Below are 529,500 nucleotides of genomic sequence, written 5' to 3'. Positions count from 1 at the left end.
ATGTATAGATAGACTGCAGGACAGAAGGAGATAAAAGAACAGATCAGAATATTTCTTACAGTTTTCTGGGTAAGATGATAAGGTAGACTACGGCGGTAAGGGTGGAGATAGTAGGAGGAAGAGTCACAAGAATTTATGAGATTAAATGGAGTTGAATTGGGGTGGGTGGGTGCTTGGGGAAGCAAGTCATGATGATATCTGGGAGTTTGGCTTTCATAGCAGAATGTTGGTGGTTCCATTACTGAACTAGAAAACACTCGAAGTAAACTAGACTTAAGGATGGGCAGTAGAGGTCTAAAGTTTGATTTGGGAATTGTTGAGTTTCAGGAGCGTTTGTAAATTCAAGAACTGATGTCAAGTATAATTAGATATGTTTCTGTAGGCTTAGATGAAATAACTACGCTTAAGACACAAATGTGGGAGTCATTCCAAGGAGAGAGTGCAAATGAGCTTGCCTAGGGAGAGCTCGTAGTGTGAGATGAAGGTTTGAAACTGAGTCTTGAGAAATTCCGACATTTAATGGTCAGGCGGAGGTTGTAGTAGCCACTTTTTTGGTTTGTTTTCTTCTCCATCTTTCTCTTCTTTCTTTATTCCTTTCTTTTCTTCCCCTCTCTTTTTTCTTCTTTTTCTTTCTTCCTTCCTGTCTCCTTTTTCCTTCCTCCCTTCATTTTTCTTCCTTCCTTCCTTTCTTTCTCTCTCTTTCTCTTTCTCTTTCTCTCTTTCCTTCTCTTTCTTTCTCTTTCCTTCTCTTTCTCTTTCTCTCTTTCCTCTTTCTTTCTCTTTCTCTTTCTTTCTCTTTCTTTCTTTCTTTTTTTTCTTTCCTTTTCCCCTTCCTCTTCCCTTCCCTTTTCTTTCTGCCTTTCCAGCATCCCTAACTCTTTTTTTGGGGAAGAATAATCCCTACTTTTTCTTGGGAGCCCACACCTATACAAGTAGCAGTCTGGTGTTTTGGGTAGAGTGACTCATTCCCTGAGTCATGGGCTGACAAAATGATCTGGCCAATCAGAATCTTGTGTCCTGTTGTATAATGACTGGTGTGGAGAAAGACCCTTGACTCAAGCCTGACCATTGAGAGTGCGATCAGGGTTTTCACAGGACCAGCTGGGAAAGAGTACCTCATTTCACTTGGAGTTCTAGGATGTAACCCTGGAGCTTCTGGTGGACATCTTTGCTACATTCTAGCTAAGGTTGGAGCTCACACAGACTAAAGCCAAGTAGAGAGAGCAAGGGAGCCAGACAGTGAGAATGTCAGCAAGCAAGGAAGAGAGAAATGGTTTTCAGGGAAGATGTTTTGCCTCCAGTCTTGCTCAATCCACCCCTTGAAATTCTGTATTAAGAATTCTCTTTTTCTAAGTCTTAATAATTCTCTTGTTATTGTCTGCTGGTGTTGAGAGTCCTGATGCAAAAAGCATGGCTACAAAGGATATTGAGAAGCACCAGGAAACTGTGGTGTTGCTAAAGTCAAGAAAATTTCTAGGACAAGGGACGAATCAGCAGAATCAAATGGAAATCCATCACTTTCCAAATCCATATGGTTGTCTTACAAATCTCTCCAGGATGTGGCTTTGGCCTCTTTTCCCTGACCATTTTTTATTTATTTCTTGTCACATTGCTTTTATTTCACTTGCTGGAATGGGTCTGCACTGCAAAATGCTGCTGCTTCTACTCAATTCCTCTCTTCCCTCTGGGTCAACTTAATTCCTCACTCATTCTTTAGAGTTCAGCTAAAATACCATTTCATTAGTGAAAATTTCCCCTATTCTGTAGCACCACTATAAGTTCATATGTTGTATAAGGTAGCGTTACCTTGCAGCTATCCTGGGGTAGCCCTCTGTTTGTCTCCTGGGATGCTTGAAGTCTGGTCAAGGTAAGAATGAAATGTGCTACTGAGGACTTTATAATGTGCAATGTGCTATTTAAAGCTCGAAATTCCCCTGGAGGCAGCCTGTATTAGCTTGTCTACATTGTTTAGGACTGTATAGACTGATAGTTTGTACCTGGTCTAACAGGGTATACAGCCTGGGTTTAGCTACATGGCTGGTGGGTATGAAAGACCCCTCAATAAATTATATACCTGGACTCACACTTACGGTGATCGTATATAATCTGAAGATAAAATGTGTCCTGTACCGAGTGATTAAAATGGACCCTGGGGGGCTGTGCCTGGAAGCCCTAGACCCCTCTGTGATCATCTGTGCTCTGTGTCCTAATGTATCCTTCACCTGTATTAAAACCTTACTCAAATACACACTGTGAAATCTTGTGAGTCTTTTGATAATCTTCAATTATTCAATCTTGTGCAATCATCTCATAAGTATTTTAGGATTATTCTATGAAAATATGCTTTTCCTACGAAACTATAAACTCCATGAGGGCAGGGGCTATTCCTGGTTTTGCATTCCATTTTATCCAGACATGCCATTGTGCTTGATACGTGATTAATCAGGATCCACATGGGAAAGCAGAAACAACTCTGAGTTCCTACAGAATGGAAGTTAATGGGAGGATTTGGTTGCACAAGCAATAGAAGAGGCTGAGGAAACAACCAGAGCACAGTGAGGCAGCCCTGAGACTAACAACAAAAGAAGCTGGTACCACCCTTGGAGGCTTAAGGGACAGAGGGAGTGGGTAGTACTACCAGAGCCTAGGGGCCAGGGTCACATGAGGGAGGCTAGGACCACAGCAGGATACACAGCTCCCCACACAGTGGGGAGTGGAGTCATGGGGGAGACAGACACAGCTGTTGACGGGGATGCCGACAAAGGCAAAGATGGAAAGGGGGAACTACCTGGCTTTTCCTCTCCTCCCTCTCTCATCTTTTGTTGTCTCCTGTTGTCTGGATCCTACTGGAAGCCAAATAATGCAGAAACCTGGGACATGCAAACTGGATGAATTGCTCTCCTGTCATGCACCATGAAGAGAGCAAGGAACAGACCTAGGATTTTCATTATCGGTGCTCAATAAATATATGCTGAATGAATAAAACCAAATTGTATGTAGAACAAGGGCTGCTGATAGATTCAGCATTCTGGCAGTAGCAACCTTGGACATCATGAAAAGTCTCAATCTCTAACTGAGACGCATGTGTTATATGGACCAGAGGTCTGCAGAGTCTGAACACACAAGGTCTGCCTAGGTACTCTCATTCCATGATTTTCTATTGCTGATCAATTCTCCTTCTGGCTGACTTGTTAGCTTTGGGAAGTGTTGGGAAGTGTTGCTTTAGTGTGAGATATATTCAGACATCAATAATACTCATTGCTCATTTAATTCTTTATGTGTTAATTTCATTATTTAATTTTTATGAGGGAATACTTATTTCTCTCACTTATTTTTCTCACTTCTAATGCTTTTCAGAGGAAAGCATCGAACTGCAGCCTGCGAGTCTCAATAATGAACAACATAACAATCTCCCACATTTAGAAAAATATATGGCTATTTCAAACCATCTTACAAAAAGTCATTAAGCCTATGAAAAATAAATCTTTTTTTGCATATTAATTCCTCTTCAAAGTCTTATTTACTGAAGATAAAAGGAAAATACCATCATTAATCCTGAATAAACACATACCTACACACACGTATCACATCATACATCACACAATACTCAATTATTTATCTAGGATAAAAGAAATCTCCAGTAAGTTCCAGAATCTCAACAGAATATTCAGTTCTTCCTTATTACTCAGATAAAATTCATGATGTAGTAATAATTACCTAAGGATCTATGAATATTAGCACATGGTTATTTGATATACACAAACACCCCATCTACCTTCATTTGTAAACTTCCCCTAGGATGCATTGTTACAGAAATACAAATCCATATAATGAAATATACATACTGTGTAAATAGTTAATAATACCATAGTTCAGATGACTGTTTACTTCAAATTTATGCCAGTGTGGAGAAGGCATTTGAATTTTCCCATTTCTCTCTTTTTACACCACCCGTTTTGAAAAAAAGTACAGGCTCAGTAGTTCTTTTGGGCACTTTTCACGGCTACATTGTGACTTTAATAAAAGTTGCTAAACTAACTTCACTGGGGATGATTGATTTGTACCAATTAGACATTACCTTATCCTGAGCATAAGGCTGAGTACATCTTTCTGTCTCTCATGTTTATCATTTTTAACCATTGATAACACTAAAGTTGGTAACACTCAAGTTGTGATTCCCCTTTCAACTAGCTGCCAAATCAGTTATCAATGCTGTTCTTGCTCATTCATCTTTATTCTTAACAATGAGGCAAGTTCAGAAGTTTGTTGAAGTTAATATTCTTTTTAAAAACAAAGTGTGTCATGCAAAGTGATCTCAAGGAGTCACCATCTGAAATTTTGCACCTGAACTTTGCACACAAGAGCATGCCATTTGTAGCAGATGCTGTTGGTACGCTGCCCAGATCCCCTTAACCAGCTGGCCCACCCAGTGCTCAGCTGCTGTGGTTGGAGGCTAAGTGCTACCCACTTCTCTGGGGATTGCCTTTGGCTGATCAGAGCCACCTTGCGAATCAGCCAGGTGACACTTGAAAGGTTTCTCTCCTGACAAGGGGCTGGTTAATGACTGATTGATGCAGGATGTAACAGGCAGGCTTCTTCCCTCTGGGCAGGACAAACCTCTGTGGTTCCATTCATCCTCCAAAGCTCTCCAGGAAATTAGGCTGGTGCTAATGCCCTCCTGAGATCACAACCTTCCCTCAGATCTTTCCCTGCTTTATTCTGCTTCTCTCATTCCCTGACATGTTCCTTCTTAATAAGTCACTTGCACTAGAGTCCCCATCTCAGCTTCTATTTCTAGGAAGCTTGATCTAAGACATTATTTTAACTACCTAACTAGTAATTACCTAGATAACCTTTGGGCCACTATCCACAGGAACTATACTGAAATTAGTAAGTATATCTCATGGCAAATAGGGATTTTTCATTTTTCTCTGATTATCAGAAACTGGATAAAGTAGATAAATATGTAGATAAAATATCTACATGTTTAGGGCCAGGTGCGATGGCTCACACCTGTAATCCCAGTATTTTGGGAGGCAGAAACAGGAGGATCACTTGAGGTCAGGAGTTCGAGACCAGCCTGGCCAACATGGTGAAACCCCATCTCTACTAAAAATACAAAAAATCGGTAGGCTGAGGCAGGAGAATCTCTTGAACCCAGGAGGTGGAGGTTGCAATGAACTGAGATCATGCTACTGCGCTCCATGAGACCCTGTCTCAAAAAAAAATATATATATATACACGCACACACACATGCACACACACACACACACACACACACATATGTTTAAATGACTTCGATGGTCTGAAAGTGAATCTGCTCCAGGAAGCCTTTTCTGTTCTGACTGTTCAGGTCTGGGTCCTTATTCCTTCCTGTGCCTTCTTTTGGTTCACTTTTCAGATAGAGACTATAAGATGGTTAAAAACAAACCATATGTTGACCACCAACCAGGCATGGGCACAGACTGAGCATCCTTAAAGACATTATTCCACTAGAGTCTCATAAGAGTTCATTGAGGGACGTATTATTATCCCTACTTTATAAATGATGAAATTCGGAGTCATGACCCTTCATAACTTGATCCATAGGCAAGCAGGCAGTAAATGCAGATGACTAACAATATGCAGATTCAAATCCAGGTCTGCTAATATAAAACCCACAGTCTTACCCAGTTCACCGAAGTGTAAATTTAAAGATAAGTGCATGTGTTCCCTTTCCTGTGCTATGCACGCAGTTACAGCTTCTGCATGCTTTCTAGCCAATAGTTCCCACCATGACCTTTGCAGACTTGCCCTCGAGCACTGGAACAGCCTCGCCAGTACACCCTCAATCCTGCAGCTGCTCACTGATACAGGAACCCAGAAGCCCAGCTCCTTGCCTGTGCGCTACAGCTCCCCACGGGCTACTCAGAAGCTGTGGTTTCATCTGAAAGCGCACCCTTGTTTGGCTCCTTTCATTTCCGTGTCCTGTTTCATACCCCTCACCCCATACTGCTCTCCCCTGGGAGCACTTCCTTCACACATCATTTGCTCCTGAACTCTTGGCTCCGTTCTTCTGAGAGAATCTTAATGCAATGCACAAAAAGGCATAAAAGAGGCAAATACTAATAAACTCACTTTGGTATTATGGACTTTGGTGTTAACTTGTGTTTTTTCTTTTTTAAAAAAAAATTGTTAATTCCAAAGTAATACGTGTACATTGTAAAAAAAAGAAAAGAAAAAGAAAAACAGAAAATACAGGTAAGCCAAAATAAAACAATAAAGGTCAGATAACTCATAAAGACCCAGAAAAATTACTATTTATGTACATGTTGTGCATTTGCAAGTCTGATATTATACTACTTATAATGTAGGTACTTTACATGCAACATTGACAGTCTTTTTATGCCAGTAAGATTTCCTCTACAAAATTTTCGTTACGCTCATATAGACTTCAGTACCATAATTTTGGGCGGCAGGTAGTGGGAGCAAGCTCCCTGTGATGCTGCTGGCCTGTGGATCACTCTTTGAATAGCACTGATGTTCTTATGGGCCATTGTTAGAACTGTGGCTATGCTATGTTTGGGTTTAGCATTAAACTCCAAATAAACTCAGTCAATTGTGTGACTGTTCCCCTCACACAATTCCCCTTTAAACATGTTGAGCCATTAAAATGAATACAAACACTCCGTATGTGGGGAAAGAGAGTTAATAGGACCTAACATTAATGCTTACTCTCAGTTTATATTTGCAAGTGGCTGAAGGTGATCCCAGGACACCACTATCTATCAAACTGACATTTAAAAAATGTACTCACTAGAGTGAAAACAGAAAGTGATCACCTCTGAAAATCTGCTGTTGCAGATTCATTTTCCTTGTTCCTGAACGAAGCCAAAGGTAGGCATTTTCCCTCACATTCAAGAAATAAAGAGTCCTCTGATTGTTTTAGAAAACAAAATGTCTTTTTATCAGGAGCCAACTTGAAGGGTTTTCCCCTAGTTAAATCAGGGACAATTTGAGCATCAAAATTAATAATGAGAGTAAAGGATCACATAGGGGAGGATTAACTTTTCCTCTACCCTCTTAGGTTCAATGCCTGGAGCCTGTGAATTAAACTGACAAAAGGCATTTTAACAGGAGAAAACAAGTTTATGCATGCAAGGCATATACACTTGGGAGAACTCAGTGATGAGTAACTGAAAGGGATAGTTAAAATCGGTGGCTTATAATCATCTTGATAAGCAAAGGGGAGGGGGAGAAGACATTTATGTAAACACAATGACTTTTTACAAAGATACATGAGTTTTCAGGTGAACAAACAGGAGATAAAAAAGTACGTGATAATGTTTATCTATACAGGTATAAATGGTCCTTAAATTTCCTTCGGGGCCATACAACACTTCTGGAGAAGGGATTTGGGGTAGGATTACTTGTGTTCTAGAAGTAGATCAAACCTGAAGAGGAATTTATGGCAGCCTTATTTCCTAGAAGTTACTGCTTGTAGTCAGATAAGCAAAGGTCTGAGAAGACTTTTTTTTCCCCTGCATATGGTATGTTAAATCTCAAATGTCTTTGGCTTAAAATAATCTTTATACCAACTCTGGAGTTCTGAGTTGGTCCCCACACATATATAATTCGCATTAAATAAAAAGGGAATGCATGAGTCTGTACTGATTTGAGTACATAAATTAATAAGGAAGAAAAGAAAGCTCTGCCCAACAGCAGAAGGCCAAGTAAGAAATGGAAAGAATGATAAAATGTAGAAATTATTTTATGGCAACTGTCACTGTAATAATTATTTTAGGCGAGAATCATCCATGGATGCTAAAATTAGTAGGTGAAAGTATGAAAGTAGAAGGAAATTTCCATAGTTTCAAAGTATCTATCTATCAGATATTCATTAAGTACAAGGAAAACTACTAGAGAGTTACCGGCACCAACTCTCCTTACAATAAAAAAATCCATGTATAAGTTTTGCCTCCCAAAAAACTTAGATACTAATAACTTACTGTTGACCAAAAGCCTTACCCATAGCATAATCAATTAACACGTATTTTGTATGTTATAAATACTGTATTTGTGCAATAAAGTAAGCTTGAGAAAAGACAACAATTGAACTCAACACAATAGCAACAGGAGGTGGCTATGAAATTATTACAGTTGTACAGTATGTACTACAGTTAATTTTATGCAGTTATGATTTATTACTGCAGCTTTACTTTTATTTACATTTCTCTCAACTGCAAATGCAGTTAAAGTTTATATCAGGTATCAACATCATGTGCCTCCTGATATGATGTACTGAGAAGGGTGCAATGACATCTGTAGCACTGCTGCCCCAAAAGCATCACCTGAATCTATTCTTGAAGACATTTAAGACAAACCAAAGTTGAGAGACATTTTACAAGATAAAAGTGGCTTGTGTTCTTCTTATATACTGTCATAAACAAACAAACAAACAAACAAACAAGAAATACAGGTTGTTCTAAACTAAAAGAGACTAAAGAGATGGGGCAAGCGAATGTATTTCATGACCTGGGAGTACAAAGGAAATTATTGGGATAAATAGCAAAATCTGAATAAGGTCTATAGATTAAATAGTTCACTTAAGTGTTAATTTCCTTAGTTTGCCAATGGTAATATTGTTATGCAAAAGAACATCGTGATTTTAGGAAATACACAATGAAATATTTAAAACATCATGTCTTCAACTGACACACAAATATGAAAACATCATGTGAAGAACATCATGTCTTCATCATGTCTTCAACGGACACACAGATAGTTCGGGGACAAAAATTAAACATACATATGCATATATGTAGAGGGAGAAAGAGATAGAGCAAATGTGGTAAGTGGTTAACATTTAGGTAATCTGGGTAAAGGGCATATAAGAATTCTTTGTCAAATTATTGCAACTTTTCCATAAATATGAAATTATGTCAAAACAAAAAGAAAAGAGAGAACAAAAAAACCAACCAAAACCTTACAAAACAGACAAAATTTAGTTGTAATAGCAAATCTTGGGATCCAAATGCAATGCTTGTAAGCAACCCCTGTTCAGGTCTGTCTCCTCCAGAGGGGTGGGCCTGGTTACCTGCTTCATTCTCTCTCTTCCCTTCTCCTCCCTAACTGGCTCCTGTGGAAGGTCCCTCCAAGGTTGGAAAGAGAGGGAGGAGGTTAGAGGAAAGGGGTTTAATCCATACGTGACTGACAGAGCTGTAATCTGCAATTGGTGCCTTCTGGTAAGGCAGATTCTAAAGTGGCTTCTTTCTGTCAATGAGACGTTGGATATTTTTGGAGCTCCTGTTCGGTACCCACTGCATTTCTTGGTGTGAATAATGCCTCAGCTAGCTTTTTACTGCAGAGTACACCTCCAGAGATGGTCAGTTTTATGACTCAACTTGGCTAGGTTGTAGCACCCAGTAACTCAATCAAATACTAATCTTAGGTGTTGTGGTGAAGGAATTGTGTACATGCAACCAATATTTACAATTCATTGACTTTATGTAAAGGAGACTGCTTTAGATAATCTAGGTGAAACTGATCCCATCAGTCGCTTTAACAACAGTTGAAATTTTCACAATCGTAATCTGGTTAGGTAAATGGATGCCTTTTATTTTAGGAAAGACATACTGAAGTATTTAGGTGTATGAACAAAACTGAGGTTTCCATGATGAAGAAGAAATTCCACTTGTGGACTTCAGGGACAGCTCCTGCATGTTTCCAGCCTGCACTTCCTGATAGCCTACCCTACAAATTTAGCACTTAACCATCTGGGGCCCAAAATTATGTAAACCAATTATTTGCAATAAATCTCTATCTATCTATCTATCTATCTATCTATCTATCTATCTATCATCTATCTATCTATCTATCATCTATCTATCTATCATCTATATATCTGTCTATCTGCCTTTCTAGCTAGCTAGATACCTAGCTGTCAGGTTGGAGCAAAAGTAATTGCGGTTTTTGCTGCAATTAAAGGTTATGGCAAAAACCACAATTACTTTTGCACCAACCTAATAGCTATCTATCTAGGGCTAGGGCTATCTATCTAGGGCTAGGGCTATCGATCTAGGGCTGTTAAAAGTGTATTCAACCCAAGGTATCTAATACACATAGTTTATAATGGCATGTGAGAAATAAACTCCTTCCTTAAAAGATTAAATATTACTTCTTTTTCCAAAACCTAAATTGTTTCATCAATTTCCACTAGAAATGTATCTTCAATAAGCAGGCTGGGCACAGTAGCTCATGCCTATAATCCCAGCACTTTCGACGGCCAAGTTGGGAGGACTGCCTGAGCTCAAGAGTTCGAGACCAGCTGGGGCAATATAGTGAGACTCTGTCTCTATTTAATAAATAAAAAGGATAATTAAAAAAATAATAAGCATAATGGTGTAGACCTGGTAAATCTTTTGACAGCAACGTTTATAACCCACATGCCATGTATTTCACTACATTCATAAAGGGGCTTGGGGATTTATCCAGAATGACATACCATTCATTTCAAAATAACATACATCTTTTCTCTAGACAGCTAAGAATATTTATAGTTGTTAAAGCAAAAAGAAATTCTTGGTAACAAGTTCTTGGTGTATGGATTGCTTTGGCTTTGATGGAAATATCTACTTTCTCCAAAGATTGGTCCCTGGGCCTCAAAGCATTTACCCCAAGAAATAACTGCTATGACTTAGGTCTTCAAGGCAGCTTCCAGTGCTCGAGCTTTCTCTGTGATGTTCTTCTGAAAAGGCATCATAAAATCGTCGAAGTCCACCTCATGTGTAAACCTCTCTCGCCGTAGTTCCCTCTTCCTGATCAGCTCTGCTGTTGTGGCTTCAGGACTCCAAATCTTAAAAAGAAAAATAGCCATACCCCAGCAGGTATGAGTATGACAGCCAGTAAATATGCTAATATCCAGACAATTTTCAATACACAGTTTTAACTTAAAAATTTGTTTATAGTTTTAACTTAAAACTATTAAATTTACTTTTAGATGTGTTTTAACTTCTTCCCCCCCTCTCATATGACACTAGTGGTTGCACGAGCATCACTGTTTTTGATGATGACTGTCTAGACAAATAATGTCGGAAATATTATTCAGTTACTTCTCTGGCCAGTTATGCTCAGACCAGCTGCTGTGCGTTTTTTAGGATGCCAAAACAGGGAAGCAAAGGAATTAGAAGATCATCTAGGTTTACTACCTATATGTCTTATGTAGAAGTCAAAATTATTTTTATAATAGAAGGCGAGGGGAGCTGCTTGTTCAGCCTGGTTGGATGGCCAATGGAAAGACAACTCTTTTCTCCAAAAGATGTCTCCACCTCTTTAGTTGTGGAGGTTTTCGGAAGCTACTGAATAAATCCAGTCTTGATTTATATGAAACTCCTGCATGAGCTGGTAGTAGTTAAGTACAAAGAAGGGTTGGGTCTGAGAAGTACCAAAAAAAAGTATCCTTAGGAGTTAGTGATTAAACAGCTGCAGATCATGCCATTGATTCAGAAAGACTTCAACCTTTCTAGGAAAATGTAAATCTCAATACAGAAATAGTAATAGAAAGAGAACTAGATGCCGGGAGCTATCACTTGGGCATACTGAGTTGAAAGTACCAGAACCTGGCAAAAGAACATTCACAAGTAGTAACTATGAAAGACAAACTGTGCAGATTTGTTTGGATATTCTACATAAAAAGCTTTTGAAAAAATGACATTATGAGCTTCTACCATGCTATGAAGATCTTTTCGAAGCACTTACCCTCCGTGGAATAAATGTGATATCCACTTTCTTAGTATAACCACTGGTAATCAATGAATTCAGATGAACCACATTACCCTTCTGTACTTTCTTTCCCTCTGATGTGGTTGGTACACCATAAATTGATGACAGCAGTTCCTGGAAACAAGAACAAAAAAATTATAAATTGTAAAAATCTATACTGATTTTCTAATATTATTTGCTGTTTCACATCTTACTCTGAAGCCAGAAAGAAACCTAAAAATGCTACTGTACAAGTTATAATTTGAGATAAAATAGTATATTATTATAACTTTGGGGATGGGGAGAGATAGTTTGCCTTGTTTAACTTTAATTAGAAGTATTGGTAGAAGATCACGTAAGTCTTTGAGATACCCATCCTTGATCTGTGGCCTACTAAAATGACAATGGAAGAACTTTAGTTGACTGATCCTCCTTCACCTTTTGCCATTCTAACATCCTCCATGTTTATAAGTCTGCTGTCTGTCTACAATCCCTTCATCCTATCTACTCCCTACCACCTACATTTCCCCAATGCTTTCCAATTTGATGACACTAAAACTTTTCCTTCTTGACTTTCATCTCTTGTCCTGTGTCAGCCAAGAGTCTCCAGTAGATATTCTGCTCCCTTAAGAAAAGCTTCCAATCTAGAGACACACTTAGGGGTTTCCTGCTAATGATAAAGTCTTGATGTCTCAGTAACTCCCATGGGCAACAACTTCAACCTTCCACTGCAGTTTAGAAGTTCCAAATCACTCCGGATTACCAGAAACGTTGAAAACCTACAACCATTTTGCAGGATATTCTAGAGACAATGGCTCCGTATCCCAGAATTCAGTGGTATTCATTAAAATTCCTTGGTGGAGGCGGCAGGTGGGAGGAAGGGGAAGTGGTGGGCAATGAAAGGGGATATGGTGGTAATGAGACCAAAATGAAGAAAAATCATGCTTTACTTCACTCCTCATAAGGGTTAATCTCCTTCCCTATTTGGACCATCTCATCAAATCTGTATAATTCAGGACCAAATATATACAAATCCAACACCAGTTTTGGTTTTCTTTTTCAACATTCTAATTGTATTTGGCTGAACCCATTTGGTTTTTGTATGGATTCTCTTTGCAGTGAGTACTTTTTAGGCTCTTCAGTGATAAGAATTTTATTAGATATTTCTTTAAAAGTACTATATAATAATGCTATTGAAAGTATGCACTGCATATTATCTTACCCATGTTGTATAACAATATGTAAATAGTGCTTCTGCCTTCCCCCAAACAGATTTTTAAAGAGTTCCAGTTACTAATGGGTAGTCAACCATTTTTCTTACCTCTTCTTTCTTAATTTCAGGGCCTTCAGTCTTCAGTATAGGAGGTGTCTTGCCTTTTAGTTTTTGATTTTCTGCTGGTTTCGGCAAGTTATCTAGCTTTTCTTTAATCAGATCAATTATTCTATAATCAGCATATGCCTTTGCAACGTCCATGGCACTATGCCCTGTTGAAACATAAACATAAATTCAGAGTGACTATAAACATATTAATGATAAACCATGTAGAAAAATATCTCAGCACATCAGCTCTAAGCCTGCCCTAATAAGGGTGATTCCTAAAGCAAGGGGTATATATACAGAAGTTCACAGAGCTAGATCAGATTTTCTCTATGGCGGTCCCAGCTTTAAGATCCCATGATTTATAGTGCCATCTAAATACAGAAAATTACTTTTCCTTAGTTTTTTTTTTACTATGTTTCTTAAAAGAGTGATAGGAAATATTATATTACATCTTAAATATCAAATTGATTATTCTCTCCCCACATTGTGCAAATTTCCTTCTATGTGATAGATAATTTTACATTATCTTCCCCTTTCCTTGATGTAAGGAGGTAAATTCCAAAAGGTCTGGGGAAGCTAGTGGCCACAGGTGCTCCAGGCAGATGGCTGGGCAATATGTTACCTATAATATCATCAGGCAGGACAGGTGCAGTAGTATCTGTGACTCAGAGGCAGCCTGAACCAACCAGAGGTATGATGCTCCTCAGTCAAAGGAAGCAATGGCTTCCAATGTAGGAAAATGGTACTTCCAAACAAGGAGCTCAAATATATTCAAATGATTTTTTAATTTTTCCTGTATGGTATTTATGATACAAGGTAGGTTGTGTGTTTACTTCCTAGAGTCAGGGAAGCCTCAATTCAGGAATTGCTTTGTCCAGCTTTAAGAGAAACCCAAAGTCTATAGGGTATGCAATTATTAGTAATTAACAGTCATAACAGTGTAATAACTCAGTGTCATCTGCAAACTGGTGCAAGTCCACAGACTAATAGTTACTGATCCATAATGAAGTAACTACAGAAACTAAGTATTTATAAATGTTTTTAGCAACTTAATATAATTTTCTGTCATTAAAATTTAAAGATTAAAAACAAAGTTTTGGCCTTGTATTTTTTTCATTTTATTTTTCTAATAAATAATTTTATTATATTTTACAAAAGTATTTCAGTCCATGAAAGATTATAAACATAAAGAATTGGCCCTCCAACACCAATGAGTGGAGAAGCACTTGGTATAAGATAAACTTCCATAACATTTAACTCAGGCTTGTGTTTGTACCAGGAACCCAGTGGACAATGCAAGCCTACGAGAATAGAATCAGAAGGGGCTTAGAATCTAACATAAGTTCTCCTTTTCTAACCCTAATCATCAATAATATGAACGCATACCTTTTCTATTTTCCAGCTGGAATTTAGCACCAATATCAAGTAGGTATTTTACTGTATCCAGTCTGCAGCTTTCAATGGCTCTATTTAAAGGAGTTGAGTTGTTGATTGAAGCTGCATCTATTAAAGCTCCAGATTCAACAAGAAGCTCAACAATGTCTTGTTGGCCTGCATGGCATGCAAAATGAAGTGGAGTCCACAGAAAGTTATCTGTTGCATTAACGTTAGCTCTGTAAAATAAGATAGATGAACAAACTAAAAATACGGTTTTCCAATGACTGGACACTAAAAATGCAAAGTAAGATTTCATAGAGTTCTATCAAGTTGCTAAATTGTAAACTTTGTGCCATAATTTTTCTTCAAACCTCTTTGTTCTGCATTATTTGACAGTCTTAACTTTCTTTGTGTATATCTACATTAAAAGGCACTTTAGATTCTAGGGATTACGATTTGCAAAGGTTAAAATCAAGGAAAATTATAAAATCAGATCCAATGAAGATAAAAGCTGACAGGACATATTTCATTTTGTGACTTTCTCTGCATGTAATACATTTTTAAATGAAACTTCATTAATAAATTATAAATATTACCATGTATTATTTAACATTTTAGTCCTTTTTAGAAATTCACTGTCCAGAAGTTCATATTCTCATTAGTTGCTCTCTTGATAATATACAAATTTGAGTCTTTCTTTAACATTAAAGTACTAATAAGATTAGTACTTTATTTCTCAAGTATGTAACTACTGTGTTAACAAGAGCTTTACATATTTTAACTCATCTAATCTTCAACTAATCTTGTGGCATGAGTCCCACTACAGTCTCATTACATACATGACAGAACTGAGGCACAAAAATATTAAGAAACTCACCCAGGTTATACAACTATGGTAGAAGAAGGAATTAAACCTGAGTGATTGTTGTAGTCTAAAAAGTTAAGTATTATAAAACTCTCATGATTTGATATTTTAAAAATATTTACATGACCAAGGAAAAGGATGCCCCACACTGGAGGAGGGCAGCAGGTTTTGGGACCAAAGCATGTTATTATAGCCACCATTCCACTTGTTTGAAGTTGTTGAGATCCTCAAATAGAGGCAGATTAAAAAGTGACTCCACACCATCTAGGTGAAGCTCTGAGACAGGACTGAGCCGTGCTGCCACTGATAGAAGGCCAGTAATAATCAGAAGACTCTATTCACCCTGAGTAAACACTTACTGGCCTTCACTTCATGCATAATTGCTATTGGCAAAATATATTTGTGCACACACAATCCTATGCTCCCATTATCCTGGTTTCCCATATAAGATCTATAGGCTTAATTAATTTATTATAGGCTTTAATAAAGGGGCTAGGAATCTAACATAACATAAATCTAACATAAATTCTCCTTTTCTAACCCTAGCCATCAGTAATATGAACACATACTTTTATAGGGCATTTGTTAGACTTTAATAAAGCCTGTAATAAATCAGCATTTTTAATAAAGCATTCTTTAATAACATTCTTTAATGAAGCCTATAAGTTAATTGTTAATAAAAGGCTTTTATATATTAAAGCCTTATTATAGACTTTAATAAAGTAGCACTTTTCTATATTACTAAAATTCGGTCATCTTTTCACTTCCTTGAAATGTGAAGACTCGTGAAAATTTAGGCCACACCCGACGGAGACGCGTACCCTTTTTCAAGAAGAAACTTGACCACATCTATGTTTCCACTTGCACACGCCGTCATTAGCGGAGTTTTGTAATAATTATCCTTCATATCCACAGGTATTCCTGATTCAAAGGCCTTTTTCAGAGAAGCCAGATCCCCTGCTTTGGTGATAATATTAATGTTTGAAAATACCTTCTCTGAATCATCAATGTACCAAACAGAGTCATCCTGAATGGGATGTTCTGGGGGATGATCTCTATTAAACCGGCTGCTATCAGTGACATTCTTGTAGGTCTCAATCATGTAATACGGTGGCCCACCATCCTGCCGGCGTGGAAACGCGTACTCAGGAATGACACAGATTGGAAGGGGTAAGACAAATTTCCCTTTCTTTCCTTTTTTGCCCATCCCTTTTTCCTTTTTCTTAGGTCCATACGATCCTAAGACAAAAGACTTGTTTAAATATCTGGTTCCTTTAAAGAATTCATTAATATTGACCCCTCCTCCCCGGGTTTTCTCATGAAGGTGAGCGATGGCAGCCAGCTGTTCTGAGCTTGCATAATCCTGCCTTTCCTCCAACACCATCACGAAGTCGTTCTTGCTGATGCTTCCATCACCCCTGTCTAAAACCGCAAAGGCTTCCCGGAGGAAAGCCTCACGTTCTACGGACCAATCGTGCAGTCTAAGGGCCCACAGTGGATTTGGATTTTTGGCTCCTGGCCTGGCTAGTTTATTAGCGATTCTCTCTGCTCGGCGTATTTCTTTGCTTGCTGCTTTGAAGCCGCCTTCCTTAGCCACAGCCCTGGGCGTTTTATGATCTAAATTCTTCCATTTCAGGTCACATCCTAAAACATAAAGCATCATTAATTATGAATGGTGCCAAGGCATTTGCATGGCTATAAGTGACACTCATCCAACTGTTTTCTTAATTTCTCGTGATTAGTAAAAAATGTGTCCCCAAATTATATGTATATAGAGATGTGCACATTTTGCTGTTATAATTACAAAATTGAGCTGTGATTTTTTTTTTCTGTGAGCATCACTTTGGTGAATTCTGAAGAAGATACGTTTACAATTTACAATAGGATTAGAACATTTATCCCTAGAGATATTTGAAACACACACCATATTGGTACACTTGCTCAGGGGACTTCAGGCCAACAGGAAAAGAGCAAGGATACATTTAAATTTGGAAAGAAGCTGGATTCAAACAGCTTACCTAGGACCTTATGAACTCAGATCTGAACCTGAAAAGATGCAGAATACCCACTTCCTTTTGAATGATTTAAACTGTAAATCTGTGTATAATTTTAAGTATATTTTTTCCGTATTCTTCATTAAATAATGTAATTTATACTAATCTGCTGTTTTGTGGTATGGCCATATGAACAACCTTCACAGAGGAAAAAGTAATTGTAATTAAATCTGAGGAGTTCAGCATTATATTTATGTGCAAGTTAGACATTAAAATTCATTTTCCTTTTTGGTCCCTTATTTAACAAAATGATGATTCCAACATCATTTATAAATATTCACCAAAGAAATAAACTTTTTTGAACATGTTAGGGAATCCATTTAGTGCTACCAAAAAGGCTGTGTTGTCTATAATAAGTATATGTATAAGTAAGACTTTGAAGAAGCAGTCAGACCATGTTTTTCAAGATTAATACTTTCCTTAGTATTGCCAAAAATTAAAATTGTATACGATGGGTAAAAAAATAGAAAGAATGAATAACACCTACTATTTGATAGCACAACAGGGTGACTACAATCAATAACAATTGTATGTTTTTAAATAGCTAAAAGAGCGTAATTGGATTATTTGTAACACAAAGAATAAATGCTTGAGGGGATGGATACCCCATTCTAGAGGATGTGATTATTAAGCATGGTATTCCTATATCAAAACATTTAACATACTCCACAAATATATATACTTACTATCAAAAAAATAAAAAGTAAAAAAAGAAAAATAAATCTATTTTACTACACAAACACACACACACACACACACATTTTTATACTAAGGCTGATAATTTTACTAGTAGTAGAAAAACTAAAAAAGACTATGGGGACAATAAAGGTTATAAAATTTCTATATTGGATAGTTTTAAGAACAGTGACTCTATAGTGTAATTCCATAGCGTAGTAATTCCATAGTGCAATTCCATACTAATTCTGATATGCTGTTTTTACTTAGCTATTTATTTTGCTTACTCAGGGTGTCTGGGGGGTTTTGATCCCACCTCTCAAGCCTCTTCTTCTATGTTCACCCAGCACTAAGGACCAAAGGATTTTCATCCTGTTTTAGCTTACCCTCTGCAGCTTCCAGCTTAATCCTAGTTAGAAACTTCCATGTGTATAAAAGACTCCAACATCCCACTTTAAAGAGCTAAAGGCAGTTTTCCTGTCGTTTTGACTTGGAGCTTTCTGTCTCCTCCTTTATGATTAGTAAATAAAGATCTATTCATTCCTTGTGAGACTTATGCTCCTCTGTGGTAAAGTTGTTCAACTTCCAGCTGGCTGGTGCTGCAGAACTCAGGGAGTTGAGGGCCCAGGAAGAGGAGGAGGAGGACTCCACGAGCTCCTCTCCTCTGCCCTTGGATGTGGCTCTCACATGCTTACAGGGAGTTGCCAATTGCTCCAGCAGGGGGACGAGGGGGCGAAAGAGGACCATCATGAGGAAATGTGAGAAATGAATCCAGCCAGCACAAATGCTTTACAATTAAGTACAGAAGAGACTAAGCCCAGGGAGCTTATTCAGAAACAAGCATTTGATCACTAAGGGTTTCTTCCTGCTCTGATTGCCTTAGATGTAAGATTCTAAAGGTAGAAATGTAACTGACAACACTTCTGCTGTGAAACTGGGTCACCCACATAGGATCTGGTGACGTGTTTATATTTCCGAACATGCACAGAACTCAGAACATTTTCAAACATTTGCTTTAAAATAGTCTCATGATTGATTCTTCTAGGAAAATGGATCTTTTCTGCATCACTGAGTTAGGCCTTTTTGCATGACCCAGGCTCTGGTCCTTGGCTTCTCAATGTGCTTTCTGTGACTTTATTCCAGGAATACATAAATGATAGCGTATGTGTGATATTTGTCCCAATAAGAAATAAGTCAACATATTAAAGTTAAAGAAATTCGTCTCAACTTGAGTGGATCTTTAGTTTTTAGAAATACATAATGTTAAATCTGAAATGTCAGAATAAACTGCTAATAGAGACAGATTTGAAAACAAAACCAATTAAGACAGTTTGAGAGAACCAGAATTGCATTTGATATATTTTTTTCTCATTTGCTAAAAGGGTTTATCACACTGGGGACATAGGGAAAGTATACATTCATACAAGTAAAAATGGATGTTATTATGCTATTATAGTTATGCGGGCATGTTAGTTTTATTTATAATTTTAGTGACTTCTAAAATTTTGTGTCTGTGTGAAAGACAGAAAAATAAAACACTTTCTTTGCTCTATTATAGAGTTGGTGAACTTTAAGTTTTTGCCTATTTCTCATAAACTAGAAAAAATATATACAGTTCTGCAAAATGCAGTTCTATCTCTAACAGAGTTAAAAAGCTTTTAATGTGCATTTAATTAGCATGTAATTAACAAAAAATACATATCCTTAAATATAATTAATATTTTCATTTTAAGAAACTCATTAAGCTATATATGATATAGTTCATATTTCTAAATTAATACTTAAAAGCTACAGGAAAATCTAAAATTAAAAATTCTGCTTACATTTCAAATTTTCCATGAAAATTTTCATTTCATGTTTTCCCCCAAATTATTTTCCCCATAACTGCAAATTATCCAGAAAAGTTATCTTTGCATTTGACACAATGGAACATTTTTTAAAATAAACTAAAAATTCAAATGAAAGCAAATGGTTTCCAGTGTGTGTCCTTTTTTAGATTGATGTTGGCATTTTTAAAATAAGGAACTTAATCAACTGTAAGTTTTTTGTTGTTGTTTGTTTGTTTTTTGAGACACAGATCTTGGATCACTGCAACCTTTGCCTCCCAGGTTCAAGTGATTCTTGTGCCTTAGCCTCCCAAGTAACTGGGATTACAGGCGCCGTCACCACCCCTGGCTAATTTTTTTTTGCATTGTTAGTAGAGGCGCGGTTTTGCCTTGTTGGCCAGGCTGGTGTTGACCTCCTGACCTCAAGTGATCCACCTGCTTCAGCCTCCCAAAGTGCTGGGATTACAGGCATGAGCCACCACACCCCGCCCTCAACCATAAGTATTTGAATAATTAGTTGGCTCAGGAACAATCCCCTTTAGGTTTTTAACAATAACCTAAAATTTTTGGACAAATGGGTTTTCATCACTTTTAAGCGCAGATTCATGATTTAACAGAGGGTAGTATAAGAAATAATTTTCAATTTTCTTTCTACATATGAGTGAGGTTTTGCTATAGAAAAAAATAAGCCACTGACAAGTGATAGGCCCAAATTCTCTGCTTATCTATGACATGGGTAAATCATAAGTACTTGAAGCACAAAATTGCTAGACAATTTTACCTCGCTGAGCTATATATTTACAGCAGTCTGCAAAACCACCCATGGCAGCATAATGAAGTGGTGTGTTCCCATTTATCGAAATCAGCCCCACGTCTCCATTGTAGGCAAAAAGAAGCTTCAATATCTGTAAAATAAATAGTGGATATTGTGGAGGAATAGGAATGTACATTTACTATATAAAGACTGACAGCTAGACCGGCACTATCCAGTACAATATCAATTAGCCACGTATGACTATTGAAAATTCAAATTGAAATGAACTAAACTGAAAATATTTAAGTTTCATTTGTTTGTTTCACTAGCCACATTTAAAGTACTCAAAAGCCACATGGCCATTGTGTTGTACTGTGTTGTATAGCACAAACATAGAATATGCCCATCATCACCAAAAGTTCTATTAAATAGCATCGATCTAGAGTATAGAAAACTCTATACTTAGAGGGGGCACTACCATTTTTGTTAGTGTAGGTAATTTAAGAAAGCATCAGAGCATGGAAAACAGCATCCAAGGGGAAAATTCTTTACCAAACGTGGTTTCTATCTTTGTGTATACTTTTATTGCACGGAAAATAGTGATATAAATGAAGATAACTATGTTAAAACTCAAAGAAATTGAGTAAAGAAATTTCAGATGAAATTCAGAATTTAAAAAAATAGTGTTTTTATTTTGTTTCTGCAATGTTACTGTATCAGTGAGATATTCTTTGCTGTATGTTTAGATAATCAGAATACTTGAGTTTAAAATTCAGGTATATCATTATCTAATACACACAAACACCATGGAGATAAGAGTATGAGGGCATTGTTCTCCCATAATTAGATCATATTATATTTTGAAGACTCTAGTATGTAATGAAGTCATAAAATACAGTAGTCCCAGGTGGCAGAAGTTTTAAATTGTTATCATCGAGTGTACAGAAAAATACTATGAATAATATTAAATAAGTAAATTAGCAAACACATAAAACTAAATAAAGAGATGAAGTTTTTAAAAATATAATTTTAGAATTATTTGGGGAAATCAAGATGAAAACAACATAGGTAACTCAGAAAAATGTCTGCCTTAGCGTACTCTATATGACATATAAAAAAATTTGAGAAAAAGGACAGAAAAGTTTTAGCAACAAATTTTAAAGCAAAGAATAGATTATTACATCGAAAAAGCCTCCTTTAGCAGCAAAATGAGCAGCGTGATGCCTGTCGTTGTCAAATGCATTCACTTCACCTCCTCTTTCCAATATGCCTCGAACTATTTCCACTACCCCTTCTCTTGACGCTTCCATTAAAGCTGTGCGGCCTGTGGACTGGACATGAAATAGTCCAATATGAGATGCTGTTTATACCCATCATATTAAGTAGCAGAATCAGTACAAATACAGTCTGAATCCATTTGACCTTAGCTTTACACTTACAAGTTTAGTTCTCTACATTTTTCTTAGCTTCATGTAACAAAGAGGAAAAATTAAGCAAGTACAATGGGTCAGTATCCAAAACGTAGAATTCTAAAATCAGAGTCAAGGTCACACTGCATGCCCCTGTGAGAATATCATGCTAAAAAATGTATTTCTTGCAAATAGAGCAGAATAAAAAGGGAGAAAGAGAGATAAAATATCAACACCTAATATAAAATTAGGTCATAGGTGTTTTATAATGAGAAGAAAATCAATGTTTAGTGTCAAGAAAGGGCAATTACAAGAAAACTCAAAATAAGGAGAGTGAACGAAATTGATATAACAACAGAACTAGGCTGGGCATGCCTGTAATCCCAGCGCTTTGGAAGGCAGAGGTGGGCAGATCACTTGAGGCCAAGAATTCGAAATCAGCCTGGCCAACATGGTAAAACCCTGTCTCTACTAAAAATACAAAAAATAATTAGCGGGGCATGGTGGCATGCACCTGTAATCCCAGCTACTCGGGAGGCTGAGGCAGGAGAATTGCTTGAACCTGAGAGGCAGAGGTTGCAGTGAGCCAAGATTGGACCACTGCACTCCAACCTGGGCAACAGAGTGAGACGCTGTCTCCAAAAAAAAAAAAAAAAAAAAAAAGGAAAAGAAAAAGAAAAGAAACAGCAGAACTATATATTTTCTTTCTAAGAAGATAAATCCTATTAGGCATCAGCAATGCCTTTTTTTACTATTTCCTATAATGGTACCTTGACATTATGCATAATAAATACCAAGTTTCCAAACATAATTAGGAAACAGACTGTAGAATCACAGCAATATGAAGATAATAAACGTATACCATCTTCAAGCATTTTGAATCAAAATGAACAGTCTATCAGCTAACAGGATAATGTCATCATATTTAAATGAAAAGATTATACTATGCTGTAATTGAAACAAGAAATATTTGTAATCACAAGAATAGCCATACTGAGTTGATTGCATTAGGATTGGCTCCTTTTTCCAAAAATGTCAGGCACACATCTTTAACATCATGTGCATCTTCACAAGCTCTAAGGAATATTGGCTTTCCTTCATAGGTAGAATTGTTGACATCTGCACCATGTTCAAGGGCGATCAGAGCACAGCGATAATGCCGCTTAGTCGGTAAAATGCAGTAAAACAAAACACCTGCAGAGAAATAAAATCCCCAGAGAGTATTTAACATCTATACATATTTGACAGGAAGGAAAGTAAAATTATTAAAAATCCATATTTAGCTAGTTAAAGGCATATCTGCCTCAGTTTCCTCTCTGAAACCAACTAAAACACCAAGACAGAAAACAAAAAACAAAAAATCTTAATTCCTGACATCGTTAGAAAACAGTCACAACCACATATGATAGGACCTGGCTTATGGAAGAATTGGAGCGCTGATAGGTGAACCCTGTTGACCCTGAGTATTTGGCATCTTGCAATACGTACCCTGAGTGTCCCTTCTTGGAATGTGAAGGGCTACAGCTATGTGTGCCAAAGGGCTACTGGTAAGTCCCCCGGTCCCCTCTAAAACTGCAGAATGGCAAAAGAGATGGTACTGGGTGATGAAATGTGTAGACTGACCATGTTTGTAAGAAGCAGGCTGTCGGTATAGCAGTAAAGAGGTGAATTAGATGCCAAGTGGCTAATTAGATGGCAAGTGCCTCTGCCATTTTAGCAAATCATTTTGTTCCGTTGGAGAAAGGAACATGCTAAATCCCTACACCCAGGACCTGTAACATACAGGCCTTCAATATAATCCATGTCAAAAGCATACTACACATCAGGGTTACTGTTATAAACCCAGGGCAGAGTGTTACTAAGAAAGTCCTAGGTAAATAACAATCAGACTCCAAACTGACTTTGTAACGAGTTCATTCCAAAAAAGGGACTCCATTCAAAGAATAACCAAAAAAGAAACCACTATGCAACCTATTAAAAAAAAATACTGCAAGGAAAAAGGAAACTGATACTGAAAGCCACGCAAAAAGGATACATACTAGAAAAGATATACCAGTGAAAATTACTGGCTAATTCATTTCCATGATAGCAAAGAAACTAAATATAACTTGTTCTAAAATGAAAGTGCAAAGATAGACCTGAATCTTAAGATTAAAAGGGTACGTTGGGTCTTAGGAAAAGTTGATTAAGAACAGTCAACAAGGCATGCCTAGGTAAAGCTAGGCAAAGAAAGTGTCTCATAAGAATCCAGGCAAAAATTCAACTAATCCATGAAGGGGAAAAGTCCAGCTGCCCTCAAAAATTTATCACAACAACATTCAATGCTACAGTATAATCAAAGGATCTCTACACTATAACTTGGGGAAAAAAAACAGGAAACTTTTATACCCAATCAAGACTTTGTTCATGTAAAAACAACAGACATGTATAGTCTTAAGGATATAAGTAATCAGGGATACAAGCCCAAAGAAGTGACTTAAACTACTTGATGGCAAAAGTGAGTTTTCCAAGAGATCAATAGAGAATATGTGACTAAAAGAACAGTCATAAATACTGAATCTCTTTAGCCACAGAACCAAAGCTAAGTCACCTTAGCAATTTTAGATAGAGAAAAATATATTGCAATTTGTAATAATGTAAAAATAATATAATTTATCAAAAATTTGAGGGAAGGAAGGAGAAATAGTATAAGTATTTGATCTTCTCATCTTTTAGGGCTAAGACTGAGATATTATGTAAAGCAGGTAAGGAAATAAAGTACAAGGTACTTATTATTTAAAAGGGAATCATTGAAAGAACTAAGTAATTATAATTGAGTATAAAATTGAGTGGTAGAAGGGAAGTAGCAGAGGTAAGAGGAAGGGTTATTGTACTAATCTTATCTAATTTATACTATTGTACTAATCTTACTAAACAGAGTAAAGAATCAATGAATACTGTTTAAGATGCTAACTCAATAAACAGGTTTAAGGGCATATGAAGTATCAAGTTAACCATTAAAATAACTAAAAAAAAATAAAAAAACTAAAATAACTAAAAAGCCCATCAATTTTAGAAAATACACTTACAAGCATATAAAGAAAAACACACATATACAGCAAAGTAAAACAAATCTATGGACCATATATGACAATACTTTCACATGTATTTTATATATTAGATATATTTTGCCTTCACAATATAAAATAAATGATGTTTCTGAAACCAACCCTATGGGAAATCTAGATAACTATAAATTGGATAAATTCCACCATTAAAATAAAAAATAAAATGTATATGAAAATCAAAACCTAAATATATTTTATATAAACTGATGTACCTAAAGTAGGGTTACTCAGAACAGTTAAAAAAAAAAAGAAAAGATTGTCAAGGTTATTATTGAAAAGAGAAAGTCAAAGAAAGAGCAAGACATAGAAGGCAGGAACAGAGCAAAACAACAACAGCAACAGCAAAACAACCTAAGCATAATACCCGAGGAGGCTGAATTCATTACAAAAGGCCCAGAGCCACTTATGAAATGAATATTTCATAATGATGGCATGTGCAACACACAGTTAAAGTGTATCTGGGCTGACTCCTTAAGCCACAAAGAACACGAATCAGCATTCCTAAATTGAAGGGAAAACAGTTTGAAAAATATTGTACCTTATCATAGAACTGGCATACGGCATTGAGGACTGAGTACACATGCCTGTAAATGCAAAAACCAATGGAATGGGAATGGGTGCTATAAGGAACTATTATAGCTTAACTTTTAAGGAGAATGATTCCACATTGTAATTAATTCCCTAGGACAACATACAAGAAAGAATGTATTGGCTTAGAGCTTTACCTTCTCCATATTCTGTAAAACTGTTCCAAGAGAAAGTGCCGCTTAGGCCTAGGGCATGTCTCACATCCTAAAGACCCACTTAGCCATTTAAATGTTTGCTTATCCTTTAGGAACGATGTACAGTGAGTCAAACATGAGTCACCAGAAAATAGGATGTCAATGACAGAGAGGGTACTGTGGAATAAGCAAAGCACTTTGGCCACTGGCAGCCAAACTGAGGGATGTGCAAGCTGAGTGAGCCTTGTTGATGTGGGAAGAGACAATGTACTCTGTACAATGGGCACTACCTTGGGTTATGCAGAGTGAGGGCTGCAGGCAGCCATCCTAACAAGCTTATGTGTGAAACAAGATTTTACATTTGTTTCCTTTTATAGTTTCAGTTCTGCCCATGAGATTTGTTTCCTTTAGCCATATGCCTGTTGCATTTGCTGCAAGTATTTACTTGACCTTGTTTCCAATTTTACCTTGATTTTTTAAAAAAAATTTACACTTTTACATTGTTACACTATAGAATTTCTTTTTTCTTTGTGATTTGTATCTGTTTCAAACTCAGTAAGTTAAACGTTTCTCTATTATAGTGTTTCCCAAAGGTTAGTCCACAAAACTCCAGGCATATAAGATGTCATTAAAAAAAATTATTTTGTGGTCAAATAAATATGGAAAATGTCACCATTTTTGAGCCAACAATGTGAAAGATAAATGCCTAAAATGTGTCTCTAATGAATGCGACCGTGGAACCAATTTTGCCTGTAGTACTTCTCAACATCCTGGCAATTCAGTGGTCCATGGAACACACTTTGGGAAATGGTATACTATAGAGCTTTGAGAGGATACCGTTTTTTCAGGATTTAGCATTTCAAAGTACATCTGGCCCCTGAATGCATCTGAAGTTTATTTTCTTACGTGGTACAATTAAATATGTAATTATCCCTTTTCTTTGTCCTCTTTTGTTCTAAGCAAGTAATCATATCAAACACCAAGTCTGGAGAGAGTTAGAAAAGTAGATTTTGCTCTTGTCAGTAAATATTCACATTATCAAATGAGATTCATTTCTCGATTGCAGAGCTGATGTTAATGGCCTTGTATCTGCAGAAACTCAGGACAACTGCTCAAACCTATCAGTTTACATTAAGCTTATTGGTAATTATCTCAGTTATTTTTATGAGGCTGTGTCAATTCTTGCCTGAACCTTAAGTTATTTGGGCAAGAAGTCCTCAGACCATGGTCTTGAGATGATGGGATTAACGGTGTGGAAGTGCAGTTGTTTGATCTGAATCATTGTTGAAAGGTCATGTCTAAAGTTTGAAGTTGTATTTCCAAATACATTTTTAAATGATCCTAGAAAGTTGGAGTTTATGCCAGAATTGACTTTAGTCCTTTCAAGTTTCCAAGTGCAAGTCCTTCCTACATCAGACTGCTATTGAGGGGGTCAAAATCCTTTTGGAGTCCTAGGTGTAGTACTGCCTGAAATTCTAAAATGTAAAAAAGAATAAGAAATGCTCTACTTCATCTTTGTTTTAAAGAAGAGTTTATAATTTATAATGAATAATCAGTGTGTATAATGTTCAAAATTCTCCTCATTTAAAAGAAACCACCAAACACAAATTAATCTAAGTATATGAGCAAGCTCTCATAAATGATTTCCCTAAGATATAGCTATCTCATTTTCAAAGTATGAGGAGACAGTAGGTTTAGGTATAGGAGTGAGAATTTAGCCTTTCCCTTAAAACCATAAGTAATTCACTTCTAAAGTTGGAAAACAAAAAGAGTCCATGTTATTGCTTTCTGGCTACAAAATGAATTGCAATCTGCTGGAGAGGATGTCGGGATTTTTACCTTTTCCTTCATTATCAACTATAGTCATATCAGCCTTTGCCTTTGCTAATATTTCCATTGACAATTCATGGCCCAGTTCTGCAGCCCTCATTGTGGGAGTACAGCCCATTCGGTCTTGCACATCAGGGTGAGCACCAAGGTCAAGGAGAAAGCTGACCATATCAATATCATTGGAAACTGAGGCTAAGTGCAAAGCACTAAGTCCATTAATGGGTTCTGTATAATTGATTAGTTCAGGGTATCCAAGCTTGGTCAGCTTCTCTATCTGCTTCTTGTCTTTGTTCCGCACACATTGAAGAACTTTGTAGATCTGTAAGTTCTCAAGTCTCTTATCTGCTAAAGCCATGCTTGACCAGCTCCTTGAAAATGCTTTCTGGACCAAAACTAAAGCTGAAGCAACAAAAAAGAAAAATAACTCAAAGTTAATTTTATCATCTTCATTTTGATTAAATAACAATATTTTGGAACTTCCTTAAGAACAGAGATTGTTTTTTAAGAAATGTTCAGAAAGTAGGATTTATACATAAATATCAAAAATATTGAGTGGGCATAAAGTTAAAACAGTTCAAACAAATCTTCCATCATAATTAAAAATAGTTTGCCAGGTGGTTTTCTTATTATCCATTTAACCTTCCCTCCTCATCACACTTTACCATTTTACCATGAAGAAGCTGAGGTTAACTAAATTGCCATGGTAAGGGTTTGAGTTCCCACCATCTATCTACATGGTTTCACACCAGCAAAATAGAGAGATCATGCAGGTTTTAATAGTTTTAAGGTGTTATAAAAACATATAATTTTGAGGTGTTCATTATAAACAAATCTACTGGGCTCTGTAACATATCAGAGATGTGATGAGTGATTCCTATGTCATCTTAAGTGGAAAAGATGTAGTTAAATGGCTGCAAGGAAACTGCAAATCTTCATAAACAATCTCCCTGTTAAATTGTGATGGGCATTCTAGTATGTAATTTTACCTCCTTGTACGGAAAATCTTTTGGATTGAGTAGCAGGCCATGCTAGGTATGACCAGTTGTTTCTTCATTTCTTATGAGAAAAGAACTCCATTATCACATAGGGAATCCTATCCGGGTCGTTTGGATGGGGCTGTCCCTTCTGTCCCCTGCCAGAGGAAAGCGTCTGTGGCCTAGGCTTGGCCCATTTGAGGGAACCATCCCTTTCCAGGTACACTGAAGCTCAAGCATATGTGCATAAAAGACATCAACCAATCAGCAGCCCATCATCCAGAACTATGAGGGAAGACTATTCTGCTGAAGTTGTTAAGCAGTATGGTGTGGGGCTGGGGCGCAGGTAGCTCTCTTGGGTGCCACAGAGAGAGTCCATGCTTGGAGGATGGAGAGAGACTGAGATTGATGGCATTAGTTGCAACATGGATTCCATGGTGCCAGAAGCCATCTACCACTTTGTGGGTAAATACATCTTCTCCCCCGTCACCTTATTTTGGTATAAGCTAGTTAGCTAAGTTTCCAACATTTGCAATGAAAAGATTCCATCTTACTACAAAAGTTGAAACTATGCACCATTTTTCTCCATCGCAAGCCTGCTCCCTCACCTACATTCTCTACGGCAGTGAGCTCTCTCTCCTTTAAATGTGTCTCTCTAGGCACCACAACATCTCCATCGCCTGCTTCCATCCAACACCAATGCCCCCTCCTGCTCAGGCTCCTTTGCTGACTCCCCATTTCAAGAAGCCTATGTTGGGTGCCCAGGGCTAGGTCCTCAAGACTCTTTTCTGTCCTCACACACTCCCCTGGTGTCTCGCCCTATCCCATGACCCTCGACCCTCAGCCCAACTCTCACTCTGTCACCCAGGCTGGAGTGTAGTGGCACAATCTCGGCTCACTGCAACCTCCACCTCCTGGGTTCAAGCGATTCTCCTGCCTCAGCCTCCCGAGTAGCTGGGATTACAGGTGCCCACCACCACACCTGGCTAATTTTTGTATTTTTAGTAAAGACAGGGTTTCACCATGTTGGCCAGGCTGATCTTGAACTCTTGACCTCAGGTGATCCACCCGCCTCAGCCTCCCAAAGTGTTGGGACTACAGGCGTGAGCCACCGGGCCAGGCCTCCTTTGCCTTTTAATCTGTTTATAACATGCGGTGGACTAGGGAACCAACTGAGGCTGCCTCAGAGTCATCCACTTGGACTTTGCTGCACGGCTTGGTGACACTCACCTTAGCTGCTATTTATGGCTTGTTTTATTATTATCGGCCATATTCCGATTAGGTGCGGTGTCATCATACTGCATATGTATATGTGTCATCTATGGAATAGGGCAAGATGCTCCTACATAGGTAATGATTAGACTGAATCAATGCCACTTGATTTGTGAAAATAAGGATTTCCCAATCAGGGACTTCAATGTTGCCTCTGTTAGCACCCATCTCTAACGGAGAATTAATTAGCAGCTACAGTGATGAATTCAGTAGGTCCATGGGTCGGTTTCCTGTGGACTGCCTCCCTCCCAGCTAAAGCCCTGAAGTGCTGGGGAGAGGGCAGCACCCTGTATAGTGTCCTTCACAATCAACTGCTAAGACTGACCAAGAGCTCACCCCACTGCAGGAAATCACACAAGTGTAGCCCTTGGGTCCTGGGTTCCTTGTAAATTGAGCAGCATATAGGATCCTCCACATACAAGCACACCTGTACTTTTCCCCAGCATGACCCTGGGCCACCTTAGTCACATCTAACCATCTACCAAGGTAGTGGAATAGAGCAGAATGTCTTGACTTGAGGTCCATGTTCGGGGTCTGAATACTCGGAAATTACATGAAAATCTGTGGGAATCTGTGTGTGTTCAGGTCATTTAACTCTCAAAGGGGGGCTGTGCGACAAGGAAGGATCATTAGAAAGAGGAATGGAGGAAGACAAGCTTGGTACAGTGGAATGTAGGGTTTGAGGTGGGGAAATCCGTTGTGATCCTCCCTTCCCTGTATCATTATTTACACAAACTAGTTGGATATAAATATGGATATGCTACCTACCTAGTTTTTACCTCAGTTTCTGCATCTGTGAACTGGCAATAGCAATGGTGCCCACTTCATGGGACTGTGTGAAAAGGAAATGAGATATGATCCTTGTAAAACATTTAGCAAAGTCCTTCAATATAGGCTCCTTATGAATACACCAAACTTTTGCGGGTTTCAGCTCACCCACAAGTGTAAGCGATAGTTTACATGTTGGGGGTTCTCTACTGTGCTTTCCACTTTTTAGTCTCCAGAAAAATCTGGAGAAGAGAGGAGTGGAGGGGGTAGAGATGTAACGTCAAAGGAAAAGCCATGTGTCATGCTCACCTCTTAGTCTTCCGGGCGATCAGAAGCCAGGGATCTCTGGGCACCTATGTGCCTGGGCCTGCTGGGGCGACCGGGGAGGCCCCTGCTCTCGTCCTCTGACGCTCAGCGCTGGCCCAGCCGCGACCTTGGGCTCCCGGAGCCCGGCGGAGGCGCCCAGGCGTGAATGATGTCCCTTGGGTAGGGCTGGTGAGCTGGCGCGCGGGACAGCAGGGCTGGGTGTATGTGTCCATGGGCCCCGGGTCCCCGGAAGGCGAGCGCGCGGGCAGGTGAGCGCAGGGGGCGGGGTGGAAGCCGGAGGGACCGGGCTGATTGTGAGCTTCCGCCACGCAGGGCGCGGCTGCCGGGGCAACCGCAGCGTGCGCGGTGGGGCGGTGCTCGCCTCCGCCTCCGCCTCCGCCTCCGCCTCCGCCTCCGCCTCCGCCTCCGCCTCCGCCCCCGCCCCCGCCTCCGCCTCCGCCCCTCGCGCCTGGCTTCGACGCCAGGTGGCCGGCCTGGGCGGGATGGGGTAGCTGCGCTGGGTGTTCCAGGGCGGAGCGCAGAATGCTGCTGTCTTGAGGATTCCGCCCTTCTCTCATTCTCTTCTCCCACCTCCTGCCCTGGGTCAGAACGTAATTTAGTTATAAAATTAAAGCTGCATATGGCAATTAAAAAATGAAGTAAAATATACAATAAATATTTAGTTTACAAAGTACAATTAAATGAAAAATACAATAAATTACACAATAAAGCGAAAGTGAACCTACTCTCAACTGCCACAGATTCTTGCAAATCTTCCCAGAAATTTTCTTTCCATACTCTAGGATGCATATATGCTTAAAAAATATTTATACACAAATGGAAGCAAATATGGAGATCACTTTATTTCAGGGCCTACAAATGCACCATAACACCCCTCTCTCTCCCTCCACACATGCTTTTTGGCGGAAAATTCTGAAAGCTTTGGTTTGATTATGTGAATGTAAAACATATATATGTGTGTCTATATATATATGCTTTTTAATGCAGTATGTAATTGCTTCCAATTAAAAACAGTAATTCCTTACACCAGCCTACCCTATTCTACTCAGAGACTGTTTAAAAATGTTAAGAGCGAAGACATGGAATCAACCTAAGTGCTCATCAATGATAGACTGGCTAAAGATAATGCGGTACATATACACCATGGAATACTATGCAACCATATAAAGGAACAAAATTATGTCTTTTGCAGGAATATGGAGCTGGAGGCAATTATCCTTGGCAAGCTAACGCAGAAACAGAAAACCCAATACTGCATGTTCTCACTTATGAGTGAGAGCTAAGTGATGAGAACACATGGACACATAGAGGGGAACAGCACACACTGGGGCCTATTGGAGGGTAGAAGGTGGAGAGTGGGAGGAGGGAGAGGATCAAGAGAAATAACTAATGGGTACTAATCTTAATACCTGGGTGAGAAAATAATTTGTGCAACAAAACCACATGACACAAGTTTACCTATATAACAAATCTGCACATGTACCCCTGAACTTAAACGTCAAATAAAAAATAATAAAAATGTTATTAAGGACTATTTCATGCACACCAAAATATACTGTATGATATATGGAAAGTACATACCATACCATACCATAGCTAAAGAAATACCATAGCTAAAGAAAAAGAAAGCTAGGAAAAATAAAGGAAAAAGGAAAAGGAAAAAAAAGTCTGCCTCTACTGCTGTACTTATATGTATTTCTTCCCAACACTGCATCCTCCTCTTCCTGTTCCCAGAGATAATACCTGTTCTGAATTTTACATTTATCATCCCAGCCTCTTAAAAATGCATTGCTACATTGAATGCCTCCCTAAATAATGCATGTTTAATATTGCATATTTTGAGAATTTATAAAAATGTGGTAGAATGTTGTGTATTGTTTTGATGACTTTTTTCCTTTCAACGTCTTGTTTTTGAAATGTATCTTTGTTGGTATGTTTAATTGGAGTTCCTTTATCTAAACAGCTGTAGGCTATTCCATTATATTACCATTCCACACCCCTTTCAAATCAATTCCACTATTGATAGACATTTGGGATGTTTCCAGAATTTGCTACTAAAAGCAATACTACTAAGATCATGTTTATAAATGTCTTTGGACGCACACGTTCAAGAGTTTCACTAGAGTATATGTCTAGGAGTTAAATTTCTGGGTCATAGGTTATTTATAACATCAAGATAAAGACAACTTGTTTTCCCGACATATACAGCAATTTAGACTCCCATCAGCAGTGTGTATCTTAGCCAAAACTTGGTTTTGTCACACAAAAAACTTTCTGCCAATCTTGGTATCAATGCTCTTTTATAATTTACTTTACGTGACCTGATTACTAATTATTAATCTGTAAGTTTGATTCCTTAGAGATATTTGAGTGTAAATTTATTGTCAAACTGTGTCCAAAATTGGTGGGTTCTTGGTCTCACTGACTTCAAGAATGAAGCCAGGGACCCTCGCGGTGAGTGTTACAGCTCTTAATGTGGCGCATCTGGAGTTTGTTCCTTCTGATGTTCGGATGTGTTCGGAGTTTCTTCCTTCTGGTGGGTTCGTGGTCTCGCTGGCTCAGGAGTGAAGCTGCAGACCTTCACGGTGAGTGTTACAGCTCTTAAGGCGGCGCTTCTGGAGTTGTTGGTTCCTCCTGGTGGGCTCGTGGTCTCGCTGGCTTCAGGAGTGAAGCTGCAGACCTTCGCAGTGAGTGTTACAGCTCATAAAAGCAGTGTGGACCCCAAGAGTGAGCAGCAGCAAGATTTATTGCAAACAGTGAAAGAACAAACCTTCCACAGTGTGGAAGGGAACCCAAGCGGGTTGCCACTGCTGGCTCAGGCAGCCTGCTTTTATGCTCTTATCTGGCCCCACCCACATCCTGCTGATTGGTAGAGCCGAGTCCTCTGTTTTGACAGGGCGCTGATTGGTGCGTTTACAATCCCTGAGCTACACCCAAAGGTTCTCCATGTCCCCACCAGATTAGCTGGCTACAGAGTGTGGACACAAAGGTTCTCCAAAGCCCCACCAGAGTAGCTAGATACAGAGTGTGGCTTGGTGCGTTCACAAACACTAAGCTAGACACAGGGTGCTGATTGGTGTGTTTACAAACCTTGAGCTAGATACGGAGTGCCGATTGGTGTATTTACAATCCCTGAGCTAGACATAAAGGTTCTCCACGTCCCCACCAGACTCAGGAGCCCAGCTGGCTTCCCCCAGTGAATCCCGCACGAGAGCTGCAGGTGGAGCTGCCTGCCAGTCCCGCGCCGTGCGCCCGCACTCCTCAGCTCTTGGGTGGTCGATGGGACTGGGCGCCGTGGAGCAGGGGGTGGTGCTCATCGGGGAGGCTCGGGCGCACGGGAGCCCATGGAGGGGGTGGGAGCTCAGGCATGGCGGGCTGCAGGTCCCGAGCACCCCCCGCGCGAAGGCAGCTAAGGCCCGGTGAGAAATTGAGCGCAGCGCCTGTGAGCTGGCACTGCTGGGGGACGGAGTACACCCTCCGCAGCTGCTGGCCCGGGTGCTAAGCCTCTCATTGCCTGGGGCTGGAAGGGCTGGCCGGCTGCTCCGAGTGCGGGGCCCGCCAAGCCCACGCCCACCCAGAACTCCAGCTGGCCCGCAAACGCCGTGCGCAGCCCCGGTTGCCGCTCGCGCCTCTCCCTCCACACCTCCCTGCAAGCTGAGGGAGCCGGCTCCGGCCTTGGCCAGCCCAGAAAGGGGCTCCCACAGTGCAGTGGTGGGCTGAAGGGCTCCTCAAGTGCCGCCAAAGTGGGAGCCCAGGCAGAGGAGGCGCCTGGAGCCAGCGAGGGCTGTGAGGACTGCCAGCACGCTGTCACCTCTCAAAGCTACCCTATTCACTCTCAACTACTTACCACATAACTCTCAGATTATTTTAACAGAACCAGGGCACCGTTTCTTGAACTACTGTTTCTCAGTGTAGGCAAAGCCTCACATTTGAGTTTTTTTTGACATAATGGAGCCTAGAAGTCACTCAGGTTCCTTGGGTCTCAGTTGTAAAATCAGAATAGTATGAACTGCCCTCACAAGCCGTAAAAGAAGTATGCATAACAATGACATAAGCTCCATCTTGGCTCTGTGGTTGATTCTTGGGGAATACTTCTGTGGATAAACAGTTCCAACTATGTATTATAGGTCATCAATAGATCTTTCCAATGATAATCTTCCCCATGTTTGGAGACAAAGTTGGTATCAGTAACAACCTTGTTTCTGTTCTGGAGAAAGTTCCTGAAATTATTTGAGAATCTGGTAGATTTTGGAGGAAACACATCTAGAAGACTGAAAGGAGTAGATTAATAATGTGTGAACTCTGCTTGGGTCATATCAGAACTACTGGCGCAAATATTTTGAATAGAAGTTGGGTAAGCATTTGCTGTTTGATTGAGACCTTGGAGATAAGCATGTGGTCCGATTCACTCTCCTAACTTTGTTTTAGGGAATTTTTTTTTTTTTTCCCTGAAGGGGTACTGAGTTTCATGAAATAATCTTTGATTTTATAATCAGGTAACTGAATAGTAGAACAATAGATAAACACATTTAATTTCAATCTTTTTAACCTAGGGAGGCTACTAAAGTCGTTATTGCTGAACTATTTAAATAACAGCTTCATGCTAATGAGGGGACAGGCAGGGCATGGGTAAAGTTTTGGAAATCCCAGATTCATAATTAAACACAACCTTTCTCCTCTTTCACCAGAGGAGAACTGAGAACACTGCAGAGCCTTCTTAACTTGAACTTTATCATTTTTGCCCTGAGCTATCTGGCAGTAGAGTTGTCAGAATTTGGACAACACAAAGGAAAAATGGGAGGAAGGGGTATTAAATATTCCTACTGCTCAAAACATAGCTAGTTGGGAGGTGACAGAAAAGTACACGTTGTTCTTGCCAATGACTTACGATACAAACTGATACACTGGCTAAATTCTCTAATAACCTAACTTGTGCTTCTATCTTTGTCTGGTATTAAACCAATTTTTATCTTTAAATTACAACTATTCAAAGGGCTTGCAAATTTAATACTTCTTACATAGTCCTAGGCATTCTGCAAAATGCTTGGCAAATTAAATGTGATTCTATTGAATAACCTCACATATTTTTATAAAAATTTTTCTTAAAATCCAATAAGAAACTTCATTTGCTATCACAAGCCCTTAAACTCTTATTTACTGGTCTGAATAGCAGGCTATAGAGCTGTTGTTTTATAACAGCAATTATAGTCATTAATTTAAATTAGAAGATAATTGAAGTATGAATTAGAAACTGGTATGGCATACTACTGGGTGATAACATATTTAATTGGAAATAAAATTTGATTACTCATTATGGAACTTTTTATAAGATCGAGCTAAGATTAGTAGAGTTTTATTATTGTTGTTTTCTTTTCATAATTATTTACAAAATTCATATCCTATGGTGCTCAGGTTTTAAAATTTTTTCTTCTAAAATGAACAAAACTTTTCAGGATGGCTTTGTGTTATGGGGAAGTCTATTTGCCATTTTACACTGTGCAGTGATTTAGAACTTTATTTATTGTACAAGTAAATGATGGATTGATAACATATTTAGTTGTTTCCTTCCAAAAGAGAAATGAAAACATGTCAACTAATGTTTGAAATGGGAAATAAATTAGTTGACAACATAGAGCACTACTTAATACTTCCATTAAGAAATTGTTTTGACTCCTTTATATTGGAACAATTACAGAACAGCTCTTGAATGAATGAGAGTTGAATAGTATTACTTCAGAATATGAGCCTTTTGTAGATAAATATATTCATATCAGGATCTGCACTTTTCTTTGGCTTAAATAAAGTAAAGCCTCTTTAAGATTGCATGGGGGAGTTTTTGTGAATTTGAAATAAATATCTCAAAAGCTGTCTTGCTATGAGCATATTTTCATTCTTTGTAGGCTACTGAATCTTGGTTCTTCTGAATTCTCTTATCGGTTCCTAAGAACTTTCCTCCTTCTTCTGTCGTCTAGAATATTTAAAATATAAGTGGAACTATTTATTCTTTAAGGATAGACAGAATACAGCTATGAAATCTGGTCTGGTCTGCTTTCTGCCCTTCCTTCCTTCCTTCCTTCTTCTCTCTCTCTCTCTCTCTCTCTCTCTCTCTCTCTCTCTCTCTCTTTCTTTCTCTCTTCTGGAGGGCACTGGCACAATCATAGCTCACTGTAGCCTTGAACTTCTGGACTTCTGGGCTCAAGTGATCTTTCTGCCTCAGCCACCCATGTAGCTAGGGCTACAGGCATGAGCCACCATGCCCAGCTTGCTCTTTAGAGGGTACATTTTTAATCATCTTTCCAAACTCTTGCATGAAACTTGATCTATTCCTGTTTTCTACTTCAGAATAAGGTCAATTTTCATTATTTGTAATTTGTTACACAATCTTCTGTGTCCTCTCAGTTTTCAAATTTATTGCCATGTAACTGCAATTCTTTGAAACTTCTTTGATTGTGAAGTTATATCTCCTTTCTTAATACATACACACACACGTACACAAACTTTTTTTCTTTAATCTGAACCATAAGGCTTTCTGTTTTACAGATTCTTTAAAAGAGCAGATTTTTAAAATCCTTTTTATCCTTTCTAATATATTTTATTGTTTTCTATTTCATGAAATTCAGTAATTTTGCCTTTATTTCTTAGTAGTATATTTCACTTCATTTGCTTTTTTCCTAATTTCCTAGGATAAAAACTATTTTTTTCTTTCATTTACTTTATTAATGTAAGCATTTAAGGCTATACATTCTCCCCTGAACACAGTTTCATCTGTGTCTCATAGGTTTTGGATTTAGTGTTCTTTAAATTGCTTCCTAGAAAATTAGTAACATTAGTTGTGATTTTCTCTTTGATGTGGAGAGGATGTTTCTTAATTTGCAAGTACTTAAACTTTAGGCCACCTTTAAATCATTTATCTTCAACAGCCTATGATCAGATAATATGTCTATTAAATCCCGATTTTTTAGAAAAGGTGTGTGTGTGTGTGTGTGTGTGTGTGTGTGTGTGTGTGTGTGTGTTTAAATATATAATTGATTTTTTTTTTTTTGAGACGGTGTCTCACTCTGTCGCCCAGGCTGGAGTACAGTGGTGCAATCTCTGCTCACTGCAAGCTCCGCCTCCTGGGTTCACGCCATTCTCCTGCCTCAGCCTCCCGAGTAGCTGGGACTACAGGTTCCAGCCACCACGCCCAGCTAATTTTTTTTTTTTTTGTATTTTTAGTAGAGACGGGGTTTCACTGTGTTAGCCAGGATGGTCTCGATCTCCTGACCTCGTGATCCACCTGCCTTGGCCTCCCAAAGTGCTGGGATTACAGGCGTGGGCCACTGCACCCGGCCATATATAATTGATTTTAAGAACTATTTCATAGGCATAAAGTATACTATCTGGAAAATGAATATATGTAATCAACTTTGTTGTGTTGTTCTATTTTCCTAAATATTTGATTATATTTAAATTTACCACATCAGCCTAATTTTTATATGTTAAATCCCTTGTAATCAGTGTATTTTAATCAAAGTCATCTTATATTTCTAGTAATTTTTAATTAATGTATTTTGTGGCCATACTGTTTGTGCATATAGATTTATGTCATCTGCTTCCTAACTTTTGCCACTGTAACTCTATGTCATCCTTTTCCTTAGGTAATGTCCGTAGCCTTTAATTTCTCCTTGTTTAACATTTATTTCTTTTTGCTTGCCTTGCCTCAAATCTCTTATTTTTAATCTTTCATTATCAATTTGTTTATAAGAATGTTTCTGATAAATACTATATAGCTAACTTTTTGTTCTTATTTAATCCAATTTGACTTTCTCTGTTTTTTTAATGAGAGAATCTGGTATATTAATATTTAGTGTAACAAATGATATACTTGATTTTATTTTTTCAGTCTCATTGATTGCTTATTATCTAGATTATTCTACTATGACATCTTTTTTTTTATTTTTATCAATTTGGTCTTCAAGTCCCTCCTAACTTGGAGAATCTGATTAACTTTTTCATCTCATTAATAATCACCTTCCGTTCTCAGGCATTAATAGTCAAACATTTATTTTCTTTTAAATAAAATAAGGTAACTCTTTGTGCCCATTTCTAGATGCTTGATTCTCCCAGTCCTTTCCCAACCTAAAAAAGCATTTTGTCTTCTACTTCCCCATTTTGTTTTCTTCTCCTAGATGAGATCTTGAGAATGACCTTACATCCCTCCAACCTTCTACCCAGCCCTAAGTCTTTAGTTTGGCCAAGATAAGTTAGAACTTCTAATTCCATATAACTATGGTACTGTCACTGGCAGTATGAATGCTCCATGTGAATGCATATGCCAGATTTGAAGGGAATCTTTCTTTCTTTTTTAATTGAAAAGCAGTTAGATTCACATTGTGGTTATGAGTTTGGGTGCTTGTATCAGACTACATGGATTTTTTTCTCAAAGGTGTTGCTTGCTAACTGTGTAAACTTGGACAAGTTAAATAAATTTTTTTGTGCTTCTGTGAAAAGAAGAATTATATTGTGGTTGTTCAAAATATCCATACATTCTTCAACTCTCACCCAAAAAACTGGAGCCTCATTCTCCTTCACTTTTCTGTTTGGTGAATTTAGTCTCTCACTTCTGGTGAATGGGATACAGTGGAAGTGACAGCATGCCTTCTAACTCTCTCTTTCTCTCTCTCTCAGAATGTTCACTCTGGGGGAAGCCAGCTGCCACGCTGTAAGGACACTCGGGCAGTCCTATGAAGAGGCCCGTGTGGTGAGAAAGAGAGGCCTCCAGCCAACAGCCATGTGAGTGGGCCATTGAGGAAGCAGCCTCAGTGCCTGCAGCCCTGACTGGCATCCTGAACTACCACCTTAAATGAGACCCTGAGCCAGAGTCACTACTTCCAAATTCTTGACCCACAGAAATTGTGAAATAATATTTGTTGTTTTAAGCCGCCAAGTTTTGGGAGTAATTTGTTATATAGCAAAAGATAATTAATACATTCACTTCCTAAGATTATGGTGAAGAATTAAGGATACAGCATGAAAAGAACTTTGCTATTATTTTTATTATCTGATCCAATTTATGTTGAAGGGCCTTCAGTACTTTCTTCTTTTACTCTATCTTGACATTTGTCTGAAACATTTTTGTTTGTTTGTTTGTTTGTTTGTTTGTTTTTTAGAGATGGGGTCTTGCTATGTTTCCCAGTTGGAGTGCAGTGATTATTCACAGACATGATCCCACTACTGATCAGCATGGGAGTTTTCACCTGCTCCATTTCCCACCTGGGAGGTCATCATATTGATGGCGAGCTAAGTGTGGACACCTGATCAGCATAGCACAGTACAGCCCAGAACCCCTGGGCTCCAGTGATCCTCTTACTTCAGCCTCTTGAGTAGCTGGAACTACAGGCCTGCACCACTGCACCCGGCTAGTTTGTTTTTGTTAGAGTTTTGTCTCTAGGATTTTCCTCAGCTGAGTATGTGAAGGCTAACTTCTCCTTGTGAATCTGCAAATATCCTTATTTTACCCTTTATTTTACCATGTATCATTTACAGGTAAATGATATCTTAGCTGTGTATTGAATTTCTGTTTTTTGTTTTTTCTTCAGTACTCTATAAATATTACTCCAGTATCTTCTAGCTTCTCCCATTTTCTCCTAGTGAATGGTTATTCTGCTCTTATCTAGCAGGTGATAAATCTGTCAACAGATAGTTTTTCCTTTTTGTTTTATGTGTAAGTTGTTATTTCTTCCTTAAAGTTCATAATCTTTTCCCATTTATTCTCTAAATTTTAGACTATAACCAGGATGTGTTTAGGTTGATATCTTTGCTTATCTATTCTGCCTGGAAATCAGGAACCTCTTCCAATATTCAGACTTGTGTTTTCAGCTCAGAATAATTATTTTATCATTTGTTTGATTATTCCTTTAGTTGCACTGGATCTTAGTTAAAATGCCCATTCTGATTCAAAGTATCTGGAAGGCAAGTATTTGTCAACTAAGGGAAAGGTGACCATGCATCATTGGTTTTGCTGAGACTACCTGGTTTACACCTTCAGGCTTTATACTTAGAAAATATTGCGATCATCTTCTGGTCATGAAGTTACAAACTTCAGGACAAAGGCTAACCAGCTAAGACTAGCAGAGCAAATTCCAAGAACTTGGGGCTTTAATTAACTTGAATTGATTTGGACTTGCCCTACCTTTAACTTCACACTGAGATAAAAATTCCCCACATTTTCAAGCCATTTTTGAGATGAGTCTCTTATGGTTGAAAGCATCCTAATTTATACAACATCCTTTTGGTACCTAACTAAATATTCACCAATATTTGGCACATTTGTTAAATCTTTTGGTGTGTGCCTCTTCTATGTAATGTAAATATGGTCTGAATATCCATTCAGAAATTATAGTTGATTTGCAAAAATAACTACTATATCACCTATATTAATTGATAGTTATTCCTTCCCAACCTTCTTTCACTCTTCCATATATATACAGAGTAAATCTACATCATTATGTTGATTAAACAAAATAGCAGTGAAATCAGGATGTTACTGCTCATTGTGCATTTATTTCAATTATGGAAAAAGCCAACACTTTACTCCCTTATTTAACACTTCTGTAGAAAAGCAGTTGAAATAACCTAGTGTCATTCTAAAATGATTTGTATACTATGTAGACCAGAATCTAGGGCTATACCTAAAAATACATAAATGAAATTATTCTAGAAGTTAAATCTTCATGAAAAAACAAATTAAATGGTTTACTAACCTCAAGCTGATTAAATGTTTTTATTAAATGCAGCCTCAGCCAGCACCTCTTTTCATGGCTGCAATAATTAAGTATAATAAATATTCAAATCAGTAATTGAATTTGTTAAAAAAAACATGCTCAGCTCAGTGAAGACTTTCTAATAAATAGAATTCAGGTACCATATTTTCATACTTCATGACACTTGCCTCATCTTAGTTTGATGACTGCCGTTTCTTGCACTGTAACAAGATTTTATTTTTATTTTGTTTTACGCTATTCAAACAAATACATTCAAAGTCATAGGCTACACCTATGTATAACCATATTCTGAGAGTTGGCTTATGTGTTTGTTTATTTTCTCACAATTAAAGATAGGTCAGATGTTGCCAAATTAGTAAATAACTAAACTTGAGATGGGAAATACTCTAGAGACACAATCTGCTTAGTTTTGCATAGTTTTGCATAGTTTTAGTCACTTTTCCCGTTACTCTGTCCAGCTTTCCAGTAATACTCATAACATTGCCTTGATTTCATATGACCACGCAGTAAAGTGATTACTGCACTTAGAATTTTGTTGCTTTTGCTGTGCTAACAACTTAAAAGTTTAAAATAACTGATGTTCAAAACAGTGAAGATTTCCTTTTATAAACAAGTTGGAAAGGAAAGTTTTTATGTTATTATCCTCAAGTATTCTAACTAATATAAAATGTCTTTCAGTCTTTTAGGCAAACCATTTAGACAAAAAGTACAAATAATAAATTTACATTGTGTTAAGCTGCGATCATATTTCTTTCTCTTGATTTACTTTTGAAATTTTCCTTATGCACCTGGTGATACTGAAAGATGAGTCAAATAGTGTAATACAATAGGGCAATATGAACTTCTGTTGTAGTTTCCATTAGTTGCATCAATTCAAATTGCACCTGGAAAAGATCTAAGCACGACATAAAGCCAAGACAGCACATAAGGGTGATGGCAAACAATAATAATATTTACATCTTTTTTTTTTTTTTTTTTGGAGACAGAATCTCACTCTGTCGGCCAGGCTGGAGTGCAGTGGCGTGATCTCGGCTCACTGCAACCTCCGCCTCCTGGGTTCAAGCGATTCTCCTGCCTCAGCCTCCTGAGTAGCTGGGACTACAGGGTCCTGCCACGATGCCCAGCTAATTTTGGTATTTTTAGTAGAGACGGGGTTTCACCATATTGGCCAGGATGGTCTCAAACTCCTGACCTTGTGATCCACCCAATCTTCATTGCATCATTTAACTTTCATTGGTATCACAGTAATTCACTAACATTCATTCCTTACAGGCAGTTATGAATAATTGAAAAATTTTTAACATCATCTCATGGGCAAAAGAATATTTATTCATTGGCTTAGCTTAACAAATCATTATTAAACACCTACTGTGTGCCAGGCACTGTTCTAGACACTGGAGTTACAGCAGTGAACAAAATAAACACGCTCTCCAGTCTGGTGGAGTTCACATACTGGTGCGGGGAGAGAGATGCATACAAACAAAAATGCATATTTAATACTTCACCAATTGATAGGTGCTATGAAGAAAAATAAACCATAGTAAGGATGACATAGAGTGCTGGATGGAGGTTTTAGTACATATACGTTAGCCAGAGAAGGCATCTCTGAGAAGTTGCCATTTGAGAAAAAGAGGGAGTAGGCTCAGTGGATTCTGAGGGAAGAATAAGTTTGAGATTCTGAGTCATTCATGTCCTTGGCAGATCAATAAAGAGGAAGCAGATGCTGTGGCCGGAACTCAGTGTGCATGTTGGGGCAGTGGTAGGAGGCTATGGTTGTAAGACAGGGCTACCTCCCATAGGGTCTTGAAGACCATAGTAAAGACTGTGGCATCTCCTCTCCAGTAGTTTGAGCAGAGGAATGGTAGCATTCTACTTAGGATTTAAAAGGTTTGCTCTAGCTGATTTGTGGAGAATAGGTTTGTAAGGCAGCATAGTGAATGAAAGGAGAAAAGTTAGGCGATTGCAAACATCCAGGTGAGAGTTGATATCAGACGGTGATGGTGTCACAGATGCGTTTCATGCGATGGGCTCAATTAATGGCCTCCATGTTTCACCCTTCTCTTTCTTGGGACTGGCTTGCCTGCTGGAAGGTGAGGAAACAGCCTGTCATCCCAGCTGAGGCCATCCTAGATCAGCCAACTGTCAGCTGCTTGTGTGTCAGTGAACCCCAGCCAAGACCGGAAGACCTGCCCAGCTGAGCTCAGCCAAGATCAGCAAAACCTCTCAGCTTATAACCTTATAAACTTACCAATTTAGGTGTGGTTGTGACACAGAATTATTGTATTATTGTATGCATGGTGAGTATTGTATATTACACATGGGAATCATAGAAACAGTGAAAAGCCAGTAATTTCTGAGTATATATTAAAGTTAGGGCAAATTGTGTGAGGTGGAGAAGCCACATACTCCAAATTTCTGGCCTGAGACATTGGAAGAATGAATATGGATGATGGAGGTGGATATTGAATCTGAAATGAATTTTTCATTTTGTGAAATTTTGTGAAGTTTCATTTTGTGTTGAATATCTTGTGACTCACCGAAATGAAAATCATAAAATAAAATTTGTCCTTAATGCCTAAAATTTTATAATGTTGTTCTATTCTTTAGGAAAAAAAATTCTGGCTGGGCGTGGTGGCTCACGTCTGTAATCCCAACAGTTTGGGAGGCCATTGAGGTCAGGAGTTCACGACCAGCATGGCCAACATGGTGAAACCCCATCTCTTAAAAAAAGAAAAAAAAAAACTATCAAACATCAGCATGGCTTTGGCTAGAGACACAACAGAAATAAAAACCCAGTTAAAAACCTGCTTCTCTTTAGTCACTTTGCTAGAGAAAAAGTGTCAAAGTCATATGGCCTAATTATTTTCAAAAATAATGTTATTAAATATTTCTCCACTAATTGTGGAACTGGACCTTGGTAGATGCTGGCCCTTTACCTGACCAGTGTGTTTCCTCCCAGCTGCTGTGACTGCTACTGCTAGTAGCTCACAGCCGTTCACTCTCCCGGGAAATGCCCTTGGCCAGTGGGGCCCACCTACCAAGAGACGTCTGGAAGTTACAGTGCACTCACCCATCAAATGAATAGTGCAGGGGTACAAAAAGCCAGCACCTTGCCTCATGGTTGGAGAACTCAATTTTGTCTATAATGCAGACAGAAGTCAGCATTGTCGTTTCCTCCTAATTAATAAATATTTAATACTAGTTTTCCATTGCACAGAAATTAAAACCCTATAGTATCTCATTGCTTCCTCTTATCTAAAAACATTTAAGTCACTGTTTAGTATCCTTGGTTCTTGTGCTGTTTTCTGTAACTGTGCTGCCTCAAGTTACTTCTTGTTGAAGAGCTAGCAGAGTTATGGGACAGAATTTGGCAGTGCTGCATGGAATGTCACTTGAGTGGAGTTTGTCAATAGAACAGCACTTCACCATTCGCACCCAGAGCTGCTCTGGTAATCAGCAAAGGCCAGATTCCAGTTAGATCCCCATCTCTGCTCAGCCCCCTTCTCCTGTCCTTTGCTGTTCTCCTTAGCATCTTACCAATTTCTTCTGAGAGCACTTCCTCAATAAATCACCGAGCAAGAAAGAATCCCTGCCTTGTGCTCTATTTCTAGGAAGCCTGAAGTAAGACAAGGCTTGATTAATATTGCAAAGTACATCTAGGGTAGTAATGCCATAGGAAGATGAATATTGTTAAATGCCTCCAGTGTGGTGGCTTTTTACAAAAACGTTCACTTTATCTTTGAAAGATATCACATTAGTAGCCTTTCATGCCAATGCAGCAACTTACATACTGATTTTCATAAAATTATTATTGTGAAATTTGGGGGGAAGATGCGTATTACATATACAGAGCAGGGTTAATCTGGCTGGGGGAAAAGAGTCTTATATGTAACTAAATCCCGAGTCAACAAAATTTAAGGAATCATGCATTTGTTTAATTTGTTTCATTGTTTCCTAAAACCACATTGCAAGTTAAGAGAATATATTGTCATGACTATAAATGCTTTATTGAATTTGATCGGTTCCTGTAATTATGTATGAAAAACGAGACTTCACAGCCTTTATTCAGAATCATACTTTATATTGCTTATGTCTGACTCTGTAACAGTTCATAAAATTATATAGCATGTTTGGATATGATGAAAATTTAGCATTATCTAACATAAAGCCAAAAGAGAGAGATGTTGGAGAAATCTAGTCCAATTCTTTTATTATTCAGTTGAAGTAATTGTAAGTTACAAATATTAAGTGGTTTGTCCAAAATCAGAAAGGTAATTGGTGTCAGATCTGGAACCAGAAAGTAGAACAGGGTTTAGGAAACATATTCATTATAAGGTTTAACTGTTGTAATTGTTGCTATTTTTGAAAAAAGAATAAAAAATGCATTAAAATGAAATGGATAATTGACAATTATCAAAATAATTGTTTCAAATGAATCACTTATCTACATAATTCAGACAAAAGTCAGCATTGTAGTTTCCTCCTAATTAAATAGATATTTAATACCAGTTTTCCATTGCATGAAAATTAAAACAGAAAAGCCTTTAGAATCTTATTGCTTCCTCTTATTTAAAAACATTTAATTCATTGTGTTAAGTAGTAACCTTGGGCTGCGTCAAGTCACTTCTTGTTGGAGAGCTAGCGGAGTTACGGGACAGAATTTGCCAGTGCTGTGTGGAATGTCACGTGAGTTCAGTTTGTCAATAGAGAAGCACTTCACAAACTTAATGTTCACAAGAATCATCTGGAAGTCTTGTTAAAAGGCAAGTTTTAAAGTGCATGGCCACAAAAATGAAATTAAGAAAATTTCAGAATTTTATTAATTATGAGAATTATGTAATTAAGAAGAATAAATATTTGGAAAAAGTTTAACAAAAGAAGTGCAAGACTTGCAACTGAAAACTACAAATCATTGTTGACAGAAATTGAGGAAGACCAAATAAATGGTAAGCTATTGCACGTGCATGGATGGGAAGACGATGTTAACATGGTAGTATTCCCAAAATTGGACTACAGATTCAACACAATCCTTATCAAAATCCTAGCTGTCTTTCTTGCAGAAGTTGACATGGCTGATTATAAAGTCCATATGGAAATGCAAGGGATGCAGTAAGAAGAGTCAAAACACTCTTGAAAAACAAACAAAGTTAGAGAACTAACACTTTAGAGTTCAAAATTTACTACAAAGCTGTAGTAAACAAAACTGTGGTACTGGCATAAGGATAGAGATATAGGTCAATGGAATCTACTAAGAGTACAGAAATAAACCAATACACCTATGGTCAGTTGAATTTTAACAACGTTTCAAGACCATCTAATGGGGAAAAGAAGAGTCTTTTCAGTAAATGATACAGGGACAACTGGATATCTACATGCAAAATAATAAAGTGGGACCTCTACCTCACATCTTATACAAAAAAATTAACTCAAAATGGACCAAAGACCTAAATATAAAAGGTAAAATTATAAAATTCTTAGCCAAAAACATAGCAGTAAGTCTTTGTGACCTTGGATTAGGCATAATACCTCTTAAATGTAAAACCTAAATACAAGTAACCAAAGAGAAAATAGATAAATAGGACATCATTAAAAAAAACTTTTGTGTTATAAAGAATACTATCAAGAAGTAAAAACCCACAGATTGGGAGAAAATATTCGCAAATCATATATCTGATAAAGTTATAGTATCCAGAATATATAAAGGACTCTTACAACTCATCAATAAAAGACAAGTGACTCAATTAAAAAATAAAAGAGTTGAATACTTATCCAAAGAAACATATAAATGACCAATAACACATGAAAAAAAATCTCAACATTATTAGTCATGAGGGAAATGCAAGTCAGAGTTACATTGAAATATTACTTCATACTCATGAGGATGGCTAGAATCAAAAACATGGACAATACCAGGTGTTGGTGAGGATGTGGATGGAACCCTTAGACATCACTGATGGGAATGTATAATAGTGCACCCGTTTTGGAAAACAGTCTTGCAGTTTCTCAAAAATTTAAACATAGAGCTATCATATTATCTAGCAATTCCCACCCCCAGGTATATATATACCCAAGAAAATTGAAAACATATGTTCACACAGAAACTTCTATATGAGTGTTCATAGCAGCATTATTCATAATAGTCAAAAAGGGAAACAACCCAAATGCCCATCAATTAATGAATAAACAAACAAAATGTGGTATATCCATAAAATAGAATATTAGCTATAAAAAGGATTAAAGTACTGATACATGCCTCAACATGAATAAATCATAGAAATACTAAATGCAATGAATTAAATGTTTTTAAACAAGAGGAAGCAATAAGATTCTAAAGGCTTTTCTGTTTTAATTTTCATGCAGTGGAAAACTAGTATTAAATATCTATTTAATTAGGAGGAAACTACAATGCTGACTTTTGTCTGAATTATGTAGATAAGTGAGTCATTTGAAACAATTATTTCGATAATTGTCAATTATCCATTTCATTTTAATGCAATTTTTTCTTTTTTCAATAATAGCAATAATTACAACAGTTAAACCTTATAATGAATATGTTTCCTAAACCCTGTTCTACTTTCTGGTTCCAGATCTGACACCAATTACCTTTCTGATTTTGGACAAACCACTTAATATTTGTAACTTACAATTACTTCAACTGAATAATAAAAGAATTGGACTAGATTTCTCCAACAGCTCTCTCTTTTGGCTTTATGTTAGATAATGCTAAATTTTCATCATATCCAAACATGCTATATAATTTTATGAACTGTTACAGAGTCAGACATAAGCAATATAAAGTATGATTCTGAATAAAGGCTGTGAAGTCTCGTTTTTCATACATAATTACAGGAACCGATCAAATTCAATAAAGCATTTATAGTCATGACAATATATTCTCTTAACTTGCAATGTGGTTTTAGGAAACAATGAAACAAATTAAACAAATGCATTGTGTATACAGTCTGTCATTGAGCAAAACTTTGTTATGCAACTTATGACTGTATTTAAAGTGTACGATGTAGTGGAGTTTCTTGTATATTCACCGTATTGTATGATCATCATTATACTTAATTCCAGAATATTTTCATCACTCCAAAAAAGAAATCCTGGACCCATTAGCAGTCACTCCTCATTTGCTCCTTCCCTAATCCCTAGGCAACCACCAATCTCCTGTCTCTATGGATTTGCCTATTCTGAACATTTTATATACATTCATGTAAATTTCATATAGGTGAAATAATACTTGGCTTTTATCAATTAAAATAATATTTCTATGAAATTTACATGAATTTTAAAAATAGAAGAAAGCTTATAGAATAAGGGTATAAAGAAAATATTTTTGTATGATGTGTTTGTTTTAAGCTAAGTGTTATTATGACAGAGTCAAAAAGTTTTAAAAAACTAAAATATATAAAGTTTACACTAAGTTAAGGTTAATTTATTATTAAAGAAACAAAAACATTTTTCATAAGTTCAGTGTAGCCTTGGTGTTCAGTGTTTATAAAGTCTACAGTGGTATATATACAGGAATGTTGTAGGCCTTCACATTCACTCACCACTCTCTTGTTTACTCACTCAGACAAACTTCCAGTCCTGCAAGCTTCATTCATAGTAAGTGCCCTTTATAAGTGTACCATGTTTTGTTTTTTATACCATCTTTTTACTGTATCTTTTCTATATTTAGATTCACTAATACTTACCATTGTGTTATAATTGCCTACAGTATACGGTAAAGAGTATAGTAACATGTTGTACAGGTTTGTAGCTTAAAGGCAATAGGCTTATAGCCTAGGTATATAGGCTATGCCATCCAGGTTTGTGTATGTATCTGATACGGTTTGGCTGTGTCCCCACCCAAAATCTCATGTTGAATTGTAATAATCCCCACATGTCAAAGGTGGGACCAGGTGAAGATAATTGAATCATGGGGGTGGTTTCCCCTATTCTGTTCTTGTGACAGGGAGTGAATTCTCATGAGATCTGATGATTTTATTACAAGTGGCTTCCCCCTTCTCTCGGCTCTCATTCTTGCTCCTGCCACCATGTGAAGAAGGGCGTGTTTGCTTCCCTTTCCACCGGGATTGTAAGTTTCCTGAGGCCTCCCCAGCCATGCGAAACTGTGAGTCAATTAAACCTCTTTCCTTTATAAATTACGCAGTCTCTGATATGTCTTTATTAGCAGTGTGAGAATGGACTAATACAATATCCCTGTTGTTTAGCAATGCATAACTGTAGATAAATCTTATAGAGTATGAATTAGCTTATATGTCAATTTTTAAAAATGCATATCTAGAGTGGGGCTCAGGATTCTGGTTTTCTGAAAGCTCTGGGGTGATATTGATGCTCCTTGGGATTAAAAAGGCCTTAGAGAACCCATTCCAAGCTCTGGTGAGGGATATATCACTCTACTTCTGAACATAATATTAGTGATATGTAATTTTTCTGGAAGGGGAAGTTTCTCTTATATCTCCACTGTTAAGGCAGTAACTCTGAACAACAGATCTTGGGTCAATGTGCGATGTATGTATCTGGCAATGTGACATAGACCTGGTGTCATTAAGGTGGTATCTGATTCATGAGGATCAGAGTGGGCTCTAGTGGAGGGAACATCAGAGATATACAACATCTGGGAAACTAGACAGTAGGCTGAAAACTGTGTCAAGCAGGGCCTTACCATGAAAACGAAAGAATTCTAAGGTATTTACACAGAGGAAAATTTACTGGGAATTGGTCATATAGGTGATGGAGGAACTGAGTTAGTTGCCAAATGGAGTGGTGAGATACCCTAGAGTTTACATACAGTAGGAAACTACTAATAGCCCTTAATTGGAAATCAAAGGAAAGTGCTGTGTTAAGGAAGTCTGTGGGCCAGGTTATGCCTAAGAAATTGAAGCCGCAGTGAGTCTGTCTGGCAGGAGCTGGAGACACAGGAGGACACAGCTAGAGGCACTGCACAGAGAGGGGAAGAGCCACCCTTTCTCCCACCCTCCAGGTTCCTGGAAGAGCCTCCCACTGGGTATTGGGTGAAGCTCTTTTGGAACCAGCTATCTCGTGAGCCTGGGAAAGAGCCTATGGATATTTACCCCCTGAAATGCACTACCCACAGCAAGGAAAGAATAATGGTTTGGAGGGCAAATAGGCCAACACTGGCATAAGACCCTTAAGGATAGGGTGCATTTGTAATTTACCATCATAAATGCCAAGGAATAACAAAATGGAAAAGGGCTAGCTTGAAAAGCTATCAGCCTTCATGCTTCCCAACTTTGGTTGCACGTTAGAATCATCCAGGGAGGTTTTGAAAATTCCCTGCCCAGGCAGCACCGCAGACTAATTACATCAGAACCTCTGGGGATGGAACCCAAGCATCAGTATTTATTAGAGCTACCCATAATATTCCAACATCCAGCCACAGTTAAGAACCACCACTTTAAAAAAAGAGATTGTGCATATAATATTTTTATGTGACTTACTACCAGGAATTATAATAATAGAGGTCATAATTTTTCTATTAGCCTTGTAATTCAGTAGCAAAATAACTACAGCAAGAGGAAAAAGGAAGGAAATAAGGCTAGACAAGGAATCTTTGCAAATTGAATCTTTTTTTATGGTGAATATAATATTGTAGAGAGACACATGTAAAAGGTAAGCAAAATATTGGGGCGGCAGTCTTCAGCAGAGGAGCAATTCAAAGGGAGAGTCTGATTAGGAGGATGGAAAGCATCAGTCTAAGCTGATGGAAACAAGAGAATTTGAGGCAATACATTCAAGAGAAATTAGACAAATCAGCCAGACACTGTAGACAGGGCCACAAAAGAAGAAAAAGGGCAGAACCGGGGAAAGAATTGCATTCTTTTGACCATAAAAGTGAGAGGACCCAAGCGCATAATAGAAAAACTACAAGTAGGGTTGCAGTCAGTAGGCATGTGCACGTGCTGGTTCTGGTTGCTCAGGCAACAGAGGCCCTTTCCTCATGTAATCGCAGTATAATGAGGAAAATCACATGCAGATGTAGTAAAGAATAATTAGAGGTGAAGTCACACCTGGTCCAGGGAGCGTCTTCCTTTGGGGAATGCTAAGTAGGAATTTGGGTGAGATTTATGTGAGAGGTTGTGAAGGTGTGAAGGGGATAAATTTGATTTTTGTGTGAAAGCAGGAAGCTGAACCTTCTGTAAAGTGTCTGGTAATGGAGTATGAACCATGTGTCTACTTCTCCATATTGTTTCTTGATGCACTGTGTAAGTTCACCTGGGGATGGGGAAATCCAGACATCTGGGGCTTGGTTGGCTTTTCATTCAGAAAGCAGAAACACATTGATTTTTAGATGCAAGAGGGAAAATTACAATCTACAAAGATCACCCTGCCCTTTTTAAGATATGTAATTTTTTTTTTTTTTTTTTTACTCAGTTGTCCTGCTTCCCAAGTTATGGAAAAATTCTAATTTTGTGTTTAACATTTGAACATTTAAAAATATTGTTTAATATTGTGAAAGGATTATCTCCACATATTATCTTTGATATTTGAAGACACTTTCCAGTATTTTTTTATATATTAAAAAATAAATTCAATGAGGTATTTTACTTTTTAAGCAGTTTCTTTGTCAGTGATTGAAGCAGAAGACAAAATGCTTAAAATCTTAGAGGAATGTTTCACAAACTTGAATGTGCATAAGAATCACCTGGAGATCTTATTAAATTTCAAATTCTGCTGGTCTGAGGTGGGGCCTGCCATTCTGCATTTCTAAGTAGCCCCCAGGTAATGCTGTTGCTGCTGGTCCAAGGACGTCACTTTGAGTGGCAAGATTTTAATTGATTATGGTAGTAACCAGAATCTATAAATGGTAATTTGACAGTTAAATATTAATCAAACATAGTATTTTTGTTTTATGAACTTTTTTCATTTGTGGAAACAATTTTTGTTGATTTATTTTCGTTTTATAAATTATACAATATATAGTTATTTTAAAAATTCAAAAATTATAGAAATATATAGAGTAAAAGTAAAAGTCCATCTTCATTCTTCATTGAAACCTTTTCTCTTTTCTAATTTCTCTTCTCTGTGGATAATATTTTGGTATAATAAGCATATATATATATATACACACATACACACAAACACACACATATAAAAATAACTGAGGGTAGTATAATGAATACTTTGGTATTTATAGAGAACTTTTACAATGCATTTAGAAGTGGATACACACATGTGCACACATCCACATACATAAAATATAAGACAGGATCACATTGTATGCAATTTTTTTCCATGTGCTTTTAAAAAACTTAACAACTTCAAATTGACATTTTTTCCATGTCAATATTTATTTAATTTTGTGACTGCATACCAGTCCATTCTATTGATTGAGGTTATTTCCATCGGTCACTTTTAGAAATAACAATCATTTTTACACGTATTTTTGCACATATGTGAGTATTTTAGTAGGCTAATGGCTAAGTTAAAGTTGATTTTTAATTTGACTAGTAATGCCAAATTGATTTCCAACATTGTGGAGTAGAAAGCTATTTTCCTACTTCCTCATTGAACACTGGATATCAGAGCTCTTTTAAAATTTTTGTAAACTTTATAAATGTTTGTTGTTATTTTTAAGTTGCATTTCCCCAATTGTGAGTTTGAACATTTTTTTCATACATTTACTATTTATTCTTTTGAAAATTGCTTATAGACACTATTCCCATTTTTATTTCTATTGACTTGTTTGTTTTTAATATTGATTGATGGGAACTTTGCGTATGACGGATGTCAACTTTTTGTCCAATATTTGTATACACACATGCATATTTTTGCCAGAGGCAGAATAGCACGCTGGTAAGTAAGTGAGGAGCACTGGCTCCGAGTTTGCATCTTGGTTTCACCACTTGGCAGCTGTGTGACCTTTGATAGGCTATTTAACTTCCCTATATTTCAGTTTCCTCAACTGTGTAAAGTGTAAATGGAATAATAATGGTATGCACCACATATTTAAATACCATTTATTTATTCCTTTTCTACGCATATGAATGCTATCTTTATTATAATATTTCCAGCTGTTCTTATGCATGTACTCTTAGAGATAGCATTTTGAATCAACTGGAATAACTTCATTTAAAATTACCCTTAGAGTTTTAATAGGGATAACGCTGAATAGATTAAGAAAAAATTTAAAACTTATAAATTTGAGGCTTCCCATTTCAAGCCATGTTACTCACTTTCTGATGTTTAGGTTTATTTTTCTGACTTTAAATATGAGTTTTTAGTAACTTTAAGGTTTTATGGGGAAACAGATATTATGCTTTTGCTGTATTTTGAATGGGATCTTTTTATTGATGGCTCATTGTTACTATATTGAAATGATGGTTTTTGTATGTTTTGCTATCCCTAGACATCTTGCAAATCTATTTATTTAATGTGTTTTTATTTCATTATTTTAAATTTTAATGTGAAAGGATTTATTTTTTTCTAGTATTTATCAATGTTTTGGTCTCTTTTTATAGGACCCTCAGGAGTATTTTGAATAATGGGGATTTGTGGAATTATTGCCTTGCCTGTGATTTTAATGAGAATAAGTCTAACATTTTATCACTGGTATTTGACAGTTTTTTTGAAGGCAATCTGTCAAATTTAGGAAATGTCTTCTTTTTCCCAACTCCCTGAGAGTTTTTAATTTTTTAGACAGGGGTGGCTAATATAGTCTGTCAAATACTTTTCCAAAGACTGTTGAGATAGTATATGTTCTGCTCATTTATTCTATTAATCCAGTGCTTTAAACATGCATGCGTTTCCTATTACTACAACATTCTTGCATTCCTAAAATAAACCTTCCTTGATCGCCATGCATTGTTAATACTTTAAGATGTTGCTGCAGTAAATTTGAAAATATTGTATTCATTATTTTTATTTGCATCGAGCTTAATGTCTATTCTCTTTACTGGTGCTCTCTTTATTGGGCATAATATTAGCATTCGTCAAGCCACATGTAATTATTTAGGAAGGTTTTCATCTTTTTAATGTTCTGGAATAGATTATAAATGTTAAAGGGATTATTTATTCGTTAAAATTTTTATAGAAATCCCTCCCCACAAACCAGTAAGGCTTGCTGTCAAATTAGGGAATATGGCGGTGCAAAGACTAGATCTTTGACTTTCATCTCAAGTTCTTCAATAATGTTGATTTTCTAAGCTGGGCATGGTGGCTCATGCCTGTAATCCCAGCACTTTGGGGGCCCAAGGTGGGCGGATCACCTGAGGTCAGGAGTTTGAGACCAGCCTGGCTAACATGGCGAAACCCCATCTCCATTAAAAATACAAAAAAGTTAGCCAGGCATGGTGGTGGGTACCTGTAGTCCCAGCTCCTTGGAAGGCGGAGGCACAAAAATTGCTGGAACCCGGGTGGCGGAGGTTGCAGTGAGCCGAGATCACGCCACTGCACTCCAGCCTGGGCGACAGAGTGAGACTCTGTCTCAAAATAATAATAATAATAATAATGTTGATTTTCTAATTTGAAGTATATTTAAAGTCAATAAGCAAACATTCAAAAACACTTGTATGACTCTCCTAAATCTTTATTATTTAAATAGTTTTCTATTGTACTCGAAAAGATTTGAAGGTATATCCTTCTGTGTCCAAAAGGTCAGTATAATATTATGTATACATTATCTTCGTAGCACAACTATTTGGAATAAGCTTTTCTTCAGAGATGTATCGGCATAAAGGAGCTCTGATTTGTTTAAATATTTTAAAAGGTATTAAAATATATTTTCATTTGAGAACCTCCCCTATATACTCAGGAAAGCTCACCTTTTCAAAACCTGAGTGTTAACTCTTTCCAAACGTTCTGTAATGTTTATCAAAAACAAAAAATAATGAAAAGAGGTGAACATTATTTTGGAGAGCCTCATTGTCTTCATCTACTCAGATCATCCACAATCACTGGAGAGGAGGCAGAATTTTGTCAATGGGACAGCAGTCACTTGACCCAGAATCCTCTACAGATTCCCTCCAGGGAGCCCTTCCCATTGGCTCTTTCCTAATAATTTCATGTTTTTGGGTTTCCTCAGTAAAACTTTGGTCTTAACAAAAGTCTTTATTCCCCTGTTATAATTATCACCCTAACTACAGGCAAGAAAAAAAATAATCTACCACTTATATCAGTCAACTACTGCCGCTATAATGTTACCTCATAGATTCACCCACAAATTTAGTGGTCACAGAAGTAAGCATCTGCTGTCATGCTTGGATTCTTGAGTTGACTGCTATTGACTCATTTAGAATATGCTTGATTGGGCAGCTCTATTTCCGTATTTATGTTCCAAGACTGAAGCTCTTGGCTATGATGGGTTCAAGTTTGCTCCACGTTTCCTTCCAGGGCCTAGGCTGAAGGAGAAGACATAGCAGCCCATGGGACATGTTCGTCTCATGGATGATCACAATTGCCAAGAAGATAAGCCAGCATACAGGTTATGCCAGGTCTGCTAACAACTTCTTTTCCAAAGCAAGTTACATGGCCAAATCTAGAATCAAGGGGTGGGGCAGTTCACTCAGTCCACTAGGCAGTAGTATGAATTTATAACTTAATTAAGAGGAAATGAAGAATTGGGGTGAATTTTTAAAATCTATGATACCACTGAGAGTATTTCCTTTCTGGACTCTTTCGGCTCTGCCCATGCTTCTAGCCCTGGTGAAATCCACTGTGTTTAAGACCTATTTTCATATCTTGTCATCCAGCTTTTCTATCAGAAAGCACTCATTATTTGAGTGGCTCCATCTTAGTAATGAACCAGAGCAATGACTAGTAAGAGAAAATTTAAAAATATCCATCAGTCCCCATGTAGTCTTCACAGAAACAGAGCCAAACAGTTGTTACTTAACATAGTTCAGTGAGGTTCTTGGTTTATAGGTGAAAGCAATAAACATGTTGGTTTCTTTTCTTTCCTCATTTGTTCTGCAGCAATAGCAAAGGGGATTTTCATTAAAGTGATCCAATTCCAGTTTAAAGTTTTGGTCTGCAAAGTTTAACAAATAGTCTCAGTTTCAGAGTTCATTTTAACTGCCTCTAACCCTTTACTAATTAACTTACCATCTTTCCTTCTAGATGCTAGAAGAAGACTGTTGCTATTGTTTTTCTCCATGCTCAAGGATTTTTGTCCTTTGCAAAATAATCTCAGAATGTATTGTAGAAGCTACTGATGCCCCAATCTATGTCCGTCAGCCAAATGTCTGGATTCACTGCAGCTGCGCGACACACCCATGTCTTTCTACCTCAACTATCCACGCCTCTCTGCTTGCTTCTCTGCCTGTGGGGCTTTCTTGGCAGTACAGGAGTTTGCTCTGCCTAGAAGTGTAATGAGTTTAATTTCCCAGCAGCAATTTTCAACCAGTGAGAAACTGGAACTGGTGCATAAACAGCCCAGATTCCCTATCACCCTTTGGGCCACACTCTCAGAAAGCTTGAGATTGCGGTTACCTGCTCCCTGCTCCCTTGTGCACACACCTTTCATTGGCTGTCTTCCCTTTTCTACTTCACTCCTCACTCCCTTGTTGCACTTCCTGGGATCACCTGTCAAACTACCTGGGGCATGGTGACATGCATCTGTAGTCCCAACTACACAGGAGGTTGAGGTGAGAAGATCACTTGAACCCAGGAGTTCTAGTCCAGCCTGGGCAACATAGCAAGACTCCTGTCTCTTAAAAAATAAAATAAAATACATGTATCTACATCATTTTCTCAGGGTTGGCTTTTGGAGGAGCCTAAACTAAGACTGTAAGCAGGAAACACTGAGAGCTCTCCCTAAAATGCACAAAACTCAGAGAAACTAAAGCAATAAAGTAACTTAATTTATGTGTAGATAAAAAGTGTCTCAGAGATGGCATTGTTCTGTCAGAGCTGGCAAGTTAAAAAGCAGCCAAATACAAAAAATATGCACAGAAGAAAAAGAAAAACACTCATCCAGGTGCTGGTCTGTGTTTAAAGCACAGAGAGGTGCAGTTTAGTCTTAGGCTTCTTCTGTGCCCTGGTATATTAGTCTGTTCTCACTCTGCTATGAGGACATACCCGAGACTGAGTAATTTATAAAGTAAAGAGGTTTAGTTGACTCACAGTTCAACATGGCTGGGTAGGCCTCAGGAAACTTACAATCATGACAGAAGGGGAAGCAAACACGCCCTTGTTCACATGGCAGTAGCAAGGAGAAGTGCCACGCAAAAGGGGGAAAAGCCTGTTATAAAACCATCAGATCCCGTGAGAACTCACTATCATAAGAACAGCATGAGGGTAACGACCCCCATGATTAAATTACCTCCCACCAGGTCGCAGCTCTAACACATGGGAATTACAATTCAGATTACAATTCACAATGAGATTTTGTGTGGGGACACAGCCAAACTATATCACCTGGCTTCTTCCACTCCCTAACTAGTATTACCAGATCTTTTCTCTCTGTGGGTGCTCCTTTCTCTGACTATTGTCCAGAAGGGACAAATATGGTCCTGTGCTCATTATTTCAAGAACAATAGATTTGCATCAGACTCATGTGCTTCTGAGAAATGATGTCGAACCACTCTTGCGTTGTAGCTCACATCCTCTTGGCCACATTTTTACAGCAACCAGCTTTGTGATAGTGTCACTGCCAGCACCTTGCATCAGCTGCAGCACTTATCTCTTGCTTCTCTGTTACCATCTGTTAAGATGCCTTCTGCAAACTACTCAGCCATTCTGAAGCAGGTGCAATCTTTGAAGTCCACGGTCGTGAACAGCCTTTCGGCCAACATGACCAATGGTAGAAGACAGTCAATGGATCATCCCTTCTCTCATTTGTCTTTCTGGTGGACAATTTTGAAGTGTATTCTGTGTAGTTTCTCAGAGTGTCCCCTGGAGACCTGTGTCTCATTTGCTCACAGCATTGTTTAGATTAACACATCTTCTTGATTTTACTTTTTCCTGCATGTACACTCTTGTGTCCAACCCAAGTTTCTGGGGAACACTATGCTGTTTGGGTCCACATTTCCCTGTTTCTCCCTTCCTAGTGGCTCCTCACACAACCCTGGACCAATTGCTCTGACATCAACATGGTCTCCATCTTGCCTTAAAATGAACAAAGGGGTAAAGATTTAAAAATGAGAATCTTGCTGCTAACTGCTCTGAAGGTATTAACCACGTGTAAAATTTTGAACAAATGTTTATAACTCTAACTTGTTGAATACTTGTTGACATACTTGTTGAATTTGTTAAATTTTAAAAAACTTACTGATTGTAATTGTTGAATTTTTGAGAACCCTAATTCTTCCTCAAAATTGGTCCTTCATTCATTTCCACTTTTCTTTGGAATGTACGGTATTTACAACCATGGCTGCAGATTTTTTGGGGGTTGGTTATTGATTCAGAAAAAATGCTTATTAATATGTCATTTGGGCAGGCACTATAAAGAATATAGAGTGACTAAAATGCAGTTGCTAAAATACAAGGATAATTTAATGATGAAATAGGAAAAGCTTTACAAATAACCAGAGCAAGTGAAATACAGAGTATGATCAGCATAATGAATAAAGTGTTGACATAATACATAATACATGAAGTCCTAATACATAATGTTATGGTGACAAGAGAAGCCCATCTGGTCAGAAGCATAGACTACACACTGTTTTTCAGTTGGCTCATGAAGGATGCTCCTCTTGGGCTGTGCTGAGACTAGCAAAGACAATTGGTGAGCTTTTTTTTTGTCACAATGACAAAAATGTTTGTATTTGGTTGGCTAAGACATTTTGAAGCAACATTTTTCAATTTAATTCTTGAGAACATTTTGATGGCTCGCTCTCGACATCTCAAGCTCCAAGGATATTTCAACAAGTTTCTGTGCTATGTCATCAAACAGCATGTTTCTCCTCTCCAAGATTGAGCTTTTAAGAGTTACGGAGTCTACTTTTCCTGAGGTCGTGAAGTCCTAATACATGTACTTTTGAAGCATGATGACTCTTCATGCCTCCTGGGTATTTCTGCTTCTTTATGAGAATTTCATTGTTATTCATGTGTAGATGACAGTTTGAATGACCTAGAAAGAACAAAACATAAAAGTAATGATTACATAATTCCTGCCATCCCTAATTAACTATGTTTTATTTTCTAAGAGCTGCAGATGTTATATTACTCATAAAAGTCTGTTCATGTATTATTTATGCCACACGAATAAAATGTTTGTTAGCTTGAAACACTTAAGCAAATTCTCTGGGTTTCTTTAAATTAAAAAAGCAGTATGAAGTTATATTAGCCTTGTGTCTTTTGATTTTCTGTATTCTGAAAGGCTTGACATCCAGGGCCTTGCTCCTGCCTCACAAGGTTCACTAATTCCTAGAAATAGTAAGTCAACAACTCTCCTGCTAGCAAAACTTTCAAATGCAAACCAACCAATTCAGAGCCCAACCACTTCCTTATCAGGTCCTCCTCATACACCAGTATCTCCACCTGCCCAAATCTCCCCAGGTACCAGACAAGGAAGGATAAGCCCTGTGCTCAATACTATTTTTACAAGATAAGCACTTACATATTTCACAATAAGTCTAAGAAAAACTTGGAAAGAACAAATATCAAGCTCTGAACAGCGGTGACCTCAAGGGCAAAGGATTAGAGAACAAATTTTTGAGTTCTCCCTTTCATAGGATTTTTTTTTAATGTGAGAATATAGCATGTTTTTATTTTTAAATTTTCCCTACTTTCAAATTTTAAAAAGTATAAAGAGAACCGGTGAAATTAGTTTACTTAAGCACATACTTCATAGCTTTGTAAATATTTTTTATAAATCCTCCAGAGTTTCAGTCTCCTTTCTAAAATAAAATGAATACAATTAAAATGAAATTTTCTCCTTGTAATTATGCCAATGAGATTGATAAAAGGCATGAATTTGGTGGGGAGGAGGAGCGTGCGTATTATGGTGCCAAGTTGGGAAGAAGGAAGAACACGGAATTCTACCCTATTTTTTCATTTTAAATTAATGCCATTTGGAAGGGAGGGGGGCAATAACATTGAGGGAAGAGACACCATACTGTGTTTTCTTTGATTTGAGGGGCATAAATTGTAAGTAAATAAATACCATCTTAAAAGCTTTTTATGGCACTCTTTTGAAAGACATATTTGAGAGCTCTATATATTGTCTTTCTCCCCTCACCCCCACCTGTCCCTCCAGGGATCTTTGACTTTTAAGGTTTTAGGAAATAAGGCACTGAGAAAAATGAGAAAATAAGAATACTGAGCCAGGATCATGATTCAAATAATTTAGTGAGAGCCTTAAACAAAATTAAGAAGTAACCAAAATGAAGAAAACAGAATGAAAAAATGACCAAACTGGGTTAAACATTTGGATGTATTTTTAGTGTTTATTTTCAAGGATTCAAGTGGTATTATCTTTCAACCCTGCAACTTCCCACTGTGGCTGCATGTGAAAGTATGTGGCGATTACATCTGGAACAGGATGAGGCCTGCTATAAATGTGAGGCCTGAACCCTGCCCCTCACCCTCCCCATGGCAGGCACTGATGGACTCACTAATTCCTCCACCACTGAGAAACACAGAGTGGAAGCAGTGAGTTCACTGTGCTATGCATGTGCTTAGAAAATGTCCCGTATTCATTTCCATATTTCTTATGATAATTAGGCAAATTTTATCTCACTTTCATGAAGTAATAAATTTAAAATGAAATTAAATGAAATAAAATATTCTTATCTGTTGGAGAAGCTGTAAGCAAAACCCAAGAGAAACTGCTACACACTTTCTTGTGTGGGGTCAAGGCAGTGCAGTGAGGAAGAGATGAATGCATAAAGTATTTTTACTTTTTAAAACACTCGCCTATGCTGTATAAGTGTCTCTAGCATAGTGTCTACTAAATGGACATGCACCTGATAAATGAATATTGATTGAAAAGTTAAATGAACAAATACATGATGCAATTTTGGGGAGGAGGGGATCATTTTGTTAGCCTTCCAAGAGGACTGAAAATTCATGTTGAAGTAGGTTATTAAAATATTATTGTAAGTACTATGTACTTGTAGGGAATTCATTATTTCTATTGGTTATCAAAAAAAGCTGCATTAGTTATCATGACAGACAAACAGATCAGCATGGCCATGTTATGATTCTTTTTTTTGGCAACATTAAATGCTTCTGTTTCTCTCATTACTTATTGGGAACCCGAATGTGGTCATATATATCCATGTGCTAGATAAAATGATGGATGACCTGTGGTATTTGAAACTGGCTTCCTTCAGCTGTGATCGTATAGTGGTTAGTACTCTGCATTGTGAAACTGGGGTTCTTCAATCAAACTTAATGGGAAAATCTTATTACCACTCATAATAGAACATTATTCCCTTTACAAAGATATTAACCTTGATGCTTTGATCTAAAAATATTTAAGTATTTAATTTTTAATGCAATTCTCTTAACATTTAAAAATAATCTATGACATGCTAGGTGTTACAGATTTCTAAAACAATGAAACATGGCCCTGACCTTGTGAAGCTTGGGGTTTAGTGGGGGAGTCAGGGCTATATATACCATCACAATACACAATAGTGCTATACTTAGGGGTATGAACAAAACAATATTAACTCACAGAGGTGGTGATGACATAGGAGTTAAGAAAAAATTATTTAGGCAGATAGTGAGGGTACGAGAGTCCTTGGTAAAGTTTTCCTTTTAATGAAAAGCAGCCCCCAAATCATTTTCTTTTCTAACAAAGAGCAGCCTGTAAAATAGAGCTGCAGACATAGACAAGAAAGCTGGAAGCTTGCACAGGTGAATGCCAGCAGTTGTGCCAAGAGGAAAAGGCTATCTGGGACTAGGCATGTGCAAAATGGCGACTCCATGTTCCCTTCTTTTGCCAGCTACGTGTACAGTAAGGAGCAGACAAGTTGGCCCTGGCCAAGTGAAAAACCCATTTGCATAATAAGATTAGGGTGGGGTGGCCAGCCTTCCCTGTGCGCTATATAAACATCACATCTGGTCCAACCAATCTGTGGGCCCTAGTAAATCAGACACTGCCTCCTGAAGCCTGCCTATAAAATCTGGTGCAGTATGCCACAGGCTGGTTTTTCCCTTTCGGGAGCCCCTCTCTCACGAGAGAGAGAGCTATTCTCCTTTCTCTTTCTTTTAGCTAGTAAACCTCCACTCCTAAACTCCCTTGCCCTGTGTGTCCATGTCCTTAATCTTCTTGGCGGAGAGACAAACCTTGGGTATTTACCCCAGATAATGACACAGCTTCAGTGAGGTCACTAAAAAGGAGAAATTTTAGTTTGAACTTTTTTATTTATTTATTTTTAGTTTCAATCTCTTTTAGACTTCACTGGATAAAAAAGAGAAGAAATGAATAAGTGAATAAATAAATGTCCTGCCTCTAAGAGACAGCAAGGGCAAAGGCAGAGAGGAATTTAAAAACATGGTATCACAGCACATTCACTGTGCAGTAGCTGGAAATAGAATACAAATCATGCATTGCTCTTCAATGTCAAATTACTGAAGGCCATATGGTGTCTATTTGGCTTGTGTAAACTGCACTTTCAAATACAAGAAACAAAACAAATTGTATTTCAAGTTATTTGCTTCTTTCTTAAGGAGGAATCTACCTACCGTTTCTAATCTCCTTGTCTAGAGGGAACAAACAGGTTTGCATCAGCAGCTATTCTGTTGGTGTAATATGCATGTCCAAAAATAGCACCAAATCAAATAGTTTTAATCCTCAATTTTGTTAAATAGCTGGATATATTGGATATTTTTCCAAAATAAATCTAAATAAATATTGAAAAACTAATAAATATACCAACATGGTATACTTTAGAACTATGAGTGATAGTACGTCAGGTAGCCAGGCAAGTGTAGAAACAGATGTTGCCCAGCACAAGGTCTCTGGGTCTGTTTCTTCCAATCTCCACCCATCATCACTCTGGCTTGACTCCTTGATCATCAGCCTTTGTGTTCTACTCATGATTGTGCCCTTTATTCTTCATTTTTATTTATTTATTTATTTATTTATTTATTTATTTATTTATTTATTTATTTATTTTGAGGCGGAGTCTCACTCTGTCGCCCAGGCTGGAGTGCAGTGGCACAATCTCGGCTCATGGCAACCTCTGCCTCCTGGATTCAAGCGATTCTCCTGCCTCAGCTTCCCAAGTAGCTGGGACTACAGGCGCCCACCACCACACCCGGCTAATTTTTTTTTTTTTTGTATTTTTAGTAGAGATAGGGTTTCACTGTGTTAGCCAGGTTGGTCTCGATCTCCCGACCTTGTGATCTGCCCGCCTTGGCCTCCCAAAGTGCTGGAATTACAGGCATGAGCCACTATTCTTTATTTTTTTTCCATTTGCCTTACTACAAATAAATATATAATCTAATTTCCCAATAAGCCTATATTTTAAAAAAATCAAATTTGGACATACAGACAGTTCAGAAAGGAATAAAACTAAAAAGGAACTTCGCTCCTTTCCCTGCCAAGTTTCCTTCCCAAAGCGGTAAGTGGTATCAATTTCTTGTGATTGCTTCTAGGAAGCGAATGTGTAAATATGTGTTACATTCTGTGACTGGGGTCAATCCTGGGAATTCTGTTTTTCAATACAATCCTCAATATTAGGAAAAATTTCCAATTTATTTGTAGTGTGCAACATACTTTCTTTGGGTAGTTTCAGGTTCCTCTCTGTTTTTGGTTACTCTTCATTTTCAAATTTTAATATTCTGTTTTCTCCTTTTGGTGACTAGGTTCATTAGCAAGTTACTTATAGTTACTAATCTGCCCTTAGTTGCTTATTTTCAATCTATTTACCCACTTTCTGTTTCCTAATTAATTTTGCTTTTATTATTTTCTTCCCTTTTTTAGGTTTATTTTGTTATTATTTTCTAACTTTTGGTCTTGAGTAGCTAAATTTTTTTGTTTTTATTCTTTCCTACTAGTTATATAGATATGCAAGGCTATATATTTTTCTCTGCTTTTAATTTCTAATATTTATTGTTTTAATTATAATAATTTCTAAATACTTTGCAATTATAATTTTGATTACTTGTTTGATCTTTGACATTTATGGGAAGAAAATTGCAAATTTCAAGGTGGTTGTAGATTTTCTCCCTGATTTTTGTTATTATTTTTTATGTCTTGTATGTATTCCTGTGTGCATCAAGAATGTAGTCTGTACTATTTCTGCTTTTCCCCTAATATACAGCCAATTGCTTTATAAATATAAGTGATTAAAGTGAAGTATATTCTATAAGACTATAGAATTTAATATATTTTTATTACTTTAGCTTCAATTATTTTGTTCAGAATTTCAAATTTTTTCTTATCTGTATCTGTTTTTTCCTAGCATTTCTTGAAATTTACGATTTTGTCATTGTTTTTGCTATGTTATTTATTGCTACCTTATTATTTAAGTAAATGCGTGTTATAAATGTTTCATCTTTATGTGTTTAAACTCTTTTAGACTCTTCCTTGAATTCAAACTTCTCTGACATTAGTATCATACTTTCAAATTTGTATTTATACTTTCCTGGTCTGGATTTGTTTAAGCTTTGAAAGTTTTTACCCTTTCAGAATTTCTCTATATTATCCATGTTTTATAGGATATGTGTTCGCTACTTTTTTTTTTTTTTTTTTTTGAGATGGAGTCTCGCTCTGTCGCCCAGGCTGGAGTGCAGTGGCGCGATCTCGGCTCACTGCAAGCTCCGCCTCCCGGGTTCACGTCATTCTCCTGCCTGAGCCTCCCGAGCTACTTTTTAATTTAATTTGTGAAAATTTTCTATTCATTTTAATGTATACCTTGACATGTTTGAGAGCAAAGTTACATTTAGACTTAGTTCTGTCATCTTGACATCTTTTCTGCTTTCAATACTATATGTTCAATTGAACTTTTAAATCTGCAAACTAATATTCGTTTTAGTTATTTTTTTTTTCATTTGGACTCCCGCTTTTGGTACTGGCAGTGCTATTTGAACAAAATATTTTGCTACTTTATTTTTACTACTTCTTACTTGTACCTTTTTTCACTATTTACTTTTTACTATGTACAAATTTACTAGTTAGCTAGTCTAAGGTATAGGACAACAAGACAGGAAATTGATTTGCTTACTTAATTCAAACACATTTTATAGGAGTTTCGATAAATGTGCTTAAGCCAATGAATTATCTCACAACTACAAAACCACTGTAAGTTTGATTAAATCTAGCATGAAAATAGCAGTTTCTGTGGGGGGAAAAATAAAAATTTTTTAGAAAGCACTGAGATATTCTAAAAAACACTGCACCCTCAGCATGAGTTGGCACAACTCAAAAGCAGTAGCTAAGAATCATAAGTAGATATTACTGCTTATAAGCTTATGGGCCAGCTGGATGTTCCTGTGATCTCACCTGGACTCCCTCATGCATATGTGGTTCACTGTGGGTCAGGTATGCAGCTCTGCTAAACTCGGGGGTCTCTCTCCATGTTTGGGAGACGGGTGGCTGTAGCTGGTCCAGGCTGGGCTCCCCAGGGATGGTTGTGATCTGCTCTTCATGTGCTCCCATCCTCTAGCTATCTTCTGGAACTTGTTCCCAAGATGCTGGCAGGACTCCAACAGAAAGGGAGCAGAAGTGCCAGGTCCCTTGAGACCCAGGCTCAAATCTCTATTGGCCTTGCCAAGTCCAAAGGCCAGCCCAGATTCAAAAGGTGGAGAAACAGATGCCACCATCCTCTGCAGGGAGGAGTTAGTTGCACAGTCACATTGTCAAGACCACAGATGATTGAGGAACTGAAACCCTTTGGCAGCGGGCTCTCCATATGCTACTACTTGGAATTAGAATCCTTTTGTCTTCATGCTACCCTCTCCTTGACTCATGCAGCCCAGGCCTTCTCAGGGCCTGGAGCATTTTTCATTAACAGGAAGACTATTTCATCATGTAAAAAAGATGGAATGAAGTCTGCTGTGTGGCAATTCATTTGGGGGCTCTTATTAATGTGTTGTTCTGTGACCTATGTCAATATGTTCACTTTGAAGTTTCAAGATGATCTCCACCCTAGGATAACTGAAAATGTTTACATACCAATTTATGAACTTTGCAAAAGACTATACTTTTCAAACTAAAGACAAAATTGTTGGAGAAAATTTATATTTATTCACATTTGTATTTTATATTAGTGTTTATAAAACACTAATACGTTTAAGAAAGATGGATTTTATATATAGCTGCTCATTGATTTTATTATAGTCATGTTCATTTTCAGGGATGGTATTTCTCATTGAATGATTAATTTATATCTCTGAGATCTGTGATATATAAACACAGTTCCATGATTCCACAGCATTTATGTTTGTATTATTTTTCTCGATCATACTGTAAGTACTCTCCAGTTAAATGAATCTAGCTGTAAAGAATATAACACCTAGAACTAAAAAGTCTTTCCAAATACATTGCCTAAATTTGGCAGGCTTACTTCAGAAACATAGTCTTGTTTTTTTTTTTTTTTTTTTTTTGTTGTTGTTGTTTTGAGACAGAGTCTCGCTCTGTCACCCAGGCTGGAGCGCAGTGGTGTGTGATCTCAGCTCACTGCAACCACCACCTCCTGGGTTCAAGTGATCTTCCTGCCTCAGCCTCCCGAGTAGCTGGGACTACAGGCACGTGCCACCACACCCAGCTAATTTTTGTATTTCTAGTAGAGACGGGATTTCATCATGTGGGCCAGGGTGGTCTTGAACTCCTGACCTCAAATGATCTGCCTGCCTCAGCCTCCCAAAGTGCTGGGATTACCGGCATGAGCCATTGCGCCCAGCCTAAATCTTGTTATAAAATAAATCTGTGATTGGCTCTTTTGAACTTGTCAAAACTACCAATGACATGAAATCATGGGTTTTCACAGAGATGTTATTAAATAAAATTGCTAAAGATCAAAATCCAAGATGAAAAATAAATCCAGGATATATGTCTCAATCATTTATTTCTTTTCTTTTCAGCAAACCATTCACACATAAAATGAAATGGAGAATTTTAGCAATCCTAAGTATTTTAACAGGGCTACTTTATTGAATTTTAGTAAGTCTTGAGATATTTATTGAGATAATTATCACGTATAATAAAAATGAGGAAAAAATTACTTGATTCAATGAGATATTTCTTTTTTTTAATTCATTCTTTTTTAATGATTATTATTATTATACTTTAAGTTTTAGGGTACATGTGCACAATGTGCAGGTTAGTTACATATGTATACATGTGCCATGCTGGTGTGCTGCACCCATTAACTTGTCATTTAGCATTAGGTATATCCCCTAATGCTATCTCTCCCCCCTCCCCTGAGATATTTCTTTTGTGGTCAATATCTATTAGGTGGTGGTATGCAATGGAAATTTTGAAACAATTATTGTGTCCCGAATGATTCATTAAATGATTAGCTAATTGATCATATTTATTATAATCTATTTCAGTCGATGGTCTCTAAGGACAAGAATTAATGTAGGAATGCCATTAGCCGTTTATAAATGAAAATTTTTGCTTTATTCTTAATGACAACTGACTACTAGCTAAAGACAAAGTAAATTAAATAAGTAAACAGTAGAAAAAAACTAGAATATATAGGGACTGTAGTCTAGACAAATTACAGTTATGTAATTTCAAAAGTGCATAACAATGTTTTAGTCAACAACCACATATATGATGGTGGTCCCATAAGATCAAAATGAAGCTTAAAAATTCCTATCGTCTAGTGAAATCGTAACCATCACATCATCACAGCACAATGCATTACTTGTGTTGTTTGTGGTGATGCTGGTGTAAACAAAGCTACTGTGCTGTCGGTCATATGGAAGCATAGCACATACAATTGTGTGCAGTACATAATAATGTATAATAATAATAAATATGTTACTGATTTATGTATTTACTATACTAGAGTTTTTGTTGTTACTTTAGGGTATGCTCCTTCTACGTATTAAACAAAAAGTCCATTGTAAAACATCTTCAGGCAAGTCCTTCAGGAAGTATCCAGAAGTAGGCATAGTTACCATAGAAAATGACAGCTCCATACATGTTATTGACCCTGAATATCTTCCAGTGTGCAGGCGGAAAACAGTGATATTGATGATCCTGACCCTGTGTAGGCCTAGGCAAATGTATTGTTTATCTCTTAGTTTTCAACAGCATAAAAATGAAGATAGATATAAATTTTTTTCAAAAAATATGGATATAAAGAAAATATTTTTGTACAGTTGTATGTTGTTTGTATTTTAAGCAAAGTATTATTTTTACAGAGTTGAAAAGTTTTAAAAATTAAAAATGTTTAAGTTATAGTAAGCTAAGGCTATTAATGAAGAAAATTATTTTAAATAAATTTAGTGTAGCCTAAGTGTACAGTGTGTATAAAGTCTACAGTGTACAGTAATGTCCCAGGCCTTCACATTCACTCACCACTCCCTCACTGACTCAGCCAGAGCAACTTCTAGTCCTGCAAGCTGCATTCATGGTAAGTGCTCTTTACTGGCATACCATTTCTTATCTTTTATACCATATTTTTACTGTACCTTTTCAAAGTTTATTTATGTTTAGATACCTCTGTGTTACAATTGCCTGCAATGTTGAGTATAGTAACATGCTGTACCGGCTTACAGCCCAAGAGCGATAGACTACACCATATAGCCTAGGCGTGTAGTAGGCTATACCATCTAGGTTTGTGTAGTACACTCTATGATGTTTGCACACAATGATAAAATCACTAAACAATACATTTCTCTGAGTGTATCCCCCTCTTTAAGTGACATGTGACTTTGGTTGTATAAATAAGGATATCTATTTTATAATTAATATTTTGAATTGTGTTTTCTGATAGTATCTCACGTAATCAACACAGCAACCCATTAGTCAGTTCAGGCAAGCTTTACTAAGTAACTATATAGACTTGTGAGTTTACATGACTTGACCTGAGTTCAGAGCCAGTCTGTGGTGGACTCATTTTACTTGTACCAAAGCCCCTGTTCTCTCTACCAAGACAGTACTACATTTGGCCTCATCTGTGTGCACTTCTGGGAGAGCTTAGCCATTATCAGGGATGATGGAGGTAGAGAAAGAAACTCAAAGAACATATCATGGAACAATTTCCAGCCTTGAAAAATGGCCATAGAAAGAACTCGGTTTACAAACAATTCTTTCCAGTAAATGGACCTGATCTCTGTTCAATGGAAGTCATAAAAAAAACTCAACAATTTAAGAACATGGACTTCAAATCCTATATCAAACTTCACCCAGGCAATGTTAAGCCTTCATTTTATTTTACATAAAATAAAAACTGTTTAATAATTTTAGCAATGTTATTGATTATGAAAAATGTTATTCTGTTACATTTTATGGGTATATTATATTATTGTTCATCAAATATGTATTCACCACTCCCCTCCGTGACTTCTATAGACAGCATGCACTTCTTTGCCCCACTGATGCTGGGCCCAGTCACGTGACTTTCTTTGGCCCATGGAACATAACCCAAAGTGACAATGTGCCAACTCCAAGCCTACACTGTAAAAGTCAACATGTTTGCCTATGTCCTTCTTGTGCTCCAGCCATCCATCACAAAGAGAAGATCATGCCTCACATAGCTGCCAGTTCAAGAAGGAAGAGGGACCTGTGGACGAGGCATTGGGCCCAACCTGCAGCTTGGAGCCCAGACTAGCCACATTTAGTTTAGGTCAGCTGAATCTCAGCAATGCACAGTGAAATCATTGGTAATAAGGCTGGAAAGATAGTGTCTAGAAAACTAAGAATACCAGATTAAGTTATTCACAGTTACTCTATTTTAGGTGAGTGAGAGTTATTACAAGTCTTTGAGCATAAATTTTGCCAAGATTATTCTGGCAACAATGTGTAGGGCATAGGGCCAAGACTTCAAATGGAGTTTACTTCTATAGCTCCCAGAGAAGAAATAAACCATGCCTTTAGTTTGATGCTAGGACTTTGAGAATGCATGAGGCAATATGAAGAATAAATGGGCTTTGGGAAGAACTCATGCTTGGAAATTTACAGCATAATGGCTTAATACCCAACAGAAATAATGAACCTGAATCTCTGAGAATATGTTTGTCACCTAGTTCAGGAGTCTCCCATAAGAACAATCACATAGTAAATATTCTGCAATTGTTTTCTGTTGTCTTTACTTTGGTATCTCTTGATAAGAACCTTCAGGTTAGGCTTTCAGGTCATTGTTGTGTTTTTATATTTGAATGATCTTCATAAGAATTAACTGCCATTAAGCATCAAATGAATTATTGACTTACCTTGTTCAAGACTGAAAGCAAATCTGATAAATGTGCTACTGAATTGTTATGAATTGTTTTTAATTTATCTCAGAACATACTGTACTTATTTGTAGGATTTCATGGTGTGGCTTACTAATATTGAATTCTTCATTATGAAAAGCTAGCTAATCAATGTAAATATACTATGGCTTGAGTGTGTCTCTCAAGATTCATGTGTTGGAAACTTAATCCCCCATGGCAACAGAGTTTGGAGGTGGGGCCTAACAAGAGGTGATTTGGTCATGAGGGCTCTGCTGTTATAAATGGATTAATGTCATTATTGTGGGAGTAAATTAGTTACAAAAGTAAGTTTGGCCACCTCTCTCTCTTGCTTTCATGCTCTTTTGCCCTTCTACCTTCTGCCAAGGAATGATGTAGCATGAAGGCCTTCACAAGATGCTGGCACCATGCTCTTGGACTTCCCAGCCTCCAGAACCATGAGCAAAATAAACAATTTTTTCTAAACTACTCAGTCTCAAGTATTCTGTCATAACAACACAAAACAAACTAAGATAAGATACTTCATGGTCATCAGTGCCAAGAACAAACCAAATGATCAGACTAATATAATTCAATGATTGAGAAACTAGGGCAGTAGTTTTCAATTCTAGCCACACATTACAATCACTTGGTGATGTTTTTAAAATCTCCATGTCAGGGCTTTACCCTAGAACCAAAATCTATTATTTTTAAATAGCTTGCTGGGTGATTTTATTATGCAGCCATGGTTGAGATTGGGCATATATGTCCTATACAGTTTTTAAAAGCCAAATAATCTGGATAGTTTACCTATACGAAATACCCCCTGTGAAGACCATCATTCCCCATAGCCTAGTTTTTATAATCAGGCAAAAAAATAAATTGTATATATATAATTCTATATGTAATTCAATTACATAATTGAATTATACCTATATAGATATCTGTTATATCTGTATGCAGATATAATTATATTGTCTATATTATTATCTGCAATTATATTATCTATATAATTATATTATAGATAATATAATTATCTATATAATTATATTATAGATAATATAATTATCTATATACATAGATATAACAGATATCTATGTATATAGATAGATATATTTATATCTACATATATATAATACATGTATAATGAGATTAACCCAACACAAAAAATGGAACAAATGTGGGAGGTGGACAAAACCACAATTATTGGGTGGAAATTGTGCTCTGAGTGCTTCAAGGTAACTGGTTTTCAAAACGAGTAATTTTTTTTTAAGAAAAATAATTTTATAGATGTCAACACAGCTGGCTGGATTATTGGGATTTTTAAACGATCCTCTTTAAAGGCAATTTGGAGACCTGTCCTGTATATAACAGCACTGTAGCAATAAATGTGACATTTTATAATGATAAAAAAATGCCAGGGCCAGGTTCAGTGGCTCACGCCTGTAATCCCAGCCCTTTGGGAGGCTGAGGCAGGCAGATCACTTGAGCTCAGGAGTTCAAGATTAGCTTGGGCAACATGGTGAAACCTTGTCTCTACAAAAGAGAAAAATACAAAAATTAGCAGGCCATGGTGGTGCACACCTGTAATGCCATCTACCTGTGGGGCTGAGGCAGGAAGATAGCTTGAACCTGGGAGGACGAGACTGTAGTGAGCCGAGATCACGCCATTGCACTCCAGGCTGGGTAACAATGTGAGACCCTGTCTCAAAATAATAATAATAATAATAATAATAATAAAAGCCAGAATATAATTGATCTACTTTCTTTTTTATTTTTCTTATTGTGTTCAAATATACAGAATATAAAATTTACTGTCTTAGCCATTTTTCAAGTGCATGATTCAGGGGCATTAAGTACATTCACATTGTTGTGTAACCATCACCACTGTCGATCCACAGAACTCTTTTTCTTCGGACAAAACTGAAATCCTGTACCCATCAAACAACAATGCCCTACTTCCCCCTTCCCCAGTCTCTAGCAACTACTATTCTACTTTCTGTTTCTATGAATTTGACAACTCTGTGTACCCCACGTAAGTGAAATTATATGGAAGTATTTGTCTTTTTGTGACTGGCTTATTTTATGTAACATAAAGTCTTCAGCTGGGTGCGGTGGCTCACATCTGTAATCCCAGCACTTTGAGAGTCTGAGGCAGGCAGATCACGAGGTCAGGAGATCAAGACCATCCTGGCTAACATGGTGAAACCCCATCCCCATCTCTACTAAAAATTTCAAAAAAAAAAAAAAAAGTTAGCTGGGTGTGGTGGTGCACACCTATAGTCCCAGCTACTCAGGAGGCTGAGGCAGGAGAATCACTTGAAACTGGGAGGCCGAGGGTTGCAATGAGCCGAGATTGCACCACTGCACTCCAGCCTGGGCGACAGACCGAGACTCCGTCTCAAAAAAAAAGAAAAAAAAAAGTCTTCAAGATTTATCCATGTTGCAGCATGTGTAAGAATTTCCTTCTTTAAGGCTGAATAATATTTCATTGAATGAATACACTATATTTTGTTTATACATTCGTTCATCAATGGACACTTTAATTTCTTCTGCCTTTTGGCTATTGTGAGTAATGTTGCTATCAACTTTGGTGTACAATATATATTTGAGACTCTGCTTTCAATTCTTCTTGATATATACCCAGAAGTGGAACTGCTGAATCACATACTCTACTTTTTAATTTTTGTGGAACCGCCATGCTCTTTTCCATAGTGGCTGCACCCATTTTATGTACACAAGAGTTCCAATTTCTCCCATTCTCAGCAAAACTTATTTTCTGCTGCTGTTTAAAAATAGAAACTACTCTAATGGGTATGAGGTAATATCTCATTGTGGCTTTTATTGAGCATCTTTTCATGTTATATTGTCCATTTGTATATCTTCTTTGAAGACATATCTATTTAAATCCTTTGACCATTTTTTAATCAGGTTTTTTATTTTTGTTGTTGTTGAGTTGTAGGAGTTCTTTATATATTTTGGATATTAACTCCTTGTTAGACATATGATTTGCAAATCATTTCTCCTATAATGTGGGCTGCCTTTTCACTATGTTGCTTGTGTCCTTTGATAAAAAGAAGTTTTTAATTTTGAAAAAAATTCTTTTTTTCCCTGTGTTTTTGATGTCATACCCAAAGAAACGAGTGAGAAATAGTTCAATTACTTTTAGCAAATTCTGTCTTATAAGTCAAATAAGATGATTTACAATGCAAAACAATTAGATTGCCTGGCTTGATTTTCTCATTCAAAACACAGAATATTAAAAATAAACAAAATTAAAGCTGGCAAACTCTGGGACTTTATTGAAACTTTAACTTTTGAAAAAGCATTACATTTTATTTGTTTAGTTAATTACTTTACCTGAGATTTCCAATTCATGTTTGGTTCATGGATGCTTTCAAACGCAAATAAAATGAGAACTCTTTTGAAGTCTACACCTATGTGTTACGTGTCTTTGTTTTGCCAAACCACCTGGCAGAGTTAATAGCAAAGCGTAGCTACTCAATATACCCTTAAAATCATATTAACCCAGGTGGGACTATTTGATAGTATTTACACCATATATTCATTTTATAGTTGAACAAATTGATATCTTGGGAGGCAAAATAATCTAAGTGATTAATACTGAGTACAAAATAGATACCTTGCTTGTACACAGAACAAAAATGCTTGGGTTTAGACGTTTAGATAGCCTGTCTGAACTAACAGGACAATGGATACCTGTGGGATGCAGGTATACATATCATGTTGTACTTTAATTGTGAGCAGGTAGTGCAAGAGGGACATGAAGATAAATGTCGGGTCCCCAAGAAAATTTATTCTGAGGGTTTATTCTTAGTCCTACAAGTGCTCCTGAAAACTCTCATCTTTTCCCTTGGGGGTTCCCACAAGTCATGCATCTCCCAGGTATTAGCAAAGTATAGTGACAGATGATGAGAAACCATGTGTGTAAATTGCCATCTTGGCCGACCAGGAGTCTTACTTTTTTTTTTTCCCCCTGAGACGGAGTCTTGCTCTGTTGCCCACACTGGAGTGAGTGCAGTTGTGCAATCTCGGCTCACTGCAACCTCCCCCTCTCAGGTTCAAGCAATTCTCCTGCCTCAGCCTCCCGAGTAGTTGGGATTACAGGTTCACACCACCATGCCCAGCTAATTTTTGTATTTTTAGTAGAGACAGGGTTTCACCATGTTGATAAGGATGGTCTCGAATTCCTGACCTCATGATCTGCCCATCTCGGCCTCCCAAAGTGCTGGGATTATAGGCGTGAGCCACCGCACCTGGCCGGCATCTCACTTTTAAACTCATTTTGTTTTATAACATTTACAGTAGTTTAGGACTTAAGGGGCCTTACAAGGCATTAGTTTTGCATGTCCTTCTTTTCAGACGGAGAAAAAGAGGCCAAAGGAGGCAATGACTTGATAGAAATAAACGGCCAGTAAGTGGTGTGGTCCAGATCCTAAAGGGACTCCCAGATCCAAACGCTTTTAATGTTATCCCTCTGTATTCATGGGGGATTGGCTCCAGGATCCCCAGTGGTGCCAAAATCTAAGGATACTTTAGTTCTTTATGTAAAATGGCATAGTATTTGCATTTAATCTATGCACATCCTCCTGTATACTTTAAGTAATCTCCTCCTGTATACTTTAAGCTAATACAGTGTAAATGCTATGTAAGTAGTTGTTATACTGTATTTTTAAAATTTGTATTATTTTTTGTATTGTTCTTTTTAAATTTTTTTGAATATTTTTTCATACATGGTTGGTTGAATTAACGAATGTGGAACCCATAGATAGAGAGAGCCAACTGTATATTGTTAGAAATGTCACCAGAGGCAAAAACAAAAAAGGAATTATAGATATGCATTCCAGGAACTGACTTTCTCTTTGTCTTCTAGAAGCTTGCTCACCCTCAGCCTTCCACAAAGCCAGAAAGTCTTTGGCTTCTTTTTTTTTTTTTAATACTTTAAATTTTAGGGTACATGTGCACAACATGTAGGTTTGTTATATATGTATACATGTGCCATGTTGGTGTGCTGCACCCATTAACTCGTCATTTACATTAGTTATATCTCCTAATGCTATCCCTCCCCCCTCCCCCCACCCCACAACAGGCCCTGGTGTGTGATGTTCCCCTTCCTGTGTCCATGTGTTCTCATTGTTCAGTTCCCATCTATGAGTGAGAACATGCGGTGTTTGGTTTTCTGTCCTTGCATAGTTTGCTGAGAATGATGGTTTCCAGCTTCATCCATGTCCTTCCAAAGGACGTGAACTCATCATTTTCTATGGCTGCATAGTATTCCATGGTGTATATGTGCCACAGTCAGAAAATCTTTGGCTTCTAACACTCTGACTCCCCCAAACCTACTGATAAAGCCATGAGGATCCTGAACATGGGGACTTCCTTACTGCAGCCTCAGGGCCCCTTTAGCTGAACCCACCAGAAATGCAATGGCTGGACTCTTTCCCAATTTTCTCCACTCTCAGCTACCTTTGATGAAAGGGGCTTCATTCTGTAAAGATTAGCATAGCTTGATACTGGAGGTATTCCTGTTGCTGTATTTACAAAAAATTGTATTGGCAAGATTGACAATTTTCTAAAATGCTCAAATTTATCTGACCTTACAAATAACATCCACTGGAAAATTATCAGACATCTGTGAGAGTCATTTTGGGTTGAATTAAATTTTTGATGTGCTGTGAAATTGGGTTAGTGCATTAGAATTACATTTTAATCGTTATGAATGCAGTCATGAAATGTTGTTCTTCCATGCAAATTGGCAACACTCCCAGACTTGAGGAAGCTTTGAAGAAATGAATTTCAAAATTCCTGATTAACAAATATGTACAAGAAGTCAGAAAGGACAAATCAAGAATTTTCTAATAATGTACACAATAAATTCTAGATTTATCTTACTATTATGATCTTAAATGGGTTATTTGCACTGAAAAAGGCAACATTATTCAATGCTTTGAGTAGAAGGCAGGAAATTTATAAAAGGAGAAGCTGATCTTTCTTCTTAGAGTTTGTGGTTCCAGTGAAGTCATTGTACTTAGTCAACAGTTTTCTGGATTGCTTAACAGAGTAAAAATAGGACAATGTGGAGACTCAGATTTCCACTGTATGTTATAAAGAACTTCTTAACAACACACTTCCTTATGAGGGAAAAAAATTCCATCTCATGCAGTATGGCTAAGCAGAAGTTGAACAACTATCTTTCAGGGATATTATAGAAGAGGGGTTTCCAATCTTTTGGCTTCCCTGGGCCACATTGGAAAAATAAGAATTGTCTCAGGCCACACATAAAATGCATTAACACTAATGCTAGCACATAAAATACACTAATACTAATGCTAGCTGATGAGCAAAAATTGCAAAAAAAAAAATTCGTAATGTTTTAAGAAAGTTTATGAATTTATGTTGGACCACATTCAAAGTCATCCTGGGCTGCAGGCAGCCCACAGACCGTGGGTTGGACAAGTGTCTTATAGAAAATATTGGATGAGAAGTGTACTAAATGACTCCCAAGACCCTTATGAATTTTAAGAGTGGGCTGGCGTAGTCCAAAAAATAGAGCCAATAGGTACCTGGGTTCCCTGGTTGAATCACTGATAAGTAATAAGTCTTAGAAATGAATTTTCACCTAACTGAATTTATAAGTTAGCAGTACTAAACTTACCTTTCTGGAACCCAAATAGAAGCTAAGGGAAAGACAGCTTTGGATGCAAAAGTAACTCAAGTGGAGCTGGAGGAACCTGGCAGGTTACACAAACTGAAACGCCTTGCAGGGCCAGCAGGTCCTCCGAAGCCAGGTATAAGACAGGAGTGTAGTGGAATTTGAGGGTCAGCTTCAGAAGATGTTCAAATGTGAAGCAATTTTGATTTCCTTTCTTATCAAATCATTGCCATCAACCCTAATCCTTTACATTAGGAACACATAGGAGATACACAAGAAAACCCTGGGGCAAATGGCCAAGACCACACAAGAAATCTTTGTTGGGGTCCAACCATGGCCCATCCCCAGTGAATGTTAGCACAGTAGAGTGTAGAGTTTTCTTCAGTATCTAAGAGCTTACACAAGGCAAAAGTGAATGTTCACCTTGGTATACCTCAATTTCATCACATCCTACATTCACATTGTGTCTCTTTTCCACCCTCCTCTTCCTTACCCCTACCCCTTAGTTCTTCCGGGGGATACCTGACTTCACCAGTGCCTCACATGCAGGACCTATGCTTCTGCCTCCTCTGAATCAAAATTTACCTAAATTATTCCTCATCCCTCTAGACCCTGTACATATGTTGTGGAGTGAATTAATGGCAAGATTTAAAGACAAACAGAAACATACTCTGGGTGCCTCTTTCATGATATTTGCATGGTAGTCAAGTTTTCTTAGAACTGAAAAACCATTTCATTAAATACCGGTTCCATAATTGTAAATTCCATGCAGGTAATCAGCAATTAAGGGCAATTTTTTTTCTTTTACTTTTTTTTGGAGGGGGGAATGGAATCTCACTGTTGCCCAGGCTGGAGTGCAGTGGCACGATCTTGGCTTACTGCAAACTCTGCCTCCTGGGTTCACACCATTCTCCTGCCTCAGCCTCCTGAGTAGCTGGGACTACAGGTGCCCACCACCACACCTGGCTAATTTTTTGTACTTTTAGTAGAGACGGGGTTTCACCGTGTTGGCCAGGATGGTTTCGATCCCCTGACCTCATGATCCACCCACCTCAGCCTCCCAAAGTGCTGGGATTACAGGCGTGAGCCACCGCGCCCGGCCAGGGCAATTGTTTATAAGGTATTCTTCCGTTGTGCATCCCCCATCCCACCAGGTAGGTCAGCCTCTCTACTTCTGTGCATAAACCTGGAAATGATGCAATGGAGATGATTTTAAAATCCCTTACTAAAATTTGTACTCATTCAACAACACTTAACCAGTTTCTTCTGTGGAGGAGCTATTGTACTCTTCAGCAAGTGGCATGACTGATCTATGGATAACATTATTATACTAAAGCAATTTTTTTTTCCTAAAATTTTATGCATTTATGGCCTCGGAGGCTAAGCCTATTATTTTTCCTTTATTGAGTATGATTTTGCTACATTTTGTAAGGAATTCATGTAAGTGTTATCTAACATTTAGACTGAAATGATTTTTCAGTTTGTTTGTAAGAAATACTTTTAAAAAGTTAAGAAGTCAGAAGTCTACAAGGCAATGGAGATGAAATATATAAACAAGGACTTGGTTTTAAGAGTTGTAATCACAACTGCTAAAATTAAATCAACTTACCAGAAGCTTCTGAAAACAAAAATATATGCAAATACCATAAAATATATGCATTTATACCACAAAAACCCAAACACAGGAACCTATGGTAGCCATTTTTTCTGTCAAAAACCAAGGCAAAACTGATTTGCTTCCACTGAACCAAAGCTGTGAAATAGAATAGGGATGATCAAAGCATGCATTTTCTCAAACTTTCTCTTCTACCAAACCTTTCAACCGAACTGTTAGAGAAGATTAAAACTGAAGTTTCATCCTCTTTTGCCCTTTGTCTAATCAGTACTTGGGAGAGAAAATAACATAGGTAGGATTCCTTGGTTTGCTGGGTAATTGAGACTCAGCTAAAAACAAAAACTTTTGCAGTATTTATAGACGATGACAACTCCAATTTTGAAAACTAGAAGGCAGTGATTAAAATAATTTGTTTTTCTCCTCTCATCTCAAGAATGCGTTTTACTTGTATTAAGGAGGAAAATGGAGGTCAATGTCCAATATGCTCACCTTAAAAAGTACCTCTTGGTCAGGTGGGTGCAGTGTTCTGGGAAGTCTTCACAAGCCTCCTCCACCTCAGAGAGCTCCTTGCTCTTTAGAAGAGAGGACCACTGTCCTTGGGCAGGAAAGACCCTTCTCCTACAGCTGGACAATGGACAGGAAGCAGCTTGGAGCTGACTTTCTCTGCGCCACCTGCCAAAGGCTCCTCAGTAGCATTGCTAGAATCCAGCGCCCAGATTCGGCGCTTGTTGAAGTCAAAGTTTTTTTTCCATCTCCCTTTTGAAAATATAGAAAATGACCGAGATGAAAAAAACAGTGGCAGCCATTAAATAAAAGATAACAAAAATGGCCAAAGCAAGCGTGAGATCCACAATGAAAATAATCAGTTTTGCCAACATGTTTGCATTTCTTCTCATTCACAGAATGCATTTCAAAAGTCCCAAAGGCATCTACCACGTGATTATGTCTTTATAAAATGTGGGCAGGAATAAGGACATTTCTAAACATGCTAAAGAGTGTTGTAATTCTTCCAAGTATCTACCAGGAAGGCTGGTTTAATGAAAGTTTTGATTTCCCAACTGGTACAAAACAGTGGCTAAAGGTAAAGTGTGGAATATTGCTTCACTGTGGGGACTCTAATGGGGAGAAGTCCAAGAATTTATTTCATCCCACAACTGTGTAATTACTGATTCACTTGGATTTTAATTTCCACAGGGTATAGACACACTAATGTGCATTTGTAGCATAAAAGGCTATTATAGATATCTGATGTTTCTTAGAAAATTAAAATGTGCCAGTCCAGTGTAAATGGAAAATAAAGCCATTTTCAGACATGCAAAGCTTCAGAAAGTTTATTTCTCTTGTGTATGTTTTTTTTAAAAGTTACTAGAGAATATAATTCAATAAATTATTGTGTTTGCTGAAAGGGAAAGACTTGGCATGTAAGAAACTGCAAATTTATCCAATAGAGCAATGAAATTAAATCCCAGAATCATAGCTCAGCAGCAGACATAGAAGGCAATAAATTCAAATTAGAAAAGGAACTTAGTGAGCTACCAGAGACAGTCTTTAAGAAGACAGTCACTTTCCTATGTTAAGTGGTATGATGAAAAGGCATGACAATCTAAAAATAAAATGGCCAGTATACATCTTAGTTAACAAGGTAAATGAAAGGTAATAAGAGAATTCAAGAAAAACCACAACATTGAATAATGAGCCATGATCCTCATATGAAACAAACTAAACTGAAGCACAATTCTGAGAAACTGATAGAATACAGGAAATGAGAATTTATTTGTCCTTAATATTCAACGTTTCTTCTTTAAGTAGCACAGATTGAGAGTGGGAGATTGTACTTCCAAAGGGTTCAATTACACTGCTTGATTGTACAATGAAATTGCCAGACTCATAATATTTCAAATACTGTCACATGTTTTACATTTCTAGAGACCTAAAACAAGACAAGAAAATTAAATTTATTAAAGTGATAGAACAGAATAAAAAGGTTATGAACCTTAACAATTTAAAAGTAATTATTATAGCTTGACAAAAGTTTGGAGGCATAGTGGGAGAGGTGGAGAGAAGTGAGGGAATATTAGTTTCCACACCTTGCATAGCTGGAATTCAAAGGATATTGTCTAATACGAGTGTAAGAAAAGAAGAGTAGGTATAGTTTTCAAAATAATAAAGAAGACTAATGGGAGACCTAAAAATACATATTTAATGAGATTTGTAAGATAGAATGGGTAGCACAAGATGTTAAATTCTTCATCTTTTTGGCAGGAAACTAGCAAATACTGTTTAAAATTGCTAAACAAAAAATTTGATGTATTTAGCATATTATCTAGATCTTCACTGTCCAATATGATAGCCACTAGCCACATGTGGCCATTGAACACTTGAAATGTAACTAATCTGAATTAATATGTGCTATAAGTATAAAATACAGTTAAGATAAAACATAGAATTTAAAATATTCATTTTTTAATGTTGACTATATGTGAAATAATAACATTGTGGATAAATGAGATTACATAAAATGTATCATGAACATTATTTTCACCTATTCCTTTTTGCTTTTTAAAATGTGGCTACTAGACAGATTAAACATGGTTCACATTATGTTTCTATTGAACAGCAGTGGTTTAGAATTTCCAAGCTAATCACCACAAGAACCAAAACTAAAAAATGTTAAACATAGTCCTCTTTGGAAAGTAGGACAGTTGTAGGGAGAGAGGAAGACTTTATATTTTTATTTTGTGCCCTTTGGTGTAGCCTGAATTTTTATTATCAAGTCCATGCATTTATTGAATGAAATACACATAAAACATAATGTACAATGAATAAAAATTATGATACATTTTTAAAGAGTGTATTAGCTAGGTGAATTGAAAGCAAAAATCAAACAAATGAAATGAGAAGAGTAATTTAGACAAAATGTAAAAACAACACACCTATAGGAAAAGAATGAAAAGGAAGTGTAGATAATTGTAATTATATTTTAGATATGAAATGTATTATACTCTACATTTTAGATATTAAATTTAGATTTTAAAATGTATTATAGTAATCAATAGTGCATTTTTTAAACTTAAGATCCAGTTTTAGAAATCACTGGGTAGTTTTCCACATATTACATTAAATAATAATTTTTAATAGCCAGTAGAAAATGGCATTGCAATGGTTAATACAGTGTACTTAGCTTTATGCTTAAGTAATACACACATGCTCCAATTTAACAAAGAGATAAATTTGGCAGTAATTTTTCTCACTAAAGAAGCTTGTCCTCAACTAAAAGAACCAATGGAGAATTTCAGAATTGAACACCCTCAAGTATTACCTCAAATTCAACTCCCTAATTTCACAGTACTTCTAGAGAAGTAACAAAGGCAGGGAAAGAATCTAGATTTTTCTAACTGCAATTTTTAAAGATTGAAGGAAAGTAAATTCACATGCAACATTTAATAAAATCAAATGTAGAGTCAACATTTCTCAGGAACATTAAGTAAAACTAAATAAATATTAGTATTAATTGGAAAAAATATTGAGTTCAGTCTTTCATAATGAAGTACTCTTCATTATGAGGGAGAAAACTCTGTTCCTTTAAGAATTTGTTCCATCAAAAATGCCTGTAAAATTGTCAGAGGAGCAGACAGAAATGTAACATCCGTATTAATCAACTGTCCTTTTGAATACTTGTTTTTAAATATGCTCCACTGTGTGATTTTAAAAAGAGAGGAATATATCCCACTTTCACTTTCAGTTGTCTTAATTTCCCTTTAGATCATCCTTCCTTTGGCCAAAACTTTGTTTTCTACTGATACTTGCATACAATTGCCTATGCTAATAGATTAAATTTCCTCAGCCTTTAAGGTACCTGATGGTAAATTTTAATTAAAAATAACTTCTTTTAAAGAATAGATTTTGAAAGGAAAGATAGAAAAGATTAAAAGATAGGAAAAGAGGAAAGGGGAATTGAGGCATTAAGAAACATCATGAAATTGAAGGCCAGGCCCGGTGTCAGGAGCCTGTAGTCCCACCACTTCGGGATGCCAAAGCTGGAGAATCACTTGATTCCAGGAGTTTGAGACCAGCCTGGGAAACATAGTGAGATCCTGGTCTCTATAAAAAATAAAAAAATAAGCCGGGCATGGTGGCTCATGCTTGTAGTCCCAGCTACTCCGGAGGCTGAGGTGGGAAGATCACTGGAGTCCTCACTGCACTCTATCCTGGGAGACAGAGGGAGGCTGTCATTGAAAAAAAAAAAAAAGAATTCAAAAAAAAGAAAGCAATACAGAACAGTTGGGCTCAGAGAAGATTATAGCAAACTTCACCTACTCTACAGATTTGGATCTCCAGGTGCCTGGCTAGTGAGAGACCATGAGGGCATGAATTGGGATTGTGGCTTTTCATGTCCTTCCACATAAAAGCAAGTGTGATTTCAATTGTAGATTGATTTGTGGCTCAAGACTAAAAGGATCACAGAAATTCTTTTTATCAAGTTCAAGAACTTTGGGTTCTTATCATAGAACAGATTTATGTAAAAGTTTTTAGATCTGAACTAAGTGTGGTAGAGAACAGTGCTTTAAGATATAAAGTAGTTTGCTGACATATATTTTATTGATGGATGAGTTTTTTCTGAATATAAATCAGATCTTATTTTTGACTGCCAAAAATCACGTTTAACTCTTCACCCTAAAGAGCTCCCAAAATATACTTCCAATTATTTAAGATGCATTTTAAACCAGTAGCAATGAAGACTTGAGTCAATTTTAAACTACTGCAGTTAACTCTTGCAGCTAAATCACCCATTTAATATCTCTTACTTTTCAGATCATCAAATCCCATAAGACTTACTATAAATCTTTTCACTTCCACCCCAAAATGACTTGGGCAGATACATTGTGAATTAAATGATGCTATAACTTGATTTATGTACATCTGGACTTTCAACCCAATGGCTTCCCAGAACTCAATCAATCTTTATGAAGTCCTGGTAACGTACTCCAAAAGAACTGCAATGCAGTGACTTATAAATGAAGCCTGGATTTTTGCCAATGTTACTAAATAAGGAGCTGTACGACCTGGCCCATGCTTTATAGCTGCTGAAGGAGGAGCAATTCCACTCTGGGCTCAGCAGCTCCCTGGGCTATGTTTCCTGCCCTCTCAAGTCAACTACCATGCCCTGAAATGACTTTTAATTTTTTTCACTGTGCCACTGCTGAGAAAAGTAGAAAAGAGTTTCAATGCTTAGACTCCTTGAATATTTCTTTTATAGAGTTAGTTGAAGCTTCTACAGCTTGCTTGTATTTTCACCCTATTAATTTATTCAGATAGGAGCCTCCTTATGCCTAATATAATGTAATTCAGTAAGTCTGATCATTGTATTATCATTCCCAATATTAGGGGACTCTCCATCCTTATAAAGGATTAAACTTTCCTTCCCCATTGACATCAGGCTTGCTTTGGCCAATGAAATGTGGTCAGAAATGTCAGAAGCCAGTTCTGAGCAAAAGCTCTAAGAACCACTCTGTGGTTTCACATCATTTTCTTCTCACAGCCAGGGGCCTGGTAGGTCCCAGGTAGGGGCTGCTCATTCAGCCCGCATGGGCTTGAGATAAAGAGCCTAAGTCAATCTGTGATTGACATGTAAAATGAGAAAGAAAGAAAACTGTTTCTTGTTGTAAGCTACTAAGATTTGGAGGTAGGGGGTGTCTGGTTACTGTAGCATAACACAGCACAAGCTGACTGATACAATAAGCATCCTATATAGAAACTGTAAGAACTGCTTGAACAGGAGTAAACCAAGAAAGCTCAGCAAAGCTTTAGCTAAAGAGAGCAATATCTTATTTTCTTAAGATTTGAGACTTCTACACTTCTGTCCTATCATGCTTACGTATCCTTGGGAAAATATTGGAGACTGGGCAAGCTGCTTTCAGGAATGCTATATTGCCTATACTTGCAATCATCTAGTAATTTCCTTTTTCTTGCCAAAGTGAAGATAGGTCTGGAATCTTAAAGTCTGAAGACCACTCTCTTTCCCCTTCTTCCTTGAGGTCAGCATTAAACTGGCCACTATAGACTTCTCAGATGAGAACTTGTATCTGGGAAGAGTCTTGCAAGAGCAGGCTGACTCTATTCTGAAGCCTACAGAGATGGGTGGGCATGAAATTCCAGATAGCACTGTGGTCAAGTGCAGAGAAATATCTGTGGTATACCAGCCTACCACAGTCTCTGTGTAGACCAGTCTAGATGGCACTTATATTCAAGGGGAATGTAATTTTTGGCAAGTCAGGAATTATCCGAAGAAAAATGGAATGTAACTCAAGGAAGACCATCAGGCCACAAATCATTAATACCTTGGTTTTAAATTCAGTTGCATCTTTAATAGCTTGTTATATAAACTTTAATGTCTATTTTTACCTCTAAAAATGATGATGCAATGATTGTGTGAGTTTTTCAGACTATCTGAGTTTTAATTCCAGCTAGCTTACTTGTTGTATATCCTTGGGAAGCAACTTAACTTTTTTCTATTTCAGTCTCTTTTGCTGGAAAAGGGGGACAATAATAATACCTACCTCATATGGCCATTACAAGATTAAATAATTTAATAAGTATAAAGTGCTGGAAAAGTGCCTTGAATATTCAAACTTAAATTGGCAGTATTAATGATCTTGCCTATCTTAAAAAGTTGCTTAGACTATCAGGTGCATAGAAAGAACTTTACAAACTTTATGAAGCATTATTTTCATATATATATATATATATATATATATATATATATATATATATATATATATATATATATATTTAGAGACAGAGTCTCAGTATGCCACCCAGTCTGGAGTGCAGTGGTGCAGTCATAGCTCACTGCAGCCTCGAACTCTTGGGCTCAAGCAATCCTCTTGCCTTAGCCTGCCAAGTAGCTGGGACTACAGTTGCACACCACCATGCCCAGCTATGTATTTATTTAAAAAAAATTTTTTTAGAGGTGGAGTCTTGCCGTGTTACCCAGACTTGTCTCAGATTCTGACTTCAAGCAATCCTCTTGCCTCAGCCTCCAGAGTTGCTGGGATTAGAGGTGTGAGCCACCATGCCCAGCTGAGGCATCATTTTTGTTGCTCCTTATTTCTCACTATACTGTACAATGCAACTTATTTTTCTTTGTTTGCAACTCTTCAAGGGGTAGCAATAATTGAAGATACTCAATTAATTAGTTTGAAGAGGCCAGTATCTTCTTGTGTGACCACTGGAATCAGAAACAATTTATCTCCACAAATCTGTCTGAAAATGCATGTCCAATATGGTAAAATATTCTCCATTTTGTTGATCATTTGTGTCAAATTTTAATCCCAAGGTGACTTCCTTTTCACAGCTGGACATCTTTCTAAACCATGAAGACTGATTTGACTAAACTAACACTAGGATGATAAATCCCATCACAGATAAAAAAGAAAAAAATCCATTCTGCATGCCTAAAGCAATACTTTAAAGAGACTTTGCTATTTATTAACTGTTCATATTGCTGCTTTTTTGTTTAGCATAGCTAATGCTCCTTTTGAAAACTATTTTGAATTTTATGGAAGTTTATTGCAAATTATCTTTTTATTTTATAAACTGTATTGGTCCGTTCTCATGCTGCTATGAAGACATACCTGAGACTGGGTAATTCATAAAGAAAAGAGGTTTAATTGACTCACAGTTCCACATGGATAGGGAGGCCTCAGGAAACTTACAATCATGGCGGAAGGGGAAGCAAACATGTTCTCCCTCACATGGTGGCAGGAGAGAGAAATGTAGAGTGAAAGGGGAAAATGCCTCTTATAAAACCACCAGATCTTGTGAGAACTCACTCACTATCACCAGAACAGCATGAGGGTATTGCCCCCATGATCTAATCACTTCCCATGTGGTCTCTCCCCCAACATGTGGGGATTACAACTAGGATTACAGTTCAAAATGAGATTTGATGGGGACACAGAGCCAGATCATATAACAAACTTCAAGAACTATTCCCAAATATTTCTCATTTCTTTTCCAAAAGATAACTGTGGAATAATTCTACCAAATGTTACAGAAATCAATGTATTCTGAGGAGTTTCTGGACATCCTCTATTTTTAAAGACCCCTGTTCCAGTGGGTATCTGTATCTCCTCTGCATTTGGATGTCTTTTCGGATCAGCTGAGCAATATCAGAGATCTATTGAATCCTTTCAACCTTCATATAAAAATGGCACGTTGGCCATAGCTTTGGCCTAGAACACAAAAATTGAGCACTTCAGTTCAACAAGACAATGATAAGTGGTGGAGCTCAGACAAGAGAGACAAAGAAATGACACTGCCATCTTTTGGAGAATTCAGAAGTTAGGGGTATGTTTTTGTCTTGTGCTCTTTCTGGCAAATATTTTCCCCTTATGCGTCATCTTGTCTTTTGCTAGGCATTACACATAGCAACAGCACCACCTATTGCCTATTCTGTTGGTTTGCTGTCACGAGGATTTTCCTAACGACTCATATACAGATACAGAGGATGCAGCTCACAGTTTCACTTTAATCGCCCTACCTTTGTTATCTTAATGAGCATCTTTATTGTACAGCAGTTTTATGGTTAGCTCAAAAGCTCACCACTATTAAAAAGATATTTTAAAATAAACCATTTCTTAGCTCCTAAACTCTCTCTTCTTCAAAATAACAAATTGTGTCAGTAGAGGGTGAATAAGTGATTCATCTTAGGAGGGATCTAAAGTTAACTTTAATAACACAAGCTAACTAACTAACCTAATTCTGTTTTATTTCCTTAGCCTCAAGTATTGTTTCTGCTTTCAGGAATAGACATGCTAGAGTTATGAGTTGATGTCAACTTCTTTTTTTAAACGCAACTACTCTTTTTTAAGTACAACTACAAGTTGTACTTGGTATTTGTGTACAATAGAATCTTGGGAGAACTTTATGAATATGTTATTTATTTAAAGATCCTTATTGGAGAAAGCATGGAAATTCTATTTTATTCCTACTTTTGCAGAATTGTGAAATAGACTGGATGAAATATGAGTCAAGATTGCTTTGAAGTTGGGTGTAATGATCTTCAGACCCAGAATGACTTCTAAAGAAATAATTAAAGTGAGCACTAATAGTCTTACCTACAGCTTCCTGATGTTGGGCCACATAAAAGCAATGACTCACACACAATAAGGGATGTGAAATGTTTGAAAAACAAGGGAAGGGAAGATGGAATTAGTACAGAGACTATCAAATCACAGCACAGGAAGTGCAGGCTCAAAGCAGAGCCTAGGACAGGGATCCCTCTGTGTGTGTGATGTACCGAGAAAGCACTCTTCAGGGTAAACCCTCAAGGGGATTAAAAGGGATGAGAAAGGATTGCAAGGATGTGGTCTTAGGTAAGGTCTAGCCTCAGGCAGATCCCATAGGGAGAGCTCTAAAACATAAGCCGTATCACAGATTTATGTCCCTATATCACTCAGTCACTGGCTGTTTGTCCATGGTTACACAGAGGGAAGACAAAACTTTCCTGGCAAGACACCCCTTCTGCACTGAAAGTAGTCCTCTGGGGAAAGAGTGGCTGGAAGCCATTTGGCATCTAACCTTCACAGCAACTGGGTGATGGGCATATGGAATGCCTAGGAACTGAAGGTAGACTTCAGACAAGAGTGCGAGTGGAAAGAACCCAGGCTGTTGCTGATGAGCTACACGAAGGCATTAAAAGCAAAAGACAAGGAAAGGACTGATGGGAGACACAACTGCTTTTTATTCTTAGCTAACACGTGGACAAAGCAGGGGTTAGGGGGACTGACCCCCTGTACAGTCTAAAATCTGTGTATAACTTTAGACTCCCTCAAAACTTAACTAGTAATAGCCTACTGTTGATTAGAAGCCTTACTAATAACATAAACTGTTGATTAACACATATTTTGTATGTTATGTGTATTATCTACTGTAGCCTTATAATAAAGTAAGCTAGAGAAAGGAAAATGTTATTAAGAAAATCCTACAGAAGATAAAATATATTTACTTTCCATCAGGTGGTACTGGGTCATTATAAAGGTCTTCAGTCTCATCATCTTCACATTGAATAGGCTGAAGAGGAGGAGGAAGATGAGAAATAGGTCTTGCTCTCTCAGGGGTGGCAGAGGAGGAAGAGATGAAGGAGATGAAAGGGGAAACAGGAGAGGCAGGCACACTCAGTGTAACTTTCATTGAAAACTTGTATATAAGTGGGCCTGCACAGTTCAAATCCATGCTGTTCAAGAGTCAGCTGTGTATTATCAGTCAATTACGTTTAAAATAAAACTTTGAAGCTAGACATATAATTCATTGCAAGCTTATTTCTAATTTAACCAGACTAGTTAGAGTTATAACCCCTCACCCCAGAGATTAATTAGAATTTTTTCCTGCCAGAGGATCATGAGCAGGTGCCTCAACCATTTATTTTGTAGATAGCTCTGAACCAAATTTAATCCTAGGCTAGGAAGAAAGACAACATAGAAGAATGACCCTTGTGTCTAGAATCACATAACTTACTTCAGCCTTGGCTAGCTCAATTTAAAATGGATGTAAGAAACTGTATTAATCAGTGTCCCAACATAAACCAAAGGGAATTCTCACAATAGGATAATTCCAAGAAGTTTAACAAAGGGGCTGTTTACAAAAGTTTGGGTATAGGGGAACCACAATAGAGGGTAAAGTTGGTTGCAGCCACAATGATGAAGGAAACGAGTGGTTCCCAGAACACAGAAGGAGAGACTCCTGTAGAGTTTGCTGCCTTGCAAGGAATGGTGACTTTTAGCAGAGGGACAGAGCTAGCCCAGGATAATCTGTATCTTCCCTCCCTCCAATTTTTTGGGGCTCCCTATTGGCCCAGAGCAAACAAACAAAGTCAGAGGACACAGCAGTTCCACAAATGTAGCCAGCATAGGTCTGACTTCCGGGGAGGAGAGCAGGATGAGAAAGGAAGAGAGAGGATCTTTATCTTAAGGGGCAAATGGAAGATGTCAGGCACAATTACTGAGGTGTCACAAGGTCCAAACTTCAATCATGGGCATCAAAGCATTTTGTAATCCACAGATGGCTATTGATACATGGGATAGTGGTTACTTGGTTGTTGTTTATTTGTATTCTTGCCAAGCCCCTTCTGACTTAGGAAGCAGTTTTTTAATAGATAGGAGATTCTGTGGAATTAAAAAGAATAAGAATTTGTCATCAACACTTGAGAGAGTTGGCTTGGACATCTTTAGAACTTTCCTCAATAATGAGCCATGTTTTTCCAACTTTTTCAGTATCTATTGATTCTTTGTTTTCAAAACTGAGCAAATTAGTGTAGAAAACAGGCCTTTATCTCCAGAGTTTAGGAGATTACATTTTTAAATTTTATATTTATAATCTATTTGCAATCATAATGTCCATAGAGATTTCATCTTAGTTTCATGTTTAAATGCATTTGAGATTTACTCTCATTTTATTCAACATTTCTTTTCCTGAGTTCTTCATTTTTTTTCAACTCCAAATTGACTGGACTTGATCCTCAGGAATTTCTTTTTTTCCAAAATGAATTCTTAGGCATGACAGGTTGTATACTTGAAAGGTTTGTTTTATTTTTACGTTTGAAGGGAAATTTAGGGGGTATAAAATTCTTGGGTCACAGTTTTTTCTTCTCAGTAGTTTATAAATATTACTCTAATCTTCTGGTACTTATTATTTCTGGAGGGAGACAGAAGCTAACTTTTTCCCCATGTATGTCACTTACTTTTTCTGTCTATGATTCCCATATGATTTTTTATCCTCAAACCTCTGTAATTTCAGCAGGATATATGTTGGTGTCTGTATTATTTCATTTTCATGCTGCTAATAAAGACATGCCTGAGACTGGATAATTTATAAAGGAATGAGGTTTAATGGACTCACAGTTCCACATGGCTGGGGAGGACTCACAATCACAGAGGAAGGCAAAGGAGAAGAAAAGGCACATCTTACATGGTGGCAGCAACAGAGCTTGTGCAGGGGAACTCCATTTGTAAAATCATCAGATCTTGTAAAACTTACGCACTACCGTGAGAACAGTATGGGGGACCTGCCCCTGTGATTCAATTATCTTCACCTGCCCCACACTTGACATGTGGGGATTTTTACAATTCAAGGTGAGATTTGGGTTGGGACATAGCTAAACCATATCAGTGCCCATTAGAGGCAGACTGATGCCCCCTCTCCCCAAAGATAGCCACATCTTAATCCCTAAAACTTCTGCATATGTAACCTTACATGGAAAAGCGACTTAGTAGATACAATTAAGGATTTTGAAATAGTGAGATTGTCTTAGATTAATCTAGGATGTGTAATCACAGTGTCCTTACAAAAACAAACAAACAAACAAACAAACAAACACCAGAAGGGGACATGAGGATGAGAGCAGGGTTAAGGAGAAATTTGAAGATGCTACACTGCTGGCTTTGAAGATGAAGGGGCCCGAGGCAAACAATACAGGTAGCCCCTAGAGGCCAGAAAAGGCAAGGAAATTATTCGCCCCTGGAGCCTCCAGAAGAAGCCCTGCTGCCTCCTTGATTTTAGCCCAGTGAAAGCCATTTTGGGTGTCCAACATCCAGAACTACAAGATAATTAACTTGTATTGTTTTAAACTGTTAAGTTTGTAATAATTTATCACAGCAGCAATAGGAAACCAACAGAGTCCACCAAAACATAGCTCCCTATAGTTCCCTTTGTATGTCTTCTCTGTCAATTCCTTTATAATTGTTTTCATTGCTCTTTTCCATTTTGTTTTGTGTGATTTTTTTCAAGCCTGTCCATCATGATTTTGATTACACTTTCCACAGTGATGTTTCAATACCTGTTATTACTAGTGGGCCCTTTATCTCAGGAATGCTTTTATATTTTCATTCTGTTTTTTTCCTTAGGCTCTGCAAGATGATTTTTCATCTACTTTGTCTTACAAAGTTGTTGTTTGAACTCTTATCTTATGTTTGGGGGGTGTTTGATGACCCCCCCCAAAAGGGGTGATGTTTGTTCCTTTTTCTTTCTTTCTTTTGGAGTCATCATGGTGCATGTAATTTCTTTGAAAATATGGGGACCTATAAGTTTCTCTAGGACTCCTCTTGTTATACACCACATTTTCTTCATCTACCTTTTACTTACATTATATCCTTCCCTTATTTTTATTTAGTGGTGTCTATCAACAAGTCTCAAACTGGTACCTAATGAATATGCATTTTGAATGAGTACAGATATATGCTACATAACTTGTAGGGGAATAAATCAGGAATGTTCTGTGACAGTCTGGCTCTAATAAAATCTGTTGTTTCTGGCATCCTTTTAATACATATGATTTTCCCTTGGGCCTCTCACGTATATCTCTACTTACAGCCTTCAAGAAATTGGTATGGTTCACAACTAAATTTTTTAATTGCAAGCTGTCATTTGAAATTGACAGTCACTGCCTCTTTTTTTCAGCATTGCAACCAGAGTTCTTGCATCTCGCTTTAAGACTGGTAATGCATGGCCGTTTTTGTGCAGATTTCAGTTTGGGGCAACTGTGTTTCAATGATTTGAGGTTGTAGCCCCTTTTTCTTTCTTTTTTTATACAGTTTTAAAAATTGAGACAATTTACATAATATAAAATTCACCCTTTTAAAATGTACAATTCAGCAGTGTTTTAAAAAATATTTACAATGTTGTGCAGCCATCAGCACTATCCAATTCCAGAACATTTTTTTTTTTTTTTTTTTTTTGAGACGGAGTCTCGCTCTGTCGCCCAGGCTGGAGTGCAGTGGCGGGATCTCGGCTCACTGCAAGCTCCGCCTCCCGGGTTCACGCCATTCTCCTGCCTCAGCCTCCCGAGTAGCTGGGACTACAGGCGCCCGCCACCACGCCCGGCTAATTTTTTTGTATTTTTAGTAGAGACGGGGTTTCACCGTTTTAGCCGGGATGGTCTCGATCTCCTGACCTCGTGATCCGCCCGCCTCGGCCTCCCAAAGTGCTGGGATTACAGGCGTGAGCCACCGCGCCCGGCCTCCAGAACATTTTTATCACCCCAAAAAGAAACTTTATACCTTTTGGCAATTACTTTCCATTTCCTCCTCCCCCTCGTCCCTGGCAACCATTAATTTACTGTCTCTGTGTGTTTGCTTATTCTGGACATTTTGTTTAACTGGAATCATACAATATATGTTTGTGTGCATGTGCGTGTGTGTGTGTGTTTGTGTGTGTCTGGCTTTTTTCACTTAGCAGAATGTTTTCAAGGATCATCCACATTGTAGCATATATCAGTACTTCATTTTTATTACCAAATACTCCTCCATTGTGTGAATATGTCACATTTTATTCATCTATTCATTTTTTGATGGACATTTGAGTTGTTTCCACTTTTTGGCTATTATAAATAGTGATGTCACCATGAACATTTGTGTACATATTTTTGCATGGACATGTTTTTAGCTCTCTTGCATACTCTTCTCTTTTGAAGATTTTCCCCCTCTGTTTATTACTCTTTTTTGTTATGTTTCAAGAGGGAATTGAAATAAAAATGTTTTTACCTTTCCATCCTTAATCAAAAATACCCCTATCTTATCTAAACCACAGTTATGAAAACCAAAATCCAAAAGCTTACGTAAATTGCTGAAGGGCATCGGTCAGTTAACAATAGAACTGGGAATAGAGGGCTTTTTGACTTTATGACAGACCATTTTATTCTCACTTTCCATTGTGTTCCCATAATAACTTGATTATTTTTCCTAAATCCTTCAGTTAGCTATTGCTGCATAATAGAACACCTTTATGTTTAGCAACACAAAACATCAACCATTTATTCTTTCTCTGGAGTTTTCAGGTCAACTGTGTGGTTCTGCCGATCTGAGCTAGGTCTGGTGGGTCTCACTCCCTCATTTTGGTCAGCTGCTGGTTGGACAGGTAGCTTTATTGATTGTTGCTGTGCTCTTTGACATATCCAGGATCTTGGCTGGGATGACTTTATTGCTGCTTCTCATGGCCTCTCATCTTCCAGCAAGCTAGCCTAGACTTGTTCTCATGGCAAAGGCAGGGTTTCAAAAGAGAGAAAAAATATGCAAGTTCTCTGGAGGCCTGGGCTCAGACCTGGCACACCATCCCTTCCTTATACTATGTTGGTTCAAACTAGTCACATGGCCGGGACCAAATTCAAAGGGTAGAGAAATAGACTCCACCTCTTCCTGATGGGAGGTGCTGCATCTTAGTCTGTGTGGGTGTTACAGCAAAATACCATAGTCTAGGTGGCTTATAAACAACAGAAATTTATTTCTCACAGGTCTAGAGACTGAGAAGTCCGAGATCAAGGTATCAACAGATTCAGTGTCAGCTGAAGGTTCACCTTCTGGTTCATAGAGGTTGTCTTCTCACTGTGTCCTCCTATGATAAAAGGGGTTGAAACCATCTTTGCAAAAGTTATATCAGTGAGAAAATTATAACTGTAAGCTGAGATAACCCAACCCCAGTCTTGCCTTCCCTTAATTATTTCTGGGCTATTGGGCCAAGCTAAATTTGGAAGGCACTTAGGCTGTAGTGTAAATGATAATAGACCTTGCTTTTATAAAGCTAATAGGAAGTCATCAAGCTGGAGGAAGGAGTGGAGCCTGAGTCCTGCTAAGGTGCAGACATAAACAATTGTCAGCCATTTTGCTGATGTTATAAGATATGCATCTTCTGCAACTACTCCTGTGAATATCACCGCTGTTATAGATTGGCCTTTTGAGATATCTTTCCACTTTTTTTGCATGTCTGACATCTGTGGCTCCACCTGGACTGCCAACCCAGCTCCTATGGCCCTACCTGGTAGCCATTCAGCCATCAGGAGGACAGTTTCAACCTCCTGTGATTTCATCTCCTTCCCAGCCAATCAGCAGCACCTGTTACCTGGCCACCTCCACCCCTTCCACCAAAATGCCTTTGAAAAACCCCTAACCTACGAGCTTTGAACAAGATGATTTGAATACGTACTCCATCTCCCATGTGGTGTTGCCAGCCTCATGTCTATTAAACTCTTTCTGTATGACAATGCCTGGTCTTTCTTTATGCAGTGGACAGGAAGAACCCCTCAGGTGGTTGCAGGGTGACTGAGATCTCTAGGCCCATTTTTAGAAGGCCACTAATCCCATCCCTGAGGACTCTGCCCTCATACCCTAGTTACCCTCAAAGGCCTCCCCTCCTAATACCACCACCTTAGGGGTTAGAATTTCAACATATTAGTTTTGTGGGGACACAGATCATTGCAGGCTGCATGCGCACATAATGTGGATACAGGAAGGGGTGAAAAATTGGCGTCTTTTGGCAAGTAATCTACCACAGTGCTTGTACTAGGAATTATCTTGCAATAATCATATGAGAGTTGACAGGAAAATGACAAAGAAAAAATAGTTTGAAAAAAGATAAAATTAGCACTGTGTATGGAGTTCTTATTGGAGTCAAATACCTATTTAGGGCTTTCTAGTAACACTTTATTCCAGATAGACTGGTATGCAGGCTGTCCTTCAAATCTACTCCTAATTCTCCTGGTCTCCACCATGGTTTGATGGTGCTTCTTATATGGCATGGTGTTCTGCCTTTCCAAATTCCACCAGCTCTGGACTCTCAGCAGCATCTAGAATGTTCCTCTTATAACACATGTGGAAGTTGATTATACAAATTTTGCCATTCTTGTCATACCCAGCTAAATCAGAGTTGAGGGGCCAGGAATAAAAAGCACATGGGACACATAGCACCTGATCCAAAAGTTTTATTTTCCACAGGCCCAGCTGCTGAAACAGCCTGCTGTAGCCCTAAGACCAGTTTTATCTCATAGCTATTGAAATGACCTGCCTTGAGTCTAACTAGTCTAGTTTCACCTTCCACCATCACTTACTATTCAGAACTTGCCAGCTCCCAAAAGCTTCCTAGTGCCAATGAGCTTTCCTTCAAAACAGTGTACAACATTTCCCTTTCTAATAAAAGCCCCAATCTTCAGGCCTACTGAAGACGACCCAGTCTGTGTGTATACTCCAAATTGCAATTCTGTGATTCCCAAATAAAACATTCAATTTAGAGATTTGTCTCTGTATTTTATTTTGACTTTGACACACATTCCTATAATAAATTTACATGCCTGCTCACCCCATCCTGCCCCACTAGACCAAAAACTCCTTGATGACAGAAGTATTGCCTAATACCACTTTGAATCATCTAGACCATAGAAGCAGTTTAATAAATGTTTGTGAAATTAATAAATTAATGAATGAAACCATAGCTGCCTTCTCTGACACATTGTGGTTTTTCTCCTATGGCTTATTTTATCTATTATCTGTATCACTCACTTCATCTTTTTCCCATTGTGATATACTGTACAGTATGTGTGTATACATACATATAATCACACACATATATATATACAAATGCACAAATACATACATGTTTGTGTAGGTATACATCTTAATACATACATATACCTACATTTTTGGTCTTGTATGGTTATTTAATTATTCCATTGCTGTTAGGTTTAATTAACTAATAATATGTAATATTCTTAACTCTAGTTCTTAATTTATATTCTACATACTTTTAAAAAGAATTTGTGGTGACTTTTTCAAAGATACAAAATTGGTCTTTATAGGTAAATATTTTTTGAAATGGAAGATCGCTTTAATGGTAACAATGTTCTACAAACTCAGTTTAATATCATTGCTTTAGCAATTATGGTAAGTAGGGAAAAAAAGCAGAGATCATATTTCCAGAGAAACTCTTCTAAGAGGAATTGACATGGCTGCTTATATAAAGAGCATCATAGAACATAATCAATGTCATCTATAAAAGTAATTTTGTAACATAAGCAGAAAATTGCCTCACATGGCCATTTTTCACACTGACCTTCAATTAAACCCAAAGTATTAAACCATAGCCTAATGAAGGCTTTCTGTGGAGAGCTAAGCTCAAGTGGCCTGGGAGAGCTTGTTTCTGGTGTTCTAGCCCGATAATGGTAAGGCTTAAAGAATATAGGATAACAAAGAACTATTACTCTCCTGAAAAAATGCCCTCAAGAATCTGCAACCTTCTTTTCTAATGGAAGGATTTCAAGATCAATGTGTTTAACATTGAACTCTCTAAAACATTCCAGAAATATAGGTTTTCCTTATTGATTGAAGTGTGATCCACAGTAAAGTTCAGATACAGATTACTAGAATATATTACTGACATATTTATAAACATTAATTTCATGATAGAGGGCTTCTAGCAAAATACAAGAGGGTCAAAGAAATGCTTCCAAGATATATTTTACCAGGTATGCTTTCTCACATATCTCAATGATCTGTTCCTTATGAGTAAAGCTTGTTTTTTTGTTTCCCAAAATTTAATAATGCAACCAACGAATCATGTTGAATAAATGAATGAAGACACTGGAATCTAGGGTTTTGCTACCGTGGGGCCACTATTGATGCTAGATATGTAGGGAATAAAGAAGGCAGATGCATTGGCCATTTTCTTTTGTCCTCCTTCCATATCCATTCTCAGCCTTCTCTGCTCCGCTCTGTGCCCCAGGAGGCTGATCACTCTAAATGGCAATACCTGCATCCCTTGCACCTTGGCTTTCTTCTGAATTTGACCAATGGGAGGCCCTGCTGGAGATCCCATGGTAAGAAAAGAGCTCAGAGTCATTTCTTCCCCACTCCCTGTCGGCTTTGACTTTCCAGTTCTAGAAATGGCTGAGTCCTTGCATAATTATAGCATCCATCTGACAGCTCATCTTCCATGGCTCCAGCTCTCACTTGGCTCTGGTAACATCATCACTGCCCTGCATCCTTTCAGATCTATGGATGATAGCCATGGATGCCTCATCTTTCCTCTTTTTGGTTCCTTTAATGCTGCCTGTGCCTCTGTTAATAGGCTCTTCATTTGATGTCTTTCACTAAATCATCTGAATAGAGTGCTGTTTCCTGCTAGAAATCCACTTACTAATTATCTATTGCAAACTTGTATTCAATTATAATATCCTATCTCCTGTTTTAGCGGAGCTCTAGCAAGGAAACAGCGATGAGGAGTTTAATGTTGTTTATAAGATTATATAATCTGATCATCTATTTAGAAAATAAAGGTATATTTCAGAATATTTGCTTGGCCACCGTAGAGTTAAAGCGTGAGTAGAAGGAAGATTTAGGTATTGCAATTAAAAGATTAGTGGGAATAAAGATGCAAGTCAGCACCGATCTGGGTATGACGCTGCAGGTGTGTGCAGGTGTGCGTGTGTGTGTGTGCATGTGTGTGTATGTGCATATGTGTATGGTGCTTTTGCATGAATCAGATTAGGTGAGGGGATGAGATAATCCAGATATTTGTTTTCCTGCAACAAACACTTGGCTAAGTATTTTAAGGTAGATATCAGGAAAAGAAAGCATATGAATTCCTATTTTAATTTCATAACTGTGACAAAGGATTACGTGGTAAATAAAGATCCAGTGAGAATTAACTGGTAAGACAGTGGCTTCAAGGGAGAAGTCTGTATTTTTTGTTTTTCTACCAGCCAGAATATACAGGCTTTTCTTTCTCTCCCAGGAGCTACCACTACTGTGCCTATCAGGACAAACTTTTCTTTATAAGCCTCCAACTTCATCTTTCATAAAGTGATGTAATCAACAGATGGAGTTAATTGAAGGCTGGAGAGGAGAAAGGACTTCAGCAGAAGCTACCAGCCACTCTTTGATAGAGTTTGAATCCCGTCTGTGTGCTCACTTTTGCCTCCTTGTTGGACATTCTTTCCTTTCCAGGGTTACAGTTAAGATTAAATGAGACAATGTTACGTGAAAACCCTCAACGCTATGCTTCGCCTGTAGAGGGCAACCAGTAATTTTATTTTTCCCTTCTGTTGCGAAGGAAGATGATGGTGTAGTGCCTGAGGACACAGATCTGAGCTTGAATCCGGCCTCTGTCTTTTTATCCCTTGTTAGCTGAGAGATCTTGAGCAGATTATTTAACTTCTCAGACTTTCAGTTCCTCATTGGAAAAGTGAGAGATCAGAACACCCGAGTGTGACTGGATATGTAATTCATGTGCAATAAACACCATGTCTGTCTAAGCCCAGGTTTTCTCATCATGGTAGTTATCCTGATTCCATTGGATTGTTGCTGGGAGTAAATGAGATGACACGTGTGCCAAAAACCCTCAAGGTGTGTTAGTTTTAACCCTTTCCTCAACCCTCATGACTTTGATTTATGAGCGACCGATTCTATGCCACACAGAAGAGAACAGTGGCAAGGCAGGTTTGTTTCCAGTTAACTTGAGTATAGGAGGCTCACCAGAGTATTTCAGGCATTTCATTTGTCCCTAAAATTAAAAAAAAAGGCAGAAATGGGCAAGAGTAAAGGCAAAAAATTGGAAAGTACAAGACCACAATCTAGGATTTTTGCAGGGAGAGAGCAGGAGAAATATTGAGGAATGATGGCTAAAGCCAAAATAGGAAGGATGACCTTGAATGCAAGGCAAAAAAAAAAAGAGGTTTTTATTCATTAAATGGTACAGAGCCATGGAAAGTGCTTAGGACAGTCAAAGATCTGATCATACTGGATCCAGGCAGGAAGTCAGGCATGAAGAGGGATCATACAGACTCCACATTTTGAATGAAATCATTATTACTGTCTACTGAAATGTGAGAGTATAAGTAAGTCCCACTGAGTCTCATCAACATGAGTGGGAAGAGAAAAGATTATTTTGCTAACTGTTGTGTCCTCAAAACCAGCATGAAAAAGGACCTTGGGGTGACTTGCCCATGTGCCACAGCAAACATTCTATAGGTTGCTTTGCCAGTTATGTTCTATTTGCTCACCTTCCTCCCACCAACGAGACCCATTTTTTGCCCTTTTCTGCCCTGTTTTAGGTCTTGGGAGGGGATAGCGGTAATGGTGTCTATGTACTTCCTGGTCTAGACTCTCTTGCCCTCTGGTCTCTGGTTGGATTTGGGAGCCAGCAGCAAGAGAGGTTGGTGAGAGGAGAGAGGGAAGTCAGGGCATTTATTCCCTTGACTCCCTCTCTGCCTTTCCTGTTTTTGTAGCAGTGGTTGCCTTGAGATCCCTACTCTTATTAAGCTCCATTACCTCTGCTTCCTTCCCTTTCCCCTTCAGGTCTGTGGTGGTAATAGCCTCCTACCATGGCAAGTCCCGGGATACCATAACCATCCTGTGGTTTCCCTTAACCCTACCCATACCTCCTAAGAAATCTCCTCATTGAAGTCTCTTGAACAATCTTCACTGGGTCCTATTCTCTTTTTTTTTTGTTTTATTTTGTTTTTGAGATGGAGTCTTCGTCTGTTCCCCAGGCTGCAGTGAAGTGGTACAATCTCGGCTCACTGCAACCTCTGCCTCCCAGGTTCAAGCAATTTTCCTGCCTCAGCCTCCCGAGTAAGTGGGACTACAGGCGTAGGCAACCATGCCTGGCTAATTTTTGTATTTTCAGTAGAGATGGGATTTAACCATGTTGGCCTGGCTGGTCTCGAACTCCTGACCTCAAGTGATCCACCCGCCTCGGCCTCCCAAAGTGCAGCGATTACAGGCGTGGGCCACCGCGCCTGGCCTCAGGTCCCATTTACCAGCAGGATCTTGACTTACACAGTTGCTAAGCCCTGATACTAATATTAGTGCCAGGACATTCAGACATCCAAGAGGTTTTGCACTCATCTCTATTTCCACTCACACTTCCTCTGGTCTTGGCTATCTTGGTAAATGGTTCTACCACTCACTCACTTGTTCAAACTCAAAGGAACTATTTTTGATTATTCCGGTTCTCTCCACTTCTATTCTCCAATCAATCTATCGCAAAGTACTGTAACCTCTTTCTCCAAGGTATATCCTAAATCTGCCCATTTCTCCTCATCTCCTCTGCTAACAACTTTGTCCAAGCCTCCGTCATCTCTATCCTGGAACGTTTCAGTGGTCTCTTGACTATTCTCTTTAATTCTTCCTTCCAATTCATTTTATACCCAGCAGCTAGCGGGGCATTTCTAAAAAGTAAATCAGACTACATCATGCACCCCTGCTTCCTCCAAAGCCTTACATTGCTCTTAGATTAACATCAGCGTCTTGGCATGAAATAAAAGTCCCTGCATCGTATGGGCTCTTAACCCCTTACCTCCCTGCCTTTTTCTTCCTGGGATGCAACTACCGAAGCCTTCATTCTACCCTTAGAACACATCACATTTGTGTTCTCAGGGTCTTTGCACTTGCTGCTTCCTCTGCTGGCATCTCCACCCACAGTTTGTAGGTATCTGGCTCCTTCTTGTTATTCAAATCTCCACTTAAATGTATCCTCCTCAGAAAGCCACTCCCTGATGGATCACCCACTGGAATTCACTGCCCCTTCTCTGTTACTGTCACATCACGTGTTAATTTTCTTCATTGTCTCAAATTCTCATGGATGCTTTGTTCATGGATGAACAAAGAAATTTCTTTGTTCTTTTATTAGATTATTTCTTGCCTATCCCAGTTTCTCCAGAATACAAACCCTAAGGGAGCCATGGTGTTTGTCTGTCTTGTTCACCACCTGAACTCATAATGCACAGAAGAGGGCCTGGCCACAGTAAGTAACCTATACATATTGGTTGAATGTGCAAATGAGCAAACATCCTAAAACTTAAGAAAAAAGCAGAAAATAAAACTCAAGTGGCCAATCAACAACCTAAAAGAAACTCAACCTGATTAGTTTTCAGAAAAATGCAAGAATTAAAAAAAAAGAAAGAAAAAGAAATGCTAAATTCATCCATTTGATGGGGAAATTTTTTTTTAATCTGCTGAAACCAAGTCTTGGCAAAGTATTGAAAACAATGAAACTTCTAAGCATTGCCCTGAGAATGTCAAATGAGACACCCATTTTAGAGAGCAATTTGGCAGAATAAAATTGAAAATGCGCTTAGCATTTGACTTAACAATTCCACTTCTGAGAATTCACAGTAGATACATGATTGCATATATGCATAAGCAGATGTTAGGAGAGTGTTTATTGCAACAACTGTACATTACAGAAAGATTAAATCAATCTAAGTGTCCATTAATGAGGAAATAAATGAAATGTAACTTATCTATATGGTGAAATACTATACAGAAACCAAAAGAAATGACTGTTATGTGTATGTACATACATGCATAAATATATGAAAATCAAATTGCTAGACCTCCAAAATATAACTTTAAGTAAGAAGAGGCAAGATATACTTTGATACTATTTATGTAAATAATAAACACATATATTTTATATTCTATTATACTTATTGTTTATGGTATAAAACATGGAGTGGAAAGAAATCCACCATTGACCATTGTTCCCTTTGCAGAAGGAGTTAGAAAAAACCCAGGGGATTTCTGACTGAAAGGGAACACATTTCTAACGTTATATTTATTTCTGAAAGCAAATATAATCAAATATTAACAGTTGCTAATTCTGGATAATAACTATATGGGCATTTTTACTATTTTAAAAATCATATTTAATAATTTTTACTTTATAAAATTAAAAATAAAATAATTACTGTGACATAATAAGAGATATATATGTAGTCTCTGTCCCCAGTTCCTGACACAGAATTCCTAAAATCCTTTTAATTCTGGGAGACAGAAGCAACTTTCATTCTAATGAGGTGACTCTGAAAGGTTGAGGGCCGATCACCCCAGGAACAAACTATGTGATTAGAGGGTTGGAAATTTCAGCCTCACTCCTGACCTCCAAGGAAAGGAGAGGGGCTGGAGACTGAGTTAATCTCCATAGTGCCAATGATTTACTCAATCATGTCTATGTAAAGGGGCCTCCATTATAACCCTAAACAAAAGTGTTCAAAGGATTTCCAGGTTGATGATGCACCCCCATGCTGGGAGGGAGGATGGTGGACTCCAGCTTCACCGGGACAGAAACTCCTGTGCTTGACCTCGCTCTGTGCCCCTCCCCATCTGGTTGTTCTTTTGTATCATTTATAATAACCGTTATAAAAAACAGTAAGTCAAGTATTTCCCTGAGTTCTATTAGCCATTACAATAAATATCCTCTGTTAGTAGCTATGTCAGACAGAAGCAAGGACAACCTGGGGACCCTTTATTTGTGATTGGCACCTGAAGTTGGGGGCAGTCTTGTGGGACCGAGTGCTTGATTTGTGGGGTCCACACTAACTCTGGGTAGTTAATGTCAGAATTGAATTAAATTGTAGTACTCCCTGTTGGTGTCTGCAGAGAGTTGGAGAATTGGTTGTTGGTGAGAAAACACACACACACACACACACACACACACACACACATTTGGTGTCAGAAGTATTGTAAGTAAAGAAACAATTTTCTGTTTAAATGCCACTAAAAGTGAAGTAAATTATTTGGAAGTGGAAGCAGATGAGAAAGACCATCAGAAAGAAGCAGAGACAGAGAGGAGCTGCATCAGGCTGTTATCTGCACCGAAGGGCCTGGGAGGAGATGCTATTAGGCTTTGTGCCCTTTACTGGCTGGGCCAGTGCACCCACCAGCCTGTGTTGCCAAGGTCTGTGGCTGCACAGTTGTCCTCTTTTCTGGAGCCTTGCCTGACCTTGTAGCCCCTGAGCTGTGTTACAGAAGACCTGAGGCCATTCTCAATTCTTGTACTCTTCATAAGGCCTGGATGAATGGCTGAGATGGCAGTTCATATGTCCATGGGCATTTTATTTCAAATACTTCATGAAGTCTTACAGTACTTAAGATGACTTCTATGAGCTTTTTCCTTAAAAGCCTAACCCAGTGAGCTTTGTGGAAGAAGAATAGATTCAAAGTAGTTCAAAGTGACAAAAATAAATAAATAAATTCTAGACCCAGGAAGGAAAAGATCCCTTACTTTTACCATACATCTGATCTCAATTGGTTGAGAACCCTAATATGAAACAGACACACTCATTCTATAATTACAACAACAACAACACAAAATGTAGAGCGCCAAGAACAAGGAAATGTCAGTACATTTAATAATTTGAGTATATTGCCCCTAAAATTATAAGATAGTGATTGTCTGATTATCCATAGGGAGAAGATTTGAAATCCAGAAGTCAGCTGGACCCCGCATGTGAGGGAAGCCGAGTGCACTGCCTAGTAAAGAGAACCCATCTGCCAGAGACACACTCTGCTATCTAGACCATGTTGCCATAGGCAGGCCCAGTGCACTGTACCTAGATAGAGAAAAGCCATGTCCAAAGACCCCTCATCTTGCTACCTGGAAAACCATAGTAAAAGCCCCTGCCCCTGTCCAGATTCATGATGATTTTTATATGGAAAGTTTCAAAGAACTAGACAGAATTGGATGGGATACCGAGTTCCACCACTGAGTAGCTACCGTGCGCCATGAGTAAATTACTTAACCCCTTTGGGCATTTCATTCTTTGCATGTAAGATGAGATCTAGAAGTTTTCAGTGAAATAATGCATTACATGAATCCACACTAGGCATATTGTCAAGTCAGTTCCTTTTCTCTGAGCCAATGCAGGCTTGGCTTGGCCTTGATGGCAATACCTGCTACTCCCTTTGGCCAGGGCCTGCCTTTATGTTGCAAGGTGATGGCTGTAGGGGGTGCATGGATGATCCCCTGTCCCACCACACTCATGAGGATTCTAGCCCTGAATATGCTGCCAACTGTCTTCACTACCCAGGAACTTAGGCTAAAGTAAGGCTATGGTCCATTTTTTCAATGCCATACTCAAACACTTAATTAAAAAAATTGTTTTAGATGTATGTGTTATTTAAGAGCTTGTAGTTGCTCTTATCCTCCAACCATATGTAAAGTAGCACAATCACCACAGCTTATCACTAGGAGAGGCTGGAAATAATATCTTGGGAAGAAATTCAATTCCCTTTGCTTTCTCCGCCCATTCCAGAGCAGATGCATGTTTGCTTGATATAATGAATTTGGTGACAAACAAACTGGTAGATGTTATCTCATGTAATTTTGGGATATTGTTTCGTTAGTGGGTCAAACAAGGATTCACTGTTTCCCATTTTCTCACCCATATCTTTGCCCAAATTTATTTATTTTTCCTCCTATTTACTCTTTTGCTGGAAATATTTTGACATTTCAACTTCCTAATAGAGATATGTGATTGAAAACAATCATTTTCTGTCCCTCTGTAAACCTTATTCATGTAACAGTAAACCAATTGTTTTTTATTATACTTTAAGTTCTGGGGTACATGTGCAGAACGTGGAGGTTTGTTACGTAGTTATACATGTGCCATGGTGGTTTGCTGCACCCATCAACCCATCACCTACATTAGGTATTTCTCCTAATGTGCTTCCTCCCCTAGCCCCCAACCCCCGACAGGTCCCCATGTGTGATGTTCCCCTCCCTGTGTCCATGTGTTCTGATTGTTCAATTCCCACTTATGAGTGAGAACATGTGGTGTTTGGTTTTCTGTTCTTGTGTTAGTTTGCTGAGAATGATGAGTAAACCAATTTAAAAAAAAAAAGGAGTAAGACCTACTAGTACAAGGGACAGGAGAGGCAGCTACAACATAAAATATTGGAAGCTAGAAAATGGGTGAATCAGAAGAACCTGACTTAGCAAACCAAAGAAGGTCAAGTGATAAGCCTCAAGTGGGGACTGAGGAGAAGCAGTCCAATTAGCAGCCACTGACCTCCAGCAGGCTCAGAAGTTGGCAGTACTGGGTATCCCTGGAAGTGGGGAAGAAGGTGGCGCCATAACAGGGGATTGATTGGAAGTCTCTTGAGTTCAATTGCAAGATCCTACAGTCCATTCTTTGTGGCCAGGCAATCATCTTTCTTCATTCTGGTAAAATACCGGAAGTTTAGTAGTGGGAGAGGGTAACTGAAAAGTCTCTGGGCTGGAGGGTTGGAGGTACAGTGAAAACAGGAAGGTCCAGGCCTGCATCTGACGTTTTCAGAGCCCAAAGCAAGAGTATTCATGGGAGCTGTGGCCCTGGCCTCCCTTCCTTGCCTTCACACCCTGATTTCTTTCTTGACTGTCAGGGCCTTGAATGAGCACCTGTGGACACCCAGCCCTCCTGTGCAAGCTCTATCAGACTCCTGCAAATGGACACTCTTGTATATCTCTTGGTTTCAGGGGTGCATACACTGGTTGGTAAAATTGTTCATCCTCAGAGGGACAGACTGAGGGAACAGGCCCACATAGTCCCTGGAAGCAAGCTTGAGGCCACTTGGCAGAATTCTGAAACACAGTCTACAAACGGGGGATGGTGCCCTTGGCTATGGGAAAAGGTATCAACAAAGAAGGGCCAGAGAAAGGTCCTTTTAAGAATGTTGTCCAGGCTAAAGTGACTGTCTTGGTTTGCCTGGAACCATACTGGTTTTAGCACTAAAAGTCTCACATCCCAGCAGACTCCTCAGTCCAGGGCAAACCATGATGTTTGGTTATCCTTCCAGCTTAGTGGTGGTCCTGTATTTGCATACTTAACTCTGAGATCTCCAGCCTTCTTTTCCCATTTATTTCCCAGAGTGCTGGCAGCAAGGCCTATATCATCCAGGTACAAAATTAAAAGTTTTTCTCTGGGGAATTTGAGCAGCCCAAGGAGAAAGAGCTAAGAACTCTGACTTTAAAGATTATCTCAGAAACCTCCCTTAGACACCTCCATGGTAAAGCCCAGAGTTAACAAAGCCCATCCACTGGTTCAGAGCATCTAATGAGCTTTCAGGGCCCTAGGTTTAAACATAAGCAGATTGTTGAGGATCACTAGACACTTAGGAAATTCTTTATCATAAAAGATTAAGACCAAAATAAATAGACCAAAAAAAAAAATCTATTTGGAGAAAACATATTATGCAATGAGAAGAAATTTTAAAACACCTACATTAATATGCTCAAATCATAAAAGAAAATATTGTATTTATGAACAATAGAAGAAGATATTAAAAGAAAACTTCAAATCATTTTTTTTAAATGTTAGAAATTAAAATGTGAGAACAAACTTAAAAACTCCATGGAAGTATCAGAAAATAAAGTTGAAAATGTTTCCACAAATGAAAGAATGTAAAGATAGAAATGGAAATAGGAGAGGAAAAAAAAGAAATACTCCCACAAGATCTGAAAGCAAAAAGAAAAGAAAAGAAAGAGAGAAAGAGAAGAAAGAAAAAAAGAAAGAGAGAGAGAGAAAGGAAGGAAAGAAAGGGAAGGAAAGGGAAGGAAGGAAGGGAGGGAAGGAAGGAAGTGAGGGAAAGAAGGAAAGAAAGAAAGAGAGAGAGAAAGAAAGAAAAGAAAAAAGAAAGAAAGAAAGAAAGAAAAGAGAGAATATTGCAAAGAAATATCAGGTATTAGGGAAATATCAGGTATAGGAAGAAACAATGATTTGAGAAATTTCCCAAAATGGAGGTGGATAAGTTTCCTGATTGAAAAATCCTAGGAAAATGAATAATTTTTCATTTATTTTCAGCAATAATTGAAAATATTCCTATGCCAAGACAATGGGGAAATATCAAAGACATAGGATGAAGAGGAGTTACTGCAAGCTTCAAAGATATTTTTTAAAGTTGTAATTAAAGAATAAAAATTGAGAATGGTCTTAGACCCCTCATGACCAGAACTAGAAGCTATAGATATCACTGGAAGCTATAGACAATGGAAACATGGTTTACAATTCCAAAGGAAATGTCTTTTTGACCTAGAATTTTATACCTTCACAACATGTAACTTAATGTAAGTTTAGAATATTTCCAGACAATACAAGGCCTCCAAAATCTTTCTTTGGAAGCTACCAGAGGATGTGCACACCAAAATGAATAAACAAACCACAAAAGAATAAGACAGGGCTTAAGAAATAGAGAATCCAATATAGGGAAGAGAGAAAGACAATTATCAGAAGGACATTGATTCACCAGACTCACGGCAACTCTTCTGATGAAAGCTTGCCAGAAAGGTTTGGGAGAAATGTATTTGAGAAAATAAAATTATTGGATAATGATATATCTGAACATTTAAAGAGGAGCAGTCAGTGAGATAAGTAACTGGCAGAGCATTTGGGGTTGAATTATTAAAAAATAAATACATGGGGAATTAAGAAAATAAACTAGATGGACAATTAATTGCAGATAAAAAGTTTGCAAGAAATGAAAAAAATACAGTATATCATGTGGATCAGTTGTAGATAGCATTATTAATCATTGTAATAATTGCATATTATTCTAACCCAAGTTGGAATGTAACTATCCTAAGAGGATGAGGAGAGGCAAAAGGTATATTTCAGGGTGGGGAGGACACGGGGGAGCTGGAAGATGCGAGAGAGAGAGATCATGTAGGAGTCACTATTTTTCGTATCAGGAAGACAGTAGGTAATGCCCAAGACTGAAAATACAAAGGGATAAGTATAAATGTGCAATTACAAGCCATAAGGATGTCTAAACCAAAAGAATAGTTGTAAAAGGTTGGGAATGCTTGTCTGTTGAAAGAAGGCATTGGGGGTGGCTGCAGGGATGTAGGGGACTCATGTTTTTCATAACAAATATTTGAAGAACTATTGTAATCTTTTAACTATATGCGTGTATAACTTCATAAAAACACTTTCCTTCCCAAAAGGAAAACATATTAGGGAAGTTCTAAGTTGTAACTCAGCTTCCTTTTTATTTAACGATATCTTTAAAAACTTTTTCTACACAATCCTTTAAATATTCTTTATTTAAATAAATTCAATGGTACTGACTAAAATAACCAACAGAAAACCACAGAGGTACTGTCTAAGTTGTAGGTTATGGGTAGTTGATTAAATTAAAACGAAACCAGTCATGTGATTTTAACTTTTCATTGGGGAAAATACATTTTTTTTTTTTTTTTTTTTGAGACGGAGTCTTGCTCTGTTGCCCAGGCTGGAGTGCAGTGGATCGATCTCGGCTCACTGCAAGCTCCGCCTCCCGGGTTCGCATCATTCTCCTGCCTCAGCCTTCTGAGTAGCTGGGACTACAGGAGCCCACCACCACGCCTGGCTAATTTTTTGTGTTTTTAGTAGAGACGGGGTTTCACCGTGTTAGCCAGGATGGTCTCGACCTCCTGACCTAGTGATCTGCCCGCCTCGGCCTCCCAAAGTTCTGGGATTACAGGCGTGAGCCACCGTGCCCAGCCGGGAAAATACATTTTTAAATAAAGTGTGAAGTTTAATTAGATTTGTGTTCATGAGCTAAATAAAATGAAACTTTTACTTATTTAGAATTATAGGGAAATTAGATCTTCTAAATAATAGAATATTCTACTTATGTATGTGTGGTAGATTGTTTTTTTAAATGTCTCTAACTCTTTATCTTTCATATATGCATCCTCTACATAATGTGACTCTGTAGCAACCCCCATTGACAAGTGGAGTCTATTTCCTTACTCTGGAATCTGGGCTGGTCTTGTGAGTTGCTTAGCTAATGTAATGGTTTGGAAGCGATGGTATGCTAGTTCTGAGGGGTGCATGCACACTTCCACACTTTCTTTTGGACTCCCACCATTGCGTTGTAAATAAGGGACTATTTGGTTGGAAAATGGGAGACAACATAGTTGAGAGCTCAGTAGTCTTATCCAAGGCCCTGTTAAAACATCTTACAGCCAAGTATTGAGGAAGCCCAGCCTCCATCAACAGAGCTACCTAACCAACAACTGTTGACTGTAGAGACATGAATGAAACCAGCTGAGACCAGAACTTCCCAACTGACCTTAAGAAACCCCATGAGCAAAAAGAAATGTTTGTTTCTTTGAGCCATTAAATTTGAGAATGGTTTATTACACAGTACTAGCTAACTGATAGTTATCAACTTGTACCATAAATGAATATTCGACTTTCAAAGAACTAGAACTTAATAAGAAACTGTCATGATGCACTCTAATTAGGGAAAATAACCTTAACTTTCCTGTTTTGCATTTGTTTTGCTGAGGACTTTATACGAATGTACATAAGAACCATTGGGAATAACAGAGAGAGCTGAGTTGCCCTACATATAGAGGAAATAAAGTAACTTCAGAGTTGGAGAGAAGTTGACAAGAGTAGCTCCTAAAAGGGGATGAACAGAAAGAATCCGGAATGGTGAGTGTCCAAGTTGGGATTCCTTGAAAGAACAGGGATGTTTAAGACGTAATTTTTTAGTTGTTTTTTGAGGGGTGTAAAATGTAACACTCAACCTACACAACTTATGCCCTGATAAACTTTCAGTAAAATTTATGATGCTTACTCATGTTTCCTGTGTGACTGGACACTGTATGAGTAATTGGAAGGTCTTGCAAATTTCGTATCCAGGTTATTATTGGTGAAGTTGTGAGGTGGTGGGGGAAGACATCATGAAAGGTCCTGGTAATCAGATGCAATGATGCCCTTTAAAATGAAAATTGCTGAATGCAAGTTTGCATTAGGGGATAACTTTTTTTTTTTTTTTTTTTTTTTTTTTTGAGACGGAGTCTCGCTCTGTCGCCCAGGCTGGAGTGCAGTGGCGGGATCTCGGCTCACTGCAAGCTCCGCCTCCCGGGTTCACGCCATTCTCCTGCCTCAGCCTCCCAAGTAGCTGGGACTACAGGCGCGCGCCACTACGCCCGGCTAATTTTTTGTATTTTTAGTAGAGACGGGGTTTCACCGTTTTAGCTGGGATGGTCTCGATCTCCTGACCTCGTGATCCGCCCGCCTCGGCTTCCCAAAGTGCTGGGATTACAGGCGTGAGCCACCGCGCCCGGCCTAGGGGATAACTTTAAACTTCCTGAGGTTATATGCTGGTAGTGGTCTGAACCATTTTACTCAGATCACTAAAGGAAGGAAGCCCAACTGTCTCAGTTACGTGAAACAGTTTGCAGGTACATTAGGAAATACAGTAGAAGTTATATGTGTGCTACAGGACTTGACAATCCTACTCCTATGTATTTACCGCAATGAAATGAAAACGTGTATTCACACAAAACTCTTTACGTACATGTTTTTAAGTTATTATATTCATAGTCATCCAAGTTGTAAATAACTCAAAAGTCCTTCAGCTTGGGAGTCAATAAAAAAAACTATGGTACACACATACAATGGAATATGTCATTTGTTAGAACTTGTGGAATTAATATACAAAAAGGGAAGAATTATACCTTAATTTTTAAAACTAGAAAAATGTGTAGCATTAGGACCTTAACCTAATGGGGTTAAGGGTTTTCAATATACTTTTGGAGAGAAAATACAGTTGTTACAAAATCATTGATGATATGGGCATAATTGAGCTAAGCACCTCTTGAAGCCTGCAGATTTTAATTGATAAGGCAAGAAGGGATTTCCAGACCAGAAAAGCTTGAGAAAACTTAAAAGTATTGGTCAGATTTAGATGGGCTCTAAATGAAGAGTGGGAATTAGGTTAATGGGGAAAAGGAGAGAAGGGGAGAAAGTGAGCAGAAATTAAATACCTTATTCCGGCAAAAGGGAGGAAACCAATGAGGCTGGAATGGTACATATGTGATTGGGGTGGTTATTACTCCTGATGGAAACAAATGCATCACAAACAGCATTCTTCCTTGCTCAGCCTCTTCTGCCTGAAACAATCCTCTAGAATGGTCTCCAAGATACTGAGTACTCCCAGGTAATTACTTCAATTTGCACGATTGCGTGGGAAACTTGCTTCTAAATCAGGATTTCAAGAGGCAAAACTTGAGACTTCGGGAATTACAACTTTACAACTTGTTTTTACCTTGAGATTTCCCTCAAAATACCAAAAAGATAAAATAAGGGCAACGGAGTTAAGAAATGAAGGCATGAAAACAAGACAGAGCAAGTTTTCTTTGCTTGAGATGACTGTTGTTTGCAAAGGAGGAAAAATAAGAATTTCAGTGAACATTTATTTCTAAAGAATATGTTTATTTATATTGAAGAATTTCAGGACATAGAATGAATTTCTATTTGAGAAGAATACGACATTTTAATTTTAAACTCTCCCTCATTTGTGGTGATAATTGTCTTTCTCTAAGTGGCATATTTTTGAGTTTCCACTTAATTCAGAAATTAATTTATTGAGGGCTTTTTCTCCTAGGCTTATCCGTATGGGCTTGGAATTATCCCAGTAGATCTTAAATTCTAAATGGTTTGGACAGCTCTTCTAATCAGCTTCAGAGTAAAGAAGTTTTGTGCAAAACAAAACTGGGATATTGTTCTTTGAAAATAAATTCTCAGTTTTGGTTTGACCCCATGGGCTTTGATGAAAGCAGGACATTTGTCCATAATATAATAGGCCATGTCATTTCCACTGATGTCGAGGTTTGGTAACTTAAAGGCACAAATGGCCCTAGAGTCATATTATATGACTTTTATTCACATTACTGCAAAGAAATCAGGCAGTTTATATAAAGCAATAATAAGTACACACTCATAAGCTATTTTTATTATTAATTCTAAATGTCTAGCACACTTGCAGTTCATGGTTTTCTTTGTTGTTGTTGTTGTTTTAGGCCAAAGAGTAACCAACATAACTCCATTGGGAACTCATGTTTTTGTTTATTTTGGTAAGATCTTGAGCAGCTTTTATTAGATTGGAATTTAGCAGCAGCCTTCATTAGCACATAACGTCTATAGCCAACTGGAAGCAAAGTGCTAGAATGGGCAAAGATTGTGTGGGCAAGCCTCAGGAATGGTATCAAGGTTAATTAATTTAACTTGAAGTTTTGACAACTATTAGACAGACACAATCTCAAAAAATTTCCTAGGCAAGTTTGTAAGCCCCAAGGATATTCTGTGATGATAAACCTGGCAATTATTGTTGACAGCATTTGGAATGAGGATTTTAAGGGACATTATAACAGTTTGAATAGCTGTTGACAGCATTTTCCTTGGTACATCAGACATTTTTTAAGTTACAAGAGTGTTGTAACTTATTGTAAAATATTCAGACACTATAAAAATATAGGTGGTGAAAAATCAAAATCTCTCCCTTCCAATTCCATTATCCTGAAGTAATCATTGTTAACAGTATGTTGTATATTCCCCCAGAATCTTTCTTACACACACACACACTCACACACACATAAATAAGCAATGTAGATATTACTGAGGTTGTCGTAGAGAAAATGGAGATGGATATGTTACTTATACATATTTTTTATTTTCCAAAACTGGGATCTCTTTATCTATAGTGTGCAACTTATCTTTACATTTACTAATGTTCATAAGCATTTTCCATGCCAGTTCTTAAAAATATACTTCTCTAAAAATGTGTATAAAATTCTATAATATGACTGCACGATTTGAATATTGACTTTCTGATGGATGTTTAGATTATTTCTAATTTTTTAGGTCAAACCATGACATAATGCATTCTTTGTTGGGATCTCTTTGTGCAAGTTAGTTATTTTTGATGTACAGGTTACTAGATAAAGAACTGTTGGGTCAAATAATTTTAAGTATTGATTCACAATAACAAGTTGCCCTCCACAAAAAGAGAAAAAAATCTGTATAAGCTTACACTTTCTGCTTTCTGCCAATTTTGAAATTAATTTTTTTTTATTCTAGCCAATCTGATTTTCTTCTAAAAACTATGCAGTTATTGCCTGATTGCTAGTAAAGATGATATTCTTTTTTCTTCTTCTTTTTTCTTTTAATACAGACAGAGTCCCGCTCTGTTGCTCAGGCCAGAGTGAAGTGGCGCCATAAGCCCACTGTGGCCTCCAACTCCTGGACTCAAGCGGTCCTGCTACTTCCAGAGTAGCTGGGACAACAGGCACACACCACCATGCCTGGCTAGTTTTTCAAATTTTTTTGTAGAGACAGGGTCTCACTATGCTGCCCAGGTTGGTCTCAAATTTCTGGACTTAAGCATCCTTCTGCCTCAACCTCCCAAAGTTCTAATATTACAGACATGAGTCACCACACACAGCCTGAATATTCTTTCATAGTATATACTTTTTAATTTCTTTTTCTATGAATTATTATTTGATAATTGGTTCATAATTACTGGTTCATAAAAACTCTTTGCATATTAAAATTGTGCAGGATACTGTGAGTTGACTCACTTAACTTTTTATTTTTTATTTTTTATGAGACAGAGTCTTGCTCTGTTGCCCAGGCTGGAGTACAGTGGTGTGATCTTGGCTCACCGCCAACTTCTGCCTCCCGGGTTAAACAAGCAATTCTCCTGTCTCAGCCTCCTGAGTAGCTGGGAACACAGGCACGTGCCTTGTATTTTTAGTAGAGATGGGGATTCACCTTGTTGGCCAGGCTGGTCTTGAACTCCTGGCCTCAAGCAATCCACCCTCCTTGGCCTCCCAAAGTGCTGGGATTACAGGTGTGAGCCACCATGCCCGGCCTACTCACTTGAATTTCATTCCAAAGTACTTCCAACATACAGAGTTAGAAAAGTAAGGAAAAAAAAACATTTTCCAAATTCCTCTGAAACTTGAGTTCTGAACATAATCTAGGAGCCACCAATCAAACGCATGTACAGAGTACATCATTCAGAAGAAAGTAGAGAGGCAGGGTTTGGAGCACCTATTTCACAGAGAATAGTAGCAGTGGAAGTGGTATGGTTTTGGGAGTAGAGGCTATAGTTTCAACTTCCTAATCTGTACACAGATTCTTGATGCACCTTCTTCCTTTATGAAGAAATGCAACTCCCCTGATTTAGACAAATGTAGCATGGGTTTCTGCAGCAGTGGCAGAGTCCTCTGCATTTTTTAGCTGCCAGAGCAGCAGTAGAGCACTTTCCAGATCACACGTGGGGCAGAGTGGTTTTGAGGCTGGAAATTTCTGCTCTCTAATTCTCACACTGATTTTGTACACACTGTTCCCTGTATTACGTTCTTCTCAGCCAAAACCAACTTGTGTGGATTTTGTTGTCTGCAGCTGAAATCTGAACATTACAGAAATAGTAATAATTTTCAACTGCTTTATGTGTTATACATATTTTCTTCCAGTCTTGTCAGTCATCTTAAGTTCACATTCATTTTACAGAAGTTTAAAAAATTATGAAGTCAAATCTGGCAATCTTTACCTTTATGTATCTGGAATTTTGAATCTTGCGTAGGAAATTTCCCACCCCACGCATATCCTGTTGTATTTTTTTTGTACTTCTATGTTTTTATATCTAGAAATGTATTCCACCTAGAGTCCATTTTTTATGGTATATGTAAGTACCTAGTTTTATTTTATTTCCCAAAATGAATAGATAATTAGCCCAACAGTATTTATTCAATAATGTATCTTTCCTTCATTGAATTGAAATGCTACTTCTAACAAATAATAATTTCTCATTTATCATGAAAGGGCTTCTGAATTCTGTTCCATTGTTATTCTTCCTATTCTTTTTTAAATACTTCATTTTATTTATTAAACAATTATAATATAGTTTTAATTTTTAAATTTATTATAATAAATAACCATAAGTTTAAGTAACTAGACTAGTAACTTGACTCATATGAAGCAGAAATTCCATTTCTGAGAGCTCCTGGGAGTCAATTCCACATTTAATTCTTATTTGTATTCATGAACATAATAATGGTGTTTGGCATATAACAAATATTTTTGAGTGCAAAAATTATAAAATTCATCTCTTTTACATAAATTATAAAACTAACCATCTGATTATTGTTAGTGCCTAGTTTTTTTGCAATGTTTCATACCAATGATTGTTCAAATCATATCAAATTCATGTGATCTTTGCTTAAATGACTCCATTTGTTAAAAATATCCTAAGGAAAGCATAGAAAAGCTTTATGTATAAATTTTCAGCATCATTTTTAACAGCATAGGTTGGCACAAAAGTAATTGTGGTTTTGGCCATTACTTTGAATGGCAAAAATTGCAATTACTTTTGCATCAATCTAATAAAACTCCAAAGAACCAATAATAGAACAAAACAGAGTAAGTGTCTGTTGAGAGAAATGAAAATAAATTGTCAGATCCCTCAAAATTTGGAGTATTATGCTGTTCACAAAAAGTTTGAAGACAATTTAACAGAAAAAAGGACTGAGATATGGGATTAGGTTAATTTAAAAAAAACAGACTATATCATCATATAAGTAATATGTCTTCCTATCTACAGTCCTGTTTAAAAAGGAGGCTAAGCAAAGTCACTCTGAACCATTCTGGTGCTGGATGCTGCCCGATTCACAAGCCATTCTTTACTCAAACTCTGTTTAATTCAATTTGTCTTAAGTTTTTCTTTTAACAGATGGCATCAGAAGTGAGATTTGAAATGTAGAGCTTCCAGCAACTCATGGGTAAGTTCTCTCTCAGGTTCCAAAGCTCCACGAATTTGTGTTTTGAGCTATCTAAGTTTATTTGAGCCAATTTCTTATCTGAACTGGATTCAGAAGTCACAATGGAAACTGGACTGGGTCCAGGATTGGATTGAATCCAATAATTAACTGGATTTGATCTAGTTAGAAGCCTCTGATGTCTGACTATGTTAGAAATAATGTGGCAGTAAATGGCAATACTGCAGGGCATGTGAACTCTGGCTTTTGAAAATTCACAAGCATTTTTGTGTTCTACCCCACTTGTTTTGTTTTCTTGTGTGCTCAGGTAGGGAAAAATCAATAGCTAAGTTGATCAAGGAGATCTGAGAACCAAAGCAAAGATTCAAGGTAAAAATGGAATCTCATTTTCTAAGAACTGAGTATTCCACCTTCCAGCTATGCCCCCAAATAGCAAACACCAAAATGGTGAAATCTTATGAAAGATAATTTAGAATTACAGTGGAATGTTCCAAATGAACAACATTGTGCTTTAAGAAGTGAATTTTAAAATGAAGTCTCCTAAATTAGGCTCATCTAGGGATGCCTATTGATATGCAGAAGCTTCTAGAAAGATTTAAATATTTTTATTGTCTCTTCTAAAAGATTTTTCAAAAAAGGCAAATAAGTGGCTAATTAATAAGAACAACTAAATCTGCTAACCTTTTGACTTAGTGACTATCCTGCCCCAAAAGTGATAGGCCCTGGGATAATGTAGGCTTGTTTCTTTTGTAGAGCTATCCATGCTGAGCCCATACATACAGAATGCTTTCTTTTCCCTATTCTTTAATGGGCTATACCCTGAAGTCAGTAATTTTAGCTAAAAAAAAACAGAATATAAGTTAAAAAACCACCTATTGAACTAAATCAGTGTCCAAAATCCACTCTTCTGGCATTTAGTTGTCTATTTTTAAAAGTCTTTTATAAAATAAATTTGCATCTATAAAGGAAAGCTCTATTTGTAAGGGAATCTTCCTCTGTGCACCAGGAAGAGAGGGAAGACTAAGTCACTAGAAAACCTTACCATTGGTTTAGACTGACACAATATGTCTTAAGTGTAGGGTTCTTTACCTGGCCATCTTGTCTTAACTGGGCCTTTACCTACACTCTTCACTGGTTTGGGCAAATGATGGTATAATATTTAGGTTTGAAGTCTCAACTCCATGTCCTTGAGATATAAATTTTCTACCTTGTTTCACATAAGAATCATCCATTAGAAGCACAAATTTAGGTTTGCCTAGCTATCAGTTGCTTAGGGCAATAAAACATGTAATTGGAAGACTGATAGTCTGAATGGGGAAAAGAAAAACTATTTGGAAGCTAGCAAAAAAAAAATCTTAATGAAACCTGTAAGATTTGTTTCTGTATGTGTGTCTGTATGTATATGTGTTACGTGTATGTGATATTTCTGTGTGAGCTAATATTTAGTTAATAAAACCACTTTTAAAATTGTTGGTAAAATAAAATAGAAATATCTTCAGAATTGTCAGTATTAAATATAATTCAGACACTTTTGCTTGGGTCTATTGGTTAGGAAGGTTTATGCTGTCTCAATTATGTATTTTAAGATTGTAAAACTGCTGCTTCTATAATATTTTTGATACTTGTTTATTTTTTCTGTAAGCTAAAGCTGTAAAGGCTGGCTGCTGGGCCCCCCTGAAGGCTTACACACATTTTAATGTGAGCTTATGTCTTTGATTTTGAGCCTCTGGATTCTGGGGTCTGGACAAGTGGCCATGGTGAGGCCTGAGGACACGTCCTCAGCACTTGGACCACCAGTTGCAAGACAGAGCTAAGCCCAGTATGGCCCTATCCTCCCTGGCCCAGATTTACCTCCTGGCCATGCTGCGAGGGGTTGCATCCTCCAGGATTCCTCTTCACAGCCCTATCCTCTGTCCTTAGTTGTACATCCGGTGTATAAATTCAAGACCCAGATGGGACCTGCCCTTCATAGCCATCCTGAGTGCCACATGGATACTCAAGACCCAGAATGACTGGGGAAGACATTAGGGAAGGTACCTATGATATTGTTTTTAAATTATTTTCAGTAATTTAAAATCTTACTCTCATGTTAAATAAAACAATACAGACACATTAAATGTCTGAGTCATTTCTAAGTAAGTTAAAATACTGAAACATTATTAAATATAACTTTAGGTTTATATACTTTGGTATCTTATTTTTATATGGTACAGAAAAGCTAAATATATTTAGATCTGCTAAAAATGAGGAAACACATTTTTCTAAAAAATTATGAAATGATTTTCATTAACAAACACTAATATAAAATAATTCAAAATTACTTACTAGGTTTTTCACTGGAAGTTAGGGTTACTAAAAGTTTAAATTGTAGTTAATATGTGTAGTTAAAACTACTAGATATAAGACAAACAATTCTGTATACAGAGTATATAAAGAACGTAGGGTATGTTTTTGGTGAAGAAGGTTATTACAAAAGAGCCAAGGATGTGAGTGTTGTTAAAGGAAAAGTAATTTTGTCTAATTCTAAGGTAATTTAAAGGTTGTTTCAAAATGAAGGAAAAATGATATATATAAAACTAAATAAATATTAAAAAGTTGGGAAAAGAAAAATGAAAAAATTGGAAGACATTATAAAAGGTTTACAGAAATCTTATCTTGTGTGTTCAAAAGCTGACTGAAATTGGATGAATTTGTTTATAAGGTTTCTTTAAAATTAGCTTTAGTAATAATATACTAATACAAAAGTAAAATTTGGTTTTCTCTTTTGAAAAAAATTTCATGTAGTATTAGTAAGAAATAGTAACAGATTTTTGTTCACCTTTTGAAGAAGCTGCAAAAAAAGAAAAAATAGAGGAGAGAAGGATAGACAGATTCTGTCTCAGGCTGTCTTCAAGTCTTTTGATTGTTTAGAAAGTTGGATTTCTTTTCTAGCAAAAAATAAATGTTTTTGCTTTTTAAAACTTTTTAGTTATCATTTTGACTGAATGAATAACTATTATTTTATAATGACCTGTGATCTATTTTGATTAAGTATTTTAAAACTTTAACATATTTGACAGCCTTCCCAAAATCAAATTTCAAATTCCAAAATTAAGTCTTTTTGACCTCATACTACCTTTGGGATGTTCCAAAGGCCACCTGAAGCATTCAAAAGAAAGATAATAAAGAGGTGTATTCAATTAAATAATGTGGGGAGTTAAGTCATACAGGAAGCATTGTCAAGCAAGAAATGATGTTCAACCTTCTTCAAGTTGTATTTTCATGAATATGTTATTAATATGTGTCTCAAAATTGTGTGATACTTATAAAATTCTGTTATATCTTCGTATATGTAATGAATCATAATTATGATTATTATATTAAATTATCAAAGGCCACAGAAATAACTGAATTTTCCTCTCAGTTGTGTCTTAAATCATCACCATTTTAAGTCTGTCCACAGTTAATTGCTTAATTCTTATGCATTTTCTGAAAGCTGTTTAAAAGCAAGCAAATTCCAAAAGTGTTGTGTCTTTAAGGAAGTTCATGGAAAGAATGGAAAGGACCCTGACAAGCACTCTTGAACTCAGGTTTCTTATGACTTTAGGATCGTATCCTTTGGACTGTGTTAGCTTTCCCAGAACTCTAATAAAGAGTTCTGGTAATGTAGAGACTGAGCAGTTTGTAAAGCTGCTAATATAGAGACTGACTGGTTTGTAAAGCTGCCAACTCAAGCAGAACAGGAATTAATTAGATACCAAGGAAATACTTTGGTAGATTTTCAAGCTAAATCAGCCACTACTGAAATTGTTATGCTATGCAATTTGAATAAACCCTGTAGTCCAAGTCAAATCACCTATAATAACCTGTTTAATAAACACTGCTATACACCTGGAGAAACAAAATTAGTATTTAACAGGATATAAATTCAGTGTTAAGCATGAACTCATGGAGAACCTCATCCTTTCTGAGTTCTTAAAGTTTCCCTTATTATTATTATTATCATTGAGACAATGATATTATTATTATCATTCTGTTGTCCAGGTTGGAGTACAGTGGCGCAATCATTCCTCACTGCCACCTTAAATTCCTGGGCTCAAGCAATCCTCCTGCCTGAGCCTCCCAAGTAGCTGGAACTACAGGCACATGCCACTACACCCAGCTAATTTTTTACATTTTTTGTAGAGATGAAGTTTCACTGTGCTGCCCAGGCTGTTCTCAAACTCCTGTCTTCAAGCAATTCACCTCCTGCCTCGGCCTTCCAGTGCTGGGATTACAAGCATGAGTCACTGCACCCAGACAAAGCTTCTATTATTAAAAGCTGTGCACTCCATAATTCATCAAGGAAGAGACAAAGTAATCCAAACAAAAACACATATATTGGTGTAGTGACTGTTCTAAATTGCTAAAATTGTTTATGACCAATGTTTGGTTTGTCAAAACCATTATCTTGGGAAAATAATGAAAACTTCAGGTACTTAATGAACCATTTGTATGTTTATAGAGGAATTTCATTCAATTGCCATTTCCAATGCATGTTTTCTGGTTTAGAAGCTTTCCCATGCAAGGAAGCCAATGCTGTAATAATAGCTAAAAGATTAGTAGGAAATGTGTTTCTCTTATGGGACATTTCTAGAGAAATCTCCAGCATTAGAGGTACTTGTCTCACTGTACAAGTTGTCAAACAGTTAAATAAGATTTACAGATACAATAGCATTAGGCAAAGCTAACTGAATTGACTGGATTGCCTTCATCAAAGGTATTGCAGACTGCTGACAATCAGATTGACTCCCAGTGGAAAATGTAAGTTGGACCCCTTATGAAATAGTCACAGGAAGGCCCATGCCCCTAATAATAGAACCCTATGTATGTTTTGCTCCTAAATTCTGATGTGACTAAATGCTGCAAGGCTTTAATGCATTATGCCAAAGTGTATTTTCACCAGGTAAAGGAAGCCTTTGTGATCCACTGACTGAGGAGAATCAAACGCTTCACAATCTAGAACTCAGAGATTGGGTCTTACGGAAATGATGTCAGAGAAAGACTGCGTTTGCCGCCCACATTGCAGCAAAACTTTGGGACTTCAAACTTTGGGTTTATAATCTCACAACTCTGAAGAACCACTCCAGACTCTTGGAACTATATACCACTGGAAATTAATATAGTTTTGATATATGTCCCCACTCAAGTCTTATGTTGAAATGTAATCTCCAGTGTTGGAGATGGGACGTGATGGGAGGTGATTGGATCACAGGGGCAGATCTCTCATGGCTTGGTGCTGTTCTCTCAATAGTGAGGCATGAGGTCTGCTTGTTTGAAAGTGTGTGGCACCTCCTGCCCCCCTCTTGCTCCCATTCCCTTCACATGAGATGCCTGCTCCCACTTCATCTTCTGCCATGATTGGAAGCTTCCTGAGGCCTCCCCAGAAGCAGAGGCCGGTGGTATGCTTCTTGTGCAGCCTTCAGAACTGTGAGCCAATGAAACCTCTTTTCTTATAAATTACCCAAATTACCCAGTCCTCTTTTCTTTTTCCTTTCCTTTCTTTTTTTTTTTTTTTTTTTAAGACAGGATCTTGCTCTGTCATCCAGGCTGCAGTGCAGTGGCACGATCAGAGCTCACTGCAGCCTCGACATCTCAGTCTCAAGTGATCTTCCCAACTCTGCCTCCCTATCCAGAGTAGCTGGGACCACAGGCATGTGCCACCACCTGCAGCTAAAAATTTTTTGTAGAGACAAGCTCTCACTATGTTGCCCAGGCTGGTCTCAAAGTCCTAGGATCAAATGATCCTCCTGCATCAGCCTCTCAAAGTACTGGAATTACAGTCACTGTGCCCAGCCTCAGGTATTTCTTTATAGCAATGGAAGAATGGCCTAATATAGAGATCTTAAGATAAATCTAATCAGGAAAGTTTCTCCCCCAAAACAGATGGCATTCTAGATGGACAGCTTTCCCCAGATCATGGATCAAGGCTTCTTTGCCATAATCAAAGTCTTACCTCTCTTAATTTTTTCCTTGCATTTACCTCTATTAACAAAAGAACTAAAAAAGGGGCCTTGCATGCATGCATGAGGTGTATTTTTATTTGTGGAGGATTTCACAATCAACCTTACACATGGGCAATCTTATGCCTTGGAATTTTAATAATATTTTTGTTGCTCCATAATCAGTCAGAAACAGAAACTTGGTCCACTCCTCTTAATTTATACCATAAATTAAAGAGAATATTTTAAGGAGGACTTCACTTCTCTTCTGAATGGGCATCATTTGTTAGGTCTCTTTTTACATGATTTGGAATAAATAAGACAATAATTAGAAATTTATCCCTCATTTAAAAAAAGAAGCTGGGCCAGGCGTGGTGGCTCATGCCTGTAATCCCAGCATTTAGGGAGGCTGAGGCAGGTGGATCACCTGAGGTCAGGAGTTTGAGACCAGCCTGGCCAACATGGCGAAGCCCTGTCTCTACTAAAAATACAAAAAGTAGCTGGGCATGGTGGCGCTCCTGTAATCCCAGCTACATAGGAGGCTGAGGCAAGAGGATTGCTTGAACCTGGGAGGCAGAGGTTGCAGTGAGCTGAGATCATGCCATTGCACTCCAGCCTGGGTGACAGAGCGAGACTCTGACTTAAAAAAAAAAAAAAAAATGGTCAAGAGAGTGATTACCTTGAGGGTAGGCAGTGGCTGCGAGGGGAACAACAGAGGTTTCTGGGGCCCTGGTAATGTTTTCTTTCCTAATCTGGGTACTGATTACAGTGGTGTGTTCACCTTGCAAAAATTTGTCCAACTGCACTTTCATTATTTATGCACTTTTTGCATGTATAACATACTTTAATAAAACATACACATACACACACAAGAAAAAGAAATTTATCCCACATGATAGGCTCTATAGCAGATTCTACTGCAAAGGCTGTGATTGCGCAACAGACTTCTTTAAATTCTCTTGCTAAAATTATACTAGATAAGCCAGGTATTTTGGCTCACTCCTGTAATGGCAGCACTTTGGGAGGCTGAGGTGGGAGGATCACTTGAGGTCAGAAGTTCAAGATCAGCCTGGACAACATAGTGAGGCCTTGTCTTTACTAAAAATCAAAAATAAAATAAAATAAAGCAGGGTTTGGTGGTGCACACGTGTCGTCCCAGCTACTTAGGAGGCTGAGGCGGGAGGATCTCTTGAGCCTGGGAGATCAAGGCTGCAGTGAGCTGTGATTGCATCACTGCACTCCAGCCTGGGAAACATAGCATGACTTTGTCTCTAAATAAATAAATATAAACTTGTACTTGATAATAGAATTGTTTTAGATCCTGCTGGCTAAATAGGGAGGAATCTGTGCAGTTGCTAACACTTCTTGTTGCACATAAATGAATATATGAGGTATTATAGAGACTCGGTTGCAGGGGATTTATGAACAGGCTGCTTGGTTAAATGAATAGACTCTTCATCTGGCTCATATTTTGTTCTATTTGATTTTAGTTGGTTTGGTTCATGGGGACTCTGACTAAGGAGTATACTCCAAACTCTTGGTATTATGCTCCTGATAGTAATAATAGTAGTCTCCCTAGTGGACTGTATTCTCTCAAAATTTGTAAATGTTGGCATGCAGCCATCGTAGAATGTCAAATAGTCTCTCTTCAATTTGAATGACAAAAACTTAAAGAAATGCATAATGAATAGTGTAATGAAATTGGAAACCCTAAATGATGGTAACAGAGTGTAGTGTTAAAGCACTAAGTTTTGGTCACATTCTCTCCTAGATGAGAAGCTCACCAAAAGGGGAAAAATGTTAAACAAAATTGTGGGAGGCCATTGTTCCAGACTAAGCTCCTGCACTAGGCTCCAGTAGACTAGACCAAACCAAAATGGAGTCACTCATGCTAAATGTGATATAATCAAGCTGAAATTTTAAGAAAGCAGATATATTCTAAAAACAGACCAGTTTTTTTTTTCTCCTGAAAACACTAGTCTCCAGCATGATAAGGTAGTCTCCTGTGCTGTAACCCTTAAAAAAACAAAAACAGCAGAAGTAACCAGTTTTTTTTCTATTGTCTGTTCCTTATTCCTACCTTATGAAACTCACTGTTCTGCTATTCCCTAGTGAAATTTGAGACCAAATAAGTCCATTTACAATGATGACAGAAGAGATCAATGCTTAAAGTTTTGGTCTATCTCTCAAAATTGAAAGGTTGACCAAAGCAGGGAACTGTCAAATTAAGTTCAACCAAAAGATGCCTCCTTATGTAACTTCAGTTCAGTTTAAAGGTTCTCCATACATAGTGAACTGTAACCTAACTGGATATGCAAACAAACTGTAACATACCTTTGTATCAATCACAGGGTTTCGGCCAATCACAGGGTTTCGGCCAATCACAGGTGGCCAAGTGTTCAAACTGTGTTCAAATAAGGCAAACGCTGCTGAACTGTAATGAATCCAGCTGTTTTGTACCTTACTCCCATTTTCTGTAAGTCACTTTCCTTTTTCTGTCCATAAATGTTATCCGACCATGGCAGCCCCAGAGTAATTCTGAACACATTCTGCTTCTGGGAGCTGTCTGATTCACAGATCACTCTTTGCTCAACTAAACCATTAAATGTAAAGAAGAAGAGGAAGAAGAAGAAGAAGGAGAAGAAGGAAGAGGAGGAGGAGGAAAAGGAGGAGGAGGAGCAGGAAAAGGAGGAGGAGGAGGAAGAGGAGGAGGAGAAGAAGGAGAAATCTAAGGAGGCATTTCTGCAAATGTTTTTATGCTAGAAAATAAAATAGAAAAGAAAATTGGAAAATAATGGATAGTTTATACTGTGGAGATGACAAGACTGTGTAATACTTTGTTTACTTTAACTAATGCTAGTTTAACAATGATTATACAGTAAAAATTATTAAGCCTACTCAAGGGTGTTGATGTTTTTTAAGATATTTGTGCAATAGACACTGTCATAGCCTGAGTCTTATAGAAAATAAACCCTAAGGCAAAATGTACGTGCTTATTCTTTGAAGAGGATTGGAAAAATGTCTTCAATTCTCTGTTCCCCTCTATATATGTACATTTGCAATGTATCTCTGTAAGTCCCCTCATTAAGGGATGGAATCTATTTCCCCAACCCTGGAGTCTGGGATAGCCTTGTGATGAAGTTTGCCCAATGGAATGAGATGAAAGTGATCATGTGGTTGTTTGAAGCTTAGCATGGCTTCACTTATTTTCTTGGGACCCTGCTCAGCTGCCATAGAACAAACCTGGGCTAGCCTACTTGGGGATGAGTTCATGTGGAGCAGTAATGGGCCATGTGTCCTATACTAGCCAAAACTTAGCCAATCTAGTAACTTGGTATAGTTGTATGAGTGAGTCAAGCAGAGACTAGAAGAACTGTCCAGCTGAGCACAGCCCGAATAGCCAAGTTATAGCATTGTGGCCTAATAAATCCATGTTATTTTAAGCCACTAAGCTTTGGGGTATTTTGTTATGTAGCAAAAACTAACCTTTCCATGCTCTATTGGGGAGTGCAAGTGCGATGAGAATGAAAAAAAAAGGAAAACAGAGGCAAGGAAAGTGAAAAAAAATACAAGGAGGAGCATTCCAAAGATTTTTTAAAAATGTGGTAGCCTCCCCAAAAAATGTGGTAGCTGGGTTATAGCAGATGTCTTCTAGAAGAACCTAAAAGAGACACAGAATCTTAAAACAGGTTGTCAAAGAAGGAGACGAGAAAAATATTTATCTGCCAGCCACTTTACGTATTCTGTCTCCCATTACTTCACATTTGCTCCACTGGGCATTAATGCCCAGGCGTTTCTGGATTGTGTTACATTGTCTTTATGTTAATCACCACAGGGAAGCCAGATCTCGTGAAAATAAAGGTGACAGCAGCGTGCTGGATGAGTGTGGTGTATTGTTCACCAAAATAGCCTCAATTCTCTGCTTGGCTTTATACCCACACACTTTGTAATGTGACGTTGCAGTTCCTCCCATTAAGTGGTAGAACCTATTTCTCCATCCCTTGAATCTGGGCTAGCATTTAACTTACTTTATAGAATGTGACCAAAGCAATTTTGTACCTGTTCTGAGAAAAAAACCAGAAGAGGTCTTGCATGCTTCTGCTCTCTTTTGGTACCCCTGGCTCTCTAAGTAAACAAACCAGGGATAGGTTGGTAGTGGAACTCAGTTGTCACCATTGTATATTTCTCCATCCCTTGAATCTGGGCTAGCCTTTAACTTACTTTATAGAATGTGACCAAAGCAATTTTGTACCAGTTCTGAGAAAAAAACCAGAAGAGGTCTTGCATGCTTCTGCTCTCTTTTGGTACCCCTGGCTCTCTAAGTAAACAAACCAGGGATAGGTTGGTAGTGGAACTCAATTGTCCCCGTTGTATACCAGCCAACAGCTAGCTAACTGTAAAAAGCAAAGCCACCTAGTTAATCTACTATTGACTGCATATTCATAAGGGTAAATAACCTTTCAGGTGGGTCTAGCTTAACTTGCTGACTCATTGAATCATGCACTAAATATAATTGTTGTTTTAAGCTACTGGGGTTGGGATAGTTTCTTTGAAGCAATAACAAATTGAATGAACTTTTAATCGGGTGAGTGAATTATATTTGCAGAATCAGGACTTGAAAAGGTTCATATTTTTAAAGATCAGGCCACTCTAAGCATGAAAACTTGCCTATGCCATTGTATCTTTGGACTGAAAGGTGTCATTACAAATTAGCTTTCTAATTAGCCAAATTCCAATATGATGAGTTTAAAAACTATTCCTATTAAAAGCAGTATGTGATAGTGGCAAGCAGCCTGGATTGCTTTTTGTACTGAAAAAGTGTTAATAATCTGTTCCCTTGGTTTTCATTGATTGGTGCTTAATATACTGTGTAGTGGAGTAGATTGTTTTTCATAACAATGAAATCTGATGGAAATGTTTACTTAGACCTGCTATGCTAAATGATGAACATATAATCATTGTCCTGTAGGCAGACGGGTATTATTCTTCATCTCTGGGAAAAACACTCTCATTGAAGAATTTTGGCTTCTTCCTTTTATTAACTATAGCATGGGTTTAGTAGCAGATAGGAATTTGGCTCATAATTGCATTGATATATTCAGAAAATGGTCGATATTTTTCTTTTTATTTTAAAGACCAGTGTGATGAAGTTGACACTTCTGACCCCTGGCTAGGGGAGAAAAACAAAGACCAAGTATGTGAAGATCCAATCGAGGACACTAAGGAGACACTTTAAACTGTTCTTTCTAATTAGTTCTAGGTACATAGGTAAAGGCAGAATAGCAACGCTAGAAGCAGCTGCTCAGTTATGTAACTATCAGAGACAAGCTGTATATCTTCACCTTATATAATAAAATATTTAAGCGCATTTTGAGTAACTCGGCCTCAGAGATGGAACAAAATATACCTAAGTGTTTTATCTTTCCAAATCTTTCTTCATATCAGGGTTTCACAACCTTGGCACTATTGGTATTTTGAGCCCAGTGATTATTTGTTGTAGGGGCTGTCCCATTCATTGCAGGATGTTTAACAGCATCTCTGGCCTCTACCCACTAGATGCCATAGTTGCACCTCTGTGCAATAAAAAATGTCTCCAGACATTGCCAGGTGTCCTCTGGGAAACAAAAGTGTTCCTAGTTGAGAAGCACGGCTCCAAATCAGTATCTTTATGTGGTCTCTGGGGTTATGTTTTGATTCCCTGGGGGCTGTTGCAGAAAATGGTAGAGAAGTCAAATATGTAAGATGTCCAGGTCTCCAATCCTACTTCAGCCAGAAAAATCTAGTTTTATTGCTTGTTTGTTTAACAAATTGGGTTTTATGCAAAATTTGAATTGATGCTCAATCAAAAGTTCTTTGAATGTCTGGTAGAATTCAGCTGTGAATCTGTCTGGTCCTGGACTTATTTTTTTGTTGGTAACTTTTAAATTACCGTTTCAATCTCACTGTTTTTGATCTGTTCAGTTTCTATTTCTTCTTGGTTTAATCTAGGAGGGTTGTATATTTCCAGGAATGTATCTATCTCCTCTAGGTTTTCTAGTTTATGCACGTAAAGGTGTTCATAGTAGCCTTGAATTACCTTTTGTATTTCTGTGGTATCGGTTGTAATATCTCTTGTTTCATTTCTAATTGAGCTTATTTGGATCTTCTCTCTTTTCCTAGTTAATCTTGCTAATGGCCTATCAATTTCATTTATCTTTTCAAAGAACCAGTTTTTGTTTCATTTATCTTTTGCTTTTTTTATTTCAATTTCATTTAGTTCTGCTCTGATCTTTTGTTATTTCTTTCTCCTGCTGGGTTTGGGTTTGTTTTTTTCTTGTTTCTCTAGTTTCTTGAGGTGTGACCTTAGATTGTCTATTTGTGCTCTTTCAGACTTTTTAATGTAGGCATTTAATGCTATGAACTTTCCTCTTAACACTGCTTTTGCTGTATCCCAGAGGCTTTGGTAAGTTATGTCGCTATTATCATTCAGTTCAAAGAATGTTTAAACTTTCATCTTGATTTCATTGTTGACCCAGCAATCATTCAGGAGTGGGTTATTTAATTTCCATGTATTTGCATGGTTTTGAGGGTTCCTTTTGGAGTTATTTCCAATTTTATTCCACTGTGGTCTGAGAGACTATTTGATATAATTTCTACTTTATTAAATTTGTTGATACTTGTTTTGTGGCCTATCATATGGTCTATCTTAGAGAATGTACCATGTGCTGATTAATGGAATGTATATTCTGTGGTTGTTGGGTAGAATGTTTTGTAAATATCTGTTAAGTCCATTTGTTCTAGGGTATAGTTTAAGTTCATTGTTTCTTTGCTGACTTTCTGTCTTGATGATGTGTCCAGTGCTGTTAGTGGAGTATTAAAATCCCTCACTATTATTGTGTTGCTGTCCCTCTCTTTTCTCAGGTTTAGCAGTAATTGTTTTATAAATTTGGGAGCGCCAGTGTTAGGTGTATATATTTTTAGGATTGTGATATTTTCCTGTTGGACTAGTTATTTTATCATTGACCAGAGAGATTCACAGCTGAAATCTATCAGACATTCAAAGAAGAATTGGTACCAATCCTATTGACACTAATCCAAAAGATAGAGAAAGAGGGAATGCTCCCTAAATCATTCTATGAAGCCAGTATCACCCTAATACCAAAACCAGGAAAGGACATAACAAAAAAAAGAAAACTACAGACCAATATACATGATGAACATAGATGCAAAAATCCTCAACAAAATACTAGCTAACAGAATCCAAGAGCATATCAAAAAGATAATCCACCACGATCAAGTGGGTTTTATACCAGGGATGCAGGGATGGTTTAACATCTGCAAGTAAATTAATGTGATGCACCACATAAACAGAATTAAAAACAAAAATCACATGATCATCTCAATAAAAGCAGAAAAAGTATTTAACAAAATCCAGCATCCCTTTATAAATAAAGCCCTCAGCAAAATTGGCATAGAAGGGACATACCTTAAGGTAATAAAAGCCATCTATGACAAACCCACAGCCAATATTATACTGAATGTGGAAAAACTCAAAACATTTCCCCTGAGAACTGGAACAAGACAAGGATCCCCATTTACACCACTTTTATTTTTTTTTGAGACGGAGTCTTGCTCTGTCTCCAGGCTGGAAGTGCAGTGGCGCACTATCAGCTCACTGCAATCTTTGCCTCCCAGGTTCAAGCGATTCTCCTGCCTCAGCCTCCCAAGTAGCTTGGAGCTGGGATTACAGTCATCTACCACCACAATTGGCTAAGTTTTTTTTTTTTTTTTTTTTTTTTTTTTTTTGCATTTTTAGTAAAGATGGTGTTTAACCATGTTGGCCAGCTGGTCTTGAACTCCTGACTTCAAGTGATCTGCCCACCTCGGCCTCCCAAAGTGTTGGGATTACAGGCATGAACCACTACACCTGTCCCACCATATCTATTCAACATTGTACTGGAAGTCCTAGCCAGAGCAATCAGTCAAGAGAAAGAAATAAAGGGCATCCAAATTGGTGATGAGGAAGTCAAACTGTCACTGTTTGCTGATGACATGATCATATACCTAGAAAACCCTAAAGACTCATCCATAAAGCTCCTAGAACTGGTAAATGAATTCAGTGAAGTTTCAGAATACAAAATTAATGTACACAAATAGGTAGCTCTGCTAAACACCAACAGTGACCAAGCTGAGAAGCAAATCAAGAACTCAACCCATTTTGCAATAGCTGTAAAAAATAAAATAATATAAAATAAAATAGTTGGGACTATACTTAACCAAAGAGGTGAAAGACATCTATAAGAATACTACAAAATGTTGCTGAAAGAAATCATAGATGACATAAACAAATGGAAACACATCCCATGCTCATGGATGGGTAGAATTAATATTGTGAAAATGACAATACTGCCAAAATCAATCTACAAATTCAATGCAATTCCCAACAAAATGACATCATTATTCTTTACAGAACTAGAAAAGGAATCCTAAAATTCATATGGAACCAAATAAGGGCTTACATAGCCAAAACAAGACTAAGCAAAAAGACCAAATCTGGAGGCATTCCATTACTTGACTTTAAACTATACTACAAGGCCCTAGTCACCAAGACAGCAAGGTACTGGTATAAAAATAGGCACATAGACCAATGGAACAGAATAAAGAACCTAGAAATAAACCCAAATACTTACAATCAACTGATCTTCTACAAAGAAAACAAAAACATAAAGTGGGGAAAGGACACCCTATTCAACAAATGGTGCTGGGATAATTAGCAAGCCACATGTAGAAGAATGAAACTGGATCCTCATCTCTCGTCTTATACAAAAATTAACTCAAGATGGATCAAAGACTTAAATCTAAGACCTGAAACCTTAAAAATTCTAGAAGATAACATCGCAAAAACTCTTCTAGACATTGGCTTAGGCAAAGACTTTATAACCAAGAACCCAAAAGAAAATCCAGCAATAACAAAGATAAATAGATGGGACTTAATTAAACTAAAAAGCTTCTGCACAGCAAAATAAATAATCAGCAGAGTAAACAGACAACCCACAGAGTGGGAGAAAATCTTCACAATCTATGCGTCCGACAAAGGACTAATATACAGAATCTATAAGGAACTCAAACAAATCAGCAAGAACAAAACAAACAATCCTATCAAAAATTGGGCTAAGAACATGAATAGATAATACTCAAAAGAAAATATACAAATGGCCAACAAACATGAAAAAATGTTCAACATCACTAATTATAAGGGAAATGCAAATCAAAACCACAATGCGATACCACCTCACTCCTGCAAGAATGGCCATAATCGAAAAATAAAAAAATAATAGATGTTGGCATGGATGTGGTAAAAAGGGAACACTTTTACACTGTTGGTGGAAATATAAACTAGTCCAACAACCACTATGGAAAACAGTACGGAGATTCCTTAGAGAACTAAAAGTAGATCTACCCCCATTCCTGGGTATCTATCCAGAGAAAAATAAGTCATTATAAGAAAAATATACCTGCACATGCATGTTTATAAAAGCATGATTCACAATTGCAAAAATATGGAGCTAGCCCAAATGCCCATCAATGAGTAGATAAAGAAAATGTAGTATATGTATACTATGGAATATTACTCAGCCTTAAAAAGGAATGAAATAATGGCATTCTCAGCAACCTGGATCAAATTGGAGACCATCATTCTAAGTGAAATAACTCAGGAATGGAAAACCAAGCATCGTATGTTCTCACTCATAAGTGGGAGCTAATCTATGAGGATGCAAAGGCATAAGAATGATACAACGGACTGTGGGGACTCGGGAAAGAGTGGGAGGGGGGTGAGGGATAAAAGAGTGCACATTGGGTACAGTGTACACTGCTCAGATGATGGGTGCACCAAAATCTCAGAAATCACCACTAAAGAACTTAACCATGTAACCAAACACCACCTGTTCCCCAAAAAATTATTGAAATAATTTTCTTAAGTTCTTAAAAATTTTTCTAAATTCATGACAATGTTAGTCCTATGATTCAGATATTAGTACTAAAAATTACCTTTCTAGAAGAGCATCAACAAAGCATGCAAGAGTCTGTTACATTCTAACGATGTTGGTTACCCATCCTATGAGAAGACTTTTGGCCTATACAGTCATAATACAAGGTTATGACTGAAACATTTATAGTCAGCATCACTAGGAAGAAATATAGCAACTTCATAAGAATTTCAGTTGCATTTCCCCTCTGAAAAGGGATGCCACTGGTTAAAAAATGGACTAATCAAGAGAGTATAGAGGGTTAGCAGCCCACTACCACTGTTACTTACTTGTTCATTACTGGAAAAAAAAAGCTTTAAAACATACTGTTTTGCCTTGACTTAGAATTTTTTGAAAATTAAAATGCTAATTTCTACAGCGAAATTTAGTATTGTATTAGCCACAAAACCACCTTCCCAAATGAAATTTTATCTATAAAACGGAAAAAAAGAGAAACTGTACAGAATAAAAGAGAAAGTTATGGGCCCAGAGACTCAGCCAAGCACCGTACTGAAAGATTAAGTCTCTATAGAAATATAGAAACTAATGATCTATATGAACACGTATATGTCCATGTGATGTCTGTCGTCATTACAAGGTGTTATACAATGCAACCGTCCACTCCACTCTGCCACAGTTGCACATGCATGTTCTCTATATGCTTATTTTAATTTTCTATAAAATTTCACATCCTTTTGCAAATTTTCCTATTTTATCACACAATCAAGCAGTATTCCCAGTGGAGCACACATAATCGGTCAACCACCACTTATTTAGTGCTGTGTGCATTTGGATAATTTAGTAATTTTTTTAGTTATAAAATCAAACTTTACTTTTTATAATCAAAATAGCAAAGCTCAAATATTTGAGTGCCTGATTTTTTTTATTAAAGTAAAATTTACATAAAATAAAACATACAGTTTTTAAGTGTTCTGTTCAATGAGTTCTGACTGTGTAATTGAATATGGCTGTGTAACCATTACCATAAACAACATATAGAACACTGTCATCACCACCCAAAATTTCTTGTGCCTTTTTCTAATTTCTTTCATTGGAAGTCTTCACTATCTGAATTCAATCATCACAGATTAGTATTTAATGCTCTAGACTTTACGTGAGTATAATCATGCAGCATACACTCTTTTCAGTTCATTTCTGTCCCTGTAGCATTGTCCATAAAAGTCATCCATATATCAGTTGGTTTGTCTTTATTACTAACTAGTATTGCAATGCTTCATGCATGCTTAAAAGGTTATCTTCATATACTAATTTATATGTATATAAGGATGCACTTAAAAATGCCAAATCTCTATGAATTGTTTAAAAAACAATTTTCATTCTGTGATGGCCTTCATTGATAAGCATCTATTTGAAGTTAATCTAGCACTGAGCGGGAGTCCTTGCTTTTTAATTTGCTTTAGTTTTTCAAGAAGCATTTTTAAATTCCAAGTTGCAAAAATAGAGATGCAAAACCTGTGCTTGTGGTTCAATGGTAACTATTTTAGCAATTTATCATTGTTCTGGTAACATGATCAGCAACTTTTAAGGCAATTAGTTTGTGTAGAAATCATTAACATAAAGGAAAAGAAAAGATGAACAGCAGTTGGTCTTCAAAGCATTTCTCTTTTGCATGACAAGAATGATGTGGGCTTATTCAATAGATTGGCATTATGAGAAAAATTTTACCTCCTTTAACTTCCAGGGCAAAAATTATTTTGGTTCATCACTTGGAACTGCTGTGGAATTTTTAGGTATAAAATGTAACAAAACCACACAGGCTTATAGGAACATTCTAAATGCTGTTTTGGGGATAAGTAGTTAACCTAAGCATTAATGCTGGCAATGCCAAAATACTAACATAACTTTCTAAGTATGTTAATTTTAAGACAGTTGCTCAACAAACATTTTTTGATTACATGTTTTATTTCAGGCCTAAAGCTCACTACAATACCATAAAGATCAATGAGTCAAGATTGGTGATGTAAATTTACATATGTATTACATCTTATTTTTAAGTCACAATTTTTCCTCTGCCCAATACTCAGACCTTATCTAAGTAATTAAAAGAAATAAAAAGCTGAGGTTCAAGGGAAATTTAGCATGACTCCTTTCTTTTAAAATCTCTGATTGATTAGTTTTCCAAGGAATCTTTGTAAGTTAACACAGTGTGCATGTGTACAAAGGAAGCACACAGTCATTTTCTTAGTGGAACAGGGAATGAAGAAAGACTCCTGGGGAAGAAGATGGAAACTAAATATTTCTAGAGACAGCACAGATTTTAGAAATTGGATGAAATTAGAGTAAGTTAGTTTCTGGAGTATCTTATAAAATTTCTCTTATAAAATGGAGAAACCAGAAAAGGCATATATGTCTGATTCCAATATGTATTTTAATACAAAAATAAGACCATCCAGTGAATTTTTAAAAGCTAACTGGGGCTGAAAGACAAATCTCTGTTTGCACAGTTCAATTCCCATTTCTGTCTTGCCCTGAGACTGTACATTTAGTTCACTGAACTCTTAGTTATAAATTTAAAAAGTACTATTTTACTAGATCTTTAAACATTTAAAAGCTTCTATATAATTGTCAGCTTAGCAGAAAAGTACTCCTCTTTCTACAGATTCTTAATCTCCAAATTGCATGTGGGTATATATATACTTGTATACATATAGATATATGTATATATGTTGTCCACTTTCTATGTATCATAGGCTTGGAAAAATACATCAGGAAGCCATTTGTGTTAGCTATTGCTACTGATGGAGTTCAAGACATACTACCTCAAAATAAGGCACCTTGGCATACTGAATTTGTAAAGCTGAAGAAATCTGAGAAAATGGCAGAAGCCAGAAAGTCACTCTCACCTTCGCCCCACCATTCTTTCCGTAAGCAGGTCATAAAATCTAGAAAGAATTATCTGACCTTACCTTGAAGCAGATCATAAGACTCCCATTTGAGAGACGCCATCCTCATACTCAAGTAAAAGAAACATCTTCATCTCTGAAGATGCAGGGTCACAGAGAAGAAAGTGAACAAACAGGGCTTGCTAGCTTCCCCCCAGTTTATACCATGAGATTATACCCCGTTGTCTACTATATTTCTCTATGACTGTCCATTCTTCAACAAACAGCATAAAAATATATAAGTTTAACTGTTTAACTGTTTCTTTGGGTCTTCATTTCCTTACGTAAAACCTATATTTGATGGTTTTCTTTTCTTGCTAATCTGTCTTTTGTTATAGGGGCCCTAGCCATGAACTGAAGATAAGTGAGAAAAATGTTTTCTTCCTCTGCTACATGACTTAACAACCATCTCAGAACTGAGTGGCTTAAAACAACAATCATTTATGATTTGTCAGACCTCTACAGGTGGGTCGGATGTTTCTGCTGATGCAGCCTAGGCTCAGCAAGGCTCACTTGTGTGTCTGTGTTCAGGTGTGGGTCAGCTAGGTGCTTGTGGTGATCTTAGTTGGACTGTCTCACATGTCTGTCCCTTGGTTGTCCTAACTGAGCCAACTCAGCCCGCTCCACGTGTCTCTCATCCTTTAGCATGCTAGCACACGTGTTCTTGTGGAGAAGGCAAAGGACCAAGAGTGAATGTGTAAATGTACTGAATGCTTTTACAAGTCTCTGCTTGCCATTGTCCCATTGACAAAAGTAAATCACATAGTCAAGTTCAAGACCAGCATGGGAAGGTGTAACAAAAAGAGAAGTTCAGGAGAGAATGAGAAAGGGAATGTGAACTTCAGTGAAGGAATTCCAAAAGTCTGAAAAAAATCCCACAGAAAAAGTAACAGAGAGAAACGTATACCCCAAACTCTAAGAGATTTTCTTTGGTGAGCATTCTGTCAGCCTAGAATGCTGCCATTTGGTTTCTCTCACTCAGGTCTCAGTTTGCATGGTCTCAGTTGAAGAGGTCTTGCCTCATTACCCTTTCTCTCACTCAGGTCTCAGTTTGCATGGTCTCCGTTGAGGAGATCTTGCCTCACTACCCTGGCTAACTAAAGACACTTCTCCCTCTTTATGGCTTGCTATCAGAGCACCCCTTTGAACCCTTCACTAGCTGCCAATAATGAAATAATAATCTATCATAATATTTACTTCCCCATTTGGTTATTGATTTTTCCTGTTTTCCTTACTAGAATGTCAGGTCCAGTGACATTGGAGCTGGCTTGTAGCAGCTCCTGAGGACCAGCTGGTAAATTTCCAGAAATTTTGTGAAGTGTTGACATCATGTTGGTAACTTGAAATAAGACACAATGGGAATATTTACTTCATTGAAAGTGGAATGAACTACAAAGCAATTATTTGATTTTGGGAGAGGTGAGTGAGGAGAGGCAGATGTTAAACCTTTACCAGCACATACTGGTCATACTTTCATGAAAGCAGCAGTGGTGTGTCTTTTTCCTCATCTCCTCAGTGTCTAACACATAGCCTTCACATATTAGCACTCAATAAATATTTGTTGAATAAGTGAATAAACTGATACATTAATGGACAAATACATGAATGAATGGATGACTGCCAAAGGGCAATAGGTAGAAAATGGGTCTAGATAGTAGATTTTCTGATGTCTAATCCTTTGAGGGCTCTAATAGTTTTGTAACATTGAGAATTCCCACCTATCTGATACTAAATGGGCCTTGACTTGCCACAGTGCAGCCCTCCATGCCTGTAATCATGATGATCTTAATTAGCCTTGTTTACCTGGAGGCTATACTTGTACTGACTCAACTACCTGCATCTCTCCTAAGCCCCTCCCCATCCTGACACCACAATATGTGATGACATATGTTCTGATGAACCTGTTACTCTAGTCTGGGTGACCTCTGGATTCTGCCTAATTTACTCCTCATCCTGTTGGGACTCTTTAAGTCCACTTCTTCATAGGAAACTCAAGACCCTGATGATATCGCATCTCCAAATATGTCTTGAACCCTTCCATGTTCTCAAATCTTTACTGACACCACCCTAGTACTGGCCACTGTTATCTCATGCCAGGTCTGCTGCTGGATCCTCCTAACTGACCTGTCTCATCCATGATTGCCCATCCTCCATCCACACTCCCAACTACCACCTTAACACTCACCTATCCCCACCCCAAGTAAAAGATTCCCAGACCCTCCTGCTCTTAGGATGAAGTCAGTGCTCTGTAAGATGGCCAAAAAAGCCTGTACCCTTGGGGCCCTACGTACCTTGCTAGCTCTTGAACTGGGCTTTTTCTGTTTCAGTCACTGGAGTCTTCTTTCAGGCTCACAAATTGTCATACTTCCTCCCCTCACAGGCCCTTTGACATGTTCTCCTCTCTGTCTCTAATCCACTTCCTCCACTTTCCCCTTTTTCAGATAACTTCTACTCATCCTGCACCATCAAACTTGATGTTGTCTTCCTGGATACGTCCAGCTGCAATTCTATGGATTAATAGCACCGTATTTCTCTCTGTTTCACAGAGCATTAACCACAGGTGCTATTTGTATGAGTATTCATTTTCATTATTAGGTTTTACAAGCATTTGCTTACCCTCCATTCTCCTCACTGGACTGCTACACGGCGAGAAGTTAGGTGCAGGAGCCATGCCTGGTTTTTCTCACAATTATCTTTCTCTTGCTGTCTCTCTCTCTCTCATTTGCTGGCTCTCTCTCTCTCTCTCTCTCTCACTAGACTATAGAATGGATGAAAAAATGACGGAATGCCACAGAGATCAACATAACTAGGTTATCTATTAATCCAGGAACTTTTTTTAATGTTTTCTCGTAGGAGTATAAGACTACTCAAGAAGCAGTTCTCTCTGATTTCCTCCTACCCCTCATATAAAGATTCCTACATGCTAATCCTGCCCAATTACAGCTCAGACAATTGCTGCTCAGCTTGTGTCATTCTTGCTACAATGAAATCTCTCTTCTAAGTTCATCAGCACCCCAGTTTTGCCAAGCCCATAAATCTCTCATTTCTTATCTTTAGAGACTTTGTCATAGCATTTGACACTATGTGTTATCCTCTCTTTTTTTTCCACTGTTAAAATATTTGATTGTGGTAAAATGCAAACAACATAAAATTTATCATCTTAACCATTTTTAAAGAGTGAATGAATGGCTTTAACTTCAATAACTTATGTACAGTTCATATTCTCATAACTATAGTGCCAAGTCAAGAATTAAACCCTGTAAGATGCCACTGTTTATGCCTTCTTTTTATGTTCTTTCTTATCTGTTAATTCCATTATATAGGAAAAATGCAGAATTAGAATCATGAAAATGATTATAGAAAGAATATTTGAGCAAAACTAGGACATACTGTGAAATGGTCATTTTAATATAATTATACTTTAGGCCATAAAATTATGGAATGTTAGAGGAGACAAAGATCTAGGTATCACCAAGTCTATTTCAGTCACTTTACAAGGAAGGAGGCTCTAAGCCAGGGAAAAGATGCAACTTGTCCAAGTTGCATAACTAGTTGGAATCAGAAACCAGCTTTTCCTTTATGACTGAAGTGATAGTCATAATTTTTTACACAGTAAGTAACAGCAAACAATTGACACTAACTTTTGGAAAATTATCAGCATGCGATTGAGAAACTGGTAGATTGCAGTCATGGCTCAATCTAAGACTACCAATAGTTTTGTTTCATTCAACTTTCTCCTTTTGTTAACCATTTTTAAGTGTATTGCTCATGAGTTTTCAGTCCATTCATATTGTGCACCTAATCTCTACATCTTTTTGATCTTGTATAACTGAAACTCTATACCCATTAAACCACTCCTCATTTTCCCCTACTCCCAGCCCCTGGGGACTATCATTCTATTTTCTATCTCTATTAATTTCATTACTTTCCATGCCTCATGTTATGATTTCAATGCCTCACTTATGTTCTTTCCCTTTTGAAATTCTTTACTCTTTTGCCTTCCAGACTCTCCTAGTTTCCTCTACAGCCTCTCTCCAAAGTTCCCCCTTCTTGGCACTTCTTTTACTCTGATAGTTTGGGTTTCCCCGCAAGCTGACCCTGAGATAAGAATCTGAGTGTAGTAATTTATTTCAGAGGGCAATTCCACTAAACAGTGTTATGGAAGTGGAGAAGTAAGACAAGGAAGGGAAACACTGATAAAATATACATTATCAATAAAAGGTACATTTGTAGACATCTGGAGCTCATTTCCACTGGGGGCTCTGTGAGACAGTGTAGGACATAGCTCAGGGCTGTCCCAAGCAAGCAGGAAGGAGGCTGGGGGATCTATCTACCAACAACTCCCAGCTTTCACCAGCTGAGGGCTCTTCCTAGGGGCATTAACTCTATGGCATTTCCAGCCTGTTCACTGCATTGGCAACCATCTTCCAAGTACAGAAAGTCCTCAGGTAAAGGGTATAATTGCTAGCAGAGGAGATCTGAAGGGCAATAAAAATATCTGCTCATGTCCCCATTTGTTCCTTACCCCTTTTTCTCTACACACGGTCTTGGCTGTTGCATCTCAACAATGCTCATGTCTTCCATTACCTTCCATATGCTGAAAACTTCCAAATCTTTGGCCCAGATTTTCTTCCTATGATCTGACTTCTTATATTTATCTGTTTACATCTGCTTCTGGGGGAGCTTATGGCATCTCAAAATCACCAAATATCCTCCTCCTCTAACTCCAACTTTGGCTATTGGTGACCCTCCTCTGGTTCCTGCCCTTCCCCCAACCCTGGCTAATGGAACTGTGACTCCCTTGGTCTCTTGGGCCTCAGAGTCCCCGCTGCTCACCAGCACTTCTTAAGGATAATCAGTTATAAGACCTGTCCATTCTAATTCCTCAAAAGCTCTCTAATCCATCTCTTCCACCACCACATTTATTTTCTTAATTCAGGTTCTTATCATCTCTCACCCTGACCACTGTGGTATTCTCCATAACTGGACCTCCTCCTACCTGTAATTTAAACTTCATCCAGTCCAGGCCCTAAGCAGTGGCAAAAGTGACTTCATTCTAAGTTACAAGAATTCAATTGTTGCAAATCAGGTCACATCACTCTCCTCTTTTCATCCTTTGAGTGTTGCAGTCAGTTTTAAACTCTGTTTTATTTGATCAATTACAGAAAGATGGCCTTTTCTCTTTTGCTAGTTTCTAGAGAAAGTGGTAAACAATAGACTTAACCCTTTCTTAAATGTTTGGGAGATCATACTTATAAAACCGGTTGGATCTGGGGGCATTTCTGAAGAGGAGGCCTTTTCTTGAATTCTTACTGGCCCATTTTAGTTCTCTCTAATTTGTGGCAGTTTACATTTTTCTAAGAATTTTTTCACACCATCTATATATTCAAATTTAGAGACAGTAATTTACAGTATTCTTTTTTATTTTAAATTTCTGTTGCAGATATATATATGTAGTCTATCCTTTTTAGTTTATGGATTTGTTTATTTGCAAATTTCCCCTTCTCCTCTTCAGTCTCCCCAGAAACCTGTCCTTTTTATTAAGCATTTCAAAGAGCTAGTTTAATTATTGCTACTTGCCATTATTTCCATTTTTCACAATTTCATAAATTTCTGCTATGACCTTTATTTCTATGTCCTTGCTTATTGGATGTGCTTTCCTGCTTCTTTTCCATGTTCTTTATTTGAATGCTTGGCTCACTTTTTTTCTGACTCTTTTTTGGTTTCTTAATACATGTTTTAAACTACACATTTTCTTCTATGTTCTACTTTTAGGTCCCCAGAATTTGACATGTGGTATTTCATTCATTCCTAAATATTTAATTCAGGTGTTTTGTAGAGTATGGAAGTAGGAGTGAGCAACCTAACCTCTTAAATTCCTGAATACTATCAAAGGAGGAATCTCTCTTGAGGAAGATTCCAGGAGAACAAAGCAAAGAGATCACTAGAAACACTGAAAGCTAAAATATCAATTTCTTTCATGTGTTTAAATATAAGCAATGTTTTGGTCTCTCAACCTTCATCCCTAGAAAAGGGAAGAAAAGGACCTTTGAATGCATGAAAATGATAGATGGGGGATTCTAATGCATTTCACTTTAACTGGTCTGTTTTCTAGGATTAGCGTTTGTTCTGGATACAAATCAGAGGTAAAATTTTGTGAGACTTCTTTCACATTTGTTGTTATTAAATAAGAGAAATAAAACCTTTTTATCAAATAATATCATGAGCTATTTATCTTGTTACAGTAACCTTATCTGGTTTCATCTTACAAATGTCACATTTTTTTCTCGCAATTAAAATAATTAAATTATATACTTGCTGTTAGACCAATTTGTTTTTTAGCAGTTTATGCTTTTCTTGTAAAGTAAATATATAGAGAAAGTTCATTTATGGGATCTAATAAAATTTAAGAAATTCTTTCTAATTTTTAATACAAGTCTTACTTCATTAATCTCAAAAACAGAACACCAGAATACAACACGCACACAAACACAAATATACTCTCATACATACACACAAGTCCAGATGTGTAAATAAGTATGTATTTCAAAGAAATAACATGTTTTCTGTTATATTTTGTTGTTTATAAATAATTCATAATTTTAGCTACATTGAATAAAAATTACAAATTCAGTAATGGAAAACAGTATATTGATTTATCATTTTCATTTTATAACATCATAATTTCTTTTCCTCATGTGTTTGGTAATATGCCCCTCAAGATACATTCTGTAAGATAGATATTTTCATATGTATCATAACATAGCTGTTTGTATTGACTTTTGTTTTTTTTTGAGACGGAGTCTCACTCTGTCACTGGGCTGGAGTGCAATGGTACGATCTCGGCTCACTGCAACCTCCGCCTCCCTGGTTCAAGTGATTTTCCTGCCTCGGCCTCCCAAGTAGCTAGGACTATAGGTGTGCACCACCGCACCCAGCTAATTTTTGTATTTTTAGTAGAGATGGGGTTTCACCATGTTGGCCAGGATGATCTCGATCTCTTGACCTCGTGATCCACTCACTTTGGCCTCCCAAAGTGCTTGGGATTACAGGCGTGAGCCACTGCACCCAGCCATCTTTTTGTATTGATAAATAATGTCCCATTTTTGCTGACAGAGAAGATGGGTTTGGCTAATGGGTTTTAAAATTAGGCCTAGCCTTGCCAATTACGTCATTCAGGGGTCTTTTTAACTCATTGATCTATACCTCTGAGATTTTCATGAAAAAAATGTATTGAAGGCCTGTGATATCTTAAGACATTTTAAAAGCATTTAATAAAATGTTTTTTGCAAAGTACAATACAAAGTACAGAAATAAGCAATATTTTGATTTTCCAAAGCTTTTCAGAGTATATCTCTGGTTAAAAGAGTAATAAACTTTGTAAATAGTAGTTGATTCACCTTTTTGCTGTTTCTCCCAGATAATGAGAACTTGAACTACTCTAGAGATTGGGATAGAAATCCTTTTACAAGTCTGGGGATTTCCATTTATGAGCTTTCAGCAAAATTGACGGAGGGCTTCATAAAGCTCATAGCTGATAGAATTATTAAAAGAGTTGTATGGCCGGGTGCGGTGGCTCACGCCTGTAATCCCAGCACTTTGGGAGGCCGAGAAGGGCGGATCATGAGGTCAGGAGATTGAGACCATCCTGGCTAACATGGTGAAACCCCATCTCTACTAAAAACACAAAAAATTAGCCGGGCGTGGTGGCGGGCGCCTGTAGTCCCAGCTACTCAGGAGGCTGAGGCAGGAGAATGGCGTGAACCCAGGAGGCAGAGCTTGCAGTGAGCCGAGATTGAGCCACTGCACTCCAGCCTGGGCAACAGAGTAAGGCTCTGTCTCAGAAAAAAAGAGAAAAAAAAAAGAGTTGTATGATGGGCAACAATGTGATTTTGGCATATATTTGGAAAGTTCAAGCAATTGAATGCCATTGCTGTATTAAAATCCCTTTTAATCTTATGTACTTGTTTATAAGAACAAGCTTTCACAGTAACTATATATATATATATATATACACACACACACATATGATAATACAAATAGAGTCCATGATCAGACCTATGTTCTTTTAGCAATAAATAAATATTTATGGGCCGAGTGAGATGGCTCACATTTGTAATCCCAGCACTTTGGGAGGCCGAGGTGGGCAGATTTCTTTAGCCCAGGATTTCACGACGAGCCTCGGCAATGCGGCAAACTTTGTCTCTAAAAAAAAAAAAAAAGAAAAAGAAAATTAACTGGCATGGTGTTGGACACCTGTAGTCCCAGCATCTCAGGAGGCTAAAGTGGAAGGATTTCTTGAGCCCAGGAGGTGGAGGAGGCTGCAGTGAGCTGTGATCACACCATTGTACTCTAGCCTGGGTAACAGAATGAGACCCTGTCTCAAAAAAAGAAAAAAAAAAAGAAAGAATTGTGACCTTCATAGACATCCACAAATATATGAATTGGGAAAAAGTCCCATTTATCTCATTAAGAGATGCATTTGTGATAAAATTTTGCTTTTCTGTTTAATATTTATTTATCAAAATTTGTAATAGCTTTATAATGCTTTTATCAATTGTGAATTACTAATAATTACAATTTTATTTCAATATATATTAAAATATTTCAAATTTTATGATCATCAACAAAAAATTTCAATCTGTTATATATATTTTTGGTGCTTAGAAGAATGTAGAATGACTAAAAACAACTTTCAAATATAAAATAAATTAGGATAAAACTCTGTAGGGGAATCATAATAAAAATTTGATTTCAGGTAATAAAAGAAATGATGTAAATTTTCTGACTGTCATTGGAGAATTTGTTCTTTTTGATGAATGATGCTAAATTTTAAAGTGTCATTTAGTATTAAGATTCCTTTGGGTATATTTAAAATATGATGTAAGAATGCTATTACATCATTGAATTCAATTTAAAAGTTGTGAGAGGATCTATACTTTTTCCAGATTAGTTTTGGAATATGGCAACAAAATATTTAAACAAAGCACGAAGATTGCTTGAGCCCAGGTGTTCAGAACCAGCCTGGACAACATAGTGAGACCTTGTCTCTACACAAAATAAAAAAATAGCCATGTTGTGGCACACACCTACAGTCCCAGCTACTCAGAAGGCTGAAGTGGGAGGATCATTTGAGCTTGAGAGGTTGATGCTGCAGAGAGACCCTGAGTGAGACTCTGTCTCAAATTTTATTTTAATTTGGAGAAAAGAACATTTAAATACCATTGTCTTGAGATGCCACTTATAGGGAAAAAGGCTCACGTGTGGGCAGTATTAGGGAACATACAGCATCCCAGCCGCATGTGGTAAGAATGCTTTGAAACTGGGATGGGTCATGGTAGAAGTTCCATGCAAATATCTCAGGAAAAAAAGCCCTTTGGCATACTGGCTGCCAGCACAGTCAAGCTCTCATCTCAGTTTTCATGACTCTCCAAGTGTAACTCAAGTTCCTACAATTCATGGCTCTTGCTATTATGAAAAATTATCCAAAACTTTGCATTTTCATGTCGTGCTACAATATTCTTTGATAAACCTGCCTGTGGTTCATCTGATGCTCTAGGGCAGTGTGGCCCAAGGGAACTCTCTGTGATGATGGGCATGTTCTCTATGGGAGCTGTTCCATATGGTGACCACCAGCCGTATGTGTCTGTTGAACACCTGAAACATGGCTAGTTTCGCTAAAAAACTGAAACTGTAGTGTACATGAGTTTAATTAATTTAATTTGAAGTTTAAAAAGCTACATGCAACTTGGCTACTGTATTGGATAAAACAGCTCTGGCATAATGTACCTTTTTTTGATTCACTATTTCCTATTGATTAGGGCCCAGACTGTAATAAAAAAAAGTTAAAGATTAACTTTGCAAAGACTGGTAAATTGCGAATGATTTCTGTCCTGTACTACAGGGCAATAAAACAGGACCACAATTGTATTTCCCCGTAGTACATTAACTAGTTTTCTATCTAATTAACAATCTTATTTCCACATTCTTTCACTGATAATATGTGCTTCAGTCTATTTAACCCTCCTTTGAACCAGGTTTACTGTCCCATTTTTTCTGCCATTAATGAGTTTCTGCTACAAATTGACACACCTTTCCTACATATTTATGAGGAAGTAGTGCTTTTGAAGTTTTTGGGAATTATACTCTGATGATGTATCCCATCTGACTTCACTTACTATTTACTGAGTTCTGCTAGTCCTCACATTTTGCTCCTGGCTATGATCCTGAAGCAACCGCCAATCACTTAGATTTGCGTGGGACCCAATTTCTATTTGCATTTGCTAGAGGAAAGAAAGTGGGTTTAGAAGTCAGATACAGTGGGTTAAAAATCCAGCTCTGGGCGGGGTGTGGTGGCTCATGCCTGTAATCCCAGCACTTTGGGATCACCTGAGTTTGGGAGTTTGAGACCAGCTTGACCAACATGGTGAAACCCCATCAGTACTAAAAATACAAAAATTAGCCAGGGGTGGTGGTGGATGCCTGTAATCCCAGCTATTCAGGAGGCTGAACCCGGGTGGTGGAGGTCGCAGTGAGCCAAGATCGCACCATTGCACTCCAGCCTGGGTGACAAAGAGTGAGACTCTGTCTCAAAAAAAAAAAAAAAAAAAAAAAAAAGAAAGGAAAAGAAAAAACAGCCAGCTCTGCTGCTTATATCATTGTATAACCTGAAAAAAATTATGATGGTAAATATAATAGGAACTGTCTAATATGGTTGCTATGAGGAACAAATGATGGTAATTTGCTCAGTGCACTGCCTAGCAACTGTAAGTGTTCAATGAAAATTAGCTGCTTCACTGGTTTGAAGTTTCTAGCCCTATCTCCTTTCTCCATATCCACTGGCCTTTTGCGTTGCAGAGCAACCTCATTCTGGAAGCTTTCTTCCATCCCCACTCTTTGCTGAATGGCATTTACCAAAAGTCACTGTTACGGTCTGAATTTTGTCCCTCCAAATTCATTTGTTGAAGTCCTAATCCCCATTCATTACCTCAGAATGTAACCATATTTGGAAATAGGATCTTTAAAGTGGTAATTAAGTAAAAATAAGATCATTAGGGTGGACTCTAATCCAGTGTGACTGGTGCACTTATAAGAGGAGAAAATTTGGACATAGGCATGTACAGAGGGAAGGCTCTGTAAAGACACAGGGAGGAAACGGCCATCAATGAGCCAAAGAGAGCAGCCTCAGAAAAACCCAACCTTCATGACACTTTGATCTCAGCCTCCAGGGCTGTGAGAAAATGAATTTCTGTTGTTTAAGCCTCCTAGTCTGTGGTACTTTATTACGGCAACCCTAACAAACTAATTCTGTTTAAAGATAAAATATCTATCATCTCAGTTAAAATGCAGAGTTCTGTTAATAAGAAAAATACTTTGTCTATTAATCATTTACACTATAGCATGAAGTTTAAAGGTTTAGACCAAATACTGAAGTGAAAAAAAAATAGGGAAATGAGACAGGAGACTTCGGTTTCGAAAGAATTACTGCAGAACTGTCATTCGGTTAGGGGAAAGGTCCACTGGTGGGTTGGTTTGAAGCCTCTGCTCTAGGATGGTTTTGTCCTGAAAAATTCAACTCTCTTTCTAAGGGCCTCTCATCCTTTTGCAAGCTAGCTCAGGCTTGTTCTGCTAGTGGTGGCCAGGATAGAAGAATAAAAATGAAAGTAAAGTCTCTGGAGGCCCAGCCTCAAAACTGCAACACCAGTTTTAGCTCATTCTATTCACCAAAGCTAATCCCAAGGCCAGTTCAGAGTCACTGGGTGGGAAAATCTCTTGGTAAGAAGAGTGGCAAAGTCACATTGGAAAGACAGTGGATTCAGAAAGGGGCAGAGAATTAGAATCATCTTGTAATATACTAAAATATAAGCTGATTATATATTATATTTTGATGTTTTTGGAACTTCTGCACTTTTTTTTGCATCAGTGCCTTCATAGTATATCTTTATATGTCCTTCAGACAAGATGTGCTTTGAGAGATGTGAAACGTGGAAAATTAAAAATTATGTGGGTTGAATTCTCATTCTCTTCAGTGTCCACCTAATGCAAACGGTTATTTTAAGCATGTGAGAACTGCCAACAGATAAGGAATGTGCTTGTTTTTATAAAGAAACTGAGGCTTTGATACTTTGCAGCAAGAAAGATAGCTCAGGATATGGGTGAGAATGAGGGCAGACTGAGAAATTCCTCAATGGACATCGTTTGAAAAAGCCCATACTTGAAACTAGGAAGGAAATTAGTAAGCCTACTAAATACCTGAAGGTGATATCCACGAGTCCAAGCCCAAGGGGGCATACAGAAAATCAGAGAATGACCCAGCAGGGCCAGGTGCCAACCCACTTCATTAGAGCAAAGAGTTGCACTTGGTATTGAGAAAGCTGCAGAGCAGATGTCTGCAAACTGTTTCTGTGAAGAGCAAGGCAGTATTTTTCATATGGTCAGCGGTCTTATGGTCTCTGCCATAATCACTCAACCCTGACTTTATAGTGTGAAAGCAGTCATAGACGATATGCAAATAGATGGGGTATGGTGGCTCATGCTTGTAATCCCAGCACTTTGGGAGGCTGAGACGGGAAGATTGCTTGAGCTCAGGAGTCTGAGACTGGCCTGGGCAATATAAAGAGACCCTGTCTCTACAGGCTACAGTGTAGCCTCAAACGACTGCATCACTGCACTCCAGCCTAGGTGACAGAGGGAGACACTGTCTCAAAAAAGAAAGAAAAGAAAGAAAGAAAAAAGAAGACAATACTCAAACTAATGGAGATAGCTGCATTTCCTTCATTTGCAACTTTATTTACAAAACATTATTTATAAATACACTTCATTTACAAAAATAGGTGGTGGGGCCAGATTTGGCCCATGAATCATAGTTTGCCAGTTCCTGCTCTAGAAGAACATTCTTCTGTCATTGAAAAATACATCATTGAGAATGCAAGAGACTTCTGATACTGAAGACTCAAGTAAATAAAATGAATGAGAATAATTAGCAGAAGAAAATAAGAGGCCTCTAGAAAATGCAGAAATTGAGATAACACGTACTCGAAAGATGGTTTTGGCCTATTGGGAGAGGCTAGTGATTCTACGACAACAAAGAAACAACAAATACAGAAACAAGTAAATACAGAAGAGCAACCAGGTGTTTCAGGCGTGAAGAATGTGATTCTTCCAAACAGGCCTGAAGCAATAGATCATGGGATGCCACAAGCTACATTCCCTGTAGACAGCAGGGCAACCCTGATTTTCATGAAGGGCCTTGTGAGTCAATAACTCATAGTGCCTTATCAAGAAATTGTTCATCAGCCATTTTCTTCCAGAGGGTGTTTCTTCTAGAAAGAGACAAAAAAAACGAACGACAGCACAACAGTTTTATCAAACTTTAAGACTACCTTAAAATCAATAAAGATTGTCAAATATGAACAAAAAAAGTAGCAAAGACTTTTTTGAGGAGTGAAGATCAAGATACAAAAGAAACACCCCTCTGAAGAAGGAACTGCATAAAGTTTCCAACTAGAATCTTTTCAAAAATGAATAAAATAGCCAGTGAAATGCTGGTAGGAAGTGTACTTGTTGTTTTGGGAAAACTAGGAAGTGCAAAATGTAGAACACAAAAGAAAACAAATAAAACAAAATCAAACAACTAGAACAAGGTGTTGGAAGGCAAAAGCTTGATAAAAATATCACAAATATTTTCAAGGATTTTTTTGAAACTTTCAAAGTGAATAAAAGCCTTGGTGAAGCTAAGCTCGGCAAAGAGAAGAGGAAGTCTGGCCTCTGAAGGTTAAAGAGAAAAATCTAGACCTAAAGAGGGCATGGAGCAGTACCACAGGAAGCAGAAAACTGGATGAAGGGAACACTTGGCTGAGAGAACTAATCAAATTACAGTTTATTATAAAACTCGGAAAGACATAGAGGAAGCTTGTTTTTTTTTACCATACACGAAAAAGAATTGGACATTTTGAATAATTGCATTGGGCAGCTGAAATAACTGGCAAATCACCAGAGTGAGAAGATAAAATAAATCAGAGATGACAGATGAGATATGTCTCCTGGGGAGAATCTTCATTAACAATAGCTAGAGAAGATTGAGGCCATTTCCCATCCAAGCTGAAGGATGAGGTGTCAACCAAGCATGGACTGGAAGAACAAATAAAGAAAGTGAGTTTTGCTCACTGCATTCAGCAAAGCTCTCCTGGAAAATGAATGCAAAACCTTGCAGCACAGTGTAGAAATCCTGAAGGGACATAAAGACATACTTCTGTAAAAGCAGCTGATTTAGGAAGAGAATATATGGGAAAAGAGAGCAAAAGCAATCAGCTGCAAAGGAGATACAAATTATAGATGCAGAGAATTCAAGAAACAGAGGAAGAATTGCAGAAATTAGCAACATCCGCACGCAATTCATAAGAAAGCCCATCATTGCTTGAGATAAAAAATAATACCAATGCATAAAAAGAGAAATACTCCAAAAACTAGAGACTCTAAAACTCAATCCAGGAATACATAATCATGAAAATCCCCCCTGCAACAAAATTTCTAACTTGGGGGACAAACTATATCATACATTAGAATCACCAAGAGGGCTAGATGAAACAAGGATGGTTGGGCCTCGTTTCCAAGTTTCTGATTCAGTAGATCTAGGGTGAGGTCTGAAATTTCTAAAGAAATTCTTGACTGGGCACGGTGGCTCACACCTGTAATCCCAGCACTTTGGGAGGCCGAGGCTGGCAGATCACAACGTCAGGAGATTGAGACCATCCTGGCCAACATGGTGAAACCCCATCTCTGCTAAAATACAAAAAATTAGCCGTGCGTGGTGGCACGCGCCTGTAGTCCCAGCTACTTGCGAGGCTGAGGCAGGGGAATCACTTGAACCCAGGAGGCGGAGTTTGCAGTGAGCCGAGATCGCGCCACTGCACTCCAGCCTGGTGACAGAGCAAGACTCTGTCTGAAAAAAAAAGAAAGAAATTCTCTGGTGATGCTTATGCTGCTGGTCTAAGAACCACACTTTGTGAACCACTGCTGTAAACCAATCCTGGTCACATATTAGAGTTACCTAGGCCCGTTGTAGACCTATTCAATCAGAATCTCTGTGGGTGGGGCTCAGGTTATGGGTATTTTTTGAAGCATTTCATACGATTACATCACATCCAGGCTTAAGAACCACTGCAGTCAGCCAAGATGGTTCTTTTGACCAGTACACTAAAATTGGAAACATATTTGCTGTCGTCTCTACTGATGACATATTCACCTTTGATGTCTTTCTTTTCCCTTAACAGAGGAAATTTATCCAGAAATGAACCTGCCCAATGTATGGTCCTCCACCTAGTCTTAGAGAATCATCTGATTTGTCAGTGAAATAGTAGCTGCCTCTGATTTGGGTTCTGGTGAAGCTTCATTGAGAAACTCAAGGAGCCACTTAGAGGATAGATCATGGGTTTAATTCCAGTGCCAAGTCCCCCACCTCCTTATCCATCATTTCACCCTTTCCCAGGTATGCTGAGATCTCACCAACAGGAGGATGCCCATCACCTTCTGACCTACTTGAACCTCTTCCCAAAGCCTGGGGAACTCATCTGTTTTCACTCTTTCTTTCACCTATGGTTTTTGCTGTGCATTTATTTCTAGACCTAAGTAAATAACCTTGGCTTTCACCTAGAATAAACAACTTGCCTTTCACTCCTTTGAGAAAGGACTTGAGCACCCAAGATTTAGATATTCAGACTCTCCTGGTTCAAGAAAGTGCATTTTGTCTTGGATCAATATCTCTAACTTCAATCCCTAGACAAAATCCAGATAGCTTTTCACCTCTACCTTTGCAAGATCCTTTTCAGCTTTGGGTTTATTAGCATCCTTACCATATGCATGAGCACACGCATGCATGCACGCAACACACACATCCACACTTCATAGCAGTGCAAAGGACAATTCATAGGCCTCCACCAGGCTTTCTCATTGTTTAAGACAATAAATAGATGACTTGAACATTTCACTTGATTCAAAATCCCATATTTTTTCATTTTTCTTGACGTAAAATGTATAAACAGAGCAATGCCTAGCTTTTAAATATAAAATTGGATGAATTTTGACAAATGTAGCATTTCCCAAATAGAAATTTTGGTCATCTTATGCCTCATTCTCTTATGCCTCATTTCAGTCAATTCAATAAGTAACCTCTGTTCTGATTTCTATCACCATGTATTAATTTTGCCTGTTCTTGAACTTCATAGAAATGAAATCATACATTAAGTACCTGTTTGTGTCTATCTTTCTTTGCTCAGCATAATGATTGTGAGATTCACCACGTTGTGTGTCTCAGTAGTTCATCCTTTTGTATTGCTGAGTAGTATTTTATTATGTGAATGTAACATAATTTATCCATTTTCCTGTTGATGGGCATTTAGGTTATAACAGATTCTGGCTGTTATAACAGATTGACTGTTATCAATAAAGCTGCTATGAAAACTCTTGCACAGGTCTTTTTGTCGACACATGTTTTCATTTCTCTTAGATACATTTTCTTCCAGGAGCATCAGGTTGTAAATGTTTTAACTTTACAAAATACTTTTCTTTTTTTGAAATTGATTGTACCAGTTTATATCCCAAAACAGCAATGTATGAGAATTCTAGTAGCTCTATATATTCTCACAAACATTTGGTGTGGTTACTCTGTTGGTTTGACTTTCTTTTTCATTTTAACCACAGTAGTTGGTTTGAAGTGGTAAGCTTTACTATTTTTGCAGAATTTTTAAATGTACGCTGACCTGAAATTGTTCATATTTGAGCTGAGAAAATTAATTTTGAGGTTCAAACTTAATGTTTACAATTTTGCTATAAAGGCATAAGGATGATACAATGGACTTTGGAGACTTGGGGGGAGAAGTGGATGGGGGAAAGGGATAAAAGAGTACAAATATGGTGCAATGTATACTGCTTGGGTGATGGGAGCACAAAAATCTCACAAATCACCACTAAATGACTTACTCATGTAACCAAATACCACCTGTACCCAAATAAGTTATGGAAAAAAAATATAAAACTTTAAAAAAATTAAAATAAATAAATAAAATCTAACTGGGTACTATGCTCAGTACCTGGGTTATGGGATCAATCGCACCCCAAACCTCAGCATCATGCAGTATACCCAGATAACAAACCTGTGCATGTACCTCCTGAATCTAAAAGTTAAGATTATAAAAAAAAATAAAAATAAAATTTTGCTTTAGATGCAAATCATCTTTTGAGTTGCAGTCTCCTTTATAATATGACTTGACTGGCTTAAATTTAATTATTTAGATCAAGCAATAGTAAATTATGTACAGAATTATAGAAATACATAAATGCCTTTTAAATAAAGATAACTTAAATGATCAGAAAATGGAGCTTGGGCTGGAAGGGAAATTTGGACTATAGAGTGTAGAGGAACTTGATTTAAAGGTAAAACTTGGCAGTGAAGACTAAATAAAGGAAGGTTGTGACATTCTAGATCAGTATTTGGTAAACACCTATTGTGAGACTAACCTGCAAGTTCCATGAGCATTTATTTAGTGCTTCTTCAGCATTGAAACACAATGAAATGTTTCCTAATTAGATTAATACTAAAATAGTATTAATTTGTTTTTGTAATACATGCTTTCCATTTTCTTTTATTGTTTTTATTAACTTTTTGAGTGATATACATTTAAAATTATTTGTCATTAGTGTTCTGCATGAAACAATTGCTCAAAGTGAGAAAATCTGGTGTGCATGATCAACAGCAGTGATCCTCCAACTTCAGTGAAGGTCAGAACTTAGTAAAAATACAAAAGCTCAGGCCCCGTCGTACTTCAGGAAACCTGGTCGTGTTCTTTGTTAGTTGTCCAGGTGATTCTGGGTTTAATAACTACTGCTCTAAAGCATGTTCCAGCAGGAGGCCGCATTGAAAGAAAACAAAATACGGCTTAATTATGGTGTAATGTCAGCAGTGGCCGACAGGTGGAGCACTCGCTCACAATGCTAGCGAAATAGGAGTATTAGCATAAAAAGCCATTTCTAGAGAAAAAAGTAATAAGTGGAAATAAAAAGTACAGCTATATTTGTAGAATAATTAAAATGACCTTTCTTCTTTAATGTCTTTGAGCTTGTGACTCCTAACATCTTCTAGAAAAACATGTAGGAACTTCCACTCGTGAATCTAAAAGTATTTCTTTAGACTTTTAACACCAAAAGTCTGGCTGTAATCTTTCCTAAGAAAAATTCAGTTGTGTCAAGATAAAATCATCAAGAAAATGATCCATGCATTATCCTGCACTTGACTTCACTAAAAGGTCAGAAAGTGGTTCATTCTTCTCACCCTGTTCAATCACTAGGGTGATTAGCCTTGAAAGGCTCACACTGGGAATTACTTTGAGGATTAAAAGGCTGCCTCTTACGCGTGGCTTTAATAAAACTGATCAATTGTAGTGAGTCTGGCCACAAAGTTAGCTTGCTTTGAGTTTGCTGAAAAAGTACATGCTATGTGGAAGGACACAGATTATTTTCTGGGCAATAGGCAGGGATAACGACTTTACTCCAATGCCCCAGTCAAAGGCAGTGATGTTCCAGATCTGTGCTTGCAGGTAGAGTTCAAATGTCCAGGTCAACTTGAAATTGTTCCGCATGCTCATATTTTTCAAATAAAGAGCTTGAATAAGCCTGGGAAATACACTTCATTTATTCACTGATCATGGGTAAACATTCGCTCTGCTAGACAATGAGTAAGAGCTGAAAATTAGGATATAAAAGATATAGCTTAGGCTTGGAGAAGGCAAGTGATCAACTTGCTGCAGTAGAGTGACACTCCTCACCCATGTAACTGATCGTCCCATATTCCCTCAACACTCAACTTCTATGCTACAGACAATTTACCCGGAACATCAAACATTCACCACCTGACGGCTTCTTCCTGGCTTTGGAACACACCCAATTACTGCCTTAGTTTCCCCAAAGAAGTCCTCAACCAGTGACTTCCAGGAGTTGATGGATAAATATCCCAGCTTTCTGACTTTGCAGTTGAGACAGCTCTGAAGTTGTTCTACACTGTCCTTTAGAGTTCCTCTGCAGGACAGAGTTTCTCCTCTTGCCCACGGTGGTAACTGGTTTGATAACACACACTTTATCAGATTCTTTCCATTCTCTGTCTCACTTCCCTCTTCCCTACTAGTGCTTCCTGGCATTAACTTCCACATTAAAAACTCACACTCAAGTTCTTGTCTTAGGGTCAACTTCTGGGAAACCCAACCCAAGGGCACTTATTAGCTACACTTACGCAGGTGGATGAGAGGTTGGGAGGTGCTGGGGACATACTTACAAACAGAAGCACGAGGGAACTTGAGATTGTGAATAGTTTGCTATTGACAGAACATAGGGCACAAGGATTGTAAGTGATGGTAATGGATCCTGAATGCTAATCTAAAGAATTTGCATTCTTAGATTATCAAAATCTAAGAATGGAGGCATTGGGGATCCACTGAAATATTTTCTAAACTAAGGGGAAGAAACCATGTTATGACCAGCTATAAGGTCCAGGCAAGTGTACATGAAGCTTCAAAAGTGAACAGACAGCATGGCATTGGTTCAAAAACAGACACATAGACCAATAGAACAGATAACCCAGGAATAAAGCCACATACCTACAGCCATCTGGTCTTCAACAAAGTTGACAAAAATAAGCAATGGGGAAAAGACTGTCTATTCAATAGATGGTGCTGGGATAACTGGCAGAAGAATGAAACTGGACTCCGACCTATCACCATATACAAAAATTAACTCAAGATGGATTGAAGACTTAACTGTAAGACCTCAAACTATAAAAATCCTAGAAGGAAACCTAGGAAATACCCTTCTCAATGTCAGCCTTGGCAAATAATTTATGGCTACATCCTCAAAAGCACTTGCAACAAAACTAAAAGTTGACAAATGGGACATAATTAAAGAGCTTCTGCACAGCATGAGAAACCATCAAGGGAGTAACAGACAACACACAGAGTGGGAGAAAATATTCACAAACCACACATCTGACAAAGGTCTAATATCCAGAATCTATAAGGAACTTCAGCAAATCAACAAGCAAAAAAAAAAAAAAAAAACCAAAAACCAAAAACCAAAAAAAAAAAAAAAACAACTCCATAGAAAAGTGGGCAAAGGACATGGGCAGAAACTTCTCAAAAGAAGACATACATGTAGCTAACAAACATGAAAAAATGCTCGTCATCACTAATCATCACATAAATGCAAATCAAAACCACAATGAAATACTATCTCACACCCATCAGAACGGCTTTGTTAAAAAGTCAAAAAATAAAAGATGTTGCTGAGGCTGCAGAGGAAAGGAAAAACTTATACACTGTGGCAGGAATGTAAATTAGTCCAGCCACTGTGGAGAGCAGTTTGGAGATTTCTCAACTAAGAGTTGAGGTATCCTTCAACTCAGCAATCCCATTACTAGCTATATCCAAAGGAAAATGAATTATTCTACCAAAAAGATACAAGCATGTGTGTTCACTGCAGCACTATTCATAATAGCAAAGGCATGGAATCCACTCAGGTGCCTATTAATGGTGGATTAGATAAAGAAAATGTGTTACATATACACCATGGAATACTAGGCAGCCATAAAAGAGAACAAAATCATGTCCTTCGTGGCAACATGGATGCAGCTGCAAACCATTATCCTAAGGAAACTAATGCAGAAAAAGAAAACCAAATACCACATGTTCTCACTTATAAGTGGGATCTAAACATTGAGTACACAAGGACATAAAGATGGGAACAATAGATAGCAGGGACTACTGGTGGGGGAGAAGAGAAAAGGCTGAAAAATTACTTATTTTGTATTATACTCACTACCTGGGTGATGGATTCCTTCATACTGCAAACCTCAGTATCACACAATATACCGTTGTAACAAACCTGCACATATCCTCCCTGATTCTAAAATAAAAATTCAAAAAAAGAAAAAAAAAGTGAATGGACATGGGGTACTCCTTTTAGAATGTGATAGAAATCGCCATTTTCTCCACATAAAAATGCACATAAGCACATACATACCATCTTGCAAAGGAATTCCCAGGTGTTCACAGATCCATTTTGAAGCACAGCCATGGACCTCCTCAAGGTTTATGGAAGGGGGAATAAGAACTCCATGAGCTGAGTAAGAAGACAAAGGAGGCCAAGGAATTGAGGAATTGAGGAATTGAGAATAATAACCTCCAAAGTATATACAGGAATAAAGAAGGTGGAATAAAAAGCTGCCATAAGACAGGAAAAGACTCAAAGCAGAATCTTATAGAGAAAATCGAAAGATGCTCTTGATTGAGCTACTTTTGAATAGTAGGTTTTGGAAGAAGATGATAGAAGACTTTTGCTCTTTTGTTCTCTCAGTTTTTTAGTTGTTCACTGAAAGTGAAACAAATGATAATTACCAACCAGGAAATATTCCATGGCAGTGGAAACAAACCAAAAATTTCCCAAGTGAAATTCAATTAATACAAGTATGGATTGGCTCCTATAATGTTAGTTGTTGTTAGTTAGGCTATCTGTCAACATCTAAAAATAAGGAAGTTTCAGATACAATTTTGTATCTCTAGATTTTATTTTTAGGATAAAGTATCAAAATATCAATGTCAGCATTCTCAAACAGTTTTCATGATCTGGGAAAGCTGAAGGTTTTGGCCCTCATAGGCTATTGTATGTTGCTCTCCAGTTGGCCACAATCACTTTTACTTGTTGACATGACCTGCCTGGCCCTTATACACTTTTAATCTTTTGAATCTTCACAGTCTTACAGTAAACATTCATATCTCAACAGCCACCCCATTATTCTTTAATTCATTCAGTTATTCATGAGCATTTATTGAATGTCTGTCCCATGCAAGAAACCATGTTGGATGCTAGAAATAGAAAGACAAAGCTATTTACAGAATGCCCCAAGCTATTTATAGAATAGCCAATAGTAGCAAAAAAAAAAAAAAAAAAGTAGACTAAAAAATCCTGGTAGTCATTTGTACAACAACAAATGTGACAGGGCTCAGGGCACAAACTTTATATTATTGTGCCTTGATCACAAAATTTAAATGTCTATTCTTTCTTGATAAGCCATTACTCATTCACAGGTTGGGTCAATTATTAAAAGACTTATACAATCACTCATGTCTTTCAGGAGTGGAACGAAGAAGAGCTTGAGAAGGAGCTTTTCTGAAGGAGAAGAAGGAAGTAATTATTTAAGAATACTGCAAGGCGTTCTCACTTATTTGTGGGAGATAAAAATTAAAATAACTGAACTCGTGGAGATAGAGATAGAAGGATGGTTACTAGAGACTGGAAGGGTAGTGCGGATGGGGGTCCTGGGGGAAGTGGGGATGATTAATCGGTACAAAAAAATAGTTAGAAAGAATGAAGAAGACTTTTATTTGCTAGCACAGCAGATTGACTAAGTAAAAATAATGTAATTGTACATTTTTAAATAAATAAAATTATAATTAGATTGTTTGTAGCATGAATGATAAATGCTTGAGGTGATGGATACTCCATTTACCCTAAAATGATTATTAGGCATCACATGCCTGTATCAAAATCTCTCATGTGACTCACAAATATACACACTTACTATGTACTTCCAAAAATTAAAAATAAAAAAATAAAGAACAATGCAAGATGAAGCAATCAGGAAGTTTTCCAGGATGGAAAAGAGAAGGGGGGATGCTTTTGGATCTTCACTGTCAGGCTGGTGCACCCATCTGCCAGAGTACCCATATCTCAAGTTCTATAAACACTGGTTGCCAATGATGCATAACTGCCCTGTTCTGCACGGAATTGCCCTTGGCCAATGGGAGCTGCCCTCTACAGTAGGTTATAACCCTCCCTTCAGGTGGAAGGGGATATCCAGCAAGCAATGACTGATAGACATGGGTATGAGAGATCAGGAGAGAAGGGTACAACTCACACTGCAGAACTCCCCGTGGGATGAGGCTGAGGCCGGAGGCCAGTTGAGAATGTGTCCTTGCTTAAGTTTTTTCTCACGTTCTGACCTGTTCCTCTACTCCTTTCCTCCTGAGAACTCTTCCTCAGTCACCTAGTCTTGAATCTCTGTCTCAGGCTCTGCTTCTAGGCAATTCTGACCAAAATGAAATACAAAGACGAACAAAATATTTGTTTCTGATTGTATCATTAGCAGAGAATAGCAGAATATCAGCATCTTAGGATGGGATCAGATTTTGTGAATTTAGATCACAGCACGAAGACATACTAATGGAATTGCATGATTTATATAACACAAACTCAAAATTAAATTTGTAGCTCTCTTTAGAGACAATAGTATACTGTCATAGGATTATGTACATTTCCACATTGAAGATGAGAAGCTGCTAACTTTAATTCCGATGAGAAAAAAAGTGCCAGTCGCTTTAGGGTTCTGAGGGGCTTCCTGTGATAATGACAGGAAAGCTGATGTCTGTGCTGGGCAGATGGATTATGGTCCTAGGCAAAGCCAATGGCTATTAGCTCTGGCCTTCTTATTTCCAGCAAATGCTTGACCTACAGATCATCCAGATTCTCGTTAATTCAGTAGATGAGGAAAATGAAGTCAAAATGGAAAAGGCTGCAAGATCACGTTTTTAAACATTAAGGGAAGTCTTCATGTCCTTGTGCAAAAATTTTAGCAGCCGCCTCATTATCTTTCCTTCTACTGCTTTCAAATCTCCTCCTACTTCTCTTTCCACCTCCACTTATTTTTCAGACCACATGATGTGGGGAGGAAGTTTGCATTTTCAAAGGACTGAGAAGAATTAGAATTCAGTATTTAGAAATTTTCATTTTTGACTAAATAAATATCAGGATTATCTTGTCTATTCCAGCTCTTCTTAAATGCACTTGTATATCTGGGGTATGCACCCAAGCTCACACACATACTCAGTTACTCACTTATTCACATTCTCTTCTCCAAGTTGGTATAAAAAGGTACAATCCTATTTGAGCAAAGAAGCAATTGGGCTTCTGCTGGAATGACATGGAAGCCAAGCGGAAGGAAAAGAGAAGAAAAACAAACCAGTTATTGTCCAATTGGAGCTGTTCAACATCAGATGCTCAGACAAGTACATAAAAAATTCTTAAAGTTGTCAAGTGTCACGTAGAACATTTTCTGAAATGTATCAATCTTCTATCACCAGGTTTTGTGCATCCATTCCCAGAATAAAAGCATACATTGACAGTCTAAGCTGGGAAACTAAATTTCCATGATTTGCATTCTTGCCTTTTTCAGGTAAGTATCCCATTCCTGCTGTGATGGTTAACACTGAGTGTCAACTTGATTGGATTGAAGGATGCAAAGTACTGATCCTGGGTGTGTCTGTGAGGGTGTTGCCAAAGGAGATTAACATTTGAGTCAGTGGACTGGGACAGGCAGGCCCACCCTCAATCTGGTGGGCACAATCTAATCAGTTGCTAGCAAATGTAAAGCAGGCAGAAAAATGTGAAAGGTGACACTGGCTTAGCCTCCCAGCCTGCATCTTTCTCCCATGTTGGATGCTCCCTGCCCTGGAACATCGGACTCTAAGTTCTTCAGTTTTGAGACAGGCTTTCCTTGTTCCTCAAGCTTGCAGACAGTCTATTGTGGGACTTTGTGATTGTGTAAGTTAATATTTAATAAACTCTCATATATATATATATATATATATATATATATATATATATATATATATCTCCTTTTTTTTTTTTTTGAGATGGAGTCTCACTCTGTCACCCAGGCTGGAGTGCAATGGTGCGATCTCAGTTCACTGCAACCTCCACCTCCCAGGTTCAAGTGATTCTCCTGCCTCAGCCTCCCAAGTAGCTGGGATTACAGGCACATGCCACTATACCCAGCTAAATTTTTGTATTTTAGTAGAGACAGGGTTTCACCGTGTTGCCCAGGCTGGTCTCGAACTCCAGAGCTCAGGCAATCCACCTGCCTCAGCCTCCCATAGTGCTAGGATTACAGGTGTTAGTTCTGTCCCTCAAGGGAATCCTGATTAACACACCTGCCAACATGATCCCCCTTGTTCATTTTAATTTCTCCATAAAACATATCTCTACCTGACCTGTTATTTTATTGTTTATTGTTTGTCCTCTTCTCCCCCACCATAAGAATATAAATGCCATAAACCAGGGATATTGTCTGCTTTGTTCACTCTTCCATCCCGAGGTTGTTTCCTAGCATGTAATAAGTGCTTAATAAATAGGTGCCAAATGAATGCACAAATGATAATGGCAATATCAGATGTATGGATTGCAAATGAGAAAAATGTGGAGTGCAAGAATAGCAATTAATAAAAGAAACATCTTGAAAAGTATCTACACCATTCTAGAAATATCTTTATCCCATTTTCTAATTGTTTAGAGGGATGCTGGTGCATTCCTGACTTGTGCTACTGAAGCAGACCATGAAAGCAAATCCTGGGAAGGGACTTTTTTTTTTCTTCTTAGTAAAGAGTTAATTATTGTGGCCAAACTAAGCAGAGCATACAACGTGCTGTTTTCAGCTGGGCACTGAGGGTAGGAAAACAGTATGAAATGGCCTATGGCTGAATCTAAGCCACATCTCTTGTTAACTGTGAGACACACTTCAGTTAGGTAAGTCCAGGCCCAGAGTGAGGGGTAATCTAAAATGGCTCAAATAGCACTTACATATTTCTTTCTTTCTCATGTAATAGCAGTCTGGAGCTACTAGTCCTGAATTGGAAATGCAGCTTCAAGGTCACCAGGAACCCAGGCTCTTCCTATTTTTTGGCCCCACCATGTTAGTGTATGGCCTTCATCCCCAAGGTAACCTTTTGGTTAAAGATGGCTGCCAAAGTTTAAAAACATCAAATGATCATGGAAGGTCTGACAAAAGAAGAGAGTCAGAAGGTTGACAAGTTCTTATCTTATAAGTTGCTTATTTACTTGAAGTCTGAGCTCTCATTTTCCATCGTCAAGTTCTATGCCACCTTTCTGTTTACATCTCCTTGGCTACGTGCTAGTATCCTGGCCATACCTACCTTCAAAAGAGGCTGTTATTTTTATTTTTCAAAAATGTTTGTAGAGTTGGGGTCTCACTATGTCACCCAGGCTAGTTTCAAACTCTTGGGCTTAAGTGATCCTCCCACCTCAGCCTCCCAAAGTTTTGAGATTACAGGCATGAGCCATCATGCCTGGCCAAGAGAGGCTTTTAGCTAACTGCATTGGTACTCCACATGGAATTCAGTCTCTATTGCAAGAGAAGAAATGGAGAATAGGTATTGGGTAGCAAATTGTAGTCTCTCCCATACCTCAGGTAAGTTAGTTATTCTTTTCGAGCCTAGTTTTCTTATCTGTAAAGTAGGAATAAGAGAGTTATTGAGAATACTGCATGAAATAATGTATACAAAGTCTGTACAGTGCCTGACACATCGTAAATGATTAATGTTAAGGATTAGTGTTAATCGATGTAATTGTTTTTGTTATTACTATCCCTGACCTTCCAAGAGTTTGATATTTTCTAGGAAAGACAAGTCGAGCAAAGAAAATATGTAAATGACAGTGAAATTCAGTAGAGAATTTTATCTCTGAATCAGTAGGGCAAATGAGTGTTACAGGTATGAGCAGGGACTATGGGGTTGGGGAAGATTTTAGCTGTGTCAAGAAAAGCAGGTAAGGTGTCCTGAAATGCCTTCAACAGCACTTTTCTGAAAAAGCCTTCTTATGCTTGTGATTCAGTTTGCTGAGGATAATTCAGTAACATAGTGCCATTGATGAGAGTCATTATATTTACATTTCAAATAAGCTAGCAGCCACTTTGTGATTGGTAGGGAGGAAAGGGTTGTTTTGCTATATTCTTCTCTCTGATTTTTCCTGACGTCTTTAAGGAAGAAAAAAGGGTGAAGAAGCTCCATCCAACAGAGAATTTCTTTATAGAAGGCAGTCACAGAATAATTCCCATAATTAAGAATCCATAATAAACAGCTGTGTTATACTCCTACCCTGATAAATTGATCTACCTAGAGTTAGACCAGTGTTACTCAAAGTGTGGCCCATGGACCAGCAGCATTGGCATCACCTGATAGGTTGTCAGAAATGCAGATTCTCAGGTGCCACCCCCCGATCTGTTGAATAGGAATCTGCATTTTATCAGGATCCCTTTGTGATTTGTGTGATCTCAGTTTGAGAAACACTGCTATACAATACACTTCTGCTTTCAAGAAGTTAATATGAGGAGAAATAAAACATAAAAATTAGCACAAATAGCAAAACAGTAAATGCACACAAGCTTTCAAGTGATTCCAGGATAACAAAAGATCCAAACCGATCTGATACCAAAGTGATTTGAACATTTAAACTGTGCCAATCTAAGAGAATTTCATTAGGAACAGCTATTGTTTGTTTGCCTAATATCCCTTACTTTTTCTGAGAACTGCAGCATTCCCTTCTGGCAACTTTGGCATTCACTTTTCCACATGGTCCTCATGTTGTAAACAAAGAAAGCCTTTTATCTGACAGCATCAGCCCCCAGCCCTGTTCATGAACACACACTCCCTGGGAGGAGCCTGTCTTTTGGAGAACAGTCCTTCATTAAGAATAGGAGAAATGCCAGGTCCTTGTTGATGGCTTCTGTTTGCTTTACTAGCATTGCCTTCAATCCAATTTTCTCTGAAGGGAAACTCTATAAGCCACTTGTCCATTTTACATGGTTTTATTTTGTTACAACAAGATCATCTATAAATCACTTAAACTAGCACCTGTAAGCTCAAATCTGTCTTGACACATGGAAGTCCAGCAGGGGCGCTATTGCCAATTCCTCAGCAATGTAGCATTTCACTCTTTTTCCTTGGGGTACTTTGGGTACATGTGTGACACCTGACCTTCCTTTGGGTATATGACATCTAAACCAAGAGAAGGAACCAGTGCAAGTGGGCATATGAAATATTTTTGTTTCCTATATTTTCTTCTGGCACCCAGTGGATTGTTTTTAGCAACCTCACAACCCCTTAGACACCTCTGGTTTAAATTCCAAAACACTGCCAGTTGAAGCACTCACTGGTACCTGGGAGTAGCATAGCTTGCTTATAGGAAAAGATCCTAAGGAAATAAATGTCTTTTTGTATGCTGAAAACATAAAACTTGTTAAAAAATACTGCCCAGAAGTGGATCAGGAGGCATAAGTGAAGACTTTATCAAATGTGAATAATTGTGTCTTTGTTCAAGGGAGTGTGAGAGCAGCAGAGATTGTGGAACCTCAAGTTGTCGGCTTGGACAGAATAAATTACCTTCTGAAAATGTGTGTATGTAGGTGTGGCCAAAGACAGTGGTGGTGCTCCAGAATTAGAAGTGAGAACAATGTCTGTCATGGAGCTGAGAAGCTGGGATAGCTGGGGTATTTTTATAACCACATACAGCTCATGTGTGGTCCACATATAGGTACATAGAACACTTCAAGGTTTCATGAAACTTTTTGCTTTCTCTCAGTGGACTCGATATCAATGATTTTTTTGGAGCTCTGATAGCTTTGCACTAAATTCTGAATTTGCTGTAGATCCCCCTAGAAATTAATAAGTTAATCAGGGAAAGTAAGGTTATAACTACTTTACCTCTAAAATAATAATGAGCTTCACTTTCTCATCAAATTTTGAAGTATTTTATTGCCTATACTTGGCATAGATTTTTTAAATTAACATACAGTAAAATTGGCTCTCTTCCTGGTGTATACTTCTATGAGTTTTAATACTGTATAGATTGTGTAACTACCACCACATAAGGATACAGACACTTTCATCTCCTTAATGTACTCCCTGAGAGAGATTTCTACACACTTTCCCGAACCAAGATAATGGCTTAGACTTGCCTTAGACTTGTCCATTCTACCTTCACAAAAACTATGCTCCTCAATGCCTACAACATCCCCTCATCCATACCAGCTGCTGCTGCTACCATGTCCATGAATGGCTAAGTCACCTAGTCTCCCTGTGACTTCATCCACCTATTTAATTATACCCTGATTGCTTTTTAAATTTGTTTCCCTACTGAACAGTAAGCTCAGTCAGGTAAGAGCTATATCTGTGTTGTGTATGGCAAAACTTTAGACCATCAATGTCTATATAATAAAGGAACAAACAAATGAATTCTATTTTAGTGGAAACTATTCAAAGTCCTCTCTGTATTTATCTGACAATTACCATGTGTATCAGTTAGCTATTGCTGGGTAACAAACCACCCAAAAGCTCAGTGACTTAACAAGGGGTCAAAAAACTTTTCTGTGAGTGCTAGAAAGTAAATATTTCAGGCTTCACAGGTCGGTCTCAATTGCAACTACTTGTCTCAACTATAGTTACAGTTAACGCTGCCATTATAGCATGAGAGAAGCCATAGTCAATATGCAAACAAATGAGTTTATCTTTTGCTATGGTATGAATGTTTGTATGAATGTTATGGTATGAAGTTCAACATTCATGTTGAAACTTAGTCCCCAGTGCAATAGTGTTAAGAGGTGGGTAACGGGTACAAAAATACAGTTAAATAAAAGAAATGAGTTCTAGTATTTGATCATACAGTTGGGAAATTGTAGTTAATAATAATCTATTGTATATTTCAAAATAGCTAGAAGAGAAGAATTTCAGTGTTCCAAACACAAAGAGAAATGTTTGAGGTGATGGATATCCCATTAAGCTGATTTGATCATTACATATTGTATATCAGTATCAAAATATCACATGTATCCCAAATATATGTACAATAGTATTAATGCCTTATAAAAGGGCTTGAGGGACCAAGTTCATCCTTTCCATCTCTTCCATCCCTTCCACCATGTGAAGATACAGCATTCACCTCTTCTACCATGTCAGGATGCAGCAATAAGGCACCATCTCTGAAGAAAACAAAACAGCTCTCACCAGACATGAGATCTGCTGGTGCCTTGGACTTTCCAGCCTTCAAAACTGTGAAATGTAAATGTCTGTTGTTTAAGCCACCCAGTCTATGGTATTTTGTTATAGCAGCAGGTTCAGGTGAAGATAGCTGTGTTTCTATAAAACTTCCTTTACAAAAAGAGGCAGCAGGCCAGATTTGGCCCATGGGCTGAGGTTTGCTAATGCCTGGCTTACAGCAACAGCCATGTAATTATTTCTGATAAATTTATGGGTAGGTTGATCTTGGGCCAATCATATGTCTGTGGTCAGCTTGTGGGTAAGAAGAGGGCTAGATTTCTCAAGGATGGCTCATTGGTCTGCCTGGGATTTGGTCTGGCTATTTCTTAGAGATGGGATGACAACTAGCTTGAGCTTGTTCACACAGCAGAGGCAGAACTGAGAGAGCAAACTAAAATGTACCAGGCCTTCTAAATTTTAGTCTCAGAACCCGGCACTTGATCACTTCTGTTGCATTATGGGGCTAAGTCAAAAAAATCTCCACCTCTTTTTGGAAAAGACTTCAAGTTTACATTACAAAGGGGATGGTGAGATTTGGAGCCACTTTAATAATCCACCTATCATATTATCCCAGGATGCTATCCATAAAGAATGGCAGCCCTACCTTGCAAACAGCAGGACTGCTCCTCTTGGTTGCTCCCTGAAAGGTCTGTGGCCATTTGCCACCCCAGATCATCCTTCTTTGACATTATTTCCATTAATGGTTCCGTATCCATTAATTTTAGTGCTATAGCTAATCCAACAACTCAAACTGCCTCTCAAGAAAAAAGAGTAAAACATGTTTTGAATGTGCAATAATTAATAGATATTGTTCTGAAAAGCTCTTCTCAAGGAGCCTACTGGCAGATAAACTTTGGTCACCAAGAGCTAGATACATACCCACTAGCATATAAAATTAAAATAACTGACAACAACTTTGGCAAGGATATAAAAGCACTAGAACTCTTATAATTGCTGGTTGGAGTGTAAAAAGGTGCGTTTTGGAAAAAGATTTGACAGTTTGTTATAAACTACCCAGTAATTCCAAGGAAAATAAAAACATATGCCCAGAAAAGTACTTGTACACATTTATTCATAGCAGCCTTATTCATGAAACCCCACCATGAAACAACCCAAATGTCCATCAATAGAATGCATAAATATATAATCATATAGTAGTATGCTACTTAGCAATAAAAATGAACAAAATATTGATTTGCATGACAAAATAGATGAATGTAAAAATCAAGTACAGTGAAAGCAGCCTTACACAACAGGGTCTGTACTGATAGACACATTTCTATCAAGTTCTAGACCAGGCTAAACTAATCCATGATGAGTGAATCTGAACACTGATTGTTTCTGGAGGTGAGGGAAGGCAAGAAGGAACTTTATGAAGGGATGGAAATGTTCTATATCTGGATAGAATTGCAGGATACTTGGGTGTATGTCTTTTCCAAAATCTGTTGCTAAGATCTGTGCATTTCACTGTATGTAACTTTGCCTTAATTTTAAAATTAGAATAATTAGATACTAGATCAGATGAGGGTGATTTCTTATATGTCCAGATCTGACAGTGTGGAATGACTCTGTGACCAAAATCGGGGACTGACTCCCAGCCTGAGAGGAACCCATCCACGTGTCATGGGCAAAGCAGCCAGAAATTGCTGCCTTTCCTATAATAGGGATCGGGAGGCCCTGCTGAGTTACCATACAGGGGCAGCAGCAGAGAAAACATCCAAGGCTCTCAAAGGCACTGGTCCCAAAAGACATCATCAAGAGGGTCTGGACTGCACATAACGATGAGCTTTTTGCTAAGCAGATGTCATCTGTCAGAGTAAGTGAGAAACAGAGAGACAGGCAGAAAATTTCTCCCAATGCTTCCAAATGGCTGAAATTCATCTTAGGGATTGAGGCAGGATCAAAGGCAAGTGGAGAAAATGTTTTGTCCTTACTCGGGTTTCTACCAAGTTAGGCTGCAGAAGAAAACTGCACAAGTGTGTCTTTTATACCATTAAAAAGTCAGATTTTGTAGTGCCACTTAGGCCAGTACCTCTTTTATTTGCTTTAGAACTGCTTCTTCTCCAAACTTCTTGAAACCATTGCTACTCCTCAGAGTTTGCTGCTCAGTAAAAAACAAAACTGAGGCCATCAAGCAAGAGTCCCTTGCCCTCACTTGCCTCCATAAAACCTTCCTCCCTCCGTTCTCGAGACAGGAAGCATTGCTTCTCCCATCCAAGACTAAAACTTCTCCCTGTTATCTTACCCCTATCTCTCTTACCTATTTCAGTCACTTCCTTCATTGATTCCTTTTCTCTTCTGTAACTTCCACCAATCCTCTGTGTTGGTTCCTTCCTCTTCATCTATAAACTTATTCCATTCTTCTCTAACCTAAAAAAAACCCTCCCTTAATGTTGCATCCTCCCCCAGTCACCACCCTTCTCTTTCTTTTCACAGCTCAGCGTCTCCAGAATGTGGAATCCTCATAGCTACTCTTTCCTTTCCATCTGTCCACCCACTGACCCACTGCCTCCTGCCTCCATTGTTTCACTGTAACTGCCATCCTGTGGGTGAAAATACCTCCCACTCTCCAGACCCAGTAGATCTAGCATTTCAGCTATTCCTGACCAGAAGACAGAAGCAGAGCTTCAAATCAGAATGTTAGGTCAGCATCCTCACTCAAACAAGTAGTAGTAGATGGTGTAATCTTGGGCTAGTTAGTTAACCTTCCTAGCCTCGGTTTCTTCTTTTGTAAAACAGTGATAATAATGACTAGCTTGGAAGGTATGCAATAATTTATGGAATAGGTGCTTAATTAGTAGGTGCAATAATTAGCAATAATTTATGGAGTAGGTGCTCCCTATTTTTTATTAATATTATCATCATGATTATATCTTTCTTGACCTGCTGTGACATTTGACTTTGTAGCTAACCCTTCACACTTAAAGCTCCTGAATGGCTTCCAAGATATCACATGCTACTGCTTCTCCTCTAATAATCATTATTTTGTATTTTCTAGCTGAACTGTCTTCTTTTCCCTGGCAATTAAATAACTGGTGTTTTCTGGGATCTCTTCTTCACTCATTCTAGGCATTTTCATTGCAATTCTTGTTCTTTTGGCTTAAATACCCATTTAAAAGCTATACCCAAAGGCCCCTAGCCCTTATTAATCCGTAGGGATTGAAGGATATAGGTAAAAATTCCTCTGGATATATCCACATGATTTCTCAGGGGGCATCTTTTCTGGAATGTTTCAGTTGACATCAGTGTTTGCACAATTCCCTGTCCATACCCCAGCGCCCACATCCGAGTTTTTTAAACACAAAAAGTTGAATTGTCAAAGGAGACTCACAGAGTTATAGATCCTACCCAATATTAAACAGCACTAATAATTCCAAGGAAACAGAAAATCAACAGGCACAAGTGAAATGTGAATTTCTTGGAGGAATCTGACAAAGTGAGGCACAGATCCCAAAAGGCTATTTTTCTTTTTCATTTAATTGAATATTTGTTTCAGGCAAGTTTCTTCCTAAGCAATGTGTATAGAGAAACTTCACACAAAGAGATCCAGTCCTACATTAGAACAGTCCATTTTATATTCTCTCAGTTACAGTTTATGGTATGACCCTTCATTTTTCAGCCATTCATGACCTACAAATACATAAATTCCAATTTTGTGTTATGATAAATAATCAAGAGAAACCAGACATATCCCATTAAAAAATTTATAGGTCAGGACCCCCTGGTATAATTCCACCTATCAACACCATTACTATGTTTACCAGGGGGCCTTGTCTTTAGGTCATTACCATATTCACATAAAGATTGGACTGAATTCATTACTTCTGGATGTCTCAGTCCTGCTGTTAATTTTTTCCTTTCCATAACAGATCTTAAAGTTCCACATTCTCTATTTGTCACAGTTTTGTCAGACAACAAGAAACTAAATGCTTCCTTAGAATGGGCTACTTAATTTAGATTATTAAAAGTTTATTGAATCTTTCCTGTGAGAGGGTGGTTTTGTAGGGGACAAGGGGAAGAATTCACACACATTTGATACCTATCATAATGTACACACTGTTGTTCTATATACTTTATTAGTTTGTTTTATTTGAAACAGATTAATGTAATTAGAAGTTATAAAAATCTTTTTGAAATTAATCCATTTTCATAAATAAAATAATTACCTGCTTTGAAATGTGTAACTCCTCAGAAAAGGTAGCTCTATTTTTGTTTGCAGCGCTTAGCAATGTGTGTTTTAGCATACCACATCCCCCGCCACCACTGATTTTGATATACACTCAAATTGAAGAATGGTTAGAAAAGTTTGTGATATAATTTCAAAGATGTAAGCAATCTCCAATCTTGCTTAAAATTCCAAATCAATGTGTTAATTCTCTTGACTATTAATCAAAAGTCAACATTTAAAGTCATATCAGGAGTGGGGATCGGAATGGGGATGAGAATACACTTGTGAAAAAGGAGAACCAAGAAAGCTACAGAATAAAATGAGACAACATATGAATTATGATTTGAGGGTAGGAGCAAGAAGCCAATAGCAGATCATTGCCAATTCCTAGAACAGAAATAATGGATGGCCAAATAGTACTGTAGGAATAGAAACAAGGGGTAAGAGACAGTAGACATTCCCCCCAGAATTCAGCACCAGGGTAGTGGAGGGCCTTAAGTCATCAATGCAATCAATCTAGTATAACTATTATTTGTCAGTGGTTATTAGTAAGCAAATACTCTTTCCATTTAGGGATTATCCCCAAATAAGTATAATGCAAAGCCTAGTTTCAGTCATGGAAGATAAAAGGAGCAGACATTCTCTTTCCTCACAGACATTCTCTTTCCTCACTCCCTGGCACGCAGGGCATGATCACGTGGCCTAGTTTGGGACAATGGGATGATCCCTTCCAGGATATTGAAAGACCCAGACCATGGCTGCTGTGGGAGTGGGGGCCAAAGTTCCCTGAGAAGTGTCCGGTAGTCTGCAATGGTGCCCTAATAGGAGTCCATGATTTAGCCAGCCACCTAGCTACCCTTGACTACTGTTCATTTCTGAAACTTGTTTCTCTAGAACTTTTGTTCATTCTTAAAGCGAACCAAGATATTTCAAATACATGAATTTTTTTACTTAAGTTAGCTAAAGTCATATTTGGTAGTTTTCACCATGAAGTCTATGGTCTGCCACCCCAGGTCTTCCATAAGGCAACCCACATGGTCCTACCTTCTGTGGAGCACAGTCATTGCTGCATTCTGAAAGCCCCTGGGTTAAACAGATGTTTCTCGAGAGCAGCTGATATCAGCTAGGTAAGGAGCATCACCATCATATAATTAACAAGATGTGCATGTATCTTAACAGTCAATTTTAATTTTCAAATCAGAGCCTACTAACACAAAAGAATCTCCCTTGGAAAGAATATACACATACATATAACTAGCTAGCTAGATAGACAGACAATCAGACTGATTGATTATTCATTCAACATTTATTGTGTTCTTATTATGGACCAAACTTCTTAGGTCTTAGGCATAAAAAGACAAAGAAGATACCACCCCTCCCTTTCAGGAGCTCACAATCTTGGTAAGAGACTGAAATGTGATCGGGTTATGGCAATAACTTTTCTAGGTGCCAAGATGGCAATATTCTTAGAGGACTCAGAATGTCACAGGACAGCCGAGTGCTGTGGCTCACGCCTGTAATCCCAGCACTTGCGGAGGCAGATGTGGGTGGATCACCTGAGGCCAGGAGTTCGAGACCAGCCTGGCCAACATGTCTCTACTAAAAATACAAAAATTAGCTGGGCGTGGTGGCATATGCCTGTAATCCCAGCTACTTGAGAGGCTGAGCAGGAGAATTGCTTGAACCTGGGAGGCAGAGGTTGCAGCCTGGATCACACCACTGCACTCCAAACTCCAAACTGGGTGACAGAGTGAGGCTCATCTCCAAAAAAATAAAAAATAGAAAATAAAATAAAATAAAAAGTCACAGGACAGGTGACTTTTCAGCAGGGTTTAAGGGAGTAAGAATTTTTCAGACATATAAGAAATAGTAAAAATACTCATGAGTACAAGAAAACACTTTAAAGGAAATGAACTTTTGAGTCATACACAAGGCCATTCATCCACTACTTATTTGTTGATATTTAAATTTCTATTTTCTGACCTCTAACTCAGTGATTCCTCAAGAATTCTCCATTTAATAAGGATTAAATGAGAAAACACAGAGGAGGTACCTGAGATGATGTGGGCATTTACTTAACGTTGGTTCCTTTCTTTTGTTATTGATGTGTTTAAGAACACTTTTCATCAAGGCTGTGGTCAGATTCCAAGGAAGCCCCCTGCTTTTTTTACTGATGCATTGTATTTGCATATATTTAAGTGTGCATGTGATGTTTGTTACATGCATAGACTGTGTAGAAATCAAGTCAGCATATTTGGGGTGCCCATCACTTCAAGTATTTATCATTTCTATGTGTTGTGAACATTTCAAGTCCTCTCTTCTAGCTATTTTGAAGTATACAATATATTGTTGTTAATTATAGTCACCCTCCTCTGCTATTGAACATTAGAACTCATTACTTCTATCTGAATGTTTGTATCCTATTAATCAACCTCTCTTCATCTTCCCTCCCTCCCTCACACACACAAACCCTTTCTAGCCTCTGATATCTATTCTTCTACTCTCAGGCTCCATGAGATCAACTTTTTTAGCTCCCACATGTAAATGAGAATATGCACATTTCATTTAACACAGTGACACTTGTTGCTGCACATGACATGATTTTATTAGTTTTTATGGTAGAATAGTATTCTATTGTGTATATATACCACATTTTCTTTATTCATTCATCCTCTGATGGACACATAGGTTGATGCCATATCTTGGCTATTGTGAATAGTGCTGCAATAAGCATAGTAATGCAAGTATTCCTTTGATGTCCTGTTTTACTTTTCATTTGGATAAATACCTAGTGGTAGGATTGCCAGATCAAATGGTAGTTCTATTCGTAGTTTTTTGAGGAATCTCCGTACTGTCTTCCATAGTGGTTGTACTAATTTACATTCCTACAAAGTTCCCTTCTCTCGGCATCCTCTCCAGCATCTATTTTTTTTTTTTTTTTTTGTAATAGCCATTTTAACTAGGGGGAGATATTTCATTGTGTGAAGTTCACTGCTTTATAGAAAGTCCTTTTCTTCTTCTTCTGTTAAAATAATTTACCTGAAAATGTTTTTTTAAATGTATTACTCGGGTAGAAGAACACACAGTAGGAATTGTAACTGAAAAAGTAGTAAAGTAAATTATTAAAGAGGAGGACAAGAAAACACTGGAAGTCTTTTATGCAGTTACCAAATTAAAGGATGGCACACCTCTACTATCCAGGATCAAGTTCTGTCTAGCACTCTCCTTGTTGTTTTATATGAGGAACTAGGAGCTGGAAACCATGCAAAGCACAGCCCAAGCCTCATAGTATCTTCCACTATTTTTCTTCCTCTAGTTTTCAGCCCCACTGCTATAGGAATTTTAATCCCCAGTGTTGGAGGTGGGGCCTGGTAGGAGGTGTTTAGATCATGTGGGTGGATCCTTCGTGAATGGCTTGGGCCATCCCTTTGGTAATACCTGAGCTCTTGCTCTGATTTCACAGGAGAGCTGGTCCTTTAAAACTATGTGGCACTGGCTGGGTGCAGTGGCTCACACCTGTAATCCCAGCACTTTGGGAGGCTGAGGTGGGTGGATTATGCAGTCAAGAGATTGAGACCATCCTGGCCAACATGGTGAAACCCCATCTCTACTAAAAATGCAAAAATTAGCTGGGCATAGTGGCACATGCCTGTAGTCCCAGCTACTCGAGAGGCTGAGGCAGGAGAATCGCTTGAACCCAGCAGGCGGAGTTTGCAGTAAGCCGAGATTGCGCCAGCGCACTCCAGCCTGGGTGACAGAGCAAGACACAGTCTCAAAACAATAACAGCAACAACAAAAAACAAAGAAAACAAACCTGTGGCACCTTTCCCTAACTCTGTCTCTCTCACTTGCTCCTGTTTTTGCCATGTGACATGCCTGCTCCCTCTTCCCCTTCTGCCATGATTGTAAGCTTCCTGAGGCCCTCCTACAAGCTGAGCAGATCCCAGTACCATGCTTCCTGTAAGACCTACAGAACCATGAGCCAATTAAACCTCTTTCTTTAAAAATTACCCAGTTTTAGGTATTTATAGCAATCCAAGAATGGCCTAATACACCCACCAACCCCAAATCATTTCTTATTTCAAATTAAAAGCTGAATGGATTCTAGAAAAGTGACCACAGAGCAGGTATGACAGTGTAGGATTTTTTTTAAACATGAAATTCTGGAAATGTTGTTTTTCTTTAATGTAGGAGGAAAATAGCATTTGGCTTAAAATTGTTTTCCTGACATGTTATTTCATAATAATAATGCTCATATACTTTCCAAATGATTAAAATGAAACTGTTTTAATCCCTGTCACTTAACATTAACATTAACATTAACTTTAGTCCCTGTCACTTAAACATTAGGCTGCTATTGGTCTCTGTCTTTTGTTTACAACCCTTTACATACTATCTGTGGTTTCTATGCTACTCTCTTCTTTATAGTAGTGTTTATAACCAGCAAAAGCTTAAAATTAATGAAAGCAAATAAATTGAATATTAAAATATACAAAACTTTTAAAAGTAGAAATGGAAAATGATATGCTTCTTTTAACAACAACAGGAAAATTAATTTACTAGCAGTGTCTAATCTCCATATGCCTTCTGATTTTATTCTTACACATAAGAGGTATTTTCTAAATGGAAAAGTATTTGGCATAATGCAAGGGCATGTGAGATTTTACTCTCTGGCACTCCTTGCTGAAGTATTAACATCAGCTTTTATATGGTAGGAAATAAGATTAAGGGTAGTGGAAGCAGTACTATGTGGGGTGAAGTCAATAAAACCTCAAAAAGTCTAAGTACGTTTAGATGAAAACCACTTAATTCACACAAGTCTTAACCATGGTAAGTCCGGCATCTCCTTAGCTCCGTTTCCCCTAAGTCATTTATGAATGTTCCAGCACCTTGGCTGTGTGGCATTACAAGGGGTAAGCCCATTTTCTCCAACTCTGCTATGCAAAGCACAAAGGCATATCCTCCAGAGCCAGTCAAGACAGAAGTCTCTCATTGGCTGCAGTTACTGGATAATTCTTACTCTCACAGTCTTCTACATAGGGCAGCATAACGTGGGATAAATTCTTTTGTCTCTTGGATATAAAATGGTCATTTTAACCCTCTAGTGACAATAAACGATCCTCTATCTTGTATGCCTTTCAAAACTGACAGTTAAAAGTAAAAAAAAAAAAAAAAAAAAAAAAAATTTGCACCTTCTAGGCGTGTTCAAATATTTAGGATAAAAGAGAAAATCAGAACAGGACAATTCTTTTAATATCCTGTGATAGAGAATTTTCCTATTGAAAATGTTTATTAAAGGAAAATCTCCTTTACCTGCTGTCTTTATTAGAACTATATCCTTTTTCGCAATGGAGGAACCAAGGAGACTGAGAGTTATCAGCATAGTTTTATTAAATTAAAACACATACAGCTAAAATTCAAAATTACCATGATGTTGGGGGTATATTCAATTAACTATATTATCCAACAAAATATATTTTTATTAATTATTTATAATAATAATATTATTTTATAATAAAACTATTCTCATTGTATTAGTTATCAATTACTGTGTAACAAATTACCTCAGAAAATATATTAATATATTGCTTGATATGGTTTGGCTTTGTTTTCCCCTTCAAATCTCATGTCAAACTGTAATCCCCACATGTTAGAGGAGGGGCCTGGTGGGAGGTGATTGAACTATGGGGGCAGACCTCCCCCGGCTTGCTGTTCTCATGATAGTGAATGGGTTCTCATGAGGTCTGGTTGTTTAAAGGGTGTAGCACATCCCTCTTAACTCTCTCTCCCGCTGCCTTATGAAGAAGGCAATTGCTTCCCCTTCACCTTCCACCATGATTGTAAGTTTCTGAGACCTCCCCAGCAATGGCTCTTGTATAGCCTGTAGAACTGTGAATCAATTGAACTTCTTTTCTGTATAAACTACCCAGTCTCAGGTAGTTCTTTATAGCAATGTGAGAACGGACTAATACATTGCTGTTCAAAAAATAACCCTCAAAACTTAAAACAAAAAACATTCACTATTTCATAGTTTCTGTGAGCCAGATATTTGGGAGGCTTAGCTGGTCAGTTCTGGTGTGGGGTCATTCATGAGGTTGCAGTCCAGGTGCCATCAGGGCTACCGTCATCTGAGGGCTGGACGAGGCTAGAGGACCTGCTTCCACGATGTGCACTCACTTGACTGGCAACATGGTGCTAGCTGTTGGCCAGAAGTCTTTGTTCCTCACCACCTGGTCCTCTTCGTGGTGCTGCATGAGCATCCTCACAACATGGTAGCTGGCTCCCCTCAGAGCCACGGATTCCAAGGGAGCCAGATGGAAGCTGCAATGAGCTTTATAACCTAGCTTTGGAATTCACATGCGATGATTTTCTCGACATCCTTTTGGTTATAGAAATCAGCCTTGTTTGATATGGAAGGAAACCACAGGAGGCCATAAAGACTAAGAGGTGGGGTTTTTGGGGAGCCATCTTGGAGGTCAGCCACTATACCCATTTACAAAGGAAAGGAGATTTTTAAATGTGTATTATATTTTTTCAACAATACTTACAATTCTATGTTTAACTGGTTTAAATATTCATCATTAGATCTCTTACGCCATTACTTTCCCAGTCTGGAGATGTTTTTATTTTTATTCTATTCTCTAGTGTTTTCATTTTTCCAGAAAGGGTATCATGATATATAGGCTCTACATCTTTGCATAGAAGAGAATGTCTTTCTCTTATCTAATATACATTGGCTCTTTTGGCATTCATTTCAACCTCCTTCTAGCTAACTGACAGGTATTTTATATAACAATTTTTCTCAAATTATCCGTGGTACATACCAGTTTCTTTTCAATCTGCCACAGATCAATACTTTTGTAATATACAACAAGAAAAAAAACAACAAAATTTAAAACACAAAAAATAAACCTCACTTAAAAATTATCATATTCAACAGACTCTACTACTCTGTTAAATAGATAAAGGATTTCTAAAGAACTACTCTTAATTTCTGTACGTACCATTTCTTTGACAACTAGCAAAATGAGACCTGCCGCTGGTCCATGAAACACACTTTAAATAGCACTGCTATGTGGCTAGAAAGCTGAATACTACATTTCCCAGACTTCCTTGCAGCCAGGGTTTTGCATGTGATCTTCCTGTCAATCAGAAATACCCTTCAATATGAAGAAGTGAAAATGAAACCATAAGTCCATGGACACATGGGAGACAGACGAATTTCTGGCAAGTATATCCCAAATACAGCAGACAAATATTAGATAATATCACTGATATGGTTTGGCTATGTCCCCATACAAATCTCTTCTTGAATTGTAGCTCCCCTAATCCTCACATGTCATGGGAGGGACCTGGTTGGAAGGTAATTGAATCATGGGGCGGGTTTTTCCTGTGCTGTTCTTGTGATAGTGAATAAGTCTCAAGAAATCTGATGGTTTTATAAAGGGCAGTTCCCCTGCACATGCTCTCTTGCTTGCCTCCATGTAAGACATGCCTTTGCTCCTCCTTCACCTTCTGCCATGATTGCGAGGCCTCTACAGTCATGTGGAACTGTGAGTCTATTAAACCTCTTTCCTTTATAAATTACCCAGTCTGTGGTATGACTTTATTAGCAGCATGAGAACGGACTAATATAATCATCTATATGTGGAATCTAAACATGTTAAATGTGGTGAGTACAGCATGGTAAATACAGTTAGCAGTAATGTATGGCAAATGGTAATTATAGTTAATAATAATGTATGATAAACATAATTTGCTAAGAGAGTAACTTACAAGTATTCTCACCACACACACATACTTGGTAACTACATAAAATGATGGATACATACATTAGTTTGATTGTGGAATCATTACAAGAGGTAATATGTACTTCTATCAAAACACCATGTCGCATACCTTAAATACATGTAATTTTTTATTTGTCAACTGTACCTCAATAAAGCAGGGAGGGGCAAAGCATGGGCATGTCCTGTGTTATTACGGTTCACTTTATTGCACTCCACAAATACTGTGTTTTTTACAAATTGAAAGTTTGTGGCAACCCTGTATTGAGCAAGTCTGTCCACGCCAGAGTTTTCTTTTTTTTTTGTTATGTTTTTGAGATGGAGTCTTGCTTCTCTGACCAGGCTGGAGTGCAGTGGTGCAATCTTGGCTCACTGCAACTTCCGCCTCCCAGGTTCAAGCAATTCTCCTGCCTCAGCCACCCCAGTAGCTAGGATTATAGGCATGTGCCACCAGGCCTGGCTAATTTTTGTATTTTTAGTAGAGACATTTCACCATGTTGGCCAGGCTGGTATCAAACTCCTGACCTCAAGTGATCCACCCACCTCGGCCTCCCAAAGTGCTGGGATTATAGGCGTGAGCCACTGCTCCCAGCCATCTCTGTCCATGCCAGTGTTTTCAATGCCATGTGCTCGCTTTGTGTTTCTGTATCACATTTTGGTAATTCTCACTGTTTCATACTTTTTCATTATTATTATATCTGTTATGGTGATCTGTGATGTTGCTATTGTAATTTTTTGGGGTGTGACACAAACTGTGCCCATATAAGATGGGGAAATTAATCAATAAACGTTGTGTGTGTTCTGACTGCTCTACCAACCAACGGTTCCCCCATCTCTCTCCCTCTCCTCAGGCCTCTCTAATCCTTGAGACACAACAATATGGAAATTAGGTAGATTAATAACCCTAAAATGGCCTTTAAGTCTTCAAGTTAAAGGAAGAGTCACACATCTCTTACTTTAAATCAAAAGCTAAAAATTATTAAGCTTACTAAGGAAGGCACGTTAAAAGCTGAGACGGGCCAAAAGTTATTCTCCTTGTGCCAAACAGTGAAGTTGTGAATGCAAAGAAAAAGTTTTTGAAGGAAATTAAAAATGCTATTCCAGTGAACAAATGATAAGAAAATAAAACAATCTTCTTGCTGGTATGGAGAAAGTTTGAGTGGTCTGGATGGAAAATGAAACCAGCCTCAATGTTTCCTTAAGCCAAAGCCTAATCCAGAGCAAAGTCCTAACTCTCTTCAATTCCATTAAGGCTGAAAAAGATAAGGAAGCTGCAGAAGAAAGATTGAAGCTAGCAGAGGTTGTTTCATGAGGTTTGAGGAAAGGAGCTATCTCCATAACATAAAAATGCAATGTAAAGCAGCAAGTGCTGACAGAGAAGTTGCAGCAAGTTATCCAGATCTAGGTAAGCTGATTGATGAAGGTGGCTCACTAAACAAAAGATTTTCATTGTAGACAAAGCAGCTGTCTATTGGAAAACAATGCCATCTAGGACTTTCATAAGGAGAAGTCAATTCCTGGCTTCAAAGATTCAAAGAACAGGCTGAGGCTCTTGTTAGGGACTAATGCAGCTCGTGAGTTTAAGTTGAAGCCAATGCTCATTTATCATTCCAAAAATCCTAGGACTCTTAAGAATTATGCTAAATCTACTCTGCCTGTGCTCTAGAAATGGATCACAAAGCCTGGATAATGACACATCTGTTTACCATGGTTTACTGAATCTTCTAAGCCAACTATTGAGACCTCCTGCTCAGAAAAAAAGATCCTTTTTAAAGCATTACTGCTCATTGACAATACAACTGGTCACCCAAGACCTCTGATGGAGATGTACAAGGAGATTAATCTTGTTTTCATAGCTGCTAACACAATATCTATTTGGAAGCTCATGATTCAAAGAGTAATTTTGATCTTCCAGTCTTGTTAAGAAATATGTTTTGTAAGGCTTTATCTGCTATAGATAGTGATTCCTCTAATGGATCTAGGTAAAGTAAATTGAAAACCTTCTGGAAAAGATTCACAATGCTAGATGCCATTAAAAACATTCATAATTCATAGGAGGAGGCAAAAATATCAACATGATCAGGAGATTGGAAGAAGTTGATTCCAACCCTCATGGATGACTTTGGGGGGTTTAAGACTTTATTGGAAGAAGCCACTGCAGATACAGTGGAAATAGCAAGAGAACTAGAATTAAAAGTGAAGCCTGAAGGTGTGACTGAATTGCTGCAATCTCTTGATAAAACTTTAATGGTTGAGGAGTTGCTTCTTATGAATAACCAAAGAAACTGGTTTCTTGAGATGGAATCTACTGCAGAAGATGCAGTGAACATTATTAAATGACAATAAAAAATTAAGAATATTACATAATTTAGTTGTTAAAGCCATGGCAGGATTTCAGAGGATTGACTCCAACTTTTTTTTTTTTTTAAGAAAAAAAACAGGAGATGTATTCAAACTACAAATACTTGACTTGAAGGAAAAACTATCTAGGATTCTTTTTCTTTTTTACAGTAATGTATCCCTACTTAAAGACAGATGGCCCTACATATAACAGCTATGTACAAAACTAGTTGTAAAATTGTTATTGGTTTTACAGTGATAAATGTAAAACTAAAAAAATCTGTATGACTCATTTTGCTGGGATATACACTTTATTGCAGTGACCTAGGACTGAACCCACAATACCGCTGAACTATGTATGTGTGTCACAGGAGCACTCAGATCTGGAACAGATGGATCAGAGACACTGGGTTTCTCTTGCTACTGTATAGCTGCCAAAGAGTGGGTGGGTGTGGTTAGTTGTTTTCTCAGACTGCTTGGTTCTTGAGTGTATAATGGTCCTCCCAAAAATTCTGTAGATGACCAAGGATCTTTTAACAAAGACTTGTCTGCTAAAACTACCTAGAGAAGATTCTCTTGTCTGCCACTAGGAAACCTGATTGATACAACTGGCTACCTGAGTCTTCCATTACAGTCTTTTCTCCATAAGCCACTGTAGATAATGCACCATTGGTTTCCAATTTTTAAAAGCTGTAGAGAACTCATGTGAGGAATTTTCTTTTTTACTTGCTATTTTTTTCCCTCTTTGATTCTTGTAAAAATTTGTTTCTCTCTCCTTGAAATAAAAATGCCACCAAAAATATATATTTCTTACATATTTTTCTTTAATTTGATCCCATTTATTATAAGCTCCTTAGAAATAATTTCTCCTCTTAGATTTAATTTCTCCTCTGGCTTTAAAAAGCAAAATAACTTTATTATTTTTTCATTATTATTGTTATTATTTTATTTTTTTGAGATGGAGTTTCCCTCTTGTCACCCAGCCTGGAGTGCAATGGCATGATGTCGGCTCACTGCAACATCTGTCTCCCAGGTTCAAGAGATTCTCCTGCCTCAGCCTCCCCAGCAGCTGGGATTACAGGCGCCCACCATCACACCCGGCTAATTTTCGTATTTTTAGTAGAGATGGGATTTCACCATGTCAGTCAGGGTGGTCTCGAACTCCTGACCTCAGGTGATCCGCCTGCCTTGGCCTCCCAAACTGCTGGGATTACAGGAGTGTTTTTTTCATTATTTAATCTGATTTTTTACATTATAGATAAATAAATTATTGGGTTATTTGCTTTCTTTTTCTTCTCTATATCTTTCATTTCTCTACTCATCTTTTTAAGTCCTAGAACTTTACCTCTGCATTCTTGGAGTTTTCCAAATTAGAGACTTGCTTTTCTGCAATGTCTTATTATTTCTAAGAAGGATTATTTTACGCATGGAGTATTTTGAATATTTTAAAAGTGGATATAATTGCATAATGAACCCCCATGTATTTCATCCATCCTTAACACCCATCCATCCATCTATCCATTAACACCTTTTATTATCTCTTATCTCCATTTATTGACTAAGACTGATTTTAATTATCCTTTATAGATTTCTCTAAGCTCTTACCATATTCTGGTCTTTTACATTTCCTGTCTTCCTTTAATCCATTTCCTTTTTACTTGAACTTGTCTTACTTTATATTTGAGTTTTATTTTTTAGAATGTATGATTTCCTGAATGTCATTAAAGGTGTGAAGATTATGCTTTTCATCTTTATGTTTATTTTCTAGACTTTAGAGTATTTTTTAAGTACATGGGCTTGCTCCATATCTTAGGGATGATACATCTAATCTTTTATTTACTCCATCTTTTTTATAGCCTCTTTTTATCCTGACTAGTCATCCTTGAATTTGGAGTTGTCCATGAAGTTCTTCTACTGTCCAGAAAGAGGGCGCACACTTCCTTAGTTCCCATCAGCGTGGTGGGAAAGATTCCTACAGAGGCTGAAGAAATAACATTCTGGTGCTTTTTAATGCTTATCAATGCAGATCTTTCACCTGGGGAGCAATCTGTTGTTCCCACTACAATAAAAAATATGGAGTTTCTTTGATAAAAAATCTTAATTTGTCTCTCCTTCTCCTTCTTCTTCCTCTTCCTTGCTGGAAGACATGCATGTCTGGCCACTGTAAATATGTGTGTTAAAAGGTGCTGCTAGAGTCTATTTTTTTCTAACTGCTCAATTCAGAATTCAAATATAATCACCATCTTCCATCCCTCAAGCCCCACCTGCTTTCATCCTCATGTTTATTACTTTGGTGCACTTTGATTTAGTGCCACAGATCACTGTTATAAACATCTTAACACCTTCATGAGGGTGGTGGTGACATGAAAGGGCTCTGCTAGAAAACAGCTCCCAAGTAATAGCTACATGGGTGGGGGTGGGGGCTCCTTCCCTTTAGGGACCAAATTCCTTGATCTATGAGTTAGGTACAGAGTAGGGATAGACAGGGAGAAATCTTTTTCTTTGCTTTTCCCCTAGATGGCTCCACCATGCTGCCTCACACACTCATCCTAGGTTTGGATAAAGAAATCTCCTTTAATTTTAAGATTAGAGTGAAAACAAGATAGTCCAAGGTGATTAAAAAGACTCATTATAGGCTGTGCTCTATGTTAAGTATTATTCATGGGTCATCTCACTATACCCCCACGCTATGAGGCAGGTACTATTATTATCCCCATTTTATAAGTGAGTAAGCTGTCTCTTAGAAAGGTTAAGGATATTAATCAGGGTCATGTAGCTAATAAAGAGTAGAGGAAACTTTCAAATCCAGTGAGCCCACTTTGGCAGCTCAGGCTCTTGTTGTTGTTGTTGTTTTAACTATGCTAGGCACCTTATATACATTTTCGTGTTTAATAATAATCATTTTTATTTAAAGATTACAAAATTTTGGAATGTTAACAAATGCATAGAAGGTAGAAAAAGTAGGCAATATCAAAAAGTCTCCTTATCATCCTTATTGACTACATGGGCTGAGCATGGTGGCTCATTCTTGTAATCCTAGCACCTTGGGAAGCTGAGGTGGGAGGATCACTTGAGCTCAGGTATTTGACACTAGCCTGGGCAACATAGTGAGACCCTCATCTCTACAAAAAATAAGAATAATAGCCAGGCATGGTGCTGCGCACCGGTGGTCCCAGCTACTTGAGAGGCTGAGGCAGGAGGATCACTTGAGTGAGCCTAGGAGATTAAGCTGCGGTGAGCCACGGTCGCAGCACTGCACTCCAGCCTGGGTGACAGAGCAAAACCCTGTCTCAAAAATAAAATAATTTTTTAATTTAAAAAAATTTAAAAATTATGTCACTCCATTATTCTTCCATTTCAAATGTATAATTTTGAGATATATATACATGGTCTACACCTCATTTTTGTCCTTTAACAATATATCTTGGAGATTCTTTTCACTCCAAATCATAAAATTCTTTACCCTGATACCAAAACCAGACAAGGACACACCACAAACAGCAACAAAACTATAGGCCAATAACGCAGATGAAAATACATGCAAAAATCCTTGAGAAAATACTAGCAAGCCAAATTCAACAACACGTCATAAAGATGATACACCATATTCAAATGGGATTCATTCTAGGGGTGAAAGAATGGTTCTACATATGCAAATTGATCAATAGGATACATCACATCAACAGAATGAAGGACAAAACCATACAATCACTTCAACAGACACAGAAAAAGCATCTAATAAAATTGAATACCTCCTTATGATAAGAACGCTAAAAAATTTAGAAGGAATACACTTCAACACAATAAAGGCTATATTCAACAAACCCACAGCTAACATCTTACTGAATGGGGAAAAGCTGAAAGCCTTTCCTCTAAGAACTGGAACAAGAAAAGGATGCCCATTTTTACCACTCTTATTTAATGTAGGACTGGGAGTCCTAGCCAGAGCAATCAGGCAAGAGAAAAAAATAAAGGGCATCCAAATTGGAAAACAGAAAGTCAGATTGTTCCTTTGCAGATGATATGATCTTCTACCTAGAAAAACCTAAAAACCAAAATTCTCTGAAAAAGGAGCAATGAATGAAGTAAAGTTGCAGTACACAAAATCAACATACAAAAATCAGTAGCATTTCTATACATCAATCATAAAGTAGCTGAAAAGGAAATCATTGTCTTTATTTCTTTTTCAGTTACTTTATTATTCAGCTACAGGCAATGATTTCCTTTCCATTGGCAATCCAGTGAAAGCAATCCCATTTACAGTAGCTACAAAAAATAAAATACCAATGCCTAGGAATAAATTTAACCAAAGAAGTGAAAGGCCTCAATAATTAAAACTACAAAACATTGATGAAATAAACTGAAGAGGACACAGACAAATGGAAAGACACCCATGTTCATGGATTTGAGGAATTAATATTGTTAAAATGACAATACTACCCAAAGCAATCTACAGAATCAATGCAATCCCAGTAAAAATACCAATGACATTCTTCAAAAAAATAGAAAAAGCTGTAGTAACCAAAACAGCATAGTATTAGTATAAAAAGAGACACATAGACCAATGGAACAATATAGAGAAACCAGAAACAAATCCATATATTTACAGCCAACTAATGTTTTACAAAGGTGCCATGAACCTACACTGGGGAAAGGATATCCTCTTAAATAAATGGTGCTGGGAAAATGGATATCCATGTGCAGAAAAATGAAACTACATCCCCATCTCTCACCATACACAAAAATTCACTCAAAATACGTTAAAGACTTAAGCATAAGATCTGAAACGATAAAACTACTAGACTAGAAGAAAACAGGAGAAATGTCTTAGGTCTTGGTGAAGATTTTATTGCTAAGATTTCAAAAACACAGGCAACATAACAAAAATAGCTAAATTAGACTATATCAAATTAAAAAACTTCAGTATAGCAAAAGCAACAACGGAGTGAAGAGACAAGAAACAATCTATTTAACAGGAGAAAATATTAGCAAGCTATCCATTCAACAAAGGACTAATATCCAGAGCATAAAAGGAACTCAATACAACAGGTGGCTCATGCTTGCAATCCCAATACCATGGGAGGCCAAGGCAGGTGAATTGTTTCAGCCCAGGAGTCTGCCTGGGCAACATGGCAAAACCTCATCTCTACAAAAATTACAAAAATTAGCCAGGTGTGGTGGTGTACAGCTGCAGTTCCAGCTACTCAGAAGGCTAAAGTGGGAGGATTGCTTGAGCCTGGGAGGTCAAGGCTGCCGTGAGCCGTGATCGCACCACTGCACTCCAGCCTGGGTGACAGCAAGATTCTGTCTCAAAAAAAAAAAAAAAAAAAAAAAAAAAGTGTTGAACATCACTAATCAACAGGGAAATGATGCAAATCACAACCACAAAAATATATGATCTCACCCCAATTAGAATGGCTATTTTCAAAAAGACAAACAATAGCATTTGCTGACATGGATGCAGAAAAAAAGAACTCTTATACACTATTGATGGGACTGTAAATTGGTACAGCCATTATGGAAAACACTGTGAAGGTATTTCAAAAAACTCAAAATAGTACTGCTATATGATCCAGCAATCCCACTACTGGGTATTTATCCAAAGGAAAGGAAATCAGTATGTCAAAGGGATTCCTGCACTCCCATGTTTACTGCAGCACTATTCACAGTAGCTTAGATATGTAATTAACCTACATGTCCATCAATAGATGAATGGATAAAAACAATGTGATATATATACACAATGGAATACGATTCAGTCATAAAAACAGAATGAAATCCTGTCACTCGTGGTAATGTGAATAAGACTGAAAGATATTACATTAAGCAAAGTAAGTCAGACACAGAAAGATAAATACCACATGTTCTCATTCATATGTGAGAGCTGAAAAAAATTGAGCTCATTGAATGTGAGTAACAGAGGCTTGGAAGGGTAGGGGGTAGGGAAGAATGTGGAGAGATTAGTTAATGGGTACAAAATTACAGCTAGATAGGAGGAATGAGTTCTGCTGTTCTGCAGCACTGTAAGGTGAATATGGTTAACTATAATTTGTTGTATATTTTCAAAAGCTAGAAGACAGGATTTTGAATGTTCAAAGCACAAAGAAATGATAAGTGTTTGAGGTGATGGATATGCCAATTACCCTGATTTGATCATTACACATCGTATACAGTTATTGAGATATCACTTTGTATCCCATAAATATGTACCATTATTACCTGTTAACTAAAATTATTTTAAAGCATAAAATTTTGCCTTATTCTTTTTAATGCCTATACAACATTCCATTTTATGGGTATACCATTATTAACAGTGCCTTATTCTAATTTTTCAACTACTGTAAACATTAAAGCAAATAATAAACTTAGAAATATGTCACTTCACACATGCACACGTGTAACTGCAGAATATATTTCTTGATGTACTGATAATCAAAAGGGTTGGTAAAACCCACTTGAGGGTTTTAGTAATGGTGCTTGGGGGTGAGGCAGAGTGTGCTGATTACAGAGGTGATGGAAGTACTGGGAAGACACATGGGAATATGAAACAATCTGAGATTAGCTGCAGCAGGAAGGTGCTACCATCCTAGGCTGATGTGAGAGAGGGAAGAAGCAATGTTAGTGAAACCCAAGAGACAGGGGTTCCAGTGCAGGTTGGAACCATCATGGCATAGAAGAGCTGGAACCACACAGGGAGACAGGGCTACTAAGATATCATCTGCTCAAGAGGAAGAAGGATGACAGAAGGACCCTTCCTGCACCTTTCTAACCACCACCAGTGCCACCATAGGTGAAACCCTATCAGAGGCTGGCTGACCCACCCTGAGGTATAGAATCTGCAGGAATCAGCCTCACCTCACCTCTAATTCCAGGCAGAACAACAAAAAAAGGGTGACGGGAGAGATAAGAAATATATCTGTAGACAGTTAAGCCCAGGTCTGGTACAGTCAACCTTTCTATTTTTTAGTTCCCAATGCATGTTCACTCCAGTGAACATGTAGACATTTCTGCTCATCAATCCAGCCAAGGAAACACAAAGTTCCATCAGACATGGTATTCTCCTCGTGTTCAGGATTGCCAGACATAAGCAATCTTCGTGGATACATTCAAATGTGACTCTTTATGATTTTGTGAATTTGACACTCTTACAAAATAGTAGGGAATATAGAAGGGGAAAGAAAAAACCGTCTGATTAATATATAGAGTTTTTTTTTTCTTTTTTCTTTCTTTCTTTCTTTTTTTTTTTTTTTTTAAGAGACGGAGTCTCACTCTGTTGCCCAGGCTGGAGTGCAATGGCGCGATCTTGGCTCACTGCAACCTCCACCTCCTGGGTTCTAGCAATTCTCCTGCCTCAACCTCCCCAGTAGCTGGTACTACAGGCGCACCCCGCTATGTCTGGCTAATGTTTTGTATTTTAGCAGAGAAGGGTTTCACCATGTTGCCCAGGCTGGTCTTGAACTCCTGAGCTCAGGCAATCCACCTGCCTCATCCTCCCAAAGTGCTAGGATTTTTTTAAAAACACACATAGCTGTTATACCCCTCACTTCTTTAACTGGCCTTGATGTACAACCTTAAGATAATTATTTAAAGTTTCTTCTGTACCTGTGATTATTTCTTCTTTGTCATTTCCAAAGTTTATCTATGTTTGCTTTTTACTCTTTTCCTTGAAAGTCAGCTAAAAGTCTCTCTCTCTCTGGATTTATTTATTTCTGGATTTTTGCAGTGTGATCAGAGCATATTTTCGTTATTTTTACATTTCAAATATTACTTATATTTTCCTCTAAGGTCTAATATTCGATAACTTCTGTGAGTATTCCTGGGGTGCTTGTCTAGAAGAATTAATACTTGGTTTTTAGGCAAGAATCAATGTGTGTGTATATATAAATATGCATATGAACCCCTGCAATAAATTATATCATTTAAGTTTTGTAAATTTTTATTTTTGTCTACTTAATCTGTCATGGAATGAGATAAATAAATAAAAATATTAGGCCATAAAATTTTTATGTGAATTTCTCTGTATTTCTTATAGTTTCAGCTTCTAAAATATAAGTGCTATATTATTTGATGCATTCATATTCATAGGTCTTAGTTCTTCATTGTGGATTGCACATTTTATTATTATAATGTTCTATTTGGGAATTATCTAACATGTTTTAAACAGTTTTATTGGGATATAATTCACATATAATACAATTCAACCATTTAAAGTGTATAATCCAATGATTTCAGTGTATTTACAGATATGTGCAATTATACTCACAATCAAGTTTAGAACATTTTTATGATCTCAAAAAGAAAGCCTGAAATCTTTAGGTATCACTCTCCTATTCTCCCCTGCCTCACTCCCATCTGAGCCCTAAGCTACTACTAATTTACTTTCTGTCTCTGTAGATATACTCTTTCTGGACGTTTTGTATAGTCTTTTGCAACTAGCATTTTTGCTTAGCATGTTTTCAAGATTCATCACCCATGTTGTAACATGTATCATTCCATTGTGGTCAGAGAGGATACTTTGTACTATTTGAACGTTGTTAAATTTAGCAAGGTTTATTTTTGGCCCAGCATAAAGTCTATTTTGGAGAATGCAGAAGAATCAAGACAAATGTATAGTCTACTGTTGTTAGGTGTGGTCAATAAATGTTTGTTAAGTGTGGTTGCTCTGTAGTGTTGTTCAGGTCTCTGCTTCCTTGTTGATCTTTGAACTAGCTGTATTCATCGGAATACAGCAGAATATTCAAGTTTCCAAGTGTTTTGTTGTTGTTGATGATGATAACAAACTCCCTATTTCTCCTTTCATTTCTGTCAGTTCTTGCCTCTAGTATTTTGGTAGTCTTTTATTGTATACAAGCTTATAATTGTTATATCTTCCTGATGGATTGACCTTTTTATCATTATTAAATTTTCCTTTTTATCTCCAGTAACATTTATTTTTGTTTCAGAGCCAAATTTGTTTGATAGTAACACAGTGACTCCAGCTTTCTTATGGTTGCTGTGTGTATGATCCATCTTTTTCCAACTTTGATTTTCAGTGTAGTATTTTTGAGTCTAGAACGTGGCTCCTGTAAATAGCATATAATTGAATCTTTTTAAAAATCCAGTCTATTTCTGTCTTTTTATGGGGTTGTTCAATCCATTTACATGTAATGTGATTATTGATGTAGATGAATTTACATCTGTCATTTTACTTTTTGTTTTCTAAATGTCTCATTCTTTTTGTTCCTCTATTTTCCCTTTATTGCTTTCTTTTGTATGGAGTGAATATTTTCTTGTGTAGCATTTTAATTTCTTTAGTGATTTTTTTTTTTACTTTATTTCTTGGGTTATTCCTTTTGTGGTTGTTCCAGGACTTTAATTATAAACACCAAACTTAACAAAACCAGCTTCAGATTTATACTAAATTCCAGTGAGACAGTTTTTGTGCTATTATAACATCTACAAATGTTACAACCCCCCAATAAATTGTTATAAACAGAACTTTATGATTTTATGCTTTTTAAATAATCTAAAAGAAGAAAAGAGAGCAAGTATATATTTATAGATATTGCTATATTAATCTCCTCATTTATCATTTCCAAACCTCTATTTCTTCCTCTGGATTCAAGTTACCACCAGTAACTTCTTTCACCCACCTCCTTTGTGCTGTGTTTGGCAAAAACATTATTTTTTTATGTCATAGGTCAAACAATTCATTATATACATATTTTTATACAATTAATTTAAAAATAATTAATAGAATAAGGGACAGAAATACACATTTATAGTATTTATAATTACAAAATTATCATCACCTTTGCTCTTTATTTCTTCATGTGAATTTGAATTACCATATGGTGTCACTTGCTTTCAGCCTAAAGAACTTCCTTTCATATTTCTTATAAGGCAGTCCTCCCAGCAACATTTTTACTTACTTTTTTTTAATGAAAATTCTTCAGTTAACTTCCAGGTTTTGAAAGATAGCCCTGCTGATTATAGAATTCTTGATGAAGTGTGGTTTTCATTTTGAGCACTTTGAATGTTTTCCCATTGCCATCCGACCTCCATTGTTTCTGATGAAAATTCAGCAGTTAATTGTATCGGGAGTCTGTTTAAATGACAAGTTATTTTTCTCTTGCTGTTTCCAAGATTTTCTTTTTTCAGCCATCTTCTTGTCTTTGGTTAGCATTTTTACTATGAGATGCTTGTTTGTGGATCTCTTTCTATCCTGCTTGAGATTCCTGGCTGTATAGATCAATCTTTTTCAACAAATATTGGAAGTTTTTAGTCATTTCTTCAATTATTTTTATCCTTCTTTCTATCTATTCTCTCCTTCTGGTTCTCTCATTATACATATGTTGGTTTCCTTAATAGTGTAACACATTTCCCTGAGGATCTGTTCACTTTTTAAAAGAATAATTAATAGACTTTATTTTTAGTACAATTTTAGGTTTACAGAATATTTAAGGATATAGTACAAAGATTTCCATATACCCACTCCACCCAATTCCTCCACCCCAGCACACAATTTCCCCTATTATTAACATTTTGCACTGGTGTGGCACGTGTGTTACTGTTGATGAACTAATATTCATGCAATATTATTAACTGTAATCAGTAGTTTACCTTAAGGTTCTATGAACTCTAAGTTTAAACTGTTTACACTTCTTGTTATACAGTTCTATGGGATTTGACTAATTATGAAACATATCTATTACTGTATTTTCATACAGAATGTTTTTACCACCCTAAAAATCCCTTGGGCTTAATCTGTTCATCTCTCCCCCACCTTCCACCAAACTCCTGACAACTACTGGTCGTTTTACTGCTTCTATAGTTTTGCCTTTCCCAAAATGTCATATAGTTGAAATCATAATATGTAGCCTTTTTCAGATTGTCTTCTTTCACTCAGCAATATGAGTTAAGTCTCCCTCATGTCTTTTCATGGCTTGATAGCTTATTTCTTTTCTCCCCTCTGTTCTTCAACTTGTGTAATCAATTTTGATCTATCTTCAAGTTTACACATTCTTTCTTCTGCCAGTTCAAATATACTGTCGAGCCCCTCAAGAGAATTTTTCATTTTCATTTTATTTTTCCCTTCTAAAATTCCTACTTTGAAAAATAATTTCTCTTTATTGTTGTTTTTTATTTGATACAACATTGTCATTGTACCTTCTTTTACTCTTTAAATCATGATTTCTTTTTTTTTTTTACCATATTTATAATGGCTTCTTTGAAGTTTTGTTTGTTAAATCCAACATCTGGCTTATCTTACAGGTATTTTCAATTACCTGCTATATTTTCAGCGTATTGATCATGCTTTGCTGTTTTGTTTTTGTTTTGCATGTGTTGTAATATCTGTTGGAAACTGGACATTTTAGATAATATATAGTAGCCACTCTGAGTATCACCTCTGCTTTTCTAGGGCTTATTATTGTTATTTTATTGTCTTTTTATTTAGTAACTAGATCAGCTATTTTATTGGTATCTATTTTCCTCACGTATGATTAAACTTATGATGATAACCTTCAGGGGCTGCAGCCTTGGATGGGCCTATGGTCACCTTGGGTTAACTGGCTCCGACAGAGCTCTTTGACTATCACTTCTCTAATCATGCCCAGCTGTTAAGAGCCTTTAATTGCTGTCTGATTGCTCTGTTGTTTTCAATAGTATTCTAGGGCATAAACTGCTCTGCATACTAACACTGTCAAACTAAAGTCAGCATTTTAGATTTGTTCTGACCTCAGGAAAGATTTCCTTAGATGTCTCTTTCCCCATTTTCTCTGGAAAATCCCCTCATCCACAGTTTAATCTATATCTCCAGTGAGTAGCTAGTATTTTCCCAATTACCTTTCACCACAAACTTTATCCTTCTTGAGAATGCCCTCAGGATTAAACATCTTCATACTCTGTTGCAAACGAAGCCACTTCCTTTGTGAAGAAATTAGGAGTTATCTGTTTTAAGGCCTACTTTGACCTTCAGGCAGAATCACTGAGCCAAGGCTCTTGAACTGGCAAAAGGTAGCAGATAGCAGGCAGTATGGGACAGTGATGAGCTATTCTCTGAGTGACATCCCTGCTTTAGAAGCTGAACTTTAAGCAGAAGAGGAGACAGTAGTCTCAGCTGACCTCTGCTTGCTTCTCCTAGCATGAAACCATGGCCTTATAAATGGAGACAAGAGACCCCAGTAGTTTCAAAGGTGCTTTGCCCCAACAAGAGCCTCCGTCTTATCAGTGGAAGCTAGCAGGAGGAGGGAAACCTCCCTGTTGGCTAAACTTTCAGAGAACTTAGGCTCATCTACAGGTAGCTGAGGGCAGGGTGAGGAATGCTGAAATCCTTCCCCTCCCAGTAAGCTAGTCCTCCAAGCTAGGAAGTGGGTGTAGGAGGAGCCTTGGGTTCTTGGCTACACTACACTGGAGTGAAGTTTTTGTCTTGCTGAGCTGGGAGAGGGGAAGGAGAGAGTAGTCTTAGTTCAAATACCACAGATTCTCACTGTTTTTAGTGAATTTTGGCAGATTGTCTTGAATAGTTGTGTCATTTGCTGTATACTCTTAGAACAATTTCCAGAGACTGTAAATAGTATATATATATACACATATATATGTATAATTTTCACCAGCGTCACTGGGGAGTAGTCCCACTAAGTTTCTCATGTCATGCTAAAAGATGATCTTGTAATCATTCGACAGGTTCTTCCTGCCTGCTGCACAGAAAAAATTAATTCATGGAGACCATGGCATTGCCATACAGAAAGAGTTTAATTGAGGGAGGCCAGCCATGCCACTTAGGAGGTGTCATTATTACTCAAATCAATCTCTCCGAAGACTCAGAGGTGTTATAAATAAAGTTTCAGTGCTGCAAAAGAAATTGCACTCGAACATAAAATTTTCTTTTTAATTCTCAGCAAGGCAAGTGACTTCTATAGAAGGGTGCACCCTTACAGACCGAGCCACAGTGAGTGCACACTTGGACAAGGGAGGGGAAGGGGTACTTATCCCTGACGCATGTGGCCCCTACTGCTGTGTCGTTCCCCTATTGGCTAGGGTTAGACTGCACAGGCTACACTAATTCTGACTGGCTAATTTAAAGAGAGAGATGGGGTGAGTGGTTTAAAGAGAGAGATGGGGTGAGTGGGAAAAATGGTTATGATACAGCAGGTAATCGGAAAGAGTTGGGGTGGAGCAGGTAATCAAAAAAGGTTGCTTTACGAGGAAGTTAAGTTTAAAAGTAGAAGGCAAAGAATTGAACATATTGACATACTGTCTCTTTGAAAAGAAATTTAGAACTCATATCTAACAGAGGTTAGGGGTTTTCAAGGATAGTTTGGTCGGCAGGGGACTAGGGAATGGTGAATGTTGATTGGTTGGAAATCAAATCATAGGGATATGGGATACAGTCCTTGTGTGCTGAGTCAGCCTCTGGGTGGGGCCACAGGAGTAGTTGAGTCATGAGTCCAGAGTCCAGGTGGAGTCAGTCTGAAAGATATCTCAAACAACCAATCCGCCAGGCGTGGTGTCTCACACCTGTAATCCCAGCACTTTGGGAGGCCAAGGTGGGTGCATCACGAGGTCAGGAGATTGAGACCATCCTGGCTAACAAGGTAAAACCCTGTCTCTACTAAAAATACAAAAACAAAATTAGCTGGGTGTGGTGGCAGGCACCTGTAGTCCCAGGTACTCGGGAGACCGAGGTGGGAGAATGGCATGAACCCGGGAGGCGGAGCTTGCAGCGAGCAGAGATCACGCCACTGCACTCCAGCCTGGGCGACACAGTGAGATTCCATCTAAAAAAAAAAAAAAAAATCTTATGTTTTATAATAGTGATGCTATCTATAGGAGTAATTGGGGAAGTCACAGATCTTGTGACCTCTGGCCACATGATTCCTGAGCAGTAAGGGATTATAGAAACTATACCCACATCTTAGCAGAATTCGGGCCCCTCTCATAATCCTAACCATGTGGCCTTTCATTCGTTTTACTTGCAAAGGTGGTTTATTAATAGTTTTGGAAAGTGCTATTATCATCTTTGCTTTAAGGTTAAACTATAAATTAAATTCTCCCAAAGCCAACTCAGTCTACACCCAAGAGTGACCCATGATAGCTTGAAAGTTAGAAGCAAAATAGAGTCAACTATGTCAGATTTCCCTTACTTTCATAATTTTGCAAAGGCAGTTTCAATCTTTCTCTTATCAAACGATGCTTTCATCTGTAAATTCAAATTTCCCCAGCATTAAGACTGTGATTTCTGTTTTTCAATTTGGATTAGCAATTTCTTGTTCTTTTGACTCTTTTTTATTATTATGTTTCAGATCTGTCTTATGTATGCTACAGATAGCTGGATTTTGTTTCTTGGTCTTAACATATAATCTTTTATTTTGAAATTTTCCTTTTATCTTCAATGCTTACCACCATACTTAACATTTATTAACTGTATGAGGAAGGAAGGTTGTTTTCTCTCCTGAATCCTGGGCAGGGTGGGATCCCTCTAGGCCTTTTTGGAAAGCCCCAGGAGTTGCTAAAGTCACGTATTATTCCTGCTGGATGCTGCTTAGCGATCACTAAGATCGACGTCTCTGAAAAAAAAATTAACAGTCCCCTTATTGAAGTATAATTGTCATACAAGAAATGTCCCTATTTAAAATATATAATTTGGTAAGTTTTGACATACATCTATATGTCTCACACACACACACACACACACACACACACACACACACACACACACCAGGAAACAATCACCACAATCAAGACGGTTAACATGTCTATTGCCCCCAAAAGTTTCCTTGTGCCTTCATGTTCCCTTGTGTTTCTTCCCAGATGAATCATAACCACTGCCCTCATATAGCATATGTACTAGTGTTTATTTACCATGGTGCTGTATATATCTAACCAGGTCCAAATACAGAATAGCTCAATCAGGTCCTTTGGTGTCTTATGATATAATTATTTTAATGTCTTAGCCCAGTGGGCTGAGAGAAGGACTGAGCTTGCTTAAGGACTCAAGATCTATTTCCAATGACCTTCCCTGGTACTGGGTAAAATAATTAATGAAATTGTTCAAATCATCCATTTTTCTAGGAAAATAAAATCTTATGTATTTGATCTTACTATTTGCAGAACTACAACCCTCTGTTTCTCCTGACTTTTCCATATTTTAATATTTTCCTTTTATACTCGTCTGAATGATTCTTTGAAAGAGAATGTTTTCATGAGAATGAATAGGGGAAATAGGAGCCTTGTTAGGCATTGCCAGCTGCTCAATCTAGTTCTCTGAAGCCTCCAGAATAAATATATTTTTAAAACCTTCCAGAACATATTTGTTGAGAAGCGTCATGGCTGGTTAAGCTTGCCTATTTAGTATAACAGATGTTAATTTGTTTACCCAGAATAAAGGAAAAATCTAAGTATATTTTTTCATAGAATGTCCCATGTGGATGATACAAGCATTTTTATTAGTCCAAACAGAGTTTGTATTTTATTTTTATCAGAATATTTTGCCTAATACATTTTATGCTCAAATATTATGAGTTTATGGGATATTTCAAAAAAACTAAAAGGAATATGTAAAGTGATTCCATTGAACCTAGAGTTCTCTGTTATGTGTAATTAATTTCAAATCTTGGTGGGGGTCGAGGAGAGAGCTAATATTTGAATTGGTCAAGTGCACAGACTCTGGAACAAGATCATCTGAGATATAATAACTATCCTGCCAGTTACTGCCTGTGTGACCTTGGGCAAATTGCCCAGCATCTCTGAGAGATGATTCCACATCTTTAAAATGGAGATAACACCTACCTCACAGAGTCTATTTTTCACACTGCTATAAAGATACTACTTGAGGCTGGGTAATTTATAAATAAAAGAGGTTTAATTGATTCAGTTCCTCACGGCTGGAGAGGCCTCTGGAAACTTACAATCATGGAGGAAGGTGAAAGGGAAGCAAGGCATGTCTTACAAGGTAACAGAAGAGAGAGAGGATGCAGGGGAAATGCCAGGTACTTATCAAACAACCAGAACGCAGGAGAACTCATTCACTATCATGAGAAAAACGTGGGGGAAACCACCCCCCCATGATCCAATCACCTCCCACCAGGTCCCTCCCTCAACATGTGGGGATTACAATTTGAGATGAGATTTGAGTAGGAAACCAGAGCTAGATGAAATCACAGAGTAATTAAGAAAACGAAGTGTGATGATACATGTACAGTACTTGTAACAGTGTCTGGATCATATTAAGTGTTATTTGTGTTAATTATTATTCTGTGTATAAAAATAATGCTATTTGAAATATTTTTCTTTTATGTCATGATTCAAAAAGCAAGCCAAGTCAGTTATACATTTGTATTTGGAATTTAGCTTTAAATATACTAATATTAAAATATTATTATGTGGTTTACATTATTGTTGAATGTTTTTTCATCAGTTTGGGACACAAAGACAGCTCTAAATATGTTAGGCAGTGAAAGTTAAAAATAGTTGACTATTTTGAGGGAGCTCTGTCCAAGAATGTTGAGTGAGAAAAAGAAAGCAGATATTAATTATTTCATGTTGTTCTACTGAATACTTGTTACTCAGGTAAACTCTCAGAAACCTTTGTTTTACGTAGACCTGGCTATTTTTCCTAGTATTTCTTAGCCTAGTGCATACATATAAAGGGCCTTTTGTGATCATCTGTTGACTAATAAAAGTGGCATGTTCCTATGCTCCTTGATCCTTTGTACCCCTGAACCCCATGTGGCCCTGTACGAGTAGTGAGAGGAGGAGGGTCCATTATGGAGAATGTGGCAATGCTCATAAACATGTGCATGAGCTTGCTACTTGCTACTTCCTGTGATGATCCTGCTCTGGAAATGGTCCCTTCATTCGGGAGGGTAAATGCTTATCAAATGGTACTAGTGGCCAAAACAGCAAGTACTCACCTATGTCCATTTCTTCATTTTTTTTTTTTTGACTCATAGCCACGTTATATCTTCCAGCCTCCCTTTCAGCTAGCTGCACTCATGTGATGAGTTCTGATCAATGAGATGTGAGTAGAGGCTACGGATGCCTCACTCATAAAAAATATGGCATTCCTGATACTCATCCTATTTTTGCCATCCACTGACTGAATGAGTGGATTTCAAGGACCTAGACAGGGAACACATGTGGAAAAAGTCTGGGTTCCTTAAGTAACAGATTAAGTATCTGATCTGTTTTAAATAATGCTCACCACTTTGTTGCAACTATTAGGAAGACCCTATTCAAGTCCCTTGCTAGGTAAAATTATGAAGAAAACAACTTTTTATAAGAGAAGACAACCTTTTTTTCTCAGATTCTCTATACCCTTCTCCCTTTAATGATAATAATTAACACTTATTGAGTACATATCAGACATTGTTAATTTCTTTGTTAATCCTAGATACTATGTCATTTACCCTCCATATCAATCACGTACAGTATTATACATGCAACTGAAGGAATGAAGCACAGAGAGGTTAAGTTATGGATCACTAGTGGACAATGGAATCAGGATTCGAACTCAGAAAATTCACATCTAATCACCAAACCAAATGGCTTGCCAATATGCTCTAAGAGTCCAGTTTCTCTAGTTGTGCAGACGGTCTACAGAACTTGCTGTCTCAGATGGCTTCCCAAAGCACATACATTTCCTCCCATTATGTCCTTCAAAACACCCTACCCTGAATCTCATTCTTCAAACATTTATTATGCAAAGAAACTAATGGATTAATTAAAATTCTATTTTGAGCACTCACTATATTAAAAGGATTAGTGTTAACTGTAATGGGCTTGATAAACTTGGCAATAGCATGATTCCAATACCTGAATTCCAGAGAATTTCAGCCTCTTTATCATCTGGCCACCCTATGTTGATTTAAAACCAAGAAAGTTAAAGAGTCCTGGGGTGGGGTTTGGATAATCTTTGGCCCATTATTCTTATGAGTAATATAAATTATATCCAAAGGTATCAGAGAAGCAGGTCCAACTGAAGAGCAAAATGGGAGGGTCAGCAGTGAGTGGTGTTGGGAATCCACAACGAAATAAACAGGAGTTAGAAAGCTGCAGGTGGGAGAATAAAAACATGGGAGAAGAGGTAGGTGGTCTGGCATAATTCCAGAAATGAGTTCCACAGTGCCCTATACATTTTTCACCGTCTCCTGGAGTATATCTGTATGATGAATCTGGGATCACTTGAAGGGACTGGAACAGGTATGGGAAAACGTCATATAATTGCATAACTGGTACATAGGGGAAAAGAAATGAATATGTTGATGGAAGTTCAGATAATGTAGTATGAGGGTAAATGTCTTTTGTCTGAAGGATATCCACACAGATTTTTTGAAAGAGGTAACTATGGTGTTGGGTTTTCCTGGATGCACAGAATTGGGAAAGTGGATATCGGAGAAAGGGCAAAAAAGGCACCATGGTGGGTAGTGGAACCTGCATAAGCAAAGGTATAGAGATAGGAATGTTCAAGCTGTGCAACAGAAATAACACACTGTCAAATTTTCAAGTGTAAATTACACAAGGGGTAACATTAAGGGACAAAGGTGAGAGATAAACAAGGAAAAAGGAGAGCTCACAAGTTGTCTGCAGTCATAGTGGAGCCTATCAGAGAAGAAGAGTTCCTCAAGTAAAAGAATTTAGGGAAGGAAGGAATGGGGCCAAGGCTAGAAGAAAACTTTGGAAGAAACTTTAAATGTATTTGAAAAAGAGCTAAAGATGAAGGACTCTCAACCAGTGGAAAGGAGGCAATGGAGATTTTTAAGACATTGGGGTGGGGAGAGGAGAAGCTGCAAGGTGCTGACTAGTACTTTTTCATTGAGCATTCAGCTCTCAGCTGCAAGTGATTGGAGCTGTACCATGAACTGGATATAAAAGGCTTTGCACCAGAGTTCTTCCATAAGGCTCCTTCTAAGGCCAGAGGGATTAAGAAATAAATGGCAATGATGAAGTGGAGGTGTGGGTCGAGGCTATTTTTCTCCAGAGAAGCACTTAGAGGCTCAGAGGAATTGCATAAGGGAGAGCAGATGGGTTTTTAATTTAGGGAACACTTGAACAGGTTTCCAGCCAGGAGAATGAAGAGAGTTTGGCATGGAGGAGAAGGATCGAAGAAGATAGTTGATGGAGGAAAAGAGAAAGTGCAACTTAGCAAGAAGGAATCATGAGTTAATATAGAAATCTCGTTGGTGGAGAAAGTGCAATGGAGGAATCCAAAATCACGTCTTTGATAGGACATCAGGTGTCCTCAGAGAAGAAGGGGATGAAGATTGGAGCCCAGGAGAATGGAGAAGTTTGGCATAGGATTTGGAAGAATATCTGCAAAGATTGTACTCAAGTTTAGTCCATCAGTCACCACGTATTTATGAAGCATCTAGTCTGTGCCCAGTGGTGCCCTGGATTGTACATTGCAGCTTTCCAAAGCGCTGGCAGTTGCTGCCAACTTGGCAATATCAGCAAATGTTGAAAAATGTGTTCTCTGCTCCATCATAGAAGTCACTAATAAAAATAAGGAGTAACTTAGGATCAGGCCCCTAAAGCACTCAACTTACTCTTTCTTTCCAGTTTAAGACTAATGCACTGAAGGCTCCATTTTTAAGTCAATATTATTTATAGTGTTATTTCGTTGTGACCAACATTTTGCATGCTTGGCTATGAGTTCATCTTCTTAGCTTTTCATCACAACTGGGCATAAAATCATGCATGGTTTCACAATATATTACTCTCTCATTATAATAAAGATATAAAGTTATGAGTGTGCAGTGGTATAGAAATTACCATTTTGACTTGAAGATCAAAGAATTTGTGGATCAATGGTTTAGTTAAAATGTAGCAATAAAAGAAAATTTGAGATATGAGGCAGGAGTTGAAAAGGACAAAATTATCAAGATAGAGTGAATAAACTTATAGAAATGGTGAAATTGAAAATATTGGAGGGCACTAGACAGCAACAGACACTGTCTATTTTTTGCCAATATCCCTTCAGCATTCACCTTCCCATTGCACTCTGAGGCTTTCTCTGGTTTCTGGGGCATCACTGGCTAGAACACAGGCAAGGCCAGAAGTGCTATGAATTAATGCCCATGGGAGAGTCCTTAAACAAATAATGGATATGACTTAGCATGTAAATATTCCATATTTATCATCCCCAAGGTGAAATAACTCAAAAGCACATTGTATCTCATCTCCTGGAGGTTCCCAGTAGGTTGATCCCCAGTTGCCCACAGTGGCAACCTATTCATCAACACACATTAGATTTCTTTCACTCCCTTTCTTACTGCCCTCTTCTCTACTCATTTTCCACATTGGCTTCCCCAGACTGATGACTTGCATTTAAATCTTTGTCTCAAGGTTTTTTCCAGTGGAATTGAGCCTAAATCAGAGAGGGAGACCAAATTCCTCTGCAGAAGAAAAAAAAAATAGAATCCTCCAACATGTGCAATTTCTTCCCTGGTAAACCACGTCCTGTTGAACCACCATCTACCCAGTTCCCCAAGATAGAAACTCTAAAATTATCTCTGAGAATTATCTCTTCCTTCTATCTTATATTCAAATCATTGACAAGTTCTACAGATCTATCCTCTAAATGTCTCTCAAATCTACTTATTTCCATCTCTGTTTGCACAGCATAGGTCAAGCTACCTCATCTCCCACCTAGACCTCCTAACTGGCTTCTCTATTCATTTTTATTTTCTTCCAATTCTTTCTCCACTTAGCATCCCCAAAGCAAACTTCTCAAAGCTAAGTCTAATTTTTTACATCCCACACCCTGCTTAAAACCCTTCAATGGCTTTCCATCTGTCTTACATTACAGCCAACACTCCTTAACACAGCCTGCAAGATTTTACATGGTCTGGACTACCCCCACTCTCCACATTTCCAGCTTCCCCTTAAACCACACTCTCTTTTGCTTTAAACTTGCCAGCTCTCTACTCCTTCTTACATTCAATTCCTGTAGGTTTTCTGCTCCCTTACACCAAGGGATGTGGACTTTCTTAGAAAAGTCTTTCCCTGCAATCTTCCCCTCCCATGACCCCTTGTCTAGTTAATGCCTACCCTGTCTTCAGTTCTCCGGTTCAGAGTTACATTCTCTAAAAATTTTCCAAACATCCTTCATTAGGTTAAATCTCTCTTCTACTGGCCCTTATAGAATTATATAACTCTATTTTTTTCCACCATTGTAATTTTTACATTTAAATTACTGATTATTAAAGTTAGTCTCCTTGTCTACACTTTAGCCTCCTTGATGCCAAGGAAGATAAGCCAATGAACGCAAGCCTGTGAATTTTATATTTATCACTGTGAGAAACAGGAATAGTCTGTGGGGGAAAGGAACATAGCTTCTGGGGAAACAAAAAGGACACATGAAGGGGAATCATGCACGAGCTCTCGTATAGGATAGCTTTGCTGTTCTGCCCTAACATTGGTGAGATTACAGAACAGAAACTTGCAATGAGTCTAATATACTTGCCTCTTTAACATTCTCCAACAATGTGGTAACAGGATAAAAATAAAGCAGATTATCTAATTCTAGGGAGAGTAAATATAGCAAATTAGAAGGCTGTGGGTGTGTAGGATGTGGTCATTGTCTCTTTTTTCTAAAAAGATGTAGAGACAAGGTCTCGCTATGTTGCCCAGGCTGGTCTCAAACTCCTGAGCTCAAGCAATCCTCCTGCCTCAGCCTCTCAAAGTGCTGGCATCACAGGCATGAGCCACCATACCCAGCCCATATGGTCATTCTCATATATGTTGCTAATGCATTCTGAAGGTGTTTTGTTTTCTCTTTCACCCTTTCTGGGAAGAGATCTTTCTTTAGCATAAAATTGTCCATAAGCTATGCTTTAAGAGTTGATATATATTAACAAGAGATCATTTTCTTGATCTTGGAGGCATTTTTCTGGGAGAGAACTGGAGGACCTGAAAGCTGCCCAGAAGTTCTGCAGTATATAAATGACCTAATAAAGATTCATCTCTATGGGATGGATGCAGGACCAGAAAGAACCTAGTGACGGAGAAGTGAGATCCTGGTGGTAGGTGGTCCAGAGGGAAAAACCCATGGAGGGGTCCAGGAAACAAAGTATGAATGAGGGAGACCACCTAACATGCACCTAACATGAACCCTGGAGAGACCAATGAGAAACTTGATTAAAAAAAAAGTAAAGCTCTGTTTTTCACAGAGATCCGGGCTCTGTGTTTATTTGTGTGCATCTAATAGTGACTTTGCTGTCATGGATTTATTCCATGCCCTTTTTTGAGACTCTGTTACCAAACTGGGGTGCAATGATGTGATCATAGCTCACTGCAGCCTTGAACTCCTGGACTTAAGCGGTCCTTCTGCCTCAGCCTCTCATTTAAGGATATAACTAAATAATTGCATGCATTTAAAAAATCTTGTTGAATGCGTGAATAAAACATCACGTGGCCCTTTCAATCAGCACAGAAAGGATGTTTCAAAAGAAAGATTAAGGGATTTGGTGAAGTAAATGGAAATCTTAACTTGAAATATCCTCCTTGGGAGAATGGGAAATATGGTGGATAAAAATGTTCTTTTGTAAGAGTTAGAGGAAACTAATTTGGAGACCTAGAAAAATGATAGTAGGAAGACTTATTAGGTAAGTATGTAATATAGGGTGGGATGGAAGTCGAGGAAACAGAGGAGTGGCAAACCAGTATTAAAAATGATAAGGACAGAAGTAGATGAAAAGGGATATAATGAAGGAAAAAATACAAACTAGGTCCTCAAGACTGAAGTAAATATAGATTTCGGGTCTAAAAGGATAAAGATTTGAGCTAGAAGATAGTTGCAAATACATGAAGTCAAGTATTTTTACATTTTATATGTAATAACTGACATATTTTATGATTGAGACAGTTTATTTGCTTTTGTGGCATAATAATTAACTTTTTAAAACTTATTGTTATTGCTCATTAACATACACTTATTTTCAAGATGGCTACAAATGAGGCTTTCATGAATTGTTCTGAAACCTTTCCAGGTACAGAGTCATGCTAGTGTGTCTCTCTTTGTTTTCCAAATTTAAAAAAGGAAAGTACTGCGGATATTTAAGAAACTTTCTCTCCTAACATGGAGGATCCACAGCCATAAGAAATCTGGAGCTAAATCATGAGTGGAAAATTATCTTTCAGGTCTCCAGTAATATTATACTTGCAAAGAACACCATTGGTGGATTACGATAGAGAAAACTGCTCTGTGTCATGTGGTATAACTCCGTCTGCTGTCTTTTAGCAAGCGTCCAGATGGATTCCATTTCTGGTCTCCAGAAAGACGAGACCAATCAACATGAAAAGCTGTGTCTCTGATTATCCATCACAATCATCCAAGGAGAATCACAATTTTTTTGTTTTCTACCCATCTTTCTTGTGAAGAGACCTGTGGTTTTATTTTTAACCGCGAAATACATCTGTGCATTGATGAGCAATGCCAATGCCAATGGTCGGTTTTTTCCTTGGGTGTGTTTCTTATGGTGGTTAGGAAAGCCTACCTTGAAAATGTCTCTCCTATTCTCTTTCAAAAATCTTTAATTCAGTTTCCTGAGGGACTATTTATGTTTCTGGTAATTATAAGACTTAAATATGCTTATGATATTATTATGACTTGAACATTGCAGATTGAGGAACCAAACAAATGGCTTGAATTGGAATACCATGCTGATGAGAAATAAGACCTATAAAAACAAATTCATGTTTGAGAATTTTTATTTATGCACTCAAAGTACATATTTATATTATTGCTTTTTCACATAGGTTAAAATTGTATCACCATCTCTATAACATGGCTGGGATCAAAAAGAAAGAACTCTCTAGGTTTCTAACTTACACATATTCACAGACATACATACAGCACCCCCTCCACTTCTCTGGAATAGGTCCATACTGTTTGTAAATTTAACATATTTGTTTTTTAAGTTGATAACATTCTAACCTAAGTTCAGGAAGAGTCCAAGGAAAACACTTATTTTCTTTTATGTCCCGGTAATGACTGCTTTAAGCTAAAACTTTGTTAGAGGTTACTTACATTTTAGATTTTTTTAAAAAAATTCCCATTTTTTTTTTGACTTGTGAGAAAGGAGAGTGACTGTTGCCCCAAATATCTTTCCCCCTTCTTATTCAGTAGTAAAGCTTCCTTTTCAGTTGGGCATGTGGCCAATTGGAATAAAGATTTTTTCCAGCCTCCCTTGCAACTGGGTCTGGTCATGTGACCAAGTGTTTGGCAATGGGATACAAGCAGAGGTAGGGTGTGCAGTTTCTGAGAAGTGCATTGCATCTCTGCTTCAATCCTCCCACCTTCCTTTAGGCCGTCATGAGAGACTGGATTGGTTGGAGCTCCAGCAGCCATCCTAGAGTGTAAGTCTGAGAATAAAAGCCATGCCTGACGGAGCAAGATAACAGTCCTTGGGTCTTTTACACCATGGAGCACCATCTTAACTCTGGATTGACACCCAGAAGACCTATTCAATAATTTCTATTTTTAGAAATAATAGCCTTATTATTTTGGGATTCTCTATTACCCAGGGCCTATTATGTATGTTTTTAAAAAATTGGATAGTGTCCTACTAATAAAAGATGATTCTAGCAGATGTCATTTCCAACTAAGGCCCAAATAGTGATATATATAAGTGCAATGGAAATGTTCAAGAGCATTAACTCTTTTAGTACTATCATTAGGTAGTCAAGAACTTTTAACATAAAGAAAAATTTAAAAGAAAATGAAGTTGTATGCACGTTATTTTAACCTTAAAGATACTTTTCTTTTTCAAGTTCCCCTTCCACATTCTATCTACTAACCTGAACTTATGTAATTCAGCACCAAAAAATCTGACTTCACCTGCCAGCACCTGTTAATGTTTGCTTGATTTGGAAGCAGAAAATGCTCTTCTTAAGAGAGGGGCAGGAGAGATGTGCTGGAAAATTAACACACACCTCCCAACTCAGGAGAAGCCCTGAAACAATGACTGACAGGAGACCATGTATAAACACCCCAGCTCCTTTGTTCTTTGAGTGAATTAACTCAGAGGCATTTGTTCTACACTTGCTCGCAGAGTTCTCCACTGGGATTGAGATAAGAGTGGTGACTGACTTGCTAGCATGCTCTTTGTTATTTTTTTTTTTAAATTTTTTTATTTTTTTATTTTTATTTTTTTTAATTATACTTTAAGTTTTAGGGTACATGTGCACATTGTGCAGGTTAGTTACATATGTATACATGTGCCATGCTGGTGCGCTGCACCCACTAACTCATCATCTAGCATTAGATATATCTCCCAATACTATCCCTCCCCCCTCCCCCCTCCCCACCACAGTCCCCAGAGTGTGATATTCCCCTTCCTGTGTCCATGTGATCTCATTGTTCAATTCCCACCTATGAGTGAGAATATGCGGTGTTTGGTTTTTTGTTCTTGCGATAGTTTACTGAGAATGATGGTTTCCAATTTCATCCATGTCCCTACAAAGGACATGAACTCATTATTTTTTATGGCTGCATAGTATTCCATGGTGTATATGTGCCACATTTTCTTGATCCAGTCTATCATTGTTGGACATTTGGGTTGGTTCCAAGTCTTTGCTATTGTGAATAATGCCGCAATAAACATATGTGTGCATGTGTCTTTATAGCAGCATGATTTATAGTCCTTTGGGTATATACCCAGTAATGGGATGGCTGGGTCAAATGGTATTTCTAGTTCTAGATCCCTGAGGAATCGCCACACTGACTTCCACAATGGTTGAACTAGTTTACAGTCCCACCAACAGTGTAAAAGTGTTCCTATTTCTCCACATCCTCTCCAGCACCTGTTGTTTCCTGACTTTTTAATGATTGCCATTCTAACTGGTGTGAGATGATATCTCATAGTGGTTTTGATTTGCATTTCTCTGATGGCCAGTGATGATGAGCATTTTTTCATGTGTTTTTTGGCTGCATAAATGTCTTCTTTTGAGAAGTGTCTGTTCATGTCCTTCGCCCACTTTTTGATGGGGTTGTTTGTTTTTTTCTTGTAAATTTGTTTGAGTTCATTGTAGATTCTGGATATTAGCCTTTTGTCAGATGAGTAGGTTGCGAAAATTTTCTCCCATGTTGTAGGTTGCCTGTTCACTCTGATGGTAGTTTCTTTTGCTGTGCAGAAGCTCTTTAGTTTAATTAGATCCCATTTGTCAATTTTGGCTTTTGTTGCCATTGCTTTTGGTGTTTTGGACATGAAGTCCTTGCCCACGCCTATGTCCTGAATGGTACTGCCTAGGTTTTCTTCTAGGGTTTTTATGGTTTTAGGTCTAACGTTTAAATCTTTAATCCATCTTGAATTGATTTTTGTATAAGGTGTAAGGAAGGGATCCAGTTTCAGCTTTCTACATATGGCTAGCCAGTTTTCCCAGCACCATTTATTAAATAGGGAATCCTTTCCCCATTGCTTGTTTTTCTCAGGTTTGTCAAAGATCAGATAGTTGTAGGTATGTGGCGTTATTTCTGAGGGCTCTGTTCTGTTCCATTGATCTATATCTCTGTTTTGGTACCAGTACCATGCTGTTTTGGTTACTGTAGCCTTGTAGTATAGTTTGAAGTCAGGTAGTGTGATGCCTCCAGCTTTGTTCTTTTGGCTTAGGATTGACTTGGCGATGCGGGCTCTTTTTTGGTTCCATATGAACTTTAAAGTAGTTTTTTCCAATTCTGTGAAGAAAGTCATTGGTAGCTTGATGGGGATGGCATTGAATCTGTAAATTACCTTGGGCAGTATGGCCATTTTCACGATATTGATTCTTCCTACCCATGAGCATGGAATGTTCTTCCATTTGTTTGTATCCTCTTTTATTTCCTTGAGCAGTGGTTTGTAGTTCTCCTTGAAGAGGTCCTTCACATCCCTTGTAAGTTGGATTCCTAGGTATTTTATTCTCTTTGAAGCAATTGTGAATGGGAGTTCACTCATGATTTGGCTCTCTGTTTGTCTGTTGTTGGTGTATAGGAATGCTTGTGATTTTTGTACATTGATTTTGTATCCTGAGACTTTGCTGAAGTTGCTTATCAGCTTAAGGAGATTTTGGGCTGAGATGATGGGGTTTTCTAGATAAACAATCATGTCGTCTGCAAACAGGGACAATTTGACTTCCTCTTTTCCTAATTGAATACCCTTTATTTCCTTCTCCTGCCTGATTGCCCTGGCCAGAACTTCCAACACTATGTTGAATAGGAGCGGTGAGAGAGGGCATCCCTGTCTTGTGCCAGTTTTCAAAGGGAATGCTTCCAGTTTTTGCCCATTCAGTATGATATTGGCTGTGGGTTTGTCATAGATAGCTCTTATTATTTTGAAATACGTCCCATCAATACCTAATTTATTGAGAGTTTTTAGCATGAAGGGTTGTTGAATTTTGTCAAAGGCTTTTTCTGCATCTATTGAGATAATCATGTGGTTTTTGTCTTTGGCTCTGTTTATATGCTGGATTACATTTATTGATTTGCGTATATTGAACCAGCCTTGCATTCCAGGGATGAAGCCCACCTGATCATGGTGGATAAGCTTTTTGATGTGCTGCTGGATTCGGTTTGCCAGTATTTTATTGAGGATTTTTGCATCAATGTTCATCAAGGATATTGGTCTAAAATTCTCTTTTTTGGTTGTGTCTCTGCCTGGCTTTGGTATCAGAATGATGCTGGCCTCATAAAATGAGTTAGGGAGGATTCCCTCTTTTTCTATTGATTGGAATATTTTCAGAAGGAATGGTACCAGTTCCTCCTTGTACCTCTGGTAGAATTCGGCTGTGAATCCATCTGGTCCTGGACTCTTTTTGGTTGGTAAACTATTGAATATTGCCACAATTTCAGCTCCTGTTATTGGTCTATTCAGAGATTCAACTTCTTCCTGGTTTAGTCTTGGGAGAGTGTATGTGTCGAGGAATGTATCCATTTCTTCTAGATTTTCTAGTTTTTTTGCGTAGAGGTGTTTGTAGTATTCTCTGATGGTAGTTTGTATTTCTGTGGGATTGGTGGTGATATCCCCTTTATCATTTTTTATTGTGTCTATTTGATTCTTCTCTCTTTTTTTCTTTATTAGTCTTGCTAGCGGTCTATCAATTTTGTTGATCCTTTCAAAAAACCAGCTCCTGGATTCATTGATTTTTTGAAGGGTTTTTTGTGTCTCTATTTCCTTCAGTTCTGCTCTGATTTTAGTTATTTCTTGCCTTCTGCTAGCTTTTGAATGTGTTTGCTCTTGCTTTTCTAGTTCTTTTAATTGTGATGTTAGGGTGTCAATTTTGGATCTTTCCTGCTTTCTCTTGTGGGCATTTAGTGGTATAAATTTCCCTCTACACACTGCTTTGAATGCGTCCCAGAGATTCTGGTATGTTGTGTCTTTGTTCTCGTTGGTTTCAAAGAACTTCTGGGTATATAGCAGACAGAAGTGCATTCATGGGTTTATCAAAAGACATGAACTAGAACATAATGTAGCAACAATATCAATAATAATCCCAAACTGGGGACAACCGAAACATCCATCCACAGAGGAATGTTTCGCATAAATTGTGCTATAGTCAATGGACTGTTCTACCATAATGAAAATGAATGAACTACAGTTGCACACCGCAACATGTATGACTCTCATAAACATAGTATTTGAGTGAAAGAAGTCAGATACTAAAATACAGACTGTATGATTCTAAATACATCCGTTCAAAAACGGCAAAACTACTCTATGCTGCCAGAAGTCAGGATGGTAGTTATTCTTGGAAGAAGGTAATGATTTCAAGGGAACAAGAGGGGGTGCTTCTGAAGTGTTAGTTATTTCAGTAATTCTTCGACCATTCACTAGTTTGGGAATTTGCTGGAAGGACTAATAAAATTCAACATAATGTTATAGGCATGGTTAAGATTTATTATAGCAAAGGATGCATGCAGGAATAACAGAAAAAAGATACTATACAGGCACAGGCTAGAAGGTTAACAGCAAGGTTTCTTGTCCTCCTTCTCTGAGGAACTCTGGATACATCTCCAGCTGTAAACTGCAGGGATCTGTGTGAGATGACCATGCCCAAGAGTGCTTGCTTGAATCTTGTGATCCAAAGTTCTTAAATGGAGTTGGTCACATTCCTTTCATGTAATCAGCCATGGTGCAAATCCTACACCAGGTCCTGGGTGCACATCACAGACCTTCATGTTTACTGTAAACATGCTGATAACTTGGTTCATCTTGACCCACTACTTTGAGCATATAGATTAGTGTCATTAGACAGTCAGTATGTAAACATTCCAGTAGCTTAATTCTCAGAGTTGACCAAGAGTCATTGCCATGGCTACAGAGATAAACAAAAATTGAGTGAAACACATCCACTGCATAAACTCCTTCTGTTCACTTGTAAGGCTATCTTCTTTGCTCTGGGACTGATTGTATGGGTGTGTTTAGTTTGTGGTTATGAATGCAGATAATACTGAAAACACTATTTTAAAAAATTATTCATATACTAGTAATTCAGAACCATCACTTAGAGCTTGTTCGGGAAGATAAATGCTTTTTTCCCAGGTTCCTGTGAGATTATTGAAACCCTGGGAAGTTATCAAAATAATTTTGGGAAGCCTTTGGGTAATATCAAAAAACAGAGGTTACTCTAAATCTAATAATTATTAAAGTGATGTGAAGACAAAGAGAAAGTCAATTAAATTTGTGATGTTGAGTTTCAGAATATGTTTAAGTAGGCATGTGGTAGTAATTTTGTTAAAACAAAAGATTGTGTTCGGATGTTTTGGCTATTCTTTAATATGTTTGAAGTGACCAAATAACCAAATTAGAAACAAATTTATGATTCAGATGTAAACCTTTATAGGAATTTAATTGATTGCATATTCTGCATTAAAAATTACCAACAATGATTTTTAATAGACTTTATTTTTAGAGAAGTTTTAGGTTCACAGCAATACTGAGCAGAACATGCAGAGATTTCTCATATACCCACTTCCCCAACATATGCACAGTCCTCCCATTATCAACATCCCTCACCAGAGTGGTACATTTGTTAAAATCAATGAACCTACCCTGACACATTATTATCACCCCAAATTCATAGTTTACATTAGGGTTCACTCTTGGTATTGTACATTCTATGGATTTGGACAAATTTATCATGATTTGCATCCATCACTACAGTATCATGGCAGAGTGGTTTTAAATGTTTATGTGTTATGTTTATAATTTTAAAATTGAACATTAAAATATATATGCAATAAAAAGTCAGATCTAAGTTATGCCACCATTTTACTACTTATTGATTATACAGCCTTAAACAAGTTTTTTAACCTTCTGCTTTCTTATCTGTGCACTAAATGCAGGCAATAGTGTCAATGATATAGTCTATGGGTTTTTTCTAGCAGTACAAGTTTGTGTTTTAATAAATTACTGCCTCAGTACCACTGACTAATCCAACAAAAGTCTGTGTATCCACTATAACTAAGGTGTTAGGCTGAGTGATATGGGGAAAAGAATGCTGGAAAACAGGATTTCTGGTTTTGAGAAGCTAAGTTTGGTGAGCAGGGCACCAAAACACCACAACTTATAGCAAGGGAATGAGGCTAGCGTGAAACTGGAGAATTAAGAAAGATCTCATCGTTCAGGTAGCACCTGAAAGGAACCTTCGTGAACCAATAGGATTTTAACAGGGAAAAGAAGAGTAAGTTCATGTCAGGGGAACGCTTAAGCAAAAGCTTCCATCGTGAAGATGCTTGGTTAAGTAGAAAATAGTCCATTTTTTTCTGGCTTGGGGATTTAGAAACACTTAACAAGGAAATGAGGAAGGAAAGAAAGATTGGTATCAAATCATGAAGAGCCTTAACGTTCATGCAAAGGATTCTGCAGTCAATGAAGACCTAAGAAGGTTTTTTAGGATGATGAAGAACATAATTAAATCTGGTTTTCAGGTTCATATTTCCCAAATGTAGCAGGATGGGTTGTGCAGAAAGCAGACTTAGAGACAGAGTTTAGTGTTTGAGATGTGTATTAGGAAGTGCCCTTGGGACACAACCCCTAAGGATGGAAGAAGAGGAAGCAGACTTGAGAGCTAAAGGCTGCCTGCCAGCCACATTCCCAGGGGCAAGAAAACAAATCCTTCCTTGAAGGGGTATCTAGGTGGTATGCCAGGGCATCTGCCACATCAAATTTGTGCTTTAGAAGCACTCAGGGGCCGTGAGAGGCCCAGGTTTCACTCTGAATTGGTAGACATCCAATACAGCCAGACACTATTATTTTAAATAAACCTCCCAGATGATTTTGATGCACAGAAATCTGATAACTACTCTTTTAGACATTCATTCAAAATCATTGAGTAAAGACTCTGAGCCAGGCCTTTGAGCTTTGATTGTAGGACATCTCCTCTGCCTTATGGAACCTTCCTTTGATAAAACAACTCCATGAAAAAAGCATAACTGACATCTATATTTTGCAGATAAGGAAACTAGCTTAGAAAGCATAAGTGACCATGACCAAGGCCAAACAGCTGCTAAATATTACTCCGTCTCAAACTTGCCCCTTCTCACTCTGAGTCTTTCTCCCTTTCCCTCTCACTTCCTCTCTCTCTTTAATATATTTTAAATTTATTGCTGTATAGATCATAATGTTCTCAGAAGAAAATGACTGTCCTTATTATCCTTAGAAACATTTCCAATGTTATGTTTGTGGCCCATCTTACAAAAATAAAAGTTTGTCCCTGTCATGGTAAAAATAGTCTCCCTGCTATATTCTACCTGGCATAGATGGCCATACAGTCCTGGCTTTTCATCCTGGCAATAGCTTTTGCTTTACCTCCCAACACCAGATACTGAAAAGAAAGCGCAATACTCTCTCATCTGTCTCTTCTGAATAAATCCTTCTTAGATCTTCATAAGATTCTGATGGATCTTCATAAGATTGAGTTGGGTTTTCCAGAAAAAGGGGAGCCTTTTACATTCCCCTCCAAGAGGCAACTAAGGCTTTAGGTGGCATCAGTGAGGATGTGCTTTAAAAGAAAAACAAGTTAAAATGAGAATAGGATGAATTTAATGGGCAGAGAGCCTGTTTTTTTTTTTTAATGTGAGTATGTGATACCTTCTTCAAATCTCCCATCAACTCTCTGATTCTCTTAAAATCACTACACCTGTGCAAAACAAAGAGTGGTGCCCTACAAACCCTCCACATGAATCCATGCTGTTCTTGATGATGACAGCTTTACTAAATGACAAGTGAGTCTTAATTTTTCATCAACTGAGCATGGCCTAGGGACAATGATGAAGATACTCTGGATACACCATTGGTAGATGAGGTTGTACTTTATTTTCTACCCTTCTACTCAAAATTAAACCATGGTTTGGAGACACATTAGGGGACAGCCTTTACATGGCAGTGTTGATGATGATGTTTTTCTTCTTAGAGAAAAAAATGTCTAGTACTGATATTCCTCAGCATGCTGGGATTTTAGCAGGTTAGAAGCTATGAAGTACACTTGTGTATTAACAACTTACACAACAAAAGCTCTTAATTGCTTGTCTGGCACAACATGTACTTTCTGAGCTGTGATATTTCTGAGCTATGATATGTAAGCAGTGAATGTTTAAAATTTTTCAATATCTGGCAATCTCATTCAGAATTCCTAACCTTGTTCCGGAGTGAAGTTTGACCCAAATCGTTCAAGGGGATTTCATCCGGAGATTTTACTGACTCCCACTGAAGTCCATGGCCTTAAAGTTACATGGGTTTATTTCCCTTTCAGAAAGAGGATAGAGCTCACCAAATGGGATAAAGTAATTTACTGTTGCTTAAGGCCACAGGTACTTAAGCTCAATTCTACAGAACTTTAGCTATAATCTTTAACCCATACAAATATATTTTTTTCTTCACTGATTTATAAAGCCACCTTTATTATAAACGAAATTCTCAAACGTATTTGGGTTTATTTCTAGACTCCTCTGTTCTACTGATGTCTGCCAATTTCATGTGCTGATACCAAAATATTGTGTGTATGTGTGTGTGTTTAAGAGACAGGGTCTCACTATGTCCCCAAGCTGGAGCACAGTGGCACCATCATGGCTCACTGCAGCCTTGAATACCTGGGCTCAAGAGATCCTCCCACCTCAGCCTCCTGAGTAGCTGGGACTACAGGTGAGCACCACCACACCTGGCTATTTTTTAAAAATTTTTGTTTTGTAGAGACAGGGTTCCCCAAGCTGGTCTGGAACTCCTGGCTTCAAGAGATCCTCCCACCTAAGCCTCCCTCGTAGTTAGGACTACACGCATGAGCCACCATACCTCGCCTCAAAATGTTTTAATTTTGCTATCTCTCAGGCTAGAAAGAAAAGGAGAACTGTATGAGTATTTGTGAAAGTGGACTGACTCTTCCCTGCTCAGGACAGCAGCTGACCCACTGGCCTTCTCTAGGCTGCTCCTGGTTTTCTTCATGTCCCCTCTCTCAGCTCTTTCTCAGTGTCCTTATGGTCACTTCTTCCTCCACCCACTCCTTTCATGTTGGTGCTTGCTTGAGTTACATTCTTGGGCCATTCTCATTTGATGCAGTTTTCCTGGGCAATCTTAACTCTATGTATGGTTTCAGGTAGCACCCACACTAGCATGTCTTCCACACTTCCTTGCCTGGCCCCAGATTTGTGCTTCTTAATGCCTCCTTGACTGGTCTGAGACTTTGGGCGTTTCTCAGGCCACTCAATCTCAACATGTTAAAAAAGTAAAGTCCTACATATTCTACTCCAAACCCACTCTTTCTCTTTCATTAACTGTCTCTGCCCCTACAGCACCACCATCTAGCAGCTATCCCAGTCAAATGCTTGGAAGCTATCTCCAAGTATATTACTTGTGACCCTATCATCTACATCCATTTGGATATATCTTCCTGATTCTACCTCTTTAATGTTTATTAAATCTATTCCCTTCTTCCCACTCCAACTTCCACTGCCTTATTTGAGCCGTTAGGTATTCTTCTCAGAAGCTACACCTGTAGCTCCCTAACTGGAGTCTTGCTGTATCTAATCCATTGAGAGGCAAGTGGTATTTTATTTTATTTTATTTTATTTTATTTTATTTTATTTTATTTTATTTTATTTTATTTTATTTTATTTATTTTTGAGACAGGACCTTGCTCTCTTGCCTAGGCTGGAGAACAGTGGCATGATCATAGCTCACTGCAACCTCAAATTCCTGGGCTCAAGCTACTCTGGCCTCAGCTGCCCAAGTACCTGGGATTATAGCCGCACCCCACCACACCCAGCTAATGTCTTTCTAAAAAATTTTTGTAGACAGGCTCTGGCCACATTGCCCAGGTTGGCCTTGAACTACTGGGCTCAAGCAATTCCCGTTCCTCAGTCTCCCACAGTGCTAGGATTACAGATTTGAGCCACTGTGCCCAGCCTGCAAGTGATATTTTAAAGATGTCAACCTACTTATGTTGTTCTTAAAACACTTCGATGTTGTCTATAATCTTCATGATGAAATTGAAGTGCTAAGGCACGGCATCTGAGGCGTTCACCATCCAGCCCCTCCCTATCTCTCTATACTCATTGACTCTGCCCTGGCTTACCAAAAACTTGCCTTTCCTGAATGTCCTTTCATGTCCATGTGCCTTTATAAATCCTGTTTCCTGTACCTGGGACAGTATTTCTCCCAAATCACCAAAGTCAAGAGGCTTTAACTCACCTGGCTTACATTAACTGCCTGGAAGACTCAGCTCAGGATATTTCATTTTGCAAGGATTTTCTCACACCTTTAACTCCAGCTAGGTCAGGTGTCTCATCTTTGAGACATAAAATAAATATGAGCAATCCTACTCTGGCATATGGTTTATAATATTGATATGTTTATTAGCCTCCTTTAAATAGACTTTTAGTTTCCGGAAGGCTATGTTCATTTTAGGGTTGCCAATACCTATCTTAGTAATTGACTTATAGGACTGTGCTGCCCAACATGGTGGCCATTAGCTACATGTGGCTATTTAGACTTAAATTAAATAAAATTAAAAATTCAGTTTCTCAGTCACACTAGTTACATTTCAAGTGCTTAGTAGCCACACATGGCTAGTGGCTACTGTATTATCCAATGAATATATAGAACATTTCCATTGTCACAGAAAGTTCTGTGGGACAGCATTGACATAGGAAGTGCTCAGTAAATGTTGGTAAGGTAAGTTAAGGATATATGAATTACTTGTGTTTGTTTGTTTTGAGACAGAGTTTTGCTCTATTGCCCAGGATGATCTCGGCTCACTGCAACCTCCACCTTCTAGGTTCAAGTAATTCTTGTGCCTCAGCCACACAAGTAGCTGGGATTACAGGCATGCGCCACCACCCCTGGCTAATTTTTTTATTTTTATTTTTATTTTTTATTTTATTTTATTTTATTTTATTGAGCCTGTTGCCCAGACTGGAGTGCAGTGGTGTGATCTTGGCTCACAGCAACCTCTGCCTCCCGGCTTCAAGAGATTCTCCTGCATTAGCCTCCTGAATAGCTGGGATTACAGGGGCCCACCACCATGCCTGGCTAATTTTTGTATTTTTAGTAGAGACAGGGTTTCACCATGTTGGCCAGGCTGGTCTCAAACTCCTGGCCTCAAGAGATCCACCCACCTCGGCCTCCCAAAGTGTTGGGATTACAGGCGTGAGCCACTGCACCTGGCCATGAATTACTTTGTAATTGAAATTCTTTTTGAGATAATTGTAGATTCCCATGTAGTTGTAAGAAATGCAGAAAGAGCAGTGTATTCTTAATCTAGCTTTCCCCAACATCTTGCAAAACTATAGTACACTATCACAACCAGGATCTTGAAGAAAGAGCAGTGTATTCTTAATCTAGCTTTCCCCAGCATCTTGCAAAACTATAGTACACTATCACAACCAGGATCTTGACATTGATGCAATTCAGTAATCTTACTTAGATATCTCTGGTTTTGCTTGTACTCATTTCTCTCTCTCTGTCTCTCTCTCTCTCTATATATAAAATATATATTACATATATATGTATAGATCTATATATATAACATATATGTATATATACACACACACATATATATAATTAACTACACACAGAGAGAGAAATACATAATACATAAATACATATATACACACACACATACACACACATACATATATACACACACACATACACACACATACATATACACATATGTACAGGTGCGCACCACCACACCCGGCTATTTTTATATATGCATATGTATTTTATGTATATGTATATGTATATGTATGTAGGTATGTGTTTCTCTCTCTCTCTGTGTAGTTATATAATTACAACCCATGTGTAGTTCATACAGTCACCATCACAGTCAAGACTTAGTTCTATCACCACAAGATACCTCCTGTCGCTATTTTATAACAACATCCACCTTCCTCCTGCACCTCTCATTCCCTCCTTAACCCCGACAACTACCAGTCTGTTCTACATTCATAAAATTTTGTCTTTTCAAAAATGTTATATAGATAGTATATAACCTTTTAGGGTATTGTTCACTAAGCATAATTCCCTGCAGATTTATAATCCATGATGTGGCACAAATCAATCACTTCTTTTTATTGCTGAGTACTATTTCATGGTATGTATTAATATGTACCACATTTTATTTAACTATTTACCTATTGAAGGATATGTAGGCTGTCTCCAATTTTTGGCTATAACAAATAAAGCTGCTATGACAATTCTTGTTCATGTTTCTGTGTGAAAGTGAGTTTTCAGTTTTCACTTCTCTGAGAGGAGTGTCTGTCTTAGTTCATTCAGGCTATTATAACAAAAGACCACAAACTTATAACAAAAGATACAAACAACATACATTTATTTCTCACAGTTCTGGAGTCTGGCAAGTCCTAGATGAAAGCACCAGCAGATTCAGTGTCTGGTGAGGGTCTAAGTACAGTGGTCTTCTCTCTGGAATCTCACATGGAGGAAAGGGAAAGCAGCTCTCTCTCTCGGCACTTACATAAGGACACAAATTCTTTCTTCACCTTCATGACCTCATCTAATCTTAATTATTTCCCAAAGACCCCATCTCCTAATACCATCAAACTGGCATGTAGGATTTCAATATATGAATTTTAGGGGGATGCAAGTATTCACCCCATAACAATGCCCAGAAATGTAATTGCTGGATGATATGATAACAATATATTTAGTTTTGTAAGAAACTACCAAAGTGTTTTTCAGAGTAGCTGTACCATTTTACATTCCCACTATCAACGAATGATTTATATAGTTTCTCTGCATCCTCACCAGCATTTGGTGTTGTCACTATTTTCTATTTCAGCCAGTCTGATAGGTGTCTAGTGACATCTCATTGTGGTTTCAATTTGAGTTTCCCTAATGTTTAATGACATTGAACATCCTTTTGTGTGCCTATTTGCCATCTGTATATTCTCTTTGGTGAAATGTCTGCTCTTGTCTCTTAACCGTTTTCCATTTAGATTTCTTTTTCTGTTGAGTTTTGAGAGTTCTTTATATACCCCGTATGTCGGATAGGTAGTTTGAAAGTATTTTCTTCCAGTTTGTACCTTGTTTGTTCATCCTCTTCACATGGTCTTTCACAGAGAATATGTTTTTAATTTTGATGAGGTCTAATTTATCAATCTTAATTTTTATAGATCATGGTTTTGGTGTCAGGTCTAAGAACTCTTTCCGAGACTTAGATCTTGAAGATTTTCTGCTATTTTTTAAGAGTGTTATGTTTTACATCTAAGCCCATTTTGAGTTAATTTTTGTGTAAGGTATGAGGTTTAGGTTGAAGATTTGTTTTTATTATAGCAAAATATTCATAACATAAAATTTAACATTGTAACCGTTTTTAAGGGTACAGTTTAATGGCATTAAGTACACTCCCCTTCTTTTGCAACCATGACCACTATCCATCACCACAACTTTTTAACCATTTCAAACTGAAACTCTGTATCTATTAAGCAATAACTCGGCATTCCTCCCTTTCCCTAGCCTCTGGTAGCCACTAGTCTACTTCTTGTATCTATGAATTTGACTATTCTAGACACCTCATCTAAGTGGAATTATACAATATTTATCCTTCTGTGTTTAGCTCACTTAGCATCATGGCTTCAAGGTTTATCCATTTTGTCACATGTATCAGAATTCCATTCTTTTCAAGGATGAAAAATATCCCCTTCCATGTGTATACCACATTTTGTTTTTCATTCATCTGTTGATGGTTGGGTTGTTTCCATCTTTTGGCTATTGCAAATAATGCTGCAATAAACATTGAGGTACAAATATTTGTTCAAGTCCTTGCTTTCAGTTCTTTTGGGTGTATACCCAGAAGTGGAATTGTTAGATTCTATGTTAATTCTATGTTTATTTTTTAAAAACTGTAATAGTGTTTTCTATAGAAGCTGTACCATTCTACATTCTCACCAGCAGTTCACAAGGGTTCTAATTTCTCCACATCCTTGCCAACATCTGCTATTTTCTGTGTTTTTTAACTAGCCATGCTAATAAGTGAGAGATGGTATTTGTGGTTTTGACTTGCATTTCTCTGATTAGTGACGTTAAGCTTCATATCATGTGCTTATTTTATGTCTTCTTTGGAGAAATGTCATACAAGTTATTTGCCTATTTTATGTTAAAGAGTTTTTAATTGTTGTTGAGTTTTAGGAGTTCTTTCTATCTTCTGGATATTGATTCCTTACCAGATATATGATTTACAAATATTTTTTTCCATACTATGGGATGCCTTTTCAGTCTGTTGATTGTGTCTGATTGTGTCTTTTGCACAGAAGTTTTAAATCTTATGTAGTCCAACTTATCTAATTTTTCTTTTTTATCCTATACTTTTGGTGTCATGTTAGAAATTACTGCTAAATCCAATGTTGTGTAGGTTTTCCTTTATGTTTTCTTCTAAGAGTTTAATGGTTTTGGCACTTATGTTTACATCTTTGGTAAAAATGTAGCTAATTTCTGTATATGATGTTAGGTAACAAAGGGCCCATCTTCACTTTTTGCAAGTGGATGCTCAGTTTTCCCAGTGCCATTTGTTAAAAAGACTGTTCTTTCCCCATCCTGAATGGTCTTGGCAACTTTGTCAAGAATCATTTGACAATATGCAAGGGTTTATTTCTGGGATCTCTATTCTATTTCATCAGTCTGTGATTTAATGCCAATACCATACTCTTTTGATTATTGTTGCTTTGTAGAGAGCTTCGAAATAAAAAAGTTAGTCTTTAACTTTGTTCTTCTTTTTCAAGGTTGTTTTGGCTATTCCAAGTCGCTTGAGATTCCATATAAATTTTAGGATAGATCTTTCTTCTGCTGCAAAAACATTTGGATTTTGCTAGGGATTGCATGGAATCTGTGGACTGCTTTAGGTAGTATTGATATCTTAACAATATTAGGTCTTCCAATCTATGAACATGGGATGTCTTTCTATTTATTTATGTCTGTGTATTAGTCCATTCTTGCAGTGCTATAAATAATTACCTGAGACTGGGTAATTTATTTAAAAAAGAGGTTTAATTGGCTCATAATTCCACAGGCTGTATAGGAAGCATGGCTGGGGAGGCCTCAGGAAACTTACAATCATGGTGGAAGGCAAAGAGGAAGGAGGCACATCTTACACGACCAGAGCAGAAGGAACGGAGTGAATGGGGAGGTGCTACACACTTATAAAAAACAAAAACAAAACAAAACAAAAAAACAGATTTCACTCACTATCATGAGAAGAACAAGAGGGAAATCCACTCCCATAATCCAGTCACCTCCTACCAGGCCCCTCCTCTAACACCGGGGATTTTAATTCGACATGAGATTTGGGTGGGAACACAAATCCAAACCGTATCAGTCTGCTTTAATTTGTTAAGAAGTATTTTGAGCCAGGCATGGTGGCTCACGCCTGTAATCCTAGCACTTTGGGAGGCCGAGGCGGGTGGATCACCTGAGGACAGGAGTTCCATACCAGTCTGGCCAACATGGTGAAACCCCGTCTCTACTAAAACACACACACACACACACACACACACACACACACACACACACAGATTAGCAGGGTGTGGTAGCACACGCCTGTAATCCCAGCTACTTGGGAGGCTGAAGCAAGAGAATTGCTTGAACTTGGGAGGCGGAAGTTGCAGTGAGTAGAGACGGTGCCACTGCACTCCAGCCTAGGCAATAGAGGGAGACTCTGGTCTCAAAAAAAAAAAAGAAAAAAAAAAGTGTTTTGTTATTTTCAGTGTACAAGTCTTTCACCTCTTTGGTGAAGTTAATTTCTAAGCATTGTATTCTTTTTAATGCCATTGTAAATAAAATTGTTTTCCTAATTTCCTTTTGAGATTGTTCAGTGCTACTATATAGAAATGCAACTGATTTTTGTGTGTTTATATTGTATCCTGCAATCGGGTTGAATTTAATATTAGTTCTAACAGGTGTGTATGTGTGTGTGTGTGTATGGACTTGTTAGGGTTTTCTACAGAGATCATGTCATCTGCAAACAAAGGTAATTTTGATTCTTATTTTCAAATTTGGATGTTTCTTCTTTTTTATTTTTATTTTTATTTTTGTCTGATTTCTCTGGCTAGCACTTCCAATACTATATAGAATAGCAGTGGTAAACGTGGGCATTTTTGTCTTTGTCCTGATCTTAGAGGAAAAGCTTTCAGTCTTTCACCATTGATTTTAGCTGTGAGGAAGTTATGTTTTTTGTTTGTTTTTTTCTTGTGTGTGTGTGTTTTTGCCTATATATGTTCAATTGTTGTAGCACCATTTGCTGAAAATCTATCTTACTCCAAGAAATTGTTTTTTCACTTTTGTCAAAAATTGGTTGTTCATATTTATATTGGTCTATTTCTGGGTTCTCTATTCAATTCCATTGATCTATGTGTCTAGCACTCTGCTAATACTATGCTGTCATGATTACTGCAGCTATAGAGTAAATCTTAATGTTTGGATAGGGCAATTCCTCCCACCTTATTCTTCTTGAACAAATTGTTTAGCTATTCTAGACCCATACCTTTCCATATAAATTTTAGAATAAACTTGTCTATATCTATAAAAAATATACTGACTATTTTATAGAAATTTCAGTGATTATATAGATCAATTTAGGGAAAATTGATACCTTTGCTATGCTGAGTCTTCTAATCTATGAATATAGTATGCCTCTCCATTTACTTAGGTCTACTTTGACTTATTTCATTTGTATTTTGTAATCGTCATTGTCAGCATACAGATACTGTATATATTTTGTTAAGTTTAAACCTAAGTATTTCATTTTCTTTGGAGCAATTGTAAACGGCATTGTGTTTTAAATTTTATTTTCTGTATGTTCATGATTAGTACACAGAATAAAATTTTGCGTGTGTGTTGATCTTGTATGCTGCAAATTTGCAGAACTCATTTATTATTTCTAAGAGTTATTTGTTAGATTCTTTGGCATTTGATTCCTAGACAATCATGTCATCTGCAAATAGAGACAGTTATTTTTCTTGCCTCATTTCAGTGAGCTAGAATTCAGCTAGAATTTCCATTACTATATTGAGTAAGATTGGTAAGAATAGTCAGGCTTGCCTTGTTCTGCCTCTTAGGGGGAAAGCATTCAATCTTTTCACCTGTAAGTTTGATGTTAGTCAGAGGTTTTTTGTAGTTGCTTTTTATCAAGTTGAGGTAATTCCCCTCTAGTCCTAACTTGCTGAAAGTTTTTATTCATAAACATGTGTTGGGTTTTGTCAAATTTTTTTCTGCATCAATTGATGTGATCATATTACTTTTTTCTTTTTCATTTTTTATTATGGTGAATTACATTATTTTTCCATATTAAATCTGCCCTCCATTCTGGAGAGAAGCACCACTTGACAAAGTATAATTACTTTTATACATTGTAAGACTCAGTTTGGTATCTTTTTTTTCAGGATTTTTGCATCTAAGTGGTAGCACATGTCTGTAATCCCAGCTACTCGGGAGGCTGAAGCAAGAGAATCGCTTGAAGCTGGGAAGCAGAAAATATTTGTTTATAGTTTTGTTTTCTTTCCTACTGAATTTGTTTGGTTTTGTTATCAGGGTAAGAGTTGTTTCATCAAATGATTTGGGAAGTGTTCTCTTCTGTTTTCTTAAGAAAATTGTGAAAAAATGACATTAATTCTTCTTCCAGTAGACTTCTCCAGTAAAACACTCTCACTAAATTATAATTAAACACTTCATATTAAAAAAAGTTTATAGCCAGATACCTAAATAGATAACATACTCTCAATTGCTGATTACAGGTTATTTTTCAAGTTTAAGTCTCTGGATATTTCATTTTGGGGAGCTTTTTAAGTTATGTATTCCATTTTCATCAGTGGTTCCAGGACTATTCAGCTTACGTATTTCATCTTACTTGAGTTTTTGTTAGTGTGTGGTTTTCAGAAATTGTTTATTTACTGTAAGTGGTTGAATTTATGAACACAAAGTTTTTCCAAATATTTACTTAAATTATCCTTTTAATGACTTCGAGATCTGCAGTTTCAGTACCTATTTTATTCCCAATGCTGGTGATTTGTGTCTTCTCTTCATTTTTGTCTAAACGAATAATTTTAATCCAGACTTATTTTAGTTATCTGTTTTCATTCCATTTTCATACTCTGTAAGGCTTTTTTTTAATTAAAAAATTATTTTTAGGAACAAGGTCTTTGTTTTTCAGGCTGGCACTGAACTCATGGGTTTAAGTGATCCTCCCACCTCAGTCTCCTGGGTAGATGGGACTATAGGTGTGTATCCCTGCACCCAGCTTTCTGTAAAATTTTAATATGTTTAAAAGAGAATAATATTTTGGGATATTTTGAAGAGAATAATGGCTTCTTTTTAAAACACATGCATTTATTGTCTAAAATTTCAAGCAATTTTAAGGAATACAGAGAAGTAAACAATCAACCCAAAATCTTTTCATCAAAAAAATCCCTTGGTTTATAATATTCCATAAATCTTCCTGTATAGAAAGAGATAAAAATATAAGGTTATAACAAGTAGGATAAGTTGACAGATATACTTTTTCAAGTATCATCCATATGTGGATGATAGCACAGAAGCTACTTTAAAACTAAATTGTATTTAATCTTATTAAAATTAAATAAGAAAAGAAGCTAAAATGTGCCTGCAGTAATCTCTCAACTTCAGAAAACGGTTTTTTTTCATATAGAGAGATAAGTTTGAAACATATTCCCTTAAAGGTAAGAAAAAAGCATGATGAGATCAGAGGTGGGGTTTTCTATCTATCTGCGGCAACTTTAATAATATACATTGACCACTTGCTGAGGAAATCATTATACTTAAACCTCCTTACAACTCCCTTCTTTCTACCTTCAGATTTTAGTAAGTTATCCAATGATACTGACATTGTCAAGGTTTATATTTATGTTCTGATTTAAAACTGCCAAACACCAGTGGTTTAGTCTTAGATTTATTTTAAAATAAATATGATTATCATTATCACATTTGACCACAGCTTCATCGTTCATGAGATTTATGTTTTAAATTTATCTCTTAGTTGTATAAATTTGATAATGAAGTAGAATATTATAAAGGTTTTTTTCTGCTGTGTATACTGATTTATTGCATTTGAGAACAATTGACTGTTGCCTTGAAAATCTGAAGAACACCAGTGTAGGAAAATAAACATTCTTAGGTCACCCTTTCTTTCCCTCAGAACACCCTCAGGCATTGCTTGATGAGAGTGAAGAAATCTAAATGCACACTGACTTTCTTTTTCTTATATGTAAATTGCCTTTTCTGTCTGGATATTCAGAACATTATTTGTCTTTGAAGTTCTGTAACTTCAGTAGGATATATTTTAGGGTTAATTGTTCCAGGTTGATTCTTTTTTTTCCCCTGAGACAATTGTGTTCTTTTGTTCTGCTGATCTAACACTCTCTATTTCAGGAAACTAACTTTTGTGTTTCTATTACATCTTTGATTATTTTTTTCTCTTCCATTTTATTCTTTTTTTTTTTAACAGCAAAGGTTGTAAAAAGTGGTATTCTGGTAGATATGTAATAACCAGTTGTCTGAAAACAAACAAACAAACAAAACCCTGATTTGTAGCATTTGTCCATTTGTGTGGGGTAAATACTTCCACAGTGGCTGATTTCAAGCTGTTACTGAAAATGGAGTTAGGAAGCAGTACGTATGCCCAATCAGCTCTTGCAAGCTGGTGCAAGCCAGCTCCTGCATGTTACTGGTTGTACATGTGTTGGATCTCCTTTGTTTGTATTTCATAAAAATGGTCTATGATTTGTTTTATACTTATTTGTTAGTAGCTAAGTACTTGTCTATTTATCACTGTGTTTTCAGTGGTTAGTCTGTTTTTTTTTCCTATTCTCTCTTTCTTTCTTTCCTTCTTTCTTTCTTTTTTTTTTTTTTTTTTTTGTAAGACGGAGTCTCCCTCTGTTGCGCCCAGGCTGGAGTGCAGTGGTGCAATCTCGGCTGCAACCTTTGCCTCCCGGGTTCAAGTGATTCTTCTGCCTCAGCCTTCTGAGTAGCTGGGATTACAGGCGCCCACCACCACGCCCGGCTAATTTTTTTGTATTTGTAGTAGAAATGGGTTTCACCATGTTGGCCAAGCTGGTCTTGAACTCCTGACCTCAGTGATCCGCCCACCTTGGCCTCCCAAAGTGCTGAGATTATAGGCGTGAGCCACCACGCCTGGCCCTTAGTCTCTTACCTTTTGAGTGGTTTAATGGCTTTTATTTTTCCCTGAACTCTGCTAGTTTATCTTTCATTTTAGTCTTATTGTCTGTCTTTAAATCCTTATATTTCTTTATGGTGCTTTTAAAAAACATTATTCAGATTATATTGCCTTTCATTCCATTGAAACTCGGGAAAAAATATTTGTCCGAACTTTTTTTTCTGTTTCCTTGGGGGAATTCTTTAGAGACCTATTCTTTATATGCTTTTGTTTATGTTCCTTGGAACATTCTTTTCCACCTCCTATTCTTTCCCTACCTCCACTATCTGAGCAAATGTCCTGCTTCATTTCTAGAATCTATGCTGGTTCCCTTATGGTTGCGGTTCATCTTTCAAGAATTCCAGCCATTTGTAGATGCATAGCCTGGAGAAGGTAAAGAGAATGAGCTGGGTAGTCTGAACCTGGGTTCCAGCATGCTGTCTTACACATCCCTGTCAGCCAATCTACCAAGTTCTCCACCCCTCAGGTTCATCTTGTCACAGTTTTTGGTGTCAACAAGGTTGGTTGACATTAGTTTCTCATGAAATCTTGACTAGTCAGTAGCTCTGTTTTATTGAAAAACACACTTCTATTTACTATCAAACACTTATTCCTACCCCATTACAAATTACAAATACAGATTTTGACAGAGAAAATTATGTCTTAAATGGTAGACAATAAATACATGCCTGCTCAATAAATCATAATTAAACTAGTCATATAAAAAATGCATACAGCCAGATACCTAAATAGATAGTATACTCTCAATGGCTGATTACAGGTTATTTTCCAACTTTTAAATCTTTGAGCCAGAGAGAAAGTCTATTACTTATTCAAAAATAAAGTTTTAAAATCTGTCTGACAAATCAGTAGAGTTCTACTTTGTGTGTTCAAAAGTGCTGTATTCAATAAATACATCAATGTGGTGGACAAAGGAATGTTTTGCCTAAATTCCCCTTAAGTGAAGGATTTGTTACTGCAGCCACAGGGACTACAGCTGACAGAGGCCTTTAGCTGTTGTTACCTGTAAGAATTGCCAGAGCTGCCTGTCTTAAGTTCGTGCCCCTCCTAGGAACAGCCCATGCTCAATGATTGATGTGGATGTAAAGGACTGACTATCTCAGACCAACTCATGGTCATTCTGAAGGATCACCCTAGCTAGTGAGCTCCATAAGGGGCTGACAAAGGCTGCAATTGGCTTGCATCACAGCTTAGCTTCTACCTCTGCCTGCTCCTGCTTCCTGTATCCCTCCCACCCACAGATGTTGGTCCTTAGTCAAATACTGCAGGCTAAACCCTCAAGAAATGGCATTACATATAAAGAAAACCCTTAGGAATTCATGCAATGCAGTATTTACAGAAATAGCATTATTATTCATCTATAATTTTTACCTTGCACGCTTCCAAAATAAATTTGAGGCAGCTAACAATCATCATCATATTTAACTAGCAGAAACAAATGTACAAACACAAACTTTATGTATAACAGGAAGGCTATTTTAAGTGATTAAAGTTCAATATTTCAAATAAAAATTTTAACTGATACTAACCAATGACAAATAAACGATATCTCAGTAAAAATATGTTCTGGCTTTTGCATCTATGTGAGCACACATATAAGAAAGTCAAAAGTAGAAAATATTTATGCATATAGTTGTGGGGGTGACGATGGTGGCAGTGGGTAGGTTGTTAGGGCTGTGTGCAGCTTTGAGAAGGAAGAGATGAGTATGATACACAAGGACATGGGACTACTGAGGGAGAAAAGTAATCATCCATTTATCCTGTGGTTTCTGTTTTGATATGGCCAGTACAATATTAAAGGTACTAAGTGAATGGAAAACAAGCAAGGGGAAATGATAACTACTATACTATTAGCTAGAAAACTGTCTAAGGTCATTGAGTATAATAAGGAACGGAGAGATACAAATCCTTATTTTGTAACCTGCTATCTAGTTATGGGATCAGATTCCATATCCACTACTAGCTCATAAGGGTACTCTTGTGGCAGCTGAAGACAGACAAGAGCGTGGCTTCTTCATTTCCAAGGGTGAAAACTCAGGACTACTTCGTGAATGTCTTTCATTCACTAGAGTCTTGATAATGCTGGAGACTTCAAGAGTCTGGGAGGGCAGTAGGCAACTGGGAAGTTTAAGTTGAACCACAAATATCGTTGCAAACTTCAGCCCAAACATCACTGAACACAAAGGCCTGACATCTCTTGGTACAAAAATGCGCTCTATGTTTGTCATAATCTGTCGGCTTTCTTAACTAGGCAAGCCCAAGCTTGCTATTAGATGTACAATAAACACTTTGATGCCCAGTCTGAGTTTTTGTCCCAGCTCAGGAAAGGCAAGGGGACAGCCAAGGCAGACTGGTTCAGACTTGACCGGGGCAGCTCATCCAGCAACTGGCTTACTAGCCAGCTAGCAAAGTGAGCATGAAAAGGTCCAGGAATCCTTCTTCCCCTGGGCCTTAAATTCGAAATCAGACAGCAGCCAAGGAGAAGCTGGGTGGTCACAGCCTAGCCCCACAAACACTCCTTCCAGGTAAGGCTCAGCAACCCCAGGCTGGAGGAGTCTCTGTGGACACCAGAGACCATTGCTAGGCTGGCGGATTGAAGGATGGCCACTGAGAGGTCACAGATAAGGGGTTCTCTAGATGTTTGCTACTCGGAGTGGTGGGAGGGCCAGCAGCAGCAGCATCACCTGCGAGGTTGTTAGGCTTGCAGAATCTCAGGACCCAGCCAATTGAATCTGAATCTGCATTTTAATTCACAGGCACATGAAAGTTTGAGAATCACCGGTCCAGGTGGTGGCAAAGAGGCCAGCCCACTGTTCTGCTTCTCAGCCCCTCCTCCTCCCCACCTCTGCTAGCCTCTTAAGCAAAACTCAATCCTGCAATGGTCCTGAACAACATTTCTGCAAATCCCGAGTGTTGGGGGAGAGGGCGTGCAGGAGCTGCCCCCGCCGGGGACGACTGGGAGTAAACGTGATTGGATTGGTCGCCTGCTCCAGCTCCCGGCTCCTGGCTCCTGCACCCTGAGTGTAGACACGCCCCCCGACCCTCCCCCTCACCTCCACCCCCGGCCGCCGCTACAGCCTGCCTCCCGCCGGCTGCCACGAAAACCCGGAGCAGCTGCGTACGCTCATGGACAGTCCTCCGAGGGGCGAAGCCGGGCAGCTGGGCATGCTCAGTAGCTGGGGGAGGTTTGGGTGGAGAGTAGAAAGCTGTGGCTCTGCCTCTCACCCCCTCCCGCTGGCCCCCGCCCCCCTTGCCCCTACCCAGCCAGTAGTAGTTCCCCAGCGTGCGCCCGGGGAGACCGGGAACATGGCGCTGGGAGCGCTGTAGCAGCTGAGAAGGGGCTGAGGCACCGCCGCTTCGCTGACAGCCGGCCACCAGGTAGGCAGGCGCGCCTGTCGGGACTGCCTGGGTGGGTATCGGCGAGAGGAGAGGCGCCTGCGGGGATGCGCGCCGCTGGTAACCGGAGCATCTCTCTTTGCCGGGAGAGGATGCGAAGAGGACCACTGTGACAGCGCGATCCTGCATCTCCTAGGAGATGCAAAGGCTAGGGACCTGCTGCCTGGAGGGTAGGGATAGGGGACCGCCCACCCTCAACCCATGCGCTACTATCCAGCCTGGGCTCTCTACCAACCAAATAAAGGATGGTTCCATTTTGCTGGGCGGGAGGGCGTGGAGGAGAACCCCGGATTCCAGCCCTGAGAGCGTGCTGGTACCCCGAACTGCTCGCAAGCCCAGCACCAGTTCTTTGTGTGTATACAGCAGCGCACGCCCTGGGGGTGCCACGGCGCTGCTTTTCCCGAGAAGTGTTGGACATATTGCCAGAGCAGGATTCCCGCATGGTTTTTGTCTTTTGGCAGGTGTGGACTGGAGGATGCAATAGCTGAGCCTTTATGAGGCTGTGTTTTCCTTTGTTATTTGTGTGTGTGTGTGTGTGCGCGCGTGTGTGTGTGCGCGCGCGCCTGGTGGGTTGTAATGGAGAGACAGAGAGAGAACTTCTGCTTGTGGGCACCCTTGTGAGCAGGGCGTGGAAGAGGATCTTGGTTCCAAACTCTTGTCAAAATTGTGTGCCATGTCAGCCTCCTAGAGGGTAAACTTGAGAAGTCCAGGGATCATCACTGCTCAGTTTGGAGGATAAGCGCGATCGCCCTTCTTGAAACCATGTGTGTGTATATGGAGCTTTCAACTCGGGCTGAGTTAATTTGTCAACATTAGATATCAATTAAGGGAACCTGAAACGCTGAGGCTATTTATGGTGGTCTTTTTATGGCCAGAATAATAAACAAAAAGAAAAGTTGGCACAAAGCCAGAGGAAAGTGTCATTGTTAATAGTTGATGACAGCTTGAAAGACTGAACACACTTTTAGGAAAATCAGGAAACCTGGCATTCTACGGAGTTCTACCAAGACATAGCCACAGGGTCTTAGGTAACTCACAAAAATCTTCTAGTGCAACCGCTTCTCTTCTGGGGCTTGGAGGCTGTAGACACTCTTTCTCTTACCTGATATAGATGGACAAGATGCTTTTTAGAAGTCCCTCCTACACTAGAATTCTATGAAATTGACACCTTATAATAACAGCTGTGCCACCTTAGATTTGTGTATCTGTTATATTCAACAGCACAACAACTCAATCTTGGGGAGAAAGATAACCAGGTTAGTTAGGGAGAAAGGTAAATTTAAAGCATGGGTTTATTTTTTGCTTTATAATTTAAAGGATGGGCATCTTAGCATATGAAGTTTGGAGACAGTTTCCTCTGCACTCACACTATTTATTTTTATAGTCTTGTTAGGTGGCGAGAATGAGTCAGTATCATCAAAATGAAGTGGGGGAATACATAAGGAAAATGCATTTAAGTAAATTAAAGCCATAAATGTCCAATCTGATAATACCTTGACTTGGAATACATATGTGCAAGGCAGATGCACTGCTAAATGGAAGCAATATAAGCCAATGGCAAGTTCCTTGGTAACGCTGGCCTTAGACTAAAAACCTAGTGTTCTTCTGTGAGTGGGTAGAGATTGTACTAGGTCTCTGCAGCTTGTTATTTTATTAATAAATGTGAGTTTAATTGAAAATTGATATCTAAGCATTGAATCAATTGATATCTAAGCATTGAAAATCTAGTCTGGCAGTGCCTCTCCACTCTGTCAGGACCTGCTGAAATGCTGTAGGTATGGGAGGCAGGTGTTTGAACTCTGACTCTTCTATGTTTAGCTTTGTGATTCTGGGAAAATTATTTAACTTTCCTAAGCCTCAGTTTCCTCACTTATAGAACAGTCCTCGGAATAGTAAGACTTATCTAGATGAGTAGATGTACGGATTAATCATAATTTAAACCACCAGGAAAATGGTGGTGACTGTTATGAGTAAGAGGGAAATGGATATTTACTGAACCTATGCTATGTGCCCTATATAATGATTCAGGCTCAAACATGTTAATTCCCTTAAATTTCCCAACTATATTAGTTTCCTAGGGCAGTTATAACAAGTTACCAAAAACTGGGTGGCTTAAAACCACAGAAATTTATTCTCTCATGGTTCTGGAGGCTAGAGGTCCAAAATCAAGATGTTGTCAGGGCCATGCACCCTCCAAAACCTCTAAGGGAGGATCCTTGCTTGCCTTTTCCAGCTTCTGGTAGCCCCAGGCATTCCCTGGTTTGTGGCAGCATAACTCCAATCTCTGCCTCTGTATTCACATGGCATCTTCCTCTCTGTCTCTGTCCCTGTGTCCAAATTTCCCTTTTCTTATACGGACATCATTCATATTGGATTTAGGACCTGTTCCTTATTCAATATGACCTCAAATTAACCAGGTTACATTTGCAAATGCCTGATTTCTAAACGTCATATTCACAGGTTCTGGATGGGCATGAATTCTTGGGAGACACTCTTCAGCCCAGTACACCAACATCCCTATGAACTGTGTTTGATGACAACATTAACATTATGTTAGCATAAGAGGTAAAGATAGAGTAGCATGGATTCAGAAAATACTTTAAAGATTATTTAAGGGAACTAACCTATTTGAGGCTTTATATACACAACCATGGTAGGGAAGAGCAGGGTTCAAAAGTACCTCATTTATGCATGTCACTTACCTGGGAGCCAAGACAACCCAGGACCTGGATCTTCTAGAGTATCTCAAACATACTGTGCCCCCAGTTGATTTGTTGATGTTGCCTTCCATCCTTCTTGCTAACCTTCCAAACAAATGCAAAAAAACCAAAATGCATTAAATAACAAAAACAATAATAGCAACAAAGGCAAGCTAACAACTTTCTAGTCCTTCTTAACCTGGTAAATGGCACCACTATCCATCGAGTTGCTTTAACCAGAAACCCAAGAATCACCTTTGACACCTCCTTTCCCTTGACCCTCCACATTTAAAACCATCATGCAGTCTTATAAATGCTATTTTCTCTATAGATCTCTAAATACATCTTGATAAATTATTTCTATCCCCACCACCACCACTATCAAACTGCAAGAGATGATAATCTCTTACCTGGACCACTAGAATAACTTCCTAACAAGACCCCTGGTTCCTTGCCTGGCTCTTCTAATCCTTCATCCAGAGCAGAGAGGATAATGTCAGTTCCCTACATAAAATACCACCCACACACCTGGGACAGATTCCAGAGACTCCTAGAGCCTCTGATACTTGGCCAGCCTCATCTTGTGCATCTCTTCCTCTTGATGCTGTCACACTGACCCTCTGTCTGTTTCTGGAACATCCCCAACCATCTTCCCTCTATATTTTACCAGTCTGGGTCATACTCATCCCTTGGGCTTCCTTGATCTCTCTTCCCCACCGACCCAACTCTCTCATCATCCTTTCACTTTTATTCCACAGCACTTATTCCAGTTTGCAAATGCCTGTTTGTTTGGCTATGTCTGTAAGCTCTATAATGGCCATTTATTTTATGTCTTATATGCAGAAGGTGCTCAATGAACTTTTGGTGAATGAGTGAAGGAACGAATACTCTGCCTCATAGCATTTTCCTGTGCCAACTTCAAGATCTGATTTTTAGAAGGTTTTTCTTTTCTAGTATAGAAAGAGCAATTTAGAACCTTATTCTGACTTCAAAAGGAGAGTATTCTTGGCTTTAACAAATGCATCTTTTAAGAACTGATTTAGGCTAGAAGTTAAGAATTGAGTCAAAATATTTTTTTGGCAACTGAGGTTTTTGTAAAAATACATCAATCAGTCAATAAATATTCTGCAAATATTTATTGCATGTGTATATTTGCCATGCTACACCCTTGGAAGACAATGGTGAGCTAGACTTTCAGTCTTCTGGAAATTAATGGTAAACAATAAATAATAATCATTATGTATAATAATAAATAAATAATACATTTAATTATTTGTTGAGCTTCTGTTATATGCCAGTGTCTCTTCAATTCCTGTCCATAATCATCACTATAACCCTCTAATCTTTCCCAATAACACAGAACCCCACACTTACTAGGAGCACAACAAATATTTTGTGAATTAATAATTTGTTGGTATTATTATTCTGATCTGTTGAAATAGGAAATGTGTGCTTATCTGGGGAAAAAGGTATCTGCACATATATAGAAGAGCATGCAATTGCTTTCTCACCATATCTAGGTGGGCACTGTTTTATTTTAAAAATCATCCTGGACATTATCTCTGGAGGTAAATTAGGAGAGAAATTGCTCTTTATAAGGCGACAAGTTCCTGGTGTGTTTCTGTCAAAATCCTGAATTGTTTTATTTCGTTTAATTGTCTAAATTTGTCCTGTTTAATCCAAGTGAGAAGTGACTTAATGTCTCTCATTCAGAGCCCTTTTTGTAGTTTTGAATAGTAAGACTGAGTGCCCAAGGGAAATGAATGTAGTTCAACAGAGGAACACATGTTATGTTTTAGATTTCTAAAGTGGCTTCAATTTCAGATTTTTATATTAGTCTCATAAAAGGGTGATTTTTAAAAATAAACAGTAAAATAGCATTTAATGCCTATGTTTAAGTAAAGTTTTTAATGTAAGTAACCAAAAATTAGACAGTGTGCCTTGATTTTGTTTAAAAGTGATGGATACACAATGGGATCAATTAAAGCCTAAAGGAACTAGTACAAAATTTCAGTAATGTTTTTGGTTATAAAATACATGTTCAAAAATTGATGGCCACCCAAAATGCCAGTGTTTTACTAACTAAAAAGTAGAATGGAAAATGATTCTATTCATGAATTCACTAATATATAAATTGAGTGGGAAAAACAGGAAACATACATAAAATACTCGTGAATAATAAGAAATATATAAAAGTCTTTGTGGAAAGCTATACAATTTTACTCAAACCAATAAACTGAGGAGCAAACAAAGAAAGACATACCTTATGCTTTGGTAGAAAGATGAATATTATGAAACGGTTATTTTTCCCAGATCAATTATATAGTTTTATTACATTGGGATTTGGGAGAACCTTACAAAATGATTCTAACATCCATCTGGAAGAATCACCATATAAAAATAAAAGAAAACTTTTCAAAAGAATAGTAGTGGTGGTGGGGGAGGTGAGTGGTGGTGGTAAGATGGGAGGTGGTGGTACATACAGGTGGTGTGGAGAGTGGAGTTCTAGGGGTGGTAAAGGTGGGGGGAAGTTTGATGGTGGAGACGAATACATGAAGGTGGTGGGATGAGGTGGTATGGATGGGGGTGGTGGGTGGTAGATGTGGGTGGTTGGGGGGTGAAGGTAGGTAGATGGAAGTGGTAGTGGTAATGGGCGCCATTGTTGAAACAAAAGTAAATTTGATCATTGGCTACAATCATTATAGCAATGTAGTACTGGTGTAAGAATTGATTAATAGCTCAGTGGAATAGAAGAGCCTGGAAACAGATTTAGGTCATTCTTAGAACCAGAAATATGACGAAGAAGGCATTATGAAACAGTGAGGAGTATTTGACAAAACGTCATGGAAATTGGCTAAGTGTATAGAAAGCATTCAACTAAGAACCTCTGTTTACATGACCCTCCAAATGAAATTCCACATAAATTGATAAGTTTATATGCAAGGTGGAAAACAAAGCTAGAATAAAATATTTAACTAATTTTAGGGGAAGTACTTTTTAAATATAAAATCAATGGGAAGAATCACAAAGCAAAATAAAGATTTGAATATATTTTAAACTCTCATATGCAGCAATGCATGCATTTTAAACAGAACAGAATCATGGAAAACAATATTGACACCAAACATGACATGACAGTTCATGATAGCCCTGAGGAACTCTTGCAAATCAGTGAGTAAACAATAGCACCCCAATAGAATTGTCCAAATATCTGAATGCATAATTCAAAAGGAAAAAATAAAAGACCAATGCACACGTTTAATAAATGTTATTACTATTAATCACAGAAATGCAAATTAAAATAACAATGAGGTGGTGTGTTTTATGTATTAAAAAAGTAAAAAATACAAAAAATAAACTTAATACTGGCAAGGATGCAGTGAGAAGGACAATCTCTTTCATTACTTGTGGTGGGAGGGTTACATAATACAAGCTTCCTACAGAGAAGTTTAAAAATACTTATCAAAATGTCTGCCAGGCACGGTGGCTCATGCCTATAACACCAGCACTTTGGGAGGCCAAGGCAGGTGAATCACTTGAGGCCAGGAGTTTGAGACCACCCTGGCCAACATGGGAAAACCCCATCTCTACTAAAATACAAAAAAATAGCTGGGTGTGGTGGCACACTCCTGTAATCTCAACTTCTTGGGAGGCTGAGGCAAGAGAATCACTTGAACCTGAGAGGTGGAGTTTGCAGTAAGCCGAGATCGCGTTACTGCACTCCAGGCTTGGTGACAGAGTGATACTCTGTCACCATTAAAAAAAAGAAAGTTGTCAAAACTTTTAAAAGTTTAAATTATTTGACACACTATTCCTCTTGTTTTTTATTTTATGTTTTCTTTTGTCTTTGGTAAGGAAGTAGATGCAGGTAAAATTGTGTATTATAATATATTTCATAGTAATAAAAATTAAAAAGAACCTATATAACTAGAACTTGGGAGCTTGGTAAAGGTATTTAAGGTCCCAAGATAACAGACTATTATATAGGTATTAAAATTAATTATTTTGAAGATTATATAATGACGTGAAACAAACTTCACCACAATTTTAAGTGGAAAAAAACAAAATGCACTACTACATATATTGTATTGTTAATATGTGTTTTGTGAAATGAAAACATCATGCAGGTATATTTAAAAAAACAGAACAAAATTAAAAAGTTAGGCAATCTCTGGGTGGTGGAAATATGGATGGCTTTTATTTTGTTACACTTTTCCAAATTTTAAAAAATGTAGTAGGCCGGGCACGGTGGCTCACACCTGTAATCTCACCACTTTGGGAACTCGAGGTGGGTGGATCACTTGAGCTCAGGAGTTTGACACCAGGCTGAGCAACATGGCAAAACCCCATCACTACAAAAAATACAAAAGTTAGCTGAGCGTGGTGGCGCACGCCTCTGATTTCAGCTACTCAGGAGGCTGAGGTGGAAGGAATGTCTGAGCCCATGAAGTGGAGGTTGCAGTGAGCCAAGATCGCACCACTGCACTCCAGCCTGGGCGACAGAGTGAGGCCCTGCCTTGGAAAAAAAAATTAGTCAATGATGTGTTGTTTTATGAATCAGAATTAAAAAATCCACTATTTTACAAATAAGCAGTGATATACATTTAGGTTGTAATTATTCATTTATGTAACAAACATTCATTGATTATCTCTTGTGTCAGGGGCTCTGCCAAGTGTATCAGCAGTGACTCTTAGATTGCATGCAAATGAAAGAAACTCTGCCTAACTCCAGCAAAAGGAATTTACTAGAAGGATATTAGGTAGCTAAAAGAATTGCCAGGAATGTGGCGGGGGATGGGGAATCCCAAACACACGCACGCGCGCACACACACACACACCCCCCAAAACAGCTTGGAAGCAGATGAAGCTAGTCAGTTCCAGGTCTAGATATCAGGCACTTTGGAAACAGACTCCAGCCAAGAATGACTTGTTCAGAGCTTGACCACAGTCCACTGGCTGCTATGCTTGGGGTTCTTCCCCCACACCCAGCCCACTGGGCATGGGATAGGAGGGGGGGTGCCTTGATTAGTAGGCCCACTACCCCTTTCCAATGAAAGAAACACAAGAGATGTGATGGGTGCTAAAAAGCCAAAACCAAACCAAACCAAACCAAAAAAAGACAACAGAAATGCCCATTACCCTAGGACTTAGGGGTAAACAGGGTTGAATACCACTCATCCCTCTCTTTGCATCCCATAGGAAACATTTGCTATGACATGGGAGTTTAACTTAAGGTTCATGGTCTAATGTTCACTGTGATGTGCATCATTGAAGGTGCAATGTGGGTGCCCCACACAGAAGGTACATTTTCCTCTTGGAGCCAGTAGTGACATGTTGGGAAGAGTGTGGATTTTCAGCCTGATCCTTATATACCGGCAGGAATTTTGAAAGAAAGGTCCCATTTTCTCAGGTAAGAGAAAATCCTAGAAAGGTATAATCTGAAAGAAACAATGAAGCAGAAGCAAGAGGTATAATATGGAAATAGATCAGGCACCAACACAGGTCTAGCCTTCTTTTCTGAATGATCTTACATTCAGCAAGCCCAACAGTCATGTTTGAGTTTAGTTCACCATGAATACCAGCCTCTTGGTTCAATTAACTTTGGTTGATAAAGTTATTATTAACTAAATATTAAAAGATCATACTTAGATCAGTGCATATTCTTACTGCAGTTCTCATGATAAATAGGAAATGTCTGTGGCTGTCCAGGTAACTTAACAATCATGTTGTTGCTTTTATAACTCTTTATAAACTTTTCTGTGAAGAAAGATGACTTGTAAGTGGAAGAGAAAAAAGAGGTAATTGTTCTTCACTTGTGCTTAAAACAGGACAGAGAAAATAATCTTAAATTAGCAAGACAGGTCCCTGTCCTGGTCACTGTATATTAGAGGGCTCTGCTACTCTGCACTCCAACTTCTCAGCACCTGGACAGCACTGCTCCTCTGCAACAAAGACCCCTTGAGCTCTTTGCCTCCTTCTGAGCCTTGCTCTGCATAGCTGGGACCTTGGAATTCACTGCTCATGGGGCTCCTGGGCCCAGTGGGGGTTGAAAAAAGACTGTTGGTGGGAGGTGTAAATGGAGCTTGGACTTGTGGACTTTGTAGTCTCCACACAAGTGCTGGAGGCCATGGTAGAAAGAGAAAGGGATGGGGAGGGGAGCAAAGACTGGGTCTCCTTGCTTTGCTATGTTCTGGAATTTAAGTACTCTAAATTTAAATCTGGCTTCTACGTTGTTATGAAGGCATATTTGTTAAGCCAGGAAGATATAACACATTTAAATTAACATTTTTTTAGCTTGATTTATAGTATTTAAATATTGAGATCTGTAACATGTGGGACTCCTTTTGTACTCTTGTCTCTCAAATGTTAGGATCAGGCCTGCTCAGGTAACTGTTTTAGAAAGGTAACACTCAATTGTTGAGACACACATGCATAATTAGCTAATCATGCAACGGCAATGTAGATTATAAGAAAAATAGATTATACTTTTTGTGACTATAGCTAACATATTGAACAAGATGTGTTAAGCCCACATCCAAGTATTTTACCTATGTATATTAATTAGTCTTCATAAGAACACCATAAAATAGGTCACTCAAGGCAAAATATCATGCAGCTAGATAGAGTCAAGAAGCTCTGGATCATCTGAATCCAAAGGCCATTGTGGTATACAACAATTCAATGGATAAGAAAAGTTTTATCTGAGGTCCTTGAACCTCCGATAATTTAAAAGTCACTAGATTAATCAACCCACTTTGACTCTCCAATACTCTCAAATCCTCAGATTCAGCATTTCTGTTCGTGCAGATTTCCTCATGAAAAGGGAAAGTAAATGAATGGACTGCCTTGCAGTGTTTGGTATTATGATTAACTGAATGTTCCAAACCAAAAATCAATATTTGGTTGTTTGTATAAGAAGCACATTTAACTTACATTTTTAAACAGATGTCCAGTTGTGGGATTTCCTTAGCTAATTTTCAATGGAATTGCCATTGTGTCATTGATGATAAAGGTAAATTGGCCATAAGGTGTACCTTTGTTTCTCTAAAGCACTGGTTCATACCCCTACTACTCTTCTATTACCCTATTTTCCAACTGAACCAAGAAGACTTTCTGCAATCAATATTGGTTCCATCACTTTTGATAACAACTTACATAATGGGGGAAGGAAAGGAAGAAGGGAGAGAAGGGGAAAGAGAAAAACAGAGAGAGAGAGAGAAACTCCCACCTTTGGTTCCAAATATAAGATCTCTGTTAGACACAACAGTTATTAGCTTCATTTCCAATTAAAATTCAAGTTTGGCATACTATTTAAGAAATTCTTTAGCTATTTTCTAGAGGAAACTTCATGTGTTTGCTTCTAATGGTCACTGGATTCATGCAAATGGTGTTTGTATAATAATGATTTTTTAGCTAATTGTTTTTAGCTGTCAGCTGTGTTGCCCCCTTATTTTATAGCTACATTACAGTTTACTGACCCAGGAAGTGAACTTTCTGGAAGAATAGAAAATTCACACTTTATTTGTTTAAAAGAAAGATTCTTCCTCTAAAGTAGGAACAGTTGCTATGTGGGTATGATTTAACTTCTAAAAATAAAAACACTGACGGAGGAGGGGGATTTAAAAAAATTTTACAGAAACAACTTAGAATTTTTCTCATCCTGGTGGTTTTTAGGACAATGTTCTCTCTTCTCTAGGTATTAGAGATAGAGAAACAGACAAACAAAAATAATTTGCCAATAATATTTGAATAATAGTTATTCACGCCTTGAGTTAAGTAGTGGTTTAACCCTTTTTGAGGGTTAAGATAACAGCTACCTACCTGCAGGTTGTGTGCTATCTCTTTCAGATTCCAAGTAGAGTCTACTCTTCTCCTACCCTCACAGCCAAGCAGTATCTAAATTGCAACTTGGCTGGGCGCGGTGGCTCACGCCTGTAATCCCAGCACTCTGGGAGGCCGAGGTGGGTGGATTACCTGGGTCAAGAGTTCGAGACCAGCCTGGCCAACATGGTGAAACCCTGTCTCTACTAAAAATACAAAAAAACATTAGCTGGGCATGGTGGCGCACGCCTGTGATCCCAGCTACTTGGGATGCTGAGGCAAGAGAATCGCTTGAACCCGGGAGGCAGATGTTGCAGTGAGCTGAGATCACGCCACTGCACTCCAGCCTGGGCGACAAAGCAAGACTCTGTCTCTAAATAAATAAGTAAATAAATAAATTGCAACCTAAAAAACATTTTTTGCATGTGCCCCCTTCCCTGTCTCCACTGCCACTCCCCTTTGCATCTCTCAATTAGATCTTCTGTCAGCCTCCTATCTGTTCTCTTTCATTCTTACCTCCAAAATGATCTTCTGTTATCTGAGTATCACACCTTCATTGAAAACTTTCTATACAGCTACCACATTCCCCCACCCTCCCCCTCCCCCAAAATCCTCCCACATGGTTCTGGATTGTTCCTCTCAAACAGTCATCACAATGTTTTGTAGATTTTTTTTTAGCTTCCTTCTTGCACTAAACTGGGAACTCTTCGAAAGCAGGCATCTTGTTTCTTCACCTTTGTATCCCCAGCACCTGGCTTTATGCCTACACATGTCAGGTCTTTAATAAATGTCTATGGATGAATGGATATTACCCAGGCTAAAAAATTTGAATGCAAATGTGAAAAGGCGGTGCTATGATTTAAAAGGCCACTCAAGGCAAAATATCACGCAGTTAGATAGATTCAAGAAGCTGAGTCAAACCCTGTATCATCTGAATCCAAGGCAATCAATGCTGTGGTATACAGCAACTCAGCAGATAAGAAAAGTTCTGTTTGGAGTCCTAAACAAAAATTGGCTAATCTAAAATCAGCTAATCTAAAAGTTATCTCATCCATTTTCTTTAAAAACACACAAACTAGTTTCACACTAATACTGGTTTTCTATTTTCTGTGAATAAAAAAGAGGTAGAGAGAAAGATTAAACCCTCTACCTGTTTCTGGTTGGAGAAAGAAAAAAAATTCCAATATTGGACATGGGTATAAGGTAGAGATTCTAAACACATGGAAAAGAGAGAAAGTGGTGAAGCAAACTATAAGCTGAGAGCCGGCCTCCCCACAATAGAGTAAATAAACTGAGCTTCTTGAAAAACATTGAGAATAATTATTTGATTGCTAGATGCAGCTTAACACCTACTGCTCTATTGTCCCAGACCTGGTATGAATATGCCTAATTGGTGGTGTGATTCCTGCTCAATTATCCCTTGATTTGTGTAGTGAAAGCTGGGGTTTTATATGGTTCTGCCCAAGTCTTCGGCACCAATGTTTCCATAGCAACAGATGCACTATAAAATGAGGAAGAAATCGAAAGTTTGGGAGAGAAATAAATCAAAGCGAGTGATCCCAGCAAGAGGTTCCCCAGGGTGAGTCCCAAGGGCTTTTCAGGCTTCTAGTCAGATATATTTGCGGCAGAATTCTCGGAGATAGAAGATTCTAGGATGATAAATGCCAGGGATTTTTTAAAGCAATATATGGATACTATCTATGACAGCAGTTACCTTGTGTGCTTCAGTTTGGATTTCTAAGGCAAGTTCCTGTGTTGGGATATTAGGAGTCTACACTGGTCGAAAGAATCACTTACCAGTTAGAGCCTACTAACCCCTAGGTAACAGGATATGAAAACTGGAGATTTTTACTATCTTTGAAATTGAATTGAGCTATCCTTCTAAAGCTGAAAGGTGTAGAACACTGTGAATTCTATTAGGTACTAAATATTTGACTATGTCAATTTAGAGCAGTGTCTAATTTTGTGGTATAGATGTGTTCTGTTTAACACAGACAGTGTGAAATTTCCCAGAAAAAAAAAAATCTAGATTTCTGACTTCTCTTATTCAAAAAATCACACACACAAATACAGACACATACACTTAGTTGCAAAATTTGTCAACACTGACCATGTTTCTTCATGGCAATCATTTGCTGTAGCTGAGTAACAGCTGCCTTTAACATGGATCAGTCATGGAGTCTTCACTTTGTCACAGTCCCCATCACTCCCTACTGCCTGTAATCAGGCCATTTTAATTGTTTATGTTACCCTCTTGGTCATTAAAGTCTTGAATGTATAACCTTTGAATTTGAGTGAATATAATTCAAATTATAACCTTTGAATTGCTCTATATTTTTGGATCATTTTATCCTCATATATTGTGTCTTCTTAATTTTGCTTCCCAAAAATATGGACCAACTTATTTAATAATTTAAATATAACGCAAATGACATTTTAGAAAGATGCATTTTAAAAATTTTATCCTAGAAAAAAAATTTAGAAGTAAGACTTTATGCTGGTATGAATTTTATTTAAAAGTATAGAGTTTAGAGATATTTGGTAAAAACATTTGCATAAATAGGCTGCTGCAACTACTTTTTCAAAATTTCTTTCAACACTGGACAATTTTTTTAAAATTTCTGTTGTGTTTTATTTGAACTAAACTGAAATGGAAAAGAAATCATATGGTCTTAAGCTTGCTGGAGGTAGGGATTATCAAAACGCAAAAGGATGGTATCATATTTCATATGATATTATCATCTGGAAAATATAAAACTTTCACAATGCAACTGTGCTCACAGCAGTGAAGTAGAACCTTATAAATGATATGCATTCTGTAGAATGGCTGGAAAAATCTCAAAATCAATATTGGAATCACCCAGGGCAACTAAGAATAACAATATCACTGTACCTTACTAAAAAATAATAAAAAACAAGTGAGATAGAAAATTCCAGAGTTGTCCCTAGAGTTTTTATTTGCTTGGGATAGAAGGATGATAGCAGTAGCTTCCCATTTCTTTTCAGACCTCAATTTTATTTTAAACACAGAGCACAGTCCACCCACTGAAAAGAATTTTCTTTTCTACAAAGACCAGGGTGTGCAATGACTGTGAGTATCACTGTAAAACAGAAGAACATTTGGCTCTAAGTTACTCACTTAACTAGTAGGATCAAAACAAGATAACTGGATCTGTCTATTAGGCTAGTGTCTGTTTATGTCTGCTTTCTCCTGTAAAGACTAGATTAAAAAATAGGAAACAGATGTTACAATGAACATTCCCAACGAGTCACTCACCCATTCAGCAGCTGCACCTTGAGTACTATTCTGCTTACTTCAGGTGGCATGTACCATGAGGAGGCATATCAATGAATATAGAAGATAAAAATGTTCTTCTGTGAACATAGAAGATAAAAAAAGAAGGAGAGACAGACAGGAAACAGCATAATAAATAAATGTATAGAATGCCAGAAGGTCATCAGTGCTTTATAAAATAGAGTGGGATAAGGGAAATCAAAAGGGCTGTGATGGGTGGCAGTGAAGGGCGTGATTTTAAATAGGATGGTCAGAATAGGTATAATTGAGAAAGTGACATTTGAAGGAGGAGAGGAAATTGCCGTGTAGATACACATGGGACAGCATCCCAGGTAGGGATGGGGACCATTTTTGCAGTGCACTCCAAATTGCATATGATTTGTCTCCTGCAAAGACCCTCAAGTTTTTTCATTTGGAAGTAGAATTTTAGTGCTGGTTCAAACCCTAACCTCATTCTAATGCTGCTAAGGACACCATTACTCCAGTCCTGCCAATTCTTCTCTAGATAAACCATAACTGCTTTTTGGAAATTTTTTTTTAAGAGGCAGGGCCTCACTTTGTTGCCCAGGCTGGTCTTGAACTCCTGGCTTTAAACAATCCTCCTGCCTTGGCCTCCCAAAGTGCTGGAATTATAGGCATAAGCCACCACACACGGCCTTCCTTTTGGAGATTTAATATTCTTTCTCCATTTTGGTTTAATTCAAATGAAACACAACAGGGATTTTTTTGAAACTGTCTAATATTTAAAAAGTATGGAATTATGGCACATACTAGGTATTTGTTCAGTTTTTTGTTTGGTTATAGAAAGAAAAGATGTGCCTCAGAGTTAAAACAATGATTGAGCAGTAATCAAGTTCTTTGAACATGTATTATATGCCAGATATTGTGTTATATGTTTTGTAAACACTATCTCATTTAATTCTTGCAGTAGGCTTATAAATTAGGTGTTATCATTATTCCCATTTTATGGCTAGTAAATAGCAGATTGTGCTGCCTTGCTCTATTGATTAAGATTAATCTTCTACAAGCACAAAAAAAAGGTAAAAAGTATTTTCTCAAGTTCTAAGTGTAATTCCTTTAACTTCCTCTATTTTAGTTAGGATTTCCCCCCCAGAAACAGACCTTGAGGCAAGGATTCGAGAGCAAGTAGTTTACTTGGAACGTTCATGGAATACCGTTAAGAGAGAGGGCAAGTAACACATGGAAGGGGAGTTTATTAGTCTGTTCTCACACTGCTAATAAAGACATACCCAAGACTGGGTAATTTATAAAGGAAAGAGGTTTAATGGACTCACAGTTCTACATGGCTGGGAAGGCCACGCAATCATGGTGGATGACGAAGGAAGAGCAAACGATCGTCTTACATGGCGGAAGGCAAGATTAATTGTGCAGGGGAGCTCATTTATAAAACCATCAGATCTGTGAGACTTATTCACTACCAAGAGAACAGTATGGGGGAACCACCCCCATGATTCAGTTATCTCCACCTAGCCCCACCCTTGACACGTGAGGATTATTATAATTCAAGGTGAGATTTGGGCGGGGACACAGCCAAACCATATCAGAAACTGTCAGTCCATTCCTGCTGCTATAACAAAATACATTAGACTGGGTAGTTTTTAAATAATAGAAATTTATTTCTCATAGTTCTAGAGGCTTGGAAGTCCAAGATCAAGGCACCAGCAGATTCAGTGTCTGGAAAGGGCTTCTCCTCTGTTCAAGATGGCATCTTGTTGCTATGTCCTCCAGAGGGAAAAGGATGAATGCTGTGTCCTCACATGGCAGAAGGGTAAAAAAGGGATAAACTTGCTTCCTTAAGCTTTTCTTATAAGGACACTAATCTCATCTATGACAGTGGAGCTCTGATGGCCTGATCACCTGCTAAAGACTCTTAGTATTTTTACCTTCAGGTTTAAGTTCCAACATGTGAATTTCAGAGGGACATGTACATCTAAATCATAGCAGAAAGGCTGCCAAAATTAGAGTATTAAAATAGAGGAACTGGGAAATGGTATAAAACTCATGCCTCCAAATCAGTCCACCCAAAGGGGAGGGAACTGAGATATTTATACACCAACTCCCATCAGTCATTAGTTGAAGGCTGTTCCCAGAGAATGTTAGTTTCTCTGTACTTCCAAACTCCCATGATATGGAAAAGCCCTTAGAAACACAGATACTGACTGTTGGAAGTCAGTAGGCATATGGGTGGATACTAATAAGGCTTGCTACATCTATACCTGTTGCCTCCCTTGTCATGTGCCTGCCAAACTTCAGAGATCCTTTAGAAGTTGTTGTAAGAAAAGAAAATTTATCTTCTGCTAGTCAATTGTGAGCTATTGATTGGGCAATTTATTAGTGTAGACAAGAACATTCCATGTACAGTGGGTAAAAGAGCATTGAGCCAGAGTGTTAAGTTGCCCTCAAAGTCATTTCCAAATGAACAAGATGATATAACTATAGGTGTTCAATTGTACATAATTAAGCAGGGAGCTGTTATTATAAACGCATCTAATGTTGAAAAATGAAACATAAGTAAGGCTACAACTGACCTTGTAATGAAACAGAAAGATAAAATATTCCTAAGAGTAAATCATTTGACTGTGTAATGTAATGTAATTGCTTTTTTTTTTTTTTTTTTGAGACAGATCTCACTCTGTTGTTACCCAGGCTGGAGTGCAGTGGCAGGATCTCAGCTCACTGCAACCTCTGCCTCCTGGGTTCAGGCAATCCTTCAGCCTCAGCCTCCCAAGAAGCTGTGACTACAGAGATGCACCACCACACCTGGCTAATTTTTTGTATTTTTAGTAGAGATGGGGTTCACCATATTGCCCAAGCTGGTCTCGAACTCCTGAGCTCAGGCAATCTGCCTGCCTCAGCCTCCCAAAGTGTTGGGATTATAGGCGTAAGCCACCACACCGGGCCTGCATTCTTGTAGGGTACTGGTGGACCAGTTGATAAGCTGTATCTTCCATGGCATTATTTGGAACTCTATATCCCCAAAAATGTTGTTCATGCCCATGATCATTTTTAGGAATAGCTATCTTGAAACTTGGGAAAGCTGGAGAATATATAATACAAAATGATTTTGAGTCTGTCTTGCAAGAAACCCCAAACCAAAAATAATTTTGCATGGAGAAAGAAGAGAATGTAACAAGTATGCTGAGAGCAGAAACGCAAGTGTTAGTCCTCTGTATGTGTGGATAAACAGTAAATGTCAGTGAATTTTAACTGAGTGATAAAGTGTATTTGATCAGGAAAAAGTGAAGAATGGATGTTGGGCAGTTAGCAGCCTGAAGTAGGATCTCAAAAATAACCCAGGTGGCTTTCTCGATGAGAATGTATCAGTTGAGGTCGTTTAGGATAGTAGAGAAGGTGTTTTAAAATTGTGGAGCAAGAGGGGGATCCAAAGTTAGGTCATATCAGTGATTGCCAATAGGATACTCAGGTTAGGCAGGCTACAAAGTATTGTGTTCTGAAAATAATCACAGTTAACCTTGGATTTGAGATATGGATGGGTTTTAAGAAACTCATCATCTTTTTTTGTTTGTTTGACAGAGTCTCGCTCTGTTGCCCAGGCTGGAGTGCAGTGGCATGATCTTGGCTCACTGCAACTTCCGCCTCCTGTGTTCAAGCAATTCTCCCACCTCAGCCTCCTGAGTAGCTGGGATTACAGGTCCCCACCACCATGCCCAGCTAAATTTTGTATTTTTAGTAGAGATGGGGTTTCACCATGTTGGCCAGGCTGGTCTCGAACTCCTGACCTCAGATGATCCGCCTGCCTCGGCCTCCCAAAATGCTGGATTACAGGTGTAAGCCATCGCACCTGGCCATTATCATTGGTATGGACAGGAAACCTGTTTTACACACCAGAGGGCACCATGGGTTCTAGAGTTTCCCACTTGGAGTAACAGAAAAGTGTTCAAAATTTCTGGTGTTCCTAAAAGAATAAAGAGAAGAAATTTGGGGAGAGCTATCAGGGCTGGAGGAAGAGTGGTGCTTAGGGGCTTTGCATCACCAACATTGAGCCTTCCTTTACCACCTTGGGTTACTCTAATTGTTGAACCTGAGTGTTACAGTTCTGCTCTTCCCTGGTTCTCATTTCAGGGCTCCCCATTCAGTTCCTTTATATTCAGGGCTTCCGTGTTACACAGCTTCAGAAGACAACATTCACATCTGAGGTGATTCCACTTTTGTTGTGCCTGCCTTGGTCCATACTTTGTAAAATGGGTCCCCTTGCTTCTTAATTATGTGTGTTTTGTTCTCCTTCTTTGTCCCATTGGACTGGAAGAGGCAGGAAGGAAGAGGCTAAATTTTATCTAGTTAAGTTAGAGCATCTGGCATAGCACCTTCCACGTACAGTTGCTCAATAAATTTTTACTAAACAAATGAATTCAATAAGAATTCTGTGACCTACTGAGACTTACATCTCCTTTAATCCAAATAGCAGCCCCATGGGTTACATATTGCCTTCATTTCTCCTTGGAGGAGGTGAGGAGTAGATCAATGAATGGACACAGTGAGTAAAAACAACTCTTTCAATAAAAATAGGTTGTGGCCCAATTTAATTAGACTCTAAAATGAAATAGGAGAGGCCTTCTGCATATAGGGGAAATCTGAGTTTTATAAAATGCATTTAAAGAAAATAAGCTTTCCTTCTACTTATTTCTAACTCTCAAATTCATTTTCATGACAGTTGATATTATGAGGAGGAAATAATGAATAGATTTTCTATAGATTAAACTTGTCTTTGCAGCTGGATGTTATGGGAAGCAGGGCGTATCTTCAACAGGATTCTTTTGTTTGAAAGGGGCAGAAACCCAACTCAAAGTGGATCAAGAAAACTAGGAATTTGTTGACCTGTATAGCAGAAGCATCCAGAAATACAGTTGGATCGGGAGCTCAAAAACATTATCCTGGTGCCATTTCTTCCCCATCTTTCAGCTCTGAGTGTTTCTGTATAGTTTTCTTTCTTGGGCAAGCTATCTTATTTTTCTGGCAACATGGACAGCCCCCCTACAGCTCTTGGGTTTAGATCCTACTGATCTCAAAATCCAGCAAAAAATACTCTCTAGCCCAATAGTTCTAACAAAAGTCTCAGGATTGAATTTCAGTAGTTCTAATATAACATTTGTGGGTCATGTGCCAGTACCGGTTCCTTGTCTAATTACTGTTGCCTGGGGAATGTGTGGCTTTTGTATTCCCACCTGGGTCCAAACCCACCCCTAGAGTCAGAAATCAGAGTGGAGTTACTTTCTCCCAAACCACCTTGACAGAGAACGGGGGTAGAGAGGATCTGCAAGGATTATCAGGAGGCCATTATCAGAAGCATAGCAAAGAATGTGGTCAGGCAAAAAAAAAAATGTTTTTTAAATGTTCATTAGTGTAGGTAAAAGTAAAATTGAGCAATATAATTATAGTCTCCACAAAGATTTCTGACCCAGTGAAATTTCTCTGGTCACAGGTTCGTTGGCCCTAATTTACTGGACTGATTGCATTTGAAAATATCTATCTTTTCCTGGAAATGAACTATAAGTTACCAAAGACACCATACAGAGACTCTTTAGCCCTATCCTCTTGTGATCTTAGCTCTTCATCTTTGTGTCCTATTTTGCCATTGTACTGCTGCTTCTATTTTGAAACCTTGGTAAGAAATAGATTTGTGTTGGTTTACTGATTTAGTCTGAAATTAAAATGAAAAATCATTTGCATATTCAGAACCTTACTTAATGGGAGGGAAATCGGTGATAAAATTGCATCCTAAACATTTCTCAGGGAAATGAACTTATAGTGAGTTAGTGAGGACATATTGTCATTACAAGGTAACATGAAATATATGCACCCAAGCCCTCAGCTTATCCTGATGCTTTCTTTCTTTGGCTTTCTCATGCAGAGTATATTTTCTCTCAGTGATTTAAGTGATTTGGTATTATTTTGTCCTATATAGCTTCATGTTTTATTAGATCAATTCAACTTTTGGACAAGACAAATTGGAAAGTAACTTTGATAGCTACTATATGTTATTTGGCTGATATTATTTAGTTGAAATGATGTCCAATACCCATGTTTCTTTATATTTGCAGTCCTTCATACCAGCCTGTGTTCTATTTTTACAGTGATACAGCTATCATTTTGTTTGGTTTTAGATGTTCATGCATTCTAGAGAAAGTGGAAAACTTAGAAGCCTAATTAATGACTGTCTTCTGGACCTCTGAGACCATGTTTCTAGTGTTTTCCGTGGAATATTATCAGGTATAGACTTTATGATAATTTTCATCCATTCAGAGATTAAATATTAAATTGCTTTAGGAATATTACGGTCTATGTGCATCTGTTCAGATATATTTGCTTTCCTTGGAATGCTTTGAATTCTTGGTTTTTGCAGATTATCAGTCTCCACCAAGATTCATCCTTGCGAGATACTGTTCCCATGTTAATGGAGGGTGTTTCAGTGATATTCGTTAAAGCAGAGTAAAAAATACTTTATTTAGGGCCATCATGATAGGTAGAGGGACCGAGCAATGAGATTTCACAGTGAGGGACAGAGATGGAGCTTAACTCTGAACACAGCATGGACCAGTAGTAATTTATATTGCCAAGGAGCAGAGTAGGAGTGGATGGAAAATTACCAAGAGGAAACATCTGGGTAAGGAGGATGGCTAAACTGACCTAATGGGATTCTTGCTTAAGACAGTCCAGCATGATCAGACATACCTGAGGAATAATGGAAGAGGAGGAAGAATCTGATCAGATATGGAGAGTGATCAGATGTCAAGGTGGAAGGATTTTGCTAAACTGACTTAGCAGGGTATTTTGTTAAAACTGGATTTTAAAAGGAAGTGAACAGATACCAAGGGTGTTTACTCTGAATTTGCATTTCTTCTTTTGTGTTTCTTTTTAAAAAATCCTTCTTTGATTTTACAACAGAAGGAGTTGAGTATTTGTTTTAGATAAATAAAAGCTGGATTTTATGTGGCAAAGATAGCTGATGACCCCTAGCTGCTCTGTGTTCCTATGAAGAAAGTCCCACTGCCAGAGATTGGCCATGCCTGGCCTTCACCAGGTGTGACCTCATTAACTGAGAATTGATAGCTTTGGAATTTGACATAAATCATAGAGTGTGTGCAAAGGCAGTTTATGTAATGGGTAAGAGATTGGATTATGGACTTGGCAAGCATGGATTGTAGACCCTGTCCAGACCACTAGTTGTGAAAATTGGTCAAATTTATTAGTTTCTCTAAGCACTGATTTCCTAAGCATTAAAAAAATATTATTAGGTACCTTGTTTGGGCTGCTGTGGGTTGTCATCACTCCATCCAAAATGTGACTCTGATTTACTTTCTACATATTTTTTTCACCATCTGAAATTATCTCGTTCATTTATCTGTTTATTTTCTGTTATCTTTCTTCTTCACCAGTAAGATATCTTTCCCCGGAGATTAAGGATCTTGCCTATTTTGTTTGGCCTGCTATCTCCAGGGCCTGGCACATATTAAGAGATCACTATTGTGTGTGTTGAAGGAAGAAATGAATGAATAAATCGGGCTTAGCAGAGAAGTAGGCACTTAGTAGTGCTCAATGAATGTACATTATGACATTTGCTGGTACCTGAAGCTCTTCTATGTGTAGACTTGAAAGTCTTTCATTTGGATAGATTTTTAAAAAAATTATACGTATTTAAAATCATGGAAACTGAGAGCTTGAAATTGTAGTTTTGAGACTCCAATTCAGCCAAAAACTGTTATAATGTTGAGTGTTCTTATTTACATAATTCTTTATTTTTAATTTTTATTATTTATTCATGTAGTTAGTTTTAGAGACAGGATCTCACTATGTTGCCCAGCCTGGACTCAAACTCCTAAGCTCAAGTGATCCTCCTGCCTCAGCCTTCCTTGTAGCTGGGACTATAGGTGTGCACCACCATGCCTGGCTTGTATAATTCTTAAACTCATATTATACTATAAGTTTCCTCCTGTAAAATAAATACCAGGTCTCAGCAGTTAGTAGCAGACACAAGATTCCAGGTGTCCCATATTCTCTATACCTTGCATCATCTGCATAGTAATGGTTACAGTAGAAAAAATAGAACTGATACCAGTAGTAATAGTCATGGCTGCTGTACTAGTCAGGGTTCTCTGGAGAAAGGAGATTTATTATAAGGTATGGTATTGGCTCACATAATTATGGAAGCAGAGAAGTCCCATGATCTGCTATCTGCAAGCTAAAGACCCAGTCAAGCCAGTTGTGGGGTTCAAAAGCCTGAGAACCAGAGAGAAAGTATGGATTCCAATCTGAGTCAGAATACCTGAGAACCAGGAGTGCAGAGAACAGGAGATAAGACTGATGTCCAAGCTCAAGCAGTTAAGCAGAGAGCAGATTCAACCTTCCTCTGCCTTTTTGTTCCATTCAGGCCCTCAATGGATTGGATAATGCCCACTCATGTTGGGGAAGGCAATTCACTTTACCCAGGCTGCTGATTCAAATACAAATTTCTTCTGGAAACACTCCGATGGACATACCCAGGAATAACATTTAACCAGATATGTGGGCATTCTGCGATCCAGTCAAGTCGACACATGATGTTAACCATCACAGCAGTTAACCTTTATTTCGCTATTAATGGGACAGATAATATACTCATAATAACCCTATGAAGTTAGTACAATTGTAATTCCTGTATTTAATTTTAATATTTAATTTTTTAAATTTCCCAGGAACACAGATTCAAGTTGCCCAGAATATATGCTCCCTATAATCACATATTTCAGAGGACAAAACTGAGGCTTTAGAGGCCACACTGCCACTTTCTGAACCCAGTCAAGTCTTTCTCCAGAGCCTGCCCTCATAACCCTGAAGTACTGACCCCAGAGTTCCAATCTCCTATAATTCAGAACTTTCATGAAATCAGACTGACTTTAGACACCAATGACTCAGAACTAGGGAGTTCTATTGTAGTGTGACTTTGGAGCTCTCTGAATGGTGCATGTAATTTCTGTTTTACAGAGCAACCTTCATTATGAGAAGCTGTGTGTCTGGCCTGAAGGAAGGGAACACTAGAGAAGGGGCTGGTTGGTTTGAGTTATGTGACAGTCTGGCAGGAACTGTCATTTGGCATGTGAAATAGAAGCATATTGGATTTTATTTTCCCCTGAGTAGGTTGGTGGGATTAAATTTAATTACCATTTTAATAAGCAGAAGAAAGGAACAATCCCAAATAGTAGAAACAAAAAGAATTGCTATGGTAGACCACTAATCATTAGAAAGACTTATTTTTGAATCATGAGGGACCACAGTGAGAAAAGCAGAAAATTCAGAACACAGAGAATTATAACCGACGGGACCATTGCAAAATTATACCTGAACGACAGTTTGACAAGTGAAAGTAATTACTGTTCCATGTCAGAGCTGGGGAGGGTCTGTCTTAGGGGATGGAGCAATGAGGATGGCCCAAACCTGAGTGTATGGATTTGTAGAGCTGCTTCAGAAGGGAGGGATGGCCCAGTAATGTCAACTGAGGCCTAATCATGACTTTCTTCCCAAGAAACTCCAAGGACTACACACATGCATTTCAGTTTTCACTCTGTGTTCCTGAGGAATGATGGCAGGCATTCATATTCATATTTTCAATGCAGATATTAAACCAGATTTATATGGTGCTATGGTTTGGATATGGTTTGTTTGGCCTTGCCAAGTCTCTTGTTGAAATTTGATCCTCAGTGTTGGAGGTGGGCCTGGTAGGAAGTGTTTGGATCATGGGGGCGGATCCTTCATGAATTTTTTGGTGCCATTCTCGAAGGAGAGAGTGAATTCTCACTCTTATTTCCTGCAAGAACTAGTTGTTGAAAAGAGCCTGGCATCTCCTCCTTTCTCTTTTGCTTCCCCTCTTGCCACATGATCTCTGCACACAGTAGCGCCTCTTTGCCTTCCACCATAAGTGGAAGCTGCCTGAAGCCCTCAACAGAAGCAGGTGCAGGTGCTATGCTTCTTGTACAGCCTGCAGAACCATGAGCCAAATAAACCTTTTTTCTTTATAAATTACCCAGCCTCAGGTATACTTTTATAGCAACACAAACAGACTAAGACATATGGCTAGCAATATAGATAGCAAAAGCGTCACATGACTTCCAGGTGTCCACCCTCGTGTCATTGCTGTTGCCTGCACAAATGCTCAAAATATGGCATTTGGGGATTCTGAATCCAAAAATGATTCAGGATAGTCAGATTATGAATGGACAGATACTTTAGTAAGAATTTAGCTGATTTGTTTTTCTTATATATTTATTTTTTATGTATGTATTTTATGAAAGAGTGGCATATGATATAAAGCTCTGACTCAGTAAATCTAAAAGAACACTTTTACAAGGTAAACTAAAAACTCTAATAGTTAACAGTGTTGTGATATTTTAATTGGCAACTCTTTTTTCTTTCTCAGTGATTCCTAAAATAATGGTGCATCTTGCAATTCTTGGTGTCTTGGTCAATTAAATTCTTGGTCAATGAAATATGGCAATATTAACCACAATCATTTTTTCAAGACATGCTAGACACAGTGTTAAGCCCTTCATGTGCATTATATGATTTATTTTCATTCTCATTTCACTGATGATGAAACTGACTCAAACAGCTAAAAAACCTCACAAAAATGCCCATAATTTCATAACAATTCCTATGTAGAATCTTTCAACGGCCTCACTTTGGATCTAAATAAAATGTAAACTCCTTGCCTTGTTTATAGTACCCTTTTCTAACATAGTCCTGCCTACTCTTCCCACTTCATCTCATACCATTCTCTGCCTGGCCATCCTGTTGAAGTCCACTGCAATTGCACTTGCCTAGAATGCACTTGACCAAGAACCTGATGGACCTGGCTCATTCTTGTTTTTCAGATCTCAGCTTATATGCTTCCTATTCAGAAAGGTGTTTCTGACATTCATCCTAAAATAGCCAGTTAATCTCTATCCTATCATATGGGTTCATTTTTATTTAAAGTAATTTTTTGAAGGTTAACATATACACAAAAAAGGACACACATTTTAAGGCTATAACTGGATGAATTTTCACCAAGTGAGCACACCTTTGTACAAGCACCCAGAAGCCCTTGCTGGATTTCCTTCTAGTTGCTCACTACACCCAAGGGCAAATGCCATCCTCAGCTTTGTCGGCATCGATTAAAATTGGAATCATAAAGTCCTCATTTGTGCCTGGCTTCTTTCATTCACTATGTTATTAGTAAGATTCATCCGTGAGGTTTTGTGTAGTTGCAGTTCACTTATTCTCATTGCTATATAGCATTCCACTGTATGAATACACCACAGTTTTTTCTGCTCTTGGTGGACATTGGCTGGTTTTCCATTTAGGGCTATTACAAACACTGCTGCTATGAACGTTACTGAACATTTTTTGGTGAACATCATGTGAATTAATTTTAACTGTATTACTTAAAACTATGTGGTATGTATTTGCCTATTTAAACTTTTTCTGTCTAGCTTTACCCCCATCACAATGTTACTCCTAAGATGGTAAAGACCTTGTTTATATTTTTTCTTATTTTATTTTTGAGCTTTATTGAGGTATACCTGTCTTACAATATACACCCATGGAATTGTTACTGTGGTTAAGCTAATGAACATATCTGTCACCCCCAAAAGTTTGTCCTTGCTCCATAGCAGTCCCTCTCTACCACTTCTTCCCGTAGCTCCTATATCTCCTACCCTAGGTCCCTATTGCTCTGTTTTCTGTGATGTTCATTAGTTTGGATTTTCTAGAATTTTTTATATACGTGAAATCATACATAAGGTACTCTTATTTTGCTTTCACTCATCACAGTTATTTTGGGATTCATCTATATTGTTGCTTATATCAATAGTTTATTTCTTTTCATTTGTGAGTGGCATTCCATTGTATGGTTATACTATATAGTTTGCTATAGATTTTTTAGCTTTAAGTTACTATTAAACTTTTTTATTTTTATTTTTTATGGATACCTAATAGTTGTACATATTTGTGGGGTACTTGTGAAGTTTTGATACAAGCATACAATGTGTAATATCAAATCAGGGTAACTGGGATATCCGTCACATCAAGCATTTATTATTTCTTTACATTAGGAACATTCCAATTTCACTCTTCTAGTAATTTGAAATATACAATAAATTATTGTTAAATGTAGTCACCCTATTGTGCTACTGAGCATTAGATCTTATTCCTTCTAACTATCTAATTTGTTTATCCATTCATCTGTTGATGTGCATTTGAGTTGATTCTAACTTTTGCCTATTAGAAATGATGCTACTATGGACATTTATGTATGAACTTTCATATATATCCCTCTACTTCCCTTGGGTGTACATCTAGGAGTGTAATGGGTGGGTCATATGGTAGGTACATGTTTAACTCTATAGGAGACTATCAACCTGTTTTCTGTCTGAGAGTTCCAATTGTTCCAACACTTTATAGTAAGTCTTTTTAAAATTTTTGCTAATCTGATAGGAGTGGTGATATCTCATTGTGGTTTTATTTCACATTTCCCCAATGACTAATGATGTTGAACATCATTTTTATATGTTACTTGCCATTTGTACATCTTCTCTGGTGATATTGTCTCTTCAAATTTTGTGTTGATTTTAAACATCGTTTTTTTTTTGTTATTGAGCTTATGAAATTCAAAAATAAATATTCTAGATATAAGGCCTTTTTAAGGTATGTTATTCAAATATTTTCTCCCAGACTGTGGCTTGACATTTCATTTTTATAATAGTCTTTTATTTTAATGCTGTCTTCCTAGGAACTAGAATAGTGATTGGCACATGTTGGTGCTCAAAAATATTTTCTTGAAAAGACCTAGTGAAAGGTGATCCCCTAGGAAATATCTTAGATTCTAAAACAGGTTTGAGCAACCCCATTACCCCTAATATTATCAATATACATTACACAACTAGGTATGTATATGATGTAGGTGCTATAATTCATTTTCTTTATGAGAATAAGGAAACTGAGGTGGATGGAGATAAACTCACCTTAATCAAAGTCACCAAGAGAGAAGCCAGTGTTTGAAGAAGGCAGTCTGACTCCATAGTTTTTGGAGGGTGTGGTTTGCAGAAGGGATGTAGAATGGTTAGAAGGAGCATAGTAACTTCTTCCATTGTCCAACTTTGCATTGTTTCAGTGGCGGGGTGAGCACATGTTATTCTTAAATTTTGGAAGTGTGCTTTAAAGATAATATTTGAAAAGAATACATGTATTCAAGTGCTGGACTACATAATTTGAATATATAGATACATACAAGATTGACTGAGTTTCTAGATGTATAGACCAGCTAGGTTGAATGCAGCCATTCTTGTTCAGTTCCGTGGGCTGTCCAGTCTCAGGCAGTCATGCAACCTTTAAGAGAGTGAAAGTAGTTGGCCTCTGGTCATAGTGCCACTTCTCCCTTCTGTTCTCACTCTGTATTATTAGACTAATATCCCCTGCATGGTAGAATTTGTCCTGGACTGTTCTTTATTAGTAAAAACCAAAACAAACCAAAAGCTTTCTTTTTTACCCCTGAATTCTAGGAACACATATTTCTTTTTGGGGTGGGGGAGAGAGAGAGACAGAGAGAATGTTTTAGTAGCATTTAGGAGTTACTGGGCGGCCTTTGGGAAGTGGCATCCATAGGAGAACTGTGAGACAGTATACAATGTCACGATGATAAGTACATTTCAAGAAATCAAATTTGATCATATTTTGGGGCAGATTAATTTATAAGGAGGGGATCATTGGCCAGTACTTTGTAAACAATCTGGAGCTCATTTTGCTCAAATTAAATATTCCATAGTCATTAAATAGATATTCAAGTAGTGCTTAGGCAGCACAGAATATATGAAAATCTGCAGCAAATCATACTATCCACATAAACCATTATACTGCTTCTATTGCTGATGTGGCTGCCAGATGTCTCTTTTGTGAGCTGGATTCCATAGTGTTTTTCATATCTCTAGAGTTATTTGAATAGTTACTTCTTGAATATCTAGCAACTGTATGTGCATATGTATGTATGTATATATGTATGCATGTGTATGTATATATGTCTATGTGTCTATGTGTATGTGTGTATATATACGTGGTGAAACTTAACTTTGCAAGTCTTTTATTCATTTTTGTGAGATATGGTGAAATGTGATCTTGTACATTTTTATTAATGCAGGTTGGGAAACAGATTCTCCATTAGGGTAATAGCAGAGAGGGTACATTTTAGGTACATTTTGCAATTAGACAATTTTAACAGCTACTGGTCAAAGTATTATTTAAATTTGGCATCACACTTAAGAAATATAAACTGTTGTGTCTAAATTAAGCCTAGTTAAACACTGCCCTTGATACATTCTTTCTTGCTTCCTTTTCTTTGGAGACAGGGTCTTGCTGTGTCACCCAGGCGGGAGTGCAGTGTTGTGATCACGGCTCACTGCAGCCTTCCACTTCCTGGGCTCAAGGGATCCTCCCACGTCAGGTGCACACTTCCTGGCTAGTTCTTTTAATCTTTTGCAGAGGCAGGGTCTCACTTTGTTTCCCAGGCTGTTCTCAAACTCCTGGGCTCAAGCAATCCTCCCACCTCAGCCTCCCAAAGTAACTGGACTACAGGCATGAGCCACAACGGCTGGCTGTTTGATACATTCTTGGTTTGCCTTGCTATTTGTATTTTCCTAAAAGCGCATGCTGGGGTCACCTTTGGTGCTTTCAAATTTACAACCTCTGGACCCCATTCCATGTGATTCTGGTTTTATTGATCTGGTATGTAGTGCTGAAAGCCCTCCAGGAGCAGAGGAGGTTGGGAACCACTGCTGCACAGGTGGAAGGAGCCTGGAAGTGCATCTGTGACCATGGACTTAACTCTGACAAAAATAAGGTGGTAAAATGAAAGGAATGAGTCTCGGGAGGATGTAGCAAATGTAATTTTAGCATTGGAAGGGAGAGCTTCGGCGTTAGGAAAATGCTTACAAAATGGAATGTCAGAGGAAAGATAAATAGAATCCTATGGCCAGAGTCTTCCAAAGTTTGACAGCTTAAAAGAATGGAGAGGCTTCCTCAGAGTAAAATTCTGACCTTGCAGCCATTCAAGTAGTATTCTCCGAAGAGTGGTTCTGGTAAACCTGTTATGTTAGGTAGTTCATAAGCTTTTAAAAATCAGTGACAGCTATGAGTCAATATAAAGTTGGTTTAAATGAAATTGTAAATAAATAATTGTACAGGTGCTGTGTGGTAGAAATCAGGAAGGTGGGATGTGAATAGTTTAAGAAATGTTTGACAAACAGCCATTAAACACAAAGCATCTTAAAAAAACTATAATGACAGCACAAAGAGCTCCTGAGCTCAGAGTTTTGAAGGAGTGGTGCTTATAAATACACCCAATTAAGTCCCTGATGGGAGGAAAAAAATCTAGTTATTTGCCTGAGTGTGATCATTCAGTTGTCTCAGCTGTTACTTTCTAAAAGCAGATACTTGTGGCCTCATGGTATGTTCTTGTTTTCTCCTTTTTATTTTTTTAAACACCAAGTTATTCCCAAACCCTAGAATCGGAGTCATTATCATGATGAGCCTGCCAAAAAAAAAAAAAAAAATTTGGATTGCCTCAACAGAAAAGTAGTATCACTTGTTCTCTAACTGAATTGTTCATTTTGCAGGGTCAAGTTACCTTTCCAGACAGTCTGATTTGAGAGATCTGGTGTGAGGCCCTGAGATCTATATTTTTAAGTAAGCTTCATAGTATATCTAGTGTATGCTAAAGGCTCAGAATGTTGGCTGAGAATTTGGAGATGATGTTGATGATGTTTCCCACACTGGCAAGGGCACCCATCTCCCTTCCAGAAGTAGCATCTAAACAAAATTATAAGCAATTTCATCACATAAAAAATAGAATAATATAAAGAACATCGACATACCTACCACCCAGTGTAACAAATAGCATATTACTAATATACTAGTTGATTCCTGTATACTTCTCCCCAGATTGCATTACCTTCTGTTTTTCTAGAGATAATCATTCTTCTCATTTTTTAAAACAACAGATTTACTGAGTTATATTCATATTGCATACAATTAAAGTATACAATTCAATGATATTCACAGAGTTGTACAGCCATCACCACAATCAATTTTAGAGCCTTCTCATCAACTCAGAAAGAAACTCAGTCACCACTAGAAAGCATCCCCTATTTTCCCCTACCCCACCAAACTCCAAGCCTTATACTCCTACCAGTTTACTTTCTAACTCTATGAATTTGCCTGTTCTGAACATTTCATATAAATGGAATCATACAGTACTTATTCCTTTGCGATCGCTTCTTTCACTTAGCATAATGTTTTCAAGGTTCATCCATGTTCTAGCATGGATCAGTATTTCATCCCTTTCTGTGGCTGAATAATTTTTGTTTAGCCATTCTTCAGTTGAAGGACATTTGAATTGTTTCTGCTTTTTGGACATTATGAATACTGCTTCTTTCATAAACAGTCATGTACAAGTTTGTGTGTGAACATACATTTTCAATTCTCTTGGGTACTTACCTAGAAGTGCAATTACCAAGCCATATGGTAACTCAGTTGAGGAACGGCCAAACTGTTTTCAAAGAAGCCACTCCCTGGGTGTTGATACTTCTTATTTTCACATACTTTTTTGTACTTCTCCTTGTGTTAGTATTTCTAAACAGTATGTAGAAATGTTATGTATTCTTTCAAACAATGTAAGGAATTTCATTTTATATTATTTATAACCTGCACCTTACTTTGCTTATCATTGTGTTTCTAAGTTCATCCCTGGGTACACACAAAGTGCTAATACATTCAGTTTCACTGGTGGTACAATATTCAGTTGTCTGAACACACCTCAACTTGTCTATTTTCTGTCTTGTCTCTTTGTCCGTTTTACTGTCAGAGTAAATAATACCATCTCTGTTAATACAAATTCCCAAAATCCACAATAAAATCTTTTGTATCATTCATGTGAAGTTCAAAGTTAATGCTTCTGGCTGGGGAACTCTCCTGCATGTGCTAACTCGGGATCTCAGATTTCTCCATCTTGCATGATTGTCATTTTCTAGGTCCTCCCCTGAGTTTCTAGTGGATCATCCAGCTGTCTACTAAGCTAGAAGGCAGGGTTGCACTGGATTTATTATTATTATTATTATTATTATTATTTATTTTTTGCTGGAAGGGAGTCGTTACTGTTGCCCACTTTGCATTGACCAAAACCTAGCCACAAGGCCCCCAAATTAACTGCAAGGGAACCTGGAAAACATAGTCTTGCTTTGTATTCAGGAAGGGAATGGGGAATTTTTAGTATCCCTGCCACATTGACTTGTAAGTTTATTTCAACTTTTTGCAGCTGTAAACAATGCCACTAAACTTTCAATTTTCTTGTTCATGTGGGTCTCAGTTTCTCTAGAGTATGTATGTATTAGTGGGATTGGGTCACAGGGTGTGTTAATGTTGCATTTTATTAGGTACTTTCAAGTTTTTCTCAAAGGTATTTATGCTAATTTAAGCTCCACCCTGCCGTATGGGTGCTTCGCTTTCTTGCCAACACTGAGTATTTGCCAAACCTTTAAATGTGGGGCACCAGCTGTTAAAAGGGAGATGACAAATGGCATGGCATTTGAAATGGAGGAAACTAGGATACTAAAAATATAGAATAGTGTATGTGGTAGACAGAATAATGACTCTTCAAATATGTCTACATCTCAATCCCCAGAACCACAGAACACATTCCTTTATATGACAAAAAGGATTTGCAGATATGATTAAGTTAAGGATCTTGAGATGCGGAGATTATCTTATATTAACTGAGTAGGCCCAACATGATCACACGGGAGTCCATATGAGAAGGAGGCAATAAGGTCAAATCAGAGGAGATGTGATGACAGAAGCTGAGGTTGGAGTGATGTGCTCTGAAGATGAGGGAAGAGGTCACAAGCCAAGGAATGTGGGTAGACTGTAGAGGCTGAAGAAGGCAAGGAAATGGATTCTGTCCTTGGGCCCTCAGAAAGAACCAGCTCTGCCAATACATTGATTTTCATGCATAAGACCCATTCTGTACTTCTGACATCCAGAACTATAAAATAATAAATTTATGTTGTCTTAAGTCATAAGTTTGTGGTGATTTATTATAGTAGCGATAGGAAATTAATATAATATGAATAATAATAGCTAGCATTTATTCAGTACACAGTCATGCTAGGTTCTCTTATCTGTGGCTCATTTAATGGATAACACACTCCTTAGTGTCACCATTTTAGAGCTGAGGATGCTGACTTAGAATTGGAGAGGACTTAGTGAAAAGAGAAGGTAGCTTTGCAAAGAGCTATCTCTTTGCAGGACAAACTCATTTTCGATGGGAAAGCCCACACAGTGACAGAGCTCTAAAATACAGTGAGTTACAGAAATAAGGGATATAGATATAGGAGGTAGGGTCTTTACGTTCTGTCCCTGGTTCTGGGAGGGTTCTCAAAGAGGTGACTTTTGACATAGGGCCTGAAAGATACAAATGCTCTGCCTTGTGTCTTGAAAGAAAAAGAAAATTCAAGATGCAGGAACTGGAGCAAAGCTGAGGCCTGGAAAGTTATTTTTACCACATCATTCTCTGATAATATTATAATTAAATACCATATCTACTGGCTGGGTACAGTGGCTCATGCCAGTAATCCCAGCACTTTGGGAGGCAGAGGCGGGCAGGTCACTTGAGGCCAGGAGTTCGAGACCAGCCTGGCCAACATGGTGAAACCCCATCTCTGCTAAAAATACAAAATAAATAAATAAATAAATAAATAAAATTAGCTGGGCATGTTGTTGCATGCCTGTAGTCCCAGCTGCTTGGGAGGCTGAGGCACAAGAATTGCTTGAACCCAGGAGGCAGAGGTTGCAGGGGGCTGAGATCATGCCACTGCACTCCAGCCTAGGCAACAGAGTGAAACCCTGTCTCAAAAACAGATGTAAAATCTTAGCTCCTCATCCATCTCTCTCCCTTAGCTATTAAACCATTAGTGTTTTCTTTGGTAGTGCTACTACCACAACTGAATAAAAAAGGATTTGCGTGAGAACTGCACCTGATTTTGATTGTTAGACTATTGAAAGAGTTCTGCAACCAACACCACTATCTAATTTTAGAACATTTTCTATAATCCCCAAAAGAAATTCTATGCCCATTATCAGAAACTTTCCACTCTCTCCTCCCCCAGGCCCCTGCAAAAACTAATCTTCTTTGTGTCTCCATGGATTTGCTTATTTGGGATACTTCTTATATGTGTAATTTATATCTAATATAAATGGAGTATGTGGTCTTTTGTGACTGGCTTCTTTCACATAGCACAATACTTTGAAAGTCCATCCATTTGCAGCATGTATCAGTATTTTGTTCCTTTTTATGGTGGAACAATATTCCATTGTGTGAATATACCACATCTTGTTTATCCATTCATCATTGATGAACATGTGAGTTGTTTTCACTTTTTGGCTTTTATGAATAATGCTTATTCTATGACCGCTTTGTATAAGTTTTTGTGTGAACGTAAGTTTTCAGTTTTCTTGAGTATATACCTTTAAGTGGAATTGCTATGTCGTAAGGTAGTTTTATGTTTAATTTTTTGAGGAACTGTCCTGTTTTCTAAAGTGACTGTACTTTAGACTCTCATTTTACATTCACCTGAGAGTTTTGATTTCTCCACATCCTTGTCAACACTTGTTATTATCTGACTATTCGATTCTAGCCATCCTAGTGAGTGTGAAGTGGTATCTCATTGTGGTTTTGATTTGCATTTCACTGATGACTAATGATGCGAAACATCTTTTTATGTGCTTATTGGCCATTTGTATTTTTTTGGGAAATATGTCTATTCACATTCTGTGTCCATTTTTAAATTGAGTTAATTGTGTTTTATTGTTGAGTTGTAAGAGTTTTTTATATTCTGGATACTAGACCATTATCAGATATAATATTAGCATTATTTTATCCCATTTTGTGGGTCACCTTTTCACACTGTTTTTTGATTGCTGTTTTTGTTTGTTTGTTGTTTTCTTTTAATAGAGACAAGGTCGCACTGTGTTGCCCAGGCTGGTCCTAAACTCCTGGCCTCAAGCAATCCTTCCACCTCAGCCTCCCAAAGTGCTGGGATTACAGACATGAGCCATCACACCTGGCCCACACTCTGGATAGTGTCCTTTGCATGAAAGTTTTAAATTTTGATGAAGCCAAAGTTATCATTTTTCTTCGGTTGCTTGCGCTTTAGGTGTTATAACTGAGGAACCACTGCCAAATTTGATGTCATGCAGATTTACCCTTATGTTTTCTTCTAAGAGTTATATAGCTTTAGCTTTTACATTTAGGTCTTTGATCTATTTTTAGTTAAATTTTGTATATTGTATGAGGTGGTATGGTCAAATTTATTCTTTTGTATGTGGATATTTAATTGTCTCAGCACCATTTGTTGAAAATATGATTTTTTCCCATGTATTGTCCTGGCACCTTTGTCATAAATCAACTGACCATAGATGTATGAATTTTTCTTGAACTCTTAGTTTTATTCCATTGATGTATATGTCTATCCTCTGTGCCTGATTTGAAAGATTACTTGAAGTGGTTGCTTGATGCATCTACATGGCTGATCTTGGAGAGTCAGTAAGTTTGAAAAGACACTTGAAAATCTGTATTTTATCATAAGCACTACCATGTGACTCTGGGGTCAATGTTGAGAAACTATGACAGCACCTCTCAGACTTCAAGGAACATACAGATCACTAGAGCGCTTGTTAAAATGTAAATTCTGATAGAGCAAGTCTGAATTAGGGCCTGAGATTCTACATTTCTAACAAGTTCTCAGGTAATGATGATGATCCACAGACTACACTGTTGGTGGCAAAGGGCTAGAAGGTCTCCCACCACAGCATGATCCCATGCCTTCCAGGTAGGCCTCTGGAGGAATCACTAGGCTTAAATGAATATTTGAATTTTCTTTCCCATGTTAATTGTTGCCTTTATTTACTTTTATGCCACTGAGAAAACCAACTTCTCCAGCTCATTTATGGTGCCTTACAAACCTGATTTGAGGGGATGGGTTTTTGAAAAGGCTTTAGGATTTTATTTCTGGATTTACAGAAAAAGACATGGAGTTAGGAGTGCTTGATGGAAAAGTGAATTTAATGGATTCTGAGTAATTTTCCTACTTATTTAAATTCTACTTGTTTCCAGAAGAGGTGTATTAGCAGGTTATTTTTCTCTTACAATGATACTTTAATGCAGATATATAATTGCATCATGTTTGCCTAAAAATTGGTTTAGATAAATCACAAGTGCCAGGTTACATCAGCTTTTCCAACATCCACTTGATCTACATTTATTTCAAAGGTTTGTTTAGAAGGCTGACATGTTCTTAGACTCTTCTTTTTCTGCTGTTTGCTTTCAGCAAGTCATTCCAATTATTTGCATATAAAATATCTCCATTTTCACATAGGGACCCTTATTTGTCCCTATATTCTCTCAGGAAAACTGCTATTTCTCAAGTACTTTGGTAGAGGATTGCCCTTTATAGTTCGCAAATGTGTGCTTGGATGTGCCCTTGCTTATCCTTCCATGCTTTCTGGGCTTGGCGTAGTAAGTGGTCATTGATTTTCTGTTCAAGGGGTTTTGTAGTTTCAGGCAACTGCAGCTGTTAATTCTGGATGTCAATTTCTAGTAAACCTACATTTATAAAATGAGCTACTCTTGTGCAGTGTTTGCTTTCATAACACTAGCCGTGTTCTGAGTTACAAGCACTTGTTTTTTTTCTTGTTTTTGTCCTTAATTGTTTTCTAAACATTTCCGGAAGCTTGGGTGTTCTTCAAATAATAGTGTCTTCAGGTTAGTTGTGATTTTCTGACTTGAAATATTTTTAGTGCAGCACCTTAGTGGCTCTGTACTTAGCTAGTATTTGAAGCATGGTTTGGAGCTTTTTTTTTCTTTAATTTGTACTAAATAGTGTTTTTGCTATTAGTAATTCATATATATATATATATATATATACACATACATATACAATAGTACAGAAGGGAATAAAATGAAAATTAAACCCCGTTTCTAGTTCTATTCCTTCTGTTGGTTGCCACTTAGCTTTAACCAATATTTTGGCATCTCTGTTTATTGACCGATGCAGTCTCTTCTTCAACCACTCCTAAAAATGGGGGATGCAGAACAATCACATCTCCTAACTTTCCCACCCCTGTCCAATGCCCAGTTTTTCTCTACTTCCTGAGATTATATTTTTCTTCCTTGTGATTTTAAAGTATGTGCTTACGTTCTTTTTCAAAGACTTTCAGAATTATTTTGAATGGGAAACATTCATATTCAAAACAATAAAAAATCAAAACACAAAAATGTATGCAGCAAGTCTCTTTACCTCTCTATGTAAGAAGTTAATGCCTCCAACAGATAATCAATGGTAATTATTTCTGGGGTTCCCTTTAAGATGCTTTCAATGCATAGGAAAGCAGATGTGTGCGCACACTACTTCCCTTCTCCCATATTTATAAAATGTCTGCGTTTATCATTGTTCATATGCCCTTCCAATCATCTTGCCGTCACTGTCTCTTCTTCCAATCACTGCAATGACCACTAGCCCATTAAGACCTCCAGCCATTGTCTCGTGAGTACAACCTAGCTAACCTCACATGATGCCTAAGCCATATGCCCTTTGCCTCCTGACCCAGATTGTCCTTGTTTCTAGCCAAAGCATGGGACTCCATGAGATCCCACTTATTGCCCACAAATGCACAACCCAGAAGTATGGGAAGTTCATGCCCTATCGGGCTAATCTGTGACCCAAGGGAAACAAAAGCCGGTTAAAAAAATTCTTGCTCTTTTACTTCCCCAGACTGACTGTCCTAAGAAGCATTTTTTATGGATTCTCAGAAGATGGTTCTTTGTGATCAAGCAAAATCAGCCAACCTTACTGGTGGCCAGCACCATAAAGCATTTTTGTATTGGCTCTGTTTGCTTCCTTGTTTTAGTCCCCATGTCTCTCACTCTTGCTTCCTGAAACTGTACTCCCAGATAAAGTAGCAATACATGAAGCGCCATGCCCTTTTCCTAGTTACTTTTATATGTGGAATTAATTTTAATGTATCTCAAGCTATTTGGGATTGAGATAATTTAACTCATGCTGGCTTTTCTTACTAGAATGAATTAATAAATTTTTATATACTGAAATGTTGAATTACAAATCTTGCCAATATCACATTTAATTAAATGAATTTGAAATCATGATGGAGATGGAGATAGAAAGAAAATTTTAGTTTTTCTTCGTGACAGAAATAGTTTACCTGGTAATATTATATATTCTATAAATATAAAAGTCTATTAAAGTCTATTAAAAGCTCCATATGAACAGAAGATTTATATGTATAAGTGTATGTGTGTGTGTATATCTATAATATAATGTATATATATGTTTATATATATATACAAGTCTCACAGTTCCATAAGAACAGAATATTTCTAAGCAAAGCAAATTTCTAGACAAACTTCTTAGATAGTTTATTAGTCACTTGGGAAAAAAAATCTATAAAACAGTTTCATAAGAACCAGATTTAAATATATTTATATCTATATAAATATTTTGACATTGAAGGAATTAGCTGTGTGTGCTATGCCTAATATTTTCCCCCATGGCTAGTAAATATTTGTAGATAGTGTCCCTTTTCTCCTTGTAGGTTACAGTGAAGGGGAAGAGTGACCCACTAAATTACCCCAGCCATGACCTGAAAAAGTTACATGGGAGGTTTTCATCATTTGTTTTCTCATAGGGACAACAGTAATATTGAAGTAGGAAACCTCTATGTCTTCTATTGTTTACTGATTCCATATCTTACTGTAAAATAAAAGCATGTGAGAGTGAACTGGAGATCTAGATATCCCCTTTAACTTGCCTGAACTGTTGTTAGAAGACTTTTCAAACTCTCCTGCAGTCTTTGAATTTTCAGAAGATGCCTTTATATTTATTTCTTTCACTAGTTAGCTCTCGGTGGTGTCTGTGGCATCTTAGCTCTCAATGGTGTCTGTCCGTCTGGAGCTGGGAATGTGATGGAGAATCTCTAACTCCTTAGTTGGGGGAGATTTGTAGATGAGAGAGGCCAGTTAGTCATGTTTGTGATGTTGGGTTAATCTCTTTAGGAAAAGAGCAGGCTGGCAGCAGGTTGATGTTTGCAACTTTGATTTACTTCTTGGAAAGTAGATTGTGGAGGTAACAAAGGTTGTTAGGCCATAATCAGTCATTTCGTCAGCCATGGAGAAGTTGGAAGTAAATCTACCAAAACAGTCACAATGAACTGCATTATTGTAAATTCAAACAGTAGTACCAGTGTTACACATTAATTTTTCTACTTACTGGTAATATTTATCATTCTGTCAAAACTTGTCCTGCTGTAAGAATATTGAGAACTAAAAAGTCTCTAAGTACATTCTTCTTGTCATCCCACAGGCATGAAGTTCAAATAGATGTCAAATGCCACAATAAATGGTCATAAATTTAAAAGATTTTTTGATAGTGGTTGGCTAATAAAGTCAAAGTTTAACAAACAAAAGTGACCTTTATGCTTGAAGCTAAATGAGAATATCAAATCATTTGGTTGGAAAAACAGGCTGTGATAGAAATTTCAATAGAAGAAACAGATAAAATGAGTTATCTCTATGAAAATGAAGCTTAGAATCCTCAAAGCGTCATGAATCTCAAAGTTAGAGAAGAAGGTGAAGATCGTTGTTCTAGTGCTCAGCTAATATCATTCAACCTTGGCTAAGAAGCCTAAAGGATTAGCGAAGACAGTTCTATTTTATTAGGAAGGGTTTTTATAGATTGTAATAAAACTTGTCTTCTTATAAATTCTACACTTGAATCTTTTAGAAAATTATGATGAAGAAGACTACACTATCTTTCATTTGTCAACTATACAGATATTTCTTTTTCTTTCTTTCATTTTTTTTTTTTTTTTTTTTTTTTTTTGGAGACAGAGTCTCACTCTATTACAGGCTGGAGTGCAGTGGTGTGGTCTTGGCTCACAACAACTTCCACTTCCTGGGCTCAAGCAATCCTCCCACCTCAGCCTCCAGAGTAGCTGTGACTATAGGCGCACACCATCACACTCAGCTAATGTAAACATTTTTTTTTGTAACAGATATTTCTTTATGGGTGTCATGCTGCTCTCTCATTTCTTTATTCTCTTCCTTTCACAAAAGTCTATATTCTAGGCCAAATATTCCCAAAACATTCAATTATACCTCATGTTCAGTGGCTGCAGAAAGGCACATTATCATTAGAGTAGAATTTTAGATTATAAATCTCTGTCTCACACTGTGGTATCCAGAACTGAATATAAGACCCATAGAAATCTTCCCAGGACAGAAGTGAATGGAAATATCACTGATATTCAACCACACACACATTCTTATTAATGGAGCTATAATCATACCATAGACTTGTTGCATGTTCCAGTTAAAACTCTTCTGGTCCTTTTCTTACATGTTGTTGAGAAGTAGCTCTATCCTTTTCATGTACATTTCATTTTAGGGACATAAGTTCAATAAAAGATAAGCAAACAAATAACAACACAAAAACAACCCAAAGATACGATTGTCACCTATTAAGTGGACAGCAGTGAAAAAAGTTGTTGGGTAAGCATACATTACAGTGGGCCTCTTTTGCCCTATGGATGACTTTGTAAAGTGTTTGGAAGGCCATTGTGCAATATGTATTACAGTTTAAAATTGCACACCTTTTATTCAAGAATCATACTTTTTAGAATGTATTTTTTCTAAAAGTGGCTGAGATAGATATCTATAAAGGATGACTTCACTACTTATCTAGTTTTTATTCCATGGATCATCAGTATAATCATGGTCTTGCAAATACTTTTTAATTCTTTCCTTTCCCTTCTTTGCATTTATGCAAAGCTCTCCCTAGATTTATGATTCTCAAACGTTTAAGATCCATCAGAATCACCTGAATGGTGAATCTTGTTAAAAAATATTGCTGTGTCCTATACCCAGGTATTCTGATATTAGTAGATCTGGGGTGGGGCCCAAGAATTACCATTTTTAGTAAGTTACCAGCTGAGGCTGATGCTGCTGGTCCAGTGACTGTGCTTTGAGAACCATCATCCTTGATGAACCCAGCCACTCATGATTGTTGCTTGCAAGAGTCACTTGGCAGATTGATCTCACTACAAATTCACGAGCCCCAAATTTAAATGTACATAAAACACTACCTGGAAATTCTAGGAAGCTACTTTTTCCATTGTCTGCAAATAATTTTATATCTTGCCTTTCCTCTTCAAACTTACCTGTTCTTCTCACATGCACTAACTGCACAGGCTTTAAGCTGATGACTTGCCTCATGCTTTTTTGAGAAAACAGAAACCACCAGAGGGAAGATTCCCGACATCTTCTTATCACAAATCTGTAAATCAGCTGGTGTCTGAATCCTGTTTTCTCCTTCTGCCTTTTCTTTCCTGGAGAAAGTCAAAGGCCAACCCTGTACTTTGAATCCTGTACAGTCTAACCTCTACATTCAGTAGTTTGCATGTTTATTCCCCTCTCACCATACTGAATTATTCCCATTAATACACAAATTTGCTCTAGGATTTCCCATCTTTACATTACACACGTAGCAATAGCTATGAACCATTTTTTTTACCCCATAACTCATACAGTTACTCTACTTTTTCTGCAACCTTGCAAAGTCAAACTTCTCCTAAGAATTGTCTTCCTATATTTTCTATTCCCTAATAACTGGTAAACCCATTCCAATCTTGTTTTGGCCCCCACATTGCCACTGAAGTAGATTTTCCTTTGGACTCCCAACCCCTCAGTCTAACAGAGTTCTTAGTCCTCCTTTGTGTAACATATGCCACAGCTAATAGTTCTACTGGCTTCTTTTCCAGAACAGCCTTCTCTAAATGGTCTCTACAGGTTGGGGTACTTCTCTTCTCTCAACCTACTTTTCCCATGTAGTCTTATTCATCTCTCTCTGGATGATATAGAACCATTCATATACTGATGAATCCTTTATTTTATATCTAGCACAAACCTTTATGCTGAGATCCAGACCCTAATATACACAGGTGCCTAATTGGCATCTCCACTTGGTTGTCCAAAAGGCAACCCAAAACTGACATATCCAAAGTGGAACTCTAAATTTTCTCATAAGTCAGTTCATCTCCTCTCCTTCTCCCATTTTATTTTATTTTATTTTTTCTTTTTTTTTTCTTGTGCTCTTATTTTTATATACGAATATTTTTTATTATACTTTAAGTTCTAGGGTACATGTGCACAACGGGCAAGTTTGTTACCTATGCATACATGTGCCGTGTTGGTGTGCTGCACCCATTAACTCGTCATTTACATTAGGTATGTCTCCTAATGCTATCCCTCCGCCCTCCCCCCACCCCACAACAGGCCCCAGTGTGTGATGTTCCCCTTCCTGTGTCCAAGTGTCCTCATTGTTCAATTCCCGCCTATGAATGAGGACATGTGGTGTTTGGTTTTTTGTCCTTGCGATAGTTTGCTGAGAATGATGGTTTCCAGCTTCATCCATGTCCCTACAAAGGACATGAACTCATCATTTTTTATGGCATTCTACTCATCTGACAAGGGGCTAATATCCACAATCTACAAAGAACACAAACAAATTTACAAGAAAAAAACAAACAACCCCATCAAAAAGTGGGTGAAGGATATGAACAGACACTTCTCAAAAGAAGACATTTATGCAGCCAACAGACACATGAAAAAATGCTCATCATCACTGGCCATCAGAGAAACGCAAATCAAAACCACAATGAGATACCATCTCACACCAGTTAGAATGGTGATCATTAAAAAGTCAGGAAACAACAGGTGCTGGAGAAGATGTGGAGAAATAGGAACACTTTTACACTGTTGGTGGGACTGTAAACTAGTTCAACCATTGTGGAAGACAGTGTGGCGATTCCTCAGGGATCTAGAACTAGAAATACCATTTGACCCAGCCATCCCATTACTGGGTATATGCCCAAAGGAATATAAATCATGCTCCTTCTCTGATTTTAGAAAAAGGTGCTACCTAGTTGCTAACAGTCTGGAAGGAGTCATTTGACAATTCCCCATCTCATCTGCTATATCGAATCTATCACCAAATTTTGACTGTAGTCTTTGATCTTCCACACATTTCCATTTCCACTGCCCCAACTCTAGACCAAGCCCCACCACTGTCACTTGCCTGTTTCCTGTGATAACCCCAACAACTTTCCTTGCTGGCCTTTCTTCAATCCTTTTTTCCTGCAGCAGTAAGAGTGATCGTTCAAAAATGCAAATCTGATGGTCACCTTCACTTAGTAATTTCCTACTACATTTGGAATAAAATTTAAACTTTTCATTTAGCATCTTACAAGATCTATTAATCTTCCACCTCTCCAGCCTAGCCTTGGGCTACATGCTATATACAATAGCCATGTCCCATGTCTTCCAATTTCCTGGAAGCAAAGTCTCTCTTGGGGCCATTTGTGTCTGTTGTTCCCTTTGCTTTGATGCCTCCCATCTCTTTGCAGCCTGGCTTTTTTTCATCTTTTAGTTCCCAAATTATCAGTTACATCCTCAGAGGGACCTTCCTACCCATCCAATAGAAGCCTCTTCTGTTGTTCCCTCTGTTCTTCTCCCTCATATTGCAAATTATTATTGAAATGATATGTTCATTTTTGCTTTTTTGCTTATCTGTCTCTTCTAGTAGATCTAAGAGTTCATTAACTGTCTGAGGTTAGAGATCTTAGCTGTTTTGTTAATGTCTAAATTCCCAGTCTGGCTCATTGTATGGCAAATGGTATTTGTTGGGGGACTGAATAATATTTATTAGAGCATTCCTGTTAACAGTGTAAAATCAGGCTATAGTGTAAAGGTCCATCAATTTAATGATTAAGTTATAGGACGATCCATTGTAAAGAAAAAAGTAAATTTATATATGCTGATATGGACATATATTTAATAAATATTAAGTGGAAAAAAGCAAATTGCTAAACCTCATATAGAATAATACCATTTTTCTTAAGTATATTTCCATATTTATATCTGCATGTTTCTTTCTCTCTCTTCCTCTCTCCCTCTGTGAGTTTCCAGGATTTCTACTGGGACTTTTTCCAGGTAATGGCAATACAGAGTGACAAGAATTTATTTTATTTTACTCTTTCTGAACTATTGGATTTTTAAATTTTTATAAGTTCCATGTATTCCTTTTATAACATCCTCCTTCAAAAGCATGAAGAAGATTTAAAGTGTAATACAAAACATTACGTATGTTCATTCACTCCACAAATTTTATTCAACATCTACTATATACCATGTACTGCTAGAAGCTGCACATATAGTGAGATCCATTTATTGTATATAATTGGGTGTCAACAAAAGATAATTTTATGAGGGTTTGTTTCTGGCAGTGGTGAGATTATGGTTGGATTTCATTGCACCTTCTCATTTTCAAATTTTTGATGGTAAACATAACTTTGAAATTACAAAAGTTATTTTTAAAGACATTTAAATATTTACATGGAAAAATGCTCAATCATTTTAGAACAATTTACTTGGACAGGTGAATACTTTTCAATTTAATGGAAAAATAATTGTATAAGTGCCTTTTGTATAGATGCAATTATTAAAATATGTGTAGCACATATAGCTTAGAAAGTTTATAAATAGGTAGTTGTTTCCAGTAGGAAACAGGATACTCAATCTTTCTTTTCTTTGCCTATAGACTGATTTCTTCAACATGGCCTACTAATGTGTTCCTCTTGGAAAATGAGTACCTAGGAGAGATTCAAGGTTCTTGTTAATGAGTTAATATTTGTAACATATGCCTGAGGGTATTTATGGAAACCATGTATTGGATCCAGAAGGGCAAAACTCTCCGGGTGGTGGAAGCTGAGTTGTAAGCAGTGTGTGTTGAGAGGAGGCCTAGGGGATACAGACTGTCATAGCTTCATGAGAAAAAAAAATTAAAATGTGCTGTAGGAAAGGGAATGAGAGTGAGAAGAAAAGCCATCCAGGGGATCTCATATACTGAAGATATGGTTTTTCTTTCGTCGAATGTATGATACTTGGAGGAACAAAGAAAGATAATATCAGATTTGAGAACTGTTGCCTTAAAAAAAAGATAAAATGCTGACTTTCTGCAAATATCTTTATGACCAACTTTCCAAAAACAGGGAAACTCAATGTGCCTATGTTTTTTCCTCTGGTTTCTTAATTCCTTGATGTTCTCATTTCCAGTGACCTTTTTAGACCCTCCCAAGGTCACATGTTGGATGCTATTGTAACCAGAAGTACCACCATGTCCAACATCACAGTGCATATGTCTTGCTCTCTAACTAAATGTTCTAACTCATCTGCTTATTTTCTCCTATAAGCAGCATTTCTCCTTCATCAAGACCACCAGTCTGCTAACCCACATTTTCTCTCTATTCTTTAGCCTTGTCCTATTAGTCTTTATTGCTTATGCAGAGAGATTCAATGATTTATATCCACTTTCCAGCTCCTCCATCAATTCTTGCCTTTTTTGCTTGTTTTAAATTTTTTAAATTTTTCTTTAAGTTCTGAGCTACATGTGCAGAATGTGCAGGTTTGTTACATAGGTATATATGTGCCATAGTGGTTTGCTGTACCTATCAACCTGTCATCTAGGTTTTAAGCCCCACATGCATTAGGTATCTGTTCTAATGCTCTCCCTCCCCTTGCCCCCACCCCCCAACATGACCCAGTGTGTGTTGTTCCCCTCCCTATGTCCATGTGTTCTCATTGTTCAACTCCCACTTATGAATGAGAACATGCGGTGTTTGCTCTTCTGTTCCTGTGTTAGTTCGCTGAGAATGATGGCTTCCAGCTTCATCCATGTCCCTGCAAAGGACATGATCTTATTCATTTTTATGGCTGCATAGTATTCCATGGTGTATATGTGCCACATTTTCTTTATCCAGTCTATCTTTGATGGGCATCTGGATTGGTTCCAAGTCTTTGCTATTGTAAATAGTGCTGCAGTAAACATATGTGTGCATGTGTCTTTATAGTAAAATGATTTATAATCCTTTGGGTATATACTCAGTAATGGGATTTCTGGGTCAAATGGTATTTCCGGTTCTAGATCTTTGAGGAATTGCCACACTGTCTTCCACAATGGTTGGACTAATTTACACTCATCAACAGTGTAAAAGTGTTCCTATTTCTCCATAACCTCACCAACATCTATTGTTTCCTGACTTTTTAATAATCATCATTCTGACTGGCATGAGATGGCATCTTATTATGATTTTGATTTGCATTTATCTAATGATCAGTGATGATGAGTTTTTTTTTCATATGTTTATTGGCCACATAAATGTTTTCTTTTGAGACAGGTCTGTTCAAACAACCCCATCAAAAAGTGGGCAAAGGATATGAATTCTTGTCTTTTTCTCCCTCTGGAACTTGTTTCACAATTCTAGAACACTCTGAGTCAGCTCTCTTTCCACCTTAACTGACCAACCTATAGGTAACCTATTGGTATAGGTAGTCTGCCCAGTAGGCTACTTTGTAACAGCATACATTGATACTATTTACAAAATTTTATCTTTTTAAAACATGTATGTGTTTACCAATTTGTTTTATACTTCTGCTATGAAACAGTGAGATTCATAAAGTCAATAATATAGTTCATATCTCCAGGAAGTTAGCACAGTATCTTTTGCAGCGTGGATGCTTAAATGATGGGTGAATAAATGGATAAAGTCAGCTCCAAAGAAAGAACTGAGAGGTAGAGGGAGTGACCAGTGTATTGATGTGATACATAAACTCTTCTGCCCACATGGGAAAAAAATGGCATCCTGGTTAGGCTGTGCAATTGATGAGTCGCTATCAGTTATTAGAAAAAAACCTTTCCCACCTAAGTTTTCAAAGTATTCTGCTGAGGCAGTAGAGCGAACTTGACTTAGTCCCTTTTCTCTAAACGAGCATCATCTCAGTTGCCTGCCTGTCTGCCTGCCTGTTCGCTTTCTGCCAGAACGTTTGATTGATTGAGTCATATCCTTGCTTCATTCCTAGAAGGATTCCAGGTGCCAACTTCCACTTGATCCGAGGTTAAATATATCTCCTGTAACCTAGGAATCTCTCAGTCTTGCTTTCTGCTGCTGGAGAATACTACCATAACATGTAGTAAAATATAAATGGAATATCAGTCATCTCTGAAATGGTAATATATTCTCCAGCTTTCTATTCAAATATTTTTCTTTGAGCTTCTTTCTTTGGAGTCTGTTGTTAGATATTCTCAAAAGGATTGTCTCCACTTAAGTTTCTTGAAAATTAAATTGTAGATGTGTTCAGAGATGTGTCTGCCATAAGTTACTGTCCCACTTAAAAAGTTCCTGGCAATTTTTGGATATTTCCTCATGTGAAAATAACTCCTGATACTGTCATGGACTGGGGAGTATAATTCCTGCAAACAGCACTTCTGAAAAGCACTTGGCTCTTGGCTCTGTTGTAGAACGATTATGACTTCTTGACATAAAATGTGTTTTTAATCTAGAGGCCAGGGCCAGAGATTTGCTCACCATGATTACCAAACTTCTCCCGCAACCCTTAGACATGGTATCTTAGATTGTATGACTTTCTGCTTCTGTTTTTCTTTAGTGAGAGATGGTTACTTGGAATGATCCTTTAAATATTCAACACATCTTCATTGATTTCCCCTGCTAATGTGAAGATGTTAAAAACATTTTCTTACATTGTTAGCTCATTTATTTATTTATCTGCCTAATAAAAAAGTATAGCATGCACTGCATGCAGGGGGGATCAAAATAGTCATTGAGTCACCCCTCAAGGTGCTTACAGTCTGGTAGGGGAGAAAGGCAGGCAATAAATAAGAACAATGATATGGCAGAAATTCTCAGATCAGGAGGGAAGAGGGTGTTCTATCTGTGAAGGAGGTACAGGCAGAAGAAATTCCATAAATGAGGTTTCACATGGATTTAGTTCTCAAAGACAAAGTCTTGCAAAGACTTGGGAGGAAGCCATTTCAGCTGGAGTCAGCAGTTTGAATGAAGCCCTGGAGGTGTGACCCAATCAACAGGGAGGTGTCCCTGGGACTGTTGCCTCTATGAGGCTCATGGGTCACCCACCGGATGCCTTTTTAAAGGAGTCCTTCTTTGCTTTATCACCAGCCCATTGGCCTTAGCTATAAAGCAGATTTATGCAAAGTAATTATAATAGAGCAGTTTGGTTTGAGCTATATTTTCTAAAAGGATTGGTGAATCACCAGTGCCTGAATTATTTACTGCTCTCATTGAGAGTCAGGTCCAAATCCAGCCTGATGCACAGGTGGGAAAAGAAGGACTCAGTGGTCAGAGAAAAGTCATCAGAGAGATGAAGGGGCCAGCACTTGGAAGTCTTATATAGGTCAAGCAGTAAAGACATTGTCGGGTGAGGGGTGGATGTGGCACACGGCACACACCTGCCCTGTTGGCACTTGTCAGAAAGGCAGGAATCAAAGTTGTGCCCAAGGTCCTGCTTTGGGTGACTGGGTGAGTGGTGGGTCTTTTCCTACAACTTCAAATGGAAGAGAAGGTGGAACATATTTGTGAGGACAGACAAGGAGTTCAATTGTAGACAGACATGTGGACTGTGAGGTGCCCAAAGACACCCTGCTAGGTCTTTCCAGGAAGCAGGGATTTTGGAGTGTATGCCCAGGGCTTAAAGGTGATATCTAGCCTAAAACTTAACATTTCTAAGTCGTCTACATGTGAGTTGTGACTAAAGGTGGTGAATGAATATGCTACACAATGAGAAGAGAAAGGTGAGAGAAATGACGCTGAATATTGGACTTTACTGCCATGTAAGGAGAAGGCAAATGAAACAGGGACTGAAAGCTGATGTCTATGAAGTAGGAGCAGAAACAGGAGAAGGAAGGTCATGGAAGCCAAGGAATGTAACCCATTCCCAACACCCATTCCCCGTGATGTGGAGAGGCCACGGAAGATGAGGACCAGATCTCATTACAAGAGTGTATGGTACAGAGTGAGATATCTCCACAAATGCCTAGTACCTTTCCCCTTTCATCACTTTTTATTCAAGATCAAAGTATAAAATAACCAAATTCAACTGGGTGCAGTGGCTCACACCTGCCATCCCAGCACTTTGGGAGGCCGAGATGGGAAGATCACTTGAGGCCAGAAGTTTGATACCAACCTAGGAAACCTGAAGATACCCTGTCTACAAAAAATAAAAAATTAGGTGTTGTGTTGTACACCTGTAGTCCCAGCTACTAAGGAGGGTGAGGTGGGAGGATCACTTGAGCCCAGGAGTTGGATGCTGCAGTGAGCTATGACCATGCCACTGTACTACAGCCTGGTCAACAGAGTTAGACCCTGTCTCTAAAATAATAAAAATCAAATTCAACTCTTTATAAGTTGGCTTTTTTTAAGAGATCATTCTACCTTTGTGTAATGTCCCCAGCCCAAACTTTCTATCCTCGCATTCCCCTGGGCCTTGGAATGGTTTTCCCTCTCCCCTCTTTTCCTCTTTTCATGTGTTATCTCAAAATTTAACTTTTCTGGGGCCCCTTTATACTGTTTGCTCTCTGACAAGCAAACAAATCTGATTAATTTGTTTACATAAGATGCTATACCTTAATTATGGCATAGTGTGTCTTCAGCACCAATAAGGTTTGTATTGTAACCTTGATTCTGAAAGTCTTGAGATAAAGCAGTAGATTGCAGGAACTTCAAACACAATAGCAGGACCCGTAGAGGAAGTTTTAGGGGTACAGCTTCCTTTGCCTCTGCATAAAGCAGGCTCTTTGGGCTGTCATGGAAAAGCTGTTTGGGAAATGGGGTAGATGATGCTGGAGAATGAAGCTCCTTAAACTAAATTCTGCCAGCTCCCTCCTCAATGTCTTCAAGCATTTGCTCATTCATTTACTTGCAGCTTGGGCGTAAAAAGGCCCCTCCTTTCCTGACCTGCATCAGCATCTTTTTGCAATCCCCTGTGGTTAGAATTAGGGGAAAATGAGCCACTTCATTTTGTTGGTATCATTCCTGGGGCAATTTTTGACTGATGCCAACCCATATGGTGATCAAGAGTGACTTTGTAACCATCACTGGAGGTTAAGGGAGAAGGGATGCTTTATTTCAGCTTCTCCTAGAATGTCAGCAAGAAATTCAGGAGACAGTTTGTCTGCCCCCAAACTCCTGGTCTTTCCCATCTTCCCCAGACCATCATATGTGGAACCAGGGAAAAGGATCCAGGTCTGGAACCAGCAATGTCCATTAAGTGTTGTGGACCCTTCCTGGTCTGAAATAGGTCTAGCTTGTAGTGCTCTTGAGGTCGCCTCTAATACTGACTCTTAATAATGGAAAAAGTAAACACTGTATACAAGCAATGTTTTTAGAAAAATTAGAAAAGAATGGCTTAATGGAAACTTTTTTTTTCATTGAAATAATTGAGAGTTTAAGTGAGTTTTTAAAGTTAAAGTATAAATGCTGACACCTTGAAGAGCCGAGCCTAGTTTTTCACTTTGAATTGCGAGGGCATCTGGTGTGTGTTCTGAAAGGGAGAGCAGTTTGATAGCCATCTGTCCCCAAGAAAAATTCAGATTTGGAAGTAAGATGAAACAAGAATGACACCTGCTTAAGCCAAGAGTTGTGAATAAGACATAACTTCTGCTACATACAGTATTTTTTAAAGAAGAAAGAAAACCCACCAATTAGAGATCTTACAGAAATGTTCAGATGTACTTGAGTCACCAAGGGCTTGCCTTTCTGGCAGCCAGTACAAACTTCTACAAAGGATTGATTTACCCCAAATGGCATACTGAGAACTTCCCATAGAGCTCAGCTAGGAACCCTCTTCACACCTTCCAGTGGAGGGAGGGACTCCCATATTCCAATAGTTGTATCTTTGCAAGTAAACCCAGACATCTTTGTGGATAGTGACTGGTCTTTATTCACCTGCATAGCCTTAGTGTGTTTGATGGTTGTTGAAAGCTCTAAGACCTGAAATTCACCAACATGTCTGTGTTCCCAGCTGCTTGGCTCAAGGTAAGTTTTACCCCCCTGGGTTTAAATACTAGTCTCTCTGCTTCTTGGAGGTGGGGGTAAAACTCTAGGATTAAGCTGAATCTTGGAACCCCTTTGTTATCCAAGACAAGAAGAATAGGAAGAGGGTCTTTCTGTGACCAATAGAGTTATAGATAAAATTGTGTCCACATATCCAGTTTAAACAAACATGAAAGTACAACAGTGGCTTGGATATGACCAGAAAATACAAAAAGACAAGGCACTGTATGTGATGCTGTTTTTTGCAAGGTGATAACCAGGTGTATCTCTGCTCTTCATCTGCCAAACAATACCTTTTATAGAAGAGATTTTACCTTCCAGTTCTAACACTGTAGGGCTTCTCTCCTCTTTTCATCATATTCCCTCTTTGGAATTTAATACAGTTGAAGAGGGTTAGCTGTTTAGAATCTGGGTGGTAACGGGGATGGATTTCATCCTGACCTCAATTTAAAGCTTATCTGGATCTGTAATGACTTGAGTATGTGCCCTGACAAGTCTTTGGAAACCTGTCAGAATGAGGTATCAATAAAGAGACCAGGCATCTAGTGTGACCAAACACTCATCAATGATAGGTTCTTGCCTTGTTACTGGAGATACATTTGCTGTGCTTCCCTGGTTGAGATGTCTGTGTATTTCTTAGTTTAATGTGTCTAGGATTTTCTGCACATTACATTGAAGCTGTTACTATAGTCATCTATGACCATCATTGGTATAAAATCACATTGAACAAAGTCAATGCTTTCTTTAATTTGTTTCTGTTTAGAGAAAACAAAGAAAATATTGTGGCTTTTTCCCCCTATCAACAGCACTAGCTTTTGTTTATTCAATTGTATATGGGTACTCACACATACCCCCCCCAACACACACAGACACATGGGCTGGAGACAGCTAATTTTTAGCTATTATTAAAATTAAATTATGTAAACATACAATTAAATAAGTTTTGTTATAAAACAAAGAAATAAACACTCAAAAGTCACCACTTCCTCATTATTTTACTGCATTTTACTATTATCTGTGATTGTGTGGTTATTTATATCTATTGCACCTGTATGAGGGAAACACTGTACCATGGTGTCTACTGCATATCTATTCCCAAATCTGCACTTAGCAGTATCAAGAATTTTTTTTTGGAAAGCCAGTAGTTAAACATTTACCAGCACACCACTGTAAATGTATACACATACACACACACACACACACACACACACACACACACACATCCTTTTCATAGCCATGCAGAGTAAGCGTCAGTTTTTCTATTTTATAGATGAAAAACTGAGGCTTAGAGAGTTTAACTTACCCAAGAGACCACTCCCATGCTTTAGCTCTCCTACTCTAAAAATATAAAATAAGAAGCCCAGGGAATGCTTAAGGATGACTGAAGCTGTATTGGGATATAATTTAAAAGCAGAGGTTTGCTAGAAGTGAGAGCAAGAGAACCATGTGGAAATCTAGACAAGCACTCCAGGCACAGGGTGCCACCAGTGCAAAGACCTGGAGGTGGGATTGTTTTGCTGCTTCTGAGGATAGTAAGGGTACTACTGGAGCTGGAATAGAAAGAGGGAGAGGGACAATAGGAAGAAGTGAGACAAGTAGGGCATGATCACTAACTACCTTTATGAAACCAGGCAAGTAACTTGACCCCTCTATGCTTTATTTCTCTTATCTGCAGAATGTTTCACTTCATGCTCATGGTAAGAGTATATGTGAATTTACTGTGCTTTAGTTAAATTATTGTTACTAAAGCTAAACCATCACTGTTGCCTTACTAGTGCTTAAATATAATTTTAAGGAAGAATAATTTTTTCTTGCCATCTTCAGCAGCTGCATGAGGAGTGATTCAGAAATACTTAAATTTATCCCTTGCAAGTACCTATTAGCCTATTTTAAATCTATTTAAAATCCACAGTGCAATGCAGTTTAAATTCATCTGGGATTAATAGGACTTGCCTTTAGCTATATTACTGATGGCATGATAGAATCTCAACAGGAAACTTTTGTGACATTTTTCAAATGTCCAGTCTGATGGATTATACAAGACTAAAAAAGTATTGAAACACATTCTGTATTTTGAAAACCCAAGAGTTCGATTTTAACAGTCTTCACTTATCCATAAAACAGATTACCATGTCCTCTTATCCACATATCAATTATATAGGTGTATCTTAGAGTATATTTAAATAACGGTATGACATAAAATCATGAGCTTCTGTGGCTTTGATAACTTTCAGTTTCTTCTTAAATGATGTGTTCACTTTATCAAAATTGATCAGGCTGTACACTTAGGTTTTATGAACTTTTCTGTACATGTGCTATACTGCATTTTTAATAAATTTTTTCTTAAAAGAGTGAGTAGGGCTTTGAGAAAGGGGAAAGTGTTTGCTCTCCTGGATCAAGGAAGCAAGGTACAAGATGAGATGAGGCCAGTGTTAGAATGAACATGGCATGTGTGTGTCACAGCCAGGACACAAATCATCCACGACATGTAAATGTTTGTTGAGCACTTCCTGGGGGCCAGTATGGAAGATACTGTGAACTGGGTACCCTAAAATCATTCACAGCCTACTTCTTCCTTGAAAGCTCAAATACTCAACTTCCCAGCCTCCCTTCCAGCTGGGCATGGGAATGTGAAGTTGTTGAATGTGCTTCTGGAAAAGCCTCTTAAAAAGGGACACTCAATGAATATACCCCTTAATTATTTCATCTTTTGCTTTTTGCTGTCTTCATCCTGCTGGAATCAGGCTGTGATTCCCGGAAGCAGGTCAGCCGTCTTTCAACCATGACATGACAAGCATCAGGACAAAGGCTTATGTACTAAGAATGGAAGATGGACAGATGGGAAGCGTGAAGCCCCCTAGAGCAGTGCCTCTGATTGGTTGGGTGTCTGACTGATAGGCAGGTGGGGAGGGTCAAGGATATGTGGGTCAGTCTATTCTAGGACACTACTTTTCTGACCTTGAGGCTGCCCAAAAAATTGCCCTTTGGGAATTTTGACATCATCTACAGACATGCCACTTTAACAATTATTTGTTTGTTTTGACATACTGGACATATTCTTGCAAGGGACAACACATGATGAAATTAATCAAAGTTTTGTTGGTTGCCAACTTTTTCAAAGTTACTAGCAGAAGGTCTTCACAAATACAAATACTTTCCTCTCCTATGCCTTAGACATTTTTTTCCCCTCTAAGATGGTAATCTTATGTCATCCTCATCTTTGAGCAATTCTCTGTAAAATGAAACCTTTGCAACATTTCCATATCTAGAGATACCACTTTATCTTCACTTGGAGACTTGATAATTTTCCAAGGAGATACGCTCAGAGGGAAATACAAAGAGTGGAAAAGAATTTGTTAACTTGAAAAGTTGGCAAAACAGATGTGCTGTGATTCTTTCAGTTGAGCTAGCACATTTCATCATAGCCATTTTGAAATATAACATTAAAATTCTGTGCTCAATGTCCCTTATCACCAAACCTTTTGTTTCTGTTTGCATTTTGTTGTTGTAATCATACACGTCATAAATGAGTATACTAAGGCAAGTGATAATGTGTATAATAAAATGTAGTCAATACTAATTTGCCACCTTTGGGGAGAAAAATGACTTCCATCTGCATGATAACTATGGAATAAATATTCTACATCCTTACCTAAAATAATGTATTAATGTCAAGAATTCTTACGATGAGCATAGGCTATAGACCAGAAAAATAGCCAGGGGTTATGATATTTGATTAAAGTTTTAACTTGATACAAGTTAAAACTTGTATCTTGGCTTTTAAAAGCCAAAAGATACACTGAAAATTGAATTGAATCTAGTATAATATGACGGCTTACTGAAATTATTGGAAAGGAGGTACTATATTAAAATAAAGGAAATGTCTTCCTTTGAGACTAAACTGCCATTTTGTTCAATTTGATACACACTTTATCCACCTATTTCTTTATTTGCCTGCAAAGAGTAAGAGCTTAGGTAAGGCAGACTGCGAAATTCAAAGCAACAGTGTGGCTACATGTGTTGTTTTTTTTTTCTTTTTTTACTTCTTCTCTTGTTTTTTGCATGTGATCCTGCCTTTCACTTCACAGAGAATACGATCCATCTATGTCTGATGTCTTCCCTTCCTCCTGCAATGAGGTTCCTATATTAATACTATCAAACCTCCTGCAAAATTTGAGGCTTGGATCTCATACATTCCCACCTGATATAGGACTTGGCTTCTCCAACTGAACCCTACATTTTACTTGTATATTCAAAACATTTCTATCTTGGCTTCTTGTCCTCAATCCACAAATACTATTTACAAAGAAGATTTTTCTCTGCTTTTATCTTCAGGTTTCTGTCTCCCAGTATAATCATATCCAGCCCCATGGCTCTTACTGGGGCCTCTGAAATGTTTATCACCAAATCTGTGTCTGCAGTTCCAACCTCTTCCCTGAGCATCAAAGCTGTATTTCCAACTTTCGCTGGATGCTTCTATCTGGGTAATATCTTAAGCTGAATTTATTCAAATATATATATTCAAAATGGAATTCATTTGACATCTTCCTCTTATCTTTGAAGCTACTGTCATTCCCAATCCTATATCTCAGCAGTGGCAATCCTGTATCTTAGCAGTGGAAGCTGAACAAGTTCCCTCATAATATTGTAGAAGTACAAACAGAGCATCAAGAATAGTCCTTTTAATTAAAGTTTAAGCCAGTAAAAACCTATTTTATCTATTCTGAGATTCCCATTATTTGGTTATATCATTGTAGATTATTCAGAGGACACTGGCATCTGCTACTTAATTTTATTTTTTTTAACATTTCATGAGACTTAAATTACAGTCTCATGGTAGAATTGTAGTTAATTGATGTACCTTATTTCTTGCCAAGATTCTGTTTTAAACAATTTGATTAATGTATTGAATGGCATGAATACAAAAATTGGGTTAGTTAAAATAATTTTTACAGATGGAAGATTTTTAGCGTGGTTAAATCTATTAAATGGGGAGGTAAGAGCTGTTTTGGCCTTCAGAATCTTTGAGAACATCATGTTAAATGAGACAACCACTGTTTCTAACTCTTCTTTCTTAACTTACTGAGAGTTACAACATTGTATTGCAAATTATAAATGGGATCATAGAATTAAACAATTTAGACTTAAAGTATCACATACTTTTAGCCTGTGTAATAAATATCACTAGACATTATTTGAACACAATGTTCCGTAACATATCTTCCTCGGAGAAACAAAACAGACACCTTTCCTGAGGGTGAAGGTAACCTTCTTGAGATTTATTTAAGCAAAAATAGAATCGAAGATGTTGAGATAGAGAAGTTCTTAGAGTTCCCTGCCTCCTTGGTTAGAATGATGAAACAGAAATTCAGAATATCACACGGTGCTTAGAGGCAGAAATGGAAAAAAAGAATCTGGTGTTCAAATTCATACTTCAGGTAGGAGGCAAGCAGCTATCTGGACCTTAAATGATTCTCTTGATTGATTGATAAATAGATAGATACGCAGCAATACTTTAGTTGGATACATTATTTGGTGCCTCTTATGTCAGTACTCTGATGTTTTCCATTTTCACAGTTTGGAAATAAGAAAAAGTAGACAAACTTGGCTGGGTGCGGTGGCTCACTCCTGTAATCCCAGCACTTTGGGAGGCTAGGGTGGGTGCATCACCGGAGGTCGGGAGTTCAAGACCAGCCTGACCAAGATGGAGAAACCCCATCTCTACTAAAAATACAAAATTAGCCGATTATGGTGGCACATGGCATATGCCTGTAATCCTAGCTACTTGGGAGGCTGAAGCAGGAAAATCGCTTGAACCTAGGAGATGGAGGTTGTGGTGAGCCGACATCATGCCATTACACTCCAGCCTGGGCAACAAGAGCGAAACTCCGTCTTAAAAAAAAAGAAAAAAAAAAAAGAAAGAAAGAGAAAAAAGAAAAGAAAAAGCAGACAACCATGCCTACTCTCTCTTTAGCTTTGAAAATGTTTGACGATGGTGGTGGGTGGGGCCTCCTCTGGGACCCTATAGTCATCACAGCAGTTAACACATTATAATTCAATTTCTGATTCTTTGTCAGACTTCCTACTAGACTGAAAGTTCCTTTTAAGAGCAGGAGCTGTTTTCTTTTCTATTACTGTATCTACAATGCCTGATGCAAAGCAAGTTCCCAGAAAAGACGAGTTTAATGAATGAAAGGGAGAATGGAGTCAGAAGTCAGAGCACCCAGGGACCCCTCTCCTGTCATCCGGTTTTAACCCTGTGTAGGAGGTAAGGAATGATACTCCCAGATAAACACTGCCTGCCACCCACATGTCACGGATTCCAAGGTACACATATTTTTATATTTTAATATCCCTGACATCAAAATCTACCTTACAATCAATAGCATGTCGTAGTAAGATACTGGCATGACTCACAGTTGATGGCTTATTGGATCCAGTGAAGAGTATTATTTTTGTAGGTAATAAGCTCTTACATAAATGAGAACAGGTAAGAATCGTTGGATGGGCTGGGTTGGAGTATAGTGGTGGGAGGGGTTTGCAGTAATAAACAGGATGGCCCAGGTGGGCATCATTATTAAGGACATGAGATTCAAGAAAGACTAGAAAGAGCTGAGGGAGGGAACATGTAGATATCTGGGGGAAGAATGTTCCAGGAAGATGGAATAGATGACAGTGCAAAACACAAGTGCACCTGGCACCCAAGGAACATGTCAGGAAGCCACTGTGGCTGGAACAAGGGGAGGTAATAGAGACAATGTCAGAGAGAGAAAGGGAGGTGGGGAGTAGATCATATAAGGCTCTGAAGGTTATTGCAAAGACAGATTTTACTCTGAGGGACATGTAGGGGCAAAGCAGAGTTCTGAGCAGAAAGTTGAAATGACTTGATTCACTTAAAAATTATTCGGACTGCTGCGCTGAGCACAAACTATATAGGGGAAAGGGGAGAAACTAAGAGACCTGTTCCAATACATTTATATTGATGCAGGAGAGAGTGGGTGGTGGCTCAGGACAGATGTTAACAGTGGAGGAAGTGAGAAGCAGTTGGAATCTGGATATTTTATGAAGATAGAGCCAACAGGATTCCCTGAGGCATGGGATGTTGGTACGGGAGAGGGGAAAGGGGTCAAGGATAGTGCCAAGGTTCTTGGCACGAGAACTAAAAGGAAGAAGTTGCCATCCCCTCAATGGAGACAGCTGTGGGTGAAGTTAGCTCAGGAGGGAAGATCAGGAATTCAGGTTTAGGCATGCTGAGTTTGAGTTGTCTGTTAGACAGGCGAGTGCTCCAAGTGATGTCTAGAAGGCTGCTGGATATTAGAGTCTCAGTGTGGGAAAAGATGTCTGGTCTTAATACTAGTTAACCACAGCATCCCAGTTTACACAAATATGGTGTGTGATATCTTCTTATCTTATTCGCCTCTCCAGGCTCCAGACCAGGCAAACACAACATCCTTTTAACTTACCTTTCTCACAGTGGCCTTCTATGGGTGAGCTGTCACATTGAGACCTGACCCACATAAGCTTTCCTAAAATTTCTCCATTTCTTTATACCTTATTTTAGACAAATGGTCCATCCTATCAGCAGTAAATTCATGAACAATTATGCATACCTTTCTCTCAGGCCTACCCAATTCTGTTCCTAAAATCTACAATTGAGGCAGTGATGGAACCCATTAGATGTATAGTCAATTAAGATTTAATACTCTAAAAAGAAGAGGCTTCATTTGTCAAATGCTATACAGTTGTATTGATAAATATCAGTGATAGCTGCCAATATAAAAGAAACCATATATTATCCATTTGAATATTTTTCTCTATTCCTGAGGATGCTGTATTAGGCACTGTTTATTTCATGAAATAAAGAGACATTCAATCTGAGACCTCTGTCAGTAAAGGAAAAATAATCATCATAATACCTAGATAAGTAAAGGTACTAGCACATTAGAGTTTTGATGATATATGAGAGGATAAAATAATAACTTATGTATAATTATAAATTTTGAAGTTTATGACATGAATATAGAACACACTCAAAGCAAGTTAAATCTCTGTCTACTTAACATTCAAATGGTTATACCATGTGAAAAGATTTACTCATAGCAAACTACTATTCAATGTTTGAATGGTTTAGAGTAGCAGCTTCCAAGGGGGGTGTGTACTATATGAGAAAATGGGTATGGGAGGAAAATAACTAAGATGTATTGTTTTATGTATTTATATATATATTTCTATGAGTATAGAAATCTTACATTTAAAATCTTGATTAGTCATAATACATGTATACATTTTTAAATAAAAATAGATATATTGATGGTATATGCCTAGTCTTATTGGGATGATGATGTGCATGGTATAAACATCTCAGCATCTTCCAAGACATGGATAACATTTTGCTTTTGATTAAGAAAATATGATTTTAGATTCAAACTAGAAATGGAGTTAGTAAAAGAATGAATAAACTTTGCTTTGAAAAATCAAAGCTCAAGAAGCAAAAGATGAGACATTTTTTCCTTGGTAAATTTTGGCCTAACTTTCCAAATTGCACCCTATTATGTCATATTTATTTCTGATTTTAGCTATCATTTTCTTCCTCTGATTTAGTCTTTCACAGAAATAAACCAGAGGTGAAAAGGGTTCTAGAAGTGTTATTTATTGTGTATTTTTTATCTAATTTTGCCCCATGCTAATAAAAGCTCACTTAGAGCTACCTTCTTACCACAAATCTAGAAAAGTTATTTTTGGTCCTTGGACCCCTAGTCTCCAAAGCATGCAGAAAATGTGTCTGGTGATGTCAATAGCTTCATGGGAGATTTTTTAAAGAAATGTTGTTATTGAGAGTTGGGAGCCTAGCTTAAATATGGTAAAGCATGCATTTTACTATAGGATACGTGTATTAGAATTGATATGGGGTACAAATCATTATTATACATAATTTGTTCAAGATTTATGCTTTTTGTGCTTTGATCTATTAGTAAAAAGCATATGATTGTAACAATTATCTTGGTTAAGTTGCATTAATATATTTGCCCTTTGCTGCTAATTGGAAACAAGGGCCTTTAGTAGAAAATCTTCTACTAACAATGCTATTAAGTGTTTTAAGTTGAGTTGTAATAATAGTTCTAAGGGGCTATAATTAATTTTGCCTATAGTATTAAATATAGTATAAACATAATTAGAAGGAATTATGTAAAGATGGCTACTGAGCTCTCTATCTCCCTTCCTCCCCAACTAGTGCCAAGTTCTTAGAAACTGACAGAAAATTTATAATCAGTTAATTTAATGTAGTATCAACCAAAATGCTAATATAATTTTATGAAGCATCAAATCTGATGCTAGGATGTATCTGAAAAAAAACTCCTCAGAAAAAAAGCCAAGAAAAATGTGAAAAAAAGAACGATACTGAAAAAGTCTAGCCCAGATTTCAGAATGTACTGTCATAATTTTAAAAGTGAACTATAAATTTAATTATATTTTAGATATATATATATATTAGACAAATGTCCATTATATCAGCAGTAAATTCATGAAGAGCCATGCACAGCTTTCTCCCAGGCCTACCCAGTTCTGTTCCTAAAATTTAGAATTTAGATAGTAATGGAACCCACTTAGATACATAGTCAATAAATATTTAATACTCTAAAAAGAAGAGGTTTCCTTTGTCAAATGCTAAACAGTTATATTGATAAATATCAGTGATAGCTGCCAATGTAAAAGAAAGCCATATCTTGTCCATTTGAATATTTTTCTCTATTCCTGAGGATGCTGTACTAGGCACTGTTCATTTCATGAAAAAAAGAGACGCTAAATCTGAGAGCTCCATCAGTAAAGGAAAAATAATCATCATAATACCTAGAAAAGTAAAGGAACAAGAAAATAACTATCCCAAAGGCCAGAAGAAAGATTACGTGTAGGGAAGGGCAAGAGGTTTTACATGGGAATGGATATTCTGAGGGTTTAGAGGGGCTCAAAATGTTCTCTACCTCAACTTACGTTGCGGTTTCCTGAGAGTTCACTTTATAATTATTTATTAAACTATGCATGTATACTGAGCACCCTTTTCTGTGGGTGAAAAGGGCATAGAAAAAGAGTATGGTCTAGCCACAGGAATAGACCAACATATCACTGGAAAGAATTGGTAGTCCAGGAATCAACTCATGTTTATATGAAAACTTAGGATCAGTAGCATTTCCAATTACTATGGAGAGGGTGAACTATCAAATGGGACAACTCACTGCCTCATTCTATATACCACCATAAAAGTTAGGTTAAGGAGCTAAATGTAATCTAAAATCTCCCAAAGTATTGGCCTGTCGTGGTGACTCACACCTGTAATCCCAGTCCTTTGGGAGGCCAATGTAGGTGGATTGGTTGATGCCAGGAGTCTGAGACCAGTGTGGGTAATACGATGAGACCCAGTCTCTACAAACAATTAAAAAATTAGCCAGGCATGGTGATGTGCACCTGTAGTCCTAGCCACATGGGAGGCCGAGGTGAGAGAATCACTTGAGCCCAGGGGTTTGAGGCTACAATGAGTTGTAATCATGCAATTACACTCCAGCCTGAGCAACAGAGTGAGATCCTATCCTTAAAACAACAACAACATAAAAACCTCTAAATGTAAAAATATTAAAATATAGCATTGGAGAACTTACTCTTCATCACGGAGAAGTTATACACACGAACATGGGAGATATTGTGAAGACTCAAGACCCAAATCAATGAATTAAAAATAACAATAAACACAAGTAGTGTTCTTTTGGTTAATATTTTAACTAATAGTTAAATAATTAAACACTAGAACACATTTGTGAAGGGAACTGTATTCTACTTATAAGAGTACCAGCCAGGCATTTCCTCATTCTCATGCCCATAGAGCTTCACGTAAACCCACCCAAGTGCTTAGCCTATACCATCCCTTCTTGTGATGCAGGAAATATCATTCTTGTCTAATCCCTAATTTGTGCCTCTGTTTGCACATCCTCACCTTGTTCATTCTCCCCTTTTTAATGGGATTTTTCCCATCCTCACACATGCATAAAAGAGCAGGAGCACCACTGTCCTCATCGATGACCCTGGCATAGCCCATGCTAGATTCCCCACTAGTTTTGTTCTCCTTTCTAGCTAATATTTCAAAAAAATATATGTATATAATGATCTTCCTTATTTCTCTTTAGTTATTCTTTCTTTTACTCTAATTGGTCCTTGATTTCTACCGCCCTGCTATAGGTAGTTGTATAAGTCTCTTCTTATGCTTCTAATAGAGACATACTCATGACTGGGTAATTTATAAAGGAAAGAGATTTTATTGACTCACAGTTCCACATGGCTGGGGAGGCCTCATAATCATGGTGGAAAGTGAATGAGGAGCAAAGTCACATCTTACATGCTGGCATTGCCTGCCAGGGGAACTGCCCTGTATTAAACCATCAGATCTTGTGAGACTTATTCACTATCATAGAGCAGCACTGGAAAAACCTGCCCCCTTGATTCAATTACCTCCCACCGGGTTCTTCCCACAACATGTGGGGATTGTGGGAGTACAATTCAAGAGGAGATTTGGGTGGGGACACAGCCAAACCATATCACCAGTCTTACCAAAGGAACCAGCTATCTACCTCCATGCTGCCATCCAATGCACAGTTCTCTTTTCTCATCCTTTATATCTCGAGTGAAATGTTCTTGAACTCCTGAGCTCAAGCAATCCTCCCATCTCAGCCTAGCCTCCTGAGTGGCTGGAACTACAGGGATGAGACACGGTAGCTGGCTTCAAGTGAAATGTTAAATTCTCAGAGATGCCTTCTCATACCTAAAATTGCACTAATACCTTTCCATTTCTTTCAATCCTTTGTTTTCTTCCTGGCACATCTCATATAATTAGCTCATAGTGAATATATCTTTATTTATCTATTTAATTGCTATGTAGCAAATTACCACCATGTTTCTTGGCCTCAAAAGCATTTCTTATCCCATAGTTTCTATGGATCAGAAATTCAAGAGCAACTTAGCTGGGTGTCTCTGGCTCAAGTTCTCTTATGAGGTTGTAGTCAAGGATTGATCATGGCTACGGTCTCATCTGAAGATTTAACTGGGGCTTGGGGGTTGGTGGGAGGTCTGCTTTTAGGCTCATTCACATGGGTCTTGACAGGAGGTCTCAGTGCCTCACTTCATGGGCCTCTCCATAGGGCTGCTTGAGTGTACTTACAACATGGCTGCTGATTTCCCCATCACAAGTGATCCAAGAGAAAGTCACATGTGTTAGACCATTCCTAGAAATGATATACCACTTCTGACTTATTCTGTTTGTAACCAACAAGTCACTAAGTCCAGTTCACACCTAGGAGGAGGGAAATTAAGTTCTACTTAGTGAAAACAGGAGCATCATATAATTTGTGGATATAACTTAAAGCCACCATACTCCCCATTAGAATATAAGCTCCCACAGTGCAAGGAATGGGTTACTGCTTACACTTACATCATTAGTGCTTAGAACAGCAGGCACTTTGATAAACATCTGTTTAATGAGTCAATAGATGAATGTCTCTTACTCTTGGGCAGCAAAGATATAGACTATGGAGTTATCTAGACCTGGTATGAAATTCTGACTCTACCTTTTACTAGTTCTGAACTTTGGACATATTAGTTTCTATGAGCCTCAGTTTCCTCATCTGTCACCTGTGCTATATTCCTGCTTCACAAGAATGCTATGAGGATTAATGAAATTGCATATATAAAGCACTTCTTCAAGCATTCAGCACAAGATAAGCATTCAAATTCTAGTTTCTCTGATTTTTTCCATCTTTTCACTTTCCCCAAAACTTTCAAGAATCACTATTTCTTTACTACATGATACCAAAATTTTCTATTTAACTTTCTCATAATGAATTAATCATATGTTCAATTATTTACATGTCGAAGAAAAATCAATTTATCTTAGATTTAAAGAATTTTTTCATTAGTGCATAATTTCTATTAGATCTTCCCAAGAGAATTCTAATATGTCCCTATGGAGGGGAAATTAACAAATGGGCCAATTGGAAGGAAGATTCCTTAGCATAAGAGGTACAACTGCAATTTAGATTCACTATTCTGTCTAAAAGAAAAGTATGTTACCCCATAAATAGATACATACTTGTTCAAGATTTATGCTTTTTGTGCTTTGATCTACTAGTAAAAAGCATATGATTGTAATAATTACCTTGGTTAAGGTGCATTAATACATTTGCCCTTTGCTGCTAATTGAAAATGAGGGTCTTTTGTAGAACATACCTACTGTGTACCCACAAAAATAAAAATAAAATAAAAAATAAAACTGTGATAATATTTAGTACTTGAAGGAAAGTCACAAGGCTCATCTGTAGTTGCACCATTTTTTCTTGTGGAAAATGACAGCAGACAGAATGAATTTGGGAAATTATTTTGTGGAGGGAAATGAGGCCATGGGACCCTGTGGGTGGAATGAACAGTACTGCTAAACAGCTTTTGTTGAATCAGAAACTGAGCGAAGAATTTACCAAGCTGCCCTGAAACTTGGTATCATTATGAGTGAGTCTACCGACGCAGCTCTTTTTTTTCCCCTTAAAAAATCAGGTGTAATTTACATTCAGTGAAAGGCATAGATCTAAATTTTATAGCCCTATGACACATATATAAATATGTATAACCCACACCCCAACCAAGATAGAACATTTCTATCACTCTAAAATGATCCTTATGTCTCTTTCCAGTCATTTGCTACCACCCCCAATGTAACCACTGATCTGACTTTTGTCATCTTTAGTTAGTATAGCCTCTTCTAGAAAGTACATACTGCTGTGCTTATTAGTATATGCCTCTGAGATCCATTGTTGTATGTGAGTAGTTTTTTGTTTGTTCGTTCGTTTGTTTTTTTGACCGAGTCTCGCTCTGCCGCCCAGGCTGGAGTGCGGTGGCGCCATCTTGGCTCACTGCAAGCTCCGCCTCCTGGGTTCACGCTATTCTCCTGCCTCAACCTCCCGAGTAGCTGGGACTACAGGCGCCCACCATCACACCTGGCTATTTTTCTTTCTTTTTTTTTTAATTTGTTAGTAGAGACGGGGTTTCACCATGTTAGCCAGGATGGTCTCGATCTCCTGACCTCGTGATCTGCCCACCTTGGTCGTCCGTCAGCTCCTCTAGTGAGTAGTTCTTTTTTGCTTTGCTGAGTAGTATCCCAATGTATGACTATATCAGAGTTTGTTTATTCATTCATCTGATGAAGAACATGTGGATTATATCCAATTTTTAGCTATCATGAATAAAGCTGCCATGAATAATCCTGTACATTTTTTCTTTGGGATCAATACTGAAGAATATAATTGCTAGATAATAAAGCTGATGCTTAATTTTATAAGAAAAAGCCAAGCTTTAAAAAATTGGTTGTTCTATTTTTATACTCCCATCAGCAATGTATGAAAAGTCCAGCGGCTCCCCAACTCCAGGGATGGTAATGGCTGTGTTTTCACTGTTAGGCATTCTGGTAGGTGTGAGCGAGTATCCACAATTTGCTCTATCACAGTTTTGTGCATGTTCGTGTTTTCTCCAATCATAGCTTTCATTCTTTACTTTCAGAAGAGAAGTGTTGGGACTGTATCTGTTCCTCCTTTCCCCCAAGCTCTTTCAGTAGGGAGTGTTCCCATGGAGTGAGGTGTCACACTGAATGAAGTGTTCAACTGCATCAGGTCTTCAGCACCCTAGGTAGTCCCAGATTGACACTTTCTTACCATGGCGATGTAAGAAAGCATTTACCATAGTAAGCGGGTCTGACCCCATATCCTGCTTTGCTTTGTGGATCTCCCATCTCCTCCTCATTCTGGCCCTTGTTCTGAAATATAACCTTTTGAAACATAAGTTTCCCTCACTGTCCAGTGCTCTGTCCAGTATGAGAAAACAGCAATAGGGAACAGTTACTGCAAAGCATGAACTCAGGACTCAGACTGCCTGAGCACACATCGTAACTCTGCTGCTGACCAGTACTTTACCTTAGACTCACCTCAAGCCTTGTTTTCTTCACCTGCAAAATGGGACAACTACAGTAACAACCTTGTAGTGTTGTTGTGAGAATTAAATAATAAAATATACAAGGCACTTAGCCATAGTTATGCCAAGGCTCCAGCTCTGCCGTCTATTATGCGAACATCTACTCTGATGCCTACGGACTTGACTTTTTACCACTCTCTGCCCCCACTTGTCCTGTGCTTTTATCTTCTTTTCTTTCTCTTCTCTTTCTCATATACTTCCTAGCCACATCAAGTCAATGTGTAACTTGGCTTTGGGCTTTCCTTTTTCACTTATGAACTAGTTATAAGAAGGGTGACTTCCAGAAAAATAGAAGTGAAATTTACCAAACTCATGCACTGTCTAAGAATTGAACAATGAGAACACTTGGACACAGGAAGGGGAACATCACACACCAGGGCCTGTCGTGGGGTCGGGGGAAGGGGGAGGGATAGCATTAGGAGATATACCTAATATAAATGATGAGTTAATGGGTGCAGCACATCAACATGGCACATGTATACATATGTAACAAACCTGCACATTGTGCACATGTACCCTAGAACTTAAAGTATAATGATAATTAAAAAAAAGAACTTAAAGAGAACCAATGCAAGCAAAAGCCACTTCTCTTTCTGTGATTATTCAAGTGGAGATGGTACACTTGCATGAGCTTTGGGACATGTTGTACTTCTTTAGGCAAAGCCAGCTTGTCTTCCAGAGAGATCTTCTTGGATGGCCTTCTACACCCTGTTGAATTCATCATAGCCCTGGTTTGATTTTGAAGAGTGAGAAGTTTGACTTCTCATCATGAGGATTTATCTCTCTTAGTTTGAGTTTCCTCAAAAGCAGATCTCCTGAAAACCTTCAAGGAGAGACAATGCCTCAGTTTCCCATGGAGGGGTGAGGAAGTTGGAATATTTTTCAACCAACATGTGCCCTTCATTGGTTGAGGGTCACTCCTGGAGTGTTAACTCCCTGACACATCCAGCCTTCCCTGAACATTCTGCCTGACTATTGGGCCAAGAAGAATAGGGATGCCTTGAAATAGGAGGAAAGTCTCTGCTGGAGGACCCAGGGGATATGCATGGCACTGACAACATCTACTTCATTATTTCGCAAATGTAAATTCACATTAACCACATCCACCAAACACAGGGAGTAATGCATGAAAAGCAATCATGCTGATCTATTAATATTCTATGAGAAATACAACCACCAGAAATTCCAACTATGTGTGCTTTGACAGTGGCAGCTTCTTTATGGTCATAACCAAATGGGAAGCCAGATTATCTTCACAAGGAGACTGGGGCGTTTAGAGCCGGTGACATGAGCTTCCTGGCTGGTGTCATTGACCTCTGACCAATGGCATACATCCCCTAGCGGGGATATTCCTTCACAGGGATGGTCTAGAGACTCCTGCAAAACCCTCTTTCTTGGATTTGACTCTGTTTTTTCTTTTTATAGACACCTTGCTGATCATCCTTCTCCTAATAGTGCACTTTCTTATCTGTAAGAATTATATTTATAATCATCCAATTATACCTCCCCCAGCTCATCTTATTTTAGTTCTGAGGGTCACCACTAATCTCTTGGTCATAGCTCCAGGTGGCTGCTCTCATCCATTACCTTTGGATTCTTTATCATTTCTTCACTAGAGGTTAAATTTAACCTTAGTTTTCGGAAATTTGTTGCTGTTAACTCCCATAGCTGCCTGCAGACATTTTCTTGATAAAATAAGAAAGTGAGTACAAGAAGTGGGTAATAATTTATTTTTGTTTTTTATTGTTTTGAGATAGGGTCTCACTATGTCACCCAGGCTGGAATGCAGTGGTGCGATCTCTGTTCACTGTATCTTCGGCCTCTCGGGTTCAAGTAATCCTCCCACCTCAGCCTCCTGAGTAGCTGGGACCATGGGCATGTACCAGCACACCTGGCTAATTTTTGTATTTTTTGTGGAGATAGAGTTTTGCCATGTTGGGCAGGCTGGTCTCAAACTCCTGCTCAAGTGATCCGCCCTCCCCCGGACTCCCAAAGTGTTGATATTACAGGCATGAGCCACTGTTCCTTGATGGCAATAGTTTATTTTAAAAATATTTGAATTCATTAGGCCAAGTGTGGTGGCTCATGCCTGTAATACCAGCACTTTGAGAGGCTGATACAGGAGGATTACTTGAGGCCAGGAGTTCAAGACCAGCCTGGACAAAAGAGTGAAACGCCCATTTCTACAAAAAAAAAAAAAAAAAATTAAAAAATTGACTGAATGTGGTGGCACACACCTGTAGTCCCAGCTCCTTGGGAGGCTGAGTGGGAGGGTCCCTTGAGCCCAGGAGTTTGAGGCTGCAGTGAGCAGTGATTACACCAGTGCATTCTAGCCTGGGTGACAGAGCAAGACCCTATCTCAGAAAAAAAAAAAAATTTTTTTAAATTATAGATCTGCTCTTTCTTGACACTCCGCTATAGTAGAAAGAAAACTGGAGTATGTTAGGTTGAATGACATGAAGTTGGCAAGATTCAACCATTTTTGACATATAATAGGTCAATTTCATATAGTTCAGCCTACATAAAGACAATAATGTTCTCTATCAAAAAGTGAGTCAAAATATCTTATCTCTGTTAGGGCTATGTGGCTTTTAAGCAGATCCTCCCACCTCTTTGGGTCTTAGTTACTCGTCTGTAAAATGGGTTTGACTAGATAAATTATAGGAGCTTTCCCACAAGTTTTATGAAGATTGGTCATTGCTATGGCTGCTATAAGAAGTCTTGTTTCAAGGATGTTTTTTCTTGTTGTGACATCTTGCTTTCTTATATTCATGTTCTCTTACGTTTATACCCAGGAGTCTCCTCTGTCCTTTTCTAATCTTTCTTGCTGGACAGTTTTTTCCTTAAGACAGCTCTATCTGAGTTGTTTGTCCCTATGGCAGCCATGAACAATAGAGTAACTATCTTTGCTGTTTATCTATCCTTGACAACTTGATGTCCAACTTGGCACTGAGGATAACTTCTTGAGGGCTCATATTTCCTTTAGGGCCTCAACTCCAACGATTCTTCAACCCCACTGTGACCTGAAGTCCATGCATCCTACCCCCTTTCTGTTGTCTCTCACTCTCTTCATGTCCCAATTTTCTACTGTTTCAGCTCACATTTTACTCTGCATTACTCTAATTACTGTCTTGCATTTTCTAGGCACACATTGCTCCTTTCCCCTTCCTTTGTAATCACTTGGCAAAAGTCTAACCCAGATTACATTCAACTCTTCATGCCCATCTTGCCTACACTCACCCAGCTAAACACAGATGGAGTGAAACACACCATTGTGCTGGCTCGTTTCACTTTACAGCCATGACTACAAACCACGCATGGGTCCTTAGAGCTGCCGAGTAGTCAGATTATGTTTCTGGAGCCCCTTTACTCTCCTGTTCTTTTAGGTAACCATTTTATACCTTATCTTCTCCCTCATTTTCACCTTCAGCTGATTTTCTTGTTTCTTGTTTCTTTAAGAAAATAGAAGCCATCAGAATGAGACATCCCCATGTCCCCATCATCGCACTGTCAACCGCACATCTGCACTCATCTGCGCTCATGTTCTCTGCCTACATTTCTTTTTCTTAGAATGAACTGCCTGTGCTTCCTGCAGAGTCCAAGCCCTCCTCTTAGGAAGTCGACCGTCCTCTTTCGCCTGCCCAAGGACATCACTCTGGCAACTCTTCCCCCTCTCCTGCATTATCTGTTGGCCTTTCTGTGTCATACACATAAGCTCTATTTTTTCCCCATCTAAAAAAGAAACTCTTTTGACTCTAGGCCTCTCCAGCTACCACCCTACTTTTCTACTGCCCTTTAGAAAAAACTCCTCAAAAGAATTATTCTCACATTTCTGCAGGATAACATCACACATTCTCCTAGTTCTATATTCTTCTACTAGCTAATTTCTTTGTACCATATTTAGTTTTTAAAGAGCTCCTTTCTCTATAAATATTTCATTTCAATGCCAGAGGTCATATCAGATGGAGAATGGCTGGTTGGTGGTTTAACACTGATTAAAAGAAGAGGAAAAGCAGCCAAATATTTAGAGAAAAGGTGAAGCCATTCCATCCCATCACCTTTGTTGGAGCATTTCAATTTGCTCTCTACCTTAGATGTGCTCTCTAGCCCATAGCTGAGCTAAAGGTATATTAAGTCTGTCTAACCGGGCTTGAAGGGAAGCTGGAAGACCATTTGTTCTTTTAAATCTCTTTAGTTTGCAATTGTCAGATTCAATTTTGAGGGGAAGAGTTCAGAGCATCATTGAAAGTAAAAAAGATGGGGGAAAGTGATAGCCACATGATAAATTATATCAAAGTCAAAGTCATCGCCCTATGGCAATTTTTGCAAAGAAGTATTTTTAGCATGGATAGCTAAAGGGTAGAGCATGTCACAGAGACACCTGTGTAGTTATGCAGACTGGCAGGGATGTAGAGGAACTATTAGAACCCCTGCCTTGTGTATCAATGGCATATTTTATCCATGGGCAGAATTAACAGATAATATTCGCTATACTGATTAGGAGAGAAGACAGCTTCATCTCCACACAGCTGGAAATATGTCCTGCTTCAATGTCAATTTGTTTATGCTGTGGGCCAAGTCATGCCCCCATATGTCTGTATTTTCACATCTCTAACAGATATTAATTGCACTAGATTTGCTGTGCTGTACTTTTGATTAGTCAGAAGTTCGGCCTAGTAAGTTAGAACTCTGTGTTCTCACTGTGTTAAAGGGATGCTTGTCATTATATTGTTTTGAAATTGTTTAAAAGATACAGTTAGGGAGGCATAGTCCTTGATCTTTTAAAATCCTTTTAAAGAAATGAACGGGGCAATTAGATAGCAAAACTGAAAACTTATGGGCTTTTATTTTTTAATTTTTAATTACTATGGGAACATAATAGTCATATATTCTTTCATTCTTTTTTTCCCTCCCTTCTTGTTTAAGTTAGGCCAGAGTCCAGTTTTCTTTATGGTTTTTTTTTTTTCTTTCTTTCCCTTTTTTTTTTTTTTTTTTTTGCGATGGAGTCTCGCTCTGTTGCTCTGTTGCCCAGGCTGGAGTGCAGTGGTGTGAACTTGGTTCACTGCAACCTCAGCCGCCTGGATTCAAGCGATTCTCTTGCCTCAGCCTTCCCAGTAGCTGGGACTACAGCCGCGCGCCACCATACCCGTATAATTTTTGTATTTTTAGTAGAGACAGGGTTATGCCATGTTGGCCAGGCTGGTTGAGAACTCCTCATCTCAAGTGATCCACCCACCTTGGCCTCCCAAAGTGCTGGGATTACAGGTGTGAGCCACCGCGCCTGGCCCCTTTACTTTTTATTTATTCTTTCTAATTTCAACTTTTATTATAGATACAGGGGGTACATATACAGGTTTGTTCCATGAGTATATTGCAGCAGGTATGGGCATAGTACCCAATAGGTGGTTTTTCAACCCACAGCCTCCTCCCTCCCTCCCCCATCTATAGTCTACAGTGTCTATCGTTCCTATGTTTATGTCCATGTGTGCTCGATGTTTAGCTCCCACTTATGAGAAAGTGTGAGATTTGGTTTTCTAAACCCTGCACGTGTACCCCTGTGTCTAAAATAAAAGTTGAAATTAGATTAAAAAAAAGTGAAGACCCTGGTATAACTTAAACAGGAAGAAAAAAAGAATTAAAGATTATATTACTATTACGTGCCCATAGTAATCAAAAATTAAAAAAATAAAAGTTGTCCATAGGTTTTCAGTTTTGGTGTCTAATTGCCCTGTTTCTATAAGAGGATTTTAAAAGATCAAGGACTATGCTTCCCTAACTGTATCTTTTAAACATTAAGTCACTTAGGGTAATGGCCTGCAGCTGCATTCATGCTGCTGCAAAGACATGATTTCATTCTTTTTTTATGGTTGCATAGTATTCCCTGGTGCAGATGTACCACATTTTCTTTATCCAGTCCACCATTGATGGGCACCTAGGTTGATTCCATGTCGTTGTTATCATGGAAGTGTTTAGAACAAAACTAGTTGAAAAAATATCCCCTAGAATCCCAGGTACAAGGAGAAGGGGACAAACCCCCAATACCACTGACCTGCATGGGCTGAATGTGGCAGCAAGAAGCAGAGGGAGGCAAGGGGGTGACTGAAGAACCAGAGAAGGTGGTAACCCCAAACTATCCAAGAGGTACTCTACAGAAAGCTTAAATATTGCCTGGAAATGGGCACTTTTATGGATTGCCCACTCTGCTAGGCTCAGTTTTAGATACTAGAGAGGCCACATTAAATGAAATGGGAAAGGTCTCTACTCTTACAGAGCCTATGTCCTAGAAAAGAAACATAGACAAATAATAGAATTTCAGACACATAGATGTGCTAAAACAAAGGAAGGCAATAGAAGGAACCCATGTGGCTGGGTGAGGAACTCTGCTTTTAATGAGGAGGTGACATTTAAGCAGACAGGTGAGTGGACCTTAGCGGACCTGATTTAATAAATAGAATGATGAGGATAAGTTCATTGATTATTTGATCCAGGATTGAACATTATTCACTTAAATAGGTTAATTATTCTCCTTTATGATCTCATCTTTCAAAATTTTCCTCCATGCAATATCAAAGGCTGCCTGTATCCAAAATCAAAATGAGTAATTTTGATGACATAACTGCATGTGGCCTGATAAAAATCATCCTTATTAAAATGAATTCTGGAAGGGGTCCCAAGATTGGTGCAGTGGTTCAGCCTTGCTGCCAAGAATCCAGCTCCCCGCAGTCTGTCAATATATACCCTCAGGTCTGTGTATTTTGGCCGAACGTGGGGGCCATGGTCAGGCATCAGCATCTTGTGGGAGCATATCCTAATGTTGGAAGGAAAACAAAGTTTGTCTCTTTTCTCTCTTGTCTCTTCTCTCTCTTAAAAAAAAAAACATTTTAATGAAGAATTGTGCACATATTGTTAGGCATATATAGCTTGATATGTTTTCACAACTGAATGCATCCAGCATTCAAATCAAAAAGCAGAATATCATTAGTACCTAAGAAGTCTCCCATATGCCCCTTTTCAATCACTACCTTCTCCAAATGTAATTAGTTGCATGATTTTAAGTTTCTAACATCTTAGATTAGTTTCACCTATTTTAACCTTTTGAACTTTAAATGGAACTTCACACTATGTACTGTCTCATGTTGGCTTCTTTTACTCATTATGTTTGTGGGATTCACAGCCATTTTTGTGTGTAAATTATTTTTATTACTCCATAGTATTCCATTGTCCATTCTGCTTGAAAATATATATATATATATATATATATATATTCTGCTTGAATATATATATATATATATTCTGCTTGAATATATATATACATATATATTCTGCTTGAATATATATATACATATATATTCTGCTTGAATATATATATACATATATATTCTGCTTGAATATATATATACATATATATTCTGCTTGAATATATATATATATTCAAGTAAGTAGAATATATATATTCAAGTAAGTAGAATATATATATATTCAAGTAGAATATATATATATTCAATTAGAATATATATATATTCAATTAGAACATATATATATATTTTTTTCTTTTTTTTTCCTTTTTGAGATGGAGTCTTGCTCTGTCGCCAGGCTGGAGTATAGTGGCGCAATCTCAGCTCACTGCAACCTCTGCCTTCCGGGTTCAAGTGATTCTTCTGCCCCAGCCTCCCGAGTAGCTGGGACTACGTGCTCGCACCACCACACCCAGCTAAATTTTGTATTTTTAGTAGAAACGGGGTTTCACCATTTTGGCCAGGATGGTCTTGATCTCTTGACCTCGTGATCTGCCTGCCTGGGCCTCCCAAAGTGCTGGGATTACAGGCGTGAGCCACCACGCCCAGCCCATTCTACTTGGTTATCATTTTAAACAGTAACCAGTTTGGGGTTATGAGTAGTGCTGCAGTGAGCATTCTAGTGCATGTCTCTTGGTGATCATATATACACATTTCTTTTGACTTTTTGAAGTCCTGTATCTAATTTCCTCTCAAGTCTTCTTGGGCAACATTAGGTCACATGCCCTTCCTATTTGCAGTAGAACCTGGGAAAGAAAATATCTAAGAATGTGCTGTTAAATGTTCAACAACTAGCTCTTAGCAGGAGGGTTGGGCAGGGAGAAGCAGGGAGAGGGCGGCTTGATGGGAGGAGGGTTGATTTGCAGCATCTGCAGTTTCTTGGTGTGAATACTCCCATCATGGCCAGTTTTAAGCTACCAGTGTTATATCAACCACCTTGCAAAAACAGCTCTCATAGAATTAGTGTTAGCCAGCTCCAGAATGCCACAGAAAATAGCTAACATTTTCACTTTTTATAATTGGAATTTGGCTCTGCCAGAAAAAAAAAATGGAGGCTAGGGAGGGATAGGAAATGTTGTTCCATAGGCAATCAGTATTTTTGCACCAATTATTGAGTTACTACTATGAATAAATTAATAAACTACTATCCTAACCCAAAGATGATTATTATAAATTTTAGATTATTGGTGAAAATGAAAACTGGCTTTTAGATACTATTAGGATAGGCTAGATTTATACTGTGGTTAAAAAAAATCCCCAAATTCTAGCATTTCACCCATAGGAGTTTGTTTTTCACTCATGCAAACTCCACTACAGGTCAAGAAACTCTCCAGTGCAGCTATTCTTCATGCAATGATTTAGCAACCCGGACAGCATCATGTTATGGCTCATTATTTCAATACTCAGTCTCCATGGTCACCGCTGGAGCAAAGGAGACAGGTGAGGGTTATACATGTGCTTGTAATACCTTCAGTGCAAAAGTGATTTATCAATTCCACTCATAGGTCATTGCCTAAAGCTAGGTACTGGGTCCCTCCCAACTGCAAGGACAATTGGTAAATCTGTGGGTATATGATGTACTGTAAATGTCTCTGCCACAGAGACCATCCACTCAGAACCATCTGTTATTTTTTAAAGATCCTAAAATGGGCCTTTAAAAATATTTAGTTCTATGCATTTCCACCCTAACATATATCCAGTTACTCTAGAAAAATAACCACAACTGTACTCGAAGTTATCCACCAGTAATGCATTATCTCAGAAAATAGAAGAAACTGTTTCTTAAGCAATAACAAGATCAATCCTAATGAAGACTCTTTTCTATATATGAGTTAATTGGCTTTTATATTGGACTATAATCTCCAGTATAGGTAATGCCTTCAGCCATAATGCTTATTTTACCATCACCGTAGTAATAATTGATGTAGGTAAGAATCATCAACAGACGCTAAAACCACTGGGCTAAAGGGTGCTGAGCAAGAGAATATTTGCATAGGCTTCAAAGTGATATACCCACATTTATTACTTACAAAGGGGAAAAGGTAGCATTAAAATGGAGAGATTTGGCAGATATTGCCTCTTCCAATTGATCAAATTTAATATTGCCAATAATGGGGCAAACTAAAACCATGTGCCCCATACGATACACTGAGAAAGGGACCTAATGGTATCTACACAGTATGCCTACCAAAACTGTTAACTATGAACATAATCTTAAGAAAAAACTCAGGCAAATCCTAATTTAGAGCTGTCTTGAAAAATCTCAGCTGTACTCTTTTAAAATGTCAATGTCATGGAAGCCAACACAGTGTCCTTGATGAAAGGAGATCAAGAATGATGACTAAATGCAGTGTGTGATTCTGGTTCAGATCCTGGAAAATGAAACTATAAAGGACATTATTGGTTTAAGGTGGAGATTTTGATTATAGACTATATATTTGATAATAATATTGTATCAATGTTAAATTTCCCAAATGCAATTAGTATGTCATAGTTATACAGGAGAATGGGTTTGTCTTATGAGAAATGTGTTGATTAGTGGTGAAGTGTCATACCTGCAGGTACATTCAGGTGATTCAGAAAAAAAGGATACGCATATATTTATATGTGTATGTGTGTTTAAGTATATGTGTAATTATATGTACGTATAAACACAATATACACACATACAGAGAAAGCAAATGTGGCAAAATGTTAATCTTTGAAGAATCTAGGTGAAGGTTGTCTGGGCATTAATTCTTCCACTCTTGCAACTTTTCTTCAGTTTGAAATGTTTCAAAATAAAAAAAACGGGAAAATACTGTTTGTTCCATTTTTCCTGCAGTTTTGCAACTCAATTCACTCCTGTCATATTTGCTAAAACATCAGTCTTATTGGGACCAACTTCATTCTGTTGCTTAATCTGCACGGTTTAGTCATCAGATGAGAGTTGGGCTTCAAGATTGTTTTTTTTTGTTTTGTTTTTCATTTAACAGCTTATTGGTTTATTTTTGATATGTGTCTGTATCAGTTAGGATAAGTTAGGTTTTTTAAAAACTACTTTTTTGCAGAATGGTTGACATGTAAGAAGCTATACATATTTAATGTGTACAACTCAGTGAATTTGGGGATAAGTATACACCTGTGAAGCCACTGCCACCATTAAAGCTGTAGGCATATCCATCACCTCCCAAAGTTTCCTCTCACCCTGCCCCTCTTATTATAATTTCATGTGTGTGCATGTGTGTATGTGTGATAAGAACACTGAGTTCTACCGTCTTGGTACAATATAGTATTGTTAACTATAGGTACTATGCTATATAGTAGATCTACAGAACCTATTTATCTTGTATAAGTAAAACTTTGAACCCTCTAACCATTGCTTCCCCATTTCCCCTTCCCCTCAGCCCCAGGCAATCAGCATTCTACCTTCTGCTTCCATGATTATGCCTATTTTAGATTTCACGTATAGGTGAGATCATACAGTATTTGTATTTCTGTCTCTGGCTTATTTCACTTAGCATAATGTCCTCTAGATTCATCCATGTTGTTGCAAATAGCAGGATTTGTTTCTTTTTTTAAGGCTGAAAATATTTCATTATGCATATACACCACAGTTTAAAATCCATTTTCCTGTTCATGGGCATTTAAGTTGTTTCCGTTTCTTGGCTATTATGTGTAATGCCACAGTGAACAAGGGAGCACAAGTGTCTCTTCAACATCCTGATTTGAATTTCTTGGGATAAATACCTAGAAGTGGGATTACTGGACCACATAATTCTATTTTTAATTTCTTGAGAACTTTCCATACTGTTTTCCATAATGGATGTACTAATTTACCTTCCCATAAATAGTGTACCAGAGTCCCATTTTCTCCATATCTTTACCAACACTTATTATTTGTTGTCTTTTTGATAATAACCATTCTAACAGTCATGAGGTGATATCTCATTGTGATTTTGATTTGCTTTTCTCTGATGATTAGAGATGTCAGGTGCCTTTTAATATAGTTGGCCATTTGTTTGTCTTCTGTGGAGATATATCTGTTCAGATCCTTCCTGTGCCCATTTAAATTAGGTATTTGTTTTATTTTATTTGCTATTGAGTTGTATGAGTTTGTTATAGATTTTGGATATTAACACCTTATCAGATACAAGATTTGCAAATATGTTCTACTATTCCATAGGTTGTCTTTTCATTTTGTTAATTGTTTCCTTTGCTATGCAGAAGCATTTTAATTTGATGTAGTCCCATTTGTTTATTTTTGCTTCTGTTTCCTATGCTTTGGGTGCTATATCCAAAAATTTACTGCCAAGACCAATGTCAAAGAATTTTTTCTCTGTGTTCTTCTAGGAGTTTTACATCTTCAAGTGTTACATTTAAGTCTTTAATCCATTTTAAGTTGATTTTTGTGTGTGGTGTAAGAGAAGGGCCCAATTTTATTATTTTACATGTGAATATTCAGTTTTCCCATCACTGTTTATTGAAGAGGCTGTTCATTCCCCTTTTTGTATTCTTGCTGCCCTTGTCAACAATTATTTGACTGTATATGTGTGGGGTTTATGTCTTGGTTTTTTATTCTGTTCAATTGGTCTATGTTTATTTTATTTTCCTGTGAAGAAGAATTCTCAACAATTTTTTATATGGCTACTCTACCCTTAAGGAGGTGGAGTATGACTTCCAATCCATTTTAAAAAAAAATTCTTGTGTGTATTTAAAATATGCAACATGTTACAAGAGATGTATAGATGATAAAATGATTACAATAGTGAAGCAAATTAATATATACTTCATCTCACATAGTTACCCACTTATGTGTCTATTTTTATGCCAGTGCCATGCTGTTTTGATTACTATAGCTTTGTAATATAATTTTAAATTGGGAAGTATGGTGCCTCCAGCCTTCTTGTTCTTGCTCAAAATCGGTTTGGCTATTCAGGGTCTTTGTGGTTTCATATGAATTTTAACACTGCTTTTTCTACTTCTGATGTTAAAAATTGCCATTGGAATTTTGATAGAATTTTGATGCAAAATTTTGAATCTATAGATTGTGCAGGGTAGAATGAACATTTTACCAATATGAATTATTTCAATCCATGAACACCGAATATCCTTCCATTTATTTAGATATTCTTTAATTTCATCAGTGTTCTACAGTTTTTTGTGTACAGATATTTCAAGGGCAGGGATTCTTAATAATCACCACCTGATTCTAAACGGGCCTGTAACACAGGAAAGAGCCCACCCAGAAGCAGAGATGTCCTTCTGTGTGTTTGGATTGCACATTCAGTTAATACAGCATCAGGCCTGGAAGATGATATTTATTTTTCTTTGAAAAACAGTGGGATCAGGAAAAGCAAAGCTAAAGATAACTTTCTCCTTTTAAACTTCTGTTGCGTTAGGTTAGCCTGTGGTATTAGAGTCAAACATATTTGTCTACTCTGAAATGACACTAGTGATACTTTATATGCTTATGCTCTAAGGAAAACTACTTAGCATATTCTGTAGTGTTAAATGAATGTACTGCCTTCTTAGAACAGGCCCTGTAATTTTGTGATAAGAGTATCAATGTTTCACTTTGGGAGGCTGAAGCAGGCAGAACACTTGAGGTCAGGAGTTTGAGACCAGTTTGGCCAACATAGTGAAACCTTGTCTCTACTAAAAATACAAAAAAATTAGCTGAGCATGGTGATGCATGCCTGTAGTTCCAGCTACTCAGGAGGCTGAGGCACGAGAATCACTGCAACCTGGAAGGTGGAGATTGCAGTGAGCCGAGATCGTACCACGGCACTCCAGCCTGAGTGACAAAGTAATACTCTGTCTAAAAAAAAAAAAAAAAAGAAAAGAAAAGAAAAAAGATAAATGTCAGATGAATTGATATAGATGATGAACTTCAAAAAGAAGCTAAACTCAAATATACATTTTTTTTTTTTTTTCTCAACCATCAAAAACTTGAAATTCTCTGTTGAGAACTTCTGGGATCTTTTCTGACCATTCTGTCAGGAGCAGCCCAGTAGATTTGTAGAATTAATGTTGACACTTCACACCTTTTATGAGTCCCTATCCAAATGGGAGAACGGAAGATTTGTATCAGACAGTTTTGCTAAGAATTGAAAACAAGAGCCATTTTTTGGCTGTTAACCAGAATGAATTGTTGATCAAGTAGATCATTTAGCCCTCAATACTGGAACTCTTGATGAATAGCATGGAGAACTAAATTATAAAGTTTCAAGATTTTTTCACTATTTTGTCATTGTCCTAAAAGTCTGGAATGAGCTTTTTAAGTTTCTGTCTCTGTTTTTGGCTCTAATTTTTGACATCCCCCACAAAACAAAGTAGTACTTCAGTTATTGAAAGCCATTATGATTTTCAGTAAATATGTCTCATGTTGCTATAACACTCTGGTGGTCACAGCTACCCAATAACATCACATGGGAAGGACAGCTACATGGTTCAATTTAATTACAAATATTTACACACTTTCAATATAAGCCCTGGAAAACATTAGCGTAGGGTGACCCCTCCCAGTAGGATAGCAGCTTTTTGCAGCTCAAAGCTGTATTCTTTCCTAAAAGGTTTTATTTGACTAAATGGCTGACAGGCGGATATTGAATAGAGAATGAGATGGTTGGTATATGTTACGACTTGAATGTAACCCTAGACACAGAGTTTAAAATAGTCTGCTGGTGTCTTATAGGGACTTGTTCCCCATGACCCAACATTCCTGAGACCAGGCAACATTCTCTTCCTGCCTCCAGGGAGTCATTTCGTAGCTGGGTTTGGGTAAACGTTGTGGGTTTCAAAAAAGCCCCATGCATGGGACCAGGAGAGCCTCCTTTTTCGACCTTGTACCACAGGCATCACCAACTACTCAAGATGTAACTTTGTTCAGGGCAGGGCTACTCAAAGTGAGGATCCCTTTCCTTCATCTGGGAGCTTGATAGAGATGCAAATTCATGGGCTCCTCACCTACTGACTCTGAATCACTGGGGTGTGGCCAGGAATCTGTGTTTTAACAATCTCTCCCTTAAATTCTGTGAAATATCACAATTTTAGATTTCCCATAGGTGTGAGGCAACAAGCAGACATTAGCTGAATACTTCTCAAAAGATGATCGTGATCATCTGTTCACCTTGCCAAATAGAAGTTTCCCATAATGCAAACAGAGGAACACTTATCTATAGGATATGATAAGAAACAGGTTCTGACAAATGTAAATATGCTACAAAGTAATTTTATTAAAACATGGTGTTATCAGATGTTTAGCAGTGAAAAGAGATAGTAAAATTAAAAAGCCCAGCTACATTCTGCATCATCTTATATAACTTGCTACCCTTTCAATTAATACTTTTCCTGGATTTGTTATCTTGTAGGACGTAGTGTTAAGTGAAATCTTCCTTATTTGATTGTGTTCTCATATTGAATGCTTGCTTGCTTTCTCAGTAAGAGTTCCTAGGAGCCAAGCAAATATTACATTAGTGCATAATTCCTCCAGGGACTGTGTTGTGGCTGGAGTCACAAGGGGTTCTGTCCCCTTTGGAGAGCAGACCTGGAACTACACTCAGTGGGCTCTGAAACCTGAGCCCCAGAGCCTGTTTTGTTGGTAAAAACTTTGCTGCCTTTCTTTTCCTTAGACATGGCCTCCAGGCAGAAGACAAAGTAGACAATTTATAAAGAAGGGAGCCTGTGGATGTCACAGAGGCATTTCTTGTCCTTACTGGGGCAAGGACATAAATAGAACACATTTTATTTCTATAAGCTGCTATGTTCATTTTAGTTCCCACACATTTAGTGGTGAACTGATAAATATTTAACAACCTAGACTCCAAGGGGGAAAGCCTTGAATTTTAGCCTTGGCAAGTTTTCAAAATCTAAATACCATGGCCAATTTCAAGCTACCAATGCAATGTCACAAAGTCATGGTAGTGGGGCTGAAACAAGAGGCTGCAATCAGCTATCACTGTTCTATGCGAGCTGGCTTCAGCATACCACTATGCAAAGTACTCCCTTCCAGGTACTCGCTGAGATAGAAGATGGGAATTGAGCTAGCCCATGGTAGGCATGGATAGGAAGGAGACATCACTGTTGTTGCACGGGCTTGGCATGTGGGGAGATCTGTTGGTGTTCAGTACATGAGAAAACATTCATGTGTTCGATGCCACTCCCTTCTATGCTAATGTTTTGGCCACATGTGTTGGGGAGGTAAAATGCTGGATTCTATACTTCTGTTAATAGTATGATGAGTTCACCACAAAGCATAAGGCTAGAAAGGACATCCGTACCTCACATTTTCAGATAAATGACTTAGCAACACTATTATTCCCTGCTAAGGCTGCCTCAAGAGCAAAAGCAGGCATGCACACAATTCTTTGTTGCCCCAGAAAGTATCGCATACATTTGCTATTGTAGGAAAGTATAAAAAAGCTTGCAATCCAAATAAGGCTATGAAGTAGCTCCCAAGGGCAGCATAACTTCTGAAGCAAACTCCTTCTGCAAAGAATCCTGTTATTTATATACCAAGAGCAACAAACATCCATATTTACTTTTGTCTGTGCCCGAATTCAACATTTGATTGTTCTTGTCACTGTGAGGCTTGGCGTCTAAAACACTGTAATGACAGGTTACGTGGTGTGAGATAATAAAGAGTGGATGCATTTTATCCAGGGAACTGATTCTACTACTATCAAAGTATTTTGAAAGAAGAGGAGGAGAATTCAAGTAAAAGTTTAAAAATAGAACAGCATGAAGGAGATCAGTATACATGTGCATAAAAATGTTCTTGGAAGACCTAGAATATGGAACATTTCATTAGTGTATTCATCAGTACTTGGTTCTTGAAGTCAGGCCATTTTATGAGGGAGAAAATGTTGAAGCACTTGACCTAAGGATTCAAGTCCATGCTGAAATATGACAAAACCCTCCACTGAATCTCAGAACCTCTGAACTCTGGTATTTCTTTTAAAAATCCAGAGCTTCCCAAACAAAATCGAAGAAGAGAACAGAGCTTTAAAATCTTATTAAAGACTGGACTGAGTGGAAACCAATGAAATATCTAGAGTGGGGTTAAAGTCTGTATTTGATTTGATGAAATCTAACTTTTATATTTTCTTTTTATATTCATCATATTTTATTTTCAACCTATCTTGGATAAGCATGAAAATAGGTCTGATAGTCATAAGGCTATCACTACACTTCAGCTTTAAGAAGTTGTTAGGTTTATGAGGACTTGTAATAAAACTCCTTAATGAATTAAAAGATGTGGAATATATGTAATAGTTTTTTTTTCATATTGTCTTAATTTGGGTTGTACCACAAGTAGACCCTGAGAAAGGATTCTAACACAAGTATAGTTTATTGAGGAAGTAACCCCAGGCAATACCTAGGAGAGGAGAAATGAGACAGGGTAGGGAAAGAATTCGGTGAAAAGTATGTTTTCAAATGAGTTGCCATTATGGACAACTGGTGCTCAATCCTGCTGGGGAACTCTAGGAGACATTGTAGAACATGCCCCTGAATTGTCCCAAGTGAAAGGCAAGAAAGCTGGTGTAACCAGTAGCTCTCTTTCTGCCATCAGTTAAAAACTGCTTCCAGAGTCATGAACTATTTGACACTACGGACTTTCCCTGCACTAGGGCTAGGTGTGTTCCCATAGTGAGATAAAGGCCCTCTGGGTAATAAGTTACAGATGTTTGCAGTAACCGGCCTTTGCTGTGTAGAGAGAGGACATGCCTTAGTTCAGCACTGTCCAAAAAAGTTTAATGTGAGACACTAACATGAGCTATATACATTGTTTTAATTTTTTCAGGAGCCAATTACGATGTAAAAAGACACAAGAGAAATTAATTTTAATAATATATTTCTTAACCCAGTACATCCAAAATACCATTTTAACATGTAGATAACGTAAAAAGTGTTAATGAGTTATTTCACTTTTTGTCCCAGAACTTTGAGATTTGGTGTGTATTTTACAACGCATTTCATATTTCAACAAACTAGCCACTTTTCAAGTGCTCAGCAGCTGCCGGGATGGGAGGCTGGGGGTGGTGTGTGGCTACTGTATCAAACAGTGCAGTTGTAGGGGAATGCACCAGTGTTTGCATTGCTATTTACTGGATTTGGGGCATGTGTCCCAATTACCCTCTGAGCTACACTGAAGGCCAGCTCCACCCAATGCATCAGAGAACCAGATACGTAGATACATTTTTGGCTCAACTAATGCTTTACTTTCTCAACTAGATTGTGCTCCTCTGATTTCTCAAGACATAAAACCTGGAAAAGGTTATCTTCCACATATTTTATAGAATATTAATATTAGTATTTTGAAAACTAACATTTTCAATGTCTTCACAAATGCATTGCTGCTGTTTTTATTAGTATGAGTTTGGGATTTAATTAGCACAAATTCAGTCCTCACTTATTCTCTTTTTTTCTCCCTTCACCCAGCAAATACTTACTGAACACTTCCTGTGGGCCAGCACAGGCCCTGTGGCCCCTCAGTGATGAAACAAAACCCTATCTTCATGGAGCTATGTTTCAGTGATGGGGAAGGCAGACAGTAAACAGAATACCATATCCATATATAAGAGCCATGAAGAACAGGTTCTTGGCAAATTGTTTCTGCAATGGGTTGACAGGTTTCTGCAATGGGTTGCCATCTTACTTTAATCAGATGCCATATGGAAAAGCAAGTAAGATGGATAGTGGTTATTGGTTTTAAAAGAGGATTTCTCACTTTTTGGTGCATTTCATCTCAGTGTTCCTTTCATTAGAGCCTTGATTTGGATTCTTGCTTTGAACTCATTTACAGGAGACTTTTTAGGAACTGAACTGAACTATAAAATGAGTTGAACTCTGTCTAGTTAGGAGGGTTGTGTACACACACTGCCGTGTTTTGCATCTCTGCATGCCTAATTTAAGGGCAGCTCACACCTCTTCCCCACAGGCTGTCAGATGCATGGCTGAATCATGGTTTGTGTCATCTTCATGGCATAAACTTTACAGACCTTTGAAAACTAGCTGCCAGCAGGGCAGGTCAAAGACTGTGTCTTTGCATATCTCCAGTGGAGCCCTATGAGGCATTTATTTGAGTTGCTAATGTGAGTGAGGCTGTGATCTCTCTATTAATTAAGTCTGTTTTATTCATTGGGTGAAATGTGAAAGCATTTAATAATTTAAAGACTTGATGTTTTCAAAGTGTATTTGACTTTTGAGGTTCAAGACACTAAAAAAAGGTTAACTTGAAGCAATGGCACTTGCAAAGATTTTACTGCAGCTGATTGCATATGCAGGATATTTCTGGAGTCATGTATTATGCCAGAAAGATTATTTCAGTAGGATTTAACTGCCTGAGTATAATAAGTAGAGTGTTTTATTACATAATAATTGCCTTGAATGGGTGTGGGTATTTCATTTGGCTATTGAAATCATGCTAATGTAACTGTAATTGAAAAGATTACATTTACTTTTTAAACATCTTCGTTAACACATCACATTTGGTCAGCTGATGCAATCCTTAAAATCATATGTTTTATTTTCACAGATTTAATTTCCTGAGATATATTGCCTCTTGAAACTTTTTAAAGACATTTCCCGATAGACAAAGGTAGTTGAGTTCCTTTCTATACAACTTATTGAAACTGCCTTTGCAAAAATTATAACAGGGAGAAAATTGTGACAGTGAAAGAAATCTGACCTAACCAACTCCATCTTGCTTATAACCTCCAAACTGTCCTTGTTCATTCCTGGGCACAGCCCTAACTTTGGGAGGAACTTAGTTTATAGTCTAACTTTGAAAGAAACATGATAACAATGCTTTTCTGAAACAAAACCCCTTCTTGCCTATGAACCAGACTGCCTTTGTAGGACTAACAAATTAACGACAAGATTAGAAATTATGGTTTAGGAGTCATGCAGCTAGAGACCACAAGATTCTAAACCTCCCCAATTGCTCCTAGGGATAAAACATCTCTATTGTCAAACCTAAGACTGGTGCTCAAGATATTTTTCAGACCTTGCACTCAATGGATCACCTGGCACCACCCAAATCAGTAAATTACTTCATCTGGTCTCATGGCCCCACCCAGGAATGGACTCAACAGAAGAGGACAGTTTTGATGCCCTGTAATTTCATCTCTGACCCGACCAATCAGTACTCTCCACTCCCTGGCCCCCTACCCACCAAATCATCCTTAAGAAACCCCAGTCTCCAAATTCTGGGGGAGACCAATTTAAGTAGCAATAAGGTGAATTAAAGTTTTTCTTTATTGCAATTCCCCTGTCTTGATAAATCCACAGTTGTATTAATATCTGGGCAGTGGGCAAAATGAACTCACTGGGCAGTTACATTATTTCCTAATTTTCAGTGGTTACCAACAAAGTAAAAACTGATGCTAACTATCTTAAGCAAAATGAAACTTTCTGGAAAGATATGGGAAGGGGAGAATTGATTGGAGTCTTAAGTATCAAACTTTGCAAAAAGGCATCTTAGGTAGGAGCCCTTGGATGCAGACCTGAGATGGAGATTCTTTGTGCAAATGACTTATTGAGGGAATGCTCTCTGGAGAAAGCTGTAAAAGAGTGAGGGAAACTGGATAGGCAGGAGGAGAAGCCAAGCACAAAATAAGGGCTCAGGTGAAGTCTAGCCTCAGCTTGATCCATGAGGAGCTCTGGAGCTTAAATGCCATCAGAGATATTCTGGTATTCTGCTTTGTCTCTCTGGTCTTCCTCCAGTGTTCTTTCTTATACAACAGTCTACAGATGAGCACCTATTTGGGATTGTGTTTTCAGTAGGCTTTGGCAAAACATAAGAAATATATTTTGCTCTTTGTTAGCTTTTTGATTAGGATTTCCCTTTATGGGCTATCACATTTCATACAATGATGGGATTAGGAGAGGGATATGAGTATGAGTGATTGTGTGTGTATGTATAATGTCCTTCTTGGTAACATAAGAAGTGGAAAATTGTATGTTAATTGGCCCCAAGAATTAAGAAAAAAATACTCCTCTGTGAAACTCTATATACACTCCTGCATTCTTACTTGGCATTATTAATGTGAAGCTTAAAGAATAGGAATTTATCATATAGTTCATGGTCATAGCTGTTAATATAGACCCAACCTCAAACAATACATTATACTATATGCTCGAGTAGCATGGCCTTTTTTGATGATAATAAATCTTAATCAAAAAAACAAATGCAAACTTTCTTGAGTAGGGTATTGCACTTTTATAAGTTACATAGTGTAAACATACTTGATTCTTTACTTTCCCACTGTAACAATAGATTATTGCTATGTAACACACAACTTCAAAATTTAGCAATTTAGAACAAGCATTTATGTCACTTATTGGTCTCCAGGTCGTCTGGGGAATTATTGTGCATCTAGGCTGAGCTAGGTTGCTGCCAGCTGGTTGGCTCATGTGTGTGAGGTCTGCTGGAGATCAGCTTGGGGTTGGCTGGTCTGGGTTGCCCTCTTCTAGGATGGCTGGAACTTCTAGGATAACTGAGGCCACTTTCTGTGTAGTCTGTCATATTGCAGAAGACTTGTTCTCATGCCAGTGACAGGGTTCCAAGTGAGGGTGGAAGCTGCAAGCCTTCTTGAAGCCTAGCCTCAGAACTTTTGGCGTGCTTCTGCCTCCTTCAATTGGTCAAAGCAAGTCACATAGCCAAGCCTAGATTCAAGTCATGGGGACAACAGCTCCACCTCTTGATGAGAGGGGTTGTGAAGTCACATTGCAAGGGCTTGGATACAAGGAAGGATGGCAAAATGTGGTCATTTTTACAGTCTGCCTCACGCTGATTCCCCATATTAAATCAGTAATTCTTACATATTTTATCATTCAATTTCCTTAGTCTTATTTTTAAATTTTTTAAATTGATAAGTACATATTTATGGGCTATGTGTGATATTTTGATGCATATATACAATGTGTAATGATCAAATCAGAGTAATAGGATATATACCACCTCAAAAATTTATCATATCGTTAAATCTACCTCTTACCACTGCTAATCCAAGCCACCATTATCTCTCCCCTGGTAGACCACAGTAACTCCGTAACTTATCTCCCTACTTCCACTCTTGGCCATCCCTAATCCGTTCTTCACACAGCAGGCATGATGATTTTTTGAAAATATAAATAAGTTTTTTCCTCTTGCTCTTAGAATAAATCTATGCTCCTTTCTGAGGTCTAAGAGTTGCCACAGTGATCTGCCCCTTGCCCAGTTCTAGCCTTACCTGTGTCCTTAGAAGTCCTGGAACCTATCAAACCCCTTCTGTTTCAAGGACTTTGTGATTGCTTGACCCTGCCTCTGGCTTGTGGCTTCTGCAACTTTTCATATGATTTATTTCTTTTCATACAACCACATCTTCCTTAGTCACCTATGTCAAGCAGGACTCCCCTGATTACTTTCCGCTGTGTAGCTTTGTGTACTTCCTTCATAATACTGTTCAGTTTGTTAATTTACACGTTATTGCCAATCTCTTCCACCAGATGTGTGCTTCATAAAGTCAAAGACAATATCTATCTCACGAGGTTTGGTCATTTACAAAAAAGAAAAACACAGCGTCTGATTATGCACATCATTGCACATATTAGTTGCTAAGTAAATGTTTGTTGATGTCTTACAGAGCAGACTCCCTACATGAATTTTTTACTAAAAACAAAACAGGAATCCTTGTAACCTTTCCTTTTAAAATGGGTTTTTTATTTCCATATTTTCATAGCAACATACCCAGTTACACATCATAAGTATTAATCATGACAAATGATCTTTTGTTATGGAAATAGAATTGATATGGTCCAAGGAATTAAAGGTAGATGCCTTTGATGCTGTGTATATAGTGATGACTCTTACAAAAGAAATGTATTAGTCCATTGCTTACTTGATACAACGTAAGCAAACATTTTCAGAAAGGGGTCTTTGCTAGATAAAGGCCTCAGTGTTCAGAGCCTCGTTTTCCAAATGGAGAAGAAAGTACTATAAAATTGAATTTTATTCATGCTTCAGAGAGAAATGAAATCTCTCCATCATGAAAAATGGGTATCAGGTGCTTTTGATTTCCTTTTATCAGCTGCTAATCAGAAGAGATGAGGAGAGAGAAGCAAGCTAATGAAGAAACCAGTCGTTTCAAAGACAGTTGTATTGTAGGAATCTTTGTGATTGTTAATTAGATGATGGCCTTGGGAAATACATTGTGAGGGAGAGAAATGGAGGAGGAATTTGAATATTGCAAAGCCTCTCCCGAGATGGAAAGCATCTAAATGTGTTTGTGTTAAAATATTTTGAGTCATAAGACTACATTTTGAATAAGACATAGTGTTTCAAAGACACTAGAGGACCTTTTACCTCATAGATTCTGTATACATTAGTAATGATTTATATCTATACAGTAGTAATTATTCATATAATCTCTTAGCATGACTAATTTGGAAACACATTGCAGTGCACATTTGTAATTTTGGGAAGCTACCAAATATCTACAATCTCTTTTCTAGCTGGGAGAACTTGTTTTGGGAGACTGCAGAAGCCAAAAATGCCATACACTGTCAACTTTCTTGGTAGCTAGGGCACAGACATGTGGCCTGGGCTTGGGAAATCAGATAAACCTACTCTAGACTATAATGTAAAGAAGTGGAGCAGGAGAGAATCCATTTTATTGGTGGAGGTGGTATCAATTGGGACCATAGGGATGGTAGGAACTATCATCAGTACTCATGGTGGTTACAGTGTAAGCGATCATGGCCCTTAATAGCACATATGTATCCTCATTGGGCAGGTTGGGGTGGAATTCTAGTCATAGAATCTACTGCTGCTGTAGCTTCTTTTGGTCCTTCCTTATTCTTTAGGCAACACTGTGAGCTATCTGTTATCCTTTCAATAAATTTCATAAATTACTTTATTCTTCCAGAAAGCAAGGTAACTTTTGGTTGCTTATACATAAAAACCATGACTAACTCACTCCAACAGAAAATGCTAACCATTTTGAGTACCATATAATGAGTAGTTGTATTTCGTCAAATACATAGTGCTTTATACAATTATGTTGCCCAGTACCACCCAAATATTGAGAGGATTTATTTAGAAGGATTTAAAAGTTTTGTTGCATTGGCTTTCCAATTCTTCTTTTATTAATTTAAAAAATCATTACTATAATTTTAAAATTAGAGCCTCCTTCGTCAATGTTATGCTTCATGCTGTCTGTTTAAAATGATGTCACTTTTATCTTAAAGCAGAGTTGTGTTAAATAGAATTAGACTATTTAACAATATTTCTGTTGAGTCTGATCATACTGCTTGTACGTGTTAGGAGGTGTCAGGGAGGCAAACATTTGCTGCCACCAAGAGAGTAGTAATTTCCCTCTGGTAGAATGTTTAGGCCATAAATGAAAAAGGGTGATGCACTCAATAACTGAAGATCTATGTGGCTCAACAACAATTTATTTACTTAAAATATTTTATTGGATATTTACTAAACAGCCAGGATCTATAAAACACTGAGAAGTCAGAACTGAATAATGTTTGGATAATTTGTCTTAATGAAATGCAGCTTTTAAGAGCTGATAACGTAAGGCAGTGACGCTCAAAATCTGGCCTGAGGACGTGTGCCATCTGCAAACTGAGTGTTACTGGTCAGCAAGGAGATATGGAACTTGGGCTACCATGTAAATCATTCAACACCCTGTCCAGTCCAGTTAAACTGTAGTCCAGCTGATGCTTCTCTCACATAAGACTTTCCTGATGAAGGAAGCAATGAATTGATTTACATCCTTGTGCGGATTCCTTGTCTTGTCATGGATCAGAACAAACAGTTTGTATACTGGCTACTTTTTGTAGCAATAATTTAGTGGGTAATAAATATTATAAAAGGCAGGAAATACATGTGATTACATCAATCTATGGAACAGCAATAATATGACTTCCCATTAACATTCATTTCAAAACAAGCATTTAAATTAGTACTTATTTCAGAACCCTCATTTATCGTCTGCTTTCCATGAGTGAGCCCTGGACAGGTGCTATGTACAAAACAGTTTTCTGTATTTTGTCAGATCTTAAATAATCATTGTCATCAGGATTTTTCAACCTCATAAGTGGGAAAAGGCATAAAACCAATTGTATACATTCAAATATCAGATATGTTTTATAAGAATTATAGATTATTAGAAAGTTCTGTCTCTATATTATTTTAAATGAATACTGGATAAGTTGAAGGTTATATTTTTATCTGAATTGTGTGTGTGTGAATTATGTATGTGAGTTGGTAGCTCTCAATGGATATTTCAAAAATTAATTACTGCCAAGTGAGAACTAGTAAGTATTTGAAATAATAATGTCAATGATAATAACAATAGTAAAGTAAGATACTGAGTTTTTTTGTGCACAGCTATGGGGTTATTTCTTAATTGCTTTCATATTATTCATACAAATAAAGCACCAGATCTAAAAAACTAAAATATGTTTTTCAATCACAATAAATTTAAACTAAAGATAACCAAACTAACCTGCGGTAATGGAGGCCAGAAGAGGAGTTAAGTTTGGAGGATACTGGCAGGAACAGGGCACGAGAGAAACTTCTGAGGTGCTGGAAATGTTCTAGGGCTGTGCTGTTCAACATGGCAGCCACTAGCCACTGTGGCTATTTGAAATTGAATTAATTAAATAAGTTTCTCATTCACATTAATGAGATTTGAGGTGCTCATAACACTGTGGCTAATGGCTAATGAATTAGACAGTGCATAATTATGTTTTTTTATGGAACATTTCCAGCATTGCAGAAAATTCTATTGGATGGCACAGCTTTAGATCTTGGTCTGAGTTGTTATGTGGGTGTCCAAATATGCCAATATTCATTGAGCCATACACTTAAGATTTGTGCACTTTACTGTAGTATGTTGTATATATTGTAGTAAGCCATATGTCAATTTGAAGAGTACATTTTTAAAAAGTTAGAGATTTGGATCAGATAGTTGTAGATATGTGGTGTTATTTCTGAGGGCTCTGTTCTGTTCCATTGATCTATATCTCTGTTTTGGTACTAGTACCATGCTGTTTTGGTTACTGTAGCCTTGTAGTATAGTTTGAAGTCAGGTAGCATGATGCCTCCAGCTTTGTTCTTTTGGCTTAGGACTGACTTGGCGATGCATGCTCTTTTTTGGTTCCATATGAACTTTAAAGTAGTTTTTTTCCAATTCTGTGAAGGAAGTCATTGGTAGCTTGATGGGGATGGCATTGAATCTATAAATTACCTTGGGCAGTATGGCCATTTTCATGATATTGATTCTTCCTACCCATGAGCATGGAATGTTCTTCCATTTATTTGTATCCTCTTTTATTTCATTGAGCAGTGGTTTGTAGTTCTCCTTGAAGAGGTCCTTCACGTCCCTTGTAAGTTGGATTCCTAGGTATTTTATTCTCTTTGAAGCAATTGTGAATGGGAGTTCACTCATGATTTGGCTCTCTGTTTATCTGTTATTGGTGTATAAGAATACTTGTGATTTTTGTGCATTGATTTTGTATCCTGGGACTTTGCTGAAGTTGCTTATCAGCTTAAGGAGATTTTGGGCTGAGACGATGGGGTTTTCTAGATATACAATCATGTCATCTGCAAACAGGGACAATTTGACTTCCTCTTTTCCTAATTGAATACCCTTTATTTCCTTCTCCTGCCTAATTGCCCTGGCCAGAACTTCCAACACTATGTTGAATAGGAGTGGTGAGAGAGGGCATCCCTGTCTTGTGCCAGTTTTCAAAGGGAATGCTTCCAGTTTTTGCCCATTCAGTATGATATTGGCTGTGGGTTTTTCATAGATAGCTCTTATTATTTTGAAATACGTCCCATCAATACCTAATTTATTGAGAGTTTTTAGCATGAAGGTTTGTTGAATTTTGTCAAAGGCCTTTTCTGCATCTATTGAGATAATCATGTGGTTTTTGTCTTTGGCTCTGTTTATATGCTGGATTACATTTATTGATTTGCGTATATTGAACCAGCCTTGCATCCCAGGGATGAAGCACACTTGATCGTGGTGGATAAGCTTTTTGATGTGCTGCTGGATTCGGTTTGCCAGTATTTTACTGAGGATTTTTGCATCAATGTTCATCAAGGATATTGGTCTAAGATTCTCTTTTTTGGTTGTGTCTCTGCCCGGCTTTGGTATCAGGATGATGCTGGCCTCATAAAATGAGTTAGGGAGGATTCCCTCTTTTTCTATTGACTGGAATAGTTTCAGAAGGAATGGTACCAGTTCCTCCTTGTGCCTCTGGTAGAATTCGGCTGTGAATCCATCTGGTCCTGGACTCTTTTTAGTTGGTAAGCTATTGATTATTGCCACAATTTCAGCTCCTGTTATTGGTCTATTCAGAGAGTCAACTTCTTCCTGGTTTAGTCTTGGGAGGGTGTACGTGTCGAGGAATTTATCCATTTCTTCTAGATTTTCTAGTTTTTTTGCGTAGAGGTGTTTGTAGTATTCTCTGATGGTAATTTGTATTCCTGTGGGATCGGTGGTGATATCCCCTTTACCATTTTTTATTGCGTCTATTTGATTCTTCTCTCTTTTCTGCTTTGTTAATCTTGCTAGTGGTCTATCAGTTTTGTTGATCCTTTCAAAAAACCAGCTCCTGGATTCATCAATTTTTTGAAGGGTTTTTCGTGTCTCTATTTCCTTCAGTTCTGCTCTGATTTTAGTTATTTCTTGCATTCTGCTAGCTTTTGAATGTGTTTGCTCTTGCTTTTGGTACTGTTGGCTTTTCTGGTTCAGCTCAAGGAATGTCTGTGCGGTTCCTGTGGCAGCCACTAGCCACTGTGGCTATTTGAAATTGAATTAATTAAATAAGTTTCTCATTCACATTAATGAGATTTGAGGTGCTCATAACACTGTGGCTAATGGCTAATGAATTAGTGCATAATTATCTTTTTTTATGGAACATTTCCAGCATTGCAGAAAATTCTATTGGATGGCACGGCTTTAGATCTTGGTCTGAGTTGTTGTTACATGGGTGTCCAAATATGCCAATATTCATTGAGCCATACACTTAAGATTTGTGCACTTTACTGTAGTATGTTGTATATATTGTAGTAAGCCATATGTCAATTTGAAGAATACATTTTTAAAAAGTTAGAGATTTGGTACTGTTGGCTTTTCTGGTTCAGCTCGAGGAATGTCTGTGCGGTTTCTGGACAAGAAAGCCTGGGCAGGGATGTAGGTGATAGAGAAAAGATGCGTTCCAAGACCTGCACTGCCATGATGGAGGCAGCCCTCAATGGGAAAGCGCCTTAAGAGACAGGTGTCCAGGGTGTGTGGGGCAGGGCAGGGCTATGGCTGTATGAAGTCTATCAGCCAAAAGGGAAGTGTCTGGGAAGTTTGTCCTTTGGATAACAAATAAAAGGCTATCTCAGTCTTTGGAAGATCATTACCAGATAAGAGAAGATTTTATTCTCTGTATGGGAGATGAGAAAGTTTTGGGAACATTTTTTATTAACATTGGGTTTTCTCTGAGTCATTTTTTAAAACTTTCTTCTCTTTGATGCATATCCTCTCTTGATTACTGATTTTTAGGGGAGAAAAAGCTGAGGCCACAAGTACTGAGAAAACAATATATATTCCACCAAACTGGATTCATATTTCTCTTTTTTTTTAGTTGTTACATTGGCATTCCCCCTTCTTTTATTATCTCATTTTTCTTTTCAGATTTAGAGGATTTAGGCAGAATTAACTCATTTTTCTGTTCTTCATTCATTTAAAACGTTACTACATAAAATGTGATCCATGGAGTGGCAGCATTGGTATCACCAAAAGCATGTTAAAATGCAGATTTTTGGGTCCTACCCCAGACCTACAAAGCTAGAACCTGCCTTTCACCAAGGCATTCATGTACACATTACAGGTAAAGAGGCACTAGTGTAGAAGTGTAAGATCAACGCATGAAAATAATATAGAGTACCCAGAATATTGCAACACTAATAAATTAGGTTAATCATTTTGTAACCCATTCATTAGCCAAGATGAGTTATAGGTATTAAATTGACCACCTATTATTTGCTTAATTTAATAGCTGTAAAGGATTTTTTCCTTTTTGTGGCCCTTTTCATTTCACAAACTGAGTCACCAATGTCACAGTTCTACAAGCTTGTTCTAAGAGGATGAACTGTGACATTGGTGATATGTCGAATGTGATTCATATATTAAAAGCAAAAATTGCTTTTTGATGTGGTGTCACTCACAGCAAAAATGACATTAAAAAAAGATAAATGCACCATTTTCAGCTTTTGACTAAATGATGGCAATTTAGTAAGAAATAACTTGATACTGACAACTTTCAATTAATCGCTAAGATTGAAAGAAGAAAAAGAATGAATGAGCCCCAATGTCAGGTAATTAATATTACTTATAGTTAGCTTTGTAATATATGTTCTGTTTACTTTTGACTGGGGATGGCTTCATCTCAAATCAAATACTAAGAACATACTCTGAAAATGGGACTTGGAAAGAGTGAAGTGTCTGTCTACTGTCCTCTCTCTATCCCCATTCTCCTGTTGTTAAAATTTTTTCAGCAGTTTATACCATGGGCAACCTAAACCACTCATTTCCCAAGATGCTTCTCAGTATAGTTAAAATGAGCTGATTTTGCTGAAACCACAGAGCAGGAACCAAATCATAGTAGCATGAAAAACAAAACTTGAAATTTGAGAGTGATGTGGAAACAAAACAAGAAACCATGCTGAGGGCTGTGGGTGTGTCAACCATTACCCCAAAGGCAAGAGGAGATAGGCTGAAGTCACAGCATGCATGACCTTGAGCTGGTGTGGAACATCATTCAAGCTGGTGGTTGACCACACACATCTCATTCATGTGAAGTTCTGCTGTGATGCTGTTTCTTCAGGGAGATAATCCCAAGGGTCTGCCAATTGTCTATTCAATCCACAATCCCCCATTTAGTCAATAATTGCTGATGTTTATTCCAAGCTCTTACTTTGTTAATATTTTAACTCATTTATCCACTTACTAAACTTATTTTAAAGGTCTGTGAAGACTGGGAATGCCAATGTCATCAGAAAAGTCTTTGTTTATAATGAGCTTAAATGATCTAGCTCTTACATTAGGAGCACAAGCCAGTTTTGCCAGTTGAATGAGCTATTAGGCATAAATTATTTGTTCTAGAAGAAGCCATATTGCTTACTTGGGTTTTTGTTTATACTTAATGAACTGATGTTTCAGGACTTTGTATTAATCTTTAGGCTCTGTATTAATTTCCTGTGACCACTGTAACCAATTACCTCAAACATGGTGGCTTAAAACAGTTGACATCTATTCTCTCAGTCTGGGGGCCAGAAATCTGAAGTTATTATCAATGACCTAAAAATAAGGTATCTACAGGGACCCACTTCCTCCAGAGGCCATAGGAGACCATCTGTTCCTTGCTTCTTCCAGCTTCTGGTGGATTCCAGCATTCTTTGGCTTGTGGCCACATCCTGCAGTCTTCAAGGCCAGCATCTTCAAATCCCTCTCTTCACATTGCTATCTCCTCTGTGTGTCATTTCACCCTGTCTCTCTGTTGTAAGGATATATATGATGGTATTTAGGGTACACCTGGATAATCCAGGATTATCTCCACATCTCAAGATCCTGAGCTTAATCACACTTGCAAAGTTTTTGCCATGTAAGGTAAAACTTATGCGTTCCAGGAATGAGGACGTGGATATCTTTTGAGGGGCCATTTTCAGCTCACCACAGACTTCAAAGAATTAGGGCATTTCCCTTGAAATATTTACTTACTCTTTAAGAATAGATATTGTTTCTAGCACATTGTTGTTCCACAAAGCATCATGGACCCTACCCAACATAGAAATGTCACTGATAACTAGCAAAAAATATGAGCAAATCATAAGCACAATCTCAGTATTCCAACGTCTATTTCTGAAGGGGCCTTGCACCTCTGATACACTTCCTAAAGATCCCCTTTTCTGCACTGGGATGCATTTTGGTTTAGGAGTCACTGACAGGCATTACCTAAGAGTCTGATACAAGTTAGTTCAGTTTAAGCCATTTAGATTTAGGGCTTTTCAGGGTTGTTTTTGTTTGTTTGTTTGTTTTGTTTTGTTTTGTTTCGTTTGTTTTTTTTTGGCTTGTTTGCTTGTTTTGAGACAGAGTCTTGCTCTATCTGTCACCCATGCTGGAGTGCAGTGGCACAATAATGGCTCACTTCAGATTCAACCTCCTGGGCTCAAGTGATTCTCCCATCTCAGCTTCCCAGGTAGCTTGGGCTACAGGTGTTCAAGACCATGCCTGGCTAATTTTTTTATTATTTTCGTAGAGTCGATGTCTCCCTGTGTTACCCAGGCTGGTCTCAAACTCCTGGGCTCAAGCGATCCTCCTGCCTCAGCTTCCCAAGGCGCTGGGATAACAGGCATAAGCCACCATGCCTGGCCAGTTTTTTATACTTTATTAGTCACACAGGTAGGGAGCCTACATGACTAAAGTCCATTCTCCAGCAGACTATGTCTCATAAATTCCAGCTAATTACCTGAAGCAATCAAGGCAGACCAGGAATAACCTGCTAAAACCTTAGAGAAGTTTCTGGGTTATCGTCCTGTTAGTAAATCCCATCACAGTGTTTACAAGATCTGTTCTTGTCTAGGTCAATGCATCCTCAGGGACATCCCAAGGAGGGAAAGAACAAGTGACAGATCCACTGTTAATTCTTTTTCCTACACGTGAATTATGTTTTAGGCATGTTTGAGGAATGTTTGCTTATGACTGTACCCAGATATTGGTGGAACTTTTGAGGCCTTACCATTTGGAGATCAAGTATGTAGATAAATCCAGATAACCAATTTTTTTTAGGTCCATCCTGAAATGATAGAGAGAGAGTTTTCTGCAACAGGAATATAGGGAAAACAGCAGAAATGAAAGAGGACTATGTAACAGCAAAGGTTGTGAGTGGAATGTCTGCAGTTTGAACAGAAATTGGTATATTTGCTTATACTGAAGATGCCTAAGGGACTTCAGCTAAGAGAGTGATCATCAGTGTGTATAATTTATTTATAGGATATTTAGATGCTTTTATTGCACAAGATTAAAACAATTAAAGCCCACTTCCATCTGATTAATGAGAAAGTGACTTGGGTGAAATAATGGGGCTCTTATTTTTATTACAGGCCGATCTGCTTCAGTTTCATAGTTAACCTTTGTATGGAGACAATAATAAAAGTAAGACAATTTTCTTTCACTTTTTATTTGGCTTTTGCATAGAAGAAGCAGTGTACACTTGGCACCTGATATTTACAGTGCCATCTGTCTGTTGATTTTCTTGCTGTGCACAGATTCACAGTAACATTGGGGTGGGGGGAGGATCCTTATTTGAATCTTCTCTAAGAAGGTCAGCTCTGTGTGGCACCTGGATACCCTTGGGTGGTGAGGGTTGGATAGCACATGACCTTATTCAGCTCTCCCTGCTCTGTGCCTTAAGAAAATCTGTTCACCTTGGGACCACCGTTAGCGTCCAACCTCCATTTATCTTTCTAAGGTAGGGTTTAAAGTAAGGACACAAAGGCAAGATCCCTGAGTAGCTACTTCCAAGGGTAGCCTGATATTTTTCCAAGTATTGCTTTCAAGACAGGAAAGAGGGAGGAGTTTTTTTTTTTCTCTGCTAGATCATTGGGATCCTTCTTAGTGTTGCTTGAAGAAGTGGATGTATCAAAGATTCCATGCAAGACCTCGAGAGATCCCCAGGTCTTAACTAAGTTAGTTACCTTATCACTTCCCTAACAAAGACCTTTGCCCTTAGCAACTGTCCTCATGATAGAGCCTAACATTTTCTGAAGCACGTTAGGGTTTTTAAATCAGTGTTACAGATGTTGTCACATTTTCTCCTCAGAATAACCCTCTGAAGTAGTCTGGACAGGTATTAATCTTTAATTTATAGATGAAAAAATTGAGGCTAAAAGGGGTCAAGTAGCTTGCCAAAGTCATATCATTCTTAACCAAGAGAGTGGAGACTTGAGCTCATTCCTCCGAAAGCTTAATCCAAAAGCAATATTGAGCTCATTCCTCCGAAAGCTTATTCCAAAAGCGTTATTGCTAACCGTGCTAGACATACTTAGATTCCTCCCGGGACTGTGTGTATAATGTAATTGAGTGAGATTGGCTGGGATAAGAAAAATAACGGTGGGCTCAAGGGTAATCTAAAGGAGTGTGCACAATTCATTAAGGTATTGGATTGTCTTGTTCCCTTCTTATTTCCCTTCTTCTTGTGTTTCTTCCCTCTTTTCTTCCTTTCTCTCTCTATTCTCTGTAAGCAAACGGAAGCTTTACTGGGTCTCATGGAGCCATAAATTTGTCACTCCTGTCTTTCAACTTTGCAGACAATTTAAAAAGTAAAGTGCACAAATCTTGTAAATTATAATTGTCCAGCAGATGACTTTGCATAGATAAGGTTAACTTAGAGGCAATTGATGGGGTAGAGTTTGACAGTGCATTCTGTGATAGGTATGTCTAAGGTGACAGAGAAAAGATTTTGATGGGTCAGCCCAAGACTTTGTGTTGGTTCAGTTGCAGAAGGCTGAGCTGTATGGCACCTGAGAGACCATCTAGTTAAACCCTTTCATTTCCAATCATTTCAGAGAGCATGTGTGCCCTATCAGTTATCTACTGCTGCAGTCATGCTGCATAACAAACAACTACAAAACCTCAGAGGCATATTGCCATGAATGTTTATTGCTCATTGATCTTGAATCAGCTCTTATGATCTTGGCTTAGCTAGGTTCACTTGCATTTCTGTACTTGGCTGGCTGTTGGCTGATTGAGGCTGGCCTCCGCTCAAAAGACTGGGGCAACTCGAATCTGCTCTGTCTCTCATCTTCCAGCAGGCTAGCCAAGGTACGTTCTCAAGTTCAGGGCAGTGGTGCAAGAGCACAAGAGAAAACACATAGGTCTCTCAAGATGTAGTCTTAGAGGACAAATACGTTGCTCAGTCTGTTGGCCAAAGCAAGTCACACGGGGTAGAGAAGTATAACTACCTTTTGGGGAGCCACTGCAATGTTACATGGCAAAAGGTATAGGTAAAAGGAGGGTGAATGATGGAGGCATTACCAAATCTACAGGTTACCTAGCAGGTTAGGGATAGCAAAAAGACAGAGCCAGGCCTCTTATTCCACCTCCACACAAATGCCTTTCACATCATTTCTAGAGAATACCAATTTGTCTTAGACATGCCCCACTCCCCAAATAAGCCCCTGGTATTTAGAGCCTTCACATTGCTGCCAGGCTCCCTTCTAATCCTTCGGTTGTGCGAGCACCTTGTTCTCTGCCAGCAGTCAACTAATCCCTGCCAAGGTATTAACACTTAATTAAGGTGTTTGCTGTTAAAGTCCAGTAGTGGCTCCGACATTTTTCCACCAAAGAACGCTTTTAATTCCTTTTCCCTATAGACTCCACATTTGGAAATTTCTTTGTACCAGAGTTCTTAATAATTATTTCTCCCTCTAAAATATGAAATATGTGCAACTGCCAAATATAGCTTCTGGTTGGCATGAGATACTGAACTGAGCATGAAAAGCTAGACAGAAGCAAAGACTTTGACTGCTTCAGTGACGACCTGTGTTTTCATGGGTCGATGTCCAAGTTTGATTAGGCCTTTTGACCCTCACTTTTATCTTAACTGATTCCAAATTGAGAATCATGGTGAGAAGATATGCTTCTATCTTGAGCATTTTCTTGTAACTGGACTTTTCTGAGAACAAAACATACTTCCCTTCTATCCTCCAGTCAGTCTTGTATTCTCTCAAATTATGCTTGGAAAATTATTGATTATTCAAAAAAGTTTGATTATTCAGTCACACTCAGGTCACTAATCTGACCCCTGAGAAAAAGTTGGGGCAGAGGTACAGGTTCATATCGAAAATTGATGTCATTTAGCTTTTGGAAAAGACTATTTAAAAATCAAAAGAAAGTATAGCATAAATTAAAAATGGCACTGTCCCTTGGGCAGGTAATTTAGTGTACCTGTTTCTGAATTTCTGGTGATTTGAAATTCAACTCCCATAACATAAACTAAGGATGATATTAGAAGAGCCAGCAATTTCAGTATAGTAATATATTTCACAAACATGAGTTGCACTCCAAATGCATGCAAGTTTCTTGTTATCTCTGTATAACAAGAGAGATTAAATACAGAGATCATTTTACGCAGCTGGAATGTTTGGTTATTTCTATAGCTCTAGCCAAGTAGAGAAGTCAGTGAGCACTTAGAAAATGGTTTCAAGCTGTGATTTAAAAAAAAAAAAAAGAAAGCAAAGAAAGAACTTGTGTTGATTCAACTGCAGAAAGAAAAATGTTTCACTGTGGTGTGGCATCATGATATTTGAGAGACTTTGCATATATTACAGAGTATTGTAAATACTGGATAAAGTACCTGAAGCATTTGTGAAAGGAAGAATAATCCCTGTGTGCTTTTTAAATTTATCATTCACTTATTAAATACAGTAGAGGAGTTAGAGCAGTTGTGTCTAGAAGAACTTTCAGCATTAATGGAAATGTTTATATCTGCACAGACCAGACAGTAGCCATTAGCCTCACGTGGTTATCAAGCACTTGAAATGTTACTATTGCAGCTAAAAAACTGAATGTTTACTCTCCTTAAAAAAATGAACAGCATTATTGCATTGTAACTGACACACACACACACACACACACACAAACTGCCCATATTTAAAGTATGCAATTTGATACATGTTGACATATGTATACAACCATGAAGTCATCAATTTAATCAAGATAGCAAACATCTCCATCACTCTGAAGTTTTATTACAGCCTTTTAAAATTTCTCTCATGCCTTTTCCTGTCTGCCCAACCTCTGTCCCCAGGAAACCACTGATCTTCTTTCTGACACTGTATGTTAAGTTGCATTTCCTAGAATTTTATATAAATGAAATCGTTCAGTATGTTTTTTTCCTCTGGCTTCCTTAACTCAGCATAATTATGCTAAGGTTCATACATGTTGTAGCATGTGTCAATATTTTATTCTATTTATTGTTAAACAGTACTCTATAGTATGAATATAGCACAAGTTGTTTATACATTCACCTGTTGATGGACATTTGTGTGGTTTCCACTTTTTGGCTATTACAAATAAGGTTATTATAAATGTGTATATAAGCCTTTGTATGGGAATATGCTTTTATTTCTCTGGTGTAAATACCTAGGCATGAAATGGCTGGATCATATAGTAGGCATATGTTTAACATTATTAAAAGCTGCCAAACTGTTTTCCAAAGTGGGTTATACAATTTTCCATTCCCACCGAGAATGTGTAAGAGTTCCAGTTCCTCCACATTGTTTTTTTGTTTGTTTGTTTGTTTGTTTTTTGTTTTTGAGACCGAGTCTCACTCTCTGTAACCAGGCTGGAGTACAGTTGTGCGATCTCGGCTCACTGCAACCTCCACCTCCCAGGTTCAAGCAATTCTCCTGCCTCAGCCTCCCAAGTAGCTGGGACTACAGGCACGTGCCACCACACCCAGCTAATTTTTGTATTTTTAGTAAAGATGGGGTTTCACCATGTTGGCCAGGGTGGTCTCGATCTCTTGACCTCATGATCTGCCCACCTCGGCCTCCCAAAGTGCTGGGATTATAGGCATGAGCCACCGTGCCCAGCCCCAGTTCCTCCACATTCTTACTAACACTTGGTATGGTTAATCTTTTAAATTATAGCAATTCTAATAAGAACACAGTGATACTCTATTTTGTTTTCATTTTACATTTTCCTAATGACTAATGATATGGAAAATATTTTATGTGTATAGTTGTCATCTCTAAATATTCATGAAGGGCTATTCATTAAAGGCTTTTCAAAATCTTTTGCCCATTTTTTAGTTGGGTTGCTTGCTTTTTTTTAATTATTACTAATTACTACTGCAATTAAAACATTTTCTCTGTATTTATTCTATCAGTTATTGAGATAGCATTAAATCTTCAATAATAATTGCATATTTGTCTAGTTCTCCTTGTAGTTCTGTCAGCTTTTGCTTTATGTATTTTGAAACTCTGTTTTTAGGCATATAAACATTTAGGATTGTTCAGTCTTGATGAATTCTCTCTTTTATTGTTATGAAATTTATCCTTGGTAATATTGTTTGCTCTGAAATCTATGTTTTATGATATTAATAAGCATTCCAACTTTCTTTTGGTTAGTTCTAGCCTATCCTTTTCCATTGTTTAATTCAATTTATTTGTGTCTATCTATACACTGTGTTCCTTAGAGGCAGCACAGAGTTGAGTCTTGCTTTTTTATCCAATCTGATATCTCTGTCTTTTAATGGGGTGTATAGACCATTTACATTTAATGTGATTATTGATATGGTTCAGTTTATGTCCATCACCTTGCTATGTCTTTTCTATTTGTTCCATCAGGCTTTTTTTTTTGTCTCAAAATATCTTTATTTCACTTTCAATGTTGTAATATATTTTTGTTGGACATAGAACTCTAGATTGATGGGTTTTTTTTCTTTCAGTAAAGATTTAGCTCTACTGTCTTCCTATTTGCACTGTTTCTAATAAGAAATCTGATGGCAACTTTATTTTTCTCTGTTCATATATTTTCCCCCACTGGCTTCTTCTGAGACTTTCTTATTATCACTGTTTTTGAGCAATATAATTATGATGTGTTATAGTGTCATTTTCTTCATGTTTCTTGTGCCTGGAGTTGTGAACATAAAATAACATGGAGACCAGACTTCAGAATTCTCTGAACAGACAAAGCCAATTTGGCCACATAAGCGAAACTTAAAGTTATTTCTTGTAAACACTTCTGATCATCGTAAACCAATCTTAAGTTGCCTTCTAAAGATGGTATAAGATGAGCACTTTCAACCAATCCTCTGTGATCTTGAAACCTTCATGATAATAACCCATCATTTTAAAGGTTAAACAACTTCCCCATTTTTGCTGTGTAAGCCAGCCTGTAACATCATGCCTCTGAGCTTCCTCTTATGACTGGGCTTGAGGTCACTTAGTTCATGAACTATTATTTTATATGCACAATAAACTTAAAAAATTTTTAATTTGATCTGATTTTATTTTTGACAGGATTCACTGGGCTTGTTAAATCTTTAGATACATTATTTTCATTAAGTTTGGAAATTTATTCAACCATTATATCTTCAAATGCCTCTTTTGTCCCTTCCTTTGTATCCTCTTCACTAGAAAATCCACTGACACTTAAATTAGGCTACTTGAAGTTGTTCCACAGGTTGGTCATATGTTGTTCATTTATTTTAGATCATTTCCCTATGTGTTTCATTTTAAATTGTTTCTATTGGCCTGGCGCAGTTGCTCATGCCTGTAATCCCAGAGTTTTGGGATGCCGAGGTGGGTGGATCAGCTGAGGTCGGGAGTTCAAGACCAGGCTGACCAACATAGAGAAACCCCATCTCTACTAAAAATACAAAATTAGCTGGGGGTGAGGGTGCATGCCTGTAATCCCAGCTACTCGGGAGGCTGAGGCAGGAGAATCACTTGAACCTGGGAGTTGGAAGTTGTGGTGAGCCAAGATCATGCCATTGCACTCCAGCCTAGGAAACAAGAGCAAAACTCCATCTCAAAAAAAAAAAAAAAATAGATTGTTTCTATTGCTATGTCTCAAAGTTGTATTTTTAGTAGAGACGGGTTTTTGTCATGTTGGCTGGGCTGGTCTTGAACTACTCCTGACCTTAGGTGATCCACCTACCTCAGCCTCCCAAAGTGCTGGGATTACAGGCATGATCCACTGCGCCTGGCCAGTGGTGGATATTTTTATAGTCCTATCAATATTCTTGAGCTTTGTTTTGAGACACAGTTAAGTTACATGGAAGCTGTTTTTTGTTGTTTTTGTTTCTATTTTTTGTTTTTTTAGTCTTGCTTGAAGATTTCTTCAGTGCAACTAGGGCAGCGCTCAATCTGGGGTAATTATTCCCATCTATTTTGGCAAGACCTTCCTGAGTACTTTACCTAACGTCCACGGATCTTCGGCCTTTCCAGTCTTGCTGATGAAAACAGAAACCATTCCTGGCCTTGTGTGAAGGTTGGCCATGGTAACCTCTAAACGTTTTAGGTGGTTCTTTCCTCAGCCTCAAGTAGTTTCCTCACATGCTTGAATTGATCACTACTCAGTCGAATACTTGAGGGAGACATTGTACAAATCTCTGATTCTCTGGAATTTTTTATTTTTTCCTTTCACTCCTGCCTCACTTTCCCCCTACCCCAGTCTCTCTCCAGCTCTCCCCTCTGGTACTCCGTCTGGAAAACTCCAGCTCCTTTTGTCTCTTTGGTCTCTTAGCTCAGTCAACAAAACTCAGGGAACTGATCTTTTCCTGGGTTCCCCCTCCCTGCACCACATCCTGGAAATTCTTTCTTAGGCCTTGATTTTTTTAATATGAAAAAATGAAAGTGTCTACAACCAATTGGTAGGGTTATTTTAAAGAATGAGATCTGATCTTTAAAGCACATAGCTAGTAAATATTCAATAAATGAAAAATCCTTTTCCTGTACATAGCATTATGTATTCTGTATACTTTCCTCAAGAATAATTTTGACAAATGACAGTTCATTCACCACTTCTGAGTCAGCCACAGGGAAACCTGTTTCTCCCTTTTGTTGTTCTGGGGCTCTTGTATCCCATAGCATCTTCTCTCACCAGTATGGTTGTCCTAGACTGGTTACCTGTCTCTTCCTTCGTTTCTGCAAAACACCTCTAATGCTAGGGGAAATATTTGCTAGACGACTTTATTAAGATTTACAGAGAGTAGTTATTACACACAATGAGAGAAAACTTTTAGATCAGTGTTGGTTATTAACATTTCTGAAAGCATCAGACATTTTTAGCTACAGGGAAATTCTCACTGGCTGTGTGAATTATTAGCAGGTCCTGGGGTTTTTCTCTGACTCCCACCCCGTGGCCTGTGTGTATGTGTGTGTGTGTGTGTGTGTGCATGTGCGCGTGTGTGTCTATCAGTCTTTTTCTCTCTTGCTTTCTTCTTGTATCTTTCTGTGTACATATTTCTCTTTTGTTTCTCCTTCTATTCCCTAATGTCATTTCTGTATCTCTGTCTGTTAGTCTGTCTCTCCCTGTATGTATCCCTTCTCTTATCATTCCCTTTTTGATTTATTTAATTTCCCACTCACCATTACCAAATTCATTTTACTCTTCCATGGAGGCCATCCTAGCTCTTTGACTTTTTCCAAACAGACCTTTGGCCTGCTTTTGCATATACTGACACTCAATATAGAGCTTCTTGTAAACAAAGACCCAAACATTTCCCCAGGTTTTCAACTTTCCTAATACAGAAAGCTGTCAAAAACTTTGAGATTACAACTTTTCTTTTAGCACATCTGAGATCAACTTCAAGCCCACAGTAGAGTTAACAGGATAAATTCACCTATTACCACAGGAAATCTAACAGAAGCTTCCTCAAGACACCTTCTTCTCTATGATGGTCTTTGGAAGGATTTCTACTTCACATTAAAAGGAGAGCATCCTCATGTTAATGACCCAACCTTAGGAAGCCATTTAAAATGTGTTAAAACCAGTGTAGGAACTCTCCACACAGATCATTGTGTTTGGACTTTATTTTTAATTTTTATTTTTACTTTTGTACCGTAGTGGTATGCTTCTGAGCAGAGAATCAGGTCTGGAGAGATGGGTAGAGAAACTTCCTGAATTCTTGCCAGTCTTTCAAATGACCAGCCATCATGGCAGGAACTAAGACGAGTAATGTTGTTTAAAAAGAGAAAGAAAGAGCCAGGTGCGGTGTCTCACACCTCTAATCCCAGCACTTTGGGAGGATGAGGCGGGTGGATCACTTGAGGTCGGGAGTTCAAGACCAGTCTGGCCAATATGGTGAAACCCAGTCTCTACTAAAAACACAAAAATTAGTTGGGTGTGGTGGCACCTGCTTGTAATCTCAGCTACTTAGGAGGCTGAGGCAGGAGAACTGCTTGAACCTGGGAGGCAGAGGTTGCAGTGAACCAAGATTGTGCCACTGCACTCCAGGCTAGGTGACAGAGCAAGACTCTGTCAAAAGATAGAAAGAGAGAAAAAGAGAGAGAGAGAAAGAGAGAGAGAAGAAAGAAAGAAAGAAAGAAAGAAAGAAAGAGAGATTGGTAACTATGTGAGGTGTTGAATATGCTAATTAGCTTGATTATGGTAATTAATTCACAATGTATACATAAATTATCAATTATACCTCAATAAAGCTGAATAAAAGTAATGTATTATCTCATCTCAACATCAATATTCACTGCCTTCAAAGAATTTATCCCAGTGTGTAATTATGCATGCATTTGTTTAATTGATTACAAACTATCTTCCTTACTAAACTATTACTTCTGTGAGGTCAAAAGACCATGTCTGATTTATGCATAATTCACTATCCAGTCCCTAGCCAGTATCTGCCCTTTTAAACACCTGATAAATATTTAAATCTAGTTCTGAGAAAGTAGGTTCTTCCAGACACAAATTAGTGTCCAGTAAAATACAAACAAAGTGTTATGTTTATCAGCTAGTTCCAACAGTATTGGTAAGAGAGAGAAGTTGATGTCTTTTCCAGATTATGCTACTGTTTTAGGGTTTTAAATAATCAAAGATGATAATTGGTGTCTACGCAAGCACCATTTCTTCTCAAATAAGGGAGAATTACAAATCTTAGAGCTAACTGGAAGAAAGCATGTCCAGACAGAGGTCTTACTATTTTGGGGATTTTGTTGGGGTATGATTGAAGAGGATGGAGTGAGAGAAAGAGCAAAACAGGAGACAGATATTGACAGACCAATCCAAGATTAGAGAACCCTTGAACTCCCTATAGCCCTTGGGTAGACAGTTGTGTAGGAAAGGGAAGTGTGTGGGTATGTATGTACCAAGTGGAATTATCAGAGCTATTGGAGGAATCAGATCTACAAGAGAGCTCACATGAGTTTATTTTATCACAAAGACCTGGCAGTAATAATTATGCTAATTTAAACCTGGAAGGATGTAGACTAAAATGTCAACAATGTCTTGAGTACTGGAATTCTGAGTGATTTTTTTTCTACTTTGTGTTTTTATGCATTTTCCCAATTTTTCTATAATGAACACATGCATAATATATCATCAGAAAGTTTTAAAAATGCATAACTTTTTCCATTTATGTTTGGTACAAACTATTTGTTTCATAATCTCCTGGAATGCAAATGAAAATTTACCCTAGAAAGCACACTTTAAGTATTACTGAGTTATCAGGTAATTTGGCAGCCTTAATGCTTGAAATATTTTATTGATGTTAGAGTACTTAAGCTGTTAAAACTTTTTTTTTAACTTAAACTTTCAGAAGAGTGAGTTTTTTCCATTTTTGATGCAGTACTAATTTTTGGCTAGAAGTTTTACAGCTTGACATGCCACCTGACCTCTGTACCTTCTATTTGACCTAATGTATCTATAGATCATTTAAATGAGCTCATTTGACTCAAGAGAAAATCCTTACATGTCAATTTTCCATGTAAATGAATTCTGTTTTAAAGACTAATACTTTCATTGGAAGCTGATTATAAAACTGTGCTATTAATTTTGACATTTTATATTCACTTCAGACTTTCTATATTATTATGTTTTATTACCCACGCTGCAGAATATAAATAAATGTGTTTTATTATTTGCTTGGGATTTTAACTAAGGCTTAATGGATTTTATTCTGGCATACTTTAATGTCCCCACAATTCGTCTACTTGCAAAGTACTTTAGTTACAAATGAGCCAATTTCCATTAACATACTTCCTCTACACTGCAAAGTATCTGCTTTAGAACAGGCATATTTTAAAACTAAAATAAAACCCCAACTAGTTGGTGTCAGCTTTTGTCTTGCTAGTATAATTTCTATCAACATGTTTTAGAAATTTTATTAATCTGTTATATTTGAAATGTCATTGTTTTCCTCTCTGGTTATTGCTATTCCAAAGATCCTTTAACCATCACAGTAAATCACAGAGTTCCTCTAGACTTGAATGCCCAATACAGGAGCCACTAACCACATGTGGCTACTGAGAACTTGAAATGTGGCTACTCCAAATTGATTTGTGCTGAAAGCATAAAACACATACTGGATTTTAAAGACCTATTATGAAAAAAATGAGTGAAAATGTGTTACTGATACATGCTGAAATGGTGATATTTTGGTTATATTTTGTTAAATAAAATGCATTATTAAAATTAAACTCACCTCTTTATTTTTCCTTTTAATGCAGCTACTGGAAAATTTAAAATTATATTTGTGACTCACATTTGATTATAATGTGATTATAAAATTGTTCTATTAATTTTGACATTTTATATTCACTTCAGACCTTCTATATTATTATGTTTTATGGTTCACATTATATTTCTATTAGACAGTGATACTTTAGAGCTTGTTTCTTCACCAAGGGGATATGCTCAACCAAAATGTGTTGGTGAATGAAGCCCCCAGTCCCTACATACATCAAGCCTTGTCAAGATAATATCCACCCAAGCTTTCTCCCACTATGTCAGTGTTCACTGGACCTCACTGATGTTTCTTGCTGAATATGGCAGCACAGGAATTTTCTCTTATCTAACCTCTGGATTTGCTTTTGGGAAACGTTTCCTGTTAACCATTGGCAAATGTGAATCCCAGTCATTTTTCATTAGATAAGGCTGAGTCCTTATATAATAGATCAAGGGTTAGCACAGCAAACCAGCATACAAGAATTTGAAATCAGCAATCAGAGCTTAGTGAAACAGAAAATCACTTGCTTGGGCTAATAGTGGTTGCTTGTGTCTGCAATTTAGTGGTGTATGTGTATGCCTTCAATCCACAGGAGTCAGCATGACATGTAAGAACACACCGATATCATCATAGCTTCTCCAGTTTGTTGTCAAGAGCTTTCTACCTTTTACAAAGAGTCTTCAGAGCCTGAGACACTCGTAAGCGTGCATATATTCTTGCTTTTTTGGTAAAGGCTTGTGACGCAGAAGAAATGATAAATACCTAAATTGAAAGCAAGGGCTTGACATTCCTAAGTTTCTTATGTAACTGAGAGAATTGTTTAAAAGCAGAAGGTTCCACAGAAGTGTACTTTTTAAAAATTTATCTGAAAACATAGCAGTATAGTAGCACTAATAAGTTGAAACATCCTCTTGTCATGGTAATTTTATTGATGAAAGCTGGCATTTAGTTTAAAAATAGTAAATATAAAAACATCAATTTGAATTGTACTACTTTTTGTTAGAGATATAAAATGTTAATAGCTCTTAAGTATTTTAATTTATAGGTTGTCACTTCTAATATATTTTAATACACACTTCTTATATATTTAATAAAAATAATCTTAAATATTTTAAAATCTGCTATCATATAAATAACTAATTATTTTACATGTCTATTTTTATGACTGTTTTTAGGAGAACATGATTTAGCATTTGTTTGAAAAATTCTAATTCTCTTTTTTTTTTTTCGAGACAATTCTCTCTCTCTCTCTCTCTTTTTTTTTTTTTTTTTCCCTGTTGCCCAGGCTTGAGTGCAGTGGCATGGTCACAGCTCACTGCAACCTCCACCTCCCAGGTTCAAGCAATCCTCCCACCTCAGCCACCAGAGTAGCTGGGACTACAGGCACACATCACCACACCTGGCTGGTGGTATTTTTGTATTTCTTGTAGAGACAGAGTTTTGCCATGTTGGGCATGAGTACAAGAATATGTAAAAAAAACAAAAAAACAAAACACAGCAAATCTACCACAGGTTTCTTCTATCTTTGAGCTCTACCTGCAGTGGGGATAGATATATGAGTTCTTTCTCACTTCATGGTCCAAGAGGACTGCTGAAACTCCAGCCATCACATCAATTTTCTAGGCAAGAATCAGTAGAAGCAGGGAAGATCAAATAGGGCTCATTCAGCCTGCCGTCTCATTCTAATGAGCTTTCCCTAAAGTCTCACTAAAACGCTTGTGCTTGCATTCCATTGACCACCTGTGGGTACAAGAGATACTGAGAAATATGGTCTTTTATATAATACCTCGTGCCTATATAAAATCAGGATTCTGATGCTATGGAAGTGGATATTGAGACAACAACCAGCAGTATCATACACATTAATCAAAGGTACCAACTTTCAGTTTGCTCTGATTGTTGGCCACCATTATCAGACATCCTAACTTTTCAAAAGAAACTACAAACAGAAGTTTTATGTGAAATCTCCTGTATTTTAAATGTTAGCATCTCATTCAAATAAATTTTAAATTTTTATTATGAATTTTTTTTTTTTGAGATGGAGTTTCTCTCTGTCACCCAGGCTGGAGTGCAGTGGCACAATTTTGGCTCACTGCAAGCTCCACCCCCTGGGTTCACACCATTCTCCTGCCTCAGCCTCCCAAGTAGCTGGGACTACAGGTGCCCACCACCATGCCCAGCTAATTTTTTTGTATTTTTATGAAATAATTTTAGGCCTACAGAAAACTTGCAAAAAAATGGTATAAATATTTCCATATGTTCTTCATCCTTAATGTTAACATATTGTATAACCATAATACAATTACCCAAAATTGGAATTTTAAATTGGCACAATACTATAAATGAAGAATTGGCATTATTTTGTAGTAAGCCAGATAGGAACTATTTTAGGTGTCTGTCACTACGACTTAATTCCGCTATTGTAGTGAGAAATTAGTCATAGACAATGCGTAAACAAATGAAGGTATCTGTGTTCCAATAAAACTTTATTTACAAAAAAAAAAAACAGATCTAGGAAGGATTTGGCCATGGGCTGTAGTTTGCCAACTCCTGCTGTAAACTGAACTTATAGACCTTGTTTGATTTCATCAGTTTTCTCATTAACATCCTTTCTCTGTTCAGTCCAAGATCCAAAATGTATTTAGTTGTTGTCTCCTTAGTGTCTTGCAAACTGAGTTATTTTTCCTTCCTCTTTTGTGAATTTGACTCTTTTGAAGTGTACTATTCAGCTATTTTGTAAAATATCCCTCAATTTGGATTAGTCTGAAGGCTTCTTGTGATTAGATTGAGGTTATCTATAATACAGATGTGTGCACATGCATGGGTTAGTACACATATGTATATTTCCTAACTCTGAGAGAACCTACAGTTAATGACACCCCAGTAGCAAACAGCGCACCTCTTATTTTAGTTTATTTGTGCACTATAACAAAGTACCCGGGATTGGGTGACTTAGAAACAATAAAATTTATTTCTCGTGATTCTGGAGTCTGGGAAATCCAAGATCAAAGCACCACCAGGTTCAGTGTCTGGTGGAGGATCCTTCCTCATCGATGGCACCATCTCGGTGTCTTCATGTGGTGGAAGGAATGGAAGGGCAAAAGCAGCTCTCTGAAGCCTCTTTTATGGCCGTAGATCCTGTCCATGAGGGCAGGGCCCTCATTGCCTAATCATCTCCCAAGGGCCCCACTTGTTAATATTATCACCTTGGGGGTTAAGTTCCAACATATAAATTTTTGGGGGGACACATACACTCAAACTATAGCACCTAGCACCCAGATCTTGGTGGTTTCTAAACACCATTCTCCAATAAAAGAAAATGAGTCTCCTTGAAGAAGTGATTGAGTCCATGGCTGGGGCAGGGAAACTATGAGAACTGCTCAGAATTTTTGTGTTGCCAAAAAGGAAGGTAGCACACAAAAATAATAAGAACATGTACACAGGACACGGAAACCAACATGCAGGAGCCCCAAGTGGCCAGAACTGGAAAAATTGGGGCAACCAAATATAAAATCATTTTGCATTATATGCAAGAGTTTTGCATTATAACCCTTAGAATAAAATAAATATCCACATGTACATGGTGATATAAATGAATAAATAATTGAATAAATAAATAAATAAATGGGGGAGAAGGGACAGCTCTCCTTGACTGAAGAATTCTAATTAATAAACATAGAAGGAATGAGAGAAACAGAAAATTACCATTTGGCAAATAGCATAGTAACAATTGTGGCAGACACAATCTACTGACAGATACTAAAAATATTGGGACAAAGTTTGTAGAGAGCAGGATGTTTGCATAATCTTAAATGTCACCCTCAAGATATTTATTGATTGCAAAGGGAAAAATATAGTAACTTTTTATGGTGTGACAGACCCCACCTTAACCAAATGAAGAAGGTTAACTTCACCAGTAATAACACATGACATCATAAACCTCCCACTTCAAACACTGATTTGGTTAATCAGTGAAAAGATTTTGCCCTTGGGTCATCAGTTTGCAACCTTTACCGTATAGTACACTTTTGATAGTATTTAATTTGCTACAGCTTTGCCATTACAAAAGTAATACAGAAATAATTTATGTTTTCCTACCTCTTAAAAAATAATGTATTTTTTTGCCAATTAGAAAAATGTTGAAGTATGACTCATTTACAGTAGGTTAAATGAAGTATACACGTTTGATATTCCCTGTATTCAAATGCTAAGATTGGTAGGATTTCTAGAAAGAAAACAAAGGCCATACAACTTCAGGAACTGCACTAGATTTAAAAATTATGAAGATTCTAATTGGCAAAGCCTTTGGACCAGGCATTCCAAACTCATAACTTCCACTTTTACTATTCTGTTGAATTAATCATATCCCAGAGCACACCTCTTTGGTGTCTAGCATACATAGTTGATCATCCTTTTTGGTCGCTAATACTTTTTTTTCTTTTACTTTAAGTTCTGAGATACATGTGCAGAATGTGCAGGTTTGTTACATAGCTATACATGTGCCATGGTAGTTTGCTGCACCCATCAACCCGTCATCTAGGTTTTAAGCCCTGCGTGCATTAGGTATTTGTTCTAATGTTCTCCCTCCCCTTTGGTCACTAATACTTTTAAATACTTGGTGAAAAATCCTTGTGCCTTTCCCCTTCAGCCATATAATCAAAGTTCTATTTATACTTTTATTTGCTTAAAAAAAATCCCTGTACTCAATTTTGACCTGCATTTAGTTAACATCATTTTCACTTAGAATCACTTATTCTTATCAGGATTTCAGTTTATTGAACACAACACCCAAGGTAGATGAATTCCAGAAGTTAAATCGCTGTGTGCAAGCCATCACAAATACAGACAGAGCTGCTGAGGCTATTACTTTTTGACTGCGATGTTTCTAAGTCAATTGAACTGTGATTGTCCTTTATATATATTTCAGTTGACTTCTTAAATTTAAACTTCTGAGCAATCATATTCAAGAAAAGTAGCCAATGGCCCACCAAACAGGATCCATAAGCCTAAAAAGACATGAGTTTGGAAGCTGTGTCTGTGGATTCAAACTTAGGTGAGAATTTGTTTAGAATGGGAAACTTATTTATGACAAATAACCAAGTTAAAAAGCTGACAATGAAAACATCACAAAATCAGAGAGACAAGGTACCTTTATTAAGAAACTGCCCACCCCACCTCTATAATACCTTGACTCCTACAAATATGGGCTGTAAATGTTTTGATTATCTCTCTACCTTTAAATATAAAAATTATTTTGAAACATCATTCTATAGAGAAAATAGAAATATAACACAGCCTTTCCTCTAGGATGTCAAATTAATTTTTTTTCTTATTACTGAAATTTTAAAAAATGCCTTTTGGAGTCATAATTTGTTATTTGTAATGGCACATACTTTTTTTAGCATTATCAAACTTTGGAAAATCTTTATTGCATTTCTTGAATATAACATATCAGTGCATTTAAAATTTACTCATATAATGACTAGTTTTAATACTCTTTAAACTGATTAAATACATCACCAGTTGCTCATCAATGTCTTCCTTGTTCTGACTACGACGAGTTTGTGTTCTCTCCATACTTGTTACTATTTTGTGTCAAATCTGTAAGAATTTAAATATTTCCCCATGTTCATGATTCACTTTTCTTCATTAATTAAATTTATCGAATAAGAACCAAAACATTACTTCTATTCAAAATTTTCCTTCTAATAAATTGTTGCTGTTGGTGTGTGTTGAAAATTCTTTTGCCGTAAGGGGCTTCTTGATATAAGAATAATTTTTATTGATTTAATCATTTAATTGTTTTTTCATGTTCCATTCATTTATTTCTTAGCTTTTCTTCCATTACATCGTAAATAAATTTAAAGATGACCAAAAATGGTACAGTCTTATTTTTATGCAATCAAAGCAGAAAAGTTTAATTTCTCTCTTGTTTTAATAATAACCTTCAAAACATCTTTCCTTATTGCAGTTAAATGATATATTCCCACCTTGACAATTTTCTAAACCATATTTCTGTAAATTTTTGCAAATACTTTGTAGCATCCTCAGCACATAGTTGCACCCATGTTGCAGGGCTTATGAAGCTTTATAAAAGGCAGACTTCCTCCAGGCACATACATCTAGTGTTGCAGGGCACAGTTATATGCAATATGCCCTCTCATCCTGCATGTTTGTTTGTGTGTGTGTGTTCCATTTTATTTTAAAAATTTTTTAAATTTTTAATTTTTGTGGGTATGTAGTTAGTGTATATATTTATGGGTTATGTCAGATATTTTGATACAGGCATGCAATGTGTAATAATCACATCAGGGTAAATGGGATGTCCATCACCTCAAGCATTTATCCTTTGTGTTTCGAACAATCCAGTTATACTCTTAGTTATTTTAACATATGCAATTAAAATTTTTTTTTACTATAATTATGCTACTGTGCTAGCAAATACTAGGTCTTTTTCATTCTTTCATCCTGAATCTTTGTGCTATGATGCCGGTTGAGTCAGTACATGGAGATGCTGGAGAACTCCTGGAAGCCATTCCTACAGTGGAATGACTAGCGAAGATGAACTATAATGGAAATTGAGTGCAAAACACATACATATATCCCATTAATTACAAACCAAATGCATTGCCAACAACCTCCCTCTTAGCTGGAGCCCCCAAATAACCATAGCTACCCCAACTCCAAGAAACACCTAGAAAGAAATGTGATACTGAAAGTCATTGTTAAAAATTCTTATTTGATACATTTTGTAAAGATATATGACCATGTGAACATATTTCTAGGGCTTTTCCCAAGCCCATAATGTCCACGAACAAGTGAGTGGCCTTGAGCTTTTGGCTTCATTGGCTTCATGCAACATACACCTCTGTTCCTTAATGTGCAAGAGAATATCGAAAACCAAGTCAATGAGGACACTGATGACAAATAAGTAGCTGAAGGTTGGCAATTCAAAGAAAACGAGTGCCTTGAAAACTTACACTTGAGAGAAGTTTCTCAAATTTGACAATAACTCTTAAAAATATCATACTTTGGTACTAAAAACATAAATAAATCTCCGTAAACTACAAATTAAAAAAAATTTTTTTGGATCAGCCAAGCTGGGCCTTTTTTGGAATGTGCTTGTGGAAGTAAATAACCTCGATTTTGTGGTTTAGTCATTCATTTATGCTTCAGTTTCTGTTACAAATTTTCTGCTACATTTGTAATGCGCAAGCAATCTAGAATGGACGGGCAGTGTTCTGTTGCCCACAGACTAAGATTGGCTGACATGAGGTGCTATTGCATTACTCATATTTGGGTGAAAAGGAAACATCCTGAGTCAGGTCTCTATTGCCATGAAAATGCTACATAATAAGCAGCCACAAATTTATTTATACATTTATTTAGCTCACAAACTTGTGAGGTTCAGCTGATCTAGACTGGGCTTGCTCATGCATCGTCAGGCAACTGCAGTGGGTGGACTAGATAGCTCGGGTGATTTGGCTGGATTTGCACATACTTCTCAGGTGACCGTTCCCTAATCTAGGCTGCCTTTGCCCAGGGTGACCAGGGCCACATGGCTTCTCTTCTTATGTGTCTCATTCTGCACCTGCCAGCTGGACAGATTTCATCATGATGGCAGAGATGCAAGAACAGTTCGAAATGCACAAGTATTTGAAAATGTGGAGATGTCAGTAATGTCCCATGGAGCAAATCAAATCACATGGCTAAACCTAGAGCCAGAGAGGGAGTGACCTACAATGTTACCTGGTAAAAAGCACTTATACAGTGAAAGATGAAGAATTGAGGCCGTATTTTATTTTTGTAATCTATCATGGCATCTGGAACTGAACCCTTGGTTTTTCTAACCAACACATTTAAATCTGATTCTCTCCAGTTCAGTAAATAGAACTCCTATCCATCTTGATGCTCAGGCCAAAATACTTTCCCTTGCACCTCAAAGCCATCAATAAGTCAACTAAAGTTTCAAAATACATCTAGAATTGAACCACGTCTCACTGTTCCCACTACTGCTCCTACCCTTGTGCAAACCCGCTGCCATTCTTCACCTGTGCAAACTTGATAGCCTCTTAACTAATATTCCCACTTTCAGTTTTTCCCTCCTGCAGTGTTTCCACCAATTCCAAGGAAACTTTTAAAATGTAAGTTAGATCATGCACCCGCTGCTCCACGCTCGTCAATGGCTTCCTCGTTTTATTGGACTTTATTGTAAGACCAATAAAATCTTCCAACAGACACCAGGCACGGTGGCTCACACCTGTAATCCCAGCACTTTGGGAGAATGAGGGGGGGAGGATCACTTGAGGTCAGGGGTTCAAGACCAGCCTGGCTGGGAAACCCTGTCTCCACTAAACATACAAAAATTAGCTGGGCATGGTGGCACACGCCTGTAGTCCCAGCTACTCGGGAAGCTGTGGCAAGAGAATCAGTTGGGCCTGGGAGGTGGAGGTTGCAATGAGTCGAGATGGCGCCGCTGCACTCCAGCCTGGGCGATAGAGCAAGCCTTCTAAAAAAAAAAAAAATCTTCCATTGGATTCTATTGGGACTTACAATAAAATCCAAAATATTTACTGTAGCCTGAAAAGCCATGCGTGGTCTGGTCACTGGCTACTTACCTTGCCTTTTTAAAAATTAATTTATTTATTTATTTATTTGAGACGGAGTCTCGCTCTGTCCCCCCAGGCTGGAGTGCAGTGGCGCGATCGCGGCTCACTGCAAGCTCCGCCTCCCGGGTTCATGCCATTCTCCTGCCTCAGCCTCCCGAGTAGCTGGGACTACAGGCGCCCGCCACCATGCCCAGCTAATTTTTTGTAGTTTTAGTAGAGACGGGGTTTCACCATGTTAGCCAGGATGGTCTCGATCTCCTGACCTCGTGATTACACGAGGTGTAATCACACGTGATTACAGGCGTCAGCCACGACGCCCGGCCTTGCCTTGTTTTTATACCACTCTTTTCTCACTGACTCTGCTTCAGCCAAACAAGTCTTCACTGTTATTTATAAACATTGATAACCTCAGGACATTTGTACATGCTAACTCCCTGGCCTGGATGACATTTTGTACATGCTAACTCCCTGGCCTGGATGACTGTTGACCCTGCTGTTGTCTATAACACTCACTCACTCACTCAGTTCATTCAAGTTTCCCTTCGAATGAACTTCTTAACCTCTTTCTCTAGTAATTTTCTGTCACTCTCATTCTAGACCAGCTCTTTTTCTTTCTTCATGGTACATGTTAATAGTGGATATTATAAAGTATATTTGAATTTTAAAAAATAGCCTAAAGGAATAAAGTTCTAGAAGCATTACAGCTAGAATGAAAATATTTCCAAAACATGATATATGGGAGAAGTGACAGCACAGGAAAATCCTACCACTGAAATATTAAAGTCTATTGCTTCTGGACATTTTAAATGTATAGTTTTTGTGATAGCTAAATATTACCTTTACCTGGAAAGCTTTTAGTCATGCTCTATTTTCTGAACTATATTTCCCAGTTAATATTAGAAGTACATTAAACACACACACACACACAAAAACTATGAATGGCTTTGATAGCAAGCTTTGTGCTCACTGGCTACATTCTTTTTTTTTTTTTTTTTTTTTTTTTTTTTGAGATGGAGTCTCGCTCTGTCACCCAGGCTAGGAGTGCAGTGGTGCGTTCTTAACTCACTGCAACCTCCTCCTCCCGGGTTCAAGCGATTTTCCTGCCTCAGCCTCCCGAGTAGCTGAGATTACAGGTGCGAGCCACCATACTTGGGCTAAGTTATTTTTGTATTTTTAGTAGAGACGGGGTTTCACCATGTTGGCCAGGCTGGTCTCAAACTCCTGACCTCAGCTGATCCGCCCACCTCGGCCTACCAAAGTGCTGAAATTACAGGCGTGAGCCACCACACCTGGCCAACATTCTTGCTCCTATATAGCTGTGGAGCCTTCAGGGAGCACTCCAGCATGCTAGGAATATCTGGATCACTGTTAAGTGATGCCAAGCCCGAGTCCTTCGATTGAGCCACGGGAAGAGGAGCCCATATAATGGTGGGAAACCCTTTATATCCAGGGTTTAATCCTTCGCTGTGCCACAGAGAGACGTCTTTGGCAGTCTCCAGAAGACCAGGTACCAATTTTTACAAAATGTTTTATTTTGCATATTTATCGAGATAAAATTTATGAAACAATTAACTCGTTTAAAATGAACAACTTAGTGACATTTAGTACATTCAAAAAGTTGTGCAACTACCACCTCTATCTAATTCCAAAACATTTCCATTGCTCCAAAATAAAACCCTGTACCCATTAAGCAGTTACTCCTCATTTTCCTGTTCCCAAGTCTCTGGTAACCACAAATCTGCTGTCTGTCTCTGTGGATCTACCTATTCTGGATAGTTCATATAAGTACACTTATAAAATATTTGACTTTTTGTGCCTGCCTTCTTTCCCCTGACATGTTTTTGAGGTTCATCCACACTAGCATGTATGAGTACTTTATTCTTTTTTCTGTTGAATAACATCCGACTGATTGGATATACTGCATGTTATTTATCCAATCACCTCTTGATGGTCATTTGGCTGTTACAACACCTTTTGGCTATTATGAATAGTATCATTATGAACATTCCTATACTACATTTCTGTTCAGTGCCTGTTTTCAGTTTTTTGGGGTATATACCTGGGAGTGGAATTGCTATTATCACAGTGGCAACATAATTTTTTAATGTGTAAAATAAAATACCTAGGATTATTTTTAAAAGGCAATAATGTTGATACAGAGCTATCAAAACATTAAATAAAATAAATGTGTGTTATGGTGATATATATTTCTTGATTTTGCAGTATAAGAAGATCTAACAGCAAGTCTACTAACTGCTGTGCATTCAAAGTATACATGATATTTCCAGGCATCTGCAACACTTGTAATATGAAAGGGTTTGTGTTTTTTTGGTCATAGCTCCTTCCAGTATTATTGGGATTTATTGACTGTTAAAGACTAATAAAAATAAAAATAACTTTTTTTCTATCCAGATTCATGGAACCCTTGAAGTCTATCTAATTGAGCTCAGGGACAGTTACGACCCCCAGTTAAGAATCCCTGTTTTAAAGAAGGAGAGTGATGGTGAAAAACTCACTTCCTAGTAGCACATTTATCTCTGTCTAACTCTCTCACCACTCTTCTCCCATCTCATCTTTTGTCTTAGGAAATCTAAACTCAGCAGAATCAGCTTGGACAGGTGCAGATTCATTGAAGTGAAGGTTAGTGAATTCACACACTCCAAAGACATTACAATGGAGTTGTAAACTGTTATCTTTTACCATTTTAGGTGTCAGATTAAATTTAAGTTAATTTCCATATAACTTAAACACAGGAATTAAAATAGCTTTTCTAAACCTAATGTTGTGTAGTACCTTACAGTATCTAAAGTTCTCACACATACATCATTGTATTTAATCCTCTGAAAATTGTGTAAGTAGGTGTTATAGAGGAAGTACACCCTGTTATTACCTTGGTTTTAGGATGAGGAAGCCCAGAGGCAGAACAATGTAGTCAATTAAGTTTACAAGGCAAACACAATGGGCTAGAACCTGGGTCATCTAGTTAATACAAGCTGTAAGTGCTTTTTCTATTGGAGCAGAAAATCAATATATCTAAACATAATTGTTCACTTGGCTTTTCAGTGTAAAGAAGAGTTACTCCAAAAATAAAAGCCAACACATTATAAATTGCTCTCTAAATGGGGAAAAAAAAGCAGTAATGTGATAATAGTATAGTTCACAGTCCTAGAAACTCAATTCTTCTATTGTCTCAAAGGAAATGTCTCAAAAAGGCCAGAAACTCAAACCAGATATTTTCCTGTAGGAAAAGGTGAAGATGTTTTCAAAAACTGAGTTTTATTATTACCTGAAAAGAAAAATAAAATAGTGCTCAATCTGTATTTGGAGAAATCCCCAAACAGAATATTGTTCTGTATGCTCTGAGAATTTTCTCTAGAGAGGATTTCCTTCACTGGACAAATGCATAAATAATTTCTGCCAAAATGCAGTCCCGTATGTCATAGTTTTCTTGTTTTGAATGAAAGAAAATCCATTTGTGAGTGGGTTAGGTTTTCTATGCACCAAAAGTTACTTATTCAATTTTTAGAGTTTCTATTATGTTGCTTTCTCCTCTGGACACAGAACATACCTTATTCCAACAGTGAAGGGAAAGAAAAAATGCTGAGCTCTGGCTATAAATATTTTATCATGTATAGAGACAAAGATCACAGGGGGGCAGATGAGGAGCAGGAAACAAATGTGATGTTGTTTTCAAATCCTCAGAGGAGGTTTATATTAAACTGTCTCTGCCAGCTTGTTTTCTGCCTGGCTTTTACACTGTCAAACCCGGTAATGGAATGATTTTGTGTACTTGGAGTTCACCTACTGGATGAGGAATGCAGCATCTAACTGAAAGTGTTAAAATTATCCGTGTTATAAAGTATACACAAAGAAAAATTGGCAGAGTGATGAAGACATATTTCTAAGAAAGATGATCCATATTAATTTTTTTTGGAAAGGTTCTATCCTAGTAAAGACAATAGGTTAAAAAATATGTTGTATGTTGAGTTTTCTCAATTCAGTTTATTATTTTTCTCCTCTTAATCTAATGTCTCAGAGTTGTTGGAAGGTTTTAATCTAATGGGATCTAGCATCTTTCATGATTTTGCAACCCATTGGAGTTTATTTGGCTAGAACTCAATATTAATGAGGACAAGGTCTTGAGCCCATTCTCCATAAAGGGAGGACAAAATGCTATTTTCCTAACATAATGGCACAGACCATGTATCAAACCTGCTACTCACAAAATTGCATCTCTGGGTACAAGGAAAAGTGGATGAAAGGGTGAGTAATACAACAGCCGTTCTAAATTGCAGATCTGATGGAACCCTTCCAGTCTCTAAGTTACCTTGAAATGTATTTGCATAAGGGGCTGCCATCCTTGAGTGTGAGGAGGGGAAAAAAGCATGCAGAGACTGTTTATACTAGTAGAGCTGATAGTAAATCTTCCTTCCGTTTTATATACCATAGAATTTTAGAGTTTAAAATGTTTAAAGTTTAAATTTTAGAGTTTTTAAACTCTAAAATTCTATGGTATATAAAACAGAAGAAGGCTCATTAACTCTGAGATATGAATATATTATTGATATTGGTCACTTACCAATGTGCCTAATAGTATACTCATATCTCAGAGTCAGGTGCCATTTGTAATGCAGTTGTTATATGTTTTGAATGCATATCATGAATGAGCATCTGATTTCCAACATCCCCAATATAGGAGTAAAATGTCCAGAGAATCTATTTAAATGAAGTACAAAATGGCGGCCGAGCGCTGTGGCTCACACCTGTAATGCCAGCACTTTGGGAGGCCGAGGCGGGTGTATCACCTGAGGTCAGGAGTTTGAGACCAGCCTCGCCAACATGGCGGAACCCTGTCTCTACTAAAAATACAAAAATTAGCCAGTCATGGTGGCGGGCACCTGTAATCCCAGCCACTCGGGAGGCTGAGGTAGGAGAATCACTTGAACCTGGGAGGCAGAGGTTGCAATGAGCCAAGATGGTGCCACTGCACTCCAGCCTGGGCAACAGAATGAGACTTGGTCCTTGGTCTCAAAAACAAAACAAAACAAGAAAACAAAACGAAATGGCATAAACTTATGTGAAAACTTAGTTATGCTTAGCTAGGACATTTAGGATTGTTTGTTTGCTTGTTTGTTTCTTTATCAAATTATTCGCAGATATCAGGTCACTGATTTTTGGCTTGAAGAGCTAAATTCGGTGACTAAAATGCTGCTTGGAATGGTTTTGTACTTGGTAAAAAATGCACGCTAATTTTTTTACTATTCATTATTGGCCAGGTACTCTGCATAGGCCATTTTATAGAAAATGGTATTCATCTCCATCTTTCAGATGAGTAAATAATCTCAGGGAATAATAAATTGCCTCAAATCGTGCAGCTAGTAAAAGGTGGAGCCAGTCTGTGGATACGAAGCCAACTCCTTCCTCTTGAAGGTTGGAAATGCAAATTCTAAATTTAATTGACATCTGTACCTTTTGTTAAAATATGCATTATCAACATGTTCAGAATGGTATAGCTGTTATCTGAACATAGTCTACTAAACATTCAGCATTCAGATTTCTTTCTTTTTTTTTTTTTTGAGATAAGTTCTGGCTCCGTCACCCAGGCTGGAATACGGTGGCATGATCTCAGCTCACTGCAACCTCTACCTCCCAGGTTCAAGCCATCCCCATACCCCAGCCTTCCAAGTAGCTGGGGCTACAGGCCTGCACCACCACACCCAGCTCATTTTTGTATTTTTCTGTGGAGACGGGGTTTCGCCATGTTGCTCAGGCTGGTCTCAAAACTCATGAGCTCAAGTGATCAGCTTGCCTCTGCCTTCCAAAATGCTAGGATTACAGGGTAAGCCACCACACCTGGCCCCCAGATTGCTTTTTAAAAGTCAGTAATGGTAATATGGCTTTAGCAGAGATATATGGGTAAAGTCTTCTTAATGGCATATTTTAAGAGAAAGAAATATGAGAGGAGAGTTTTAGTGATGATTTGAGAATGTCTTAAAGTAATTTTATGATATCTAATATTTACTTGATTAATTTGGCTATTTGCAGCATAAATAGAAAATTAAAAGTAGTACGAATCCTTAGAAAATAAACTCAAAATGGTTAATTATATAGAAAATGTAATATAATGATGCTAACAAAATACAGAAATTTACAAAATGCATTTAGTTTTATTTTTCTGGATCAAAGTATTACTTCTGTCAAATATATTGAATTATCTTATTATTATGCAGTAGACCCACATGATTATATCAATTTTAAAACTGTATTCCATGACAGGTGACTTGTCTGCTGATACTCTGAACTGTTTGAATAGGGTATCAAAAGATGCAGAAAAGAAATTACATCTACTTATATTTTAGCCTATTTTGAACTAATTGAAAAGCAGCTGTCAGAACTGTCCTTCTAGAATTTATTGTTGCCTGTGTAAGGCATTGCTTTTTACTAAGTCCTAGTGATCCTAGCAATAATAGTTTAAAACATAGAGCATGCTTTTTTTTTTTTTAATTTTTTTTTTTTTATTATACTCTAAGTTTTAGGGTATGCTTTTGAGAAGATATTTTTTTTCAGCTACTGCATGTTCTTTCTTTGATTTTGATTTTTATGTACATATTTTTTATTACACTTTAAGTTCTAGGGTACATCTGCACAATGTGCAGGTTTGTTACATATGCATACATGTGCCATGTTGGTGTACTGCATCCATTAACTCATCATTTACATTAGGTATATCTCCTAATGCTATCCCTCCCCCCTCCCCCAACCCCTCAACAGGCCCCGGTGTATGATGTTCCCCTTCCTATGTCCAAGTGTTCTCATTGTTCAATTCCCACCTATGAGTGAGAACATATGGTGTTTGGTTTTTTCTCCTTGTGATAGTTTGCTGAGAATGATGGTTTCCAGCTTCATCCATGTCCCTACAAAGGACATGAACTCATCCTTTTTTATGGCTGCATAGTATTCCATGGTGTATATGTGCCACATTTTCTTAATTCTGTCTATCATTGTTGGACATTTGAGTTGGTTCCAAGTCTTTGCTATTGTGAATAGTGCCGCAATAAACATACGTGTGCATGTGTCTTTATAGCAGCATGATTTATAATCCTTTGGGTATATACCCAGTAATGGGATGGCTGAGTCAAATGGTATTTCTAGTTCTAGATCCCTGAGGAATCACCACACTGACTTCCACAATGGTTGCACTAGTTTACAGTCCCACCAACAGTGTAAAAGTGTTCCTATTTCTCCACATCCTCTCCAGCACCTGTTGTTTCCTGACTTTTTAATGATCGCCATTCTAACTGGTGTGAGAAGGTATCTCATTGTGGTTTCGATTTGCATTTCTCTGATGGCCAGTGATGATGAGCATTTTTTCATGTGTCTGTTGGCTGCATAAATGTCTTCTTTTGAGAAGTGTCTGTTCATATCCTTTGCCCACTTGTTGATGGGGTTGTTTGTTTTTTTCTTGTAAATTTGTTTGAGTTCTTTGTAGATTGTGGATATTAGCCCTTTGTCAAATGAGTAGATTGCAAAATTTTTCTCCGATTCTGTAGGTTGCCTGTTCACTCTGATGGTAGTTTCTTTTGCTGTGCAGAAGATCTTTAGTTTAATTAGACCCCATTTGTCAATTTTGGCTTTTGTTGCCATTGCTTTTGGTGTTTTAGACATGAAGTCCTTGCCCATGCCTATGTCCTGAATGGTATTGCCTAGGTTTTCTTCTAGGGTTTTTATGGTTTTAGGTCTAACATTTAAGTCCTTAATCCATCTTGAATTAATTTTTGTATAAGGTGTAAGGAAGGGATCTAGTTCCAGCTTTCTACATATGCCTAGCCAGTTTTCCCAGCACCATTTATTAAATAGGGACTCCTTTCCCCATTTCTTGTTTTTGTAAGGTTTGTCAAAGATCAGATGGTTGTAGTTGTGTGGTATTATTTCTGAGGGTTCTGTTCTGTTCCATTGGTCTATATCTGTTTTGGTACCAGTACCATGCTGTTTTGGTTACTATAGCCTTGTAGTAGAAGATAATTTTAGCAACAAATTACTTCCTATGAAGTACAAGTAAATCAATGTTAAGGGTAACCATTTTAAAATATTGAGAGGTAAACTTAATTGGAAAATCTTCACAACACCTTTAAAACATAAATTCATATTCTAAGGGGGTCTTAAACATTTTTCAAATGCACTGGAAAATAGCCATGTAAAGTGTGATCTCTCCATTGTACCTCTCACAGAGTAGTTGCATTTTTACAGAAAATACAAGGAACTAAGTATGGACCTTTTGTACCTGCAGATAACTGGTGCATATAATGAAATAAAAGCTGTTATTTCTTATCTCATCCAAGGAGAAAAATGGAAAAATTTTCTAGGAATTTAGGTTGACCTATAATAGACAAGGCGAACTATTAACCTACAATTATTTTCAGGGAAATTTTCTTTGAACTTCTCTGAAAATTGGAGGAGCAATAATTAATATCATGCAGAAGAAAATACCCGGGCTCTGGGATTTCATTTTTTATAGATATGTCATAATTGTACCTATTTTGGGGATACATGTGATGTTTTGATACATGTATACAATGTGAAAATAAAGTCAAGGTAATTGAGATATCCATCACCTCAAACATTTACCTTTTCTTTGTGTTGGGAACATTACAATTCTTCTCTTCTAGTTATTTTGAAATATACAGTAAATTACGGTTAAGTGTAATTTTCCTATGGCACTCCCAAATATTAGAACTTATTCCTTCTATCTAACTATATTTTTGTACTCATTAATCAACTTCTCTTCATTTCTCTTGCTCCCCACTTTCCTTTCCAGTCTCTGGAAACCATTATTCTACCATCTACCTCCGTGAGGTCTACATTTTTTTAGCTCCCATGTGTGAGTGAGAACATTTTCTTTGCCTGGCTTGTTTCACTTAACATAATAACCTTCAATTCCATCCGTATTGCTGCCAGTGACAGAAATTAATTTCTTTTTGTGACTGAATAGTATTTGATTGTATACATATACCACATTTTCTTTATCTATTCTTTCAGTGATGGAAACTTAAGTTGATTCCATATCTTGGCCATTATGAATAGCACTGAAATAAACATGGATGTGGAGATATCTATTCAATACATTGATTTCCTTTCTGTTGATATATACTCAGCAGTGGGATTGCTGGATTGTATGGTAGTTCTATTTTTAGTTTTCTGAGAAACCTCCATGCTGTTTTCCGTAATTGCTGTATTACTTTACATTCCCACCAACAGCATACAAGTATTTCCCTCTCTCTGCATCCTTGCCAGCATTTGTTATTTTTTTTTCTTTTTGATAATAGCCATTCTAACTGGAGTGTGATAATATCTCATTGTGGTTTTGATTTGCATTTCCCTGATGATTAGTGATGTTGAGCATTTTTTCAAACACCTGTTGGACATTTGTATGTCTTCTTTTGAGAAATGTCTATTTGGGTCTTTTGTCCATTTTTAATTGGATTATTATTTGCTATTGAGTTGTTTGAGTTTCTAATATATCCTGGTTATTAACCTCTTGTCAGATGGATGGTTTGCAAATATTTTCTCTCATACTGTAGATTGTCTCTTAACTTTGTCGATTGTTTCCTTTGCTGTTCAGAAGTTTTTTAGCTTGATGTAATCCCATTTGTCTACTTTTGGTTTTTTTGCCTATTCTTTTGAGGTCTTACCCCAAAAATCTTTGCCTAGACCAATGTCTTGTAATGTTTTCTCAATGTTTTCTTCTAGTAGTTTCATAGTTTAGGTTTTACATTTAAGTCTTTAATCAATTTTAAGTTGATTTTTGCATATAGTGAGAGAGAAGGGTTTAATTTCATTCTTCTGTATATGTATATCAGGTTTTCCTAGCATCATTTATTAAACAGACTGTCCTTTCCTCAATGTATGTTCTTGGAGCCTTTGGCAAAATTAGTTGCCTGTAAGTGCGTGGATTTATTTCAGTGACCTTTATTCTGTTCTATTCATCGGCATGCCTGTTTTCATGCTAGTAACATGTTGGTTTGGTTACTATAGCTTTGTAGTATAAACTGAAATCAAGTACTTTAATGCCTCCAGTTTTATTCTTTCTGCTCAGCATTGCTTTAGTTATTCGGAGTCTTTTGTGTTTCTGCATGAATTTTAGGATTCCTTTTTCTATTTCTGCAAAGAATGTTATTAATATTTTGATAAGATTGCTGGAATTTGTCTTTTTAATAGGACAGCAGAGAATATAAGAAATAATATTTGCTTTCATTTCCTGGGTCTTTCATGAAGAATATAAAATCTGTATGTAGTCCTTTTCTACCCTATCTATAATATTTATTATTTAATCATTTAAATGGCAAGGATATGCTGAACTATAAACAAGGTTGGGAATTTGTATAATCCGCATATAACTGTGATTCAGCCAATATGTATATAGTTGATTCTCATTATTTGTGATTTTATATTTACAGATTCACCTTCTCATATCTTTTACATTTTTGTGCTTAATGTTGGTGTTTCCATGGTTTGAAATGGCCCCATAGTGTAGGGCTGACATGCTGTCTCATGTTCCTAAGCACAATAGGCTGTCACGTGCCTTATGGAGAAAACACGTGTGTTAGAAAATCTTTGTGGAGGCATAAGCTACAGTGCTGTTGATTGTGAGTTCCATCTTAATAAATCAACAATATGTATAAACAGTGACACACATAAAACAAAGTTATGTATTGATTATTTGACAAAAATATTGGAGCCACAGAGTTGTGGAAACCTAACCCTCTATTTCTCCTAGTAACAGTGCTTTGGTATTTGCTAATTTAGTGTTTGTGGTGACTTCATAAATCATAACTACTGCAAATATCAAGAATTGACTGTATTGAAAATGTACGATTACCAGGTAGTGGGCTAGGTCCCAGAGATTCAGGAACCAAAGGCACAGTTCCTGGCCCCACAAGGTTCACCATCTATTGGAGAGATGGATTTGTAATAGAATAATTATTCACAGTGGAGAAAATGCTGTGGTACAGAAGCAGCCAAGGTACTAAGAGGAGTCTAATCCTACCTGAGGTGTCCTGGTAATAATATACAGATCCGTAGCTGCATGCCTGAGAAAATGATAGAAACAGTAAAAAAGAATGCACTGCATGTGGGAGAATGTAAAGTAAATGTGGCTATATGTTTATTTTTAAGCACAGCATAATGTTAGTGGGGTTCTGAGTCATTTTGGTACTATATTGTTACAGAAATACACTGTGGTGAAATGCTTCCACCTCTTGCTAAAATGAACACTGAGGAAAAATGAAGAAGACTGACAAGCACCAGCGAAAAGTTGCAGAATAGAAATAGCCACACTCCTCTGGAGTCTTTAATTCATCCACAGCCATCATATAAAGGTAGGGGAATAAATTACCTTATGGTTTTGTCCTTTTAAAATGTATTTTAAATTAAACAATACTAAAAACACAGAAACATGCATGTATTGATTCAACAATATTCTCTGGGTGACTGCTATAGGCCTGCAAACTGTTGTAGGCACTGGAAACTAAAAGGGCAAGCTTATGGCCTTACAGAAGCTGACATTCTAGTGGAAAGTGTAAGTAAATAAATGAAAAGGAAACTGACAACCATTGATAATGTTTATGAACACGATAAGCAGGTTAACGAGATAAGGGATGAGGGACTACTTTAGTTTGAGTGTCAGAGCAGAACACTTAGAGAGTTTGAGCTGAGAACTGAGTGATAGAAAAAAATCCAGCCAAGTAGGGTTTGAAGATCATACCGTCCATGTGTCATGAACCAGGATCCATGTGGATATATTCAAGGTTTGGAAACCAGGCCAGTATCACTTTAAGAGAGGGGCTTTGGAGAAGCAGGATGTAGAAGATGAAGCTGGAGAGCTGTTTAGATGTGGGAAAGTGTCTTCATTTTATTTTAATAAAGATGGAAGTTATTGGAAAGTCATTAGCAGGTGAATGAAAGAATTTATATTTTTTAAAGGCCATTCTTCTTTATTATAGCCAATTAGTATGTGTGGGGGTCGCTACTACCCCCCACACATGGGTACTACCCCCCACGCAGGGTGCTCTTACCCACATAAAAGATACTGCTGACTTGGCTTAGGGATGTGGCATTGGAGATGGATGAATTTGAAAGATATTTTGGCATAGATGACCACCCAAGCTCCTTATGAAGCTCCAAATATAATTCTAATTTCCATATGCAGGGTATGCTGTCTATTTGCGTTTTAATACACAATGGTCAGATTGTAATTTATTCTACTATTTCAAAGAACTGCTTATGATGTAATATGTCTGTGGCCTGCTTCTGAAACTTAGAGGGTGTTGATGTCAAATTGTGAAAATAAAGAAAATTCTGCCCAAAATCTCATATTCTAGGTGGGTTATCTTGTAACACTCGGAGACTTGAGCATTCCAGATGTGTTTGTAGCTCTTCTCCTGCTTCCTGGATGGCTCCTGACTTCTAAGAACATTGTTGCTCAAGCCACTGAGAGGCAGCCTGTGGGAAGGGTGTCCTTCTAGATGAGAAACAAGAGTTTTTTAAGGACTAGTGACTTAGTCAAGCATAACTTCAACACTAAAACTTTTATACTGGGTTATTCATAGATGGAATGTTGAAGGGAAAATTAAAATCCAATTTCAAATTGGTGCTTTAAAAAGATGAGAATATATGGATTCAAGCAATGGTTACCAGAGAAACTTATCCTCTGTGCAGTGAGGGTTTCACATCTTGTATTATGTAACCATTGTGCAATGTCCATAGGGTAGGGAAGAGAGGAAAAGAAATGTATGCAATGACCTTGTAGGTCCAAATTTGCAAGAAGCCAACAGCTACTGTTGGAGGGTGGACAACCCTCAAGTCTGTGCTCAGAAGAGTTTTTCATGATAGCTCAACTGAACGATATTTTAAGATCTCAGCAAAGTGCAGCTTGCTTTCCAATATTCATAACTGTCTGAAATTGTTCTAAACTTGTATGGTGTAGGAATTCTTCCTTCCTCCACCCCAGATCCTTCTGTAAAGCTTTTTGTCGTTAGAAAACAGACCCAGTGCAGCAATTATACAGTGCTGGATAATTAAAAAGTCACATGAGACTCTACAAGTTCACAGGAGGGCCAAGGCTCAAGCTTACTGAGGGGTATTTTGTACCACACAGCTCAGGTAGCTAAAAGCAAGCTTTGTTAAGAAGTAAACAGGTGCAAACCATCAATCAGTACAATTTTGATAAACAGCATGGACAAGCTGGTACAGGATGCTGGTGGGGTTTTAGACTTTTCACAGCACCTTATAAATCACTAGCTAGTACATTTCACCTCTGACATGGCCAAAATCAATACCATGTTTCCAGGTGCCCATCAACATAAGCAAAGAGCTACCAGTGCACAAGTTAACCCTTTCCTCATATACTTAGAGAAATGAGTCAGGATGAAAACAAAGAAGACCTAAAAATGACATACGCCATTCTGTGATTAGTCTTGTCATCCACTGGACTAGATAAAACTCTTTGATTAGCTGGAGAGATCATTAAAAGGCTAGGCCTTTCAAATGGAAGTCAAAGTTCCTTAAGAAATGATGGGATTCTGAAGCAACAAGACTAACATGAACTAGAAAGAGTAATGGTGCCTTAGGTTGATTTCCCCAGAAGCAGAGTGAAACAAAAAAAATGGAGTGGTGTTTATTCAGAGGTGATGCCAGCATACGTTTGTAGGGTAGTGTGGATGTGAGCAGAGGAAGGAAGGAAGACAGAAAAGGTGCCTTATTGTTTCTGTGATCAAGAGGGGTACAATCACATTAGGTAACTTTGGGATACAGCATAGAACATAACTTGGATTTATCCCAATCAAGGGCATGGAAATTAGGGTATTTAGCTATCTTCTCCCATATGTCTCGACTAAGGGCTGCTCCCTTAGGTGGAGGTGTGGAGTGTCGACTCCCTGGTATTTGTAACGTGCCATACATGTAGACCAAGAAAACTCCAGCAGCCAGAGGAAGTCCTCAGGCAGAGTCCCAGATGTTTGCTTTTGAAAGCCACCATCAGGTCAACTTGCACAATGATGATAACTGCCAATGAGATGAGGATAGAGCACCTACAGTTTCTGCTACAAGAAGTGACAACAAAGATGATGGTGATGATCATGATCATATGAATAGAGCTATCATTTATTGAGCAACTAGAAGCCAAGTCCTATATTAAATGCTTTACATGCATTTTATGATTTAATTCTTATATGTTGGATATCCCCTCTGTCAGGTGGGAGATATTTATACATGATTATATATATATAATCACCACAATCTTGCAGAATGTATGTTATTCCGGTCTTTAATTTAGAGATGACCACACAAGACTCATCAAGGTTAACCAAATTATCTGAAGTAACATAGGAAATACAGTTGAGATTCAAACCCGAGTTTGTCTGCCTCCAAAAGGGTCCCTTGGCTTAGGCAACAGTGTAATCCTTAATTAACTAATTAATCATTGACATTTTTCTGACACTCATCTATTAAAAAGTCAGCAGGCACTATTTAGATTCTGAGATACAAAACAAAAATTGCTCCTGTTCCCAAGGAGTTCTATGTTTATGGAAGAGAAAGACCAAAAGACTGTAGTATTGTAAGGGCTAAACTAGAAGTATGTTGTAGCTATTGAACAGGATCAGTAAAAAGAGTATCACTTGTTGCTGTATAACAAATAGCCCCATAACTCAGTGACTTAATATAATAAGCATGTGTTATTGATCAGGAGCCTGTGGGTGAGTTGGGGACTTCTACTGATTTGGACTAAGCTTGGCTGATCTTAGCTAGGTTTGCTCTGTAGTCTGCTGACAGGTTGGCTGGGGCTGAATAGTCTCAGATGCTTCACTCCCATGTCTGGTGCTTGACTGGATGTGGCTAGGGCAACTCACTTCTCCAGCAGGCTAGCCAAGACTTATTTATGGCAACTGAGCCATGTGGATCACTTATTCAAGAGAATAAGTGTAAGGATGCACGGCTGCTTAAGACCTGGCCTCAGAACAATCACTTCTACAACATATACATCAAAGAAATTCACAGAATATCTCAGATTTAAGGGATGTGGAAATAGACTGTACCTCCTGGTTAGAGGAGTTCAAAGTCACATTGCAAAAGACATTGATAAAGGAAAAAGAAGAACTAGATTGCAAACAATCTACCGGGAAGAAAACATCTGAATAAAAGATTACAGAGTAAGTAGGTATTCCCTAGCCAAATAAGATTGGAAGAGAATTTAAAACAAGAAGGGGCTGGGGGCCATGCCTATAATCCCAGCACTTTAAGAGGCTGAGGTAGAAGGATCACTTGGGTCCAGGAGTTTGAGACCAGCCTGGGCAAATAGATGCTATCTCTACAAAAAATAAATTAACTGAGCATGGTGGCACTGCCTGTGATCCCAGCTGCTTTGGAGGCTGAGGTGGGAGGATCACTTGAGCCTGGGAAATAGGCTGTGATCATACCACTGCACTCCAGGCTAGACAACAGAGCAAGACCCTATCTCAAAAGAAAAGAAAAAAGAAAGAAAAGAACAGAAAAGAAAAGACAGCAGGATAGTATGTATTTAAAGACATAGGAATATAGTGTTTCATAATGCTGTCAGGTTACTTGGGAATGGTGAGGGAGAGAGAGGAGGATTAAAGACAAGAAATATGTAAAATGTACCAGAATTCAAGAAAATAAAAGTTAATTTGCAGACAGAATAATATGTTTATGAAAAAGTGACAGACAAATGGGAAGATGAACAAAGTTAGGTCAATGGATGAATGTATGGTTGATTGGACAGTCAGGTGTGGTAATAGGGTTACCAAAATTGTTAAGATTATCTCTTAGAAAAAAATTTGTAGGTTGGGCTTGGTGACTGACACCTGTAATCCCAGCACTTTAGGAGGCTGAAGCAGGTGGATTGCTTGAGCTCAAGAGTTCGAGATCAGCCTGGGCAACATGGCGAAACCCCATCTCTACAAAACAAACAACAACAGCAAAAAAAAAAAAGAAAAAACAAAAATTAGCCAGGAATGGTGGCATGCACCTGTGGTTCCAGCTACTGGGGAGGCTGAGGTGGGAGGATCACTTGAGCCTGGGAGGCAGAGGTTTCAGTGAGCCAGGATTGCACTGCTGCACTCTAGCCTGTGAAACAGAGCAACACACCCTGTCTTAAAAAGAAAAAAAAAAAAAAAAAGAGTTTGTAGAATGTGTATTTATTTCAACAAGAAAGGAAGGAGGAAATACCTTTGTAAGTGATTGAAGAAAACAATGTGGTTGAAAGCAGACCTGAAGGAAATAACTTTTCAGCATGTGACTGTGTTTGTGGCTTCAGGGAGCTATTGTGATGATGCAGATTGCAGGATAGAAACTCTTTCTATGGGACAACTTTTATAAGCGTGCTAAGCATAGTGAGTAGGTTTTTGTGAAAACGAATGAAGAGTTTGACTTATGGTCACAAGCAAATTCCGAGGCTCTAGATTCTCACAAGGCCAAGTCTCTGTGAAGACTGCTGATGTTAGAGATATATTTATATAGAGATTTGTGCATGTGTGTGTTTCCACTGCAGTATGTATGTGAGATGGTAATTTTCAATTCATGGATTTCTCCACTCTGAGACTGAGTTGTGTCAATTGAATAGCAGCTCTATTCTACAGTTTTCCCTAGCCACTTTCATTGTACTCCTGGGTCTGTGTTGCAAGTGTGGAGCTCGCCCAAATCACCAGGTGCAGCAGATTTTACTGTGAAGTTTAACAGGCTAATATTAGCATCTCAAGCTCCTCAGAGGCAGAATGGAAACTTTTGTAGTTCATTTTCACAGCTAAGTAATACTACACTGTGTTAATATATCACAATCTATCTGTTCTTTTATAGATTGATATTTCTGTTGTTTCCATTATCTGCTATTATGAAAAATGGTAGTATGATCATTTTTTATATCTCTCCTGGTGCCTGTGCAAGAGTGTTTCAAGGAAGTATATGTAGAAGTGGATTCCTAGGATATAAGATGTATAGGTAACCAACCATCTCGGTTTGCCTAGAACTGAGGAGTTTTCCAGGATGCAAGATTTTTGGTGCTAAAACCAGGACAGTCTCGATCAAAATGGTATAAGTGGTCACCCTGAATACACATATGATCGATTTTACAACATAATACATATTAACCTCTTTCCCACAGAATTGGTAGCAATTTACACTCCCAACAAGTGGTATATGACTATTCCCTTTGAACACCATTCTCCTCATGCCTGGTGTTCTTGATATCTTAATTTTTGCCAATCAATTGAGTGTGAAATGGAATCTTGCTGTAATTTGATTTTCCCTGGTTACTAATGAGGTTTGGCATCTTTTCATGTTTAGTTTTCCCTTTGTGTGTTCTGTTCTGTGAAATGCCTTCCATATCTTTCATCTTTTTTCCATTTTTTTTTTAATTAGACACATCTCATTTATCTCTTCAGATTTTCTTGATTTTTCCAGTACTTAGGTTAGGGTCTCTCAACAGCAGCAGTGATGGCATTTTGGACTGCATAATTCCCATGGGATACTGTCCTGTGCCTTGCAGCACATTTAGCAGCACGCTTGGCCTTTACCCACTAGGTGCCAATAGCACCCCCAAGTAATGAAAATAAAAAATGCCTCTAGACATAAAACTACCTCTTGCCAAATGTTTCCCCAGGGAACAAGATTGTACCTGGTTGAGAGCGTCTTGCTCCTGTGGGAAAGAGAAGGTAGCAGGGCAGGTAAATTCCATTTCCATTTCTCTCTCTGACGATCTCTCTCTCTCAAGGCCTATACAGCATGTCTCTGTCCAGCATGTTTAGAGGTGTTGCGTGTCACATAGCAGATGCTTTGCTGGACCACTGGCTGTATTTCTTCATGGTAATGCAGTGGTCACAGCAGTAACGTCTCACTTTGTCTTGCTGCTCACCCTTCCCTGCTTCATTTCCTATCTCTTCTCTTTCACACCTTTGGATTTCATATTCCAATTAAAACCTCAGCGCTTAGTGCATGTCTCAGGTTCAGTGTCCTAGGGAAACTGAACTAAAACAAGTAGTTGCAGACAAGATACCCTACAGATAGGATTTTGGAATTTGATTACTGACCTGTCTGAAAGCAATAGGGATCATATATTTAGTGGTAAATTGGGATAAAAATAAACCCTGGCAGGCAGGCAGCAGCATTACAATTACTTAAGCTCTCATCTGCAGTAAATTGGGAAATGGCTTAAGTGGAAGGTCAGGTGTTAGGAGGCCTACTAGCTGCAACACAAAGTGGCTATTAGAGCACTGATAATTATGCAGATTGTGAAGTAGATGGCTACTTTTGACCTGCGGAAAGAAAATGTTAAGCTGAGGATGGTTCATTGCCAACTTAAGGCATGCTCTGAAAGCCAGAGGACATCATCTATGGCTACTTTAAAGGAGACTAATCTCTGGTCACTGCAGGGCAGACTGTGTTGTAACACAGGCCCAGGATCTGACTATAAGGCTGGTAGGGCTGCCAAGGAGACAGGATACACAGCTTTGTAAAATCTTCTGTTTCAAACTCAGGGCCATGTTCGGAATAAGGAGACGTGGGATGAGTTCATTTGGATGGATGAGCTTGAGGACCTTAAACTTCTAAGTTCCCTTAAACCACCCTGGAAGACAGGCGTCATCCTTCTTTTTCTGACAGAGAAGAACAGCTTTCCTTGCCCAACAGTTATGTAGGAATCTCACCTGAAGCAGGTGCCTTATGAGATAATTCTTGCATGTCTTAAGATCTTTCTCTGCCACTGCTCATTGCCTCCATGCTGATAACTAGGGTGTAGACTCAGCAGAGAAGTATCAGCCCTCTCCAGGGGGAAATAGCCTATCCACTGAACAATTGAAGTACCTTGAAACCCACCCGGGAGTGGACCTTGTATTAGAGTGGAGGGGGGGATATATGTTGTGCTGAACTCTTATTGACTTCACTGGGGATGGCACCAAGTTCAAGAGGCAGAAGAAGAGACCCAGAGCCAGAAACAAGACATTGGGTCTCATGAAGGTCTTACATACAGGGGAGAGAGTCCAGTGGTGGTGAGCTAGACCGGAGAACCACAACACTTGCAAAAAGCATACAGTTTATGTAGCATTTTCACTTAGCACCCTCCCCCAATAACTTCCACCTGGCAACCTTTTAACCCAAAACACAGGGCCTCAATCCCCTGCACAGCCCACATTCCACATGACAGGATGGGGCCCAGATGTTCCTCATAGAAAAGGAATAGCTCTCTGGGTTGGCCACTCCTGGATTCCCTAGCTCGGAATTCCCAACTGCATTCAGGTGCACCATACAGGGTCATTCTTAGCATATGCTTAAGTAGTTGTTATCAGGTACATTCACCATACAACATAATGCTAGATCAGAGGGTATTCATTGATATAGAGACACTCACTCATAAGTCAAGATTCAGTTGTTTGTCAAGGACACTTGGAGCTGATCCCGATAGTTTTCTGGGGTGGTTCTTCAAATCCTGTATGTTCTGATGGCCTACAGCAAATGAGGAAATGCCACAAGTTCTTTGACAGTCTCAATAAAGGGTCTGACGGCTCAGAGAGGAGGGATGTTAGAATGCATGTTAAAAAGGTTTTAGGTACAATCTATCACTTGACTATTTCTAACTAAGAAGGCCCAGAGGACACTCCCTTCACAAAGACAATAAGGGATCCTGAAAAGGAGTGCTGACACCTTTGAGAAGGTGGTCTGTAAAGGCTGCCATCTATGGGCTGGGATTGACATTTGAAGAAGCTGTCCAGGAGTTAATCTTCCTAATATTGCTGGGATCATGAGGCCCAGAACAACAGAGGCTAAGTAGCAGTGCTTAGTGTTAGAGGTCAGGTGGCCTTAACTACTATAATGCATAGCAAAATTAAAGTGGCAGTCAGGGTGCCTTGAGCCACAGGGATCTAACAGTGGCTAAGAGATCCTGGAAATCTTTGGGACAAAATAACTGGGCAGCTAATAGATCTGCAGTTTGGATAACAGGGGAGAACAACTGAAGGGTTATAAACCATGGAATATCACGGGCCCTTTATAGGTTTCCACATCTAAGTCAGTTCAGAGATGGCAAAGGAACCATGGCAGTCAGCTCATGTTCATGTTTCATGTTTATTCCGTTTTTAATTTTTTGTACATTTTACACATCGTGATTGCATATCTACCTGCTAATTCTAATACATGATGTACAATCGGTACAGTAAACCAGTTGATTGTTATTTGGTCATCTGGGGCTCTGGGTGACCAAAGCTCCTCAGGTCATGGGTAATATTTGAGTATTGATGCAAGCATGCAGGAATCCTTAGGGCCTCTACTGGGGATGTTTTCCCATGGAGAGTATTGCTTTGTGTTCTCTAGGAGTCAGAAACATTGGCTGTCTTCTGGGATTCCACGCTAGGGACTGACTCTCAGGCTTGGCTGCTCTGCCTCCCATTGCCCAGGGCCTAGGCTTTGTCTTTAGAGCAGTGTTGTTATCATCATATTCCTTTAGAGCTACCCAGTCATTTTCATTAGTTTAATTCCTAAATCATTTCTCTGGTGTCATTTCTCTGTCATTTATTTTTGAGGGCAAAGGTGGAGGGAAGCTCGGATATTTCATTTACTAACTACTGAGCCTAGCAAAACTTATTACTTCTTTTTAAATTTTTTTTGAGACAGGGTCTCTCTGTTGTGCAGGCTGGAGTGCAGTGATACAGTCATGGCTTACAGCAGCTTCAAGCTCCTGGGCTCAAGCAGTCCTCCTATCTCAACCTCCCAAGTAGCTGGGACTACAGGTGCAGGCCACCACACCTGACTAATTTTTTATATTTTTAGTACAGACGAGGTCTTGCTATGTTGCCCTGGCTGCTCTGGAACTCCTGAGCTTAAGTGATCCTCCTGCCTCAGCCTCCCAAAGTGTTGGGATTACAGACATGAGCTACCATACCAGGCCATCAAAATTGACCTTTTTATAAATGTATCCAGGATATATTTGCATTTTAGCATAGGGATCCTTTAAATTACCTAGACTGCATACTACCAAAAATGAAATAACTTTGTCTCTCTACTTGCCTGAAAATGACTTAGAGCAATTAGCAACTGCCCAGTGCACCAATTATAATGGCATTGAGTTTGGTCCAGGAAGTCTTTAATTGAATGAATCAGAGGGGTATTCTTATCTCTTGTGCAGTATCTTTTTCACATGGTTAACAGGTATTGATCAGAAGACTGGGCCTGTGGGCATAGATCCTGAGTGACGTTTCTCTAGTCAGAGGCAAGCTCAGCTGGTCCCCTCTCCACACATTCCTTATTTATGGAACGCTCACATTCAACATGTACTGAGCTGTCCCTCTTATTTAGTCATTTTTTAGAAACATGATAGTAAGTGGTACATTTCAGGAATATTTTCACACGTTTCAAAGTTTGACATGCACAAAGACAAACTTTTAACAGTTCAGAACACTTTCATTTTTGGAACTGCTATCTCTATATATATAGAGAGAAATGTGAATGACTTTGCTTGACTCGTCAAAGGGCGGAGCAGGGTTCTCATGCCTGTGGAGACCACACGGTGTAAGGCAAAGTAGGCAGGGGGTGAGAACTTTTTAAAGAGGGAAACGTAGGCCTGTGTAAATGCAATGGCTCCTACCTATCTCCAATCTATCATTGCTCTATGGGAATGTGGGCCAGATATTCCAGTTTTTTAAAGGAAGCTTGAAAGCTAGAGTTTTCTAATATAAAACCTCCTAATTTTTAAACATTGCTTTATTAAAAAACAAAAATATGCAAACAACAAGTGACCTGATTTTCTGGGGGAACAAAACATGTTTGGGGCGCCCTATGTGCTGAATCTAGCCTGCAGACAAGTTCAAATATGCAGCATGTAGCTTGAGATGGATGAGTTTCAAAATGCAAATCCTATCTGCACTGGCAATTGGATTATTTTGTGTCAAGGAAAATGACTTTTCTGTCTTAAGGTATTTTTGCTTTTGATTGCTTCTTTTATTGCTTGGGATTTTCTTCTCCCTGGTATAACAGCCTAGTGGATACTTTATCATCTAAAGCTACATATAAGCCTATACTATGATCCAGCAATAGCCCCCCTAAGTGTATACCCAAGGAAAACTAGTGCATGATGGATCTATTCAAAGTAACACAAAACTGGAAACAAGCCAGAAGTTCAACAACAGAAGAATGAGAAATCTTGGTTTATTCATTCAGTGGAATGCTGTGCAATAATAAGAACACACTTTTGTTTTGAGATAGAGTCTCACTCTGTCACCCAGGCTGGAGTGCAGTGGCACAGTCACAGCTCACTGCAGCCTCAACCTTCCAGGCTCAAGCAATCCCCTCATCTCTGACTCCCTAGTATCTGGGACCACAGGTGCTTTCCATCACGTCCAGCTAATTCTTTTATTTTTGTAGAGACTAGTTCTCACTATGTTGTCCAGGCTGGTCTCAAACTCCTGGGCTCAAGCTGTCCTCCCACCTCAGCCTCCCAAAGTGCTAGGATTACAGGTGTGAGCCGCTGTGCCTGGCAGAACATGCTGTTGATACACACAACAACATGGATGAATCACAGACATGTTGAGCAAAAGAGGCTGGACTCCCCAAAAATGTATGTATGTGTGATTCTATTTATAAGGAGTTCAAAAACTGGCAAAATTAATCTTTGGTGTTAGAACTCAAAAAACTAGTTTGATATGCTGAGTTAACTGTCTCCTTTTGCAGCTCAGGGGTAACTGCTTAGTAATTTGAAGGAGGTTCTTAAGTATCCCCATTTGCCATAGGCATGAGGGGACCGGGTGCTTGAAGGTCCACCCTTCCAACCCTTCACCAACTGAGACATCTCCATCACAAATGCATGCATGTAGAGAGGAAGGCACTCTGATTCCCCATGTGACACGATATTTCACTTTTTTTTCCAAGTCCTCCAGGTTCCCACTTGTGAAATACAAGTTCCTTATCTATCACAGAGATGTAGAGTTTTTTTTATTCCTACCAAGCTTGAAGGAGTGGCTCTTTGTGGAGCATTACTTATGTATATGTTGATCTCACATCTTCCCCAGAGCATCCTAGTCTCTGCAAATAAAATTAAAAAAAAAAAAAAAAAAAACAAGAAGCAAAATAACCCTTCTCTTTTCCCTCATAAGCTTAATATTTTTTTTTCAAGTTTCAAAAGGAATAGACTGAGGGGAAGAAAATATACACCCAAGGCTATTTCTCTACTACTAGGAACTGGTGTTTCCATACAGATTGTTTCTCATACCTGGGGGATGAGTAAGTGCAGCCTTGAAAGGAAGCAATTGGAAAGTACCTAAAAGAAGCTCCCAGCCTATTTTATTTGGCATCTGCTCTCTAGGGCAGAAAGTGAGACAAGGAGAATCTGCAGTAAAAACCAAAGGAGTAACTGAAGAAGGGGAAACATTCACTGAGCCCTTAAGCTAGAAAGACCTCTAATATTACAATCAGGACTGTGTATTTCAAACAACCTGTAAATAGTGGTGGCTTATTGCAGCTGATAGGACACAAAAGACAGCAAGCAGAGATCTGGTTGTAGTACAGGGGATGCAGAGGAGGGCATTGTGACCGTTCTTTAAGGATTTGTTCCTAATTCAAAGTTTCCTCTATCTCCACATTATTCAAACATCACTACTCAAAATAGAAAACATGGAAATAACTCAGAATCTATAAAGTGCTTCACTTGCTTATTTATAGTGCAGGAAAGATAGGAAAAATTTTAAAAATGGTTATTTTGTTAACTTCCAGTTGTTACATCTCTGTGTTTTAAAATCAAGTTATATCTCATTACAATAAGCTTCATGGGAAATTTGGCATTTTATTCCATGGAATTCTCACTGGTCAAAATCAAAGGTACTTGACCTAGGTAGGAATCAGGTGTCTTAAATCATGCTTAGCTACATCACTTATAGACAGCAGTGCAGTCCTGAGTTCACTTCTTAACCTCTCTGAGCTCCGGGTGAAACAAAGTGAAATCCATGCTTTGTCTGTTCCTTAAGTTTGGTATGAAACAAAGCCAAAGGCATCCTAACAAAGTGTCCAGTGTGAAGTGAATGGGAGGTATGATCATTCTTAGCCCTGTGACTTAGAAAGCAAACCAAATGGCATGTCTGCAAACATTCCTTAGATGAAGTGCTTTTTGATTCTTGTAATTAATGTTTGTTTTTTATTGGGAAATGGATATAAGTATCATTAGTTATGGGAAAGAAGTTAAAGATCATGCATTCATGGGGAGAAAAGGAGCTATACAGTTACAATAGAAAGCACTGGGATTTATACTATCCTCTCTTTCTGGCTGGCCAAAGAGTATAACTCCATGGAGTTGTTTTTCCTTATGTCTAAAAAGAAATACCAGTATCTACCACCCTGAACTACTTAAGAGGAGTGTTGTAAACATCAAAGGAAATCATGTGTGAAAAGGCTTTAAAAGTTCAAATAAAGAAAAAGAGTATATAGTTGAGGGGTTATACCACTTTTCCCTCTTATTCTCAGAAAGGTTTCTAAGCATTATATTGAGGATTCTGATAAGATTAATCAAGCCCTCTCCCACTTGTAATGCTATCTGATTTTTTTCTTCCTTTTACAAATCTAAATAAGTAAAGATAGTATCTAGCAAAAGGCATTGTATGTGTCAAATTCATCATATGGTCAAACAGTACTAACATCATGGGCTAATGTCAATTAGCCCATGTCAACATTTTATTGTATTAAAACATTAGTCAATGTTTTACTAAATCAATGTTGGCCATAACTTGGGAAAATGTGTATTGTCCAAACCAAGACTGGTTTGAGAGTGAAAAGGAGAGCTGTTAATAATTATGTCAGCCTAACAATAGTCAACTAAGACTGTTCTTGGACAAGAAGTATTGTCTAAAAGCTTCCTTTTTAAAATAAGTCATAATTATGCCTAATATGTTCTACAGACTAATAAAGGTATGGGGAAGATTTTTTAATGAGCAAACTAAATGTATTCCATGGTTCTAGCCTTCAAGTAGCCACAAGTCTATATGGTAAGAGAAAGATTATGAAATACAAGGATGCAAAATTAGTAAATGAAAGACATCATGCTAGCTAACAAGTGTTGGATTAAGTGGAGTAGAATCTTGGAGATTTAGACACAACCATAAAGATTCAGACAACCTTGAGTTGTTGGGGAGCTTCTCTGAGAGGGCCAAAGTCTTTAACTGGGTCTAGAAGACTGGTGGGAGCTAGGTAGATACAGGGAATAGCATATTTGGAGATATTTGGGGCAGGTAAAACAACATGGAGAAACACATAAATTGATGAGTTTCCATGGTTGTGTGTAGAGGGGAGAGAGAAGGGCTGTAATGAAATTTCATAAGGATAAAATCTATTGTTTCAACAAATAGTTATTCAGCATCTGTTACATGATGGGCAGTGTTCTGACTTATAGAAATAAAACAGTGAACTAAACATCTTTACCCTTATGGAGTTCGCGTTTTAACAAAAGAGAACTTCCCTTAAAATCTGCACCTTCTCTAAATGAATGTTTAGATGGCAAGAAGTCTTTTGGGGGAAGGAGGAATGCTGCTTGAAAAACAGAAAATGGATGATTCAGGTCATTTTGTGCTAAAATAATAAGGGATTTCCAGCAACTGAGCTAATTTATCTTCCTAAGCCAGAATCTAAGACATGGAGAAAGGTTTATCAAGCATCCATCTATCCATTCATTCATTCAACAAATGTTTATTGAGAACTTACTAGGTGTCTGGCTCTTCTGTGTGCTGGGGATACTGCAATGAGAAGTTTGGAGAAAGTTCCCTGCCTCTGCAGAGATATTCATCTAGTAAAACTGGATCTTCCCAGATTGTATATTCTAATCCACAAAAATGAAAATTAAAAAAATAAAAACTCTTCAAGTACTTCTTTACATATTCACTTTCTACATACAGAGCTAATAAGATGAAAGTGGTTATTTGCTTTTCTCCATAATACAATTTTCTTACTCTGATTATTACTGTGTGGGTCCAAGTCTTTGCTTCTGCAAATGTAATAGATGCCTGTGGCAATTGAGAATCATCAGGAAACAGAAAAAAGAAACTTTCTCCCACACGTCTGTCTCAGAGAGTAGTAGACCATTTGTCGTGCCATGGGCAGTCCTATTTGGAAGATGTGAGATGATAACCTGACTATGAGGTTAAATAACCCCCCAAAATGCTTCTGCTTCAGACAAGACAGTATATTTACAATGTTGTAATATAGAGTAAATGTCACTGTATAAAACAAAAATGTGGATCTGTTATTCCTAGTTTGAAAACTGGGGCACACATGAGAATCACAGAAACACAGATTGCTAGACCCACCCACTAGAGAGCCTGATTCCAAAAGAATTTTCATTTCTCCCAATCCCCAGTGATACCTATGCTGATGGTCCAGAGGTTGCACCTTGAGAACCACTGTGTTCTTCTTTCAATATGTGGCTGTCATATGAATATAAAATGGATTGATCTGTAGATAATGTAAATTGTAATATTTATAAAGGAGGTCATTGTATTCATGTAACTGTCTATGGCTGGGTTACCCAGTATGGTAGCCACTGGCCACATGGAGCTATTGAACTCTTGAAGTGTGGCTAGTGCCATATGTTGAAATAAAAATATTTTGGATATCTTACGTTAAATAAAATATATTATTAAAACTAATTTCACTTGATATTTAATTTTAATGTGGCTACTAGGAAATTTAAAGTTAACATGTATGACTCACATTTCATTTCTACTAGATAACACTGGTCTATGGAGCTTTTCTAAACATGTATATGCTGAGGGTTGGTTTTTATAGAACTTAGAAGTTTTTTTAGAATTTAAAAGTTGAATTTTTTTTTTTAGAATTTGAGAGTTACCAGCAGAGGAAACGAAGGTATTGTGCTTTCTTTGTAAATAGCTTCTCAACAGTATCCTTTTTATTCAGTTGTTTTGAGTAGTAGTTAATGAGATAATATTCACTGGAAGATTCCTTCAATAGATATTTGCCAACCTTCACATCTTAATTAATGTGGCTGTTGGGTCAGTTTCTCCCAAATTTACCTTAGTTCCTTGGAAGTGTTAAGAAATGCTCTCCTTCAGAAGCAAGGGTTATTAAAGGTCACTGCATTTCCCTTTTTAGAATCCATTCAAGCTCCAGTTGCAATACACATAGATCGATTTCAGATAGATCGTAAATCTAAAAGCAGGATAATGTATTTATGAACTTGGTGGGAGCAAAGACTTTTTCAATAGGACATAGAAGGTAATAAATATAATGGAAAAGATATGTAAATTGGACTAAACTAACAAGTATTCATCAAATACATCTTTGAGCACGAAAAGGAAAACCATAAAGTGGAAGAAAACATTTCAGTACGTTTGTTCGACATATCCAGAATTTATAAAGAACTCCATCAAATGAGTAAGAAAAAGGAAGAGAACCTAATGTGAAAATCGGCAAGGGACTTGAACAGATATTTCACAAAAGAGGATATCTACATGGCCAAGGCACATGAAAGAAGCTCAAACTCACTAGGGAAATGCAAAATAAAGCCACAATGAGATGCCACTGCACACCCACCAGAATGACAATCATGAAAGGATTGACAATTGGAAATGTGAATAAGGATGTGGAGCAACTCTTAAGCTATTGGCAGGAGTGTAAATTGAGCACTTTGGAAAGCTGACTGGAACACTCTACTAAAGCCAAATATACTCATATCCTTTGACACAGCAATGCTACTCTTAGGTATGTATATACCCAATAATAATGCATCATACATGTCACCAAAAGACACGTACTTGAACATTCAGGCAGCATTATTTTTAAAAGTCCTGAATTAGAAACAACCCAAGTGTCCATCAACAGTAAAATGAACTTACAAATTATGGTATAGTCATGCTATGATATACTAGACAGCAATAAGAAAGAACATGGCCTATCACGACATGAATTAATCTCACAAATACAAAATGTTGAATCAAACACACTTAGAATTGTATGATGTAATGATTCTATTCATATTAAGTCCAAAATCAAGCAGACCAATCAATCTCTGGTGGGAGAAGCTAAGATAATGTTTTGCCTTTGATGGAGTTGGTTACTTGGGCACAGCTTGAGGAAGGCTTCTAGCATTTTCCTCCTTGGACTGCACTGTGGTTTCAGGAATGTGTTCCCTTTGTGAAAAGTCGTTAAGCTGTACCCTTTTCTGTATACATGTTATACCTAAATAAAATGTTTAACAAAAAGAGAGAAGAGGAAATACAAAGTCATACCCCATGACCCTCCCAGAAAAAGTAACTCACCTCTTTAAAATACACACACACACACACACACACACAAACACACACACACACAAACACACACACGGCCATCACTGTATCTCACTACTTAAAATTTAAAAATAATATAGACTTTCGTTTTATACTTAAAACTCTAGTTTGCAATTGACCTTCAGAAATTGTTTTAATATAATAAGATTTTTTGCAGCTATCAGTCCAATTTATTTATCTTAAATTCCTCATTGGACATATATCATTGAAAATCAAAACTAGAATTATAGTGCAAAGTTAAAGTGTAAGTAGTATATTGTTCTATATTCAATTCAATGTCATCTAGCTAATAGAGATCTTATGTGATTCAACTTGTCCTGAAAAACCTTAAAAAAAAAAGGACCTTGATGATAGGCAGGTTCTATAGACCATGAGATTTGAATAACTCTATATACAGTTAATTCCAAAGATTTATGACAATCATAAATTTATACAACTGATATCCAATTATTTACATTAGATTGAAGTGAGAAACTAGATAGAGGTATTATTTTAAAAGTATAAATTGTTCAACACAGCTTATTCAAAAGTGTTTATGAGTGCATGGTTATATTCCTTACTTGTAGGCAGCTGGTCGTAATGCGTATCTTTATAAAGTGTTAATGAGCTTTATTATATGACTCAAAATTTATTTGCTCAACAGCATTTTTGGTTTTAGCATGTAAATGTATGATTATGATACAGTAACACATAATATATCTGCAGAACTACATTGAAATTCTACATTACTGACAAGTTTCCACTAATGTGAACTATATGGCTCTTTGAGTTAGAAATGTCTGTAATTACTGTTCTTTGGCTTTATTGGTATTACTTATGGGGAAATTGTGTAGTGTATGTGCATGTGAGAGAGAGAGAGAGGGAGAGAAAGGGAGGGAGGGGAAGATGGAAATGGACAGGTAAACGAGAGATGAAGAGAGAGAGAATGGAAGCAGAAGGGAGGAGGGAGAGAAACTACTACAATGAATTAAACTTTTGTTTCTGCATTGACTTTTTGCATTTGGAGAATAAAAAGCCAAAGCCATTTCTCCTTGCCATCTGTGTTAAGAGGGTCTTATCCCACTCTTAGATTATCAAGAAAAATGTCAGATTTACAAGGAGTGCCACTTTTATCCCCTTTCTGAAAGAGGAATATCAATTGCCTTCACAAAGGATCAATTGTATTCTCTTATCATAAATGACTTATTTGCCATCCACGGAACCAGGAAAGTTGCCATTCTTCTTTGCTTAACCTTAAGTCAATTCAACTGCAGGACACTCAGAATAAAGTGGAAATATATTATAATATTGACCCATGATTTGCTGGTAGAGGAGAAACTAGCATTGCTACTGTGGCAGTCACTTTATATACTTTATTTTATTTAATTCTTTTAGTAAACTCATAATATAGACTTTTTGTTTTGTGAGTTCGTGTGTTGGTGGGGAGAGAGTAATGTATTTATTTATTTAATTTTTTTTAATGAAGAAACTGGAGATGGAAGAAATCCAGGATTTGTCCATCAGGCTCACACAGCTGCCAAGCTGGTATTGATTGGCCCAGGTGAACTCTCACTCATTCTAGGATAACATCCTTCCTCCCAGTTTTGGAACTTTGTCATGACCATGCCTAAATCTTTTAAAATGCCAAAATTTCCAAAGTTTGTGAAGGTATATTTTACAACTATTTGAAAAGGCATCATGAATACTTAAGAACTAGGGTGATGATTAATTTCCAAATTTTCCCCTCTAAACTAATTAAATGAATGATGTTGAATCATCTGTTTTAAAAAAATCACTGAGAGTTAGAATTCCTTTAGTGTTGAACTCCTTAATTTAAATTATATTATATAGAAGTTTATCCATGGAATAAAACATAACCTAACTGCCAGTTGAAATAAAATTGTGGCTGACCCTTCCAAAGTTCTGTGGATAAACTCCTATGCATACAGCAGCGAGGATGAATACTTAACACTCCGGAATCCCATTCTGAGAGCATATTTGCATTTTCATACGGAAGGTGTGATGCCAACAAGTAATTTCGAAAGCTAATTACAAAAGCCATCTTTAACCTTCTTATTGCTTTCACACAAAGAATGTGGCTTTAATATTTCTTGGTGTTAATGTACAGTTAGAAGCGATACTGATGAAACAGGTCCTGATATCTGGCTGTTTTCTTTTACATGAAAAATTCTGACTATGCTCAAGTACTCTATCAGAGTGAGCAATTGCTTCAGTATTAATTCTCTGGAAGGAAGAATGTATAATCAGCAAAGTTTGAACAATTAGTGATGTATGTACCACTATGTACCTGGGCAGGTTGAGTGATTTCTTTGCACATGGACTTAAACAGGATGCTGCATAATAAGGTAGGCTTTGCAATCTTAGAAGCTTTTAGAGGGAGGGACTACCAGCCCCATTTCAAGATAAGGGCTGTGATTGCCTGTCAAATCCTTTGGAAACAGGACCAAGTTTGTAAATCAAAGGTCAAAACTAATGACCTCAAATAAAAATGTTTATAAAAATAACTTGCAGACTGAATATGGGGTTTTCTTGATAGGAAATAAGTATTGTTCTGTGAAGAAATGGGCAATATTGTTTAGATATAAAGAATGTAAGAGGGACTTTTATTGGAGTACATTTGTAGTTTTCATTGTAAATAATAGTAATAGACTATGATTTGTGACTTATTTGTGAATATTAATCATTAAAATTAGGTGATTATTATAAATAAACGTGACTAGAAATCCATGATGTCTTCACAAATTTTTGTCCAGAGCAAGGAAAGGACACCTATGCAAAAGAGCCTATCTGGAATAAGGTTGTTTACTATTTAAACCCTACCAAGTTCAGGCTATTCAGTCAAGGTGGTACAGACTGGATGGTGGTTGAAAAATGACCGACAGTCTTTTTCTTTCCGTAGAGTCTTATGATTTTCGTGACAGTTGCCTAAAGCTTTTTGGATCACCTTTAATTCTAATAACAACTTTTCTTCTTTACCCTCGCTCTTCCTTTCCTCACTCTCTCCCACCACCGTCTGAGTGTCCTCAGTAATCAAGTGCTTTCCTCTTTTGGTACAGATGTCTGTTGGGACTCTATGGGTTTTATCCTGGTAACTCAGGGACCCCTGCGTTTGAAACACCTACAAGTGCATTTCTTCTTAGGCATGTCTGAGAATATGTTTCTAGGAAACTAGCAGGCAGCTGCAAGGTGCACAGATGTTGTTGCCCTGCCTATATGCCCTTGGCTTTCTCTGGCTGCTGAGCCTGTGTGTGGGGACAGACAGAAATGCTGAGGAAGGCTGGGTACCATGGCTCACACCTGTAATCCCAGCACTTTGGGAGGCCGAGGCAGGTGGATCACCTGAGGTCAGGAGTTCAAGACCAGCCTGGCCAACATGGTGAAACCCCATCTCTATTAAAAATACAAAAAATTAGCTGGGCATGGTGGTGGGTACCTGTAATCCCAGCTACTCGGGAGGCTGAGGCAGGAGAATCACTTGAGCCCGGGAAGAGGAGGTTGCAGTGAGCCTAATTGCGCCATTGCACTCCAGCCTTGGCAACAGGAGTGAAACTCCTTCTCAAAAAAAAAAAAAAAAAAAAAGAAAGAAAGAAAGAAAGAAATGCTGAGGACTACCCCTGGAAGAATCTCTCTCAAACCTCTCAAACCAGTGATGGATAAGAGCTGATGGACAAATGCTGCAGCTTCCTAGATCCAGGGTGGGAAGCAGGGGCTGGCAGTGGTATCAACTCTGAGGTACATTTACCTTCTCTCCAGAGAAGGTCCCCAGCAGGATTGAGGCCCAGTTGCCCACGGTACTCACTTTCTCATTCACTCACCTTGCATTGACAGTCTTCTTTTCCCTGAATTATTTCCCTACTTCCCTACCATTGCTTCCTGGGACTAATTCCCAGATAAACTACCCTGCACTCAAATCCTCATCTCAGAGTCAGTCTTCTGAGGAAACCCAATCTAAAGCACATATTTCTTCTTTCAAAAATGATATGATATACCAGACCAATGCTGATTTTCATCAAAAGCTAATTCTTCCTGGGAATTAGCAGTCCATATTGAAGAACAGCAGCCACTACACACCCCACATGGGGGCATTTTAGATGGTGTGTCGCTGTCAGCCTGCCCTCTGCACAACTCCACTGGGCATTTTGATTCTTCTTCCTGTGACCACCACTCTCCTTTGCCTTTCTGACCAGGGACAGTTCGGCTGACAGTTTTTCTATCAGCTGACCTAAGTGAGTCAATTCCTATTTTTATGATACTGTTGTCTGACTGGCTGAGCAAAGAAGATTGTTTTTGTGAGGATGGAGAGGTGTATGTTTTTTTCAAATATCTAGAGTACAGCATCTTGTTATCCTCAAAGAAGAACTGATCTTCATGTGAGGGTGTCTGTATGTAAATGTTCTTATGAGCTCTGATGCCTGCAGGCCTGCTTGGCAATTATGTGCCTCAGAATGACCCAGAAGCCCAGATGTGTTCCAGTTATCTCCATACACACTTTAAATAAGCACATATGAGTCTACACATGAATTCACAGAGATATCTAAGAGAGATTAGCTGTTAAACTCTTCTTCTCACTCTAATACCAAGATACTTCAAACCCCAAGGTAATCATTATGGATATAGAGGATCAGAAAGCCATTTCAGATAAAGACTTAGAATCTGAATAATCTATTTATCTAGTTCAAGTTACCGAAATAGCTTCCTCCAAGCCAATTTGCAGATGTCCCTTGCTTATCAGCGGTTTCATTGCTGAGTTCCAAATCATTAAACACTTGAAGCATGAAGGCCAGGGAAACGAGTAATTATTGGTTTGGTGAAGTTGCAAGGGAGGTTAGGGAACCCAAGAGAGAGTTAGGCTGCCGGATGTAGACACAAAGGAAGAAGAGGGGTGAAGGAGGAGAAATAATTAAGAGTCTGCTTGCAATCAATTGAGTGTCCATCTGCTATTGAAGTCATCGTAACACCAAATGCAGGTAATTGGTATTTGGCTGAGTAGACAATTAGGCTGGCCACAGAATGAAAGGAAGCCAAAGACTGGTGAGTTTATCCTGCATCCTTATTTCCTCCTCTTTCTGAAGCAGAGTTTGAGAACTGAGAAGTGGCAGACAGAACCTCCCACGGTTTCTGCAGAGGGGAGTTTGCAGAGCAGTGACACCTCCTGACTCAGAAAACAAATGAAGCAGTACCTGAGGAGAGAAATGTTCAACTACAGACGTTAATTATACAAACAAAGGCAATAAGGGCTGGCGGTTCTTTGGGAACAATTTGAAATATCACTTCTCTTATATAAACGAAGTTGTTATTGTGATGGGACTATTTTCTAATGATTCAGGATGCTCATTTAGAATCATATGACTGAGTCCACATTAATGTCACTGCATCTGCAGTGATGAAACTACGTTGGTGCAGTGGTACTTTATATTAATTGAGGCTTCTATCACTTGGTAATCTGAGAATCATCACTGAGTAGGACTAACTAGAAAAATGTAAGTTAGAATTTATATAGCACACGTTTTTGCCAGTCACCGTCCTAAATTGTTTCATATGACAACACATTTAACAACTCCAGATTTTTTTTGCTAGTGGGGAAACTGAAGCATAGAGCTGCACAGGTGAAGTGTTGGAGTGCCCCTGACTCACTCCTCACCCCATCCTGTGTTCATGCTATGTGAGCTTCAACCTCTTGGTGTCCTGGGAGGAATTACCAATGTTTCCTGGTCTCTGCTTGTCCCTGGCTTTGCTTGGAGGATAAGAGGAAGGGGCCATCACTGGGCAGACAAGGATGCTATCAGCAGCAGGAAAGAAGCCCCAAGCAGGGGAGCCTTGTGCCCACCAAGGACAGATGGGCAGTCAGCAGGAGAACCAGGGACCTGAGTCAGGGTTGGTTATCAACTGAGTGGACATACAGGTGTTTTCCCTCTGTTCTTATAGGCCTTGGGGTATTTCAGGTCTCCTTTGAAGAAGCCGCTCGAGTTTAAAGAGATTCTCTGTCCTCTCCTAAATAACACAAAGTGCGTGGTGTTGGGGAGGCAGGCAGAGGGGTGGGAAGTAGAATTTGTTTGAAGCAAGACATTTCCTGCTGGCTTCTCATGGGACTCTCAGAAGAAGTCTAGCTTGGAAATAGGAAGGAAGCAAAGTCTGCCCTCTGTTTAAATCTGCATTTTCACCCTGTACCTGCCCTTGGTTTCCACCATGGCTGTTCTCTGGCCAGTTTTAGACTATTTCCGTCTCCCCAAAGGGCTCTGGCCTCTCTCTCACCTTGGTGTCTGCTTATATATTTAGCACATCCTTATCCCAGTCCCTGCCCCCACCATCGCCAATCCATCCAACCCTTTCCCCACATCTCAGAGCCTTCCTGGACCCAGCATTCAATTCTGGAATGGATAATCCCTACACACATACACACAGATGCACACACATAACACACACACACACACACACACACACACCTCCCTCTCTTGACTTCTCTTCATCTAAGCACTTTTTATACCCCAGTGCAATTAGATCATTGCTTTTTCAGGTAATTGTTTCTCTGAGTGCTCATGGGGACAAAGATTCCCTATTCTGTGCATCTATGTGTGTCCTCAGTGCTGGGCACATGGTGGACACAGAATAAATGTTAATTGAATGGACAAATGAACTCACCCTAGTGCCTCAAAAAAAAGTGTTTGGCCGTATCTGAAGCCATGATGTGCGGGTTTCAAAATCACCATGTATTTCTATGTCTGGCCCCATGCTTTTGAAAAACATGAAACCTGGAGAAACTCTGACCCAGTTAATACCCAAAGACGCCCCTGTATGATGAGCATCATGTAAAGTAATATTTTTGGTAGGCAGTGAAGGAAATCAGAATTCAAAATGATATGGTAAAATTGGAGTTTTAGAATAAAATCCAGTAAAAATAAAGAGCACAAGGGACCATGATTGGGCAGGGGAAATACTTTACAAGTTAGACAGAAAATGATAAACTACAAGTTAAAGTGTCATTTGAAGATATCCAGGAGGGATGATGTGACTCAAGCTTCCTAAAAATGAGAATCTTGGCACTGTATCTAAAAAGAAAAATACGCAGACTTGATATATGCAGTAGATGCTCTCTGAGCGCCACCCATAGACATTGAGCTTTTCCATTTGCTCTCAGCTGCCAGTATGGGCAGCCTTGGGGCTGAGGCCTCTTTTTTCCATCCTGAGCAAAGCTATACAGCCTGGGCATAAGATAGGCTGGAGGTTTCAGTGAACTAACACAGTCCCCAAGAGCAGCTCTCTGCCAGTTAATCTCTCAGGAGGGGGCGGCTCCTTTGCCTCTTAGGTGAGATAATTTGGAAATACTTGCTTTATACCTATTCTCAGAGTTCCCTAGCAGAACTGAGCCTCAGTCACACACTGAGTCACTGGCTCACCAGCTCACCCTTAATTAGCTTTCTTCTCTTTCACATATTACATCTTTGCTTCCCTAACAATGGTCCCTGTACTTCCCAAATAAACTCCTTATACTCGATGCTTGCCTCAGGATCTGCATGAGGGGCAACTTTAAACTTCAAGAATGTATCAGTCAGGACACAGATAAGAAAGGGAATCCATCCCAGGTGGTTCAGACGAAGGGGTCTCAATGCAAGGGTTACCTGCAGAGGTATGGAAGCAAACAAAAGATGTTGAGGCCTCCAGGGACTAGCAGCAACAGGAAGCCTTTACTGTTCCTAGGTCGAAGGGGATAGGGGATGCAAGTGTTTTCACAGGAGCTGTAATCATAGAAGGATGCAGCTACTTCCAGTGTGCCAAAGTGGGCTGCAGGGGCGCACACCTGTAATCCCAGCAGTTTGGGAGAGGCAGGAGGATTGCCTGATCCCAGGAAGTCAAGGCTGCAGTGAGCTATGAGCATGCTACTGCACTCCTGCCTGGGGTGACAGAGCAAGAGCCTGTCTCAAAATAAAACAAAACAAAAAAGATACCAAACAGGAAGGGAAAAGGAAGGAAATACCCTGGCCTGTGTCTCCTCCTGCCCTCACATCATCTACCTGTGCCTCCCAGTGACTGAACCCACTCAGACACCAGTCACCAAGGGAGTCTCTGTCAAATGGTCCACATGGGTCAGCTTCTGAGGCACAGAGAAGGGCAGATACTGGATTTGGCAAAGCACACAAAGAATAAATAGCCCACATGGTTTTCCTGTTTATTACACTGGTGACTTGGCTCCTGCTGAGAGCACATCAGATTCTAGATTCTATTACTGAAGAATTTAGAAAGCCTTTTTTTGCCACTACAAAGATGATTTAAAAATTAAGGCATTGAGACCCATTAAGAAAATTATTTAAGGCTTATTTAGCTCAAAGAAAAGCAGTCTGAAGGACCAATTAATATTGTTCATTGCATGTAGCAACACTTTGCTAATCAAGAAGTTGGGCTCCAACATGATAATTTTTTTATCAGAAACTTCCAGGCCAGGGATGCAGGCAGAATGGGGCTGTACTTCATAACACAGAGGGTGTCATTGACATGACATGTTCAGTAGATAAGTACTAGCAGAAGTAGTACCAGCTGATATTGAGCACATGCTATGTTCTAGACACTGTGCTATGAGTACCATATCACCTCTTGAAATTCTGAGAACATCCCAATTATACAGATACTGTTATCCCCTTTGTATTAGTTTTCTGGGGCTACTATAACAAAGTACCACAAACTGGGTGACTTAAACAACAGAAATTTATGAAATTTATTGTTTCCAAGTTCTGGAGCTGGAAGTTCAAGATCAAGGTGTCAGCAAGGTTGGTTCCTTCTGAGAGCTGTGAGGGAAAAAATCTGTTCCACATATTTCTCCTAAATTCTAGTTGTTTTCTGGCAATCTTTTACTCTCCTTGTCCTGTGGATCTCTTTCTTCATGATTATTTGTGGTTCTCCCTGTGTATATCCGTGTCCATATTTTCCTTTTCTATAAGGCCACCAGACATATTGGATCAAGGCCCAACCTAATAACCTCATCTAAACTAATTACATCTATAATGACTCTATTTCCAAATAAAGTCACATTCTGAGACCTTGGAAGTTAGGACTTCAAAATATGAACTTTAGAAGAACCCACTCAGACACCAGTCACCAAGGGGGAAAACTGTAAGATGAGAAAACTGAGTCAGCAAAAATTGAAGTGACATAAGGTTTACCCAGTTAGAAAATGCTTAAAAAGATACTCAGTGTGCTAGAGAACATGTGTCACAAGCCTGAGATCAGTGCTATGGAAAGACAAGGGAAGTGCTGGATTCAGATTTTTAGAGATGTTAGAATCAAGCTATATTCAAGAAGGAAAGAGATTAAATGAAGGGCTGGAAGGAGAGAGTGCATTTATAGTCCTGAGAAGTTGGGGCTGGCAAGTGGTCCTAGGAGAAGGAAAGGAGAAAATCTGGTTAGATCCTCTATACAGCAGCCTCCTCTGAGAATGAAGGACATTTGCCAAGGCAGGCATACTCCCCACTTCCACCCCAAAGATCCCCAGTGGACATCAGATCTGCCTTCCAGCCAGCTTTTAGTCTTAAGAAAACCTTCTACCTATTTATTAGAATTCCTGGAAAAGAGGAGGAAAAGCTATTAAGAGGCTTAAAAATACTAATGCCTAACTGAAGAAACATTCAGCAGGAATGAGTGTAATCAGTTTGGTCATTAGTTTTTTTGATTGAAGTGGAGAATAGAAAAAAAATGCATTTATAGAAAGCAACAGAGGCCATGCAGGATGCAGTGCAAACATCTAAATGTCCCCGGGAGGAAGGAAAAGAGGATCATCATGTTACATTAGCAAACCAGTATGTCCACATGCTTCATAATAAAGAAAACTGGCAAGTTATCAATAGCTTTTTTCTGCACGTTTCTAAACCTTGAATACTGCCCTTCCTTGAAGTCTTTCATGGCTTGACTTTCATATCTTCAATGCCCTCTGATTTAATCTGAGCAGGCACATCACTATAACAAACAGCTTCAAAATTCTCAGTGATTTAATGCAATAGGAGTTTCTTCTTCATACTCCAGTCCAGTGTGCATCCTGGAACCATAATCCTTAGGGAGTTTTCCAGGGTCACATAACTAGTGTAAGTGGCAGAACCATAATCTGAGCCCAAACAGTTTATTTCCAGAGAGTCAGTGTTCTCCTAACAACTACAGCTCCTGGTTCCAGTATCTCTGTAGTCACAGTTGGCTACCTTCTATGACAAACAGTCCAAATTCCCAATGGTTTAACACAATAAAGTCCTATTTCTTATTCACTTCATAGTCCAATGGGACTGGTTCTTGTTGGCAGTCTTCTTCCACATGCTCCATCAGGGACCCAGGCTTTTGTTCCACTCTCCTCTGTCCGCAGAGAACTATCTATTCAACTGGCATGTGAGGAGAAAGAGAAAGCTAAGATCAGTCAGGGGAATTTTCTGGACCATTCCAAGAAGTCAAGTAAATGCACTACATTCATATTTCACTGGCCTCACTCAGTCACATGACCATATCCCAGCCCTTTGGGAGACTGAGACAGGAAGATTGCTTGATCCCAGGAAGTCAAGGCTGCAGTGAGCTATGATCACACTACTGCACACCTGCCTGGGTGACAGAGCAAGAGCCTGTCTCAAAACAAAACAAAACAAAAAAAGGTACCAAACAGGAATGGAAAAGGAAAGAAATACCCTGGCCTATGTCTCCTCCTGCTCTCACATCATCTACCAGTGCCTAGATACAAGGGAGACTGGGAAACATAATCCACTATATGCCCAGGATAAACAGGGAAAGGATTTGGTCACAACTTTATATCTCAGACAAATCCATGTGTAAGAAGACAACAAGGAGGAAGAAAAAGAAGAGGAAGAAGGAAAAAGAAGCAGAAGATAGATCCCCCAGGCTTTATAATATCTCATAAGGAGTTGTATTTACCTTCATCTGGTCCTATATTAATGGAAATTACATTGCAGCTGCAAATAGGCAGCATCACTTTCTGAAATTTCTGAGAAATACAGATTATCTTCCACATGAATGAGCTAGTGTGTAGAAACTTCATTCCCAAAAGGACAGCTAACCGAGTCTCACTCTATGTAGAAATATAATTATTCACCGACTGTGGGGCATGTATTTTTCCATTCCTTCGGAGAACAGAGCCAGAGGCAGGAACCTAAATTGCAGCATGAGATATTTTTGGGTAAATAGAAATGTGAGGGAGTGTGTGTGAATATTTGAACAGCATTCCTAAGAAGGTTTGTGGAATTTGCTCTGGAGATTTCTAGTGAACAATATAGATTCACTTCGGTCCCTAAAGGGAAGAGTATCAGCCCAACTATTAGTATCCAAGTGTTCTGAGAGTGCAGATTACTTAAGCGCTAAGTTTTAAGTCCTAGCACCCTAATGTCTGGAATGGAGTTAGAGTAAATCCTACAGCTTCTTTCACAGAATATATAAAGCTACCTTCTAGAGCTTGAACATCATTAGACATTTTTACTTCACCTGTGGATCATCCCATATACAAGATGTTGTCATTCCAATGGATGAGGAGCTGTACAAAATATGGCAACCCCCTCTTGCCTCCTTTGACCATCAAAGTGAATATATAGGCATAGACTTCCCTTCTTACACCTATTTAAGAACATAAAGAACTTGTGTAAGAACATAAAGAACCTCAAGAACATAAAGTGGCACAGATTGTGGGGTTCACCTCAATATGTTTTCCCTTTCCCCAGGACCTTGGGTCCCCGAGTGTTTGTAGTCCTAATATTCAAGTTGTAATTCCCCAGACCAATAAAACCATTGCAAGCTCACTTCAGTGCTGCAACCTTTTGGCCACTGCTTTGTGCTTCACAGCTTGGGTTTTGAATCTGTAATTCTTCTAAGTGAGGAAACGCCTTGAGAGGAAATGAAGCTCAGAATGTCAGATTCACCTCACATCTTTCTTTTCTCACCAAGATCCTCACCTATTGAGTTCTGGCTGCCCTAGTAGGTTTTTTTGTTTGTTTGTTTGTTTTCTAGACAGACTCTTGCTCTGTTGCCCAGGCTGGAGTGCAGTGGCATGATCTTGGCTCACTGCAAGCTCTGCCTCCCTAGTTCATACCATTCTCCTGCCTCAGCCTCCCGAGTAGCTAGGACTACAGGCGCCCGCCACCACGCCTGGCTAATTTTTTGTATTTTTAGTAGAGACAGAGTTTCACCGTGTTAGCCAGGATGGTCTCGATCTCCTGACCTCGTGATCCGCCTGCCTCAGCTTCCCAAAGTGCTGGGATTACAGGCATGAGCCACCGCGCCCAGCCCGCCCTAGTAGCTTTCTAGTACCTGTCAACATAGCTTCAAAATAAATTGTCAAACTTTTCTCGTTGTAGGTGGAAGCGTTTGTACAACACCCTTTTCAGACAATAGAATTACATCTTTAGGTTCTGGAAGGAAACCTAAGACTCTCTATATAGTGAAGAAGCCTCCAAAAATTAAGTAAAACGGAGGTGTTTATAGACTAACAAAAACAGGGTATTTTTCACCAGGAGACCTGAAGTAAAAGGAGAAATTTAAGCGAGAGAAAATCAAGAGGGAGGGATACACAGACATGCAGAAAGGAATAAAGTATGAGAGAAATAATAAATGTAAATGAATATTAACTATATTAAATAATAATGTTTTAATAAATGGCTTTCAGTTTGTAAAGAATTACAAAAGATAGTATGAAGCAAATGCAATTCCAAGGCTCTTACATTGAACAGGAAGTAGTAAGCTTACTAACATAAAAAAGGCTATAAAGAGATAAAGATTTATGTTGCCATCTCCAGGGATATTATTCAAAGAAAAGCAAAATAATATGCAATTATCTAGCTAATAGAAGGGGGAAAAGGAATGATAACAAATACTTGATTGACCCAAAAAGCCAGAAAGCAGAGAAAAATAAAGATAGGACAAGTTGGGGGAAACATCTTTTAAGCAAGATAGTTTATTTTAACCCGTCTATATTACATTAAATATGAAGGGACTAAACCCTTCAACTGAAATACAGAATGTGTGGCTGGATGAAATAAAAAAGAAATAAGAAGCATATGTTGCTTACAAAAGACATCCCTTAAATATAATGATACAGAGAGGTTGGAGAAATAATACTAATAAAAGAGACCATGCAAAAAAATAAAATTAAAAAGCCGATACAGCTAAGTTTACATAAAAACTCAAGTGAATGTTAAGGCAAGAAGCATTTTTAGAGATAAAAATGTATTATACTTTATTGAAGAATCATTCCACCAGAAAGATATAACGATTCTTAATATCTGTGTACCAAATAATACAGCCTCAACATAGACGCAAAAATTGATAGAATTAAAAGGAGACATTGGCAAATTCACAACTCTTGGTAACTGTTAAACAAACCAAAAGGAATAAAAGAAGATTTGACAAAATAGTTTGCAAACTTAAACTAATTGCCATACATAAAACGCCGCACCTAACAATTGCAGAATACACATTCTTCTGAAGTGGACATAAAATATTTGCTAACGCTGATCCTATCCTAGGGTAGGAATGTCCCTTTTTGAAGACACCTCTCAGACAGCCTGTCCTTGGGAAAACCTTCTTTGGCAGCACCCCTGCTCCGGTCTGGAGCAGACCCAGTTAGGACTCCTTAGCATTTAACATTCCTCTACATGTCTATATCTTCTTCCTGCAAACACTGGGGATTCTCTCCGGAGGACTTTTTCTGGTCACAGAAACATGCTCAGGGCCATGCACACTTCAGGGTAGAAATGCCAAGGAGTTAATGTGTCAGGTACAGTTCCCAACTCATAAAAAATGGGAATTGCTGAATAAATGTCCCACTTCCTTGCCCTTCAGATGGGACCACCCTGGGGTACAACCTATACCACCTCTCAGAGACCCTCATCAGGACCGAGCTCCAGTTGCTGACAGTAGTAACCTGTTGGAAATATGCTCTGCACTGGCTGCTTTTTTGGTCCTATCTCACTTCCTCATGTTCTTACCATTCCTCCTGAGATATCTCAGGTAAAGGACTTGCACTCAAACTCTTGTTTAAGGATCAGCTTCTGAGAACCCAAACTAAGACAGGGCCCCATCTGTGCTTGCTGATATAACTTTAACTTACTAAATTACAGTGATCCATCTCCTTTTGTGAGCATTTTGATGGTAGAGACTATGCTTTTATCTCTGTGGCATAGCACCTGGCACATGACACCTAAGAAGTGCTCAACTAGTGCTCAGTAGCCATTGTTTAATCAGTGAATGAAGCCTGATTTGAAACTCATCATCCATTAGCTCTCAGCACAAGGCTGCCTGAACGGATCACATAGGTAGGTTTTGAAAAAGAGAGAGTAGAAACAAATCTGAACTCTTAGGAGGACAGGCCTAGATTACATGCCACAGGGAATATCCCTAAACATACTAGTATGTCCAAAGAACCCAGAGGACCTGCTATGCAGATGCACATGGCACCTTCATGGAAGAAAAGCAAGGCTGATGAAAAGGGATGTCAGCATTCCTGAGATGCGCTTTTGTCCATCACAATTTTGCCTGGAGCCAGCCCTGTTTATTACATGAAGACATGCTTTGTTCTGTTGGGATTTTATTTGAAATCAATTCTTAATTTGATTTTAAGGGAAGCAGTGATGTTGGGAAATGAGAGCACCGTATTATTCTCAGAGATTGTCCTTGAAACTAAATGGGTCTGCCACATCACTGCACGACTCTACTGTTTTGCCCTATTTATAATGCTTTGTTTATCTGTTGTTCCCAGGAAAATAACCTCACCTTGACCTCTTAAGCATCTTTTGAATGTCAGCAATATGAGAATTACTATGCCAGGAGTTGGGAGATGAGAAAAAAAAGGTGTTTACCATCCAGAAACATAAGATATAATGGAAGAGACAGATGCACAGACATAAAATGTTCTCAAGATTGAAGATAAGGCATGTACCAAGAATCTTAAAAGCACAAAGGATAGACAGTGGACCCTTGAACAATGTGAGGCTTAGGGGTACTGACCTTTACACAGTCAAAAATCCATGCATAACTTTTGACTCCCCCAAAACTTAAACTACCTATGGCCTACTGTTGACTGGAAGTCTTACTGATATCAGAGTCAATGACACATATTTTGTATGGTGTATGTATTATATACTGTATTATTACAATAAAGTAAACTAGAGGAAAGAATATGTTACTGAGAAAAATTACAGGCAAGAGAAAATATATTTACTATTCATTAAGTGGAAGTGGACCATTGTATATATCTTCATCCTCGCTTTATGCTGAGGAGACTGAGGAGGATGGGGAACAGGAGAGGTTGGTCTTGCTGTCTCAGGGGTAGCAGAGGTGGAAGAAAATCTGCATCTAGGTGAACACATGCAGTTCAAACCTGTTTTGTTCAAGGGTCAACTGTGTATTCAGACTCTGCCTGGGAATATCAGCTAAGGCTTCTGATATGGTTTGGCTGTGTCCCCACCCAAATCTCATTTTGAATTGCACTTCCCATAATCCCCATGTGTCGTGGGAGGGACCCAGTGGGAGGTAATTTAATCATGGGGGCGGTGACCTCCATGCTGTTGTCATGATAGTGAGTAAGTTCTCATGAGATTTAATGGTTTTATAAGGGGCTTTCCCCCCTTTTGCTTGGCACTTCTCTGTCCATGTGAAGAAGGACATGTTTGCTTCCCCTTCTGCCATAATTGTGAGTTTCCTGAGGCCTCCCCAGCCATGTAAAACTGTGAGTCAATTAAACCTCTTTTCTTTATAAACTACCCAGTCTCGGTATGTCTTTTTGTTTGTTTCTTTTGTTGAGATGGAGTCTCGCTCTGTCACCCAGGCTGGAGTGCAGTGGTGCAATCTCAGCTCACTGCAAGCTCCACCTCCTGGGTTCACGCCATTCTTCTGCCTCAGCCTCCTGCGTAGCTGGGACTACAGGCGCCTGCCACAATGCCCGGCTAATTTTTTGTATTTTTAGTAGAGACGGGGTTTCACCGTGTTAGCCAGGATGGTCTTGCTCTCCTGACCTCATGATCCACCTGCCTCGGCCTCCCGAAGTGCTGGGATTACAGGCATGAGCCACCATGCCTGGCCTCGGGTATGTCTTTATTAGCAGTATGAGAATGGACAATTACAGCTTCTTCAAGCTTGTTCTCTCTAATACATTCTCGAAGGGCACAATTTCCCACAGAAATAAAGATCCCAAGGAGCTATGAGATCAAGACACAAGGTTGTGAACAACCAAAGACTATTTTGGAAAAAATGAGTCTTGTTAGAGCAGAAACATAGAGAAGGTAGAGAGGATTGGTAGAAACTGAGGCTAGAGACAGGATCTTGACATTTGCTTGTGCCATGGGATGGCAATCTGATGAGCCCATGGTCCCTTCTCAGAATAATTTCAACTATAGGTATTTGAAGTTTTCAGAAAGTTGAAAAAATTGTAATATGATAGCATATATGCTTCTTTATTAACACATTAAATAACAAGACCTAACAGTAGGCCTAATACCTACTACAATTTTAAGTGGTGATGAGCATAAACGGTATTTCAAGAAAGCCACTATACTGTCCTATGATATTTAAATACCTGTGATTTCCATGAGTGAAAGAGTCACAGGTACTGCTACTACGATTATGGTCTGTTGCTTACATGCATAATTTAGGAAAATATCAGTTTCCATTCACAGTTAAAAAAGATAAAGTTAACAGTTTTCTGGTCAAACTGAAATCCAAATGGTCATAGCCATTCTGGATGAGGTTAAGAACACACAGGTGAGAAATTGGCTGATGTTCCAAGAGTTCAGACTTTTATCTACAAGTAAATGGAAACTAGTGAGTGTTTACAATGGAGGGGTTGCTGGAATCAACATTTTTTTCTAAACTTAAGTGTGGTCACACCCAGGGTTTCATGTCTAAGGCCACCTGTTGCAGCCTATGGTGCAGGCCCTGCTCCTAGAAAATCAAAGTAGAAAAAGAAAGAAGAGACCAATATATCTGAGAGTCTACAAGCCTGAGCTGCTCAGCCTTAGCTCTTCTACTCCCTCTAGTAAGGACAGAGCGTTATGCCGAGGCTGGAGTGCAGAAGCCGGGGTCTGAATGTGATGCATCCTATTAGAATGCTGAGTCACATTAGATTTGTTGGAAGAGAGATCCCAAGTGTGGAGGAAAACCTGAGCTTCATATTAAAGCTGAATACATTATGAAGTGAAAGAGAATATTTTTATTGCTTTAAATTTTTAAAAAAGACATTCCTTTCCTTCTGTCTTCCATGCAAAATAATTATAACAACAAACACACACACACACACACACACACACACACACACACACACACATGCACATACCCTGATTTTGATTTCCCTGTGGTTTTCAGGAAAACATATTTATTTTCCTCTGTCTTTAGATATTCCTCAATGATAAAATGTTAGGGTCTCTGAAATGCTAGCCAACACCCATTTGGACTCAGTATTCTCTAATTTTATTGTCAGAATATCAGATATGCATTAATGCACAAAACATAAGCATATTAAATATCAGCAAATATACAAAACTGTGAACACAATTGAGAGTGGATTAACAAAGTTTCTTTGTCCTTCTGGGTATTGAATTATCACCAATCAAGATGATTTCATATCAAAGCCAGGACAGTGTTTCATGTATATGTACATATTTATATGTATGTGTGTATACTGATCTACCTTTTCAATATTCTCCTAAAGACTTTCCTTTATTTTCATATTGAGAAAACACAATTCAGAATTCAGAACAAGTCCCTTTCTCCCTCTATCTCACTTCCCAACCATGTTTTCCAGCAAAGCTGAAATTGAAACTATCCTGTTTTCTTTCCTGTTTGTTAAAAAATGACATCAATAATATTCACACAGTTCCCAGGAATAGGATCCTACTAAACTCTCTCTTATTTTTCTTTCTGTAGAAATTGTAATTGTAGTTTATTAGGTCCTTCAAAAATAATAAATCATAATTTTATAAAAAGATCAAGTGTAATATTTTAGTATTCACATTAAATATATAGATTGACCCAATTTAAATAATTCATATATTGCCTAAAGCAGTTTGATATGGTTTGGCTGTGTCCTCACCCAAATCTCATCTTTAATTCCCACATGTTGTGGGAGGGACTCGGTGGGAGGTAATTGAATCATGGGGGCAGGTCCTTCCCGTGCTGTTCTTGTGATAGTAAGTCTCACGAGATTTGATGATTATTGTAAGGGGGAGTTTTCCTGCACATGCTTTTTTCACTTGCTGCCATCCATGTAAGATGTGACTTGCTCCTCCTTGTCTTCCAACATGATTGTGAGGCTTCCCCAGCCATGTGCAACTCTAAGTCCAATTAAACCTCTTTCTTTTGTAAATTGCCCAGTCTTGGGTATGTTCTTATCAGCAGCATGAAAATAAACTAATACACAGTTTTTGTTGCCTTACTTTACCAATTTACAATTATAGCTATGTTGTAAGTGTTACAGAATTAAAAATTAAACATTGCTCATAACAAGTTGTCACCAAATAGCCTTGTGACTAACAGAATAAGCAGCAAGACACATGGTATCAGTTGACTAATTTGTTTGTTATCCATAAATATTTTGGCTGACTATATAGTTTGCCTTTCTTCTTTAGAAACATGCCTTCCTCTCATAAATGTTAATTTTAAGAATGTGAACTGAATAATGTAACAGAATGGGGAAGAAATGAATATTTGGAACAATTAATTATTAATTGGAGCTGGGTATGGTGCCATGCACCTGTAGTCCCAGCTTCTCAGGAGGCTGAAGTGTGAAGATTGCTTGAGCCTGGGAGCTCAAGACCAACCTGGGCAACAGAGAGAGACTCCATCTCTAAAATAAATAAATAAATAATAAATAAATAAAATTAATTATTAACCTGTTAAGTTTTATCCATTCATTTATTCAAATGTTGAACAAATATTTAAAAGCACCTACTGTATGCCATGCTGTGTGCTAAGTACTGAGGTCCTACTTGTCCTTTTGGTTTTAAGTTAGAGCTTTGTCACCCCCAAGCTGTATGATCCTTATTTTATTGTCCTTGCATTAGAAAAGAATCTCCTCTGTGCTTCTATCAGTATGCAGCTGGACTGCTTTAACTCTTCTCCTCTTTTATTTTTTGTCATAACTTGTCATTTTTTAACTCTTCTCCTCTTTTATTTTTTGTCATATATATTTAGTTCTGTCTACTCAGAAAGCTTCTAGGATCTCCATAGCCTTGCAATTCTCAGTCTGAGGAAACCCCTTTACTCAATTAAAATACAAACAATTTGTAAATGTACTGTTTTCCTCAGGAGCCAGAGTTCCTATTTAGGAGGAATTGTGCAGCAGATGTTGTAAGTGGCTCACCCAGATCCCCAGTTCCCCCTCCTTGGGCCACCCCAGCTGCTGTGAGTGCTGACTACTAATGACCTGCAGCTAGCTCCTTCTCTGAGGCATTACTCTCAGCCAATGGAAGCATCTCCACCCAAGATGCTGAACTCACAGGTGATGACTGACATGGGTTACAAACATGACTGACATGGGGTACAAGCTCCCTTTGCCTGGGAGGCAGCTTATGCTCCAGAGTTCCCTTGATATTCCCTTGATATTAGACTGAGACTAGACTCCAGCTCAGGTCACAGCCTGTTCAGCTCTCACTTCCACCTGCCCTGCTTTCCTGAAAGCACTCCCTCAATAAATCTCGAGCATTTAAATCACTGCTTCAGGCTCTGCTTCTGCATACTCAACTTAAGGCAGCAAGAATCCTGCCAAATTTTGCCTTCCTTTGTCTGCCAAACCAGGACATCTCAGCCTGTTCCATATGACTTTCCTCATTTCAAATAACAAAATCAGTTAAGATTCCAATGTCAAAGAAATGTCAAAGATTACTCCACAGCAAGATCTATAGAGGGAAGTACCTCAGAGGGAAACATATAAGAAAGCTTGTATCGTATTCTTCCTCTAGTATTGATCCCCAAGTACACTGACTTCAGGACACATAGGGTCTCAAGTTCTTTTTGAGGGGTAGGCAGGGAGAGGGTTCAATTCCACATATGCCTGTTGAATCTATGTATCTTAGTAATCAGAGACTCTCTTGGTTAGCTCAGGAAAAAAAAAGGGTGAGGAGTCATTGTTAGAACTGTGGATCTCAAGGATAGCTAAAAATAGGCCACAGTAGAAGCAGACTTGGAAACTCAGTCTTACTCCCTTCAGCAAGGCCGTGCCATTCTCATTCTGTTTCTGCTGCTAGACTTCCTGGCTTTTGGGGCTTTTCTTTCCTCATAATTCCCATTTACATGGGGCCATTATGCAGCCCAGAGTCTTCTGTAGCACAACATATCAAAATGTATTACATCAGTCCCATTTGCATGCTAACTAGCAGAATCTCCTAGTTTTCTGATTCTAAATCCATGTTTCCAATTAGCCCAGTTTAACTTTTCTCACCAGATTTTAAGCTCCTTATTGGGCAGCTTATGAGCAGACTGCACTGGGGTCAGTGGCCCTCCCAGGAGTGCTGGGGGTTGGTAGGGCAAGTATGTTGTCTACAACAATTAGGCTTCCATGCGGTAGGATTGTGGGCAAGGGAAAATTTCCCAGAGGGGGTCTGTGGGCAGAAATGTCCCATAAAAACTATAATACAGTATACTGATGGACAAGTAGGAGCTCAAAGAACAGTTTCAACTTGATTATTGTTAGAACAGATAAGAGGAAAAGTTAGGAGGCAGATAAACTGCCATTAAATCAACCAGATAAATAATAGTAGAATCATTTATAAATACTGTTGACATCTCCTCAGATAACATATAACCTCCAAGGCTTTAGAGATGTACTATCCAGTGTGGAAGTTACTAGCCACATGTGGTTATTTAAATTGAACAAAATTAATGGAAATTAAATATAATTTTAAAAATTAACTCTGCAGTCTCAGCAGCCACATTTCCAGTGCTCAAAACCTCCATGTAGCTCACGGCTACTCTATTGACAGATACTGACACATGTCCAGCATTTGAAAAAAGTTCTCTTGGAATGCACCTATTTAAAAGTATTATTGCTTTTATTTAAGGAAAGAGATTTGAGAGATTCATTTCTTTTTTAATTCTTTTTTTTTCTTTTCCAGTAAATATGATAATAAACACAATTTGAATCCCTTTCCTGGAAACACATTAAGGATTAGGTGCCAGGTTTCTTCCATCTGTTATAACAGGAAGGCCAACTGGTATTTTGTAGTTATTTTAAGTGTAATAATATGTCAAACACACTAAAAACATTCTATGTCTGTCACTTAATGTTAAGATTTCTCTCTTGCCCATGTTATTTTTTTCCTTTCATATGGGCAATTGTTTTGCATAAAGATGAATAGGTAGAGAGAAGGGGAGGTGAGCATTATTCTTTGAGTCTCTGTACCTTAGAGTCAGAAGGGACCTCAAGGATCTAATAGACATTTCCCATCTAATGCAGGAATTGCATTTGCTGCCTCCTTTATAGGTGAAGCTATTGCTGCTCAAGAATTACCAAATGCAGACTACTGTTCAAGAGCCATCTATTTGTATCTATACTTCCTATCTGTATATGTGGGCAAAGTAAAAGGAAAGGAAATATATTATTGTAATTCTGAGATTGAACAGATACTTATTTTCAACTTTTTGCTTTTTAGGATTTACTGAGTGTATTAGTCTGTTCTCAAGCTGCTAATAAAGACATACGCGAGACTGGGTAATTTGTAAGGGCAAGAGGTTTAATTGACTCACAGTTCCACATGGCCGAGGAGGCTTCACAATCACGGCAGAAGGTGAAGGAGGGGCAAAGTTACATCTTACATGGCAGCAGGCAGGAGAGCGTGTACAGGGGAACTCCCCTTTATAAAACCATGAGATCTTGTGAGACTTATTCACTATCATGAGAACAGCACAGGAAAGACCCACCCCCATGGTTCAATTACCTCCCACAGGCTTCCTCCCATGATAGGTGGGAATTATGGGAGCTACAATTCAAGAGGAGATTTGGGTGGAGACACAGCCAAACTATATCACTGAGTATCTAGTATGTGCCAGGATTTCACATGTATATTAAATAAAATAACCATACATACTGAAATATATCAGGCATTCATTAAATGTTATGTATATAAATGGGTTGCATTTCCAGTTATTGTCATGTAAGCATAATTTGGAGTAAAAAATTTTCATGGAAATTATTTTAAAAATTGATGCGTTAGTTCCTAGGCTGCCTTCAAAAGCTGAATTAATCTATAATATATGGCTATATCAAGATTACCTCTGTAGGAAAATCTAGTTTTTTTTGTCCTTCCTCGCTGATTATCTCTCTTCTTTCTTTCATTTGTTCATTCCTTCAACAAATTCCACATTCAGAGACTAGGAACAAAGCTCTTTCTTATCTAGATTTCTGTAGTGTGTGGCTGATTTTTATTAAGGATCAGGAGTTCTTTGACAGGAACAGGGCCTATTTTAAAGTCAGGGGTACCTTTTACTGAATGGACAAAAACTGGAAGCATTCCCTTTGAAAACTGGCACAAGACAGGGATGCCCTCTCTCACCACTCCTATTCAACATAGTGTTGGAAGTTCTGGCCAGGGCAATCAGGCAGGAGAAGGAAATAAAGGGCATTCAATTAGGAAAAGAGGAAGTCAAATTGTCCCTGTTTGCAGATGACATGATTGTATATCTAGAAAACCCCATTGTCTCAGCCCAAAATCTCCTTAAGCTGATAAGCAACTTCTGCAAAGTCTCAGGATACAAAATCAATGTACAAAAATCACAAGCATTCTTATACACCAATAACAGACAAACAGAGAGCCAAATCCTGAGTGAACTCCCATTCACAATTGATTCAAAGAGAATAAAATACCTAGGAATCCAACTTACAAGGGACGTGAAGGACCTCTTCAAGGAGAACTACAAACCACTGCTCAATGAAATAAAAGAGGATACAAACAAATGGAAGAACATTCTATGCTCATGGGTAGGAAGAATCAATATCGTGAAAATGGCCATACTGCCCAAGGTAATTTATAGATTCAATGCCATCCTCATCAAGCTACCAATGACTTTCTTCACAGAATTGGAAAAAACTACTTTAAAGTTCATATGGAATGAAAAAAGAGCCCACATTGCTAAGTCAATCCTAAGCCAAAAGAACAAAGCTGGAGGCGTCATGCTACCTGACTTCAAACTATACTACAAGGCTACAGTAACCCAAACAGCATGCTACTGGTACCAAAACAGACATATAGACCAATGGAACAGAACAGAGCCCTCAGAAATAATGCCGCATATCTACAACTATCTGATCTTCGACAAACCTGACAAAAACAAGCAATGGGGAAAGGATTCCCTATTTAATAAATGGTGCTGGGAAAACTGGCTAGCCATATGTAGAAAGCTGAAACTGGATCCCTTCCTTACACCTTATACAAAAATTAATTCAAGATAGATTAAAGACTTACATGTTAGACCTAATACCATAAAAACCCTAGAAGAAAACCTAGGCAATACCATTCAGGACATAGGCATGGGCAAGGACTTCATGTCTAAAACACCAAAAGCAATGGCAACGAAAGCCAAAATTGACAAATGGGATCTAATTAAACTAAAGAGCTTCTGCACAGTGAAAGAAACTACCATCAGAGTGAACAGGCAACCTACAGAATGGGAGAAAATTTTTGCAACCTACTCATCTGACAAAGGGCTAATATCCAGAATCTACAATGAACGCAAACAAATTTACAAGAGAAAATCAAACAACCCCATTTAAAAAGTGGGTGGAGGATATGAACAGACACTTCTCAAAAGAAGACATTTATGCAGCCAACAGACACATGAAAAAATGCTCATCATCACTGGCCATCAGAGAAATGCTAATCAAAACCACAGTGAAATACCATCTCACACCAGTTAGAATGGCAATCATTAAAAAGTCAGGAAACAACAGGTGCTGGAGAGGATGTGGAGAAATAGGAACACTTTTACACTGTTGGTGGGACTGTAAACTAGTGCAACCATTGTGGAAGTCAGTGTGGCGATTCCTCAGGGATCTAGAACTAGAAATACCATTTGACCCAGCCATCCCATTACTGGGTATATACCCAGAGGATTATAAATCATGCTGCTATAAAGACACATGCACATGTATGTTTATTGAGGCACTATTCACAATAGCAAAGACTTGGAACCTACCCAAATGTCCAACAATGATAGACTGAATTAAGAAAATGTGGCACATATACACCATGGAATACTATGCAGCCATAAAAAAGGATGAGTTCATGTCCTTTGTAGGGACATGGATGAAGCTGGAAACCATCATTCTCAGGAAACTATCTCAAGGACAAAAAACCACACACCGCATGTTCTCACTCATAGGTGGGAATTGATGAAAACACATGGACATACAGGAAGGGGAACATCACACTCTGGGGACTGTTGTGGGGTGGGGGGGAGGCAGAAGGGATAGCATTAGGAGATATACCTAATGCTAAATGTTGGGTTAATGGGTAAAGCACACCAACATGGCACATGTATACGTATGTAACAAACCTGCACGTTGTGCACATGTACCCTAAAACTTAAAGTATAATAATAATAAAATTTTAAAAATCAAAATAAATAAAAATAAAAATAAAGTGAGGTGTACCTTTATAATAACTTAGGCTTGGCTGGGTTTCTTCTCGTAGGGTAAATTAGAAAGCAAAATTGGAATTAGCTTGTGGCCACTTCTCAGTACCCAAACCAAGGCAGAGATGCTCTCAGCTTGGATGTTGCCTAGATGATGATAGATAAAGCTCTTCTCTCTTTTTCTTGAGAAAAACAATATTATTTTTTGATATACTTTCCTACAAAAACCTCAAATTTTAATCCAAAAAGAAATTCTAGTCCAAGCAAAGTAGAGGAGGACTTTTGATATGATTGCACCTAAATATAGAAGAAAAGGCATATGTGAACCACTTAAAAATAACATAATCACTTAAAATAAAAGTTAAAAAGGGAAATTCAGTTTCTTTAAGATATTTCTAGAAGGAGGCTTGTTATATATGTAACACTGTCATGTGTATATAGATAAGTATATAAGAAATAAAAACTAGCAAGTAAATATATTGGTAATCTGAGTTCAAGAGAAACCATCCTAAATACACTTTTTACTAGATCTAAAATAAAAACCAAATGACATTTTACCTCCAAAAATGGATATTGCCCACTGTTTGAATATTTGCTGTGTGTGTCTTAAAAGATGTGTTACATATATTGCATTACAGCATGTGTAATTATGAATATAACAATATTTTTTGTAAATCACTTTTATTATAGACATGTCCACTGATTCTACAATCAGCACAAGGTTGGATTTTGTGTTCCATTATACATTAAAAATGTCTCTTATGATCCTGTGGATCCAAGGAAAAGATCTCTCGAATATGCCATGATATTGGGCACCAGGAGGCCACTGAGTCAGTGCTGATCTGCATGCAGGCTCCTCGTGCCTTCCCCAGCAATGCCCAGTATAGATGTGGATATTCCCTTTTATTTCTGCACTTAGGTAACTGCCTTAATAGATCCAGATCAAATTAACAAAACTGAAAGCATCTTAATAAAATTTATCAGTAGAACAGAGGTGATGATGTCAGTCAAGTAAATAGCACCCTGGTATCCAGGAACAGCTGATACAACTTCTAACATGCTTTTGTTTATTGGTTTGAGCATGCCACTCCAATATGCAAAAGTGTCGTTCTCGTTCTCAGTGTTATGCTCTCGTAAAATTCACAGGTTCCCTTTCCAAGTCGCCAGTCCCCTTGTTACTGGTCCATCTGTTGACTCCCTTACCTAATCCTGGCTATTTTCCTTCATTATAAGAAAGGGCAAATGAGAAAGAGTGGATGACTCAGCCTTCATGATCTGGCATCCTGCTGAAGGCAGGTAGATATCATCTTTGTGTATAAACATAACATTATATTTTTCATCTAATCATGAAGGATTTAAATTCAGGCAAGAATAGACTCCCTTATACATTCTTCAGGCAACATATCACAAAGGAAAAAAAATGAAAATACTCCATTAGGCTCAAAATTTCCTCTGAAAAAACAAAGACATAGATATGTACATGCTTTATGTTTAGGTTTCTATTACCACTTTGGTTGGATTTATGTGCTTTCAGTATGAATTTAGGAGTACATGTGCTATTGTCTTAGGTTGTATGAGAGAGCTATGAATTTAAATTCTTAGATGGATACCCTAACATGCGGCTTCTCTTTTTAAAGGACAAATTATGTGAAAAAGCAATTCTTAAGGAAAATAGTTCTTTCCTCTTGTTCTCAGTGGAAGCTGTCATGACTCAAATGGTTCAAGGAGATTCTACTCAAATTTCCATTTCTCAGCTTCTGATCTATTTGGTATAATTATTAACCATATATTCAAAAATGAATATCCTTAATACTGGCAAGCTACTATTACTTAAGTGATTTTAGATACTATTAAACACATTAGGCAGGAAATGTTTTGAAAAGGTACTAACAGAGCATGCAACAATTTCTCATTTCATATGTGGAACCATTTGGAATAAACACACATACATAAATCTGCATATATACATTATGGGCTTTAAGTTACGAAATTCTATGTTCTAGTGATCTACTGCTGTGTGACAAATGACCCCAAAACTTAGTGTTACAACAAAGACAACTTTATGATATCTCATGATTCAGTGGGTCAGGAGTTTGATCAACATTTGGTTGGGTGATTTTTATATTCCACAGGGTATTATTAGAGCTTCCCCAGTGGTATGCAACTAGAAGATGAACTTTCTGGAAAATCCAAGATAGCTTCACATATGTAGACCTTGGTGGGAACAGATGAAGGGTTGGGTTCAGCTGGGACTGTTGACTGGAGCACTTGTACATGGCTAGGGTAGTTGAATTCAATACTCAGGGTAGTTGAACTCAATACTCCAAGAGCAAGTGCTCCAGGAGATAGTGAATGGAAGCTGCTAGTCTCTTAGGGCCTGAACACAGACTGGCAAAGCATAACTCTGCCACAGTCACTATAGGCATTCCAGGCTGAAGAGGAGGAGAATTATACTCTACAATTTTTTTTTGACATGGAGTTCTGCTCTTGTCACCCAGGCTGGAGTGCAATGGTGCGATCTCAGCTAACTGCAACCTCTGCCTCCCAGGTTCAAGAGATTCTCCTGCCTCAGCCTCCCAAGTAGCTGGGATTACAGGTGCACACCACCACGCTCAGCTAATTTTTGTATTTTTAATAGAGATAGGGTTTCACCATGTTGGCCAGGCTGGTCTCAAACTCCTGACCTCAAGTGATCCACCAGCCTTGGCTTCCCAAGTGCTGGGATTACAGGCATGAGCCACTATGCCCGATCTACTCTACATCTTAATGAAAGAAGGGACACAAAATTTGCAGCCATGTTTAATCTATCACACTCTGCCCTGGCTGAGAGGGAGAAATGTGGCATCATGGTTAAGAATGTGGAAGACTAGATCTGTCACTGATTCACTGTAAGGTTGTCATCTTTTCATCTAAAACTAAGAATAGTAACAATACTCATCCATATCTCATAGAGTTATGCTAAAAATCAATGTGACAAGCAACATACCTATACATACACACAGATACAAACACACATACAAAGCACTCAACAACTTTTTGCTATTTGTTTTTTTGTTTTGTTTTGTTTTGCATTTTGTTTTGTTTTTTCTTGTTCATCTGAGCTTATGGTGGTGGAGGTGGGGAGACATTGTAGCCAGAAGTAAGAAGGCCACTTGGAGAACAAGGAAATGGGTATCATTGATCAGGCAATCTAATGTCATAACTCAAAATGTTGTGGAACAGAACTTGTCTCCACGGTAGTATTTCCTACTTGGTTTTGCTTTTTGTTTTTGTGGTTTCATTCTTTCTTTCTTTCTCTTTTTTTTTTTTCATTCCGCCTTTTGCTGTTGTTGTGCTTTTGTTGAAGTTTTTTTTTTTTTTCCAAGTTCTCACTGCATTGAAGAATGATGCCTGACCTTTCATTCTTTCTGTTATTGTCACTGGACTCCAGCTTGCTATTAGTGTCTTCCTGTGGGCAGTCAGGAGGCTATATCATGCTTGTTTCAATACAGTAAATGGCTAATTTCAATTATATGACTCAAGTTATGCCCTCAAATGGAGGGCATGTCTGTAAATATCTTTGTAAAGTTATATCGGATTCTTTCTCATTTCTGTTATTCTGAGAAATAGTGCTGAACTCTACTTTTCCCTTCCTCCTTCCCTTCTTCTTCAGCTCATTTACAACTAAACAGAAAGCACTTTCCTGGCAGGCTAGTTAAGGAAAAGGCTGAGATATTGTAGCAAAGAGTCTTACAACATCCTATACATTAAAGACGGAGGCTTATTTCTCTTTCTTAATAGCCTGGGCCATGGAGTCCACAACATAACCCAGGGGTCCAGTAAAACTGAAAGGCTCTGCCATCCTTAAGATATGGTTTTCAAGGTTCTTCTAATTATCACCATTTCTAAGCAGTGGGAAGGAAAAATAGGGGCCAAGTGCAGGGCAAGCATTTCTATATCTTTAGAAAAATGACCAGCCATGCACAGTGGCTCACACCTGTAATCCCAGCACTTTAGGAGGCCAAGGTAGGAGGATTGCTTGAGGCCAGAAGTTCAAGGTCAGCTTTTGGACAACATAACGAGACCCCATCTCAAAAAAAAAAAAAGAAAAGAAAAGAAATATTGAGACCTGGTGGAGTGCAACTGTAGTCCCAGCTAATCAGGAGGCTGAGGTGGGAGGATGACTTGAGCCCAGGAGACTGAGACTACAGTGATCTGTGATCATGCCACTGCACTCCAGTCTGGGTCACAGAGCAAGACCCTGACTCAAAAAATAAAGAAAGAAAAGCTAGAAGTCACACATAATTTCCGCTTATCTTAATGGCAAGAATTTTGCCACATGTTCACAGCTAGCAGCAAGGGAGTTTGAAAATTAAAGTCTCCAGCCAGCATTCATGTGGCCAGGAGGAATGGATTTGTGGGCCCAGGGGAGTGGGTGGATGAGATATTAAATTGAATGCCACATTTCCTGCTTTATCAAATAACTCAGCATTTTAATAACTGATACACAATGGTGACTATCCAGTTGTCCTTTCAAGCCTTACAAGTTGGCCAGGCACAGTGGCTCATGCCTATAATTTCAACACTTTGGGAGGCCAAGGTGGGAGGATCTCTTGAGCCCAGGAGTTTGAGACCAGCCTAGGCAACACAGGGAAACTTCATCACTACAAAAAAAAAAAAAAACAGAAAAATTTAGCTGGGCATGGTGGTGTGCACCTATAGTTCCAGCTACTTGGGAGGCTGAGGTGGGAGGATCACTTGAGCCCAGGAATTCAGGGCCATGATCATGACTCTAGCCTGGGCAACAGAACAAGACTCTGCCTGTTAAAAAAACAAAAAGACTCACAAGTTGTAGTACCAAAATATGCCTGCCATACCCATTTTTTGAGGGATTCTTTTTTTTAGTAAAATAATTAGACATTTATGGGTCAAGGCAGCATCTCAATGGATGTTTTTCTGATTGTAAATGTCTTTTAGCCTTGTATTTATGAGGCTACAATATGTAACATGAAGCTGAAGGCTATGAACCATTTTTTAAAACAATAACTATCATCCAAGCATGAATATTGCCTTTGGTACTACTTAGGACACAAGACGATAACTACAGAAGAATGTGGGCGAAATAATTAAAAACCACAGCAGCAGCAAATCTCTTGGTTATTTTATAAAAACGAAATGATGTTCCCTAAGGGTTAAAGGCTATCTGACAAAGTTCCATTGTGTAATCAAAATGTTTGTGTCTGGGTAGATAAATATAGTATAGATGCTGTAATATTGCAGTTTGTCAGCCATTTTTGATATATGCCTTGTTGATTTCCATAGTCCTGATTCCCAAAACAGCTAAGAATCATAGAATTTTAGAGCTGGATGGGACTGACTGAGGTCTGATTTACTGGAGGGAACCATTGGAGGTTGAAGCATTTCTTGTGATGACTTTTCTCATGTTCTTTATAAAGAGGGTGTCAACCCACTGAACAGTTTAGGGAGAAAAGGAAATGCTGAGTTCCTTTCAGTTTACATTAAAGCTCTACACTCTTGGTTAGGATCTATGGAGCCTTGCTCAGGTGAGATAATTGAGCCCCAGAGAAGACACGTCACTCTATGTTGACCATTCTGATATGTCATCTGGGGCTCTTTCTATGGTACAGTGTAATCCTGATGGAAGGGACTTTCTGCCTGTGACCTATTTATAAAATCCCCCATCATGAGGTAAAATATGCACTTATTCGTAGCTGCCTTTTTCTTTCAATCAACTTTATGTTTGTGGAATTCATTGAACTTTTCCAAATGGTTCTTTCTCCCTGCTATGTAGCATTGCAATGTAGGAATATACCTCAATTTATTTATGCATTCCACTACTGATGAGCCTATGGATAATTTCTAGTTTGTGATTCTTAAATGGGAGGCAACAAAAGCCAGTTACACATAGAAAAGTAGAAATATAAAGCAATACCTTTAAGCACTCGTGTTATTCAAAAAGTTCGCATCTTCTCCTACTGAGGGAATATATTTTAAAACTGACCCTCTCAATGGTAATGTAAGATTCCTTACCTTTACTCGAGAGCTCAGAAAAAGCCTGCTGGATATGGTCTCCAAGGTGTAGTCCTGCCTTACATTTCCAAAGGGAAGGGTAATTTTTGCTGAGTTTACATATTTCATAAATCTGACATTACTGAAAGTAGGATCAATAAGCCCCTTTCCATTTTAAAAGTGCCTGAGATCCCACTGTTCTACAAACTTACCCAAATTAAATAGTAGTATTAAGTTGAAGAGGAAAATGCATTTTGGCATTTTTCAAAGATTTGAATTTCAAAGGTTTATTATTATGCATAACAGAGAGAGGGAAATGACAATGCTATTTAAATAAACTTCACTAGAAACTTCACATTAAATACCTCTTAGACACAGCTTCAAGCACAGAAATTAGGAGTTATTATTCTAGCAATATTTCCTTCCTCGATGTTATTTTGCCAGACCAACAAGGGGCCAGTCACATAGTGGGATTGCTTCGTAGGAATGTAAAACTTCTAGACTAAAATCAAGGTTGGGTAAAAACAAAATATTGCCCCAAACCACATCAGATTTTACCATTGCAATGGTTTTTGCTTCATTGATTTATACATTTAAAGGAGCAAAACTTAATCTGCTATAATGTATTACAATAGAATCCATCTTCTAAACTATGTGATAATTTTATTAACAACTCTATTGACTGACAGTCTTCCTTAAAAATGTTACTGCTGAAAATTCACATAGTGGCTAATAACCACCATTGTTGCCATTTTATATTTGCATTCCATTCCTTGGCTCATTAAATATAATGTAATAAACATATATTAAAAGCCAGAGGAGTTTGACATGAATCCTGCATCTGCCACTAGCTAGCTGAGTGACCTTAGGCAAGTGATTTCATTCTGATACTTAGCTTTTTTCTCTTTGATGTGAGGCTAATGCTATTTGCTGACAGCATAGTGTTGTTATCAGAAAAAAAAATGATAAGTATATTAGAGTAATGCCCATTGTTATAACAACTAGACCCCAGAACTTCATTAGCTTAGTCCAGTAGAATTTAATTTCTTGCTTGCATGAAGTCCAGTGCAGGTGCTCCTGGTCAGCAAGTGGATTTCCTCCATACAGCAGTTCAGGGATCCAGGCTCCTTCTACCTTGAAGTTTTACCACCACCCCTGCACTTTGTTCTTCTCTGCATCCAGCCTACATAAAATCCCTAATCTGGAAGTGAATTATTTCACTTCTGTGCACATGCTATTGGCCAGGATAAGTCACATGGCAGTACCTGGATGCAAAGGGAGCTGGGCACATGTTTGCCCAGTTGTAAGCTGGGCAGCTAATTTCTAGGGTGAGTTCCAGATTACAGAAAGGGGAGCATGTGAAATCCATAAACATTGTGAAGCTTTTGTTGCTGTTGTTGCTGGTGACATTTTAGGTAGTCTTCTTGTTAGCGCCATCATCCTAAACCAGCATTCCCATAATCATATTGATTGAACATGGTGAACATCATCATGTTATCTTAGAAAAGATGACCAAGAAGTGATCACAGTTGGAAATGCAAGTGTTATTAACTCCCAATGCATGGTGTATAGCACTGACAATATTTTGCTGATTTTCCCATCACATAGGCACCAAATTATGCTAAATTATAAATTAGATATATTAAAATTCCAGTGCCAAAATTATTCAAGAATCATAGTAAAAGACCTCTACAGATAAACCCCAAGCTTCTATTGTAGTATATAGTTATCTGAAGGGCCTTCTGTCTTCCAGGACCAGCTATTGTCCAGAGAAGAGCCCAGAGGGGCTGAAGAAAGCCCCCAGGAGACCATGCTAAGGAGACATATCCTAAATGATCATTTCACTGTGCTACCTTTTGTGGTTGTAGGAGCCATAGGCTTTTGGCCCCTAAAGATTCACTGAAAAATCACTGACGTGAGGAAGATTGATTAATAGGAGAAAAGAAATACAAATTTATTTAATGCCTTTAGTAGGGGCATTAAATAAATGCCTTTAGAATGAAGGCATTCTAAAATGCCTTTAGAATGAAGACCCCTCTTCCAATAGGTTACAGAAACTTATATTTTATCTTGAGGTTAAAGAAAGAATGGGAGCTTGTATCCTGGTAAGACCAGTTATGAGAGGTGGGAGAAGAATAATTCTATTGAGGGGCAATAAATGATAGAAAGGGGAATAAATATTAACTTGTAAATAGCCTTCTCTAGAATTTACATAGTCATTGGAGACAATTCATTATGCCCATAAAAAAGGTCTTCTCAGGTGTGGTCACATCTTGGTCTTCTTTTCTGCAACAGATAATGAGATAACAGGGAAAGGAAGAAAAAAACAATTGTTCACCTTGGTGGGTCTGGATCTTAGGCAGATAAAGGAACTTCAGCTTCTTTGGGAGAGACTTTGGGTGGTGGAGGGAGGGAGGCCAGAGGATCCTTGAGGCTTCTTCAGTTCAGCATGTCAAAATGCCATATTTTGGGGTATTAGTTTCTGAGCCCCAGCGTGGTCTAGGAAAATGAATATACCTGGAAACCATACAATCACTTAATTACATCAAAACTGAAATCATTGTTTTAGATTAAGTAATTAAACAATCAAATCAATTTTCATTCCACTCAGAGAAAAAAAACCAAAGCCCTGCAGTGGCAGCTGATGCCCTCAATCACAGCTGCTCAGACTTGAGTGCACATCAGAATCATCTGGAGAGCTTTGTCAAAATGGATGGCTGAGTCTCCCTGCACCACCCCTCAGAGCTACTGAGTCAGTAGGTTTGTGGTGGAACTCCAAAATTTGCATTTTTAAACAAGCTCCCCAGTGATGCTGATGCTGCTGGTCTGCGACCACACTTGAAGAACTACTGCCCTGTGCGGCCTGACTTCCTGTTCCATCTCTGTCTCATGTCCCTCTGTTTGGCCCTTTGCTTACCCTTCTTCAGGTTCACAAGCCTCCTTGCTTTTCCTTGAACCCACCAGGAATATCCACATCTCCAGGCCTTGCACTTGCTGTTGACTCTTACTAGAACTCTTTGGCCAGATACTCTAATGAACGGTATCCTTTCTAACTTCAAATATTTGCTCAAATATCACCTTCTTAATTTAAGGACATCTTCTCATCCCTATCCACACAATATAAAAATTCTTTTCCCCTGCCACAGCATTCGCCATTCCCTTTTCTGCTTTTATTTTTTTCTCACGGGCCTTATCATCTTCTAATATACTACGTAATTTTCCTATTTACTTGTTTATTGTTTTCTCTCCTATCATGAGAGCCCCATAAGGGTGGTAAGGATCTTTGTCTGCCTCCCTATTGCGTCTTCAGTACCATGGACAGTGCCCGGCTTCAGCAGGTGCACAAAAAATACTTGTCAAAGAAAAGATGGAGAGAGCCCTAAGGGAAGAGAGAAAGGAGAGAAAATTAAAATAATCTTAATCTACCACAGATTTTTGCTTGGAATGCAAATCACTTGTCACTTGCCCACAGCCAGTTTACTGCGTAATCCACGTGCAGTGCCTCTGTTTTGCCGTATAATTCTGAAAGCCTTTAGTGCCCTGGTTGCCTTTATCCCCCTCATGCCAGGATTATCCTCAGGTTCTTCTGGGGTTTGAGAGCCTCAGGTGGCAGGCTGTAAGTGAGAATCTGAAAAGATTTTACAATAGAAGTGGGCATCTTCAGATTTGGAAGGGAGTGACAGTCAGAGGCTAGTTATTATTGTTTTTGCTTCTCTTATTGTGACTCTCAGTTCATCTGACTTAGGCTGCACAAACCAAGCCCATTCTTGCCCTTTCCCTTTGGCATACTTGCTGTTATAGAGAAGCAAATATGAAGAGAAGAGTCAGAAGGTGAGACTTATACACCATAGCAGGGGTTTCTATACATGGAAAGTTCAGTTTGAAGCTGACATGTCAACAGGACTACCATTTCTATTTGCTCAGAATGTTAGATTGTTTGGGGACAAGGCAATATCCAATGACAGATTCTAGTGGTTTAAAAGAAAGAAACAAACAAAACCCTAAAGAACTATGATTTTTTATCTAAAATTGTACTACAACTTTGTAGTATTTAACTACTCAGAAGATTCCATTCTTTACTCGTAACAGCAAATTCCCTTCTTATTTGGCCCAGTCTTCTTCAACAGGAAAGTTTCTTATACCCAATACTCTATCGTTTAAAATTCATATAATCAATGACATTAAAAGTGGACAGCTTGACAACTTATTTCTACCATAACTTTAAGAAAACGTACAGCTCTGAGGTTTTCAGACAAGTGGTAGCAGTAACTTATTTTTGGAAATAAGTCGAACACCATTGCAGTTGCCCATATGAAGCCCATAGTCTCACCAGGAGGTGGTGCTAGCATATGACCCTCAGATGGAAAAGAGCAGAATTATGCAAGTGTTTGTGTGACCCATCTGACCAATCTAAATAAAGCAAAATTAAGGTTACATAAGGTTCTCTGGCTTGATGTGAAATTCCTATGCATCAGTTTTTATATTCTTGAAGATTGAAGGAAAGAAAGCAGGCTCTGATGTTGTTAAACTTGACAGTGTTTCCAGTTATGATTTATGGAAGATCTCATTTTGATTGCCAGCTGTGTGTACACATGCACACACACCCACAATACAATTTTCAATCACCTGAGAAGTTTGATAATTAGATGAGAACAACACCTACCACGTATCTCATAGTTACTGTTGCAAAGACTTCTAAAGTCTTTATACCCAATTATATGGGGGGCTTTTTACCTGTTGGTGGGACATGTAGCTCCTTGCAATTGCCTTTTTAAGAGAGGGCAGAAGATCTCAGTGTGATATCTTGAGTGGTGAATTCCAGAAATTACAGCATTCCTCTGCCAACTACCAGAATTAGGGTTTATTCTTAGTGTATCTGGAGCTGGCTCACATGAGCTTGTGAGAGCCAATTGTGCTCATCTTTAAAAATATTTTTTAATTAAAAAAATGTTCTGCAATGTCACATTGGTAGCTTGAAATTAGCTATGTGACAGTATTTGCACCATAAAAGTTGACAGACATTACAATCAGGGTTTGTTTACCCTTTTTCCATAGCCAGTTTTTAACCACTTAGAAGCATGCCACTGTTACTTATTGTGGTCGTTTGCAAACATAATCCTAATTCTCTATGTCTCACAGTAGCCAATCATTGGCAATGTGACATTGAAGCTCCTCCCTTTGAAAAGCAGACTAATTTCCCCACCCATTGAATCTGCGTTGGTCTTATAGCTTTCATTGTTTATAGAAGCTAGTGGAACCAATCTTATGTGCCTTTTCCTAGCCTAGGTCTTAGGAGGTATTTCTTCTGTGCTCTCAGAACCCTGATACCACCACAAGAACAAGCCCATGCTACCCTGCTGAAAGATGAGAGTCCATGTGGCCATCCTAGACCAGTCAGTTTCCAGACAACCCATAGCTGACCACAGAATATATGAATAAACACAGGCAAGACCATAAGAACCACTCAACTGGACCCAGCACAAATTATCAGCCCACAGTATTTGGGGCCAAATAAATGGTTGTCATTTTAAGTCACTAAATGTTGGGATGGTGTGATATGCAGCCAAAGCTAACTGATCAACTAATCTACTCATAATTCCCAGTAAGTTTTAAACAAACAAATAACAGTGATATTTCCAGGATTAAAATATGGGCCAGTATCTGTTTGGGGAAACCCTACTTCGCTAAAAGACTTACTGTGAAAATACTTTATCTAGTTTTCCTAGTCATTACCTTCAGAAAGTAGATGGGTGTATTTGGATATTAGTGTCATTGATGTAAAATATAAAAAAATCTGGAGAATCTGGGACTATCTAGACGATGTTTACAGATGGTGGACCACTTCATTCTCCTCTTAAATAAGTATTGCTTCAGCCACAGGAGCTGCTTTTGTTTCTTGAACAAGGCAAATCATTTTCTCTCTTGAGGCCTTTATCCTTGGTTCCTTTTGCCTGGAATGCTCTGTTTCAAGTTCGCAAGACCTGCCCCTTTTTATCCATAAAGGCTGAACTCAAAGCATTCCCAACCCAATATCTGTATCACGAGTAGGCCTGCAGCTGCTCTCCTACAAGTTACACTTTCATAATGCTGTCCAGTAGAAATATAATGTAAGGTACATCTTTAATTTTAAATACTCCAGTAGTCATATTTTGAAACACAAAAGAGGTAAAACTAATTTTAATTAATCTGTTTTGTTTTATCTAAAATGTTTACCACTTTAATATATAACCAATATAAAAATATTAGTAATACAAGCGATCAAAAAAATAACCTGTACAGTATTATTCATACCAGCTTTATGTGTAATAGCCAAAAACTAGAAACAACCAAACTATCCCTCAATGAGTGAGTGGTTAAACAAAGTATGGTACATGCATACCATGAAATACTACTCACCAATAAAAAAGAATGAACTATTGATACATGGAACAACGTGGATGGAGTGCTAGGGCCTCGTGCTGAGAGGGAAACAGGACCATCCCAGATGGTCATATAATCTATGATTTCATTTATATAACAGTCTCAATATTATATATTTGTGGAGATAGAAAACAGATTACAGGTTGCCAGGGCTTAGCAATTGTGGGGGTAGTGAGGGAACATGTAACTTTAAAAGTATAGCACATCTTTGTGGGGATAGAACAGTTCTATACACTGATTGTGCTGGTGGTTACAGGAATCACTACATGTGATAAAATGGCATAGACATATATACATACATTGTACCAAAGCCAAAGTCCTGGTCTTGATATGGTACCCTAACTATGTAAGATGTACAAATGGGGGGTACAATTCAAGTAAAGTGTACATTTATGTGTGTACTTTTAAAAACATTATTACAAATTCACAGAAAGTTGTGAAGATAGTATGGAGAGATTTGTGGACTCTTCATCTCTCTTAACATTTTATTTCTTTCCTTTACAATAATAATAATAGCTAACAATTATGGAATGCTCATTCCATGCCAGGCAGTATTTTATGTGCTTAACAAGTATTAACTCATTAAATGTTCACAACATTTGACATAGATATTAATTAGCTGCACTTTATTGAAAAGCTGAGGCATAAAGAGATTAAGTAATTTGCCCCATTAAGTAGAAGAACAAAGGTTTGAACCCAGAAGACTGACTCTAGACTTCACTGTGCTTGGTTTTTCTTCTCCCTTCTACTCTATAAAGTCTCAAACACCACTACCTTGCCTATAGTACTTGGTATACAGAAGTAGTTACTTAATATTTTTGTAGGAGTGATAAAAACATACAAGGAAAAAATCAAAGAGGACTGGGTCCTCTCTCTTCCACTCTGCCCCTGAAAAGCTGTGTGTTTATCTGGGTTCCTTAGAAGCATTTGGGATGCATTCCTGTCACATGCTGCTGATCTCACCCTGTGTGCTGTCTGCTTGTTAGAAGCCACTCTGCTTGAACCATGAATTGTCTCTATCAAGGGAAATATTTTGTCTCAGTGACTATTCATTCAACAAATATTACTGCTCATCTACTATGTGCCAGGCACAGATAAGATCAAAATGAAATTAAGGGGCTTACGGCTTGCTAAGGAAGACCAACTTTGATTTCCAACAATGTTGATAGGAAAGGAAAGTATCTAGGCTTTCTGAAAGCCAACTTGCTAGCATTTAAAAAAGTTTTAAACATGCTTGCTCTTATGGGATGAATTCTGTCCACCTCCCAAGTTCATATATTGAAATCCTAACCTCCAATGCCTCCAAATGTGACTGAATTTGGGAGGTAGGGACTTTAAAGAGATGATTAAATTAAAATGAGGTCATTAGTTTGGCCCCTGATCTAATATGGCCCTTGTCCTTATAAGAAAAGGAAACTTGGACACAGTCATATGTAGGGGGAAGAAGTCATCTACAAGCCAGGGAGAGAAGTCTCGGAAGAAACCAACCCTCCCAACACCTTGATCTTGGACTTCCAGCCTCCAGAAGTGAGAATAAAATTTATCTTGCTTAAGCCACCCAATCTGTGTTACTTTGTTTTGGCAGCCCTAGCAAACTAATACATATGCCTTCCCTCCATTATTTCCACATCTGACAATCTATGCCACAGATGTGCTCGTATTTATGCAGAATGATAGATACATCTAGCAGAGTTCTCACAGGAATGATGTTTTTAAGAGCCCCAGAACGTAAATGTTAATCAATAAAAGAATCAATAGATGAATTATAGTACATTCCATTTTATAAAATGCTATGGAGACTTTAGAAGCAAGTGATATGTGTGCTGATATGGAAAGATAGCCAAGGTTTGCTTTTTTATTTTTTTTTAACATAACACCCCAAATAGGCTAAATGACTCAAAAAAAAAAGCAAGTCCCACACAATGTACTTAGAGTGGTCTTATGTTTATGTATAAAAAATCAGGATGTGTGCAGGGATAACACAAACAAATAGAAAATGGTCTGGATTTGAAACTTTGTGATAGGAACAAAGTAGTTCCCTTTTAGCTTTTGTTTTGTATGCTTCTTTTTGTTAGAACCATCCACAACTGTGAGCTGGGATAAGGGGTTTGGATTTGTGTGTAATGACAATGAGAAGTCATAGAAAAAGTTTAGGAGAGAGAGCATAATACAGACATACATTTTAGAAACATTGGTCTGCCTACAGGGTGGTGAACTGCTTGGATGAGTAAGTCTAGTGGAAGGGAAACTGAGCTAGATAACTTTGTAATAGCCCAAGAGAGAAATGATGGTGGCGTGGACAGGGTAGACAGAATGTGTTCATGCATGTCTGTAATTTGAAATAATTTCTGTAGCCCAATAGACAAGGAACTGTGGGAACAAGTAAGAAAAAAAGTATTCTGGGGTCTAAAGTGGCCTCCCTAAGGAAGTTCCATTTGATCTGAGACCAGAAAAGAGACTTTGGGTGAGGGTCAAGATGAGAGGGTGGAGACAGGCAGGGGAGGGAGAAGTTAGAGGGGATGAGGGGCTTTAAGGTAATGGGAGTGACTAAGGATGGTAAGGCTTAATGAAAGGGAGAAGGAATTTATACAGTTAGAGAGGTACCAAGGGGTGGTCCCCAGGAGCCTTGTAAGCTCTGATAAGGAGTTTGGTTTTGTTTTTAAGGTCGGTGAGAAGTCATAGAAAAGGTCTAAGAGAGAAAGAGAATGATACAGACTTATATTTTTCAAAAGATTTGTCTGCCTACAGGGTGGAAAACTGCTTGGGAGGGGCAAGTTTAGTTGAAGGGAAACTGAGCTAGATAATTTTATAGTAGCCTGAGAGAGAAATGATGCTGACATGGAGAGAGCAGTGACAATGGGTGTGGTAGACATCTCCAGCAAGACGTCATCATCCTCATCCCTGAAATCTGTAAGGGGAATTAAGGTTGCTAATAAGATAACTTTAAAATAGGGAGATTATCCAGGCTGGTCCAATATAATACAAGCATCCTTAAAAGTAGAAGAGAAAGACAAAATAAGAGAGTCAGAGGAAAATGGGAAAGATGGGCCGGGCACGGTGGCTCACGCCTATAATCCCAGCACTTTGGGAGGCTGAGGCAGGCAGATCACCTGAGGTCAGGAGTTTGAGAACAGCCTGGCCAACATGGAAAACCCCATCTCTACTAAAAATATAAAAATTAGCTGGGCATCGTGGTGCATGCCTGTAATCCCAGCCACTCAGGTGGCTGAGGCCAGAGAATCGCTTGAACCCAGGAGGCAGAGGTTGCAGTGAGCCAAGATCATGAAGATCACCAAGATCACACTACAGCACTCCAGCCTGGGGGGCAGCACGTGACCCTGTCAAAAAAAAAAAAAAGAGAAGAAAAGAAAAATAAAAAGAAAGTGGGAAAGATGGAATAACAGTCAGAGAGAGATGCAGTATCAGCCAAGGAATACAAGTGACTTCTAGAAGCTGGAAGAGACAAGGAAATGTATTCTGCTCTAGAGACTCCAGAAAGGGACATACCCCTGCCAATGCCTTGATTTTTACCAGGTGAGACTCATGTTATACTTCCAACCTCCAGAACCGTAAGAAAATACATTGCATTATCTAAGCTGCTAAGTTTGTGGAAATTTGTTACAGCAACTTTAGGAAACTAATACAGTGGGAATTCAGAGAGAGGTATAGATGTAGTAGACATCTGGGGAGCAGAATGGATAGGAATTGATGATGATTGAATGTGCAGGATGATGCAGAAGAGAAAGGCAAAGTGAACTCTCAGAACTGGCTTCCACAATTTAATGCAATGGGATGCTATCTATATAAGGATTGAGATATGTAGGAAAGAAACAGAGCAAGTAGGAGATCATGAGTTAAGTTTTGGAGATGCTGAGTGTCAAAAATGAGAATAATCCAAGAGGAGCTTTGGAAGCATAGACACAGAGATTAAGAGAGAGGTTTGGGCTCTGTCTCCATATTTGGGCTCATTGGCATAAAGGAGAAGTAAACTTATAGTAAAGAATGAAACCATGGTGAAGTAGTGGCTTTTGATTGTTATATTTAACACACTTTCCATGCAGTTTTTCTGAGTACTTACTACATTGATGTTACTCTAAAACCCATGATTTTCTCTTTGCTATTATCTCAATATTATGTTGTCATTCTGCCAATGTGGAAATGAATAAATTTAAATATGTTTTCCTTAAAGTGTGCCTTTTGTCAATACTGGATATTGGATATTGCAGAAAGTTGAGAGGGATGAGTTGAAGCCAGGGTGAGGAGTTGAAGCGAGGAGTTAGAGCAGAAAGGTCTGATGATGTTGAGGGTCTAAAAAGTGTGCAGTTCAGATGGATGTATATGCTAAATCCAACTGTGGGCACAGATTTCAGAATCAGGGCAGAATCAGAAAGCTTAGATAAGAAGAAACCAGCAGACAGGTAAGATCCAAACATCATGATCAGAGGGAAGGGTCTAAGACATTCACAGAAGTAGAGAAGGACAAATAAGAAACAAAGATTCAGGTATGAAGTCGGGGTTTACATCCCAGTGGTAGAAATTAGAAGCCAGAATCAGATCCACAAAAGAAGAAAAGGGGTTACAGCTGTTTCTACACCTGTTGAGAAGGCAAGTGTGTTTGAATTATGATCCAGGTCAAAAAAACAGGCCCAGGTCACAAAGCAACTGGATAATGAGCATCTGTGCAATAGAAATGGGGACCAGGTACAAGGATAATCATTGTATTCACCCAACAGGCTTTGATACAGTTTCTCCTGGAGTGGGAAGCACCCAGTGGAACATAGTGACTGTCCAATGGGTCCTATTAGGAGACACTGTAGTAGATGAATCCAAGGAAAGGAAACTATGTCATTTATAACAACTTTGACACATAATGATTTTTTTTTAGAAAACAACTTTATTTTTAGATTATATGATGAACCCATCCCAAGATTTTTAGATTTTCCTATGGATCCCAAATATGTAATCTATGTTTCATTTTCCCTAAAATCAGCATAGCTAAAAGACTGGAGAATCTTTTGTTCTTGATTCTGAGGCTATAATAAATGTATATCTGAGCAATGACATCTCAGAAAGGGGATGGTGTGGTTGGTGCCATCCCCTCTGTAATGTGATTTCTGAAACAGTCACCTTTCTCCCGTAAGTGAAGGACCAGTCATTAAACCTAAATTATATGAACACAGGTAGGTATTTCTAAAGTACTTAAATTTCCATTATTACATTTACCAAGTTCTGAAAAATAGATCTGAGGCTAAGAAAAGAAAAATCTCTCTTCGTGAGGGAGTCAATAAGAAAAGACTCACTCTTAAGAGGTACGTTAAAGTCACCATTTTAAAATTCTGTGGTCTTATTCTTTCTACCATGTCTCTAGCTGGCTGAATGACTGGAAACCTTAATAGTTCAGTAATTATATTAACTCTTCACTTTATTAGACCAACACAGTTTGACATATTTCTTTCTTAATCCCAAATGTTATATTACAATTTGAGATTTTGAGGGGGGATATGGACAAAAGGATTTTCTAATAAGTGACCTCCTGCTCTGCCTGCCCCACCCCATCCTGTGCGTGCCCCACCCCGTCTTCAGTATGGCTTCTGCCTGCCAACTACTTCCTCCCAGGCAATCAAAGCCCCTGGGGCATATCCATGTCATTATCTTTTATTACTATTATTATTATGAAATATACACAACAAAAAATTTACCATTTTAACCAATTTTTATTGTACTGTTCAGTAGCATTAAATACATTCACACTTTCGTGTGACCATCACCACCATCCATGTCATTAACCTTAAAATGTTGCCATGGGTGGGACACAGGACTGAGCCATGAGTCATTGTTTTGAAAAGGTTGAAGAATGCTGGAACCTTCTCAATTTGTAATAGGGGTCAAGTAGCTGCTCCTCTACCTCTGCGTGTCCACCTGATGTGATGAGAGATGGCACTTCAGCCACTGATTGGACCTGGCTTATAGTAGAGTTCCTACTCCATTCCCTAAAATCCTAATTTGGATTGCACTTGCTAGGAGCCAGACACAGATCTAAGCCACTTTTCATGTCTTAGTTCACTGAATGTTCACAACAACCCACTGAGGGGGAGAATATTATTATTCCCATTTATCATAGGATACTGAGGCAAAAGGAGGCAAAGCCAGTTGCCCAAGAATGCAGAACTGATAAATGTAGCAGGACTCAGATTCAGATCCAGGAAGTCCGGGTCCCTGCTTTCAACCAGAACCCTAAATTAATGAGAAAATGGGCTGCCTGAGGAGGCAATAAGATTGTTTGATAAAATTCTTTTGCCGTTACCCTTTAGATAATTTTGTAAAGAAAGTAATTTCACAGAATGCCCATCTTGCTTTTTTGAACACCTCAAGCTTTATGCCCAAGAGAAAAATAAGGCAACAAAAATATTTTTAAAATAGTTATAAAGGAATACATGCAAGAAACGGGGGTCTCCATATGGCTAATGAAGACTTTGGCCCCTTTTAATGGGTGGTGGCTTCTTGTGGATATTCCCTAGTCCCTAGGCATTGCTGGTGAGTCCTGGGAAGTGGGGACCATAAGCCCCACAAGTATGCTACATGCCAGTTAGAGTCCTGGCGGGAAGCAGAAGGTGCACTCCAGAAGGGTTTACCTAGCACATATAAGCAAGGTTCTGAGAACCAATAAAAAATGTAGGAATACCCACAAACTAAAAACTGCAGGAAGATGTCACATCTAGCCCCACAGGGACTGAAAACTGGAGGGAAAACTGGAGGGAAAAGGGAATGGCAACAGAAGCTTGTAAATATTGGGGAATTTTGGCAAGAAAACCAGAGAAATAAGTTTAGCAAGAAAACAAGGGAATTTTGCAAAGAAAACCAGGGTAATAAATACCCAACCTCTTTCTCCACCTACAAATTGCCTGTAATTGGTCAAATCCCCCTAGAAACCAAAGACAAGGAAGTTCTAGTGACACAGTCATATAAATCAACTTAAAGGCACAGAGAAGAGAAGAGACTGAATCTGGGTCTGGGGAGAGAGTTGTAGTGTATCAATTCAGAAGAACCAGCAAAGTCTCCCTTGCAAGCAGATATTATGAGCAGTATTAACCACTCCCTTGTCTATCATGGAAGCAACATTCAGATCATCCAGTCCCTTGTAGGGCTTTCTTCTAATACCTTCTCATTGAGTTATCCAAACAATTACAGGAGCTATGCATATCTGGAGTTAACTCCATGTAGAATGGAGGACTCTCCATCTGAGAGAGGCTGCCAGGGCTACACAGCATGCTGCACCATGGGGGCTGGACTAGTATTCAAGTCAGCAGAGCATGGACCAGTTTGTACTCAAAATGTGGACTGCCGGGTTTTGAATTCCATTTCAGTTTCTTCCTACTTGAATGAACTTGGGCACATTTTTTTTTAACTCCTGTAGGCCTCAGTTTCCTTATCTGTGTAGCAGAAATAATAATAGTCCTTACAATATGAATTACTGTGAACAGAATATGTGAATTGGTACATATAGAGCAGTGTCTGACACACAGTTCATCCTAGATGAATATTATTTAAGTAGCATCTTCTGGTCCCTAATGAGGTGCTGCGCCATCACCCCAACCAGCATGACTCGAATAGTACCAGGTGCTGCTGCATTTGCCTGTTATTTCTTCTTTGACTCCCTACTCCCTATGCCTGTTCGTAGAGACCTGAATTGGGAGATGCCTGCATGTTGGAGCTTTTAGACTAGGCATATGCTTAAGGCAGGGCAACCCACTAAGTTAGGGACAAAGCTGGGCTGTCCCTGAGAACAGGTTGAGGGCTGAGATAACCATGAAGATGTCAGAGCAGAAATGGGGTATTAGAGTCTGGGGATCTGGATTTCCTTCAGTCTCTTCTATGACTTCTAAGACTTATATTTCATAGAAGAACATAGGGTGACTGAAACCATCCATCAAAGCAGTGTTTGCTGTGAGTTTTGCAGTAAACTTTCAGAAACAAGGATTCTGGGATCTGTTTACTATCCTTCTCTAGGAACTAAACTAATATTAGCATAATAAAGACCTTGAAATGTCCCACAAAGGGACCTTATGTAATTCATTTTTTCCCAAACTTATTTAGCTAAGGAGCCAACTTGGTTAATGCTGAATCAAACTGCCAGGTGAATGTTCACATACTGAAACAAATAATAAAGTGTTTAATAATGAAACAAAGAAATGAAGAAATATTTCAAATTAATTCTTGAATTGCCTACTTCTAAACCTATGTAACTTTCTGTACTGAAACATACCTACACAGCTGTCATGAATTAGGTCTGCTGGACACTGAGGAGTGGAAGGAGGTATGCTGTGCCCTTGGTTTACATGGGTGCTGAGCAGTAGGGATCTTTTCTTCTGTAGGAGAGGCTGCTCAGCTTCACCTGCTCAGTGACACAGTTTGTAATTTCTCAGAGAGGGCCTTTATGGAGAGACATGACAGGACCCAAGAAACCTCACCATCCACACCAACTGGGTTCCCTAAGAAAGGTAGGATGGTGTAACTGGCAGAGAAGGTAAATACAGGGCAGCCATACATTGCTCTCACAAGTGATTAAAAGCTTGTGTTTTGAGATTCTAAATCTCCAGTTTTACAAGTTTCTAACCTGGACTCTGAGCATCTGTTTCCTCTTCTATGAAAGGGCGATGATAATAACACCTCCTCTGCAGAAAAGAGTTAGTCTAGTAGGCTTCAGGATGCATATCCTAGAAAAAAAGCCTATTTGCAAGGTTGGCCCTTGGCTGGCATCTGGGAACTTGGATTTTAGCAAGTTCCTCACCATTCCCTGATAAAGAATGGCTTGCTGTGCCTAAACTGTTTATGCAAAAAAAAAAAAAGAGGTTTATGTTCAACCCCTGTTTTCCTCCTGGAATTTAAATATGGACTAAGCAAGGGGTGCCTATGTGACCAGTACAAAATAAAATCCTCAGGCCCTTCATCTCTGATGGGCTTCCCCAGTAGATGGCTTTTTACATGTGTTGTTACAATCAGTCCTGGGGGAATTAACCACAACCCGTGTGAGTTCACTAGGAGAAGACCTCTGAAAGCCTGCACCTGTATTCTCTGGACTTGGCCCCATGCACCTTTTCCCACTGCTAATTTTGTTTTGTATCCTCTCATGGTAATAAATCACAGCCACGAGTATGACTGTATGCAGAGTCCTATGAGTTCTCCTCATGAATCATCAAGCCTGGGGGTGGTCTTTGGGACCCCTGACAGAGGGCTACCATGAATGTGGGATGAGACGCATTGAACTTTTAGTGCCCTAGTAGGTAGAGACTGAGCATGAGCACATCAGAGAGAAGAAATATTCTGCCAAGAAGATCTTCACTTCCCTACTAGGCGTCCATCTGTCCCATGGTGCTAAAAGGCACTAGGACCCTGTCTCTGTCTTTCAGCTGAGTGTGGGCCTCCTCCTTGCTAACAGAGTAGTAGCCACTGCTGATAGAATGTCACAATAAATCTTGGAGATTTTGTCTCTGCACCTGTGAACTTCCCAGGAATATTGCTTCAGGATTTAGAGCTGTTTTGTGTTTTCCTTTTAAGTTGTTCCTCTGTAACTCTTTAACTCAAACTTACTGGAGAGGTAGAACTGCATGTTTGACCATTAAAATTATAGTTGTGCTGTATCACACAATGCAGTGTAGGTAGATTAATTCAGCTGTGGATTTCCTCTCCGCAACTCTCTTATTTAAAAACAGAAACAGTATTAGTTCATTGATATCTTCTTTTCAATGCTCTCATTGAGTGGCATAGCAACCACTGGGAAATTCACAATGAGAGAGGGAATAATAAGACATTTCTATTCTGCCTCTAAAAATATTTGGCCTAGCATTTTCAGTGCTTGTTCAGGTATGAATACAGGCCAAATAACTCTTCTCAAATGATGTTTCTGAAATAATTTCCATCTTGCATTTTTAAAAAATGGTCATAGCTAAAATTTCTTGAACTGTCAAGCGGACTCAGCCAACAAATGGCCAAATTATATTTTCAAATGTATTTTATGCTCACTAAATAATTTAGAGAGATGGTGTATAGAGCTAATTATTGGTGTAATTTCCTGCCACTGAAAACATTCCAGGCCTTCAACCAGATAGTAATATCACAATCAAAACTCCTTTGAGTTAGCACTCAATTGTGTAACAGCTAATATAGTTACCCAGATTGGATGTTGTTACTTGAAACTTTGAAGCAGCTAAAATAGAAACCTAAAAATGGCAAGCATCTGAAGATGCAAGGTAGAGGATGATAATCAGGGTTTTTGTTATGTTAGCTCTTTCTGTGTAGCATGGTTTAAAGCAAAAAAACATTTATTTGTGTCCTGATTCTGTAAGTGATAATTTTAAGTTCAGTTCAACTGTGTAGTTCTGCTGGTTTTGACTAGGCTCACTCATGTGGATAGCTGCTGGTCAGCTGGGCAGCTCTGCTTCTCAGGGTCGACTAGTTGCTGGCTGGGGAGACAGGTAACTGGGATACACAGCCCCTCATCTTCCAGCAGGATAGGCTGGCTTTGTTTTCATGCTGACTGCTGTTTCTAAGGACAGCAAGAGGGCAGACAAGCCACAGTGTGCAGGCACAGTGCGTATTGGTGTCATATTTTCTCTTGTCTCACTGGCCATAGCAAATTATATATCCAAGTCCAGAGTCAGTGTGGGAGAGTCCTCCTTGAAGGCATGGATACCAGGAAGAATGAAACATTGTGGGCCATCTCTGCAGCAGTCTATGACAGCAGGGTTCCTTTACTTCTTGACACTTTGGTTTGGGTGTGCCCAAGCGTTTAAGGTCAGCTGACTTGTATTTATTGACCTACTTGTAGTAAAGTACTTACAGAATTGTTTTAAGTTATAACTATATTTTCCAGGAAAGGTAATATATCAAGGTAGTTGAAGTCCTTATACTCTTTCATCCGTTTTCATTACAGCCCTTCCAAATTAGTCTGAAGTAACAACCAGAATGAATGCGATGGGTTTTGACGGAGTCCAGGGAGTGAAGGCTGTGAATGGTCTGAGCATTGCTGAGAGAATATTTATGTAGGTAGAGGATGGAAAAGGAACTTGAGAAAACTGGAAGGCATGGGAAGACCCTGCTTACCACACAGGGACAAGTGTTTAAAAGAAGTAACAGTTTTAACAGAGGATGAAGGGAAGTAAAGAAGGGAGAGTGAGAGAACATGGAGCTCCAACCGCACATGCTATTTACTGAATAAATGTGCTGTTCAGGGTGATTTTAGTCCATCAACAAATATTTTGTGAGCCCTACTATAGGCCAGGCAAACAGTAATGAAAAAGCAGGAAGCATCCTTTCCCTCATGGATCTTACATTCTAGTAGTTAAAACAGACACTGAGCACACCATTATATGTAATTAATTAATCGCAAGTGGATAAATGCTGTGAAGAATATATACATAGAAGTGTAGGAAGATAGGCTGGGCGCAGTGGCTCATGCCTGTAATCCCAGCACTTTGGGAGGCCGAGGCGGGCGGATCACGAGGTCAGGAGATGGAGACCATCCTGGCTAACACGGTGAAACCCCATCTCTACTAAAAATACAGAAAAATTAGCTTGGGCATGGTGGAGGGCACCTGTAGTCCCAGCTACTCGGGAGGCTGAGGCAGGAGAATGGTGTGAACCCGGGAGGCAGAGCTTGCAGTGAGCTGAGATTGCACCACTGCGCTCCAGCCTGGGCAACAGAGCGATACTCTGTCTCAAAAAAAAAAAAAAGAAGTGTAGGAATATATGACCTACCTATTCCAGTCCAAGGGCTGAGATAAGTCTTCCTCAACAAATCAACATGTAGGCCAAAACATCATCTTTCACAATGCCCATGCAGTGTTGTAAGGATTCCCAAAATGATGATTGTTCTATTCACAGATGAGTAGATGCAGAGAGGAAAAAAGCAATTATCTGGGATCACAGTGAATAGGTGACCTAGCTGGGATGCAAACCCAGGTTACCTTATGTGTTTTCAACATCATAAAGCATACTTTGCCTATTTTACATATTTTCTAGAGGTATTCTGGTCACTGGCTATGTTTCACCTAGGTAAACTATGTTGTTTCAAACAGGTAAAGTACACTGTAAAAAATTGTAAATATAATATACAGTGAAAAGTGAGTCTTCCTCCCTGCCTTCTTCCCCTGGTACCCTTCTCTGCAGGTAATATCAGTCAACTTTCTTGTATATTTGTCCAGAGGTGTATAATTAATACTTGAAGTAATTACTTTGTGACAGATGTTTTTCCAAGTGCTTTGTAAATATTTACTTGTTTGATCCTTTATGTGGTGACTATCATTATCAACCCATTTTTCATGTATGCATATATTTTATTCCCCACAAATGTTTTGGATTTTAACTACATACCAAACTTTGAAATGTTTCTCCCTGTGTACTGGTCAGCTTTAATAATGCTATATAACAAACAAGGCCAAAATCTCAGTGGCTTCATTACATACATTTATTTCTCATTTGCGAGTCAGCCGTGGCTCAATAATATCTCAGTTGAGCTTGCCTGGTCTTGGCTTCAGACTGGAGGTTGGGCTTGTGTCTGCCCTCATGCATCTCTCCTTCCAAGACCTAGGCTGAGGAAGTGTCATCTCCCTGAGAGAGAGATCTTTGTGACAAGTGACAGGAGCACAAGGAAAAAGTGGAAACATACAATGCCTTCAAAAACTTCTGCCCTGAACTTGCCAACTGTCTCTTCCATCCATAGTCAAAGCAGGTCACATGGCCAAATCAAAGTCAATGGGGCAGGGAACTATCATCCACATGGCAAGTTTAAGGAGGGAACAAAAAAAAATTGAATAAAATTATCTAATTTACACACCCTGAAAACTCAACTTTTATCTTTTGCAGCTGGGATCTAGAGGAATAACTGAAAAGATGTTGCCCTGAGTGAATTAACAATAGCTTTCTCCTGGTCTTCTGCTGGCAAGATATAAATGGCTGCCTCTTTTCCATTTATATTTCCCAGGTTTTGGCATCATGTTTGGGAAGAAAAAGAAAAAGATTGAAATATCTGGCCCGTCCAACTTTGAACACAGGGTTCATACTGGGTTTGATCCACAAGAGCAGAAGTTTACCGGCCTTCCCCAGCAGTGGCACAGCCTGTTAGCAGATACGGCCAACAGGCCAAAGCCTATGGTGGACCCTTCATGCATCACACCCATCCAGCTGGCTCCTATGAAGGTATGGTGAGGGCTCCATCTTTGGCTGGGCTTAAGAATCATGCTCTTATTTAATGCACTGCATCAGCTTTATAAGCAAGCTATAAAATGCCTAAACCACATATTTTTTAACATTCACAGATTATTCACAATTATTCTTTCATGATTATAATTTTCACCATTTCTTATAAATTGCAGCCCATGAAAGGGAACTTTGGCTTTAGATGTGATTTTTGAATAATCAGACACATAAAACACGATCACAAAATAGGACATTTTTATTTCGACTTTAAATGGTGTTTTTGTTAGACTTTATACTGAAGCATATTATCCATCCACTCTGGTTAATATTAGCAATAGCCTCTGACCAACATTAGACCACCTTTTGTTGTTTTCCATTTGCTCTCAAAATATTTAAACTTTTCTTTCATATAAAATTTACTACCAATAGATTTTAATAATGGTATTGATAAATATATATACATATGCATATTTAGGCATATACATGTATATGTTTATATAATCAAATAAATATGTGTGTATATATACACACAAACATATACGCACATATTTATTTGTCTTTATAGCTTTCAAATTTGTCTTTATAGCCTAAAAGAGAGCTATTTCAAATAAAAGCAAGTAATTTGAGTCCTAGAATCAGATATAATTTATCTTAAATATGTAACTAGGAAATGTTTGGCAATAAATGCTCATAAAAGTAATTACATGTAAGCAGAAAGCAGACCCAAAAAGATTTCAGTTATGCCAAGTTACTACAAAGAAAATCCAGGGATTGCAGTTTTCTTCTGCTCTTCAGAATGATAAGAATTCTATAGACTAGCAGGCAATTGCCCAAAAGTTCTCTATGGGAGTTAAACATCATGGAAACTTATAATCATATTATCCAGTGGATCATTCCAGAGTTTCATAATCTACACAAAGCTTGAAGTTCAGATTCTTTCCTTGTTCATTATATTAGTAGACATCTGTGCTATTTGAATATGTTATTCTGTGTTAACATGAATACTGCATAAACTGTATTTAAATAATATGCAGAACAAAACTGAATACATTTTTAAAGGGATGCAAAGAAAGAGAACAGCTGATACATTATGGGAAATGCTTATGAAATATCACCTGACCTGACTAAATTAGAACTGTGATTCCATTGTTCATGCACAGTGCTGGTCATTCTATTCTGGTATTGAACATATGAGTCTGTTCTGCCCAAAGATCAATACAGAGTCTTATAATTCTGCATTTTGTGAGTTTGATTTTCTGGTAGAATTTCAAAACTTTTCAAACCAACTAAAATGTTAAGTACATACACACACAAAAAAATGGATATTTGAGAAGATAAAGCTTTGGGAACAAAAGGAGGCTGTCATTTTAAACAGATATCAATTGATATTTATTAGAAACTGACTAACCAACTCTACTAGTTTGCATGTGGAAATATCCTACTATTGAACATAATTTTCTCCCTAAGAGAAGGCTAGCACTTCACTAATGATCATATAATAAGGTGGACCATATCTTTAAAAAGTTGGGATTAGAAAAAAATCTGCTTGTTTAGTTTCATTATTTTTCTTATATCCCAAGTTTTTACAAAACCCAGAAAATGCAATGAGCAGTGTGCCCTGAAAAGTCTTCTACTATTTATCACCATGGGGAAAGAAAAATTCTCACATGAAACTAAGACTTATTTTCTTACCCTGGAGTATCATTATCATTATCATTGGATAAGAAACATTCTAGATGGAAGCAGAGTCTTAAAGAAACATTCTCACACCAGTTAGAATGGTGATCATTAAAAAGTCAGGAAACAACAGGTGCTGGAGAGGATGTGGAGAAATAGGAACACTTTCACATTGTTGGTGGGACTGTAAACGAGTTCAACCATTGTGGAAGTCAGTGTGGCGATTCCTCAGGGATCTAGAACTAGAAATACCATTTGACCCAGCCATCCCATTACTGGGTATATACCCAAAGTGAGAGGTGACAGCATGCTGGCAGTCCTCAGAGCCCTCGCTTGCTCTCGGCACCTCCCCTGCCTGGGCTCCCACTTTGGTGGCATTTGAGGAGCCCTTCAGCCCCCCCGCTGCACTGTGGGAGCCCCTTTCTGGGCTGGCCAAGGCTGGAGCCCACTCCCTCAGCTTGCAGGGAGGTGTGGAGGGAGAGGCACAAGTGGGAACCGGGGCTGCATGCGGTGCTTGCGGGCCAGCTGGAGTTCCGGGTGGGCGTGGGCTTGGTGGGCCCCGCACTCGGAGCACCCAGCCAGCCCTGCTGGCCCCGGGCAATGGGGAACTTAGCACCTGGGCCAGTGGCTGCGGAGGGTGTACTGAGTCCCCCAGCAGTGCCGGCCCACCGGCGCTGTGCTCGATTTCTCGCCGGGCCTTAGCTGCCTTCCCACGGGGCAGGGCTTGGGACCTGCAGCCCGCCATGCCTGAGCCTCCCACCCACTCCATGGGCTCCTGTGCGGCCGAGCCTCCCTGACGAGCACCACCCCCTGCTCCACAGCGCCCAGTCCCATCGACCACCCAAGGGCTGAGGAATGTGAGCGCACCGCACAGGACTGGCAGGCAGCTCCACCTGCAGCCCCGGTGCGGGATCCACTAGGTGAAGCCAGCTGGGCTCCTGAGTCTGGTGGGGACGTGGAGAGTCTTTCTGTCTAGCTCAGGGATTGTAAATACACCAATCGGCACTCTGTATCTAGCTCAAGGTTTGTAAACACACCAATCAGCACCCTGTGTTTAGCTCAAGGTTTGTGAGTGCACCAGTCGACACTCTGTATCTAGCTGCTCTGGTGGGGCCTTGGAGAACCTTTATGTCTAGCTCAGGGATTGTAAATACACCAATCGGCACTCTGTATCTAGCTCAAGGTTTGTAAACACACCAATCAGCACCCTGTGTTTAGCTCAAGGTTTGTGGGTGCACCAATCGACACTCTGTATCTAGCTGCTCTGGTGGGGCCTTGGAGAACCTGTGTGTCGAAACTCTGTATCTAACTAATCTGATGGGGAGGTGGAGAACCTTTGTATCTAGCTCAGGGATTGTAAACGCACCAATCAGCACCCTGACAAAACAGGCCACTGGGCTCTACCAATCAGCAGGATGTGGGTGGGGCCAGATAAAAGAATAAAAGCAGGCTGCCCGAGCCAGCATTGGCAGCCCACTGGGGTCCACTTCCACACTGTGGAAGCTTTGTTCTTTCGCTCTTTGCAATAAATCTTGCTACTGCTCACTCTTCGGGGCCACACTGCTTATATGAGCTGTAACACTCACCGTGAAGATCTGCAGCTTCACTCCTGAGCCCAGCGAGACCACGAGCCCACCAGGAGGAACGAACAACTCCAGACGCGCTGTCTTAAGAGCTGTAACACTCACCGTGAAGGTCTGCAGCTTCACTCCTGAGCCAGCGAGACCACGAACACACCAGAAGGAAGAAATTCTGAACACATCTGAACATCAGAAGAGACAGACTCCAGACGTGCCACTTTAAGAGCTGTAACACTCACCGCGAGGGTCCGCGGCTTCATTCTTGAAGTCAGTGAGACCAAGAACCCACCAATTCTGGACACAAAAGGATTATAAAACATGCTGCTATAAACACACAAGCACACGTATGTTTATTGCGGCACTATTCACAATAGCAAAGACTTGAAACCAACCCAAATGTCCAACAATGATAGACTGGATCAAGAAAATGTTGCACATATATACCATGGAATACTATGCAGCCATAAAAAATGATGAGTTCATGTCCTTTGTAGGGACATGGATGAAGCTGGAAACCATCATTCTCAGCAAACTATCACAAGGACAAAAAACCAAACACCGAATGTTCTCACTCATAGGTGGGAAGTGAACAATAAGAACACATGGACACAGGAAGGGGAACATCACACACCAGGGACTGTTGTGGGGTGGGGTGGGGGGAGGGGGGAGGGATAGCATTAGGAGATACACCTAATGCTAAATGATGAGTTAATGGGTGCAGCACACCAACATGGCACATGTATATATATGTAACAAACCTGCATGTTGTGCACATGTACCCTAAAACTTAAAGTATAATAAAAAAAAATAATAAACATTCTAGCTGAAGACCCAGGACATGTGCCGTCTTGTTAGAGTGTATGCATTATTTGGTTAGGACAAAGTATCATTTACTTCACCACGGTTTTTCACTTGTCCACAACCTAGCAGGTCCTGTTTGAGAGCAAAGAAAGAGGCTTTCATCTTAGTGGTAACACATCATGTTCTGTGGATGTGGGACTTAGCAGAACCTTCTACCTAATTTCTTCCATTTCCTAGGTGGGCTGGCTTGTTATCCTTTCCTCTCTGACAATCAGTCCCACTGAGAGTTGGAGCAAGATTTCCTCACTTCTAAGCTGCTAAACCTTGTGCTTCTCTTACTCACTAGTATGGGCTTTCCAGCCTTTGTGCCAAATGCATGAGCATTCAGTCCATATGAAATGAAAAGACTAAAATATTAGTTATAGACACTTAAATGTTAACTGGGTGATGACTGGAAGATACATCTCAAGTATAGAGCAGGTTCTGGATTTCTGCAAATGAGACTTGAGGCACAATTGTGCCGCTGAGGGAAAAAAATAAAATAAAAACAGACAAGGAGTGACAAAAACAAGATCCAGCTAGGTTGGATCTCACCCATAAAGAGTAAAGTTGATCAAATCCATTTAACTGAAGGACACCCAAAAAATCTAGTACCTCATACTAACACTAAACTCCCATAAAGCAAATCCTATCTTTCTCCAAATATGAGTGTAAATATGTCTCCACATATGAGTTCAGTTAACATCACTGGCAGACAGTAGACAATATTGGTGGTCAAACAGAATCCTGTGACTACCAGACTCTTACAATAAGTAAAAATTAAAAGGTTTAAGGGGACAAACTATGTTATATAGTTTGTATGATCCCATTTTTTGAAAATGGCTTCTCTGGAAAAATCTTACAAGTCACCTAAGAATGACATATGATAAAGTATAGAGAATATATCTCAGAAGTCAAAAAAGTCCTTGAAATAAGAAGTAATGAATAAATGGGCAGAAAAGACTGGATATAGTCATGCATGTTTAAAGCCATTTTGGCAAAATTATTTAAGTTAAATAGAACCAACCATTCTAGTTGGTTTGGTCAAAGTGTCCTTTAAATTGAGAAAGGAAAATGAGAAAAGAGATCATGACATAAAAACAGTCAACGGAGGAAGTGTGTCGCCCCTGATGTTGTGGAAAATGCCAGTTCTTCAGTACTTGTCAGCAAGCTTTGCCAAGCTAGTTCCGAGTGGAAATCTGCCGTTGCCACCAACACTCTTCCTTGATTAGTTAGGATTTCAGCTGTTCCTGTTTAGAACCTCAGGCTTACCCATTGTCACGCTTACCAGGACACACCTCTCCTCTGTGTAGACTTATTTAGGCCAGGGCTTCTCCAGCCATACAGCAGATCAGAATCACCTGAAGAGTTTGATAAAACACAGATTGCTGGGCTCCATTCTCAGAATTTCTGATTCAGTAGAACTGGGATGGGGCCCAAGAATTTGCATTTCTAATAAGTTTCCAGGTGGTACTGATGCTGCTGGTCTGAGGACCACACTTTGACTTTGATTTAAGTAGTATAAAAGAATGTATCCACATAAGGTATAATCAATGTGAGTTTACACCAGCCGGGATTTCCAAACTGTCAGAAATTTAACCAGAAGCCACAAGTTAGCTTGTACTTGTGTCAACAGTTTGTGTGCCCAAACTTTTGGGCTAGCCATGTAGGCCATGTAGGGCTAGCCAAGATAACCTGAATACCCCAAGGGGGAGGTTCCCTTTAAAACATTTGGCAAATATCATTGAGAAACTCCTTTTATATCTAATGTCATTTCGTCCATGAGAACATCATAAGCAATATTACCAAAATCTGTGCTGAATTAGATGCATTATGTAAAGGGCAGGTTGAATGGTCGTATTTGTTTGTGATTGGCCAGTAATTCTCAAACTTAGACTTTCATAAGAATTTCCCTGGGGGCTTGTTATAGCTCAGATTCCCAAGCCCCACCCTAGGTATTCTGATTCAGTAGGTCTGGAGTGAGCCTGATAACTTGCATTTCTAACAAGCTCTCAGATGCTGCTGATGGATAGATGTACTTTAAGAACTGCTGTTCTAGGTGGACTAAAGCCACAACATAATGATCACCCTTTCCCTTTGTTACAGCCTAGAAATCATTTGAAAATGCTAAAAAACAAAATACAGAGGATAATATTTAAAAGCTTTTGTAGCTTCTACCTAAAATGAAAAAAAGCATATCTTAATATTTGCTTCATATTTCTTTTTAATTTTCAGGTAGAATTATACAAATAATATTAGATAGTTTTATTCGGCATATGTGAGTTTTATGAAATGATGTCATAATGTATATAATCTCTAACTTGCTTTTTTACTTAATAGTGTTTTGAGATTAATTCACACTGATGTGTAGAAAATGAATTTATTTAAAAATTACTCTAGCTTTTTTTTCAATTTATCCATTTCTCTACTAAGGGATATTGTCAAGTATTTGCTATTATAAATATTAATAATATTGTCATGGACATCTGTGTTCATGTCTTCTTGGGCCTATGGTGAAAAGTTTTCTTGCAGTGGTTCTCAAAAGTGTGGTCTAAACCTATGGGGGGTTCCTCAGACTCTTTTAGGGAGTCTACAAAATTAAAGTTTGCTTTTTTTAACTCTCGTTTCCTGTGTATACAATGGAGAAGCTACATTACATGTGATAATGTCATTCATTGGTGGATGCTTAATGGATCATGTGCTTTATAGTCTTATGTTTTAAATTTTCTTGGGTGGGCACATGCCTGTAATCCAGCACTCTGGGAGGCCAAAGCAAGAGTGCTTGAGTTCAGGAGTTTGAGACCAACCTGGGCAACCTAGCAAAACCTCGTCTCCACTAAAAGTAATAATAAAAAAAATATTAGCCAGGCATGCTGGTGTACACCTGTCATCCCGGCTACTCTAGAGGCTGAGGTGGGAGGATCGTTTGAGCCTAGGTGGTCAAAGCTACAGTGAGCCACGATTGAACCACTGCACTCCAGCCTGGGTAACAGAGCAAGAACCTGTCTCAAGTAAATTAATAAGTTTATCAGTTTTAATATCTAATGCAGTGAATATTAATAGATATAATATAAACTAAGGTCTCTTTTAGGTCCTCAATAATTTTAAGAGGTTCCTGAGACAAAAAGTTTGAGAACCACTATCTTGGAACTTATATTAAATGTGATTATCTGTGGCTTCTGCAACTTGCCTTTCACACACTACTGACTTTTTTGTTGTTTTAAATGAAAATAGAGACTTTTGTCTTTTCTAGTTGGCCAGCAATCTTCTAATCTCTACAACCTTTTCAAAGATTATTGAATACAATATTCCATCCCTTTTCGTGTATACTATATAATTTCTCTAAACCAGCTGTTTTGAAGTTTTTTAAATTGTTAGATCCTTATTTACCATCCCTTTTCTAATTTAGCCTTCAAAGTCTTCCTAACAATCTTCTTTTTATCTTTTAAAGATTGAAGAGTCACAGAGAAGACCAATACAAAGCTGGCTCTGACTTAGTTTTGTTTGTCTTTGTAGTCTTCGGTATTTTATAATCTTTCAAAGCTGAGGTTCTGTCTCTTCCTTTTTTATCGACTGCTGCTGAGTACTGCTTTAAAAACTTCTCTATTCACAAAAACAGGAAAAATCAAGAGAGGTAAATCTTTAGGTCTGGCCATCCCATTCTTGAGGACCACTGTTTTATTTTCTCTCCCATCGTAGTTTATGTTGAAAGCTCATCCAAAATTGAATCTAATTTAATTACTCTGAAATTCTCTACCTTTCTCTATTTTTGTGATGCTCAATTTTGCATTGTATTTAGAGCTATATCATTTTTCTTAGTTTTATTTCCATGGGATTCTCTCTTTCCTTTAATATTTTTAAAAATCTGCTTTCCCAAAATACAGGGCAACTATCTGACATTTTCTAGCATTATTTCCCTTTGACCTAAGGTAACAGTTTTCCCCAAGGTTCCTTCTCAATTACGCATAACTGATGTGGTCTTCCTTGTTGGTCAGAATTAAGCCAGAAGGAGTTATTTCTTTTAGTGCCTCCTTTACTTTCTGAGAGTTGTTGCCAAGCAGTTTAAACTGTTTCCAGATGTTTGCCATGCTCCTAGCTGAGTGAAGCTCCCAGCAATTCTGAGAGCTGGGGCTGCCCCCTCATGACTTTTCTGGCTCCCTTAACAGGTCTCTTCTTAAAGCTCACAGATTAGGTTCCCCATTACTTTCCTATCCTCTTAAATCAGTGTTTTTTGTTTGTTTGTTTTTGCCTCTCCCTTCTTTTAGACCTGCTTCTGCTAAAATATAGTGTTGAGCTAGAAGCATCTTTTTTGCAACATGAAGTCCAGTGCCTTCATGTTCACTGAGCTGGGTCACCCCTTTTCATTTCTAAGTTCTCATCTGGATGAACATCAGGGCACTTCTAAGAGGTAACAATGGAGCCAGGAGAAGACCTTGGAAAGGGATATATTCAAAGGAAGGAGGAAGAACTAGTCCCAAGACCCTGTGGCAGGAACAAGCTTGAGGAGTTTAAAGGAAAAACAGATCATCTGTTGGGTAGAGCAGAGCATGATGGGGAGAGGGGTGGGGGATATGGCCAGATGGACAAGTAGAGATTGGATGGCACGGGGCACTTTTGAAAGCCACAGTCAGGAGTTTGCTATTTTGTGAAGCCTCTGTGCATGAAGGACACAGGTCTCAGATCAAGAAATTGTCCTAATACAAAATGAATTGATTTATTTAAGGGTCAGACCCAATGTATAGTGTACCAAATATATTGATCTAATATGTAATCCTGCAGGTGTTAGAGGTGTGTTAGTCAAATGGTTGTGAACAGTTGGGATGCAGGAAGTTCTTCCAACTTAATGATTATCAGAAGACATTTAATAAAAATTCAAACCTTCTTAAAGAAGAAAGAGTGTATATGTTATAAAGACAGTTAATTTCATTGCAAAGTAAAAGCAATTATAAAATGAAACCCATTAGACAGATTACCTATGTTTTAAAACCTCTTGTCAAAAATGCCACTTCAGAAGAACTGCATTGAGTTCTTCAGAACCAAGGCCCTCAGCGGGAGGAGAGATTGCTGATCCTTTGTTAAAGTTGTTTATATTATTTTTATACTTGCAAAACCAGTGAGGACAATGGACTTGGACACTCACATTTCTCTTGGTGCCTGTTACTTCCTGGAATCCCTCCTTCCAGTGTCAGTATGCCTTTTCAGCCCTCCCACCACCACAAAGACTGTGGAATAGAAACATCACACTGGCCCCCATTTTCTCATTTGCCTAAATTCAGGAGATGTGGGCAAGGTAATCTTGTTTCCAAATAAAAGAAGAAATCCAAAACCAAAGCTAGATTTATTATATTTCTTCATTTTTATGATCCCATCCAATCTGGAAACTTCAGCCAAGCAGTTTTTGATTATATTAATGTGGTTATTTTTTGATGTGCACCATGTCAACACACCATCTTTCCCCATAAATGTCTCTTTCTCACACCCTTTAAAAGTAACAAACTACATCAACCACTAATAAGAACCAACTTTGTTTACATTAGTGTTTTGCAGGGTTTTACATAAGCCACTTTAAGATTTTCTTAAACTTTGAACAAACTTAAGCTCACATGGCCTAGTTATTACTCTAAAAACAAAAGCTGATGTTTTCAGAGAAGACAGTATCACCCCAGGGAATTTATCCCTGTGGGTACCCACCACTTCTTCTATTTGGAGGAGGGCCAATGTTAACCACACACCTCCAGGCCTCTTGGCAGGGCCATCCTGGTACCCAGAGTGACAGCTCTGTAATCACAAATGGGTGATGTCACATCTATCACACCTGCAGCTCCCTGGAACCAGCAGAGAATAACTGGAGATTCATGGTCCATGATCCTGGCATTTGGAAGACTGCTCCTAGGGTCCCAACTAAAATTGGGTCACTGAGACCTCATGAATGAATGCTCTCAGTTACTCCCCATCAAGGAGTAACTGTAATCTCCTGCCAAGGATTATTAGAAAATAATCCTTCTAAATCAAAAGAAAAAAGGCATGTGGCCCTCTGTGACTCCCACTCATGCTTGGAACTTGAAAGATTTAATCTCCTGCCACCTCAAGACCAAGGTAAACACAAATTGAATGTACCATTTTAAAGCAATTGTCAGTTATAGGTTATATTGAAAAGTTATTTACCACCAATGGTTAGATCTATCCCTGAAGGCCTCTTCTCATGGTTCAAAATGCTGTTCCCAGCATTCCTGCAGTGGCTGTGTTCCCCTACTGTAACTCCTGGGAGGAAGTGATAGAGAAGAACCCACACAGGGACCGCATATACTGAGGGTTCCTGTGAGTACCTCCACTTGAGTGTTTTACCCCAACTCTACTCCCAGAGCAGAAGCTGATGTGAAGGCAATGCAGGTGTCAAATCTGTAGTAATCTCTAGTTTTTGTTGAAATCTCTTAGGCAACAGGCCTGACCAAAATCAAGAGTATCATTACCAAATATCGGATGGTGTTTTACAGAGTAAAAAATGTTTAAGATTTATTCTTTTGTGGCACTTATAATAACAAATAGTTTTAACCCAGTTGTACAGATAAGTCTTGACTAAGTATGATTGATTAGTGCAAATTCACCCAATTTCTAAGTTGAACCCAGTTATTTATTTATTTATTTAGAGACAGGGTAATGGAGTGACACCCTGTCTCAAAAACTAAATAAATAAACTCAATTTTTCATTTTTCTCACCACAGTCTCATACAGGACTGAGTACTTCCCCATCCCTTGAATTTGCATGGGACTCACATGGCCAGTGGGGTGATGTGAGCAGACTTCTAATGGACAGCTAAGATTTCCCTCTGTGCTTATGCCAACATCATAAGAATATGCCTTAGATGACAGACTGCCTGCATCTCTGAAACTGGAAGCAGAGCCACCCAGCCCCAACCTCATTGTATGAACCTGAGTGTGGGTGGTTTGTTGTGCAACCTTATAGGACAACTGACTGATACTATCTTACTTAGCCCCATACCAGCCTTTTCAATTAGAGAGTAGTAACTCCGTCTTTTGGGTAAGGAAAGCAAGTCTTAGAAAGTTTAAAGGATTTGTTTAAGATCCCACTTCTGTAACTGGAAAGGCCCAGGACTCAAACCTTATACCTATCTGACTCCAAGACCTGGGCTTGTAATCACCACATCACTGTGCCTCCTGGTAATAAGTATGTTTGGGCATGAAAAACTGTTATGTGCATAAACGATGCTAAGTCAGAAAACAAAATTGCTTCCTTCTTACCTTTTCACCTTGTAGATTGTGTAACTAAGACTCAGGTAGGCACAGTGTTTTTTCCTAAGACCACAGAGCACATTAATAGCAGATATTATTTCTGTGGGTAAGGAATGCTTTTGATTCGATCATGTAGAAATCCCAGATTTAGCCCATGAGCTCTCCCTTGAGAATCTGACAAGGACATCTTTATAAATACCTACCTGACTATGATTCCCTATCATTACTGCCATATGACTTTATTTTTTAGTTGTAGAGTACTCAGAGCCCTTTGCAGAGTCTTTCATTATGCATGTAATCCACGCAGTCTTCTCAAGTGAGTTAGGCAGAATATTTAAATAGGAAATGTCAATGAAATCATGCAACGAGAAGCAAATGAGTGAGCTTTCAAACGTGTGCCACTCATTCCTTCTCCACTATGGCCTGGATGCTCCCTGAGCCCATCATATTTTAGGTCAAACAGCATACCCCCCAGATCACAAGCCTGTCTCCAGAACTGTGTTGGTTTCCCATAGAGTGGCCCTCTCTGAACTCCTGAAAGCTGAACTCATCAAATAAGGACAGCTGTGCTTTGATAGCTGGGAAATTCTATATAATGTGAAATGATATTCTAGGGGACATCTTCTTTTCCCCAGCTCTTCTCTCCCAGCAGTGGTGACCTAACTGAAAATAATCCTTCTAAATCAAAAGAAGAAAGGCATGTGGCTCTCTGTGACTCCCACTCATGCTTGGAACTTGAAAGATTTAATTTTATCTCTCATTTAGCATCTTATAGAAATTGGGACACTAAGATGGCAGCTAGAGGCTGCTTTAGTGGAACTATCAAATCCTATCCTTTTTAGTGTTTTATTGTGTAATTTTAAGTGGAAGCATTATGCTGTCAACTTTATACTGATGATAAATCTATCACTTTAAAATCATTTCCAAGCAGCACATCACTATCTGATTGGATGCTACTACTGTTACCTGTAAGGTTAATGGCTGCCTAAGATGGTACCTGTCTAAGTGTTTGCTAGAATCACTGAATCCATCACCTGTTGAGAACCTTCATATCAGCTTTCTATTACTGCATGACAATTACCACTAAGTTAATGGCTTCAAAGAACACATATTTATTATCACAGTTTCTCTGAGTTCAGAGTCTAGGCATGGCTTAACAGGATCTTCTTGCTCAAGGTTTCACAAGGCTGCAATTAGGGGGCCAGCTGGGCTTCATTCCCATCTGGAGGCTCAAATGGGGAAGAATCCACTTCCAAGCTTATTTAGTCAGAATTCTGTGGGCAGAATTCTTTTCTTTGCAGCTGCAGAATGCGTGACAGCTTGCTTCTTCAAGGCTAGCAGGAAAGCAAGAGCTAGTCTGCTTGGACTATATATATAATAATGTACTCACAGAAGTGATATCCCATCAGTGTTGCCATATAATGTAAGTTAACCATGAGAGTGACATTCCATCACCTTTGACATGTAACGACACAGAAGGGACAGCCTCTTACCTTTACCATATTCTATTGGTTAGAAGCAAGCCACAGATCCTGCCTACACTCATGGAGAGGGGATAATCAAAGGCATGATCACCAGGAGGTGGGAATCATTGAGGGGTCACCCTAGGGTCTGTCTACCTCGTTCCCAATGTCACTCCCACATGCAAAATACATTCATCCCAGCCCAAGATCCCAAAGTCTCATCTCATTGCAGCATCATCTCAAAGTCCAAACTCTCATCATCTAAATTGTGATTAGGTATTGATGGAGTGCTTGGGAGTAATCTATTAAATACAGCTGTTGGGGCACAATTCCTTTCCATCCATGGACCTGTGAAGCCAAAGAGACAAATTATATGCCCCCAGCCTGTCCAACATGTAATGGTGGGACAGCACAGGATAACCGGTGTAAAAATTCTGATTCAAAATGGGGGCAGGGTGAGGGCAAGTGAGTGGAAGGAAAAAGGGAATTACTGGTCCGTGACTCTTCTGAAATCCAGCCAGGCAAATGTTAGGAGTTCCCTGATTACATTTCAAGGCATGGGAATGGCCCTCTGTGGCTTAGGCTCCTCCCTCAGGGTTCTTGGTTCTGCCCTTCCTTTTCATGAAAGGCAGCACATGTTTGCATCCTGAGTAGTTTTATCAGCATGTTTTCCACTGCTAGTAGAATTGGAAGGGTCTGAAAGCCTCCTTTATTTCATACTCTCTTTGTCCCTTTCAGGCCAAGTGGCCAGTATTCCTGATGAAACAATTCCTTAAGAACTTTGTAGAGTTTGTGTGGATTCACTGCAGTTCACTCCATTAGGTGATGCCACATCCACAGATATTTTAAAGATAAGCCTTCCTGTTCCTTGGCCTCCTTCTGAGATGACTGAGGGACGATGCCCATATGCTTCCTTGAGGTTTTCTGGCTTGATTGAGAAGATCTGTAGGGCAGACCTTTAATTTCTTAAAAGACCCCTTCGTGTAACTGCATAGTTTTGTCTTTTGATCTTTCTAAGTTTCTAACAAAGAGCTCTACAGTCTCACTCAGACTTTTCCCTAGTGCATGCTTTCCTGAGAGTGAACCTCTTCATTTTAGCATCTGTGCCATCCAGAGATCATCGGAATTTTTTACATCATCAGATTCTGATTCTGTTTTTTGAGAAAAATTGTCCTCCCAATCTTCCTCTTTCCTCACACATTTTACTACAAGCAGAAAGAAGAAACCAGAGGGTTCCTTCAACACTTTTCTTGGAAATCTTTATACAGCCAAGTATCACTTTCAATTCTGCTTTCCACACGACCTCGGGAGACTATTTCACCGAACTTCACATTACAAAAGATTCTCCCTTCTCCTTCCTTCAGTTTCCGATTAGTGTTCCTCACTTCTGAGCCTTCACCATCAGCATCCTCAATGTCCAGTTTTCTACTCTGAGTCTGTTCATGTCATTTAGGCTTTTTCTACCATGTTCCTCAAAATTCCCCCAGCCTTCACCCACCTGGTTACAAAACCCCTTCCACATTGTTATGGATTGAACTGTGTCCCTCCCAAACTTTATACATTGAGATGCTAATCCCCAATGTGACATTGTTTAAAGATATGGACTTTAAGAAGTAATTAAGGCTATGTGAGGTCACAAGGGTAGGACCCTAATCTAATAGGGCTGGTGCCTTTATAAAAGAAAGGAAGAGCTCGGTCATGGTGGCTCACACCTGTAATCCCAGCGCTTTGAGAGGCCAAGGCAGGAGGATCACTTGAGTCCAGGAGTTCAAGACCAGTTCAAGAACAACATAGCAAGACCCTGTGTGTATTTTTTAAATATTTCAAAAAAAAAAAGGAGGAGGAAGAGACACCAGAGGTGCCCACCCAGAGAAAAGGCTATGTGAGGATACAGGTAAGAAGGCAGCCACCCCAGTCTGTGTTATTTTGTTATAGCAGCCCAAGCAAACTAATACTCATGTTTTTAGGTATTTGCTATAGCAGTTCCCCACTTCCAGGTATCAAAAGCTATACTAGTTTTCTATTGCTATGTAACAAATTACCATAAATATAACAGCTGAAAACAACACACATTTGTTAGTATCCTTGCAGTTTCTATGGGTCAGGAGTCTGGCACAGCTTCACTGACTCCTCAGGTCTCAGAGGCTGAAATTCAGGTGTCAGCTGGGCTACATTCCCCACTGCCTTCCCATCCAGAGGCTTGACAGGGCAAGAATCCACTTCGCAAAATTCATTTCCTTACAGTTCTGAGGGAATGGGGTACTGAGGCCAGAAAGGAGAAGAAGCCTGGTTTGTTGATGAACAGGCAACCCCATAGGCAAGCCGACTCAGTTGTGCCAGGGATGCTCTGAGATCACATGGAGCACACCTCACAAGTAGCCCAGCAAGGAGCAAGGAAGTTGGGACATCTACCCACCAACTCCAAGCTTTCTTGGTTGTGCGTTGCTCCCAGGAGTTAATTTCCTGGCAACTCCACACTTGGCCATGCATTCCCCAACAGCCAGAGGACACCTTGTGGTAGAGAGACTCAGGGAAACTTCAGCATGGATAGGAAATTTCTGCAGGTGGCCTCTGGGGTGGACTGAGGGGATAAAGGCACAGCACCGGTGGCAACTGCTATCAGTATAATATCAGCTTTCATTTCCTTAACAGATGTTTATTGTGCACCTACTATGTTCTGAGAGAAAAAACAACAGTATTTGGTCTTCACCTTCACAGAGTGCACAGTCTAGTGAGGGAGAAAGAATTGTAAAGACAAATGAAAACATAATGTTATAACAGAAGTATAAATATTTTGTTATGAAAGCTTTGAGAACAAAATGACTATACTTCCTACAAAATTTGGAGATGTAACTTTGGATTTTATGGAAGAGTATAGTCTTATATTCATACCTAATGAATGAATATCCCTATGTAAACAAATAGTAACTTTACAAAGAGGCAGTGACAATGTATTGCTTAAGAGCCCTCTGGAGCCAAACCATCCAAGATAAATAAAAAAATCTTGATTCTTCATATTCCAGCTATATGACCTAGTGCAAGTTACTTAACCTCTGTGAGCTTCTGTTTCCTCATCTGTTAGAAGTGGATATAACAGTACTACCTCATAGGGCTGGAGTAAGGATTGAATAGCTTAATACATTAAAACATTAGCAGTCAAGAAATAAAAAATGAATCAAACCAAATGGTCACATGTACAAAGTATAATGAAAATTCCCTTTTTTAAGAAGAGAACAATATTTTGAGATTTTCTCTCTCAATTAATAAAACAAAAATTATACATGTATGTCTTCATCATTTTAGGAATACCATTTGGAATAATTTATATGTAACTCTCTAAACCGTACAAGTGTGAGTTCTCAGAGTTCTTATAAATTTGAATGGAAAGGCCAGGCGCAATGGCTCATGCCTATAATCCCAGCACTTTGGGAGGCAGAGGCAGGAGGATCACTTGAGGTCAGGAGTTCGAGACCAGCCTGGCCAACATGGTAAAACCCTGTCTCTACTAAATTTACAAAAATTAGCCTGGTGTGGTGGCGGGCACCTGTAATCCCAGCTACTCGGGAGGCTGAGGCAGGAGAATCACTTGAACCCAGGAGGCGGAGGTTGCAGTAAGCAGAGATCGTGCCACTGCACTCCAGCCTGAGTGACAGAGTGAGACTCCATTTAAAAAAAAAAGAAAAGAAAAGGAAAAGAAAAAACATTGAATGGAAAAATACCGCAGGTCTCTTTCACTTGTGGGTGCATTCAAGTGTGAGGTTTCTAAGGGCAGGCTTCCAGTGGTATCTTTCACCTGAAACCTGCAGGCTGCTGCAGTGCTGCAGGCCATTGCTCCTACCATGAAGCAGGAGGCAGAGCAATGACTACTTGCAGCAGCATCTGACATTAGCAGCCCTCACCTCCCGCCTCATGGGTCAGCAGCATCTTTGCAGGACATGTGAGCTGTGAGGCTGGAAACCTCATTGGCTGGAAACCCCAAGCCAAGTTCACTTTCTGAAGTCTGTAGGGGTGGGGAAAAGGAGCACTTTTTAAACAACACTAAGGAGAGGTGCATGAGGAAATAGCTTTCGTCAAATCTCCATGTCCTAAAGCCAGATCCCACTTAGCTTAGAGCAGAAAGCTGGAGAAACAGCTGAATGTGATAAACCTTCTCTAGAAATGAAACCCTGTGGTATGTTTAGCAGATATTTTTATCTATAGAAGAAAATGTGCTTCCTTTGAGAGTTATTTCTAAAAACCTTTCATTTTTATGTTTTTACCACTTGAGAGCACTGAGTATTCATCATAGGCAGCTTAGCAAAATTAGAAAACTGGAGAAAAAAATAAAGACCTGTCTTTTTTTTGAATTTTGAATTTTGGTGTATTTTTTACACCATTTTAACACAGACACATGTGCGTACACATACACGAAAGGGTGAGATTGTTGACTGTATTTACACAGTTTTGATTTCATTTTTTCACCAAATTTCAGGGGTTACCAAAGTTTCTTGGTTCTCAGTAACTTGTCACAGCACCTCCTAGAAAAAAAAATAAATAAAAATAAAAGCCATTCCATTTATTAGGTAATTCAGTCCAAACTGTAAGTATGGCATAACAACAAATACATGTAAATTGAAATTTGCAAAATACTTATATTTCATTCTGAAACACTGGTGAAATGTGCAGGCCTGCTGGACACCGCCTCACTTCTCCAACCTTGGAACCAGGTTGGATACCACACCCTCACCCTCATTTCCTGTTCCACATTGATTTTCACACAGGACTTTTTGTTTGTTTGTTTTTGGTCATGGCAACTGCCAGATACACTGCTTTACATTTGATGTCATCAAAATACATGTAGTGCAATCTAATGTTGAAAGATGCACTAGTAATTTAGAAGGTGTCTCACAAGTTAAATATCGTTGTTGCCTTCAAAATTTTAAAATAGCCTGCCACAGCATTGTAAGTTCGCTGCAGTTAGTTCCCTGGGGTACCTTGGCATATGGTTTGGAAACTATGAACTTAGTTTCCTTTTGACAGCAAGATTATTTTTATTATTTTTCTTTTTTTTCTTTTTCTGTTTTTGTTTGTTTTGGATTTGCAATATTATTTTAAGTGTCCACATTAGAATTCTACAGATGTGCCATAATTTTAAAACCCTCTTATTGTTGGAAATTTATGTTGATTGTTAGTTTATTTTTATTGATAATTTCATTGTCTTCAAACGGGTAAGAAACTCCATTGTTTTATGTAAAGGTCGAGTCTTTGAATCCACAATTACTACCCATAGTTATTTGGCCTATTTATATTCTTACCTTGCAGTTTCAGAGCCCAGTGAGCCCAATTAGCTGGTGGCACCTGCAGTCCTGAATGCTATGATTTTTCACCTTCCAAATCCTATGATCTTCATGGTTTTGTCACTGATTTGATTTTGGAAACAGTGAGCCTAAAACAGGAAACTATTTTTTAACCCATCAGCTGCGCTTCAGATTTTCAAGTTAATGAATAAAAATAAAGCCAAGGAATTGACAAGCCTATAAATTGTCAGCAACCAGCAAAGCTAGGAGAACACAGGGAAGGAATGAAGACAGAGCCAGGCACAGTGGCATGCACCTGTAGTTCCAGCTACTGGGGAGTCTGAGGCAGGAGGATCATTTGAGCTCAGGAGTTCAAGGCTGCAGTGAGCTAGGATGGTGCCTGTGAATAGCCACTGTACTCTAGCCTGAGAAACATAGCAAGACCTTCTCCGTAAGAAAAAGAAAAGAAAAAAATATGAAGACAAATAAAAATCATTGTGAAATTCAAAAAAGTCTTACTTTTGATAACTTCACACCAAAAACCCGTGCACAGCACTATGCCCTACACCATCCATGGGCGTGGTGTAGCAAGGGAAGATGTGAGGGGACTACCCAGCATGGCGCATAGCTTCTTGGCACAGCGTTGTAGAAAGTGGCTCATATTTGAAGTTAGCTCTTCAATTAAGGGTAGATCCTCAATGGATTATTCTTCCATTAGCTTTAAACTAGCATGAATCAAGTCAAATGAGAGGGTGTCCGGGCAGAGAGTGAGAACATCAGGATGAAGGAGTTATCAAATATAAGGAGATGGTGTTGAAGCTAGAGCTTATGAAGGTGGTGGAGGTCATTGATGGTGGAGAAGGAAGTGGTTTGGAGGTGATGGAGGTGGTTAAAGGTGGTGGAAGTGGTGGTGGTGGAAGCTGTGGAGACAGTGATGCCAGTGGAGATGGCTGGTGGATGTGGTGGTGGCAGTGGTGGTAGTGGTAGTAATAATACTTTTTTAACCTTCATGAATGGCTACTTGTAGATGTAAATGGCCCGCATCTATTTTATGCCCAGTTATAAAGTTCTGTTGCCCACAAACCAATGTGAAGAATCCTTACTTAATTGCTTATAACAGATTCATAATTTGTTTGTTTGTTTCTGTGAGATGCGAACTCACTTTGGGATGTAGGACTGGGGCTCATAGTTAGTAACATATTTGAACACACATTACCCCATCTAAGCCCCTGTGAGGTAGGTATTATCCTTCTTTTACAGACTGGGTGATCTGAGGCTCAGAGAACCCAAAGGACTCACCAACAGTCACACAACTCTCAAATAGCAGAGCTGAGGCGTGCTCCACCCAGCTCAGGAGACTCCAGAGCCAGGGCCTTTCCACAAAGCACAGAGCTGTGTTTGAGATCGCTGTGACTTGTCAAGGGTATAATGGGAACACTAGCACATTATAAGACAGAGAGGTAAGGAGAAAACATGAACCTTAATTTTAAGAAAACAGATAAGTTGGAAGAAATTCTGTTACCTTTATAATATTTCTACCCCATCCTGGACATGGCATAAAAATCTTTCTAGAAGTACCTTCCAAGTGTACAAATTCTACTCTTTTCTAAGGTATTCACCATATCCATACCTTTTTTAGGTATTCAACATTCAATTTGTTCAGCATTATTGAATACCCGTCATGGGCTAGGCATGATGTCAGTGCTTGCTGAGATGTGAAACTGAGTATGTCAGTGACTGAGATATTGATAACCAAGACAGGCTAAAATTTCTATAGGACTGGACAAAAGTTGCATTTTCTGATACAGTTCTCCTATGCCTTACTTATTTTTATAGCAAAAACTCTTTCTGCCAAATTTTGAGATAAGTATGTTTAAGTCTTTCTCTAGAATTGTGATTTTCCTATGTTTTTCTTACAATATTTTATTGTCTAATATTGGACCTCATATTCAGCATTGGGTTAAAATTGTCTTGACTACAAGACATACCATGACCCTAAAGTGGGATTGTTGGATCATAAAGCGTATGTACCATTGAATTTAGTAAGTACTGACAGATGGCTCTCCAGAATGACGGTACCAGTGTACTCCCCACCAGTAAAGCACAAGGTTGCACACCTTACATTCTCACCATGCCCTGGTATTATAAACTGAATATTTGCAGGTCTAAGGAGGATTTCATTGTGGTTTTTATTTCCTCTCTTTTCACTATTGTGTTTGAGCATCTCTTCATATCTTGTTAACTGTTGGACCATTCATTTGGTGAATTGCATATTCAAATCCTTTGTCAACTTTCCTGTTGTTTTGCGAGAATTCTTGCATTACTAAGAGTTTCTTTAATGCATTTAACTTTAAATGCCCCCTTGTCTTATACTTTCAAACCTGATTTCTCTTTGTTTGTACCTATCTTAGTCTAATACTGTACTTTTATTTGGGTATCTGTAAGCATTGTCTTATAAACAGCATATAGTTGTTTAGTTTTATGTTGTTTTGTCTTTATTCAGTCTGACATTTATTGGAATTTGGTACAATAATTTGGTACATTTATATTTAGTATCATAACTCATCTACTTGATTTCATTTCTTCCCTATTACTTAATGCTTTATTTAATGTACATTTTTATTTTCTCCTCTTCCTTATTTCTTGCTGATTTGATCATGTTGCTTTTCATTCTGTTCCTCTCCTTTATTAACTTGGAGTTTCCACTGTTCCATTCCACTAATGGATTCTCCACTTTCTGTGCTGTTGTGATCAGATACCTTCCCTTTTTACTATATTTTTCAACAAACTCCCAACTCACTCCCCCAATAATATTAACTGTATCTCTCCCCACAAAATGCAATATGTCCTCCCTATTTCTGATTCCAATAAGATGAGACAATTAGAAAAATGTCTTCCATTCCTCTTCTTCCCTTTCTCCACTCCTTGTGACACAGAGACTTTGAAATACTTTTATTTCCCTAACTCCTAGATGTTGATGGACTCATTTTATACATACAGCACTAAATTATTATTAGAATTTTCTGCATATTGTGTTTTAAGAGCCCTTATTTAGCAATTTTATAACACATCATTCCTAGACAGTCTTACTTATCCATTCAGAATTAATTCAATAAAGAGAGAGAGAAACAGAGAGAGAGATACAGACTGAGCACACACCAGGTGTGTTGCTTAACACAGCAGTCCCCAACCTTTTTGGCACCAGGGACTGGTTTTGTGGAAGACAGTTTTTCCACAGACAGGGGTGCGGATGGTTTCAGGATGGAAGTGTTCCATCTCAAATGATCAGGCATTAGATTCTCATAAGGAGCACACAACCTAGATCCCTCACATGCTTGGTTCACCATAGGGTTTGCAACCCTATGAGAATATAATGTCGCTGCTGATCTGACAAGAGGCAGAGCTCAGCTGGTAATGCTCACCGGCCCACCACTCACCTCCTGCTGTGCTCCCTGCTTCCCAACAGTCAACAGACACTCCGGGTATGGGTCCATGACCCGCGGGTTGGACACCCCTGAATTAACTGAATTAACAAGTTTCCCCCTCCTCCTCATGTTTACTTCATCTTGAGGTCAATGTCTAGATTAGCACTATTCCGTAGAACTTTCTGTGATCATGTAAATGTCCACTAGGGTACCTACCAGATACATGGAGATATGGAGCTCTGGAAATATGTTGAGGATGACTCAGAATTGAATTTTTGATTTGATTTTATTTTAATTAATTTTAATTTAAATAGTCACATATGTCTAGTGGGTACCATATTGAAAGGGAAGATCTAGATCATCTGTTATTTGGATAAAGTCTTGCCTAGCATTACCTCAAAATGGTTAGAGATAACTGTAATATATGATCATGTTTTGCTTTCTTAAATCTAACATATAATCACGTATATATTTGGTTTTGGTTTTGCTAATGAGTGAATTATATCGTGGTTGAGTATAGGTTTCCCAGTCCTTTCCTTTCAGGCTGGGCTTGCTAGAAGCAGAACCTCAGATGGGGATTCTTCTGCAAGTGACTTACTGAGGGAGATGTCTCAGGAGGCACCCGTGACAGAATAAGGTAGGCAGGAGAGTGCTGAAGAATATTATGGACAGAGCTGTGGTTTCAGTTCCAGTCTAGCCTGAGCCTGAGACCATGGAGTATCAATGGCACCATGGGGTTGTCTCACCTGGAGATAGCAATTCTGACTTTTATTACCATTTTTCAATAAGTCATTAGCTGAGACCATCCCCAAAGAAAGGCATAACACCGCAGGCCCCGCTGCATGAGGCTGTGAGCACTCTCTGGATAACTGTGGGCTGTTCTCAGGAGGAGTGGCCTGCCATTGCCCGTCAGCCACCACACTCAGACCTAAGTCAACTGCAGGACTGTACTTATTTAAACTTCAGGTTTTTAGATAATAAGCCCATTGGTATTCTCATTCTTTCTTGGAAGTATGTAAGAGTTTTTTTCATTCTTAGAATTAAGGAATTTTCTAGGATATGCCTACATAAGTATTTTTTTTTTTTTTTTTCAAATCAGCCCATTAATATTCTCTCTTTCCTGGAAATATGTAAGAGACTTTTTTTATTCTAAGAGTGAAAAATTTTTCAGGATATGCCTAGGTGTGTCTTTTTTTTTTTTTTTTTTAATCAGTCCTGCCCTGAACTTAATGACATTTTTTTAAGCTGTCTATTCAGGTCCTTAGCTCAAGGAAATTATCATCTATTATTTGTTAAATTCTGCCCGCCATCTGTTCCTTTTTATTCTTCTGACACTCCCTTATTTTGCATGTTAAGTCTCTTTTTCCCCTATGACTTTCCTCTCTTTATATTTTTGCATAGGTTTTGAGACATCTCTTCTACTTGTCAGTCTAAACCTCATGTCTCAGCAGTGACCATCTTCTCCTTCAATCAATGCTTTGAATTGCCTATTTCCAGACACTCTCTTTTGTGTCGTGCTTGAATCAACAGAGATGCTCTTGTTGCTTTTTACATTCAAGTTGTCATCTGTCTCTTCCGGTAGCTCTGTTTTGTTGGGTAAGAGTTTAATCTGTTCTGAGCCATTGTTCTCTCTCTCTCTCTCTCTCTCTCTCTTTCTCTCTCTCTTTCTCTGGCTGCTGGATACCTTTGGTTACAATATATTAATATATATATATTTTTTCTGGCTATTTTCTTTCTCTGTGTGGTAGTAGTCCCATGATTAGAGGAAGACAAAATGGAAACTACACCTGGGGACTGATGGCGTCATGCAGGCAGACTGTCAATTCCCCATTGAGATGCACGGAGGAAGCCCTCTCTTCCTCCACCATCTCTCAGACTCTCCCAACCTCCAGGGCAGAGACTCTGTATAGCTTTTAAACACCACATCTCCAGAGCTGGGAAATCCATGGTGCCATAGTTCACGGTCTTGGGTCCCCATATCACTGTGAGCCATGTTCTTCCCAGGACCTGAGCCTGCTGTCCACCCATGAGCAGCTAGAGCGCAACCTCTTCCCCATCCAGGTGGAAGCAAGCCCACAAGCTCTCTCTGTTGAGATGTCCTCAGCACCCAAGCCTTGCTGGTCCAACTGCCCATCAGCCCCAGACGCCATGTGGTCAAAAGAAGTGGACACCCTGGAGTTGAACATGGAGGAGAGGGAGAATTGTTTAGGTCATGATGGTCCCAGAATCCTCCTCCTGCTTTCCGCAATCCTTCTGAAGAGACCTGAATTCAAATTTTCATTGTTCCCTTTTAGGATCTTTGTTTCAACAAATGCCAGCCAAATACCAAGCCCAGTGCTGAGGACACAACATTGAATAAATCAGGGATGAGTCCTTCCTTCTAGGAATGTTTACTCCAAAGGGGAAATAATTGTCCATGTGATCTAGCTCTAATTACAGAGTGTTGTGAATGGGCAAATAAAGGCTGTGGTGGAGGGCAGTGTTGCTGATTCATATTTCTGCCCTCACTTTCTGTACCCACCTTGTTACAACAGAACTTCCGTCCATGTTATCTGTACACTAAAGGTGTCCATTTCATTCCATCTCATCCTTGGACAACGTTTAACAAGTTGCATGTGAAAAAAGGTGGCTGAGATGATGGAAAATCTAGAATTCAGGTGATCTGATGATTGGCTGAGAGTACTGATGATTGGCTGAGAGCACTAATGATTGGCTGAGAGCACTGATGATTGTCTGAGAGCACTGATGATTGGTTGAGAGCACTGATGATTGGTTGAGAGCCCTGGTGATCTTCTGTCAAAGAATCAAGGGAGGGAAGTAAACAATTACTTTCTTCAAACATTGAATGACTGTCCCACAGCAGGGGAATTAATAACCTCTAGGAATCCCCTGGAAGGAAAAATAGGAAGAGGTAAGTGAAGGCAGCACGGAGAGACTCCAGTACTTTACCTCAATAGGGCAAGACTTGGAAATGTGTTATCCAGCAATGCAAGGGGCTGCCTTGGAAAGGCGAGCTCCTCATCTTTAGGAATGTTCAAATATTTATCCAACGGCACCCTTAAAAGGGACCTGAACACAGCAGACAGGGCAGGAGAAAAAGCCAGGAAGAACTGGGAGTTGAGAAGTTTGTTAGGGATTTGGTGTCTGAGAAATGAGAGTATTGGGCAGTGAAAAGGGGTAAGAGAAGTGTGGCCAGGGTTGCCAAGTGTGTCTCCTTCAAAGAGAAGCGTGGAAGGAATAGAATTGTTTTTCAGTTTTATCTTGCCATGTCCTAGATAATAGCTAAGTTTCCTGAGATCAAAAGCAGTCATGGCTTTTTTCTTCCAAACTTTCTTTGTTTCTATTTTCTCTGGTCTACCTAAAGTAAAACAACAGTAAACAATAGGATCTGGCCAGGCACAGTGGCTCACACTTGTAATCCCAGCACTTTGGGAGGCTGAGGCAGGCAGATCATTTGAACCCAGGAGTTCCAGACCAGGCTGGGCAACAAGGCGAAACCCTGTTTCTACTAAAAATACAAAAATTATCTAGTTGTGGTGGTACACACCTGTAGTCCCAGCTACTCAGGAGGCTGAGGTGGGAAGATCACTTGAGCCAAAGAGGTCAAGGCTTCCGTGAGCCATGATCCCATCACTGCACTCCAGCCTGGGCAACAGTGAGATTAAAAAAAAAAAAAAAAAAAAAAAAAAAAAAAAAACGAAAGAAAGAGAGAGAAAAGAATCTGAGAGAAGCCACTTTCTACCTTCCTTTCTTCCTCTTAAAACCTCCAGTCCTGAAACATATGATATGTTATGAAAATATCGATTCATCTCAGCTTTTCCTTAAGTTGCTTGTACTTATAGAACTGTACCTGTCACCCTGCTCAATAAAGATTTGATGATTGAATTAAAAATAAGTTCCAGCCGGGCGCAGTGGCTCACGCCTGTAATCCCAGCACTTTGGGAGGCCAAGGTGGGTGGATCACGAGGTCAGGAGTTCAAGACCAGCCTGGACAACATGGTGAAACCCCATCTCTACTAAAAATACAAAAAAAAAAAAATTAGCTGGGCCTGGTGGCACATGCCTGCAATCTCAGCTACTCGGGAGGCTGTGGCAGGAAAATTACTTGAACTCGGGAAGCAGAGGTTGCAGTGAGCCAAGATTGTGCCATTACACTCCAGCCTGGGTGACAGAGCGAGACTCTGTCTCAAAAAAAAAAAAAAAAAAAAAGTTCCAGGCCGTAATAGTCTGTCCTGTGTATCAACATATGTCTCAGCAATAACACTGGGCAGGGGATCTTAACAGAAAACTCTGTAGCCACATGGAGTGGAGCTATGTTTTATCAATTTGATTATAATTTAGAGGGGTTAAAACTTGGGGGGGTACCTGACTCTTTGGAGTTATGTAGTATTTACTGTATGTTCTGGCACTTCCTAGAGCTGTTCCTTCTCCCTTGATAGTGTCGCCCAGCGCTGTATGTTCCTTGGAGTATGCTGTCATCTAGTTGTGTGAGAGCCACATTACAAGCCTATTTGTCACATGCTTACATAATGTTTATTTTTCCTTATACTAATATTACCTCCACTGAATGTTAATTCGTTGTAGCGTTTCTTTTGATAGGTTCGACCTTTTCTTCTGAGATGTATCTTCAATTTCAGGACACAATTTAGAGGCTTAAAGGTATCTTTGATGCTTTGACAACAAACCTCATGTAAACTTCCACTTTTTTTATTTTTCGTGCTTTGGTAGAAGAGCTGTTCAGATAAGAATTGGGATTCTTGCCGGGCGTCGTGGCTCACGCCTGTAATCCTAGCACTTTGGGAGGCCGAGGCGGGTGGATCACGAGGTCAGGAGATCGAGACCATCCTGGCTAACACGGTGAAACCCCGTCTCTACTAAAAATACAAAAAATCAGCCGGCCGTGGTGGTGGGCGCCTGTAGTCCCAGCTACTCGGGAGGCTGAGGCGGAAGAATGGCGCGAACCTAAGAGGTGGAGCTTGCAGTGAGCCGAGATCGCACCACTGCACTCCAGCCTGGGTGACAGAGCGAGACTCCATTTCAAAAAAAAAAAAAAAAAAAAAAAAGGATTGGGATTCTTGGGTCTCATCCCTGCAAATTGAGTAAGTCTCTCAGCCTCAGTTTTATCATATTACAATTAAGCAATTAAGCGCTTAACTGTGCTAGCTGTTTCCAATGTCATTACATTAACCAACTGGTATAAAAATAAAATCGTCTGGGAAGAATTACTTACCGTACAGATCTGGGGCCCAATCCCCAGAGTTTTGACTCAATGTCTTTGAGAACCACTGGGCTAACTCGTTTCTTTCCACTGATTGAAATTTTAAATGGTTAAAGCAGCCTGGCTTTCTCAAGAAAAGTACACGGGCGCCACCTAGTGTCCCTGAAAAGTTCGTACAGCTCACACATCAGATGTATTGAAGCTTTAACTTGGCAGGGTTACCAGTTATAAATGCAATCGAATTTGCATTTTAATTAGTGAAGCCGATTATGTATTGAGATAAACAAGTGTTGTGCCATCGACTCACTTGGAATAATTAGTTTGATCTCACTTTTGATTTATGACTTGGCATTTTTCTGGACTCAGTTATGCCTCTCAGGCTTATTCTGTCTGAATCACACACAATTGCAATAGTCCAGCTTTTTGCAATTATCCGTATTTTTGTACAACTCCAGAAAAACCAAAGTGAAAGAATAAACAAAAAGATTTTCCCAGAAGAAAATGGCAATTTCTAACTTCTTCCTATGCCTACTGGCATTGTGGGACAGACTGCCAAGGAATTCAACCACATTCCACCCACTACCCACCCCTGGACTTCTATCCTTAGACTCTCACTGCCCCCAGAATAGGGAAGGTTATCAGGCCCCTAAGGAAGGACGCATGCTTTGCTTGGCTCTCTGGGCCTTGTCTGGGCACTGCACCCCAGTGTATTATCACCCTGCTGTGCCATAGAGCCCCACATCCCACAGTGCAAGCCACAGGCTAGCAGCAGCAGCATCCCCTGGGAGCTTGTTAGATGTGGAATCTCAGTCCCCAGCCCAGCCCTGAAGGATGAGAATCTATTTTCGCAAGATGCCCGGGGGATGTATATATGTGTTAAAGTTTGAGAAACCCTACCATAGAGAACACAAAGGCTTTAGCCGAAGAGAACGCTGATTCCCTTCCCAACATGCTACTTGTCTTTGCCGTGTTTCCAGCAGCATAAAATAGTCTGGAAGGATGAACATTGGGCACATCTGGCGTTGACATTAGAATCTGCTACTCGCTACTGGCGTAATTTGAGGAGCACCTGAAACTCTCTGTGCTTTCAGTTCCTCATCTGTAATATAGGAACTGCCCTTTTTAATTCAGGAAGTTGTTGTGGGCTAACATGTGTACTGTATTTGACATCATGCATGGTTCATAGTGATAAATATTAATTTCATTTCTACCCATCCCCTGCTTCCAGGTAGAAGTACAATGGAGTGTAGTTTCAACATTGCTTTATTTTAAAAATTAGCCACAGTGTCTTTGACATGCTTCCCATCAGAGGTGGTGTCTACCTTCCCTCCCCTTGACGTGGGACTGGCTCCTGATTCTCTTGTAACCAGAAGAATGGGGAAGAAGTTACTCTGAGGCTTCTCAGCACTAGAAAAGGAAAGGCCATGTAGCTTTCACCGGTTTTCTTGGGTTGCTTGCTGTGGGGGCAGCATGCAGCATTGAGAAAACTCCATGCTGGAGAGGCCTCATGTGGTGCTCCAGCAGACTGCCTAGCTGTGCCCCCAGACAAGAGTCACCATCCGCTGCCAGGCCACGGGAGTGAGCATCATGGATGTCTGGCCCTTGTGCCCTCAGGTGGCTGCAGCCCCAGCCAATATCTGACTACAGTGATCGACAACTGCCCAGCAGATGCCCTTCCAAAATTCCTGACCCACACGATTATGCAAAATCAAAGAGTTGTTTGGGGGTGATTTATTATGCAGCAGCAGTAACTGGAACACACTTTGGTTGGTGGTTTTTGTTATAGTTTTTACTTCTTCAACGAAGGACTTATTCTAAGTCAAGATTCGACAAACTGTAGCCCTCTGGCCAAATCTAGCCTACATCTGTTTTAGGTTATTGTGAATTTTCTTTAATAGACTTTGCTTTTTAGAGCAGTTTTAGGTTCACTGCAAAATTAAGTGGAAAGTACAGAGATTTCCATATGCCCCCTGCCCCTACACATGCACAGCCTCCCCCTTGATCGACATTCTCTACCAAAGTGGCATGTTTGTTGCAGTCAAAGAACCTCCATGGACACGTCATTATCACTCAAAGTCCATAGTTCACATCAGGGTTCACTTTTCATTTGCACATTCTATGGGTTTTGACAAGTGTCTGAGCTGTATCTACCATTGTCATATCATAAAGAATCGCTGCCCTAAAAAATCCTCTGTGCTCTACCTGTTCATCCCTCCCACACCCTAACCCCGGACAACCACTAATCCTTTTATTGCCACCTTAGTTTTACCTGTTCCAGTGAGTCCTGTGGTTGGAATTATATATTACATAGCTTTTCTCAGATTGGCTTCTTTTACTTAGTAATATGCATTTGTTTCCTTCATATCTTTTCATGGCTCGGTAGCACATTTGTATATATGTTAATACATTGTGGCTACAATAATTTTGAACAAATTGATCTGTTAGATTAAGAGTAACAAGTTAAAAATTTCATTTTACCTTCACTTATTTCTTCTCTGATGTTCTTTCTTTTGTTATGTAGATATGACCTTCTGACCTATAACAATTTTTATTGCCTTGAATAACTTCTTTGAACATTTAACAAGGCAGATCTGCTAGCATCAAATTCCCTGAATTTTTGTTTGTCTGAGAAAGCCTTTAAGTCTCCTTTACTTTTGGAGGATAATGTCACAGAGTATAGAATGCTAGACTGGTGGAGTTTTTTTCTCAACACATTCAATATTTCACTCCACTGTCTTCTTGCTTGCATGGTTTCCATGAAGTCAGATGAAATTCTTACCTTTGTTCCTCTAAGGAAGTAAGGTGTTTTTCACCTTTGGCATCTTTTGGGATTTTTTTCCTTATCTGATTTTTCTGTAGTTTGAAAACAATGTGGCTAGGCTTAATTTTGACATTCATCGTGGTTGGTGTTCTCTGAGCTTCCTGGATCTGTGGTTTGGTGTCTGATTTTCAGTCATTATTGTTTCCAACTTTCCATCTGTTCCTTTCTCTCTGTCTTCTCCTTTTGGTATTCCTATTAAACATATACCTTTTCTAATTATCCCACAGTCCTTGGATATTCTATGCCTTTTTCATTCAGCATTTTTTCCCTTTGCTTTTCAGTTCTGGATGTTTCTATTGAGATATCCTCAGCCTCAGAGAGTCTTTCTCAGCTGTGCCCAGCCTACTAATGAGCCCGTGAGAAGCATCCTTCATTTGTTAGTGTTTTTGATCTCTCGCATTTCTCTTTTATTCTTTCTTAGAACTTTGATCTCTCTATTTACATTGCCCATCTGTTCTTGCTTACTGTCCACTTTATCCATTAGAGCCCTTAGCACATGAATCATAGTTATTTTAAATCCCCAGTCTCATAGTTCCAACATCCGTGCCATAGCTGAGTCTGGTTCTGACATTTGCTCTGTCTTTTCAGACTGTGGTCTTTACCTTTTTTTATGCCTTGTGATTGTTTGTTGATAGCCAGATGTGATGCACTGGGTCAGAAACGGTGGCAAATAGGCCTTTGGTGAGGTGTGGGGAAGGGAAGGGTTCCATAGCCCTGTGATTAGGACTCAGTGTGTAGACCTGTGATTAGGACCCAGTCTGTCTTGAGCCTGTGCCCTGGACTGTGAGCTTCATTCAGCTTCTCAGTTTTTCCCTGAGCTAGGACAGGGTGGCTAGGGGGAAATGGAGTTGGGTTTTTATTTTCCTCCAGGTCCATTAGGCTCTGCAAAAAAATTAAAAACCAACAGTTTAAGCTCTGATAAAGTGATTTCTATTGAGGGAAGGCCTTGTTAAGAACTAAATGCTATGGCATATTTTTAAGTGGTTTCTTTTTCCCTCCTCCTGACAGAAGCATGAACAGATTTTTCTCTGATAGTCACTGTGAGAACCTGGTTAAGCTCCTGGAGATAAAACTCACAAAAGGGTGGGTGCCCCCTCAGATTGGGCCCTCCTGGAGATTTTAACTCCCAGACCTGTGCACACTGAGCTCCCAGCAACTCCTCAATCCCAGTTCAGATTTCCTACCCAGTACTGGTTCCCATGGACAGTTCTGCCTGTGGGTTTCTGCTCTGGTAAGCTGTGATCTTCTGTATCCTCCTGTCTGCCTCTCCAAATTTGGAGGAGCAGTTTGCCCTGTGGCCTTACTTCTCTGACAGAACTAAGAAGATTCTTGAAATTTTCTGTTTGTTTAGTTTTTAAATTATTGTTAGGATGGCATGGCAACCTCCAAGCTTCCTACGTGTCACTGGAAAATGGACATCCCATCTGTTTTTGTCAATAAAGTTTTATTGGAATACAACCACACTCATTCATTTCTACATTTTCTATTGCCACTTCTGTGCTGTGGCAGAGTAGTTAAGTAGTTGCCACAGAGACTTGATGGCCCACAAAACCTAAAATATTAGCTCTTTGGACTTTTGTAGACAATTTTTCATCATGTCTGTTCTAGGTAATAGGGATTGAATAATAGGTAAAATAAAGTCTATTTTTAATAGATTGTATAGTCTAATGGGGGGGGAGATACAGTAAAAACTAATAAACATCACGTGGTGATAAATGTCATGAGGAAACTAGAGAAAAGGGGAAAAAGTGACAGGGTAATGGGGTGGTCCAAGAAGGTAAAGTAACATTTCAGCAAAGATGAGAATGGGTTGAGGGAGCGCCTCTGGGGGTAGCTGGGTGATATGGTTTGGATCTTTGTAACCTGCTCAAATCTCATGTTGCATTGTAATCACTCATGTTGGAGCCTGGGCCTGGTGGGAGGTGATTGGATCGGGGGGGTGGAGTTCTCACGAACGGTTTAGCACCAACCGTCTTGGTACTGTCCTCATGATAATGAGTGAGTTCTTGCAAGATCTGGTTGTTTACAAATGTGCGGCCCCTCCCCACTCTCTCTCTTGCTCCTGCTCTGGCCATGTGACATGGCTGTTTCTCCTTTGCCTTCTGCTGTGATTGTAAGTTTCCTGAGGTCTCCCCAGAAGCTGAGCAGATGCCAGACTTATGCTTCCTGTACAGCCTGCAGAACCTTGAACCAATTAAGCCTCTTTTCTTTATAAATTACCCAGTCTCAGGTGTTTCTTTATAGCAGTGTGAGAACGGCCAAATACACTGAGAAATATGTTCTCCAGACGGAGACGACATTAAGAGGAAATGCGCTAAGTGTGCCAGGAGGAACAACAGACAGGGCCCAGTGAGAACTGGAGCCGCGTGTAGGAGCTGAGGGCAGGGCGGCCCCAGAGGACGGGCCTCATTGAGAGCATTAGATTTGGGGGTCTGCTGTCTGCTCTGTTTCAGTGTCTAATCAGTACATATCCCTGCAGCATTTTCCATGGGGGGCCAGACACCCTGTGCCTCAGGGGCATGGGGGTGGCAGAATGACATTGTTTTGCCTGCAAAGAGGAGAACAGAGTTTTTCAGGACGGCTCCCTAGAAGAGACATCACAGTGGTAGTTCCTGCACAAAGAATTTATGGAGGAAGTGTTCCCAAGAAAAACTAGTAATTGCATGAAGGAAATAGGCAGGAAAGGGACAAAAGTGAGTAATGGACAGTCTCAAGTAAATTCCCACCTCTGTCTGATTCCCAGGGAGCTCTGGAGCACAAGTAACTCCTTAGACTTTCTTCTCTCTTGAGGCAGAGTTGGGCTCTCACACTCCCATATAGGGAGGGAAAAACTTTTTCCACTGTCTTCTGGGTTCTTCAGCTGAGGCCCTGCAAATTAGAGTTATGAAAGATAGGTGAAGAACAACAATAAAAACAAACAGACAGGCTGAAGTTTATTAGCACGTGCAGCTTGCATATACACGGGAGAACTCCGTGGTGAGTAACTCAAAGGGGTGACTAGACCTTGGGGCTTATATGGCATCTTAACAAAGATGGATAATTTTGTAGAGAAGTGACAAGAAAAGAGCTTTTGATGATTGGGGTGGCAAATTGTGGGAAGGTAAACACATGGGGAAACATATAAAAGATAGGGTTAGTGAGTAAGGTGTGTTTGTGTAGACTCTCTCAGTACCATCTCTTCTCTGATAATAAGGCCGTTATCCCCTTCCTGGAATGGCAGTTTGGGTGGGGGCAGGGACACCTTCACAACAGGACTTTATGTTCTGTTTTTGGGCAGATAGGAGGAGAGTAGAGAGTTCATTCTGAATCCACTTTTTCTCAATTGCCTCCACTTAAAATAATTCCTATTCCAGAGTGGCATATTACTCCCCGGCATTACCACTTCTCTGCCTATGCAGGCAAAGGGATTCCAATAGGCCAAGAACAGTCCATTGGAGATGAATATCTTGGTCCTTTCCTGCTGCTGTAACAAAATACAGGGAATGGAAAATTTACCAACAATAAAAATTTATTTCTCGCAGTTCTGGAGGCTGGAAGTCTAGGATCAAGGTGCTAGCAGGTTTTGCGTCTGGTGAGGGCACAGTCTGCTTCCGAGATGTCCATTTGAATGAGCACTGAAGGACAAAAAGGCCAAAAGGGGCAAAGGCCATGTCCTCTCGTGGCAGAAGAGATGGAGGGGAAATGGGCCCACCTAGCTCCCTTAACCTTTTATAAGGGCACTAATCTCATTCATGACATAGCCACCTCCTGACAGCCCCACCTCACACTGGGATTTCACTCCCAACCTGTGAAATGTGGAGGGACACATACATTCAAATGACAGCAATAAATTACGGGCACAGACCATTAGAAACAAAGCACACAGATGCCGAGGGAGGGACACGCCAGAACAGTTAAAGAAATCCAAGCGCATCTATGTAGCCTGTCAACAGAGTCTGCTACAAAGACCAAAAAGGAAATGCCTTAGGATCTTTTGCACATGCCGACATCTTATATTTGCCTATTTGTTAATTCAAGCATCAGGTACATCCCTTGTTTGCTATTTGGCTAAATATATTAATATATATGATCTTAAGTAATAATGCTGCAAGCACACTGCACCATGCAGAATCGGTCTACAGTCATGGGATGGAACCACATCAAAACCCCATGCCCAGCAGTTTTGTTTTAGAATTCCAGAGAAACACAACAGAGATAGCTGCCAGTACAGGCTTACTGTGCAAGGCCACATTCAAGCTCTACCTAGGGGCAGCATGCAAGGGAAGTGTTTAGTAATGATTATCTGGAGGATGCAAGCTAATTCTTCCATTTCTTTGATGCCTTCCATAGTGGCTATACCAATTCTGAAGACATTCAATATAAAAATAACTGTGAAGTTTATTAGCCAATTATATACATTCGGCTTTGCGTATGGCGGTGTGATTTCAGCTCTCACCAAGATACTTTCAGGAAGATGACTTTAAGACCTTGCGGTTGCTTTTATCTATCTTCACACCAGGGGGCAGGCTTGAGTCGTTTTTAATTCCTTTGTGTGTTGTTCTTAGAAAACAAAGGCTGTGTCTTATTTAAAACAAAACAAAACAAAAGCTACTACACTTGGTTACCTCAAAGGAAAAGTACCATTTGGCACTTACTTCTACCGTCACAGGCTGATTACAGACCTTCCATAGAATGGATTTAGAGTGTTACATATCCATCTGTCCTGTCTGGATTTCTTTCCACTCCATTTGGAACCATTTTTGAGGATCCATTTGAATTTTAAACAGGAAGACATAATGTCTATGCTAAAGTTCCACCGACTAATATACAGGCCAAAGTTTCCAAATTCCTAAAATTGAAAATTTGTCAAAATTTATAGTCATTTTTAATGTTTTGTGTTGCTGGTGTAAAATCTTCCAGGATAGTATGGCCAGTGCCCAAATGCAAAAACACCCTCATGTTCCTGCCTCTGATGGCTTTGACCACTGGTGGCTGAGGGTTGGCAGCAGAACTCCAGGACTGTGCCTTTGGTGGACTCATTTGCTCCATGTGACCCCCACCATAAACGCAGGCCTTGCAGAAGGAAAGGAAGAGTTTGCATCTCGGCCTGCTCTGTCCCCTTGAGTGTCTTTGCCTGGAAATTGTCAGTGTTTTCACACTTATGTTTTGCCCTCGACCTGGATATGTGGGCACCTATGCGAGGTTAAACTGTGATACTTTGATTTTCATCAATCTGGAAAGTGGTGGCACTAGCTCAGTTGCTTAGGGCAGGACAAACGGGGTTGCAACTGCAGGTGATGTCTTCATTTGACTCATTCTCTTGGCTGTGACTCTACCTGAAAGCCAACTCATCAGCTTGCAAATTACAGCCACTGAACTGGGCCTGGGGAGGCAAAGGCAAGTCTGTCTTCATTACTAGAGAGGCTGTGTAAAGTGCTTTCCCCTTCCCACCCAGCATCATGTGGTTGCCAATGCCTTGTTACACAAAGCCCAGGTGTCTGACTGCAAAGAGAAGCGGTTCTCTCATCCTGAGCCCTTCCACCAGGGGGTTGAATTCATATGTTCCCGACAATAAGTACAACTTGGTGAAGAGGCATCACTAATTCACGAAATCTGCAGATACGTTGCTTTATTCTTCATCATGTTGAAGATCCTTCATTTCTAAGGTTTTCCTTTTCTCTTCTTTTATTCTTGTTGCCATCACCAGCTGCATCAGATAGATGAAGGAGCAGCAGCTGGACAGTTTAATTTATTAGGGCTGTCAGGGCCAATCTACTGCTGATAATAGAACACAGTAGAAGTGGATCTGTCTAGTAAAGCACATTTAATCTAAATGATTCAAATAGTGTTTCAGCAGCTTCCTATAAATTAATTCATTTTAGAATCCCCCTATTAACTTGCTTTTAATTTCAGAATATGTGCACATTGCACACACATTTTTCTCTTAAAAATACCCTGTCTGCTCATGCAGAGAAGATATTTGATATTTAAAATATTTTTCCTCTGATTTTGAAAACAAGATTGAAAGTCAAATTAAAAGACATCACTTGAGATCATGGATGTCTGAACACCATGTCTTACCTAGAGACAATGGAGGATTACTTGCCAGTTCAAATCCACACCAGGAAGGAATGCTTCCACCTCAAGTTTTGGACTGACTGGCTGTCCTCCAAGCGCTGGAGTCCTCTTGGCTAAGGCATTCATAGAAACTTCCTAACTTTTCATTATTTCAAATAATCTCAAATTTACAGAAAAGTTACAAGTACCATATAAAGAACTTTATGTCCTGAATCTATTAAGTTGCCAACCTGACATTCTGTCATTCCAAATACCATAGTGTGTTACCTACCTGCTATAGAATGAATACTTGTATCCCTCCAAAATTTGTATGTTGAAATCCTTACCCTCAGTGTGGTGATATTTGGAGGTGGGGCCTTTGGCAGGTGATTGATTAGGTCAATAAGGGCAGAGCCCTTATGAATGGTATTAGAGTCCCTGTCAAAGAGACCCCATACAGCTCCCTTGTGTGAGGTTATAGTGAGAAGATGGCTGTCTGTGAACCAGGAAGTGTGCCCTCACCAGACACTGTTCCTGCTAGCACCTTGATCTTGGAATTCCCAGCCTCCAGAACTGTGAGAAATAGATTTCTATTGTTTAAAAGCCACTCAGTCTGTGACATTCTGTTAAAGCAGTCTAAATCGACTAATAGTACCAAAAAGAAGCATCATTTTCTTTTTCTCCTTTTCTTTTTTCTTTTCTTTTTTTTTAGACAGAGTCTTGTTGCATTGCCCAGGCTGGAGGGCAGTGGCATGAAGATCATATCTCACTGTAGCCTCAACCTCCCACGCTCAAGTAATCCTCCCACCTTAGCCTCCGGAGTAGCTGGGACTGCAGGCACATGCTACCTACCATGCCTGGCTAATTTTTTAAAATATTTTTTGTAGATACAGGGTCTCCCTAGTCTGGTCTTTAATTCCTGGGCCCAAGTGATCCTCCCACCTTGGCCTCCCAAAGTGCTGGGATTACAGGTGTGAGCCGCCATGCCTGCGTTTTCTACACAGCCACATGCCACCATCAACATTAAGACATTAACACTGAGACCTTACTGCCACTTATTTATCAGGTCCCAAGAAGGTTCTCCAGTTGCCCTAATAATGAAGATCCAATTGAAAGTCACATGTTGCATATTTTGTCATATCTCTTTTTAGTCTTATTGATTCCAGAACAGTTCCTCAGCCTTTCTTTATATTGGCCTTGGCACTTCTGAAGAGCACAGGCCAGTTGTTTTACAGAATGTCCCTCCATTTTCCTTTGGCTGACACTTTCTCATAGTCAGGTTCAGGTGATGCACCTTTGGCAGGACTATCAGAGAAGCCATAGTGGGCTGCACCATTGTTCCAGATTCAGTGTGTTTCATGGCTGGCGGCGCTCACTCTGATCACTCAGTCGAACATGGTGTCTGCCAGGCTTTTCAACTCCAACGTTACTCTTTTCCCCTCTGTAATTAGAAGGTATGGGAGGAGGAAGTTAGTAGAGAATATGAAATATAGACTTTCATTTTTAAAACATAAATCAGCAAAAGATCTTTTATATCAAATTTTAGTTAATTTTCTAAAATTGATTGGCTTTCTTAAGTCTCTTTGTTCTAGATGCACACAGAAGGAAATTATCTCTTGGTGTCTCTGTTTCTCATTTCATGGGGAGGCAGGTCCTACAATGCTTGAAAACCAAGGCCTATACTCTCTCACCCCTATGTTTTTAAGTTTTAATTGACATTTAATGTATTCTTTAAGTGCACAAGTTATGAAGTGTACAGCCCAACACATTTTCACAAAGGAAACACATCAGATCAAGAATCACGATGTTATAGACCCACCCCAGCAGATTCTCACCTTGTGTCTGCTTCCATTCTCAATCACCTCCATGGGTCACCGTTGCCAACTATACATTTTGCTGGTTTTTGAACTTAATTTTCATGGAATTCTTTAGTACCTGTATGATTGTGCCTGATTTCTTTCACTCAACATTATGATTATGAGATTCAGCCTTATTCATGCCACTGTATATAATTGTAGTTATTGCCCCTCCTGGGCTACGGTCCACATGTGGGGTCTTTTACTCCTTCCTTCACTTGACAAGCACCTGTGTATTAGTCCATTCTCACACTGCTACAAAAAATTAACTAAGACTGGGTAATTTATAAAGAAAAGAGTAATTGGCTCACCTCCTCTGCAGGCTGCACAGGAAGCATGATGCTGGCATCTACTTGGTGTCTGGGGAGGCCTCAGAAAACTTACAATCATCGGGGAAGGCAGAGGTGGAGCAGATACATCACATGGCTAGAGCAGGAGGAAGAGAGGGCGGCAGGAGGTGCCACACACTTTTGAAGACTGAGATCTTGTGAGAACTCACTCATTATCATGAGAATAGTACCAAGGGGATGGCACTAAATCATTCATGAGAAGTTCACCCCCCATGATCCAGTCACCTCCCACCGGGCCCTACCGCCAACATTGGAGATTACTATTTGACATGAAATTTGGGCAGGGACACAGATCCAAATCATATCAACCTACTAAGCATCCAGAAATTTAAGTAAAGTGAGTAACACTGGTGCTTACACTTTTGACCATCTAGTCTGTCTAAATTCTCTTCACTTTTTTTTGAGATGGAGTCTCGCTCTGTCACCCAGGCTGGAGTGCAGTAGCGCCATCTCGGCTCACTGCAACCTCCACCTCCAAGGTTCAAGCCATTCTCCCACCTCAGCCTCCCCAGTAGCTGGTATTACAGCTGCATGCCACCACACCCGGCTGATTTTTTGTACTTTTAGTAGAGACGGGGTCTTACCATGTTGACCAGGCTGGTCTCTAACTCCTGGTCTCGAGTGATCCGCCTGCCTTGGCCTCACAAAGTGTTGGGATTAAAGGCATGAGTCACCTTGCCTGGCAATTCTCTTCACTTTTAACCCAGTGGGGAAGCAATAGTAGTTGTCCACTGTATACCTGACACTGTGCCAGGTGTTAACACATACCATGTCTCACTTAATCCTTCCTCCAATCTAGCAATATATCATTATGTCTGTTTTTTAGGGAAGGAATCTGATATTTACAGAGAGGTTTCCATAGTTCGCATAAGACCTTATAGTTAGGTGACAGAGCAGATATTCAAACCTACATCTATCCATGTGCAAAGCTGGCTACAGCAGTCATGAAGATGCCCTGCTTCATATCCCCTGAACACACCTGAGTTTACCTGCAGCTTTGGTGGACTCATCTCATGCACACTAACAGTTTCTCTCTGCTCTGTGTCCAAGGGCTTTCTCTGACATGACAATCCTGCCCAGAAATGCCAGGCAATGAATGCCCCCAAAGGTAATCCTTAACCAATGTGGAAAGGAAGTTCTTGGATAAATACCCCCGCTTCTCTGACCTGCATTTGACATGGCTCTGCAGGGCATCTGCTGCAGCACAGAGGCCCAGTTGCCCACAGCATTAACCAGCTCAATGGGGCACCCAATGTGGATTTCTCTCATTTTCATTGCACTTTCTTCAGTCTGTCATGTGGCTTTCTGGAATCTCCTCACAAATAAAGAACCTGCACTAAAGTCCTTCTTCCTTGAGTTGCTTTCAAGGGAACCCAAATTAGAACACTTATTCTCTCTACAGTTCCTTGTACTGGGGTACCTAGTGCTTCTGAATAAAGCTGCATCCCAGATAACGCCCCAGTGAGGAGTTGTACAAGCCTGGGCTTTTCCTCCCTGCCATAGAATGCCTAGCCTACAGCATTCCATGGCCCCTTGGAGGCGGAAAACTGACAAGACAACCAGGTATCTTTTCTCTAAATGTCTAAAGAGGGAGGAGAAAGAGGTGTCATTTTGGTGTGTGGGTGGCAAAGGGACAAAGCAGATCAAGCTGGAGGGACTCACAAAGCAGGAGGAGTCATTAGAGGTCACAAGTTTGGATGCAGGGGTGTGAATAGGATTTCTAGCTAAGAGAACAAGCTTTGGCTCTAGAGAGACCTGGCTTCAAAACCTGATTCCTCCACTTAAACTATAGCTTTGTGACCTTCACTGAGTGGCTTGTCCTCCATACTTCAGTGTCCTTGTGCCATATGCTGTTGTGTCAAACTCCTGTTAACCTCAATAGCAAAGGGGACCCCATTCAAGAGGCCAGAGAAGAGACCCAGAGCCAGAAAATGAGACATGGGGTTTTATTAGGGGGCTCACATACAGGGGAGAGGGTCCAGTGGCAGGAAAACCGCAATTGCTTGCAAATAGCATGCAGTTTATGTAGCATTTTCACATAGCACCTTCCCCCTAATGACATCCAGCTGGCAACCTTCATTTAACCCAAAACTCAGGACCTCAGTGCCCTAGGCAGCTTGTGTTCCACAGAAGAGCCCAGGGGCTCTGATATTTGTCATTGACAAGGAACTAATCAGGTTGGCCACTCCCGGATGCCCTAGCTTGGAACACACATTCAGGTGCATCTGCCATACAGGGTTATTCTAAGGATGTGTTTAAGTTATTGCTATCAGGTGTGTTTACCCTGATATCAATAATTTGTGGTGTGGTGATCATAATTCTGCCAATCTTATAGGATTTTTTAGCGGATTAAATTTGAAAATATATGTAAAGCTCTTAACACAACTGTCAGGAAGTAAAGCTTTTTTTATGACGTTAGCAATGTGAATGTAGCAGTGAAGATGTGGGTTCTGTAGCTAGACGGCCTGGGTTCAGAGGCACAGCTTTTCTACCTCCTGGCTCAAGACTCAGTTTCCACACCTGTAAAATGGGGATAATAGTGCAAATCTCATACGGTTGTTATGGAGATTATATACAGACAGAGAGGGAGAGCAGGCACTTCAAAGGGTGTGTATAGCAGCACAGCATAAGCACTCTAATGTTATCTGTAAATCTAGAAAAATAACTTGAATCCATAAGCTATCTGGAGTCAGGAAAGCCCTATCATGGGTGAGGATGTACACAGTTTTGCTTAACTAACGTACCAGTTGGGGTATTAGCTCATCAAGAAGAACAATATGGAAAGACAGTCTTAAATGTTTTTCTCAGGCAGAAGCTGTATGTGAGCTGGGGATCAGCCAGGGAGAGGCAGAAACCTTTGGGTGCCAGGAGGAGCTGATTCTCTGATATAAATAGGGCAGAACTTGGAGTCTTCAGGGAATGAGGTGGAATGAATGGAAGGGATTCACAGAAGCGGGAAGAAGAAAACAGAGAAGGTGGAGTTGACACAGATAAAGAAAATGGATGGCTACCTCCTCTCTTCCAGGTAAAGCTTGCTGCTGCCAATGTGTTCTCCCTCCCCAACTAGAAACACTTCCCAGGAAAGGCCAAAAGTGCTTGCATTACTTCCTGAGAGCTCCATCTACCCAGAAAGTCACTGTGTCATTGGCAGGTAGCTTGTAGGCCATTTGGCCATTTTCTACACCGGAGGCGTCTATAATCTTTCCCCTCCAGGGCACCATTCCTTCCAGCTTGCTGCACTTTGTGATGCTTCCGTGTTGAAAGTAGTCCCTCCCACCTTCCTGGGTTCTTTGCTAAGATAAAATGAGGCAAAATAAATCAACTTGGCTTTCACATCAAAGCCACCTCTGTCTAAACCATCTGTGACTTAGAGGAATTAGAACTGAAATTCGTGAGTGATGACATCTTTGTTTTGTTTGCTTGCTTTTTGGTTTTTGTTTTGTTATTTTCTAGTTAGAGTAGATTGAATAAATGGATAGTTTTGCCTGCTAAAGCTCTGTTACATGTACAGTTCAGGCAAGATGGGGAATATCCTTGGATTCAGTTCTAATTATTCCCTCAGAGGAAACCGAACTTTGATTGATGAAGAGGATCCTTTCTGTGTTCAGCTCAGATGCTGTGGTCACGTTTGACTGATTTGGAGCAGCTCTGAATCTCAGCTCTGTCAAATATTGCATGTAAACCAAGCTTCTTACTAGCTACTAATCTAGCATGGAAAAGTCCTGCAGTGCAAAATGATGAGAATAGAATGATCTGCAAAAAGAACTTTTAGATTCTCAGAAACTGACTGACGAATCAGCCTGAAGCACTAGCCATAAAGATAATTAATTCATGACAGGTGAGCATCTGTAGTAAGCACATCCCAGACACCAAGGGGCTGTGCTCCACCTGAATACAATGCAGCTAGCCATGGGCACTATTATTCCCTAGGTTGTATGGTAGCAACATTAGGAGCAAGGGGTCTGCATTCAGACATTACTGGAGTTTATTTTATTTATTTATTTATTTATTTATTTATTTATTTATTTATTTATTTATTTTTGAGACAGAGTCTTGCTTTGTTGCCAGGCTGGAGTGCAGTGGTGTGATCTCGGCTCACTGCAACCTCCGCCTCCTGGGTTCAAGTGATTCTCCTGCCTCAGCCTCCCAAGTAGCTGGGACTACAGGAGTGCACCACCACACCCAGCTAATTTTTGTATTTTTAGTAAAGACGGGGTTTCACTATGTTGACCAGGATGGTCTCGATCTCTTGACCTCGTGATCCTCCCGCCTCGGCCTCCCAAAGTGCATTCCTGGAGTTTAATCCCGAGTTCACCAGTGTATTAGTCAACTATGGTTGCCAAAATGCTACATAGCAAACAACCCTACAAATGCTAATGACTTATAACAGCAAACATTTCTTTTTCTTGCTCATGGGTCTTAGGCTGGTAGGGTTACTCTGCTTTGAGGTTCAGGTCACTTAGAGTTGGCTGCGGGTTTTAGGTTGGGTTCAGGTCTGTTCTGGACGCCTCTTGGCATTTTTTTTGGACCAGCAACTGCCCAGGTCAGGTTTTTTTCAGGGCAGATGGCAAAGACTCAAGGAACCAGTCGATATATATAATAGCCTCTGCTTTTGTCAGTTCACCAACATTCCAGTGGCCAAAACAAGACACGTGGCCAAGTTCAAAGTCAGTGGGTCCCACTCTACTGGGAGGCTCTTAAAAAGTCACATGCAGACGGTGAGATATATCATCATCACAGGGAAGGAGGGAAGAATCGAGAGAATATTTCACCTGCTACAACCACTAAAAAAGCTATGGAACCTCAGTCAATGCTTGTAACTTCTTCTTTCTGATTTGTAAGATGAGGTGTAATAATAATATAAGTCTCCTAGGGCTATTGGGACGATCAAATGCAAGAGACAGATGATAGCACATAAAGATTAATAAAGGGGAACTTTCTTGTTATAGAACCAACCCTTTCTGTTTTAACCCTTTTTGTCTCCTGACCTCTTTCCCCCATTCTGGTAGCAACTCTCTTCCTCAATTTCTAAATTCTTGGAAATTCTGCTTGCTTTCCTCTCATTTCCAGGGCTAATTCAAATTATTATGCTTACACATGAAATTAAGGCAATGTGAATATCTTTGCAGACTCTCCCTTGTAATAGGCTGTGGGAAAGATAGATGGGAATCCAGATATCAGCTTTATTATTATAAAGCCCCATTTACTAAGGAGGCCTTGTACAATATACACCTCTATCTCACCCTCCAGCTTAGATATAAGAGAGAGCTCTGCAAGGCTGATACTGGTCAACCTGCTACAGAGGAGTCACTTTACACACACTTACCTGCCTGTTTGGGGTCAGAGTGGGACTCTTAACCTCCAGAAGAGAAGTTCTGGGTCCTTACCCCATGGAAGTAGAAAACACAGGCTATGCAGACAGGAAAACTCTCCAGAAAAAATGAAGAGAAGGTCCTTTGAGCCATGCATGGGCCCTAACCGTTCTCCTTTCTCCCCTGCCAGATAAGCCACACTCCCTGCCACATGCAGATGAGTAGGGGAGGTGGGAGAGAACAGAAGTATTATTCCAGTGGAAGACTCTGCAGGGAAATGTGAGGACAGCAGAGAAGCAGTTCCCCTGACAACCTGTTTTGCAGATAAGAAAGGTTAATCCCTTGCTGGGAGCTTTCTATCCAGCAGAGAAATCAGCAGCCTTAGAGTCAGTGGCCTGGACTAAGATCAATAATGGTTATCTATTATGACAAATAAGTCTGTGTAACAAAGCACTCTGAAGCTAAAGAGCTTAAAATACACTCAAACTGCAAAACATTACTGAGAGAAAGAAGACATAAATAAATGAAAAGACATCCTCTGTTCATACATTGGAAGACATAATATTGTTAAGGTGAAAATGCTACGAAAGTCATCCATAGGTTCAATCCAATCCCTATCTAAATGTCAACAGTGTTTTTTACAGAAATAGGAAAACCATCCTAAAATTCATATGGAATCCCAAAGGGCCCAAATAGCCAAAACTCTCTTGAAAAAGAACAATGTTAGAGGATTCACACCTCCTGATCTCAAAACTTACTACAAAACTACAATTAAAACCAAAATAATATTATAATGGTATAAGAACGGACATCTAGGCCAATGGAATAGAATATAGCACTCAGAAACAAACCCTCACATATGAGGTCAGATGCTTTTCCACAAGGCAACCAAGACTATTTAATGGAGAAAGGATAATCTTTTCAACAAATAACGCCGGGAGAACTGGATACCCAACAGCCTAAAAAATGAAGGTGGCCCCTTATCTTATACCATATACATAAATTAACTCAAAATGGGTCAAAATGTAACCACAGAAGTTAAAACTATAAAACTTTTAGAAGGAAACATGGCGGAAGCTTCATGACATTGGATTTAGTAATAATTCCTTGAAAATTACACCAAAAGCGCAAGCACCGAAAGAAAAAAAATGATAAATTAGACTTATCAAAATGCAAAACTTTTTGCACTGAATTACACTGTTAAGAGAGTGAAAATCCGTAGAATATGAGAAAATAGTTGCAAATAATATATCTGATAAGGGATTAATACCCAGAATATAGAAAAATCTGTAACAACTCAGCAACAATAAAAAGAAACAGCCCAACTCAAATACAAGCAAAAGACATAGCTAGATACTGCTCCAGAGAAGATATATAGATGGCTAATAAGTGCAGGAAAAGAAAATCAACATAGTCTGAGAAAATGCAAATCAAAAATCACAGTGAGATACTAAGTCACACCCATTAGGATGGCTATGATTAAAATAATATTTTTAATGGAAAATAACAAGTGTTTCAAGGATGCGGAGACATTGGCATCCTCATGCAGTGCTGATGGGAATACCAAATGGTGCAGCTGCTGTGGAAAACAGTTTGTTGATTCTTCAGAAGGTTAAACGTGGACTTAACTCTAGCAACTCCACTACTCAGTACACCCAAAATAGTTCAAAACAAGGACTTGAACAGATTATTGTATATCAATGTTCACAGGAGCATTATTCACGACAGCCAAAAGGTGCAACAATCCAAATGTCTGTTGACAGATGAATGAATGGATAAACAAAATGTGGTAGATATTATTCAACTTTTAAAAGGAATGAAATTCTTATACATGTTACAACATGGATGCACCTTGAAAACACTATGCGAAGTGAAATAAACCAGGGACAAAAGAACAAGTCTTGTGTGATTTCACTTATATGGGGAAGCTAGATAGGCAAAGTCATAGAAACAGAAAGTAGATTCGAGGTTACCAGGGGCTGGAGGGAAGGGGAATTATTGTTTAATGGGTACAAAGTTTCTACGTGAGATGATTTAAAAAAAGTTCCAGAAAGGAATAGTGGTGATGGTTGTACAACACTGTGGATTGACTGAATACCACCAAATTTTATACTTAGAAATAGTTAAAATGGTAAATTTTATGTATATTTTACCACAGTATAAAAAGAGTTTAAAACAATAAGCATTTATTCAAATTTAAAAGAAAAAAACATACAGCCCCATCAAAAGTGGGCAAAGAACATGAACAGACACTTCTCAAAGGAAGACATTTATGCGGCCAACAAGCATATGAAATAAAGCTCAACATCACTATCATTAGAGAAATGCAAATCAAAACCACAATGAGATACCATCTCACACCAGTCAGAATGGTGATTATTAAAAAGTCAAGAAACAACAGATCCTGGCAAGGCTGTGGAGAAATAGGAATGATTTTACACTGTTGGTAGAAATGTAGATTAGTTCAACCATTGTGGAAGACAGTGTGGTGATTCCTCAAGGATCTAGAACCAGAAATACCATTTGACCCAGCAATCCCATTACTAGGTATATACCCAAAGGAACATTAATCATTCTATTATAAAGATACATGTATGTATATGTTTCTTACAGCACTATCTGCAATAGCAAAGACACGGGATCAAGCCAAATACCCATCAATGATAGACTGGATAAAGAAAGTGCGATATGTATACACCATGGAATACCACACAGCCATAAAAAGGAATGAGATCATGTCCTTTGCAGGGACATGGATGAAGCTGGAAGCCATCATCCTCAGCAAACTAACACAGGAACACAAAACGAAACACCGCATGTTCTCACTCATAAGTGGGAGCTGAACAATGAGAAAACATGGACACAGGGAGATAGGCCAGGAACAACACACACTGGGCCTGTCATGGGGGGAGGGAAAGCATCAGGATAAGTAGCTAATGCATGCAGGGCTTACTACCTAGGTGAGAGATTGATAGGTGCAGCAAGCCACCATGGCACATGTTTACCTATGTAATAAAACTGCACGTCCTCCACATGTATCCTGGAACTTAAAATAAATTTTTTTAAAAACTGTTTATTGTTCCTCACAATTCAGCAAGTTGGCAGTTTGGCCTGTGCTTGACCCATGGTTCTAGCCTCATCAGGGCTCACTCGCATCAGCTTCTGAGTTGGCTAGAGGCTGGCTGGCCTAGCATGGCCTCAGCTGGAAAGACTGGTCTCTGTTCCTCGTGTCTCTCATCATTCACCAGGCTAGTACAGACTTGTACACATGGTAACCAGGCAGGATTCAAAGCTGCACAGCCTCTAGAAACGTAGACTTGATTGGGCACAACATCATCTCTGCTGTATTCCATTGGCCAGAGCTAAACCCAAAGTCAAGGGAAAGGGAAACAGACTCCATCTCCTGATGGGAGGAGGTGCGGAGTCACACTCCAAAGGACATGCATACAGACAGAAGAGGAGAATTGGAACCACTTTTGCATCAACCTACTCGAGTTTGGTTCTGACATTGTTAAGAATGTGTCAGGACACCAAATGGCATGTGACAGGATGTGCTCATGTAAGTAACCTAGGATTTGTTCACATAAAGGGTCAGTGCTTGTTTTAGGAATTTAAAAGTGAAGGAAAGCATACACAAACCTCAGTTCATGCATACAGTTTTCTCTCCCAGTAGGTAAGCACCTATCAGATTGTTTTTCAATCAAGCCAGCTGCTTTGCACTTTGTAGGAGCTGTAACTATCTGGATTAGCTGAGACATGGAGAGAGCCTTCAAAGCAACAGAATTTTGAAGCTAGAAGGGTGCCAGGGAAACCCTCTCAGTACAGATAAGGACCATAGCCCCAGCAAGGGAAAGTGATTTGGTGAAGGCTTCATAGTTGCCACAGATGGAACTTGCACTAGAATCCAGATTGCCAGATTTATAATCCAGCACTCTCTCTAGGACATGGTGCTGATTTCATTTTCCCTGGAATATGTAAACCCCAGTTCAGCCACCAAGGGAACACAATCTATTCTTTGAGACCTTGCAACTAAGAGCATGCTCTGCAGCCAGCAGTATTAGCCTCACCTAAGAGCTTGTTAGAAATTCAGAATATTGAGCCTTATGCCAGACCTGCTCCCTTGGAGTCTGCTGTTTAAGGAGATACCTGGGGCATTTATGTGCCAAGTAGGGTTTAATACGCACTGCATTAGGACACGGGTTTTCAACCTCAAATACTAGGAATTGCCTGGGAGAGGTTTAAAACTACCACTGCCTGGTCTTTACCCCAGAGATTCTTATTTATTAAGTATTTGCTCTTGGGTGCAGTCTGGGCTAAAGGATTTTTAAAAGCTCCTCAAGCCACGACTTCTCTGTAGTCTTTTTTTTTTTTTTTTTTTTTTTTTGAGACGGAGTCTCGCTCTGTCGCCCAGGCTGGAGTGCAGTAGTGCTATCTCAGCTCACTGCAAGCTCCGCCTCCTGGGTTCACACCATTCTCCTGTCTCAGCCTCCCGAGTAGCTGGGACTATAGGCGCCCACCACCACGCCCGGCTAATTTTTTGTATTTTTAGTAGAGACGGGGTTTCACTGTGTTAGCCAGGATGGTCTTGATCTCCTGACCTTGTGATCCGCCCGCCTCGGCCTCCCAAAGTGCTGGGATTACAGGCGTGAGCCTCCGTGCCTGGCCTCTGTAGTCTATTTCTAAGATGCTGAAGACATTGGCAGCTTTTTATATAGTTTTCTGTCTGTGCAGTGGGGTAGTATTTTCCTAAAGAGTAAACAGCCTTCAGAAGACCCTAGTTGATTGACCTGCTCCAGCATCCTGGGTCAGATGTAAGATCAAGGGATTTTAAAATTGCTGAGGACTACTTAAATACATTTTCATAAGGGAGGAAATTAAAGACCAGAAGTGGTCATTGAGAGGAATTTTTTAAAAATCAACTTTGTTTCCCAAGTGGAATAGCATTAATGTACAATGAAATTCCATGTAATAAAGGTGTGGCAAATTACATAGTTCAACAGTGAAGGCCAAGAAACACGTAAATTATGGAAGGAAGAAGAGACAGAAGGGAATGCAAGTAGACTACAGGCCTTACACATGAACAAAATCAATAGTTAAGCTATAAATTTGATTTTTTTCAAGCCTCTGGGGAGTCCATTTGAAACAGTTACAAGATTTCTATCAACAGAAAAGGGGAGTGGGAAAAGCAGAATTTCCTCTAGGAAAGCCAAGCTTTCTAACTCTAATTTGTAAATAAGTGTGTCAGGAGGCCTTTCTAGGGGGACACTTAATGAAGTAGCGAACGATGTCTTCAAGAACATTCCTGGGCCAAAACACCCCTGGATTTTATGTTTCTTGTTAAAGAACCCCTGGATTTTATGTTTTTGTTAAATCTGTGGTCTTTATGTGAAAACAACTGATAGAATACAATTTTGGAAACAGGAAAGATAATGTTGTTTGAGTCTCTTCTGATGTGTGTGTTTTGCTTTATCTAAGATATAACTAAGCTTTATCTGAGATATAACTTAGAGAAGAGGAGCTTCAATTTGGCAAGGCAGCTTAGAGAGGAAAGAAGTGGATCATCTCTCTTTGTTGGTACAAGGGTTTGTGCTGTTCTGTTAGTATCATTGAGGGAATCAATGGGATTATTCAGTAAACTCTTTTCAGAGTCCTGCATTCTGGACTTAAACTTGCCCTCTTGGATAAACACATGGGATAAATACGCTCCATCATTCAGTCACAGAATGCATTCTAGGAGCATAATGTCCAGAGGTGCCCTTGGTGTTGTGAATCAATCATTTTTCCTTTTCTGTTTTGAATTGCTGTTTCTTTTTCTATTAAATGAAAGAATGACCCTATTAATCTGAAGTTTAGGGGCTAGATTTTTTTTATTTGATACTATCTCTCTCTCTCTCTATATATATGTATATGTGTATATATATGTATATGTGTATATATATATGTATATGTGTGTATATGTACATATATGCACACACACATCTAAATACACCTAAATATACATATATCTAAATGTATGTGTATATGTGTTTATATATATCAGTAAATTCTCTCCGTAATAAATATATGATTTTATATATACACAGAGGGAATGGACTGATTTTAAAATCCTTATTGAGTTGAAATGGTTTGGATCATGAAAAGGGGACCTTAGGAGTAAAGACTAAATCAAAGGCAAATGGTTGTGGACCAAAATTAGGGCTGTCGAAGCAGAAGTTGATTAAAAAGATTTATTGGAAGTCAAATGTGAGAAATGACCTGGGAAAACACACCAGCAAAGTTGGGAATGATCCAAAGTCTGTTACAAGTTGGAATGCTTTTATAGGAAAGTATGGGAGAAAGGAGAGGGACTCCCATATCAGAGTTGTCCTTTTTCATTGGAGGGTACAATACAGGGATTATTGTCATTGTCTACAGATTGCAACATACAGGCTAACACATCTATGTGCAAGACAATCAGTGAAATTTCCTGATTCAGATACAAACCAGCAAAACTTCATAATTCAGAAACAAATCAGCATCCTTTTCAATGTCAGTAGGTTACTCATTAATCAGTGTGTCAATAAGATAAGGAACTCAGATAATTCTTTACTCAGGAACAGGATGTTGCCATGAATCACAAGACCTCCCCAAGGCAGACTAATTTAGAAGCCTGCAAATGTGACCTGCAGGTTGTCTTGGTTGACCAGTGCTGTCCAGACTTCAATGTATATTTTAATTACCTGGAGATTTTGTTAAAATGCAGATTGTGATTCAGTAGATCTGGATGGGGCTGCAATTCTGCATTCCTAACAAACTTCCAGGTGATGGTGATGCTGCTGGCCTAGGGACCAAGCTTTGAGTGGCAGGAGGAGAAGTTCTAGCAATATGGTTCCCAAACTTGGCTGCCCATTGGAATCCCCTGAAGAGCTTCAGAAATTACTGAACCCTAGAACGATGATCAGAGATGTAATTGGTCTGGGAAGAGACCCTGGCCTCCACCCTGATGATTCCAATGTGCATGGCTGGGAGCCCCTGCAATTGAAGCTGCCAGATGAAGCGGAATCTCTCACTGCCTTAGCCTTTCCTACAGGTTATTAGAAATCCTCAAGGTGCATTCTTAAACCTTCCATTGGGTTTCAAAGGAACAAAATATTTTAAATGTGAACACATCTCTTACCCCTAGATAAGGAGGGGGAGAGAGAGAGAGAGAGAGAAAGAGAGAGAGAGAGAGAGATCCTTGGGATAAATGTCTCATTTTGCAAAAAGAAAAGACATGATTTGATTCTGTATATAGCTTATCTAAATGAAAGAAATGTTGCAGAGTTAGCGTTTCTGCGGTGCAAAAGGAAAGCACCTTAAGGAATCGCCACACTGTCTTCCACAATGGTTGAACAGAGTTGAACAATGAGAACAAATGGAGACAGGGAGGGGAACATCGCACACCGGGGCCTGTCCGGGGAGTGGGGGTCAAGAGGAGGGAGAGCACTGGGACAAATACCTAATGCATGTGGGGCTTAAAACCTAGATGTAACAAACCTGCACGTTCTGCAAATGTATACCAGAACTTAAAGTAAAATTTAAATAAATAAATAAATAAAAAGGAAAGCACCATAGACTTGCAGGTGTCTCTGGGTAAGCCAAGTTAGTACATAGAGATGCATCAGGCTCCACTGGTGGGATTGGTAAAGAGATTGAGGATGAAGGGAGCCTAACCTACCAACTCTTTTTTTTTCTTTTGATACAGGGTCTCACTCTGTTGCTCAGGCTGGAGTAAAGTGGTATGATTATACCTGACTGCAAACTCCAACTCCTGGGCTCAAGGGATCCTCCGACCTCAGCCTCTTGAATAGCTGGGACCACAGGCACTTGCCACCATGCCCAGCTATTTTTTTTTTCTTTGTAGAAAAAAAAAGGGATCTAGCTATGTTGCCCAGGCTGGTCTGGAAGTCCTGGCCTCAAGCAGTCCTCCTACCTCAGCCACACAAAGTGCTTGGATAACAGGTTTGAGCCACCGTGCCCAGCCCTGCCAACTCCTAATAGTATGAATAGCATCATTTCTTTGGCATTTGCTAAGAGTTACTGGAATATTTCAGCTACGGGCTTGTATCTCTGATTGGGTTTAAGAGATGGGATTTTCTTCCCCTCTGAACCAGCCACCCACCCACAGCCACATCCCACAACACCTGTTCTCTCTCCCTTAGACTTTCAGTCTTTGACCTTGCTGCATTCTCCTTACTTATCAGCACTCTCCTTTAATAATCTCCTTTCAGCTTAAACTGCATGGTTCATCCACATTCTAGTGCCCATTGCTACCTACCTACTTGCATGACAGCTGCCTGGCAAACACCCATTCTGAGTATATCCAATGTCCCACCTTTGCAGAAGCTGCCCATAGAGTGCTGCATATTTGCTGGACAAGTCAAGCAAACTTTTGGTTTGGTGCAATTCCAATGTATTTTGACAAAGGAATAATTTATGTGTAATAAGATATACAAATCATAAACGTAAAGTATGCCAAATTTTTACAAATGTATGTATTCTTGTGACCACAACCAAGATCAAGATATACAACATTTTCATCACCCAGAAAGTTCCCTTGGGCCCCATCCCAGTGAGCACCTTTCCCCTAGGGGTAACTAGTACTCTGACTTTGATCACCAAAGAGAAATTAGTAATGAATATCAAGGAATGTTTGGTAAAGCTGACTAAGGTACATGTGCTTGTTTGTTACATGGATATTACACGCATAGTGGTGGGGGTTCTGCTTCTAGTGTACCTATCACTGAAATATTGAACATTGTACCCAACAGGTAATTTTTCAACCCTCATTCCTTATCCACCATCTCCCATCCCTGCTTTTAGAGTTCTTAGAGTCTATTCTCTCCATCTTTATGTCCGTGATGACCTTAATATTTAATGGGGTTAGAAGTTTCAAACTTTTGAGACATATGGAAGACTTGGATTGCAACTTTTCTCTTCTATTTTTTGCATAAGGCATACTCTTTTCTTGGCATCTAAGAACAGTCAATTTCTGAAATATGAATTACAGTGCATAGTTACAATACCAACTTTATAGTTTAAAATGTTATTTGACTGCCTACTGGTTTTATTTCCAGATTAACAAGTTTCTTAACATTTATTATGCCTCCAAGAGATAATTTCCACATTTGTAAAGATTGTTTGAAATGTCAGGTAAAACAACAACAACAACAGAAATTTAAATTTAGGACATGCAAAGGTAAATTTTTCTTGGCTAAATTTAAAATAAATATGCCTTGTACTATAAGAGAATGCAATACATTGTGGCCCTTAGCATTGCATATTAGCAATATTTAGAGCATAATTTAATCAGTTGGTTGATTTGGGGAGGTAGTTGCAATTGATATGTAGACTACATGTTTTATTAGTTATTACATTTTTAAATGTCAGAATCTTGAGTAAATGCAATGTAACATTTCCTTTGTTATAGAGAAAGAATTTTCAAGTTGCTTTAAAGGCTAATTATTTCAAAGACCAGTCAACTTATTTTTCCCCAATTTCCATAAATTCTGAGTTTTGAACATCCTTTCTTTAAAAAGCTTTGTTTCTGGAAATATTTTATATTCTGCCCCCCACAGAATATGCTTACATTTCTTTCATTGTATCTCAAAGGGTTTGGAGCTTGTCTTTCTGGGTTTTGACTATCCTTTCTACTCCTGAGAGTTGAAGTTGAGGGTGCTGACAGGGTGTTGTGGTTTTCATATTCTATAGAGAGGCAGCATTTGTAACAGGTAGGTGTGAGCCTTGCTTTCAAACCTCCCACCTGCTAGCTGAGTGACACTGGGAAAATTCCTTGGCCTCTCTGAGCCTCACTTTCTTCCTTCTTATAAAGGGGTAATAATGCCATACCTTGGAGTCATATTATGATTATTATATATTGGAAAAATACTTCTAATCATCTTGGCACACAGCAAGTGTTTAATCCATGGTAGTGACTAGAAACTCTTATTAAACCAATTTACGGACTGATGGCAGTCATTTTATTCGTCAGTTCACAAATTCTTTAAAGTTCAGATCATATGGAGGACAGGGCATGAGGGAGGAAATGATGGATTCTTGTTTATGCCCACAACACCTACTGTTGCCTAAGGTGACCTTACCACCCAGCAAGAACTTGGCCAGTCTGCTTCTCGAATTGCTGTTCCAGAAAAGCTCATTTGCGAACAGTGTTGGGTTGTTTATTTGGGTTGCTTATTCTAGTCAATTGACTTGGCCAACAAACTGCATTTCTTCAGGAGTGGGGAGAACTGTGTTTCATGTCCTCCTCTGTGACAGAACTGCAGACAGTAAACGAAGTGATGCCTGTGGTGCCATATGACTCCCTCCCTCTAAGAAACCACATTCAGCTTTTGGGGAGGCTTATTTCTTTTTTTTTTTTTTTTGGCACAGCCCATGAATCAAATACTAGCAGAGTTTTCCCTCCAAAGATGAGACCTGTGTATCTAGATCAGGGTTCAGCAAACTTTTTCTGTGAAGGGCCTGAGAGTAAGTATTTTACACCTTGCAGGCCATATAGTCTCTCTTGCAACTCAACCCTACCATTGTGGTGCACAAATCCAGCCATACTCTCACCATATGTAAATATTTACAAAAACAGGCAGAGGGCCAGATTTGGCCCATGAGTCACATGGCTTCCTGACTTCTGCTCTAGATCAGTTCTGCTCAATACAAGTAAAATGCAAGCCACGTATTTAATTTTACATTTCCTAGTAGCACATTAAAAACAATTCTTGGCCAGTCCTGGTGGCTCATACCTGTAATCCCAGCACTTCAGGAGGCTGTTGCATGAGATCACTTGAGGCCAGGAGTTTGAGACCACCCTGGGCAACATAATGAGACCTCCTCTCTACATTTTTTTTTTAATTAGCCAGGCATTTTGGCACATGCCTGTATTCCTAGCTACCCAGAATAACTTGAGCCCAGGAGTTTGAAGCTATAGTGAGCTATGATTGCACCACTATACTCCAGCCTGGAAGACAGAGCAAGACCTTGTCTTCAAAAAAAAAAATTTGTAATATATTAAAGCATCTTGATTTTTAAAGATGAAATGTTTTTAAGTCTTAGAATAGAAAGAGACAGATGCCTTACCTTTATGAGTAACCTAAGTTTGCTGAGACCAGCCTAGCCAACATGGTGAAACCCCATCTCCACTAAAAATACAAAACTAACTGGTCATGGTGGTGCATATCTGTAATCCCAGCTACTTGGGAGGCTGAGGCATGAGAATCGCTTGAACCCGGGAGGCAGAGGTTGCAGTGAACAGAGATCACACCATTGCACTCCAGCCTGGGCAACAAAGGTGAAACTCCATCTCAAAACAAACAAACAAAAAAACAGAAATTGGCTTTTTGGATTCCATGTGATTAAGATTATTACATAATTTGTTAAAGAGGGATTTTCTGGTTAGAATCCCTTACCACTACCTCCACTCTGAAATATGTTGCCTGAATTATCTTGTTTTCCAGGGATATGCAATGCTCAAATGTTCACCCAATTAGCCCCAACCACTGTTGTTACCAAATAAAAGGTATATGTAGAGAACTGAAAGAAAATAGATAAAATATCTATTGGTAATAGCGAGTGAAAATATTTATTGAAAATATCTAATGATATTACAAAATCCAAACAAGAGTTACCGTTTCTTCCTATAAGGATCTAAGTAGATCAAATCTGTTTGTTGTGACTATGTTACCTGATGTTTCCAGCTACCTGCCTTAATAAAAACAAGGAAGACAGTTCTTTACCAACAGGGTAAGAATTTAGATAGACAGTTTAAAAGTACATAAGTTCTGAGAGAATCTTTGTTTATACTTCAGTTGTGGAAATATTTAGCTTATTAACCTCCTGAGCTATATTTACCTGAAAGACAAAATGAAACACGTTTGAGGCACACAGAAGATACTGCTTTTGAAAAAGAGATGTGAGGTCCTATTAGGGCAAAGCTGTTAATTACACACTTCATTATTGTCAAGGTTAATACAGTCTGTGAGGGCAGAGGCACTTTTTCATCTCTTTTCGGGGAACAAGGGGAGACAGCTGTTTTCACAGACAGATCCATTATAGCTTATCACCAGCCAACAGCCCATGGAAGGAGCACTATGAAATATGGCCACTGTCACTGGGAGCCTGAATAGATGCTGAGCTGGTCCAGGGTACAATGGAAAGACAATGAGCACCATGGCTTCAAACTCAAATAGATTGGGTTGCATTGATTTTTAATGCCTGGAGGTTCCATGGCATAAAATCCACCAATCCTCTTGCAGTTATTGTATTATTGATCTCTATAAAAGTGCACAATTTTGCTTTAATGAACACCAGAGACGGACAATAATAATTAGTGGTTCTTCTGTTTGGAAGCCTGGTTAAACCGTGTTGGAAAACTCTGCATGTTTGGATTTTCATTATTACTGCTTTGCCACTTATGATTCTATAAAGTGAAACCTGTATCAGCAAAACAAATACTGCCTTGGTTCTGATTTAACAGGTCTTCTTTTCTTATACTTTTTTGGGTGGGGCACTAATTTGTTTTTAACAAACATTTACATTTTGCAACCCCCTGCTTATTAACACTGAGCTAATAGTTTTCATTGAAACGGAAGAGTGTGTGCTTTATTTAAAGTGTGATACATTTATACCATCAACAAACATTTTCAAATGCTAACCATGGAAATGAAATCCAAGAAAAGACTGTCTTAGGACATGCCTTAGTTTCTTTGCCCTTTTGTTTGGTTGGTTGGTTGGCTTTTAGATTTTTCTTTCATTTTTTTACTATTGGGTGATTAAAATTTCTTCTTTCTAAATGTTTGTAACCACATCATATCTTTTGTAGTGTTCGGATTTTGTTCATCAATAACTCTAAGGCTTCTAGCCTTATAGTAAGAGCATGGTGCTAAAGAAGCAGGTGTACCAAAATGGTGAAATAAATGGAAGTCATCGTTTTGGTTAAGCTGGAGAAATGTTTCATCTTCAAAGGGAATGAGAAAATGAACATGTAATTCCCAATGTGTATATATAGTGTAAACGTACTTAGCGCTATGTATGTATATATAGAATACAATACATATAGTACATTTAACACTATATTATAGATAGTTAATAAAATGCATATTTAATACAACTTATATATATGTATGTATATACATATAATGCTGACTCTTCTTATACAGAAAAGCATACCTCAGTCTAACTTTTTTGTTATAAAGGTAACCCTGATTGTAGAAGATCTAGAAAATGCATTAACCCCATTGTATACACAGTGTAACCCTCCGACCATCATCCTCATCACCTGAGAGCTTTTTGGAACTCTAGCATCCCAGGCCCCACCCAGACCTACTGAATCACAGTCTCCCTTTAACAAGATACTTGGGTGATTTGTGTGCACTTTAAAGTTTGAGAAGCACTGGACTGAAATATAAATCACCCCTAGTCTTCCCACCCTGAGATGACAGCCACTATCAAAATTTTACTGTATTTCTATCAACTTTTCTTTTCTATACCTATCTTTCCATTTAAATCTTGAAAGTCTAACTTGGTTAATTTTTCTGACTCATACATTACGTTTTTAAGAAGAATAACTATAGAATGCTGATTGTTAATTTGAAAGTATTCCGCTTTTTAGATCTCAGAAGGAATATTTATGTAACAATTGTAATTAATTTGAGATACATCTGTTTAAATTCAAGAAATATGTATTTTGTATCTAAAGTTACTAATAGTACTTTAAAGTCTCCCACATCAATTATCCCTTTTTTCCCACCATATGAAGCTAGATTTATTTCTTCTAGGTGTTGTTTGTAGCTTCCTTTCTTCTTCATTTATTATCAACCTAATTTAAAAGTAAAATTTACCACTGCAGCCCGCCACCCCGCCCTGGCCAATAGTTAAGTAACTAGCACTTATAAGTACTTTGTATACGTCAGGAATCATGCCAAGTTTTTTACACATATTACTGTATTAAATAATCACATTAACTCTGTGAGGTAAGGATCTAGTCTCAATGTTTTATGGATTAAGAGACAGTGACTTAAAAAGGTTTGATAACACTTAATATTACCTATCTCATAAGTGCTATAAGCCTAAGATACAAAATAATGATAATAAATACTACATTTTTAAACAATGTTTCTTATCAATTGGCAGTCTTTGTCATTTCTTCTAAATAGCATTTAGCTTATAGCAGTATTAATATTTTTCTCGGGATACCTGGTGACAAGTGCACAGAAAGAGCAGGTCCCCAGTTCTGAGGCCACACATTAATTCACATGATGAAATAGTGACCCTCTAATCTCCTATAGAAATGTTAATGAACACACTTGGGAGACAAAAAATCCCTATGAAATTGTATTGATTCCTTTTGTTTATTAATTTCCTAAATATAAGATATTTATAGCACGATTAATGACTGAAAAAGCTCTATTTAATAGGCCTTCATTATGTTGTTCTTAGTAATCTAAAAATATTGATAGGTAGTATAGGCCTAGACACATAGATACTATAGTTCTGTTTTTTATCCATCTATAGATATTTTAGGATAAATAGATGCCTCTTTTTGACATGTAAATTTTATTATTTCAGTATTTCTCAAAAATGAAGTGTTAGTTTAAAGTCTACCCAATCAACTCATTAATCAAATTGGAAGGGTTTTAGTGTAAAAATAGGGAGATTTAAGGGACCTGTAACTTCCAAAGGAGGTGTTCAATAATGCTCTTATCTCAAAGGAATCACACAGGGAATGATTTTTTTTCCTTCTAAATTACCTGTGTCCTAGTGGTGAATTTCTAACACTAACAGTCTACCCCCCATCACAGACATTTGTTAATTTGTGAAGATGAACTAATAGGTTTTTTGGACATAAATTCCAAACAAATAATTGGGATACCAATTTGATATGAGCAGAGAGCCTTTCTTCTGTATTCACAATTTCCATCCTGACCCCAAAGATGGTAGCATCTGAAGGCATACAGATCACCTCTGAGCCTCAGTTGTCCAGTAAATGATGAGCTGGTGATTATCTCTTTTTTCTCTCTCTCTAGTTACATCTATTGCTTCCTCCTAGATGTGCTTCATAGTTCTTTTCTTCCAGAAACTTTCCCTAGACTTTTAGCTTGCTTTTCTCTGATCATTTTTTAAATAATCTTCATGCTTTTCTTAGCCTTCATTGATGAATGTGTAGAAATGTTCTTAATTCATATCATATTTACAAATTTCCGTCCACTGAAGGCAGTGTTTTCGTTGAGGGCATTAGGATGTTTTAAAACTGTTCTCTAGCACCTCCTTCTATCTGCAGCTACAATTCTAGGGGGAAGGGGATCACTAAATACCATCAAGTGATAATATCCCTATTACAAATAAGAGAACAGGTAATGAAATAAAGAATGAAATTAAATCACATAGCAAGTGTGCACTGAAATTGAAATTGGAATCTAGAATTATCCATATTCCGTACATTCAGCAACTAATTTCTGAGAGTGGAGCGCACGATAGAAATATGCACCACAATGACCAATGGCCAATTTGCTGGGTTGTGATGTCACACACCAACGTTGCATTGCTTACTGGTAATATTTTGTTTAGCCTAAAAGAGTCTAAAGCATACCATAGAAAGAGACCTAGACTGGGAGAAAGGAGACTTGGGTTCAAATCCCCTGTTTGTTAAATATTGTTGGCAAAGTCAACTCCAGGTTTCAGGTTTTACTCAGTAAAAAGAAGAGGTGACCTAGACTCTTTCCAAAATTAAGATGCTGGAAGTGATTCCATGGTAGCAGACTGAATATTTTGTGTATTCAGAGATGGGAAGGCATGGGGGGCAGGCAAGAAAGAATAATTGGAATATTGTTTAAGATGGATAGAATTTAAAGAAATAATATTTTTCTAGGATATAGAGCTAAAGGTAACATTGAATATGAAAAAAATCTAATATAGTTAAGCATTGTTTATCAAGTTCAGAGAAAGTCTGGATAAGATAAGATTTTTGCTAAAGGATTATCCGAGTAGATCCAGTGATTCAGAAGGGCCCTTTAAGACCTTGGTGTGCCTTACACTCATTACCCATGTGGCACATCTGTCAACACAAATGCCTGGGATTAAACACACCAGGAAGCTCTTTTGGAGGAACCATGAATTCCTGATGACATTTTGTTTGAGTAACCTGCCTATTGTTCATAAAGAGAGGGAGTAGAAAATGTGCAAGAGTATAATTTCTGTCCAAAAGGAAAAACTTTTAGTTGATACACTGTGATACAAACAAACTGTTTCTGTTTTCTTTTAAAAAACAGTGCAAGACATTATTGAATAGGAAAGGAGGCCAGAAGTTTAAATCCATAGAAGGAAGCAGAACAGATGTCTAAGAGGGCTTGAAGGCCACCCTGAGGAAATAGAGAAGTGGTAAACAAGGCCAGGCGCTGTGGCTCACGCCTGTAATCCCAGCACTTTGGGAGGCCAAGGCGGGTGGATCACGAGGTCAGGAGTTTGAGACCAGCCTGACCAACATGGTGAAACCCTGTCTCTACTAAAAATACAAAAACTAGCCAGGCGTGGTGGTGAGTGCCTGTAATCCCAGCTACTGGGGAGGCTGAGGCAGGAGAATTACTTGAACCCGGGAGGCGGAGGTTGTAGTGAGCCAAGATCATGCCACTACACTCCAGCTTGGGTGACAGAGCAAGACTCTTTCTCAAAAAATAAAATAAAATAAAATAAAATAAGTGGTAAACAGGGAAGATACAACTGAAATGAAATAGGAAGCTGCTGAAAGAGACTTGATATTTTTAAGGCTGAGTTATAGCTGTTTCATCTTTCCTCTGCCAAGGCTGCTCATCTTTTACTCTTCACAGTTATTGTTTCTCCCAAGTTAATCTGTGGGGTGAGGATGGATGTTGTTCCTCTGAGGAAAGGTCCCAGGTTATATACATGATTCTTTCTTTCTCTAAGGGAGGCTCCAACAGAGCATCCCCTACTTTGGCAATCAATCCATCAATTTATGCACCACCCTCAACAATGACTACATTCCATATAATGAATTCCACACTATGGAATAAAAAAGGAATAGGCAAAAAAAAGACTAGGATATTAGTTTATGAACACTGACTATATTATGCTCAGTGAAAGAAGTCAAGCTGAAAGGCTCCAGACTGTATGATTCCATCCATATGATATTCTGGAATAGACAAAACAATAAGGACAGAAAACAGATCAGTGATATCAAGGGTTTGGGGAGAGGGTAATGTTTGACTAGAGGAAACTCAGGAGATATTTTTGCAGCTGGTGGCACTAATTTGTATGGCACTCTAACAGTGAATACATGATGCTTTGCACTTGTCAATACCCATAGAGCTTTGCAGCACAAAGAGTTAATTAATGTACGTAGTTTCAAAAAACAACAAAAAATAAACCAGAAGATCAGAGGATCCTGGGATAGAATGCAGAATGTGACCAAAGAATCCAACAGCTATACATTTATAACATAACCTCATTGAAGGGGGTGCAGGAAAAAAGACACTAACTTAAGGAACTTTGGAAACAGTGCTTTGAATGCAAACTATAAGTGTAAAGGAATTTTAAAGAACTGGACTTAAACATGGTACTTGAGTTGACAAAGTTGTTTCTCATGGTAGAGTGAGTTAATCTGAAACTGCTGAACAGTTATACTAGCACTGAATAGGCAAATGACTGGCAGATGGTGGGGCCCATGTTTTTTACTGTTGCAGAGGAAGTTACAGGTAAGGAAATGGCAAGAATGAATTATGTGGTACTTGATTAGATTCAGAGACATTAATGTGGATTTATGTTTAGGTTAATATAGATACAGATGGATGGATATAATTATAGGTGTGTGAGTGTGTTCATGAGTTAGTCTACAAACATATTATTTCGGAGCTCTGTTTGCTGAGGCCTGGCAATGACACCCAGTAGCAATGAGTATTCCTGGAACCAAATCTTAATTTCTAATACTATTAGCGTTCCTTGGAGAAATGCCTGATTTGGGGGGAAGGGCAGGGAAAATAAAAGATAAACCTGGAGCTTCTTGTAGGGACAGAAAGTAAGGAAGTGCTCAAAAAATAAAAGGAAGAGGGATCATCAAAGGGACACAGCAGCCAGCCTGAGAGAACTCCCAGTGACAAAAGCTGGAACCATTTGAGCAACAAGGCAAATAACAGAGTGTTGGCTTATAACCCAAAGTATAAAATAAATAACCATAAGTCCATCCATCCTTATATATAAATAAATGATTGAATGAGTAGGTAAATGGGAGCAAATAAGCAAGTCTCCTGTGCAGAAGAATTCCAACTACTTTATATAGATACCCTACCCCCACCACACACACACACCCAAGAAGATAAAGCTTAAATCCCTGACCCTTGAGTAGACGCTACACTTACTGACTTGTTCCCAAAGAATACAATATACAGAAAGCTAGGGAAGGGGAGTGTGACTGTGTGTATAAGAAACCTGGAAAATATGACCTCACCCAGGTAGTCAGGGCTAACATCATCATTCCTAAGTCGTGTCGACGATATGTACCCTAAACATTATGCGATGAAATGTGACTTGACTCTCTGATCTTCCTCCTCAAACCAAATAACCTCTGTTTAAACATGGGAAAAACACCAGAAAACCCCAATGGAGGAACATTCTCCAAAATACCTCACCAGTACTCCTCAAAACTGTCAAGGTCATCAAAAAATAAGGAAAATCTGAGAAACTGTCACAGATCAGAGGAAACTCGGAAGATATAACAAATAAATGTAATGAACTATCCTGGATGGGACTCTAGAACCCTAGGAGAAAATTAATGAAATCTATAGGAACATGGAGTTTCCTTAATAGCAATGCAAGATATTAACTCAAGGGGAAACTGGATGAGAAGTCTATGAGAACTCTGTATTCTCTTTGCAACTTCTCTGTTAATCTAAAACTATTCTAGAATAAAAATTTTATTTGAAAGAAAAGGGTATAGTACAAAACTATTAGTCCAGGACTCTTGGAAAGAAAAAAAATAAACCCTTTGTTTCACCATGGATAGATCTATAAAACATCAGCTCCAGGACAACTTTGACTTCTTCCTCCAGTTTGAAATCTTCTATTGTACCATCCAAGATAGTTTTGAACTCCTTGCTACTTGCTCAAAAGTATTTTTCTCCTAAAATCCTGGAAGTCTGAAGTCACAACACTTTGTTCTTTGTTCTTTTATCCACCCCCATCATATTTGCCTGCAAATCCTGTCATTGTCAAGGCACGGCTGACGGGCTTTGTAAGTGGTTTGCGATGTCTTTCAGTTCCTGGTATTCTTGTGTTATTTAGGTTCATTAAAGGGAACAATTTGTCACTAAGATCCAGGTGCAACCATCATTACTAAGCCATCCAAAATTCAGCGGTGATGTTACACAGAAGTGTGGCCATAACAAACAAGCAGTATAGTATAAGTATATATACTTAATAAGAATATCACATTTGATCATAAATCACACAAATAATCTTCAGTCTGTTTCCTAATTACAGTTTCAGGAAGTGCCTGCCTCATCCATAAAATTTCATAACCTCAGTTATTATGTCTTCCATATAAGGGCAAAAAATGTACACCCATTTCTAGTTATGTTAATAGTTGGGTGATAATGCCTTCTGGTTTTGAAAATCATCTGAATAATGAATGTAAAACAGTAATAAATATTATTTTTTATTACCAAACAGTTATAGAGTGTTAAATTATAATTATCAGCTCATCATTAGGTGGTTAGGGCTTATTATTTAGGTAGAAGAAGTAGGGGGAAGGGATTTGCCTGTAAACTGGTAAATAAAACAGTTATATTCTATGTAGTCTCCTACATGGCTTTTTGATGGTTATTTGATGTCTCTGTTGAGATAGGTAAGAAGAAAAATGCAATTTGAGATTGTTTACTATTTGATTTATTTCACCACTGAAGTCAATCAACACATTTTCTTTATCATTTTGTGTTAAGTGTTCCCGGGGTCTTTTTTCTTCTGTAGTTTAATTTGGATGGAGTGGGGGTGGGATGCCACCATCAATTTAAATCCATGAAATATTTTCTTTAAACAATATTCCCTCTATTATTCCCAGACAATCGTTAGAGGAAACAAACCCTGCAAGGAAACCTCCATCAACGGCCTGCTAGAGGATTTTGACAACATCTCGGTGACTCGCTCCAACTCCCTAAGGAAAGAAAGCCCACCCACCCCAGATCAGGGAGCCTCCAGCCACGGTCCAGGCCACGCGGAAGAAAATGGCTTCATCACCTTCTCCCAGTATTCCAGCGAATCCGATACTACTGCTGACTACACGACCGAAAAGTACAGGGAGAAGAGTCTCTATGGAGATGATCTGGATCCGTATTATAGAGGCAGCCACGCAGCCAAGCAAAATGGGCACGTAATGAAAATGAAGCACGGGGAGGCCTACTATTCTGAGGTGAAGCCTTTGAAATCCGATTTTGCCAGATTTTCTGCCGATTATCACTCACATTTGGACTCACTGAGCAAACCAAGTGAATACAGTGACCTCAAGTGGGAGTATCAGAGAGCCTCGAGTAGCTCCCCTCTGGATTATTCATTCCAATTCACACCTTCTAGAACTGCAGGGACCAGCGGGTGCTCCAAGGAGAGCCTGGCGTACAGTGAAAGTGAATGGGGACCCAGCCTGGATGACTATGACAGGAGGCCAAAGTCTTCGTACCTGAATCAGACAAGCCCTCAGCCCACCATGCGGCAGAGGTCCAGGTCAGGCTCGGGACTCCAGGAACCGATGATGCCATTTGGAGCAAGTGCATTTAAAACCCATCCCCAAGGACACTCCTACAACTCCTACACCTACCCTCGCTTGTCCGAGCCCACAATGTGCATTCCAAAGGTAACGTTTGCTACCTCCTTTCCCTCACGTGTGCAAAAACCTCCACAGGGGTGGTGCTGGCACGACCTTTTTATACGATTGGATTGTAAAGTACTTGTTTGCCTTTTAAGGGAAAATCAATATCAAAACCCACCCTATCTCCACTTGTGAGGCCCCAGGGCAGAGGTTTAGGATAAGGCATATATATTCATTAAAATAAAAATCTATCTTTTGGGCCCTCCTACGTGGTTTCTCATTAAAAGGCGAATAAACTTATTGATTTGAAAGATAGAATTCTGATATATGAGTGATAAATATGATGTGACTGTATTTGACTAAGTTCCCTGTTAAGGAGTGGATCAGTCATATACAATCATAGAGCATTAGATCGAGCCATCCAGTGGTTCCTACATCCTGGCAAAGTTTGCATAGACCTGCTAAAAAGGAAAGAAACTCAGTATAACATGGTAATTTTTAAATAAAGCCAATTTTGTTCAACTCAGGGGATGGCCCTTCATATTAAGAGTATGTACTTTCTACTATATTTGATTTGAAATATTGGTTTTTATATGAAATTTGGGGGTGACAGATGGTTGCTGGACCGCTGGACCATTTTTGTCCCCTTTTCACTTTGTTTTGTAGTAATTCCTCTTTTAAATTTTGTTTAAATGTTAGCAGCTCCAAGTTTGCTTTGAAATTTGACTGGTCTATGATATCCTAAAGTTTGGGAATCACTGCCGGAGAAGTTACTGAAACTAAAAGCACAGGCAAAGGTCTATGGGTCCGAAGGTCTAAAGTCTTGGAAAATACCTTTGAGAATGTGCAAGTGATTTATTTTTCCCTGTCATTTAGAAATGTTTTTGCTACCTTACCTGTCCAGCAAAAGAACATGGACCGTAGGGTGTGGAATGTGGATTACATAGAGGTCTTGAAGCAGGTGAGAGGGACATGACTTCTCACAGGGCAGTCATGTACTTTATTTATACCAAACTCTTGACAGTTTGGTGAGCAGCACAGAAAACTCTGGAACCCAAGCCTGCCTGCATTCACCTGATTTATTGATTATAGATAGTCGATATTTTTCCTTTGCTTCTTATTTCTCATTAACCTCATCCAAGATGTTGAAGAGAAGCCATTTAAGTGTATTGTTGGAGTTACTTCAGCCATTCTTTAGAAGAAACAAAAAAGCTGTCACCTTAGTTCCCAGGATATAAAATTAAAAACAAATCTTGATAAATAGAGGCCTGAGATATGTTCCTCCAGTTAAAATTCACATAGTGACAGTGTTTTTTTTTTATCTCGTGGTATTAATGTACTTGAACACCCACACTCAGGATATCATGACTGCTTTCTCTTCCTGTGTGCTTGCCAGGGTGACTGTTGGAAAGAGGTCTAATTAACCACAAGCAAAATCTACTTGAACTCATACGCATGTCTCATGATACATGAGATAGTTTATTCCATTTCTTGTGCATATCACTTGTGCATTTCTGTGAGTGATATGAAATAAATAAGTTAACATGTTCTATAGCTGAATTGAGTTACATCCTGAGGCTTTGAATATCAGTGGTTATTTTTTTATCTAAGATTTTGTGTGCGTGTGGCTTATTTGCATATTTGTGTTAGGGAGTTGTTTGGGGTCATAGTTACAGAGAAAACATTGCCCAGATGATGCTGCATTTTGGTCCTGGAGCCTTATTTGGCTCTTCCTGGATGTTGGAAATGAATATTGGGTGGGCTACACATGTCTATAGTCCAAATAGTTTTAGAGGTCAAGAGTTTTAGAACTCTTAATTCTGGAGTTTCAGTCTTCTCTCTTTTTTATTTTTATTTTTTTAAAAAGGATGAACTGGTATCCCTGAGTCCACATTTTCACATAGCATGGGCTTTTGGGATTTAATGTCACCACCAGCAATCCCTGCACACTCATTTCCTAGAAGGGGAAACTGAGGCCCAGAGAGCCACATGACACACTTACAGTTTCATAATTAGTTGGTTGCAAAACAAGGACAAGAACTCAAGTCTGGTGTTTCTCCCTGCTCAATATTTTCCTATTATTTGGGCGTATGTTATCTCGGGGACTCAACTGCATTTGCCAAGAAAATCCATGAGAAGTCCCAGTGGCCACCAGAACTTTCGTCTAAGTGACAGAAGAACGAGGGTGGGAGGGGTGATTCACTTTAATTCCCTACAGGCTCCCTCTATTCTGCAGACTTCCAAATATAAGACAAAGCAGACCTGCCCTGAAATCTGGCTCTGCCAGCCCAGAAACAATGCACAAACTATTGTGGCTCACCACCACCAACAACAACAACAAAAACAGCATAATCACTCATGGGAACTTCTACCAAGGGTGTTCAGCCCTTACGATCAGAAATACAAAGAAGCAAGCTGCTGCTCCATGTTTCACAGGAAACTCGTGAGAGATTCATGAGCAGGTTTTTGTTTTGTGGGAGGATAAGAGGTGGGAGGCAGGTTAGTAATTAAAACGTTCACTTGATTAAAAATACAACATTTCTCTGAAAAGACGGAGGTGCCTGTGTCTTTAGAACGGTACTCTTAGAGTGTACCAATCACATTTGGATTTCCAGCTGAGGGAAGAAATAGCGGTCACGACTCAGATGAGTCGGCCTTGCTTGCAGAGACTCCTAAAGGAGGCTGGGTCATGTTTTCATCTCCAGTAATAAAAGGAAGCACAAAACTTGTGTAGGTCTCCAGATGAAGCAGAAATGAGGAGGGTCATGTGTGTGTACACATGTGTGTGTGTACACACGTGTGTGTGTTTGACACAGTTTTACATTTTGTCCTAAAGAAAAAAAAAGATTAATGTTAACCCACAGAAAAAAAAAATCCTTCAATGTTATCTACCTACTTAATTTCCCTGCTAGCAGGACAGGAATCAAGAATGTTATGAGTTTGTTGATGTTGGCCTCCTCTCCCTACATTTAAGTGTATTTTGCTGGAACTAAGCAGATGAAACCCTGGGGTTGGGAGGGTGGGAAGCAAAGCCAAACAAAAACCATATAGCACCATACCCACCACAAAATTATGAAAACTGCCAGATGTGGAGAGAGAATGCTTTCCACCCTCGCCTGCAGACAAATCTGCCTTCCACGGAAGGAAGCTAGCTGGAGAAATTGCCGCCATGTATTTGACTTTGCTGATTCCTGTGCTCTCCAGAGACCAGGCAGCCACCTACTTGTGTCTTTGTATTGGCCCAGCACATCCGTTCCCTACTGAGAAGCCCCCAGCATAACAATCCCACCAGTTCATTAAGCATTTGCTGTGTACCAGATACATGCCATGTTTTGTTGAGCCTCACAGATCTGTAAGGCAAGAATTCTTGACCCCTTTGTACAGATGAGGAAATGGGTTTTAAGAGGCTTAGTATGCTCACAGCAGAGCTGGGATCCAACTCTTTGGGCTTAAGCCTTTTACCAGACATTGCATGCATTTCCAGTAGCACAGGGGCAGCTTCTGTGGGTGCAAAGCCTGCAACCTGCCTGATTATAAGCTCCTTTTAATACCTGAAGCAATGAAGTTGCATTAGCAGTTAATTAGCAATTAATTTCACAACTAGGTTGCATCATCCCCTTTCACTCTGTAGCAGGGTCCACCACCTTGACACTATGAACATTTTGGACCTAGTAATTCTTCATTGTGGGAGGCTGTCCTGTGCATCATAGGGTGTTTAGCAGCATCCATGGCCGTTCCCCTCTAGACGTCCATAGCATCCCTCCCTCACTCCTAACAACCAAAATATACCCAGACACTGCCAAATGTCCTGCAGGCAGAAGAGGGCAAACTTGGCCCAGTTAAGGACAACTGTTCAATAGCTATCATTTATCAAGCACGTTTTGGCAGTTAAAGATATAGATTTTGGAGATAAACTGCCTGGGTTTGAGTCTTGACATTGCCACTTATTAACTGGGTGAACAAGTTGCTTAACTGTGCCTCCACTTCTTTATGTACAAAATAAGGATAAAGACAGCCCGTGTCTCATTATATAGTATGAGGGTTAAGTAAGTTAATAAATTACAGCAGCTTAATTACTAATATGAGTAATCTACACATCAGTCTACATGTGGAGCATGTAGATGAATGGTGGCAGTGAGGTGAGGGTTACTGTGTTCCAAGCACTGTGCTAAGCATTTTGCAAACATGACTCAACTTAATCTTTGCAATTCCAGAAGAATTCAGGATCACCTCTGCTCTACAGTTGAGGAAGCTGAGACTCCAAATCTTTATGGACTTCCCCAAGTTTATAAAGGCAAATAACTGAGTCAGGATTCCAAACTAGGTCCCACTGACTCCAAAGTCTATGTGTTCCAGAATATTCTCATTTCCGTAGAAGAAAATCCAGGGGCAGAAAGGTGGACATGAAGTCTCCAGGCCCAGACACAAATCCTAGAGGTAGCCTCACCTTGCTGGTGAAGAATGGGTGGTGACTGACAGGTGGATTTGCTGTGCCCATGGAATGCTGTTTATTCTTCCTGTTCTTCCATCATGTAGGATGGAATCCTTGAGAAGTTCCTTAATGTCACCCAGAGTGTAAACCGTGGGTAAAAGCTGGAACTATGGGCTGTAAAGGAAGTGTTAGGTGCAGAAATCCCTAAGGTGCTCATATGCATTTATTTGACCTTAAGTGGTAGTCTTGTTTGATTTTTTAAAAGATAATCCAGATTTTCTCACCCATTACAGAAAAATGCAAGTTCTATAATCAGATTCCCTGGATTCAAGCGCTTAGTAGCTGTATGATCTTCTCTGTGCATCAGTTTCATCATCTCTAAAGTGTTTCAGTACCTACTTTGAACTGGGCATGGTGGCACACAACTGTAGCCCTAGCTACTGGGGAGGCCAAGACAATCCTTTGAGCCCAGGAGTTCAAGGTTGCAGTGAGTTATAATTACACTACTACACTCCAGCCTAGGCAACAGAGTGAGACCCTGTCTAAAAAAACAAAACAAAACAAAAAGGATGGGAAGAAAAGGATGGTGTGATTTCCCGGCACTTCCTTCTGGGGTCAACAGTTCAATGTGTTTTCACTGCTTAGCTATCACTTTGCTTTCCCTGGAAGGAAAAAGCACTTGAACCAGTGGGCCCAGTCTTCCCGCATCAATAATTTACTGATTCACTGTTCTTTGTGGTACTTGTCATGCCCAGATTCAACCATGGCTCCAACAACAGAACAGCAACTTCTTTTCTACTGAGGATCCCTGCAGAACTCGGTTCAGAGATCCATTCAGGGTTTAATGGGTTATGGAATGACAGTGCTAGTGAAAACTGATGGGCTGCACTAAAAATCTGAGGGGGAAAGAGAGAAGCACTTGATCACTTAATATAACAATGGATATATTTAGATTTGTTTTCTTTACCTACAGGGTCTTCATTAAGGCTCATAAAACATCCAAGGACTGACTGAGTGCACTATCTCTAACGTCTGTCCCTTCTGATGGAGACTTTAGGTGTCCTTTGCATATGAATGGACACTTCTTCCCATGAATGCTCTTGTGATTCAAAATAAATTGTATTTTGGTCATTATGAATGGGTTTTCCCATTACCAAATTAAAAACAAAATGAATTTAACCTGGCATTGTCCGTTCCTAGCTCTCTCAGAGGCCCTGACATATTTGAACAATATTCTGAGGCTGCAAACCAGTCCCCAAAGACGAAGAGTCCCTCCACATCACTGCAGGCGATGACGGATCGCAGGTCAGACCAATCTGCTCTGTCTCACTGCTCTTGAATAGAAGACACATTCTTTGAGTTTGAAGCAGCAACTGTGGGGGGTTAATTGGATATGCCAATTCAGAGGTGGAGGAAGAGCCTGGAATACCCGTATGCCTGACCCTGCACATCTCAGATTTATTCATTGCTTCATATAGCTAGGCTTTGCTAGTTTGTAGGGTCATGAGCCACTTGTCCAACTCTCAGTGTGCATTTGCAGGGCACAACCAGAGAGACAGACGAGTTATAGGGTTCAATGAGTCCCATTCCCCTAATTGCCAGTCTCTATCCTGTCCCTACAGAGAATGCAAGTTAATGATTCTCTCCAGAATTCTTACAAGCAGTCGTTTTCCCTTCCCAAAGCCAAGCCTGGTCCTGTTAAATTTTCCTTTGAGTCAAGTGAGGACAATTTAAGATGTCCTTTCCATGCTCAGATAATAGAGGTACTGTGATTCACTTTTATCTTGCATTTGATTTATGGAGAGTAAGCAGCACCCAGCCTGGCGTTTTCATTTTCGAGATGAGCAGTCTTTGTTTTATTGTGCTCTGAAAAGGTGTATTGGAGCATCACATTCAGGCACTGGAACCAGCTGCCGCCCACTCCCTGTAACTCGCCATCCTTCACGGAACATTCCGAGTCCTCATTCTGTGGGTACAGACCCACACTGTGGCTGTGTCCACACACCCCAGTCGAGCACGCTCCAGCCACGGCCCCCCTGCCCTCAGAACAGAAGGCCACAGTGCCAAATAGATGCTCCTGCAGTACTGTTTTTTCCTTCTCTTCTTTCTCTCACCCTCCCCTAACCAAGCTTTCTTCCCCCCAAGACTTGGCATAAAATGGTCAAATTATGTTCTACTGCAGAATTCAATTTCACAGTTCAGTTAGGTCCTTGATTACACTGCCAAATTCAGATTAATGTGCATTTAACTAACATGGATCAGGGGAATTCTGGCTGACAACCAGCTGTAATCGGAGCAATTGATAGCTGTGTGGAGTTTTATGCCCCGTCCACCCCAGCGTAGCTCTGGTGAAATTGATTGATTAAGTGAATTCATAGCTATAATTATTTATAATTTTGATACATCACAAGCCTGTGTCTGACCCTATCTTTAGAGATGTTGAGCTCATTGTAGAAAGGTAGTCCGGCTGAGTTGTTAACTGGGGATTATTTATTCCCTTATATAATATATTCTTTTTTGCTCTTTTTCTTTTTTGATCATGTTTGAATAGAGACATGACAAAGCACATTTTTTAAAGAATTAATTTATATGGTATACAAAAAAGTGTCAGGAAGCTAAAAAACAAGTGTATGTTATTAGCCATTTCAAAAAAAAAAAAGAGGAAATCACAATCATGACTGCTTGTTCATTTTGTCAATATTTCTAAAGATTCCTGTAGAGAGAATTCCTTCTTAAAATGTATCCAATTTTCAATGACAATTAATGACCTGGTAACCCTGCAGCTAAGCAGTTTAGCAGCCTGGGTGATAATTTGCAAGACAATTGACCTGGTCTTCTCTCATGACATCATGCCATATGGAAATCCCCCTGAAAACTTTGCAGACCATGGTCTCCTTTGTAAGGAGTTACTCGTTCACAAAATCACAGCACTGTTCTCTTTGGAGGGATGGGAAGAATGCCTTTGTTGTTTTTTCTCTTACATTGCAGTTTCCCACCCTTGCTCTGCACTCCGTGCCCTTGCTGTAAGGTCTGCAAGGGTAAACTATGTACATAAATCTTTTGGAAATGGTTTGGATCATGGGTGATGAGAGATATGCTGGATTTGCTTATTAAATATCATTCCTGTCACTAGTCCCATTCCACTGCATTGTGTTTTCACTAAATAATCAGATCCCAAATCCCTTTCACAATACCAAAGATAGGTCTGCTTTTATGAACTTCAAGCCTACTCATTTTTTTTCTAGAATGTATTTGTAAATCAGGTCATAGAAAAGATTGCACAGTTTAAGCTGGACTGCTTTGCACATCTTTCTCACATGCATGAACATGTGTGTGTAAAACAGTAGGAATGGACAAATTCATCATTTATGTTTTCTGCCTTCCAAATATAGGCTATCATGAGAAAGACAACTTAGAATGGAACACTTACATGACTATGAAAGTCCAAGAGCTATGTGAGGAGGTCTCATCGCAGAAGAAAGTTTGCACTTTCTTCCTTGAAAGAACTTACAGAAGAAAGCCTGAGTGATGTTGTAACAATGCAGAGTTCTGCTTTGACCAAAACAAAAAGGAAAATGATGAATGATGTACATAGATAATCAACTCGTTTTGCTGTGATGACTACTCTTTTTTTTAGCTCATTTCTCTAAGCCAAAACTGCTCAAAACAAACAAGCCAAAAAAAAAAAAAAAACCCTTAATTTGTCTTTCACCCCCTCTCCTAGACATTATCATCCATCATGTTCTGGTCCAATTCTTGCATTTTGCCCCAGGCTGCCCAAACATCTGGGCCCCCAGTGAAACACCCTGACCAGGCTTTATCTCTGTGGTTATCATCATTGCCCACTCTGCCCGCCCCTGTTAAGACCACATCCCCCCCCCCCATCATTCATGCCTATCTCTGTGAATTTTTCAAGGACCCAAGTACTGAAGCGACTCTGTCTGGATTTGAATCCCATTTCTCCCTTCTTTTAGCTTTGGGATCTTTGCATGACCTACTTAAACCCACTGTGCCTCAGTCTTCTTATCTATAAAATGGAGGAATTACAGAGCTTATTTAATTGTCCAGCTTGAGGTTTACGTGCAAGAATATACACAGTGTGCTTAGAACAGTCCCTGGCATGTAGAAAGCACTCAATAAGTATCAAACATCATTATTCTTATAAATCAATGAATGTTGGAAATGCCAAGGCAGGCAAGGGAGCCGGCCTGTGGGCCAGTGTGCTGGGCGCCCTCCCACTGGGAGTGAAGGACTGACCCCGGCAGAAGAACTAGGTTATGTCGTCCCCTTGGAAGTATGGAGCTATTTGCCCTGCATTGCTTGGGGGCAGTTTCGTCTCCTTGTGCCTCTATTTTATCAACCACAAAATGGGATTCAGTTGCCCCCTGCTTGATTCCCAGAATAAAAAGAACAAGACCTGTTGAAAGTGTGTGGGCTGGTGATACGCACCATCATGGAACCCCGCATGTGGGTTAAGATCCAACAGAAGGCAATGGTTCAGCACCTTGGTGGCCCCAAATGGGGTCACCCATGCATTTCTCCTTCACAGAGTCAGCTATTTGTCCTCTGAGGGAAGACTACATGTCCCCTCACTTGAAGTGAACAGTTCATTCTCTGATGAGTATGCCTTGAGTTTCATTCAAAACATTGTCTCTTGTGATACTAGTTGTTCCTCAACCATTGCTTAAGAGTCTGTACCTCTTACCAGCAGCCGTGAAAGACAACAGCACCTTTTTGTCTCATGGCCTATTTTGAAGATGGTTAGCTTTCAGCAAAGAGCTCTGCATTCCATCTTTGCCTGGAAATTGTCCCCTTGGTGCAGGCAGGCTTCTTCTTTATGTCATATGCCAGCTGTTAAGGGTGGATTCTGATAATGCTGCTGACAGGTGATAAGGAAGAAAAGTGGCCTAAATTAGTGCAAAGCGGTGTTTGTGATTCCTGCAGGATGCAGCTTTCCCATTTTTAATATATCTTCAGAGATCAGTTATACATGCTTGTGGGGAATGAATTCAATTTCGTTGAAAGTACAGGAGCCAGTCCTCCAAGGAAGACACAGGGTGATAATGGCAAGTGATGGCTCCCAGGACACACTTTCAGAAATAAAAGCCAAAACACTATTTCCCTTCACACCCTGGCCTTGCTGACTAGCCTAGACTTGACTAATCTGGAGCTTATTGAAGGAAGAATCCAGTTGTTTAACTTACACTGACACTTCTCTCTCCCCATTCCATCGTAGTTTAACTTACACTGACACTTCTCTCTCCCCATTCCATCATACACACACACTCACACACACACGTTTTCCTTGTGTAGCACAAATACAGAGGCTTTGAAAAGAATCAGCTTGGTTTTGAATATTTTAACTATACATTGTTCAATATATTAATGTTAACTACATCTTGTCTTATTGCTTTGAGTATTAATATATAGGAATATATATACCACAGGGGCATTGTATGTCTTCAATAAATGCTAGCTAGTTTGATAATATTGCAGTTACTATTTATTTTATTTTGCATTCTCATTACTGTGCTAAGCATTTTATATAATAATAACACCAAGTAGAACTTACTGGCCAGTCATTGTTTGAATACTTTGATATGTATTTGATCCTTTAGAGTTCAGTGACCAAAGGAAGTAAGTATTATTATTGTTCCATTTTACGGATAAGGAAACAGACTCACAGAGGCTGATTTGACTAAAATTATCAGAGTCAGAAGGAAACTAAGACTCAGAGAGGTTGACTTGACTAAAATTATCAGTCAGAATTCATTCCTATGCCCGTCAAAAGCATGTGTTCTCTCTGCAACCAGGGCAGGAGGGCAGCTTAGCAGCTACCCTGGTTCCTGCTGGTTGATGCCAAGGCTGTCTGAGTGGTGAATTCACCTAGTAAAGTGTAGTGTTTTTGAAGCTGGAAGGGCTGCATTGCTGAATGTTCAGCAGGCCAGGCACTGTCATTGTAGAACCAATGGGCAGTGTTGGGGGACTGAGAATGGTGCTATGGTAGCAATTTTAAAGAGCCCACTGTGTGCAGTTATTGCTCCATGATGTGATAGAATGACTACCTTCTTATGCATCGTGGTGGGGCAGGAGCTTGAAACACCTGCTTGCCTCTACCATGTCACCAGATCCAATGAGCAACATGCCCCATCCCACTTCTCAGTGGCATTTGACAGGATTCATTAGCCCTTCCTTCTTGAAATACTTTCCTCCCTTGGCTCCAGGACACCTTGCTTCCTTAGTTTCCTTTCTACAGCACTTGTCACTCCTTCTCTGCTCCCTTTTGCAAGATCCCTCTGCTCTTTCTGGTATCTAGACGTTGGGGTCCTCAGACCATCTCTTACACATTCAGTATCATGGCTTTTAATATGAACTAAGCACCGATGACTCTCAGATTCATGTCTTTAGCTTTAACTCTTCCCTGGACTTGGGGCATGCCTAAGTCTCCTAAGTGACACCTCCACATGGATGTCTAATCACTCTCCCAAACTTTACATGGCTAAAAGAACTCTTAATTTTCCACCATGTATTAGCTATCAATATTGCTGCATAACAAATTATCCCAAAACTTCATGGCTTAAAACAAACTGCCTCATGAAGCAAAAAATAGTGCTGTTCAACTAATTTCCCCTAAACTTTAAATAACAAACATTTACTATTTCACAGTTTCTGTAGGTCACAAATTGAGAGGGCTTAGCTGATTGATTGGTTCTGTCTTGGAATCTCTCATGAGGTTGCAGTCAAGGTTTCAAACAGGAACACAGTCATCTGAAGGATCAACTGGACCTGGAGGATCCACCTCCAGAATGGCTCACATGGCTGTTTGCCAGAAGGCCTCAATTTCTAGCTAGCTCTTAGCAGGAGTCCTCAGTTTCTTGCTGCATGGACCTCTCTATTTTATTATTATTATTATTTTTATTATTTCTGAGACAAGGTTTCACTCTGTCATCCAGGCTGGAGTGCAGTGGTGCAATCATAGCTCACTGCAGCCTTGAGCTCCTGGGCTCAAGTGATCCTTCAGCTTTAGCCTCCCAAAGCTCTGGCATTACAGGCATGAGCCACTGCACCCAACCCTTCCAAAGGATTCTTGAGTGTCCTCATGACATGGCAGCTGGTGAAAGCCAAAATAAATGATGTAAGAAAGCAAAGGAACTTGCCATCATCTCTGCCTTTTTCTTTGATCACACAGATTGATCCCAATACAGTGTAGAAGGGGACTACATAGGAATATGAATGTCAGGAGGCACAGGTCATTGAGAGCAATTTGGAAGCTGATTATCACACCCCACAAGCCCTGTTCCTGCCCCTGGATTCCTCATCTCATTAAATGGCCTGTTGCTTAGGCCAAAATCCTGATAGCCATCTTTGATTCCTGTCTTTCAAGATCTCACCCAATCCATCAGCAAATCCTGTCAGCTCCATCTTCAAATCCTGCCCTAGATTTCACCATTTCTCACCCCATCTACAATAACCACCCTAATCTCAGCCCACATTAACTGTGATAAGCTGCTGGCATCCCTGTTTCCACTCTTGCCACCAAAGTCTCTCCTCCAGCAGCCAGAGAGTCAGACTGTGTCATTCCTGTCTGCTTAGCAACCCCCAGTGCTTCCCACCTCACTCGGAGCAAAAGCCAACGTCTTTGCCAAGGTCTTCATGATCTGTCCCCCGGCAGCTTCTCGGCCCATCTTCCTTAGTGGACACACTCCACTATAGCTGAGCGTCTGCTCTTCCTCACAAACTAAGCCTGGATCTGCCTCAGAATCCTGCATGTGCCACTCCCACTGCCCAAACCACCCCTCCTAGGAAAGGGATCTTGCTTTTTCCCTCACTCAGCCAGGCTTCTGCTCCAACGGAACCCCCTCAGAGAGTCCTTCTGTGACTACCCTATCCAAGATGGCATCTCATTACTTTCAACCCCCTCACTCTGCTTTATTTTTCTTAATATTATTCATTACTACTGAAACACACACTGTATATTTACTGGTTTTCTTTATTATTATCTATTTCCTTCTCTGGAGCATAAACCCCAGGAGGGCAGAGATATCATTCATTTTGACTGTTGGTGGACCCTCCCCCTCACACCTAAAACAGTGCATAGCACATCATAGTTGCTCAAATATTAATTTTTGAAATAAATGAATGAATGTGCTGCATGGGAACAATCAATTCATCTAGAATAGTGCCATCCAATAGCCCTTTCTGCAATGAGGAAAATGTTTTATATGTGTACTGTGTGATGTGGTAACTACTGAGTTCTTAAAATGTGACTAGTGTGATTGAGAAACTGAATTTTTAATTTTTAATCTATTTTTGTTTATTTTAAATAGGCACGTGTAGCTTGTAGCTACTATATTAGAATAGATCTAGGTCCTTGGGGTGGATGGTAGGGGAGTGGGATAAGTTAATGCCATTCCATTTACACCCAGTAGAGTGATAGAGACTTTCTGGGGCACTGCATTAAGAAAGAGCCTCAAGTCCAATCAACAGATCTTTTCTGAGTACCTTCTATGTATCCAGCACTGTGTTGTCATCGAGATCTTCCAAAACAGAGTGCATTGATGGATTAGCACTTTCTGCCCTGGGCTAGGAGCATACCACATGACAAGATGTGGTATCTTTACCATCCTGGCCTCAGCAATTCCAGGAGTGGCCAGAGCTCCTTCCTGATTCTTTCCAGGAAGTGACTGCTGGACCTACATATTGTATCATATACCAGTAATCCCCTCACTGGCTTCCCCATTCTCCTCCAATAAATCCCCTCATCCCACTCTTCCAAGTCAGAGTGGATGTTCTTTGCTGGGATCTCTTTCGGGTCTAGCATCATTTTCATTTCACACATACCCCTGCAAAGTCTGATCACTCTCAATTATATTTGTACTTATTTGGTGAGAACATTGCACATGTTCACCCTGTGGTTCACACCACTTAGCACAGGGAGACGTATTTTCCCCTGTACCTACATCTGCTGTGTTATACCTGTGTTATACATATATGTCCATACCACCCTCTAGTATGTGAATTCAGAAGCATGGGAAAAGGCCTCCTACCCCTGAAATGTCTCCCAAAAATGCTAGCTGAAAACTAATGTCCTTTAATGAGGGATGGGGTTTTTCATTACTGAACAAGAAAATAGGGCTTAACAAGCAAGTACACCTTAGATATGACACACGTGAAGTAACCTCCTGCTGTGGTGCACGTGCACCACAGAAGGCCCTTCCCTAGGTGTGGCCGGTCCTGTTGGTGCCCCAGCCAGATCCTCTCATCTCCCACTGGTGATCCTCATTCTGCCAGCTGTCAGTCAGCTCACTCACCACTCGGCTGTGGCATTCAGATCCAGCATGTGAATATTCTCTATCCATGTCTGTCTTCCCAGGTGGATTACGATCGAGCACAGATGGTCCTCAGCCCTCCACTGTCAGGGTCTGACACCTACCCCAGGGGCCCTGCCAAACTACCTCAAAGTCAAAGCAAATCGGGCTATTCCTCAAGCAGTCACCAGTACCCGTCTGGGTACCACAAAGCCACCTTGTACCATCACCCCTCCCTGCAGAGCAGTTCGCAGTACATCTCCACGGCTTCCTACCTGAGCTCCCTCAGCCTCTCATCCAGCACCTACCCGCCGCCCAGCTGGGGCTCCTCCTCCGACCAGCAGCCCTCCAGGGTGTCCCATGAACAGTTTCGGGCGGCCCTGCAGCTGGTGGTCAGCCCAGGAGACCCCAGGGAATACTTGGCCAACTTTATCAAAATCGGGGAAGGCTCAACCGGCATCGTATGCATCGCCACCGAGAAACACACAGGGAAACAAGTTGCAGTGAAGAAAATGGACCTCCGGAAGCAACAGAGACGAGAACTGCTTTTCAATGAGGTAAAGAGTGTGTTTGGGTCATCCTTTCTCTCCTTTGTAACATTTATTTCCCATTTCAAAAGTTATACACATGTACATTTTAGGACATTAGAAAAGCACTGAAAATATAAAGACAAAAATAGCGTCCCCTGTAATATTTCCTTCTAGTCTTTTTTCTATGCACATATATGGCTGTTACATCTATAAAGTACTTCATGTGTATCAGCCACTGTACTAAGCATTAATCTAGCTTGATCCTCACAACAACTCTGTGAGATAGAAAGATGTTATCACCATTTTTACAAGGAAACCTGGACTCAGGTTAAGAGATCCGGCTCAGGGTCAAGCAGGTTGACTGTAGAGCTAGGATCTGAATCTCTGTCTAGCAGATTCTAACTCTTATGCTACACTGTATCTACATGAGTATGTATATATTTTACACTACTATGATATCATAATATACCCTCCATAAACAATTTTTAAAACAGTAGACCAGGGTCAGTTTACCAATGGACTATCACCCTTTAGGAACTTTAAAATATTTTTCCTAACTATAAAAATAATGAATTCTTCCTGTAGAATACATGGAAAGTAAAGAAAATGTCCCACAGATATCCCAGTCAAGGAATAGCCTACATTAATATTTCAGTGTTTCCTTTCTATATTTTTCTGTTTACAAATTTCTTTTGTTTGAGATAATTATATATGTAGTTTGGTAACTCTCTAAATTTCAATTAATATTAACATGAATACTAATAAAATTAATATCATAAAATATATTGACCTGTATTACTTATATTTATTAATGTAAAGTAGATTTAATGACCATTTTAATGGCCTTATAATCTTCTATCATATACATGTATCAAATTTATTAAACCAGTCACTGATTTAATAAATTTGAGGTAACTTTAGATGTATGTGGTTCTGTGACTTTCTAAATTTCACCTAATGTTAACATTAATACTAATAAAATTAATATTAAATAAAATATATCAGCATACATTACTTATTTTTATTAATGTAAAATAAAATATATTAACGTATTCTATTAGCTACATGTCAAAACACAATTTTAATGGCTTAATAATCTTTTATCGTATACATGTATCATATTTAAAACCAGTTTCTGATTTATACTGTTTCCAATTTGTCACTTTTATTATTTTGCAGTGAGTGTTGTTACACATAAGTCTTTGGCTTCATATCTGATAATTTATTAGATTCCTAGAAGTAGGATGAACAGATCAAATGATATGTACTTTTTTTAGATAAATGATATACAGTGTTAATTTCTAGAAAGTTTGTACCAATCTAGACCCTCACCAATAGTATTGTTTCACCTTCACTAGCGTCATTGAGACTGTCATGTTATCTCTGTTCATCTGCTAGATATGAATAAACCTTACTGTTTTCATTAGCACTTTTATTACTAGTGTAGCTAAATTGAATTTTATGTGGTTATAGGCCATTTTTATTTCTTCACTAAATCATATGTTCTGTACACAGTTTTCAATTAGGGTGCTAGCATTTGTTTTATTGATGTGTAGGAGCTATTGATATGTTAAGGAATTAACCCTTCTCTGTATATTTGTTGTACTTTAATGTTTACCTTCCACTTTCTCATTTACCTTTTAAACTTATCACTTAAGAGCTCTAAAATAGGTGGGGAAACATGAGTAATTATGTTAGAAAACACATAAAGTATTTTGGAGTAATATTCTTTTAGTAATTTTATGAGAGCATTGAGGGGAAAGATAAGTTTTTGTGGATGAGAGATCTAAGTCCTAAAATATCAAGTCAGGGTATCAGTGTTAGATGTTAGTCTCCAGGAAAGCATGTACAATCCACATCTTCTAACTCCCAGAACAATCTACGGCTGCTTGACCTCTTTGTCTTTCTATTGTAAGGACTCCCATTCTCTGAGAAGTAAGAAGGTGTTTGGTCCATAAACAGGCACTGTACAAATGCACTCAGCTGCAATTTTGAACTCTGTTTATCATGGAGGCTCATATGAAGCCCCCAGTGGCCTCCACACATCTCCAGCTCCCACGGGTGCTTATTTCTTACACACGCTCCAAATCTCACAGAGAGTTCCAGGTGACTGGGCTTCAGCATCTTTCCAGTCCACCATTCCTGGTTTCTGGAATTTATTTTCCAAACCACAATGCCAGAACACACAGAGCAATATGATGTAGATAAATAATTCTGTAGTTTATTATTTAACACTAGCTCTGAAAACTCGAGTGGAAACAGCCACAGGGCAGCAATTTCTGGAAGCTCTCTCCAGCAAGCAGGCTCCTTAGCCTTTTTAATTTCTATGCCATACTTATTTTTATCTTCAATATATATTCTTTCAATTCAGCCCAAATATCTCTGAAGTTCAACCCATACCTACTTCCAAGGAGAAGTTAAGTTGGTCTTGTGTGGCTCCAGTTCTAATAATAGATAGTTTACTTCATTCACTTGTGGGACTCATTCCCTCAATTACTACGAGTTGGTGACCCTTTGCTAGGATAACCAGCAGAGGACTGTGAACAGTGCATTCTAAAGGAGACCCTTAGAGATATCTGATCATATCCCCAAAGATGGTCAACCAAACTCCCTCTTGTGAATGCAAATCTTGCTTTGGTTCTACTTGTTTTCATTTTCTCTCTGTGTCTCTCCAATGTCAGAGTGACCTGCCATTTTCTCTCAAATTTGCTACCTTGATTCCTTTTATTTCTACTAGCTACCCTTGATGCTTTTTGTCTGTAATAGATTTTCTGAATAAACTTCCCCACAATCAGTACCTCTCAATCAGTTTACTTACAATTGTAGTTGTGGCCACAAGAGAACAAAAAGCAACTTCATCTTCACAAGTCAAAAGTATATTTCCCGTTTCCCCAGGTCGTGATCATGCGGGATTACCACCATGACAATGTGGTTGACATGTACAGCAGCTACCTTGTCGGCGATGAGCTCTGGGTGGTCATGGAGTTTCTAGAAGGTGGTGCCTTGACAGACATTGTGACTCACACCAGGTAGGCTTCTTTATTATCCAGAGAATTCGAGGTGCTTCTTATTCTTCTCCAGGATAAAGCCGCAGTGACTATGAACTCTTCATAAATTGCAGGCACTTTGGAGTCAGGGAATATGACTACCCTTTCCCCTACATTCCCCAGAGGGCCCATTATGCTCTCAGGCATGTATAGTTCATTCATTTGGTGAATGTTCTCCCTGCCCTCAGAAGGACATTAATACCCATTGATTTAAAATAAGCAACCTGCTAAGAATGAAGCTTCAGTGACAAATAATAGAATGTCCTGTCGCCTATATAGATTTCTAAAGCTGAATTTCATTCTCCTGAGTTACTCTACCATTGCTGCATGCTAAGACACCAAGGATACCAGGGGAAGGAAGGGACAGGGAGAGGATCACTTGAAGTTTTGTATCAAAATAATGAATCTGGGTGGCACAGAGAAATTCTGCAATTCTGTTTTAAAATATGCTTGCAAGTAACGATGGTTAATTACCAGCCTATTGCTTCAGCTATTTGCCTCCCTGATGTGCCAGTTCCAGCCATTTCATTAAGTATTTATTGAGCACCTTTTATGTGCCAGGCTGTTTTGTAAGTGGTAGAGATGCAGAAGATACAAATGAATGTGGCTCAGATATATCCCCTCAGGGACATCACTGATGAGAAATACATTATAATACCTGTGCAGAATTAAGAAGATATATATATGTAGCATAGAAGAATACCTAAATGTCTCTCTCAGAAAGAGTCAATAAATATTTCTATTTAATATAAGGTGACATCTGAGATGGATTTTGAGAGCGAATAGGAGTTCACTAAGAAGGCAAGTAGGAGGAAAAGGGCATTGAAGGCAGAGGAAAGAATATGTGCTAGGACAGTGCCTCTTCAATTTCAGTGTCCACATAAATCACTGTGGATCTTATCAAAATGCATATCCTGACTCAATAGAGAGGGTGTAAGATTCTGCATTTACGGCAAACTTTCAGGCAATGGCAATGCTGCTGGTTCATGGACCATACTTGGAGAAGCAAGGTTCTGTGGAATAGACATACAAAATAGCATGTTACATTTGGGAAACTTTAACTTTGGTTTTGATGGTAAATAAAATGCCAAAAAGTTAAGGAAGGATTGTCATGAGGAAGAGGTATTGAGTGTTAGCTGATGTTATTGAAATGGTACCTGAATCAAAAGTGGATCCAGGTACATAATTGGTGGAAAACAAGGTAACAAGAAAGTACTGGGAAACCCTGTGAAGTATAAAACATGCTGTTTTTTCTCCACTGAAATGAGATGTTACGTGGCTCTACAGTTCTCGGTCTGGAGTAGGCTATCTCAAAATAAAGCTTTGTGAGTGAAGACATTTATCACCAACAATTCAGCTGGCAGACTCTTGATGTTGTAGCAATAAGACATGCCCAACAAAAAAACACATAAGATCATCTTAATTGGTAGAAACAAATATACTGGAAAGATCTAAGCATAAGGCAAATGTGATATACATTTTTTGCTTTTCACATATAAAGCAAAAAATAAAAATATATTCAGGGGAGAAACCTTTTTGTTGCCTTCCAGAGCTTCATACAGCCACTCAGGTCTCCAGCTCTACCTTTGTCAAGGTTCCTTTCCATTCTTATTTTGTATCCATGGAAACCACTCAAGACAGTCTGTCCCTAAAATCCATTTTCTTTTCTAATTTTCTCATCCAGGATTGTCAACTGATTTCCCTTTTAAAGACCCAGTAACTCCAGAGGCAAAACAAAATTGTGTGTCAAGGAACACCATGAATACTTGGTATTCGAAATCTTAAACTCAGAATTCAGAGAGCTTCCTTTAATAGATATTGAATAACTGCTTTACTGAATGATTTATTGATCGGTTGATAAAACATCTAACCCCTTGCAACTCCAAGTGCTGTCTGAGGACCTGGGAGCTTGTTAGAAATGCAGAATCTCAGGTACTACCCCAGACCAACTAAATGAGAATCCATGCTGTACCCAAATACTCAGGTATTTCTTATACATACTGAAGTGTTAGCATTAACTTAACATCTTGTTACGTCAGATCCTTCTAATTTCCAGGAAACAGAGGGTTATAGAAGGGAAGGGAAAGTGCCAAGCACCATCAAGCTCTTCATATGTTAATCATGTAACCATCACATATTTCTATGAGGCAGATGCTGATGTACCTGTCTGCCAGGTGATGAAGCTACAATTCAAACAGGAAAAATATTATTGGCCAGGCATGGTGGCTTATGCCTGTAATCTCAATACTTTGGGAGACCAAGGCAGGAGGATCACGTGAGCACAGGAGTTCGAGACCGGCCTGGGCAACTTAGCGAGACCCTGTCTCTATTAAAAAAATTTAAAAATTAGCTGAGTGTGGTGGCATGTCCCTGTAGTCCTAGCTACTCGAGAGGCTAAGACAGGAGGATCACTTGAGCCCAGAAGTTCAAGGCTGCAGTGAGCTCTGATTGCGCCGTTACACTCCAGCCTGGGCAACAGAGCAAGACTCTATCTCAAAATTTTAAAAGGTATCCTTCTTAAGACCACACATTTAATAACTGATACAGCCAGGATTTGAATTTGAGGTTACTCTAGAACTGAAGGGTTTTTTATTCCATGCCAAGCTTTTTTCCTATAGGAAAGAAGTAGAAGAAGAAATGCACCAACGATTCTCCAGCTGGCCATGCTAATTTCAAAGACACTGGATTAGGAAGTATTTGTCACGTGTTCCAGTCAAATAGGATCTTTCTGTTAGTGACTAGCGGTTAGATTCAAGTAATTTTTGATATAGTCGACCTGTAAAGAATCTTTATACCTCTTTCAGATAACTCAAATTTCACGGAATTCAAGAGAAAATAATTTTATTAAAGATGGTGGTTCTTGGTTCTGAATTAATTTGAAGGTATATGTGAGCTTGTCCCTGCTGCATATACTGTAAACCTCTGAGGAATGTGTTTTTCCACATGTGAAAATGGTCGTGTGAAAACCATTCAGGATAATGACCAACATACCACAAAACCCAGAACACAGAAGTTGTAGGCTTCCTCTGTTTCAGGCAAAAACATTTCTTGTCACCTGCCTTTGTATGAGACTGGTGCTGTGGAATCCTCTTTTGCTTTCTTTTTTTTTTTGAAACAGAGCCTCACTCTGTCGCCTAGCTGGAATGCAGAGGCGCTATCTCCGCTCACTGCAACCTCTGCCTCCCAGGTTCAAGCAATTCTCGTGTTTCAACCTCCTGAGTAGCTGGAATTACGAGCGCCGGCCACCATGCCCAGCTAATTTTTTGTATATTTAGTAGAGACAGGGTTTCACCATGTTGGCCAGGCTGGTCTCGAACTCCTGACCTCAGGCAATCCTCCCACCTTGGCCTCCCAAAGGCCAAATCCTCCTTGAGGGGAAGGGTGTGTTTCTTCATACTCATCAACTTTATACCTTTGGTATTCTCCTAATTGGCTACCACTTTATACCTTACTTTTGAATCCCATCAGGATTTTCTAGCATCAACTAAACTGAAATGAAAATTCAAAGCCATTCATTTCCTTATTCTGCTGACCTTAGATTTACCTGGGATTACTGGAGTTTCACAAGTTTGTCCTTAAATTTGGGCTCTGGTCATTTACACCCTCTGTCTCTCCTGACAGTCTCCTCTGTTTGGATGATAGTTCGCTTTAGGACCTCTTTTACATTTATTATTTAACATGGGATAGGGAAGAAGTTTTGCACATAGATGAGTTAGGCAGCTGCCTAAATGAGTCATTTTGAGGGCACTGAACAACCTGTGCCATCCAAATAATTCTCACCTAGATTCCTCTGTGGCTGAACTATTTCACTCATTAGGAAAATCCATTCATTCAAGTGGTGAGGGCAGTGTGGGAAAATGGGAAAGTGGGAAAGTCGGAAAGCGTGCGTTCTGGACTAAAAAAGAGGTGGGGTTTGAATCATGACCTGGCCATTTCTTAGCTGCGCAACCTTGGGCAGTTAGCTGACTTCCCCCTCCCCCTCTAAAACTGTGGAGAAGGAAAAACTTTCTCCACAGGGGTGCAGTCATGAGATATGGGAGGCCATAACCAATGCTTTGCTTCGTTTCTCATTCCCATGGTCCATTTATTAAAATACTATCCATTCACACTCTGTTATTAGTAACTTCCTAGGTCCAATTTCCTTTTGAGAGAAGGGACCTGAAGCGACAAAAACCTCTAGCTCCTTGGAGGAAGAAGAGAGAGGGTGAATGGGAAGTAGGGTGGGTCCCAGAGGGAGGATTAGAGATGCAAAGACCACTTTGCCTGAGCTCAGCCTTGAAAACTGTGGCTGTCCCCATTTCTAAGATGAAGAAAATAAGACCCAAGGAAGTTAAAGGATTTTCTTATGATCATTTAACAGCCACGCCTGAAACCTTCATCTACCTATTCAGTGTGCTGACTCTGTGGGACCCTGGAGGCTTGTTGATGCCTATGGAATTATCTGTTAAGAGTTCATGGAGCCCCGCACAGTGGCTCCTGTCTGTAATCCCAGCACTTTGGGAGGCTGAGGCGGGTGGATCACCTGAGGTCAGGAGTAGTTCAAGACCAGGCTGGCCAATATGGTGAAACCCTATCTCTATTAAAAATACAAAAATTAGCCGGGCATAATGATGGGCGCCTGTAGTCCCAGCTACGTGGGAGGCTGAGGCAGAGAGAATCACTTGGACCCAGGAGGTGGTGGTTGCAGTGAGCCGAGATTGTGCCACTGCACTCTAGCCTAAGTGACAGAGCAAGACACCATCTCAAAAAAAAAGGAAGACTGCACTCCAGCCTGGGTGACAGAGCGGGACTCCATCTCAAAGAATGAATGAATGAATGAATGAATGAATAAATAAATAAATAAATAAATAAATAAATAAATAAATGAGTTCCTGGAAGTGCATTTGCATGAATGACCAAAAAGCTGACAAATAGTGATCTCTTTCCTTTGACTTATATTTGGTCCCTGTCATTCTTAGTGCCAAGCCTTTTTTCTGGGAGTCAGATCCCAAAGACTTCCTTCCCTTGTCTGCAGGTTTTTCAGATATGGGCTGGAGCACGTGGACTGTTTCACTAAAGCACAAGGGAGCTGCCTCTCTTGAGCATTTCAAAGATGTTCTTAAACCTGTCTTGTTCCTTAAATGTTATTTCCTTTCCAGAATGAATGAAGAACAGATAGCTACTGTCTGCCTGTCAGTTCTGAGAGCTCTCTCCTACCTTCATAACCAAGGAGTGATTCACAGGGACATAAAAAGTGACTCCATCCTCCTGACAAGCGATGGCCGGGTAAGATGTTCATGTTTGGCCCGTTCGTAGTTTTTCTTGTCACTCTGTCTGTCATGGGCATAACTCTTTTAGAAACACTTTTTTATAACTCTAATTTTTCTTAGTCACAAGTCACCTACTTCTCTTCCCAGAACACTTACAAAAAAGAAATTACCATCCCTTCCTCTGTGTCACCTTGTTAGTCAGAATTGCCTGACTTTGATGGATAATTTGCCTCCTTAACAATGAGTATAGGAAGTAATAGAAACTATGGCTATTTCTTTTCCTTTTCTGCCACATCTGTTTTTTGTTGGAGGAGAAGAGCTGACTCTTCTAGGGGTGCATCCAACCTATTCACATGAATACATGTGTCCACATTACCTTCCAGAGCCCGTGCAGGTAACAGATGATCAACTCCACTTGGGTAATTTGAGGATGGTGTAATAAAGGACAGTTTACAAAAGCGTGGGCAGATGTAGAAAAATCATAAGGAATAGTGTATGAGGATTAGTGCAGTACTTTATAATGGAACATTACTCCTACTACCCCATGCCTGAAGTGGTGAGGCAAGGTCCTGGCTACTAGAATCTGGAAATGGAGATTGCTATAGATTTCGGAGCTGCCTGGAGGGTGCTCTGATCTTTGGTAGAAGCCAAACCAAGGTGAACCTGCAGGATGAGAGCTGAGAGAATAAATCCTCCAACCTCACTCTTCTTCCTTCTAGTGTCCTACTGGTGCTCCCTATTGGCTGAAATCAGCTAGGAGCCAAAATGCAGTCAATATAGGTTGGTTTCCTAAGGCTTGGAGGAGGGAGGAAAATGGATCCAGTAGGACAAACAGAGGATATTTATCACACTGGCAAACCTCTAGGCCCAGATTTCCGTATTTCACATCACTGCAACCTGTGCAAGGGATTCTGCTGAAACTCATCAGCCACACCAGGGCACAGAGCATGGAATATAACAGCCAAGGAAATAACCAGTTGACATTCCAAGGAAGGCTTAGTTAAATGGAAGAGTTTCAAAGCATAGCTCTATACCATTAGGCTCTCCGGAGCCCCCTGAAACTCCCACCAGAGGCAATGGCCTTGGCATGAATGGAGCCAACCATTCCCTTGATGTTCCTGTCTTTTACACCTGCAACCCCTGCCACATGGAAAATGTTCATGTCATATCAGAAATTGCCCAGGAATGATCAGAGGGCAGCCAGAAGAAACTGTCCAAGCACTTTGGCTTTTCTTTCTTGTTGTTTTAAAAAGATTGTAAATATTATTGTAGAAAATGTAGTAAACTCAGAAAAGTATAGAGGATAAGACAAAGATCACTCCTAATCCCATTACCGATTTTTCCCGTATTTCCATGTACATGTATACACAATTTGCAAACTTGGGAATGTGTTTAATGAGGAGTTTTAAGTCCTGCTTTTTGCATTGCTTTAACCATTGCATTGCTTCTCTTAAGAAAGAACGGTACAGTAGAAGCATGTATCAGTCAGGTTTTGCTACATCCACTCAACAGTTAGTGGCTTAAAACAACCACCATTTATTTGCTGACTTATCTCTGAGCCAGTATTTGTGCTGACTCCTCTGGGACAACTCATCTCTGTACCAGCTCATCTCTGCATCATGTGACATCAGCTGAGCTCCCTCTTGCAGTTGTGATCAGCCTATGGTGATAGCCTTACTCATTTGCTTGGCAGTCAGCTGGCTCTCAGCAGGGACAGTGCAGGTAACAGGGCCAAGTATCACTCATCTCCGAGTCACCTGGACTTACTCACATGATACCTGTAGCAAAGTTCCCAAGAGCACCAAAGGAGGCAAGCCCTGATGTGTAGGCCCTTTCAAATCCTGTGCTTATATTATATTTACTAAATATTCAAGACCAGACTCAAGGAGTAGGGATATAAACTCTGCCTCTTGATAGGAGAAGATGCCAAGTCACATTGCAAAGGGATGTGGATACAGGTAGAAGAAGACTGTGTATGCATTTTTTCTTAATCTTCCATATGAGTGGACAGCTATGAGAAAAGGTCAAGAATCCTCCCTGGCCTGACTCCGGAAAGCACCTACGCAAGGCTCCACGGTGTCAGAATGCAATTTGCAAAGCATTAAACTGGTCTAGCAGAGCAATTTCAAGAAAGACTTTCTTTCCCTGTTTCTAGAAATTTATGGTACAGGCTTCCTTGCTGTAAGATCATATCCAGTATCAAAATCAGAAATGAGACTAAGAAGTCATTGTTTAATCAAATTACTTAAAGATCTCCCCTCCCCTCAATGTGCAAGATTTTTAAATCATTGAGTTGTCATTCTCAAGAGCAGAACCTTTGTCTCAAACACCTCCTGCATCCCTGTGCACCCTGTAAAGAGCTCACATAAATAGACACATTGTAGATGCTTTTAGTCCTTATTGGTTTGTTCTCTCATTCATTTACTGAACATTTGCTGAATGTCTGCTACGTGTAACAGACAGTTCTAAATCCTAGGGATGAACAAAGCAAAATCACTTCCTCTAGTAAGCTTATTTGGGGACTGGGAATGTGATAATAAACAAATAGATAAATAAACAAACAAAATCCCCACCAAACAAGGGGTGATAAATACTAAGTTTCCTAGGATTAATTTAGGCATGGTAAGGAGAATGGGGAGTGATGGAAGTGATGGGTACTGTCTTATGGAGGCTGGTCAGAAGATCCCTCTGATGTGGTGGCGTTACAGCAGAGACATGGGGGACTGGACCCTGTGGCTGCCAGAAACAGGAGCATTCCAGGCAGAGGAAGCAAGAGCATATTGAGTGGATCTTGTGCCTCTTGGCCATTTTGTCCAGAGTTTACTCATTCATGTTCAGAACAGTGCATCATATTGACTCCAGTGGTTTCTCCAGTATCTGTAGGAAAAGGAAACTTTTCTTTTAAAAGAGAGCAGAAATGGAGTGTGGCTACTCCAAGAAAAGGCTTAGAGTGTGTTATTATATGAGTCTATTAGTGTACAACATTATATAGTGGAGAAGACTTTTTCAATTATCTATTGCTGTTATAACGAAGCATCTCAACATTTAGAGTCTTAAGTCAACAGTCATTTTAGTATTGTCTCTTATAGCTCAGCAAAACAGTGCTGCTCTGACTTGTGGTTAGATAATGCCTGGGGCCAGAGTTATCTGGAAGTCATCCTCACTCACATGTCAGGTAGTCAGTCCAGGCAGGCTAGCTGGAGCTGCCACCAGATCACCTACAAAATAGGTGGCCTCCCCATGTGGCTTGAGCTTCCTCATGGCATGGCAACTGGGTCCCAAGAGTGCGTCCCAAGAAAACGAGGTGGAAGTGCATGGCATTTTTATAACCTAGCCTCAGAATCAAATAACATTACTTTCACCATGGTCACAAGCCCTTCCAGATTCAGGGGGCAGGGGTTTAGAGTCCTCCTCAGTGTGAGAAAAATTAAGTCATATTGTAAGAAGAGCTCATGGGATAGGCAAAATTATTGTTGGCATTTTTGGAAAATACTGTCTGCCACACAAGAGATATTGGGTTCTCTTCCTGTTTGAAGATGTTCAACATCATTGGCCTTTGAGAAATGCACATTAAAACTACAATGAGCTATCACTGCACACATTTAAGAATGACTAAAATGAAAAATAGTGATAACAACACTTATTCATACACTGCTCATAGGAACTTAAAATGGCACAGCCACTCAAGAAAATACTTTGGCAGTTCTTTTTCAAAATTAAAAATGGACTTACCATACGACCATCACTTGCACTCTGAGGCATTTATCCAGAGAAATGGAAACTTATTTTCCCACAGAAACATGTACACAAATGTTTATAGCAGTTTTCTTTATAATAGTTCCAAAGTGGAAACTACCTAAATGTCCTTCAAAGGGCGAATGATTAAACAAATAGTATTAATATATCCATGTCATGGAATACCACTTAACAATAAAAACAAACAATTGATACACACGAGAACTTGGGTGAACCTCAGGGAAGTTATACTGAGTGAGAAAACACCAATCTCAAAAGGATACACACTATATGATTCCATATATTTATATATATACACACACACACACACTCATGAAATAACATAATTATAGAAATGCACAGCAGATGAGTGGTTGGCAGGGTTTTGGGGCTGTGGGAATGTGTCTGTAAAGAACAGCACCAGGAAGTCCTGTGCTGATGGTACAGTTGGGTATCTTGATTTTGGTGGTGGTTATAATAGGTTGGTGCAAAAGTAATTGCCATTACTTTTAGTGGCAAAAACCACAATGACTTTTGCACTGTTCTACACAGTCTCCCAGACTTCTTCAGCAGGATCAAGCTCTAGTTGCCCACCGTAGTAACTCACCGGGTAACTAGCCTTCCCTTGGTTAGCTGACTAGTTGGCAACACATGATACAATTTCAGAGTATACTTATATACACTACACACACAATGAGTTCATTTGTAACTGATGAAATTTGAATACGTTCTATAAATTAGACCTAATCAATTTACAAGTGTTGATATTGTACTGTAGCCGTGTAAGATGCGAATACTAGGGAGAGACGGGTGCACGTTGCAACTTCCTGTGGATTTATCATTATTTAAAAATTAAAAAGTTGGCAGGGCGTGGTGGCTCACATCTGTAATCTCAGCACTTTGGGAGGCTGAGACAAGAGGATTGCTTGAGCCCAGTAGTTCAAGACCAACCTGGGAAACATATTGAAGTCCCATCTCATCTCTACCAGAAAACTAAAAAATTAGCTGGATATGGTGGCATTTGTCTGTAGTCCTAGCACCCTGGAGGCTGAGGCAGGAGGACTGCTTGGGCCCTAGAGTTTAAGGCTGCAGTGAGCCAAGATCATACCACTACACTCCAGCCTGAGTGATAAAGTGAGACCCTGTCGCCAAAAAAAAAAAAAACTAAAAAATTTTAAAAATTTTTTAAAGTTAGGAAAAATGACCGAGAATTGCTCAGGTTTGAAAGAATGAATGCTTTCTGTCCTCTCAAAAGACTAGATAAATTATCTTTTATCAACTAAAAGTAAATCATTCAATTATTATCTATGGCATAAGTAATATCTAACGAGTCACTAATTTGTGTTAAGAAGGGAGAATGTGGTGTTTGGGATTTGAAAGAGGAAAATAAATAGTATCTCACAGAGTGGCTTAGGAATGAATAATGTAATGTGTGTAAAACCTTCAGAAGTATACCAGGGACAAGGTAGATGCTAAGTCAGAAGGCATTTCCTCTGCCCTTGTAATTAAGTGTTGTGTAGAATCATCATGACCTTTCCTTGGCCTAGGGCCAACATTTGATAAATGAATTACTTAGGGGCCAGTGAGCAGTGAGTGACTGACTTTGACAAATTCATTGGCCGGAATTCAAACCCATGACCCGCTAAGTCCAATAAGTTTATGGAAAAGAGACACACACAAGTGGTCTTTGTGATCTCTTTTTCTTTTTACTATAAATTGATTGCCACAAATCAAAACTTGGAAGATGTCATATAAAATGTCAGATTCCTGTCTTCCTTGAAAAATCAAAGGGTCTGGCAACACTGTGCCTGGATTCACACATCATGATAAGGGAAGTGGTATAAGGAGGGTGAGTTGTACCACAGCAAATGCCGTTGGTGCCCTGCCCAGATCTTCCTGCAACTTCCTATTTCAGTGATCATTAGTTTCACCTCCAAATGCCACCATCTGCATCTTTATGCCTGAAGACTTCTTTTTCTGGCCACTGTTATCTGCTTTTTCCATAACGTTCTCTAACTTTACTGAGCATCAGAACCCACTGGAAAGCTTGACAAGAAACAGATTCCTGGGCCCCAACCCCAGAGATTCTGGTTCACTCAGGCTACGTGGTACCCAGGAAGCTGCATTTCTAACAGGCTCTCAGGTGAGGCTGATGCTACATACATTGTACACTGAGTGCCATTGCCTTACAAAGAAGCACCCAGAAACTAGGCACACAAGTAGCCCCCTTTTGCATTAGCCAAGACCCTAGAGCAGACACAGAATTCTTTAGAGTGCATGCAGTTTACAGAGCAAGGGTTTTTACATTCTATCTTTAAACCTGTAGCTGCCCTGTGGATAGACTCTCTTTTGCCCACTCTCACTAGCCCCCAACCCTCCACCATTCTTTTGTGGGAACCCTGATTCCTGGCCAGGACACGTGAGAGATGGATAGGATCTCATGTTTAAATTGCAGCTTTGTCTGAGTTCTAAACTAAAGTTCCTTGTGTGGTCCTTGTGTAACAAGCTACATTTTCTCCTTTTAGGGGGCGGACAACATACTAGTGGTAGTTCTCTTAGCCTAACTGCATTAGTGAGACGAAGGTGGTTTCCTAAGCAGCCCAGTTGCACAATTCTACCCAAAGTAAGGCTCAGCTTAGCGTCTATGTGATTTGCTTTTAAGATCTGCCTACAGTGCTTTATTGTACTCATTACTTGAGTTCTCATTATCTACTTGCAGATTTATTTGGACAAATGTTGTGTGCAATTATGTTCTTTTAGAAAATTGTCCCTTTTATGTACTTGGATGATTAAAGTATCATGCAAAAGCACTTATACTCCTACAGCAGCAGAACAGGCCTCACTTCCAAGTGTCGAGTTTCAATTGCTCATCTCACATTTTGTCAGGGAGATGGTTATTAGGATGCCAGATTTTGAGGGGTTTGGGCATTTTTCCTGCCAGCAAAGAGAAACCCACACTAGATATACTGAAATTTAAAACTGCCAATAGCAAAATGCTGATACATTCACCTCCTTAACCATTCAGGTTTCTTAAATTTATAGGCAAACAAAACTGGAACGTTTGTTCCTCCTCTACTCTCTGTGTATTGGGGTTGCAAATTTACTTACACCCTAGTTTTGGAAATAAACACACACACACACACACACACACACACACCACAATTATGGTTTCTATGCTTCCTAAAACTAACCCAGACTTCTTCACAGAGTCCTACTGGCTAGATTCTTTTTAAAAATATCTATTTTAATTCAATGCATTAAATTTAGTTGGCTTGAATGATTTGAACATTGTCTATCAAAGTCAACTACATTATTATGAGGTATAAATGATACCTTTATAAACCCAGTCTTTCAGATTTAACCACCACCTACTCCCTCCTCTCCTCTCCACCTTCACTTATTCCCAAGATGGAGTGTGGGAGGAAAGACAAGCATGGCTCGTGGGACCTCAGGGTGAAGGAGATAAGAAGCATCTTCTTGTTCCTTTCTCCTCCCTGCCTTGCTTTCATTGGACTCTCCTGCTACCTGGACTGGTGACCAGGTAGCAAGATTGACTGGTCCTACTGGTGGCTGGGCTGTCCAGGGGCTCACCTCTGCTGTACATCACAGTTGCAGCCTCTTCACTCACGGGTGAAAAGGTGCCCTACAGGCTGCCTCCTTGTCCCAATCACAGGCTTGTGCCAGACCCTTCCCCATTCCCTCACTGAGATTTGGAGGAACTTCCGAACCCCTGCACATCCCACACAGGCCATGGAAGACAGTAGCATTGCCACAAGCTCACTTCCACCCACACTATAGCGCCGTGTCTCCATGGAGTACATTTTACATGCTGGTGTAAAACGAAACAGTATCTGAGACAGGTGTCAATCAATTTAGAAGTTTATTTTACCAAGGTTAAGGACATGTCCAGAAGAAGAAGAAATGAAAAACATGGATTCATAGAAACTGTCTGTGGTCTGTGCCTTTCTCCAAAGGTTAGTTTGAGGGAAAGGGGAAAAGTGAGCTGGAGGGGAAAGAGGGAGGGTATGGTCATCCACTTGTTGCAAGAGAAAAGGAGCAGGTAGGAGAACTGTCAATTATGTATTGATCTCATGCTCAGCAAATCGGCACTTTACAGAATATGATGTGAACATAGAGTCACTACCTATGGAGGTATTTACCTATGACCTGTAGCTGTCTAATTAGGAACAAAACAGAAGGTAGCTTCTTGCAGGACTCAGCGTTTAGTTCAATTTTTCCTCTTGGCAGAATGAATTGGCGTCCTGAGTTTTTATTTTCCTTTCACACGGGGTATGGCCAAGGCTGGTGTTCAATCAGTTTTACCAGCATGTCTACACCTGTTTTTAAAATATTGCAAGATTTTCATGCTAGTTGGTTGAGAGCCACTGCTTTAAGTCCTTAGGCTATCCCCCATCACTCCAGCCCCTTCCCAAGACCCTCCTCACCTCATTAAAAATGGTAATCCTTCCCAGGGTAACTCTAGGACTTTGCTTGACTTTCTATCTAGGTTCCAATTGGCCTACGTTAATCTGGTTATTGAATATTTTGAATATTACCTCTGAACACATGCTTGTGGGGCTTCTCCTCTCCCTTATTTGTATGGGGATGTATGCAACACAGATATTTCCAAAGCCCACCACCATCTGCTTGGAGTGAAAAAAAGTGATATATCATAAGGAGGCCGGGACCTGACATAGTCAACATCACTCCTCTTTCTCTCCTTCTGCAAATTATCCCAGACTACAAGGGGTGGACTGTAGGATTTTTACTTCTGTGCATTATCGACTCCTCTTATAATAGGGCACCATGGATTATGGACCACGTATCACAACTACAAGGCCCTTTTTTTCATACTACATGTGAAATTCTATGATCTGAGTCCTCTGGGGTTGATTCTTGATAAGAAATTGTGAATATCACCTCTCTGCTAAACCAGCTTCTCTAGCATTTCTTTGGGAATAATCTAATCCCTTCCAATTCAAATCGTACCACCACTGGTCCAAATCACTGGCCTTAAGCCAATTAGTGAGAATATCATGAACAAGGAAATGAAAAAAAATCACATTAATAATTTCCAAAATGTTATTTTCATTTCATCTGTGTTCCAATTTTGATTCTAGCAACAGCTATCTTCAGTGTGCTTCAGATGTTTTCAGAAAGAGCTTCAATGTGTCTTCTGTCACCTGGTATACTATTATGTATGTGTGTCAGTATAAAATAAATCTAGTAGCATTTGTTTTCTGAGTTTCTGCTGTTTGTTTGCCCAACTCTTAAGGAACACAGTAAGGCTCTGCAATCAGAAAGCAGAGTTGTTGTCCCCAAGGAATGTCATCTCTAGCTAGAGATGGAAAATCAGCACCAGAAAACAGTTCAGGATTGAGTGCATGCCAAATTCTCTGAATTTGGAAAAGAGGGTGCAGCGCACCAGCATGGCACATGTATACATATGTAACTAACCTGCACATTGTGCACATGTACCCTAAAACTTAAAGTATAATAATAATAAATTAAAAAAAAAAAGAGAGTGATCAACGTGGGCTCCTGAGAATTCTGGAGGATGTTAGATTTGATAAAGCCCTTGATGTATACCTAAGAGTTGAATATGCAAGAAAAATCATCAAAAAAACTCAGAGTTGGGAATGGACCATAAGATAACCACCTCTTTCTGATTTGCCCAGAACTTTCTGGGTTTTAGCCCTGGATATTCTACATTCTAGGAACAGCCCTGGTCCCTAGGAATGGTTTTAGTGTGTGCAGAAAGCCATGAGGAATAAAATTGGCGACACGAAAAGGCACCAGATTACAGAGGGCTTTAAAAACCATTCAGGTGGACTCGTGTGTTTGCGCCAGCAGTAGGAAGATGGGGTGTGGTGAAAATGTTAAGGCTTTTGTCAGTATGCTAAAGAGATTAGACTCTGTGCAAACAAATGCCCCCTTATCCCCACCTGTTCATGTGACCTCCTCCCTCTTCTGTTTCTTGACTGAACTGTGATCTATGATTCAAGCTATAATGTGTATACCAACAGCCTGTGGCTCTTGTTAAAGTGGAAACTGACTTTAGTAGGTCTGGGGTGGGGCTTGAGGTTCTGAAAATCTAACAAGCTCCCAGGTGACACTGCTGCTGCTGCTATTGATGAAGATGATGCTTTAAGTAACAAGACCTTGGATCCCATCCCATCCCTCCTGAAGGGATGCTTTAAAAACCCTGTCATCAGTTATCCTCACTCTCTCCTCTTTCTTCAACATCTACCACTCTGGGAACTCCCTTCTTTCAGCCTGTAACTTTGCTCTTCAGAGCAGCAGAGTGGTGGTTAAATTCCCGAATCCTGGCTCTTCCAGTTACTAGCTCTGTATCCTTGGCAAAGTGGCCTAACCACTTCTGTGTTTTGGCTTACTTCTCTGTAAAATGGAGATAATAATATTTCCTACCTCGTTAGTTTCTTGGGAGCTGTCAAATGAGATACATGTAAAGTGTTTAAAGTGTTACCTGGCAGGTAGTAAGAGCTCAGTGAGTGTATTCATTTCCTAGGACTGCTATAACAAATTGCTACCAATTGAGTGGCATTTTCTTCTCTCTGCATGAAATGTATTCTCATGATTCAAGAGTCCAGAGGTCCAAAATCAAGATTTTGGTAGTGTTGATTCCTTCTGGAAGCTCTGAGGGAGAAGTTTTATATACGTTTCTCCTGGTTTCTGGTGGTTGTGGCAATCCTCAGTGTTGCTTGGCTTGTAAACTCATCCCTCCAGTCTCTGCTTTGCCTTCACATGGTCTTCTTATCTATGTGTCTGTGTGTCCTCTCCTATTTTTATATCAGTCATGCAATTTAGGGCCTGTCCCCAATCCAATATGACCTCACCTTCACTAATTAGACCTGCAAAGACTCTTCCAAATAAGATCACATTCTGCACTTTGGATGGATGTGAATTCTGGGAGATATTCAACCCACTGTAGAGAATAGTAATAATTATCATTGTCATCATTATCATATTCACCACGTTTGTAAATGCTGGATTTCTTCTATCTATATTAAAATACATCTCATTTCTTGAAAAGCACTCTGACTGAAATCTACCTGACTGCTCTCTGTATTCCACCACTGACTCAACCTGAAACTAGAGGCTACTAGGGATGCCCTCATTGCTGAGCACAACAGCAACTCCCGGTTCTTACCTGGTTTCATCTCCCTGTTGTGTCCTAGCTGCTGCTATCCCTACCTTGGCTTTCCCAATTTATTCTCCGTTGTTTCTCTGATTTCTTGATGTCTTTCTCTTCGGTCTCCTGTAATGCCTCAATTTCGATCACCCTAGGTGCCCAGTATTTCATATTTGACCATCTTCTTTTCTCATGCTATGGCCCTTCAAGGGTTTCACTACCACTCATATCCCAAGGACCTTCTCATCCTACCCTAGCGATGGCAATACCCAGATCTTGATAGTACTGGGAGGTCAAAACTCATCACATGATAAACCTAAAGTGTGTACATTTCACACTGTGTAAATTTTTAAACTGTTAAAAAAACACATTGAACTCCAGTTAATGCTAAATTAGGAGTGAGGTGTACTGCTGTCAGTAATTCAGTTTGAAATGCATCAAAAATTAGATGAATAGATGGATGGATAGAGAGATAGGTGTGTGATAAAGCCCACACAGCAAAACATTAATAATTATAGAATCTACTCATGCAGATAGGGATGTTCACTCTATAATTCTTTCAGCTTTGCTATATGTTTGGAAATTACCATAATAACATGTGTGGCAGGGGGAATCTTGTCTCTGGGTCAGACCTCCCTGCTGAATCCTGATCTTTATAATATATTAATGCACTTGTTCTTCATTCTCCAAGGACTCTTTCACTTCTTATGATTGAGGTTCATCAATTTATGCAACAATTTTGATTTTGAAAACCTATCATGGGCCAAGCACTATTGTGGGTGTTGAAGCCACAGAGATAGTTTTTTTTTTTAACTCTAACCAGGAAGACTTGGGGTGAGATAGAGACAAGAGTCAAGGATGATTTTCTTGGATTGATGTTGGTGTCATTCACTAGAACAGGACTGATAGGAAAGGGGTCAGCTTTTGGAGCAGAGAGAGGGATGCTGAGTTTGGAAGTACTTGTGGTCATCCATTTAGAAATATACACTAGTTGGAAATACAGGCTTTGAATGGAGGAGCAAGGTCTGAACTAAGCATAGAAAGAAAAACAGTATCCAGTAAGAGAATCTAAGAAGAGAAGATGTGAGAGAGGAAACCAGAACCCTAGGGAACCCCAATATTTAAGAGGCAGGCGGCAGAGGTAGAGCCAGAAAAAAAAGGTTGGAAGAGGAAGTTCAGAGAGGTGTGAAGAGAATTAAGAGAGAATTCATACCCTGGAGACTGTACTATTTACCTTTAAAAATTTTTTCACTTCAAGTGGTCATTCTGAACCATTGTTTTCTTTTGTGTTCTATTATCACCAACAACTCTAAGTGGCTCTTTGATGTCACTTTCATAAGGCTGTTTGAAGTTCAGACCAGGTCATCATGACTAGAAATTATGGCTTCCAGAAATAAACTGAATCCCGGTCATCTAGAATTCATAAACCAGCAGGGTGCCTAACACCCAGGGTGCAGTATGTTCTTAAGAGTACATGAGCTCTAGGAAAGAAATTTCCAAGTTTTTTTCCTCCTTGATGATATCTAAGGTAAATAACATGTATATACACTGAGCCCTTAGGATGACCACCTTAAACCCCTGACAACCAAGTGCCAACACCCAGGTTCTATGCCTGTGTTTCCACTTGCATTGATGTTCATGTTGGTAGATTCAACTGTCATGGACAAAGGAGCAAACCAAAAAGGGAAGGGTATCCAGTACTAAAAGTGACATTTCCACATCCTGGATAAGCAAAGGCCTTGCAATATTTCAAATATAGAAAAGAGATGGTTCTTTGATTCACCTCATGGTACATAGAAATCTAAATGTGCTCAACTCAAAAGAATCTAAATTACATCAGTTTGTTCAAAATTCATATTAAGAATAGCAACTTATGTATATGAAAGCATCACCTGTTACATTATATTAAACTTGTAGGCTTGGGATGTAACAAATTTGTTGTTTGTGGTGTATTTAATTTGTAAAGATTTTTTGTTGTTGTTCCATCATTTTATAGAAGTAATATAAGCAGCAGGAGTTGAGACATTTGGAAGTTGATCCTGGTGGGCCCGGGAGAAGTTTCTCCATTAAAATGGACCATGCCTTTCCAATAAAAGGGTCTGACAGTCCCTCCTCTGATATGTCCAAGGCCTGTTGATGAGACTGTTTTGTTTTAAATTTGAAACTCTGTATGTTTGTATTTTCGTGTCTAGCAGACATTGTTTTAAAATTGCTAGTTTGTTGCATTCCTTTCCTTTTCAGATAAAGTTGTCTGATTTTGGTTTCTGTGCTCAAGTTTCCAAAGAGGTGCCGAAGAGGAAATCATTGGTTGGCACTCCCTACTGGATGGCCCCTGAGGTGATTTCTAGGCTACCTTATGGGACAGAGGTAAGGGGGTCACAGTCATAGGCGTGGCAGGACTGGGGACAGGCTCAGGGACCCATTGGTTCTGAGATAGTTGGTGACCACAGGAGATGGGGGCAATGACTTTTAGCTCCACATTTGATCCCCACTCACTAGATGAGGCACAGAGTAGATAGGCTGTGGCAGGTGGGAGCCTGGCCACCCCTGGGGCAGATCACTGCAGTATTTATCCAAGGGCTGTTTATTGCAGTCCTACAGTGGACACTGTGGGAAAGTCACTCCAACTCTGATCCCACTCTCAGTAGCAGGCACACACACAAAGCAAGGCAATGCAACTTGCAAAGTGGCTGGAGACATGCAGATGAGCAGGCATGAGAATTCAGAGAAAGGAAAGAGGATCAAAGAAAGTGCCACAAAATAGAGGTGATATTTAAATGACCCACTGTTTTCAACACAGTTTACATCTCACAGTGAAGGACCTACACTGTTTTCTCATAGGAAAAAAATAATATGTGAATCATAGTCAAAAACATGGCACAATTTCTGTTTCCACTGGAATGAAAACAATCACTCTTAATCTTTTAAGAGGTAGGGCCTGGAAATGTGAAAATGCAGGGCCAGAGGAGTAGAGGAAGGGCCTTCTTGGGAGGTAATAGCATGGGTGGAAGCTTAGAGGCACATAAGGCTACATACAGATGGAAGCCAAGGGGTATGTTTCGGCTAGGCATAGTGTTTCCACACTTTATGGTGTGGATGGTGAATCTGGGAGAAGAGAAGCATGAGAAGACATGGCCGTGAGCTAAGGACATCAGCATAAGTTAAGGCAGAATCTTTCTCTTTCTCTTGTTTGCTTGACCTTGGATGAGTCCTCAACTTGTTTTTCTCACTGTGGTCCTGAGAGAGAAATTCTCGGTGAAGGTCACTGCAAGGGGTAATAATAGCAATACGTTCATCAGATAAGAGGTATAATGAGGCCCTAACAGGAAACTTTCCTAACAGGAAAGTGAGTGGGACTGGGAGTTTATAGCACAGTGATGGCTCCTCATTGTCTCGACTTCCCATTCTTTACTACTTGCTTGTCATCTCTTCCTTTTCTTTTCTCCAATCCCTGAAAATGCTTTTGTAAAGTGAGGTTTTGTGCATGCTGTTTTGAAATGATAATAAAAGGTAGTGGAAGGAAATCCCAAAGTAGGGGAGAAAAGAGCTATTTTTAAAAGCAAATTAATAAAAGAATCAGAATATATTCTGCATCCTGCAAGGTAGCCCTTTGCAGTTTGTTACAAATATGTCAAAACTTTCTTATTTGCTTATGGTTTAAATACAATTTTCTTCTCCATTTTCATAGCATTAAACCGGATGATTTTCTCATCTGCCCTGATAGACAGTTAACTACTAAAGTTTACAGAGTAAAAATGAAAGCACTAAACTTTAGAATGTTAAAATATTCATTTATGTCTGATGGGTGGAACCTTCACTGAAGTTGTCCATAAAAGGCAAAGACTGTTAGCAAAAACTCGGTAACCCAGCAGTTTAGCCTATAAATCTATATTGTAAATGTTGAGAGGTTACAAGTGCCATAGTCACTTGTGAATGAGTATGAGGTTCTGTGGACACACTTGACATTTCAGAATGTTCTCCTTGCCTGAGATAACCAGTAGGGTGTGCCTAACAGGTGGACATCTGGTCCCTCGGGATCATGGTGATAGAAATGATTGATGGCGAGCCCCCCTACTTCAATGAGCCTCCCCTCCAGGCGATGCGGAGGATCCGGGACAGTTTACCTCCAAGAGTGAAGGACCTACACAAGGTGAGAAACAGCAGCTGTTGCTAAAGTTCAGAATAGTTTTTGGATTTTCCTGTATCTCTCTGGTTTTTAAGACTGGCTTACCACATCCAGCAGGAAGATCCTGGTTTATGAGCATGGACTTTGGAAATAGTCACTTAGGTTTGAATCTCTGTTCTTCTATTCGTTTACTGGGCAAGTGACTCAGCCTTTCCTATGCCAAAGTTCTTCATCTGTAAAATGGGTTATGATTGGCCTGTATCCCAAAGGGTTGGTTAGAAGAGTAAATCAGGTGCTCTATGCCATACTCATTCATTCAGCATCTATTACATGCTGGGGACATCTAATAGCTTGGGATGTCACCGTGCATGACCCCAGCTTTTCTGACTCTGGGGTCTAGACTCTGCATTCTAGTTGGGGAAACAGATAGTAAACCATAAACAAACAAATAAATAAAATAATTTCAGAGTGTGGTACATACTATGAAAGAAAAACATACTGTGATGTGACAGAGTGTGCAGGAGAAGGGATTGAAAGCTGGTTGTATGAGTCTGTTTTTACACTACTATAAAGAAATACCCAAGACTGAGTAATTTACAAATAAAGAAGGTTTAATTAACTCACAGTTCCACATGCCTGGAGAGGCCTCAGGATACTTACAATCATGGCAGAAGGCGAAGGGGAAGCAAGGCATGTCTTACATGGTGGCAGGAGAGAGAGAGCGCACAGGGGAAATGCCAGACACTTATAAAACTATCAGCTCTCATGATAATTCCCTCACTATCTTGAGAATAACATGGGGTAAACTGCCCCCATGACCCAATTACCTTCCACCAAGTCCCTCCCTTGACATGTGAGGATTACAATATGAGGTGAGATTTGAGTGGGCACAGAGAGCCAAACCCTATCACTGATTTAAGCTGAAGAGTGAAGGAAGCCCTTTCTAGGGAGGGATCAAACGAGCTGGGACCTGAATAGGAAGAAGGTACCAGCCATGCAAAGATCTTGGAGAAAAAGGTCCCAGGCACGGGGAGCATCAAGTGGAAAGGCCTTAAGCCAAGAAAGAAGGCTTACATTGCTGGAGTAAAGTCAGAAAGGGGAAAAAGGTAGGTCTTGTCAGAGAGATGGGCAGGAGCTAGATTGTACAGGGCAATGAAGGTCATGGTTAATATAATGCATGTAAGAGACCGAGTGGGGTCTTTTCTGTTTTCCAAGGATTGCCAATTAGGACGAGCTCAGAAAATAATGATGCTTCATCCAAGAATCACCACTGTAGGAGCTGCCAGATTTCCAAAGGACTTGCTCAGAGGATCATTTCTGCAGGACTACTACTATAAACACTGGCCCCATACACACCTCTCTTCCTATCTTATGACAATAAAAGAGAGTGTGTGGCTGCCTTTTGGAGGAGAATTATTTGTAATGGTAATATCTCCTCCTTCCTCACCCCTAAATCTTAGGGAACAGCCCCAGTAGCATCACTCATATAGGTTGTGTGGACCTACAAAAACATAAACAAAAAAAGAGAGATTGAAATTTTTACTGGATTGGACTAAGTCTAAATAATGAAAAGTGGCTGGGTGTGGTGGCTCACGCCTGTAATCCCAGCACTCTGGAAGGCCGAGGTGGGCGGATCACGAGGTCAGGAGATGGAGACCATCCTGGCTAACACGGTGAAACCCCATCTCCACTAAAAATACAAAAAATTAGCCAAGCATGGTGGCGGGTGCCTGTAGTCCCAGCTACTCAGGAGGCTGAGGCAGGAGAATGGCGTGAACCTGGGAGGCAGAGCTTGCAGTGAGCCCAGATCGCACCACTGCACTCCAGCCTAGGTGACACAGCGAGACTACGTCTCCAAAAAAAAAAAAAAAAGTGACTAAAAATGTATCATATGAAAGTAGTCTCACACCCAGTGAGTGCCAATGTTCTTCAAAACCATGTACAAGAACAACTTTAATCCTAATGGTTTCAAAAAAACTGGAAACCAGTCCGAGGTTGTTTCCCAAATGGATAATGTGTGGTATAATTGGACAGTGAATACTACACAGTAATTTAAAAGATATAACTTTTGCCACACGTCGGAGATGAATCTCACAGATACAACACTGAGTGAAAGAAGCCAGATAGAGAAGAAATCAAATATATGACTCCATTTTGGTAAAGTACAAAAGTAAGCAAAACTAAGTTATGCTATAAATTAAAATAGTGGTGACCTTTTGCAGGGAGATAGGGGTTGGCAGGAAGGAAACCTAAAAGTAGCTTCCTAGAGTGGTAGAAAAGTTCTATATCTTGATAGGAGTGGAAAGTAAATAGGGGTAAATGTATGTAAAAATCCATTGAGCCACACTCTTAGTATTTGTGCAGCGGAACCTGGGCATGCTGGCACATGCTTGTACTCCCAGCTACTCAGGAGGCTGAGGTGGGAGGATCATTTGAGCACAGGAGTTTGAGCCTGGGCAACATAGTGAGACCTCATCTCTAAATATATACATAAAGTAAGATATACCTTTAAAAGGAAAATTACAAGACCTTCAAAGAAAAAAATGAGATGTGTTCGATATCCTTACAGAAGCTTGTTTCTCTTAAAGAAAGGGGTTCCACAGAGCCTGTGTGGTTGCAGTTGTTAGAAAAATAAAACGGCTCCCTGTTTATACTATGCTTCATCAAGCACGTGTGACCAGCACCTGCACATACTAAATATTTTGTAATAGCTGCTCTTATCACTGTGATTGCCACTGTTATTTTATGTAGTAAATAAGTTTTCATTCTTAGTTGAGCTGTCATTTACACCTATTATTTCACACTTGAAAAAGGTAAGGAAAACACGAAATGTTAACAAAGACAAGACATGCTTTTGCTTTCACAACATCTTTCTCCTTAAGGTAACTTTCTGGAATTTGAAGTTGTTGATAGGATGAATGGGGAAAACATTTTGGGGACTGGGTTAGGTGTCTGTGTTAGTCCTCAGATTGGTATCTGTGTGTTTTCACAGGTTTCTTCAGTGCTCCGGGGATTCCTAGACTTGATGTTGGTGAGGGAGCCCTCTCAGAGAGCAACAGCCCAGGAACTCCTCGGACATCCATTCTTAAAACTAGCAGGTCCACCGTCTTGCATCGTCCCCCTCATGAGACAATACAGGCATCACTGAGCAGAGGATTCGTGTAGGTGGCAAAGCTAGATGAGGACATGAGAATAATTCAGGAGAACAAAAGGAAACACAGAACATGCAAAAGGCCTGTGCATTCTAGACCAGCCAATTGGTGGGACAGCGTGATGACCGGCAGGGTTCAACAGACCAGGGCATCTTCTTGTGTCTTAAACAGGCATCTCTCCACTGACAGCCGGTGTGGTCACTTGGAGCACGGCTTTAATAAGTCATTATTATATTTTTCAGCCCTTCATCCAGCAAATCAGAAGGACTCAGTACAAACTCCGTTATGATATATCCTAGCCACATGCAGGGTAACATGTAGGATTTTCTATATTGAAAGAATACTTTTCTGGCAAAAAAAAAAAAAAAAGAAAGAAAGGAAAACAAAAAGCACTTTTTTCTTAATGGTAGCAGTATAATGTATTTTGCAACGAATTTGTAATTTTTCTGTACGATAGTTTTGATAATTTATAGTACTTTGATGTCATGTAGCCATTGTATCAGTTGAAGTAATACTTGTTTACTAGAGGAGTTTGAACAAAGCCTTTCCTACTTTTTTATCCCTTTAAGAGAACCAATGATTCTTTAGGAACTTTGAATACTGAATGACTCTCAATCACCGTCAGCTTTAGTAAAATCTCTTTCTTATCCTAACAAGTGTCTTATTTGGTGGAAGAAGAATTAAGAGTGATGGTGATGGTGTGCACGTTTCATTAATCCAACCAAAAATAATGAAATAAAATTTGAGCCACAGTATACCACTCCTTGGGATAAAGTTAAATATTTTTAAAGATCACATTTTCCATGAACGCCTCTAGTAGCAAACCATTCTTTTGCACACCACAATGTTTCCCTCAGTGCCCTTTCTCAAATGGGTACAATGTTCCCTTGTGGCCAAATTTCCCTCCCAGGGAGCAATTTCAGTGCTAGGATCATTGGATTCAGTTCCCAAAATAGAATGTTTCAGTGAGACCATGAGAATTCCAGGCTCACAAAGGGAGAGGAGAGAACAGGGCAAGACGTTTGGTTTCATTTGTCACCATTTTTAAAACTCTGTATGCTAGCACACCAAACTCTTGTCTATATTTACCTTTGTACCACAGTATTAATCGCTATTGTTCATGTATCGTGCTGGAAGTCTGAACTGACTCTAGAGGATGAATTAGCAAGAGGGTATTTTACCAGGTATGATCTGACTTCAGTTGTGCCCATGTTATAATGTGTTTCCGACATAGGAGAGTCGTGCTGCTGTCTAGATCTTCTTGAATGTTGATAAAAATGAATGACTACTACAATACATTTTGTGTTGCTTGTTGGATGAATTTGCATGTTAACTGTAGGCCAATATAGATTTGCCTTTAAAACTCTGGAAGAGCTACATAGTCATCATTAGTTTCTATTAATTATGCATCAGACAAAAGCCATTTGTTACCAAACTGGGAAAACAGAGGCTTTTCTTAACTATTTCACATACTGTAACAAATATGAATTTAAATTTGTGATAGCGCTCTGGTTGCTCTAAGCATAATTAAGAATTTTTGTAATTAATAGGTTGCTAATTATTTATCACTGCTAAAAAGGAAAAAAGGCATAAAATGACCTTCTACTGATTAGATTTTCAGTTTTCTTTCAAACTGGAAATGCCTCCATAAATATGATCTATGATTTTGCTTCATAAAACAGCAAATCAATGTTTTATGTAAAATATTAAAGCATTAATATAAATATGTGAGAATAAAAACAATCTAAATCCAGAAAATGGCAGTCCTAAATGTTCATGAGACAGATTGTATTAATTTAACCAGGACTATGTAGAAGTAGAAAGAAAAGAAAAAGAAAATCTTTTTTAAACCAGAATAAACATTAAAAACTATTGCAGAAAATAGTGGATTTTGGATTCCAAACATTTTCGACAGTGTAATGGAAATTTTTCTGTAATTTTCTTACCATCGGGTATTTTTTAAAGTATTCATTGAGTTTACCAAAAGTTACTGTAGCTTAAAAGGTTTTGTGAGCACTAACTATTGGCAGAAACTGCATTTGCAAATAAAAATAAATGTTTGCCTTTTCCCCATTGTGTTATTGGAAACAGTGATTTCTCAAATTTATTTTATTGAGTAACCAAGAATGATTTCTTTGTGATCTTGGGGAGTGCAAATGAGTTGGTACAAAGTTGTATGTAACATTGTGATGACATGACGTAAAGACAAATATATCCATCCCTAGGGATTGTAAAGAGTGTAAGATGGTGATGTCGATACCACTACTGAAAAAAAAATTACTAAATTCTGGAAGGCCACGTTCAAGGAAAGCCAGGTTCAGGGCTGAAGACTCTCATTCTACTTCCCTGTTCCAAAGATGCAAAACTGATCTGAGGGCTTTTTTAAAAATTAATTAATTAATTAATTATTATACCTTAAGTTCTGGGTTACATGTGCAGAACATGCAGTTTTGTTACATAGGTGTACACCTCTCGTGGTAGTTTGCTGCACCCATCAACCCATCACCTACATTAGATATTTCTCCTAATGTTATCTCTCCCCTAACCACCCACACCCTCACAGGCCCCAGTGTGTGACGTTCCCTTCCCTATGTCCATGTGTTCTCATTGTTCAACTCCCAC

At 38.6% G+C, this 529,500-nt stretch overlaps 2 protein-coding genes and 4 long non-coding RNA genes across 16 annotated transcripts in view, besides 9 other annotated features; 2 read left to right on the top strand and 4 right to left on the bottom strand.

The window, feature by feature from the left end:
- SNAP25-AS1 (SNAP25 antisense RNA 1) overlaps positions 1-42,524 on the top strand; it is a 195,695-nt gene extending 153,171 nt beyond the window's left edge. Inside the window, exons 4-5 of the long non-coding RNA NR_040710.1 lie at positions 39,688-39,792; positions 40,170-42,524. This is a non-coding gene — a long non-coding RNA (SNAP25 antisense RNA 1). The remainder of the gene's footprint in view (positions 1-39,687; positions 39,793-40,169) is intronic.
- ANKEF1 (ankyrin repeat and EF-hand domain containing 1) lies at positions 8,033-31,349 on the bottom strand. 5 transcript variants are annotated; one of them, XM_047440367.1, is made up of 11 exons: positions 31,003-31,349; positions 30,694-30,757; positions 25,666-28,078; positions 23,015-23,214; positions 21,793-21,942; positions 20,639-20,762; positions 16,124-16,946; positions 14,447-14,673; positions 13,061-13,224; positions 11,737-11,874; positions 8,033-10,834 (listed from the first exon to the last, which is right to left on the bottom strand). In XM_047440367.1, the coding sequence occupies exons 5-11, from the start codon at positions 21,919-21,921 to the stop codon at positions 10,676-10,678; spliced, it is 1,764 nt and encodes a 587-aa protein (XP_047296323.1). In that variant the 5' UTR covers positions 21,922-21,942; positions 23,015-23,214; positions 25,666-28,078; positions 30,694-30,757; positions 31,003-31,349; the 3' UTR covers positions 8,033-10,675. The 5 variants fall into 5 exon arrangements, with proteins under 5 accessions (XP_047296323.1, NP_071379.3, NP_001290401.1 ...); NM_022096.6 differs by having other exon boundaries at positions 27,689-28,078; NM_001303472.2 differs by lacking the exon at positions 30,694-30,757 and having other exon boundaries at positions 25,666-25,711; positions 27,689-28,078.
- Positions 16,171-17,370: an enhancer, noted in NCBI's record as "CDK7 strongly-dependent group 2 enhancer chr20:10029614-10030813 (GRCh37/hg19 assembly coordinates)". NCBI's record gives its function as "activates an origin of replication core promoter dependent on BRD2, BRD4, P300/CBP, MED14 and CDK7 cofactors, with strong dependence on CDK7, by STARR-seq in HCT116 cells {active_cell/tissue: HCT116}" and the evidence as "EXISTENCE:reporter gene assay evidence [ECO:0000049][PMID:35650434]".
- Positions 18,621-18,813: a silencer, noted in NCBI's record as "fragment chr20:10028171-10028363 (GRCh37/hg19 assembly coordinates)". NCBI's record gives its function as "represses an EF-1alpha promoter that drives an FKBP-Casp9 reporter gene in an ReSE screen in K562 erythroleukemia cells {active_cell/tissue: K562}" and the evidence as "EXISTENCE:reporter gene assay evidence [ECO:0000049][PMID:32094911]".
- Positions 31,009-31,558: a silencer, noted in NCBI's record as "silent region_12670". NCBI's record gives its function as "represses an Ori minimal core promoter by ATAC-STARR-seq in GM12878 lymphoblastoid cells {active_cell/tissue: GM12878}" and the evidence as "EXISTENCE:reporter gene assay evidence [ECO:0000049][PMID:35858748]".
- A 16,695-nt stretch (positions 42,525-59,219) lies between the features above and the next one.
- On the bottom strand, positions 59,220-80,003 carry PARAL1 (PPARG activating RBM14 associated lncRNA 1). Its single transcript, NR_109861.1, has 2 exons — positions 79,817-80,003; positions 59,220-59,823 (listed from the first exon to the last, which is right to left on the bottom strand). It is a non-coding gene; the product is annotated as a PPARG activating RBM14 associated lncRNA 1 (long non-coding RNA).
- Positions 87,716-88,915: an enhancer, noted in NCBI's record as "CDK7 strongly-dependent group 2 enhancer chr20:9958069-9959268 (GRCh37/hg19 assembly coordinates)". NCBI's record gives its function as "activates an origin of replication core promoter dependent on BRD2, BRD4, P300/CBP, MED14 and CDK7 cofactors, with strong dependence on CDK7, by STARR-seq in HCT116 cells {active_cell/tissue: HCT116}" and the evidence as "EXISTENCE:reporter gene assay evidence [ECO:0000049][PMID:35650434]".
- Positions 146,684-146,783: an enhancer, noted in NCBI's record as "active region_17540". NCBI's record gives its function as "activates an Ori minimal core promoter by ATAC-STARR-seq in GM12878 lymphoblastoid cells {active_cell/tissue: GM12878}" and the evidence as "EXISTENCE:reporter gene assay evidence [ECO:0000049][PMID:35858748]".
- Positions 146,794-146,853: an enhancer, noted in NCBI's record as "active region_17539". NCBI's record gives its function as "activates an Ori minimal core promoter by ATAC-STARR-seq in GM12878 lymphoblastoid cells {active_cell/tissue: GM12878}" and the evidence as "EXISTENCE:reporter gene assay evidence [ECO:0000049][PMID:35858748]".
- On the top strand, positions 227,260-528,966 carry PAK5 (p21 (RAC1) activated kinase 5). 7 transcript variants are annotated; one of them, XM_017027961.2, is made up of 13 exons: positions 227,260-227,574; positions 247,551-247,656; positions 335,659-335,764; positions 346,261-346,315; positions 354,901-355,050; positions 421,997-422,211; positions 485,406-486,191; positions 499,952-500,443; positions 503,312-503,445; positions 508,602-508,728; positions 521,842-521,967; positions 523,616-523,750; positions 526,719-528,966. In XM_017027961.2, exons 6-13 carry the CDS (start codon positions 422,008-422,010, stop codon positions 526,872-526,874), a joined length of 2,160 nt encoding a protein of 719 aa, XP_016883450.1. In that variant the 5' UTR covers positions 227,260-227,574; positions 247,551-247,656; positions 335,659-335,764; positions 346,261-346,315; positions 354,901-355,050; positions 421,997-422,007; the 3' UTR covers positions 526,875-528,966. The 7 variants fall into 7 exon arrangements, with proteins under 7 accessions (XP_016883450.1, XP_016883449.1, XP_016883451.1 ...); XM_017027960.2 differs by lacking the exon at positions 346,261-346,315; XM_017027962.2 differs by lacking the exons at positions 335,659-335,764; positions 346,261-346,315 and adding an exon at positions 323,980-324,031.
- On the bottom strand, positions 439,438-446,329 carry LOC101929348 (uncharacterized). The gene is made up of 3 exons (XR_244242.4): positions 446,245-446,329; positions 440,317-440,447; positions 439,438-439,539 (listed from the first exon to the last, which is right to left on the bottom strand). It is a non-coding gene; the product is annotated as an uncharacterized LOC101929348 (long non-coding RNA).
- Positions 449,715-449,904: an enhancer, noted in NCBI's record as "active region_17538". NCBI's record gives its function as "activates an Ori minimal core promoter by ATAC-STARR-seq in GM12878 lymphoblastoid cells {active_cell/tissue: GM12878}" and the evidence as "EXISTENCE:reporter gene assay evidence [ECO:0000049][PMID:35858748]".
- On the bottom strand, positions 459,162-503,395 carry LOC105372523 (uncharacterized). The gene is made up of 3 exons (XR_937250.3): positions 503,235-503,395; positions 495,028-495,457; positions 459,162-459,239 (listed from the first exon to the last, which is right to left on the bottom strand). It is a non-coding gene; the product is annotated as an uncharacterized LOC105372523 (long non-coding RNA).
- Positions 489,184-489,693: an enhancer, noted in NCBI's record as "OCT4-NANOG hESC enhancer chr20:9557290-9557799 (GRCh37/hg19 assembly coordinates)". NCBI's record gives its function as "activates a minimal SCP1, AML or CMV promoter by ChIP-STARR-seq in primed H9 embryonic stem cells {active_cell/tissue: H9 hESC(primed)}" and the evidence as "EXISTENCE:reporter gene assay evidence [ECO:0000049][PMID:30033119]".
- Positions 493,260-493,760: an enhancer, noted in NCBI's record as "OCT4-NANOG-H3K27ac hESC enhancer chr20:9553223-9553723 (GRCh37/hg19 assembly coordinates)". NCBI's record gives its function as "activates a minimal SCP1, AML or CMV promoter by ChIP-STARR-seq in naive H9 embryonic stem cells {active_cell/tissue: H9 hESC(naive)}" and the evidence as "EXISTENCE:reporter gene assay evidence [ECO:0000049][PMID:30033119]".
- Positions 528,967-529,500: the final 534 nt, after the last annotated feature.

Source organism: Homo sapiens, chromosome 20 (assembly GCF_000001405.40).
Source record: "Homo sapiens chromosome 20, GRCh38.p14 Primary Assembly".
NCBI lineage: Eukaryota > Metazoa > Chordata > Mammalia > Primates > Hominidae > Homo > Homo sapiens.
The sequence above is the reverse complement of the archived record's forward strand: the minus strand, read 5'-3'. Positions and strand labels throughout refer to the sequence as shown.

Coding starts and splice junctions, on each gene's coding strand:
- ANKEF1 (NM_022096.6), bottom strand. CDS start 28,034: ATGGCTTTAGCAGATAAGAGACTTGAGAACTTACAGATCTACAAAGTT. Junction 16,947..20,638: donor TAAATATATAGCTCAGCGAG/GTAAAATTGTCT, acceptor TTTATGTTTTAG/GATGTGACCTGAAATGGAAG. Junction 14,674..16,123: donor AAGTTTCTTCTTGAAAAAGG/GTACGCGTCTCC, acceptor CTTATTTTACAG/AGCTAACGTTAATGCAACAG.
- PAK5 (NM_177990.4), top strand. CDS start 422,008: ATGTTTGGGAAGAAAAAGAAAAAGATTGAAATATCTGGCCCGTCCAAC. Junction 503,446..508,601: donor GACATTGTGACTCACACCAG/GTAGGCTTCTTT, acceptor TTTCCTTTCCAG/AATGAATGAAGAACAGATAG. Junction 521,968..523,615: donor GGCTACCTTATGGGACAGAG/GTAAGGGGGTCA, acceptor TGTGCCTAACAG/GTGGACATCTGGTCCCTCGG.